A 521,683-nucleotide genomic window follows, 5' to 3' on the forward strand; every position below is an offset into this window, starting at 1 on the left:
GCAGGAGATTTCAGTTATAAAGAATATTTGTGTCAGGAGCAGACATAATTAAAGGAATCGTTCTTTGGTTTAATGTTCACCTTTGGCACAAATTCTGTTGGAGTTTAAATGTGGAAGGTCATAAATATTGTACGTTGGAAGAATAGCATCTCTATTTACAGACTAGCTGAATTAAAACCCACAAGCAGTTTAGGTGGTCCAGATGAAAACTATTACATTGAAAGGTGAAAACTATAGCAAGTATTGTGGCCCCAAATTAAGGAGCAGTGCACACACCCACAGTGATTTGCAGCAATGGCGAAGCAATTGCATGGCCAATCTGCTAATGTACACCTAATCTTTGGTAGCTAAAGTTTGCTAGGAAATACCTATTGAAGTGCTCTAGAAAACAGTAATAGACAACAGGGAAGATTCTCTTCATGTTTTCATGGCTTTAGGTGACTCTGGACAGTTATTAGGTGTCTTCTTCTGTTATTTTCTCTTCCAGTTACTTTCAGTTTATGCCTTTCAATACCAATCAGCTTCACTTTCTATTGATACTTAATAGGAGACAGTATAGGAATAATAGGAAAATGCAGGGCAGCTCAGCTTTTATCTCACCAACAGCTGTGTCTATTCATCAGTGCTCTCAAGTGAATCAACTAGATGCAGTGATCTAAAAATATCTCTTTTCTGCTATCATAAATCCATAGACTGGCACATGTTTCTTAATTATTCCACTCATCAGCAGAGAATAAGGATGACACCAATCTGGTGCCCAAGCAAACCTTGTTAGCTTTGGCATCACAGCTCCTGTACAGCAATCTGAAACATGAGACCAAGTAATATTTGTTTCTATGATGTGGATAAAAAGAACCACATAAATGATCTGACATTCTCAGGTGTATTTACATGGTTACATGTAGATGTTTCTAAAAATCTTTTCTCCAAAACTGCTGTTCCAGAGCAATATATGTGTCTCAACATGTCCATCAGTACTGTCTGTAATCAGTTGAATGGAAAACTGAAAAGCTCCTTTATTTTGGGGTACTGCAATGAGATGTCCATGTGCAGGACTGTGTTAAGTCTGGATGAGGTCTGAACCAGGTCCTGCTTCAAGGCACTGCAAGCTGTTCACAACTTTTCCATGGAATCAAGTTTTACCGGTGGTTTGGAGAAGAACAATGATTAATGCTGGAGCCGTGGCAAGGAATAAACAGATCTTACTTATGTATGATGAAATTGTTGATACGTGTAGTGATTCTGGGAAACAGCAAGGAGAATAAACATGCATTGAATGTAGACTTGCCTCTTCATACTAAGACCATTATCAGTGGAGATCTTAAGTCTTTAGTAAACATGAAGGATATATGGTATTCCTTGGGCAGAAGAATGTCCTTATAAGGGCAACAAAGGGTCTGGGACTGTCAGGATGGAGTAAGACTGCACAGAGGCTCCTTTGCACTCTCTGTACTCTCTTTTTGGAGCTCCACCCAGTGCAAAGATTTGGGTGGATGGATCAAGTCACAGAGCTACCTTTCACTGCAGTACTCAAAGACAGCTCAACTCACAGCACATGCTTCTGTGCAAAATACAGCTCTCCTGGCACTACTGCAGAAAGGAATATGAGTAGGTAACTGCAGAGGCAAGTAAGCCAAAGGCTGCACTGTTAAGGCACCTCTGAACACCCCTTAGAGAGATCTAAGGAAAAGCTTTGTGGATTCTCTGCCTGACACCACAGAGACTCTGGCTGCTACCTTCATCAGATGGCCTTTCTTTAGGGAGGATAAGGCAGAGCAGGGCTGCAGCATGAGGTACATCACTGACAAAGTGATTGCCTTTGCGGAGAAGGAAAGGCAGCATGCATGCGATAAATTTAAGTGGAAAATTAATTATTTCTGTGGAAAGAAAAAGAAGGGGGTGAGGAAGGGGAAGGGAAAAAACTGATAACTTGTTCTGTGCCCCTGGGGGGGTTTTAGCAACTCTTAAAATGTTATGAGTATGTGGAGGAAGATGTATCGTGAAACATTTTCTCAATTTGTAACAGTGAACCTTATCCTTGTTAAGACCGTATTGCTAATCTGTTTCTTTTGAGAGGATTGTGCTGTTTATACATACAGTGTACAGATACATTTCCAGTTTCCCATCCCCTGCAGTCCTCTCACATGGTCATCCTTGTAAACTGCTATCAGTTCTTCTTTTTTTCTTTTCTTCAGAAGTAATTGAAACTTCCTTATCAATTAAAAAATCAGAGGATAGACCACATGCCAGCCCTGCACAGTTTCAATTTATGCCTTCCTCTTCCAGGAGATTTTTGAGACCATATAGAGCAGGTAGGCAGCATCAGAGGTCTCCAGCCATTAACAAACTTCCCACCATAACCAGTGAATTTTGAGACTTCTCAGTAAGGGGCTATCTCCTTCCTCTTCCCCAGCCTATCCTCTTCCATCCTGTAATGGAATGCCTTCTATCTCAGTCACCTAATGATTACAATTTGTTTTTCAAAAGGATCATTAACTGAGATGGCTTTGCTGATACTTGGAACAACTAAATTCCAGAGAAATCAATGACTCCCCAAGCAGATCTATTATGGTCTGACACACTTGGTAGATGTAGAGGGCTTCACCCTCTGTAGTGTAGAGAAGGAGTTCTTAGGGGTGTAAGTAATCACTCTTTCTCTTGCCAACAATACAATCACTTGTACTACTTTGTTGGGCCAAAGGACTGGAATTCACCATATCCTGTTGTTGTTGTTGTTGTTTTCTGTGTTAAGTTCTTGTTTTACATTTCAGAGCTGTTTTTAATAGACTAGAGACTGAGTAATGGGTGATGTTTTAGCTATGAAGGTGAAAGACCACTTTCAATCCTAGAGTTCATGTTATTCAGAGAGGAAGAAAAATCTCAGCTATTGTCAAGCCAGTACTGGAATCTCATCAGGCTCTTGAATAGTCTGTGAGTAGTTCCAAGTCAGGAAAAAAAGAAAAAAAAAGAAAAAAAAAAAAAAAACAAACCAACCTTACAACACATTACAAAGAGTACTGTAGAATATTAAGTTTTTATTAATAGATTACCATCTATTAATTTATGAATGCATATGGAATGAAATAAACTAAGAAACTCAGTGCAAGATACTTTAATCATCCTCAAAGGCAGATCAGCTGACAGGTGTAATATCAGAAAGCATTGTGTGGAGCCAAAACCAGGCGCTCCTTTATGTGATATTACCTTTCAAAACCTTACTCAAAAGAGAAACAATGAATAAGAATGTAAGCCTAGTATTAAAGCAACAATAAACTAGATCGCTTCAGATAACCTGCAGTGCTCTCTGGTCAAAACACAGCTCTCACTGTTATGTTTATTATAGAGTCCTATGGGTGATGGAGCAGAGTGTTTTTCACTTTTTGGGGAGAGGGTTTACTCCTAAAGGGCCAGAGCCAGTTTCTGTAAATGTCTGTGTATCTGAAACACAAGCACACCCAGCATAACTGCATCTACTTAAACCTTTTTTCCTCTTTGTTATGAGAAGTGCACGTGATCATGGTTAGGACTTAGAAGTATCTAACTTTATTTCTCAAGTTTGCTCAAGTTTATTCATACTTTACAGAAGGAAGCTCACAACAGTTCCAAAAAACTTCTTCAGACAAAGAAATCTTAAGGCTGTCAATTTAAATCACCGTCGTGATGCAAACCACAGAAGTTACTTCCTAGTGCTGAATAATGTGCTTCAAAGAGTTAAAGGTCATATTCAAAACACAGTCACCTGTTGTTGTGATGGGTGATTTATTTCATAAACTTTTCAGCTGTGGGGCTGAACATTTTTGTTCCATCAGCCTCTGTGTGGCGAGAGGAAAGTGGCCATTTCTACTAAAACAAACAAATTACTGCTAAACAGGCAAGAATGTTGTTAATTAAGGGACTTAAACAAATCACGCAGTTTGTGAAACATTAAGGTCTGTTATAAGATGATAATGATAACTGCGAGTATTATAACTGCCATTATGAAAATGTTAGAATAAATGTTCTGGAAATTATGCAGTCTCTCTTCTATACTTTCACAGAGAACTTTTTTGCTCCTTTATCTCTGAATTCATGAGCGTTAACCACACACACAGCTTGGAGTGCTTCACAATACAAAATAAACACATCTCCTCTTTCAAATCAATAAAGCCACTTCAGTTAACAAAGACTTCATTCTTGTTGGAGCAATAAAAATCTATATAATGTTTGCTTTGATTACTGTACTGGGATATCTTTTGCCTGTACAGTTAGTTGGAGCTCTAATTGCCCTGCCACCAAGAGGCCGGGAGAAAAAAAGACTGAAACCACACAGCCAGGCATAGCATTACAGGCATAGCATTATGGCTTCCATCAAACAACCCTGCACAGGAATCTGAGGGTTACCCTATGAAAGCTGCTTTCAGTTAGGTAAAAATAAAATATCTATATAATCTGGCTATTCATCAGTGGGAGGAAATGCTTTCTAGGAAGCTGCAGTAGCACAGCCATAGGGAGAGCTGCATTATGAACCCACTGTACAGCAGAACGCTTTGTCAACTTTCAAACTGAAAAAAATAATAATAGTAATAAGGAAGGGAAGTGAGGCTGTAGTGTTTTGGCTGTAGTTGTTCTTCTCTCACAAAGCAGATGTAAATGGGGAGGCTGGGAGCACTGCCATGTGCTCGGAGTCCCGCAGCTTGCTTAATGTGATCTGCTTTCACCAAACGGCTCGTGCATAAGCCTGCACATATATTTAACTCCGAATAAAACCTCTAACAATGAGAAATACGCTGGTTTTGGACTAAAAGAAGACGGGTTAATATTACAAACGTGTGGGTGGAAGTCTGACCCTACCGTGTTCAGCTGTCCTGTTAGGGAGACATTTTTCTAGTTTTTCATGTCCTTTAGGCTAAGCTTGAATCTGAACCTTGGGAAATCTGTCGTGGGACTATGCAGGGACTCAGAGTCCTGCCATAGGACAAAAAGCAACGAGCCGTGGGAGCGCTGTGCCGCTCGCCCCAGTGAGATACGCCGGGGCCGGAGGAGACGGCGCCCGCCCTCTGCCGGCAGCAGCCCGCCGCGCCCGGGGACGCGCAGGAGGGAGTGCAGTCACAGCTACGCAAAAGCCCGAGCCGGGAGGGACCCACGGGGGAGACCGAGATGACCTCCTGACTCCACACTGCGCAGCCCAAAAGTCGGCAGCAAGGCTTTCAGTGTTTGGGCTGCGGGATTTCGGGTAAATCAGTGCGGAGATCAAAAAGATCAAACATTTTTGTTTGTTTGTTTCAAGTGCTACAGAGTATTTGCGGATGGGAATAAATAAATAAGAGACTTGTCACCTGTTCATAGATAACTTGCATGAAAGATAAAGCTCTCTGCTATATCATTTGGCTGTAGTTCAATGGCACAGATTTCAGTAATGGGCAAGGAACCGAAGCCTCGCTGCCTTTCAAGGATATAACATCCCTGAGTACTGAAAGTGACACTTACACAACTTTGGGTCTTTTGACTTTATTCCTTAGGCATGTGAATCTGCAGCTCCAGCAGCATCCTACTGCACAAGTTACAAGCTCAACATTAACAGGAGAGTGCTCAATGTTAACACAGAGTGTCCAGTATCCAGCAGGAGCACAGGTACGGAACTTGACCTGAATGTTAGCAAAGCTACTTGAAATGCTCTTTTGTTTCTAGACTGTCCCTTTCAGACATCATGAGAAGCCCAACTGTTAGAAAGAGCAGCAAGGGAAACATTAATTGCCATACATTTATTAAGCAAGCAGGAGCATGTGCAGCCAAATACGTGCCATGAACAGGATCTCATGCTGCTTCCCAGTGATTCAGCACAGACCTGAAGTGTTGGTTATTATGAGGTGAAACACAGTTTAAATCTTTTTCTCTGGACTGGCTGGGAAGGGGGGGGTGGGGTTGTACTTTGACCACAGCCTTGCTAATACAACACCCAGAAGGAAAATTTAGCACACTGGTATAGCCTGTGAGCTTGGGTGATATTTGGAAGATCTGGTTCCCTAAAAGAGTAAACTATACAGTGATCCGTGACTCTGGAAGTGGAAATGCAGTCAGCTTTTTACCTAGATTTTGCTAGCTATGAAAGAAACTTTCCTCGGATCACACTGCCACCACAAACAGCTATTCCCAGCATGAAGAACAAAACTCAGAAATTTCAACTGGGAATGATGTTGTGTTGTTCTTGAAATGCGGGGAGTTTCATTTGCAGACCCACAGCATCACATAAAGCAATCACAGAGGAAGTAATTGCCTACAGAGATAAAACTGCACTATTTGATGCCTTGTGGTGTGTATGTCAGTGAAGTAAGGGGTACATATCACACCTGCTTTTTCAATTGCAATATGCTGAGCTCTGTCGTAAAATAAGAACAGCATAGCAGAGCCTGAGGGAATGGTACAACCAAAGGCAGCTATGTGGTATGCCTTCAGTGACAGGCATGCCACATGCTGCCCAGGACTGCTAACAGCCAGGGGAGGAACTTGCAAAATGTAGCCTTTGCTCAAGTACTTCGTGCTGCTTCAGGTGTGTTTCAATAGCAGAGAGCACTCCACCAAATGTAATCACCTGATGTGGAGCCTCAATCCGCTCCCTTAAAAATACTTGTGAAGTGAGTGCTTCCTCGGGTGCCCCAGAGTGACAGTATCTGCTGAGGGACATGGTGCTCAGGGCAGGAATGGGTTACTGAATCTTCCCTGTAGTCATAAACCCGTGGACAAGATTTCCCTGCTTGTTCAAACCAGAACTGCTCCCACCTAACACGGGTTACCTTACTACCTCTGCTCCAGCCGTGGTCCAAATTAACCAGCTCTATGCAAGGGGGATCAGGAAATCATTGCTTTTATGCAGTGCCTGCTGCAGTGTATCACTTCACCTGAGCTGTGCCACTGTAACAACAGAAAATATAAGTTCCCATTCCATTGAACAGTGTAATTAGAATTAATTTTTGTATACATTGCTATGAAGGTAAAGAATCTCAAGAAAACATCTAGAGCAAAATCTGGTAACTTACACTACTATTCACAGTGTTAAATATGAAAGCTGATAGGACTTTTCCAATCCAACCTACCTTCTGCTTGATTCTTTTGCAATTCCAGATGCTTGGGCAATAAAAACCCACTGGAAACAAATGTACCAGCTCTGCTCTTTCAAAAACTGCCTTTCAAGAGTTAGAAATTCCTGAGCTGACATCAGGGGTGAAAAACGTCAAGTACTGATTCAGAACCTTACTCTCATTTAGAAAGCTCTTTGGGGAAACAAACAAACAAACACACACAAGTTACATAGAAACACACAAACATTACCCTTGTTTGCACAGTCACTTGCTAAGGATATGAAGTTTCTGTTTCTTGAATCTAGCTGTACATACCAGCTAAAACAGCACCTGTCAGGCACCTAAATCCACTCTTCAAAGCAAACTGTTTGACATCCCACATCTCTGTCTAAAACCAGAGATCAGCATCTGCTTCAGATAATTTTCTGTTGGATATTGAATAGATATTAAAGGCATTTAAAGAAAATAAAGTAGTAAACTTAAGGTGGGATATATTTTTAAGTCACCTACTTTTCCAACATTCAAGAAAGCATCTTCTCCAGCCACATTCCATCAGAAAGCAAAACCAAATCCACATTGGAATAAACCCAGGCAATTTGAACTTTCTAATCCCAAATCCCTGAATTATCTCAGTTCTTTAACTGTGTCAAATCTGAGATTTATTAAGCTGGCCTAATAACTCTGTTCAGCTCACAGGAAGAAAGCTAAAGAGTCCTTGGGACAGCTTGCCTCCTGAATGGACCAGGTCCTGTGTGGTGGCACTTGGGATGCCCAGTTGCAGATAGTGTTTGTCAGTATGTAGAGGACCTCTGAGGATGCTCCATGATTTGGGCATGTGTGGCAGAGTGGATGCACTCTCTTATGCATAATGGAGCACAGAAAAATTAGAGAACACTTTCTCCAGAGAGCCACTGTTTAGCTTTTAAGTGCTGTTGTTTGAACTGACTTCTACAGGTCAAAGCATATCCACTCCCAGCAGGAAAGTGATTCCTCCACACCTTAGGCTGCAGTACTCTGGTTCCCTTGTCTGCCACGCCATGGGTATTCAGAAAAGACTTGCTTTGTCCCCCAGCTGAGAGTTAGCTGTCCCCATGCTGTCACTTGTGTCCTGGCTGTGATCAGCTCTGCTCTCCATGCACTATACTAAGGCAGAGGCTGACATGCTGGCAGCCACTAGAGATCCCCAGACAAAGCTGCAGGGACATTGACTTGAAATTGGGATAGACCTATTTAATGAGGTCACTGAGGTACTAAGTAGAAACTAAGCCTGGAACTACAGGTATTACTCCTGGGAAGACCCAAAACATCAAAAATAAATTAACTCCATTTAATGGAGAAGCCAGACCTCCCTCCCTGTCTCTCATGGCACTAGACGTGCCCGTCAGCTTGTGCCTCAATGCATACAACTTCCATCTTTCAGGGATCTGTTTTCTTGCTTCTGCAAAGTTTCATCTAGCACGAGAGAAACAGTAAGTACCCAACAAATGACAGAAGCTCCCAACTTTACTGAGTTATGGCAAAACTGGCAAACAAATGTCATAGATAGGGAAATGTTTGCTTCCCACCGCATAAGGCTGGGGAGTTCAAGCTCTGGGATGTATATAGAGCATAAGTAACCAAACCAAAAACAACAACAGAAAACTTGTTCTGGAATTAGGTTCTTGTTCAGAGTTTCCTTTCCACTGCTTACACAGCCTCCAAGATGATGATGGAACTTCACTATTTCCTAAGCTATGCTGTAGAGCTGGAAACAGACAGGACTAGAACACAGAAGCTGCTGGGCTTGAAGTGTTGTCTTCCTGGGGCACCTTCCAGGCATTTCCCCCTTTTAAAATAAAGCCCCCCAAACCCAGAGATGGGAATGGTCCATGTGGGAAGGGAATTAATGTCACAGGGCCAAGGTATGGAACCTCTTGGGGATAAGCAGCTCCTGTAGCCCCAGAAAACTCTTCTGCAGCATTGCCATGGCAGCCTCATGCTGCTACTTCTTCCTGACAGGCAGAAGGCGAAGGCAGTGTGCCTGGGAAGATGCATGAGAAAGCGCTGTTTATCTCATGGGCAGCTCTCCTTGGGGAGCTTTTGGGATGCAGGAGATGCTGCCCAGGACAGCAGTATGCTCTGGGACTATAGCCCCCTGGAATAGGCACAGCCTGACACATGAGAAGCTATGTCTGGACACTGCCACAGGCAGCCTAACTGGGCCCTGCAAGGGAAAGAACAACTTCAAATGAAAACCATCAGTAAAACCCAAGCAAGCCCTGGTCGAGCAATGAACCTCAGCTGTGAGCACTGACTGTGGGAATCGGTGGACAAGCACTGAAGGCAGAGGGCAAGGGAAGGTGTGTTGTGGGTGTTGGGCTAATGGTTGAGACCCTGCGGTGACCTCAGCCTTTTAGGAGAGGAGGCAAACAAGGGTAAAGGGAGAGCTGTTCCCTAGGGAAGGGGGCTCCCCGACCCCCTCTTGGGGCAGCCTCTCCCCCTGCCCCCTCCCTAGTGGGATCGGGAAGGGCTGTTTGTGTTCAGCAGCGTGTATGTGTGTGCTTCAGCATCCTTGCAGGGGGAGCGGGGCCGGGCTGCGGCGGGTGGTTCCCAGCCTCCCCCGCCCCCTTTCCCTCTGGGTTAGCTCCTCGGCTCCGGCTCGCATTTGAGCGCAGGCGGGCGGCACAGCCCCTCTCCCAGCCCGGCCCTGCCCGGCCCCCACCCGTCCCCGCCCCGCGGGCTGCGGGCTGGAGGCAGCCGCGCCGTTCCGAGCCGCTCCGAGCCGAGCCACCCGCGGGAAGACAGCGATCCGCCGGGCTCCGCTTCGTGCCCCGCAATGCCGCGCCCGTGCCCCGCCGCCCCCCGCCCCGCCGCACTCCGCGCAGCCTGAGCGCCTGCGGGGCTCCGCGCCGGGACGGGGCCGCCGGCGGCTGAGGCGGCTTCGAGAGGCACCGCTCCGCGCTACCGCCCGGCTATGGGGAAGGGGCTGGAGGGCACGGCGGCCCGCTGCGGGCTGGGAATGGGATACCTGCTGCACAGCGTGGTGCTCCCCGCGCTGGCCGTCCTGGGGGCCAGTCGGCCCGGCTCCGCCGCGCAAGGTGAGGCTGCGGGGGTGGCGGGCGGGGCGAGTCGGTGGTGAGCGGCCAGCGGGACGGCTGCCCCGTCCCGTCCCGAGGTCCCGAGCCTGGAGCGGGGCTGGGGGAGCCGCCGTTGGGCTGGATGGGGCCCAGTGGGGCTGGGGGCTCCGCGGGCACAGCAGGTGGGAACCGCTGCGGCCGCTCCAACCCCTCGGCAGCCGTCTTCGGTGAGACCCGCTTCTCCTACGCGCTGCTTCTCGCTTGGAGCGTGATAGACCCGAAGGCAGTTACCGCGTGTGTGGTGTCTTTATTTTACGTTACTGTTCTATTTTCGCCGGGTCGGGGGCTGCAGTAAGGCTGTTTATCTCCGAGCTTGTGTGCAAATTCCCCTATCAAAGTGAAAGTGATTCAATGCGTTCCACGGTGCCTGGAGCATCAATTACAAAGAGGTTCGGTTCGTCCCAGCCTGGCTGCTGCAGGCAGGCACAGCGGGAGGCTGTTTCTGCTGCCAGATAAAACTTTCTCGGCGCTTTTCTCTTCTCTTCCCGGGCGTTCGAGCTGAAGTGGAAATGATGGCTTCTGCTGGGAAATACTTTTCTACGAGCTCCTCAGCACTGGGGAGAGAGAGGTTGCTGCTGCGTGTGGGCAGCACAGCACGTAGCGGGGATGTGCGGGCTCGTTAAAGCTCTTGCAAATTCCCGGTTACGTTGGTAGCGAGAGAAAGAAACTGTCAGAAGCTGATCGCGTGTTTCATACCTGCCACCGAGAAACGGCAACGTGCAGCAAAGCTTTGATTTAGAGATGTCAGCGTAATGCAAGTGGAAGAACGTGGGTTCCCCCTCATCACCTCTGTCGAGAGGCACTTGAGGCGGCCTCACAGCCCGACCCAGTGCTCTTCGGCCTTTGGCCTGGGGAGCGCTGCCGCCCGCTCTTGTTCCCGTTGCCCCCGGCAGGGTGTCGGGATGCAGTGTGCATCGTGTCTGTATGTTAGCCTCTCTAATCCCTTCCCCGCTGGTACCTGCTCCGTCCTCGGTCACATTTCCACAGTGTACCAGGAATTTATCTCACAGGGTTATAAGAAACCTGGTCGTAAAAAAGAGTCTGTGGAAAATCAAGTATAAAAACCTATTGTGCATCATGTCACATTTCTGCATCATTTTTTTCCTCGGTTGCTTTCCTGTTGGATGTGACTGAGGCTTGATGTTCTGTTTTTCAAGGTTTTTTTTTAGCACCATGTGCGCACAGACCTAGATGTCAGTGGCTTCATGTCAGTCTGTGCAGATCTGAGGACTGAGAAGATTCCCTCGGGCAGCAGGACCCGGAGCAGCAAGGAGTCTGTTGTCCTGCTGGCAGGACACGGGGACCTGCTGCTCCATGTCTGCCCGCTGCAGGGCATCCTGCACCCGCTGCCACGTGCTCATAATGTAATGTTGTACAGAAGAGTTCTGCGTGCATGCTTAGGGACAGGGGCGGGGGCATGAGTGTGGGACCAAGAAAGGCAGGAGAGGTCTCTAGCAATGTTTCCCATAATTTGCCATGTCACACATTTTCCACAACTGGGTGGAAAACTAAGGGAGATGGTTGTTTGGTTTTGACTCATTTTTCCATGGCTGCTTTTTTTTTGTTTCCTGTTTGTTGGATGTAGGTGCAGAATTTGGGTACAGACCTGGCTCTGGCATCCTTCCCAGAGCTGAGGGATTTTCTGATTGGTGTTTGCCTTGGTGAACTTCATTTATGTGTGCGTAGTGCTTCTGTAAGGCAATGAATCAACAGTTTAACTGTGCCCTCTTCAGGAAGTTTTCTTACCATATCTCACGAGCAAAGTTTTAATGCTGTTTTGTTTCTATGTTTCCAAAACTACACAAATATTAAAATGATTCTTACTCAACCTTATTCTCCAAAGTCATCACCCAACTGATCAGCCTTTTCTGAGATGGAAACCCTGCACTGGTGCTTTCATTCACAGCCTCTTGAAAGCAGCAGAAATGGAAAATGTGGCACTCTCCAAATCAGCCTTGGTCTTTTCTGATTTTCAGTGGGTCTGGAGCCAGCTGACATGGTTTTAATTGTGCAAACAATTCAGTTGTCCTGTGTGATGCTTTGAAAAGCATAAACCAAAGCAAAAAAGCTTAAAGGGGTGTCTGTCTTCAACCAGCAAACACTGACACATAGTTATAATTTTAAGAGGCATGGAAGGAAGGGCATTTTAAAAAATGATTATTATTATTTTCCTCCCAGTACTTGCTGCTAGTGCTTTTTCTTCTTTTGCTTTGCTTCTCCATTCCCCAACCAGCTTTATCTTTTGAAGCTGGCTAGGGAAGCCGTGGGCATTGTGGGGCTTCTGCTTTCATGCTTTCCCTTTCCATTGCCTCTTGGAAAAATAAATGTATCAGTTGAGTGCTTGGTGGATCGGCCCCCACGCTCCCTTGCAGAGAGATTCATATCACTGCATCCCAGAATCCTCCTGTAAACCATTCGGCAGACCTAAATACACTTTTTTTTTTTTTTTTTTTTTTTTTTTTTATTAGCATTTCTTATCTTATTATCTGAAGCTGTCTTAAGTATTTTTCCGTTGTTATCAGGAAAGAACAGGAAATGGCCCCAACGTTAGAGAGAGCCTGTAATTTTTAAAGGGGAGTGAAAAGAGCCGGGGAAATTATCAAGCCAAAATCAGTTTGAATGTAATGTTTGTTATATTCGTTATACTGCCATATACATAATAAATAAATAAGATGGCCCATTAGAAGGAGAATCCAAGCATTCCAGCATGCAAGAGAAAAGAACGGTCACCTCCAGACTTAGCTGTGCTCAGCGTCTTGGTGCCATCTGCCCTCAGAGCAACTTTCCCTTCTTGTGTCCATCAGCAGTGTGTGCTTCAGCTATTGTGCTTCCCTACTTTCTCTTCTCTTTGGATGTTAAAAAGATTTTGCTCCCCAGCCCCATTCTTTTTTTTTTCAAAGACAAAAGGAGAGTTGAACTCTCTACCTGCAGTGGTGAGTGTGGTCCTGCCAGCTTCATGGGCTGATAGTGATGCGAAAGAGATGGGCAGAAAAGTTGAAGTCAAAGGGGCTGTAAGTGAATGAGGTTTTGTCTCATTTCTTCCTTTACAATGAAAGTGCATTTTTATGCTTAACCTGTGAAACCTAATTAAATTAAAGTGATAATTTAAAAAGAAAACTGTAAAAGAGCCATATGTGCAGATATTTGTCTTACCCCAGCATACTCTTTATTACCAACAGCAGCAGTTTGAAAATGCTTGGTGCGGAAAAAGTGAAATGCAACATGTGAATGTACGAACCTTTTGGGGATGCGCTTCCCGATTAAAAAACTAAATGCATCTAGTAGGGAAAAAAAGGGAGAAATAGACTTAATTTTCTTGATGTATCAGTGGACCACTTGTATTTGATCATGTGAATGTAATAGCATCCGCATCAGTAAAGCCAAGGAGTTTTTCAATGTGAACAGATAAACCTACTTGGAACATTAATCTGTTTTCAAGTGTTGTGCTTTTGCAGATTTCAGAGATGTTCACGAGTTTGGGCCAGATGTTGCAGTCCTTGCTTGCCCCGAGTAGCATTTTAGTGCTGCAGAGACTTCCCAGGGAGCAAGGTGGCCCACTGGGAGGCCTTGGATGGCTGAGGGGCAGTTTCAGCAGCATTAAAATGAAGTTCAGAGATTCCTCTGTGGGGGAAGGAGTTTCTCCCTGGGAATGAGGGAGTCAGAATCAGTGCTTTTGTCCTTCCAGTCTTTAGCCAGCCAGTCACAAGAGTTCCAGGAAAAAAACTAACACAGAGGTGTATGCATCAAATACAGCCCCCTTCTGATGGATTTTCAGCATTACTGTCCTTGCCATTATTCAGTGTAGTAAGAATGCATTCGTGGTTTCTCAACATTTTCCCAATCACGCAGCATGTTTACACCCAGTCATTTTACACGCATCATTCAGCACGTGACTTTGTTTGTTTGTTTTTGTAGTCATCTGGTTATTCACTGCATTTTGCCACTGGCTTTGTGTGTGACAAAGTCACAAACAGGAAAGAGCATTAACCATATTAAAAAGATTTTTTTCTAATTTAATTTTCCAAATACAGGACATCTGACAACTGTGTTCCAAAGACAGGCAAATCAGTTCCATAGCTGGTCTGCAAAGCAAGAGAGGAGAACATGTGGATTACATTTATCGGGCATTTTCAAATAAATATCCTCTTTTTCTTTTTTCTTTTTTCCTTTTTTTTTTCTTCTTTTTTTTTTTTGTACAAGTAGAAGACTGAGAGCACAATCAGTCTGTCCAGTTGAATGGAATATGGTACAGCATCAGTTCTCGTGGTACATGAGAAGAGCTCATCCTGGTAGGACAGTAGCTGGGTATTTCTGTGCTGTACATGGTCAGTTTCCTGTATATGTAAAACACTGGGTAGAGATAGTTTGAAAAGTGAAGCTACACTTATTTCACGTTGACAGCCTGGAAGTCTTGTAAGTAACCTACGGCTTACGGCCATGTTTCTTCCTTTGTGGTGCCTTTCAGGACTTCACATTGTTGGACTTCTCAGGAATCTGGTTCCTGAGTTCTGAAAAAAGGCACACAAAAGTTGCTTTTGTAGATAATCAGACAAACATTTGTAATTGCTCTAACGATGTGGAATTTCTAAATATGATGCTCAAAGTAGCAGACTGTTTACTGCAATTTAGGCAGATGATTTGACTCAATGTGAGTCTTAAGCATTTGGATCTTTGGTTTGTCATCTAATACACGTCATATCCTTGAAATAAAGGTTAGTTTAATCATGGGTGCTCTGCCAACGCAATGTGTCTCATTGAACTGTATATATGGCACTGTAGGAAAGAAAGGCATCCTCTTTTCCCATCCCCATGTCCTTCCCTCTGGGTTGGGAGAGCAGTGTGTATGTTTGTGAAGTGTGCGTGTTGCTGGCCACCCAGTGGAGGTATTCACGTTTAGCAGGCTGCAATCTTGGCACCAGTACCAATACAGCAGTACAATGCCTGTCATTTTCATTAGCTAGTTCTGCTTTGACATTTGACTCAGAGATATAAAGCAGCATGAGCTTTAAAGCATAAGTTAAGGATGCAGTGTGAGGAATAAGAGGCAAGAGGTGGATTTCCAGTTAACTATGACCTCCGTCTGCAGAGATGCAGAATAATGCTGTACAGAGGCACAGTTCAGCTCTGACCGCTTCCAAGGGCTGAAGGATGTCGGTGTTTTAGGTGATTTATTGTGTGTGCTCAGCAGAGTCTGGTCTTGGGAGTCAGTGCCCCTTGAGCTCTCCATCATAACATTATCCAAGAGGTGATCTGAAGGAAATGGCAGTAAGTCTTCTGGGAGGCCATCCGTATGCAAAAGAAGACTTAATTGGCTTCGCTTGTAAGTGGGCATTTGAAATTATGTTCAAAATGGAAATGTTTGTGAAGCAGCCAGCATTGAACAAATAGGAACAACAGAATTCTCCTTGATTTTGTACATACTTTGTTACCCCACACTTACTATAACGGGGCAGGCCTTCTGCTAATATTCCAGCCCCAAACTCTGACAGTGTGACAGGGAGAGGATTTATTCAGTATTGTCTTTGTTTTTGTAGTAGGTGTGCTTAAACATTCTGCAGAGCATGGCTTGTGGGTTGGTTTTTGTTTGTTATGTTTAGATTCATCTTTCTAAGGCAGGGATGTGGCACAGAAGTGACTGTAAGCCATGGACATAAATACTAGTGGAGAAAGGTAAATGAAGCCACGAATTGTAGTTTGTTCCAGTTGCTTTTCAAGCAGCATTCATAGGTCAGGCACTGTGATTCAGAGCAGTGGGCAAGAGCTGCAAGATGTTTTCCCGGCTTGTCGTAACTTTGGAGATGGTCTTGTGAAGTATTCCCTCCCAGGTAGTCATCATCAGAGCAGCTTCCTGTTTGCCTTCCTAACTCCATCCCAAATCACACATGTTCAGCAGGAAACATGGGATTTCCTCCTAATTCACCAAACACTGGGACTTGGGGAGTCCCTTTATAGTTTGGCACATTATTACCTAAAAGCTCTGGGCAAAAGCAGTTTAGCTTAAATAATATATATCAATGAAGAAAACTTCATTGGGGTGGGGGAGAAGAATAATTTTTGTTGATTTTCTTGGGGGAAGGGGATGTGGCTGACACCCTTCAAGAAACATCCTCCCAACAAGAAACCTTAATCAAAACCAGAAAGGATTCAGTTCCTTTAGTGAAAAGGTCAGTAACATACCAAATATTTGTCCTGCTGGCCAAACTCTCTAAAAACCTCCTGGATGTTCAGTGAAAATAAAAATGTTAGACATTATGGAGTCTTCAGACAATAACAGCTTTCATTCTTCTTTACATTTATAAAAGTATTCCAACCAGACTTGCGGAAAACCTCGCTATTAAGCTTGATTTACAATCCTGATGTAACACAGGCTAAGGCATGTATCTGCAGTGCTTCCTAGGTCTTGTGCTCCATTTTTGTCTCACTGATTTGACTGATGCAGATTGAGGTGGAGAAACCAAGCTTGGCCCCGGTGCCTGCCTCAGAAAGGACAGACAGTGCTGGGTTTAGGTGAATGTTTTCTGCCAGTCCCCAGACGCACCTCTCCCTTCTGCTTTAGCTTGAATTACTGCAGTAATCCCATAAAAGCAGGGTCTTTCCATATATAGTGCAGTGCTCAGTGCCTCTCCAAATTCTTACTTTCCTTTGTTATGAGGTATGCACTGGAACAATAAAGAGAAGGCAGCAAAGAAGTTGTGTGCACACATCAACTGGTGGCACCTAACATGGGGAACATCTACAATTGATTCTTTAGGATGGTTTTGCTAAATTTGCATTGCTGGAGATAGTGAGAGTTTCTCATTGGTTACGTTGCACTAATGAGATTTTTAATTCACCTTGCTGAATTGGGAGGAGAGCTGTGTTTTATTGCTGTTTGGTGGAAAGATGAGAGGTGAATTGCTGAAGAGTGTGGAGCAAATGTGTATGGGAACCAGAATGAGAACCAGAGGCTTGTGAATGCCAGAGATGGTGCTTGGTTCTCTACTCTCTCCTTCTCTTCATCTGAAGATCCTGAAGATGGACACCATGATGGGAATGCTGTGCTGAAGGCTCTCAGATGCTTTCCTAAAACTGAATTTACAGGGTCTTCCCAGACGTTTGTTTATATATACTGGCACCCAGAAAAATGCCTAAAAGATGAAGGGCAAAACCATATGCCTTTGTTCATAATAGGGGTGCTTCCTGAAAGCTCCGAATTTACCTTGGCAAATGACCAGTGAAATTATCCCGAACAGCCTACATTTGCAAGGAGTGATAGCAGATCCAGTGGGTAACAGCAGTGCTGCTGTAAATGGAATAAGGATCACTGCTCTGGGTGGATTTGTTTTGTTTTAATCTGCAATTCAGGAATATCATATTCAACTGAATGAAGCGACTCACACACTGAAGGACCCTGTTGCCTTATGAGTTGCCAAAGCTCAGGTTGCCTAGGCAATTAAATCAGTATCTTTTATTCTCTCTTGGAGGTAACATTATCAACAATAATGCTAAGGAGCTTGGAAAGGTTTTACTGGCTTGGCAACAGCTGAGAATTTTCTTGTTAGGTAGTTCCTCCCAATTCCTTTTCAGTTATTTTCAAGAAGTAAAGTAGCTTTATTTCTTAGTCTCATATTGAGTGAGAGGTTGAAACGTTAAGCTCTGTGGATTAACAGTGTATCCTTTGAGAGAAAGGAAAGCCTACATTTTCCTCTGTCCCCTGAGTACTGGGTGTGATTATTTGAGAGATCTTGAATTTCACCAACTAGATAGGGGGAAACAGACAAGTAAGCCTTGGCTGATCTGTCAAAAGAGTTTGACTCCATTAGGTGCATTCTAGAAACCTGTTTGAAATCCTTGTTTTTCCTTTGCTTGAATTTAGTACATGTCATGTGAGGCTGCAAGAGGAGATCACCGCAAGGTTATTAGGCATTCAGAGAGTTTTTGAGAGCTGTGTTATAGCCATAAACTGGTTGAATAATAATTGAAGTGGGAATGGCTGTTCTCCTATGGTATTTGGTGTACTTATGTATTGAATAGATGTATCGCTTGTTTGCTTCACTTCCAATGTATGTGTTTATACAAAAAGTTTACATATTGAGAGAAAATAGGATTTAGTCACCCTGAATGAAGTTAATTGCAGTTCAGTCATACCAAAAGGGGGTAATGAGAAGTGGGACAGAATAGCAAGTGAGCTTAATACTGTTCTTGTGCACTGGATTTACCCGCACAAACTGTAACGGATCTGTTTGCTGAGAATCATTCAAGGTATGCCCATGCACACTGTCTTAGTCTGAATTAATTTCCTCTGTCATTAATATGTCTCCCAGTTCTGACAGCTGCTCTCAGAACTGACACAGATGGATTCCTTTTACCTCTCAATCATACAGCATCAACAACTTTCAACAGCAAACAGAGCCATGCATGTAGCAGCGAGGTGCTTAGTCTAAAACTTTGGATGGTCTGCAGTCACTGAGACTACAGCGTAACCTCTGTGGCTCGAGCTTTTGTTCTGAGTTTAGGATGAAGCTCACTGGTGTTTTCAACTAGCAGGGCATAAAGGGCTCAGGGCTTTCTCTCTTGTTTGCTGTAGATCTGAAAATCTAAGTTAATTATGGAAAAAAATCTGAGTTCTGTCCAGTTAAGGGATGTGGTTATAATTAGATGGTGAAGAATATGCCCTGGTACTAGGAGTGTTCTTGCTGAATTGGCTCATGAATTACCAGTATTCCTTGCTGTAAGCTCTTTGGCCCAAAAGCTGCACTGACTTTTGGCAAATCATCATCCCCATTAAAAATTCCTTTCACGCAGATGTTGCAAACACAGCTTAGGGACTTCCATTCTGCTTCCTCACCAGTTTCTGAAGGTGAGGGTAACTTTTTCAGTCACTTGCTGAAATAAAACACGGTGCTCTTTTTATGCAGCACATCTCTACTGACAAGAATATGAACGCTGGTTTTACTTGCCTTCCTCATTTAAAATGGCTGTGCCTTAGCAAGTAGGAAGTTCCTAATTTCTTCGTTATTACCGAGTAACTAGGAAGTTTATAGCTAAAAAGTTCAGAACTTAGAGGTGTCATTTTACTTTGTTTTCATTTTTTGTTTTTGTTTTTCCCCCTGTACTTACATCAAGGGTAGACTTATGCAAGTCCAGGCTGTGGCCAACAAAATATATAGCTCCATTAATTTCAAAGACAAGACATTTCAGCTGTAATAGTTCTGTGTTTAAAAAAAATTGTCAGAATAGTAGAGTGAGACTCATGAATCTACAGACCTTGATATAGCCTTTTTTTTTTTTTTTAATGGCAATTTTTTGTATGTTTTTCTTTATTTTTAAGCTCAATAATTTGAATAATTTTGTGGCTTTCCATTCCCCTTACATGCAGTGATGTGGCTCTGCTGCACAGAGATAAATGCCATGCCTTACTTGAAAGTTGATTGGTGAGGATTTTCCAGACAACTGTTCTTTTCTTGGGTTTTGTTATGTTATTTCCAGTAGGAACAGTCAGCCTAATGCCACCAACTGTAGGCAGATATTCGCATAAGCGTCTATTACATGTGAATGCCTGGCGATTACCTGCCTCAGCATTCTGTTGTTTTTAACTGAAGTCCTCTGCTACTGTAAAAGCATACTCAGGCTTCTAAGGCTGGAGTTAGAAATGTAACAGCTGGTAATAAAAGTGGTGGTTACCCTGGGCTAGGTAGTAGAAAGAGTAGTGCCATGTGCCTTTTAACAAAGGCAAAACTCTTCAGTTTCTGCTAGCTCTTGTACTTTGAGTGTCCTACAATATTTCTGTATGAGTCATCTTCTTTTATTTTTGTTTTTCTTGCTAAATCTTTTATATATTAGTTCTGTGTAGTAAACACAGCTTATTGGATAAAAACTACCACATCTTGAAAAGAAAAGTACTAGTTTATTTACTTGTGTTGTAAATGTGTCTGTCATTTTGCAATCTCCAGCAGAAAGTCTTAAATTTGCATTTATAAGAACTATTTACAAAGAAAACTGATTTTACACGGAAAAATGACATGCTGTGGAGTATGCAACTGCTAAAACTTTGCCGATGAGCTTATTTTACACCTGAGTAACATGAGGAAAATTTGGTCTTTTGTCCTAAAAGTTTTATATCTGCCAGCACCAATGCAAGATGTGTATTTTGTTTGTGGAGGCCGGGCTGAGGTTAAGTTGGTTTTAAAGATAACAGTAGATTCCAGCGTCCTTGCATTTGTTTTGTATTTGGTGACAGTCACTAAATCAGGGGAAGGAATGTTCAAACAACATGCTTGAAGAAAAGTGATTTTTATAGAAAGGACCCGTTCCTGCTAATAGCCAGTAACTGCACATAACCCCACTGACATTAAAAGTCCATTAGCTAAGCCCAGTTTAAACAGCAGCTGATGCTATGTCAGCTAAATGTACAATGGAATTTTTCATGTAATGCAGCAATAGCACTTCTGTAATTTTTCTAAAAGTATGTACATTAAGGAAAGCAAATGTCATCTGATAGTAGTAAGATGAAGAGTTCATATTAAAGTAGGGAGAGTTGTAATCATTACTAAAGTTCCCATCTGGCTGCATTAACAGGAAACAAAAATAGTTGAAAGAGAAGAAATGAGTGTCAGGTTTGTGAATTAAAGCTAAATTAGCAAATTCAGCGTACAGGCTTCTGTAACACTGCATAACCACAGAGCTGCTTATCTGTTTGGTTCTTTACCATGAAATGTGTTGTGACCTTGACCAGAAACATTTTCTACTGAAGTTAGTAACGTGCTTTGTCATGTAGAGCACTGAGTTGCCATGGGGGAAAAAAAAGGTTATTTGCTGTCTGTTTGGGAAGTATGTCTCATCATGTAATGTGATAGCATTTAAACTTGTCAATATACAGTGTTTGTATGCCTTTGGCCCTAAATTCTATTAAACTATTTCCACAGCATATAGCATCCTACCCTTACCGCATATGTATAGGAAAAAGGAATACAGAGGGATGGTGAGAAAATAGTGCATGTTTATTAAAAATAAAGGAAGCATGACAAATGTCAGAAGAGTGGAAATGGACTCATCTTCTAAAGCAAACAGCAGACTGGAATCCTCTCCTGGAGCACCGCTTTGCACCCAGTTTGGCAATTTGAACCCAGTGTAATTCTGAAAAGTTGTCTTGAAGTCATCTTTGAAAACAGATATTGTGCTATAAAGCCATTGTGGAGGCCATTTAAGGGATGTTTAGTAAGCTAATCTGAGAGCTAAAGCAGAGGGGTAATTAGCTCCTTGCTGCCGATCTCAGACTTCTCCACCTCCTCTTTGCTGTTATCAGTCCATTAGCGAAACCTTGTATAAGTACTGACAAGAACAAAGCTTAAATACCTGATCTGGTAGGCATACCCCCAGCAAAAATCCTGCAAGCACATCTGGAGGGCTTTCTTAAACTTGTAACAAACCACGTTAATAGTGCAAAACTCTCAAATGTGGCGTGAGGTTTGGCTGTTTTATTTTGTTATTTTTTATTTTATTTTTTAAATTATTATTATTTTTCTTCCCAGGCTGCAGGAGTCGACATTAGTAGCGTGCTCAGAGCAGACCATGTGTTTGTGAACCGCAGGCTTTAAAAAGAGTAATTCAATTGCATTTTTTCCCTTCTGGAACATAACATGTAAACATATTACTGAGCTAAAGCCTGGCTTTAATTACAAGCAGTAACTTTTCATGTTGACAGATTTTCACATGGAAAGCTTTACTGAAAATGAGAGGAGACTTCTTTTCTTTTTCTTTTTTGCCATCATTAGTTCTTGCTGCTTAGTGCTTTTATCAAGTACAGTAAAATACCATTTGTAATTAATTCCAATGGACATGTTTAATATAATTACCAAACAAAATCCTGTTTACTAACATATTGCTTGTGAAACCAGTCTGAATAATCTGGTCTCTGGCACACATAAATCAGGCAGTAATAACAGCTGTAAATATTTCACAATATACTTAGAGTACTTTGATTTTAATACTGAATCCACTTTGGGGTTTAAAGGATAAAACATAGGTCAAAAGTGACTGTTTCCATATGTTTTTTGCCTCATCTCTTGCACCATTTCTTCTGGTATTGAAAAAAAAAAAATCATTATTGCATTTGATTACAAGAAAAAAAGTAAATATATCCATTTTCACATGCTGGGAGAATTATGTAAAGGAATTAGGCTAGAGCTGACAAAGTGATGCTGTTCACATTGACACGGGTTAATTACAGTCATGAATATTTTTCATTGGAAGGAGAATTGCAGTGCCAATACTCTAAGTCTTTCTGAGAGTTTTACTATTTTTACTCATTTGGATGTCTGTCTGTTGCACACTAAGCAACATGCATAATCGGCTTCTTCTTCTGGTTTTATGCAAACAATTCAGAGCCCCTAAGGACTGTGAAAACCTAAGGTGACCAGAAGCTAGGTTTGTAGCGGAGTGCTGGGAGTCTTGAAAGCCTGTGTTATATGCTAGATTGAGACTTTCAGGGAAGACCTTGAGTCCACATTTAAACAGAAAGAGGAAAAGGAGATCAATAGTCTACTACAGAATAGTTGGGATTGCGTGAGGCTACTAAATCGTCTTTGAGTTAAGATTGTGAATGTGTTCAGTTTAGAAGAGAGCCTTGAAATTCCATGAAAAGATTTATAATCATCCTGCAAGTCCTTTTTCCCAAAACAAAGGCTTTGAAAAACAGTAATGTAAACCAAAATATTTTTTCATTTTATTTTTTGTTCTGTGGTTGGATTCCCTCACTAAAGGTGACATAAATTGGCAAATATTTTGTCCATCGCTTTCTTTGGAAGAACTTTCTCTTTCAATACCTGGAGCTTGGCTGTGGCTCAGTAGATTTTTTTTTCATAGCAGGCCAATGAAGATCTGTGGCATAACTAGTACTCCAAGACACCATTGATATTTTCTGTAGTTAGTAAGGACTATGAGGATTGCTTGCAGTCATTTGTGCAGCAAAATTTACTGTTAAGCAAAACTTCTGGGATGTTCTGATTATGTCAGTTCTCAAAGATATCTTTGTACAATTTTCTCAGCTTTCTGCTGTCATGTAGGCATTTTGGAATTCAGTGGGTTAATACATATGTATTTCTGGCTCCAAGTTGTGAAGAGGGATGTTTATTAAATAAAAAATTTATGGGTTTTCTGATATATTCATTTATGTTTCCTTCTTCTTTATGATCATCAAAAGAAAGTCTGGTTGATCCTTCAGAAGTTCCACATTTTGAACTCTGAACTTCAGGATTTCCATGGAAGTACATTAGTGGGGAACAGTATTTGCTGTGTCTTCTGCAAGGTCAAACTTTATCTTAAAGCTCTCTTGGCTACTTTTTGTCAGCTCCTGAAGTTGGGCTTGTTTAGGCATATTAACTCAGCCATAGTCCAAAGTAGAAATAGTTATATTGCTTGTTTTCTGAAGTGGCATCTGAAAAATAAATGCACAAAATTGCCTATTAATTACTAATATCAGTCATGCCTATGACAAAATAAATGTACCAGGAAATGTTTTTCTTAAAGTAATTCTTTAAAAAACAATAAAAATAAAAACATAATTCTCTAATGATTAGATTTAATCTAACTTCACTTTGCTTTTAGATGATCAGTGTTTTAAGATATATCAATGTATTTTCTTAAATATAAACTGTTGCCATCTTGCAATCAGTATTGTTCATAGCTATCAACTTTATATGGGCACCTAGGAATGCATAGCTATGGTTTGCAAAGGTGTAACTCTACGATGTGCAGCTGGTGATTGCTCCTAAATAATGCACTTTGATTCTTGGAAGCTGAAGTGTCACTTTTCAGTCTTCTGTAGCATGAGAACTTGCACTGAAATCTGAGTCACTGCTGGAGAATATTGCAGTGTTTGAAAAATACTAAAGTGTTTTGTTATATGTATGTGCACGCTGCGTCCACTGTCCTTTGATAAATTATTATATATGTAATTGCTCAATCACAAGGAATTTCTGATCTGAAATAACTTTCGTACACATTTGTACTATTCCCCCATAAACACATCTAAAAGGCTCATGTGAGTCTATTGCAAGTCTACAGACCATGAAATATTATTTCAGAAGATGTGTTTACCTGCAGGGTAAAGAGTTGACCTGACAATAGCCCTAGGCTCAAAATTCTGTTCTCCTGACTTACGTGCTGGGTTGTTTATCAAATGTGGGATTGCTTAATATCAGGTGATGTGACCTTTAGTTTTCAGCTGCCACCATTATCTAGCTGGAAACATAAGTCTTCCTATAGTAGCAAAAAAATCTTAACAAGAGTTTCTGCAGTACCTTATTTTCATGACTTCAATCTCATGATTGAATCAGAACAGGTCTGGGGCTGGGAAGGCCAACAGCAATTTGTTTAGGAAGGATGTAGACACCAGTTGGTGTAGGTATACATATAAATGCATCTTAATACGTTGAGGTTTACAGGTAAATTGTATATGCAACTTAGCCTCATTTGTTCATCCTAAGTTTTAGCCTTTGGGCTGTAGGTTTTGAGCCTTGTGACTATGGTCAGGTTTGCTGCCTTTCTTGGATGGATAGATCTTCAGCAAATGTGTTCCTTTGCTAAATGCTTTACTGCAGTGCCAGCTGAAGGCTGTGAACAGCTCCAGTTTCTGCAAGATTGTGTTCATCAGGGAGAGATTTCTGTCTCATCTGTTGGGATGGAAAAATTTCCATGTCTCTAAGTACGCCTTTAAAGTAAATGAAATAAAGGAGTAGAGACAGCAAAGTACATCAGAGATCAATCCCAGTGCTAACAAAGATCCTCTGCACTAAAATGGGGAGGAAAACATTTCTATCTTTACAAGATCTCATCCCACTTGAAAGAATCAAGAAAAAAAAGATAGGCATCTAGAACAGCAATTATTGGCTAAAATGTTTTTTATGACTGCTAGTTGTTTGGGAATCTTTTGGTTTTTTAAAAGAGCACAGCTTGCAGAAATTTTCTTGGGAAGACATTGAAGCCGCCCATCACATCAGTGTAAAGCTTAGCCAAGCTTGATATTCAAACTGAAAAGACTGTGCTCATATTGCCCCTAGAACAGAGAAAATCTCTCCGATCCTGGTCAGCAAGGGAACTTTCCTCAGCAGGTCTGGGTGCCTCCAAGGCTGACTAGCTGCTGCATTTGCCAGCTGCTTTTGACCGACCATCTTTGAGGGTATTTACTAAAACAACACTAAAAGTGTATTTTCATCATTGGCTTTTCTCAAAGTAGGCAATGGAAAATTAAAACAAACAAAAACCAACCTGAATAGGATTAGCGGTTTCAAATACTAATTAGTAACAGTAGAAAAAATACATTTCTCTGGAGAATTAAGAGGTTTGAATACATTACAGTATTTGTTTTCATTTCCCTGGGTGGCAAAACACATACTGCACCATATAAAGAAGCTAAAGCATTCTCTTCCCCCAAAAACAAGTTTATAAAGATGATGTACAATGTATGCCTTATATTTTACTTGCATGAGGACTTGGGATGGGAACAATCTTACTTATGGGATTTAACGCTGAAGAAAGGCAGCATTTTGTTTTTCCAGCCAAACAGTAATATGTTCTGAGGAGCTGGGCAGTGCGCTTTTAGCAGCTGGTTGTAAAGCCCATGGCAGACACATGCGGGCAGTCTGGTTAGGGTTACCAAAGCGTGTATTGCATTATGCTACTGAAAGCAACAAAAGGAAGATTATTATAAAGAAACAACTCCTTTCGGCGTAGGCACACAGATCTGACTGGGCCTGCCTAATTGCCACAAGGGCTCATGTAGTGCTCTGTTACTGGGGCTTGTTTGCAATCAAGTGGGCTGAGTAATGCCCTGACATAAACCAGAGGAAGTGGTTAGGAGACAGGCCCATAATTACCAGCAGCAGGTGCCCATAAAGAAATGCCAGAGAGATGTTTGGAGAGGCACATGCTGCTTTGGGATAAGCCTCAGTAGCCTCAGACCAGGCTGGCAGGCAGGTCAGTAAGAGCTGGGGTGAGTGGTAAAGCACTCTGTGAAAACCAAAAGAAAAGTCATGTAAATTGAAGGGTTCTTAAAATAAATGTTTTACTATCTGTACGCTTTTATCATCCACACTGTTGTAATTACAAGGCCTGTTAAATAACAAAGTAGTACTTTAAAAAGCAGGACAGAAAATGAAATTGCCATCCAGTAATCTCTTCATGTTGTGCCATTTATTTCTTTTTTCAAAGGGAGTTCATTCCTTATTCATCCAAGAACTATTTCAGGAGTCAGTGAGTGGTGTGGGCAACACTCAGAAGTGCAGTTCTCCAAATTGTTTTGGTTTTTTTTGCCCTGTACGAAACATACCATCGTATCATAATTGTCACGGAATGCCGGAGAAAAAACTTCAGAGCCGAACAACAACAAAGAATAGCAGAACATGAGGTGTTTTGGTGAGGGATTTGGAGCACAACATTACATAAAAAGAAACGATAAAGTTGATTTAAGCACTTTGGGGTTTCATACTCATGGGAAAATGTCAAATGAAAATGTAAAGTGCAAGTGGGAGTGAAGGCAGAGTTCTGCACAAATCATGTCTCTCATGACCAGTCCTATTAACATTTCAAATACAAGGACACTTTTGCAAGCGTCTGTGTATCAGTATGGGAATAGTCCTAGCCCCCTGCGTGCAGCTGTGCAAGGCTATGGCCTAGAACAAGAGATCCTACCAAAACTTTCTGACAAGATGAGGAACAGTCCCTTTGGAAGCATTTTAGAGCAGGACCATCTTTAAAGAGTTGTTAATCTAAACTTCCCGTTACAGGAGCTCTCATCAGAAAAGTGTTGCTGATGTCTATTGATTACATTTCTTTTTTTGTATCTTGAAAAGTAAATGCTTTTTTTTCCTTTTTCTTTTTGGATTGGTGTGCAAGAAGTGTTATTGAGTCTTTCTTATGAGTTATTAATGAAATCTATAGAAGCCTAACTAGATTGCATCGCTATACTTGGTAAGATTGCCAGCTCTTCTTACATATGCAGAAGAAAGGAAAATACAGTGTTCCTTTTTGGTTATTTAAATTATGTGTGAGTGAGTGAATTTCATGGAATCAAATACTTCTTAGCATAGAAAGAGAGCGTGATGGATCTATATTACTCCATTAATTCCAAAATATGCTTAGCAGGGATTTTGGGGGAATACTTTGTTTTGCTGCCTAATGGTACCACATATTTATTGCTATGAAAACAAGCAGAGAAGTCAATCATTCATTATGCGTGCCAGAAATGCTTGCCACAGTCACAATGGTGGTATGTCAAAACTTAGTCTCAATTTAAAAGAACAGGCAAGATTTATTCTGGAACTGCACCAAAATGGGCCAATCTTTCTCAAAAATATGAAGCTGGGATCAATTTTGCAAAGTTAAAATAAACAGTAGTCACACTTGACCCAGTATATTATGCTAACAGAGGAAGAAATTTAAAGGGCTGTGTGTATCTATGGATTTGGCTTGATTTAACATTAAATATGATACAGTGGATCAAAAATTATCCATGAACTTAAAAACTATTCATAATAAAATTTAGGAAGAGTTTTCAGTATATTATTGTATTCCACACTGTTTTCTTATACATATATATATGTATATTTATGCCACTTGAATGAATAAATGAAAGCCATCTTGGCAGGGACATGCAAAGCTAGTAGTCCCAGAGTAAGGATTGCTTTGCATAGGGAGTGCTCAGATCACACTCATCAGAAGCTCAGAAAGCCTTCAGATAAATATTGTGCATTTTTATTTGCAGTAGGAAAAAATGTATCAGAGACAAACACATGTAATTATCTCAATTTGGGGATGGAAACCAGAGGAGTGAGAGGGAGGACTGGAGATTCAGCAGACCCTGCAATTCCCCTCTGGTGGGCTTATGGAAAGCATGGAAGTAATTTGTGGTATGAAGAGGGCTGGCATTTCTCGTTTCCAACCAAAGACCACGGAAAATGTAGAAAGACAATTCTGGGTTTTTACGTGGTGAGCTGGTTTGTGAACAGTCTTGTTGCAGCTTCCTGACTTCATCCTTGTTGCTCATCCTCAGTGAGCTGCCAGAGTGGACAAAATTTGGTGTCAGGTCTCTTAATCCTTTTCTTCCCACCAGGTAGGCAGTTTTTCCAGAGCATTTACGAGGAAGTTCTTCCTGCTGTCATGAAACTAGAGCCTATTTCTTATCTCAGCTCATGGAATAGACACTGGTCAGCTCTGTTTTTCATTTTTGAGTCATGTTTCATATTCAAGTACTCCTTTTCATTCTGGGTAATGGCTGTGCTGGCTCTGGTGTTTATAAAATTATGTTAGTGCTGGAGGGCAGAGATCTGTGGTACATCAGACTCCCTTTATTTTCTCCCGCAGAAGATGTATCTAGAAAATCCATTGCTTGGATCACCCTGGGTGGGAGCACCCGCTGAAGCCAGCTTGAGAAATCCTCCGAGCTGGCATAAGAAAACTGTAGGATCACCCGAACAATATATCTAAAATGCATTGCTGCATCAAAGAGGGAGAGGCAAACATATTACCTTTCTTTTCAAGTATAAGTAACACAAAGAATGAGGATCTGGTTATTTTCCTTTTAATTGAACATTTTGGGTAAACTTCCCTGTAGTTTGGAGATGCCAATACTCTAGTGACTTTATGCATTCTAAAGATAAAGACATTCTGATGGCTGTTAATATGTAGTTTCTACTTCAGCTAAGCTCCTGAATTCTTACATTTATTGATTGAGTTAGCACTCATGGTTATAGGATGCCAAGAAGTGTTTGACACTCCACATCAGTAAGAACAAAAGGAGTAAACACAACTGTATGTGCTATCTCCAGGTAGTCTTCCAGGCAGTACATTTCCAAGCAGACAGACACTTTCTGTTTTGTAACAGATAAAACTGAAAAAAAAGAGAGAGAGAATTGGAGACAAGAAGGCAAATGGTTGGATACAAAAATGAAGAGAGATGGTTGGAATTAATTAATTATTTGCTGACATGTTATGGGCTCCAGAAACAGCTGGGTTTCCTTCATGGGAGTGTGCCTTAGAGTTGTGCAGCAAGCAAATAACGAAGCTGGTTTGGCTGGGGGTAGAAGGGTGCTGAGCTGTCTGAAAAGAATCCTGCACAATCCAGCTGACAACAGCAGCAAGTGCAAACAGAGCTGTTCACAGCTGCCAGGTGGAGTAAGGGCCATGATGACCTAGCTTCTCTGTCCAGAGCCCTGCTGCAGGTAGGCAGTGAATCTGCTGAGCACTCATGGTACCCTTTAGGGGGAAATAAAAGCTTTTGTGAGGCCTTTGCTAACCTAGGTTAGCAAAATGCTGGGTATTTCCAGCAGACATTGTATTCCCATGCTTCAGCTGTCCCATGGTGATGGGTGAAATCATAAGCCATTTCCATAGGCCTCAGCGCAGCTCCTTCCTCTGACCTCCTCTATGATCTTCCTGGAGGCTTGTGCATGCCTTCATGTTAAGAAATGCTTCCCCGTGTTTTGGAATTTCTTGTTTTTCAGAAGTATGTAAGAGATGACCCATTTTACCAGTTGCCAGTTTTTATCTTTCCATAAATAAATACAGCAGGCTTCTCTGGACAAGGTGGAACTGGTGACTTCTCTAGGCTAAGTGAGATTTCCATTTGCTGTTGAATCTGGGGGTATTTTTTTTGCTACTATATTACATAGCTTTGGATCCAAATGGGTGTTCCTTTGAATCTCAGAAACGGTAATTTGCTGCTCAGTAGTATCACCATGTCACATCAGTACTGGTACCAACCATGGCATTAAGAATCAAACCACATTCTCAGCAAGTTCAGAAGCTGAGGTGAAATCCAGGGTTGAAGTGGCCAAAACAACCCTTGCCTTTTGGAAGCACAGAACAAAAGTTCAAGCATCATACAAGTCCTACTAACTACTGTATGTGAACTGTTAGGTCATGACTTGAAGAACTGATTGAGCACCTGGTGAATGGTGTGGCCAGCCCTGGGAGCACAGGTGTGAGCAATTTACTTGTGTGACTGGAAGGGGTGGACCCAGGGTCCAGCCCTCCCTAATTCATTGAAGGGCTGTCAGCTGAAGGAGGAGGATCCCTACTTGGAGACTGTTTTCTTCAGGAGTTTCCAGCAAGCTCTGCTCATCAAAAAGGAGTAAGCTATTTTTTTCTTTTCTATGGGACTGTGTCTGATACTTTTCTTGGATGACCTGAATACTGGTCAAAGGCACTTTTACCTGCTGTTGCCTATACTTACAGCTACAAAATGAGACTGTGTTACTGCAGCTTTAAAGTACCGTTGAACTTCCCTGTGTTTGCAGTGCCCGTACTGGTAGGATGTACTGGTGAGCACATGAGGTTCCCCTGAATGCTCTCTCCTCCATCCTGTTAGTGGTGGGTATGTTGCTTTCAGCTGTGTGCTGCTAGAGCATAGCTGCAGTACTACTGAAATCCTAGATGAGCCAGCTGTGTACAGAATATTCCTGCCGTAAACTCCATTGTCTCCCTTTCTCTCCTTTTCCCTTACATGGCACTTTGCAGGCCTTGTGTAGCAGACCTGTGTTACTCGGAGCTGGATGATCCTTTAGGTTCTTTCTAACACAAGCCATTCTATGATTCTACTCACAGTTTCCAGGGCACCCTGATAAGCAAACGATTCTAAAGCTGCCCCCAGATACTGGTGACTGTCACTGCTGTAGCAGCTAAAGCTTCATGCCTTTACTATGAGAAACTGCATGACATTTCTGTGGGAGGCCAGCTCAGGCCTGCAGTTCCCACAGAAGGTTGCATATAATAAAAATCCCTGGTCTGAAGCAAATGCAGTACTCTGCGTGATACTCACTGTTACTTTGCTCTTCAGCCAAGGAGAGTTTATTCTCTATGACACCTTAAAGTGAATTATCTGCTTGTAGTTTGCACTGCAGTGATAGCTGTGTTTGTCACTTCTGGAGTGGAGAGCTGGAGAAATAGGATTTGTTTTTTGCAAAGGAGGAGTTGGGCTTTTTGGCACATGGCGTATTTCTGCTGCTTGTATGCAGACAACTGGACAGGGGGTTTCCATTAAAATTCTGTCCTCTGATCTTCACTGAGTACGTAGTTAAACACCGTAGCAAAACTTTCATGTGGTTGCTTTGCTGGTTTTTTAGTATTTATGGTGCAAAATTTGCTCTACTTCCCTCTTTTTCCCCCCCCCCCCCTTTCTTCCAAATCAAGAAGCTGTATTAACAGTGGGTACTCGATCATTTATCTCAGGTGTTGCGATAATACTGTGCACGGTGAAAGGAGGAGAAGAACAATAGAGTTGCATTCTCCTTGCACTGTCAACCACTGGACTGCCCTTCAAGCAGCCTGGCTGGAATTTGTGCACAGAGATGCTCCTACTTTGTCCCTGCAAAAAACATTGGTAGGGTCACAGTGTGCAGGACTGTCTTTTGCCCTTTGCACTCAAGAGACTATTGAAGAATTTAAACCCCTGATGAAAATCGTGTGAAATAACACTGCAGTTTTTAATTTTTGCCTCTTTGGTGAAATATTGTGGTTTTCTAATGGGTAAAGTGAGACTTAGGCACTGCTTATATTGTGTTCAAATAACTCCAGTAGAAATTCAGTGTTTATAAGATTTTGTATGAGTCCTTTGCAGAGATATAGATTAAAGATTTTGTTCTGCTTTCTAAATGGTTTTCATTATATAGTTTACTACACCAAACCTTATTTTGATATCGGGGTTATTACACAGACTTGTATTGTCATAAGAAGCTTCTTGCAAACCCATCTGTCTAGCGCATAATCAATCTGTTTCAATCAATTCATATATGGTCTAATACTTGATTTTTTGCAAGCAAATTTTGTTCAGCTAATTCATATGTAATAGACAAAATGTTTAAACTGGGAAACTGGATTTGTATATGTAATACAACTGCTCACTTCTGGTGCTGTGCAAATACTGTGCTTTACGTGTCTTTGTCTTTCTGTGGAATACGTGAAGTGTTAGGTTAGTAAATTGACTGCATATTAATAATGTATTGAAGTCCAATTATTGGGACAGCAACAGCTTTCAAAGTGACAGCTGTGTGCTTCTTCCTAGCCCTTCTAATACTGTAAAACCACATCTCTGTGGAAAAGTGGTGGTTTTATATTCTCTGGGATGTATTAGCTCCATTCATACGGCCACTGCCCGGAGTTAACAAGAAGTGGGTGTGTTTTGGAGAAATGTGGGACTGAAGTTTCACAGGTATGTTCCACTGCATAAGCAGCAGTGTGCTGTCCATCAGATATGATGTGCACAAAGCCCTGATCTCCCAGTCACACTCATTCACAACATTATAGGAAATATTCATATGTGTGTGTCAGTATGCAAGGGATCATTGGCACATTTGGGTCATTGAAGTGTTCCCCTGGTCTCCCATCAAAAATAGTAGTGCTGTTGGTTTGCTCTCTGACTACAGGCACAGGCAGTGTTGACTCTTTTTGTATGTGGACTTGACCAATGAAAGCATATAATTGAAAACTTGTATTTTTTCCATAATGCTTTAAGACATTACGTTAGAAATTGCTCTCTGCTTCTTATGTAAATAACATATAATTCCCCCAAGTAAAAGAAAAATGACAAAAAACAAATGAAAGCAGGAATAAATTTAAGCATGTTAGACTGGCTGCAGCATAGCCTCATCCTTTTCTTCCAGTTTCTTCTCCTATGACTATGTGAAACAGTTCTCAAAAGTTCTGCTTCATTGCCTACCCCCTTAGCTCTGTCACTCCTTCCAACCATTCTGGAATTAAATTTGAATCTGTTTGATGTTTCTAAAACCCTCAGTTAATTTGCATGCTTTGCATTGCTGACTTGACTTTTTGTTGTTTCTGCACATCTTTTTGAAGGATGGCCCTGACAAGGCAGCAGGTTTGCCTCTGGTGGTGGTCTTGAAAGTGAGGAGAACAAAAACATCTCCCTCCCTAGCCCATTTTTTAAAGTTTCCAGCTGAATTCTGCAGGCCACTTTCAGAGCTGTCCTAACAGCTAACCAAATATTTTGTTGCTTTTCTGTACGTTGTTGATAAGACTGATGCTCTCATTAGTTGTAATCCTTTTTATCTCCTGGAGCAAACATATTTATCAGTATGTTTTAATTTCTGTGACTCTTGATCATACTCGCCACAGTTTTGGAGCATTTGGATAAGGTAGCATTCAAAACTCATGAGTCTTTACCCTCTGAGTTGTAGTGCAATTGATCATTTGTCTGAAAATCTGTATTAAAATGGTATTGCATATGCAAGGTATGTCAGCAGCATACTTATGATTTACTCTTTTCTAGTACTGGGAAGCAAGAATGGCTCTTAGGATCTTGTATGCCTTGCCAGCTAAAATGGTATATTGCCAACACAAGGAGTTTGTGAGTAAAGTGTGCATAAAAATTTCCTGTGGAAATAACTCTGTGAATACCAGGAAACAATAAACATAGCTGAGTGATATTCAGATTGGATTGTAAATAAGCGTAAGAAAGAAATAAGACAATATATAACCTGCAAAGAAGAGCATGATCATTCATTTTTGTCACTACTTTGTCTTCTTGCTGCCACTATTCAGAGCCAATCGGAATTATTGTAGTTATTTCAAAGCGCATGTCTGAGTTACTGGATTTCAGGATGCACAAATCTGTCCAACGCTGTTCTCACCTTTGACTTATGCTTCCCATAACACAGATTTTTTTTTTTAATGCAATGAGATAAAAGAGAAAAAAATATATATGAGAAGCCTGGCACAGTTAAAGTTGAGAAGTCCTGTGAAGTGAGGATGATACATGCAGCAGGGATGAAGAAGGCATAAAGTGAGGAACAACCAATGGGATCAAAGCTTGCCTCAACAGAGGCCAGGAGGGCATCACTGGGGGAGAACCTTACCTCGGCATACAGGGGGTGCCAGTGGGAAGCTACAAGTGAATGAGTCCTGTACAAAAGTTTTTCACGATTGGTGTCTGATTTCCAGTAGAGAAAATACATGTATGTTTTGATGACAAAGTATAGTTTGCCTTTCCAAACAGGTTAGTAAGTACTGATTTTCAGCTTGCTTGAATGTGTACCCTTGAGGATATGGGAGAATATTACAGGAGAGGAAAAACAAAAGCGCCTGAAAGATATTAGTGTGTGCTCTGGTTCCAGTTGTAGTGATTTCTTCCAGCATATTCTGCTTCTAGAATCATATTAGGTATTTTATCTGAATGTACACAGATCTCTTATAATTGCAGCTATTTGCTCAGAACAAATAAAAAATAATAATTAAAAAAAAAATCCCAGGAATTTAAAATCTTAAGAAGGGAAAAACAAAAACCAGTATATTTTCACATAAAGAAGTGAAGCCTCACAGATAACTTTTTCCTTTTTTTTTGTTTAAATGGGGGAGGGAGGGAGAGAGAGAAGGCAAGTCAGAAGGAGCACTACTCATCCCTGCACAGAGCGAGTATCCACAGAGCTGATAAGCATTTGGAGGCTGTGCAGAGCTTGATGTATTGGGAGTGAGGCAGGTGGTGTTTCCTGAGGGACTGTCAGGGGTGGCACTATAAAATGGCTGAAAGGAGCAGGGCTGTCTCCTCTCTGGACAACAAGCAGAGCCAGAGACTCCCTCTGGTATGTTATCAGTGCTTGCTGTAGTGCCAGCTTATGCTGAGTTAACATGTTCGCTATCTCACTCGACTTTTTCTTTCTCCTTCTAAGTCAAGGAGACTTGGCTCTCGGAGTATGGATAGCATGCTCTGTGATTACAGCTGATGCAGTCACTAACACCTTCCAGATGTTTTATAGTCTTGTGCATCAGTTTTAATGATAAAATTCCTCTTCATTGCTCATAATTTATTTTCCCCTAAAACTGTACTCTAATGCATGAGTGTCAAACCTTTTGGCTTTCCTGGGGTCACTCTGTGTGAAGAATTGTCTTGGGCTGCATATACATACATACATACATATATACACATATATATAGGCTGCTCCAAAAGTAATGCCTCCTATCTATTTCCATAAAAACTGCAACAGAAACAATGAGCATAGTAACTGTATGCTAAAACAAATTCTCAGCTACAAAGCACTATTTTTCAACTTAGTCACCATACTTAACTGCATTTTTGCCTGTGGTGAACAAAAGCCTGCACTCTATGCTCTTCAAAGTCTACACCAGTGGAGGTGAAACATAGTCACTGTCACCACTGCTGAAATGCACCATCCACTGCATCACTGCTCACATCCACAGTTTGGTCTCTACAAATATTCAGCAAGCACTGATGAGTTTTTTTTCTACACACAGGAACTCAGTTCTACACCTTTGCTTCATATGCACTTCTATGTCACATGTCAGTTTGTCGAACTGCCCCTCTGCTGCCATCTGGCACACAGCAACAAGATGTAATGGAACAGTAATGGGAAGGTTCGACTTCTACTGCTGTACCACCAACGTTCACCTCTGACATCATGGGTCAACATGATAAAATAGGTGGCAGTACTTTTTGAGGAGCCCTCAAAAAATGCATATTTAATGTGTAACAAAACTTACTTAAAGTAATATTTTTAAGAAAACTTAAAAAAAAAAAAAGAGTGACAAAAACATAAAACAAGTGGAATATGTGGTGCTGTTTTTGTGAAACTAACACATCAGTCTGGTTCAGTGGCAGTGATTGCAGTTCTTAGTGAGTTCTCAAGGTGTTTGTCAGATTTCTGATAGAACTTTACACTTCCTGTACCTCATACTTGACAGTAATTGTTCACAAGCATACATACTGCCAAAAACTGGTGATATGAATAAGGAGCGACTGCGAAGTGAGGGATGTCTTTCACTGGTAACAGACATCTTATAAAGTCTTGTAGAAAGACATGATCACATTTTGAGTTGAATATCTGATTGCAGCTCTATGCGGTCCTTGTAATGTATTTATGTTGACTGAAAATGGAGTAATGGACTGAAAATGTAAAATGATGTTTTTTACACCAATCTTCAAAATTATTCTCAAATTCCTTTATCAAAACATAAAGCACGGCTACATATTTTTCCTCCATCCACAGAACCGTGTTTAGCCAGGCTATCAAAATGTATACAGTTATTTACCATCACTTCAGTTAGCACTGTGCTGTGCCCTCCCCTTGCATTGGTTGTGGTTGAAACAGTGCTAACAGCATGCTGATGTTTGGTTGTTGCTGACTGATGGATTTGTGCCCAGGGCTGGGCCAGGCTGCTTGGTGGGGAAGAACTGCCACCATGATGGCATGGAACAAAGGGCAGGCCGCATTGCAAGCTGTGCTGTATTGTATGTGGCCTTCAGGCCACAGGTTGGACATGCCTGCTGTAATTGATGCCTCCTTTATAGGATGTAAATTAGAATATTTCATCAGTCCATAACAAATGCTCACTAACAGCTCTACATAAAGTCAGCAGAAATTTTATATACCAGTTTAGCAGAAACAAGGTTGAGTATTTGGTGAATACTTACCTTACAGATACCTCCTAAACAAGGAGTCAGAGAAATCAGTATTTCTTGATGCAATTATATAAACCAGGATATTCCTGGACATCCTGAATAGCGATTTAACTCTGGCAGAGGCAGCCCTGCTTGGAGCTGGGGAGAGATGGGGCTGGAGATTTAGCTGCAAGTGGCTGGGAAATGCTCCAGCCCTCGGCACAAGTCAGGCATTTCCAAGCCCTTCAGCAGGAACAGTCTCAAAGCTTGGAAATGGATCTGCATGATTCAGTTGAATAAATGTGTTTGACATTGAAGACAAATATTGTACTCGGTAGACCAATTTTGAAGTGTTATATTCTCCTCTCCCAACTAATTCTAAGGCTTAATTACTGAATACCAATATTGTATAATTCACAAATAATTCCCTGGCTGCCTTTTGTTCACTTGTGACTTTAGTACCGTATTATCAAATACTAAAAAGATTACCAGATAGCATGACTGTCTTGCAGATACTCAGCAGTGCCAAAAAATATCACAAGGCATTGACTTGCCAGTTTACAAAGTGGTGCTCTTCTGCCTTTGTAGAAGAATGAATTATTATTCCCTTCTGGTTTGCCAATCCAGATTTTACACATGACAGCAAAGCTTCTCCTTTGTAATACTATTAATCTCCCAAATTTGAGAGGCAGGTAGGAAGAGCTTCCTTTGTTTTTATGCATGTTTTGTGTGTATCTTAGCTATCTCCCTTCATGTTTTTCATAGCCCTAGGAAGTACATGGAAGAGGACATCAGCCTGTTCTGTACGGACAGCTTCTGTCCTGGAATAAAGAACTGCAGCTCAACTGATTTAAGCTACAGCCTTTTCTAGGAGGGTTACATTTGCTTGACATGCAATGGTTTGAGAATACACAGAATTTTATTTTATTTTTTTTAATATATTTTTAGTAAAAATTAATTTCTTGAAAAATCAAGCTGTATGAATGAAAACTTTGGAGTGTCCATTTTCAGTTAGGTTAAGTACTGTATATAAAAGGATGTAAGATCAATATATCTAGCAGTGGAAGTTGCTAAAATTGATTTTTTTTTTTGGAACCATAAACTAATCTTACTTTTATTGACAATCATGTTACATCATTATATCTAGAGATTTGATAGGGATGTGCAATTTTTTTCCCCCTTTAATGAGCAAGTGCCAGTCAGACTCTTAGCACTCCTGTGCTCCATGTGAAAGTGTGGTATGGACTGGGATTTTCACTGTGAACATGTATCCCACCGTCAGACAGAGCAATTCATATATTTCACCCAATGAAGGAAAAGACAAAAACTGAATTGCTACACAGCCCTCAGAAAGCAGCAGTATGCCTGAAGCCTTGCAGTCTCATCTGATGACTTTCTACCCCAGAGAGTTGTACTAGGCAACTTGAAGGCCTTTCTTTATGTTAGTTTATTAACCTGTGCATCAGAATTCTGCACTGAAGCTCAGTTTAGTCATGGCTCTCAAATTCCCCGTGCCAAGCAATGAGTTCAGAACAGTCCTTGTTGTTTTCCAAGCTGCAGGCCTAAATCTATTACTGAAGCAGTGTGTCTTTAATCCCCTTGAAATACCACATACAACAGCCACGAGAAAAACAGTGCAGAGCTGCCAGGCTGTCTGACAATAGCAGGGTGACATGGACCTTCTTTGCATAGACTTCTCTCCCTTGCTTGGCTTTTAGTACTGATGAAGATGACAGCAGCTGAGGGCATCACCCCAAGTATCATGGAGCAGCAAAAGCAGCAGCTTGAGCACTGAATGTGAGCAGGGCTGTAAGTTCCCCATCATCAAAGCCATACTCGCTCTTCTGGGATGAATGAGGACTGCTAGGTGCTAGTTGTGGCTGAGACTGCAGGGAACAGAGAAATGAGGAGGCCAGGCAGTGGTAGGGCTCGAGACAAAACTGTCTGAAGCAGTCAAGCTGATGAATTAAACTAAGCGTGCTGTAAATCTGCGTTGGCAGCCATGGCTTTGGGTTCAGTTTTGTTTCCTCCAGTACATGTTTACAGAAGACACAGGCTGTCGTGTAGGAAGGAGGAGCATCCCTCTGGGATAGGCAGGCTTTTTACCATGCTGCTGCAGCATGGAGCTGAAGTACATCAGCAGGGTGTCTCATAGAAGCTGTGCATTGCTCCTGGCTATGTTAGGTCTACTGCGCAAACAAAGGCTGATGATTTCTAGGACTGCCTCTCCATTACTTCACATGTGTGAACATGAGGACATTAGGGTAGCAATTAAGTGAGGTGGCATTAAGGAGCCACAGCTGGCCACTTAGCTTGTCATTTGAGGCAGGAAACCCTAGAAATCTGCCTGAGAAGGCCTGAACCACTGACAGTTTTGAGATCAGATGTTCAAAGGATTCATTAACTTTAGGAAAACCACCTGCTGATGAATCCGTACTGAGCCAATAAGCAGGCCCACCACGGAGTGGGATAGGTTCGCAGGGCTCCAATATGGCCAAAGTCATGGCTGTATAAGTACCCCTCTGCCCAGCAGTGCCAGCCGGGTGCAAAGTCAGTGTTGGAAATGCTAGAACAGCGTGTTGAACCCTTTTTGCTTCTCTTTTCATTTCTTATTTTCTTCTTGTACCTTCCAGTGTTTTCCTGTCTCTACTTTAAAATGAAAATCCTTTTTACCAGAATTCACCATGAATGAAGTTGAATTCATTAAGTTTTGGATTTCCCAACCTCAGCAGGAACTGAAGGGCTATGTGCATGTGAAGCACTGCTGAAGGAACACAGCAATATTTGGTGAAAGCAGTCCAATCCCACAATCTGGAACCTTTGTCATGCCAGTCCCTAGAAGTAAATAACCAGTTAGTGATTTTTAGGGTTTTTTTTCATTTTCCTGAGAGAGAAGCACTTAAGAATATATGCTTTGGTCCTCTGGTTGCAGAAGATATTCTCATGCACCTTTCCTCTGATTCAGTAGTTCTGCAACAGGCAGGGCTGTTACTTCTGCACGTTGCAATGTGTGACAAATACTGCTTAGCATACTGAATGGCACTGTCCCTAGCTTAATCTGCCTAATGCCCCCACTGCAAGATATAAATAGATTAAGAGAGAAAATCCAATAATTTCTCCATTCTCCCACCAGAGCAATACACATTACATGTTTCTTGCCACCTAATTGCATTACATGGCAGGGATGCAATAAACATTTAATGGCAGTAGCAGTCATCTGTCACTTCCCTTTAGATTGGTAATGTTCAATATGATTTACATGCTTAACACTGTATGTTTTCAAAAAGGGGGAGGGGGGAGGGGAGAGAAATATGAATAACCTACATCAAAGTTATTCTTTTCAGCTAAAAGATTATATATATTTTTAAGTCCCTATTAAAGAAAAAGGTGGGGTACCCAGGACTCCTGAGGTTCCTTAACTAATCCCCCAAGAAACCATCATGTGACTTCCAAAGCATTGGGCCTGATTTATCTCTGATTGTACTTCGGTTTTGCACAGGTACGCTAGGAAAAAATGAGCTGCATCAGGGAGTTAAAAGCAAACAATTAGAAGTGGTCTAGGAACTATGATTGAATCCTACTCTAGCTCGTTACTTGAATATCTTCTACAAATTACTGTATTTCAGAAGGAGACGTGGTGCGTGCTGGAAGCAATGGGATCTGAAAAATTTATATATTTCACAACTTCCTGAATGTAATTGATTTAAACACTAAATTTTTCATTTAGCTTCAATGAGAGCAGGGCATTTCCATCACCAAAGTCTGTTCTAAACACAGGCACTATGAAATACAGCGTTCATGTTGAACACTTTAATGGAAAAGATACAATTCCCTGTGGATGTGTTAATATCCAATTATATTATTTTTTTCCCCAGGGGAAGGCAGGGGAAGATGCTCAGCCACGCTTCTTATAAAGCAGCTCTGCTGTGCCTTCCACAGTTTTACCATGTGACAGGTACCATGTTACATGACCAGAGGCAAAAGCAGCTGTTTCTAAATGGGGTAAATGAAAGTGTTTTTCTTGCAGCATCATCAAGAGCTGTGTTTTTGCACATGCAGGCCATTAGCTTTACAGAGGAAAGTTAAATGTTACTGCTTCAGAAAACGTCCTCCACTCACCACTGTTTTTCAGCTTTACTGGATAGGCATGAAATATTAGAAATGAATCCCAGCACGGTTAAGACCAAAGCATAAACCAGACAAAGTAACAAAGTTAGTTTGAAATAGGACAGTCATTTTTAAGGCGGATACAGAGTCACCGTCTCTGGCAGACCACCGGCAAGTCATCATCTGGTGAGAACTTTCAGCTGGGGAGAATTCGAGCCCAACAGTAGCCTGCAGGTGACAGTCTCTGAAGCCCATTAGCAGTCCCTTGAGGCTCGCAATCCTGCAGCTGAGCCCATTTCTTACTCCTCCAGAGAGCTCGTTTCACATTTGTGTTGGATTTGCTGCATTCCCCAGCAGCATGGCACAATTTCCTTTCTCTGGCTTCTCATGGTGGTTTTGACAAGGAGAGGTTTCTTCTCTCAGTTTTGCTTTGGGTACTCTGGGTTTGTGAAAAACAAGGAAACAGGGGTTTAATTTAGTCTGGCAGAAAGTGGCATCCAGAGGTGGGACAAGCAAAGAAAGACTGAGTATAGAACTGCTTCTAGAAATTGTGCTTGGCAAGGCTGAAAACCAAGCTGATGGCAAAGCTCAGAGGTGGGAGGTGGGGGTGGGGGAGATTCACTTGCCAGTAAAGTAATCGTTTCTCTGTAGTTTTGCAGTGAGCTACCTGCCGTACAGTGCTCTGGGCTCCTGCTAATTTGATAAGGTCAGTTCCTGAGGCGCTATCTGCAATGCAAACAATTACCAAAGGTGGCAAGGTGTCTTTTCTTGCATGAACCGCTAAATCATTAACTTCTGTGTCACTGCAAAAGCATCCAGCTCCCTGTTGTGTCCTCCTCAATCAATATCCCCAGACAGAGTATCCATGTCCTCTATCCCCTGCAGGAACAACTGAACCTTTCCACCAGCCCCGCATCATTCAGCTAATGGGCACAGGAGCACAGACCTTAATTGTCCCTGACACCAACACAACCGCTTTTCTTCTCCGCATATCAATCCTACACGTCTCTGTCAGAGCAGGGGCAAATTAAGTTACGAAAACGCTAAGGCTGGTCTCAGAGTACATTACATCAAGTTTGGGGCATGCTGACTTGATTCTGCTAACATACCCGAGAATTTTAATATCCCCCCTGAAAGCGGTTATTAGTCATTCATTGTTGAGCTTGTCTACATTAAGCTGCTTCAGTGGTGTGCAGAATGAAAAAGGGGAGAAAAAAAAAAAAAAAGAGAGAGAGAGAGAGCTCTTCTAACTCTAAGGATGAAGTGCCAAACCGAATTTTCATCGTAGGAAGTGGAGCGGGCTGCAGAAAACACAGATAGCCCCGACGGGAGCCACGTCAGTAAGTGAATTAGAAATAGAATGGGAACGCTGGAGCAGCGCTGGGCTGGGAGCAGAGTCCCGGCGCGGCGCCGCTGCCCCCTGGCGGTCCTGGCCGTCAGATCCCCCGGGGCTCCGGAGAGGAATTCCTGCTCGGAAGCTAATTCCTGCTCGCTTTGATAGCGCGCTGCTTCGGTTTTAATGTCGAGAGGGGGTTTGAGGCGTGTAAAGCATTTCAGCTCTGCAGCCAAATTCCCGTGAAAATACTTGCAGGGCAATTAAAAGCGAGGGTTGCAGCTGTTTTTATCTGGCCCTTGTGTTCAGTGATTCAGAGGTTTTGCAAACTTGGAGAGCGTGGTAACAGTGGAAATGTTGATTGCCGCAACTGCTGAGCTCCAGCACCTTTTTTATGGTTTGAAAACTGCAGAGATGGATGGGACCAGCAGCACTGGGGAACATGGCCACAGCTGCTGAGCCACTCACATCTTTTAGGGATAGGAAGCAGGAATGAATGCAGTGCCCCCTCTGGCTACCCATTTAGGCATAAATGCGTGCTCTAATTAAATTTTCCACTAGTGAGATATATTTTTCCATAACTGAAAAGGTTACAAGAATTACTCCATCAGTACAACTGGGAATTCGTGGACTGAGATGTCCGAAGCTTTGTTTTTACAGATAATAGGTCCACAAGGAGTCTTCCCGTACAGCTAATAATAGAACAACATTTTGAAACTGTATTTGTGCTGGCTGTGTAAATACACATGTCTTTTTTACCCTGTCCTATGCATAGCGCAGAACCCAACACAGTTGCTGCCATCCAGCCCCCATGACCCCACTGCAACTGCCCCTGAGCCATGTGAGCACTGCTATTATGGGTGAACATGATGCTCCCCAAATGTTCAGTAGTCACATGCCCCCCTCAAATCGGCCCTTTGTTCCCATCTCCTGGTTCTGTTTTCTATGAAAGCACCTGCATTCATGGGCAAGTGGGAGGTGATGACTTCTTGTACATATTCAGTATTGTTGCCTGATTATTATCAAGCTACAGGCCTTGTTAGAAATTTTGATAGAATTATGTGCATATATATATAGTCATTAAAGCTTCTATTATTTGAAAATCTACAGTTAACTGCGGTTATTAAATAAACAAATGCGAACAGCCTGTAACATTATTACTAAATTGCCTGGAATATTCATTGCAGTTGGATCCTGCAATGGTGTAACCCCACTGAAATCAATGTTACTGTGAAATTTAGAGCAATCTGAAAATCACAATATACATTACTTGTTAAGAATTTGAAGAGGGAGTTCGATTTATTCCTCTGAGGCCTACCTCAGAGAAGACTGGATTTAAAACCAAACTGATACAGCCTATCATTGACTTTATAGGTAATACACATCTTGGCAGCATATGCCATAAAGCAGTACAAACAGCTCTAGCCCCTGGAAATCTTTGGGAGGAAAAAAAAAAGCCCACGTTTTTGTATAGCTTACAAAGCATGACTCCATCAAAAAATAATAGAGGCTTGGTAAGTTGTTTCCCTACTTCTGAGACGGTGGATTGAAACGTTCTGCCTGTTGCAGATGCTGGGTGAAGCCCATGGAAGCTTTCCTGGAAGTTTGGTGGCTGCACTGTGCAGGCAGACTTCTGTTTCCACATGGCTGGTCTGCAGGGATTGGGCTGGGGAGGTGCTGTCTTTCCCTGTTTGTTTCCAGACCCGCTCCGTCTGTCTGCCAGCTTGCTCTCCCTGTTCTGCTGTGTCTATCATTGCCTGTTCATCAGAAGCCTCCAGCGTCAGCTGCTTGGTGCTCCGAGGGTTCTTGCTTTCCTTTAATGCATTTCTAAATTGCTTATTTGTAGCTGTAACAGCCTGTGCTATCCTAATTTTTGTCTGCATGTTTATAAAATCATATGCCAGCAGCCACCAACATTCGAAGTCATTGCTAGCAGATTTCAGTTATATCCCTTTGATGTTGGTAAGGGCTCTTTAAGAATAAAATAACAACCCTGCACTTAATGCAATCAAAGTTTCCTCAAAACGGGTTTATGCCATCATCACTCATTCAGTATGGTTGAAAACATTTTGCGTAATGCTATTAGAGTGAGTTGCCAGTGAACGCTACAAGTTAAATATTGATTTTAATACACACAGATGATTCCTTAAATCCCCAAATGCTTAATGAAAATTTCAGTGCATTCTTATAAAATAATTAATGGATGCCAGCTGGATAGAATGCAAACAGCCACCAATTCTTCTATTCCAAGCTACAACCTGATATATGGCATACTTGTTTATCTTACCTAGCCTCCAGGTAAATAGATTCATGGCTCTATAAATATTTGACAGGCTCTCATACTTTTTTTTCCCCGTTTTGTTGTTGTTGTTGTTTTCCCTTCAAAGAAGATCACAGAGGTGTGTTTCTAAGACTCTGTCTGCACAGTGAACATTCAAAAGCTAATTCCCAGGGTTAGCAGTGATAGGAGTACTGGAGTTGATGATACTTTGCAGGCAGACCTATTTTTAGTGCCAGTTAACGGAATGAAAACTTGCTGCACTGAGAACCAACAGGAGTTTCTCTACCTGACCTCATCCTCTCACCACATTTCTGCTGTTTTAATTTCCAAGCTCATGTATGATCTCTGTCTCAACGAGTGTAGGGGTGATACATGGAGAGCACAGTAGGTAATGGTGAAGGGAAGTCTTAACAGCACTGGCTGGCTGCTTTGTTGCCTTTGAAGTCAGAGAACTTAAAGTGCACTTTCATTCTAAGAGTAGAGAGCTCAAGTAAAGAGTAAAGTAAATAAAAAATAAAGGGAGCTCAAAAGAGCTATGAGAGGGTCGTTCCAAGAAGATGGAGGTCCTACCTTCCATTCTGCTTTGCTGCAGCCAGCAATTTTACAAGATATGTGCAAGCAGAGGACTGTTATGTGTAAAGATTCACCCGAGACTGAAAAATAGCTTGACTGGAAATCCACCAAACTACCAGAGATGAATATACGTCTGAGTCACTGGTAAAGTAGCTTTGGTTTGAGTTAGTGACCTACAGTAAAAACGTCTGTGTGCTACTAGCACTCTGGAGAAATGCATTGCCCTTTCCTCTGTGCATTCATTAAGCGTAAGTTGCATTTTTATATCTCCATCTTATGCATGAAAGTGCTAAGGGAAATGCTATAAACAGAAGAAATACTTTATAACTCTACAAACTTGATAATATTTGTGTGGCTTAATAATTTTCACTTTTTTTTTTAATAGATTTTATTTTGAGATATGGTTGTAGTGTGAAATTGCCACCCCCAGCTAGTTCTTGTTGCTGCCCAGGATGAGAGATACAAAAGCATAAAGGTCATACTGATGCTTAAGTGACCGATGTCTAGCAACACTGCATTTTGAGTAAGTGCAGAAATCCCTGCCCTCAGTCTGGTCTGCATTTACCCTAATTTCCTTTCCTCCATCAGCTGTCCTATTCCCACTTTCTTTTGCACAGATTCATGCATGGAGAGTTGTTCCCTCTCAGAGGAAGGGGAAATGTGATCCTTAATGGCTTCATCCAGTATAATTCAGTTGTGTAGACTTTGCATCCCCTGAAGCCTTTAGTGCATGATTTCCACACTTTATTCTCCCTACCAAGTAGGGCTGGCAGTGACATGAGGCACTTCTGTATGCAACACTCCTGTGTCTACACACTCACATAAACACACCACTGCAGAGTGTGCCTTAAAGCAGAAACTATTCCACTCGGTAAATTGCTTTGAGATTGTAAATTGCTTTTTGATCCTTTGGGATGAAAAGTTCTATATCAGTGTATTATTATTAATGACAACAAATTATTCTTAAGGCAGTGGCACTGCGTTGCTGTCAATGGTGCAGAATGAGCAAGCGGTTTCCTATGAGCGCACCCAAAACACAAAATGAGTCAAGTGGCCAAGCAGCCCGAAGCACATAGAGAGGATGTTTCACCATCAAGTGTCCTCATGCATGTCCTGTTTACTGGCCTAAAACATTAGGCAAGAAGGTGCCGCATCCCCTGTGCCTGGCCCAGCCTGAGACACACTCTCCGTGCCTTGTTGTAGCCCTCAATGGGAGCAGGCTGGAACAATGCCTCCTTTGAGAGGCTTTAGCTACATCGCAATTTGGTTGCTGAAATGTTTCCACCGTTTATTTTTCTAGGCTCCCTTCCAGAGCTGCATGCTCGTAAAGACCTGGCTGTGGAAGGAAGCGGGGTAGGCTGGTGCTGAATTGGCCCCTTGTTCGCCCGGCTTTCCTGACCTGTGCAAGTCCTTGTGGTACTTCCAGGCCTCGGCTGCTCGCTTGCACAGCTTAGTAGATAAGTCATTTTGGGTTAATGAATAATTCAAAGCCAAGTTGTGATAATGAACAGACTGGCCTTGTTCGGGAGCTGAAAATCTAGAAAGCAGGCAAGTAGGAAGTACGGCCTCTGGCTGCCTTCCTCTTGTGGCTTAGCATTGCTGTTAAAGCTGCCGGGCAAAATTTTGACTGTAATGCTGGCACCTGGTTCCCGAGGTGCTGCGGGAAGAGAGTTCAGCCTGGCATAGAGGAACAAGCCACCAAGGCTCAGTAGTACGCTATGTTTGCTGTGCACCACAGCCAGGGTGCATCTGATGTGCTGCCCTGGCATTCACCCTGTTTTTCTACACTGGATAAGCAGAAGGCTATTTTAAAATGCTTCAGTATTTCTGAAGTACTTGAAAATGCTCCTATGCTATAATCACTGTCTATGGAACAGCTTATCTTTTCCTATACTGCCATTGACTTTAAATATTAAGAATTTATTGCTTTGAAGGATGCCCTGCACAAAGGCATCTTTCAGAAGACAGAAAGGCTGACAGTCCTTAATGTTTGTTCTGGCATTTTGGGAGTGCTGTTAACAAAGTGAGCTTCACAAAGATGCATTTCAACCAAGAACAATAGAAATGTTCAAAGTGATATATTCACAGCCAAACAAGTACAGGAACAGCTTTACACAGACTTGAGAGCAGGAGAAGCAGAGGGATGACAAGCAGTGTAACAACAGATTTGTTCAACCATTCTTTCCCTTCTGTTTTTATAGTAAGTGAAAGGCCGCTATTGCAGGCTGTTTTGTGCCAGGGAACCTGTTTTCTGAAAGGAACCGGGTACTGTTGAGAAAAAGAGCAAAAAACAGTTGTGACACAACTTCCCCCACTACTTCATACCAAGTTTTCGAGGCTAAACTAAAGCCAAATCATTAAAAGAATTCTTATTAATCACTGTAATTTCATGCAAAATGGATTTATTTTCTAATTTAGAATGTTTGATAATGAAATCAGTTGAGAAGGCTGGAAAAATAGTATGAAGTTAGTTATGTTTTCTTTCTGCAAAAGCTAAAGAGATTCATATAGTTGAAATTTCAGAAAGAGGGAGATATAAACGGAATGGCAAAGAGGTTGCTTTATCCAGTTGTAGCATGAAGGGATCTTGCTTTGTGGCAGTGTTGATAGTTGATGTTGATAGCTACTACACGAAAAGACCTGGAATGGAGTGATGACTGATAAGCTCGTTCTTCTGAGTAATATACTTTACTAACAGTCTGATAGGAAATAAGTGCAGAAAGTCCTCTAAAGATCAGAGAAATATTCTGAACCACAGAAATCTCCTTCTTCTTCTTCAAAAGAGAAAGGTGAAGAATACAGCAACTGTGGGCTTGACTTGCTGGGCATCAGCCGGGGGGGAATTGTTGGGAAATTCCTTTGGAGTATTTGGTGAAGACTATTACAGCTGAAAAATGACATTTCTCTAATGAAGACCAGAAGAATGATAAAAGGAAAGCCCCTTTTACCCAAGCTATTGAAGGGCAGTACTAAGAACAAGAGTTTTATGTTTTATTCACTTTTTTTTTTAATGCATATTTGTAATAATTTTCAAATACATAAACACAATTTTTGGTCCAGCAAATACTGAGCTACTCCATGCTTATGTTTTGGCATGAAATGGGGAGAGAATGAAGAGAAGGATGGGACAACATCTAGATTTCTTTGGATTTAGTTGAGGCAAAGATGGGAGATTGTGATCCTGTGCTCAGATGTAGGACTGGCTGCCTTTACAAGATACTAATCTGAAAAGCTAGTTTGTTTAAAGAGGCGTTCTTGTGGACAGATATATATGATGTGGACAGTGAGGTTAACTGCTGCTGTCATTTGTGCCAGAGTAATCAAATATAAGCAGTAGGAGTCAATAGGATGTAGGGTAGGTCTTTCATGGAATTGTTCCAGTATAACCACATCTTTCAAGTACAAGAAGTCAACCCTCAGGACTGGCAGCTTAACATAAGAAGCAATGTCATCATGGAAAAGGCAGATAAAGTAAAAAGACTCAACCACGGAAACTAGACCACATCTAAAGTCCTCATACAGAATGAGCCAGAATGTAACAGCCATGGCAGAAAAGCATCCTTAATGTTAGACTAGCATACAGTTTTTTACAAGATTCATCAGTGAAAGGGAAGAATAGCAATCCAAAGAAATGATGTTATTGAAGGCTGGAAACTAGACCTCAGGGATAGTAAACGGTTCTGATTTGCATGGGTGGGGTTTTTTTGTGGGGATGTATTTTCTTCTTGTCTCTGAGGACCTATTCTCCTTTTGTCTCTGCTTTTCTTCATTTCAGTTTTTCTAATAAGACCAAAGTAAGGGAATCATTTATCTCTTTTCAGAGAGAGCTATTTAATATGACCTAACAAAAGCATTAGCAAAATAAAGGCTGAAAATGATAATGGTTAAGTAGAGCACTAGTGATCTATTCACATGGCATCCTCTGTGTGTGTGTGTGTGTGCATATGTGTTTTTAAAGAGAACAAGTTATGCAGTCACTCTTATTAGGAAATTAAGAGCAAAAGGGCAGTCAGGCAGAATTGTTCTACTCAGAGGGAAGTAAACACATGGAAGAAGTTGTTGAGCAAAGCTATCAAAACCAGTATGTGAGTTGCAGAGAGACAAAGAGGTTGATGTATTTATTGTGCACAAGCAGGGGATACTGAAGACACAGAAACATGCAAATAAGCGGGGGTGAAACACATTTAAAGGGAATAGATTTCATTATGTGGGCGCAGAGTTTTCTTGTGTTTTCTTTTGTACCCCATAACATAAGGGATAAATTTATTTTTATGTAGGAGTATTTAACTGGATGGGAGCTTGTGATTTCTTTAGCTGCTTTTCTAAACCAGAAGAACATGGATATGGAAAACTTCATTTTCTTCTCTCAGCTGCCTTTTTGAGAAGTTTAATTTCACATCCACAAGAGCATTGCTTGGCTTTGGTGTCACTGCTTTGAGTGAACCTTGGCATTTAATACTAATTAGTGGGTTTTTGAGCAGGTCTTCCCTTTCTTCTGAAGTCAACAGATGTCCTACTGGAGGGAAAAACAGCAACAACAACAACAAAACCCACAAAGGGATCTACTGATGCTGTGATTCTTCTGTATTTACACAATACACAGCAGAAACAGAATCCATATAAAGAGGATGTCAGCTTCACAGTCCCCTGCATACAGAGGGTTCAGCCCTGTCCCCAGAAGACTGGCTCCCTGGGTCTTGGTGAGATTGCAAGATGAGGGGTGGGCAGCCTGCACAACCTAGAAATTAAGCATCCTTGTGACCAAGGGAATTAATTGGGAATGGGCTTTAACTTCTCAAGAGCTGTTCAGAAGGCTTGCTTTTTCTCCTAGAGTTTTGAGGAAAGTGTGGGGTTTTCTTTAAATGGAAATTTTAATGATCCGAGCACTTCCAGGGAGTCCAGCTTCCAGCCCTGCTTCCCCCTGAAACATCGACCCCCTCCCCCCCTCCACAGACAGTTCTGATTGCAGAGATAAGACTGTTCTGTGAGAAGCCATCCCTGCCCCCTGGGGTCTCCTGTGTGAAGTTTGCCGAAATGAAGAGAAGAAGGACACATCCTTTGGTCCAAAGTGATAGTGAGAAAGAAAGGAAGTGTGACCTGAGATTCCCTAATTATGACTTGGAGCACAGAGATCCAAGGCCAAGGGTCTGGTCTTTGCCCCCATGCCTCTTTTTCCTTTATGTGTAACAATCCTCTAAGTGTGATCATTGGCTTGTGGGTATCCTAGCAGTATCCTAGCAAACGTGCAGCCTGGAAAGATTGCCTGCTGCTTTGCATCAGAGCTCTCCTTAGTTAATGCTTAAATGTTTCATATAGCATTGATCTTACATGGCGTAACTGTTGTGTCCAGGGGCTTTCAGCTCCCTGAAATTTCCTGTCTCATTGTCCAAAAAATCTATAGTGTCTGATCTTTATTATTATAATTTGAAAGAGCATGCTGGATAATATAGAGTAGGAAAATGTTCACTTTTAGGATTGTGTCTTTTTTTAACGGATTGATAGAAAATTACATACCTGAAAAGCTGTACCAAGCCTTATACTGGGAACAGACAGTCCTCAGTGTGAGCTGAGCTCAGCCCTGCTGGAATTTGTCTTGTATTTTTTCCAAAAATTGCCTGTTGCCCAAGAAGAAATGTCATCAATAGTGTGTTTATTTCTAAATCCACTGAAACCAATTTCTACTAAATGCACTGGGAGCATTGATTAATTGGTTGCTTCAGCTTTAAGGCTTGTGCGAGCGGTGGTGAGAAGAGGGGTTTGGGATACTGGTTGTCTGCCAGGGGTTGTCACTCACCTCGCTGTCAATTCTGTCTCACTGGAAGGCCATATAATAACGTATTTCAAAATAAAAAGTCAGTTAAGGGAATATTCATCACTTTGAGAGCATTTTCAAAGTGAGTGTCAGGCTTGTAATTCAAGCCTGCTTCAAAGCAGAGCTCCCGAGAGAAGAATTAATGGGAGAAAGGCACAGTCAGGACACTGTGTTCTCTTTCCAACCTAACTTTTCCTAGCAGGAGAGATGTAGCTGCTAGCCTCCATCTTGCAGACACCAGGTTCAGTGTTAACAGTCATGCTGAAGTACTGCTGCCTGTTAGCATTGGTGTGAGCTCAGCCAGGGCTGTCCATCCACTCCTTAGATTGGAAAGGATGGAGCTGGTCTCTCTGGTGGTTTTCACATCTGAAAGGTCTCTGTTGTTATGGGACTGAAGTGTTCTTACCAGCTGGTATTCTGCATTCCCATGGTTAAGAAAAGGCAGCAGGTGTGATGGTACATCTCTTTAACATGCACTGTTAATTGGGTAGCAGAAAATGTCATATCCCTCAGTTCCTTGTAAGCTTCTGCTTCAAGAGCAGAATACAGTCTCCATGGCTGCTTCTCTTCAGCTACCATCCAAGCTGAAGTTTGGGGATCCTGGTACAAACCAATGCTTTCCTGCAGCCTGCAGGCGGTGAGAATCTACTTTTTAGCTCATGATCTTCATGCAGCTGTGTGAGTACAAAGAGGTTACTTGAATCCTCCAATGAACTGAGAGCTATTACATTTTTGGGTTAACAGGGTGAAGCCAGAACATGCTAAATGGCTCTTAGTGCTAGTTGAGGCTAGTTTTCCTCAGACCTTGATTCCATCTTCAGCTTCTCTTTCCAGTGGCATTGCACTGGCCTGATGTAAAGTTGCTATTTTTCTGATGTTGCTGTTTCTGTGCACTGTGCCTGCTGGCTTGGGTCTGGATGGAGGGGGCCCTTCCATTGTTCTATGACAAACGTGTTGTTTGGTCTCACCGTGATCTTATCTAACATCTCCATCAGATGAATGAGAGCTGGTGGGATTTTTAAACTCAATTTCTCCTAATCATATTTGGAAAACAAATGCATCTTAGGCCTATTTGTCTTAAGTGTAATTGGATACTGGCTTGTCAATACTGCTGAACAGAAGACCTCAGCTGTTGCTGCATGCCATCTCCACAACACAAAATGTCTGATACCTATGGGCAAGAGGATCAAGGTGCTAAACTACACTGTTTTCACCTTCAGATAGCTGGTAAATGAAAGTTTCTCTCCAGGATTTTGAAGTGGAAAGTGTTAGAAACTCTTAACTAATAGCTTTTTCCCGGATAGCATTAGTTTCCAATTCATTTCATTAAAGGGACAGTTTTGGAGGAATTTGTAAATTATAGTATGCTCCTAACAAAATAAAAGTTTCGGGAAAATCACATAATAGCTCTCTGTAATCAAAATAAGGGCAAATTGTTGTTTATCCAGCAGAAGAGCTATTGATCACTAAAAGCTATTTTTCTGTTTCTCACACTTGAACAATCATACACTTTTGGAACTATGTTTTAAGATAAATATAGGCATATTTCAGTAATGTACATACTTATGTGGTTATTTGTTTGTTCTGAATGTGTTTATGCTTTGATTTCCTTTTTTCTTCCTGTGCCTGTCTCCCTGTTCATGCCTCACCCATCTTCTTTGATTGTGCCTCCAGTCAAAAAGAAGCATCTTCAAACTGTAGGATAAAACAGAATTCTACCCCTATGGGATAATGTAGCAGATATTATCACTGTTTTGATGAAAACTGATGTGAAAATCTCCTGCCAGAGTTGAGCAAATCTTGTCTTCATTTTGTAATAGATCAAGTGGGAATTTCTGTGAGTGCTTGTTCTGTGATACTCATGACCAGCTCGTGATAACTCTGCATGTGTAAATAATTAACACAAGGTAGAAGAAAATCCTGAATCACTGATGCTAGTTGAGTTTTACAGGGAACATTAGAAGCAAACACACTGGAGATAGCTAAGGCTACAGTCTTCATATTAAGATAGAATAAATATTTTTGAAATAACACAGCAATTTAATAGCTGTAATCCCTTGCTCGTTGGCCATATATGTATAAGGACTGACAGGGTACTATGGCATGTCTTGGAGCCTTCTGAAACCTGGGTTCTAGAGCTCTTTCAATTAAGAAAAAAACAAACAAAAAAAAAAACAAAAAAAAAAAAACCAGTTTTTTAAAGTTAAATACTTGGATATGATTTTGAGAAATGCAGGTGATTTCCACTGATGAAAGGCTGGCTAATTTGTAGTGGGACAGTTGCAAGGAGGAAGGAAGGGTTATGCAAGGACAGGGATGGACCATGGTTTGACATTACGTACTACCAAACCATGGGCACTGGCTTTTCCCATAAATAACTTATCAGTATATTTAGCCTGTCTACACAGAGTCTACTGTAAAGGGACAAAGTAACAGCCCTTCGTTTGGACAAAATGAGGACTGGGAAACTTATTCAATCTGCTGTATGCCTTTCATTTGGCTTACTTGATCTCATCCAGTAAACGTGTTTGCAGATTGCAGTGTGGCAGGGAGGTGGAGTAAAGATCCAGGGCCTTTTGCATGTCAGAGAGCAGGAAATGTGATTAGTACTGCATAAAAATCTGACTTTTCGTTGCTAATGGCTGAATTTAGTAATAGTTATGTTTGTGCACATGGGAAGCAGGAGTTAAAAATCATTGAGAAAACCATGAAGAGCCATAATGTTCCCCAGAAACAGCTTTTTTCTTAGACATGTGAAGTGTGGCATGCATTGCCCTTGCCTATATTGTGTTCTCCATCTGGCTGGTTACTGAAATCTCAGCTTCTCCTGGGCTTTTCTGAGCTATTTACAATAATATTCTGCTTTTTATAGAAAAGATTATCTTACAAACTGGATTCTCCATAGTGGATAGATTTTTATGGTTTAATCCTGTTTTTGATATCTAATTCTATTTTTTCCCCTTAAATTTAACATTGTTTCCCCTGACACACATACATAAACATGAACAGGATTTCATATTTTATTTATTTATTTTTTTTTTTTTTTTTGTGGTAGTGTTTCATGCAGAGATTCCTTTCTTACCAAACTTGATTGAGAAATAGCTCCTGTGGGATTTGGAGAATCATCCTATACTTCCAGCCCGGGGACTGAGAAATCCCCTTACCCTTTAAATGAGGACTACATCCAGAACTCAATTAATACAGTGGGAATCCTTCCATTGATTTCAGTTACCTCTTGGTTAGGCTCTCTGTCTTTTATACTTCTTTGGCATTTTCACTGAGTATACCATAATACAGATATTTGTCTTACTACAAGGAAGTGATAAGTCTTTCCACTTTCATGGTGAGGATTTGGATTATGGGAAAATAAGTGTTTGATCTGGAAAGAGACTGAATTCAGTCACTGAAGTTCTGACTTAGATAAATCTGGTGTGTTCTTACCCAAGGCAGGCAGGTTCTGTTGAAAGTTATGTATCGTGTGTACCCTGTGCATGTTGCAGAAGCAGTTTTAGGAGTGCAGACTGAGGTCTAGGATTAGGAGTCCTGGGATGCTGGCCTTAGATGAGCACAGCAATCCCGTTTTCAGTCTCTCCCTGCTCCTTTTTTTTCCTAGGTATGCACTCAGACATTATGCTCTGTGGCATTAATGCTGAATATCACCTGGTGACTCTAAGGATCTAATAAGAGTTTAGAGACTGAAGCCATCAGGAACTGAGCATTGGCAGTGAATGGTCTGTGATAGATTATTCTCCTTTCTTCCTGTGCAGTTTCTCTCAAGACATTGGCTCTTTGGTAGAAGTGTCGGAGCTGGACAGCACTAAGCTGATAACTATTATTACTATTATTCTTTTAATCAGAAGGTAATTAGCTAGTGTGCACCACAGATGATGAAAACATGCTTTGGACTGCACCAGAAGTGCTTGGGATGTGATAAAGAAAGTCTTGCAATCTGTAGTCGAAACAGAACAGCTTGAGTTTTATCAGTGCTGAGATCACACCAGGGGCTGTTCTTCCTCTATCCCACCCATTGTGCTTTCAAGTATGGTGCTGCATACTTGCAGTGAAAAATGGGTCTCATCTGGTTTAGGTATTTAATTTTATCCAGGAAAGTTTTTTCCTATTCTTTACTTAAGACTTTGTTGTAAAGGTCCTGTAATGCCTTAGGCAGATCGCTGTGAGAGTTAAAGCAGAAAGCCTAAGACTGTGTTTAGTCTTCCCATTAGGCCAAAAGAGGTTTAGATTTCCACTGATTGACTGCTGAACCCCTCCTCCCTCCCTCCTCGACCAGCTCCACTTCTCTGGCCCAGATCAATGTCAGTAGTTAAATGGATCAGTTATTTGAAAGCTGTCTATTGACCTTTCCTTCCTGACTGATTGCATGAAAAGTGCACAGGAGTGTGGCTTCCAGCTAGGCGAGCAGTTGCTGTTGATGGCTCTTTTTCACTGCTCCCCGTAGCCCACTAGGATTTCCCACAGAGGAATAGGCTGCCTGCAAACATGCAGGGACTGAGAGTGCTCTCAAGTAACCATAATGAAGCTGAAAGCCAGCGCTAGCCTTCCTCAGTGGCGAAGAGGAATTATTTATGAAGAGAAGCCCAGGGCTGAGTGGTTGGCTGGCCTTTAAAACACTTCCTGACTGGAGAATTGGAATTGGAGAGCCACCAGAGCTCAGGGTGACAGTTGTTTGGGGTGCTGGTCTGTGTCCTGACAAAGATGGGAAAGGAGGACATAACGAGGGCTGACCAGTTTTCTCTGGTGCCCAGAGTGGCCTGCACCTCCCATCTTACATGCTTGCCATCTCACACACATGCTGTCCTAGTCTGGAGAAATAATTAACTTTTTATCTTTCAATGTGCATTTGAAATACAAAAACAGCCTGCAGGAGCAGACGCATAGATTTAGTCCTTGTGCAACTTTTTTTTCTTATGCTTCAGGAGTCTAAAAGTAATGTTGTCAGGGTTTTAATTTGCTTTAAATCTCCTGTAACCAATTCCATGGTAACAGGTTTTGATTTTTGGCATATGGAACATTTTAGTTGCTCCTGATTGTTAACATTATGAATAATAAACTCACCCTTTAACTCCTAAAATAAAGTTTGACGGTGCAGTAAGTGATGTTCCGTTTGCACAGAAGCAGAGAATACAAATTACCCCAAATCAGGTAATGGGAAGCTGATGTATGATGATTATGTTGTTTCATCACCTATTTTTCAGTAGGGTATGCAGGATTGGTAATTCACTTCTTGGTCTCCCTTTTAAATCACTTTCTTAATAAACACATAACAGTGCTGTCCTGATGTAGGGCACAGCATGATTCCATGCTTAATATGTATTTTACAAACCATCAATACACCACTTGTAATGAAAAGGTTCATAATGTCAATGCATGATTCTGATTATCAGGGAATTGCTCTCTGCAGAGTGCTGGGTGGTGTAGGAGGCTGGAGAAGAGGTTTGAGCCAGCTAGGAATTGGGGTTTCTGCTGGTAAACTGCAAGTGCCAAAGCCTAAAGCAGTTCCCATTTGCTAGGACATAGAGTAGACCCAGGCCAGAATTTGCGGGTTGGAGAAGATAATCCTTGGCCATTCATGGATGAACATCTGAAAGTGAAACTATGAGGGGAAAAATCTTGCAGATCCACCTGAAGGGTACCTGGTTCCATATAGTTCCATCTCCACTCTCCATATTTGGCTCCACACCTTCTCAATTTTCTAAAGAGTTATATGTTGCTTATCTCCTCCCCCTGCCCCAGTGAAGGCATGTAGTTGATGAATTGCATCCTTCTCTTCTCACATGCTCCTCACACCAGGAAGCTTATAATGGCAAAACTCCCAACTTGCCTTGAAAACGTTATTAATTTATAAATGTCACCTGCATGCCACCAGTTGCTAAAGTTAGAAGGTATTGATAGAAAGGCTTCACTGTCACTTCTAAAAGGCTTACTAAAAGAGAGGGAGAGCTGTTACAGGGTTAACAAAAGAAACTGTAGATTTCGTAATTGATAGTAGTTCTTGTTCATCAGTCCAGACAGAACTAATACCCTTCTTTTTCCTAAGCAGTGAGCAATCAAATGGTAACTTAACCAAATCATAGGGAAATTAGATTATTTCAGGCTCTAAAAGGATTATAATCCTTTGCTTTGTAAAAAATTATTATTAAAATCTACTTTCCTGCCACTGAAAACAAACAAAATCCTATAGTGATATTGTTCTATTGCTAAAATGTAATGGGAGACTTTAGTAGAGCTAAAAACTACATATGTATCAAAGAAAATAATTAGGATTATAAAACTGTCCACAGGAAAACTAATTGTTCAAGAGCAGTCTGCACTCACTGGCTTGAGTGCTCAGGCATAACAGGTTTGAGTTTCTTTTCTGATGTAGACTAAGGACTTGAATTTCACTTTCAACTGAGAAACATGCACTGAGTGTCCTGGCTATTAGCTGCTGGGTTTATTTCTGAATCAGAACTTATATCTTTCATCTGAGGAAAAAACTATCAGAAGCTTCAGAGAGAGAAATAAATTTATTTCATCTAAATTTTCTTTCTGGACACCATGTCAATATCCTTTCAGTAGGAAGGGAAGGGAATCAGTCTAAAAATCTCCAGCTTAAGAAAGAATGAAACAAAATACAGACTTTCATATTAGCACCCACATTCCTTCCCTTCCCTTAGAATCCTTTCATTGCCAACACTAAGCTATGTCAATGACATAGGGAAAATCCTTATTGCAAACCTTTTGTCTTTGCATCCTGCTTGAGGGAGAGCTTCTCCAGAGCTTGTGCCTAAGGGATTCTCCGTGTCTCCCACTGATCTTGCCAGTTTGGTGAAAAGCTCCTGAGCTCTTATTTATGGCAAGGGCAGACAGTAACTTGGTGTTGATGTGTTGATGTAGAGTGCTTTGTTCCTATACAAGGTCTAGCAGTAGACCCAAGACATCAGCACCTCACCTTTGAGTAAAACAAGGACTGAAGAATTGTTTTGATGGCTGAATAAAAATGATGAGGATGGGGTTCCATTTAACTCCCCACTGGCATAATATAATGGTTCCAAACCCCAGTGTGTCATCTTGAGGGGGTAGAGGGAAAGGGGTGAAAAATATCAGGCAGCCTGTTTTCATTTCAGTTAGTGGAAAAAATTGAGACATTTAGAGAGATGAAGTGATATGCCTAAGGCTGTGCAAGGGGGTCTGACCAGAGTTCAGACCTGAATTTACTGTTGCCCAGTCATATCACTCAAGTTCAAGACTTTCTAGCCTTTGAATAAAAACTGTTTAAAGCCAACATTTACCATTCTTTCTGGCACGGCTTCTCTCACATCATCCCAATAAAACCAGGGATATTACAACATTTAAGAATAAACCTAGGTCACAACTCCCTGCTCTTTTTTTCTTTTTTAAATCTCCAAGTGAATTTTGAGAACATAATTTCTATTTTATCACAAAGTGACACCTGTGATTTTTTTTTCTTTGCAAATGCCAAATATAAAGTTTCAAAGAAGGCTTAAGATGAAATGAAAATGAGAGCAGAAGGCTATGTAGCTGTCATTAGCCTTAAGACTGTTTATGAGAACCCGAGATGACCTACCGCTTTAAATGACATTGATTGGCGTACTTTAACTTTGTGCTAATGGACTAATGACTTGCAACTCTCTGAACAGTCAAAGGAGAAAAAAAAAAGGGGGGGGGAAGAAAGACTGGCATCTGTGAAAGATGCTGATTTCAATCTGTGGTATTCAGCTGACTTTTCCAGTAAGTGTGAAATATTCAGAGTACTGCATAGAATTGTAATTGTTGCTATTTAAGAAAAAAGGAAAAAAAAAAAAAGAAAAATCATTCCTCAAATAGCAAAGTCTTTTTTTTTTTTTTTTTTTTTTTTTTTTTTTTTTTTTTTTGTTGGTACCAAATAATGTGCCTGTTGAAACTTTCAACTATCCTCCTTGGAGTAGAGGTAAATCTCTCTGGAATTCAGCAGCATGTAGCTTCTGAAAAACTAAATCTTTAGTCTAAAAGGGAGAGGACTAAGTGGATAAGGCTTAAAAATATAACAGAAATACTTCCTTCTTCTGCTGCAGATCGCATACCGACTGCCTCTGATTCTTGTTTTCCTTGTAACACAGTGGGACGCTAGGAATAAAAGGGAGGGTCGAGGCTGGCCTCACATTTCCAATGTGCCGTTGACTGTTTCTTCTCCTTTCATTATCCTGAGTAAATTGTGCCAGTACAAGAACCCTTTTGAGACGTGAAATACTGCCTAAAGGTCACTGTTTAGAGCACAGCCAATATAGCATGAGACACCACTAATCTATTGGTTCTGTGATGAATATGTTGACAAGCAGCTGAATTTTAATAATTAATCATGATAAAACTAAGGAGAGTTAATAATTTAAAGTCTGATAATGGAGAGTGGTGCTGCTACTCGAGTAGGCAGTTTCTGTTAAGTTTCACCTCTGTTAATTTTAACCAAAGGGAGCACTGTCACTTTTAATTAGCAATAAGAAGCTCTCAGTGCTGTGAGGCTGGCACAGAGGAGGTCAGCTCCAGTAAATGTTAACAGCTCAGTGCAGGGAGAGTATTTTAAATAGCCTAATGCTAATCAGCAGGGCTGATTCCTCAAGCTGTATGTTTGCTTTACTATAGCGGTGCATTACTGCACAGCGATAAATTAAAATTATGAAATGAGAAAGACAGGGAAAGTACATGTTTGTCATCCCAAATGTGTCACTCACAAAACATCAGTGACCTTCAGCAGAATTTTTATCTCTAACGGAGCCAGCGTTTACCCATCTGTAAGCACATGTTCACCAAAATGTTATCATGAGCCATCTGTCTTTGCAATTCCTCCTTTCTCCTCAAAGCGGACAGACTGAAAATAGGTTGGATTCCCAACACTTTGGAGAGGTAACAAGAGCAAAACTTCATATTACTTGCTTTAAATAGCCCATTTCAACAGAAAGGAGAAGGGGAACCTCAGTAGGTGTTTCTTGGAGCTCTGTGATAACATGTAGCATAGCGGAAGACAGGAGAGGCACTTGACAGCCAGGTGCTGGGCAGCCTTCTGTGCTTGTAGGGCTGAGCCAATGGAAGAAAGTGGAGGGGCTGCAAGGTCGGAATTCGAAGGAAACCAGGCTTTGTCAGTTATACTGCTTATGGAATATCTTTGGCTTTTGTATCCTAATGGGCACATGTATCGTATTTTCTCAGGGATGAATGTACCAGAGCGAGGCACTGCAGTGCGCTCTCTCAAATAGCCAGAGCAGCATTAGGTGCCGCGCTGTCTGAGCACTGTCTTGTATTTCCCACTACTCGCAGGAGGAAATTCCTAGCATACTGGGACTACTGAGCTACCTATTCACTTATCAGAAGCATTTGACGGGCTTCTAAGGGCAACCAGCATAGCTGAAATGTTATTTTAGTAATTTTACAAAGTCTTTTGATAAACAGAGCTTGACATTTCTAAGGCTCCCTGTTCTGTTCACCCTCATGGCAGTCAGAGTAAGCCAGGGGATAGGAAACCCCTCACACGGTATGGCTCAGGTTACACAAATCAGATGATTTAACAAACTTTTCAATGTCTTCTACTTAAATAGCTGGTTTTGTTGCATGTCTGGCTGAGTTTTCAATGTGCTGCCATTCTCCACTGTCTTATTTGCAAAAGTTTGGCATTTGTGTTAAAGACACATTAACTTGGTTTTACAAGAAGGAATTATAAAGCGGAGCAGTAAGTAGTTAAAACATGCTGTTTGCAATATTCAGAGTTATGTTATTTGGCCTTGGCACTATATCAATGGCAAAAAAATTAACACCAGAAATGCATTCAAAGGGCGGGTGCTTCTGAAGAGTGCTGCGAGCAGTACCCGCTTGCCACTCTTACATCTTAGAAGTGTGTGATCTTGTCTCTGTTTGTTGTTTGTTTTGGCCAGATTCCAAGGGATTTATACTACAGGCATTTTTGTTCCTCTAGCTGACATAATTTACAGATTTTGCCTTTGGTTTTTCACTAGAGGTAATTGTATTTGTTGTACTGCACAGAATGACTTCATCTCACTATCTGTAGATGCATGTCATGTTGTGTTGATGTGTGACAAAGGCACATCCTGTCATGATTTTATGTCACTATTTGACAAGACACCTTCCTCATAAATTTGTCATAAGTTGCATCCCTGGGTCAAATTACTCCAGTTTGTATTTGCAAAGTTTCACAAATTCAGGAGACCCAAACTGATTCAGAGCAGCAGCAATGCTTAAGGCAGAGACTGTGGTATGTTAGGTACTCCCCCTAAAAATGTGGGCACCACATGAACTTCTTTGTAGACATTCTTTACATGATCTTCCAGCCTTAAGCTATTATTAAAACTGCTCCTAAGTTGCTCATCAAGGCTGGGTGTTGAAGTGCTTGTGCTTTAGGCTTTCATTTCCCTAATGACAGAATACACGTGTTTTCAGTTGACTTGAATAAGAGGAACTATGAAATATCTTTCTGGTTCTCCAAATCCATTACACGGCAGTACAATGGGCTAGATCAGACAAGTTGTGCATTTGGAGAGTGACAGCCTATAAGGCTTCAACCTACACCCAGTGCACCATCGTCAGTCTGTGGGCATTCATGATCTATTAGTCATTACAGTTTTGTTAGCAAACTGCTACATCAAGTGTGGCACTTCAGGTATGAGCAGAGGATATTTCCAGGTAGTGATAAATAGAGCCATACCTACTTTATAGTAAATCATAATTAATTTACCATGTTCCCAATAAAGTGTACCAACATTTCTGAAGTCATCTGTGAACTGCAAGTAATTATAGACAAATATCTTCATGAAAGGGTTGGATATGTTTCACATGCTCCAAGAAGCTCAGTTACTTTGAGCCAGACTTTGAGAGCTAAGTCTATATCTCAGGGGGTCACCAAATTCAGCCCCCTTATGTAAATGTTATCACCCACTTTAATGATTTATTTGTTGAGGTAATTGCGTATGTTATTACTCTATTAATGTAGAATTTTTATTATAATCTATTCATCTATAAATTCAAGACCAAATTAGACTGTATGTCTCATGATATTTTTATTTGTTATGGCTACAGAAAAATAGCTTAATAGCATTTTAAAGTATGTTCATTCATATTAGCAGTCATCAGCTTCCTCTTGGTAAGTGCAAGAAAGAGTAATAGTGTATTCTCTCTTTAAAAATACATGGTTTGAGGTTAGTTTCCATACATACCTGAAAATGTTTTTTGAGAATCTTGTGACTTTTTAAACTGTTAGGACCTTTTGTAGGTGAAATGAGATGAAAATATAAAATTGCAAAAGGATAAAAAAAAAATAAACCCAAGTTTTCTTTATTGCCAGTTATTCATTACTTTATAGCATATTAAAACTCTGAACCTTTTTGTTGTCCAGCTTTCTACTTGCTACTTAACATCAATAACTACTTATATCTTCAATGCAATCTATGGACAAAAAGACAAGTCTTAGCTTGTTCATGATTTATTGTAAAGGGTTTAGTAATTAGTGTCCTGATTTTGGCTTGAGTTAATTTGTTTTGTTCCTAGTAGCTGATACGGTGCTGTGTTTTAGATTTAGAATTAAAATAATGCTAATAATGCATGGATGTTTTAGATGCTGTTCAGCAGCACTGCACAGAACCAAGAAAGTTTCAGCTTCTCACGCTGCTCTGCGTCTGTGTGAGTCTGAGGGTGTGCAAGGAGATGGGAAGGAACAGAATCAGTGCTGCTGACACAAACTGGTCAAAGAGATGTCCCATACCATATGATGTGGTAAAAATGCCATATGGTATGGAATATCCCTCTGGATGCTCTATATTCCATATTCCAAATTCCATTCCTATTAAACTGTCTTTATCACAGCCTTTAAGCTTTACCTTTTTCCCGATTCTCTCCTCATCCCAGTGGGACTGGGGGAGAGAATGAACAGCTGTGTGGTGCTCAGCTGCCTGCCAGGGTAAGCCAAGACAATTAGGCTTTGGTTTCAGGTCAGCAGAAAGCCCTTACACTTTATCTGTCCCTACTTAGTGAATAATATTGCAAGTTTTCTCAAGTCATTTAACTAGTACAGATATAACAATGGAGTTCCATCCTACAAGCTACTATATTAAATAGCTAAAATTGCCCCCCAGTTTTGGCTTTTACTACTTTATAAATAATGGATGTCACATTTATTTTATTTTATTTTATTTTATTTTATTTTATTTTATTTTATTTTATTTTATTTTATTTTATTTTATTTTCTGAACAAATGGTGCAATAAAGTAACTCATTCTACATCACTTAAACAAAAGTAATGACTAGAGTGTAGAGTTTAGGAGCTAATGATCTCACTTTAGGATGGAGACTGTGGGAATGACAAGAGACAAAGAGAAAAGGCCCATTCCTTCTTAACGTACCCCAAATCTTGCATTTCCGCAGCTTCACTATGATTACAGAAATCCAGTTTTGTCCCTTCTGCATCAAATAACATGAAGAATTTAAGGTGCACCTTTTTTGCTTTATTCTGTCCTCTGGCTGCTCACTAGTTTTTTATTCGGCTGCTTTGAGGCAGCTGCAAGGCCACTGCACTTTATCAGTAGAAGAGTAAAACCTGTTACATAAATCAGATAAAGAAAATATCAGTCAATACCTTATGGGAGTTTATCTGTTTTAAATCACTTTCGTGTGACTGATGTGAGCTGAGCTGCAAAGAAAAGCTAGCAAGCTCACAGTACCTCTGGTCATTTTAGGATCTCTTCTGGAGAATTTAATGCTCCTTTTGCAATCCTTGGGCACTGTCTATTTAAGACTAACCACAGAGAAAAATAAAATAAAAACCATGAAGCCATTGGTGGAGGAACGTCAGGATTTTGTGCCTGTGGACTCAGAACTATTGCTGTGTTGCCGCTTGCAGCTCACTGGTGATCACAGGTTGCTGCAGAAATAAACTGTATTTTATGTAGGCTAAAGATGCACTCCTAACGTTTTTGTTGTTGTTGTTGTTTTCAAGATATATATGTGTGTTTGGTCTTTTGTTTTCCCTTATTTTGCAGAGTTTTATTTTTTTTAGTTTTGTTTTTTAACAAAGCAGCAGGGTGGAAAACACTCCTATACCCCCTTCAATGTAAAATCTGCAATATAAAACTCAATACTGGCAAAGAATAATCACTTATTCTTTATACTACAATAGCCAACGCACTACAGGATCTATCCAGAGATAGTGGGAAGTGATGATGCACTGCAGAGCTGCCCAAATCGTTGCAGGCATAGAAAAGTAGGCACGAGTTAGAGCAGATATAGAACATTGAAATAGATGTTAACACTGCTCACTGTAATACTGCACAATTTCTTAAGGGTATTGCATGGAAAATAAAGCTAAACAACTTAGTTTCATTACCCAAACTGAGATAAATGCACGGGGAATACATTTTGATATATAATCTAAGATTCCATGTGATTTAAGTCTTCAAACAAGTTGTGGTCTGTTCAGCAAAACACTGTAGAATTCAGACATTTAAACACAATTAAAATTTCAGATCCCTGAAAAACAGAGTCTAATTTTTTGGAAAGGATTGAATGATTGACAAAGAAAGTTTTTTCCCCAGACTAATTCGCCTGAGATCACAGCAGACCATCATTATCTTTGGCATGTCTCATCTTGCAGATTATGTAGAGCATTTGGACATTGGAATTTTTGGGCTGACTGTACTGGTCAGTTGGCTTTTGGATGCTTGACCATGGTAGAAGGGGTGAACACAATGTATTTTTTATTTCACTAAGAAAATCCACATGGTGTTTAATGCAACTATGTCCCTGACACACCTTGTGCTATTCAGCCCATGTGACTCATGGCAAAACATCATTTGTGTTTCTTTCTGTGTAGTGCGTGCACAGAGTGAATAGAAAAACATTTAACCAACCAAGTCTGTTCCCCTAAGAATTCAGTGAGAAAACACTCATTGACATTTGTGGAGAGACACAGCTTCATTTTCTTGATTTCATGCAGGAGGTAAAATTTCCCATTCAGAGGTCTTTTATAACCTTGTGCTAATTGCTGCTCATTAATGAGGATCCTACTTCTCTTCTAGCAGTGATCAGAAAGCAGAAGATGTGTCAGATCTTGAGGTACCAGAGATATCACAAGGCTCTGTTTGGCTCATTTGCTCTCATGCCCTTCTATGTGCTCAAAAATGTGCTGCAACTCTGTGGAAAAGCTATAATATACAAAACAAACATGGTTCTGGGGATGCAACATTAAGCAACTGATGATGTTAAGAAATGTACTAATATTCATGTTTGAGGCTGTTTGGTCTGGTTCAGCCCTCCTGAGCCTCTTTAATAGATGGGTACTGTGTATTAAACAGTGAAGCCCTTCATGATGAAAGTCTTCGTGTTGGTAACTTCAGCAAGATTACTGTCAGCCAATTTATAGTTCCCCTGACCCTCCCTTCTTCATATGTATGCATGTAATATGTTTATATGTTTTGAAATGGAATCTTATATTTCACCTCCCTGGGGAAAATTCTGTTCCTGTTAGAAACGTGGTTCCCCTTATACTGGCTAGTAGCAGTGAGTTAATGAATTTTTTTGCTTCTTTCTGTAAGAACTTTCATCAGAGACACTTCAATAATAGGGTAGTACTGGATGTAAACAGAATATAAATGTTATGTAGTTGAAATGTCTCCTGTGACGAAAGGGGGAAGGATTAGAAATGTCAGATATTCCAAACTGTTATGAGATTGTTGGGTTCATTTGAAATACTACATTGGTGCAGAGAAACAGCTTAGGGGAGAATTGATTTTGTTTCCTTACTGACATGTTCCTTCCACAGTTGTTTGTCTATGCAGAAATCTGCCCATGCAGAACGGTATGTGCTGGGGAGGCAGAGTCATATCAGAGTTTTCGCCTGATTTCTGTAGAGTATTTGGTTTGCCAAAAAAAACCAACAAGAAACAAAACAAATAAAAAAGTTGAACTGATCTTCCTTAAGCTTTAGAAAAGAAGCCTAGGATTCATTTAAGCCTTTAAAATGTTTCAGTGTCCCAGACTTCCTGCAGTATCTCAATGCATAGTTTCATCACCCTAAAGAATTGTTTCCTATGTTTAATTCCTATATAATAGAGGTAGCCAAGGGACCGGTGTAAGAGGTAGTAGCATGTGTAGTAGAACTGTGCAAGACTACTCTTTCTCTTGGTTTGCTACTCCCTATCCTCTCCTGAAAGTCCATTAAATTTTGCTGCTGCATGTGGTCCTAAATCAAGGAGCTCTACTTACTCTCTTCTGCTCTCACCCACACACCCTGCTGAGAGGAGGAAGGGAAGAGAAAACAAGTTTCTCTGTGACAGCACTTTTATAGTGATTTATTATTTCTAATAATGAAGTCCTTAGAGGCCACATTTAAAGACCAGGGCTTATTTTCACTAGGTGCATTGCAAACATGCAGTAGAAAAAGGCAGGCATCATCCTGAAAATGCATGCTGATAAATCGCTGTTGCTGGCTGCATGTCAAACAGGTGTGTGAGGTGGATGCAGGGAGAACAAGGGTAAGATGAAACATGGGAACAAGCTGCTGTGTAGTAGACATGTACATATATCAAGGAGTGCTAAGATGCCAAACCAAAGGTACTCCAGCTGTGGTGTGCAAGGGAGGGACCAACCATCTCCACCACTTTCTGTGAGTGTGCCTTTACTACTTTGCTCCACCTCCCACATGTACTAATACCTATTGCTGCAGCCTCCAGGCCAGGCTTTTTCCCTGGTTGTTAACATGACCGCAGCTTACCATGTCCCTCTGTCTGCCTCTGGGTTCCAGCAGTGGTAGGAGCTCAGAAATGCAGGCAGGCAGAGTTAGGGAAAGGCAAAGTTATGTCATGAGTTCTGTTTAAGAGTAGTGTGGAAATAGCTGTTGCTTTCAGCAACAACACACAGAAAAGTAAACGCTGGAATTACAGTTTTGCTTATTGCTCCCATGAAGCAGCAGCCTCTGGTGAACCTGGTTATAAATCAAAGTCCAAAGCCCACAGTGATGATAAGGTGAAGTACAAAAAAAAAAACCTGGAGAGGAGAAAATGAAGACAATGGAGGAGGCATTGATTTAATTTTGATAGCTGCTAAATAAAGTGGGCTGACAAAAACCATTAATGCCCCTTTCAGCCGCCTACACAGGAGGTCAGCTGCCAAACAAGAGGGGAAATGGCGGGGGTGAGTTATGCTCTGGCTGAAAGGCTGATGACTTATGGTGCTGGATTGAGACAGCATTATTTGCTTGTGGATGTTCTGCTGTATCAGAGAAAGGCCAAGGAGTTGGCTGTCTTCTGGGGCATTCTGAAAGTAATGCCATGCAAAAGCTGTGTTTGCAGTGGGCTGGCTAAATTTGCTTGTGGAAAATGCTAATGCTCGGGCACAGAAGATATGCTGGGACCACTTGAAAATGCCCCATTCTTTCCTTGAAGACCCAATCTGAGCTGATTCTTACTGAAAGTAATTTCCATGTTGGCAATGATTAGCAACACAGTTTGTTAATCTGTAAAGATGTTTGACAAAGCACTAGGAGATCACATTCTGTGGAAGCCCAAGTTGTTTTACTGATGGCAGGAGAAGGAACAGCCATGTATTAAACATCTAATTATTGATACTGGCCAGAGAAGATTACTAAAACAGGATGCAGGCTACAGAGCTAGTTCTTTCTTCCTTTTTAATGTTTCTGTAGATGGTCACTTGGAATGCTCAACAAAATCATGCAGAAATCAACTGACGTGAAGTTTAATGGCAAGGCAGGACAGTGTTTGTTTGAGTGGTACTTGATGGGCTAAACAAAATCTGAAAGAATGGTTTTCCTTTCCACTTTAATGTCTTGCTCCTTCACTGGATGTTTTCATGTTATGCACCATGGAAAACTGTTGGTAGTCTGTCCTGTGTGAGGGATAGTGTGTTAAAATACTGTGGATTTCAGCAGCAGGCCATAGTTAGCTCCTTTACCCAAATGGTGGCACATGGATGAGAGATCCAGTACATGTAGCCCTAGTGGTAATTTTGTCACTTAAGCTCTGCTTAGCTTTTAAATGTTCAGGTTGTTCCCATTTCATATGGGGAAAATAAAAGCATTCTGCTCAAGGCTACATTTGGACATCTGCAGACAAAGGCACATTTCCTTTGACTGCAGATGTCCAAGGTAGAAGTCTGTAAGCTACTAACAAAAGGCAAATTGAATGAGATTGTTGCCCTTATAACCAAAGTAGTGTGACCTAAGTAGTGTACCTCTCCTTGGCAGCAAATGAGGTTTAGGGGGTGTCTCTGTGCTCTGCACCTCTCCACTGCTCATTCTTGGCATGATCTGAGTTGAAAAGAAAGCCTTAGAATCAAGAATCATAGAAACACCAGGGTTGGAAAAGACCTCCAAGATCATCTAATCCATCTGTCCATCTACTACCAATACTTCCCTGCTAAACCATATCTCTTAGTACAACATCTAAATGCTTCTTGAACACCTCCAGGGATGGTGACTAAACCACCTCCCTGGGCAGCCTGTTCCAATGCCTCACCACAAAAAAGAAATTTTTCCTAACACCCAACCTGAACCTCCCCTGATGCAATTTTAAGCCATTCCTTCTAGTCCTATTGCTAGTTAAAATGGAGAAGTGGCATCACCTCCCAAACTCTCATCCCTCCCAGAAGAATCCTTCCACCTTTATCTCTTTCTTTATAACATCCCTACTTCTTTCAACACTCACCTATCCCTTACCTTCTTTCCCTCCTCTGCAAATATTTGTTCTTGTTCAATTAATTCTCTGAAAATATTTCAAGGATTTTAGGGATTCTTGGTTTTGTTGAACATAAAATAATGCATAAACTCTCAAGGAGAAGTTGTAAGTAGCGAACTCTTTAAAATTCATTAAATTATTAAGGATGGTATTTAACTTAATAAAGAAACAGTTAAAGATAAATTTAGAATAATAGAATATCCTGAGTTGGAGGGGGCCTGTGAAGATCATCAGGTACAATTCAAATTAAAACTCAATTAAAAGAGCTTTAAAGAATTACTTAATAGAGAAAGGCTGAGCAAGGCCAACGGTCTGGGAGTAGAAAATAGACAGCTCTGAATTGAAAGCATAGCACACAGAGTATAAGGGACAGTTCTGTTTTTCTGGAACTGATGCTCAGAGGAAACAATGCTCACGAGACTGCTCTAGAGAAGCTATGCTGACCTTATTAGAATAAAAGTGGATTTTTTTTTCTAACTATATAGCTTCGTAGTAAAACCTCAGTGCTTATTATTAGCATAACTAGGCAAAGGGTGAGCTATTGTCTTTATCCTCAAGTGATGGAGACAATACCCCAGGCTGAAAATACCACTGGTTACTTCTCTAATTGACTTCTCTAATCTCCTTCATTTTAGAAGCTACCTTTATTATAGCACTTGACCCATTATTCTATTTCAGTTTTCTTTGCCTTCCTTTAGTATCTGAAAAACAAGCAGCTTCTGCATGTGTACAACAGTGCAGGCTTCCAAGATTTTTGTTTCCGTAACTTGCATCAGGACAACACTAGTGAAGTATGAAATCATGCTGGCCATGAGACATTTTCTGAGCAAATTCTCCTCCAAAATAAACAGGCATCTGGGCCTGATGGAGCAGTGAAAGCTGTACAGCACAAGGAGGGCCTTAGAGAGCCATATGTGTGAAGGCTGGTGATGACATTTGCTGTTTTCTTCCATATATGGTTCATTTCTACGGTTTGTTTGCTTTCTTAATTACTCTCTGTTGCTGAGTTTGTGTTGTCTGTAATGCATGTAAAACAATGTGTACAGTTCAAGGGAAAGCAAGGCTTGCAATGCATATAGATATGTGGTGTACTGTGAACTACAAACTATAGGTTTACGGAGCCCACTGTCTGTTGAAATAAATCGTAACTTCTTTGTTATCATTGTTATTTAATATTTCATATCAATAGACTTCTGTAGTGGTGTTTAGAACATGGTACTTGCACAAGACAATGATTTACTTGACTGGCTTCCTGCACACAGTATGGATGTACCAGCAGAGAGGTGCTTGCTTTGTCTGAGCAGGTACCAAGTCTCAGGAGAGGGAGGTGTTTTTGCTTTGTTTTGCAGAAGGGATTGGCTAAAAAAATTAGCAGATCTGCTTGTAACCTTTCAACATCTTCAAAGATGTGCTGGAAATTGAACCTCTTGAGTCCTGGCACATCACTGTCATAGCAAATTGTGAGTTAATCAATAACACGTTTATTTGCCATCCCATAATTGCAGCGGTATTTTGTTGTTAAATACCCTGCAGTGTCATTAGAAAAGCAGTTATTTAAGAATTGTAACCAGGGCAGGCACTTGAGGCATTTCTAAAGGAAATAGTGTGTGAGCCATTCAATAGAGCCAACAATAAAGCAAAGTACTTGAGTAGCCAGCAATGCAAAGCTCAAATCCTTCCTGAAGCAGTCTGAAGAAAGCTTGGGAGTGTCTTACTGGCATGGCATGACCACTTTACAACTCTACATAGCACTGGGAAGTGGACTTAAAATGAAAGATTAGAAAAGAGTAGACTTGGGCTACCTTCATCTGAGGCCAAGTACAAGAGCATATAGCCCTGTAGCCTCCAGCACCCTAAAAAGAAGTACCGTGACACATAAAACAAGATTGAAAATGACAAATGAGAACCTTTAAATTCTAGATTAAGCCTTAAGGAAGACTGGAATGTAGTCAAGCAGACTGATGCTCTCTTGGAGTGTTTTCAGACAAAAACTCTTAAGAAAGCCACAAGGTCACTAAAAGAGGTGCAGAAAACTCATTTCCCACTTCTGCTTTCTTATAAGTAATTGTTAACCGGGATTCCTTATCTTGGAGTGAGAGCAGTGCAAGGAAGTGATTAAGTGGCTTGAAATGACATTTTAAGATGCTTAAATCTAAAACAAAACAAAAATTCATCATAGTAAACAACAACTCAGCTGTGTAGGTACAAGGAAGCACACTGTGCTTTCTGATCAGGAACACATGAGATAGCACAAATACTGCATGCTCACACAAAAAGAACCAACGTGCCTCATCCCATTGCAGACAAAATAAAAAAAACAGTTGTTCTAGAGTAAAAGGGTGAGGACAGCTAACAGTACCAATGCATTGGGTTTTATAACCTGTGGAGAACCAAGGCTGTTACATGCAATCTTTATATGGCAAAAATCGGATTAAAACACTATTGGATTAAGATCCAAAGAACTGAAGCTAACAAACTAATGAAGATGGCTAAGAATTAACCAACAACTGAAATGTCTGCAAATAGTTTTCCAAATCTCAGTAGTTAAAAAAATTGTGAATTGAACAGACATACGGATAACGCACCATTGTCGCTGCTTTCTGAACAGGAACAGTACTTTAATTAGATTTTCAGTATATGTACTTGCCATTAGAATTGGGTTTGGACAAACCCACAGGGAAGTTTGCCCTTAATGTGTTGTTCTAACAACATTCTTGTTTTCTAGCATTCTCATAAGACCAATATTTAAAGGCTGTAGAATCACTGAAGTGATTTTATTTATGACTTTGAATGAACATTTGGGGGAAATATTATTCGTTTTTAGTTGCCCTTTTTCCCATTTAGTTATCAATTATGCTGGAGATAAGAAGTCTGGTCTTGTTCATTTGCTATTGATTTTGGACTAAGCAAGCAATCAGCCTCCATAGCTCTGGTTTATCACATCCTGCAACAACATCTGTAAAAGCAGAGTTGTAATAAAGGACATGAAGATCAGATATGGGTAGCCCACTTCTGCAAGGGAAACAGGAAAAATGAAGTGAGGATAGAGAGTAGGACTTGAGGTGGAAATGCTGCTGGAGTTATTTGTGCTGTTGAAAGTTAGAGAATCAAAAATATAATTTCACCATAGACTGATGAGGAAATTCCTCTACATCAAAAATCCAAACTGAGAATATGAAGCAATTAGTGCAAATATACTACAACGTCACAGAGAACAAGCATATATATATTTTTAATTTATGACAATGGGATAGGCCAAATACCATTATATATTACATTAATGAGATAGTTTTCTACTTTTAATGGAGTCTCTGTGCTCTGCACTGCACTGTATGCAGATTTGCTAGTTAATAAGCTCGAACAGTGTTTCTCTTCATGGAAAATGAATCTGAAACATTTTGTCAGATTATCTGTTTGGCATGCCTGACTGGTGTCTGGAGTGGCACTTCGCTAATGCGCTATTACTCAGTGTTATTAACCCACAGAAGTGATTGAAAGGTGAATTTATATTTACATCATGCTGCTCAGAGCAGGCGGAGCTCTGGATTAATGTGGTGCCCTGTGAAATGGTGCTGCACGAGATAAAATGAACCGTGCAGCTCAGGAAGCGCATCGCCCAGACGCTTGGTAGCTTTTCTCCTTAGAGGAGTGTAACACTGGTAAAACACAGCCTTTAAGTTGCTTGTGGGAATGTTTGTTTGTTAGCTGTCCAACACTATTAGGAATCCAGAGTTTTATTCTAATTTCTGCAAAAAGCTTTACTCTTCAGCATTAAAACCACATCAGATATTTTGGCAACTGCATTATGTATGCATAGCGTTCAAACATTGCATAAAGAAAAAGAGGCTCTGAGAAATGCAGAGCCAATGTTTTTCCTTATTGATCAAGGAGGTATATCTGTTTGCATGCAAGTAGATTGTTTATGTACTGCAACTTATATCCCCCTGCACTGAAATGGAGTAAGTCTAATTTTCTTTCTTTAAGCGGATTCATCACTGTTAGTTTGCTTGGGATGAAATAGCTGACTGCTTAATTCTTTGGATCTTAACGTGTTTTTAAACCATTTTTCCTTGATAACAGTTATTAAGAGGGGTTTGCCAAGTAAAAGCTGTAGTTCACAGCCTTTCAAAGTGGTGTTTGCTACATCCTGTTGGGGTCTGCAAGGCAATACAAACACACAAGGCTGTTTTGTTTGAATTTTTCAGCTCACTGAAACTGTAGAAAGTGAAACAGGAGGAGCAGGGGAAGAGGAGGAGACCAGGGTTAGTTTGCATCTTTCCCAGTTTGTTTTGTATCAAAATTTGAGGCTTGAAATAATTAGCCATTGGAGTTTTTATTTATTTATTTATTTGTTTTTAATAGTTTTGAAATATCTAAATATCTATCTATGTAAAAAGCAAGAAAGAATCAAACCAAATGAAAACAAAGCCTTAGCTCATTTGCAGCGTACTTCACAAAAGGCAGAGGAGTGTGACAGACCTTTGACATACCCCAGCACTGGAAACACAACTACCCTGTGAAAGGGGATTTCAATTCCTACATCAGCAGGGCAGGCTCTGCTCCCACCTCTTCTGCAGCAAAAGTGCACATCGAACTGCACAGTAAGCATGAGAAAAAAAATGGTGCAACATTAGCAAATGGTTGCCAAAGCATATTCAGAGCTGGCTGAGAGATGTAATGATCTTAATGAGTTGGGTGAAGCAGGGTGGTGGGCTGGCATGTCCTGGGTCAGGCTGTGCTGTGCCTTGCTCTGCAATACCATGTATCTCCCCATTCTTGCCAGTTGTCCATGCTGTCAGATTTAGGGTTGGCTCCATTTAGGAAGTTTGACTTCATTTCAGGGACAGAAAATAATAGACTTGCTATTCTTCTCAATTAGTGCTCTATTTTGTTTAATCAGATGGGGATCGCTTTTCTGTTGTCATTCCTAATAACAATAATAAATGCACTGATGAGCCTAATTGCTGTAGTAATTAGACCTCAAACTGGGAGCAGTAACCCCGATGTTTCATTGTTCAAAAAAGGGTAAATGCAAAGCAACCTTGAATGTCTTTCCATGCGTTGATTAGCTGCGTAGCCTGAGTACTGGGATTCTTGTATGCATTATTTTTACTGTTATTGGATGGTAAAACAAAGAAAAGAAATCCCAAGGAGTTCATCTACATTGACATGATAGATTACAAGTGCTTCTCCAGGGCATTTGTTCATCACATATAGATAAATTCAATCTCCCTCTCCTTTTTCTTTAATGGAACGCTTGCTTCAATGTGGGAGTTAATTAGCAGAGCTGTTTATGAGAAGAGGTTTTTTGTTTTTGTTTTAATAGGCATGGATAGATGCTGCATGGATTAATGAACGAACAGATAGATGCTAAGATGTTTTTAAGTTTAAAAACAGTCCAAGTGTATGGTTTACATGGGACTGCAAAATCTGGAGTTACCTGTATTTATAAAGAACAAAATTGCTACTTAGTGTCAGCCCTAGAGATGCATTTTGCAGCAGAGAGATTTTTGTATGGCTGTGTGTGCACATGTGTTTGTGTTAAGTGAAAAACACTGCTTGGATGCTGTGGAATTCTCCTCACTAAGCAGCAAGTTGCTCAGTGTCACCCAGTGGAAGGACGGACAGCGCAGAACAATAAAGGAAAAAAATCATGCAATTTAAGAAATCTGCATGGATCTCTTAGACAATAGACAAAACTTGGTTGTATTTCAGGTGTATTTCTTTATTATAGTCTACATTACTCAGTTTGGAAAAATGTTAAATACTTCAACTAATGCATGTGGTTTTCTGCATTTTGCTCTAAAGAGGTTAAGGCAGAGACCTTCTCCTATTTCCACTTTAATGGTTAATACTGATATAAATCTCAACAAGTTCAGGGCCTTTCTGTTTCTGATTGGTTCCCATTCCTGCTTCTCCCTCACTAAGCAAACATTGCTGTGGACCTGTACAGTGCTCTTCTACTCAGATTTCCATTCCTCTGTTCTGAGGTTTATTTCACTTAATACCGTTTTTAAATAAAGCCCATTGTTTGAATTTAATAATAATAATAAAAAAAAATTAGTAGCTCTTGAAGTAGAGATATCTCATAAAATAATATGTTCCCATTTTGTTTTTATTTAATTAAAAACATATTTTTAAGATATTAGTGAAACATGTTTGTTAGAATATATGGGTTTAGCTCAACAATTTTCTTTTATTTCAATTTATCCATGAGAAATATAAATGTTAAAAAAATAAGCAGAAGTCTTGAAAGCACTTGAATTATCTCTAAAGTGCATTAGCAGGATGTGTATATACATATAGCATTCCTTTGAGGTTTAGGGGGGAAAGTACAAGGTTCAAAGTAAAAACTCAACCGAATTTCACTGCTAATGAGCCTCTATACAGTGGCATGTGTAAACATGTCAAACAAAACGCATTTGGGGATTTGAAACTTGCCATGGAACAAAATGTATTTCCTAGCTGCCTTATTGTCCTGTTGATGTAGAAGAAGCTGTCTTACTGAATATGAGACCAGAATGTCTCTGAGCCTCTAATGCTTTCATTCTGTGATTTAGTGCAGAACACAATGTGTCTGTGTTTGAAATATTAAGGAAGGATCTTCAAGAGGAGTGAGACCTTTATCCAGAATAAGAACTCATCTCCACCATTCACTCCTTCACTGTCCCATGCTTGGTCTTGGAATTTCAGAATTCTTCTTGCCCCGGTTGAGGCACGTCTTCAACCCAAAGCACCATTTCTTCTCAGAGTGTGTCTTTCTTCCAGTGCATCACCCCATGCTTTCCTCCTTTGCTCTTCCTTCCAGCAGTTAAATCTTTCTTTAGGGTGGCTGGGAGATGCCCATAGTATCCTCTTTCAGCCACTGTGTCTCCTCCAGCTATCTGATAAGATTTTCTGTTTCAGAAAGCTGCCTGTAAGAGTACAGCTTGGTCACAAACGTTGCATGGCTGTATATTTGTCACTGTCAACAAATAGTGCCAAATCTTCTACACGTTTCCTAAATACTATATTCCTACAGAAAGTGAGAGTCCTTCCACTGGGATCTCATCACAGAGAGACATTGTGCATCTTCTCATCTCCCATAGGCCATGTTTCAAACATTATCAGCCGAGATCCTTTTCGCTAATGAAAAGGAAGGTCATGAGCTGTTTTCAAGATAGTAAGCAGGTAAAATACACATAGGACAAGCTACTGTTTGGAAAATAAAAATGCATTTAACTTCACATCTGGAAGGACTGGCCCTTGGGATGTGGGGACTCACTCCTTTGTCCACACAAGAAATCACCCATTGCGCTTTCTCTTGAGTGCTCTGGGGGCTCTGAGTTTGTTAGATTTAAATTTTTTATTGTTTTGTTAGCTTAACCTGCAGTTGACCCATGCAGATTTCATTCAGAGTGATGCCACTTAGTAGCAATGCATTTTCTGACACCCTGAAGAAACGAGGCTGCTGGTGTCATGGTCTCGGCCGTCAGAGTGGGCTCAGAACTGGTGGGCTCATCTGTGGCTGGGGAGCCTTGTACAAGATTTCTTTTTTATTATTTAGCATCTTGCTTATGGCATTGCGCTTGAACTCTGGAACTTTTTAAGTCCATTTCCTTAGAGTCTGAGGGCAATTATTAACCCCTGCAACACCAAGAATCTGCATGATGCAGAAAACTGATTGATATGTGTGCTTGAGATGTTATATACAGTGTTACTGCTTGAAATGAACGCAGCTGCCATCTTCTAACACTACCTTACAAATGCCAGTGGCAGTACCTGTGCAGGGCTGTATTCCAAAGGATGGGTTTTCACTACCCCACATATTCCTAGCAATGTCCTAGCCATGGGCATAGCCACCTAAAGGCAAGTTTCTGATAGCCATAACAGGGCCAGGGTTTCACTCCTAACACTGAATTCCATCTTACATTTAGAGTTAGATGCTGTCTGTAGAAAGAGGCATTTAGTGCAGTTATTTTCAGTGCTTGTCAATATATGTTGCTGGTTTCTTTGAGTGGAACTTGTACCAATATCTATATGAAATATGTCTATTGAAGTGTAATGAAAAAACAAAACAGGCTCATTACCACACTGATTACATGTGATATTCACTGCTCAACACCTTCTTGCAAACATGATCCTTTAGGAAATCAATTTTAATTAAAAAAAAAAAAAAGAGCCAAGTTAAAATTAATGTTTCTGCTGTGCCTGAGCTTTTGGACCAAGCAAAACAACTTAGAATTTAGCTTTTAATCTAGAATGTGTTTGAGAGTATTTTATCTAATGAAGCAGAAGTTATGAAAAACAAGTGGATTTGTTTGTATTTTGTTTCAAACTTGGAGCTGTAGGGTAGAAAAACAAGAGAATAACAACCCTACACCACACAAAAAGGTTTTTGATGGCACAAGCTGATGTGAGGCTGTGTGCCTGGCTGTGGGGATGGGGCAGCCATCCCCACAATGGCTGCTCATGATTCTGAGGAGCTGAGGGAAGCCAGACGGTGTTTCCTTCTTTCTTTTCCTATTGTCCTTGCTGGTAGCTGGACAGCTTTCACGAGAACTGCATTACAAACAAAAAGGAAAGAAAAGCCAAAGTAAACAATGCCAACTGGAACTCCTTTCATTGGTCCCATGTTTTGGAAGAAGGCATCCTCAGTGTTCCCTTGGTCCCATTATACAGATTGACTTTGTCATTATGGCAAGGAGATGCTGACAGTGAAACTGTGTGGGTCCTACAAAGCCACATGGGGAGACATAGGCTGTGCATGGGGCAGCACCTTCCTGCAGACACTGCTGAGACACTGGGCTCTCTTTGTAGGCTGTTCCCATAAGAAGAGGCTGATGCTTTGACATAGAGCTGTGTGGCTGTATCAAAAGCAGCCATGGCAAAGACACTTTAAATCTGTTTCTCTTTTATCTTTTGACTCCATCTGCTCAGCAGAGAAACATTTATTTTGTACCAAATAAGCTGGACATAGATGGCAGCTACCTTTAACCCCTGTGCAGCTGTACTTTCAGGTCTTTGCATTTTGCTCATTTTTCACAGCTCCTTAGATGGGCAATACCTACCAGCCAGGTGCTTTTTTGGCAAACCACTCTTGAAAGCACATGGAACTGATCCATCATTCATCCTCACAGCTACTCTGTCTGACTTCATAGTACAGTGGGAAACTTAAACTGTCAAGGTTCAGCACTGACAGCTATTTTGTCCTGAACAGGTCTGTGCCTGCATTGTAACTGTGAATCAAAATAAAACGTGTTAAGTTGTTATGCAAATGAGGAAGGAAAAGGTGCTATTACCTAAGTGCCAGGTAGTGAAAATAGATGTCTACAGGCTGTCAGGTCACTTCCCTCACATGGAGCTCTGGAGAGCTCTGCAGAAGCAGGACAGGGAGTCTTCCTCATGTACCCACTTGCTGGAGTGAGAGTGGTGTATTAACAGCAAGGAAAAAACATCAAGCCCTGTTTTTGTTGTACAGGACATCACAGTTTGGGAAGGTTTTTCTACAGGCAGGCTGTAACTGCTTCAGAGCTAAGTGTCCATAAGGTACAAAACCATTGCAGTTCCCTTGTTAATGGGAGATTAACTTTTAGTGGATGTGAATTTAATCTAACCTTTCTATTCATATTAGACAGATCATGCGTTATTGCTGATGATTATTGGAATTCTGCTTCAGCATTTGAAATTGAGACAGGATGCTATGAAAGTAAAACTGAATAGGAAATGATTGCAGACAACTGTGAAGCCTGAAGAAAAAAATAATAATAATAATAATAATAATACGTCTTGAAAAACATGCTAGGTGGTCAGAAAATTTCTCTGGTGCCGATAATCTTAACATGCTTGTATCTATGTGAACTTCCAAATCCCCCCAAAATTAGCACTATATATGTTAAAACGTTTTTCTTTCATATGATGTTTTTTTTTCACCTATAGAGTCTGGATCATAACATTCACTAGCCAAGTTGTGGGGAACCAATTGGGAAAATAAAAGTAATGAAGTTGCCAGTAGGCAACTCTTTGACCATCCCTGACAGACCAAGACAGGGAGAGAGAGAAGCAGAAGCTACCCACTTCTGAATATGGTTTGCTGTTGGTTTACTGGGTGGTGCTTGCTGTTTAGTGGCTGAAGTCCCTCTGATGGTATCTGCTGTGCTATCCTATGGCATTTCCCAGGATGGCTGGCAGGACTGCTCCACGCTAGTGATTTATCTCATCGGTGACCTGTACAGAAGTTTTGTTAATGCTGTAGAACTAGTTCAGACTGACTTTCTAATTAAGAGGAACTTTTCGTTTGTTTGTTTGTTTCAACTGCAGAAAAGGTTATTTCTCACTTTTCAAAATGGGAAGATGAATCTGGATTGCCTAGTAAAGAGCATAAGTTGTGCAATGGAGAGCCATCTCTTTAGCTCTATCTCGTTCATGGTTTTCCATAAATAACAAACTGCTCACAGTCAGCAACAATTTTTTAGTGCTTTCTTCTTTTCATGAAATACTTAGAATTGTAATTCTTTAGCTCACAGAGCTGTTCGGGGAATATAATTATTAATATTTATTCATTTAATTTTCTTTCATTAAAACTAACAGCTAATATTTTAATTTTTAATACTACTCCTGGTATACCTGGTCATAGAGGGAAAATAAGGATGCTTCTGGGAGTCTTGTTAAATTTATAGCTGACCTACCAGTATGAATCATCAGGCTTCCAGGAAAACAGAGGTTCATTTTGGTAATCCTTTGTCTAGAATTTCTTTACCTACAGCAGGGAGACAGGAAGTGTTTAAACACTTACCCGGTCAGTAAATATGTACAAAAATTAATTTGCAAGCCCAGTTACAAGTGGCGGCTAGGTGAGGGTGAATTTGGTCCCATATATAGGAGAGAAAGGGACATAGTCCTGTCTAGTGTGCTGGGCTAGTCAGCAGGAGAAAAAAGGGTTTGCAGATAAAAAGAGTTATCAGAAGCTAAAATACAACAGTTTTCCCTTCAAACAGAATTTCAGAGGATGAGCCAGCTCCAAAAGAAAGATGTAACTGAAAAATTAATGTTTAAATCCAAAATCTTCTTTGGATATCCATGTTTGTTAAGCATTGCCTTATTTAAACTGGTTTTGCTAGCTTACTTATACCTCCAGAAATACCCTGCAGTCCCTGGTGATCAGAAGAGGTTGTTGGGAGTAAAGTGAGAAACAGGATCGTGCAAACAGCACACCTATGGACTCTGGATTATTTTTTCTTAACATTTTGCTTTTGAGAGAAAATAAGCTTTTATTTTTAGTTTTCATAGATAATAAAAGATATTTTGCTAAATATTGACAGATTACATAAAATAGATGCTGACAGAAATGGCTCACAACTGAATGACTTCTCCATGAGAAATCTCTAGGGAAATCTGAAGGTTTCTGCCTTCTTTCAAAGAAATTGAAAGCAAAGCTACCGTATAAATCTGAGCATCAGTTTCCTTATATTTAAGAGTTTGTATTCAAGAGTTTATGAATGAATGTGAATGGATACAATATCATAGAATGGCCTGGGTTGAAAAGAGCCCCAAAGATCATCTATTTTCAACCCCCCTGCCATGTGCAGGGTTGCCAACGAACAGATCAGGCTTCTCAGAGCCACATCCAGCCTGGCCTTGAATTCCTTCAGAGATGGGGCATCCACAGCCTCCTTGGGCAACATGTTCCAATGTGTCACCACCCTCTGTGTGAAAAACTTCCTCCTAATGCCTAACCTAAACCTCCCCTGGTTTTAAACCGTTCCCCCGTGTCCCACCACTATCCACCCTTGTAAACAGACATACCCCCTCCTGTTTCTACACTCCTTTCAATACGCACATTTATTCTTCACGTTCTTCTATGTCCTATCCACTGCTCTTCATAGCCCTTCTGGATTTTAGCTCTTCCTATGCCTATGAGTGGTGTTTAGGACCCCCCTCTCTACTGGCTCACAAGCATGGGATATCTTTGCTCCCAGCTCTACACCAGTGGAAATGATGAAGACCTTTTGCAGGGCCTCTGGGCCTGGGTGAGCCTCTGGGCTAAAGGGATATGGGGAAGAGAGAACCTGACAGAGACAATGGTTGTGCAGCTCCCAATGAGTTGAATGGAATTGCTGTGTGCCTTAGGCAGATGGCAAGGTCAGGGCCTGTGTGGAGCAATATTTAAATTATGGCTTGCAGAAAAGAATATTCTGACCTTTTTGTAAACTTTTTGCTACCTGCTCTTTTCCTTTTTATTCTTCACTCACTGATGCTTAAAAAAAAAAACAACAATCCGGCAGAAGGTCTGAGACTGACATTTCAGAGTGAAACAGAGAGTACAAAATTTCAGTTTGACCCTGGCACTGCAGCTGCTAAAATATTAACAGCATTAAATGCAGGTGAATCGGAAACGTGTGTGCAGGCCAACGATTCCTCCAGGCACTTTCCTTCGAGCCACTTCTCTCCCCTGCTCCCCCTCCGCACTGCCAAGAGAAGGGAGCCTTGTCTGCCCAGCATGTCCAGATGAGGAGTGACAGGGTGACGGGGATGCGGGTATTGCTGCAGTGCTTCTTTGATAATGAAAGCTGTCTGTCTGCTCAGATTTAGCGGGTGACACAGGCTCTCCAGGCAGGGCAAAGCTGCCCCTGGGAAGGGCAGAGGAGTAATAGAAAGGGTGCTTTGGGGGACTTGGGGTCTGGAGTGTGCTTTGCTTGCTTTTCTCACCATTAAAATTAATGTTCAGACTCATTATTATATTAATATCTGCCCACAAAAGGCTTATTCTAACATTTCTGCTCTTCTGAAGGTTATCTGAAAATAATAGATCCAGCCCCCTCAAAGCTCTTTAGAAGGTGGACAGGAGAACAACAGTCCAGATCTACTTCTGGCAGATATTGCCGATGACGCATTTGATACAGCCAAGATCACATCTGTATTTTTCATTGTCATCCATTTTGGTCATGTAAAAAAGTGACCTGCTTAAAAAAACCTGCTAGCAAAAATATTGAACACAGAGCAGCAGATGTTATCTTTCAGTCCTTGCAGGAGCTTGGAAACAAATGAACTTTTTGAGAAGAGCTGGGATCTCAGATTGTGCTGCACTACTTCCCAGTGCTTCACCTGTAAAGTTTGCACATGAATTTGTGATGGGATTTTGTAGAATGTGCTGCCTCAGCACGTTCCCCAGATAGAACAAGGTAGGGAGCGAAGTCCTGAACACTCAGGGTGCAGGAAGGACCATTGTTTTCTGTAATAAGCTATCACAGCTTGCAGCCTTGGAAGAGGTATTTGATGATTAAAAAAATCCTGCTCTGAGCATTGCAAGCATTGAAGAAGGCAGTGGTGCTGTGCATGTCTGTCAGGCATGACGTTACTGTAGCTGCAAGGTTTTGGTGATGTTAGGAGGTGTAATATTGTGTGGCTCCCAAAGCCATTTGAATTGTTAATTTCCATCAATGTCACATGAGTTTTTTCACAGAACTGGTTAATGAGGTTCAGGAGTCATTTCGATATTGCCACATTTAGATTACTGAAAAATCTGCTGTGACATAAATGGATTTTAAAAAAGCCAAAATAAAATGCAATGTCTTTAGCTATCCCCACCTCCCATATTTGAATGAGATAAGATACTGAGAAGCAGATTTAAGTGACTGTATACATGCCCAAGGCATGAGTTTCCCTCCTTTTTACTCTCTAAACATGAATAAAAATCACAAGTTTGTCTTAAAAGTTGGTTCTCTGTCAAGAATCTTGTCTGATTTTACTTTATCTTTTTTCCTGTTCTTTTACCCCAACAGTCTTCCCTCCCCCTTACTGCCACCACACACCATACTTGCTAGCTTTCTTGCAAAGCTGCCAAGAAACTGTGAGCAAATTTAATGTCTGAATAACTGCTTGGTCTCTCAGTGACCTTGAAAAAATTACTTTGCATCATTAAAAATTCATAGAAATGAAATTTTTGTGAGGAGACTGGCACATGCAAAATTAGTACTTGTTGAAATGCAGCTGGAGTAATCCAACCTACTGAACTTTCAAAATTGTAATTCTTCCATAAGCTAATTGCAGCCACCTTACTACTTGGATCAAGTGTTGCTATTTGACTTTCTAAAATAATATCATCCTGTGCATGATATACCTGTAAGCATATGCAGTAACTGCAGGTAGAGCTGATACATAGCTTCACAGGGACAAAGATGTTTCAAGACTGTTAAGTGTCATTACGATGTATAGTGCCATAATAGGATGAAATGGTTGAGTGGGACTGCTGGGAAACAGGTAAATGATAATGTTTTGCTGCTGTTAATAAACTTCACACTCTTTCTGTGCCATTAATTAGCTGTGGTGCTGTGAAATTCAAGCCACGTCAGCTGTGACTGCATGAACTCTCAGAATGTACCAGTCCAGTTTTTGTTCCATTGTGTTGGCTGTCCAATCTGTAAAGCTCATTTGTGCCTTTGAGGAAAACATAAAAAAAAGGTTGTTTCAAGCATTTTTGGGTGCTAACCATGTTTCATGTTGTTTCACTTTCCTGTTATATGTGAAGACTTTAGATGGAGAGACCTATAATTAAATGATGAGCACTGAAGTACAGCATGTTGAAGCAAAGTACACTGCTCAGCAGTATGGCAGGAGAAGGCTTTAGCAGATGTTGCTTGTTCAGCTAAGGAAAATGAAATGTGATGTTCATGGGCCTAAGCAGCAGAGATGATGTCCCATGTGCACCAGGTTGTTTGCCCAACTGAAGCAGTGTTGCTACTCTACACAGTGTTTCCCAGGATCATACAGTCCCTCACTGTCTCTCTCTCCACTTATTTATTTATTTGTTTGTTTGTTTTTAATTTTAAAGCTGTTAACACAGGAAAGCCCTGCAGTATGCTGGGTGTGATCCCAATTTAATTGATATCAATTGGAGGTTTTCCATCTATACTGCTGTGTTTGGGTTTTGGGTTTGTTGCATCCACGAGAAAAGAATGAGATGTCTTACAGTCTTACAATCCATGGAGACTGGTTTAAACTCTCATAGTTCAAAAAAATCACTGACTATTGACTGTGGAATCAATGCATGTCACTTAGAAGTGTGATGTGGCTATGAGCTGCACAAAGGTGATGCTTCTCCACTGCATCCCCCTGGTCTAGCAAGAGAAGACTTCTGGCAGTCCTGGGCTCTCAAACAGAGCTTGGACCTTGTGAAAGAGGCCGCGGGAGTGTTTTCTTTCTGTGAAGCTTTTGTTTGACTAGCTCTGGAATCCACCCAGAGCTCAGTGGACACACTGAGTACCAGTGGCAGCTCTGTCAGCGCCTGCACTGTGGTCCATTTTGCTGTCACATAATAATTAAGATAGCATTTCCCTCAGTAATTTTTAGCAGCATGGCTGAACTAGAGCAGTAAATAGCTCAGATTGGATGTGACTCAATGAAGAAGTTTGGTTGCCCAGCATATTTTCAGGAGAAGTCTGCCAGAAAAGCAATACAGTCATAATTTCGAGGAGTGAGATAACTTTCTTTTTCTTTTTCTTCTTCTTCTTCTTCTTTTTTTTTTTTTTCTTTTTTTTTTTTCTTTTTTTTTTTTTTTTTTCCCTAATTTGCTTTGTTTCTGGGTGTTTTCCTCCTGCCTTTGTTATACAGTGTCTTTTTGTTTCTGAACACAACCTGGTGTCTTCCTTAGCTCCTGGCTGCTGGATGCTATTAGCATATATCTGAGCCATCCTTTGTGCCGAGTTGTCCCCAGGTGAACACCCTCATGGTCTGGGATGGAAAGAGGCTGCAATTTACTGAGTCCATTATCACCTCCGGACGTGTAGAATGATAATGGAAGTGACAGAGGTGCAGCTGAAAATTGGCTCTTAATATTTTATGTGTTAAAGCTGAGGATTGGAAATCTCACACTGCTCTTCAGGGAAAACGAAGTGTGTGTGTCTCTTTCTCCCTCTTTCTCCTCCCATCAAATCCAACCATTGAGCAAAACAGCTCTCTTTTTACACCTACACATAATGGAAATACTGTGCTTCAGTAGTGATAGTTTCAAAGACAATAGCATGAAATAGTATGAAGAATGAGAAGTTATATGGCATGGTCACATGGTGCCATTTGTATCACTGCTGCAGTGAAAATTTGGAATGTGAATGTACAAGAATACTTCCTTTCTTCCTTGAAGTTAGGGATGGAACAAAAAGTCTGCCTTCAAGCAGCATCCTCAAATTGCTTTCCTTCAAATCTTATAGACCCTACGCTGGCTGATTTCATCACTCTCTTCTGATGTTGCAAATGGTGCTCTTTTTAGCTAGGCAGTTTCCCTCCCATTCCTCTCTACATAGGTGTCAAACCATTAGTCAAGGTTACTTTTCACCTGTTCACATGTAATTTGTCATGGATACAAAATTTTAAATAGTTTCTTCTTCTAACTGACTGATGCAAATGGCAAATTAGCTTCCCAACTTTCACCAAACTGTCTCCAGAATTTTTGCATTTTCTTTTTGGTAATGATTACAAGCAATATTAAATAAAATGGGCTCTGGACATTTAGCTTTAGTAGTTTCTTGTGTTGTTACATCAGTTAAAACACTTAGAGCTGGGTGCTGCCTTGAATTCCTATTGGCCTGGAGATTTCTTGAGTGCTTCAGAGCATTCCTTCTCTGTTTCGCCTTTCCTATGTGTATATCAAGACAGAGAGTAAGAGCAATCTGCTGAGGGGTGTTTCCATGCATACAAAAACATTTCTGATTTTTCTTATGTGTTCTGCATTTTTGAATGAGATATTCCTATTCCTAATCCTTTCGCTGCAAAGTATTCCTGTGCACTGTCTATTCTTGGCTTGTTTTGGAGCAGCTGCTAAATGCAGTTCTTTTCAACTTCGCACCAAGGGCTGCCTTACTCTGTGCTGTGTGCTGTTTCTGATGTCCTCCCCACAACCAGAAATCTTTAAATATTAATGCAAACCACCATTTTGTAGTTTTCATTACAGTAACAGGCTGTGAGTTTTGTTGACAGTGTAACAGACTTGGATTTAGGGAGCCTGGGCCCTTGTTGTGGATTTGCAGACTTCAAATGTTAGTCCATACGCATGGTTTCTCCGTGACTCAGTTCTTCTTTTTTTAATGAGAAGTAAATATACTTCCTCAGTAGAGTCATTGCAGTATAACTTATCTGGAGATTGCTCAGATATTATGGCAATAGGAATACTAAGAAAAAGTTGATATTACTCATCACTTTACGTCAAAGAACTTCAGTATAAACAAGGTCAAGGAATTATATCTAATCTCTTGTTTTAATAGTGTGACAGACTAATTTCAATGAACACACCCACCTGCACTCTGCTTCTGTTTCTTTTCTCATCACTGATGCACAAAGATGCAGGGAACAGCGTCATGCATAGCTGGTTGCAGCTGGGGTGGGAGAGAGAGAAGTACCAGTTTGAGGAGCAGGGAATATGGACAGGATATTAAACATCTTTTCTTTGGTGGCTCCCACTTGACTATCATTGAGGATACTTTTATTAAAATTTTGTTATTATCGAAGTGAGCAACACTACATGCCATATGGGTGCAAATAAAATAAAAAGTCCAACTTTTCCATACTATTTACATTCTGTCTTTTTGCTTGTTCTGTTTTAAATAAAGAACCAGCCAATCACCCTGTTAAAATACAAATGAAATACATAAAAACCTAAGAATGAGGAACAAACATTTCTTCTATTTCTAGCAACTTCTTATCTAATATAGAAAAAAATTATTCTGATTCAGATTTTGTTATTTAATCACCATGTCTGTGCCCAATTTCTGTGCCTTTTACAAAGCCTGCTGCAAGTATGCAATGGGTTTTCCAGAGGAAAGCCCTGTGCAGATGAACAGGAAAGATGAGCTAGAAATCTTTTTTCACGGGTTTTCTGCTATCTGATGTTCTTGAATCTTAACATCTTTGGGACATTTGCCTGTGAAATGGACTTTATTTTTGTCCAGATGTTGTAGCAAAGATGAGGAAACATAACTGGACTCTTTAATGGAAAGCAGAATGTCATGATGGGATGAAATAAGCTCCAGATCTCTGCTTTCTTAGCAGACCACAGCACCACTGGGACATCTTATTTCAACTCCATGTATTTAGAACTAGCGTCAAGTATGAATAGAGCTATTTATGCTTCAGTATCTGGTAGTTTTTTTGGTTTTTTTTTTCCCTTTCATTTTATCCAGGGGCTTTAAGAGTAACAAATGAAAAGATCTTGCTTCTCTTTGGTCTTTATTACAGCTGCACAAAGTGCAGAAAGGCTGACCTGGACAGCTTTGTAATTTAGAGCACAAAACCATTTTAAATACCTTTACCTTTTTCTTTTCTAATTGCTTTCTTTGACATGAAGTTAATTGCCTAATGTTCTTGAGAGAGAGGAATAAAACAAAAGAACTGATAACACTGGTAGGACTTCTGCATGTGTGAGATCCGAGTTCCTAAGGTTTGAAAGATCTTGGAGACTTGGTGTTCTCAGTGCACCCAGATTTCATGACACACTGACGGTGTGTGGATTCCTACCTGCTCTCTGTTATTTCTTAGTTTTTATTATTGTTGTTGCAACATTTCACTGAATTGACAAAGAAAAAGTAATCCTATGTGATTTAGGTGACTGATTCTTCTAAATTATTTTGCAAAAATGTATAAATAATATATATCCCCAAATTCAAGACCAAGCTGCACTAATTTCATTTAAAAAAAGGGAGCCAGCAGGGTTACATGTGAAATCCATTTTCATATGAAATAATTTTTGCAAGACTTTATGCACAAATTAATTGTACGTATATTAAAGAAATGGCTCTTTTAGAGATATTGTAGTTTTTTGTATAATTTGAAGGAACAGATATTATTGATGGGTGGTTATCAAATAATACACCCTTTCTCCTCATAGTAATGGGGAAGAAATCCTTAGGGTTTCCAAATAGAGAAGGAAATGAAAAAGTAAAATACCCAGCATAAATACTTTGTGTAAAGAGACTTGTTAATTTAGGAAGAAAATGAGAGTGTGAATAATTCTGCCGTAGCTGTTGGCCTTCTGAGCTCATCTATAGCAGGTGGCCTAATGGTCTAAGCATCTGGTTTGAAATATCTGTTTTCCCTAGGGACATTAGTTCTAATTTAGGCAATCTGGGTTTACAACTTTATTTTCATGACAGATCAGTTGATTTGACTCTCAGGTTGGTTATACAATGGTTTTGCCCACCACTGATACTGGCTTGGAAGATTTCATGAAGTTCACAGGCTAGATTTTCCAGGTTTGACCTTGAAAGTGGAAGTTAAGTTGGCTACATGTAATTGTTACGGAGCAACTTTGTGCCATCCAGGGATTTGTCCTGATGTCATTGCTCCAAATTTCCCTTGTGTCCCTAATGCTATGTAGCATTTCTTGGATGGATGATGTATTATTCTTACTTCTCTTTCATGCTTTTAGTGTTAACTTAAACGTGTTTCATTTTGGAAAATTCATCTGAATTTGGATAGAAGGTTTAAGTGTGAGTGCAAGAGGGAATAAAATTCCCTCTTATATGGAGAGCAACACAGGATCATTGTGTCCTCAGTGCTCATTGCATGGGATTTTGCAAGATAAGGCTTGTTATGTGCTCTGAGTCACACTTACGTCTTTCTTTGCTCTCTGCTGTCTGTTATGCATTGTCTCAGACACCTAATAAAACATAAAGGAACATTTTCTTATAATAAGGAGGCAAATGTGAAACAACAGTAGGAGAATAGGAGGGCAATGGAAGGGCAGGTTCATTTCTTGATCATTGTGTAAAATTGTTTATGCTATCATGTATTCCTCATTGCTGAAATTGTTTTTCTAACAGATTTCCTGCAAATTTTGTATTATGCTGTGCTACAGCTGGTGACCTATATGCTGTCATCTGCGTGGTTATTATATTAAGAATCTGGGGCTGAATTACTTTCCTCCTCCATTATTTATTGACAGCGTGTTTTCAAAAAAACTAAAAAGAAAAAAAAAAACAACAGGGAGATTTATAAATCAAATGATGAGAACAGAATTTAGTCTGCTGTATGGTAATCGAGTGGCAAAAACAATTCCCCCTGCTGAAGAGAGATTAATCAAAAGATTAACCAAAAACACTTGCTATCGGCAGTTCTTAGGACAGTCCAGAATATGTACAAGGCAAAATTAATCCTTCTAAATTGCTAAGAAACTCAGAGACTTCAATATTTAACTCAGAGCTCTGCAGTTAGTAAATTGTTTCCAATCTGTGTCAGGTTTGTAATTCTTTTTTGCTTTGTTTAGTTTTGGACATACAAATAAAATAGATAAGGAGGTTGGCAGCCCTGCCTGCAGTTGATCCTTGAAGTCCCTTCCAACCCAGGACATTCTATGATTCTATGAAATCTCATCTGTGTTTGTGCAAGGGGTCCAGCCCTTGCCTGAGCTGTGTCGCAATGGTTCCTGTGTAGGTCCTTCAAGGCTGGGCTCTGGAGACTGCTCTGGGACAGCTATTTGGCTGTCTGTCTGGCAGAATATGGTGGCCACTGTTGATTTTTGTCATGTGGGGAGACTTTCTTTAGCTTCTGTCCCATTGATGCCTTTTCTTGTTTCTGGAGCTGGTCACAGAGCAGTTGGTGCATTCACTCAGTTGATGGCTTTAGGCCACTTTAGGATCTGGCTACATAAGCAAAGGGGTCCTTCGTCAGTCAGCTGTATTCATTTTATGATGGCTTTGTACAGTTGCAGCCTCCATGCAAAAGAATTCTTACTCCACAGTGTTGGATGCCAGAGAGCTATGATGGGGCATTGTGTATCTCCAGGGTTGATCAAGGTCTCTAATGAAGAGCATGCCTTATTAATGGGTGTCTGTGTAGGTTAACTTAACAGATGACCTGAGTCTTTATATAGAATATTTAGGATGAATATATTCTGCTGTGATTAGAATTTAAAGTAATCTGCTTCTTATGTTTGGTTCCCAATGGGTTTACTGTGATCAAATTAAAATTAAGAAGAAAATGAAAAACAAACAATACTGAAAAGGAAAATGGGACTCTTGCACAAATAATTTAGCAAATTGTTTTTACCTCTAATATTTCTCATAGTGCAAAGGAGAAGGAAGTGTCAAGAGGATGAGACTTCTGAAAAATTCACTTCAATGTCATGTTTTCTTCATGCTCTTTTCACTACCAAAGCAAGCCAAAAATCCATATTTAACTGTTTTGGGTGTTTTTTTTCCCCTCTCTTTATCTTCATGACTGACATACACAGTGCTTCACTTTCCAGCCATCACCTTCCCTTCTCAAATGGCTTCCAGTTCCCAAGGAGGCCCTGGGAGCAAGCAGGCCTGCCTGGTGTGCCTGCCTGCCCCTGCCAGCTGCATGCACAGGGACTGGCAAGCAAGACTTAATTCCTCCCTCTGTTGCCTCGCTTTTCTTTCTTGCCAATATTCCCAATTCTGGAAGTGCTTTTCATAAGTAAGCAGAGAATCCTTTATTCCTTTTCCAGGACTTCAGTATTGCTCTATTGTGGGTATCACAAGTTTACCATTCCTTTCCCCTTTGCTGAAATTTTTGCTCCGTGGTATTGAATTACTCTGAGAACACAGAAAATGAGGATAGATGTATGGGATGATTAAAATCAGGCACTGGAGCAGTAGAATCCTATAGACTGCCTGAAGTTGATGGTTTTTAGTTTTTTGGATTTTTTAATTTATTTTTTGGTTTTTTTGGAAGATAATCTAGTATTTTGCTGTTGCTTTTTGTTTTTTTATTATTTTTTATTTTTGCCAGGTTAGAGGCCTTTAATAATGTACTTATTCATTACAGAAATGGATTAGTTCTTGAGTAGCCAGTTTGCTTTCTAAGTGATTGCCAGATACCTAATACTTAAGCAAAACTGCTGCCATTGATTCTTGGTCACTTACTCTGATTTGTTATCACACATTTTACATGTGATGTATTGAATTCCTCTTTTATGGTCTGTTACTACAAAAAATAATCAGCCATTGCTGCTCCCCTCAGTAGTATGAAGGGAAAGTGGGGAGCAAAATCAAACCAAAGCAGTATTTGTTGAGTAGTTTCAGGTGTTCACCTGCAGTGAACACAGTCCTATTACTTTGCCTAGCAGGGAACTTGAACACCAGCGAAGTTTTGGGGATGGTGTATTTGCAGTTCATGTGCGGTTTTCATCTGACATGCTGCAGTTCTGAGCTCCTGAGTTCCCCAAGGGCTTTATGCGGATTGAGAGAGCCTTAGTTAAGCTTGATTTGATTTAACACTCCTGGAGCCAAGACAAAACAAAGCTTTCATATTTCCTAAAGAGCATGCTATCCTCAGAGCATTTCATTTGTGCCCTCCACTTCTGCTAGCAGAAGAGGCAGTGCAGCTCTGCAACGCATGGGGCAGTAGCAGGGCTTTATTGCACTGTCTCCTTTGCACATCCATTTAACAATTAGAGGCTGTATTATTCACCTGTATTTGCCAAGACTGTTGTGTAAATAAGGTGATAAAACGAGGTGGAAGAGGATATTTTTCTTTGAGCATAGTGCACACCTGGAGACCACTTTTTGTCCCAGTGTGCTTGTTGCAAAAGGCTATTTCAGAAAGGAGGGGAGAGAAAATGTGAGCTTGTAAATATGCAGTAACGCTTCACAAATAAGAGAAGTGACAGAAGAGTGAGAAAAACATTATTCACTGATATTGTGATATGTGTAGAAAGTCTTATATCTGGGCTTTCCATATACTGAAAATGTAATCCCCTGGATATTTTCCCAGATGTAATCTAATGTCCTTTTTTCACTGCTGACTGTTTTCCTATTTTGTTCCTACCCTTGGCCACAGCTTGTGGCCACAATTCTCTTGAGGTTCTCAGTCCACATATCAACTCATAAATATCTCTCAGATGCATGTGGCAGACTCTTAGCAATTGCTGCTCATCAACTGAGGGAAGTAGCGGAGTAGCTGCTTCCATCATATGCCTGGGAATATGCTTGTGGTATGGTCTTTGGCCAAGGAGTATATAGTCGGGAATCCTTCTTATGGCAGCAAATGTGCCCTGCCCAACACACACAGATGTGCTGCTGGTGCACATGTGGGCCTCCAGATGTGCATCTGACACAACTCCAGCAACTGTGGGGGGCAGGCTGCTGATGGGCACAGAATGTATGGGGTGAGAAGAGGGTCCATGCCATCAGGCATTACAAACCTCCATACTTAGGCCTATATGAGTAACGGTCTGAGATAAAACCAGTATTCAAGCGTGCCTTGGAGAGAGGCTAAGGAGAAATGAGGCAGGAGCTGGGAGCCATTCTTCCACACCTGGTATTCAGCTCAGTTTTGTTGCATGAATGTAGAATGGAGGTATTAGAACAGTGAAAGATACTTCTTTTTATTCTTAATTTGTATCTCTAGTTTGTTTTATTAGGATTTATATAAATAAATTAGTAATAAGTATAGATAATTTGTTAGTAATTTATATAAATACATGCAGTTTTGCCTGGAAAATCATGGCCCAGTGTCATCTTCCATGAGAAGCCACGGTAGGCACAGGGTGGGGGGAGGCATGGATATTGCACAATTGCAGTTTGTAAGAGGTGTATTAGAATCATACAGATGCTCCTCAGGCCTGAAAGTCCAGGAGAGCAAAGCCCCAGACCTAGGCTTGCTCGTGTCCATTCCCTTGCTTTCAGATATTAAAAAATAAATAAATAAAAATAAAAATTAAGAACCATTCTAGGATCTTTTTTTTCTCCAAGCCAATGAATGTTTGCAGTGTGCCGCCATCTAGTTTATTTTAGATCTTTGTAATCTGTGTACATCTGTCTAAATAATTTGTGTATTCTGTATATATTAGACTCTCATATTTTCTGTGTTGCATTCCTATTGCTCTCCATGTCCAAGATATCCCTCTCTAACAATGGGATAGTGGTACTGACTAGCAAGATAAATCTGATTTACCTGCAGTGCTAACAAAAGTGTTGCAGTAATGTTCTGTGGAAAGAAAGGGGCAAACACATTAAACTCATTTTTCATAAAGCAGAACTCCTTTGTTGGTTTCTTTTGGCTCATTTTGTTTTGCTTTCAGTAAGTGAATAAGATCTGCACGCATTATTAATAGTCAGGAGCACGAGTGAGCTGGCTTTTACCCACAGCCCTGCTGTTATCTCTAACACACAAATAAACTACAGCTAAATTGCTGAATTAATCACATAAATTTTTTTGTCCCTGATAAGGAAAATGCCACTCTATTTTTATTTATTTTCAGCCCGGAAAACAATTTAGCTGAGTTCCCCTGGATGTGCAGTTTGCTTCCCTTTCAGCATCCTATGGCACTACATTAGATCTTATCTTTCCTGTTGCATTAGCTTTGTCTAAGCAGCTTTTCAGTGATTATATCCACCTTATTCAACTCCACTGCTAAATGAACTGGGACAGAAAAGCTAATTACACCTTTGTTATGGAGGAAGTTTTCCTATTATGCAGTCTATTCTCTGCAAAAGAAACGTGCTCCTTGACATCTGTTTCTTTTTCCCTGTGGGGTTTGGGGGCTACAACACAGTGTAGATTTTAGGGGGTTGGCTTTCAGCCATTGGTAGTGGCGGCAGCAGCTACTTGCTAAAAGATTCAGAATCCATTCAGTACACTACATTCCTAAACTGCTGAAGGACTCTGACTCCAGATGCAATTTTTCACATTGCTTAGTCTGCCTTACCCAGGCCTGCAAGGATTGTTAAACACTGTTTGCCTTTAGGAAAGGCTGGAGATGGTGAGAAGAGAGGAAACTCACTGGTTTTAGTGGAGGCAGACAAAAGAAACTTGTAGAACCAGGATGAGGTGGCTTGGAGGCAGGAAGGAGCGCAGCCTAGGAAATTGTGAAAAGTAGAGACAGGCTCCAAATCCAAAGCCACATCCTTTATGGGGCATTGGTAGGTTTGCTGTACGTGCAGACTGAATCAGCACTATAAAAAATCATAAGCCATAGCCATAAAAAATAACAAGTATGTCTGAGGAAACCATGACCTGGTTATGAAAAAGAATTCTAGTTGCATGGAATGAACTATTTCCTGATAGTGATTAACTTGGATGTAGTAATAAATGAAGTAATAAATCTCTGTGTTTGATCCTCTGGGTTTAATCCATGAGACAAGATTTATGACTGGACCCATTAGCTCTTATACTGGGAAAAAGCTCTTCATCTCTCATCTGCATGCTATTCCTTTGGAAGGTTTGCATTCAGACAGGTTCATTTTGAATTGAAATTGCAGAAACTTCTGAGAATATTTCACACTAAAAATGGGCAAGATACGGTCTCAAAGCAGAGCTTTCCTGAGGTGCGCAGCATGGTGCTGGATGTTCTGAAATTAAGATCTGGATGAAATCTAAAGCATAAGTAAAATCCATTTACAGCTTCAGCCCACTCTGAATTCATGCTGATGTTGCTAAATGTGATGGCTACTGGTGGATTTTATTCTTCAGGAGAGAAGAGTGTATGGACGGTGGTCTATTGTTCTAGCAGAATAGATTTAGAGCAGAATGCAGGACTTAACTCTACATTTCACTGCCCCTGTGGATGTCTACTGCAGGCATGTTCAGGCGGTTTGAAGGTTCACTATATATATTTGCACATTTTAATAGTCTGAATTTCCACCATCAGGAGGGTGCTAAAAGCTATGAATACATCATGAGAGATTCAGCCAAATCGGGATATTATATCCCAACAGATCTGGGCTTTAGAGTAGTTCAACACAAAGAGAGAAAATGACCTCATATTTAGTCACTTGCAAGTGACTACGAAATGGCAAGACTTGGAAAACTTACACAAAACCCAGGAACCTATTTTCTATAAATAAAACAATTACACCACCTATAAGCAGTATCTCATTTTAGGGTTCTTTGTGCAGAATGAGTGCGGAAGAACCTTGATGTCTATGTGTGATTATAGAAATCCATGATCAAAAGTTAGAGGGGAAGGTGTCTGTGTCCATACGTGCGTGTGTGTGTATATACACATATATACACACACATACACATACAAGGGCTGTTCTGAAAGTAATGCCTCTTATTTTATTCTGTTGGCCCACACCATCAGAACTGGATGTTGGTGATACGGCAGCAGAGGCTGAACCTTCCCACCATTGCATCTTGTTGCTGTGTGCCAGACGGCAGCAGAGGAGCAGTTTGACAGAATGGCTTCTGACATGGAATTGCATATGAAGCAAAGGTGTGTGATGGAATTCCTCCGTGCAGAAAAAAATGGCACCCATTGACGTTCACTGATGTTTGCTGAATGTTTATGGTGACCAAACAGTGGACATGAGCACAGTGAGGTGGTGGATGGTGTGTTTCAGCAATGGCAAAAGTGATCAGCTCTACTGGTGTAGATTTTTTATAAGTAAGGCATGCTCATTGCTGGCAAAAAATGCATAGCTACTGGTGGTGATTATGTTGAAAAAAAATAGTGCTTTGAAGCTGAAATTTTGCTCTATTAAATGTTTTTGTTGTGCTCTTTGTATCTGTTGTAGTTTCCATGGAAATAAATAGGAAAATTAGGGGACATATAAGTGCCTGTTTTCAGGTTGTTACTTCTGTCAGCAATGGGATAATAAGTTCTTTTGCAGTGTGCTTTCAGACACTAAAACAATGAGCTTGTTACTACCCAGAGTATTCAAGGTCCCTTAACATCAGTGAGAGTTTAATTATAAAGTATTACCCCATAATAAGGAGATGTAATGTTTTGTAAGCATAAGCATCAGGGTCGCTCCTATTGCAGCCTCCTGTGCCTGCTTTGGAGGGACTCAGATTTCTCTGCCAGCTTTCCGTGGGCAGAAAAGGGTGCGATCCATGCTGTGGGCTGACCCGGTGTGCTCTCAGCTTTACCAGCTGAATAGTCCATTGACATCAAAGAAAGCTTTCAGAAGATAAAATCTCAGCATTTTGTGGCCAAGTAGGATTTCACCTAGGCTCTGTAAATATAGTTCTGTATGTACAGTATTTGCAGATTTTGGACCTTAAAGACCAAACATTGCCTTGAGGGAAGGCTGCACAACCCTTCTGAAGTTATTAAGACTGCAAAGTGTGGCTTGTTGCTGTGCCATTAAATGACCAAAGAAGAAAGATTTCTTTCTTTTCGTTTTTGTTGTTGTTGTTGTTTTTGTTTGTTTGTTTGTTTTGTTTTGTTTTTTCCAACATGGCGAGGTGTGAGACTCTAAAGGACTGGTCTTGGATGAGTATCCAGAAGGTGATATAAATTAGTGTGCTGCACATGAATTCCTGCTATTTTTATTTGATCGTTACTGACATTCAGTCTTAAGTTCAAAAGAGCAAAATGTTCAAAGGGTTCTCCAAAGCAGGCACTCTGTCTCCAGCTGAGCACCCGCATCCAAATGGCTTGTGTGCAGAAACACTCTCCTGCCAGCCCAGGCCGACTGCCTTGCTTTCCTTCTGCAGGGTGCCTGTGACCTGCTGCAGCACCCAGACCTCTGCCTTCCTGTGTGGGACAAATGTGATGTGTGGGGTGGATGTGTCCAATGCAGAGGGGAGCACCACACAAACATCCCATTCCACTCTGCTTCCTGAAACAGTGACCCATGCCAATGGAGGGAAGGCAGGCAGCACCCACCATATTCTTCCTGTGTGCTTTAGTGAGCCATTTCTTACCCTTTATTTCTTTTAGCACCCCCCTCCCCTTCCTCCCCTCCCTCCCCTCCCTTCCTTCCCTTCTCTTCTTCTCCTCTCCTCTCCTCTCCTCTCCTCTCCTCTCCTCTCCTCTCCTCTCCTCTCCTCTCCTCTCCTCTCCTCTCCTCTCCTCTCCTCTCCTCTCCTCTCCTCTCCTCTCCTCTCCTCTCCTCTCCTCTCCTCTCCTCTCCTCTCCTCTCCTCTCCTCTCCTCTCCTCTCTTCTCTTTTCCTCTCGTTTCTTTGAAGCCCATGCCCTTGGGAATCATCTGTTTTCATCTTATTCTTCCAACTGCAATTGAGGTGACTGCATGCATCAGCTATATTCACAAGATCAGCCTCCTGGGTTTGTAAAGACTCACATGGTTAAGCTCTGATGGTAAACTTCTTTTCTTCCTTGCACATCTACCCCAGAGAAAATGGTCAGTAAGTGTGTTCCTGGCCTGGAGACTCACTAACCTGCCACTTAAAGATGGTTGAAAGGGTTTCTCTATATTTATGGAGAGTGCAGATCAATAAATCTTTAATAAACATTCAGTTTTTCAGAAAATGCATGTTTTCATCTACGGGAATGCTAAATCACTTGCAAAGATGAGCTTCACTACAAAAGCTCATGTCTAAAATTTCAGCCCTGGGAATTTTATGTTTTAATCAATTTGCTTAATAAAATACAATAAGGCTATTACAGTTATCAGGGTGATACTTTTCAGAAATCTTACACCTACAGCTGTCACACTTATTAATGTGAATCACAAAAATAAATAGAAAATGCACAGTGTTCAGCTCCAGTTGTGTTAGCTGCCAGGATGCTTTATTCCATTGCCTCGCTAGCTGAAGTTTACAATGACAGCATTGAAGATCTGATGTCTTTGTAGTGAATTTTTTAGTAATCCTTAGAAGAAGGAAAAGTCAGTCATATAACCAATTAAGACTGTGGGTTTGGATTTGGAGTTAGAGACACTTCAAAGAAGCCTCAGTTTACCCAAGAAGATATTTTCTCTGTCTTTTTTTGTTCAGATGTGAGACATGTTTGTAAAGAGGTTGCTTGTTTAGTGTATAAAAGCCATCTAAACAAACTTGTGGTTGTAACAATGACAGTCATGTTTAAAAAGTAGTTGTATATATTATAACATAATAAGATAATAAATAATACATGTCTGTCTATATCTATCTGTCCACCCATCCATCCATCTATCCATCCATCCATGCAAATCCGTTCCTCTTAACTGTGAATTACAAGTAGCAAAAAATGCTCTTTCTCCCTAATATGCTCTATTTTTTTACCCAGGAATGATTTTGAACCTCAACCTCAGATGTAAAAGCACTCATTTTTTGCTCAGCCTTGGTTACAAATCTACATGCTCTCTGTGTCACCAGAAATGTCAGCATGACCAACATGCTGTTCTCCACTTGCATTTAGGAACTGCTTTTTGTGTTATTTTCTTTTTGTGGGGACTGTTCTGAAGGACAGGAATGTTCTTTTGTGGAGATAATGTTGCAGAGCCCCCAGCCCTGTCAAAACCATTGGTCTTTGCATGAATCTGAGGAGCAGAACCTCTTGGGTCCAGGTGCCAGCAGTGTCTCCCATGTGCTGCCATCAGCTAAATGGCATTTTCTGTTTGAGGATAGAAGTCCCTGCTGACCATGGTGGGGACCTGCACAGTGGCTGAGGAGGGTGACGGGAGAGTGTTGCCACTTGGCATCGTGGCAGCTGCCACCAGCTGCAGGCTCCACTTTTAATAATTGAATGCTTTGCTCCCCTATGTAATATGCTTTATATCCTCCTCCTACAAAAACTTCCCAGTTCCTTTGCCAAGCTTTTATGTTGCAGAAATCATTTGTGTGGGATGTAGCTGTAGAAAAGAGAAATAACTGAATTTCCTCGTTTAGACAAAACTTTGTCAGTGCAGTGTGGAGCACACAGCACAGGGATAAGCACGTTCACTGTGAATGTGGGGTGAAAAACACAGCCAATGAGGCCAGCACTGTGGGGCAGGGGAGCTCACACAAGTGACCATAAATCTTGTTTGGCTGTGTTTGCATTCCCAGCATGGATTATTTTATTTCTTCTGAGGATTTATTAAATGCCTCTTCTACTAGTGGATCAGTGCTTATTTGTCAAGTTAAAGCAAGCAATAAATTGCCTAAGCTTGCCTAGGCACAATGGACAGCAAAGCAGAACTGCAGTTATTGTGCTAGGAAATAAAAATGAATAATCAGGCCAAATTGAGAGAAAATTGGAATGCATTTAGTGCATTTCTTGCTTTTGCGTTCTGCTAGATCTCCCTGGGGAGAGATCTGTGCTGGATCCCTCCTGCAAGCAGCCTTCCTCTAGCTCTGGGGCGCTGATCCCAAGAAACCCCCTGGTTGATGAATAATCACTGATTTTCTTTCTGTGAATATTGGCATCAGCCTGCAAGGGCTGACCCAGGCCAAGCATGTGCTCCATCCTTTTAATTTAGCTCCACTTTTTCTTACGCTTTGGAGTTGCAATGGGGCTGCATCTCCCCCTGAGATTAACAGATAGGTCATCTCTGAGCCTGGAATGCAGGAATTTTGTGCTGCATCCACAGTTGGCCCTTCTCCATGCAACCCATTAAAGCTTTTACATTATAAGTTAGTCTAAGAAATTCTACTTTATCAATTTCATTTTCCTTCAGGTATCATAGTGAAGGTGAGATTAGTTATACAAGTGAAGATGGTTTTAACAGCCTGTTAAAGTCTCTCTGCTAGTTTTATAACTTAGTTTGTAAAGCACTTCTGTGAGTATTTAATTTGTTATAAGCAAAAATGCAGAGGCCGTTTGGTCTCTTGAACACATTGCTTCTTGAGAGAAGCAGCACAGTTGAAGGGTTTAGTTGAGAGCAGCCAATGAACGTACTGGGCTCCCAGCATTTATATGCCCACAACCCCTACATATTTTCTGTGCAATTGTTTTCTCTTATTTTCTGCTTGTTTTTTGTTGATCTTCTCTAGTCGTGATCCAGGGCTTACTTATTTATCTCTACATCTGAAATGTTTAATTGGCTTCTGCAGTTTCAGAATGGATTTGGTCATGTTTCGGTGGAGAAAACATTGTTTTGACCAACCACTGCAAGGTCTGCTATTTGGAAGGAATCAGAAGAGGAAGCAGAGATAAGAGACCATCAAACAGGATTCCTTTTGTAATTTCAGATGGCCCATTCCTTTCTGGTGTGAGCAAAATACCAAACATATTACAGAATAGAACAATATAACCATATATCTGTATGGTTGATATTTGAGGGAAAAAGATCATGAACATACAGCGTTCTTAAGTAGAAAGAATCTGCTCATGTCTTTGGGATAAGGCAGCAGTTTGTAGAAGGGAGACTTGTTTTTCTATCTTCCCAGCTAGCTGTAGAGTTACTGACCTATTTGCAGTTACAGCCGTGCTCCAATCTATTGATAAAGCAGGCAGATGAAGGCACGCTCCTCTAGTGACTGGATAGAGTCCAGGCTATGTCAGGAATTTCTGAGAAGCTTTCTGGGGTGTGCCACAGCTAATTAAACACAAGGAATAATCAGGGGGGGAAAAACAGCATAGAGGAAGTGCAAATACAGATTGCAGAGCTAACCTCAAGGGTCGTTCAGATTTCTGAGCTGTCTTCACTTGAATTATTTTTTTTCTTTTAGAGGGAGCAGGGAATAACTGCATTTACTTGCATTTCCATGTCCCTTCTCCTTCCCTTCAGTTTTCTGGGATGAGCATCCTCAGTGTGGCACCCAAAGGGCTGCACACAAACAAGAATAAGCCAAATAGTCTCCAAAGATGGGTGCTGCCTTTCTCCTTTCCTTGCAGCTGCTGAAGCAGCTCCATGCTGGTGAGGTTTTAAGTGCCCATCAATACCTGCAAATGTTCTGTATCACTTGCATGTGTGTGATTCTCTGTGAGTCACTCTCTTGCTCCTTGCTGTTTGAAGCTGTCTAAGAGTCCAGCCACATGCTGAGAGTCAAGTAACAAAATACAATTCAAGAGGTGTGCATGCAGGTTAGGCTTCAGGAATGCAAAGACTTATTCTCTTCCTGCAGTTGACAGCACACACTGGAAATCAGCAGGCTCTTGCCATGCTCAAATGAAATGAAGAGAAAGGCTCAGAGGGAGCTGAGCATCAGCATGTGGGGTTGCAGGGCTGGCCCTGCCCTCCTGGGCACTCAGAAAGCAACAGATACGCATTTTTGCTTGTCATTTATTTTCTGAAATGGGGAAAGAAATGAGCCTTTCTGCAACTCCTCTGTTCCAAGTCTCTCAAAGAATAAAGCAACCTGTTGTCAGCAGTTTGTGATAGTGGCATGCCTAACTTTGTCACCAAGTTACATTCAGCATTTGATTGCACTTGATCCACACCTGTAGTCATCCTTTTACTGTGCCAGCATCCTGTACATGCTAGTAAGCATTTGTGATTAAGTTATTGTTGGACAAAGCATGCAGGAGAGCCCTATGGAGGAGCCTCACCTATATTTTCATAAGGTTCCTTCTCATTATGCTTCTGAGAGCTGAGCGCACAGCTCCACTCCCATTCTTACCAGCAAGCAAACACAACCGGCACAATGCTCTGAGCCTGCAAGAAAGAGGGATGGGTAATTAACTTGAATTTTACTTTTCTTTTTTTTTTACTTTCAAAGTTGGAGGCTTTGATTTTCATTAGCACCAAAAATCGCTTGGTCAGCAAAAAACTGAATTCTGGTTTATTTTTTTTACAGTTTGTTGAGGGGTGGCTTTCAGTCTGGGTTATCTCTGCTAAAAGGGAATTAAGGTTATGAGCAATGTAATGATTTTCCCTGGGTTAAATGCTTGAATAAGATAAAAAGAACCTCCTGCATTCCTGTATCTGCTGAGCTTGTTTCCTCCTAAAGGATGTGAAGTTGTAAGGGGTGGGGATAAAGTGGCTGCAAAAATTTAGGTGGAATTACAGTGAGGATGCAGATTTCTAGTTTGTAAATCCTTGGGAGTGAGCCTTTGGGCTGGCTGTGGAAATTTCTTCTGGAGTGAGGTTTTGGAATGGGCATGCAGATTGCAAGATGAGGTCCTTTTGTGCTTAATAACACCCCAAATTTTCAATACAAACAAATAAATGCAAATAACAAATTTTGTGGCAGTAAGAACCCCAGGAGCCCAAATGCAGTGTCACAAAGCCCCCTTTCTCCCCCCATTTCATCTGGTGCAAGGCTTTGTTTCAGGTTCAGACCTTTGCTGCAATGCAGCTCAGCTAAGCTGAAAGCCCACAAGCTGCCTGCTAACCTCGGGCAGTGCTCTCAGGTCTGAAGTAGTCTCTTTTCAGTGGCAAAAGCACAAGCAAAGCTTTTTCATTTCATTCTTTAATGCTTACTTCCATCCTCCACACCTCTTGGAGGATGGATATTTTCAGAAATATAACAGTAATCCCATTGGGCTATAAGTACTGAAACTTTTAACTGTTTTTGCTGTGCTGGCTTTCCAGCTCTCAGCCAAAGTATCTTTTCTTTTTTCTTATGCTTCATTCTGTGTGTCTGTGGCTCTCCTGTCCTCTTGTGGCATTTCCTATTTTGCTTGGTTTTATATCTTAATGGAAGTGTGGGATGATGCCAGGTTGCCATGTCCCACTGATAACTAGAGGAGCCACGCTCTAAAGCTTTGCTTGTATCATGCAGAAATAAGGTCCTGATTTTCATTTACTGGGTAAAACTTGGAAAAAACTAGCACACATAGGGCATATATAATTGATAGCCATTGTGGGCTCTTCCTTAAAGAGCCCTATTCCTTAAATATCTTGTAAATGGAAAGGCTTTCCACGCTGCAGCTACCTGGCTTGCTCTTCAGTAGCCACAGCATGGGAGGGCAATATCTGAGAAGGGAATGTGATTTGTGAAGTAAAAAAGAGCTTTCATGGGGTGCTCATGAGTTTTCAGTATTTGGGGACCCAGCTGCAGCTGGTATTTGTGACAGATACATTTCCAACTTACACTGCTGTCAGCTGAGCCAGAGTGTGTCAGAACCACACCAACTCTGCAAGGGACCTTTGAAGGGGTCATTTTTTATTTTTCATTTCCTTTGCATTTCTTCTTTTCCATTTTCCACTTTCAAGGGATCAGACTGGGAAGGTTCAGTGTTCTCTGGAGAGTGTCACCATGTCATAAACTCAGGCCATCTTCAGAGGGGCCAGGCATCTTGCAGTTTATGTTTTCCTGTCCCATCCAGCTACCATATCTCTGCCCCATTGATTTCCAGAGACTCCTCTTGCCTAGTATGTTTCTGTTCTTGATAATGTAGCAAGAATTTTTCTCCAAATGCCATAAATAGATTTTGCCAAGCTGAAACTTCAAGTTCGCAAACCATGCTTCTTCCATCGCTCCCTGTCTTTTAATAAACACATGGCTCATCCTCTGACATTATGTGGTGCTTTTGTTTTATACAGATTACACTGAAATTCTCACTCATGAGGTTATTACTGTTTATAATCCCCTGAAACCCCATTATGAATCCTCTTGTAGTATCAAGTACCTGGCTGCGATGCATGCAAATGCCTTATCTGGTAAGCACAGCTGAGTACAGAAGGTGCACTTTGCCAAATACTTCAAGGTATGTGCTGAGGCAGCTTCTTTCTTTTTCTGCAAGCTTATCCCAAAATGAACCTGCCCTCGAAGAAATCAATAATGCTTCTATATTTGTCTGTGTGTTTTTATGGGTTTGTTTAGCTGCACCAACACAAATCTAAACCAGAAAAGTTACTGAAGCAGGAAGATAACTATTGCCTGGCAGCTATCAGAAATATCACATTATTCCAGGTGTACAGGGCCCTCTATACAAGGATACTAGATGTGCAGCCTGCCATGGCTGGGATGATGAGCAGAAGCATATTCTTTAGAGCAGCTGACTTTGCATGTAAAATCCAGGATTTCTTTGTAGTTTCCTGAGCTACTTCTAGGTACTTTTAGGAAACGTGCAGAGAGCAGACAGCTGTGCTGCCTTCCATATAGAGGGGATTTTCTCTTACCAGAAGTACCCTAAAGGTCTGTGCTTCATACAGACTGTGCGGTCCTGTCTCAGGGCTTGATTTGTCTCCTAAACAACTCTATGCCCACACTTCTGTTTGTCTACTGATAGTCATGGTTCTTTCTGCAGATCTGGGGAAACAGTGCAAGCTCAGAGAGCTGCCCCTAGTCCTTGCTGGAAGAGTAATTAAGGAACTTGCTGCATTAACATGCACAATGTGAAGCCAGATTGCATCCTCTCCTGGGAGCCTGCAGAGAGACAGATACTAGGCCTTTATCATAGGTCTTCGTCTGGACTAATTGAACTGTCATAAGCTATACATCAGTTAAGAAGGTCAGTAACATCTCCATCACAAAATCCACAGTTTACAAAGCGATTTTCTTCAGGGCACATCCTAGTCTTGATCCAAGGCCTTTGGCACTGGGGGTGGTAGGGAGTGTTCTAGAATAAGAAAAATGGGTTAAAAAACAACAAGAACAAACAAATAAGGTCTAAGTGAAACTAAGAATGATCTTGTCTTAGAGAATGTTTTCTTAACAGGTTGCTGCAACACTCAGCCTCAGGTTTTGTTTGAACTGCTGGTGACAAAGAAACTCCATTAGGGTTCTTGTTTCCAAAGAAGGATTTTCCACTGACTTTCCTCCCTCTCTAGATCTCAGGTAAAATGCTAGAAACATTAACAGGGCCCAGAGTAGGCCAAGAGGATGAACTTTTTATTACTATGCAAATGTAGGCAACCTGGGAAATTAATATTTCATGTGTGGCTCTTCGTAAGGAGTGTTTTGATTACAAACTCCTTGTCCCTGGGCTGGTGTCTGTGTAGAGGGCTCCTCTCACAGGCAAGGTTTGGAGCTCATTTTCCTTTCCTGGTGGCTGTTTTTGGGGGAGCAGCAGGGGTGTCATGTTGTGAGCAGATGCATCCCTATCCTGAATCACCATCTCATACATCCTTCGCAAGGCAGCCACATGGGACAGGGAGCTCTGTAATGATGACAGAAGAAATTGTTGTCTCTGTACTTCCCCAGCAGGTATCTAGGCCAGATGTCCCTGTACGACTTAGATGTGAACATGACAAGCTGCCATCCGGCAGAATAAACCTGCTGTGTGCTTGCACATTGCCCTTTGCACTGCACTTCCAGCTCTGCACAGGTGATACCAGCAGGGCTGCAAGCCTGCGGGGCTAATAGGAGTGGTTTGAGCGAAGAGCAGGTCTGCAGGCACAGATGAAGATGCAGATTTCCTCAGGCTCCCCCAAGGGCACCAGCAATCGTTGCACCTGCCTTGGGAAGAAACAGCACATTGGTCCCCCAGCATCCCATACACTAACCACATCTGCACCTGATTTGCTGCAGTCCCCAGGGGCTGAGGCTGGCTGTGGGCATGCTGCCCAAAACCTTGATATCCTCAGGAATACAGAGCTGGAGCTGGATCCTAACCCCTTCCCTCTTGTGCAGCCACTCTGTAAGAAGCAGCTGCAATTTTTGCATTCATTAAGCCCTGTAGTGAGGTAAGTAAATGCTGCTGTATCATTTGCTCTGCAGCCATGTGTGAGGTAGCTGAGGACAAGTCACTGGACTCAAGTGTTTCCTTGCTCTTTTCTTCACCATGCTTTTAATGAATGCTGATCACAATACACATGCAAGATGAAAGCCTGAGTCAGTAGGTACCGCAGCCTGAGAGCTCATAGGCAGCCCACTGCTCCAGGTGCACTTACCCAGAAGGAGTAAGAGCCTTTTAATGTGTTCAGAGCATTAATAAGCTTAAAGTGGATTTGAAAAAAAAGAAAGGTAAGAGAATTGTGAATTAAATATTGATCCTGGTATTTCATTGTTGAATTACAAACATTCAATTGCTCGTGGATTATTCTACCATTGAATTGTGGCAGCTAGAGATGGAAAATCTGTACAATTATCCCATTCATCTCCTTGCCAATGGAAGAGTGTTCCCCGCAGTACATTCTCATAGTGGTTGAAGTTGATTACTTAATTCCAATTACTGACAGTCTACTAATTGCTTAGGCTGTATTCCAATTCTTGTCAGCCCTCCCATCACATTAACTCCTTAGCTAGAGGTCTGTCCTGCTTTCTAGAAGGAGAGCACGGGAGTGGTTTTGAACAGGAAAGTTTAAAATAAGCTAAAGTTTTCCCTTGATCTTTTTTCTCATCTCTCCTTCATTTCTGAACCTATGTGCTCTTCATCCACCTGCGCTGCTATACAGGCAATCTAAAATGCCTCAAAATGGGTCCTTAAAGGAGAGCAGACATTTTCTTTGTCAGCATTTCTCAGCCATGATTATTTCTCTTCACTTTTGCCTTGTTCACTAAACTCCAATGGACAGCCTTCTGATTTTATACACTTCCAAATAAATTGAGGAAAAGCATTTTGCCCAAATCCTCTAGCATCAGATTCACATCATTTTTCCACTTGTCAGTATCCTCCAGTAAGCCCTAGTTTCAGAAATCAGTCTCAGTTAAGCAGAAATAGTTATTATTTTCATGACTCGTTGTTAAATGTATGCCTCAGCCTTTCACTCCCTTCTCTCATCTTAAAGGTGCTCTGTTTTACTCCAGGTCATTTTTACTATTCAGAGAGAAATCAGACATGCCTGGCGAACATCAGGGGACAACTGGCAGATTTCTGATGCCCAAACTGCTTTAAATTGTTTATTTACTCACTCAGACTTTTGCCCAGCAAATAAGCATGAGTGAGGTCTTCTTGATGGGCCTGGGCAGACAGAAAGGTGCCAGATGGAAAGGCTGGAAGAGACAGGGGCACAGGAGAGCAGTGGGGAGTATGTGAAGTTTATTTAAAAAAGAAAGAGCTGGCAATGGGTCTGGGGACAAGATGAAAGAGCTGAAGGTGGATAAAAAGAATGTTCTTGGGCATATGTGTGAATTACAAAAGCACATTACAAAAGGCAGCCAGGTGACAGCAGCAGGCTGAGAGGATGCTTGGTACCCCAATGTACTGCTCAGCACCCAAGGGGAACAGTGAAAATGAGAGGCTGTGGGCCACCCATCCATGAGCTGAGCTCACTCCAGGGATGAGGTGAGCGTAAAGAGGCTCAGCAACATCAGGAAGACTCTAAAGGGACTGTGGTAAAGAGGCTTAGTTTTGACAGGTGAGGACGCGGCAGTCCCAGATGAAATGACACCAGATAAATGACTGTCATATTCAACAACATTGCTGGCGCAGAGTTCTGTGAAGGAAGATTTCCAGTCACAAAGGGAGGAATGTGACTGTTACTGGGGCTTGCAGACAGAAAGAGTAAGTAGAAGAAAGTCTACTTTGATAAGAAGTTTACAGAAGACAGACAACCATGTGAAAGCAAATTGTTTATACCTTCAAACACGTGACATTAAATAATTCTGCTCAGTCACAAAATGATACAGAGATATGTCAAGCTTTCAGTCTGAAAGTATATAAAATGCATTAAAATCTTGGCTGATCTCTTCCTTTGAACATCCCGATTCAGTCCTGAGGTAAAGGAGGGTCAAGGAGCAAAGAGGCTGAAAAGGAGCCTGTGTGGCAGAGCTGCTGCTCTGAGGGCTCGTGGCCTCTCGCTGCCACATGGTTTCCTTATCCACAGCTCACTGAGTCTGCAGCCTGGTGAAGTGGTCAAGGCAAAGGAAGGCGAAAAAGCATGAAGGGAAAATGTTATATCCATCTGTCATTTAAGTTGAGCATTGAGTTCAGTTTATCGAGTAAAGTAATTTTGCAGGAGTTGTTTTCATATTTCAATAACTGTAGTGAAGATCATGGCTGTAGTTACAGCTGGCAGTGTGGAATAACCTACAGGAGAAATAATCTCTCCTGAAGAATACATGGTCTGAGACAGGGGTGCTGTGTGTAAGCTCAGAGTGTAGTATTAAAAGGAGCTACTATCTCCATTGATAGTTGCTTATGAAGGAAATGTATTGCTGGTTACAATAGCTATGCTGCATAACCCCCCTAAAGTAATTTCCACTACCACCTTCAAACAATAGCTCATGGATTTTTATCTTCCTCCCTTTGATAGTTCACATGGTTGTTCTCTCAGAATGTGAATTGTGCCTCCATTAGTGCTGGCAATTTAGAGCAAAAAATCATCTCTTCTTTTTCTGCTTACCTTATGGTAATGTATAGCTTATGGCACATACTCTTGACCAGTCTCAAACCTTAAGGTATCATAGTATCGTAGTATCGTGCGAGTTGGAAGGGACCTTAGAGATCATCGAGTCCATGTTTCCTCCATGTTTCTTTATTTTATGAGTTTGAGCTAAAAAGATTATATAGTGATGCTAGTGATACAGTCTTGTTGGTCTCACACATTTATATTAGGCAGTATTTTTTGTTTCAGCAGTGCATCATGTTATGCTCACAAGTATAGCATTCCTTGATTAGGGACAGCCTATATTTAGAAGATTTTCAGAATTCACTTTCATTAATTTCCTCAGTACTGATGATTAGATAACATATTATCATAGGCTTAAATACGTAGGCTGCTGTGAAAGCAATGCCTCCCTTTTAATTCCATTGAAACAACTGATACAAAGATCACAATAACACTATTTGATAGAGCAAATTCTCAGCTACAAAGAACTATTTTTCAATATAGTCACTACCATCAGCTATGTTTGCTTTTTCACCAGCAATGAGGCCTGAGTGCCTCGTCTGTAAAAGTTTGCATCCACAGAGATAACTTCCACTGTTTCACAGCTGCTATATGACATCATTACTAGGAAAATGTTGCCCACACAGTCCAATTTTCATCTGCCCAAGCAGTCAGAATAGAAGAAGGAGCCAAATCTGGACTATACAGTGGGTGTGGTAGGACAGTCCAGGTAAGATTGGAAGTGTTCCTCACAGCCTTGTCATTATTGTGTTGCAAGAGAAAAGTTGTCTTCTTCTCTGGTCTGATTCCAGAGGTCCAAGCCTTCAGATTAGTCTAGTTTGTCAGGGTTCCAGGAAATCCAGAAGGATCACCCCTTTATCCCCAAAGGCAGTGGTCACTTTCACCACTGAGAGCTGTGTCGTGAATGTTTTTTTTTTCAGCAGGGAATTCAAGCACTACCGTTTTAACTCTTGTTTTTACTGGTGGTACCACATCTCATTATCAGTAATGATGTGATGCATGGAATTCATCTTCAGCCTCATATTGGTTCAGGAGGTTCCGACAGACTTGCATATGGTGTTCTTTCAGTTCCCATGTGAGCATCTGTGGGACCAACCTGACACAATGTGACTCCGATGTCACAAAATCAGAGACACTAGTTTTTGGATGATTAAAAAAACGCTACAAAAAGGGGATTAAACATCTCTCTGTATTCTCATGAGAAGGCTGAGAAAATTCAGAGTACAGGAATGGACGTTTCAGTAGATATCCTAAAAGTCTTTTATAAAAGAACAACTAACCACCGAGTGGTCATGTCTGCACAGAAACAGTTAAAACTCATTTGAGCATGTGTTGTAAGAGTAATCTAAGCTGAGCAGATCTTGTCCGTGGACTAAAGGGTGACATCTGCTTTCCCAGCAGTCAGGTCCCAGTTGCTAGATCTGCTGTGTGCCTACTGCCCCCTTCCTGGGCTCTAGCATGAAGTTTGCTGAGCAGGTGGACAGGTAGGAAAAAGCATGGAGATTTGTCTCGTGTACCTCTCACAGTACCTCACTGCTCTGTGCACACCACAGCTAGGGCAGGAATCACATGCAGGAGCAAAAGCTGCAATATTCAATTATTTCTGTCCTGCTGTAAACAAGAAATTCCAAGGTTTCACATTGGTTTCTACCATCCTGCCCAGATTTAAATCCCCTTGTCTTGAATGGGTTATTGGATTATAAAGCTGTAAGCCTCAATAATAATGCTGTTTTTAGGGCAGTGCATTAGTTTCATAACACAACAGAATTGCAAAGAAAGGTCAGTGGCCTTATTCAGAATTAAGCAGAAAGATACTCAAATGAAAACAGCCAAAGTTAGTAAAGCAGAAAAGAATAATTCAGTGGGCAAGTGCCCTTCTGTTTCTTTGTAAGCTGTAAAGATCTTCTCTTCTAAGTTTGCTCTCCAGTTGAACCTCAAATAGTTGTGAACGCAAGTTTTAGGATCTCCTTCCTGAATAAATAGTAGTTCTGGAAAGCAGGTGCAGATTTACAGGGTGATGAATGACTGCAGAGACCTTGGCTGGATGTACCTCCAAACCATGCAATGTGGTTCACAGCTCCTCCAACCACTCTCTGAAGTTCCTTTAAACAGCAGTCAACCTCCAGCCTGTTGTTGTAATGAATGCTTGAAGTGGGTTATAGGGCTCTGGTCCTGCATCTCTTCTCTCAGTGGATGTTCCCATCAAAGCAGTTCTGGAAAGAAAACAGAGAGCTTGCAGAAAGCTGGACTTTGTCGAGTATGGTTTTGAAAGCCTCTTCTTCTCTCAGGAGGAAGAGGAGGTAATTTCTAGTTTTATCATCTTACTTTTTGTCTTTCTGTATTTAGCAATCTCACGGTGAAGTATTGAAGATTTTGCTTCTGGTGCTAGAAACGCTTCAGGACAAATGGTGCTAGTTGTGCATGGCCCATCTGGCTATTAGGAGCTTTCCAGCAGCCCACACTGTTCAGATGCAGTAATGCAATTCCTGTTTGCTGGAGCGTGGACTCCTGATCTACTCCGTATGACTACTTGCTTATGTTTGTGCTATGGGACTGTTAAGTGATCCACTTTGTGCTTGAAATGAATACATGCAGAAGTGCAGGTGACGAAGGAAAACCAAATGAGCAGAAGTGTGTTTTCAAAGGCTTATCAGTTTTTCCTTTGGCTTTGCACTTGCAGGAAGGCTTCTGGAAAGTGGAGCTGGACTATTAAATAGGAAACTAAAGAAGTATATCCGTATGTGTGAATTTTAGAAACAATCATCCTTGTTTTGGATATTGTTTCCCAGGTAAAGTAACAGAAGCAAAGAAGCATTACCTTCCCTCTGTTCTCAGCTCTGGCACATTGATGTAGTGTGAACAGGAAGAAAAGAAATGTTTGCACCAAAATTATTACCTATATCTTTGAGAGAAACAAGCAATTTTTTTATTTTTAATTTTGTATTTTTTCCCCCTTGATTCTTAGCACTGAGAGCTCTGCCTGTTCTCTTTAACAGATGACTGCATTTGATGAAGCTTTTTGAACTGGTTAAATAGTCAGGTGTCAGAGATGTATAGGCAGCTGGTGCTTGTTTAGTAAATGATGTCCCTGTTATTGCAGTAAAAGACAGGCCTCAGTAGGCTATAAACACACTCTGTTCCCATGCATCATCCTTCTGTCCAAAGAAATGTTTCAGATCTTTGGTTGTTTGGTTCTTCAATTTCTTTTCTATTACATTTTTTCCTCCTGGTTGGCCACCAAGTTATTACACTGAAACATGACCAAGGCAAGTAATTCAGGTAAGCCTTTAATAAGTAATCACAGTTTTTTGTACACAAAATTTGACATTGCAATCTTTATCATTACCGTTTGTGATCAGTCAGTGCTCCTGTGGTACTTGAGTAATATGATAGAAATGACACCAAATACGTACTAGTGGATACGACTATTGCAAAATGCTCCTGTCTGCATTGCAAAGCTGTGTGGAAATAGTGGATGTTAGGTTTTTTTTCCCAAAGTTGACTGTGTATCTGTGTTGTAGTGAGTTAGAAAGGAAACTCACCTGGTCAGAGTGCATGGGATTCTGTGATTAGATGGACACCCAAAAGAGAACTTGTATAGTAGGACTGTATTTCCCATCTGTGGTTCTTCATTTTACTCCTATGGTGGTTGTTCTTGTAGAGGAATTATAGGTAATTTACAGTATCAGCAAAGTCCTACCAAGATCCCAAAGCTCACCAGACATTTATTTCATTATCTAAAGCTGTACGGTCTAATGAGAATGTTGCCTTTGAGGACTACTTTTTGTAGAATTGTATTTCCTTAATACATGTATTTCTTAGTCTCAAAGACACTGAAAATATTTGAAAATAGGTTGTCTTGTGCTGTCCTGACCATTTTCTTGCTGGATCTGTAATGTATAGAAGTGAAAATTTTATCCAAGGCTTGGAAAATTCAAGAGGGAGACTTGTGCAGCATATTAATGCTAACCTTTCTTTGTTTTGTATGCCACATGATCTTTTTTCTCTTATCAAGTGATCTGTAGTCTGAGGATTCTCTCATCTCTTCTGCCATAGCCATAACGTGAAACTGCCAGTCTGCTTGGCTCAAAATGTCAGTAAAGTGAAATTTAGAATGGAAAAAACTGAACAGATCTTGCAGGTGGAGTCAAATCTGTTCTGAATTTAAAGACATCTGAATGCAGGAGAGTATACTTGAAAGAGGAAAGTGGGATGTAAACACTTTGAACCTTGGGGAGCTTCATATTCTTATCAAATCCCTAGCCTCATCTTTCCAATTAGAATAACCTCTGCCCTTAAGTCGTTATGCAGTAAACCTGAACATCCTATATTTCCTCTTCTGGAGAGGAACTGGCAGAGAGCCTGGGAATGTGGAGCCTTGAGCTGTACTCCAGTTAAGACCTCGGAATCTTCAGATCTACAAGTAGGAAACCAGCATCTCATAGGATCTGAACACATCAGAGTTGCCTTTGACCATGATTTAACAAATGCACTCATGATTAAAAAATTTACTAATAATTTAGAATCACGTGCAATTGCTCAAGGAAATTTCCCGGTAGGCATGACATTCACCAAAAGGTCATGAGGACGAGAAAAAGTGACATTGTAGGTTTTCCAATACTCTTTCATAATCATTTGTGCAGTATGGAGGAGAAGTACAGTTGGAGGAGAAGCACAAAACCTTTTTATTATTTTTTTTTTCCTTTCAAGCATAACTGGAGGAATTAGGACTTCAATAAAACTGTCCTGATAATGATGCAGATCTGTGAAACTGCAGATCTCCTTGAATAACTTTGTGCTCTTACTGTGTTTCTTTTCAGCTTTCAAGCTGCTGATTTAGCCTCCCCTTATACTGAAACAACATTTTATTGGGGAAAAAATATATATATTTTCTCACTTTCTTTTGACTTAGATTTCCATCCTCTGCATCGATACTCCAAAGGATGGGCTTTGAGGGAACCGAATAATTGGAATCTTCAGGGTGCGGATTGTTCATTTTCCACTAAATATGAAACTCATCATGCTGAACTCTGAATACAGCAGGATACACTTAGCAGGCGTATAAAAAATGAAAATAAAAGGATACTGATTGAAAAGAGAGGGGAAAAAAAATAATGAAAGTGACATTTCCTCAACTCATCTTAAATACACAAAACTATTTTAGCTGCTTTCATAACAGATACCATGCAAAGAGACCCAATTAATTTTATCTCCATGCTGCTATACAATCTGTATAATTCTTTTGGTCACCAAAGTGTCTCAGGTACATTATATTATTCATACAGACTTCACTCCTTAGAAAAATAAATCACATTTAATCTCTTTTTCTTTTTATCTTTGGATTGATCTGCCCATGAGCAGTTCCAAATCTTAGCAGGAAAAAAAGTGTAAGTAATAACAACCTGATAAATTCTGGAAGAAACCCTAAAGAGAAAAGCGTGTTCACATCAGACAGAGACTGACTTATAAATAGAGGCACACATACTGTGTGAATGTAATTACATTTAAAGGCATAATGTCTTTACACTTAATATATTGAAAAGATGAAGTACTTTAACAGGAGGTTGCAGTAGACTTATATTTCCCACCAGGGTAATGGAGGAAACACTGACAATAGCCGATGATGCCCTGATTTTGTCTATAGTTATGGGGAGCTAAATTCACTTATGTGAGTCATTCAGTCAGATTCACTTTGGGTTCCTCCAGCTTTATGTGTTGGCAAAAAATATGTGGATGAGGCCTTCAAGGGAAAGCACTTGACAGTTGAGCATCAGGCAACGGCAGAAATTTTAGGCAAGTTCTCTGTAAGGTATGCGGGGATGGGAAGGTCCCTACATACATAGAATAGATACATTTTCTTTGCAAGGCTAGAGCTGGACAAGTCCTTGCATTTTCTGTCTTGATCCTCACTGCTATCAACAGCAAATACTTCAGGCTGCTCAGTATACCTGAGCACCAAGAATGGTAGGGAGAGACAATGACGCTACCTGCTGGAATTCTGTTATGGCAACACAAATGAGTATAATTTCCAGATTAGCAAATGGATGCTTAGTGATTTGTTCTCCAGTAATATCTGAGAGGGAGGACGGATAGGTAGGCTGATTTCATAGTTAAACATGAAACTGCCTTATTTTAGGGTTTCATTATCAGCTCAGAATGGAGCTGATTTGTTTGATTAATGGTTCTGAGGAAGTTTTGGTGCAGTTTCAAGCAATCTTGGGTTGAATTCATCTGCTTACAGACTGGATAAATCTGTATTAGTGCGTGCTTTCATGTATCTAGTACAGAGAAATCCAAGCAAAGTACATAACAGTACTTTTTTCCATATAGAGACCAATGCAAGAAAAAAACTACAGCCAAATTTGCAGGGGACTTCAGATACTGATTGGTATTTTAAATGCCTGGGACCCAACATTCAATGGCTTATGTTTATTGTCTCATACAAATATGAATCACAGTATAAAACTTGCTGATCTCCTGCAAAATAAGAGCAGGAGAATTTGTCTTGCAATATTCACTGTATTGAGTCTGCTGATTTCAGCTGGCTTTTGGGGAAACCTGGAGGATACCTGTGGCCACTTGGCATTGAGTAGGGTTGGTAAGCTGTCTGAATTTGTATTCAGAAGTGGAAAAAGTAAATGCCTTAGAAGAGATGAAAGCATCTCAATTTCCAACTACAGCATTCTGTGTCTCCTTTGTATTCAGATGCTGGAAATTATTTATCACATCTTTTACTGCTTTTGCAGTGCTGTTTCCTTGAAAATAATGGGTGAATGCCCAATGTTCAGGCACCCACTTTGGTACACAGAAAGTAATTCCCCTGGACCTAGAAATGATCCCTTCACCTCGCCCAGTTTCTCCCACCTGATTCACCCCCTGCTTTGTAGATGCAGAATGATCTTTGGATGTGATAGGAAGGTTGGGAGTAACTCCTCCATGCAATATTAGGGAAAGCAAATAGACTGACAGAGGAAAGGGCTAGATGTAGGATAGGCAAAACTGTAACTGCACATCTGCCATACTCATAGTCTAGCTTCTGAGGTAGGGATAACCCACTCTGAAGGATGGGCTGAAGGCTGAGCCTGGGACTACCCAGTGCAGAAAATCACTTATCACCCAGTCTCATTCCGAGGCAGCCCTGTAGCTCCCTGCCCTTTCTATGAGCAGGTCACACAGCAACCATCTAGTCTACAACAGTTTGTGTTCTTTTAAAGATAGCAACATCTTCTCTAGGCTGGCCTGGTGTTACAAATACACACTTATGTAGTTGACAGCGTGGGTGGGAAGCCTATTAGAATATAGGACAGAGAGTCTGTGCTATATTACAGTGTTGGTTTTTTTGGTGTTTTATTTTTTTCCCTCTTAATAAATGCTCATTTATCAAGCTGTTGAGAGGAAAGAAACCCAACTATTTCTGCCTGTGTGCTTGCAGGGATTTAAAATACACCTTTAAAGGTATAAACATAAGTGAAACCCCAAAGGGTTTGAACACAGACATGAATCATATGCAAGTTACCAGAAAAATAAACTCTATACTTACTGGTTTTTTACTGATTCAGGAAAATACCTTAAAATGTGGATTTAAGAATTCTTTCTATATTCCTCTTCATGCGTGTATCTTTGCTTGGCCTGCATATTTTTGGGAGCTTATTTATTTATTTATTGCGTTGTGCTTTGCTTTTCCTTATTGTAAGTTATTTCCTTGGCAGTGATCGTATTTAACATTTATGCCTCAGCTAATAACCAAAATGGATGTTATTGGCTATCGTTCTCTTCTCTTTATTGGTCAAAGGGTAACTGTGAAGTTCAAGTAATTGTGTTGCTCCAAAATTGCTATTAGAGGCTCGTTATGCCTCTTTTAAATTATTTATCTATTTAAATATGTTCTTCAGTACTTTTAGGGTTTTTTTTTGGTTACAACACACAGAAAACTACTTGAAGAAACGTACTTTTTTTTATTATTATTATTCTCTACTTGCTTTGTTTTTCATACAGCTGTAAGAGAAGAAGGTAGGCTAGTTTCCCTTTGAGGATATGGCTGATCACAGAATACTGAACTGTACCTTGCTTTCTTTTAGAGCTTTGAATAAGAACAAAAGTCAAGAAAATTGAGAACAGCAGGGAGGGCCTTCCTACGCAGGGGTAGATTACTTAATTCTCTTTCTTTCCTTGTGCCTGATTTGATGCACGTGTTTACACATTCTTATGTACCAACCTACTTATACAGCTTGAGTTTCTCTTGCCCTCCTTCAGAGCCAGAAGCATAAATCTTGTTGCTCTAATAAAGGCATTTAAAGCACAAAGTTATGAAAATAATCTCTCTATTTCCGTGCTGGATATGTCACTGGCAGTGGGAAGCATTTATCTTCCCTGTCACTTAGTTTCTCTGCTGAAATCCCCAGAGTCTGTAACATTTGGTTTTCTTGAAATTTTCAATAAAGGACAAGCAAATAACGTTTTCCCGCTATGATTTCCCAAGTTTAAGTCTACCCAGGGTGTCTTGCAGGCACAATTAAACCACTACTGACTGAGCTGGGCTGGACACCATTATTGCCGCATTTTTCCCCTTCCTGTCAACTCATAGAATGGCCTGGGTTGAAAAGGACCACAATGATCATCTAGTTTCACACCCCCTGCTATGACCAGGGTCAGCAACCACCAGACCAGGCTGCCCAGAGCCACATTCAGCCTGGCCTTGAATGCCTCCAGGGATGGGGCATCCACAACCTCCTTGGGCAACCTGTTCCAGTGCATCACCACCCTCTGTGTGAAAAACTTCTTCCTAATATCTAAGCTAAACTTCCCCTGTCTCAGTTAAAAATCATTCCCCCTTGTCCTATTACTATCTACCTATGTAAACAGTTGTTCACCCTCCTGTTTATATGCTCCCTTCAAGGAACTCACATTATTCCTGTATTCTCTGGGGATCTGGGAGATGATGGTGAGAAGCTGCTCACCCTGAGCATGGGTTCCTGAGCTCTGTGGTGCTCAGAGTGTAAGCAGGAATTCTTCTGGGGCTCTCTTAGGCTTGTTTCTCATAACTTTGCAGCTCTGCACCTGGGAGGGGATATTTTCCATGGATTGTAATCATCACCAGTGCCTAGAAATCACACTGCCTTGCTAAAATATGTCTAAATAACTAGGCAGGGCAGCAGATGTGATGGTTCTGCTGAGGTCTGTGCAGTAAAACTTGGATAGAGCTTGTTGCCTTGGGAGCAAATGGAGCCTTGATTCTTCTCCTTGCATTAAACGAAGAGACGTTAGATGATAGTTCTCACCTTGACACACTGATGTGAGGTGGACAGGAAAGTATCAAGAGATCAAGATATAAATTCTTATCTCAAGGTGAAAGTCTTCCCCTGTTCAATCCTGATCCCAAGCATTCAGCTGCAAAATCCTCAAGAAGAACAGTTTGCAATTCTCACCTGTTTGTCTCCAAGTCTCTTGCTTAAGCCTTATAAATTCATTCTTCTTGTTTTTTAACTATGGATGTTTCCAGTTCACTTTCTGACATATGGACAGGAAAGGTCACGCATTATATATTTCCTAATATATTGGTATTTCATTTTACCTTAATAGGCTGCCTGGGGAGTGAATGGTTGTGCTTTGAGAGGTAAATATGAAACAGACTCTGGTCTTCTCCCTGATTGCTTTAAAAAGACTGCAGGAAGCTGGTACTTTATCACTTGTAAGATCCTTTCTGTTTGCTTTCTTTCCTCAGAAATCACTCCCTAGAAAACATGTACACATTACTCCCTTCCACCTTCATATATACTGTGCTTGGGAGAGAACACCCTTATGCTGTGTTAAAATGGCTGACTTAACTTGCTCAGCGGTTTAGTTTAGCACCTTAACTTCTAGTCACAGCCCTGTTGATAACTGTTACTGCTGGAAAACAGGTGCTGTCTCCTTCTCAGAGAGGCAGGTAATTTGTTTGAGGGTCTCATTCTCCAGGAACTTTTATATTTTAATACTATTTATTAGCAACATTTTTGTTTACACTAGATAAAGTGCTTATCCCACCACACCAGTGTTATGTACATCATTACTTTAAGAATTTATGTAGGGTTTAGGTGGAAGCACATGAGTGAAAGTGGTTAAATGGTTAATATATAGCAAGGTAAGATTTGTTCCTTCTGTTCTTTCTACCTTTGATGCAGACAGTGCCTTATTTAGTGCAGGTGCTTAGTTGGGAATCTCAGTACCTTGCAGTAACAATAACTGCAGATAATCAGCCTCTGTCTATGACAGAAAAATTGCTGTGATTGGGTAACATAGTTATCTCATCTGGGATCTGATATGAGTGCATTGGCATAGGCTTCACAACCAGCCAACACAACTGCTTTACACACTATCCTGACCTGTGTGATGCTGCTGTGCTCAGTAGGGCTGTAATGGTCAGCCATCTGCTGAGGCTGTCATTCCTATCGTCATTAACAGTGAGGATACTGTATTCCCAGAATATTCCTGCCAAGGATCATATTCACAGCTCACACTCCCACAATTCCAGTCTTCTTCACTTGTCTGCAAAGCTCTTCTGTTTGTGAAAGGGTGTAGAGCCCTGGTTTTGTCATTGCTCTGCTCTCCTGCCCTCTTTTTCTAAACACACCACAGTCCTTTGCATTAGCGTGCCTAAAAATAAATGCTGTGTGATCAATGATGAGATTTTAAAGATAATTTGGTGAGGAAGTGTGTTGAATTTAAAGTTACTGTTGTGTTGTTTTTGTTTTGTTTTTCAAGAATTTACCTTATATTCAATGTGAAGAATATGAGAGTATGTGATATTCTTTCAGGCTTCTTTGGATACAGCTAAGATTTAGAAGCACCAATTACTTCCAAGGTATGAGAACACACCCCCAAAGCTTTATTGTAGTAAGATCTGGGAGACCAGGCATGCTGCAAGGACTGTATGATAGCAGCTGGTTCCTACACAGGCAGAGATAGAGCAGATCACAGATGATAATGCATAAGGGCCTCAAGATGGGAGAAGATGACACTGCTGATGTGAACTTAAGTCTTGAGTGTGTTGTGGGTGTGTTGAGTATGTTGTTGGTGCAATTTTTGGCAACACAGTACAAAAAGGACATAAAACTATTAGGCAGTGTCCAAAGGAGGGCTACAGATGGAGGAAGGGTTTGGAGGGCAAGACGTATTAAGTCTCTGGGTTTGTTTAGCCCAGAGCAGAGCAGGCTGAGGAGAGGCCTCATGGCAGCCTGCAGTTCCTCATAGGGAGTGGAGGGACAGCACTGAGATCTTCTTTCTGGGGACAGCAACAGGGCCTGAGGGAACAGCATAGAGCTGAGTCAGGGGAGGCTTATGGGGATGTTAGAAATAGATTATTCAACAAAGGATGTTTGGGCCCAGGAACAGGCTGCCCAGGGCAGTGGCCAAGCCCTGAGCTGCTGGAGTTCAAGGAGTACAGTGCTCTCAGATATAGGATTTGAATTTTGGGTCATCCTGTATAGAGGCAGGAGTTGGACTTGGTTATCCTTTGGGGTACCTTCCAACTTGGGGTATTCTGTTATTATTTTTCCTTTCCTTTTAAGCCCCAAAAAGTGTTTTTGAGAAAAGAAAAAAATAAAGTTTATAATTCTGTATTTGCATCTGTGCCATATAGGTGTATATCCACCATCTATGAGTTGAGATCTTGATTGTGACAGTAAGTAATGCTCCTTATTTCACTAGTTTGGCTGAATAGAGTATGAAATGGAAACAATATCTATGATGAAGAGTGAACTTGGGTAATAATACCCACCTTTCAAGTTGAGTTGTGTAGATCTAATGGAGACATAATTCTGCTGTGGGGTTTTCATTGTTATTGTCTGTCATTGTTTTACTTTGGGGGGTTGGGGGGTTCTTCTAGCTCTATTTATTACAGGCATGGGTAAAAGAAAAAATACATTTATGTTCTGCTTTGGTCTGTTAAACACCACTTAATAACTTTCTAACATATCCTCTTAAAGAGCAAATCATGCTACTTGAAAAGAGGCATTCAGAATACACCATAGAACAAAAACTGAGTGTTTTCCCATAAGTTATTAATTCTTGCCAATCCAGTGGATGCGTGAGTTATAAGAGAGATCATCTCAAATGGCATTATATACCTAAGTTTGGGCAATAGATTTAAGCCTTTTGTATGGCAATGACAGTATGATTAATTTATACTATAAAATAAAATATACATAAGTAATTCATACTGAGTGAAAAGTGACATTCTTTTGTTTTAGTGAATGTAGAAAGACTTGGAACTAAAATAAAAGTTTGAGATTTTTGTTATATATTTTCATGCATATGGAGGAAATACAGAAAAAGCTTTAAATTTATTGCTGCTTTGGTATATTATCCAACACAAAAAACTGATCTCATTCTTGAAAGCAGTGTCAAAATTGGAAACTTGTCTTAAATTCTTATGGTAGGAAGTAAAATTTATTGGAAGATAAGTATTAAATGGACACTCAACAGCAGAAGTGAGAATAGGGAAAGTCTGTATAGCCAAAGGGAAATGCTGAAGTGTAGCAGGATCAGGAACCCACAGAAATTATCAATTCCTTCAAGATATTGGAGAGTAATCAGAGGAGATTAGAATGTTGCAGATGCTTTTCACAATTTTTTTTTTTCAATAATAATAACTAAAATTATTATTATTATTGGTCTTTGCCACTGAGAATGGTGAATAAACTTAGAGTGGGAGAATTCCAGAGAGTAAAGGTGCAATTTCTTTGACAGATGTTTCCTCAAATTTTCTCTTTCTATATATGTATTTGTGTATTCGTGTATAAGAAGGAAGAACTCGGGAAATTAAATGTCAATAAATCATTGGGACCAGATGGCATTCATCTGAGACTTCTGAAAAACTCAGTACCAGAGTTACTAAAAATATATACAGATAGATTTTTTCACTGAAAACAACCTCATCTATTAAACAAGTACAGTTGTCAATTGAAAAGGCTTTTTGAATGACAAGAATAGTGGCAGGAATTTTGTGGTCTCCACTGAATTCAGTCTCCATGGCAGGAAAATAGATTTATGGTGTTTTACTGAATTAGCATTCTACAGCATTTTGTTGGCTGTTTCTGACTGTATTTAAAAAAAAAAAAAAAAAAAAAAAAAAAGGCAGCAAAAAAAAAAAACAACAATCTTTTAGAGCATGGACATTTATTTTATTTTTAGTGCCTTGCTTTTTAATTTTTTTTAATGAAATCTGTTAACTAGAGGATGAGGATAAAGTCAGGTATGTTTGGAGATTAAGGGACGGAATTAGATTTCCTAGTTTACTGTTTGAACAATGTGTAGTCAGAACATTAAGAGCCAGAATGGGTTTTGTTGAATGCCCTGTGGGTAGGGAGGGAATGAGATGCCTTGGCACAATGGGAGACAATTTGGTCAATGCAGTGCCTTGAAAAACCCAAAGCAAGATAGAAACTTGGGTAATACAGCTCAAGACAGACAGGTGCAGTGAAATGTCTGACAAGTGATTCTGGATAGGTTTGGTTTAGCCTTGGCCCGCCCTAGAGAAGATAAAATGTTGGAGGTGAAACTATGCCCGTTCTGCAGCAGAGCAGTGGTACTCTGAGTCTTTGAATAAATGAATCCCTAGGGCTGGAGGGAGGAGAGAGAGTGGTGCATGCTGTGGGGTGCTGAGGTACAAGACACAAGTTATCTTTGTTCTTTGGGCATCTGGCAGCTTGCTTTGCCCAGCACAAACTAGCATAATCATCTATATGAATGCACGCATATCTGAAGGTAGACTGTTACAGATACCTGTGTGGCAGAGAAGGATGAGCAGGGTGCTGAAATGTTGTGCTTTGTTAGGAAGAGATAACGTTTTCTGTTCTACATTTTTCTCTTTTGTTAAGGGATTCACTTTTACTCATTTTGTTGTGACAAAAAGAGTAAAAGATAGCAAAGAAGAGCAAGAGAAGGCATCCCAAAAGGGAAGAATAGTAGATAGGTGTGAGGAAAAAAAGATTTGGCAATCAGAACTGGAAGCAGCACTAGGAAATCGATTTGTCTCCCTTCCTATGCACAAGCTGTAGCTAATGGCTTGGAGGAAGCAGGCACTTGCTATATACATCGGCTGACTGCTCCTTTCAAGTCAAAGTGCATGATGGTGGGGGGGTGGGGTGGGGAAGTCTTCTTTATCTACTTCTCTCAGGGTAGAAACAGTCCCACTCATGCTCCTTTCACTTCCAGCACGAAGTCTGCACTGCTAATGTTTTCAAGCCCAGCTTTGCAAAGCAAACATCGAGAGACCATTTCTTGAAAACTGAGCTGTTACTTTCTCCAAGGGATTAAGAGGCTGGACCTATCACAGAAGATTTACAGGCATCTCTTCCGAATTCCCAGCATTCAGTTGAATAGGCATTCTGCCTGTTCAAGAGTTGGATTGATAACTCACTGCAGTGGGGATGACATATTAGCTTGTGGTGTTTGCCAAAAATTTTGTGTTGGGATATCCTCAAGGAGCAGGACCAAGAGCTTCCATGTCTGACATTACAAAGCATGTCTCTGGAAGCAAATATCATGTGGTTTGGAGTTTAATGAGAGGATGTATTTTGTTCAGCAGTGCTGGGAGTCTTTGAAAGGTCAGAATAATGGGACTTTTTTCCAGTGTGATTTTTTTTTTTTTCCTAATTAGACAAAAGGCAACTTTTCATCCCAAGGAAGTCTGTCATCTCCAGCTCCTGCATTTCCTCTCTGAGACTGTTGCTGACAGAACAAGGGCTTGCCTCTGAAACCATTGCTACCAATTATACAGGGTAGATAATTCCTCTGAGAAAGCAGAGACCAAACTTTATCTCATTAAGATAAAGTCCAGATGCTCTGTTTATGTGTGTTTTAAAACTGCGCAGTGAGGTATTCCAGATATGTATAATTGGCAAGAGAAAACAGTACAAATGGGTAATAGTTCCACTCTTTTGTTTTAAATTAACAACTGTGGTGTGCAGTTTCCTCTCCAAATACACATCTGTACAAGGAAGTCTTTTGGCATGCCAAGAAAGACTCTGTAGGTCTAAATAAAAGGAACATAAAATGGGATCTCTGGTGGTGAGGAGACACTACAGAGGCTACAGTGCCATCACAGCCCAAAAAGCCAACTGTATCCTGGGCTGTATGAAAAGAAGTGTGGCCAGCAGGGCAAAGGAGGTGATCCTACCCCTCTACTGTGGACTACTGCATCCAGGTCTGGAGTCCTCAGTATAGGAGAAACAGGGACCTGCTGGAGCACGTCCAGAGCAGGATCACTAAAATGACCATAGAGATGGAACACCTACCCTGTGAAGACAGGCTGAGGGAGCTGTGGCTGTTTAGTCTGGAGAATAGCAGGCTCTGAGGTGACCTCATAGGGGCCTTTCAGTATCGGAAGGGGAGCTACAGGAAGGAAGGGGTCAGACTCTTCAGCAGGGTCTGTTGTAATAGTTGTCCTAACAAAGGGAAACGGTTTTAAACTAAAAGAGGGAAGATTTAGACTGGCTATAAGGAAAAGGTTTTTGACGATTGGGGTAGTGAAGCACAGGAACTGGTTGCCCATGGATTGCAGGGGATTTGGGCTAGATGACCTTTAAGGATCTTTTCCATCTCCAATCATCCTATGGTTCTACAGAAAAAAATCATCCTTTCTAGTCTGTTGTAGAGAGCAGGGTGGAAAAGCCCTCCAAGTCAGTGGGTTGCCCAAAAGCCCCAGTTGTAGAGGATGCTTGTGGACATGGATGCCTTGTCTCAATTTGCTGGTACTCCATGGTATGGATTCCCCATGGGAGTAAGCTTGCAGGTTACTGAGGGTATCATTTTACACAGGAAGAGTAAAAACTACATTAAGACAATTCTCATTGGAAAAATCATAGCCCAAGGGCGTAATAAAGATGCCAGTGTTATGAAACTGAAACAGACCTTGGATCCATTGAATTAAGGAGTTAGAGGAGCTTAGACAATTAATAGCAAAATTGCTCTTAAATATAAATGAGTATTTAGAGGATAACATTTTTTTTATAGGTCTTCTTGTAGAAGCACAAAGAAAAGTGATCCACGTTGCTTTCTTTGCAGAAAAACTCTTATGTGAATGCCCTCTATTCCCTTCAGACCAGCCTTAGCTGTTTCTTGTGAGTGCTGTAATGGCACTCACTGCTTCTGAAGCACATCTGTAGAGTCTGACTCCATTTATCCCATGAGCTGAATTCTGCCAGGTGTCCTATTGGTTCTATATGGCACCCGCATGGCTAGGGATGTGATGTAAAATGATGCTGAGCAGAATCCAGCTATTGTAATTTAAGCCATGTGTACAAGAACAGGTCTCTGAAAGAATAAAAATTCCAGTTTTTTAAAGAATGGTTGCATTCATTTTTTTTCAGGTGACCAAAATGGCTTTTATAAGCATACCAGCTCCTTTAAGTGCTTTCTGGGGGAAGCGCCAAATGCACCAGAGCTTCACAGTGTTTCTCCTGCCTTCCAGCTGAAGGGATCAACTCCGATACTTGCAAGTGCAGCAAAGCAGTAGCTCTTTTCTGTGCTGAAAAAGTAGAGTTTGGGAGGAACCTGGAGGCTGGTTGTTGCTCAAGAGGCTGTGAATGCTTTCTGGTTGCCCTCTGCAGCCTGGAAATGTGAATACAATTTCTATTCTACCTGCTGGTCAGGCTGTACCATCTCTGGTGGCAAAGGAAAGAGTCGTCTTTGTTGCATCATCAGGATGTGCTTTTCTAGGGACTGGGTTAATTGACTTTTTAGGACAGTGGGAGGGAAGATGGGGAAAGCTGACAGCTGTTTCATTAGTCGGGATGCTGAATAAAGCAGTTAAGAGACTGCACCCCTCAGGAGTTAACCTTTCCTGTCTGTGTTTCAAAGCTTGGCGGTGAGGTTAGGTTTGAAAAGGCTGAGGTGGGGAAGGGGAGGTTAATGTGTTTTATTGCAGTCAGCTAAGGGGGGAAGAAAAAGCTTTGCTTTTGTGATGACCTGAATTATTCTCTCCTACTCTAAATGAAATGATGGCTCACCTGGGAGAAGAGAGGAGATTTAATAGCAAATAATGATTCATAAAATCCATTGCCACAAGATAAATAAGTTTCGAAGAACCTCTACTTGCTCTGCTAGCTTGTTCTCTGAGAACAAAAAAAAAAAAGTATAGCTGAAAGCCATTAAGTCAATTAACACTGTACAATACATCAGAGCTACTTCATGCTGACTGAAGGTCAGCTCATGGCAACAATGTTTGGGTCCTACTGATAGTCTGAGGCTACAGAACCTCCACAGCAGGGCATGGCCCAGCAGCATGAGGATGCTGGCTCAGCAACCTGCGTTTTAGGGTTTTGTAGTGCGTAGGCTTTTTGTTCAACTCTCATCTCCTGGAACTTACTTCTTGTGACTTCCAGGCTAGCACTGAACTAGCTGCTTAGCTAGGGGTACCCATGCTTCAGAATCCCATCAGATATTGCCATGTTCTGAACCACTGTCAATCCAGAGGAAACCCCTGGCCCATTAGTTTGCACTGGAGAGAGCAGAAGCCCCACTGCATCAAGTGCATTCTGCCAAACAAAGTAATAAGTCAGTCTAGGACTCTGCTCAGCCTAGTCAAAGGGTGGCAGAGAGACGTGTGGATGAGAGCTGGGCTGGGGGGGAGCAGGCTCAGTTTGAATGTTTGCCCTTTGAATTAACTCTGGTTGACCTACTTCAGCAATGATTGAAGCATTTTTCATTCAGTTTGCCCTGATATATCCCCTGGTGAGCATGCGCTTGTTATTTTTTAATGAAACCATTTTCACAGCCTGTTGTTTTAGGTGTTGAGAATGAAGGCGAGTGAGGTTATTTTTTGGTTTTTCTATTCTCTTTCTTCAGGGTTTCCAATGCCATGTGGTCACTTTTAGCTGCCTGCCTGCAGCTTGCTATGTGCCTTGCACTCAGCTCAGCAGGGCTGTTTGCTCTGCAGATAAAACCAGTGTAAAGATGTAATCGATGATTAAAAAAAGCTCTCTCTTACAGGACTTATAACCAGGTATTTCGATCTTTCCCTGGGTGTGATGTGGAGGTAGACTTGAGGAGGGTATTGTTCTGGCTTGAAACTGTTCTGAAGCACTGGCATTTGAGCCTGTAGGCATAGGATATACATGTGATGGGATGCACAGACGTTACTGTGTGAAATTGCTCTTTATTTTTGTCCTCTGTTCAGGTCAAACACAAAGGTCTTATGCTGGATTAGATCACCAATCCTTCTTGTTTTCTACCCTGGTGAAAGCCCAGCATCTCTCTTCTCCCATCACAACACATATATATTCTTCTCCCAAAGTGATTTCACTATAAGCACAACACCAAGCATCCTGCATTTCTGGGAGCTCAGCTTCACAAGATTTGTTATTCTCCCTTGGAAGCTTCTGATGACTTAGTGACTGTTTTGGGCCAGGCTGATAACTTCTGAAGTATTGTTTTGGCTCTGAAGGAGCAGGTGTTGCAAATTCCTTAATGAAAGTAAACTCTATGTTTCAGGCAATGATGACACTGTGAATAAAGGTTAGTTCTAAAGATTGAGACGACTGAAAGTGAAATAAAAAGATCTTTGATTTATTTTATTATTATTATTATTTTAAGTGAATGCTTCTTCTGCAACTATCATTGATAACCAATTAAAATACTGATTACTGAATTAAAAGAAAATTGGGATAAATGCCAGTAAGCTTTCTCTAACACAGAAATAAAAATATTCCTAGGGAGGAATAACATAGCATTGTTATTTACTCTATTATATCACTGTGATCAGCCGCACCAAGTAAAAGATACATGAGTTGAAAGTGGTTAAACAGCAACAAACAAAAAAGCAGGCTTTATCATAAACAAATGTGTACAGCTTTATTCCTCCTTCTCAGTATAGCTTGCCAAGAACAGATTTCATAATAGGACACTATTATCATAACTTTAATCTTGTTTAAATTCAAAATTCTTCCTGCAAGCCTTGAGGCCTAGAGGAAAGACCTTTAGTAAGTTATCTTAAGAAAACAGATTGCCTGCGAATCACTTCTTATAGTCTATAAAATCCTTTGTAATTTGCAGAACAGCTGTCCATAATAAAACATCAGAGAAGCTCCACTTTGAGTCCTTAAGCTGAAGTAAACACGATACAGAAAAATACACTTATGTGAAATGCATTTACAAAGGTGCAGGTGCCAGCTAGAAGCTTTTCACCACCTTGCCACTCAGTGTCCTAATGTAGCAGGTTAGCAAATGCTGCAGATTAAATAATAGCCAATAAAAATACACAGGGGAGCTCAGAGATCACCCACCAGGCTTTCTCGAAGAATGTGACCTCTGAATTTCGGCGGGGGAAAATATTTCTAAATACAGGTTTTCTTGAATCATTGACCTTCAGGTTTTTAAGTTATCCTTCTTTTTGCTGTTCTTATAAACAAGTTGCAGGATACCTCAAGGTTGAAGAAGAGTTGCTGTAACATTTCAGTGTAATAGGAGTTCACTTTGCATACGTTGGCCATGAGGAGGACAAATGGAGCCTTTTTTATCTCATGGCTATTTAGAAAAATAGCATTCATGATATTGATCCCAGGTAAATGTCTTCATAACTTACAGATATGCTTTTTGAAATGAAATTTCCCGTAAAGTCAGGTGCCAGTTAAAACAATACTGATGCCCGTTTTTCTACCACCTTTGTTCCTTGAAGACCTTAAACTTACTTTGGCATCACAGACCCATTCATAATTCACTGGCAGAGTGTAGGAAATTGTAGCAATGAGGAATAAAATGCAGACCCATGGGCAGAATATTTTAGAGTTGACCTCTTAGTTTGATTGGGAGCAACGTTGCTCCTTCTGATGCTCCTTCTGGGATTCTCCAGAGTGGACTTCTAATCTGAATAATTTTTCTTGGTACTTTAAGGAAACATCACCAGCTCAAATTTATTGTAGGGATCATTTGAACTGAATTGACAGCAAAGGCAAGCCTGTCCTCCAGGGTAAAATCTCCTCCTAAAAAGCATTTAGCATTCAAACAAGGCAATGTGAGCCCAGCAGAAACCCTTCTCCTGTGAAACTTGGGGAGTAAGAAGTGGGCTGCCAGTTCTTGGGTGGCAAAACTGCTCCAGACCACTTTGCATTTTTACTCCTGATTATGTATTTTTTTTCTCCTTATTGACTTACTAACCTTGCAGTGATTGCACTGCAATAGGTCTGAACACCTGGTGGTACAATACATGTAATCTGAAGTATATGATGGCCACTGCATAAACCAAGGGGTTATTTAAACAGTTGTCTGTGCTTCTGTCTCATCAAATGAGAGAGATGAGTGAAAATAGTTATTGTGTCCTTCTGTAAAGACATTGTGTTATTCTTTACAGCTTTATTTCCTGTGTCCAGAGCTGAGGAATAGGGGAGGCAGGAAGACATGGTATATTCTTTAGGGATCTCTTAGTTTTGTCAGCATACATTAATTGTTACAATGAAAAGACATTGCTTTCTGGAGAGTAGGAGCTGTTTGTGCTTAAAGACTTGGGAAAAAAAAAAAAAAAAAAGTTTAATCTAATTGCAAAATTACAGCCTCTCCTTCATCCAAACATTAACAAGAAGATTTGTCAAAGAAAGATTCAAACCTGTTCTTTGTTGTTTTCAGTTCAAAACTGAGTAGTACTGTTATTCAAGTAGGAATACTGAGAATCCATTTGAGATCTGGCCAGGGGACTACGGTAAAAGCAAAGACTGAATTCAGCAAAATGAATTGTGGAACTTAAAAAACTTCATCCTGCTGTAGCAAAGAAAGGATTAAAAATAAAGTTAAAAAAGTCAGCATCTTTCCATGCCCTAAATATAAACTCCTTATAGTCACTTTCATGGTCCAAGTCTCTAATATATGTCCCATACCAGTGTACAAGCCAGGACTGTGTGTGAGGACAACCATCACAAGCCACAGTAGTTAACACAGGAAAAAGACTAAAAGAAAAGCAAAAGAAGAAAATGAGAGAATGAGAATAAAAGCTAGGCTGCACAACAAACACTCCATGTGCTTACTCTTGATCAACTAAATGACTTCTATAAGTAATATCTTCAAACTGTTTCTCCCTTCTGACAGCGGTTCTCACTATTAAGTTCAGCATGTCATCTTATTCAAAATCGTTACCTTCATATTAATCAAAATATTAACCTGTCACTTCCTTACAAGGATAAGAAATTGTGTCACATAGGTGAAGAAAACTAGCAAAAATAAAGCACAAGTGATGGAGGAAAAAAAAAAAGAAAGAGTTTGGGGATGTATAGACTCTGGATAGAGCTAGAGATATGTTTTGCTACCTCATGTGTGAAAGGATATCCCTAAAGATGGTTCTGCCAGGAAAGATTAAGTCATGCTTGAGAAGAGGGGCTCAACTGTGAGTTTGGTTATTGAGTAAGTGCAGTGACTTTCTTTTGCTTTCAGGAGTGTTTTTAGCTATCTAGCCCTGATAAGCACAGGCAGAAAGAGAAGGCTGAGAAGGATATACTTCCAATTGTGATTAGGCTTCCATACTGATAACGGGATTTGGGACTGTCAGTTCATTTTCTTAAAGGTTCCACTGCTGTTTTCTCAAGACCATCATGTTTGCTGAATTTACTCTTTCTGTATTGGCAGTTTTCAGTGATTGATGCCCCTCTGCATGTTTTTCAGCATTACCTTGATAGCAAATTGATGCTGCGTTCATTTTTTGCAGTTCTCACACCATACAGGAAGTAGTAATATAAACAGTTAAATTTCCTGGGTTAGTAATATTCACAACAGCTTGTATTTATTTTGTTAAATGTAGGCTATTAGTACGTTCGTCAGACGCTTTTCTGACTTTCAAATACATTATTTCTCTTTTTACTTCTTGGCAACTCTAGCAAGTAAGCTGAACTTGCAGAAAGCTCCACTAGCTGTTGGCTTTTATTAACAGCAGTAGTGAAAGTTGACAAAGGTTTTTATATGGAGGTCTTCAGAGCAGAGAGTCTTCAAGGGAAGACCAACACAGCTGAAACTAAGCAACCTCTTTTTTTGTGTGTGCTAGGCACTTGAGCACATCTGTACAGCTTAAAGGTGGCTGGAGCCTGCTGAATAGTGGCATGCTGGAGTAACGAAAAACAGAGAACCTCTGGGCAGCCAGAGATAGCAAAATTGAAGGAGGTGAATAATAGGATAAGGTCTGCAGTGCTGTGCATTATAGAAGATAGCCCAGCATGCCAAGGTGATATTTACAGTCCCCTGTCCCATTGCAGGCTGACAGTGTCAAGATACTACCTGTTTACTGCTCCCACATGCCCTGAATCTCTGCAGTCTTAGCTGACAGTTCGTCTTTGACAGTCACTGAAAAAATGGCAGCCTTCTTCCCATATCAGCCATGCAACTTCAGTTTCAGTTTATTTGCTAACTTCTTACAAACCTGGGAGGCTTTAGTCTGCTATTAACAAAGTTTCTGCTATCAGCATCTCTCAGGGGATTTGCTTTGGTGAAGAATCTCATGACACTCCTCTGCATGGGACCTGCTCTGCTTCATGTTTAAAACACTCTGCCCTGCAGAGCATGCCAAAATTGTGGCACAGGAGTGGCACTCTTGTCAGAGATGTCAATTCCTATTTCCTCTATGTTCAAACTCCCACTTTCCCATTTTTGTTCACAGTGAAATTTTGTGGGTTTGCTGAGATTGACAGAGTATTATACAGCAGAAGTCTGTTTGAAACTAGGATTTATATAACTAATCCACTAAAATACTATAATGAATAGTGCATTGAGCTTTTAATCAAGTAGTGGTCTTTGTAGCTACAAAGTTATACCACAATAGTATTATGTAACCCAGTTGCATGGTAAAAAAAAAACAAACACAACACAAAACAACAAACAACAATTCAATACTGATGACTTCTGCTATCTTATTACTTCCCTCTCCTAAATCTGCTATGCATTGCATCTCTTGTTTTTCAGAGCATGCTTTCAGCATCATGAATAAGATGTAGGATGTTTATTTAAAAACAGGCCACCAACAGTACTCACTCTTCCTGGAGCTGTGTCTGGTTTTTCCTTCTGAATAGTGAGTGTTCACATTGTCCATACCCACACAAATCTGAAGCAGTACTCCTCTGAGTCTTGTAGTCACTGTCAGCTCTAGTGCATTTTTGGTAGAAGCCAACCATCAATCTTAGAAATCCTGAAGTTTCCTGAGAGATTTAGCACTGAGCTCAGCACTGGGATGAAGGTAGATGTCAAAAAGGGTCAGGGTAAATGTATGCAGCTGGAAATCTTGTCCCTTGCTAGTGTATGGCCCGCCTCATCCTCTGCATGGCCCTGCTGTGATTACTGCCTGTGATAAACTCCTCTAGCAAGTGATCAGTGCTCTCTGTCACAAAAAAGAAGCATCAGAGGTGTTGGCTTTATCTGGGTTTCTTGCTGTTGCTAACCTGCCCGCAGCTCCACTTTGATGCTAGGCTGTCAGAGTGGTTCTCCTGCCCATACTGCACTCAGTGTTTATCTCTCATTACCATAGCCTGCTGACAACAATGGTGAGTAGGAATTATAGCAAATGTGACAGCCTCTTCAAGGAAACACTCACACATCCCTAGTAAGTTAATCAGCTCTGGATACCTACAAAGCAACTGTAATACAGGGAGAAGACTGATGGCGCAAGGCAGCAGTAAATTGTTCCTTTGCGGGATATAAGGGGTAGTGATGTAATTGGGACTACGGACTGTGCAACAGCAAGCCCTTCACATTTGGAGCACCCACAGCATGCTGCTCATTCCCTTTTACATTCAGCCAAGCAGTGATGAGGCAGTGGCTAACCAGGAGAATCATTTTCCAATCAGATGTCAGAGTGGCTATTTATCCCCTGGACAAAAGGGTCTCTGTCAAGACCCGCTGCCTGGAAGATGTTTGCTGGGCATATTTATGCAAGGAAATCCTGTGTGTGCTTCATGTGTTATAGGCCTTTTATTAAAGAAAAATGGCTGAAGGGAAAATGGTAAAAATCTTTGTTGATGTGTGTCCTATTGCATTCATTAAAGTGAGATGGCAGAGTGGCAAATCTGGGGAAAGCTATGCAGAGCCTGTGCAGCCATGCAAAGGGAGTCTTTGCCAATGTTTAATAAAAGAAAGAGTGATCAGACAAAGACTGTATCTACATGGGCTGACCTGGTTAATCAGTGCTTGGCTTGGCCAGATGTTGGAATATTCAAGTAGCTTAAAGAATGACCTGTAAACAGAGTCAACACTGTTATGCATGTACTGCTGTAGCATTAATCTGAACTTCCTGAGGGATTTAGAACACAAAGTAAAACTATGATTTTACAAGTGATTGGGATTGAGATTATCCAATCTCAATATAGCTATTTCTTTTTCATGAAGCACATGATATCTATAGAAGCACTTATCCTCTAAAACTACTGGGAAAATCTTACAAGCAAAGGACTCAAACATTTAGTATCTGAAAAGGGAGAAAATGCAGTTTCTGTGCAATAAAATTCCCTGAATTATTTGACCTCCTCCCCGCATATTAAATGTATGTACTCCAACTACAGTACTATATTGTTAGGCTTTATTTAGTGGCCGAACAGATTGAGATTTATTTACTTTTTTTAAACGCATTTCTTCAAGAGCAAAGATTACATTTTGTTAGAAAAGTGGTAGTTTAGAAGCTTACAGTTTAGGAGCTTACAGTGGTCAGAGATTAATTCTTCTCTCCAGTGATCACCTGCAACTTTTTTGCAAACATTTGCATTTTTTCTTTAAGTCCTAAAGTTCTGCAGACCAGTACTTACCTTATTGCCGTGTCCTGCTTTTCATCCCCTGCACAACTCTTAGATTAATTGTAATTTAAAAAATCATAACCTGCAGTGTTATAAACTTAATGTATTTCTACTTAAACTAATAGGCTATTTTTGGATTTTTACCCGTATAAATTGAGAGGAGAATCTGTCTAATTATACATGTACGTGTGCACACTTAAAAAATCTTTCATTCTAAAGTTATGTTTCACTAATATTTCTGAGACACTGAGCAGTAATATTCTTGAGACTTGCACCTTTTGGATGCACTGATCTACTTATTTTGTGAATATTAAATCTCCTTTGGTCATCTGACTTCTCTTGTGGGTGCTGTTATACAGCTTATGCTTTAATACTGCTACTGTTCAGCAATATCATGGATTCCTGCAGACAGAACTGTTTACTTTAGGTAGGTGTCCATGTTCAAGAATGTGAAGTTCATTTACTTTAGTTCTTAGTCCAAATGTGGGTCATCTTCTGTGCAAAGTGTCTGTGCATGTCTTAAAATTCCATCTTAATTTCTGCCTATTTTCAATTGGGTTTATATATATCTAATATATATCTATTTCCCAGGACTTCCATATTTCAATATAAATCATTAATGGTCTTTCAAAGTTAAACCATGAACAACCCATGAATCTCAAAGGTTGAACACTTTTCTCTCACAATGCTTGGTCCGGTATTGCTTAGAGCTCAGGTTTTAATGTTTGAGATGAAGGTTCCCAACAATCATATCTGATTGCATCACGTGCAGTATCTGTCCATCAGACCAGATGGAGCTCTGGTAAGAACTTGGGTTTCAGTACTTAAAATTTCAATTCAAAGTATGTGAAGACACTGGAAATAATCCTTCCCTCTACATTTAGGTTAAAAAAGCAAAAAACAAAAAAAATCGCAGCCCTAGGAAGTGTCCTACTTCATATCTTCCCCCATGCTCCCTAAAATATGCCTATGTGTTAACATGTGCACCTGTTTTCTTTGCAGAAATGCCCCCTTTTTGAAGATTTATATAGATTTGTTTCACTAAGTTTGGTTCTGTGGGGCTTGGGTGAGACCTGGAGGTTGTGTTTGGGTTGTGCTACAGACCTAACCCTTTGTTGGAGAGAGCATGGGTTTGCTCTGCAATTTTAAACACCTGCTCAGGAGATGTTAGATTTGGACCCTGAATTGCTCCAAGCATCATATGTCAAGGTCTCTACTCCAGGACTTTATCCTCTAAGTAGAACTTTGCTCAGGGTTGGAAGCCAAGGAATGTACAGGTCCCCAGAAGCAGAAGTCAGAAGGGACAGATCTCCAGGTTTGCCCCAGAATATTTTGTCTTAGGTATTTTGACATGTGACCCCCTATTGTCTACAGCAGATTCATTTCCTTTAGTTTGCTTTGTACCTCTATTGTAGTAACAAGGCTAATCAGAGTGATAGAAGACAGGACAGTTGGACAAGATGATCTTGTAGGTCCTTTCCAACTTTGTGATACTATGATTCTAGGAAAGTAAGCTCAGTGATTAAATTGCATCAAACTCTTCTCAGTAGGGCTGGGTAAGTCACAGTTATGTAGCATACTGGAGGTTTGTGCTAGGTTGTGAGCTGTATGAGCATTTTATTAATGTCTATGTTAAAAAGATGTCCTTATGAGAGGACGTGTTCCTTGAATAGTAGAGAAAATAAAACAAGCAAGAGGTTAACTGCATCAAGATCCCTACTTTGTACACCTTTCTAATACAGGTGAAGAGCAGCATTTATAGGCCAGCAGTTTCAAATACATGTGGTGAGAGTTGCATCTCACTGCCTTTGACTTTGTAGATCAAGTAGAAGAGGATTTGTTTAATCTAGGGTCAGCTGACAGCCAGCTCTGGAGGTTTTCAGCAAGAGATCCTAACCTGAAGTCCTGAATCTTCAGGAGACATCTTCCCTGCATTGTCTATGACAGTTCTTGGTTATGCTGAAGAAGCATATGATAACAGAAATGACGCAAGGTCGTCTGTGTCCTTTCTTTACTACTCCTTGCTCCTGCTTGGGATTAGGGATAGAAGAAGAAATGGAGTTAGAATGCCTCTTGAGTTACCTTGTGAGTGACCTAATTTCTCCATCATTTAAGAACATACACTGTGGCTTCCACAGAATGATATGAACATCCTGTTTTAAAAACAAATCATGCACTACTGACTCATGCAATTGCTTGAACTGGGAGCATAGCAAGAGTTTCCTGAGATATACAATGTGAATATCTCTTTTTGTACAAAAAAATATGGTGCTTTAAATATGTAAAGCTACACAGGGATTTCTAAAAACAATCAGTCAAAATGTATATTCTGGCAGGAGCGATTCACACAGGCTGTAAACAACCTCTAAATGAAATGCCAATGACAGAAAGGCTCTGCACATGCTTCTAGAAGCATTTATATCTTTCAGACAGTGCGACACTAGAGTTTTTGTTGGGTGTTTGGGGGAGCGAGGCAGTGTTATGGACATAGAAAGGTTTATCTATACCACTGCTGCATGCTATTTGCTGTATGTCATAACCTTAACTTCCTCACAAATTTTCCAATACTGCACAGTGTGCATCTGTGACTGAGACAAAATCAATGTTTATAGATTTAGCTGTGTAATCCTATCACGTGTCCTCCTAGATATGATTTGAAATGTAAAGTTCATTAACGTTTAAATGAACTTGAAGGCTGAGGGTCTCTAGAGGAGTTTTCAGTTTCTTAAAGAGTAATCCATTTCTTATCTTTTTTCCTGCTTGTCACCCTGTCTATCTTTTTGTCTCCTTAATCATTTAAGACTCTGGAACACTCAATCATGCCCAAAGCATATATCGAATGAAAAAGAAGCAGGAATGTTACTAATCATGTTACCAATAGCTGCTTAAGCACAGGGAACACTTGCATTCCTCTGAAAGAAGCTGGACTGGGAAAAGTGAAACAGAAAGCGCGTAATTGCCTTTTACTGCTGTGTCTGTAAAATCAGCTAAAATTCATTTCCATTGTTCTCTAGGCAACTATTCTTCCTTCTTTCAAAAAAGCTATGTACTGTTCTACAGTACTCTGCCTTACCTGTTTTGGCAGTAATCTTTTAATGAAGCAGCTCATTGGATTTTTCTCATTCTTTACTGACGTGTATATATCAGTTCCAGGAAAAAATAATAACTGAGGGGGATACTTTGAGGCAAGAAAGTCCTGTATGAATTTGTAGAGCAGGCAGAACAGCTTGGGGACTTGTCGCAGGTTTTGTTAATTTTGCATTTACAACCAGCTGTTACTTGGGTTGATCTGGTGAGGAGACCCATGTTGGGGGCTGCATGGGTCTTTTACGAACTCTGAGAGCAAAGACTAATGACTTTCAGTCTCTAACTCTGAGACAAAATGTTGCTACGTGGTACTGATGTACTACACTTTATTGCACTGTGCTGCTGTATGCGGCCCTTACCCCAGTGTTTTTCCTGCATATTCCATGTCGTTCTGCAATTCACTCATGCTCATCTGAGAATTATTTCTGAACTAGAGGTGGGATGTTTCTTTGGCATTTGGAAACAGGGCTTACGTAGCAGAAGAGTGGCACAGGCTGCCTGGCCAAATGTCTGCAAACATATCAAGCTCATCTCACACCTTGTGTCTTTCACATCAGTGGCCTTTGGCACTTTTAGGAGAAGATCTGGCAGAGATGCTTGCCCTTGAGGAGAGCAGCTCCATGTGGAAGAATGTCTCTCAGGTTTCCTCAGCTTGAATTTTCAAACAAACCAGAATGAAATCAATAAGCTTTTTTTTTATTATCTTTTTTTTTTTTTTTTTTTTAATTTTTTTAGAAACCATCATTTCCTACATTTTTTACTCAGTGAATCTTCAAACACATCTGTTTGTGTGTGTGCATAGCTGGGGGAAACAGTCAAATCTTGGTCTTCCCACAAGGCTCCATATGTGTAGGGATTGTCAAGGAGTCTTCTACGAGATGCAGAGGAACTTGAGGATTCTTTAAATGTCATTTTATTTTGGTGAGGGAAATATCAAGTTTCTTGTCTTCAACTTGATGCTAATGCCAAGGCTTTTTGTTTTATCATTTGTATATTTCTTTATTTACTTAGCAGGGAGGTGTAGGACTAGCAAGGATAATAGAATGAGTAGTTTGCACCTGGCGATCCCACTGAAATAACCTTGAGTGTATGGCGATCCCACTGAAATAACCTTGAGTGTATGGAAATGATTGCCTTTAAGCTTGCATATATGGAAAGCTCAGGCTTCTTCCAGCGTGGATGCATCAGTGAAGTGCAGCAGGGCAGGGACAGCAGAATTAGATTTGTTTGATCCATTTGTTTCAGGCATTTTACATACCATCCCTGTGCAGCTCCCAGGTCAACCAAAACTGCAGTAAGATTACTGAAAAAATGGGCTCATCTTTCAGAAAAAAAAAGTGTCCTGATAACAGAGAAACACTTCCTTTGAAACCCATGACCCCTGTGGGCTGAAGCCTGCTTGCACAGACACAGCCTGCAGGCTCAGCTTTGATGTGAGGTTGTGCACATTGGCTTGGGTACTCCCTTAGGCTGACCTTCAGCCAAGGCTGAGCAAGCAAAGCTGGAGGCTGGTGTCCTGCCTGCTCTCACAAAGAAAGCACTGATAGCAGGCAGAGGGAGCAAACAGCCCCCTTTCTGATGCCTGTAGTGATGGGATGAGCTCACGTGAAGGGCTCAGCTTTTAGATAGTGATACTGAAGCACTGAGGCTGAGGGATGGACAGTTCTTGTCTTCTGGTTGATTCTCCGCAGTTTGTGGCTTACACCCACTGGAAGATGTGAATCTGAGGTGAAATAGTGAGGGATGATAAATTGGATGCAGACTTTCTGTCAGATCAAACAGGTGCCCATACAAAGTACTGTTTACAACTGTGAAAATAATCTATGTTAATAATTAATTGCTCAATTAGTAAAACAAATGTTACAAAGTTAGACAGCCTTTTGTGCATGCAATGACAAGAATATATTTGCCTGTGCCCATTATCAGTCCACAGCTGAGAAATATTATTTCGAGCAAACCCTATTTATTATTCCTCTGGCTTACCCTTTTCTTCCTCCGCCACCTCTAATGGCATAATGCAGACAGACACAAGGTACATGCTGTGAATAACATTAGATGAAGATTGAGTAATGTGTATGGTTTCACTGCTAATACCACCAGGTAGCACAAGAGGCCCCAGAGGTGTCTCTGCCAGGTAGCATCAGAGCCCCAACTTCTGCACATTTTCAAGAGGAGAAGCAAGCTGGCAGAATTTCTTGCAGAGGGCACAGAAACAACATCTGCTGCAGTTTTATTTAGTTTGCCCTTGTAATGTTGTTATGTCCAAAGCCACAGAGGTTTTTATTGCAGAAGAATGCCTAAACTGTGGTGTAAGCAAATGTAACTTTTTGACAAACCTTGGAAATGTATGAATGCAGCAGATACAGATTACTCCCTCTACAGTGCAAGGCTTTTTCTTTCCTTTTCTTTTCTTTTCCTTTCTTTTCCTTTCTTTTCTTTTCTTTTCTTTTCTTTTCTTTTCTTTTCTTTTCTTTTCTTTTCTTTTCTTTTCTCTTCTTTTCTTTTCTTTCCCTTTCCTTTCCTTTTCTACTTTAAATATTCAAAGTTGTACAAATAAATCCTTTTCTTTGTGGTTTATCTTAGAAAATGGTGCACACCATAAAGATTTTTTTTTTTTTTAAACCTGTTGCCAGGAGCTGATAAATCCCTGATCAGGAGCAATGCAACAGCTGGACTGCTTCTGGGTAGCCTATTGAAATCTATAAAGTTTTTGTACAAATCAATACTGGAAGTAGCACCATAGTAATCATTCTTCTGATTACCACCACACTTGGGATTCCTAGGGCAGCTTTCATGGAAGGATCTCAGAGAAACACCTAAATGTTAACAGATGAAACCTCCCTGCATGCTGTCAGGTGAACCTAGTGGGTGTGATGATGTTATGACCATTATTCAAAGGAAGGCTACCAGTGAAAGAAGGCAGCTTAATAAATGGCTGTGCCCTATATCTGGTGCCCTTCTTTTTCAACAATAGGTCCAGCCCCCAACCCTGATAGCATGGTCAGCACTTTTTAGGCTGCTGCCTGCTGGGTTGGGAATTTGAACTTCATGTATTTTAATCCCTTTGTATTTTGGGAAAGAAATTAGTAAGATAGACTGCTTATTCATATTGCTGCAATGCTGAAGCTATGCAGAGGCACTGAGTATGCCTGTAGAGCTGCACAAATGCACTGGCGCAGACCTGTTCCATGGAGAATATGCTGGAGGCATCGCTTGTCATATGACAAATGTGCTGGTGCAGCATGCCATAGTAAGGGAAATTTGGATGTGGGTGCAAGGCTGTGGCAGTGGGTGCCTGGGCTGACATCAGTAGGAAGGAGGCAGAGCTTATTGTGTTTGTGTAATGAGTGCTGGAGAGAGAGACATGATTAATAAAGGTCATTATGGAGCTGGATGGGTATAGAGATAGCTAATGCCTGCTTTAATAATCCCAGAAGGCTTTGTGTCTTCAAGTAATGGCACTGACAAGAAAGAGTCAAAAATAATTATACAGTAGTAAAAACCAGTGGTTTATTTTATTGCAAGAAGTGTAGTGCTGAATTTTTTAGAGATTTTACACTGAAGGAAATGGTAAGACATTTGGAATGGAGAAAAGTGGATCTTCTTATTTCACTAATTTGTTCTGGCTTTCTCCCATCTTAGTCTTTTGGGACGCTATGTGGGCCAGCACAGAAAGATTTAATAGCTGTTTGCACAGTGTGTTTTCATTCTTACTGTAGTAGTCGAACACTACCATAATAGAGCTAATAAACAATAATTATACAAATAATAGAGCCACACAGACACATATGTAAAAGTTTGTAATGTGAAAATCAATCTCAATGTGATTAATTTGAGAGTAAGGTATAGAATCATGCTTATAGAAAGTTGTGCTGGTTTTATAGCATGTATCTCTGCCATTCACATAAAAATCCCTGTCACAACTGTTGCATGTAAAATAGCTTGGCTGTATATGATTTTCTATAGATATCCTTATATCGGTGTAGTGTGTTGACTGCTTTGGTTTACAGATTGGCATGACTTTGACAAAACAATTTCACCATTGGAAATGAATTAATAAAGAATTCCATGTGTATTTTTGATTATCAAAACTCTTAAAAGATTGAATTTAATAGGAGACAGTCTGGAAAGGCTTTTGCCAAGTGTGTGGTAAACTATTGTATGACTCTTGGAGTTTGCAGCACAGCTTCCTACTAAACACATGGTGTTCTTCTCCTGCTCTCCATTTATATATTTGTTTAAAGGAGAAATAAATTAACCCAGAACAGCTGATGAAAGTGGGCCAGCACAGAGTGATTGTTCTTGGCTTCTCTGGTTGCTTGTGATCAAGGAAACAGTTCAGACAGTAGGAGCTAGGCAAAAAATAAAACTTATAACAAATAAATTTGTTACATGGTTCTGGAAGTTATTACATGGCTCAGACTGAGTTTCATTTGTGGGGTGTTAACAAATATCATGTGCCATTCGGATTAATTACTGATTTTGATGTTGCATCCTTCAGCATGGCTTGAAAGAATTTGCAGAGCTGTAGAGGAGATAGATGGCAGGGATGTAAGAACCTCTTTTTATTGCAGTGTTGCTAGGTCCCAATTTCCTGAAGTGCTTCTCTGCATTAGTCAAGATGTGTCCTGAATTACATCATCAAGTGCAATATTACCAAAATTGTTCTGTGTTGCAGAGATGTATTTGTGTGGGACACTCTATGAGAATAACTGAACTAATTCTGGATCCAAGATCCAAAACCTTAAGGCATACTGTACCTATGTTCTTTGTTTTTTGATATAATTGAGAGTAAATGGCAAACATGAATACAACAAATTTGTTACACTTCTCTGTACTAGATAGTTCATGATGATGTAAAATATATATTTAGAAACCTATTACTAACGGAGGATTAAACTGGGAAAGCTATGATACCCTCTTGCATTGAGTGCATTGAAAATTACTGCTTTGCTTAATCTAAATTCTGCCTCTTAAATGTAGGTGTAGCATATCTCATCTCCTGGAAGTCTACTGTGTTAGCAATAGTATTCTATTGTTTGGTGTAATTTAGGCCATGAAAACTTGTAAACTGAACACTTAGAAAGCAGCTGTTCCACTGAATGTATTAAGCAATTTACTTTAGGTAATGTAGCCTATAAAATTTTAATTTTGGACTAAATAAACCATATCCTTCAGCATGACTTTTCTACCTTGATGTTCAGAAAATGAAATATGGGCACATTTAGTGAATTTCTTCTCCAGGATGCTCCAGTGGATAAGGGTCAATAGTTTCCTAATGAAAGCAGTCAATAGCAATTTCTCTTAGTAAGCACAAAGAAAATTAGCATTATACAACAAGCATCACTGGCAAAACTTTTACATGATTATGTGGTTAGACTGCTACAGGCTTTAGGAAATAGCTATAACAGGTAACATACTGACTACTCGATAGATGGAAAACAGTTTAATTATATCTCTGTTGACAGATGATGTATCATCAAAACCAGCGTCTAAATATGTTGGCAGTAAATGTACAAATATTTGTCTGTGTGTGCAAAGGTAGGCATGTCTACTGCAGTGTTTACATTATGCATTTTATGTCTTAAGACATGAAACTAAGCAGACATTTTGTTGTGGAAGAAAAACTGAAATGATTTCCTGTCACAGTTCATTCATGAATAGTGTTCTCACCCTAAAAACTTGACGTTTCCTGCCTCAGCTATGGTGGAATGTTACATGAGTTTCCCTTGCACTCCTCTAGGGACAGGGTCTTCAGCTGGTATTGAAAAATCTTTTGTCTTCTGGATCTCCTGGAAGTCAGTCCTTGGTCTTAGGACAACACAGTTTTGAAATGATGTAACCTAAAGCATTAACTGTAATTGTCTTCCAACACAAAATGAATATTATACTGTTTATGTCAGCCCAAAATCCCACAGGTGACAGAACCTCTCCATTGACTAGAATCACTGGTGTTTAAGACTGAAAAGGTACAGTTAGGGATGTTGGTAATAGATTGTGACAGAAAATAGTCAACTATCTTCTCCAAAGCATCTTATCTTCATCAGAGCATGGGTAGCAATTTCCTAAGAAGAGAAAGGCTGAATTATGTATAGAATGGTATCATAAACAGGTGTAAAAACTAGCAGCCCTGAGAACCAGTGAACACCATCAGCCTTCGCTTACTCCTGTTTAGTCTTGGTGTCGAAATAGCTTTTCACAAAGGAATCCATGTCAGATATAGGCTCTGAGATGTAGGAATTTGGAATTCATTAGATTTCATTAATCTATTCAGAATATGTTAATTGGCTTGGTTGTGTCGTGTTTGTCATCTTTTTAACTCTTTATTTTTAATACAGTCCTTCTAAAGCTCTTATCTCTTGCATCTTTTCCAGAGCAAATTATGTTTCACACAGTCAATACCGAAAATTGTACAATCTATAGCATAGTATTGATGTGGGACAGTTAAACTCAACTATTGGCAGACTGAGGAACGAAGGAGCATTTTTAATGTGGCTAAGTTGTGATTGTGCCAAGGGCCCTTTGTTCATCCTGATTCTAAACCAGTGCTTTGTCACATCTAAATATCAGAAAGGGAAGCAAGTAAAAACAAGGCAGAATAGAAAGATTTTGGAAACAAGTCTCTTTCAGATGTTATCTAAGTCTGTAGGATTTTTGTACTGTGATTATCGACGATTGATATGGCATTTGGTAGGCTGAAGGAAGCTAGGTTAAACTGAACACACAAGTAATACTGTTACAGTGAGAATGTCAGTAAGTAGAGTTTTGGTAACCTACTGATCAAAAAGATGCAACGAGGGTAACACCATTTTAATATGTTTCTTTTAAAGACTAGTGTTTCATCTCTTAAAATCTTGAGAAAATTTAACTCTTAGAATCACAGTAAGATAAATTAACATGCAGGAGTACTCTTAGAATGGCAGAAGGAAGAATTCGGGTTATTTTATGATAGCACAGCAAGCACTTGTTTTTTAGCAGTTTTGAAGTCCCATGTTTTTATGTACTTTTATATTTGATAAGAAAAGTAGCTTAGCACTTGCATTATACCATTTACTTTCAGAACTGTCGTTTGATGGAAATATTTAAAGCATGGATGGGTTATTGAAGTCTTGATTTTATTCTTGATAGACTACAGATTTCCCCAGCAAAGGAAGTTGTTAGAATAAATTTTTCTTACAAGTGATTCATTCCACAGTTTCCTTTCCAGAAAGCACAATTTTATACATATTCAATCTCATCCTCTGCTGTTATACAAAGAGTATACCACAGAGATATGCACTGCTTGTGAGATATGGCTTTGCTCTTGGTCAGCCGTGACTTTATGAATAACCAGGCAGAGAATCTCTCTTGCTGCTCAGCCTGACTGAAGGACGTATTATTGTGAGCCCCTGGAATAGCTCCTCAGTAGGTACAAGGCAGCATCTTTCAGTAGCCAAGAGCTGTGTAGGGATTCATCTGACTGCACAAAAGCCCATTTCTGCTGGAGGTAAAGGAGCTGAGCCATGTGAGAACACTGCAGCAAGTTAGAAAATATGTTTTATGCTGTGTAACTACATTTTTTGAATAATATATATATATATATATATTTGTGTTATTTTTCATGGAATAATTCTAGTAGGAAAACATAAGCCTATGTAAAAGTGGAGCCATGACATAGTATAGATGTATGTAATTTAGGCTGAAACACAGTACAATTATCCCCTATCAAGGGTTACAAATGCGGGATATTTAGACTTCAGTTCACAAATCCATACTTGTCAAGGTAGGGAAGTGCTCACTATGCTGATGAGCTTAGCTCTTGCCACCCAAGTTAACAATACTGTTATTATGAGCCTTTCTGGTTCAGGATTAGATTAAGCTGGTATCAGAGGACAGTTGTTACAGGTTTTTTCTTCACTGTGTCTGTGTGTTTTGATTGATTTCTCATACCGCTAGCCTTCCTTTGCTTGGACACACAGGTTCACATGTGCACTGACTCCCCTTGTCTTTTCATAATGCCATTCTGCCCTCACTCCACAGTTACAAATGTCTACTCTTTCTCAAGACTGCTGCCACTACCCCTTGACATCAAAAGACTATCGACAGGCTATACCATGGTGCTCTCTTTCAATGTGACCAATTCCTTCATTACTTCCAGAAAAGTGAAGTTGCCTTTTCTTTTTCCCCACTTTTTTTTTTTTTTTTTTTTTTTTTAATATTAACTGAATTCTCAGTCCTGTTGAAAATAGCAGGAGAAAAGTGTTCTCAAAGTAGCAACCTAACAGTGGGTAAATTATAACCTTTGTCCCTTTCAGAGCAATAGGAAATTATGGTCATTCGGAGAGATGGCAATTCTAGATGATATTCTATATGGTACAATCACATGCTCATGCTTGAAAAAGAAATACTCAGAGTTGAGAGAATCACTGGTAAAATACTAAAAGGATCAGCACCACCACCAAACTCAGTTTCTGTGTGCTATGTCAGTGAGTCCCGGACTATTTTAGGCTGTTGAGTACCCAGACATACCTCAGTCTGTTTTCCTCTGAGGTGCCCTTTGTACAAATACAAGTGAGGGAACAGTACCGAGGGTTTGATTCAGGTTTAGTGATGGAAGCAAAATATCCAGGGTCACCACATAACATACTGAAGACAAACCTGTCTCTTATTCATTGCTTCTGTTACCCATAGAGATTACAGTGGCACAGAGCCTGCAAATACTATTCTAATAGTGATGTAGATGCAGATTTAGCTCAAACAGAAGTGTAATGCATCCATCTTACTCCATAATGAGAAGGAGATGGTCTGACACCCACAGGCTAAATTTCTTGAAGGGCTCATATTAAAATAAACTGATACATTAATCAGTTTGTTTGCATTGTCTCAAAGAGAAAAGGTTCTTTGATCAAAGTCATAAGCTCATTACCGGCAGAAGGTCAAGTGCCTTCGTACTAGAAGCTTAAGTACTTTGTTTCATCTGTGCCTAAATTCTGTGATTTTTGGGAGGCTGTCAGTTGCACATAGCCAAGGCTTCAGCTTCAAGGCTATGTTCACTCTGTTTAGATAGAGTGGGAATCTAGTGAAAGGTCTTTGTCTCTGCAAGACTTCAAAATATTAAGAGGTAAAATACAGGCAGAGAGAACAAAAGATTACAGCTGTGATCATACAGACAGAATGGGTCCACCCATGGGTGCTCAAGTCATCCATGGCAGATCTGGGATTGACCTTGTAAACCCTGTGCATTCATCTGTTGTGGAACTCAGCTCCCTTCCCCTCAGGATGATGGGCTGTTCTGTGAGGTTGGACTCGCTTCTTGTGCAAGAAAGGAAATCTTCTTGTCCGTGCCTAACTTAGTGCTGTCTTCACATGGGCTGACTGAGAGCAGAGGGCACAGCAGCTGAGGGGTTCTGCTCCCACCTGGCATAACCTTGCACTGAGAATTGAGATATCATTGCAATGTGGGACACAGCTGCTGGGAGCTGTAATGGAGCGCACTTTCCCATTTCCTGGCAAAATTGATCTAGTCAGCACACAGTATGCTTTACAGCAATGATAATCAACCATTCCGTAATGATGTATGATTGAAAAATAGTGCTGGCACTCCCGGCCTGCTCTCACCAGTTCTTCACATTAATGGACAGCTTTGCCAATTTTCCCTCTCCACAGGGGGGAAATCCATCCAGGCAGCTGGGCTGTGCTTAGTTCAGCAAACCTTGGGGCATACTCTGCTTGCTCCTCAGCAATGGGATCAGCAGTGCCATACATTCACTGGCATTTTCCTGAATCATTTCAGAGATGCACCAGGTTCTGGCCGTGGTTTTAATGGGGATTGCTGAGAGCTTAACGCAAATCATGGCATGCTCTCAGAGGCAAGGATATGAAATCACAGCAGTTGCTGCCAGTACGTGACCTGGGGATCACATGAAGACCATCTTCCATTTCCCCTACCTCTTTTGAATGATGAGAAGTGGCTCTCAACAGAGCCTCTAGGAAGAAAAACAATAGGTAACTCACAGGCTGTGTTGCTATTCCACTGGTATTGACTGGCAGCACCAGGACACTACAGAACTGCCTTTCTCTTGCTGTCAGCTGATCGGTTGTGACAGTCCTAATAATGGTTGTGTCAGGAGGCAAGCAAAGAGATGCCACAAATGGATTGCACGTGTATAATTGCTTCAAAAACAAATCTGTTAATAAAAGAAGATGAGAAAATTGATGGAAAGAAAATAGCTTATTGCATGCTAATTTTCCAGCTTTCATATGCCTTCTCTTTTCTTTTTTCTTTATTCGGGTCACTCCTCCTGGGGGGAATCATAGTCAGCAAACTGAATATGGGAAGGATGTCTGTATAATGAATAATTACAATGATGTGTTTTTCACAATAGTCAAGTTAGACAGATGGATTTGGCTGAAGAACTGTTACCTATATGATAGCTCTTTCATGTTGTTTACCCTCTCTCAGCTCTTGGAGTTTAAAAGCAATGAAGAAGATAAATGAAGAGGCACAGAGAGCATAAAATCCCTTTGCCCACATGTCTTCTAAGGTTCCATGATGTCCCACATGCATTATCCCTCTAGAGGAAACTGAAGATGCTGTAGCTTTTCTTCATAGAAATGCCAGCATTCACAGTGGATGGGAAGGATTTTATTTTTTCCCAGCCCACATCATACAGAAATCCATGACTGTTTCAGAGTCACGGTGCTTTGCCTTCTGTACCCTCTCTGTAAGGCTGCTAGTGTACATAAGCAGTTGCGTAAATGGGCATTTATGGAGTTTGTGACTGACAAATACACTTAAGAACTGGAAAAGTGAGTCATGCAGAAATAAGTTAAGGAAGCTGAAACAGAGGAACAACAACAAGAAAAAGTGGATAATACAGCTGATTGAACAATAAGGAGAGTAGTAGATAATTGGAGAAAATTGTGCCAAATAATGTGATCAATGCTTTTCTTGATGAAGGCAATAGTTGACAATAGTGAAAGCAGCTGCAAAACCAATAATACAAGCTCAGGCATGACCAGTAAATTACTGACTTAATTAAAAAAAAAAAAAAAAAAAAAAAAAAAAAAAAAAAAAAAAGAATAGAAAAATAACATCTTTGTCTCTGAGATGTGTGAGGAATAAGAGACCGTTGCTGATGGGAAGATGGACGGGCTTTCTGGTACAGGAGTACTGTAGACTTGCAGTAACTGCTCGATGTGTCTATTTTGCACCTAGCGTTGTTTTTTTTTCCCTGCACCTAATTTATGCTACAAACACAAATTTCAAAAAAGGTGTCTGGGGAACAGTTATTTTCAGATTTGTAAGGCGATATTGGAAATGGCAAATGATAAGAGCAGTAATAGCAGCCAAGGGAAGTGAAACAAATATGAAGAAAGATTTGGACAATAATCTTTGATGTTGGTCATTTAACAGTGATAAAGAAGACTCATTTTGTAGCTGACTGCTGCAAGCCATACTGAGATAGTTGATGGCTTTGTCAGTTCTTACAATTTTCATTGGGTTGTTTGGGGACGTAGCATTTACAGGGTGTTATTTAAAGACAAAGTGTGCTTCATATTTATGCTTTCCTTAATTAAATGCTGTGCACCAGAGCTCAGGGTTCAGCAGAGTGATTGCTGCATGAGCTCTCTCCGCTTGAGCAATGAAGAGCGAGTTGCTTTACATGACAGCATTTCATCTCTGTATGGCTGGGGACAGTAATGCATGAGCACCAGGTGAAGGCATTAATCTCCTTAGCTATCCAGAAATGAACTGTCATGTACAGCAACTTGTTCTCTGCTCCTGCTGCTACTCCTCTCCTTCGCATCCAGGATCATCTGTACATGCATTAAGCATATCCTTGGGGCAATGACATTTTTTCACTTGGGAGTAGCAGGCCAGGGAAATACCAAACCTCAGTCTGCAAGGACAAACAGCAGTGGTGGCTGTGAGCAGTGCAGAGGCAGCAGGGATGGTGCAGGACATCTTGATAAGCCTGCAGATGACATAATCAGCAGGGTGCCACAGGGGAGATCCACAGGACTTGGTGGAAGCTGCTCTATGCAGTATAGAGGGCAAACAGGTTGGTAATTCGTTGTCACTGCAGTGGGTGAAATACCAAACCCCAACTCCTTTCAGACTGGGATTTCTGCTCATCTGGTCGGAGTGCAGATTTTCCAACACGGCAAGGTGGATCCTGGAGGGAAACATGTCTGCAGGTGCCGGAACAGGTTGCTCAGAGAGGCTGTGGAGTCATTTCCTTGGATATTGGCAAAAGGTGCCCAGACTTATCAAAGAATCATAGATTGGTTTGGGTTGGAAAGGACTTTTAAGATCTTCTAGCTCCAACCCCCATGCTATAGGCAGGGATACCTCCCTCTAGCCCAGGCTGCTAAAAGCCCCATCCAGCCTGGCCTTGAATGCTTCCAGGGAGGGGGCATTCTCACAACCCCACTGGGCAACCTGTTCCAGTGTCTCACCACCCTCATGGTAAAGAAATTCTTCTTTATCTAGTATCTAGTCTAAATCTACCATGGTATTAGACACCCTGCTCTGGGTGACCAGGTAGGAGCAGGGGCTTAAGTTGGAACAAATGGACCTAGAGGTCTCTGTCAACCTCAACAAATCTGTGAAGTCACTTAAAACTCAGCTGCATCTACAAGACAGTCATCACATGGGGCAGTGTAACTTTAACATACCAACAGAGATGAATGTAATAGTGGTTTGTGGCTTTTTGTATGGATTCAGATTAAATTTACAGTGATGGAAAGAGTCCTCTGTTGAGTGAGCATAGGGTGAGAATGTTATGTGTTACCAAACAGCAGAAGTGGCCTTGGGAATGAAGCAGCTCAGCTAACAGAGGTTTTGTTCATTAACAGGAAGCGACAGCCCAGGCTCATAAGGCAAAATGCTGACTGTCTTGCTCTTACAATACCTGTTTTCAGCTGTGATATAATGTGTTTTGGCATCAGCTCCATGTACAGTGGGAATCTAACCAAAATACACCCCTTGCTTTAAGTATTAACAGAGAGCTTCTGAGGTTTCTTGCATACAATTACTACCCAAGTGCACAGCTGCTGTTTTAATTTAGATATTTACTTGTATGCTGTCATTTTGCCTCTTCAAAGGAAATGTGGCTCAGAGGGTTAGACTGAACAAGTACAAGTGAGTTGTTTTTTTTTTTATGTAAGATCTTCATATATTGTGTCCAATAATAGATGCTATGCGTTTTCTATCCTTTCTGTTTCAACGTTTGAACAGTCACAGAATGTGACTATTTACTATGTCTTTACAGATGTCTGATTTAATGATACTGTGTTCTTCTGGTCACAAACCAGAAACCTTCTGAACGAGATTACCTAATGTCAAAATTGGCTTGTGATGTTCAAGCCAAATAACCATTAAAATCTCTGTAAGTGGAGAACCACTTTAAACTGTACTATTTGGTCACACTCAAGAATAACACAGGATTAGCACTTGCCTTACCAGTTTATTTGAATATTACAGTTACTACTGTGTGGGTGAATAGGATTAAAAAAATAATGTAGTTAGTATTCTGAGAGTCATGAAAATAAGTAAATAGAAAAACTTAAGTTAGATGCTGGCTTTTGTGAGAGCTTCTTTCTATAGTCATTATCTATCTTCTTGTCTATGAGTCTTTTGCATTTGTGAGAACACAGTGGGATTCCTGACTAGTAAAGTTGGCTGAAATTGAGAAGAAAAAAAAAGGATGGGGAGAAGAAGAAAAAAAAACAAATATAAAACAACAAAACACCAAAAAGGTTGAGAGCACTGAGGAAAGAAAAGAGAGGATTAAATGGGGAATAAAAGATATGACAGAAGACCAAGAAAAGTGGTAAAGAAGATCAGACATGAGGAAGCAGAAGGCAGGATTATTATATTTATGTCTTATTCTTAGCTTAGCTCTGTGTTTTTCTAGTGATGGCATTTATGATCAGAACTTGACAGATTCAGCTGAGGTTGAATATCAGCTTCCTTGGAAAAGGCTGGGGATGATGGGGAGGGAGATTAGAACACTGATTCATTGCTCCTCAGCTTGGATCTGACCTGCTGAGAAGCACTGACAAATAAACAGCATATAGTAATACAAAACATGTCCAGAAAAGCCTGCAAATGAATTGCATTTCCATTATTCCTTGACAGTGTTTCTTTTTGTTTTGGATTCATTTGTTGACATTTCTGTGTTGTCTTTTTGAACCTAGGTCTGTATTTTAAAAATCAAACCCAAAGACATTCCTTCTCTTTTTGTGAGGACCACGGCTCAGGCAGCAGAGTTATATGTGCAGAGAGTTCAGACATCAAGAATTTACATTTTTGTACTTGAAAGGGGGAAAAAAAATACAACTTCTTGAAATAATTTGAGCTATTAATGAGCAGTACTGATATATATATATATGTATATTAATTATTATTATTATTATTTAAATATCAATGGCAGGTATAAACTACCATATGTTCCTATACTAATGATGCACTATCTGGCTAAATGACATGGTCCCAAGTGCTATCAAGTGTATTAGCACCATTGTCATCCACAAAACAGAGCTAGATATCTCCCAGTATTTCTTATCTAGCAATCAGATCACATCATATCATTTCATATCTAGGATTTCTTATTCCCTGCTACTAGAGTTGGTCAAGTCAGAAATAACCTCAGGCAGCCTTTTCTCTCCCTTTCTCCAGGTATGATTTCATCATTCATGGGTACTGTCAAGGAAAGTCAATAGCATGAGTATCTCACCCATAATTGCAGTTTTGGAATACTTCTAATTTACTTAAAACTAATTAACAGTATTGAGATGGAAAATATCTTGGTAGCAACTCTTTTATTGTCTTTTCATGATCTGACACACCAATATCAGTGGCATTTTCGGTTGGCATATGGAGAGATATCTATCTCTGTGGGTAAGAATTGTACATTAAAAATGAATGTAGCAGACAAGAAACTGTTTACAGATGAGAAAGACAAGCAAGATCCGGGAATTAACCTTAGGATGCCAGTCCCTGAACAGCAGAGCTGTCTGCCATTCCACAAAACATAGGTGTTGTATCTGTTCTCAATACTTACTGAGGGTTTCTTTAATTTACCATCATTTCAGTTGTAGTGTTGATTACTGATTGTTTAGAAGGTTTCCTTTTCTTTCCCTTCCCTTGTACATTCTTTCTTTCAGTGGCTGTGGAGTGAGCTTGAAAAGACTTGGAAGGAAAGGGTGGGATGGTGGACACGAGAGGCGACCACATGTTTTGCTGGTACTGAGGTTTTACACACTGTTATCCAGAAAAAGTCTTATGACTCTTGTCTGGGCATCGTACTGACACTGTGTGTTTCATATTGTTGGTGTCAGCAACTTCAGTTGGAGCTATCTTGGACACTCCTGATGACAAAACAGCACTTCATGATTTGCAGGCACCTGGGTTGAGGGTTGAGGTGGAGGTAAAGAAAGATCCAGAGGCCTGCTGTCTCATGTTGCCGTTCAAATTTTTATGGTTTTTTTTTTTTTCAATTGTTTGAGAATTTGAGACTAAGAAATCAACAAGACAAAAGAAGCGAGTGTCAATGAATTTAGGCACTGCAGGGGGAAATCTGCGTTCTGTAACCAAGTATTTCATCTCTTTCACATACTTCTGAAATAACTCTGTGAATGCAGAATGAGGGGTTCTGTGCTGCAGTGTCCTTCCATGGGCCCTGGGATCCATCCATCATCATTTCCAACTTTAGAAAATGATAGGGTGTTAATGTCAGTGAACTAGCTGCATTCTCCTTCCACCTGCCTTCATATGCTGAAGCTGCTGGTGGTAGGGCAGGGGAAAGGATTTGCTTTCCTGTTAATAAATGTGCTCAGAGGGGGACCTTGTCTATGCATCTCCTGGAATAAACTGGCTCTGCACGGAGGACCCTGGCAGATTCAATCATCTTGTGGGTTCACAAAGTAATAAGTCTCTCTTGCTTTCATTTTCTCTCTGGGGAAGGAATGCAGTTGATTATTTTGTACTAAGATTTGGTTGAACACCTTATTATTAGCTTTACTAGTATATATAGTACACACAATCTGTTGTTATTTGCATGAATGCAAGCATGACAGGCCTTTGCTTTTCATCTGCTTACAAACTCCCATGTATTTACAAAGCCAATTGCTAGTCAAAATAAATAAATTAATATCCAAGTCATATGTCTGACCCTAGGCAACAATCTGCATTCTTCCATCTGGCTGCCTAAATACCTATGTTCTTAATTCAAAAAGATGATATTTGTCTAATTATTTTTCCCATTTTCCTAGTTCTTTAAGGACATTTTCCCTCATTTTTTCACATCTTGTACTCGGATTCCCAAGTTACTCCCTTCCCCTTCTCTTTCTCCCTAGAAACCCCTGCTCAGAATTTAGCTAATGGATTTCTAATTCAATTTAGACTTCTGCTGGGATAAATCAGCCTCCTACAAAATAATTTATGGTTCTTGAGAAATTGGCTGCGGATGAAATTAGGTAACTAGCACTACGCCAATAATAATATCATTTAGTTCCAAGGAAGAAAATAGTGAATCAGTAGATATTCATGAGGAGAATTAGTGTTAGTCTCATAACAGTGGTCCCATCAGGACTTCTCTACCCCATGGAGAGAGATCTTCTGAGCACCTGAGATCAGACTCATGCTCCAAGGCCTGTGTCTGAGCTGCACCATGGGTGCAGAAGGAGACCAACATGAATTCAAGAGGTTACTGAAGGGGTGCAGAATAAAACCAGGTACCTGTTGTACCTATCCTTGGCTCCGAAATATCTGAGATATGTTTCCTAGTGGTTCTGTAAACATAACTTTATTTGTAGTCCTTTGTATAACTGCTACTGGCTGTTTAGTAATGATGCTGATTGAGGCATTTTGGATTCATTTTGAGGAAAGAACCTGAGTGCTGCATTGTGCACTCAGTTGTGAAGGTGTAATGCATTGCAGTGCTAGCTGTTAGGCTGATGCATCCATTCTGCAGATGGGACCTTGAACCTGCCAGGACAGATTTCCCCACCATTGCACAAGAGTATCCATTCCCTGGTCTCAGCTCAGTGCCTCAACCAGAATGCCAGCTGACTGAGCAGTTATTTGAGGCATGGGCAAGTTTCCTGTGTTTCTCTGGAATGGAGTGATCCCGCTGATTTAATTAACTGGGCACTTCAGATATCTCATGCAATCAGGACCCATAACATCCCACTAGACCAAAGTTTTATTAATAATGAGGTGTTGATCATCACTCTTTGCTGAGAAAAATGCTAGCACTGAAAGCATTAGAAATCTGGGAGCAGAGCTCTGCAGCAATTTTAATAATGGGAAAAGTAAGGATATAAATAGCCATTCTTGCTAACACCAAAGGACTGACATTTTAACCCTAGTACACTGATGCAAGAAGCAAGCTTAATTATTAATATGAAACAGCATAAAAAGCTAAGCATTTGCAGTGTACCACATCCAGTTATAGATCATCTCTCAGGCTGACAGAGCAGAATTCCTTTCATGTGCCCTAGCCATAAACAAAATGTTTTACACAGGTTGATTTATATTAAACCAAGTTGTGTTGATGCTATGATTTACCACTAGCCCCATGTGCCTACAGCTGATGACTCTCCAGTCTGAGCTCTGTTGTTGCTTCCAGGACATAAAAAAGCACTGAGAATCTTCTTTGGTTTTTGTTGTATTCAAGGCACAGTGCTCAGACTGTTGACACAGCAGTCAGATGAGGAATCTGTGTCTGAACTTTTAATTCTACAAATACATAGTGTTAATTATCCTGAGATTTTTCTTGAACTGTGTGCTTTGGCCTATGCCCAGGAAGCTTGTTTCCACTATGTGTTGAGGATATATTTTACGGGCTATAAAATGCATCCTATCTTTTCACCATAAAGATTAAGTTAGGTCTTGTAAAAAGAGATTTTTTGTATTATTGTACGAGGCTACCTACTTTCATCTTCATGTAAATATGTCGGGCTCTGTCCTGTGTGATCAAGAGTGCCTGAAGGGGACTTGAGAATGAATAGGTTTAACGAAAAGTATTTTAGCTTAAGCCTTGTCCATCTTTAATTAGTTATCAGGGTTAAAGGAGAGGTCAAGAGCCTGGAGCTGCTTCAGGACTAATGTGTCAAAGAAAAGTGAAGCCTAACACTGAGGAGGAAATGATGCTCCTTGGAGGTTCAGTAATTTTTGACCTTGTGTCAACCATTATGACTGCTAATGGCAACTCAACTGGGGCAGAAATGTTTAAAGTCAGACTTTGCTTTGCAGGTGGTTGGGAAGGGATCTCATGCTATCATGTAAGCTCATTGCTAAGTAGAATCCAAAAGGAAAAACGCTTTCAGTTTGCAGACATTATCTGACCCTGTTCCTTTACTGTTTGTATATCACACTCATACTACAGAATAGAAAAATGGAGCATGTAGTCCCGACTGCATGAGCTCTACAAGAACAACCACGTCCAACAGAAACCCTGGCAGTTTTGCAAGTAGGATAAATGCCCAGAGCTCACACTTAAAGAATACAGCACTCAATAAACTAACACTTCTTGTCACTCTTTGTGATTTTGTTACTTGACAGAGAAGGGAAGATAATGTTTATGAAACAGTCCTCAAACAGCTTACTTTTTTAAAAACATGAATCTTTTAGTAGCTTGAAAGAAATGGAAAGAGAGCAACAGGACAAAGGAGAGCAATCTTCCACATGATAATAGTTACAAAGAAATTTCACTGATGCCACTTGTTGTTTACAAACCCTATTTTATTTTCACAAGTTGCACATTTGATAGCCTTGGTGATGTAACTAAACCAACCCAGTCCAATAGCTCTTCAGAAGTACAAGAGCAAAGTTTCCACTAGAATTAATGGATGTGCTGTACGGAAGGATGGCAGAGACAGGGCTTTGCCTCTTCACTTGACATTTTCCTCCATCTTTATTTATCTATCTAAATGGTTAGACAACTTCATAATGAACATAATATGCGGATTGCCCATTGCACAAAGAACAGCTTGTTGCTTTTTTTATTCTACAGAAAGTAGTTTCAATACCTTATGTGAAATTGCACTCTGTTCTGGCTTTTTCCTGCACTGGGTTCAATGCTAACAAATAACCTGTGCCATCCTCTGTATGTTTAGGCAGCAGCTTGTAGCCTGATGGAGTTTGTCTCAAGGCAGTGGTAAAGATCTGGATACAGCTTCTTAAATGTCATGTCTGTATCTGTACCCATGTCTGTTGGATTAGCAACCCAATCTACAAAGAGCTCTGTCTCTTACAGAAGGCTTCAAGAATCATTTTGAGGACACAGTCTGCCTTTGTATTGCTTTTGATCTGAGTGATGATAAAACTGCCATTGGCCTCAGGAAAAATAGTAAATTTAATTATAATTATGAATTAAATGAACTGGGGGTAGATGCACTTTGGAAGGCAATGATACATAACTTGCACATTGCTTTATAAAGCTAATGCACACCCTTTAGTGCATCCAAGTGAAAAATAAAATTGTTTTCCTCCTTTTGATCTAAATCTCCTTTTTGTTACTCAGATCCAAATCAGATGAGACTATATTACCATCAGTACATTTTTACCAGGCTAAGCATTGATGTGGGAGGAAAGAAGGTACAGACAAGGTGGAGGAAAAAGGGCCTTTATGTTCGGCATAGGAGGCCTATTATCAAACAGAAGAAACCTCCTTATTGGACTCAAGTTGATGTAAAAACACAGTTTTTCAGATAGATATCTGAAAATATTATTCTGATCACCATGCCCTGACTTTAGGAAGGGCTCCAGGTTGGCACCTTTGCCTGACAATAGATTGCACATTGCTTCCTGGATCTGTATTGAAATTGCTTCCTTTGATCAGGGTAAAAGGAGGAAAGAAAGGATGTGTTTGGCTTTTGTTTCATGTGTGTGTGTTTGGAGAGCAGACTTCTGTCCAGCAGCCTCCTGATCTACACATGGCTGCTCAGTGTTGATGGCTTTCATTCTATACCATGCGGAGCCTGAGTTTGTTCTCCTGGGGAGGCGTCATTCAGCCAAGGTCTGGTACGATTGTCTGCACTGAACCCTTGTGGGTGCAGGAGAAGTCCATTCATCTTTCTGGTATTTATTTATTTCATTTCCGAGCTGAACTCATCCAGGTCATGGAATGCTCTATCAATTTCTCTCCTCTTGCCTGTCTTCCTCCATGCCTGTCTTCTTCTTTCCCTGATGAAAGTGCATTTAATTTTGTGGGTGCTCAGTAAATGTGAGTCTGAAATTCCCTTCAGTACATTCCCATTAGAGTTCAACAAGGTTCAGCATGCATCTCATTTGTGGGCTGCCACAAAGCCAAAGACTCCTTTTTAGATACAGAAAGCCTGCAATGAATTCTACTGCAAGCAAGCAGATCTGAGCCTTCCAGGCTGGCTAAATATGATGCTGCAATAACACTTCAATCTTCCCAGGCTATTTGGTGAAATCTTTCTTCCCTGAGACACTGAAGAATAAGGTGTGATTGTCTCATAATGTGCCATCCTTGCAATCAGCTGGCTGCAGCGCTGACAGAGGATACAGTGCTGAGAAAGCCACCTGTCGTAGGTTACCCTAAAATCTATTCTCCTCATCCTTCATAGGATAAGGCAGGGAAATGTGCTTTCTCTTTTCTTTGGGCTCCTGGGGTGGGGTAGGTGCAAGAGGGACCTCTGACAGGGCAGTAATTCTCTCCATCAACTTGCTTCTTGCTTACACATAACATCCCATTGTGTCTTTAAAGAAGTCCTGTTTCTCCCACTTCCCACTATTTGGCCTAATTTTTGTGGCAATTTCTAGCTCAGGCAGCATAAAGGGGCTATAAGGTGGAAGCACGCTGTATGGCATGCAGGATTTTTTGCTTCCATGCTTCCCATCTGGTGGCAGGATGATATTGCATACCCATCCTGGGTATTAGGAAAATTCTGGCACCAAAGGACTTATAGTTGAGTGATTTGTCCCTTCCTGTCTTCAGGAAGCATGCACTGTAAAACAAGGCATTGCCTCCATCCTAGGAAATCTGTCTTACCAAGCTAGCACCTGCTGTTAATCTCATAGTAAACAATACTCATTGCTCTAGAAAGCTTTTAATCATAACATTAAAAACCAAACAGAAATCCCATCCATACAGTTAGCTCCGGCTGCCTTCCTTGCAATGCACAGGGAATGATCTTGCCGAGTGATGGGCATCCAAATGCAAACGGAATTAGCTTCACAGCCATTCATTTTGAATTGCTCTTGACTCATTCTGAAGTGAATTCCATCTGAGAAGAATTTGCTGCAGGTCTCACGCAAGGAGATAATGGTCCTATCTATTACGATCTAAGCAATAATAGTGTAAGTCTCGCAGTTCAGAAATATAGTGAGTTATACACTGGGCTGATGAGAATTAAATCTCAGTATATAGTAATAAAACTAGTGATCTAGAGATGAATAGATTGGTGTACGAAACACAGTATTTTCCTGCCACAGATTAGAAGAGGGATACTAGTCCATAAAAAGGGAAGTGTACTATAAAATTTCTTTTTCCACTTGTTATGCTTGAAGTGCTATAATACATGCAGTTTTACAAACAAGTGCATGAAAAGAATAAAGACCTTGACATGAAAAGGCTCTTGCTTAGAAAAAGGTTTGTTTTAGCTTCACCGAAAGTTAAATTAAAATTAAACTGAAATTTCTATATGCGTCATTCTGTGCCAGCTTCAGTGTTGATGTAAGTGATACTTTACCTATTCCTATAGGTTTTACATTTGATTTGCTCTTAAAATATATATAAAATTTTCAGGTACTACAGAAGGCATATAGAGAAGCACATCTGAATTCAGGCCAGCAACTAAAATAAAAATTCCAAATTAAATTTATAGATTAAAAGGATTTTTTAAAATTTACTTCTTAATATGAATGAATTGCATAAGTGAAATCAGCTTAGCGGTATCATTAATCAGGTCTTTTGTCTTGCTAACATAAATCAGTCAATAACAACAGATGGGCTGTACGCTTTATTATGTGAAAATAAAGATGAATGTGACATATTGCAGAAGTAAACTTGCAGCTCAAAGTTGCTGAGCACAAAAGGGGACTTGTTATAACAGGGGAGAAGTGTGCGTGACTTGTGTTTGTATTTGATCAAGGTTGTGAAGAAGCTATGGCCATGGCAGAATGATTGGCAGTCAAGTTTGTTTGTTTGTTTCCTCCAGACAGAGGAAAAATTGTTTAACTCCTTAGCACATTTCAATATGAGCAGTATAAATCTTGATTCTTCTTTGAGCAAAAGGGAGATGAAAACTTTCAATGACCAGAGAGAATCATCACAAAGACTGAGATCAAATTCTCAGACAAGATTTATCCCCTTGTGTAGAGATGAGCACACCATGACAGCTGATATCCACCTGCTCTATAGAGACAGACACACTGGGCCACATATTTGCAACACAGTGATCCCTCAGCAAAAAAAGTCAGAATTTGGTGCTCTTTTGAACAGAGGAATGACCCATGCTTAACTGGTCAGGAGAAACTTTGATGGAAGTATTTATTAAATCATAGGAAACATGGCTTAATGAAAGCACGAGTTCAGTAATTGGCTTTGAGTTTTGCTGAAATCTTGCTTTGTAGAGAGTTGCAAAATTTCTGAGCATTTTCAAGTATCCTGTATTGATGTTTTCAGAAGTAAATGTGTTTGATCCTTCAGAACAATTTATATGTAATACACTACTATCATAATTATGCATTCACGTTGCTGCAAACATCACCATGAAAGCATAACAATATATAACTCCATTTAAGAAAAAAAAAAAAAGCAAAATTTTGATCTGATTTTGGTTCCAAATCTCACCCCAAATGAGCAGGCTGTGCTTCACCTGTAATCCAACAACATGAGACTTGGGTTGCGTCCTGTTTATTTGCTTGTCAGGCTTTTCCAACAATATGAATGCAGCAGGCAAACCCATACCTTTGTATTTTGCAGCTCTCTTTCTCCCTCCTTTTAGAGTTTCTGTTTACATCTTTGCTAAGATGCAGTGAATTGGTCAGGCAGCAGAAGTATTGCTTTTGATAATGTGATGAAATCTAGTGGTGTAAAAAAATACATTTATTCTTCCAGTCACCAGGAATTAGTGAAGCAATACTTGTTTAATTATGAAACATATGTGTGCTTTGTTAGTTTCCATCTGTCTGCTCACTGATTTGCAATTAAATGACCAGAAGAAAAAGATACATCCTGTGGCAATTCAGGGGAAATGATTCATCTCTAATGTTGCTGTGCTGCATGTGGCTGTGGAGTAACGTGTGCGAGGGAGGAAGGCAGTGGGAAAGTGGGGAGTTAAAGGCAGAAGAGAAAGAGGAATGCTGGAAATCCTTTTGCTTCAGTTCAGGCACGTTTCCTTGTCAGGAAACCAAGTGTTGTGTCACCTCACTCGCTGAATATCATCGTTCCCTTCGGGAAGAACTGGAGAGCAGAGCAGAGCAAGGGAGAAATACCTAATGAGAAGTGAACAGAGGACTGCAGAAAGGGAGTCTGGACTGGTCAGAATGGAAAGGGAAAGAGGAGGGAGGGAAAGTGTTAAAAATTAAACTGAACTATTTGGAGCACTGGAAATAGAAACGGAATTATTATTGTATGTCACAGATGTTCTCTTAGCTAGAAAATGCCAGGCTGTATTTAGTGGTCCTTTCTTCGTATGTTGAACAGCTCCATTGTTTTATCTCTGAAGGAGCGATGTGACGATGAAACAAGCTCATTAAAATAGAGAAAAAATGGTAGACAATTATGAATTAATGTGAAAAAGGTGAATGTATGCTATATTCCTAAGCAGTTAAAGTGGCTCACAAAGTCTTTTACTGCATAGGATCCTCCCATCCTCCCATCTCTAACAAAGATATGCAGCCTACCTTGCAGAGCTCTGTGCCTGGGCAGCCTGCTGCCTTTTAGTCCCATTTCCTCCTTCTGACACTGCTCTTCTTCATCATTCTGCAAGGCTATGGCTGGAAGGAGAGACTTCCATGACCGTGTAATTCTGGGCACAGCTGGCCCAGGCATGTCTTGGGTATGGGAAGAAGCTGCCTAACATTTCATCTTCATGAAGATTGGCAGAGAGGTGATAGCCAGCCTCCTGCAGGACTTTTAGTTTGATGTTCTTTGCTGTTTTATTGCTCATCAGCATCGTCTGTCACTGTTTACAGCGATAACTGCTTCAGAAGCAGAAATGAGGAGGTTGAGTAGAGCTCTCAGGACCATCAGCTTATTGCTGATGGATTTGTCACCATTTGGTGACCTCCCCTGGCCCCGCCCTCCCCAAATTCTTGTGCACATTGACAGCAAGTGGGTGGGACAAGGGTTGTTCTCAACCAAAATGATGCTTTCTCCACTAAATTGGTGTTTTCTGGTGTATAAATACTAAGCAGAAAGGGGCAGAAGGCCTTGAAAGAGAGGTTTGAGAAGAGGGGAGCAAGAGAAGAAGGTAAATGGGTTGTTAGCTATTCCTTATTTTTGTTTGGACTCTTTTATCTTCACCAGATTTCTTGCAATGAATTTACTCATGACCAACAGCTCCAGGGAGGTGCACAGGTTCCTTAAATCTATAGCATGGAGTTGCACTGGGCCAAAGTTTCACCCTCTCACAGCTGCCATGCCCTGCATTGAAGCTCCTGCATCCTCTCCTTGGTGGGAACAGGGCAGATGATGGTGCTGCAAGACAAATACACTAAATACAACTTGATACTCTCATTAGCAGTCTTAACAACAGTCTGAATGCTGAACAAAGAGGCACAGGCTGGACATACATTTAGTCTTCTGCTCTTAAAGTAAATTTAAAGTTGTTCATCTAAAATGAAAGGCGTTATTTCATGTTTGTAACATCCTCAGCCTATACTTGCTCTGTGCATTCACTTGATTAAACACAGCGATAAGTCACAATAGTAAAGTGTGACCTTGAAGCCTTCAAAAGTTTCTATTATTTCATTTTACGGTTTTGCAGTCAACTCTCCCAAGCGCTAACATAATGTTTTATTGCTTGTGTTGCTGGTGATGATAACAAAGGGCTGTTCCCAGTCATGTGAATGTCACATCACATAGAGAATGGAGAGGATGTAAAGAAAAATTTCTTCTAGTCTGCAAGCAGCAGTGCATTTAAGCCTCTGTCTAAGAATGTTCCTAAGATAACCTCTTATTTGAAAAGCACGCTTAGGAAGTGTTTGTGAGTCTCTGACAGCTGAATTTTGGTTGTTTCATTTGTTCTTCTTGTTTCTTTTTTTGCAGACGATGATTTTTTTCATGAACTTCCAGAAACTTTTCCTTCTGATCCTCCAGAGCCATTGCCCCACTTCCTTATTGAACCCGAAGAAGCTTACATTGTGAAAAACAAGCCTGTGAATCTGTACTGCAAAGCAAGCCCAGCCACGCAGATCTATTTTAAGTGCAACAGTGAATGGGTTCATCAGAAGGACCATGTGGTGGATGAGAGAGTAGATGAAACCTCTGGTGAGTTTCCATTATGTCATGGGAATTAAAATGATGCATATCAAGCTAACCTTCGAAATCTAGCAGCTATTCATATGGCAGCTACTTTTCTTTACTCCTGATACAGTAGTGAATTCTGCAACTGGCAATGCTGAGCACTAGCTGTCATAGCAGAGAGGTTGTGTTTGCATCCACATCCAAAATGTGATTTGAAGAGGGTTCTACTCTCATCTGAACCAAAAACCATAAGGACCTTGCATAAGTAATAGAGAATTGTTTTCTCAGCCAAATCTACCCCTTTGTTCACTTCTCTAGTGTCACACATTCTGAGTGGTTGTTCTGCATTTCAGGTACAGACCAAGAACCACAGTTTCTACAAAGTGCTGAAGAGTATATGGGTTGTTCCTAGAATAGGGCTTTTGGGGAGGGAGTTCTGGGGGAAAAAAAAAGGAAAAAGAAAAAGAAAAAAAAAAAAAAAAAGGAAAAAAGAAAAGGAGAAACGTGTTCGTCCTTTAGCATGATTCTATGAAGGAAGGAGAAAGTACACATGGGTACAGTTTAGAGCAGGGTATTGATCCAGAGAACGCACCTGGCTATTATTCCATTACGTTTTTCACCTGCTACACGGAGCCCCTATGATGGAGGACTGCAGTATGTTAGAAAGGAAAAGAAAGAAAAAATAACCCAAAGCCCAGAGCCTCATCCTTCCCAGTCAGTATTAGAAATCCAATGGCACTCATGGGGACTGGAGGCAAAGCTTAAAAACTCGAGCTATTATCTAGAGGAAATCAAAGATATGATTGCTCCAGTTAGGGAACTCTGGTAATCAGTTGAGTTGGAGTCACAAGGACAGAAGGGAAACGTACCTCAAAAACTCAAAACAGCATTTTTGATGGCTCTGAGAAATAGCAGGATACTAAGCAAGAAGGTACCTTTCATTTGGGAATTACACCACCACTTGGTCTAATTACTTAGAAAAATAACTCCACCAGATGTCTTGGAAGTCTCTTGTGAACTGGCTTTTATTTGTTTCGGCTCATTTATTTGTACAGAGATCAAAAGCATAAGCTTTTAACAGTACTGTGGTGTTCTCAGCTTGAGAAAGAGAAGGTGGGTGTAGGGAAAAAAGACTCTGGAAAAAATCTATATTAAACTTCGGGCCTCTTTATTTGATTGTAAGAATAGGCTTTTCCAGCAGGGTGGATGCAGCAGAAAAACTCAAAAAGAAATATCTTAATATATCAGCTTTTTTTTCATTTCATTTTTTTTTCTTTTTTCCCCATCCATGGTAGTGCACTGCTGTGAAGGACAAGCAAGAGAACAGCTATCACTGTTAGTTCTTTAAGCTTTTATCAACATCAGTATTCAGTGCATTGTGGCTTCTGTGCAGTACAGTCAGAGGCAGCTTTGAAAATGAAGGGTCTGTTTTTTCTCAGTAACCTAGAAGAACTAAAACAACATTTGTTTTGAACTCAGCAGTTCTGTGCTGATCTGGAGGAGGAAAAAGTAAGTTTCTAAATGATTGTTTTCAGGTTTCTTCTTTCTGATCTGAGAAGGGGAATTAACATTCCACCTAAACAATGAAAAAGTATAGCTAGCTTTCTTATGGAAAAGCTAATGTAAGGCCTGGAAAAATCAGCTGTGAATCATGTGCCTCAAAAGACAATACAAACAACAAGCAGTTGTCCATTCAGCTACAAAACAGAACTATTGAGTAAAGCACTGCTCTGTAGTGAGAAAAGGAGTACCTAAAAATGCTACATGTTGACTGAGTAATCTCACTTGAATACCAGAAGTCCACATATGGTTAATGTATAGTCTAGTGTTAGCGTGCTGGGTAAAACTGATGTAATAATACCCAAAAAAGTGCAAGATGGAGACAAAAGCGTTATATTAAAGCTAAGAACTTTAAACATAACAAGACAGAACAACAAATTATTGAGAATGCCTAACAATAAATGTAAGCTTCACTATGGGAGGTAGTTTACATTTAGGAAACATAGACTTAAAAGCTTGAGCCAAAATAAGAGCAAGAAGTTACAAAGCTGGCTCATCCTGTTAGCACCCTTGCTCTGCAGCACAGCTTACAGGTCTGAGAGTAATGCCGATGCATGGGCATTAGTTTTCAATGCAAGTGAGAAATTCAGTGCAACACTTTTTTGTTTTTTCAAAATCTCATTCTAAAAGAACTTCATGGTGCTACAAAACAATTTGATGCATCTGAATATATTACAGGACAAATGTTTTGAATGATAAACAGCAGCAATTGCATGTAAACAAAACCCATGTCCAATTAGAGATACCACATTAGAGAACCTACATTTGTCAGCCAATCTGGTTGATGCCAAAAGATTGGTTAATGCATATAACAGGTGCAACATTTGTGCATCTTTCTCTGCTTAAACTGAGAATCTACAGCTCATAACAGAGTGTTGGATATAAATGCATAAGTGGGTAAGCAGTGTGTTTAAGGTAGAAGTAAACTTGTAGGTAAAAGAGAAACTTTCTTTTTTTTTTTTCTTTTTTTTATTTTTCTTATTTATTTTTCTTTTTTTATTAGAAACTCGGGAGAATGTATATCTGCTGCAGGAGGAGCTGGAGACGAAGTTGTAGGATACTGTGACTGTGAGGATTCATATTGGTGCCTAAAGAGAAGGCACTAAAATTAAGAGGTGATCAGCTTGGCAGCTTGCACCAGCCACCCTGAAAGCCCTTTGACTACCACTTTGAGGCTACTTAGTTCTCTTTTGCTCTTTATTTTACTGCTAGTTTGAGTGGTAGTTATGACACAGGGCACAGCAGTAGCGTGTGAGATGCACAGAGGGTGGTGAAGGGTTGGCAGCTCAAGCCTGTGCTGCTACTGACTTCAAGCTTGTGGAGAAGGAGGCTGGAGAAAAAGTCCACAGACCAGGGTATGCCTAGCTCTTATGTGTGCATCTGCTGAGAGGAGCTGTGTGCATGAAGAAAGTGGGTTTGTTGCCCTGTCTGCACATGCAGAAAGACTCATGAAATTCAGCGTGTCTTCTTGAAGCACCTCTAACAGCAAACTCCTTGTTTACTCATCTTGTAATAACACAGAGCTCAAAGAGATCTCATTCATAAAGTATTTCTGCTGCTCACTCTTGTAAGACAAGCTACTGAGAACTCAGCACATTCTTCTGTGGCATTTTACTATTCTTAAGGTCTGTTCTGCACAAATATGAAGAAGTGCACCACGCTGAGGTGCTCTTCCGCTGCCATTTTTGAATGAGGCTTTCCCTCTCTGGCCCTCAGGTAGTAAAGCAGAGCAAAGGAACAAGATAAACAGGCAATAAAATATATGACAGAAAAATAGTAAAGGTCAAGTATACTTTCTTTTCTACAGCACAGGCTATGGGAAAGAGAGGTGTCTACGGTACAGGTACAACACCAGCAGTACTTCGTCTAGGAATTGTAAATGATGCATAAAAGAGAGAAATATGTTTTGATTTGTGAAAGATTATATACTCGTGGACTTTGAGCCTGTGACAAGGAATTAAATCTACTGAGAGATAATTAACTCTTCTTATAAAGCAAATTTGTTTCTGACACCAATAAAACTAGAGAAAACAGCACAGCAATAATTGTGGTGCAAGAGGAGGAATGAGAGTGCAGTCATAATCTCATTGCTGCTAGACGCTAATAATGACTATATTAAAAATGCTAATTTTTAAGAGGAGAACAAAAACATTTCTCCTGCATTTGTTTATATGTATGTACATATATACATATACATGTGTGCATATATCTTTTTCTTTATAAAGGAAAAGGTACAAAGTAAGAGTTATATACCTTTGCACTTTGTGAGTGTGCTATTTTTAAACCGTAGGTAAAGCTTTGCAGTGAGGAACATGCATAGGGACTCTGTGGGAGTTGCTGCCTTCTGGCTGGAGAGAATGAGAACAGTAACAGTAACAGGGTGTTCCAGTACCACTTTATTTAATCAAATTGGCCTGAAGAGAGTCTGGCAAAAAATTCCGATGATTGAGCCTGAGAAGCCAGCAGCTTTACTTAGAAGATCATTAAATTTTGCTTTAAACTTCAGACTCTCTGGAATTTTTCTTCTTTATGAAAAAGTTAAGCATTTTCATAAAGAAGTCAAATGGGTGCTTTGAAAATCTTTAGTGCGCATCTTTGACTTTCATTTCCTATGTACATGAAATACAAGGCAAGTCGTGGTCTTTTTTTTTATGTTTTGCTGGAATATTTTCCCATTAATGTGGAAAAAAAATATATGTAAAGAAATAAGAACACTGGTTTTAAAAAGCAAAAATGGAAGTTGGTTTGAGGGAGCACACTGGATTTTATGACCGACTTTCATAAAAGATAATAGCAAAGAAAGTAAAAGGAACCCTGCAGAACTGCTGCTATAGGGGGCAAGAGATTTCCATTGTTAAAGAGTGGGAAGCTTAATAGCATCAATAATTATTAGAGAAATTTTTGCACATTTTCCAAATTATTGTGCCTCTAAAAATGGCTATGGCAAAAGATTTTATCTTGCCTGCCTGTTTTTTATGGAGAAATATTCCCGTGCGGAAAAAAAACATTCTGCAGTGGCAGAAAAGTTGCAGACATGCAGAAAATTGGGATCTTGCATCACTTTCTTTTCTCCAGAGGAATTAACTGCTGCTAAATCAGAACAGAGAGAAATCAGGACTACCGCTTATCCATTTGGATATGTATTGTAATAGTTTCCCCATAAGTATTATGATGAAATGATCTATAAACCCTCTCTTGCTCTCTGCAATAGCAGTGACTTGTTCTCTCTGCTTTAAGCAAAGAGTTTGGAACACTTAAAGTGCTAATGAGACATATAGAGAAATTTGGTCAACATTCTATCGGCCTACATCTTATTTTTCTCAGGGAGAGAAAGACTCAGGGGGTTTACTGATTCCCTCCTGAGTGCTCCCAACTATCAGCAAGATAGAATAAAGACTCCTGCACCTGTCCTGAGAGCTCAGCTAATAAAAAATTAACAGTCCTATCTGTGCCATCACAGAGGAAAGACATGCTGAAGGATGCTCTGTTAAAGACCAGGTGAAATCACCAATTCTTTTACCCATCTCCAGCCTTCAGAAGCAGGATCTCAGAGGACCTAACATCTACCAGGAGCAACCTAGTCCCACTTATCCCTCAGTGAGGAATAAAGGTAACTCCCTGGACTTCCCTTGTGTCCCTTCCATTCATCATTTCTCAAATCAACAGAAACCATGAAGTTAAAATCTGAATCAGAATAAGATTTCTGCCTGCTGAAGGCAGCTTCTCGAACTGTACTCAGCAGGGTAAACATGTTCCTCTTTTCAGACAGAAGTCTCAGACTTCTGCATTTCAGTCTCTTGACGTAGCTGCTGCTGTGATTCTTGTGCTTACCTCCCACCATTACCTTTTCCCATTAATAATGTATTTCTGGATGACTTGTAGATTTGATGAAAGGAGACTGAGCTTTTGACGTCTGGTCAGCATTGATCTGGCAAATAGGAGGTTGTTACCTTAAGCAATGGCTTTGGCAGAATGTCAAGGGAGTAGGCATCCAGCTAGCTAAATCTTTAATAGTTCTCCCTCAACAGAGAGATCAAACATTGACGTCTACCCTTTTGCCTTTAAGGCAGTTCTTGCAGAATGCTGCAGCCAAGACAGTGTGGAGAAGCCTCCACGGTGTCTCTGCCATTCTGGCACCATTTACAAAGACAGAAATATCACTTCCACAGCACTCTATCACTTTCTTTTTCTCTGTGTGTATAGATATCATGAAAGCTCTTTTGGTGTTTGTGACATGATGTTTCGAGGCTGCATTGCCCTAGCAAACAAAAGCCCCAACAGCTTGTTTGACCTCCAGCTAACATTCCTTGTTGAAGCTGGGACTTTTGATTATACAAAGATCATCCTACACCCTCTCATTTTAAGCAGTTGTGTGCTTTTGTCCTGGTATTTTTCATGAACAACAGAAGCTATTGCTACTGTTAGAATGCAGGACGTCTTTGAATATCAGCAGTGGAAAACTTAATTTAGGAGTTCAGATAGGAAATTTAGGTGCCATGTAAGAATGAGTGTAGGAGAGGAGCACAGAGGGGTACCATTTTCCTTGTTTTCTGTGACCTGCTGCTCTTTTCCTTCTGCACGTATTTCTTCCTTAATGCCTGTTTGTCTCTTCATGACCTACTAAAGCCTCCTCATTTTCTTTATTATTTTTCAAGTGTTCAAAATATGACCAGTTTCCCTTAGCAACTTCAGTAAGGAAATGACAAGTGATAGTAAATGCTGCAGTTATGCCTGAGCCTGCAATATTTTTACTCTCTGGGGCAGAATACCGTGGGATTATGTTAGTATGGGTAACCATATACCATAAATAAGGATTGTTTTCATTCCACTGTTGTCATAAGCCATTTTATTTTCTGTTTGTCACTGGATCAAATCCATTACAAACATCAAGCACTCTGATTCAAAATAATTATTTCTTAGCAACATATTGCCAATTTTTAGCTCTATACCTTCAGTTCTCTCCCCCAAGCCAACTCATTTCAAGGAAATTTAAAAATGTGTCCATGTATCTTTACCAAATGCTTCTATTAACGGTGTGGAGATATGGGCTGGAATTTATACTCTAGTCCATTTTCTATAGTAATTCTAACTGCTCTCTGCAAGGATGCTATAAGTGAAATATGCCTATATGTATGGTCTGAAAGGCTGCAGCGGGTCCAGAAAAAAGCAGCAATCTCTGCTCTCAAGGGACCGAGATTCTATGAAAAGGTACAGGATGTTTACTTATCTAGAAATATATGAGCAAACTCACACTATTTTACTATTCCATATTTTGTTTGGTGCTATTTCAAGTGCCACTCAGGCTGCCATTCTGTCCATCACTCCCTGTGACCCTCTCTCCTTTCCCAGCCAGCACCTCCCAAATCAACTACAGGCACCATGGTCCCCAGAACACCCTGATCAAGGGAATACCCCACAGCAAAGCTACTGTAGGCATTTTTACAAGAAGACAGAGTTTCCTCTTTTATCTTGAGTAATTAGTACATTTCAATAGAAAAAGAACCTTTTTAAAAACTTCAGAAGCAACACATATATGTTCCTCCAGAGAATCTCCATTTTCTGGGACAAAAATTCAAAATGATGATGTTTTTTGAGTTTGAGATTTTGTTTTGTTTTGGTTTTGTTGTTACTGTTGCTTTTTTTTCTCTATTGGAAAAAGTGGAGACATTACTAAGGTCAGTACTGACCAAAGGAAGGGAAGTTCTATTTTTGCATAGGGAGTAAGTACATTAGGCCATACATTAGCTCTTCTCCTTATAGGTAATGCAAAAGCATCAGCTGAAACCCATAATTTATTCTCTTTAGTACAGAAGATTGCAACGGACCTTGTGGATTTTGAATTTAGACTCTAACGATTATTGTATTTATGGTAAATAACACACGACACATATATATTACTATATAATTAATTTCTTCATTAATCATATGGTGCTACAGAGGGTTTTTATCCCTGTAAAAACTTCCATGTGGAAGGCAACTTCTAGCTCTTGCATCTAGACACCTTCTTTTAATGCTCATAGCCCTGGGCACCTGCCTCCTCTTGTGCCATGGCTGTTTTTATGAGGGGACAAGCCACTTCCTGACTTGGTGTTCCTGTGTGCCAAAGCAACTATGTGGTGCACTGATGTGTTGGTTTGGGCTTGTACCAGCTCCAATGCACTGAATTCTCTTGCTCTGTCATGCAAGGTATTTGGAGATGCTAACAAGGGGCAAAAGGAGCTCCTCCTCTTTCTGCAAGTTAATCCTGCCTAGGCTCTTTCTGTGAGTAATAATGGGTCCGTGAGAAGAGTCATCCCAAAATTTCTGTGGGTTTGCCTTGTATCTCTGTGCAAATCAATTCACTTTTCTGTTATTTACCTCTGCTGAGTGCTCTGAGACCAACAGATAAAAGCTTGGGGTATTTGTTCATATCTTGTTGCAATGTTAACTTCCTATCTGCAGCTATTCTCCTGATTGTCCTGAAAGTTTCCTGTGGGCTTCTAGGAAAACAAATCTGAGACAGGAAATAGCATTATTTAAAACAGTAAAAAGAGGAAAATGGATGTATATTTTATCCATTTGAATCATTTGAAGATACCCTTCTGAATACTCCCAGCCTACACCTTATTTCCTCCCTTCTCATTTTTTTCCTTCATGAGGCCCTTTGTTACAGACTCATAATCTTGTTAATCCCCTTAGAATCCCAAAAGACATATTTAGACATTTGTCCACTCACCACAGCTTTGACCAGCACTGCTTTGGATTTTCCACTTGTGCCCCTTGGCTCCTTTAGAACTGAAAGCTCTTTGCAGGGGATTTGGGGTCCCTGTGGAGAAGTTGGTCAGCAGCCTATAAGGCCAATGAGTTCTGGCTTTGTTTGGCATGGGAAGTGAGTTTCAGTTGCTTTGTGGATACAGGAATGGAGAAGAGTAGAGCCTGGACCTTGTGTGCTGCCCAACAGAAGGGCTGCAGCCAGCAGCAGCCTGAGAAGGGATGTTTGCATCCCATAGATGTATGTTTCTTATAAGAGAATGACTCAGTCTGAAGTCTCTTCATGAAAATCCCTGAAAGTATTCAGGGAAATAGAAGGTTCAAATTATAACTTACCTTTCCTTTACCAAGAACAAGCCATAGCCCTGTTTTCACAAAGCAGGTGGGCCTCCAAATTGTTTCTCAGGGGGCAAGGCAGAGTGGCAAATGTCACACTGCTCTGCCCCATGCAGGATCTAAATTTGTACTGCCTTTAAGGGTTCACAGCCTGTACTTATTTTGTCCTTCCTGTGCACTCCTCCTTCATAGTGAGCAACATGATGTGCTGGGTACCAGCACAGCTGCCATTCACTGCTCTTTATTATCATGTTTTAATGGGGTGCCTTTCAGAACTCATAACTTCTCATCCTTCTTCATATTTTGATTGCGAGAGCAGAAAAGACATTTTTCATCAGTCTCTTCTGCATCTCCTCATCCTCCTGAACACTGATCTTTGGGCCTTCGTGACCTCTTCCATTATTTGGTCCTAGCTTTTGATTTCAGAGAGGATTACATTTGGTTGATTGCTGCTTTGGGCTTCCCAGCAGCTTGTGTAACAGTACCTCTGCAATGAGTGGGATGTGGGAGCAGGCAGACCTTCGGGTTTGCCTGATGAAAGTCACTTCACTTAGTGCATTGGGCCTCTCTGAAAGGAGCTGCTTAACTTATTTTTTGATACAATATTCAGCATACCCCTAAATTTGCCATGAAACGTGATGCTGAACACACAGAACAACAGTGACAGAAAACAGTGTGGCTGTAACAGATCTTCCCCAACCTTCTGTTCCCATGTAAGTGGGATAAAAAAGGGAAAAAAACATCTTGAGAAGGCTCCCAGGTGACCCTTTGTGTCATGTTTTGTCTGTCCTTGGTTCCACAATGCTGCACCAGCCACTGAACTATGTCACTGCATCAAGCACACAGAAATGGGGCAGCTTCACCTCGTCTTTGCTTCTCAAATCCATTCAGAATGGAGTGGTATATGCGTGCATGTATACACGTATGTGCTTTTTTTTATATAATTATGTCAGTAAGTCAATAACAAAACAACTTGATGTACATTTTTACTTTAAAATGTCAAAAATGTATTCATTTAAAGATATAAATACAAGCCCATTTATTGTTCCTTTCCTTTCCCAGCTCTTCCACTATGCAAAGAGAATGTAAACACACTGTTCAAAATTCAGATGCTCTCTGGTGGTTTCCCAGATGTTTCAAGTTCAATAGAATTTTTTTCCCCCCTAATTTCCTCACTTCTTCTAGTGAAGTGCTAAACAACCATTATTCTTTTTTTTTTTTTTTTTTTTTTCTTTTTTTTCCTGCACATTGAGATTCATCTGTAAGCTCCAAACTGCCTCAAAAGTGCTTCAATTTTGCATGAGCACTAAGCTGGGGACTGGGAAGCATTACCCACTGCTGAAGGCCCAGATCATTAGAAAGAGCATGTAAATGCTCTGAACCAGAAATAACAAGTGCACAGATTTTCTTTGTGAAGTCTCAACTGCAGCTTTATGTAAAACATGAACCTCTGGCAGAATTTTTTCCTGGCCTTTGGAAAGAAACAAAAACAAAAAACAGCAATATCTTTTCTCAGCCACACTGTGCCTCAACCCAAAGCAGGGAAAACTGGGCTTTGACTCAAAAGCTGTTAAGAACTCATCCCATTGCTTTCCTGCATGGCTTCTCCTCTACCTTCTGCTCCCTCCATTCTGGGCTGCTGTGCTGTGGGAAGTTTTGGGTAGGGGCTTCCTTGTGCATTTCTTTCTACTCCAGCACCTCAGGGCTCTAAAATGGCATAGGCTGTGGTAGAAAACAGATGTATGCTTGCAGTGAGTTTTTCTTCAGAGTCCTGTTATACCAGAGCATGATTATTTCTTTTGTACGAGGAAAAAGAAAAAAGAAAAAGCAGGGGGAATAGCAACAATGAGCACACGTTGTTACTTCTGGAAGAGTACAGCACGTTTTGGAGCAATTTGTGCATATTAACACAAAAATACCATGAAACAAAAAATAGCTTCCATTTTTTTGAAAAAGTGAGTGGAGGGTTGTTTTTGTCTCTGAGATGTTTATGGGTGAGAAAGAGCAATTCAAAGTAATTTTAAAGTATTGAACATATAGAGAACAACGAGGTAGCCATGGGATTGTTCGAGCTGGAAGGGACCCTTAAAGGTCATCTAGTCCCACTCCCTGCAATTAAAAGGGACACCTACAGCTAGATCAAATTGCTCAGAGCCCCATCCAGCCTGGCCTTGAAGTTCTCCAGGGACGGAGCATCTACCTCTCTGGGCAACCTGTGCCAGTGCTTCCCTACCCTTATAATAAAATCATTCTCCTTCTATTCAGCTTTAATCTTCTCTCTTTTAGTTTGAAATCATCTCTCCTTGTCCTGTCACCAGAAACCCTGCTAAAAAGTCTGTCCCCTTCTTTCTTATAGCCACTATTTAGATACTGAAAGGTTGTTATCAGGTCTTCCTTGAGCCTTTTCCTCTCTGGGCTGAACAGCCCCAGCTCTCTCAACCTGTTCTCATAGGGGACAGCAGAGGGATATTGCACCTGCCCTATGAAGATGAGCCCACACAGCTCTTGCCTGCGGCCCACCTACTCCACCCCAGCAGGGGCCAGGGCTTGCATTTGTTTTCCACCCACACCCAAGAACTTAATATTGAAATCTTTCTTGCATCTTGCAACACTCTATCCTTCAGATGTTAATGGGAAAAGAACAAAAAGGGCTTGTTTTCACTAAGAGAAAATAGAACCCAAACAGGATGCACGTTCTTTAATTCCAGTTCAAAGTAAAATCTCTCTGAAGACAGCCCTTTGTAATTTCTGTGGAAGTAAGTCAGTTAAAAAAACAGTGCAGGAATGAGGATTTTAGCTCAACCCACTGCTGTTAGCTGTAATTAGATACCGTGGCAAATGTGCAGACTAGTGCAAACTTGATGTAGGTTTTAATGCAGAATTTTCATTAGGCTGTTCATCTGTACTAATTTGAGTCAAGGATGTATTTCTTTTCTAGGGATAAAGTTATGAAAAGACCACAAATAGCTGGAAGCCTTTAATTTAAACATTTGAGCTAATATTTGTGGAAAATTGTTTGTAATCCGCCTGCAGTTGCTTTCTATCACCAGCCAGCCACCAGTTAGAGAAAAGCAGCATCAAAAGCAAAAACAGGTACATGCAATCACGAAGGAGAAGGATTGCTGAATGTTAAAGCTGTTTGCTTTTTTAAAATATCTCTAGATATCTATGTGCCTATTTATCTTTTGTTGAGATTGCCACTGCTTTATGTAGAAAATAAGATATAGGCAAAGTGTGCCGTTATGCAATCATCTCTGTCCCATTAGGATGCACAGAGTACATTTTTCTCAGCAAGAACTTTAATATTTGAAGCTGTTCTTCTTGTACATAGCCTATTTATTCATTTTAAAAACACCACAATCTACAGCGTAAGTACTCCAATGTTTTGGAGCAGAATTACTCTGTGACTGTGAGAGATCCATCTCTGCAAGGGGGTAAATAAATTCCATTCTGCACTGATTTTAAAAAGGTTATTTCACAAAGGTAAATGATCAGCCTCCTACTGCAGAGGCAGGTTTCTGGTAGCACCCGTGATAAGCAATTACATTAATCAGACAGATTGTTCCAGACTATCACTAACTACAGAGATTATCACTTGGTTTTGGTCATGTGAATTGTACCATCAGAGAACAATATAACAAGGGACTGTGTAATGAGAAACAAATCTGTTCATTTCCACTAAGTCTATATATGGTCATACCACTTTGGTGTATGGGCTTGACCACTTTCACAAAGTCAAAAATATGAGGCTGTTGTAAGGAATTTTGGATGAAGCTTTTTGTATGAAATGTAAGACAGATGGGGCCTATGGGAACTAAAAATGCTTTCATCCTTTTTTGCCAAATTCTGCAGAAATGATGCAACCTCTTCTGAAATAATTGCAAAACTGCCATTTTAATTTTTGGTATCAGGATTCTCCTCCTCCCACCTTTGTCTTGCTTTAAAGAGCTCGTACAGTAAATACAGGTGTGTTATTAAAATACAAAGGTCTGCTCTGAAAAAAGGCCTTCTATTTTATTATATCAGCCCACAGTGTCAGTTGTGGATGTTCTTTTTATGGCAGTAGTTGTTGAACCTTCTCACCAATATTCCCTGACATTTTGTTGCCATGTGACATATAGCAGCAGAGGGGCAGTCTGACAAAATGATATCTGATACAGGAGTGCATATGAAGCAAAGGTGTGGCACTGAACTTCTTCATGTGGAAATGAATGACTTTCATTGATGCTTGATGTACGTTTATGGAGACTAAATAGTGGATGTGAGCACAGTGAGGTGATGGATGGTGGGTTTCAGCAGCGGTGACAGTGACACTGGGTCTCCTCTGCTGGTGCAGATTTTTAGGAGCATGGCATGCGGGCTCTTGTTCATCACTGGTGAAAATGCAAAGCTCACACTGGTGGCTGTGTTGAAAAAGAGTGTTTTGTAGCTGAGGATTTTCTCTATCAACTAGAGTTATTGTGCTCTTTGTATCTGTTGTAGTTTCCACAGGAATAAATAGGAGGCATTACTTTCAGAGTGACCTACATACTGCTTGTAAGATGTGACTGTAGCAGCATGTGGCCTTCCCTACACCATAGTTTTTTCCTGCTGCCATCCCAGAAGCTCATCTCTACCCTCAAGACATACGGTCCCTGACTTCTATTTCACTCCTGCACAGCACGAAGGGAAATTTTGAGGAATTTCGGGGGACCTGTGACTGTCTAAGGAAAGAGAGCCAACAGTACCAGCAGCCAGTTTTGGCAGAGTGCTCTGAGTACTGACTTCAAGACATTAAACATGTAAAGGGTTGCAAGTTGCCTGCATGCAAATAAGCTATATTTCCATACTCGCAGTGGATGCGAGACACCTGTAATCTATATGCATGTATCACAGCAGTGTCTTTCTCCAGACCAGCAGCTCATAAACTTCAGTCTCCTTAAGAAATGTGTTCTATGGCATATGTGATTGCTAATTAATGAAATACCTTTCAGGCAAATGAAAGCAGAAAAGCACAAACAATTATCTGAATTTCCACTTATAGAGAAAATAAATTATGCATCCTATTTCTTGGAGCTTGGAAGCACAGTTTAGCGTTGCAACTAAATAGCTTCTGGTTAGTACTGTGCCAGGGGGTCAAACATATGCCAATATGATGCTTCCACAAAAATTGCTCTATCAAAGTCCTGAGGAATAGTTTCACACATACAGGGTATTAATATCAAATGCCTGACATTTATGGCAGCCAAAATACATCCAAATAATTTCTTGGCAGAGCAATGCCCAGTGAGGTGTGGATACTGACTCTGAACCCTCAACTGACTCCAGACTGGAAAACTGCATTTGATTAATCGCTAATATTCTGATGTTTTCAGACGTTTGCAGTGATCATTGCTCACCATAAGTAGTCACATACGGTTGCAGAACCTTATAAGATATTTTTGTTTCCCTCTGGAAAGAAATGGCTCTGACTGGCATATCTGCTCCAATTAAAATCGTTGGGAAATTTGCCAACTACTTCAGTAGGTGAAAGATAGAACCCATGAGTTATTATTGCAGTTACTAATAATGTACCATAATATCATACAATTACATTACATTTGCATACATTTAAAATGATAACATTTTTGCCTCTGAAGACCAGATTATGTACCTCACAGTTTGTAGAGCCTCCTAATAACTTAAGCACTGGGGGACTGTGTGAATGGAGTGTGTCTGAGCTTGATAGTGTTTCTAGGACACAGCTTATAATACGATAGCATGTATATAAGCCACGATTCCCTCCCCACTGCTTCTTTTGCTTCAAGAGGGGTAGAAATTTTATTTTGATGTGTACCCCTAGCCTGTGCCTCTCCCCCATGTTCATGAAGCATGACCTCCTTAGCAGCAGGTACCCTGAGCACAGCTCCCGTTGCTCTCTGCCTTACTCTAGCCATTCATCTCCCATTAACATGCAAATACAAAAATATGCTAACTTCTGGTTTCCTGCTGCTCCATTTCAGAGCCCAACTTGTGTCAGTCTCAGAAATACATTTAATTTATTGACATGAATAATTGTGTAAATTGTGCTCCTAAGTATGCAGAGCTTTCCATTCTTGGAGAACCTATTTAATTTGCGGAATGCCATCACAAACTTGATTATTATGAGACTCTGAGCCTCCCTGTAAGCCAGCCTCTGTCCGAACTAAATAATTAGTCTCCTAAAGGGTTTTTAACTTCTTTTTATGGAAAGCCTAACAATGTAACGTCTTTAACAGGTGCCATGTTTAAGTGCTTTAAAGGTCTAATTGATGTGTTTAAATAGACTGGCCTTGAGCAGGCTTTCTGACTTTTTTGTAGCCAAACTTGTACACTCAGGACAAGGAGAAGACAACAGAATTTTCTTGTTTTGTTTTGTTGCTGTTTGTTTGTTTTTCCCTGAAAGATTTTCATCCTTGCACTCAAGTTCTAAAACTTCTTACATTGCTACTTTCTTGGGAACTCTGCTGAATCTTTTCTGATTCACACAGATCAGGAAAGAAACAGTTGTGCAGAAAGAACTCAGCAACCCAAGAACGTGCTTCTAAGGAATTGTATTTTTTCAGAGCGCAATCACCATTTATTTTGGAGAATTGCTTTAAATCACATTGATTCTCTGTATTTTTGTTTTAAAGTTTCTTTCTTCACAATCTTGTTGCCAGAAGTAAGGTAGTGATAATTAGTTCCAAAATCTTCACTTACCTGTGTTAGATACCCAGGATTCAAATGGTCTACAAGTGGATACAAAAAGAGTTATCAGTCTTCTGAATGCAAGTCAAGTTTGGATAGTGCAAGCAAATACCTTTCTCTTTCACATTTGAGCTAATCGTCACAGGCAGAGTAGGAGTTAGGAGTCCTGTGTTGCTGCTCTTTGTGGATTTCTATGCATTATGAGGGACCTGTCATGCACTTTAATTGCCTACATTCCTGTTGTCTCCCTTCAGTTGTATTTTTATTATTGCATTGCTTTAAAATAGGAACATCATAATTTCTTTCAGATTGTGGTACCATCTAAGCAATTGTATTAATTTTGGATTTTTGCGTCCTGCTCAGGTGTTATAAGAAAATATGGTAAGAGTATGCTACATAACTTCACCTGCAGTAATGCTTAACCATGTGAAGAACTAGACTGGAAAACCAATGTATTTCTAGTAAAGAAGGTAAGATAGAGGAGATATTGTGTGAGAGAGGGTGACATTTTGCTACTTATCACTGTGGCAAAGTAGATTGAAAGGAGTAAAATGAAGATGACTGTTTGAAGTCATCATCCTAAGGCTGTCTTGTGCTAGCTCTACAAGTGAGATGCACAAGCGATATACTGCTGAATGAAAGCAGACATACTGAAACACCTTCTCTATGAATTCTGATGTACAGCAATCTGTTAGCTGGTAACAAGGCTGTTGCTATCTGAAGTACCTTGGTAAATTCCTTATTTGTAACCTAGCCTCCACAGGCATTTCTTATTCAGGTAACAGTGAGTCATGTTAGCAGAAGGAAAAGGATTGTGGTTTTATGTAGCTAGAGGAGAATATCCCTCTGTGCTTAGCCCAGAGTCTGAAGCTGCTGAGATGTTCCTCCTAAATCATTGTGACTCTCTGTGCAAAGCGATGCCCATGAGCAGTGCTGGGAAAGTGATTGCATCAGCCTTCCTGTGTGCCAAGGCAGAGGGAAAAGCAGAACACAGTCAACAGATTCCCTTACATATGCCTCAAATGCCTGCTCGGTAGCACAGGGAGCAAATCAATATAGTGAGGAATTTCTACATTTTTTGTCACCCTAAGTTCTTGCCATTGATCCTTTTATCCCAGGTGATAACAAAAAGTTACCATCTGCTTTGATAGATTCTGAATTTATAAAAAATAGTTCACCTTAAAGAAAAAGACACTGATATATTTTTTTGCTTGTAAGCAGAAAGAGGCAGAAGCTGAAGGTATGCTCCTGTTTGGCCATGGTATAATTCTTGGTATTATTTGATGTCCAAAGGCCAAATCAATTTGAATAGCCTGATACCTATCAGTACATCGTGGCTCTCCCAAAAGATACTAAGTAGAATAGGTTATAATTCTGAATTAGAAAACATCTTGGAAATTCAAAGAAAAAAGTCCTGCTGGTATTGTTCGATGTGAGCTGGTTTTGTGTGGCTTTGTATCTTCACCAGGCTATCAGAGAAATGTGTTTGTGTCCCAAATGTTAAGAATATTTCATAATCACTATTATCCAGGACTGTCATTATGAGCCTACTTGCCTAAGCCTCCGGGTAACATAGTCCACTGTTCCATCAAACCCTGTCATAATCAGCTGTATTACAAAAACATAATATTGTAACCTTCTAAGGGTCCCTGGGCTAGTGCTATAAAAACTGGGAATGAATTGAAGTAATCTTTAGGCAAACTGCAGTCGCACAGGGAAAATATAACAATTTTGTGCATGTAATGTACATGTTCCCTCCTTTCTCTCTTCATGCTCTTCTCAACAAGACAAAAGCTACCCCTCAGACCCCTTCTGCAGCCAAATTAGCTCATCAAAGCAGAACAAGTTTGTAATATAGTGTTTGCTGCATATCAAGTGTCCACACACCACTTTGATTTTCATTCTTTGAGCTCGGTTGCTATGTATTTCGTTTCAAGAGGGAAAGCTATTGTTTCCCTCCACAGTATCTGATTATTCAATGGCTGAAGATGTCAAGGATAACGAAATAAAAAAAGTGCTAGGCTGTGATGGTCTCTAGCAGGAAAATGCATCTCATTAGAAGGCATTCCCAGCAGAGAGGCCTGTGATATTACATGCATGAATTCCTTTCTGCTGGTGTTAGCTGAGTTTTGGAAGCAAACAGCGTGGAGTCCTGGTGACAGTGCAAGGGTGTGTACAAACAGTAATTAATCCTTGGCTCCCTGAATAGAGCCTCTGTGAAGCTAGAAGCAAAATCAAAGGGCTCACTAGAAGAACATGTAAGTTGTCCAGGCAGGAGCATTCCCAGCATGAATATCACCTTGTAGTCTGTGTGGGGGACTTAAAGGGCTTGAGACTGTGCTCAACAGAAGGGCTCGTAGCCCAGCCTTTGGTGTATGGTGATGGGGGAATGCTGAGCAGGCTGTGAGCCAAGAACTTTGCCATTCAGTTTCCTGGCAGTTCTAGAAAGAAAATCAGTTGTGCTACACAAAATATTTGCCTGTGGAAATTATGTATTCAAGGATGTTTGTGAGAGCACAGTTCTGAAAAGGTGATGATGTTTTATGCAGGCAAACACATGTTAATGGTTTGTTAGTACTTTGGCATTGACAACAAAGACCAAATACATTGACAAGGAGTGCATGCACCTCCCTTCTGTCCTTCCTTTTGATATCTTGTCAGGAATTAAGAGTATTTTGGCCAGGCTGTGCCTTTTAAGGTGGCGAAAGAGGAGGTGTTGGCATGAAGTTCAATGGTGGCTGTTAGATTATCATTACCAACAATTCCTGCAGTAGTATCTGAGACACCACAACACTTCCTTGCACTTAGAAGTAAAAGAGCTTCCAACAGAGAGTACTCTGTGGGAAATGTGGCCAAATCTGCTGGTAAGGGCAGATGTGTTTAGAGACTGCACTGAGACAAACTGTGGCCAGGGAAGCTGTCAGACACTGAAGTATATTGTAAATGTCTTACAAAATCATATAAAAAAATCTTGCAGTATTTCCAGAATATGTGGCAGTAACAGCCCCCGAAGTGACATCTTGCTAAAACTGTGCTGCAACATTTGTGCCCATCATTGCAGAGCACCAGCACATTTTCTAAAATAGCAAAATCAATTTTCCTGTGCAGTTCAGTGTCAGAGTGAGCAGGACATCTCCACGTGGTGTATCCAAAGGATGTAAAATGCAGGAGGGCTAAGGGAGTTATATAAGCTGAGTGACTCTATAATTTTCTGATATTTGTATGAAAATAAAACCAAATTGGATCATCACTTGATGTAAATCATCCTGTGGACATGATACAATTTATGTCAGCTGAGGTGCTTATCCTTTTATTTGTCTAACAGACACACGATACATGATAAAAGTCATAATCAGAGCGATTTGTTTTTCAGTTACCCTTTCTTGTATTTTGCAAACTTGTTGCTTCTCTTCTTTCATATCCTTATTGCTGAGAGATGGGCAGAGCATCAGAAGGTCTCAACCTTGCAAGCAGACTCCTGATCTTTCCTTTCTTCCTTCCTGTACAAATAATTCTGACCAGTGCTCCTTGTACCCTGCCAGGTCTGATCGTCCGTGAGGTGAGCATCGAGATTTCCCGCCAGCAGGTGGAGGAGCTCTTTGGGCCTGAGGACTACTGGTGCCAGTGCGTCGCCTGGAGCTCAGCCGGCACCACCAAGAGCCGCAAAGCCTACGTCCGCATTGCATGTGAGTGCTGTGTCAGTGTGGGAGGAATGAGGGAAAGAGATTTTGTGTCCCACCCGCTGGGCTTCGTGTTTTCTGAAATTATGGATGTGTACTAAAGTTCACTCCTTCAGACACACAAACAAAATTCTGTTTATCCTGTTCTTAAGAGCAAGTTGATGTCCAAGGTTAGGTTGGATGGAGCTTTGAGAAACATGATCTAGCAGAAAGTGTCCCTGCCCATGGTGGGGGTGGGTTTGGAAAATGTAATTTCTCCGGGTCCTTTCCACTCCAAACTTTTCCATGGTTCTGTGATTCTGAGGTCTCATTCTTCTCCCTTGTGTGGGAGGAAAGCAGCAAAAGCATTATTTCCTGTGTACAACAATTACACGTCTCAAGTGTCCAAAGCTAATGGGTAGCAACATTGTCAAAGCAAGCTCTGGAATAAGGTGACAAGCATTCTTTTATATCTGCAATCACACAATAATGCTACTATTGCTACACAAAGAAAAAAAAAAAATAAAAAAAAAAATGTGTTCAGTATATCATGTAACGAGATTGGTAATATAAGACTGCAAGAGGTCATCTCAGCCCTAATACTTCATCACTGTTATTCACGGTTACTAACCTCCATGTTTATCATGGACGACTCCCAGCTTAGTCCCCAAGAACACAGATCAGGCAGCTCCCTGAAAACAGATCTTCATTTGACTGTACAAATATTTAATGTTCATTAATTTTCAAAGAGGTGCTTTTCCTTGTAATAGAGTAGTCACGCTTGGGACTCCTGTTCCTCCTTCACACAATCAAATCCTGTTTTATATAATGGGAACAAAATATTACACCCAGGATTGTATCTCTTTCCGCAGTTTTCATCTCAACAAAAACAGGTTTTGTGTGAAAAGGTCATTAAGAGCTGAGTATCCAGCATACCTACATTTCCTACACTGATCTTAACAGTTTATAATGAAAAAAGAGATATCTTCCAGCCAAATAAAGCTTTTTGCAGACACACTAGAGGAAGGATGACTTTTCTGTTTTAAGCTCTTCATTTAGATCTTTATTCTTGTTTTCTTCTTGTGAAAGTTCTCAAATACACATTTTCAAATGCTTTTACTCCAAGTAACTTACTGGAAATAGAGGACTTCCAGCTTTGAGCACAAGACTTGCCTCAGAGAAGAATGTCTCCAGAGTTAAAGGAAACTAAAAATATTGCAGATGGGTTGCCTTTAAAGATTAGAAATGCCATTAAATATGCATACAGTGTTTCCTTATGCTAGAAAACTTTTCAAGACTTTGGTTATTTTTTTTTTTCTGTGCTGAAACAAAAAAGGCATTCCAACTTTTCTTTTTTCTTCCAGGCTGTCAGCACTTCAGGGAGGCTTAGCAATGTTTGAACAGGTTTTTTAGATTATGAGCTCTGTATTAACTCATTAAGTCGATTTTCATGTTCTGTCCGTTAGCCTATGACAAATGACCACTGTATTAATGTAGTTAGAAAGTCCAAATATATATCACTGTATGGTTAAGGAACTTCTGTGCATTGTCACATCTATACACTAAATTTTTATATTGTAACATAATCTTTGTACACATGTATAAGTTTTTGTTTTTTTGTTTGTTTGTTTGCTTATATCAGTTGACATTTCTTCCCAGGTGTCCAAATTTATATTGAAAACACTCATAATGCAGAGTTTGCTTCTTTTATTTTTACTATATTGCAGAGAAAGAAGAACAATCGGTTTAATGATTTTTGTAGTGTCTTGGGGTTTCTTTTAGAACAGTCTAATTAAAGAAATTCCAAAGAGTATTACATGCTTGTCACTCAAACATGGCTTTGTATTTTAGTGTAGATTTTATCATTGGTTCCCAAGCTTAGGATTTTTCAACAGTTTTGACTTAGCCAAGTCATCTTCACTCCTTGGGTCTAGGAGCTGAAGTGTTAGTCTGTCAGACGGCAGGTTTTCAAACAACTATAGAGACACCTTCTCTGCAGAATTGTCTGTTTCCAATTTCACAGATTTCTATAAATTTCTCAGGTAACCCAGGACTACTCTTAGGAACTCAAACATATGATGAAGGCTATATGCCTCCCTCTGTGATGTCATTTTGTCTGCAAGATTACTATTTTAAACAGTGAACTATGCTGTATCTGCATTTATCAATGCGGTCTGGATTTCAGAGGATCAAACCTGGACTATCAGTATAATGACTGTTTCCTACCTGAACTTTAAATATAGCTGGAAAGTCTTTTGATGTCTACACAATTTGCCATGAGGCTGGGATATAAGGGAGGGTCTGTGCAGTATTTATGAATCTGGAAAACCAAGGATGCCCAAGATTTAGGAGAAGCAGAAGTGTCCAGTTCTGCCTGCATTTGTTGTTGTTTGCCTATGGCATCAATGCAGTTTTCATTTTTAATTCATTCAAAAAGAAGCACTGAAACCTCTAGGTATCAGTGAAGTGAATGGAGCATGCAAAGTGTTCTGCTTAAGTTAAATTATGGCATATTTTAATACCCAAACCTGATAGTGTCATCTCAACAGCTGCAACTGTAGCACAACTTGCCATTCCTATCACATTAAAAAAAAGAAAATATTCTTCCATTGTCCCTCTTTTCCTTCTCTTCCTCTTTCTCTCTTTTCTCCCTTATGGCCACTGGTCTTATTCTGGAATTACAGTGTCATCTCAAGGACTGGAGCTACACTCAGTTAAAACAAACAAACAAAAAAAAGCATTCAACATCTCTGTTCACTGAGCGTGTAATAGAATTAACTGAAAAGTAATTTGAAAGTGTGAAAAATGTGCATCCTGGAAAAGTGGCTTGTATTTGTTTAATGCAGGGTCAGGCATGTGTTAGAAAGTACATAACAACCCAGTCAATGAAAGTTCTCTATGAAAATCAATTGCAACATCGTCCTAGTCAAGTAAGAGCTTCAGTTATTCTGGAATGGAGTAATCTATAAACATGGAGGGAAGGTGCTGCTACATTTTAAAGGCTGCACATGCTAGCAATATAAACAGGAAGAATCTCAGTCTAAAGTCAACATCCTAGCTCCTGTAAGTGTTCACGTAGGATAGGAAGTCACTCCCTTCTGGGCTGTCTTTATCTGAAAACAAGAAGAAGCAGTAGGTGATAGAAACATCATTATTTTCATCTTCTTTTGTATGCGGTGGAATTGATCTTCCGGAGGCATTAGACTTCCCATGAGAGCAGAGCTGAGCCTTTTGTCCTCTTGAACCAGCAGATATGCTGGGATTCATTTTCACTCTGTCATTCTTGGTAGCACAGTAAGCAGCAGAGTGGGGGCTCTCAATGTACGTCTTAGTGGAGCTGGAAAAAATATGATATGTCTGGGATAACAGTCTGTGAAAGTGCTAAAATGCATTTCCTATTTGTTCACACATTTCTTATTTACGTCAGACACATCCTGCCAGGTGTGTTGAAGTCACTAATAGGTTTTGATACAGTTTTTCTGATCATGTTTTCTAGGTTGAGGTGCCTTTATCTTTGGCTGAAAAACATCAAGCCCAGTATAAAGTTTTAATGTGAATGTTATGTAACAAGGCAGATGTCATTGAACAGCTAAGACCTAACAGAGACAATTCCCGTTAAAAGGATGAATGAGGCCTGAGCATTTGTGAGCAAGACTAGAATTAAACCTACCAGGAAATGCATCTGATAAAGACTAAACAATAGCCACAGGATTTGACCTAATTTTTAGATCAGATAATAACAGGGTGGATAAGACAAATTGCTTTGAGCCCGTGTTCAGAAAGCAGCCTCACTTTTCATTTCCTCCAGTTCTGTGTTGGTGTAGCCTCACTGACTTCATGATGTTAACCCAGCCTGTCCCTGAGAAAATATAATGAGAATGTGAGCTGCTGTCAAGTTTTCAGTTTGTTGAAAACTTGTAAGAAAATATCAGCTTTCACTGTCATTTTGGTTGAATAATCTTTTCTAGTCTAATGAAACTGTTGTTCTTTCCTTTTTTGTTACTTTTTACCTTAAATCAGACAGGAAGAGAAGGGAAAGAGACAAAGAAAGAAAGAATCTTATTTTTCATTTTAAAAAGCCCTGGTGTAGTTAGTAACTGCACTTGTTAATCTTTTGTATAATTTCATATTCGTTTAGTGTGTGCTAATCTAAAAGCCTTTTTCTCCCCAGACGTTTTTTCAAGGGAATGCAACTAATAGATGCATGTCAGATGCTGTATACTGATAAGATAAATGCAGTATCGAAAAGAAGACTGGTTTACCTGATGGTTTATCTTCACTTACAAGGATATGCAGCCATAAAAGTAACAGATATGAAAGAAATCATAGATTCATTACTTCTTTATCTCATCTCTTAGTATTGGGGCTGCAGTGCCTTTCTTCTTCCTGCCTTCACACATGTAATCCAGGCAGTGCTGTGTGGACACAAGCCTCTAGCCACCAAAGTGTTTGTGCCACCAAAGCACATCGCAGTAGGTATAAAGTTTGGTGGAGAGATAGGTGGGAAGGATAACACTTGGAAGTTTTAATAGGAAGGCATGCTCAGGATGTGTGCTACTAAAAGCAAGAAAAAAGGACATTTTTTTGCACTTTCATAAGTGTGTGTAAGAGTTAGCAGAGATGATGGGACCTTAATTTCTTCCTTATGCACCATTTCACTTGCACCTGATCAATATCTGCTGCTTACAGTTAATAAGGGGATTACTGCATGGCATGATCTGGAGCCGAGATTGCTGAAGAGACAACAGCAGATCACAGGAAGGGCAGCACGGAGTTAACCGAGCATTTAGCACACAGATACTCTTCTTTCTCTCCTCATAGGCATGTCTGTGTGCTGCTTCCCAAATTAATAGGCACAACCAGCTCTCAAACTTCAGCATACAATTGCAGCAGTAATAAATACACATAAATAAGCAGTACCAAATGCAATAAATACAAATCACATTGTTTTATAGTAAGGGCTTACGGCTTTATAAATTAATATGGACATTCACTTCACAGTTAACATTGCTTTAAATGAAAAAGAAATACCTTTAATGAATCTATATGGATTTAATCCCCTGGTAGGAACCTTGAGAATATCCTGAATATATTGACATGCTCAAGATATAATCATCTTTCAGTGGAGTCTGTTTAGTGCTTGATGGTGAGACAGAGATGCAGTCAGAAGTTAACAAAAGTTTGTGTATGTTTTGGTAGTGAGTAAATAGTTCTGTGAGTCAGAGTAGCGTATCAGAAGGGCAACAACAACAAAATGCCATGTTTATATAAATTGTTTGCTGTTTTACAGTTTCAGTGTGCTATAAATTCAATTCTACATATAAATTGCAATGTGCACCTGCCGTTTCTAATGCCTGTCTTCAATGCATTTAGTTAATCTGCCATCTAGAGCCTGTTAAAGCAAAGTCATTTCAATTTTACTTTTAGATGTATTTGAAAAATGAGATTTAGATCCCGTCTTTAATCAACGATTAAAATAATGAAAAGAATGAATTGTATAAGTTAGTTTCCAGGTTACAAAGAAAAACAAGAAATATTTAGCTATCAAGTAAAAATATAAGAGGAGGGAAATGGTGTGATCGATGAGTGCTGGAAACCCATCTGCTCAGTGAATTCTTTATGAAGTGGGCTTGCTTGTATTATTTACAGTTGTACCAATACCAAATGTCTTGTATGGGCCCTTTGCTACAGACTTAACCCAGACAGAAGCTGTTGTTGCAAAAGGGAGCTCTATCCCACCAGCACTTGGCTAAGCTAGCTTAGAGTTGAAGAGGGAGGAGTGGGACAAATAGTTCTTTCGAGCCATGCAGAGGGTGGGTGAGTCTCCAAGGAACTGCTAAGGGTAAGTTTTATTCTCATCTGTCTCAAAATGACATCAGCAGAATGAAGGTAGAATGAAGCAGAATGTGCATGTTTGCTCAGGCTGTAAAGACACAACAAATACAAGAAAAGAGCAGGCCCTGGGCTCAAGCAAAGCGTCTTCCAGGAGGTAGACCAGCAGGTAAGGGGTACTCATCACTTTGTTCAGTACCTCAAGTCAGCCTGCACCCTCAAAAGATATTGTGCCCTTGCAAGAAGTCTTCTCTGTCCCCATCAGCTGCTGGACTGTGAGAGCTGAGATGGCTTTTTGGTCACAGGGGATGACAGCTTAAAGACTCACTCCCTGGGTTGTTGCTGGCCAGCTCAGCTCAAACCACATCTTGTGAACTGGGAAAGCTCCAGTGTCCTACTTTGTTCTAATTAACAACAGGGAGCTGAGAGCTAGAACCACACAAGATAAAGCGAAAGAAGAGAACTGTGAACTGGGAGGCCAAACTATGTCTGATAGCACATGATTTCTTATATTTGAAATTTCACCCACCAGTGCAGTGGAAAGTGATGAAAGAGGAACAGGCCAACTTTACAGTATTACTCAGGTTGCTCCAGCTCACAATCAGTTATCCAAGTTTGGGAAATAAATTCAGTGAGATGTGTCTTCATACACATGTGGATCTTCTTTCATTTCTTAGAACATCATTGGCATTTTCCCACTCTTTATCCACCGTTATTTTTTTCATGAAGTATTTCATATTAAGATAACTAAAATTAAAACAGCATCGAATCTGGACACTTGAGAATACTCTCATCAATACGAGGTAGACTTGATTAAGAGAGCTTGACTAACAATTAATATACTAATAATGGCTTAAAAGCATCATGTCATATTCTCTCTTTCCTAGTGTTTTAACCACATTTTTTTGCATGAGATGTATTTGGTTTTATATGTATGTCTGCATATGCTACCTATAAAAAAGCAAACTGCCATATATATGTACACCTCATTAAGGTCTCCTCATACTCTTAAGAACTTATTTATCTGAAGGCATACATTAGATGTACTTCCCTCAGTGGCCATAGGTAATGTGAGAGCTGGATAAAAAGTAATGTTGCTTTTCAGTTTGTTTTCTTAAAGCTTGTTCTTTTCTTTTCTTTCCATTTCATTTTGAAATATTTACATAGAAGGAAAGCAGAAGTTGGAGTTACTATGAGGAGCACAGAATAAAGTGTCCTTTAAGGTCTACCAAGGGCAGAAATCCATCTTTCCCTGACAGTAATGCTGCATTGCTCAGTTTGTTTATGGTTTACATCTAATTCCTGGCTGACAAGTGTCCTTTTTTCATTCTCATTCATTAGTTACCCTTACATTAGCACCGCCCTTAAGGCATCTGGTCTGCCTCTTCTCACGTTTCTCAGAAATGATAAAAGATATCCTTAAAAGTTTTACCCACCCACCTGCCACAGCAAAAAACAGAACAACAGTAAGGAGATAAAATAGATTTGATTAAAAAGAAGACTAGGGCCATTCTTTGCTCTTTCTTAGAAGATGACAGCTGCTAAAGGAAGTGAGGAAATACTGTGAGTTTATATGGAAACTATTACCTTTAGCAGGTGAAAATGCTACTTTTGAGTGTTCTCTAACCTAAAAATGCACTGAACTTAAGGGAATTTAACAGTGCGGCAAAATTAAGTTTTAATGCTCATCTCCCCAAAAAGCATAGAAATTCAGGAATAAAGCTAACAATATGGTGTACACTGAGTTTTGCTTTCCCATTACACTATTTCAGTTTTATGCTTGTGGAAATTCTCTCATTTCAATGCAGTTCTGAACGCAGCCATCTGTCCTTAACAGATAGGCTTGTGCAGAAGTATTTCAGGAGTCTTGGAGGAAAGACTCGTCTTAAGTATGCTGTAAATGTGCTTCAATATATGCCACAAGAGCCCCCTCTGAATTTACTAAGACTGTATATTACTAAAGAAATTAGCTGTGCTGAAGGTGGTGGGCCAGAATCTTAATTCTCCTCCGTGTTTTCTTTCTATGACTATATCATTGAAGGTGTGTGAGCGGCAGGGGAAATGCCTTCTGGTGCTGTGTTGACCCCTAAGCATGATGGCAGAGTGGCACACATGAAGTAGCCACTGGCAGAATGAGGGGGACCTTTCAGCATCACTTCCCAGCAGGGCTTGATCTGCTCTGAAGAGATGAGTTGTGGCAGCAGTACTATCTGTATAATGGGGAGAGTATTGCTAACTCAGTCAGGGATTATTCAACATTACTAAAATAATAATGGAGAGAAAGTGCAACTGCCTTCCTTGTGTGTCTCTCCCTATTGAGAATGAGGGTAGAGAAGGCTCTCTCAGCATCACATTTACAGGGCTGCTGCTGACCTAAAGCTTTAATAATTCACACTGCCTCCTCACAAAGGGGTCCTGACTTTGAATAGATCTAGTATTTTATTGTTTTGTTTGGTTTAGTTTTTTTCAGGCATATTTTCTGAAGATTTTGAAAACTTGTTTTTAAAAAAAAATTGGATGTATTTATTTGTCTCTTGCCATTCTGTGAGGAAATGTATTCCTTCTGCTTGCAAGCAATTGTAACATATATGACACTTCAGAAAAACAACAAATGTCTTTGAGAAAGCTTTGCTTGGAAATGATCCAAAGTCCCCCGGTACATTAGCGCACTCACCCACTCCTGGTTGGCAGTGTGAAGTTGTCATGAGGACTGTAACTGTTAAATGGAAAAGGAAGCTGCAGACTGAAGAATTAGAAGGAAATCTTTGTTATCTACAAAAAAAAAAAAAAAAAAAAAAAAAAAAAAAAAAGTCATACTGCAAGGGCCATGAAGAATAGGAGTCAGTGCCAAATGCAGTGTAACCCAGTGAAGTGTTTCTCAATATCACAGTAGGTGAGGAAATTGTTCTCCTAAGCCTTACACTTCTTCCTAATTTACAGTTCACCTTATTACCATGGTTGTCTTTTGCAATCAGTGAACCATATGCCTGGTGAGGTAGAAGCTGCCCTGCACAATTGCTATCTGTAGCTGTTTATAGGTGGCACAGATGCAGCGAGAGGTAGTAAGTATTTCTGCATGGGTTAAACTGTAAACACGTGGGAGGGAGCCAAATGAATAGGGTATAAAAGCTTCCAATCTTGTAGATACACAAATATGTACTTTTCTTCTTTTTTTTTTCCTTTTTTTTTTTTTTTTTTTTTCTCAAATGAGTATCATTTACTCAACAGTATCTAATGGCTCCTTCGAGAACATTACTATTATGTCAAGGCACCTACTTAGTGTATTTTTAGTTTGTGACTCACTGACCCGCTGCAGGGGCACCAATAAGTGGGGTGGGAGAGGAGCTGGGAGGGGCCCTTCCCACAGGATTCACTGCACCTCCCTTATCCACGCTGGAGAGCTTCACAGGGAAAACAAGCCCTGCACACCCAGCACTTCCAGCTGTTGATAATAAAGAGGGTAAAGTGTGTGGGTTTCTTTTACTGTTATTACACATTTCTAGACTTAATGCTGTTTACTTTTGTATGCTCTAAGACTGAGGGTTTTTAGAGGGGATCATTTTATGAGTGAGGTGATTGCTGTGCATGCATGAGGCATGCTAAGAACTTCCGTGCTCTATGAAGGTTTCAGGAAGGCAGGGATGGCAATAAATTAGCACACCAAGGAAAAGCCTCAGATTCTTGTCTGTCTAATCTGGCTCTACTGTCTACTGTCCCTCCATATCAGAACACCTGAATGCTATTATTAATGCACAATTTCTTAGCATTGTATGCTTCTCTTACCAGCACTGTAACTCTCTTATTTAACCTCAGCTGTGATATTTGAACACATCTGTTGTAATTTTCTTACTAGGCACATATGCATACATGCAGATGTACATTAAGTGCACTAAGGCACTTCTTTCTTCCACTTTGGAGAAGAAAGAATTCCTTTGGAGATATCTGTGGAATTAACAGTGATACGATCTTAAAATCTATATTTCTGCTTGCAATATAGCCCAACATATTCTCTCATCTAAAGCAAGCTTCATTTAACACAATATGTATGCCCAGGACACCCATTAAGCCTATGGGGTGTATGAGGAGCCTGGACTAAAGGGTGGGTGTTGTGTTCCAAAAAACCCACCAGTTCCTGAAAGAGTTGCTTAACTTGCAGAAGTACAGCAAGCTCAATGTCAAGAGTTTGTTCTTGGAATAGCTTCCATCTACAGAGAGGAGACCTGAGAGGTTTAGTTTCACAGAATCACAGAATTGCAGGGGTTGGAAAGGACCTCAGTTGATCAAGTCCAACTCCTGTCAAAGAAGGTTCCCTATAACAGGTCACTCAGGTAGGCATCCAGGTGGGTCTTGAATATCTCCATAGGAGACTCCACAACCTTTCTGGTCAACCTGTTTCAGTTCTCCATCACCCTCACTGTAAAGAAGTTCTTCCATATGTTAGTACAGAACTTTCTGTGTTCAAGTTTTAGGCCATTACTCCTAGCTCTATCACTACACACCACCAAGAAGAGCATGGCCTCATCTGTTTGCCTCCCATCTCCCTTCAGATATTTCTAAATATTTATCAGACCCCCTCTCTGTCTTCTTTTCCCCCCAAAAAAAAATTTACTCAAATTGAGCTGTACAGCCAGTATGCCCCCTGGGTAGTCTGTCAGAGGATGGGCTGAAGCTGGTGTTGCTGGGGCTGGCAACACAGTAGGAGTTCCACAGGCATCATGGACACAACTGCTCTTGCTGGTTGTTTTGCTTTGGTCACTCTCACATGAGGTAGCCTTGCTGGGCTGGAGTAACTCCAGTGTAACAAGGATGCCAACACATACAACCATGTGAAAGTTGACGTGTTGTCTGACAGTTACCAATTCTAGATGAAAAATAGCACTTTGGATGGTCTATTTGTAAGGTGGTTCACTTCAGTGATATGTTTTCCAGAACAGCTGTGGGTTATAGCTTCAAAATATTTGGCTTTTAAATTGTTCCTGTACAGTTTATTTCTAGCATGACACAACTATTTGCACAACCTTGCCATGAACCAGTATAGGGAACTTGTCTAACTTCAGAACAAAAATTTAAAATCCCTTTATTTTTGAAAGGTGTTTTTTCAAAGATAGATCAGCTCTTTGACATGGCTTCCAGCATGGCCCTGTGTCTTACCTGCAGCAGGAGCCAACAACAGCAGGGAGAAATGTCCCCTGCCAGTGGGGCTGAAGGCTCGCTTCTCCGAAGCCCCATCATCCCTGACACAACACAGAGAATGCCAGTGCATGATGGAAATACAGACATAAGTGTACAAAAGCCAAAGTGTGCAGCGCGGTACAATGAGAATTTTTGTGGTTAGAAGACACATTTGATGTCCCTCTGCCTTTAAGATTTCTGTGGTGCTGTGCACAGATCCAAGTGTGGTTTGACTCCTTGTCACAACTGTTGTTATCTAGTACTACAGGAATAGTGAGAGAGTAAAGACAGATGAGCTAAACTTGTAAAATTAATGTTTAAAAATGGCAGCACAAACACTTTAAACCAGGAGTTTAGGAAACTCAGCTTATGTGTTTTAGTTTTATAGGCTTATATAATTTCCTTTAACTTTCTTTAGTATTTCCCAGCACCTCTTAGCAAACATAAATTATCCAAAGAAGGAATTTCTTTCTTCTTGAGTTCCATGTCTGGGCATGACCTTTCACAGTGAGTCCTTGGTTCCTGGCCTGGTTCACGTGTACTACCACAATATAAATAATAAATCTGCTATGAAACCTTTGACCACTTCATGCTTGAATGAATTGAAAACATGCCTCAATCTTTTTTAAGTGCTCCACTATCCAGGGAGCAGACATTCTATTTTCTCTGTTTAAAAAGACTTTTCTCTTATTGGGTGGTATGGCAATGAAACATGAAGTAAGTGAGCAGTTATTAATAATATTAATTTATTAATACTATTAATTCTTCTCTCTCCCCAGATCTCAGGAAGACTTTTGAGCAGGAGCCCCTGGGGAAAGAAGTGTCCCTGGAGCAAGAGGTCCTGCTCCAGTGCCGTCCTCCTGAAGGCATTCCAGTAGCTGAGGTGAGCAGCAGTGGTGTTTTGCCCCAGCAACTTGTACTTGGATATCCTAACTGAGAACTGATCTGTGGCTAATGGAGCAGGGAATAAGGGCTTAGCATGATGAATGGGTGTCAATGGAGAGCTGGCTGCCTGCTGCTGGTAGATAAGATTGATCGGGAGCTGATTAATGACTTTGGAGGCAATTACGATGTCTTGCTGGGCAGAGCTACAGGTGATGTGGTTTCAGGGTTTTTTTTTTTCCTTTTCAAAAATCCTAGTTATGTCTGACGTCCAAACAACATATAAGTGGTGGGGCATGCTGATACCAGCCTATTATCCTTCCCTTCCCTGTTAAAAGAAATGCCATTTCAGTTTTTGAGAGAGGCACCTTCTCAGCACACCAAGACATTTTAATTTTTGTTTGCCAGGTTTCATTTCCATCACACATTTGTGCACACACTTGAGTACGTACCAGGGTAGCTAGCTGGGTGCACAAGAATGTACTGTAGTTTAGGTGAAGCAGCATTTGGTGGAGGCAAGTAGGGGATGCATCTGCATAAGTATTTATCTTCATGGGCTTATCTGTTTTTATGATATTTTTGTTGTTGTTTTGATTTGTAGTGGTTGTGGGTTTTTTTGTTCATTTGTGATTTTTTTGCTGACATTTTAGTAGTAGAGAGTGGATAGCCTTCCACCCACTTGGCAGGAGGGAACTTTCTCTTCACCATAATCTGTGCCCACCAGCCACAGCAGGTATCCCTGCCTACATGCAGCTGTGGTTTCAGCCAAAAATGGCTCCGGACTTGTTGTTTATGGGAGGGGGGGCCCTGAGTCACAGGGTGGCTCCGAAGTCCTAAGTCTGCTGTTGATGTTCAGTGAAATATTCATACTGTTAATGATGGTGATTCCCCTATCCGAATTCTCTTCAGTCTCCTGCTGCCACACAGAGAGGGAACTGTTGCCAGTTTGCATTGAGATAAGTTAGACTGTCATGGCTAAGTAGCAAAGTGGTTGTCCCTCAGCATTGATGACTGATTTCTCAGGAGACCGAGCTTAAAATGTTACCTCCTTATCTTATACAAGGTTTAATCAGGCTTAATTATTTTTTTGTAGAAAGGTGCCCACAAACATCTGACAGAACAATTAGCGTAGGAGATTTCTCCTGCTTCCTTTTTCCTTTGGCTGTTTTCTTCTTTTTTATGCCCAAAACTGTACAGAGCATTTAGGTCTGCTGAGACAGCTTGATGATGGCTATAATATTAGTCAGTTGGCTTTCCCCAAGAACATTTTAGTAACTTTTTAATTTATTTTAATTTATTTTTTTCTTCTATTTTTTATGCATCTTTACATCAAGTCAGTATTCTCTCATGCCTTGACAAGTATTTGGAATAGGATAGGTAGTTCTGGAGGTATAGATACTACCAGAGAACTCCGTTAACTGAAACAGATTAGTTGTGACGAGTGGTTTATTTGAGCATGATGTTACAAGTACCTCTGAAATTTCAGCAATCAGCCCAGCTATTCCCATGGAAATGTCTGTAAAATCCCAGTCAGGTGGCTAGGCCTGGAATAGCATAATTTAACATGACTTGTGGAAGGGGAGCTCTCTCTGCTTTTATAAACATTCTGCATCAGCCATTAGCACTTGTAATTGCTATTCTTAAGTCAGATTATACCTGTCCTCCTTACACTGAGCTACTGTAAAGGCAAAAAAAAAATAAAAATAAAATAAATCAAAGATGCCTGAGTAGCCTTGTCTGCTTCCTGATACTAGGAAGTGAGCTCTGAAAAGATCCTCTGTGAGTTGCTCTCATAATAATTGCACTTATTGCTGCCTACTTGTATCCCGGCTCACTCTGTCAGCAGCAGAGACTCATGACACTACATTGGCTCCTAATCTTATTTGTACTATGGTCAGGGCAGACACCAATTAACACTCGGCAGCCTCAGAAACCGTATACTCGTCATCTGACATTGAAAAGAACTGTTCTAGATGTTGTATTTTTTTCTCTCTTCTGACTTTTGAAGTCAGGGGGAGATCAAACACCCAGATTGGACAGCCGCCTAATACAGACTCTTTGTAGATTCTTTCCAACACTATTAAAAGTACAAAGACCTGAACACTAATGAATATGAATACCTTAATGTGACACTTTATTACAGCCACTTGGTGAAGCTGGTAAGATAAATTTAAAAAAATACCAAGATGAAAGGTAACTTGGTAGGTTGAAGGATTACATGATTATTTTAATTTAGAGATGAATTAATTCTATGTTTATGACTTCCTTTATTTGTTCAGAGGATTTTCTGATAGAATAGTACAGGTAACTATGAAAGCAATTGGTGTAAGGCAGGCAGCAAACCAAGGCCTTTTGCACAATGAGTGGTTTGATTTCAAGTACAGTAGGTCTCTTAGTATTTTGAAGTAGTGGGAATAACCATACTTAGGGATAAATACTTTTCTCTTTTTTGTTGCTAGCATATTTATTCTTGTAATTCTCAGCATATATAATTGCAATTAATTGCATTGATCTCTTGCAGATCAGTGCAGGAGCAGATATTATTATTGTTGAAAAGCTGAACAACATAGCAGCATTCAGCTGTTCCATGGGGCAAGAAGGACAAAGGTCAAGACGGGCAGCAAAGCTTTTAGAACAGCACTTACCAGCCCCTCAGCCCCTGCTAGGACATGACGAGCATTAGAGTAGACTCAGATCACAGCCACTGAAATGAAACTTCAAGTTCCACTTAGAAGAAAAATAGAAGAAGGCTTGTTAAAATACACCAGTCTCATGGCCTAAGGTCAAATCAAAGTAGAGGTCAAATCAAAGCACATCTCGCTTGTTCATTTGGGATGAAGTAAGAAGTAGACATTTTGCTTGGTCACTAGAAAAATCAGATCAACTGCTCTGTGTCCATATACCTCTGTCCAACATCTGTAAGTCCCATCCTAGCATTATAGCCAACACCAAGCTGAACCAGCCTACAGGCTCTGAAAAACCTGAGGAAATGTTTTGCCTTTTCCTGTGTGTGGCCCATATGAATACACACTGAGGTTTCTGCACAGAGCTGGGGAGTAAAGGGGCAAATTCACATGCTCCTGCCAAAAAGAAAAGAGAGGAGAGGAGAGGAGAGGAGAGGAGAGGAGAGGAGAGGAGAGGAGAGGAGAGGAGAGGAGAGGAGAGGAGAGGAGAGGAGAGGAGAGGAGAGGAGAGGAGAGGAGAGGAGAGGAGAGGAGAGGAGGGGAGAGGAGGGGAGAGGAGGGGAGAGGAGGGGAGAGGAGGGGAGAGGAGGGGAGAGGAGGGGAGAGGAGGGGAGAGGAGGGGAGAGGAGGGGAGAGGAGGGGAGAGGAGGGGAGAGGAGGGGAGAGGAGGGGAGAGGAGGGGAGAGGAGGGGAGAGGAGGGGAGAGGAGGGGAGAGGAGGGGAGAGGAGGGGAGAGGAGGGGAGAGGAGGGGAGAGGAGGGGAGAGGAGGGGAGAGGAGGGGAGAGGAGGGGAGAGGAGGGGAAAACTAAAAAAAAAAGCAAAACTGCCCCACCTCTATGCTTCTTCGACCTGTGCTTTGCCTTGGTGGGAAAGAATGGGACAAGACAGTGAGATAAACAGTCTTGTCTGCTTATCATCAAAAATTGCTGCTTTTACATTTCAGGCAGCTCCAGCCTCCTGGTCTCATCCCAAATAACCACTTCTGCTTTGCTCTGTTCTAAACATGCATTTTTTCAAGCTTAATCTGAGAAGCCAAGAAGGATCCCATTCTGCTGCACTCCAACACTAATGGCAGAACTATTAGCAATTAATTCCCTAAGTCATTTAATATGTTCTTTTGAAAAATGCCAGCATCATATTGCACATGATAAAATATAGTTCGAGACGGAGTCACATCAAATTAGGTCACTGAAATAGGATATAGATCAAAGCATCAATGAGATGTAAGATTGGTTAATATGCCATAAGCTGCTAGATGAACTTTTGCATAGAAATGCGTGATTTGCTGCACCTTCAACAAGGGGATAATTGCTACTTTAATTATAATTGAAGTGTTTCACAGAGAAGTTTAACTGGAGACGAGGGTGCAGTGCACAGTTTAGTGACTCAGCTGAGTTTAAAACATGACGTGGTATTCAAGTCTTCAATCAGGAGTTAGTGCAAGGGGCAAAATGTCCCTCTGTAAAAAGGCAGAACAAGGTCTTTTACCAAGTCAAGATGACTGTTACCAACAATTGATTCTACTCCTGCTGCACAGGAAAAAGAATCTGGAAGCTAGGTGTTTCTGCAAGTAGGCAGCATCAGGTAGCTGCTCTATCTAACTGATTATTAATAACTGCTGTTTGCTTTGTTTCCTGAGAACTGCTCATGCTTTGCTGCAGTTATCCTTTAAGTTGAAGTTCATGTGTATGCATTTCCATGGAGGTGAGCATTATAGAGACAGTGTTCATATTCATAGCCTGACAGTGAACTTTAAGAGAAGGGAGAGAAGCAGTTTGTAGGCACTAATACTAATCAGCTGGGAAATGGCACTATCCCTTGCAGTACTTTGCACTGCATAGCAGATTTACCCAGATCTTCAAGGGTGGGTGAGAGATTCATATCCATGTTTCAGTGTAGAAGATACGGCAGCCTGATACCCAGTTCTTACCTTGTCTGTTGTGAAGCAGGGAAGAAGCAGGGAGATGAATAATCTCTTTGATATAAAGGAACCCTACCTTCTCACTGCTGGTCCATTCATTTTGCCCTGGAGAGCCATTGCATACAGTGTAGCAGTGCAGGACTGTCCTTCTAATGTACAGGATAAAGCTTCCCATAATTGCTACTGTGTGGTCTTGTACATTCCCACTCCTTCTTCACCCCAATCTATTGGTGGGTAGCACTATTCTGAGAAGCAAGAATTAACTTACAGCCTCTTCCTTGAGAACAGGCTTGCATGTTGGTCTTGTGCTTAACTAGAAAATACTCTCACTATGAGGTTGTATATTTGTTTGTTTATATTTACCTTAGATATATATTTGGAAGATACAGTGTAGGGGACAGTTTTTAGCACATTTTTTGTGAGGCAGATGAGCCTCACAAAACATTCTGAATTCTCCCCTTAGAGAAGGTAGCTCCACATCCTGGAGAGACTATTATGCATGCCTACAAGACATACAAGTCCTACTTTGACACCAACAGATTTTAGCTCCTTTCAGCAAACAGACTTCATAGTGCCAGATGTGCAAGTGTTACCTCTGGTAGAGGCTTGCAGAGCTTGAGTATTTTGAGTACTGAGCATTCACAGTCACCCAGCAATGACAGTTGCCTAGGTCAGTTCTTGTGGCAGTATCTTCTTCAAACTTACTGTTCACGTTAAGCATGAAGAATGATAATGGCTCTGCATTTTAATAGAGCTGTTTTCAAAATTTGCTTTGCTATCACTCATGACTCATTTGATCAAATTTTGCTGAGTTTTGCTCAGTAATTTCCAGGTGCTTCTAGAGCTGATGGTCTCCTATCACTGACGTGTGCAACCTGGACAGAACACTTAATATCTTTAAAATCAATTGGAGAAATTGTCCATATGGCAACTTCAGGGAGGACAGAAAGAGAGCTGTCCTCAAGGAATGCCCTTATCCCCAACATCCTTTTCCCTTGTTGAATATAATGATCCAGAAATGCCTATAATTCCATCAACCTGTCCAGCTGCCCATATCTAGTGTATTCAAAGAACCACAGTCTTCACATAAGTTGCCTATTTAAAGCTGTTTCCCAACTTTGGGAATTGTGGACCCAGGCTATGCATATGGTGTCAGAAATACCAACCAATACGTATGAGTTGTGAGTCCTCTGTCCCAAAACCCTCTTTGCAGCAAGAAGTCTCCTGGGGGCTGCAAGGCGGCCAACACCATCATTTGCAGATAATGATGCCATGATCTTTATTTGAATTTGCAGCCCTGTGAAAGAAAGTTTTCCATCTGCAATTATGTGAACCAAGCAGCCCACTAAAGCCTTGGAACTTTCCTTGTTGAAGCTTTGCTTCCCCATTGTGCACAAAGCGAAGCTGTAATAGGGCCAGAGACATCCAGCAGCTGTACATACACTCTGTATAGATTTTAGTGTTCAAGCAGCAAGCGAGATATATGTGCAATTAAGGAAGCGTTTCCACAGCAGGAACACAAATTCCCCTTATTGGCAGCAGAAGCAAAAAACAACTGAACAAAATGTCACTGCAGTTTGCATTTGCTGTCTCATTCTCAGTATGTGTTCTGCAGTCTCTCATGGCTGTAATCTCAGCCTCTTTGGAAAGAATTTTTTGTAACCTTGAACCAACTAGCATGCGAAGTACAGCATCCTCTTGTTCCTGGGATGAAAGCATACATCTGAGAGCAAGTCCAAAAATCAAGTAACATTCTTCAAAGAGCCACTCAGATCTCAATATACCTGAAATAGCTGTTGTCTCAATAGCCTGTATGAAAACTGCTAGTTTCCTCTGTCTCACTTGGGCACCTTGCATTGTGTCCAAATCAGTGCTTAGCTTCAGAAATATTTTATTGGTCCAGCGACATATACAGAACATAACCTGGAACACTGTTGTGGTTGGGAGATGAGATTGAATGTGATCCTGCTGTTTTGAAAGCCATGGGGAAGACAGGTTCACAATCATTTGCGTTCTGGGATCCTCACTCATCTTTTATTGAGGCAACTCTCTCACTACTCCCAGCTGCTTGCAGCTTGTTTGTTCTGTCAGAATGTGCCTGGAGATTTTACCTATGCCTAGAGGGGCAGAAGATGTATTCCTGATGTTGGCAGATGCTCCATGCTCTGAAGATGGGCCTGGGGCAGGCTGTTGCAGGGTAGTGAAGGTTCTAGGGCTTGCACCCTGCTGGATTTTCTTGAGATCACTAGAGGTATAAAGAACAACTGGGGGAGCCCACATCCCTTTTGCATTCTTTATTTCTCTTAGAGCAGCTGTGCTTCTGCTCTACCAGCTTCTAAAACAGTCACGCATACAAAAGTGTGCCAAGAGATTTAAGTATCTGATAATGTTAGTAACTTGGCATGGCTAAATTTGTGTCAGCAATTAGCTTCTGTAATAGGTTATCCAGCATATGTAATCACTTGTGTGATTTACATCCTCTGTGCTAATTTAGCCTGCACAGGAGCCTGGCCAGGCTTTGCATGCTGTTGGATCTGCCTAAACTGTGTTATTTCAGGCTGCAGAAGCATCCTGCAGTGGGACAGGGCTGCCCTTAGCCCCCAGGTACCACCATCCCACTGGCCGCAGGCTCTCTGCTCTTGCCGATGGTCTCACTTCTTATGTCGAGTGGCATGTGGCAGGTTCCCTCTGTTAATTAGAACAAATGTGCCAATTATGTTAATGTATCTCCCGATACCAATCAGTGAATAATTAGAGTCAACACATCTGTCTCTCGCCAGGGAGCAGGATGGCAGCACAGACATTACAAGGTACGCTGCTCTGAATTACAGTCACATTGGATTGTACGTCCTCAGCTGCTCACAGGGACAGTTGAATCTTATAGCAGGCTGGGAGGTGCCTTCTGAGCACCTGCAGGGACTGTGAGTTCATCTGCTGCGCTCACTCCTCTGCTTACAGACATCTAACAGGTAAAATTACCTGAGCTGGGAAACTGGAAATAGAGATAGGAATTTCATTCTGGCTTTGTTCAGGAGGGATTATGTTTATGAAAGTTGTGTGAGTGTTATTATTTTCCATAGCTGGTATCTCCAGGAGGGAACACTTAAACAGCCGTCATGGCAATATTGCAGCAGATTGAATGTTTGCTATTATGATTAAGGAAAACTTATGGTCAGGCTTGTTCTATACCTATGCACAGCTATCCATGCATTTATGAGTATCATTTGGAGGGATATGTCTGGTCTAATTGAATAGGCAGATCTAGATCATGGAATCATAGAATGGTTTGAGTTGGAAGGGACCTTTAATATTATCTAGATCCAGCCCCCCTGCTATAGGCAGGGACACCTCCCACTAGACCAGTTTGTTCAAAACCTCATCCATCCTGGCCTTGAATGCTTCCAGGGAGAGGGCATCTACGACCTCACTGGGCAACCTGTTCCAGTGTCTTACCTCCCTCACAGTAAAGAATTTCTTCCTGATATTTAGTCTAAATGTACCCTCCTACAGTTTAAAACCATTTCCCCTTGTCCTGCTGCTACATGCCCTTAATAAAAGTCCCCCTCCAACTTTCCTGTAGTCTCTCTTCAGGTACTGGAGTTATCTGTTAATGAATCTTTGTGACTATAGCCAGGAAATACATACTCTGAATATCTAGGAAAAGAAAGTATCTCCTCTACAAATGTCTTCTCCAGAAAAGACATTGAAAAACAAAGTCACAAGGGCTTGGTTTAGCCTGACCCTGAAGATGGACATCTTGTGGATCTCAGAATGGCCATGGGCATCTCGCTTCATCTCTGCCTGCTTGCCTGTTGTGCCTGCAGCACAAAGTGAGAGGGCTACATCCTGGGGAATAACATGGCATCACAAGAGAGTGTTGCTTTTAATTGCAGAAATAACAGTTTGTGCACTTGTCATTCACAAATCACAGTCTCGCTCCACTTTGCTCTCTTTTGTGTTTGACACCCAATCAGTTTATATGTACATGAAAACAGTCTTGCTCCCCCTAGATCTGCTTATCTCCCAGTTTGAACCTGCCTCTTCTCAGGAGTGCAGAGTGCTGCAGTCAGTGGATGAGTAGCTTTAGAAAAAAAAATAAAATAGGCCATTAGAAACTGAAAATATATACTAACAGAATTCTTACTTACACATTGTAATGTGCTTTAATTAGTTAACATTTGTACAAGGACTGAAGGAGAAAACACAAGAGCTAATTACTGCAGGAGCAGTGTGCTCTTTTCCGTGTTGCTCTTTATACCAATGGCTAAAATGTGGAAGGAAAAAGCATCCCTTCTCTTATCTCACACGTTCTCTCCTTAGTTCCTCCCTTCAGATTTTGTGGTACTTTGCTATGTGAACAGACTCGTGACATCATTAAAACCCAGGTATCAACAGAAGAATAAGTTGGATTATGTTCAAGATGTACCTAGTAAAAGAGATGAGATTTAGACATGCACACACAGCACCAATATACTGGCAAAGCAGATTTTTAGAAGAAAAAATAAATCCTGTAGTTCTGAAAGCTTAATGTTTTATTGTTAGCAAATTCTGTAAGCCATTAGGTGAAGAGGATCTTTTTCCCAGATGATTTGACAAAGAGCTAGAGGCAGTAAACTGAATTATGTAGAGCCTCTCTTTTTTCTGATATTGGCAACTTTTATTTTCATATCCTCTCCAGTTTTCTTGCAGGGATGAAAGGGAATTTAATGCTTATAGCTTTAATTTTGTCTAATCAGCTGAGACTCAGACTGAATATGCATGTGTGTGCTTTTGTGGAGAAAGAGAGAGTGTTGCAGAGTGATGGTATTTATCAAGTACAGAGCTCTTGGCGAGGAAGGTTGGTGCACGTACTTGCATAGCTATGCCAGGAAAACTGGTGACTGAGCGACAGACCATGTTACAAGTCTAGTCCTGTCCTCACTGATGTCTCAATTTTCTCAATGTGCAGATCACAGAAACAGTAGTGGTGGATCTGATGGTGGTGGGGTACACAGCTCTGGTACTGTGTGTAGCATCTTTTAGAGTCCAAACACTCCATCCCAGAAATAGAGTAGAACTGAAAATACAGAAAGAAGCTTGATTTGTGTGAAAGATGGGGGTTAAGTAGCAAATTTCTGCAGAAGAGGTGAGCTGCTGGCTGTTGTTTCAATCTGGGCTGCATGCAGACTTAACCTGCATGTGGGGAAGGAGCCAGAGATTGCCACTGACTGAACAAGAGTCTTCCCATCTTGATTATACTTGATGGCCCTTGGGATTCAGGAAAAGAAGAACAATTTCAATCATCCTGGCAAGCAAAACCAGGTTATGACCAAGAGTTTGTGTCTTCCATGGCAGATAAAATATGAATGCTGCAGTGATAGAAACACAGCTTCCAAAGATTTATGTCCTTTTATTTCTCTCCAATTCCTATCAATTTCTGCAGGACTTTTAACATCACTGATTTTTGGCTGGTTTCGGAATACGTGGCCATCGAGCAGTGTATCAAAGTGGAGTTTGAGAGAGCAGACTTTGGCAGATAGCACCTCTTGGGCCCAGCAGGCTGATTGTGTTTATGTTTTTCTTCCTTTCATTAACTCTGGACACAAGCTGAAATGATCCAGTGACACGAAGGCCCTGCTTTGATCCATCCAGGTCCCCAGTCCCTTCCTTCAGAGCACACTCAGTTCAAAGGAAAACAAGCTACTAGTTTTTCAGCCAAATTACATAAGGGTGGCTCACAGCAGTCAGCTGGGATATAATAGGGTGTTTCTTTGGGAACACAATAAAAAGAACATTGTCTGGATTAAAAATCACATATAAAAATATTTTTCTGTATAACCAAGGAAATTACGCTTTATTAAAATGAAATACAGCTTATACAAAGAAAAGGGAAATCTAAGCACTGATGTAGTCTTTTTGAGCTCCTATTTCCTTGGTAACTGTCTCTGTTTCATTTAACCCTGAGTACAGCAGAACAATAACAGACATATATGCGTGAGTGCATGTATACTAGAAAATTTTGGCCTGTTTGCAATCTGTCTGTTATATGACCTCACCGTGTTACAACTTGTGTAGGTACATACAAAGTTACTGCACTATTAGACGAGATGTACAAAGAGTGGGTGCAAGACCTTGGCTCCTTTAGGTTTCTGGTGTAAAGGAATATTCTGCATACAGATAGAGACCTTAGAAACCCTATTCCAAATCCCATGCCTCATGCTCTGAAAGCACATTCAGCAGCTGGCCAACTCTGACAATGCATTAGTATTTTGAAGGCAAGCCATTCAGTAATGGTGGGAGATAGTGAGCCTGAAGAAAAAGGTAGATGTCACCATTACTCTTCCATACTCCTACCATGGTGCTGCCTTCCAGTTGGCAGTGTGCACCAGGTGAGTTTTTTATAGTGTGCTTCATAGCTCTCTCAGAGATGGACAAGACCATGGCTGATTTTGTGCCCACTGTGGTGTGACCAGTCCTGATTCAGTTTTTCCCCTCCTGCTCTTTGAATCCCTCAGGTGGAGTGGCTGAAGAATGAGGAGGTGATTGATCCTGTGGAAGACCGAAATTTTTACATCACCATTGATCACAACCTGATCATCAAGCAAGCCCGGCTTTCTGACACAGCCAACTACACTTGTGTTGCCAAAAACATTGTGGCCAAAAGGAAAAGCACTACAGCAACTGTGATCGTCTATGGTAAGTGATGCCTTGTCCTGCTACACAGGGGTGGACACTCAGAGGGAGGCTTCTAGAAATGTAACATGCCTGTGTGCAAATCTTACTGCTGCTAGCAACCAGGTTGCTACCTGGATTCTTCCTCAAGCATCACACCTTGCTTTCTACCCATGCATTTCATTTTCTCAGTGATGCTTTTCAGAAATAAGAGTAAAACTGAAAGAAAATCTATGCTTCCATATACTGTTAAGAGTGTCAGTGTTCAATGCTATCACCCATCTTCTTATCCCTCTTCTAATCAACCTATGTTTTGATGCCTATTACCAAAGTATACTCTGACATCAAATTAGCAAAGCACTCTATGGCTTCAGTTCATAGGAACACAACCTGGCTTAGAAATAAATACAAGGGGAGTAGAAAGTATTGAATAGCATTATTCTATGCAACAGTACTGATCTGATATTGAGGTTGGCCCTCCTTTTGCCAGTCCAGTTTTTCTGCTGGGTTCTCTTCTAGCTGATCTTGTTCTTCCCTACAGCCTGAGTTTCTGCCCCATGGAGCTATTGCTACAATGCTTCCCAAGCTGGGGTATCCTGCAGAACAAAACCTGATCTGACAACACGCCAGCTGACTATCCTGGTGTTCCTTACAATCAGCTTAATTATAGGATAGACAAGTGGGAAGAAATCCCTATGATTATCCCTAACATTCATTTCATATTCAGTCTAGCAGTTAGATTTAATTGTAAGCAGTTGCTTCCCTGAAGTTACAATGAGGGCCTTTTAGTTCAGATTTTATAGAAAAACAGCTGAATTGAGTTGATTAGCAGTGTTTGTGATATTGAGAGATGGACCTTGCAAAAGCACTGTGTTTTGTAACCGTGGTGAATGCAAAAGCATAGAGATACAGACATGCTTGAACTCCTCCTCATTCATATACAGTATTTTTTTTTGAACAGTGAAGTCAAGAACATATGTAAAGGAGCAGCCACTTGTGGGTTTTGATATTAAAGCCCCTTAAGTGTTGTATTATATCACTGATATTTGGGAGCTGGGGAATTTAAACAGTTGGTATATTATCCATACCCTGATGATGCCATTAGTACACAAAGCAGCACAATTCCCTCTTCATCCTCATCATTTTATCTAACCCAGAAGGTGAGGCAGGTGGAAATGAGAGGCAGCACAAATATCTTCCCAAGGATAAATATCTTCCCAAAGTTCAAAATAAAAATTTAGTGTAGGCTTACTCTGAACAGCTTAAATATCTGTTGAGGTGCTAGGACATTCATATGCACCAGCTGTTTCCACACTGGGGTGAGTGGAGTTGCCCTGACATCCCAAAATCAGCTTCTAGAAAAGAAAGAGAGAGAAATCATCACTTCCAGATCTTCCTGTTGAAAGCATGAGAGTGTAGCATGATGGATAAACCAAGAAAGAGGTGCAGTGTGAATTGTCTCCAGGATAGTTTTCGTGCAGTGTCATGCTCTTGCTCTTGCTTTCCAGTAAATGGAGGCTGGTCTACCTGGACTGAGTGGTCAGTGTGCAACAGTCGCTGTGGGAGAGGCTTCCAGAAGCGCACAAGAACCTGCACTAACCCTGCCCCACTCAATGGAGGGGCCTTCTGCGAGGGACAAAACGTTCAGAAAATAGCTTGCACCACCCTGTGCCCAGGTACAGTATAAACAACACGTAGCCATCAATGCATGATTTTTTCCGGCACCAGTCATTCCAGGAGAAGGCTGCTAGTCACAGAAGCTTCCTTCTCTTTATTAATAAATCCAACATTTCAGTCAATGAATAGGAAATTGTGTTATGTAAGTAGTTAAAATAGCGCACGCATTACATTAAGCAGCAGGGGATTTGGTCCCACTTTTGCACACAGCTTGCGACCTTGTCTCAGCCTTGGTAATTCAGGGGATTTGGAGAATGCTCAGAGCTTCAGACAGTGGGAGATAAAGGCTGAAAGCTCTGGAAGAGGACAGGAATTTGAGTCCACAAAGTGACTGTGATGCAAATAAATTTGTAATGTCTGTTCAGTCCAGCTGTCACAGCAAGTGCATCATTTGAGACATGTGGAGAGTGGATGCCAGTTTTCAAGCACATTTACCTGACTTCAAATTCAATACTTTTAAAAGGTATTTAAATGCAAACTTATGAAAATTACAAAATTGTTTTAGGAGACACAAGGTAGTTTGTGGCCTTTCCATGACAGCATTCAGCCATCTGTCCTACTCTCCTTTGTTGGCTGCACCACTGAAATCAGTGTCACTACTCTGTCACCTTCAACTTAGGAAGCTTGGCCATCCAAGACTGAGTCATAGGAGTGGGTCAAAGGAGCTGAAAAGAGCAAAAATCTCACTTCTGTTCATTATTCCAAGTGGCAGACTACTGTCTCAAACTCTGTTACTGGAATAATTTAATTATTAGCTCATTGACTGTTTAACTTTTTGCTTTTGAAAATCATTTGCAGGATTTTGAAAGGTGCTAAATGCATTCCTGATTCTATTCGTGTGAAATATATCACTGCCTTTAAATAATTCTTTTAATATGAAATATTTAAAATTAAATATCTTCATCCTAGAGAAGAGCTTCTGGCCAAGTTTAATTTTACCCTCTCTGTTAAAAAAAAAGAAAAAAAGAAAAAAATATATCACAGATTGCCAACTTGCACACTTTGAGCACAGATAAACTGCTGACATGTTTCTAAAAAGGGAGAGGAAGAGCAGAAATAATGCCGGGACAGAAATAGGACTTTTAAAAATAGAGGCTGGTTTATTTATTTGATTCACATGTTGGAATGGCTTAGAGTCCTTTTTCCTTGCTAGGATAACTGAAAATTCCAGGTAGAGTTATCCCAAGAAGAGCAATGCTTTGGCTTGGTCCCACACTCCCCTTTGTGTACGTGTTCCCCTTATACCTTGTGTTTTCTCCTTGTCTCAGTGGATGGCAAATGGACGTCCTGGAGCAAGTGGTCCACTTGTGGGACAGAGTGTACCCACTGGCGCCGGAGGGAATGCACAGCCCCGGCCCCAAAGAATGGAGGCAAGGACTGCGAAGGACTGGTGCTGCAGTCCAAGAACTGCACCGACGGGCTCTGCATGCAGGGTGAGTGCTGCTGCATCAGTTCTGGGATCCAGGAAAGATGTACCATAGAAAAGGTTGCTAAAGATCTTGTCATCATATATCTCCTGACAGCTGTTACTTACACAGCCTTCATTTAACTTATGCAGTAGTGTCATGAAGGTAGTACTGCTCTAGTACTGATGTTCAGTATGTGTCCATCCATGTTGTGGTCCTGTCTTAGGGACTAATAAGAGTGAGATGAAACGAAGAGTAGGCTTGTACTGTGATTCTGACTTTTTTGCAAGCAATGTCTTCTGTGTCTTTTTCATTCATTCTTAAAAATGAAGTCTTCATTCTGCTGGTATGTTGAAACTTCTCTGAATTTTGTTAGAATAACCTAAGTATAGTAGACTCTCTCCTGAAGAGTATGTGACATTTCTTCCTTCTCTGTTGAGCCTCAGCTCTTCATTGCCTAGATAGCTGTGGTGGTGACCATCCAGGATCTATGAGTCCAGATCATGATATGCTTGGAGTTTTCTAATGAAAAAAGAGTCAGGAATTTTTATTCTCTCTGACATATGACTAGTGACTGAAATAGTCCCAAAGTCATGTAAGTAACACCATTAAACTAATAGGTCTACTTCCTGAGTAGGTGGCTACTGTCCTGGCAGCAACCTCTTGTGATACTCTATGTCAGTATTTTGCCCCACGATACCCAGATTTACTAAAAACACTTCTTCAGTGTAACTTACACCAGCACTTTCATCATGTGAAAAGCTATTAGTCAATGTCAACAGCATAAAAAATGTAGTCCTCCAATATTTGTTTTTAACAGGCATATAGAAAAGAAAGATTCAGAGATTTTTGCTTTTTATTTTCCAAAGACATGGCTGGATTTTTTTTCCCTGTTTTATTGTAAAACATCTTTGTGACTATCATAGTGGAAAAGCTAACACACCTCTAGCTCCTGTGGTATGAATAAGTCATTATGGTAAATTAGGAAGAAAAGATACATCCCCTCTACAGAAGAGCTCTTTACTATCAGTTTATATTTAGACAGGTGTATGTCATCTTTGTGTGTGTGCATAAAGAGAGCCATTTAAGCAGAAATCTGGTAGAAGAATAGATATAATAGTACAGCAGAATAAAAGCCCTATAGGGATCTCATTTATCTGTTGAAGGTATATTGCATTTTATTTGTGAAAGTGGATGCTGAGTATAAAGCAGAAGTTTTCAGTGGGGGAGAATGTGAGGTTATTGTGAATCTTACTCTGCTTCATATATATGTATATAAAAATGGTAATGAAAAATATTCAGTCACATATTGACCCACTTGGCTCCAGGGGCCATGATCATCCTTCAGTGCTGGAATTTAATGGCAGTGTTTTAGTGGTGTCTTTATACTCCTGGGGCTTCATACACCTGTAAAACCTACAGTGCTGCTTCCAGATCCATCACTGCTGGGAAGATTGATTTTGCTGCACATTATGGCAGTGTGCCTACTGATCTCTCTTTCTTTCTTTCATCCTTGCAGTTTATGCAAAACCATTCTACCTCTTTTATATTTTCACTGATGTGAGCCTAGATCCATAGCAGATCTGCCCATAAGCAAGGAAGGAACACGGACCTCTTCCCAGAATACCACACACATGACTGGTGAGGGCCAGCCCAGAGCTGGCATTTCCCCTGCCTGGGAACATCCAAACCTACCAGAGACCTCAAAGCTGTCATGCTAGTGGGTGCCACTTAGCATTGCAACCACTTGCCCTCCATGTTCAGCCCTCCAGGAGGCTGCATTGGCCGGCTGCTTGCCTACCCCATGGCCAGATCTGGTTTATGGGTGTTCTGGTGCTTCCTGCTCAAAGGCAGACCTCAGTGCCTGCACTGTATGAGCAGCTACAATTAATGAGCTACTGGATGGGCCACTCTTGCCATGCGGTTGTTGCTTTGACAAAAACTCACTTGTAAATATATATCTCTGTATAGCTGTGCATAAAAGGTATCCTGGAAAATGTTGAGTTGAATGAGTCTAATTTGCAAGCTCTTTTTCTTTCAGTCTATTATTCACTACAGTAGCATCAGCTGGATAAATCAATAAGCTCTTTCATCAGACTGCCCCTGCTCCAGCAAAGAGCAGCAGTCTGCACTGATATTGATTTCTGTGGGGATAAAAACTGTGGAGCTCTCTCCATCCCTTGTAATTACAGTATTTTGCACCCAAAGCTGCAGTTTGTGCTTACCGCTAACTGTGGCATTTCTTGTGCAACTCCGCTGTCACATTTATTCAGACTAATGATCTTGCTAGTACACACATACACTCTCTTATTCAGTAGTTAGTATTTTTCTGTTAACATGAAAGGATGAACAGTCATTAAACTAGAAAGCCTGCAGAGAGGCAGAAGGCTGAGCTGAAGAAGAAAAGTAGCTGCAGTGACAATTCAGGGCGGTCATTACTATTTTAAGTTTCCCCATACACAATATTGCCTAGCAGGTCCCGTTAAAACAATTTTGTAATTCCTGTAACAGCATTAATATGGTCTTCTGGAGCAAAATATGGTGTAGGTGTAAGAGGAATTGGCTGGTTACCACCCACACTAGTTGCGTTACTGCCTCTATAGTTGCATTATTTCCCATTTGAAGTACGAGAACTGCCGTAAATACTTCGGTGCAATGAGGTATGCTTTTAAAGGCACACACTGCATCTCACAGGGGATCACTATAAACTGAAACACCACAATTAGCCCTCCCCTCATCCCACTTAATGACTTTTGTGGGTGTTCTGTGTGGACACCAAGCAATCACAATGCTGCACCACTGCCTCACACTTCAGCACAAGTTTGATGATGGAATCACAAAAAGCTTTAGAGCAAAGTACAGTGTGATGTGTTTTGCTGTGCCCAGTGGTGGGAAGGTATATGTGTGATACTGGGAAGTGTCTGGTGGCCTGAATTTGGCTTTACATTCTGCATAAACTGCTGTTGATGGCCAGGAAGAGGTGGACACCCTATAAAGTGGGTTAACTGTTGTTTGGAGACTTGCTGCATGAGTGGTGATGTGCAACTGTCTTCTCATTATTTCAAACATAAGGTCAAAAATATTAGCTGCCATATCAAGCATAGAATCATAGAATAACCCAATCTGGAAAGGACCCAGAAGGATCATTGAGTCCATCTCCTGGTTCCATACAGCACCACCCAAAAATCAGACCATATGTCTGAGAGTGTTGTTCAGATACTCTTTGAACTCTGGCTAGTTTGATGCCATGTTCCATGCTCAATGACCCTCTCTTGGTGAAGAATCTTGAATGTGTCCATGCTCAAAGTGTTTTATCTGTGTCCTGTCGGCTGACAATCTCAGGTGGCAGTGTTCAGGTCTGTTTTATCCCTAGCTTCAATAACAAAGCTCAGAAAGTCTGTAGACATGAGCGTGGGTGACTGTTCATGCCTGTAAAGCATGTCTTTTCTGAAATCTGAAATTCTGAGATCATGCTCACGATAGGCAAGTTGGCACCAGCATAGTCAGGAGAAGGTAATCAATGTCCCTTCCTCAGCTCACTCTCAGCTTAAACAGACTGCTGTGGATTTTCATAAAGGCTGGATAAGCTGTGCTTTTAATTTCTCTCAAAATCATGGGTTTAGCTGTTTTACAGCAGTAAGGTAATACTGGAGTACATGGCCACTTGAGAACTGTAGATTATCTAGTTCTATAAATAGTACCATGTCCTGTTTAGTAAAGACTGTTCACTTTATACTGTCACAGTATGGCTTACAAACCCATCATTTCATAGAGCCAAAAGGAAATTTCCTCGGGTCAAGCATAATCAGACCCAATGTGGACTTTTTCTTTATTCCTTTAAATAAATTAGCGTGAGAAGGCTGAGGCGGGCTGCTATCACTTCGAGAATGGTAGAAAATATTCAAAAAATCCTCACCTGCCACCAAGGGCATCACTGGACCAGCTCCCTGGTCACTCCTATACAATAAGTGAACCATATAACCTATGCGCACAGAAACCGAGTTGAATACACAACTTGAGAAATAGCCAGCTATGAAATGGAGAAAATGGTATTACCAGAACTGTATATCCATTTCTTGTTAAAAAAGGCCCCCTGATAGTTGAGAGTGAATCAGTGTGTTGCTTCTATAGTTGCCAAACTCTTCGAAATCCTTGTATGAAAGTCAGATTTGAGTTCATAAAATTGCTTCTTACAGCCACAGTGATCTAAGCATATGAGGGAAATACAGTTTGTCCTGCTGGTTCACTAAACGGTTAACTACAGCCCTTTTCTAGCCCTGTGCTGTTTGTATACAGATCTCATGTAGAAAGGAAGGCTAACCTGATGCTAATTGTTTCTCCCTGGAACGTATATGTACTACACGTGCCCTGTTTGTTTAATGTAATATGCCAGAACTTTCTGATGGGATAAGCATTTGTTTCCCTTTTTGGCTTGTTTTTAAAGCCGTCATTCAGCAAAGAATTACAGAGCAGAGAAGTTTGATGAGGACTTCTGGTCTTCCAGAGCAGATTAGTGTGCAAAAAGCAGGGGAATGTTTTTCAGGCTCCAGGAGGTAAGCAAACCTCTCTCCAGGGAGATTGCAACAGAAGCCTATGTGTGCAAAGGAATGAAATAAAACCTTTTATTAAGAGCATGTGGGTCAAGAGGGAACTTACAATATGTTCAGTCTGTCAGTGTAATGATATATCCACCTGGCCAGTTGCACTGAGCCCTTGCAGAGGGGGTTATTCATTTGAAGAACACATCTCGTCTGTTCCTAGAGGAAGTTTTCTGCACTATTGTTATTTGAGATGAATAAAGAGTTGTGATAGTTTATTTTTAACCCCACTACTATGTAATGATGTGGCAGCTAAGGGAGTATATGCACACATCTCAGAGTTACAACTCTTATTTATTTTTATTGTAGCAACATGAGAAATCCCCAGCTGAGGAGCGTCCACACTCTGGTGGGTCCTCTGCAACTGCCTAGTGAGAGTTCGTGCCTAACAAAGCTCCTACTCAAAGCAGATGAAAGCTCTGAGTATAAAACAAAATTGCAGATCAACAAGCAGAGCCTGGAACACTGAAACTGCTTTTTCCCACCCCAGTCACTTCAGAAAAAGCCCCCTCCCTATTAATTTTAACAAAAGGTGAGCACTCTATGATCTCTAGACTGCTTTGAAAAATAAGCCAGAGAATACATTACCTTACTTGTGAGCTTATAGACCTGCCAAGGATTTTGGTACATCACTGAACATCCATTCAGGTACCTCCTGCTTTCCACAAGCCTTTTTTCCAACTGTTTCAGCCTCCTTTTCTGGATGCATTCTAACTGTGTTTTCTTTTACCAAGTTGCTTGCCATGCATTCCCTCTTCAGTGCCAGCTCCTGTTCTTGTTTCACCTCTCCCTGTAACTCACTTGCTATGGGCCAGCTACAAAACAAAGCAAAACCCAGGAAATCTATTCAGGCACTACAAATGTTGAATTTGTGAATACACAAACTAACAAATTGCAGTGCTAGACATGTGTTTACTTTTGCTGTCAAACATCTGTAAGAAACCCAGCATTAAAGTTACGTGCTTCTAAGATATTAAACACTGGCATAAGATCTAGCTAAAAGGTCAAAGTCCTTAACTTTAAAAGATTGCATAATGTCAAAATTGCCTCTTCTAATCCAAATCAAATTGTAGCAACAAGTTCTCCTATTCCTCCATATTCTCCCACCCCATGTAGATGACATGCATGTTTAAACTAAGGCAAGACCTTTCTAACAGTGTTAGCAAAAGCCAGGAATCTAATTTAAAATGAAACTACAGTTTCAATCTTAATTATAGAATATCATACCCTCTTGTTCAAGGACAGAAATGAGAGAGACTCCCCATTTAACCTATACACTCAGGAAAGATCTGAGATAATACCCAAGTAAATAATCAGTCACAAAACCTCGAGCTTCTTGTTTATTAGCCCACCCTGAACTTGCCAATAATTAGTCCTTTAGCAGGAAAATAAATTACTGTGCATTATCTCCAGGATACCTGATATCATATCTGACCTTCAGCATACTTGCTGCAGACTTGAAGGTCTTTCTTTAGGAAAGCAAATAGAAGAAGCTCGACACATTTTGCCTGACATATTTTTGCAGCTCTGGGAATTTTATTATGTGCTTTCCCCCTCCACCCTCCTTTTTTTGTTGTTGTTGTTTTTTTTCTTTTTTTTTTTCTTTTTCTTTTTCTTTTTCTTTTTCTTTTTCTTTTTGTTTTTCTTTTTCTTTTTCTTTTTCTTTTTCTTTTTCTTTTTCTTTTTCTTTTCCTTTTCCTTTTCCTTTTCCTTTTCCTTTTTCTTTTTCTTTTTCTTTTTCTTTTTCTTTTTCTTTTTCTTTTTCTTTTTCTTTTTCTTTTTCTTTTTCTTTTTCTTTTTCTTTTCCTTTTTCTTTTTCTTTTTCTTTTTCTTTTCCTTTTTCTTTTTCTTTTTCTTTTTCTTTTTCTTTTTCTTTTTCCCCACCATAAATTAGAGATGACATTTTCTTGTTTATGTGCTGGAGTTTCTACAAAATAGCAGGGGAGAAAAACAATTAACAGCAACTGCAATCCGAGGATTACTGTTGTTATTTCTTCTCTATTAAATCTGTATTAGAAACATGTTAAGTGAGCATGGAGGTTTAGTCCTAAACAGTAGGGATATGGGATTTACTCTGAGGTTAAATTTGTACCCTTAACTTTGCTCCCTCACAGAGAAAGAACTACCAGCAGCTTGTGAGGCCGTGGCCAATGGGCACTGGAGGGAGGAATTCTAAACTCCTATAAGTCAATTTAAATCTCCTAATATCCTTCTCCTTGTGAAAGTGACTGCTTTTCCATGATAGGGAGTATATGGAGACCTATGTAGCTGCATCTGAGTTAACATCATCACTTGAAAGCTTTGAGCATTTTCACATTCTGTTTATTTTAAAGAATTTTTTCTAAAAACAACAAACTCAGCAAGCAATCCCGAGCATCTGGAGCTGGAGAAAGAGGAAGATACTGAATTACCAATGAAAGATCTCACCTTCAGAATTAAGAACAGAACTAGTCAGATGCCTGTTATTTGGGACTGACATGGGAAAAAAATGACTTGCTTGCTGGCCTTGATTTATCAAATATTAGAACTTATCTAGCGTATGTACATACATACACACAGTGAGAGCAAAGAGTTGTTCCTGTAAAATCTTGTGTCACTATGCACCACCTGCCTACTTTAAATTGTCTAAGAACTGCTTCCTTCAAATTTTAGGCCTCTACATTTGAGAATTAGTCTCTATTCATCTTTTACAGCTCTGTACTTCAGAGCCTGTTGCCACCAAGAGGTTATTACAACTTCACTGTCACTGCACTGGATAAAACCATCAAAGTAGAGAAAGAAAGACATCAGTTGAATGAGTGCCCTCTTCTTTTTTTATATGCAATTTAAGGGCATTGACTTTGGAACCAAAAGGGGAAAATGGGCTATTACTGTATATTATGCTCAACCTGTCATGTTCATTGCAACAGGATGATATGGGGACACATCATGTGGCTAGGCTTTCAAAAGGGCCACATAATTACGTGACCCTAGCTCCTTTTAAAAGCACTGTGCAGAAGAGAAAGTAAAGAGCATTTATAGATTAGGAGCAAGTGATGCCAGATTAAAATATTATGCATTAAAGAAACAAGCAGTTATGATGTACTTTATGCAATCTTCACTTTATTAAATGCATGTGCATGTCTCAAAATCTCACTAACCTTGATACAGTCTCAAAATATGTGCCATTAGCTGTGACCTCAGCAGCTAATGGCATAAAGCAGTTTCTTTGTAGGATAACTGTAAATGTTTTTGTAAATATGACCCAAACTGAATAAGTATTAGTGTGCCCAGAAAGATCACCTTCAGCTACTCAACCATCTTATGTAGTTACCTGCAGGGGAGAGAAAGGTTTTAAGTAGGCAGCTGGAGAATATACAAATGGAAAAGGCTGTCTTTTCCCCTTTCTTTCTTATGTTGATATTTTATCTGCAAGTAACAGAATAAAACACTTTCATAATCTGCTAAAAAATGAAATAATAATACAATTTCAATATGACTACAAAGCTGGTAAAATCTATTAGGGATCAAAAAGGGGAGGCAGTTACAAAATTCTCTCTGTGTGAAGCCATGACCTTCTGTACACCACAAGGAGTAAAGTTGTCTTTAAAGGGCTTTCCAGGTAAAATCAGACACAGGATTTCAGGATGCCCATGATCATGATACTGAATTCCCATTTTGTGTAGTATGCATGTGTATATATGCTCATTAACATTTTGAGAGGTATATTCATCCCTGGGGACAAGAGGTGGAAATAGTTCAGAAAAGTTGCTTTGGTGGCTTTTTTATGACAATCTGTTTCAACTTCTAACTCAGAGGAGTCAGCACCATAATCTCTGCAGAATTACCATCTGTCATAGGTCTGAGGTTCTCCATTCCTACCCAATCCCTTGGCAGACAGGTTTCTCCTGAGGCAAATTGCAGCAGTTGAATACTTGCTGTAAAAAGAGATGTTCTGCTATGTCACAGATAACCGTCTAAGCCAGGTGATCCCACACATTCAGATATTCAACTCCAGTGACATGCCTTTGATTCTCCTGTGGCTATTGGCACAAATGGATTTCCAGAAGGTCAGAGCAAGGCATGTGGGACCAGAATGCTTTGGCTGGGCTCCCAATGGTTAGGGATCATTTGTGTTTGCAAACAGCACCAAACTAATTAAATGAGCTTCAAAATCTATTTAGTTAAATGGACTCAATTTCCCAAAGCACTGTAAGTGTGACTGGTACAGAAATTGAGTTAAACTAAATTGATAAAAAGCCCACTGAAGTCTTTTCTGTGTACTGGTGTTAGACTGGTTTTTCTTTCCAGTCCTCTGACCTTTGACATATTCACCCTTTCAGCTTATTACGTTGGTATAAAGGTGCTTAAATTGTACTAGATATTCTTTATGGAAAGTAAATAGCCAATGCCTAGGAAATGCGTCTTTATAATGACATAACTGCATTTGTACAAAGCATTTGTGCCTATGTAATTACTTGAGTTTAAAAAGTCTACCTTTTACTCTTTACATTTTAATAGAAGCACTTTTACAGGGACAAAAAAAAACATGTATTTGCAAGCTTAAAGTGGAATATGAAGTAGAATGCATGGAGAAACATCCACTTAATTAAAGACTTTTTTCATAAATATATTTAATGTGCAATTACATTGGTGAAATTTCTGTGCTTAGTCCAAGCCTCCCACTGATTCTCCAGGTATGACATAGAGTGAGGTACTTGTAAAATGAGGGAAATTAATAGCCACTCTTGGTAAGTTGCTGAGATCCTCAAACAGAAGGGACTATGCAAGTGTAAAGTATGTTTATTACTATTTTATTTGTCCAGCAGTAAGTTACACAACAAAACATCAAAAGCTGCTTTGAAAATGCACATTTCTCAACAAGCTGTAGGAAGAAGCTTAAATTATTTTTCTCAAAGCAAGTAGCTCACTGTGAAGCCAGCTGCTCTGCGTGTGAGTCAGCAGCCTAGGCAGCCTTCCTAGAGTCAAAGCCAAGAGCACCTTTCTACATCTACCCTTGTTAATAAATTTGATGATTCCGGTAGAAGTCCCTGAGGTATTTGCCAAGCAATGGTGTTGATACAGGGAAGAAAAAAAAAAAAAAAAAAGAAAAGAAAAGAAAAGAAAAAGAAAAAGATGACTATTCACTGCGGTTACTTTGAAGAGAGGAGGGGAGTTGTTCTTCATTATTACAGGTACTAATCCCAGCAGGTTTGCATCATTATCCGATGAAAACATCCTTTCTCATTGTTTGAAGGTGTCGTCAGAGGGACTGGCATGAAAGCCTACTTTCTAAAGCAGCGCCTGCGCTGTGGTGCTGGGAGCATGGCAATGGACCTGGCTTCTGTGTAGCCAGCACCGCTATGTGCAGCCTCAAGCATTCCATTGCCATGGCAAGGCCCCATCCCTTTTGGAACACTCTTTCATGACAAAGGAGTGCTTAAAAATTGTTTTATTCTAGAAGCTCCTGCCTAAATGGCAAAGGGTGCCTACAGTTGCCACGTTTGAGTCATCTCCTACAATTGTGCTTAATTTGCAAGCACAAATGGAGCTGGCATTTGATGCACTGTTCAGCAGACTGCTGGCACAGCCCAGCTTGGCTGGGTTGCTTAATAACCAACCTGAGGTAAAGAGTCCTCTTGCTTCAGCCAGGGGAGGTCTTATGGCCACCACAGCCCAGCTTGTGCAGTGCTGTCTCCTTAACCAGAACTGTGCATTTCCCAGTCCCCAACATAGATGGCCATTTATCTATCCATGGCCAGCGTGCTCAGGCATGACTCTTGGCACTTGGTAAAAAATTGGTCTGCCCACAACTAAATGCTCAGCATGGCATCTCCTGCCCTTAGCCCTTCCACTTCGTCCCCTTCTTTCTTCTATATAGAACACATATTTTTCCAGCTGGAAAGGTTTGCTCAGAAAGTGTTGCCACTCAGTTCAGTAGTGGCACACACAAGAGGGTAAAATTAAATGCCATTTGCAAAGTATATCACTGTGTAAGAGTAATGGAAACAAAAATTTTCCACATCTTTTCCTCCTCTTTGTATTAGCTGTGCTTTCAATATAGACACAAAGCATTTCTGGTGAAGGAGTTGGTATCAGTCTTTGGCAGCTTCAAGGCTGTTCTCTGCAGTTATCAGTATGAGAATATATGCAAAATTGGAAGAGGCAGGTAAGTATTTGTGACAAACAGGGTCTATGAAGAGTTTGCTGCTTCTTCCAGTGTATTTTGAGACCACAATTCGTTACTTTACTGAGAAGACTTGAACTTTGATTTCTACTTTGTTGGGAATAGAAAAGGCTGTCAGTAAACTCACAGCTAATTCATACAGTGCCATTTTTTGCACCCTCTAAGTGGCAGATATCAAATCATTACCTGTGTGACAGGAATGGCATGCAGCCTCAAATGCCAAACCTGCCAGCTGAAAAACAGCTGAAGGAAAGGGGAATAACCTTTGTGGCTCTACACAAAGGAGTGCAACTTTGCACAAGTTTAAGTGATAAAGACCTGATTCAGGTATTTTACCCTATGCCAGCACCCCCAGAAGTACTCAATAGGGCACAAGAAATGCAGGGATCTCCCAGCAGATTTGACTATGAGGCTGAAGAGCATTTGGAGAAGCAGAAAGCCTAAATTCAGCCTTGTTTTTTACCTCGTATTTCTGCTGGCGGCCCCCTGCTCTCCAGGGACATCTTGCCATAGGAAATATTATCCATAATGCTATAGCTGAAACAGCTGGAATTTAGGTGGACTAAATATGCACCTCAGCATTCACCTGGGGAGTAATTGGGGGGTAACCAGCTCACTGTAAATTCATGCTCCAACTTGCTGAGCACTCACTCAAGCCCTCAGAAGTTGCCTGCCTGACTTTTTATGGCCAATGCCTCGAGTGCACTGATAGAAGTGGGGAGAAGTTATTACAAAAGATTGACTGTGCATGCTGAGAGTACATGTAGATGAGCTTGCCTCAACAGACCAAATAAATGAGTGTGAGAACATAATATTCCTAAAAGCAATTGTAAGTCTGGAATCGTTGTGGTGAGATAAAGTTTTAAGTAGATATTATAGACAGTATAGTCTATCCCATAATGCCTCAGAAAAAAAAAAACAACAAACATCATCATCAGAAAGCACCTCTTCTTGTTCTGGTATTTCAGTTGAGGTAGCATTTATATGATAGTTAATGTCTGGAAACTTTGTGGGGAGGTATGTCTATATGTGCAATTGGGAGAGACTGTATCTTCATTAGCAAGCGGCTTGGCCAAGTAGGATGAGATACGCAAAGCTCAACAGATGCCGAGAACCGATCTCAGCATTTCTGGGAGCTGGAGGTTATTACTCTGATCTGCCTGTAATGTGGTCCTGTACATTAGGCACACACCAGGAGTCCAGTTTTGTTTCATTTGCAGGAACCCAGATGTGTGAGCTCTCCACAGTGCACCCCAAGGCATGGGGGAGATGGAGAGAGCTGTGGGATTCCCTTCAAAAGAAGGAAGATGGGGACCCTTTCCCAGGCACCCACTCTGATTCCATCCATGGCAGTGACTTACCTTTGGTTTGTGATTTCCCTCTCCAATAGGATGGGACTCAGAGCCTTTCCTTTGCTCCCCATGTGATGAAGGGGGGCTGAGAGGTACTAAGCAACTTCATTGATCTCCTGTAAAGCCAAACAGCCTCAGCGTGCTTCTCTGTACAAGCTGCAGAAAGAAGAGACTAAAGAAACGATCTCTCTTATTTAGCCGTTCTGAAATATAACTGTAAATTGTGTTATCATTTTGTCGATATACAGGGCTTGCAAAGATTTCAAATAAATAATGCTATGACCCCAGGGGCCTTATTGATTTTTTAATAATTCTGAAGAGAAGCCACTCAGTTTCCTGTTTGCTGACAAATTCTTTGCTCCCTGAGGAATTCCTATTGAACGCATATTAAAGACAGGATAAAATAATTCTATGGAAATCCAGAAAGAGGGCTTTCTGCATGGACTCTGCTCAGCAAATGGGTATTTAACCTCTGACCAGTGACGACAGGTCTCCTTTAGCTCTATTAGATCAACAGCAAGCTACTATAATTAAATAAAAAAACTGTTTAGAGCCTCACCGAACATGTCCTGGGAATTAAAGCATATGGCAGGGATAGGGAAAAAAGACTTTCCGTATGGTAATGACCCTTGATGTCTGAAATAAATTAGATCCATTAGAGTTTATGCTCAATAAAAGAAAGACTTTAAGCACTCCAAAGTTAGTGACTCGAGACCGATTTTGGCTTAGAAATTCAATCTGCCTGCTTAGTAATTCTTAGTAAGGCTCTGGAGGAGACAGAGGATGCAAAATCATAATTCTGTGCTGTATCAGAATTCTAAAGTGCCATCAATTTCTTTTCCTTTTTTTTTTTTTTCCTTTTTTTTTTTTTTTAATTAAACCATTTTTCATGATTCCCTTTTTAGTTCTCCTCATTAATTTGATTTTGTTCCCATTTTTGTTTAATTTCTTTCTTTTTAAGGTTTCATTTATCCTATTTCAACTGAACAGAGAACCCAGAATGAATATGGATTTTCTTGTAAGTTTAATGTTTTATTTTATGTTCCTGGACTCTAATGCAATGCTGTTCCTGGGGTCAAGCTTTAGTATTATGCCAGCTCTGTGTGCCTAGGCAAAGAGGGATTGGGCAAATGAAGCTGCCTGCTTGACAGCGGTTTCCCTATCAGTGGGCTGACACAGACTGATCACAGCCCTTCTACGTAGGGAATATGGGAGAAGAAGCTGCATCAAATGCAGAAAATGGAGAGAGAATGAACCCTCTCTCTCGTTAGTGCTACCTTAGCAATTGGAGGAAATGTGGTGGAGGGATAGCTTTGCATTGAGCTGTAACTCAGAGATCTGCTTCCTGAACCACTGGGGATGTAAGTCCTGCTGTTTTGAGGCTGGCACGTTGAAAGTTTCATAGCCAGAGGCTGATGGACTTTGATCAGTCCTTTTCAACATCTGCCAGCTCTCACCTCTGTGCTGGAGGGCAGCTTAGCTTAAATGACTAAAAGGTGGGGAGCAAAAAATGAAATAAAAGTGATTTCACGTGTTTTAAATTAACAGAAACAGGCTGCTAAAATGGTCTGATTTGATTTTTCATTTTCTTTTTTGCATTGTCTCTGATACTGGGATTTTTCACTGTGTAGAAACACATCAGATTTTGATCATGTATTCAGACCTTTCGGAAAAAAAAAAAAAAAAAGTCTAGTCGATAATGATGCTGGAGATTACCCTGGAATTAGTGCTGAAGATACGGTATAAACAGCTAGTAGAAATATCAGAGCCATTTTCTCACAAGACAGCTGTAATAAATCTGGGTTCCTTTTAGTAAATTACCACATTATTTCTCGTGCTTGCTTTAGCTTTTATCCAAATACATATGTGTTAATGCTAGCAATGAGAATTCAGCAGTTGATTCTTTGTTTTCCTGGGTATTTTAAAAGGCAAGTGGGTAGAAAAGATAATGGCTCAACACCTTATAGGTCAGAAATCACAAAATACATTAAACAGGAATTCTGTAGAAATTTGACTTTTTGATTGCATTTTTTTTCCCCTTAATTAAAAAATAAGGCTTCTGAAGTTTAAAAACACACAACATGATCTTCACTAATAGATAAAACACTAAATACTAATATTATGATGCTATATCATGAAGACATACTGTTTTAGTTCACAGGGTGAATTTGCTTCATGAAACTGTGTAATGTGGGTTCTGTTTAGTGCTTCACTGCCTGGGTGCTATATAGATGAACAAATAGGTATGTAAAGAAATAGAACACGACTTAAAGAGAAAACAGAGATCATTTCCCATAAAAAGGGCATAGACCTGTTATATAGCTTTAGAAATGGATTTTAAATTAACCTATAAAAAGGTAGTAAATATCTGCAGGAAATGGGAATAATAAGAATGTATTTTGTCAAAAGACCCTGTGAGGATCACATTTCTTCAAGTTTCTTGCCTCTTTTCCTCTAGCTGCACCAGACTCAGATGATGTTGCTCTCTACGTGGGGATTGTCATTGCTGTGATCGTGTGCCTGGCTATTTCTGTGGTTGTGGCCCTGTTTGTCTATCGTAAGAACCACCGTGACTTTGAGTCAGATATTATCGACTCGTCAGCACTAAATGGCGGATTTCAGCCTGTTAACATCAAGGCTGCAAGACAAGGTTAGTTGTCACTTCACTCCATGTTGACCAATTCAGGGGGATATTATAAGGATATGGTCTCTTGGGGTGTATGAATGATATCTGCAGGATGCTTGTTGGCACTTCATAAATGAGAGAAAGATTATATCCATTTGTTTCTGATGGTCAAGTGCTAAAAACCTACAGTAGCTTTTTTCAGATGTGCTTAGGAACATACAGCAGCAGAATTTAACTTCTAAAGGGAGAATGTGATTGTGAGAGTAAAACAGACATTTATAAAATACGGGTCCTGCTCAAATTTACATCAAAGGTAAAGCTATGACAGAAACAAGGGAGGCAGGATTCATCACAGGAGGAATATTACAGTACAATAATTCCATCACATCTGCCTCCCTTTTACTTCACTAATAGCCTCTTTTACTGTGCCCTGTCTTACATGCATAAATAGTGCATAGTTTAAGAAGTACTGTGCCTTCAATGGACAGTGTAGAAGAGGTTGTGGTGTAATATAATTTAATAATTAACATTTTTATAACTAGTCCATAATAGATAATTTCCATGCCTCAGTGGCCAAAAAACAAACACTCATATGCTAACGCTGATCCCTTCAAGACCCACGTTTAAGCTGAAGAGTTCTCTTCTTCCAATACGTGTTTATGAAGAGTAAATCAAAATTAAGAGTTGAGATTACAAGAGAGTTGTTATAAGAAAGGTTAGCAGAAGTGTCATTTTCTGTGTGATGCAGGTACTAGTTCTACATTGTCTGGGAGTTGTAGGCACGAGGACTTCATAGCTTCTTCTTTTTACTAATTCAAAAATTCTGGTTTTATGCCAGTTTGATAAATTCCTTAATGAACCTCTTAGCATTTAAGGCAGGAGTATTAATTAATACTTTTAGATCTACTGAGCATAGAAAACACCTTGCCATGAAGCTAGGCATATCACACTTGAAATCTGAGCACAGCCTGAAAAATAGTGCTGGTGAAAAATCCTTAGAGCAGAAATGTTCTGTAATTTTGTATAACAATCAGAGCAGTTCAGGCAACACAAGCCCTGGGCCATTGCTAGATATGGGTACCTGAAAAAGGATACGACGGTCAGTTTACAAGTATCTTAGCCTTTGGTGTGAACAGAACAGAATGCAAAACCAAATCATGAAGCAGAAGAAAGTTGTCAGATTAGAGAAGTAATCATAAGCAATATGGCTCTTCTTTCTCATTTCCAATGCAGATCTCTTGGCAGTGCCACCAGACCTCACTTCTGCTGCAGCCATGTACAGGGGTCCTGTGTATGCCTTGCATGATGTCTCTGATAAAATCCCAATGACCAATTCTCCGATCCTGGACCCATTGCCCAATCTGAAAATCAAAGTTTATAACACCTCTGGAGCAGTCACCCCCCAGGATGAACTCTCTGACTTCTCCTCCAAGCTGTCCCCACAGATTACCCAGTCTCTGTTGGAGAATGAGACTTTGAACGTGAAGAACCAAAGCCTCGCACGGCAAACAGACCCATCCTGCACTGCTTTTGGGACCTTCAACTCCTTAGGGGGCCACCTAGTAATTCCCAATTCAGGTAAGTGCTATCCACATTTCAGCGGTTTAAGTGGAGTTAGCTTTCTTCTATGCCAGAGAAAAACAAGGTCACTCCAGGGAGTTTGCCTTTCCTTTGTTCAGAACAAACAGATATGTTTTACTCAATCAGATTAACTAAAATATTTTAAAGTTCGCTTTCCCAAAGTCCTGGCTGCCTTTTTAACAGAATGTTACAGGGCTCTCACCCCTTCTGAGGTATGTTATACTTCCAAGTTTCTCCGTGTGAAGTGTAGTTCAGCATCCTTGACCTTTTTCTTTCATTCAGCTCTAGATAAGGGACTAAAAACCAGAAAGCCCCAATCTTGTCATCACACATAAAGAAAACAATTTAATTAAAAAATAAATTGGTTGTTCCACTTCCAATTCACTGCAGAGTGTGTGGTACTGCAGTAGGGCAGCAGAATGCTAATTTAATGAAGACTTTTTTCCTGCACGCGTTACATACTCAAGGAAAATAAAGCCTAAGAGTGTTGTGTCCATCTCTGTCTCCTTGTTATATATAGCATTGATTAATTTTTACAAATTGGAAAGGGGGGAACCAAGCATTGAAGTGCTGCCAGACCTTCTCGTATGTTAAGAGGTTTTTGAGGAAAGCCGTGATTATATTTATCTCATAAATGAAATATTTTTGTTCAAAGTTTTACAGCTAGATGCTCCCATGCAAGACCATGTAGCTCAAGGTCTCACAGCTTCCAACTTTGCATCTTGTGTTCAGCTCTTGGTTGTTTTACAGCACAGTGCCCAGCCCAAGAAAAAGCTGCCTAACCTTGTCTCCTGCTTTTTTGCTGGATCCTTTTTTGTACATTGATGTTATGGAGCAAGCAAGCATCTGGTTGGCCTAGGACTAGTTTGTACATTCCAGGATGCAGACTTGTACTGCCCAGGGTGCAGCCAAAAGTGGGCCATAAACAATAGTGTTCCTCTTTGAGGAACGATGTCTTCTTTTCCCATAGAGACTAATTGGAAGCTGAACTGCTTGGAGACCTCTGTTACAGACTGCTGAGCAATGTTGAAAATTCATGTTATACTGTTCTATATTTCACAGTTCTCTAAGCTGCAGCTGAGGGTAGACATTAATATTAGGGTTTCTTATGCCATGGTGGTGAAAGGTTCAGCAAAGTCTATTAGTCATATTTAATTCACATATATTACTGTCAATTTGTAAAGAAAAATAAATGCTTATTTGTCACTGTAATCTCTTCAAAATTATTAAAACAAGTTTTGGAAGATATATCAATCTGTCTACCCCTCCTGCATACTCATCTGTGCTGCTTCTAGATGTATTTATGTATATCCTCCTAGCAAGACAATCAAAGTCCTTCATGTATCCTACACCTGTCTTTACATCTGAGGATATGCACAGGGATGTTGTAACAGTCCTGTAAAGAAACAAGTCAGAAAACATTAATAGAAAACACTTTCACAGCTAATCCCTCCCATTCAAAGCCAGGTGTGGGACTGACTCCCAGTACAACCCTAGTACATGGGAGGTTTCCAGTGTAACCAAACAATGAAGAGAAGAGAGAGGGCCATAAAGGATTTTATAATAACTCTATTGTGCTTGTGCATATATGGAAATAATCTACCTCTGGGTTTGTATTGAGCTACGTAGTCATAGCTGAATTCAAACCCCTGCTGGTGATTCCCCACTAGCCTGCATCTGCATGAACAGCTGGCAGAGCTGTGTCCAGCAGCATGCCAGGGAGTTCCTGAGCCATGTTTGCCGAGCAAGGACATGACCACTGGTTCCTGGGGAGTTCCTTGCAATGTAAGAGCAGGATTTTGCAATTGATCAGCCCTGAAAAGAGCACAGAGTGAAGCTGCACAAATTTTTCAAGGTTGGATATCCGAATTTTGAGTCACTCCACAGAAGCAAACACATTCAAAATACCAAGAAGCCCCATTTTGTCTCCCTGGTAGTCTAATTAGAAGCTGAGTGCATTAACAAACACAATGCCAGTTTCAGAGCCCATCTTTCAAGAAACAACTAGTTCTTGTTGCTTCCTGGGACAGTACTCCACTGCCTTCCTTTCCTGCTTTTAATTAAATAGGAATTGCCTAGGGAGATATGTCCTGTTACAGCTGTAGCAAAATGTACTCAGAGTTGTTCCCTTTCCATTATTTTACAAGGTACGAAGCAGTGTAACCATCTGTTTGCTCTTTAAATAAAATAAAAGGGAAGAGAAGAAAATCCTCTTCTCTGCTTCAGCATTTCAGTGCCGAGGCACAAGAGGTTCCAGAGCTGCAGTAAATGCTTTATCTCCAGAGTTGCTAAACTCATTTAGAGCCCTCTTGTGAGGCTGAGTGAAAATCTAGCATTGCAGATATCACCTACTGCTCCCCCTGTTGCTCTTCTTCAAACGTTCACCTGGATTTTTTCTTTTTTTTTTTTTTTCTGTATTTTTTTTTCTCCATTTTATCCTTTTTGTCTCTTCTGTTCTGCAGGAGTGAGCTTGCTGATCCCAGCAGGGGCTGTTCCCCAGGGAAGAGTCTATGAAATGTACGTGACAGTCCACAGGAAGGAGGGCATGAGGTAAAATTTACTTGCTTTGTGCATTTATTTGAGTGCATTAATGGAGGGGAAGAGGGTGTGGAAGAAAAGGTAATAACTACAAACCTGTAATAGTATGCTTATGCAAAGCCAGCTGCAATGAAGTTATTTGATGACCTGGAGGTAAACTTGAGCAAAGCTGATAATAAACCCTACCACAAAACCAGCTCAGACTTTTGCTTTTCTAATGAAGGGCTGCATTCTGCAGCAATCTCTCAAGCTAGCGGATGCTGAATCAAAGCCAGAAGCACAGAAAGTAAGCCAGCATGAGTCCAATGCAGCAGAAGAGGTGTGAGGTAATGTCCCAATAAAGACCTGTGCCATGAGGGAGAGAACAGAGGAGCAGGGTGACAAATCAGCTCCACAGAGGGACAGGTGTCTGACCACCTGCTTTGTGAAAACTCCTCTGCAGTTGTAAGGAAGATGAATTTGTATTTCACCATTTATGGGCTTGGCTGATCCATGTGGTTATAAGGACAGAGCCACCAGAGTGTTTGCTGTCCTACACCTCTCCTTGTCCCAGACACAGCGTGCCATGGGCCACCCAAAGCCTGCAACTAGATGATCCCTTTTCTGCTTGCTGACCTCTATATGCACATGTGGCTGATTCATATTCCAGGACTCTATGTCTCGAGTGATCTGGCAGCCTTGACATAAAATGAGTTTCCATGAGGATCAAGATACCATTTGAAGCAATTTAGCAAAAACTTAATGAAAAGGAAGGTGAGATCTTAGTCTGCACAATGGACTCATGAACAAAGGCTGAATGACGAATGGAAAACTAAGCAATCATTACACGGTACTTTGCCTCTTTGTCCTCCCCATAGCTAAATACATTTTTTGGCTCGGCCCTTTAATGGCTTTTATAATGTGCTAAGCCACATCTGTTTATACACTGTGTGATATTGAACACTATTCTTTAGCTTGGTAGTCTTTCACCCATGCTAAAATAATCTGCTTAAAAGAGAAATAAGTAACACACACCCCTTGCACTTTTGCGTACATTATTCATGTCTTTCTCTTTGAAAATAGCTAATTGCAGCTGCAAAAGAAGAGTCCCTGTTCATATTTAATATTGATTGTATTCCTATTAAAACATAGCCAAAAGTAAAGAAGCTTGCAAACAGCATTGAAAAAGAGGGAGGGAAAAAATAATGAAAATCAGAGGGCTTTCCCTGATACTCAACTAACCTCCAAATCTCCCTCCTTTAAATATCTAATTCTTCCCCCCCAAAAACTGTTTCGTTCCCAGCAGGAGCTGTACATGCAATTATTTTCTTTCCAGACAGCTATGGAGGGAATCCCTGACTTTTTATTCATTCAACTGTAGACAACCAACATTGCATGCTTGTCTAATATACTGGCTTTGAAGATCATAAATCCTCTTCTGTGTGCTTCATGACAGCTGTTACTCATCAGGTCACACAAGGGGTAGAAGTATAGGTCAACCTGTGTTGGAAAATGCATGCTTTGGTGCCATCCACCAAACTGAACATGCATGCTGAAGTAACTCTGCAAAAGTATGGAAAGGAAGTGAGAAGAGTGAAGTGAGCAGAGAGCAGGCTACTGTGGCCATAGCTCATCCCAACGTTGTGATCATTGCATCCTGAGCATATGGACCCAAATCCTTGAGGTTTTTGTATAACAGCTTTTCAGCCTCCCATCCAGAATACTATGGAAACCACCTCTTCATGCCCATGGAAACCAACATCTTATCTGACATTTAAAATGGATCTCATCAGCTTTCACCAAGGTCACTCTGAGGTGAAAAGTATCAACAATTACCTTAACACAGTGGAACTGTAATGCTTTCCCCTGTTACCTGTTCCTCTTCCCCAGATGCCCATGGGCAAAAAGTGCTGACTGGTGCCAGCACCCAGCTGTAGTGGGCTACTTCCATGGCACTGTGCTGCCAAACACTTTTACTTCCCTTTCTGCCACAGAACTGCACTTCTGCTCTTCTGTCTGCCTGTCTGGGCCACAGATGTTGCTTCCTATAATTGGAGTCATATGGGTACCACAAGTTAGCGTGTGGAGTAAATTATTTTTTAAATCTGTTACCGTGCTCTCACAGCACTCCAGCAGAGAGTGATAGTCCACTGTGAGGACTCACTGCAGACATTTGCTTTTGTGGCCAAGCAGTAACTGGAGTGTGTTCAATAAAACCTTGTGAGAGCTGATATTTATTTTCATGTGCACTGTGTAAATGTGCACGGATTGAAGAACCCTATTGTGCATTGATATAGTTTGAAAGGGCACTGTAAAATGGAAATTATAATCCTCTTGATGTACAAACAGCACTGAGGCAAGAATGTGGTCCTTATAGTGTTACCCTAAGTAAAACCACTGAAGCATCAGAGTGACTCTCCATCACAGATCACAAGCATATCTTCAGCAAGTTAAGATTTAGCTCATACTTTGTAGAAATACAAGACAACTTCTGAACAGTCAAGCTGAAACAGGAATTGTGTTATCCCTCAGAGTCTTGCAAATTCCCTTTTTCTTTTCCTTCCTTTGTTTTCCTAATCCATTTCCCCAGTTAGTCTCTGAAACCTGTAGTACAGAAATTTGAAAGATTTCACAACCCAGTAACATCAGCCTTTGTGTTGCCTCACAGATTGGTTAGGAAAGCTTTCCAAGATACTATAGTTATTCCATTTTATATCTGTAACAGAAATGCTAAATCACAGCCTGAACCAGTGATTGAGTACCTAGTGGGAAGGCAGAGCCAACCCAGGGGAGCTCAGGTGTATACAATGTACCTGAGTGATCAGAAGGGGTGGATCCTGGCTCTATCCCTTTCTAGGCCTCATGTATGGGTTGGTAGTGGAGGTGTGGGTCTCTTGCTGGAGATTCCTGCCTATCAGAGGCCTTCCAAGGGTAAGCAGTTTCTCTTCCTTTGTTTTCGCTTTTATGGATGCAGCTTTTGTGTTTGATCTCATTTGTTGTAGCCTGGACTTGTGCCACTCTGCTATTATTGCTGTGCTTTTTATCATATTATGACATTTCATCATCCATCAAAGAGTGTGAGCATGCAGGTTGCCCTAAAAACATTATCCTTCTGCAGGGAATTGGGGTTAGCTTGCAATAGAGGCTAAATTGAGACAGTTGTTTTCTTCAGGTATGTGTTAGTGCAAATATGGCACAGTGGGTTTTTCAATTCTTAGCCCAGTACTCCAGTGGGCTGTTTTGACTAATTCTCATTCTGCTTGTCAAATGGGGCACAACAGATTGCAGGTAAATACCAGGCACTGATCCCATTGCTTCTGTCAGAGGTTTGTGTTAACCTTATGAAAAAGTCCATGTGTTTTAAGAAGTGGCTTATGGTGGGGAAAAGGATGTCTATGTATGAATATGTTTGTGTACATTATAATTTTTTTTAAAAAGCTGAAGAAATGAGAAGCCGATGAGAATATTTCACTACTAGCAGACAAATTTCTGTCTTGAATTCATATGACCAGAACCAATCTCTGTTAGTCATAATAGTTGCTCACCCCTTTAGTCTAGGGAAGTATCACCAAATTTGAGATTTGCAAGAAGGGATCCCTTCTTGAGCTGTGAAATAGTCACATTATGCAGCAAGAGGCTGTTCCCTTGAGTAACTGGAAAAGACTGGGTCTTAGACAATTAAGGATTAAATTGCAAGTGTATAAAGCAAAACTTCAGAGACCTCTTAACTGCTTTGGGTTAAGGAACAAATGTAGCTCTGTGTTAAATTAGTGGAACGGAGTGCATCCTATGGAGACATCTGGCACTGGCCAGTGCTAGACAGGGTCTGGCTCTTGATGGGCCACTGTTCTGATCTTGTATGGCAGCTTCTGTGTCCCATGTGAGCCCCTACTGAGCTCAAGCTCACCTAGCTTTAGATGGAACTGCTGTTGCTTACTATAGTCAGAGATGGGATCTGCAATGACAGTGGCACAGCGAAGGACAGTGTATCATTGCACGGGAGATTATGTAAATGAGAATGGGCATTGCCATGCCCAGGGTATGCAATAAGCCTGAAGAACAGAGCAGGCAGCTCTTGCAGAAAGGCATGTGTATAAATGGTCTGACTTCCAGACCAGCTGCTGTAAGAGAGGGAAGGGGCAGGTGGGCTTCTCAGGATCTGGTTCAGTGGCTTCAAAGTGCATATGAAGAACAGACTTCACACTAAGCCACCTCTCTGATCAATGAGCTTGATGCAAAAAGCAGTACCTATTTTTTATTTTATTTTTTTTCATCTGTAAACACCAATCTTAGTGATGTGAAACAGAAGAAATTGAAATATCCCATGTCTGATTTCATGTTGTATCCCAGTTTCAGTAGCCAAATTGCTTGTAACTCCAGAAGACAGTATTATGAGATGAAACATTCCCCAGAAAATAAATAAATAAAAGACCAGAGCAGCAGCAGAAGGGGAAGAAAAATTTTCATATCACTTTCCTGGGAGATGACTGAGAGCAGATCTTATCAATACGTAAGGTACCTGAAGTGCCAGAGTCAAGTGGATGGGACCACACTCTGTTGTTGACTAGAGACAGGAGGAATAGTGGTCACAAACTGGGAGCACAGGGAGTTCCATTTGAGCATGAGTAAAAACTTTTTTACTTGAAAGTGACAAAGCACTGGAAGAAAAACTACACAGAGAGGCTGTGGAGACACCTTCTCTGGAGATATTCAACATTCTCCCCCTCACCCCAGACACTTTCCTATGCAACCTGCTGTAAGAAACCTGCTTTAACAGGGGGATTGGACTAGATATCTCCAGAGGTCCCTTCCAACCATCTATGGTTCTGCAGGTTTGTAATTCCTTCTGTAGGCAGACTTTTGGACAAACCAGGAGGTCATTTGAGAATATTAGATTTGATACTTAAGAGGGAACGTGTTAAAAATAAAGACCCTCCAATGAAAGGAGAAATAAAATGCCTTTCCTCTGACTTACAGCTAAGCTGTGTGGAAGGGCTGCCATCTGTTGCTGCAAGTTAACCATCTTTTTCTCTGCTCCATTGTGAGATTCCTGTTTCCTGGAGAGATGTGGTCCTTGCCCACAACATCTATGCTTGGTGCCAGGGAGCCTGCTGAGGAGCGGGGATTTCTCTGGTTGTGCTCACATCTGCTGCCTGACAGCTACCTTAATGAAAACAGTCCACCTCATTACAGAGAGTCGGTTTCGAATGAGCGATCTCATTAAGAACACAAATTTGATTGTGAAAGGACCGGATGTAGTGAACAAATGTTCTTCGTTTTTTAAAATAAAAGTTGACGGTTCTTGATGAGCAGTGCAAGATATGGAACAAGGTCTAAACATATCTGAAGACTTTTTACTTACTCTTAGTGCCTTGTAATATTAATGCTAGATGAAGCTGAATTCCACTCTTGGCCAGATCTTTGTTAAATAAAGGCAGCTCCCATGACTGCAGTGAAGTGACTTTGGAGTCATGCTGGCATGGCTGCAAGCCCAATCCTATCTAATATCTAGTCCCAAGACTGATACAAACCAAAAGTGAGCACACTTGGATGATTTTGTTGTTGTCGTTGTTTTTGTTTTGTGGGGTTTTTTTTGTTTGCTTTGTTTTTGATAACAGCCTACACATTTCTAAACCTGTCTGCTGATAGGTCTTTCTGCTTTGGAGGAGATAAGTCCCTTTCTCTGTGTTGTCCCCTGAGTCAGTGTGTGCTGGATCTCCAGTGATCTCTAACAGAAATCACAATTCTTGGTCACAACAGTAGAGGCCTGACTTTGATGGTGCTGCATTACCTGCTACAGGAGAAAGTAGAAAAAAGCTCGTGATGAATAGCTGCACAATAACCTGTCTTCAGGGGATCTTGTTTACTAATCCCATCAATTAGTGCTGGGTTTATGCCTTGAAGCGTAAAGATTAATATCTCCTGTATAATATATCTTGTCTACTGCATCTGTTTTGGTCCTCATTAGCTATAGGAAAGCATAATCCTTTTGTTTTAAGATGGAAATTAAAAACAATGAGAAGTAAGAAAAGCTCTGTCAAGAGATTTGCATTTCTTTCTTCCTTTCAGTTGTCACAGGGTGACTCTTCTCTCTGTGGCACTGCACATTTTCATTCCTCCAAGTTTCAGGTGTTTATTTCCAAGTTCTCAGCACAGTCCCTGAACACCCTGCTGCCTGCAGTCATGTTAGAGCTGTGTGGGAAAGGGAATAGCAGCTCTGTGTGCTTTGACACCTCGTTCCCTACTGCCCCAGAATTCAGATTTGCTTTTTGCAACCATGTCACATTGCAAGGTGACACCTGCTGTGTTGCAGTAAGTTCACCCAATATCTTTTTCACTTTTACTGTTTTACCTTGCCACTAAATAAAAGTGTTTGGAATTTGTTTCAGTCCAGAAATGAGAGCTGCTGAATTAGTTTTATTTCCTACCAATATCTTTATCATCTCTCAATCATTTGCATGGCTTCCTGTCTCCCATTGCGTCTCGCAATACTGCCTTACATATTGCTGTCTGTAAATTTAATGATTGTACTGCTATTTACATTGTCTTCCACATTGTGAGTAGAAATCTTGGCCTCACAGCAATACGGGAAAGGTTTAGCACTGACTTCAGCAGAGCTGGGATTTCACCTATTAAATGACACTTACCCTCATTTCACACCACTTGAGAGCTTCTCCACAATTCATCGTTATCTCAGTTTCTTAAAGCTTTAAAGTGGCTTAGATTACTTGCAGTCACAAAATTGGTTCTGACTTTGGAGGGCTGAGGTAGGTCAGCGTCTGTATGAGATGGGCTTTGGAGGCACTGGGACCAGCAGCATTACCTTCTTGGGGAAAAATACTAAACCTTGCTTGTTTTTTGTTGTTTTTTGTTTTGTTTTGTTTTGTTTGCATTTCATTTCTGTGGTGGTATCTCTTCCCATCTCCCTCAACAACTGTTCAGTCTGCAGTGCCTCCCAACTTCATCTTCTGTATCATTGTTTATACTTCTGCTAATCAGGTATAAAATGCTGCAGAGCAAAATAATGCACTCCATTGGAATCCTAAAATGTAACAGCTAACAGAATTTTGTCACAGAGCATTGACTAAATTTAATTTTACTTTGAGACAACTTTCAGCTGTGTGATTTATCAGTACTCTATTATTTTAATGACCTTTTGGCTTTTTTTTCTTTTTTTCAGCTGTTTGCATCGGTGCTCAGATTCTTATTGATTTTTAACTCATTTTTCACCTAGAAGACACTGTATGAAATTTTTACAGCAGTCATGATAGATTTTCTCCTATATTCTTTTTGGCTGCTGGGCTTGTAATTCAGTCTGAAAAACTATGATAATTTGTATTTTTTCCTTCCTTCTTCATGGGTCAGTAGTCCTTTAGATGAAGTTAGGTTAAACGGATGATTAAGTCTATAGCTTGTCATTTCTGTAGCTTTCCAGATGAATATTGTAATTTTCAAAAAACTTTCCCATAAGACTTATTTTTTTTTTTAATAACTTTTTGAAACTGCTTGACTGATCTGCAGAAGCGACTGTTAATGCATTAATGAATGTACTCCACTGTGAGCTATTTTAAGCTACTCATTGCTTCTTACAAAAACAAAACCTGAACCTGAACGTTTTAGTCAAATTTTGCTCAATTATTTATTCAGTTCATCCTTGCAAGAGAGCAACCTCTGATCTAAGTCTGAATCCAGAGATCAATATAGCCTGCAATAGGAGCTGAATGGATGCTCTAAATGCTTCATTTGTCTTGTTAGGCTAAAGCAACCAGTGTAATTCATGATAGCCATCCAGATTGTTATATTTGGGTTTTTCTTGAAAGACAGCTACCACAGCTGTTTGTTTCCAGCTCATGGCTTTTTAGAAACAATCGTTAAGTCATTTAGTAAACTCATCAGTTAATTTCCTTAAGGATCCACAGATGCGTATCATCTGGATTTACTGATTTGCCAACACTTCAATTTTTTCAAATCAGATCTTTTTTTCATTTTTCTAAAATGCTCTGAAGCCCCCAACATTTGTATGAATGAGAGACACTCTTCAAAAAGGCCTTTGTTGCTTTTTTTTAAGAGAAGAGCTTCTCAAAAGTTTCTTTCATTTTCTGTTGGATTAATGGATTATTCAAGGTGGCTTAAAGTGGGCAAAATTAGGATGTTCCTGTGAATGTATTTTCTGTAGTCAGGGTAGGTGCAATAAATTCAATCTCAACATAGCTTTTGTCCTGATTTAACCTCCTTGAGAATTTTCCCTAAGATCACAGCTGCTTTTCGACTCTTTTGGTTGATGCAGACTTGCAGATGTCAACAATACTTACTCTTGTCTCAACTATCCCCCCAAAAAACAATTCTGATATAAACACAAGTGTTTGCAAATGCATTTGAACCGGACCCTTAGCCAGTACAGAAGATGCAAGGTCCCATGGGCTGATCCTATGTCCAAGTGCAGATTGCACTGAATGCTTCTTATCTCTTGACTGCTGGTTTCTGGATCATGAATTTGTCCTCTCTGTTTTTCAGGGAGGCAGCTGATGAGGCACATTCAGCTGTATTTGTCATACACCAGATGTCAGGGTAGTTAAAGTCACTCATGCTTCCTCTGCTTTAAACTCCTCAGCAGTTGGGCTGGGATAGCCCACACATGCATGCAGCCATTTACAAACCACACTGTAAGAACAGGATTTTTGCTATTTCTACCCAGCTTAACGTACCTTTTTACCTTTCCCCCCTGTTTTGTGGCAGACCACCTGTAGAAGACAGCCAGACACTGCTGACACCAGTGGTGAGCTGTGGCCCACCAGGAGCACTGCTGACCCGACCCGTTGTGCTGACCATGCACCACTGTGCTGAGCCCAACATGGATGACTGGCAGATCCAGCTCAAGCACCAGGCACCCCAGGGACCATGGGAGGTGAGTCTCCAGGCCTCTAGCCTCCACCTGCTGTGAGAGGTGCCTGCTGCCCCGAGAAATGCAGTACTGGGGCAAATGTGCCGTAAAACATAGTCTTCCCTGCAGAATTTGGCACTCAGGGTCTGGGCTTTGGTAGACTATTGTGCTGAAGTCATGGGGAGGGAAAAAGAGATAAAACAGAAGAGAACACTGGAAAATCAGTTCTGTCTCAATTCTAGAAATAAGAAAATACTTTTTACAGAATACTTTGAATTCCCTTTCTTTAGTGTCTTTTTTTTTCCAAGAGCAGGACAATAGTGCTGAGAATAATGCTCTGCTTCAGCATCAAGACATCAGCTAGCTTATTAAAATGGATAGGCCTTATCTTTCTTTTTGTTCTACCTCATAAGATGCTGGTGGAGCATGCCTTGCATTCAGCTCATGCAGTCAGCACATCTCCACACCCCATTAGCTCAGGGAGCCTCTATGAGTATTGCTGGGCCATGCAGGCTTGGTGGGAGCCTCTACCAGGAGGGCGCCCTGGGGCTGGGCAACAGAAGCACCTTCCCTTGTAACTGGAGCGTGATGTGATGCTCTCAGCAGGGCTCAGTTCAGCTCTCCAGCTCATCTTCTGGAGAACTTTGTTGCTCCTAGGTGCCTGCTGCCACCAGTTTGGTCTCACATAATTAATTTGGCAAAGGCAACTTCTACTGGCAGGTTTTATGAGGACAGGGTGGCTTTTGAAGGCTGGCAGCTGCCAGAAGTGCCTTGTCCAGCACAGCCTTTGCAAGGTCTTGCTTTGTTGACTGCCCATGGCACCAGCTCTCTCTCATGCAGTGCACACTGGCCTGTCTCGCCAACCAATATGCACCCTGCTGGCCTGACTGTTGGCACCACATGCATGTTCCTTTATTTGTGCCTGGGTTACTGGCATCTCTTCATTTTCTTGTCTGTCCTCCCTGCCCTTGACAGAGCGGTTGTGTCTGGTGCCAGCCCTGTAATCAGCACTGCAGCACCTTGTCTTCTGCTCTCCTGAAGGACCAAGTCACTCTGTGATTCTGTGTATCCTGAATACCACAGGCCCCAAGCTCAGTTCCATGTTCCTGTTAAGCCCATACTGCTTCAGACTTCAAGACAGTGGGGATGAAGCAGATGGGATGCAGAGCATGAAAGTTGTGCAAGAGGAAGCTACAGTCCACTGCTGACCTTTTCTTTCTGCTTGCTCTCAAAACTGCTCAAAGCTCATTGAGTTGTGTGCAGGGTGCTGTGTGGGGGCTTAGAGGAGAAGGTAGCAGGGGAGATGTTTTATTCTGAGCTGTTTGCATCCAGGCTGTCTGTATTTTTTCATTCACCCTGCAGTTTCGTCACAGAGGATTATTCCGATAAAGCAGCAGGTAATATTTCTTGTAACTGTGGCATTTAGCCGTTGTAGAGGTTACTTCCTTTCCTCAAGTTTTTATAAGGCCTTATTTTCATGCTTAGGAAGTGAAAGGCAGCTATTTGTTCATATTTATTATCTGATTAATCTTAGATGCAGACAGCAAGGACTTTGAGCATAACTGAGGCTTGAAAGAGATCTAAAAGGACAGCATGTCTGAGAGGTCAGGAGATATAACATGGCCTCTTTCTTCCTTAGGATGTAGTGGTGGTCGGGGAGGAAAATTTCACCACTCCATGCTATATCCAGCTGGACTCAGAGGCCTGCCATATCCTGACGGAGACCCTCAGCACGTACGCCTTGGTGGGACAGTCCATCACCAAAGCAGCAGCCAAACGTCTCAAACTGGCCATCTTTGGACCACTGTCCTGCTCCTCACTGGAATACAGCATCCGCATCTACTGCCTCGATGACACACAGGATGCCCTGAAGGTGCTTGTTGCTCTCATGCTTGCTTTTCCTCTCTTGTCACAGCAGTGCAGTGACCAGACATTCTGTTACATGTACTCATTTTCCTAGGTTATTTTTCTGATCAGAAGAGCCTGACAGCAACTGCTGTTTTAGTTTAACCCTCCCACGCCATAAGTTGTTCTTTGCAAAGGGATTTCACACATGTACCAGACGGTTTTCCACCCACTAGCCTTTTTTTCCTTTGTTTACCTGTATCATATCCTGAATCCTAAGATTTTTTGCATTATTAAAGGACCATAAGGTACGCCAGGCTTCATTCGTTATTCATGTATTTTTAATGCTAAGTGCCAGCTCCCCAGAGATGGGGAAACATATAAATGCCTCTTTGTAAATAGTTGATAATGATAAAAGAAGCTTCTGGACTGTTAATCACTGCCTGCTTTCATACTGCTTCATTACACCTCTTTGTGTGTAGTATTTTGTGCTGGGAGTTCAGCACTAAAATAAGCCAAAGCTGTTGCTTACTGCAACTGTACACCTTACACTCACTGCATAATAGTGCTGTTCTCACACACACACACACACACACAGACTCCCTCCACATACAGATGAGCAGATAGATAAACATGCTTCCTTTTTCTCTTTATAAATGTGTATTTATACAGATGGTATCTATAATAGATACACTCATAAAATATGTAGCTCCAACTGTACGTGTAAGAATGGAGGTTATTAAAAGGTACCTTTTTTTTTTTTTTTTCTTTAAGCATAGTTGATGTGACATCCACGATGCTTTTTTGAAGCAGAACAACTTCACATCTTGCCTCTATGCAGAGCCATCCTTATGCTATGCACGGGTTTGCCGTACCGGCATTGCGTGGGAATTGTTTGGGCATACACCCCAGAGGCTGGCAGGGATGCTCTTGCTTTTCAGCTCAGTGGTCTCCATCATTGCAAATGGCACAATCCCATTTCATCCAAAATACTGCTAGCTACCAAGACCCTGCCTGGGTTTTGTTGGTGGGATACTAGGAGCATTTTCACTATAAATAAGAAAATGTTCTTCAAAGAAGTGGAAAGCATTTATTTGTACTGATCATGAGGAAATGCTTTGAAAGCCATGGTGGCTTTATGGCTATGCTCTGTGGTGCCTGTGCTGTGTAATACGATTTTCCAGGAGTCCATCCAGCCTGAGGGAATAATAAGTAACTGGGCAGAGCCTTGGACAGATAGTGATTTGAGTCAGAGCTGGGCCAATCAAATTAGGTAATACTCAAAAGCTATTGGCTTATTTCTAATAGACTGTGGGAGGCATTGCAGGGTAACGTTAATCCTATTCAAAGAGACAGAAGAAGAAATCAGGAAGGGCGTGGGTAACTGAAAGCCATCTTTCATGGGAGAAGCTGCAATCAACTTGTAGGAGAGGAGTGGACCAATTATTGGGTTTTCTGCTGCAGGTAGAACCCCAAAGCAAGCTTGTAATTTGGCAAGGAAAGGGTTGCGAAGTCAGAAGAACACTGTCATCTGGTACCTATCAATCCTTTTTAATTGTCAATTTTTTATCACTTTAATCTCAAGACTAGATGGCTACACGCAAGCTACTGTACACTGTATTCAAGACCAAGATAGCTGAGCTTTGCAGGACTAACACAAGTATTTCTTGACCATAAGCTCTTTGGAAGCTATAAATTACAGTTTTCTGGAAGTAAGCAGTTTTGAGAAGAAAAAGGTAGTAACAAAGAGAGGTCAAAATGAAAAATATGAGCATAGTCATGGTTTTGACTAGGATGAAGTTCATTTTCTTGGCTGGTTTACTAGGGCTGCAAAGCCAGACAGCCTCAGTGCTCTGGCCATGTGGAGAACCACGTCATGGGCTATGGTGCCTAGGTGGGATGCTCATAAAATGATTTCTGGGTAAGAGTGAGGGTTGCGATGTTTCAGAGCCCTAATTTCTTTTCAAGGCAGTTAGATTAGTTTGGGCATCCCTCTCTGTTGTGAAGAAATTTTGCTGATTTATTCCCATCTATTAATTCATGCATGGCTTTGAGACTGAGGTGACTGAGCTGTGTGTGGTGACAGCGTTAGAGCATTGGGCTAGCCATGGGTAAATAAGCTATTTCAGGCTGTAGCAGGGTAGCTGTCTCCAGCCTGCTTCATGCTGTGCAATAACTGTTCTCCAAAGGGGAAGAAAAAAAAAAAAAAAAAAAAAAAGCCTTTGCTTGCTTGTGCTCCTTCAATGGTGGTGCTGCTGATGGAATGATGCCCTATACAATTCCCTCTCTTGGGAAGGAAGTAGGGCACAAGTCCTGGCTCACAAGGGGAGAGTGGTGATGCAAAGAATGGTAGTGGCTCTGAATTTATTCTGAATTAATTAGCTGAGCTGAAGTGGAGAAGTGTGGGCTGCTTGGTGTCCTCCATTTGGCAGAGCTACAGTGAACAGAGGTGTCTGCTAATGGTGGGATATCAATCTCAGACACGCATCTGCAGTGCTGAGATCTTTGCCCCAGCAGTAGCGCAACCCTGGTCTGACCACGGGTGGGGAGCGAGAGCCTGCAATTAGCACACACAGTGCTGCCAATCTTCTTGTTGTTCCAGGGAGGTAATTTGGACATAATGAAGATCTATAGTAATCAGATAATTACTATCGATTGCTCTTTAGATGTCTTGACGAGGTAATTAGGGAGCACTGGAAATGACTCATTGGAATAACCCTAATCTAAAAGGTTTCCTGATTCTTTTACTTTTCCTGTAATGGCTGATTTTTTGCTTTGAGATCTCTCAGGTGCTGGGCTTACTGGGGATGTGGGCTTTTCTTTTGTGCTAACTAGATGGTGAACTTGAACAAGAGTGGCTGTTTTCATTCTTAGCTAATAGGTGACTCTTTTAGTGAGCCTGGGCTAGCAGCCCACTTTCATGTGCCTGTGTGCTCCTTGTGTGTGTTCACTGTGCATGTGATTGGCTTTGGCTGCATGAGTCTGCTTGTTTGGCCTGCTCTTGTAATTAAATATGACTACGTTTGGCTGTATTTCTTTCCAATGAAGCTTATGCAGCCTTTGTACTGACTTCTTCCATGTGAATTACAATTTGAATGTTTCTCTGAAGTCTGTGGTCCACTGTGATCTCATTTGTTAGAGGCATATCTTTATTTTTAGCTGCAGAAAATGACCACGCTCTTGGTTTACTAGCTTTTAATTACACATTGAATATTTTAGTAACCCTGAATTTGTACATACAAAAAGCTCAGTCACCGTGTCTTACTTTGATTTTGATACCATCCCAATCAATGGTTAGTCTTGGTAAGCACCTGTACCCCACTCTGTCATAGATCAGTTTGCCAGGAGGCTGTTATCTGCAGGACAGCCACATCAACATGTCCCATACCAGCAGTACCTACACAGACAAGAGCCTTTCTGATGCAAAATAGTAAAGATGCATTAGATGTCCAGTTTGCTGAGCTGTGGTGGGGGTGAATATATTTCACAATTCAAACAGTATGTAACATCTTTGCATTCAGTATAGTTGCATGTAGTTAGTATTGCTGCTCCTAGGATGAATCAGGTAATGGTGCATCTCCCACAGGAGTCAAGGAGTCTGTATCTCTCCTGGGTGCTACTGTGTGATGGGGGCAAGAGGATTATCTTTAGATCCACTAGTGCTATTCATAGGGAAATGTAACTTCATGTAGCACTTGTGTGCATTTTCTCAAGTAGTTACAGCATCTGAAGCAGTCAGTGTGGAAGAACCAGCAGACCAGTACTGATGTCTTGGTGCTGTCCTGACGCAGCCTGACCTCTTTCCCCTTGTGTTCTCTGTACCGCAGGAGGTCCTCCAGCTTGAGCGGCAGATGGGTGGGCAGCTGTTGGAGGAACCCAAAACTTTGCATTTTAAGGGAAGTACCCACAACCTGCGATTATCCATTCATGACATTGCCCACTCTCTCTGGAAGAGCAAACTGCTGGCTAAATACCAGGTGAGCATCACAAAGCATTGGATCCTAGAGCCTTAAAGAAATACAGTGACATACTGTTTAAAGAAAACCAGTTACCAACCTGTAGAACTGTGGACATTTTTTCCCTGGACTATCTGCAATAGCAGTTGCATGGAACTTGCAGTTTCCGGCCATTTAGCATCAGAGCCCTGGTCCCACAAGGTGTTCCACTCCCCAGGGCCATGTGGATGCCGAGTCAGTCCTCAACTGAAAAGTGACTGTGGAAAATAACTGATATTTATACTCTATTCCCTTTTTATTTTTTTATTTCCTCCTGCAGGAGATTCCTTTTTACCACATCTGGAGTGGGTGCCAGAGGAACCTGCACTGCACCTTCACACTGGAACGATTCAGCCTCAATACCCTGGAACTCGTCTGCAAACTCTGCGTGCGGCAAGTCGAAGGAGAAGGGCAGATCTTCCAGCTCAACTGCTCGGTATCAGAGGTAAGAGGCGTGTGGGAGCATGGGAGGACTAAGTAGTTATACCCTTTCCCATTGCTGATTCTTTTGTGCTTCCCATTTTTTTCTTGAGTGCTGAGATCATCAGAAGAGAGAGTTGTTGCTTTATATCTCTTCTTGCATTTTCCCTTAGTTTTTCTCTCTACCATGTCATCTGAAATGGAGCACCCCACTTCAAGGAGGGATGAGGGCAGTATTGGTGTCCTTGATTATTCCTTTTTCTCTCTGGGGGAGCTCTTTGCCTAACATTGCCTAACGCGTCTTGTGAAGCACCACATGGTTCTGGCTCCTGGATAGGGAATACCAGATGGTCTAGTTGCAACAGACTTGTCCTCCCGGACTTTGCTACTGCTGCAAATCACAGCTATTATTTTTGACAGTTTTTCTTTTGCTGACTGACATTTTCCAGTAGAAAAAAAGATTGTAAGTTTAGAGGCATCTTTGCCATAGCTGAAAAATTTTAGCTGAGGGTGAGTGACACACTCAGGTGTGAAGCAGTGTTGACATCAGTATTTGTGTTGGTGGCTTTTGTGCTTGCTAGATCTTGGGCGTCATCTTCCTTTTGTGACTCACTCTCATCCCGTAGTTGCTCCTAGGCCGGCACAGAGCAACAGAGTAGAACTGCATTATAAGTCCCATATGTCAGAAAAGCAGAGTAAATGAGCTCTTACCCTGCTCAAGGGCTGCTCCTTTCTCTTTACAAAGATCTGCCGTTGGGCAAAATGCATTTAAGAATTTAATCCACCTCCCACAGTAAACCTAAAACACATCCTCATTTTTTTATTGCATTTATTTATTATTTGCTTTCCTAATTTACTATCAGTTTAATCTCCAAATCTCCTTGAAAATGAGTTGCTATGTAAGGCAGCAGAGGAGACATTTTTACTGCACAATTCTGTGGCACCCAGACATCAGTGGCTGCTGGTTTAGGGAAAGGCTGGGAGGTTACAGATAAAAGTTGCTGGTACTTTAGGGCCGTGATGGTGTGCATCATTACCCATAACATTTGTTTGGTGATTGGGTGTAAAGCTCCATTTTCAGCTGGGGCCTATACAGCATTAAAGACAGATGGTGAAACAAGTATCATAAACAATTACTGTAATAAGTGCTGCATTGAGGTAATCTCTAATTTAACCTAACGGAGAAGAAAAAGAACTGAGAGTAACTTTAATGAAATGCAAATACAGACTATAATCATCTTCAGCTGCTTCTGTGTAATAGGGCCTGGTAATAGATTTAGGGGGAATGGGATAATATTCACGTCTTGTGCAGTGATCCCATCCATCAGGGATGAATAGAAGGAGTGAATAATGCTGCAGTTATTAAAGCTGCCCATGGCAAAATTGCTCCTTGTTGTTGACACTGAGTGACGTGCCCAACCCAAATGAAGGCCAGAAAGAGTTTGAGATGCTAAGGGCTGGAATAGAGTGCTGGATCCTTCAGCACCAGTGAGCCTGGATGTGGCAGCAGTAGCATATAAGTACTTCTGCAGCCCATGCTGCTGGATGAGAAGAAAGACAAAGACAACAGCTTGTGGCTTGGAGCAGTGAGCTTGGCACAACCAGTTTGCAATGCAGGACATTGCCTGATGGTTTTATGAGGCCTTCTCAGTTTTGCATTCTACTACAAAACTACTGTATTTTATTTTGTCTTTTGCCTTCTTTCCAACATCAGGAACCTACTGGTGTTGATTATCCCATCATGGATTCGGCAGGCAGCATCACAACGATAGTTGGACCCAACGCTTTCAGCATCCCCCTCCCAATAAGACAGAAGCTCTGCAGCAGCCTGGATGCACCCCAGACCCGAGGCCATGACTGGAGGATGCTGGCTCACAAGCTGAAACTGGACAGGTGAGAAGGTTAAAACTCATATTGGGAATGCAAAGTCCCCTTGGAGGCAGGTGCAAAGGGGTCTCAGGAAAACCTTGCTGAGACGAGTAGCAAAATATGTACCTTCGGACTGCTCAGATTAATCACACAGTAGATGAGCACCCTGATTGGTGATGGGGATGGTATAAAGGGATGAGTTTGTGCAGCTCAAAGAAACAAATCTCCTTTTGGCTTTGCAGGTACCTAAATTATTTTGCTACAAAATCGAGTCCCACTGGGGTGATCCTGGATCTCTGGGAAGCCCAGAATTTCCCTGATGGCAACCTGAGCATGCTGGCAGCAGTGCTGGAAGAAATGGGACGACATGAAACCGTCGTTTCTTTGGCAGCAGAAGGAAATTACTGATGCAGCCTTGGCATGAACAGGAAGGACAGACACAGGGAGCGGTAATGCCCTGTTATTGCAAGTGTTTGAAATGAAAACCCAGACCAATGAGTTACACAAGAGACATTTCTGAGAAGAAAGCAAGCAAACAGAAAAAATATACAGCCCTGACCTTCACATGTGCTCTCCTTGTACATTATCACAGGATCTAAAAGAAATCATGCAAAGTTGTACCTTGAAAATATAAATCAACCTAATGTTCCTCTTGGCTTGGCTGTACACTGCTTGGTACAGGATTTTACAGTTTCCTAGGAAACGCTTTTTATTGCTATCCAGATATATGGATAAACTTTCTTAACAATCCCAGTTTCTATGGATGTTGTTTACATCAAATTCTGGACAGGGGTAAGGAGACTGTCCATGGCTCTTTATATTTTTTGTTCAAAGCCATTCTAGACAAAGCTGTGGACAGTTGGTTGTGGCTATTTCAGATTATTGTTTTCTGGTGAATTCAGATTTTGGCTACAATTCTGAACATTGATTGTCTCACAATGATCCTCCTGTCATTATTCTGTTTCCTAGACCTACCTGTAAAAAAAAATAATAATAATATACACAAAACCAACCAACCAAAAAAAATCAGTGTTTAAGAGGCATGCATCTGGAAAGCAGGTACTCTGGGTGCTAAGCAGGAACACACATACCATTCCCATCCTTCCCCAAAGGGATCCCCACTGAGCCTCGGTGGAAAATGGTTGTAAGACAGTGGGACTGTAAGGGTAGGAGTCAATTTTCAGTTCAAAGTGTAACAAGACCCTTTCTACCCCTTTGCGATATGGTGGGATTGGATATGCAATTCAGAGTGGTTAGGGGAACAAAAAGAAAAAGGAAAAAAAAAAAAAAAAACAAACTGAAAAAAGAAAAGAGAATTTGCTATGATAATTATTTACTAATTAGTATCTAGTGCAAGGATTATAATGATTATTATTATTATTATCATTATTACTTTATTTGTAGTTTTGTCAGCAGCAGGATAAGTTGTTCCCATTTTTATTGAACCTATTATCCTCTTCCTGAAGGTTTTCTAAGAAGCTTTTCTCTATATGCTGTCTGTTCTTCCCTTCTCCAGCCATCTTCTGGAGTCCTCCACTAGCACAGAAAGGTTGGTCATCTCTTGTTAGCCTTGCTGAGCTTAATGCTTGATAAAAAGAGGGTATAAAAACTGGTAATACTTCACTGAAGACAGTGATCTGCACCTAGTGGGGGGACATTTGGCATCTGCCTCATCTGCTAGTACTCCAAGAAGCAATCTGGTTCCTAGGTACCTGCAATGGCTTGGCCAGCCCCATCCAGTCTCCCAGACCATACACTCAGAGCCCACTGGTTCAGAAGAACAAGTACAAGCGTATGGAGGCTCAGATGATGACTACCTGATTTGTGTGCCCACTGGGTGAGGCTTACTCAGCACCTCTCTTGCTCTCCTCCCAAGCCATCAGCCATGACAAGTGTCGAGTGGTGAAGTGGTAACCCCATGCCTTGCAGCTTTTTGCCTGTAGCCTCTCTGCCTGGACAGTGCGTTACAGGTCCATGTTAGCCTGCTGGGTGCATTTAGCCTTCTGCTACCCCCCTCTTGGCTGTTGCAAGCTGGTGGAATGAGAACCTGGCAAAAAGACCTAACTATTGTTTTTATCAGTTGTCACTGCAAGCCTGTTTCATTTTCTGCTCTGTGAAAAGACTGACCTTTCAATACAACACAGCATACAAGATTGCAGAGGTTTAACTTAGAGTCCTGTTTGTCTGCTGTTTCTGATGCAAAGAATGCTTTATTTCCCATGCCATCAGTTTTAGACCAGGCCCTGGTTATTGCTATTGTGCACCAACAGCCACCTCTCCCCATGCATATATTCCTATTTAGTGTTCTTGCTCAGACTTGAGTTCTTTTGTCGTGGGTTTTTTTGTTTTGTTTTGTTTGTTTTGTTCTTGTATATTTTACTCCAGGCTTTTAACAGTGTGCCTTTAAAGGTAACGTTTTTGAAAATGTCATTGGTCAAAATTAAAGGAAAATTTTGTCTGACCTTTTTCCCATTTAACATTTCCATTGGCTTGGGACATTATTTTTTTTAATTTCTCAGCTCTCTGACATCAGTGGTGCTTTCTTTACACACTGAGCAGTGATCACAGAGCGCTCATTTTCTCAGTGGTTAGCCAGCAGTATGCAAATCAGATATCCAGTCAAATCCAGAGACTCTAGGACATAAATTTTAACTTTCATTATCAGCTCACAGCTACATATTTTGCCTGTGTCATCCTCTCTGTTCCTACCAGAACATGGAAATGCTGAGGGTGTGTTTTTCATAACCAGCCACCTTGTTTCTTACACCGTGCTCTGCAATGCTAATGGGAATCTTGCTTTCAACTTCATGAGGCTTTGACCAGAGCTTACAGCTCTGCTCTTTTTCTTCATCTTTTGCTCACCTTAGAGCTGTAGGTCCAAGCTTTCTTCCCTCCTGTTCCATTATCAGGTGTAAGTAGTTGTATCTAATGTGTTTTACTTTACCCTTCCCATGCATTTTTCCTGTGGAACTCCTTTCCCAGGAGTCTGACTTTCTTTCAGATTCTTCCTCTTTTACCTGTCTTTGGCTCACATCTAGGCTCACCTGTACTCCCAGCTGTGGGCTCTTGATAGGTGTGAAATGTATGCTCCCTTCTACTGGGCCTTGTGAGGAAGGGTCTCAGAGTTATCTGGTTCACTTCAAGACTTCTTTCCATGTGAACTATTTGATCGACCCTTTCAATATCTTCTTCAAGAAAAATAGATGAGTAATATTCTTAAAATATTCTGAATTTTGGGCATTATCCTTCTACTATTTTGCTGTAAAAGGGATTTATTGGGAGGGAGGGGGATTTGCATTGGATGACAATGAAGGATATCTCTTCCTGACAGGGCAATGGCATCACCATCACCAGGAGATGGAGCTGGTCTTCTTCCATACGGGCTGCTCAAAACTTGCAGCGGTCACAAACAGGACAGATTCTCTGTCCAGTTCTCCATCAGCCTTTACAGGGAATGTGTGAGCTGTCTTTTGTTTCTTCCAGGGATCCATACTTCGTTGACATCAGTGCTCACATGAGCTCCCACTCCAACTAAAGCTCTTTTCTTGCTCTATTATTATTTAATTTCTCCCAGTGTCTGAGGCAGAGCCTGGTAATATTCTGTGCAGCAGGGGAGTAGACTGCATGGCATCCCCCTTAGGAGGAGGGTGGGCAGCAAGGCCAGCAGGCTGCCGATTATACCATGTTGTGTGGGAGGCTGTGTGGCGTGGGCACACTGCCACCTCGTGGGGCAGTACCCTGAGGTGAAGGCCATGCTTCTCTGTTAGCCAGAGAAACACCATTCGGGAAAAGGTTGTCCCATTGCTTGGGCTCAGTTTGGCAGATAGAGCAAATGCTTAGAGATCGCTGTAACATCACAGTAGCATTTGCTCAGGGACATGATTTAGTGGAGGAATAGTTTGGCTAGGTTGTGGTTGGACTTGATGATCTTCAAGGTCTTTTCCAACCTGAGCAATTCTTTGATTCTAACATTTTACGTATGTCAGGTGAGCGCATTTGTTTTTGGAAATGGCTGCAGGCTTCTAATCCTCCATTTATTGCTACTTTTTAAAGTGCTTATCCTTTCAGTTGTCCACCATGTGCTGTATCAGTTTTGCTACTCTTCATACCACCTCTTTGTTAAGTAAGTGATTGCTAGTGATATGAATAATATATATATTATATAAATATATATAAAATTCCTACTGACTTCAAGGAAAATCTTTGATTTCTGAATTAGGAATGCTGTTGCAGACGGTTCTTTTCACATGATTTTTTTCAGTTCTTCTTGTGTTGTGTTCTTGTAAAGGTCGCTGTCAGTGTATGGGGTAAGTAAGTCGTTTGGGGTTTTTTTTTGTTTTATTTTTGCTTTTAAATCGATTAATCCCTTGCATCATGCTGAACAGTGCAAGACCTAAGAGCTGTTCTATTGAATCCTGCAAGTCTTGAGTCAAGATTTGATTCTCTGGGAGACTGAGGCTCTTTTTTTATCCAAATCATTGGCAGAAATGCAGACACTCATGAGACATGGAGTCTGGGATGCATACAGAGCAAAACATGTCTGTTGCTTGGGTTTCTTGCTATTTCTGCTGCTTACATGTAGAATAAATCTATTTATGATGTGCTGTAAGCCCATCACTGTGGACAGTCCTAATGTCTTGTATTGCTACCTAAAATAGTTTCTTTTGGGTTCTCTTTTTCTTCTTGTTTTGGGGGTGGGGTGGTATGGGAAAGGGGTGGGGGGGACCTTTAGACTCTTGTATGCTCTAGCCAAGTAGGTACCGCAGCCCAGAGGTTAATTTTAAACAAGAAGATACTGTTGAGTTTTTGCTCCTGTGCCAAGGGCACTTTGTAAACTATCTTCCTGAGTGTTCAGAAGTTTTTTCAGGTATTGCTCGGGCTTTTGTCTGGCCCCAGAATGAGTAATTGCTTGCAGGCTGGCTTGCTTAATCAGGCAGTACAAAGATATGAGTGGGTTGTGAGTGAAAACCAAACCTTTGGCCCTTCTCCCACAGGGGCTCCAACAAGGTATTGACTTTGGGGTCACCACCATAATTCACTCCTAGCTTGTGTGTGAAAGCTTGAGTTTATAAACTGAGCTACATTGCGGACTTTCAAATGCAGAAGGATGCATCTTCGATATTCTTTGAGGTGGGGTTTTAACAGTAATGTGAAGTGTGTGTGTGTATATACACACACAGGGAAGAGAAAGTAAAGGAAATCTAGTGTGGAAGGCTTTTAGCTTTTATGTTAGTCACCAACTATTGCTTGGGAAGGTGAAGGTCAAAATTCAGTGCTGTATCATCACTGCAAGGTCAGATGATAGGCAGTACCACAAGAGCCAACAGTTGTTTAAAAACTGGCACAGAAATAGAGTTGGGCTTGAACCGAAGCCACAGAAGTGAGCTCTCAAGTTTCGTAGGTCAAGCTTCTTGTTTGAAAGAGAATTATTCCATTTATTTACCTACTTGTGCTTTATTTAAGCTTAGCACATGTTCCCTGAACCCTTAAAATCCCTTTATCTGAAAGTCCTTTGGTAAGCTCTGATTGTATAAAAAAGCAGTGATAACTCGGAGTTCCCACTAACCTCTATCACTGAATAGGGTATCCCACATTATCTGTGATGCTGGTTAAGTGTATTTAATAGTGCTTGAGTCTCCTTGACTGTTATCAAAGAAATTAATGGCTGTGTGTACCACACCCTGGGTCTGGCCTTTTCTCCAAGAGCATCCTGTAGACACAGCAGGCACATAGCTTCTGGATGGCCTGAAGAAGCAGAATGTCACCTATGATCTCTCAGGGACATCCTACAGCAGTGAGGTGCCCCTCAGAGGCTAGCATATTGGTCTCCAGCTGCTGGCTTGCAGCTGGTGGGACAATAGTCCATAGATGAGAAAAGCTTGCACAGCCTCTTTGGTTACTGCCAGCTGGCTCTTGCTACAGCTTGCCGTTAAATTTAAGAGCTTAAACAATAAGAATAAAAGCAAAATCAGCCTGGAAAGTAAACAAAATTAAAAAGAATGAGAAGCAAAAGTGTCTTCTCCCATCAATCTTACAGGTCTGCTTTGCAAAAACACTTCCCAAAGTGTGAGCCAATACTGTATGTCAAAGCAGTGTGCATAACACAGTTGAGAAGTCATGGCATAACCATTTTGGCATATTCGTGTGGTCAACTTGTTTGATAACATATGTTCTGTTTGTTAATGTTGAAGAGAGAAAATGCAAAGGCTGTACCTTTATAAAGTGCAAAGTAGTTTACTTACTTTTGTACCTTCATAAAGTGTCAAAGGAGGGTCCATATGGGCCCTGTGTGATCCAGGCCGAGGAGATGCATTATGTTTTTTCCTCCTGTTCACAATTCTCACCTTTGCAGCTCTGCCAGGGTTTGTGGGATTTGTTTTCTTTGCTATTCAGACATGGAGAAGTATTTTGGTTTTGATTTCCCTATTGCTGTATCTTCTATGCAACTCCTTTTCTAAAGACTTACTACTGGAGAAGTGCTAGCCATTGCATTATTTGTATTGCTGTACAGTGGAGGTGTGGTTTACTAGTTCTGAGTGTGCCTCTTACCCCCCTCCCTTTTTCTCCTTCCTTCTGTTTGTAAATGCCTGCATTTATTCTGTCAGCCTGACATGTACAAAGTGTAAGAAAGAATTTTTAAACAGGTAATAAATTATATTTATAAGCAACTGGAAAAAAAAAAAAAATACACCACTGCTTTGTGTTCGATTGTCTAGTTCCTGGAAGCTTGGAAGGAATAAGGGGCCTTTAATTTAGTTTAATTAAAACAATAACAACCACCTACTTCTCAAAAGAAATGCTTCTGCAAGTAAAACCTCCTTGTGATGCAACTTCTCCTGCACTGAATTGGTCAGTACACCAGCTCTCACCTCAAGCCCATCTCCACACAGAGACCTGGGCATGAATCACTTCGGATAATTCTTCTGGGGCAACATTTCATTGTCTCAGTCAAAGGGGGCAAAAAACATATCAAAAGATGCTAGGTTCACAGGGGAAAGCTTCACCAAGGAGAGATCTCCAACCAGAGACCCTTCCCCAGTGGCAGTCAGCCTTTAAATGAGGTCTAAGAGAGGTGCAGCCAGGCTCCACCCCTTCCAGTTACACAGCAGAATTGCCTTCACCTCTTCTCCCAGGGCTGACTGGACCTAGTATTATTCCTGAGACTCCTTAGAGCTCTGCTCCAGATGTTTCTGCATTTATAGGCGGAAAATCAACTCTTCTTCCTTTGTAGCAAGAGGCACAAGGAATCAGTTTCACTTTCAGCAGGAGTCAGTAGCATGACTGCCAAGCATAAATGGAAGCAGAACAGTCCTAGTGTCACCTGAACTGCAGAAGATACAACTGACAAGGATAAATAATAGCCAGGAAACTAGCACAGAGGGGAAAAAAAGAAAAAAAAAAAACAAAAAAAAAAAAAAAAAACAACAACAACAACAACAACAAAAAAAAACATAGGCAGAGCTGGTAGGTAAGTACAGATGGCAGTAATCACATCATGTGAATAGAGCCAGCTGTGCCACCACAGGACAAGGTACTGGCATGGAGGCACGGGCTGAGTACAGCTCAACAGAAAAATGCTCTTTACAGACTGTCAGAAAATAACCAGAAAGGTAATTACATGCTCATAAACACTGAGCTGAATGATGCATGCTGAAACATGGTAGTTCAGAGTGAGAAAGCGGCTCACGACATAAATATGTATACAAATTTCTATCTGAATGTATAGCTACATACAGTCCAATGTCTCTAAGCACAAAGCTTTTCTCTTCAGCTGATGCAGGACATGGAAGCTGCAACTTGTATTTTTTGTTTTGCTGAACCACTGGGCTGGGAAAACAAGTCTGTGCACAATTACATTCTGCAACCACATTCTATTAAAAATAGTAGACATAATTAATAAAAACACTGGGGGAAGTGTGGATGGGGGGAGGGAGGGAGGAGGCTCACATAAAATTATTTAAATGCCAACTTGCTATAAATTTCCATAATCGGCCACAAAGCACAAGTGACTGCTCTATTCATGATAACACTTTTAATTACTATTTATTTCTCTCTTCACTAGGTTGCAAAAGGGAAGGTACATTTTCGGCTTTAAAAAAAATAAAAATAATGGAAACACATACATATAACATCTTAACAGTTGACTTCTTTGCTCGGCTGGAAAAATCTTATATAAATAAATAAATGAAATGTCTAAACAATCTAACCAGTGAAATGAAACCCAAAGGTAGTGTGGTAGTGTTTTTCAAAGACATGAAAAGTAAATAGAAATAAAAGCAATCTCTTTCATGGGGAGATGGAAACAATTTTTATTTCAGGGAACGTTAAAACATCCATATACAATTTGAACAAATACAACAGAACAGTGTGTTCCCCAGGTTTTCTAATTACAGTATTTACAGGTTTAATAAGGCACTGGTTCTCAAAAAAGAACACAAATTAGTTTCTTAGTCTTTACATCATCAACCTTTTCTTTAATAGAAATAACTCTGTGCTAGAGAAAGGATGGCAGTTTCTAGATGGCATCTCTCTCTTCCTCTTTGTTGTATCTTTCTTTCTTCGTCTCCCCATGCCATCTTGTCTATGCCAGTAAGTCACTAAACTAAACTTTCCCCATTAGAAAACTGGATTACCAAACCCGAGGCCATTAAAACCCCAATTAATTTTACCACCAGCTTCCAAGACCAAATCAATGCACGCCATGAAACTACCAAATCTGGAAGTGCCATTAAAAGTCTATAAATGGTAAAATAAATGTACCAATGTGTGTTACTGGGCACGTTAAAACCATGATAACTTCATTTGGAGTACTGCATAAAGTCAGCCTTGCAGCCAGCAACTGAAATGTCACTGTGCTAAAAGAAATGATTTTCTAAGCTTGCCTTAAGCCATTTTCATGTCTTACGAATACACCTTTATAGTGTCATTGATTATAGTATAGTGGGTAGGACATTTGAGGGGGAAAGTCCAACCTTTTGGGTCTAAGAAGAAAATGAGCAGTTACTCAAATAAACACAGACCCTCTGCTTTCTCAGGTGTGTGTCTCCTCATTTATATATACACACATATATACATTTATTTTCCTAAATAGCACCTTTGCAGTGATTTGTCAGTTATGCATTTTCATAAATAAATATTATGTTTTATTTAGTGCTTTACCATCCATAATATTTTACTCTTAATCCACATACTGGAGTTATTCCAGACACCCAGCTGAATATATATATATATACATACATATATATATATAAAGCCCTAAACATCAACTTGAACACTTAACATAGACACTTTATGTCACCTATCAACCAGTATCTCAGATCTCTTCTGGACTGAAAAAATAAGACTTGTTCTGAGAACAAGCACACTTCCACAGCACATGTCTTGGGAGAGCCACTCTGTCCAGCAAACCATTGGCAGGAAGCAGCAGGCAGCAAAACCCCCTCCAAAACACTTTCGGGGAAATAAATCATCATTAAAGTTAAAAATAATAATAAAATAAAATAAAGTAAAAAGTATTTGAGGAAAACACAACAGAGCAGGAGAGAGGCTTCCTGCTGTGTAACTGCTTACTGCAAGGACTGGACATGCAGGTGCCATGTGTGGGACCAACCAAGTCCACCACCTACTGCTATGAAAATCAAAACAATATCCCTGTTTTCAGGCACTTTACCCCCTCACCAGCCATAGCACGACCAACCCCAGCCATTAGCATTTCCCATTCTTTTTGTCAGGGCAAGAAATCCAAGCCCCTTTGGGATTGGGTTTGTTTCATAAGGCAAAGGGCACAAAGGCAAAAAGTAAAATGAATTCACGTGGAAACCCTATGAGTCAAGTCTTTAAGACAAAAAGGTACTTTTTTTTTTGTTGTTGTTGTTCACAAACCTTCAAATAAAGGCACCCAAAAGAGCAGCAAACTCAGGCCTCACTGATGCAAGTATTCTATTTATTAAAGACTGTGGAAACCAGCATCCCCCCTCTGGGGCTGGATTTGTCTTACTGTTAATTTGCAGAGATTTACTTTTTGTGTTGCCTGGTATTTTTGGGTACAGGCAGAAAAACTGCAAAGCAAAAAAACCAAATAGAAAACCCACTCTAATTAATTAAAATCCTCTGATTAAACTTTAACACCTATAATCATGGAGCTCTCGTTGTTTCTCTTGAACCTCACATTTTTCTCCATTAGCTTGAAAGAATTAAATGGTAATTTTTCAAACTAGAAATACCTTCAGGGATCCTTGAAGCTAAACCCCAATTATATTTGCCTACCTACCACAAATAAATCAGTTTTGTCCAAAAACGAAAAAAAAAAATATATATATATATAGCATTACATAAATGCTAAGGATAAATCCAACATGGCAATTATTTTACTTCTGAAATCGTTTTAGCATAATCAAGGCACTATTTGTAAGGATCTATTCCAAAATTAAACTGAACGCTACCACCTGAAACAGGACACGAGAGGGCAAAAAAAATTAAAAACTAATAATTTAAAAAAAAAAAAAAAGTGTAAAATAGGAGCTCCCATACAGCTCAGTTTTGATAATCTGATGAAGAACAGAGATCTTTCCATAGAAAAATACTTCACGGGGAAAATGTTGTTGTCCTGTTGCCTTTCATTTCCTCTTCAGTTTTTACATTGCAGTATCTGCTGCAGCTGTAGGAGGGAGGAAGAGAACTGTGTTTCCTGAGGCTCTTCTCTTCTAAAAAACTCTTACCATTGAGATGCTATGCAGTCCCAGCTTGGAGGTGGAAACTGTCGCTAGCGTGCAGGCTTCAAGGCTGCTGAAAACCCATAAAAAATAGTAATAACTTCATGTCAAAATGCTCATCAATGTGTGGTGCCCTAGAAGCATGGTCTTAAATGTATACCTGCTGCAGCATTCCAGCTGGTGCCTGGTGATGCCAGGATTGAAGAAGGGCTTTGGGATGAACGCTCAGAATGAGCCCCTCACTGAGATGACAGCTGCCATGAGGTGTCCAAGCACTGTGCTGGAGCTGTGTCCCAGTGGCTTCGGGTGATCCTAAATGAGATGCAAACTCCCCAGGGGCAGGCACTCGCAAGAATTCTGCCTTCCACTTCTACGACAGTAGGGACATAATCAGTCTCTGCACCAGGACAATCCCCCAACTTGCACCAGGCTGTGGGAAGTGGCTTTCAAGATGATTCCACTGCAGCTTCCCTGAGCTGCTCAGACCCTCTCTTTTTCTAAATGCTGGAGTGCAAGAGTTTCATTATAAATGAGAAAGTCGCTTTGCTTACATCATCAGCACAGTTTCATCCTTTTTTTTTTCTTTTTAATGTAACAATATACATTTTTTTAACTTCTAACCAAAGGTTTTATTTTCATAAAATTTAAAGCGTTATCTTTTAAAACAATCAAAATAATAATAATAACAATAATAATAAAATAATAAGTGGCTTTCATGGAAAGCAACATGCATAACCTTAAACCAGTTACTAAAACTGTATATCCCTGTGTAAACAAGGGCAGATAAGCCTCTCCCAACCTTGCATTGCCAAAATTCAGCTGATCTTGCCAAGAACAGTCTCCTCAAAGCTGTCAAACAGTTGTTCTTAAATATGACTGCACTTAGGGTACTTATCAGCACCTCTCCATGACTTCTGCCTGCAAGAGAAAGTCTGTTTCCATGGGTCTTCATGAGAAGGAGCTGTTTTTGCTCCATCAGAGCTTAATGTCCTGCGACTCTGACATTTTGGCAAGTGTTTTCTTGACTCGTAGGGCTGTGAGCCGGGATGCAGGGTTATGGGCCCAGCACTCCATCATGAGCTTCCCCATCTGCCGCAGGCACTGTGAGAGAAAATGGAAGGGGAATCAGTGGAAGATGAGACTGCAGCTGGTGGCCAACAGAAAGGAAGTAAGTCTTTTCTATCGCAGCCAACAGACATAGATGCTGGCTTTCAAACAGGACAACATAGCCTTGCTCTACACCTAGCACCTATTTCCGAATGCACAAAAGCCTTCCTAGAGATAGACACCAAACATGTTCCCTCTGGTGTGACCTCCCTTTCTGAAGGCTCAGCAGTTGCCATGAAGCTGCATTCCTGGGCACACCTTCCCACAGGCTGTGGAACAAGTCACCCAGAGAGGCTGTTTAACTTTTACCTCACAGTCCCAAATTATTCACAACTTGCAGAATCTCAAACATTCATCTGCCTTCCAAACATTCATCTAAAGGGTCCTGTTCCCAAATGACAGCTGTCTTCTGGGACCGTAGGAGACTTTATAGCACAAAGCTGTACCAATTAATGTGATTAATGACCCCTCCATAGAATTGCTTTTGCAGATAGCAAGTTTGGTACATCAAGAGTTTGTCTCTGATTCCACCAGCACAATGTTGCTTCATTACAGACTCTTGCTGGGGACTGTTCAGGTTCTTCTCCAATCCCCTTACGTCCAGATTTGACTGGAAAGAACTCTCTGAGTCCTACATCTCTTCTGAAAGGCTGCATCAGTAGACCTTCTAACTACAGTGCAAAGAAGTGCTTCTTCTGTAGGACATAAATGCTGCTCTTCTGTGCAGCCTGGATGTAGTGCTAGCACTGCATATTAATACCTTAAGTATGAAATACAATCTCATGCATATTAATACCTTAAGTATGAAATACATATCATGCACTAATGGTAAACTAAAATCATGCTAAAATCAGGTTTCCAGGACTGTACACCTGTGATCACATAAAAGCTGTATGATCACTTGAGTTTGACTAGATAGAAGAAATTTGATTATTTTTTTTCTTTTAATGTAAAAAAATGTAGGAATCATATTCCTTGTACCAGTACCCACTGAAGTTGCAGCCCGTACACCACATACACCATCAGTGCACTCAGGACTAGGAAATAATCTATCTTTCACAATGTTTGGTTAGCCACTGAATTGTTATTAATGCTGGGAAGAACCACAGAATCATAGAATCACAAGGTTGGAAGGGACCTACAAGATCATCTAGTCCAACTGTCCTTCCAGTACCATAGCTACAGCAAACCACCAAATCATATCTTGGAGCTCCTTTTAGGATTCTATGATTCTGGGAAGAGAAAGCAAAATGAGCAGTAGATAAATACAGAGACTGGAAAGGTCCACATACAGATGGCAATCTGGTGATCTGGTAGACAGGCAGCAGCCCATGGGGCTTTCAACACCTGCAGATTCAGTGGACATCTCTGAGAACATCACTTTTCTTCCTAGGCCTGGTTTGCAGCAGCAGTGAAGTTCCTCCTTACTCAAAATGACACAGAACTAGGTCAATCTCACTTACCCATTCTGATTAAAAATATTAGGAATTTGAGCCCATGCCCTGTTAAGCAACAAAGCTGTGTTTTAAGGGATGGTACCTCATCACTGCTCCATCTGTTGGGGAATGAAGGACGTAGTCTTTTGATGCACACAATTTCCCGCATGTCCTCATAGGAGGGGTCACTGGGCACAAGGTCATGATATGGGAGCTGGTATTCTTCCACTATTCCTGAAAGAAACCAGCAGTGGCGCATCATTGCAGAAGACATTTCCCACTTGCCCCTTGCTGACAGCATAGTGCTGCCCTCTGCCATGCACTACACTTTGTCCACTTTGTCTTACTCTCATTCCATTTTGGCCTTTCCTGCTTGAGTTTCATGAATTCATTGCAATGAAGGAAGTGCTAGCTCATGGTATCACTGCAGGACAAGCTTATTTTATTAAACCTTGCCATTTCTACCTGGGGTAGGGCAGTGGGACATGCACATCCAGCACTCCATATCCATTACTCAACCACTGCTCCCTCTAATCCCAGCCATTCCCTCTTCTGAACTGGATTTTCTCAGTTCCAGCAACAATAGCATAAGCACAATTTGCTGAGAAAATACCCTTAGTGGTTATCAATTAAATACATTTCTATGAAGGACTTCATTGCCCTGAAAGCTCACGTTACAGTCAAGCTCCAAATAATCATTAGCTACTTGCCAAGTGAGACAGTTTCCATCACTGTTGTCCAGTCTAGCAAGCTCCGATAAGTCATGATAAAAAAGAATAATTTCTTAGCAATGAGCTCCTATCAGAGCAATTATGCAGATAATGAACTCTGAATTAGGTTTACCTCGTATCAGTGGATCTGGCACATATTAAATACCTGCTTTTTTGGGAAATGGCAAGGCATTCTTTCTGCACAGCAGTGATGACGATAACATTACAGACTGTACGCAACATCATTGCAATTTACTTTACCAGTGTACACACACAGGGATCATGTTGCTCACCAGTGAAATTCAGCTCCTCTCAGGTGAGCCCACAGCAAGCATTCAGCACACTGCAAGGCTTTAAAAATCAATATAGCCTGGAGAAGGTAACACAGACCCAAGAGGCATGCTCTGCTCTTTACTTGCCACCAATCTGGTGTGTAACCGCTGCCAAGTCATTTCTCTGCATTTAACTCTCCTCAGTGGCAAAACAGAGGTAATAACAGCCATCATTTCTGTACTACACCGAACAATATGTGCAGAAAGCACACATGGCCTATGCAGACAAGAAGGGTTCTTCACCCTAAAGCTGCAGCTGGCTGCATTGCTTCATCATCACTCTCCTCGTGCTTGAATGCCCCATACCAGAAGGAACTGAGGCACATGACTGGTACAACAAATGATGTAATGAGTGCCTCTTCCTTCTGCTTTTTTTTAAAACTTGTCTTGTAAATAGATTATTTATTTTAAATAGCAGTGCTGCATCCTCCTGAATCGTTTATCTTTCTTCTTATATTTAACTCTGACAAGACGAAAAATTCACTACATTCTTTCTGCTACAATAGCTGAATGCCTCCAGTTCAGCAACAATATGTTGTCTTTAAGAAAAGCACCAAGATTAATGCTAAAATAGCTGAATGCCTCCAGTCCAGTAAAAATGTGTTGCCTTTAGAAAAAGCACCAAGATTAGTCCCAAACTCCTTCTGCAGTGCAAGCATCTGCTACCTTCAAACAAGCCACTAAGAAACAGTATAAATCTTTGCTGTTGCAATAGCATTGATGGATGCTTTAAAGTAAGTTTCAACTAGAAAAGATAAATTAAGAGAATTACATGCATGGTTTATCCACGTATTTATTACATGAATAATAATACCACGGGAAAAGGCCGTAATGGAAGATTAGGGCTTATAATCAAAACATTGCTTTCACTGACACAATTAAAAGCAAATTCCTAACAATCAAAAAGGTAAGATTGTCATTTACCTCCTGACACACATCTTCTGGCTATCTCCCAGAGGATGAGTCCAAAGCTGTACATATCAGCCATGATGTACGACTGAAAGTGATTTCTGTTCAAGCTTTCATCCAGCACCTCGGGAGGCATATAGCGTTTTGTTCCTACGCGGGTGTTTGGAGGGATGTCTACCTCATTTGTATCACTAAAATAAAGAGAAGTAAAAAAAAGGCATCAAACATGCTATAAAAGTAGATTGAAAAGAAAGCAACTGAGAAGAGAGAAGTAGTAAATTCAGACCACATCCACTCTCAAACAAGGTCAAAAGTAGTCCATAATCTTAATGGAACAATTCTTACAAAGAAAGCCTCTTAGTGTGAACACAACTCTTCCTAAAAGGCTGACTTGCCTGAGGCAGTATTAAGCATCCAAATGCAGAACCACAATGGAGATAAGACTCAACAGGGATGCTGTAACATTTGTGAAATTTCATTAGCATTAGACTGAACTCTAATGCTCATGATAACAATCAAATCTTCATTAAATGCTATTTTCTTAACGTACTCCACCACATAATGCTTTAGTCTTAGTAATTATTGGAGGACACTAAATAGCTCCAGCATTATCATTTAGCTATAGCAAATCAGGTCTGCAATGAAGAAGAGTCTATGTTTTGCACATGCATTATCTTTGATCTCTCTCAGCCTCTACACATCACAGAGTACAAACACACAGATGGAAATGTGTAAAAAAATCTAATCAAAGGCATCACATCTCACATACCGACCAGAAGAGACAATGTGTTTCTAACAGGAAGCAAACACCCAGCAAATGTGTGGATCTTTATTTTTCATTATTACTTAAGATTCAACTGTAGCAAAATTAAAGTGTTCAAAAGTTTAGCATCACGCATACGCTGAGGCTTCTTTAGAAAGGTCTGTTTCCCTTTCCTCACCTTCAAAGCTTGAATCTTTTAAATGCAACAGATACAACAAAAGCTCAGAGAATAATCATGCAACTGTAATTTTCTTTACCTGAAAGTATGAAAATTACACATAAAAGCCAGACCTAAGATACAACCAGTCACTGATGCAGCCATTAAATCATACATATGGCGGTTGCATTTGTGGCCCCCCCCCAAGAACTGACATAAATCTAGTGACCTGCACTATCTTGCCAGATTTTGAATAAAATGAGAAATGCAAAAAGCTTTACTAAACTCATTATTTTCAGTGTGACATATCCCTCTCAACCACTTTTTTTCTGGTCATTGCCTGGGAAATGCTGTCTAAGGAAGGATTCTTTATGAAAACAAGCTATGCAAAGTAAATTCCATTCAGATAATGAGAATTACATATTTCACCTTTCATAGAGACACTTGGTACCTCCCAGTTCTCAGTTCAAACCTAAGCAGTATGCTGCCCTGTATCTGCCAGGTAAAGTATGCCTACAAAGGATGAATTTCTTCCCTGAAACTTTTACAGAGAACAGGGTATTTCCTTACTTATTGTTTTCCAGGCCCCTGCTCCCCAAAGTAAAATTGTTCCTTTCTCATCTCCTACAGAAATGTCAGCTTCATAAAGAAAAGGCCTCACCAAGAAAGCTGGCAGATAAGTCACTAGTGAGAAGGGCACATAAAACCATCTTTTCTTACACTCTGAATAATTTCAGTTCAAGATCTGTAGAGATTTTTTTATACATACATACTTAAGGGAGCCCATAGTTTCAAAGCTGACCTCTGAAATGGAAAACTTCAGTCTACAGCCACATTTCTGTGCTTGGAAAAATCAGAGCATTCGTAACACACATCTCCATTGGGACCAGCACTGAGCTCAGGCTCCTTGTGAGCAGAGCAAGCAGCTGTCAGAGAGCAATGACTTCTTTATGAATCCCAGGAGCAAGCAAGTCTTACTTGTCTGCTCCTTCTAAGTTGTTTAAACACATAACCATTTTTAAAAATCAAATTTAAAAGCCATTTCAAAAATCAAATCTGTACTTTAGCAATTTGATTTGTTGGAAATGAAACAAAACACAGCCCAAATGGGGTGCTTTTCAATAAATCCCAATTAGCAACATGTGCAAATGATTAGCATTATTCTATATAACTTATAAATGAATTATTTAGTTATTAGACAAGCTGAAAGCTTCAGTGACAACTTTACTGATGCAAATTCAACCCGTCTGTGCCAAGTCCTTTTAGCACAGGGCAGTAATATGCAGGTTGATACTGAGCAGTCAGTGATGAAAACTAAATGCTTATACAAATGCAACGGATGTGCTCAATTACTGGAAAGCAACCATTTCTACACCTGGAGTATGTGTTTATGCAACATCCACACAGGCAGCTGTATCTCACGTACGGGTGAGCACTGCATGAAGGTGATGCAGGTGCTTGCTCCCACATGCAGACTCATGCATACAACACAACCAGCATACGGCTCTTACCCAACCTTCCCTCAGCCTGCTTAGCTCTACTCACCTAATAAATTTAACAGCCAAGCCCAAATCTGCTATACAGCAGGTTCCATTCTTTTTCACCAGGATGTTCTTACTTTTTAGATCACGATGGGCAATAGCTGGTTTGCCTTGGGTGCTGAAGATCTCTGTATGTAGATGGCACAAGCCACTAACAGAGGTGTAAGCCAGTTTTAGCATGCCTTTTGTGTCCAGGGTGGTGGATTTTAGGTAATCATAAAGGGAGCCATTTTCATGATAGTCAGTGATGAGATAAAGTTGGGTCCAAGAGCCTGTGCCTTTAATGTCTGCCGCAATGAATCCTGAAAAAAGCAATAGCAGGTTAATACTTCTCAAAGAGTTTTTGACTGCTTAGGAGTCTGAACTGTCAGCCACTTCCATATTTTTTTATTTTAATAACAATTTCTTTTATGTTTCTTACATGCAGCTGTGCCTTACCTTTAGCCTTTTACATGTTTTCAGAAAGCTTAGATACTTGAACACAGGTGGCAGAACCAGATGTGTGATTTTTTGAGCAATAGCCATTTCCCCATTATTTTTAACCTGCATACTAATCCTTCAAGCTTTTTTCTTTTCAAAAGTGCAGGGGGACTAACTGCAGAGCACAGCAGGCAACAAAGCACATAAGAAAGGGCATCAGACAATGACGAATATAAAGTGATTAAACTTAAGAAAGCCATTGCTATCAAATGATGATCTTTAATTTCACTCACCGAGAATATTTTCATGCCTCATCAGGACAGTTTGGTAGATTTCTGTTTCTCTGAACCAGCTGGCCTCCTCCGTGGTAAAAAACACTTTGACAGCTACCTTTTCACCACGCCACTTTCCCATCCAGACTTCCCCATAGCGACCTTTTCCAATCTGTTTTACCATCTGAATCTGTTTTGCTATGGTCCTTTGAACCTGTAAAATGCCAAGACTCGCAGTGAGAATTCACTCTGCAAAAATTTTCTGCATTCATCTCAGTCCTTCGTCTTCTCTCTGAACAGCAGAATACGCAGCAGTTGCAAAACAGATTTCAACAAAACTTTGCCATATGGATGCTCCTCTTCTTGCCCCAAGGGATAGCGCTAGTGAGGCCATTCCTGTCCCTGAGAAGAAGCCTTTCTATCTCATTTACAAAGGCTTACCTACTCAACACCTTTGAGACAGACTCAAGTTCACTAAAATTACTGTGAACAGCTTTCTATGAGCTTCCTTGAAAATCCCATGACTAATAATTTCAAAATATTAATTAGCTATTAGGAACCTTGGCCATTACTTACCCAGTTAGGATCCAAGTGCCTACATCAATTTTACTAGGAACCAATGTAGAAATGAAAGCAGAAGGTCAGTGCATCTATTTAGCAGCTTTGCAGAGGTACACAGCACATAATGATGAACTATGCATAGTAGATGGGCTGATTCTACATTTAACAAACATTTATGATGACAAAGAGTCTTGAACAAATGGAGACCGTCAGAACATATTTGAAGATCATGTATTTCTGCAAGCTCATAGAAGAAAACTTAAAGTAGATGCTGCAACACAACCCACTAGTGTTCATTGACCAGCCTCACCTTAGTGTAACAGGACATTAAGATTTCACCACAGCTAACAATTTTTGGTTTTGTAGGATTTTACAAGATTTTGCAATTTTATTTTATTCTAGGGTGTTTCATCTGGCTCAGGCTATTAGTAAAATCTGGATAAGTGTCATCTTGAGGTCTCTAGGTTTTGCTTCCAACCTATACAAAATTCCTGAGAAGCTTATTGCAACAAGTCTGCGCAGTCTGAATCTCTACAAAATAGTAATCCAATGAATTTCTGCAACCCTGGCTAACAAAAATGATCAAACTCTGATTTTAAAATTATTTGCTTCCTTTGCTATTCCTGGAATGACCACTGAAACTTTCAGTTTGGCAACACAGAGCAGGACTGCCACAATCCTCCTGAAGCATGAATGCATATCCTAAGATGAATTGAAAAGGTATTAAATAAGGTCTATTGCCATTTGTTTTGTGAATAAATTACTGTTTTCATGTGTCTGACGTTTATGAAAAGCAATTTCAAAAGTTCCAGCTTTCTTCTGTTTCAGTTTACACGCAATCCCATTTTTTCAGCCCTGCAATGTGTAATTAGGGTTCCAAAATGGTGGCTACAATGCCATTCTTTTTTATTAACATCAGTGAAAACCAAAAACAGAGATCAGACTGAATTTTTAAAATTGATTTATTCTCCGTTATACCCTTATGTAGTGATTGAACAATAGTTACATTACATTGGAATTTTGCTTTAGCATTTTGTAATGTCATTTTAGCATTGTTGCTTTCTAATCCGCCCATTTTAAAAATGCATCCTGAACAATAATGCTGTTATACCAAATAACTCAATTTGTGTGAATATATGTAATGGCATCATAAAGCACATGAAATTACAATACTTAATGATGAAAAGTTCCTTATTATATTACATTAAGAAAATGAAAAACACATTTCTGTTATGGGTTTTCAGGCGGCAGAATACTATGTGAGGTCCTTAACTTGGTTTGCTTTTGCTAGAACTAGTTAGATGATTTACTGTGAACAATTTATATTATTTTAAGGAATTTAGCCCTTTCTTGAATCTGATTATGATTCTTAGAACAAAGCAGTTAATCAAAAATGCTAGATGAACTAATTCTATAAGTATAATGTAACCATGCAAATTGTTTTCAGTGATTTTCTTTACTCATTTCTAGATTTTGTTTTGCTGCTAGAGTTCCGTGACCCACCAGGACCCCATGTCCCATTGTTTCCTTTCCTTGACTCCAGTCGATCCAACTGCCAACTATTTCTAACTTCTGCATTCTGCTTTTCTGATCTTCAGCTAAATGTCTCCATCTAATGCAGACTAAAATTCAGACAAGCAAACCTTTTGTAATTTCAACATTTTGGACATAGGGGTTTGTTCCCCTATAAACCTCATAAGGCTGGAGTGCAGTCTACTGAAAAGCAAAATTCACTGAAAGAGAAATAAGAAAAAAACATACATGGAAAAGCAGACAGGGAACTCTGAATTCTGAAAGCTCTTCACATGTAACACTGAAAAAATTCTCTCATTTATGTTCTCAACATTTTACCTCCTTCCCTGTTTTTGAACGTGGATTCACTGGGGCATTAGCTTTGCATAAACATCTTGTGTTGGGCAGTGGGGTTCTGCATGCTCACGCAGACTTGATTGTACCCGAGCTTATTGGCTCAAAGCTTTTTAGTTACAATTTGCTGTACTTTTTCTTGGTTTAAAATTTGATTGACAGCATTTGACCTGCAGCAAACTTTTCTGTCAAGCAGCACAGGAAAAAAATGCTTGCTGAATGTCAAAATCTAGATAAAATCTTGGTTAATGCTTGTTTTTGATGTAATAGCTGTACTCGTTGGAATAAATTTTCTGCACAGGAGGAAGACAATACTGTTTATCATAAACTTACATTTTGAAATAAATGTGAGCGTTATGTTCCTGAAATAATAGCCTTGGATGTTTCATTCCTTGAATAAAAAAATAAAGCAGCTGAAAACAAATTATTCCACAATGTAGTCTAGAGCATTATTGCCAGGCACTTCCTATCTGTTTGTTTCAGGCACGGGCCCAGAGGTACTAAGCTGTGTACTTCCAGTAAACATGTAGCAGTTGTAGCTGTCTGGGAAGTGCAGCAAACATTTATTATTATGGGCAAGTTTCGCTGTAGCTCTCATTTTTCTTCTCTTCCACAGAAAATGACGATTTAAAGCGAAAGTCAAGGAAAGATGCATATGTTTTCATAGGCAAAGAGAGAGCTAGGGACAGCAGCAAGACCAGAGATCTCAACTTCAACCAGCCAAGGCTCACTGAGGTGGAGAAAGGTATAAACTGTCACAACCAGGCATTTTTCCAGCTTTCTTGTCCCAAGAGCATCCTTTGGATGAAGTATTGCACAGTGATCAGCTATGAGATAGACCAGGCCACCTGCTACCCATGTGAGCTGCTAGGAACACATCCTCTCAGAGGAAAAGGACCAAGTTCCTTGTGTTTGCTCTAATTGCAGTATTTCTTACAGAGCCATAGAAACAGCTAGGTTGGAAAAGACCTTCAAAATCACCAAGCCCAAATTCTGTCACTATAATGAGTAGCTACAAGTGCAGAGCAAGACCTTGATGCGGAAGGCATACAAAAAACAAAATGATAATTAAGAGTCCCTCACAGACAAATAAATTGGAAACTATCATTAGGAATGGTCTTTGATATTAAGAATAATCCATTCCTTTCCATGACAGAGAAAGCCTAAATGTAAATGACGGAGTTTTTCCTCAACAGAGGAAAATGACCCCATCCAACCTGGCTTTGAACACCTCCAGGGATGGAACATCCACAACCAAACCGAGTCCAAACTGAGTCCACTTTTAGCCAGCCACTCAACCTGTCACCTCATTTCAAGGAAATAAAGTTTCCCATTTATTTTTCTCTTTTAGGTTTAGAAAACAAGACATGAGAGCAAAAATAAACAATAGACAGCACTTGGAAATTGGGCAACATCGCCAGTAATAGGACCGCTACAAACTAATCAGTTTGGAAGAGACTAGGGACATATAATCTCTGAAAAAAAGAAAAAGAAATCTAATTCGTGCTGTTCTTTCAGTGCTAAAAAGCAACAATGGCCCTTGAGAACACAGGCTGCTGCACAGAATTGTTTTGCTACAGAAAGTAAAGCCATTGCCTTTTTGGCATGTGAGCTGAGGGGGTTCAGTCATCCTGCAGTCAGTTCAGAAATAATGGTAAAGCTCACTCCATCCCCATGCCTTTAACCTTTGAGATTACCTCAGTACAAGGTAAAATAATTCATTCTTGACTTCTGAATGCAAAGTGAAGTCTGCACATAAAAAGGTTCCGCACTCGATGAATTGCAATTTCTTTCACATAAAGCCTACGTGTCAGTGTTGGAAAAGCTATTGTGTGTTGCACATAAAAAGTGAGAAAATAAGACTGCAGGCTAAATGCTGTCATTTGCACTGGGGTAAATCCTGATAAATTTCTGTGGTCTCTGTTGGTCTCTATTTCCTCCATGGTATTCTCAGTTAAGAGAGGAATTAAATAGAAAACAAAACAGAACAACTAAGATTTTTGGCTGAGTATACATGAGGAGAAAAAAAAACCAAAAACCACCAACAAAAAAACCTCTCCTGATTCTAACGTAGGGGTTTGTCGGCTTAAATCCTTGTCAATTCTAGAAGAAAAATAAATGAAAGACAAACCTTAAAGACACAGTGCCTCCTTTCAAACACTGACAAGCAACACCATTTCTTGTGCACTGCTTTGTTTCTCCTTTCACTCATTTTTTTCTTGTGAATTGACATTCAGATAATGCTGTTTCCTTACCAGGAGAGGGAGCCCGGAACCGCTGCCTGAGCTCTGGGACTGCTCGATCAGATCCTTCAGGGACTCTCCAGGGGGAATGTAGGTCTCGTCCTGCTCCAGCCCGATGCTGTAGCGGGGCCTGGCTTCTTGCCGCTTATACCTGCCGTTCGTACACCAAAGTTAGCTTCCAACGTAGTGAGCAGGGGTACAAAGGGTAAAGAATGTTATCCTCCACGTCAGCTTCATATATAGACAAATGGCTTCCTCGGCTTCTTTGACCAATATTTTCAGTTTTATTTCTAACAAACCATTTTCAGCATCAAACCTTTAAGTATAAAACTCAAAGGCTGTGCTGCATGCTATGAGCTTGCAAAACTAGGAGATGCTTTTCTTTCAGAACCTTAAAACACAGCCCAAATAAATATGTGCTTTTATTTTACCAGCTGCAGCAGGTCTTTTAAAAGTAAAAGGAGGAACAGTTGTGGGACCTGGGAGTATTTAAAAAACACAAAAAATTATTTGAACATATGTAGATTATGATAATATTCTACATATTCTTACATTCCTGTACTTCCCTCTTTTTTAAGATCAGTTCCTCACCACAAAAACACACTAAAAAAGTCTTAAGTTTTTGTTGTTGTTCTGCATAAACTTTGTCCTGTGGCATTCTCAGCTTCACTAAAGAGCAATCTGTGCTTCAAACCAAAAGGCTTCTTATGATGCTGGGTGAAAGATTATACATGGAATACATCACTGAGGTTTGTCTGTGATTAACATGAACAAAGTACACATTCTTTTCACATGATAAAATTACATCATTTTCCTTTTTCCATTTTCTTTTTTTTCCCCATGAGGTTCATCTTAAATATTTCAAAATTTTGAGTCCGCAAAAAGATAAAAAGTTAGGAAGAATGCTAACAAGCTGATAAAATGCTCCTTATTTACCTGAAGTAGCAGAATATGATGATAAGCACCAGAAGTATACTACAGACAGTCACCGAGATCAGCAGGGCCTTATGGTGAATGTTTCCTTCAGCAAAGTCTGGAGATAAAACAGAGCAGCAGGAGGAAAGTGAGAAAATTTGGAAAGGGAGATGGTACAAAGTCAGTATGAAAAAATGCACGCCAAACAAAAGGTTGTTGAAGCTGTGAATGCCCCATCCCTGGAAGTGCAAAGCCAGGCTAGATCGGGCTTTAGGCTGTCCCTGCCCATGGCATGGGGGCTGGAGATAGATGGTCTTTAAGGCCTCTTCCAGTCCTAAATCATTCAGTGATTTTGACTCTGTGATTCTACTACAGCTCTGTACACAATGCCTATGGATTTCACTGGGGTTTTGTGCTTGTCCTCATTGAGCCTCACCAGCAGGGCAGAACCAGCACCCACGGGAACCCATGTGCTGATAAAGTACTTACTCTGTTAAAGCATGGATTTGCAAGTCCCTGTTTGACTCTGAACGAAATCAATTAGGAAAATCACACCAGGACTTGTTGCTTTGTGTCTTAACCTATGTGATCAGCGAGGACATGAAAAGATCTTAAATCTGTATCTTAAATCAATGGCATCTGATCAAACAGTTAATATAACAAATAAATAATTGTGTTTGTCCTATTAGGGAAACAGAGTAGACCACCCAACCCCTGAGAAGGCAAACTGCTAAAGGCTTTGTAGGCATATTGTCAGGACTGCAGAATAATCCAGCTCTCTGATCCTGTTTAAACACTTAAGTAGGCATTTCTTTCCTCATTCATTCATAGCAGCCCTGTGTGCCAGAAAATGCCGTACTGAGGGGTGAATCCATCCTTGTAGCAGTTATTCTGTAAAAGACTTTGAAGATGAGCCATGTCAAATAACTTGAGGAAACACCACCGCATGAAAACTACTAAGATGTTTCAGTCAGTCTTCTCATGGAAGACTAACACTGTGCTTTAAAGGGCATCGTTAATCCCCAAATTTGTATTCTTGACTCGGGCAAGTGAAACTGACCTTCATCTGTGCTTCCCTGCTGTAAACCAAAGATGTCTGGCACTGCTTTTCCTTTAAACACCCCAGTCTCAAAATTACACATCAGCATGTACACACACAAACTGTTCTCTTCTAAAGTTGCTATCTAGAGTACTGCAAATGAGGATAATAGTTCCTGAAGCTCTCCCAGCCATGCCACCTTGCATCTCTCACACTAATGCCGAGCACATCATAAAATGCAAGAACTCTATCCTTATCGACTCATCCTGGAATAGTGCTACTGCATTTCAGATTTACAAGGGTAATGAGACAAGGAGATTCCTAAGGGACTCTTGGCTTACTGTCAGGCTCTTTTAGTTTAAAGATCCAATTTCTCCCTCTGTTTTTGTGCCCAAACTATTCCTTCCCTTTCCTTTTTCACTACAAACAGAGATTACCTCCCAGTGCACCTTTTGATCATGCTGGTCATGTTTTAACCTGCCATTACCTGCACCCTGAACATTAACAATGTAAACATTCAAGCCACAGCCAATGCTTTTGAAAGGGGACACTGACTTGATGTCTATCAGGAAAACACCAGAGCCCGTCATTCCCACTGTAGTGGCAGATTTCTACCTGGCCTGGAGTTGAAATCGAGAGCCCACTGGGGGGAACCCAGCCCTCTCCTGTGATGATGCGGGCTGCTGACGAGGTCTGAAGGCTCTATTTCATGCTTCATAAGCAGCCTGTGTCTGCCAGCCACTTCGCTCTGAAGTATGTGGTTTGTAACAGTTTAAGATGTTGCAGTGCATCGGCTGAGGAGAGGATAAATAGGGATCTGCACAGACGTGCGTAGCACTAGTGTTGCACTACAAGAACTTGAGATGTGCCAATACCCAAGGCCAGATGGCATCTTAAAAGTGTTGCTTAGCTCTAATGCAAACTTGAGACTTCAACAGAATTTTTCAGCAAGTGCATGAAAAGCATGCAAGACATGAAGGGATGTGGCAGTGTGGCAGTAGGTGACTGCTCCCTGTGCACATCACAGCTGGCATGCAACCAGCTCTCATGGAAAAGGAGAATGACTTCCATAGGTCTTCATACTTATTTGGCCACATAGGAAGAGCAGAATTTTGCTTATTGGCTTGAGGACTTCACAAACCAGATGGCATGTGGACCACAAAACATACAAAAGAACTGCCTTTCTTCTTCTACCTGTAATGTCTGTTTGTCCTGCTGAACTGAGGTGGGCTGGTGCTGCTGGAGACCCACTCCTATCTCCTTCTACAGATCAGGATGCTCCCCACAGTGTACCAGTGTAACTGCTCTCCCTGCACCATTTTAGGCAGCTGAGACCACCTTTAAAGAGAAGGACAGGACAGCTCAGCCATGAGTTCACTTTATCTCCGTGGTGGGTATCGGCGGGTACGAGATAGAGATGTTCTGCTCTTTAAGAAGACTGGTGCCATGCTTCTTACTGTTATGTTCCTTGGTAGTTGCAACATGCCAAGCAGTGAGGTTATGAGAATAAGCAGCAGACACCAGTGAGCTATGACTGTGAGCCCACTGAGGGGAGCACAAAACAAACAGATAGTAAGTCTATGAGGCTTCCTCACGTACACTGACTCACACATAACAGCAAAGTCTAACATGCAACATGTTTACAAACACTTTTAGGATGTAAGAAAACATGGATGTGTGAGGGTGTCAGCTATGACCAGCACAGAAAGGGAGAAGTGGCAACAAAATCAGGACTTCCAGTAACACCAGCCTGCCTCTCAGTTGCTCTTCTGTGCTTTCTCCTTTCTCCCCCTCCCATTCACCCCACTTTGCCATCTGCAGGACCATGCTGATGAGTGCAGTGAAAATGCCACACAGCAGGTTGAAGGGAGAAGTCAGGGTGTCAAAGGCTCTCCTCCCTCCCTGTTTCCTCCAGTTCACAATGTTAAGATTATCCTAGTAAAAATGGCAGTGAAATCTGAGGCGTGGAGACTGTGTGCACACATCAAGCCCATCATTCCTCCAATCGTTCCCTTGCCCATTCATCACTAGATCTACAGGCAGGGAGCCAGACACGGTGGCACCACCACTTCTGCTTATACAGGCTTTAAATCAGTAAAGATATATTTCTCCTTTTGACTGGTCTCAGTCTGCACTTTCACAGGGATTTCCAGGAATATCTTTTATTGTTTAAAGCAGAGGTGTTGTTTCAGAACCAGTTACGATTTTCATTTCCTCAATAAGACAGATACATAGCTGGTACAAGGATTTTGCGGTATCATTTGGCTATTTTAACTTGCTGGTTTTGTACCAAGATGAGCTTAAGCTTGGCTCTTACTTTCTTCCACCTTGCTCAAGAAAGACCTGCTTTGACCAATGCTAACTCTCACCCTCATGTGCATGGGTCTCCTTTCCTCTCACAAGGAGAGGGTAAAACTGTCTTTCAGCACATGCCAGGTCTGGAAAAACACTTCCAGGACACAAGCCGCTTGCCTCTCTGGAGATGTTACCTTGGTGTGTGGGTTAATTTGCAGTTCAACAACCTCTGACCTACAGCTGGACAATCTCCCTAGGCTCTGTTTCCCATGAGATATGACCTTGGATGTAAGTTCAGAAGCCAAATTTCTGTTTGCTTTTTAAATGCCAAGTAGCATACATATTTTTCGTGGAATCCTGGAGGTCAGGAAGCTTCCTAGAAGCTTGTTTTTTAGGTTAATCTTCCCTTTTTCATACTTCCAGTTTATGAGAAATGTAATGTACAAATCTCACAGCTCTCATTCAATCATAGCCAAATCTAAAAGTTTCCAACAGACATAATAATCACAGTGCACAGCACTGAACACCGGCAATAGTGGTCACTCAGTATCTGTACACAGCTGCTCTGAGGATCCTCTAAGTCCAGGCTTTGCTCTGAGCTTTTAAACTAGCATACAGCCATGGCACATTAAAACAGGTCTGGCACCAAGAATGACATACGTGCTTATGGCTTTAATAAAGATGTTGGCTTGAGCCCCACTCAGACACATGGAGAGAAGCAGCTCCTGGAATACACTGTCAGGACGCTGGTAGTGCACAAACTTAGCTAAAACAAAAATCCTCGGAATACACTGAATGATGCATTGCTTTTGCTTGTCAGTATAAAATAGACATCTTGCAATGTAAAATGGCTAGAGTCTTGTTCCAACCCTAAAACATTATTCTTTCATCAAATAATCTATCTGCTGTTTAATGGGTCTGCCGCCACAGTGCCAAAGCAATGCTTTTTTTACCCCATGTACAAACACAGCAAAGTCAATGTTGATCCAAACAATTTCTGCCACCATAAAAATCTTTTTTTACGGTTTTCTGTATAAGCAGCAGATAGCACAGCCAAATATCTAAAAACTTAATAAGGCAGATGCCTAATGTTTGGCATTGATTCAGTACTTTTAAGTAGCTTTAACATAGAATCAACTCAACAGAGGGAAGAAATCATCTTCCAAACAGTAATGATATTTATTGATACACTAAGTAAGTGTGAACAAATATTGACTTCCTTTTGAGTTTTTCTCTCAGTTCTTAAAATGAAAAAAAATATATATACAACAAAATAGTACATAACTCTCATGTTGGAAGTTGGAATTTTATGAGGTTTCACTGACTTAATGGCTTGCTAGTAAATAGTGAAATATTTACATACCACCCTCCACAGGCCTGGCTCTGCAGCCCATCTGTGCAGAGTTTCATAGGTGTGAAGGGAACGGCTTTCATGAGAGAAGGCTTTCTTTGGGCATGCATTTATGTGTAAGTAGCTGCTGTTTGCCCATTTGGATTGCCAACTTAGAATGCCATGATTACAAATTCTCCTGCAAACTAGAACAGACTCTCACGGACTAAATTCCATGCTGACCACCACAGATCTCGGCCATTGTTGCCGATGCCAAGAGTTTATGAAGGAAGAATGTTACATTTCACCCAGGAACACATTCTTTAAAATGGAATCTGCCATATCCAGCCAAAATAGTTTTACCAGTTTTTAGAAAGTAATGTTTAATCAAAACAAACAAACCTAAACCTGACCTAGGCTTGCCTCAGAATCTACTTAAAGTTAAAACACTTCCATTTGTTATTAATAACAGCACGCACACAAAATAATAGTAATTGCATGAGTTTTCACTTTTCATTCTATTTTGAGTCACATTTTTCAAGTAGAAAATCCACTTCAGCGGATTACCAGGTCCTTAAGTAAGAAACGTTTTATGGATTTCAGTCAGTTTGAAATGCTAGATTAACCTCTAGAGATCTGGTCCCAGATGTGTGCGTGTTATGAACAGATAGAGGAATAAATTTTATTATCAGACTAAAACCACACACAGTGAGAGCCATCCCCTGCCACATGCAACTTCAGTCTTTGGAACAACCACTAACAACAAGCAAGTCTGTGACAATACTGAGCAAATAATGCATCCAGTGCTCATTGCATGTGAGCAACACAAATAACAGCAGGAACCTGCAACCATGGGTCAAGACACTGCTCCCTACTTCAAGAAATCCAGACACAGATTTAATGGGGCTCATCTCTCTAATCATGTACATCTGGATGCATGTGCTTTGGTTATGGCTTTGTTTCTTTCTGAGACACAAAGGGCATAGCAGAAAAAGGTCAGTTTAGGCCCGGATGTATTTCCCCTTACCTCGATTTTTCAGTGGTGGCAGAGTCGGGTGAAGATGTTTGTTACAGTAATCTTGGCCTGTGCAGCATTCAATAGATCTTCTTTGGTGTGGAATAGGAGTGTCCTGAAATACACAATTTCAGAGAAAGCAAAGTAATTAACAGAGTTGTTGTAAGCAGACACACTCATTCTGACACTGACATGTTTGGTAGCAGGTTTGCAGAATATTACAGATTTGCAAGATGTGTGGAATAAGGATTTGTGCCGCTGAATGTATCCAAAAAACAAGTCATCCAAATAAATAAGAGATTAAGTCCCCTCTCAGACATTTCTACTGATGCCTTAGTGCTGCAGAAGGAACCTATTATCATTAAGAGCTCAAAACAAAGCTCTGAAAGTCTCCTGTGTGCATCAGATGGAGTTGCAGCATAAAATGAATTAGTATATTATAAAAAATAGTTTAGCCAGAGTAATACAGGAATTTCTAAATTGCTGCATGTACTGCTGCTGCTTCTCTCATGGAAAGCTGAGCAAAACACCTTCCATTGATTCTGAAGCAGTCCTGGCTAGATTGTCCCTGTACTCAAGTAAAATAATTTAAGGACAACTGTAGAAGTCAAATACTTCAGAGTCATCTTCTACTGCCCAGACTCCTACAATTCCTGCTGCAAGACTTTCTCAGAGAGGTGATCATCAGACTTCCAGCAATGGAAATAAATAAGCACACTGGAACTGCATGTAAGAAAAAGGTTGTTGAGGTCCATAAAACAGCACTGTGGCTAAATTTACTCTGGGACTTAAAGAATTAAATTGTATTTTTCTAAATTTGAACTTTTTCCGAGCAGGGATGCTGCTAGACACAACACTGATAAAAACAAAACCTTAAGTTATTGAAAGGAACAGCTATAACATCACCGTCACAAACGTTCTGGGCTATAAATGCAATCCCCTCAGCAACTTTCTGCCAAATGAACAGAAATTGAGCACATAGCCATTTTAATATCCGCTGACTGCACTTCAATTGAAAGCCATCAAAATCCAAGTAATACTCAGGCTACACATTCTTACGCGACACTGGAAGTCCGAGCCCTCTAATCCTAGGCATCCTTTGGTGACCAAATGTCCGCCAGAATCATCTTCTTCTATTATGGTGAAGCAGTAGCCATCAGTGCTGAGGATTGAAAAGAATGAATCAGTACAAGGTTCTGAAGTGGAAAACATGCTGCTAAATACAGTCTTCAGCATTGTTCATTGGAAGGAAAATCTGCTATTACCAAAGCAACATATTTCCTTCCAGTATGACAAAACATAAAGGGCTGAAGAACTATTGCACGTGTGGAAAAAGGCAGGTCCCCATGTCATCTGCTGTAACAGCACAAAACAGCTGACAGCATGACATCCTTACCTATCCAAAGTTTCACAGCTACAAAGCCCACTAACATCTTAATTCTCTGTAAACATCTGCAGCCATTAAAGTGTGAAGGCTTTGGAAATCTACATAAATGCAAACAGCAATGCCAGCAGGTCTGCTCTGTGCATGGGAACAAGGCATGGCTACATGCACTATGGTGGGGATCTGAAGAGAGAAACATTTTTGAGATACTCGTTGTGAAATACTATTAAGAGTGATTTGTGATTCCTGTTTTAGAAGTATTACAAACTGCAACAGTGGTGTGTGAGTCCTTGAGTTATCGTCAACACCCTTCATAGCTGTTTACTTAGGTTACAATCCTGAAGTTATCCAAAACACTCCCATTTACACAACTGTGTCCCATGGAAGATAAGTATACTAACAGATGGCTAGATGGTGGTGATAAATGTCCTTCCTTGATGAAGGTCAAATGCCTGCATGATGTGGGAAGGGGAAGAGGACATAAAAGGGGGGCTTCATTTCACTGAGAAATTGCTATGCATTAATTTCTAATTACTGATGGGGGACATGTAACATAAACGAGGAACACGAGTTGACTGATTTGCAGGAAAAGGATCCAAAAATAAAGAAAGAATTCTTTAATCCAAGACATTTATGTCACGTAAAATATTCCTTAATTTTCACAGGAAAATAACATTGGTTATTAGGTTCAGCAAGTATTTTTCTGAGGAGAATAAACTCAGTTAAAAAAAGGAAATAAAAAGAAAAAAGGATTAGAAAATTTAAGCACCGCAAAATTTCAAATGATTTGCTCCCAATGGAAGGAAAGGAAGTCTAACAGAACAGCAAGAGCAAAGAAAATAAGATGTAGGATTCAAAGGGTGCTGTTACACATGGAATAGATAAACACCATTTGTAAGTATTAGCTACAGGACAGACAGACATGCTGGCTGGAAAGAATCATGTCAAACATTCGCGGTGGCATATTTTTATATTAGTGGTGCAGGGTCTAGCCACTGTAAGCTTATTACTTCAAATAATAATCTATCACTGGTTATTGACTTCTGGATTTGAAAAGTAACCAATTGTATGTTACAAATTGCTTTCTTAGTGAAAAGAGAGCCAGGGCTTTTACTTCTCTCTGACATTGTGCATATGAGCAAGGCAAAGGAGACAGCTGCCCTTCTGGGCAACAACCACCTTGATTTCATTGCCGAAGCTTAAGATAGGAACGATAGGATTGCCAAGAAGAGAGACTGTAAGGAATCCATTAGAGTCGAATATTATATTAGATTAGATTTTATTTGTTTGCATGGTGCCTTTGATTCAAAGTAATGAGTAAGTGTAACCCAGGGGACAGAGCAACAAAACAATAAATTGCAATCCAACAAAACACAAAAAAAGAACTCCTCAGCTAGCAATCCACAGCAAGAACCAAAACTCTCTGTTCACCAAAGGACAGCAGCAGAAGGAAAAGCCAAATTGTTTGCAGAAGAGGAAAAAGAAGCAGGAAAAGTCAGCAATTCTATTCCATTTCTTCTGACTTGCCATGGGACTCCGATCCTTTGCTCATTTTAGAAAATTGAATTTGGGATCCTCAAGCACTTCAGTCCTGCTGAAAACTTTACTCCTGATTTAAAAGGCAAACAGTATTACACTAGATAGAGCACAATGTAAAAGTTATAAAGCTCCAACACTAAGGGTAAATCCTGTTCTTTACAGGGGACAGCGGAGTAATGAGGGAAAAGCATGACAAAACTAAAAATAGCAATGCTGAGCAGAATAAATATTGGTTCCAGTTGATTTTAACTCTAAGAACAAATAAAAAGTGTTCATACAATATAAGAATTCTTTGCTTTATTGTAGATTTGGAAAAATGGTAGAGGTGACTCTTATGAGAAGAATGAAGTCTTTCACACCCACCCTCGTGCCCTGAGCCCTTCTCCTGGTTCACAGGCTGTCAGATGAACTGTGCATTGCAAGGAAAGGGCATAGCATACCCCTGCTGATTTATTGACTTACCTGCCTCAAACTATCCTTATTCTAACAAGTTAGAAACAATTCAGCTGTGTGTCATCTCTAATTTGATGTTTAGTTTGGTGACTGCACAAATAGAAACACATGCACACTGCTGACATATACAAAGCAATATTAAAAACACATTCTCCACTTCCAACCAATTTGTTTTTAAATATGTGCAATTAGAATTCTGCCTAATTTGACTCTGAGAATCTGAGACTGTTGTGTAAAGAAGGAATTCATGTACAACCCCATACACATCCACTAGCCTCCTTCACTAAAGCATCAGCTTATTAAGGTATGATGCAGGAGAGCAATTGAACACAAGTTGGATGTGATTGCTAATAAGCACAGATTTGGTACGTCACACATTTGCCAAGAGTGAACTTTCACAGCCAAGACAAACGCCAGGGAAACAGAGGGAGTTTGTAGCAGAAACACTGGCAGGCGCTGATGTAGAAGGTGCTGCTACAATTACAGATTACCTGAGTGAAAGAGGTGATCTTAACCAAGAGCTTTACTAAATGTCAGAAGAGAGGAACAGAGGCCAACAGTTCTGCAGCTGCTCACACAGATGTCCCCACTGGCCGACAGCCATTTCTCACAGAAGATGCAATACCTCAGCTACCAAAACTTGACTGCTGAAGATTTCCTGTCCTGCTTTCTATATGAGTGATACAGCCAGGCATGGCAATATATAACTTGGAAAAGCAACATCATTCTTTCATGGTGCCTATGACAAGCAGATGGGTTAAATAACTTGGTGAAAAGAGTCCTTACATTTAATTCTGTTTGCAATTGAGTCCATATGGGTGTTACAATTCTTTCCCGTCCTCCCCATTATACTCCTGGTTTTGATATCAGAAAGAACTACACTGTCTTTCCATTTTCATCCTAGGGAACATGGCAACTTATGTGTTGTTTTTAAAAAATGATTAAAAACTGTAAGAATATATGATCTCCAGAAATTGGGAAGTCCATATATTTCTATAAAGATTGGCTGAAATGACCTAATTCCTAAATTGGCTGGCTGACTCTCGATCTGCATCTGTTTCATCTACTTTGTCATATCATTCACTTAAGGAAGATGATGAAGGCCAAATTCAGCAAAACAGCGTCTTTAGATATCATTCATAAAACACAGAACCCCCTGTAAATTTACTCAGTACAAGCTAATTTTCCAGAAGAAATAATATAGTTAGTGGCTGCGCATCAGGAAAGTAATGTGAAACCGTGTGGGAAGGAGAGCACTGCACAGTTGTTGAGCCAGATGCACTTTCACATTTGCACAGGTACTCCAAAGGCAGGCAGAGACATACAGCTATGACAAAGCATAAGAAGACAGCCCACAATAGGACAAAGTTTCTGGCTCCACAAATCTTTGAGATGGTGATGCTGGTCCAACCATGTTCCGCTCTGAATCATACCCTTTGGCATTACACTGAAACCAATACAACGACGTAGAATGTAAGTGTTCATTGACAACTCTACTACACTACACACAGAGCATGGAGGGGAAGATACCCAATATATCTTAGCAGAATATCTTCTCATATACCCTATTTCCCATATAGGTCTATCCATCAATATTATACGTGGGTCACAATGCAGAGTTCAAGACACAAAGCCAGACTATCCAGGATACATGCTAAGTATATGAGATTTGACAGGCATACAGACCTAGTAGTGCAACCTTAGGTATGACAGTAGCAGGAAGCATGGGTACCTCTCTGCCCATTCACCAGGTCTCTCTACCTTTCGCTTATGTGCAAAAGCCATTTCAGTAAATGTGAGAACTATGAAGAAGTAAACTGTCAGCATAAAGCTATATACTTTTCTCTATTCCCTTTCCCTTTATTTTTTCCTTTTCATTCTTTTGTATAAAAGAAATTTAAACACTGGCTGAATAATTTCTTTTACCTGGCGTTAAGATTACAGTACAGTTGAATTTCTGTGATGTACTTTCCTTTTTAATGGTAGGGCAGCTTCAACAAGGGTATTTGCTATTTGGGAACATTTTCTTGGTTTAAGTAAATTCAATATGCAAGGGAAATCTCAGGTACTCTAACACAATAACACCAAAGTATTCCCACATGCTTAAAAAAAAGCTATCTGAAAGTAATACAACAGGTTTCTGTTTCCAATACAAAAAGCCTTTAAGTGAAACTAAGAACAAGCAGTTTCTGCAGCATGGTTAAAAAGGGAGGAATAGGGTTCTGGACTTTGGTTTGAGCACTCAGGGACAAGTCACCTGCTGAGCTATGTATGGGACATACGGCTGAAGGAGAAAAGAAGAAAAGAGTGGAACTTGCAAGGATTAGTTCACTTTTGATTTTACCCACCAAAAAAGCCTATTTGCCATCCATGCAGCCTTGTATAAAAGCTTAAATTAAAAAATAAAAATAAGTTAACACACAACATCTCATCATAGCTCCTTCATTAGGAAGTGTTTAATTTTACACTAAAAATTAAAGCTGACTAAAAGAAAGGGTGCTTGAACTCAGTGCTATGGCCCCCTGTTAAAGTCCCTACATACCAAATTCCAAAAAAAATTCAATCCCATTATCTGAAGAACATGAAAATGAAAATAAAATTAGTCAAGTGAATTATCACCTCCGGTAAGGCTGAGAAAGCAACTTCATTTTATTGCATTAGATAACCACAGCTACCTCAAGACACAGTTGGGCAGAAACCATAAGAAATTAAATTCTATCAAACTGATCCCTAAAACTCTCAATGTTTATTTATGAATGTAAAGAGAACACAACTAGGAACCTAATCAGCCTCTACCTTTACTGCAATCCCTCTACACTTACAGCCAATTAAATCCAACAATACTTTTATAAATATGCAGCTAATTTTGACTAGACACAACTGCCCATGTGCTCATTTTGCACATACAAAACTTGAAATGAAACTATAAAACGAGGTCCTGGCTGTTTCAAAGCAGCTCTGAGCTTCTTTATTGAGAGTCTTTTATGAACTGCACAGATGTTCAAAAGAATGAAGTTCCAACACACCACAGGTTAGCACACCCTTTACAAGCAAAGAACCATGAACCTTTTACAAAGACCTTAAACATAAAGTCCCTAAGTGCACTAATGAGTTTTAATTACCCTGAGTGGTACACTCACACCAATCAACCACACATTTTTCCCAGGAGCTCAGACTTGAGCACTACATCCTTTCTAAGCTATGGTAAGAGAATGCCTACCTCTAGTTCCCTCTCCTGCTGCTCCAGCCTGGAACTAGTTGGCTCCTTGCCACAACTATCAATAGACCTAGATCTGCCAGGTGTGTTTAGGTACACTGAGGGGGACAGGGTGTTTGTGGGTAAGGCAACAGCTAGCTCCTTTTACCACCCCCCACCACTAACACTTTCCTGATGAAATGTCTCTCTATTGAGTGGTATCATTGATAGTTTCCTAAAGGATTATTGCGCTTAAGCTGAAAAAATACAGAGAAAGGGTAATTCTGTATAGAAACAGAAGGCTGGAAAAAGATTTGACATAGAAGTGGTCTAAGAATACTGATTTCAAATTAAAAAAAATAATAAATACAATTACAGGGAGAACTTTAAATGGCCACCAGATGTCCTCATTTTTATATAAACATTCAGGCTATTAGCTGTCTGCTCAGTATGTGTGTCCTGATAGATAAATATTTGTGGTAGCAGACCAAAAACTTCAGCAGGGATGGCAGATTGCTATTTATAAGAGATTTCTATTAGTGACAGTGGTGGGACTGCCTCTTTTATTCCAAGGCTTCTAATGTAGCCACAGCTGGAGCTGCTTTTCCATTGAACTTTGGGAGCCCTCCTTGCTCCTGGGCACACTTAAAGCTCCTCTGCTCTTGTGGAAGCCTCAGTGGGAACAGTGCATGATGTTCTGAGTCAATGTATCTCAGAGCCCTGCAGACTCCAGTACAACTCAAATCTTAACAGACTGAGAGAGCTGCCAACAGGACTCAATTCTTAACAATTGCAGAAAGCTTTTAGTGACTATATCTGAGGGAAAAAGCTAATTAATGCAATAACTTTTAATCTGGAACAGTTCATTTGTTATTCAGACAAACACGGCACAATCAATAATATTTGAATTTCAACACAGTGTAATTTCCTTTACAGTTAAGTTAAATGAGAATTCCTGACTGCTTTCAAACTGTGCCAATAGTCATTCAGGCTAGCACGAAGCGTGAAAGTTACAGGCTGACTAGTAGAATGTTCTCAAGGCACAGGGAAACTCATAATCCCTCTCACCTGACTGTGCTTGGTCAAACCTTTTGACAGCTAGATACTGGAATGACAGGCATAGAACTCCCTTGTCACTGTAAGGTCCCTTTTCACTTTTCATCCTTAATTCCAGGTAAGTATAAGGAATTTAAGAAGTAAAAGATTGACAAAGTTAAGCAGGTGCAGGGAAGACAAGGCATGTTGTATGCTTTGTTGTCCTTTGACCTCACTGCAGCTCTCATATCAAGGTAAGAGGAGCTACGGCCATGATCACTATCCTGAAAAGTATTACTGCTGGTAAACCATGAAGGTAGGGTATTTAATTTCAAATAATCTAAATTTTTAATTTAAATTTCTCTAAACTCTTCAGCAATTACATTGTTGTTCATTGGGCAAGTTGGATAGTGCTCAGGTGGCAGCACAGGATGGGAAAGAAGAGTAGCTCTGGATAAAACATGCAACAAAAGTGTACCCAAAGCTGGAGTATAAATGGTTCATTGAGTCAGCTCCTTAACATGGGTCTTCTGTGCTTCATAATTAATGGATTCTAGTCTTCTGCATCTCTCCTGATGATGAATACAAGTTAGCACGTATGAAAGCAATGGCTCTTGCTGGGCAGGAACAGGGAAGCTGATTCATGCTGCAGAGCATCTGCAAACTGATTTCAGAGGGAATTTTTATAGCTTTTTTTTAAAAATGTACTGTCATTCGAGAGCAGTTAGGTCTGACTTCTAGCTATATATGGGCTTGAAGAAAGAACATTGAAAGGGGAAGTAGCATTTATGGCTGTCATCAAAAACTGATACAAGCTCAGCATGAAACTGCAGGCCAAGCTGAACCAAATCAAGCTATAGAACAACACTCATAAAATCCTAAGAAATAGCAATCTGTCTTCAACAACACTGGGTTTTTCCTTGTCTACCTTCTTAACGTGCTGCCTGGAAGAGCTAGCCAGTACTGACACAACATTAGACGATCTCACCTCAAAAATAACTGCACACACACTGTCTCATCCAGCTGGGCTTTAATATTTCCTGCAGATGCACAACTCCACTAGACTAGAGCAGGTAGTATCTTCAGTATTTTACTTGTTTTTAAGTAAGCAGAATAAAAAGTTGATATTCATGTGAAGCAGATGACGAGTTTACCCCTACATGGCTGCAAATTGTCTGTGTATTCATCTCAAGCCAAGAGGGTTGTTAGATCAGCACCTTAATTCAGTAGCAACAGTTCGTGTACTTGCTGCAGGAGCACCCTGTGGAAAGAGTCAGAGTGGGGGAAGAACAGTGTGCTTCCACTGCAAGTACCACTGGTCCACTCTGCTGCGTCAGGCAGAGCCAATGCTGGCCTCCAAAGACACAGCAGGACATGTCCATCTTAGGGAGTTAGGACCTCTAGGGGAAAGCAGAATCCAACCCAAATAAGAAGTTTACAGTACTCTAACCAAGTCCTGCACAAAGCCAACTGTAAGAGTACAGTTAGCATAAATAAATAAATAAATAAATAAAAAGTATTTAACATTTCAGCTCAAGAAGAGAAAAAACTTCTACAATGAAAGATGTCTTATCAACCTACAAAACACTTCTGTAAAAACACAGAGTAGGTTTCTTATGATAAACGGCACTTTACAAAGAGTGATTATAAATGTATGAGCATTTATAGACATTTCAATACATCTCTGCTAATTCTCCTCTCATCAATCGCATGCACATTTTAAAAACAAACTACTACATTCAGAATAGATTATATATGCAAAGAATTAATATAAGTACTTTTCTAAAACTTGAAAGATGTAAATACTATAAAAAGAGAAAACAAAGATGTTTAGCTGACATTTAAGTAAAAAACAGCCCCTAAACAACCCCTTTACTGATTACAGCTCAAACAAGAACTAACACTCAACTTGAGACTGCAGAACTGTAACAAACAGGGTTTCTCATGTTTTACCACCTCCACGAACCTGCAGGTGCTGTTGACTGAGTCCTCAGGACAATGATGGTGGCACTGACATGACAGCTTCTTCTGTGGAGGGGCAGGTGCTGTGCCCTCGACATCTTCTTTTCTGCTCTCCATGCTCAACTTGCTGGAGCTTAGCAAGGGCATCTTGTCCAGAAAACTAGCAAGAAATCAAAGAAGAGGAAAAAAATATTTAGGCGGGATTGCAAGACATGAATGAAGGCTTAAGTATTCCTTCCCATCAAAATTTGAGTTATTTGAACACTTATTTGCTACAGAAGACTTTTCTTTAGAAGTCACGATTCATTGTTGTATTTGAGGCTCACTGAGCTCCAGAGGCCTTAGATTAAATGTCTTGATGTTCAAGTTCAGCTGCTGTCAGTGCTGCAAATCAGTTATGCTGGGCTTTACATGCTACATAGTACATCTTTTCTTCCATTGCATTATATAGGTCAGATCCTTGATTACACCTTGGCACATACTTGGCACATAACCACTGAACTCTGTAACACAGAGTGGGATTTACAGCTCTGAAGACAGTAGAACATGTGTATAATTTGGAAAAGATCTAACAAAGTGATGCTCTCTCAAGTTTAACAGAACTTTCTGTCACCAAATGGTACTTATAAAAATTTTCCTTGTTTTTCCATAGAAAATAATACAAAGTAAAATGCAAGAACGTGCCCTAAAATGAACAGAAATACATGGAGGTGATTACTTCTAAAAAATCTCCATGTGGCTGCTGTGGTACAGCTGGAGATGTTGATGATGGGCTAGGAGTTCCTTAAGCAACTTCTTCTTCTCTCTACCCCAATCTTCTCATAAATATCAGCTTTCAGTGAATATTTTCATTTTCAAAGACAAAAATGAGATCAGCATGAAAAGCTTCACTAGGCAGTTTCTCACTTTCCTGGTGCTTCCCTGTAAAGAATCTTAACTAAAGGATCATTTATGAACAGCTGTCTCCAACAGAGTATTAGAAGATCAAGCTTGAAATTCTTGATCTACTGTTGAATCTTTAGAAACAATTGGCATTATTATTATTATTGTTTTGGTTGGCTCCGGAACTGCTTCTTTGGCTCTAATTGAAATCCTTCCCAAATTTCCAGCACCAGGACTGACATACTGCAGAGCTGAAAGAAAACTCCATCGTCCTCAACTCCCTAGGGAAAGAAGGGTTGAGCAAACAGGCAGAGGGGATAGGAACAAGTAGCTGCTTTGGGGCTGGGATGTCAAGCAAGGACTGAGAACAGGATGAAATATCCTGAGGTAAGGCTGGAGCAAGAGCAGGCTAAGAGCATGGTAGGAATTGCCTGAACTCATACAGGCACAGGCAACAGCTGGCATCTTCAAGTGGGCAGCCCCTAGCAAATTGGGGAAAAAAGTTGAACATCATTCACACTAAGGAAAGCGAGGCTTTATGTGTGAGAATGCTGTTATTTAAACAATATATTTATTTAAAGATTACAGCTCTTTCACTCTTTGCATATTATAACGACACACAAATTACAACCACTCACCATATCAAATTATACCGTCTATGAAAAAGAGCTTGATCATGAAATTTGTTCAGTACCTACAAATCCCACTGAAAACAGATGGAGGTTTTGACTAGCTCACCTTTCTGAAAGCCAAACCAGAAAACTCATTACAAAGCATATACAAACTGTGGGCTTGCAATCCTTGTGCCTAGCATCAATATATTAATTACCTCCATGACACAAGTGGGTGTTGAAGACTAATAGTTTTAATAACTTTGGAAAAATTAGAATGTAATGGTTTGGTTCACTTATCGTTTGCTCATTGCTATCAATTAAGATACAGAAAGTGTCTGAGGAAAAAGATGCAAAAACACATTCTGTTTCACATAACTATGATATTTTTATATGTAGTTTGTGTACAACAAATTAACATCAACAGAGATTTGTTCCCTGGGTCACAGGCTTAGAGATTGTTAAATAAGTTATTTCAGTCAGCAGATTGCCTGTATTCTTACAGAGAATTAGGAATATTATATTATTAATATTCCTGTCAAGAATGTTCAAACTTCAAGATCATGAGGCCACAAAGTGACCTTCTAACTCATGAGGCAACTGAGTGAAATCCTGTGCTCTATGTTTTTTTCCTACAAGTATCTACAATTCCATTAGAAATCTTTCCTCAGCAAAGAGTGAAAAACTGAAAGCATCTCACATCTACCACTTAAAAAAAAAAAAAAAAGAGACTACCACAGTGCAGTCTGTGTCCATCATTCATTAAGGATAAGCTCAAGAAGAGCTTCTGCAGAACTTGCTGTAAACAGCTTACATTCCTAGACCAGTCTGTATTTTATTTTATTTTTTTTTAAATCACAGAATCACCCAGGTTGGAAAAGATCTACATGATCATCCAGTCCAACCATCCACTAAACACCAATAGTTCTCACTAAACCAAGTCCCTGAACACAACGTCCAAACGTTCCATGAACTCCTCGAGTCAGTGACTCCACCACCTCCCTGGGCAGCCCATTCCACTGTCTGACCACTCTTTCAGAGAAGTAGTGTTTCCTAACATTCAGCCTGAACCTCCCTTGGCACAGCTTGAAGCCATTCCCTCTAGTCCTATCACCAGTTATACGAGAGAAGAGACTGACCCCACGCTTGCAACAAACTCCCTTCAGGTAGTTATAGAGAGCAATAAGGTCTCCCATGAGCCTCCTCTTCTCCAGACTAAACAAATCCCAGCTCCTTCAGCCACTCCTCATAATACCTGTGCTCCAGACCCCTCACCGGCTTTGCTGCCCTTCTTTGAACATGTTCCAGGGCCTCAGTGTCTTTCTTGCAGTGACAGGCCCAAAACTGGACACAGTACTCGAGGTGCAGCCTCACCAGAGCTGAGTACAGGGGGAGAAAAAAATAAAAGACAAGAGCTGCTGAACTAAAATCTGAAATCTAAAGTAACACTAAACCAACAGTTGGGTTGCTGAGAGTTGTTGTGTGCTTTTAGAAAACACAGGACAAGGCAGGCTGGCATTCAAAGCTACATTTTCTAAGAGTGTGAAATAGAGGATAATCTAAGATTTTGCTTTCAACTCATGCCCAGGATCAAAACAAGTGGAAAATCACTGCAGTTCAGAGCCCAATACATACAATCAAATACAAGAATAGGAGATTCTAGGAGACTTTTTTATTCTTATAAAGAAAATCCTTCTCATTTTACTTGCTTGTTCCTTTATTCCTCCCAAGCCTTTCAAAAAAAAAAAAAAAAAAAAATAATAATAATTAAAAAAAAAAAAAAAAAAAAAAAAAAAAAGCAGGGTCTCACCCTACACTTAAGAAATCTCCTGGTCAGAGTTGAGTTTTAAGTTTCTGTTTGGTCTTTTGGATTCTATATTTGTCCAACTCCAGAGCAGAAAGATTTTCAGAATTCCCACTCTTAAAATATAAAGTGTGTAGGATGAACCCCATCATGACATGAGCTTTCCAGGTCTAGCAACAAGTTCCTTGTTTCAGGTGTCAAACATACAGTTTAGATGGCTAAGTCCATTACTCTTGCCTTTGCTGCTATGCTGTAACAAGCACATGCTGATAATGCAGACCTGGCTCTGTCTAAAAATTAGAAACGCTTTGGGCTTTGAAAGTGCTCCCCAGGAGCTATATGGAAGCACCATGAATGCAAGCGATAGGTCACCAGCAGACCTGTACATCTTCATCAAATTCAGCTGATCTTTCCAGCTTGCCCTCTGAATTTCACCAGGAAGTACAAAGTGCTTTCCACCACATGAACAGGCAGTTGTCCACCAGGGTTCTTAGTCTATTGGGAAGGCTGTCTGTGAGACATTTTCATCGGTATGACTACAACAACTACTCAACTGTGTTGCGATTCATTCTTAAGAATGAAATAAAGGTTGTGTGCACAGGCATGCCTACTTTTTTTCTATAAAGTCTGGGTGACTATGGGAATGACTCAAGTATCTAGTCTAAACCTTCACGCCAACAAATAAACCTTCTTAGAAATGTTCTTCTATTTTGATTTCCATCACTCCTAGACTTCATGGTAATCTATGAACACTAACACTTCACTTTTAGACATTGACTTCTCCCAATGTGTCAAACTATTTCTGTTTTTCAGTTGGTCTTGCTACCTTCTTTCTAAAGATAGAAAAGTGGTAGCATACCCCAATTCTACAACCCCAGTGAAATAACTATCAGAATGAGATATATTTTACTTTTTAAATGCTGTCTGTAAGATTGTGATACCTCACACACAACATGAAACTACCTCTTTTATCTTCTTTGCATTTACCCCTGTCAGAGCATAAGTTTCATATAGGGAGTGCATCTCCTGACAAGTAGCCAGTCCTAGAGCTCTCTGCTTTGGCTGCCAGTAAGCACTCCAGACCTTGCCAACTGTAGCCATAGTTATGTGATTTGGACAGGAATTCCTCCACTAGAATCTGGATAAGGCCCAATAACTCATTTCACACCGGCCCACAGCCATCAGATGGTAATGACTTTTGGGCACTACTCCGATTCAACAAACCCAGTAATGCAGGAGGTGAAAAGCTCTGTACTGTTACTGGAGTCCAAATCTTAAGCCACACTGTTCCCAAAGGATGAATAATTAGTAATAGTTACCTTGACAGATTGACTTCTGTGCCACAACCATGTGATTTATGTACTAGCTACCCAGTGAAAAAGCAGATTTTTTATATTCTTTGCCAGAAGAAAAAGTCAGACTTGTTTCTTATTAAAAGAGATATTAAGGGACAAACTAGTATAAGAAAAAGAAATGAAAAATTAAATTAGTGTGTTCACTCTTCTCTCTACATAGAGTATTCAAAGCCTCATAAAATCACAGTACCATCCATTCACATTTTCCCATGCCAATAGCAGCTGGCTACAGCATCCACCGACACTGTGCTGTTTGCTGATTCAGAGGTCTACCAAGGAAGCTTTGTGTGTTACTGAAGAGCCCTTTCAGCTACTTCTTTATGCTGGAAATTATACACATTAAATACACAAGGGCATTTGAATAAGAATTAAAGAAAATCTTCTAAATCTACCTTTGATTAAATGTGGCAACAAAGTTAGTCAAAATGATAGAATTTTTATTAAGCCACAAGCTTACTTTATCTATAGCCTGCATCTCCCTATACATTTAGCAGGCTTTTCATCAAATCATACTTTTATTATATATGAAATTATCATACAACACCATGCTAGAGTTTCCCATGCTACATCATAAACTACAGCCTGATGACTTCCCACCAAGCCAGTGCTACACCAGTGACACAATTGTTTTAAGAGAGAGGGAAATAACTAACTGCTAACTCACTGCACTTTACAGTCATCAGATAAAAGAATTTCCATGGGATATTTTTTGGCGAACAGTCAGCAATAAAAACACAGCGTGGTTAAAGAAGCTGAAATAAATTACACCTCTTAAGTCAGCCTGATCCACTGTGTAAAATAGTCAAGAGGTAAAAGTAAAGCATTTTTTATTGGTGACAATCAAACAATATAGAGGGAAAAAAGGATCAGGACAGTTTCCCCTTGCTGGATATTTAAGGCTGGCATAAAATTCAAGGAAAGGTCACATACCGAGACCTGCGCATTTGATCCAAAACCACAGTGAAAAGAATCTGGCATAAAACACCAGAAAAATGAAAATAACCATGTTTTCCTTTCCAGTGCACAACTGCATGGCATTAATGAGCTCCAAGTGAGGATGGCATCAAATGATGGTTGAAAATAACTTTACCCTGACACTCGTTCATTGCAGAAAGCTGCCATACTGACAGAAAAGTAGCGCTGTTGAGATTACCCTGTATGATTTGCTTCATTCCACAGCTATGTTGGAGCTGCTGTACACCAGAGCATGAAGAACATTCTCACTTCTCTATTTCTCATCTCTATGGCTCAAAATTTGGGATGCTTCTGCATTTATTCATGATTCAAATAAGCAAACTACAGTTAGATGTAATTTTCAACTGCCAAAATATCTTAAAAAAAAAATCATCTAGTACTGGTTTAGAAAATAGATTTATTTTTCAGAAAATGCTTCTGCACTTGATTTGAACAAGTAAAGCAATGTTCTGCCACAGAGTCTGTTTAAACCCTCTTGGTCACACTGCATGCTATAAGCTAAATTAGTTAAGTTCAGCATGGAATCTAATAAGCTGTGTCAAAACCACTGTGACAAGACTCTTCACATTAATACTTAAATTCATGTCATATCACTTTCAACTTAAAAATGCAAAGGCTTCTATGGGTGTCATAACCCATGGAAAACTCCCATATAATTTGCTGCCTGCCATTACATCACAGTTTGATTGAGTGTTACTTTTTCCAGGTTGCCTCTCATTTCTGCTATCCACAGTTAATCTGTCTCATTTCTCATTTGGAAAAAATGAGAATCCACTGGCTCTTTTCTCATAACTCAAGATATTTTACCAAAAGATAGAGGGAAAAGCACAAAAAGACTTTCAAATTTCCAAAAGAAAGTTCATATAAAGTAGATTTCTTGACGCAGAGAAATCTAAACTATGGCTACTGTAATCTTCTAGAGCTTTATGAAGCACCTCAGAGTTCTGCTGTCGATAATCATCTGGTTCCATCCGTAAATGTTTCTTTAGAAGGAGAAGCTTTTTAAACTTAAATCATTTTAACATTTGAGGATATGAATGAAAAAGTATTTTACATCATCCTCAAAATATTTTCCTTTTTTTTTTTTTTTTTTCCTCTGATCTCTTTCAGAACCACATTATACACAGCCAAACTACAGGTTCCATGAACTAGATCTACCATTATGCTTTTCTGAATTGTGCATTATTGTCAGATTCAATATGAATAAGCATCTGTGCAAAAGCACTACTGTTTGAGCCAGATACGAGGATAACATGCAATAAAACAAGAACATGACAGATATTTCACAAATGCAAAGGTGAGATCCACAGCCCATTCTGAGAATTACTAACTCAGATGACTTTATCCCCCATGTGATTTTGTCATAACACATTACCATCCTTGAAAAAAAAAAAAATCAGAGTAGATGCAGGTGCAGCTAGAGCAGGTCTGTTCTGTTCTCCCAATAGTGTTAGCCTTTAAGGTACTGCAAAATAATTGGAGATATTTATTCCCGATGCACATCAGCCTAGCTTCAGAAACCAAAGAAATGCCAGCTTAGCAAACTTGATGTTCCTTCTTTTCTCAGTTTAGGTTTATATTGAATGCCTATGTTTACTTTACAAGATAATTTTAAATGGAAATTAAACTAATGAATAATAGCTTCTAGAGGCACATTGAATGATACCCTTATATCTCCACCAAACTCACGGTTTTCCTAACTACAAAAAAGATCAACAAAACTATTTCACTGAAACCACTGAAGCAGCTTCTGTGAAAGACAGGTGTTACTTTCATCTCTCAACCTTTTATGAACAAGAGTTCTTCATTTTTTCCTTAAGAACATCTTGGAAAACAGTTTAGCTAATGAAGTCAAAACTCATAAAACTACTCTATCCAAGCCTCAGCTGCATAACCCTGTTTACTATTTAGGGGCATCACCTGATGAAAAATGGGAATGAAAGCACAAATACAGATATATGAAACATTTAATCCCATTGTCAAACTACAGACAGCACTCAGTTTGTGTCATTCCTCCATTTAGCAGCTTTCCATGCAAAGAGAGATAGAAAGACTGTCACAGACCAAATCCAGTTATTTCTGCTTTTACCCTGTAAATTCTCACATGCTTGCAGTTTCCAGTAGCAAACACTGAATGCCACCAACATTGCAAACAATGCTGGAACTTTACTGAACACTAGCAAAAATAAAATAAAAAAGGAAGCAGTACAATCTGATGCTACTTAATTATTCTTTGCTATCTGATCTTTATGAAGGCATCAAAGATTGAAATGGACAAGCATTATTTCTTATTTCAGATGATATTCTGATTGACTGAGACATTAAGACAATGAGAAGCATTTAAGAGAAGCAGCAAGAGACAGCCTTGACCCCATGGCTTTCTTAGATACATTTATTAAATCATAACCTCTTGCATTCCCTTTTGAAAAGAAAAGAGACAAGAGCACAATTTCCAGCAGTCAAGATGAATACAGAAGCTGGAATATAAAAATATCAGCCAGTCCTTCTATCCCAACATCAAAGACTGCATCCGCACATTAAAATGTAAGAGCATGTGCCCATGCCATACTTGCAGAAGCCAGTGCCCATGCTTTTTCTGTCATGCATGACAGACATGCTTTGGCTGCTCTTCAGTAAATATGACATACCTTCAGAGCAGCATGAAGAGCAACCTACTTTGTAGTTCCCAAACTCCTGTTTGGACTTTACCGTGTCAGAGTTACTCCTTCTGACTTCCCTTCGTAAATTAAAGAATGCAGAATTCACAAGAATAAGAGAGAGTTATTATTTACCTATCTTATTGCATAACCGTGAAATATTTTTAATGGTATTTTTAATGGAAACGTTTTAGTGATGGGACTCAGTAGGTTCAGCTGATGATTGGACATGACGATGGTCTTGAACATCCTTTTGAAACTAAATATTTCTACAGTATTACAGAATCTCCTGAGTTTGAAGGTACCCAAAAGGATCACTGAGTGCAACATCTATCTCCATGTACAACCACTCAAAATTCAAACCCAATGTATGGGAGCTTCATCCAAGCACTTCCTGAATTCTTTCAGCTCAGGGCCGTTGGCCACTGCACTAGGCAGCATGTCCCAGGGCCCAACCATCCCTTAGCGAAGAACCTTTTCCCTAACACCTAGCCCCCTAATTAGTGTCTCTGCAAGGCCTCTCTACCCCTGAGACAGTCAACAGCTCCACCCAATTTAGTATCATCTGCGAACTCACCTTGTATTCAAATCCCACACCCAGATCATTACGCTAAAAGAAAACTGTCCCCAAAATAGAAGAATAATTCCACATGATTCCATTTCTTCAACTAGTTTTATTTATTAGCTCATCACAAATGTTTCCCAAGTCATCTGCTTTGCAATGATTTCCCACAAGTACCCATCGATCTGCCAGGACAGGTTACTTGGTATCTGGGGTAAGCAATGCTATGTTTTAATCATTTCTCATGTGTGGACACCATCAATACCCCTAAATCACATGTGGTTTCTACATACAGACCAACACAATGCTGCTGAATGAAGCACTCAAGTATCTGCAAGACTTTTTCCTCCCTAAGGCAAATGCCACAATGCCAAGTCACCAGTCCAGGCAACATTAGAAGTAATTCTAACAAGTGACAGAACAAATTCATGTACTGTTCAGCTGCCAGAGCAGAGAGTGAACTGAATAGACTGCTGCTGATGTTAGCTTAGCTACACACACAAATGGGGGCTTGAGAAATGAAGAAGATCTTTGCATTTGGAAAGGAGGGCTAAGGTACAAAACTTGTCTTCTGCAGATATGGCTGGATGCAACAGAAAGTGCCACTGATTTATTCACTTTGACAGAGAACAAATAATTCAAACAAATATAGAGGAGGAAAGCATCCCTACTGCAAACCAAAATCAAGTGCACGCATGAAATGACAATAATCATTTCCAACCACAGGTGTAAGTACTATGGCTTTCCCGAAGTGTTTGAGCAGTCTAAAAGCATTTCCCTGCCTGAACACTTGGGAGCATCTGCTGAGTTCATCTATGTGTGCCACATGCCACAGATGAAACTGCTACCAAAGCATCAGCCAGCAGGTGCTCACCTCTGGAAGACAGGGATTGTTCTGTCAGCCACACAGGGTTTGGCTGGCTTGTTTTTTAAACAAAGGTACATGGATATGTCTAAGGACCAAAAGTTCATTGCAAATATCCTTATAACTTGTATCTCTCATGTGCAGCTACTCAAATAAAATAATTTCAGACCCATATGACTACATTTTGAAGCAAGAAACAATTCTGGACAAATGTAAAATTAGTCTTTTTCTGCACCTAACCGCACACAAACAGTGACGAAACAAGCTTTAAAGAAGAAAATACATTTGTTTCATCATTTTGTTAACTTTCCTATTAATCAATGTTCAAGACACATAGAACAGATGCAGTTTTTCAGTAAGCATTATTGACATACATACGCACTATACATTGCCATCATAGCTTTAAAATTAGACAGAAAGGTGTCTATTGCTAAGGCTAAACCCAGTCCCAGCTCTGTAATTCACATACAAAATGCAAGCCAGGTAACAAAATCAGTCATTACTAAAATTACTAAACCACTTTTAAATTAATTTCAAAAGCAAAGATTAATATGAAAGCACATTCAAGCACATGCCATTTTAAACTGTCAGGCTGAACACTGAGTATCAGGTCTTCTAAAAATCTCCTCTTCCTTGCCAACAGGAGAAAGAGAAATCTTTTGTTTTAGCTGCAATATTTTTTTTGGAGGTTCACCACCTCTCTCCTTAAACCTGTACTAACAAAAGAGCACCTGCAAAGTGTTTGAGGAAGCCTGCAGTAGGACCTCCCAGAAGGATGCGAGGTGAGCTCCAAATCCTAAATGGCCCCACACACCATGGCCATAGAATGTTGAGAAGCACAACAAGCTTCAGGCTGCCCCTCTTTTTATTTTTTATTTTTCACATTTCCTTGAAGTGTTCTTGAAAAATAGATTGGGGGGCAGGGAGGTGGGGCTAGAGCAAATGCTTTTGAGCTGCAAAGCTAAGCCATCTACTTACAGGCAGTTTCTTTAAGCACGCTACATCACCACCAGATTCTCCAATGATGAGAGTCATATGAGGAGGCAGCACACAGCTCAGCTAAGAAAACACAGTACCGTGTGCTAAGCTAATCCTGCACCTGTGATATGTTATTCAGCAGCAAAGAAATGCAGTCCAAGCTGCCCCTGCCTAATAGAGCTCAGCTGTTTTCATCAGCCCTCTCTTTGATTGCAAGCTGGCAAACAATGTTGTTTCAGCCAAGTACAAAGCACTGTTCAGGCTGCATAGGATGTGACAGTAGAAAGGTGAAAGAAAAAGAAAATCCTGGAATTACAAATAAAGTAGAGATACTGAGTAATACAGAATTTGTAACTACTTCCAGATGGCTACACCCAGCTTCCAAGGGTAGGATGTGAAACACACACTGGAACTCCCCATTTCCTTCCCAGCTCCCTTTAAAGTGTGTCTGCTTGTGTCAGAGATATACCACTGTACCCTGGCTCCCATGTATCCAGTCCAACACAAGGCTTCCAATCAGCAGAACTGAGAGAAAGTTTTGATGGTTTCTCTGTTTCCTGTGGTTTACCTTTTAGGCACGATAAAAACTAGCGATGGAGAGCAGATGATGTTTAATTAAAAGACATGGCCTACAGCCAAGGATTTTTATTTTTATTTTTATTTTTTTAATAATAGAAAAAGCCACCAAAGAGGTCTTCAAATCTCTGCTGCGACGTACAGCTTTTCAGAGCACATAACAGAAACAGGAACAACAAAAAGATAGGAAATAATAAAAACTATGTGCAAAGAGGAGGAAAATCTGATCCCTTGTTAGAAAGATAGCAAAAATTCTGGTAAGTTTTTAATTCCAAGGTAGACACGCAACAGTTTAGAGCAATCAATTGTCCTGATACTTGTCTTCAAGATTAACCGGTATTTAAAATACCCTGTAATTATGATCTGCAAAGGCACTGAACAAAACAGCATTATTTATTTCATATATATACATATATTTGTCAGAGTATTGAATTTAGTTAGATTTTAACACAATGAAATCTTATAATAGACATTTATTCCAGATAACATGGTCGCTTAATGTCTTACACCTCCTCCATATAACACATAACATCTACCATTTCCAACCTCATATGTAACTGTTAGAATTAACCTGTAGTTAGGGTTTCTAATAAGTTTTTTTCTTTCTGCAAACCTGAGATGCTGCACTGACAATGTCCTTACAGCATTTTCTACTTAAATGCTTTCCTCTACAAAATGTTACTTTAATTTCCACTCCATCGTTATCTAATCTAATTCCAAGTTTGCAAACTACTAATGAAAATAACAGGAATTGGAGTATTGGGAAATTATGTATCTGATTTCTTGTTGAATGTTTACTGTTGTTTTTGTTTACCAATGAGATTATTTCTAAGTAAGTACATTATGTTTATTTTATTTAGGTAAAATGTATGTTTTAGAAGAACTATATTCTTATGAGAAAATGTTCAAAACTAGTCTGGAACTATCCAGATTTTCAGTTCATTTAGTACAGCAGGGCTCCCTTGTCAGAGTGTTGAGTGAAAGCAGCACAGTTCTTAGTGTGACAATCAAACTTAGGCATCTGAATATTTGATTTGATGTAGAGAAGGGAAGGGAAGGAATAAAACCTTATGCAACATCAATGTCAAAATAGCCCAGTGGCTTCAACTTTCCATTTTCAAGTATATATATATACATAACCCTTATAAATACTCTATTTTCTTTTTTAAAGCATCCTTAACTACTTTCTTCAAGTTGCTCAATACAACCCTCTGTTACCAGAGGTAACATTTTAATCCTTCTCCTTCCACTCTGTTTTGTGTGTTCCTGCTGCAGCTCTGCTTTAGAGAGCTACTGATCTCTGCCAGCAAGATCACAAGCACCATGTGTAAAAGACACATGACCTACAATACTCTGCCAGTGTAATGGACCAGCATGAAATTCCTTGAACTCCCTGGTGGTGCTGCTGACAGCCATCGCACTTCTCCTGTTTAGATCCAAGGGCATCCCACTTGTTGCCTTGTCTTGTCATTTATTTTTTCTGTATTATCATATTCTGGAGTAACTATATGAGAAGGAAGGAGGAGGTAACCCCCATGTTTTGGTCTCCCTTTCCATGCTTTCACAGTTCTCCTAAAATGAGGTTACATTCAGATGCTGAGATGAACTACAGAGCCAATTTGCTTTACATTTCATAAGGTAAATATGTAATGCGGTAAGTCAAAATGAACCAAAATAATCTAAAGCAGCCCTTCTCTCTCACCCCTATTGCAACCACATACACTCCAAAGTGACATCTCATTCTACAGCCAGGGAATGGTGACCCTCAGGTCACAGGTTTATTCATCTGGTTAGCCCCCAGCTCACTTCTACTTCACATGTGAGCCCAGTCTTTACAAGAGGAAAAGGTCTGTACTGTGTTTATTTTTGCTTCAGTTGGAGCCTGGTGCAAGTCAGCCAGCTCTTTTGGCAGGAGAACGTGGGACAAAGTGGAATGGGGAACTTCAACCAGCAGCCCAAGCTCTTCAACTCCAAAAACCAGAGTTCAACAATGAATTACCTGACACTGGAGATCAAATAAAGATCAAAACAAAGAAATTCAGTGGTTGTACCACTGTGTAAAGGAACAGGAACTTACCTGTGATTTTTCAAACCAGGTGCCCTCAATCTGTGTTATCCACACACCTTTAAATATGAATATTCAAGACAATGTGACTAGAGACTAGGTATGGAGACTGCTTTGCATGTCAGCAGCAAAAGCTGACCTAAAGCAAGCAAAAGCTTGCTGCTGGATTGCTTATCTGAAACTAGAACCTTGTACCAGCTGAAACTCTTCAAGCAGATATTCACCTTGCACCATCTGTATCTGCAACTTACAGTAAATACTCTTTTCTCAAGTAAAAGAACTTAGGTCAAAGATCATACGGAGAAGATGGCAGAAAGATAGAACATTAATGCTCACAGCCACAAGGCATTATTGCTTTATTGTTCCCATTTCAAATTTTGTTCCAGAGGTTATAAAAATACAGCAATTCCTACAAGTGTTAAATCTACTCCTTCTTTTTCTTTTTATTTTCCCTGAAGCATGCACTTAATCCTATCATAATGGAAAGGCTACCACTCTACTACATTCAGGAATCATGCCAAGGAAATTGTCAGGAAAATGTATTGGGAGGGGAGGGGGGGTGGAGAGAAAGGCATTTTACTTTCATTAATACATTAAAATGTCATAAAAATGCTACAGCACAAAATGCAGTAATTGCCAGCTGCTAAATTGTTTTCTCATCCTCTTTCAGCCCTCAAAATAATGCCTTCTTTAGGCTCACTGCCAGCGATGTTTGGAACATTAAAAATATCCCCAATTTCTGTGGAGATTTTATGTGGCAAAATGTGCTCTGATGGGCAAGACTGAAGCAAACCTAAGAGAAAAGGGGTACTATTTACTTTAATGTTGAGAGAAACAAGACTGCTGCATGTTTTCAACTTATCCGTGGGTTTCTATCTGTATTTGTAGAAGGATGGTCCAATGATAGGAGGTTAGAGGTGGCTGAGGACAAATTTGGGTTCCCAATTAACACTCATGAGCCATGGAAGCCTTGTCTGCTAGGCGCCATCACACACAAACTATCCTCCCACAGCACAGGGCCCTTGCTCTCGGCTGGGTTCAGTGTCTCCTTACTTGCTCAACAGTATAAGCAGAGGGATCATTAGTTATGACTGGTAGAGTCTCGGAGATAATGTTGACTCTTATTTCAGGAACTATTAAGCTATAAACACTGCTCTGAAAGCCATTTATCTACATTTGAAGATAAACAGAGAAGCCACTCAATTAACTAGATTGCAAGAAAAAAGCTACAGATGCCAAACTGTGCGACTTTAAATTCCAAAAAGGAAAATGTGTGCATTTAATAAGCATAATTTTCTGCCACAAATTTACTGACATGGAAGTTCATAAGCAGTACAACTTAACCACTCTGCAATATTCAAGAAAGGAACACAAATCAAAATGTAATTACAAAACAGTTAATTCCAAGGGATGCAAATTATATTCACTTGGAGTTCGTGAGTTACTACCAGAGATATCAGTGTTGAAGTATAGCATTATAAAGTGGAAATCCTTGTAGAAAAATATTCAAATTTCATCTCCACATCACTGTAATATGAAAATCTGATGCTATCAGAGACTTTTGAGTGTGTGATAAACGCTGAACTTGTCATGCCTGAATCCACACTTGCTAGGGATAACATTCTTGCCCGGATAAGCAACAGAGTATGAAATTATTTTCCTGAGTCTTGCCAGCTAACCCTTTTTTCTGGTTGTTTTTTTTTTTTTTTTAGTGAATACTATTCATCTGTTTGGCATTATCTCTATGAGATCTTCAAGATACTAATATAGTAAAATCAAGAGGAAAAAAAGCACCATCACTGAAAAGCACACCCACAAAATAGTTTCCAATATCCTTTACAAAGACATAAGATGCAAGACGTTCTGAGTTGGGAAAAAGGACTTTTTTTTTTCCTCTTGGTCACAACAATTAAAAACCTGATCTTTCCTTGTGCTTACAGATGCCAGCACCTTTCAAGGCAGCTCAGGGGTCAGAATGGGGAACACACAGGTGTGCAGTGTGTTGGCAGCTGAAATCTTGTGAGGTTGCACTGAAATCCTATCCCTCCCCTCCACATTCCTGGAGGCATTATAAATGCTCCCTGAAGGAATATTACCCTAATGCAGACTAATTTTCCGCAAACAACCCCAACCTCATTAAACCTCTTCTTTATCAGCATTGTTCAAAGCTGTTTTTCTGGTAATATTGAACTCCCTTACGCCTGTCTCAGAAGAAAAGCAACTCCTTTTATGTTATCTCTGGTATCACTTCTCCTATTCAGGTCCACTGGCACTACACAATAGATTCAATAAAAATATTCAGTTTCATCATACGGTAGTAATGTCCTAAAGAATACGACACAGAGATTAAGAGAGAGAGGTTATGTTCCCATAAATAAATATAGAGTAAAGGCACTGTTCTCAAAGCAGGGTCTGATAGATTTATATTGGTGACTCATCCAGTTGGCAAGCAAGCTGAAGTGAATTAGCAGGACAGTATTCCCAAAGCAGGTGTTCTCCTGGAACTGTGGTTCCTCACGCTTCCGTAATGACCTCCTATTCTTCCCTAGACAAATCCTTTTGGCCTTGAGTTCAAATTTAATTCTCTTAACATGAATATCCACTGCCATTAAAATCATTTAAAAATGTGAATATGTTTTTGCCTAGCAAAAAGAACTAGCTTGCACACAGGTATATTGCAATGGAGCATAACATAATAATGAGGCTGAAAGAAATTAAGTTCTCTTCCCAAGGTGACAACGAGCTTATTACTGGGCCTCATCCCAGATGGTCTGTGATGCATCTTGCCCATCTGTGAATCACTGATGCAAATATTAATATTCTTTTAAAAGTGCTTCTGGCTTGCAGATGAAAATCATTATTAAACGATCGGCCCAAGGATAGCATATAGGGATTCCCTCTTCCCTTAATCTATTCAGATTTTCAGGAATAGCCTGAAATCACACATACAACACAGGATAACAGACTACAGAAAGGAGACAGCCAGAGAGCATCTGTCTAATGCAAGCATAACCTAACAACAATCCTGAAATGATAAAACCAGTTGGGTTTTACTTGCTCTCAGGAAAACAGTAGAAAAAAATAGTGCTTTAATGTCCTTGATTCTTCTACCTGCTGCTCAACATACAAGTAGCCAATAGTGACTGCCACTGACAGGACACTGGCAAAATGAAATGCAGGCTAAAGACATGGAGAAGGCAAGCCATGCAGACGCACATTTTGGCCAGTTCACTGCAAGCTTGTAGGGAATCTTTAGAAGGAAGCAAAACCATAAATAAATAAACTAGGGGAACAAAAATTGTGCTGAAACAATCACTGGGAAAATGAAGTGTCTGAAATACTGAAATAATTCAATATTGGCAGTACTATTCAACATGGTAAGGTCAATATCAGCACTGCAGGCCCTTATAGCCACTGGTCACATGTGAACAATGAACATAAATGTGAGGTATAACACTGTCATCATATGCAATAGAAAGATGTATTAAATGACTTCTTAAGTGAAAATCACTGTCTGTGAACACTTATGAAGCAAGCCAAAGCAATGGTCACATCTAGGACAGCCCTAGGCAAAAAAAACAAACAGCCACTCCATCCTCCAGACAGCTCAATTACAGACCCTACTGCAGAGAGAGGCAATGTGCAATACTGTAAAGTGCATGTGTGATGCTGATACCCACATGGCATCAGCCAAAGCCAGAAAAACTCCTTGTGCTCGTCTTACCACTTTGACAAGGAAAATCTGAGTGTCATATTTGTTTTAAATCATAAAAAACAAACAAATAACAACAACAAAACAGCAACAACAACAACAACAAAAACCAAAAAAACCCAATGTTCCTGTACTTCACTGTTCAAATTACTCTGTCTTCTTTCATAACTACATCTTTTAAGCACTTCTATCTTTTCATCTTTTGATTTTCTTTTTGCTGTTGTTGTTACCTTCCTGGGATTTTCTTTTAAATAAACCAAATAAGTTTCTTTCTAATAACTCATTTCCCCCAGTTAACATTCTCCCGGTCTCTCTCTCTCTCTCAACTGCCTTTCTACTATTTTCTTCTAAATCTTATCACTCTTCCAGTCTCTCTCTCCAAAAGATCCTTGGATGAAGTCCCTGATCTTTTCTTTCTTCTCTCATTTATTTTTTCCTCACTTCCTAAAATATTTGTCTAAACCACCTAATCCCTTTTTTTGGGGGGAGTGGGGAGGGGTCAGCCTTTATAGCTATCTCCCATTTTCATACCGATCTAAAAGCATAAGTGATGCAGACTATAAATTATGCTTAAATTATGCCATATTAAGTATACCACCTTGGTACACAGGAAAGTATAATATTTACCTTTCTGGAGGGAATGTCTTGCATAGATGAGTGGTCAGAATCACAGTTTGTATGCAATATGTGTGCTTGTGTATGCAATACCAGTAGACTTCCATAACTGCTGCCTAATCCCCATAGTTGTGACTGTCTGATACAAAGCATTTCAACAACATTCAGCACTGACTCAAAACATTCAAATCTTATATATCTCCATTGCAGAAAAAGAAGTTTTGGGCTCCCACTTTCAAGTAAGACTCACTCTATTTTTCTTGCAGCTAGCCCTCCCTTACAATAGAGGGAGAGAGGTTGTGTATACTTTTCACAGAAAACAGAGATAGGAGAATACAGGCTGCCAAGCTATGTATTTCAGATGAGATCCAATCTGAAGTGCACTGAGCTTCCATTAGTCCATTAAAATTTGATTAGAAGCCTCAGTCTCAATGAAAGCCAATGAGAAGCAGCAACTAATGCCAGCAAAACAGAATAGTGTACATCTTCCCAACACCTCGTGAAATTGCACAATAGTGGCAATGTCCACAGATACGAATAAAAAATCAGAAATAGATTATTCATTTTCTCTTTAGTTCCTTTAGAAAGATGAAAAATGTCATTCAGCTGAAATTTTCCATCCTTTGGTCCATTCAATCTCTAAAAATATTCGAAGTCATAAGAACAAGGGGCCTATAGCAAATATGTGTTTCAAGCTGAGATGCTGTGTAACTTCAGAGAGAAAGAAAAATATTTTCCCAAGCTTTCAACTTTTCATTTGTATAAAACAGTTTATTTTATAGCTAGGTAAAGATGTAAAATTAAACTTCTTCATTACCGTAATGTACTGTAACTCACTATAACACTGTTAACATAACTAAATGCATGAATTGTGCAACATTTTCCATCAAAATATATAAGGGAATAGATGCCAAATATAGGATAAAAAAATAAAATAACAAGTCAGCTTTCTTCTATAAAATAGCAACATTCGTAAAGAATGTGTTGGTGGTCAAGTCTTTGACAAAAAAGAGGTTGTTTCCTTGCTACATAGTCTGATTATTGGTCTGGTCAACCTTTAGGAAGGATCAAGAAAAAGAATTTGGATATTTTGTAAATATGCACAGGGGATACTGTTTTCCTATAAAGTCACATGCAATTCCTCACTGCAGACTTGTATTTCTTGTTGCTGCGTATTTCATGCACCAGTGCTAAATGAATGCCTTACTGCACTCTGCAGTACTAGAACAATTTTCTATGACCCTTTCCAGGGTGGGGACAGCACTGGATCAGTCAACCAGCATCACCAAACAGAAGGAGAATGAAAAGGGTAAATTGAAAAGGTTTTTTAAGAATGATGGTGATGACCATAAAAATTCATTCACTATCAGGCATGCAATACTCTACATGAGTTGTTCTGTAATGCCTTCTACTGATTTCCATGGAAACTACAACAGGTACAAAGAGCACAACAACATTGTTTAATACAGAAAATTCACAGCTACAAAAAAGAAACTATTTTTCAACAAAATCACTACTATTAACCATGCATTTATGCCAGTGATGAACAAGTACCTGCATGCACTTGTAAAAATCTGCACCAGCAAAGGTGACACAATATTTCATATCTGCTATGACAGCATCATTGCTAGGAATATATTGTCCATGCAGTCCATCTTTCATCACCTCAAACAGATATTTGTCAGAAGGCACCAAATCTAGACAATACGGTGGGTGCAATACGACAGTCCAGCCAAGATATGTTGCTCCACAGTCTTCAAACTGGTTGTCTGAACACTTCTTTTTTCTAGGCTCAAAGGTCACTCTGATGCTGTTGAGAGTAGTCAATTGAACAAAACAACATCTGACAACCCATCACCACTGAAGATCTTCATTTGACTCTACAATCACCTTCTGGAGACATGGTGAATATTTCTCTTACTTTCTACTAAGAGTCCTTGCTTTTATTTCCTATCTCCTTTTTATCACCCATCTTCCCTTCCCCATCTCCCTAAGCTACTAGGATACATAATAAACTTGTCCTGTTTGTTTAAGACCCATTGTGTCTAAATCTCACTTTCGGCTATACATATATATAAAAGAATCTCCTCTCCCTCCTATTATTGGAGCAAGACACCAGTTTGGGGCTTGGCATTATAGTATTGCAAGAGAAAGGCTATCTTCTTCTTTGGCCTGACTCTGGAAGTTCAACCCTTCAGCTTAGTTAGTATCATGACGCAGTGGTCAGAGCTGATGGTTTGTAGGGGTTCCAGGAAATCCACAAGAATCACTCCTTTCCTATCCCAAAAGACACTTTACCCACCAAGGGCTGTGACTTGAACTTTAGTTAGATGGGGAATTCACATTAGCACTCCATGGACTGCTGTTTTGACTCCTGCTTGTAGTGATGATACCACATGTCATCACCGATAATGATGTGATCCAGGTAACCATTACCTCCAACCCTGTATTGGTTCAATACCTCCTAAAAAGCTTGCATAGTATTCTTCCTGTTCCTGTGTGAGCATTCATGGAACCTGCCTGGTGCAAACTTTGTGATATTCCAGTGTTGCCACCATCAGTTCCAATGCACTGAAGATGCAGCTCTGCACATAGTTCCCTAGTCATAACTTGCTGATTCATGTGGATGAAATGACTGAGACACTTTTCCTTTCATTGTGTGATAGCAGCTTGATCATCTAGAATGTGGCCTGTCTTTAACGTCTCTGTTACTACTGCTGAGATGCACCACCTACCATGTCACTGCACTCACATCCACTATTTGCTCTCCAGAAAAGTTCAATAAGCATCAATGAATGGCAGTAGGTGCAGTTTTTTCCACATGCAAGAATTCAATGATGCTCCTTTGCTTTGTACACACTCCCATGCCAGATACTACTTTGTGAGACTGCCCCTGTGTTGTCATCTGTTGCACAGCAACACAATGTAATGGGATACTGGCAGGAAGGTTCAGCCTCTGCTGTCATACCACCAACATCTGCCTCTGATGTCATGGGCCAACTTAATAAAACAGTAGGCATTCCTTTTGCAGGAGTCCCCATACATTCATATACCAGTTTCCTTTCCAAGGTAGCTTCCCCTTGGACTGAAGGTAGAAAGTAGTGGACACAAGTACCACCTGTGTGCATGAAAGAATCGGTCCCACTCACCTCTATGCCTTAAAAAATAAAAATAAAAAAAAAAATAAAGGCCACCTGATTCAGCACAGGACACAGATTTTTTCACCTTCAGCTACCAGTACATCCAAGGAAAGTAGATTATAAGATTTGGAACTGAATTCAACAGAAAATCAATGGATGTGTGTGACATCAGTATGTTAATTTTAGTAACATTCTTCAGGAAAATGAACTGTAGTTAAGTAACCAGCAAATCTTTCTCAAAAAACATTTACTTAGAATACTCCACTTACACAGCCATCTATATGCAATGCCTCTTCTTTCACAGACACAAATTACATGTAAAACAGATGGCCAAAAAAACAAGAACATCACTGAGAAAACCAGCAGAAACTATGAATAACTTTTGCTAAATCAATAGCAATCTACAGCTGTAGGATCCTGTTTAGGAACTGTGAGGCACACACCTCATCTGATGAGTTGTAGCAAGAACTATACGGGAGAGTATTCTGTTAGTTTTACCTCGGAATTTGGTTTAAAATAGAAGTTTAAAAAAACTTGACTATAAACATGATGAAAATATCCTCAGCATCAGGCTAACACTATACACTTTATTTTTGTAGTAAACAATATCCATTTAACCTCAAAACAAACAAGAACAAACTTTTAATGCTTATTTGACATAATAAGTTTAAGAAATTTCTGTTTAGAACAGTCCAGAATGTACTTGGAGAGAAAAAAATATACATATTTTCTTGTATAATCAACCACATTTGTTATCCAGCACTAGAATCCTCATATGAACATAAATGTCATAAATCACCAAAGCGTAAATGACATCGGTATCTGTTTGTGATTTATTCTACATCCTGTCTGCTGCAGTTTCAATAGGCTGTGATACTCATCGTAAAAATAAAAAAAGGGCACACTTCTTCAGTTTTATCCTCAACAGCACTGTTGATGAGAGTTATTAAATTGAGCTGATTAAATTCCAAAGCTGGCTACATTTCAGGGGAGAATCAGTGATTTTTGCTTCTACACCTTCTGTAAAAGATATGATGTAAAATCTTCACCTGTTTAGATAACCTAAATCTAGATAACAAAATCCTGGCTTTGCACTGAATTCCTGTTGCTTTCTCTTTGTCATTTAGGGAAAGTCAATTAAAAAATTATGTATTGCAGTAATTCCCCTATTTCTCACCTAGAACTTAGTCTCCACTGAAAATAATCTGAGTTATGCTGTTAAAACTGAATGTAAAACCAAGTCCAGCATGCACTGTAATAGGTTTATGGGATTTCTTTTGATTTCTTATTCAACAATGAATGAGAAATACTAGGGAGGGCTTGGGAAGAAGTCAAAATCCTTGACTCTGAAACCTCACACCATTCAGAAACAGCTTATTAGGAAAAACAGCACTCTAGCATCATATTTCTAATTCCCTTCACTAGTAATAAAATGTTTTCAGATTCAGCAATAATATTAATCAAGTGTTTTAAGACCTCGTTTTCCCTTCCCTGCAATCCTGTGCCCTCAGCATTCCCAGGAGCTTTTGTTCCTGCCAAAGGCAAATTCATTTTCTACCCTTAACATTGGTGGCACAACGGGGCCCAGCACACTTTTAGCGAGGACCAGATGTTCTTTACATAGAACCTTCTATGAGAATAGCCCAAACCAAAATTCTGCCAAATTAAAAGTGAAAAGAACATGCTTTTCAGACATGCTTACAAGAAACCAGCACAATTGAGTTACTCTGCCTGAACATTGTATTTCCTGCACAATTCCATAAAGTTCTATAAAACAGATTCTTTCTGTGATTTTTTGTGTGCTCCTTTCAGAGCCCTTTTAAACTATTTGAAGAAGAAAAAAAGCCACGTACTCTGAAAAATTCCTTTGTACCCACTGCACCACGAGTTAAGCATCACCAAGAGACACCAGGGAAAACTGTGGAGAACTATTTACAAAACAGATACATTAGAAAATTTGATATATAAATTTGCTGTATTTTCCTCATCTCGCTGAAGAACTTGTTTCTCCTAGCTGTTCTTTGCATGCAGATACTATCCACTGCTCAGTTTGTACTACAGCAAACATAGATCACACCAATGTTTCCTCTCCAACCATTCTTCCCTTTCAGGAGAAGGGCAACTTAATACTCCTTCAGACACCAAGCACCCCCAAATCACACACAGGGGTAACCGACAGGTACAGCCAGACTTTCTCCAATCAAACAAGCTCAGAGATTTTGAGAAGCTGATGCTCAGCTTCATCAGTCTAAAAGCTTTCCAGAAGTTCATTCAGGGAGAAGAGATGGAGGACAACGCACTCGAGCAATTAGCCATGTTTACAAACTTCTCAAACCTCTGGCAATTCGGATATAGACAAAGGGCTCCACAGACAACAGTGACCCAAACTAGGAAACTCTTCTTTCCAAAAGCAACTGCCTTTTCCAAATTCCTCAGCAGCGAGCTTTCTATATTGCTTCTAATTTTCTAGGTCATTCATTGAGGGTCCTCTTGGTCTTCCAAACCCAAACAACATGAGCTGGGGTTTCCATGGGCTATAGGGATTATTTTCAGAAAAAGAAAATAAGCAATGGAAATCTAAGTGCAAATAATCCCCAAAGATCAGATTTACATGATTTAATCCGTAAATAAAGCAGAAGTAGAGTTCTGTGGATATAGGGTAGGACTCTTATGTGAGCTGCCAAAGTCTAGTCATCTATGCTTTCTCTCACATTATTCAGACTTTTATAACAAACAAGCATCTTATGGACCTCTCTAAACATCTAAATACTTCTAAAACTTCTTTTCCCTTTGACTATTGATGCTGGATACATATAAGCAGGAAAGAAGAGGAGACAAATTGTACTCCCATAGGTTGGGTACACAACTCACTTTTTACACTTTACAATTAGGAATTAGAAGCAGGTAACTTCTTCCCTGATTTCGCTTTGCAAAGAAAAATGGGACATGGTATTCAAAATTCAGATGTTCTTCGATTGGGTGCTGCTTCAGCCAGAGTCTCACTAGGATGTTGGTGGGAATCTCTGCCTCCAGAAATGCTGAAGGCACAACCTCTCCACCCCACCAGACCCAACTATTCCTCCTACATAAGTCCTAAGACATATATTTTGGGCCAAAGCAGACTGCTCTGATTCAGCTAGCAGTTCTGTAATACAACACAGAGGCTGAAGGAGATATAAACTATTTACCTTACCTCTACACACAGTATTTTTGCAGGCCAACCTTCTCAGTCTGTATGTTTATAACACTCTCTGCTGCAACTCAGAGAGATGGAGACACCAAGCAGATTCTATATGGGGAAAGCAATAACTGATTGGGACTTCTGGCCTGGAAGGAGCTTTGTTTAACTTGCAAATAGTTTGGAGAAGTAGCACAGCCAAGTGCATTTTTATTTTTATGTCACAAATGATGCTACAATGAGAGTAAGGAGGAAAAGCCACAGATTCAAAGGAGGTCACATGGAAATTTATAAATAAATAAATAAAGCGTGTGCCCAAACTTTAGGATGAAAAGAATGGGAAATTTCAGATTTGTTTACTAAATAAAAGAAAAAAATAGAAACTAAACTTAAATAAGCTTTTGAAGATTCCCCCAAACATTTCCTAAAAAAACTGTTGAAGTCAACTTGAATGCCTGTTGTTCAGCCCAAAGTATTTTGTTTCTATACTGAAGTATTTACTGCTTCTTGAAAACACCACATTTTTGCTTTTGGTGCGTACAGCCAGGTCAGCGTCTACATAGAAATGTTATTTGGAAATAAAAGTATTTACATTTCATTGAGAGCTATCCCTACAGTTTTTCAAAAATCCTCCTTTTCTTTAACAGAAACTGTTACGCTTAACTCCAATTTATGAATACCTCAGGCCTAAAAAGTAAAAGCTGATCTGCACCATCTTAAGTTTATTGTCTTGACTTTTTCCATCAGCTCTATCAACTGTACCACTTTCCAAACTTACAGGAAACAAACTGAGGTCAATACTGTTCATTAAGACTTTTCTATTGTAGCTGTAAATTTTAACAGGATACTAAGATCAAGCATTAGACTGAAATATATATATATATATATACACACATATATATAAAAGTATATATATACATATATACAAATGTTAAAAATAAAGTGCCTCTAAAGAAGTAGAAATGCTAAGGAATCAGCACTTAGAAAATTCTCAGTATGTCACAATAGGTGTTTATTCCCGTAATAACGATATACCAATTTACATATCTTTAATTATAAAAACCTAAAAGATCTCCATATATCTGTGAAATCAGTGACATAATGGGCTTCAGTTAAAATACATAATGAATATTTCATCCACTCAGCGTTCAAGATTTTGTCACATGGAGTTAAGCTACTGGTGGCAAACTTTCCTGCTTTGCAAATTCACCTCCCAGGTTGGGTCTCATCAAGATGACTGTGAGTCACTTAAAAGTAATCTTGGGTTTTAATAAAGCTTCATACAAATCACACTCTTTGTTGTTTTTGTTATTGTTGTTTATTTAAATACATGATGAGGCTGCAGTTCTACACTGATGGGTCAGTTTCAAGGGAGAAAAAAGAACTTCAGCAAGAGCTGATCAAACGCATCAACCAGGGGACACACACTGTTTTCCCAGCACTTCATGGAAAAGTGGTATTTAAGAAGGAAGAAAATAATTAGAGCAACTCTTTGAGCCAAACCCAGCATTCAAGCACACCATTCTTTCCAAAACATCCTACCTCGTGGCAAACCTTGTGGGGTGTTTCACAGTTTAATTAACACAGAGCTGCTTGGATTTTATAATGCAGAGGATATCCAAAGACACACATCTTTTCAGACTCTGGGTGACTATGTGCAAAATAGCAACAAATCAATTACATCTGGATTTGCTAGTAAACAGTTGTATTCTTTAGCTTCAAGTATCAGACATTTAGCATTAGTCAAACAGCCCTCCAGTAGTCTACATGGTGGCCATAAGAAACGCTTTCCAGGTCTGGCAGCATGCCTCATCCCCAATTTGGACTTTTAAGGGTAATCTTAATGTGCTTCCTGTAGCAGACTACTGCTAGCAGCTTCTCAGCACTCCTTTTCTGTCTTCGTCACTCTTAGCCCACCTGGAAGGGTTGCTATTTAAGTCAATGCAAATTACCTTTCCATTAATTTTTTTTTTTTTTTTAAAAGGTTAAAATACATTAGAACTCTGGCATTTGTGTTTATTTTTCAACTTCTAGCGTTCAAAATGTCAGTCTTATGCTACTTTGTCTGGGATATTTTCATGCTAATACAGAAAAATATTTAGATAGAGAACATATAAAGTCTGTGGAGCAAATCTTAAATAATTGCTACTGACTGCAGTGACTAGTGCTGCAAGGAAACCTAAGGGAATTTATAGGTTTACTTTGAATGGTTGAATACACTATTTTTCATAAACGTTTACTACTGAAAATGAAACCAAATTATGCAAGAGTCTTAATTCTCCAAAGACATCTGTATTTTGCATTACTAGGAGAAGAACACGTGAACGTTGTTCCCCACAGAGTTATATAAGAAGACTGGAGCAAATCTTAGCAGAAAGAGAGTAAAACATTGCCAAAATCTATCCACAAAGAACACCTCTTCATTCATCATCTCACACATTAACCTTCATTTATATAACTTTAAATATAAGTTTTAATCTGGAAATAAGGGTTGTAGGTATAACAGCCATTATAATAGCATTACAGATGAAACTGGCTCACACTGGGAGTGTTTCTGTCTTTGAAAAATAATTCCCTCTGTCCTTCAGATTCTTGTAGCCAATGACCCAGACTGTGAAAAACAGCAGTAAAGGAGCAGAAAAGAATAGCTCTGATTTTCTTTTTGGGGTTAGTTTCAGATGTTTGGCAGTGGGATTTACTTCCATGCTCTATAGATCAGAGGCAAAACAGCTATTTGAATTCTTTTTCCCCTACATCCTATCACCCAGAAGTTCACCTTTATTCATTAACAGAAGGGAAAGAGACTGGAGAGGGCAGAAACCAGCTCAGTTTAAACTCTGCTTTTGTTTCTCAGAACACACTAGGATTATCTATGTTTGAGTACAGATTGATGGACTCTGTGGAGAAGCTGCACAATTAAAAAAAGATAATATCTGATGATTTAAAAAGACCGAACAGAAGACAACTTGGGGTAAGAAACATCTGAGTCTGATCAGTTGAGCTTTCAATTGTTGTGCATGCCTCTGCTGTATTTTTCAAAATAAGACTCCACTTCTCATTTCAGTCTCTTTTGCTCTGATGGAAGTACACCCTTAGGTCAAAACCCTTTTGCCTGCTCCCATGCACTGCAGAGATGCTGATAGACACACTTGTGAACGGACATGTTAAGTGCACAGAAACAAGGAGATACATTACAGGGAGGTGCTGAAAATGAAACTCAAAGCTCTGGCATTTCCTTCAGAAGGGGTAAAATAACATAGTGATCTTAGGCTGCATTATTGTGGTGAAGGAGCCCCATGGTATGACTGTGTGAAAGACCTTACACAAATAACCTCTGTCTGATAAAAATTTAGATACACCCCAAAGGCCCCTTACTTTGGTGATGAGACTTTTCTCTAATTCCTGAATAGACTGTTATTTTAGTGCTTAATAAGTAAGTTTATAACAGCCTCTAATTATTTAGCAGATCATCTAGAAATTGGAAGTTCTTGCCAAGGTGTTAACATGCATATATCAAACCCAAAAGCATATGAATAGCCTTTGCATGGGCAGAGATGGGAGATAATTCTCGTTCTCTTCTGCACGATGTGAATACTTCAGATTCAACTAAATGACAAATTTCTGCAATGCTAGGAACAGCTAGATTGAACTGGACAAATTTGACCTACTGTCTTTTATCCCACCTACCAGTGGTAAATCACCTTAGTTAATCTTCCAGGCAAAATCAACAATTGAGTTAATCTTGATTAGGCCTAATATTGTTTGAATCACATTTATGTTCATCCTGGAAAAACAGGTCACAGAAGTTAATCCAGCCTGTAAAAACATCTAAAATAAAAAAAACAACAACTATTTGACAAAAAATAAGTCATATGCCCAGTCAGATGATACATGCCACAGGCGCAATATTAACGAGATCTAAGCATGGGCAACCTCTTTCATACTCTTCTTTTCCTCCCTTCTTTTACTCAAGTTCCTCAGCAACAAAAAGCTAGATGTATCCCTATATTTCTATCAGAAAAAGCCTCCAGGGAGAGTAGGCAGTCAATAAAAGAAATGGGTTTTCTTAACAGCAGGAAAAGCAGCTGAAATTTGAGCAAGGGAGCCCAGCTTTTACTTCTTCTCGCGCCTGACCAAACTTGATCATTGGCTGCTCAAAAACCATCTGGACAAGGAAATCTTATGCTGACAGTTTGGGTATCACCAAAATTAAGGTTCCTGTCTTGCTATGAGATCATTCTCCCACAGGGAGGAATTTTCTTAGATCATCCAGAAGTGCTTTGCTGCTAATGGCCAAGCAAGCCAAGTTGCTGGCTTGCTCCTCTTCTTCTATAAATATGCCTCAGCACACCTGAATTTTATAGCAGAAATAAAAGAAAATCCAAAACCCTGCTGCTAAACCGATTGCTCATAATAAAATAACTGCAGTATCTTTTTTTTTTTTTTTTTTTTTTTTTCCCCTTCAGATTAAGGAAGACCTTTTTTGGGCCATTTTCCAGGATGAAGAAACAGCTGTCTTTGCCAATCTCCTTGCAGGCAAAGAAAATTTTCAAGATGAACCGCTTTGATAGAAAACAGGACATTAATTATTTTGCTTTGCTTTGCCAGTGTGGCCTCTTCTAGAGTCAACTTTGTGATCCTGAAGGCACTTTGAAAGCTACAAATTAATTGCAGATTTGATACATACTTGTTCATAGGCATCAGGAGTGGTACACTTAAAAATTCTTTACATCCTTGAAGTCTACAAAATTAATTTCCCAGTTCTCAAAGCAAGCTGATGTGGAGCAATCTCTGACTTTTCTGTGATCTGAAGCATAGTGTAAGGAAACTGCATCTCAAAACTGGGCTTTAGAAGAGGGTGATGGCCCAAAACCACAGCAACTCTTGCAGGAGAAGAACTTCTAATTCACTGATGAAGCAAAATAACAGAGATTGGTGCATGTCCTTGCTGAAACCTATGCTGCTCAGGATGTTTTCCTTTTTAAACAGGATATTTAAAATACGAATATATAGCCAAGAACCAGAATTGCCTGTTCTGGTACAAGAATAAGCTCTCCACCCAAACAAAGTATTAATGTGTCACTCTGTATAATAAATACATGAGTTACTACACAAAGAAGTATAGTAGAATGGCTTTGGCCTTGTCTAAAACTAATTTATTTTAAGTCTATATATAACAAGTTCCTCTGACAATGAATCGTGTAACGTCTACAAGACAAAAAACGGCACACTTCGTTAGCTACAGAAAGACAGGTGGACCGACAGAAACTTCCACTTAGTGCTTTATTGGCTGCCTGCCACAGCTTGAATGGGAGCAATTATGAAAAAATTGAACACATGACTTTAATAAGCTTCAGTATGGATTGCTGTCTGGTAAAAACAGAGCTTTACAAAAAGTTACTCTGGGACTAGTCTTTGCTACTGGGAACAAATGTGTTGTTTCAGATGTTGATCACATATTCTTTGGATTATTTGAAAAGGTTAGAAAGAAGAGTGACATGTGAAATTGGGGGTGACAGGAAGCATGTTCGGGAGATAGTAACTCATCCTTGTGCAACCTCTCCCAGCACAGAGACCGCTGCTTTTTTGCTCTGTGTGTATATACTCATTTATTCAAATTTAACACCTGTTATAACTACATATCAGCAAGGATGTGCTCAAACTCTTCACTATGAGAGTACTGGGAAACTGGTACTGGTTGCTCAGCGAAGCTTGAACACCTCATCCTTGGAGGTATTTAAGGTCAGGCCCTGGGCACACTGATCTAGTAGGTGGTAGCCCTGCTAGCTGGACATAACTGGTCTTTACAGTCAGCAGCAACCCAAACCACTCTGTGATTCCACGATAAATAGATAAACTCAGTAGCAGACAGAAGGATCTATTTCCAGTCCTGTTTCACCTGGAGCAAGACTACTACTTTCCTATTTTCAAGCCACAAATTCTTAAACAATATGACCACACATTTTGTAAAAAATCATACACAACATAAAGGAACTGTTGCAATCAGATGGCTACCATCAAGTGATCTTTATTTTCACAGGCTTGTGAAACTTTGCCCTAGAAATGATGGTATCTTCTATTTTAAGCTTGACCCCAAGCTCCCTTACCTATAAAATAGCTATTATTAACAACAGTAACAACACGCTTTGATTACAGCTCAGTCTGAGACTCCTCTAACACATCATAAACTCAGTGAGGATAAGTCCAAATAAAAGCAGCAATAATCTGCTGCACAAATACAACACAGAGAACAACTGACTAGTCAATAATCTGCAGCGTTAGACAGTGGGTCACAGGCTTAAACAAGTCATCAGTGTAATAATTCATGAGAAAGCAGCTACTGGATTGGGAGGCATCCAGAGACTGCTCTGTATAAGACAGGAGAAACAAGCCTGCTCGGGGATGGGAGAGCCTGTTTAGAAGGTGTATCTTGCTTTGGGCAGCACTGCTCAAAGAGGACAAGAGCTTGTGAAAAAAGCTCAGCGAGGAACAACTACAACTGTCACAAATGCAAAAATAATGAACTATGAGAAATTATTAAAAGGAGAGCGTTTGTCAGTCTAGAGGCAAGGGCCTCACGGTAACAGCTCTGAAATAATGATGAGGTCTCTGTGAAGAGAGATGGAATACGTTCTTGCTCCATGCGCACTCACACAGGACAAGAAATAAGGGCTGATGTTTTACAGCTGAGATCTCTCTTACACATTCTGAAAATGAGATTACATTTGAAAGTGCAAATAAGAATGGGAACAGATAGTCTATGGGGGTAATGGAATAATTGCTTCTATTTTAAAATATCTCTAAAGCCTTCTAGACTCATTTTCCATCATTCTTTACTCAAAACTGAAGTCATCACTTATCCAAAAACCAATCCAATGGATCTCAATTTGTCAAAGCATCAACGCTTTCTCATGCAGTTTCACTTTTTTATTTCAGAACATCTTAAATTCTGTTCTGACCTAATAAACAAGAGAACATAATTTAAAAATGACTATTAGCTGTCAAACAAAATAAAAGGTCCATCCTCCCCCGAGCTCTAATCAAGTAAGCATACATCATCATTGCTGCACTCACATCAGAATACGAACAGATCAAATACAGGATCAGTCATGGTGAGAGTCCGAAATCATTACTGTTATCGTCAAGATGAAGAAAACAAAAAAGGAAAGCTGCTGCTGAAGAAATGCTAAGATTTAGAACTAGAGCGATAAACTGTTTCAAGGAGACATAATGAAGCTCTGGAAACAATGAGACTGCAGCCTTTTGTTTTTGTTTTTGTTTTGTTTTGTTTTTTTGTTGTTTTGTTGTTTTTTTTTCTTAAGATTCAGAATTTACAGCAAGTCCTGGGCTAAATTAAAACATATTTTATTTTTATTACTGAACCTGATTCTGCAGTATGTTTCCTTAGTCATGATAGCTCAATGTCAGAGGAACAGTGCAACATTAAAAACCACACCATGACTCTATCAATGTTTTCTAATCTCCTTTGAGATAATTTTTAATGAAGAAAGCATATTTTCCAAGTAAAATAATCCATAACACATTTGTCTCCAGACTTTTAATTATTTAATGTAATATCCCTATGAAGATGCTAAGATTCAACTACACAGTCTTTGTTTATTCCAAATGACTGATCAATAGGTTGAAACAAAAAGTGACTTAATTTAAAATTTATATATATATTGACTTTTCATGTAAGTAAAAATGAATTTCTAACAATGTAATTTTTGGGTTTGTTTTTTTTTTTGCCCACATTCAACATACATATGCTTTTGCAAATTGTAGCATTTGTCAGTTGAGACTTGGCTACTTTTATCCTTTCTAAATGTCTTTCTTTACGCACTAGAGAACTTTTCATTCACCACAGAATTGCTATGTGTTATGCACACAGAAGTGAATTGTTAACTTATAGGGGAAGGTGGAGAGCAATATATTCAGCCTGAAGTGAATGTAGAGAACAAACAGTCAAAGAAACAATGAGCACGAACAATAAAGGAGATGGAAAATGTGGTAAAAAGTGTCAACTCTGCTCAACTGAAACTGCCAAGCATTACCATTGCTTTACTCACAACAATAATGTTATATGTCTAGAGTAAGTCTGTAACAGGACAAGGAATATTTTCAAAAAAGGGAAGAAAAATGCTATTTAAAAGAGTCCTTCCATGTCTGTTCTGAGGGGTTTAAGGAATCAGACAGCAACTGTTTACAACATCGCATAAATTGTTTGAATTTCTTTATGGTATGTATCCAGCAAATTCCCAAAGAAACAGCCCTGGAAATAGCATTGGAGCCCACTGCAAGGACACTATGATCAGCATCCTGCTCTGGGGTGCACGCAGGTGTTTTGAAGGAATGCTTGTCTGAAACCTGCCTTGCCATTGTTATGGTTTTGGAGACGTTCTGAAAAGAGAGCTCTGACAACAGAGTTGAGCTTTGTTTAGAGAATGTAATCCTCATTCTCCCAGCTGCTGACAGGAAAAGACCACATATTGCTTAAGTGAAAAATTCCTTTCTCAGAGTCAAGGGATGAAAGTGGTAGAGAAAAGCAAATTTCTTGCCTGAACTTCAAACTTAAAACATCCAACAGGTGGCTGTTAACAACATCAGAAACAGCTTTTTTTCTATTCTTAAACATATATCAAAGTAAAAAGTTTCTACCAGGTGGTATTAGGCACTGCAGGGATACAGAAAGCATCCAAATAATAACCTGATCCTCTGAATTACAGAGATCCTCCCTCCTATAGAAATGAGTGGTGTGGAGGATGCTACACTCTTTCAGGCATAAACCATACTGGTTCTGCACTGAGCATTATTTATTTATTTGGAAAAAAATAAAAGATAAAAACAGTGCTATTTAAACAAAAATGCAGACCTCAGATACATACATTTCCATGACATTTGACTTCCATTAGTCCTAGAATACTGCTAGTGAGAGTGCAAGTAAACGTCTTTGTGCAGTGTATCTCATAGCTTGATTTTTTTCCTAAGCAGCAGCAAAAACCTAGGCACCACCAAATGTATTTAAATATTACGGGCACTTAGTAAATTTAATTGAAAAAAATTCAAGGCCAAAAAGTTGAGAAAAAGCATTGAAAGTAAAACTGATATGCCTGACAAGGAAGAAAAGTGAGTTGAAAAGCTATATAAACTTGTTCAGAGGAAGAGAATGGGCTGTTGACAATTGGGTCAAGTAGGAAACAGAGGAAGTGGACGAGAAAGGGAAAATTCTGGCATGCTTCTCTATTGCTCAGTATGGCACTGGGCTGTGTGGAATCACACTGCTCTTCTGTGGAGGATTTTTCTGCAAGACCCTGAAAAATCATCCTGTCCCTTCCCAGAATGAGAGAAGCAAAGATTTGTAACTTATTATTTGTACCACTTATGTTGTTCACTCAAAGGAGAAGTTGCATGCAGTAGATATGCCTGGACATCATGTTGCATCATGCTCTGGTATAGTGGGTCTATGTACTACATTATGAGACTTCTATTTTCAGTTCTTTTCGAGAGAGAGTTTAAACAGCACCAAGTATAACCACATTACACTAAAAGCACACTTCAAAAAAATAACCAGCTTAACCATCCATAAAAGATGCTACAACAATACTCTTCAAAGCTTGTTTCATAAAGGGTAATTATTTTTGCCTCAAGAATGCCACCCCCCATGCCCCTCCCAGAAATACAGAAGGTAAATATGGTAGCTGTCAACGAGGAGAACAAAAATTATTAAAAATAAAAATAAATGAATTATTTGAGAGAAATGCAGGTAAATGCTTTGCTCTGGCCTATTTCTCCCAGGACTTTTTGGGCGTTCTTTGCTTCACTTTTTCTTCAAGCTCAACTTAAAAATCCCGAGTCAAATTGGCAAGAACGTTGATGACTTGTAAGTATCACCCATCTGGAAGACCATGTTGTTTCAGTAAGCGCTAAAGGGTCAAGCCCAACACACTACAAATAAGCATGAAGTAAAACTAAGGAATGACTCCACCAGAGACTTCAGCAATTCCACTGGTAAGAGCCCACTCGAAAATTAATTTCCCATCTATTTTGGTGAAGCCATTTTGCAGTCTCATCAGGAGTTTGCTTCACCATGTAGTTGCCTAAGGGCTACAAAGGGAACAGCAATGGGGAGAGATATCCTGCCTTTAGCATTCAATGTGAGGATGGTGTAACCCGACTGTGAATGCACAGCTTTCAAAACACACGTTTTCACCCAATCTGCCCCTCCTCTGCCCCATTGCCTTGTATGCAACATGGAGGACAGACACCCCTTTGTCTACCAGGGATTTCTGAAACCAAATTTAATGAACTTTCAGATACTACAATGATGGGTGTCTCAGGGAAACATGGGAGGAAATTAATAATTACCGCCTCAGCAGGTTTTGAATAGCATGCAGTAAATAAGGTGATGGTCACACATTGAACAATGAAAGTAAAACAGAATGCTGAATAGGGGCTCATTAAGCGAGTGCTGCCCATCTTTAGGTTGGAACAAAGCAGGGGTCCAGTGGAAAAGCTAATCTGTTAGTTATCATGTAATTAAAGCCTGCATTGTAAGGCTTACGGACAAAGGTCAAATAAAGGTTGCCTACAACATAAATACAGAGGTTTTAAACAAATCCAATAATGGTATTCTCATGTAAATTTTTGCTTAAGTATTGTTGGAATATAAAGCCTACCAGGCAGCACTTACTATCTTTTTAGCTCTGTAAATAGTCTTTCTAAACAAGATGTTATTGACCTGAAAATTTACCAGTTTGGGTACATTAAGAGTTTGAGTAAATTCGTCTGCCCAGATCAAGCAGGAGATCAGCCCAAGAGATCCAGTCTGGGCTATTAAGGTTAGGATGCTCACCTTCCCTCCAGCACATCCCTCCTCTGGTCCTCGTGCCAAAGCCTTCACAAGTGAAAACCCTGACTGTGAGACTGGTAACAAATGAATGGCAAAACTCACTTCCACTCTATGAGGGAAATTTGTTCAGTGTGATTTTAGATTAAGCCACGCTGGAAAAATAAATAAATAAATAAATAAATAAATAAATAAATTAAAATGGGTGCATAACATGAAAGAAGCTTGCAGTCTAAATGGGCTGCCAGAGGACTACACAAATTTGGAAAGCCATTTAGTCCAGCGTATGGAATAGAAACAGCCTGTTGTTTATATATATATATATACATACACACACACACCTACACATATTTCTATGGCCTTTGTCACCACTGGAGACAGCTGCTCCCAATTAACATCTCTCATAAACAGCTCTGTGGTGCCAGACTTTATTATTATTTCCATTTTGCCAGAAAGAATGAGAAACAGGAGAGCAAACCAGATTCATGAAGGTATCTTTGTGCCTCTCACTGAAATCATCTGAATTTGATTTAAACAAACAATATCTACAGAGCTGTGTCTGCAAAACAGACATCCATCTAGGTGGTATTACACTACAAGGCTGCAATATGAATCAAAGATTTTTAATTCTTCACCTTTTACATTTCTAAAAGATCACAGAACACTGAAGATCTATGCTAAAAGATCATGTACGCTGAACAACAAATTGCACGTTCATATAATTGGGCTGTAATATTTCCTTCAGTAAAGTCTTCTATTCTGTTACTACCAAGACAGAACATTAAACAGGAAAGACAAAGTTGGAAAGGAAAAAAGAAGACAGTGGTTTATTCTAAATGCTTGCTGTGGTGGGTTTGATGGCTCTTTCACATTCGGTCTGTGACTTTTCCTCCTACAAATATTGTCCACACACTAAAAGCAAGTGCAAGTCTATAAACACAGAAAATACAAGTAATATTAAAGCTGTCGTGCAATTAGAAAAATCTTGTCATTTTAGCTGTTTCAAAAGTTTCTAAAAGCCTTCTAGATTTGTAGAGCAATACAATAAAATCTACAAAAGATCTTTAGTTAGCTCTTCAAAACCCTTCTGATGACAAGTAAGATTTGAACCTAACTAGAGGACCACAGAGCTCCTTCAGTTCTTTAAGTCCAGGTATGAGACATGACCCATTAGTAGAAACAGGCAATCTGGAGAGAAGGCAAGAGAGGGCATCAGTTGTCAGTATTTTCCCCTCAATGCTTGTTTTCTCCAGTTGCTAACAAACATGCCAATGGCAAGCACACCACCCTTCTCTAAAGCAATGACCATCTAATAACTTCCCTCCAAAAATCATGAAGGTGCTCTCCAAAGCAACAATGTCATGTTTATGCAAAGACATAAAAAAAGGTACAAATATTTGCTCTTAGCAGATGCTGACATCCAAAGTTGTAAAGCTACAGACTACATCCCCTTCTTGCTCTCTAAACATACTGAAGAAACTACAAAAGTGTCTCTTACAGAAACTGATGAAAATAGGAGCTTCTTCACCTTTTAAAAACATGTTTTAGAAGCAGAATTTCTCTTTTTTTTGCATCAACTAGGCCTTTATTTTTGTTACCTAAAATAAATACAAATTCTTGGTGTTTTTTGTTGTTTTTTGTGTTTTTGTGTTGTTTTTGTTTGTTTTGTTTTTTTTACAAAAAGAATATATTGTTAAGCTGATTTTAACTTATTTTGGGTGATGAAATGATGGGATAGTGCACAAGCACGTTTAAGGGTAGTGTGTTTGGCATCCATTTCCTGAGGCTAAAATAAACTTGATTACAAAGATTAGATTTTTATATAAATGACTGTCCAGACACTTTATGTGCTTCCATAATTCAGTGTCATTCCATTTTATTGGCTTATGAGATTTAGTCTGTTCATCTTTGGTGGTATTATTTTGTTACAAAACAAAGCATACATAATTCAAGTGCATGTTCACATAGCTTGCAGGAGTCTGTAGGGTTCTCCCTCCTAAGCCTCCAAAGAAAAAGTTCAGAGTGATTTATGGAAAAGTTAAAACATTATGCTGAAGTACAGTGGCAGTAGATTTCCAGAATTAGTTCTCCCCAACTCATACAGTGGACTGCAGTTCGCTCAGAGAATAGTCAGTTTGCACCAGTTTAAGCATTAGAAACCCCCACTCAGTACTGCTAATAACACCCATAAGGATTATGTTGGTTATCACTGGCTGAGGTGCTACATCAAACCACAACATTTGGAAGAATCTGATTTTAAAGGAAGCTAACGATCGTAACTATCAGAACATTAGTTGTGCTTCTCTGAATTAGCACCACTTAGCTTTTTGCACGGAGACAGTAATCTAAGAGAAATACGCATTTCATAAGGCCACTGCTGAAGAGGAACCATCATACACAGCATCAGCTGTCTCACAGGAAGCAAGAGTTCCCTGCCCAGAGTTTCCCTTACAAACAAGTCTCCCTAACATTTCCTGCAGACTGTGACCATACTGTTTCCAGTAGAGGTACTCCACTGATGTAATTTATTGCCATTTTTTAATTTCCTTTGATTACTCCTTATCTTTCTCTTTTCCAGTGATAAAATCACTCTACTGAACAATCTTTTTTTTCTATAGCCAGTCAGCATCATCTTTTTTTGTTGGTTTCCCATTTTTTACTTTAATTCATCCATACTTTAACACACAGTTTTCAATACTACCCCACGGAAGGGCTTGGGGAAAGGGCATCCTAGGAGCAGGATGGGAACAGACCCTTTACTAGGCTGCCTCAAGGAAGCTTTGCAATGGCATCATCTTGTGGCACCTCAGCTCAACACAGCTGGGCCCTTGCAGTTTAAGTTTCAAGATTTTGTCTCTGGAAGTCAATAGCCCAAACCCTCACTGACCACCTAAAGCATTTATTCCAATCTACAGAAATACATTTCTTTAAATTCCCTTTACTGCAGTTCTAGACAGAACTTTTCCTGCTTCCCTTCTTTTTGGTTATTTCTCTCTTTTTTTTAAGGGAATAAATATTAATATCATAATTATAGAATAACTTATTTATTATTATTATTCTCTTCTTTTTAGTGATTCCTCCTGGTAAACAAAAAGCAACAAAAGTCATAACCACATCTTTAGGCACGTAGTGACAACAAAACTATTAAGAAAGCATAAAGTAAACTACATTTAACTAGTGATGGAATTGATGAGATCTTCTAGAAATAGAATGCTCGTGAAGCCTAAATTTATTCACAAAAAATGTATACCATTCATTCCCAGTTCATAAGAATATTATGTTATTTTTTCATCTGTAGCTGTATTTTCAGCTGTTGGCTTCACACAGGCAGCTATCATTCATCCAACAAAATCTACTTGGTGGCCCATATTCAAATAAAATAAGTTTAGCTTCTTAAGTAGAAATAATGAGTTCCTATGTGTTACTCAGTCAAAGTGAAAAAGAGGTTATTATCATGTGATGTTGATTTAATCAAGAGGCGTTCAGATGTAAGAAAAACAGTGCTTCTTTCAGCTTCCAACTGCTAGTCTGCACTGAAAGGATAATACCAGAGAAAGTTCCAGATGAGCACTGGGCTACCGCATGAAAGTAGACACAATTTATACTCCATTCTTATAGATGGATTTCGGGAACTGCCATTTTCAACAACCCAATGTTAAACAATGTTAACCTGTAGAAAAACACTGCATAATTTATGCACCTCAGTGAATAAAAGCAACAAATACTATACAGTAAGTAATATCTACTTGGGTAGGAAGAACCAAAGTGTAATTAAATAAAAGCCAAAACTGAGGAAACAGACCGTGTGATGCTTGTGTTTGCCTTTTATTTCTGATAGAAATGAGTTGCCAAGAAGAGATAATGCTGATTTCACAGTATATTCTGTCCTGAGAAGTGGGGGAATTGTTTTATCTTTATTCATTACACAACGTATTTAAATATAATACTTATGTTGCTTGCTCTCGATCTATGTCAATATAGAATTGGATTATTAATCATTACATTTCAGAACATAACTTTTATACTTTTTTTTTGTTTTTCCCGTAGGAAAATCTACCTGGTTGATGTAAAGGTTCAATCTTTATTGAATCTACGACTGTTAACACAAATCACAATGGCAACATCTGCACAGAGTGAACCTGTACACAGCAAACTGGGTATTTTTAAGTCCTTTGTTTTTGATTTGAGGTTGACTTGCTAGGAATCCCCACAGTTTATCATCCAGCTACTTCATTTTCTTATATGAATATTTAGAAAGTAAAACTTGCATCCAAATAAATTTTTTAAAGAGAGAGAGAGAGAAAAAAAAAAAAAAAAAAAAAAAAAAAAAGTAGATATAAATGCTAATCCTGCTTTCTCTACTTAATAGAATAAGTTACATGAGTAAAAGTTATGTTAATGTTTGGGTTGATCAGACACAGAGACACAGAACCAGGCTGTCTATCAACAGCCATAGATAGTACCAAACCCAAGTAAAGAAAGAAATGAAAACCATTTGATTCTGAACCTGTGTTTCACAAACTGAATTTTGCAGTGCTCCTGTGTAGTCACAAAGACATTCCGTGGTTGGCAAGAACAAGAAAATTGCTAGAAACCTTCTGCAAATGAAACCCAGCTGCTTAAGCACAATCCCATATGTCTCCAACACTGTGTGGCTCTGATAGATTAAATTGAGCATAAGAAAGAGATGAAATATTTATGAAAATTAAATTTACAGAATGCATGTCAGTAAGCCTGAAAAACACTTCTTTTCAAATGAAGACAGGAAACCACATTTTTCACCCAACCAGGTTAGGGTAGGTTATAGCAGTGATATTCACACGAGCCTCTGAGATGCCTGTTTCCTGCAGCCTGCTCAGCTTTTACTCAAACCACTGATTCCAGAAGCAGCGACCACAAATACTGACTCTTACACTGGTGTATCAAGTGTTTGTAAACAACACACACAAACAAAATACTATGTTTTACTCCCTCACAAAAAGGTATTTTGAAGGCAGTGAAAAAGTTCAGATTACGTAAGGTATTCTGTGTACTGACACCACCCCAAAAAGAATATTGCTGGAATGAACAAAATCCCAGTTAAACATTTAAGAGAATGCTTTCAGATATTTAAGTAAGTGAATACATTCTAAAAGAGACACTTTCAGGTTGTCTGTTTACAAATGTTCATATTTTCCTTGTACTGGCTGTCTCAAAAGAGCAATGAAAGAAAAGCTCAGTGGGGTAAAATAGTCACAGCAACAGAAAAACAAGCTAACATTTAGATTCAAATAAAGCCATGGAAGCACAAAATACCTCCTGGTTTGTTTTTTTTCCAGTGGCAAACATCTTGCATGAAATCCCCTCAAATAGCTTGCATCTCTCTCTGTGGTCCAAGTCTTGCCTGTCTCAGCAGATATGTTATCACTACAGCAAGCTTTGCTAGTGACTATGATTAGGTTTTCGTTTCCTATCCAATCCTACCTTCCACCTCTTTAGAGGCAAATATCTTAGAAAGGGTAACAGTCTTTTTCCAGGTACTCTCTCTTCATGGGGTTGAGAAGCCCAGAAGACTTTTCAGGGAGATAATCCTTCTGATGGTTTAGCACTCAATTATTTCAAATTCCTGCATGATACAAATACACATACACGCATGGAACTGTGACCTAAGGCAAACAGATGTGGTCATCTTAACAAAGTGAAACCAAGACACAGCAGTAATATTTATACTGAGGATTAATAATAAAAAGGCAGCAATCTGTGCTGCTTAGCCTTGATTTCAGCAAAGCAGAGACAAAGCCAACTCTTCCCATATTCTTGTGCTGCTTGAATGCTTTCCACCAGCATGCCGGGGCCTTGGGACTAGCCAGGATCATCCCAGAGGAGATCCATGACTTATCTGAAGAAGCGCAGCAAGCAACATCTCCCAAACTCTCTTTCAAAGGAGTAGCAACAAATATTCTATTTTCTTCTCACGGGATGTTTATACATCAAGAATTGAGTACCTTCTACAATGCTAAAGTGATACAAGGCAGATATCAGCAGAGAAATTACAATGAGTCCTACTTACATTAATACAGCATCTGAAGTAACAGTCTAAAATTTGCTAATCAAAACAATTAGATAATATCTCCTTACACTCTGTTTGCAACACAAAATGCTGTAAAACAAAAAGATGCAACTGGAATTTAGTAAATTGATAGGGTGGACTTCCTTATAATCCCTAATCTTGACATGATAGTGCTATATTTCTTTTTTCAAAGATTTAAGCCTCCACTTCTGCCATCTACCCAAAGCCCGGTCAACCCCAAAAAAGACCAATTCCATTTAAAATTGCAAAGGTGACTTCCTGAGTAAAGACTTCATGGTTACTTTGACTAACAAATGGCATATTTAGTTTCAGTCCACTCAAATATTCTGTGGTCTAGCTATGAATCTGGAACAAACAGCACCCAAAAGTTGTAGGAGGGAAGTGTTTGCTGAACTGCAAAATAAGCCTGGCTTTCAAACCTCACATCTTGTCAAGGCCAGATAGTGGAGGAACAGACACTCCAAGAGTGATAAACTCCTGCTCAGAACAAGTGGGTGCAATGCATACATACCTTGTGTGTCCTAGGCTGAACCATATCTTCTAGACAAGTGAGGGGGGGAAGAATACAGGAAGGAAGATGCAAATCCTGCTGTCTTCCCTGCAGGTATGATGCTGAAGAGATCAGATTTCCAGCATCAGTGACACTCACCACAGGTCATTTTTATTGCTGATTAATAGTGAGAGATTAATAGCTGGGGATACCACATAATGTCTTCAGCACACAACTCCGAAGCACATAGCCACAGCTATGCCTTTAACAGCTGCGTTCATACTTGCAGTGCTTTTTGCCATATGGTGACTGGGATCAGCTTACACTTAAAAAATTATTACTTTAAACACATACTAAACAACAATACTGCTCATCTACCTCTTGAATAACACAGCCCAAAGGCTACCTGTCCTCATGCCTCATCATTCAGCTTTACACAAGCCAAACAATGTCACCTTGTATCTTGCAATTGCATGAATGCTTTACCAGAGTGCAAAAACCCACAGAGTTGCATTGAGTATTGCCGCCAGGACACATTGGTCTGGCATTTTACCAGACAACAGCTAGACCAGCAGGTGAACACAAATTTCTTTTTCAGATTAAAATGAAGTACAGTACTGCCTGCTCAATCCCTTGAGCAGCGAACTGTGTGACAAGTAACTACACTAAGGAATTCTGTTACAGCACGTTTATGTACTCACCAGCTTGTAGCCAGAACTAACAATGGTGATGACTCAAAGTCTCTGTGGCTTTGGATCTTTTGGTTGTAGAGGCTGATGTGTCATGGTGTGGCACAAGGCTGGAGCATACCAACAGAGAGCACTGTAGGCACAGGCATTGCTCTGCTCCTACAAGACATTGCTGGCTTCAGCACAGCATTCTCCAACATTCTCTTCCCTGTTTTCCCTAAACACTACCCTCTTGTACTCAGGAAAATCTCTCATAATTTCCAAGAATCATCCTAGGATCGGCCTATGACCTGCTCTATGCCCATTAGGAAGGCAGAAGGATCTGTCAAATAAATATTCCACCTATATCCCACAATCTTGCAGTCTTGTATCACATCTTCACTAAAAATTTAGACACTGATTTAGACGTGTTGGCTGACAACAACCTTCACTTGCTACCGGGCTGAGAAGACTGCACGTGAGTGGGAGAACAAGACACACTGAAAAGTGTTCTCAAGAAATGGGAGGAGTGGGAAAGCCAGGTGCGCTGTTCAGACAGTACAACATAATATGCAGGCAGTGTAAAACAACGCACATGCAGCAGCACAAATAAAGAAACAATTTGCTTGCCAAATGGCCTTTCTCTGAAAAAAGGATTTGCACATTACAAAGGCTTACAAACTGAACTCAAGAAAACAATGACAAGCCACCGTGAAAAAGGGAAACACCGCAATGGGGTGTACAAACAGCCAGAGCCCAACCAGCAACTCTTCTGCAGCAGCCCAGGGCAGCACAAGATCCCCTGCTAAGAGCTGGGTTCTGCACAACTCCCTGCATCCAGGGCATACCCACTGTTACGTTATGACTACAGGTGCTGTAGTAATGATGTGGAACCATCAGCACCTCCATGGGCATACCTCCAGGCAAAATGCCGGCTCCAAAGCCTGATCATCTCCCCAGTGTGATCACTCCGTGCAAAACAGTCGCTTGGAAGGGAAGCAGTGGAAGCACCTACCAAGCAAATTTAAGTTGGAATGAATACTGCTTTAGAAAACTTTGCACTCAGCCTGGGGCCAAATTTCTTAAAGGATCTCTTAATTTGATTTTAAGCATGCCTCTCATAACAACTAGCCTGGAAACTGCCTAGAGCAATAGGATTCGGACACATAACCCAAAGGGTAGGAGGAGACAAAGCATTACATTCATGTAAATGAAAAATAAATAAACACATTAACAATACAATTTAACAGTGCATAGTGTTGCATTTTTTTTAATATTATTTTATTATTTTTTTTCCAGGGATTTCTCTCCTAAAATTACCCTGAAGTATTTGGCTTCAGTTGCTTCTACTTCCCTCTCTTCAATTGCTGAAAGGCCTTGGGCCAGCCTCCATCCCCTTCAGCCCTCAGGAGAAGACAAGGAACAGGTGAGAGTACTGGGGGATGCCTCATGGAGTCCCCAGGACCAGCCTCTGCCACAGAGCCATGCTGATCAGCAAGTATAGTTCCCAGGAAAGCAGAAATGGCCAACTCTGACCAAGGCACTGGTTACATTTACTGCAGTTTGTACAAGAGCTCAAAAAAATCAAGGCAAGCTTCAGCTTCTGACTGACGGAAGCGAAGTTCCAATGCAAACTGAGTTCAGGAGCAGCTGGATTTCAAACCAGGCTCCTGGGAATCTTCTTCTGATGTTGCAGCTACAGTGTTAATCAGACCTAATATCTGACGAGCAACTTTGAGTAACTTTTGCATGCTGACCTGTGCACCTGAACTTCTGCAGTGGTGCAAACATCTTGCCACAAAATTATAGAATGGTTTGGGCTGAAAGGGTCCTTTAAGATCATCTAATTCCAACCTCCTGCTATAGGTAGAACAACTAGACCAGGTTGCCCAAAGCCCCATCCAGCCTAGCCATGTTTCCAGGGAGGAGGCATTCACAACCTCTCTGGGCAATCTGTTCCAGTGTCTCACCACCCTTAACATCTTGGTCTCCTCCAGGCCAGAGTTCTCTGTACACAACTCACTGCATTTCTGCTACAAATCTGCATACTACCTCTGCAGATGTTCCTATGTCAGAGTGCATCTGACTGCCCCAGGGGTCAATCATCACTCTGACATTCCTTGTGTCTTTAAGAGCATAGCTTCTAAATGCACTTTTAAATGCAGCTGAAGTTTGGTGACTGTGTTTCTAAACTCCATTAGATGTTGAATCAAGTTTTTTTTCTTTTTGATTTGTTTTTTTGTCTGTTTGGTTGCTTTTTTGTATTGGTAACACTGAAGATAATTTAAGAAGCCCCTTGTGTGTTCAAGTGATCACACGAAAAAGAAAGTGCCAGATCACTTACCCATTAAGAACGTTTCCAAGGGAATTGAGACACTAATAAAACTCAGTTACGTTTATGGCCAGCTTCTGGTTCTGGGTGAGCTGTGAACATCCTCAGCTGCACTGCCCACTTGGGCAGCAGAGGGTGCTGGCAGAATACCACAGGGTCCCTACCAAGCACTGCCCAGGTGGGTATGCAATTGGGCCAGAGCCTGCACTGAGGGTCTCTGAGAACGAACAGGACCAGATAATGGATTGAAAAAAGGACTGAAATAGCACCTAATGCTTGCAAGATCTGCTTGCGCTACACAGAGTTGACACTGTGCTGACCCCTATGCATACACACAGACTATAAGATGCTGAGTTGAAAATCAGACAGAAAACATAACTTTCAGCAGTTGCTTCGACATACAAAGAAAACCATCATCCAACGGTGGCAAGAGCTGCTACACCTGGCACTCTGCCCTGCATCCCAATCCTACCACTCCCCTGGGCCATCCCATCACACAGGGCTGTAGGACAGGTGGATTGCATGAGCCCTGCTGTGGTTTTGAGTCTGATTAGGAAGTCAGAGCAGAATCAGCTGAAGCATCAGAAAAGCTCATTCTGCAGACTGAAGGATTGTAGGTGAGGTCACAGAAAGTTTAACCGTTTAGTAAACAGAGCTGACTAATTAATAGAGAAAAAAAAAAAAACAAAAAACAAAAAAACAAGAACACCTTCCTTGCTTTAAGTCCTTCTTTTCAGATGTGATACTCAGATTGCAACCAGCCAAAAGACAGAGTGCTTTACTACCTTATTTGCAACATCCTTAAAGAGCCTATGTTTAGCAAACAAACAAAATGACTCTTCAAAGACAGCAATTTACGCTCCTTCCAAAGAACATCGGTTCAGGAATGAAGCACACCACTGTAAGCACACTGATGAACTACAGAAAACACGCCATCACATTTGCCAACTACTGAACTGGCTTCCAAATGCAATTGCTGTAAATACATTTCACTCATTAACACACGTTCCATATTTTCAGTCTCCATAATAACGCTGCCACGACTGTGCTGTCAATCAAAATTCCGCCTCATTATGGTCCGTTTGCTGCTAATTAGTGCCTCCTTCTCTTATTAGCTCCGTCAAAATTTTGCTTCCTGATGGTTAAATATAGAGTTTTCATTTATCATTAATATGATGCTTTCCTATTAGGACTTCAGCGGGAACAAGTTTAGCCTTCTCACTAAAGAAGCACAACAGTTCTTCGTGCATTATAAGTAAATAAATAAATAAACCCAGCAAACAGCTCGCTCCGAGAAGGAGTAATCAGGCAAAGTTAAAACCTAAAGCCGCTCAGGATTCCTACGGGGAAGATTTAATCCACCCGGCCGGTGAGCGAGGCGGCGCACGGAGCCTGGAACTACCCTTACCCCTCCCGTCCCAGCCCCGTGCACAGCACAAGCCCCCCCGCAGCCCCTCTCAAACCCCCCCCCGGCCGCACGTACCGACTGCGCTCCCACGTCTCGGCGACAGGTCCCGGCTTCTCACCCTAAACCTGCCCCGCCGCTCGGTCCTGAGACGCGAGCGAGAGGCAGCTTAGCTGGGGCGGGCCGCGGGCAGGTTCCGTGTGCCGGGAGAGCCCCGGCCCCACCGCGATCGCCGCCCCCCTCCCGAGCCGCCGTGTAGGGGTGCGCCGAGCAGCGAGCGGCTCCCGAGCGGCAGCGGTAGGGGGTGAGGAGGGGGAGAGCGTGAGCGGAGCGAGACGCCCGCCCGCCCCGCAGCTCGTCACTGGACAACTGCTGTAAGCAGCGGGGGAGCCGGTGGCATCGCTCAGGCGCTAAATGAGTTCCTGCGGCATGTGCGCGGGGCTGCCGGCGGATCAGCCGGGCTGCGACCCGAGCCGTGATGCCTTAGCTGGGCTGGGGTTACAGGACGTCCGCGTTAATTGCGTGTGGATATTTTCTCAAGAAAACGCTACTCTATATCACTACACGAGCACCGATCCCTTACCAGTTGCTGGGGAAGGGTAAGTGGATGCAATCCCAACAGATAACCCAGCTACAGGTCTGCTCTTTGGCACAGCAACAGGCATTAGAGGTGTTCTGGCATCAAACAGAACAAGTACAGAGTCTAGGTTTGTGAGCAAAACGGAGGTGAGATCCTGCAAACTTTGAATGCAGCACTACACCAGCAATGCTACAGACTGATGGTCTCCAACAGACTCCTAACTACCACTGAGCAAAAAAACCCCAAAAAACCAAACCATAACAAAAAAACTATTCACTAAGAATACATTCACAACACATTCACTCCATACCTACAATGAGCAGGGGAAACACCGATAACGAGAAAAGCAGCTCTGGTGATTCATTAGCTGCTTTTTGACCAGTTTGTTCAGTTTGGCACTGACGCCCTCTCTACTCTTGCAGCTAATAGGAGCCTGGCATCTCAGTGAGCAAATATCACTGCAGTGTTTTAAAGGGTATCTCACAGTAAAAAGAGCAAGCCAAAGACCCACGTTCTTCACAGTGCTTAGCAAAATGGAAATGACATCTCCGAAGTGGGCACCAGGCAGCTGTCACTCAACAGGTAGTAATAAAGTAGCAAAACCCAGCTGACCAAGAGTCATCTTCCTAAGCCTTGTCCGGATATCAAAAGCCCAATGAGTCTTGCCTTCCTAGTGATGTTGGGCATTTTTTTTCCCTTTCTTTATCTTCTTGTTTAAATATCCATACCCTGGTTGATCAATATGTCATTTTCCTATGTGAAAGCAACACAAACACATATTTCTATACACATAATTGGAATACATCATTTATGAGAATGATTGTGTTTTCATTGGAATATATAGCAATATATAGCAACATGTTAGTATCTAAGATATTTATTCTGTAATGAGTCTTAATCACAGGTTTGCTCCACATTTAACATCAGTTTGCATGGGAAATATTCTTGTACCTCACGTGTAATGTATATGCTGTTTTGTTGTGTATATGCTTCATGTCTCCTTCCCAACATCCCATGTAAGCACAAAAAGCATTAGAGCTTATCAAAAAATCCCAGTCTGCCATGTACTGCACACCTTTCATCAAAAGGACAGGATGATGCTCAGTGAGATTTTGGACTATAAGATGCAGAAGAATCATTACTGCAGACACACAACTCTTGGTTGTGACTGCTTAGAACTGGATAAATCTAGACTTGCAAATGGTGGAATTTGAAAGGCTGCCATTAAAAGCATGGGAATCTAAACTGAGATGCTTTTAGGATGCCACAGAAAAGAATTTCTTGTGCAAACATCAGTTTTAAAAAATCTGTATGTAATTCAAGTTTGTATCTGTCCACAGATCTAACTACCTCTCTACAGTAGCGAGGTAAAGTGGATGGTGGTAAGAGCTCAAGTGTAGCTGCTAATATAGTTGTTTCTTGAAATGCTATGGTCATGGATTTGGTAACACAAAAGGTCTCCCATTCCATACTCCAGTACTTCCGACCTTAGCACAGAATCATAGAATGACCTGGGTTGAAAAGGACCACAATGATAATCTAGTTTCAATCCCCTGCTATGTGCAGGGTCACCAACCACCAGACCAGGCTGCCCAGAGCCACATCCAGCCTGGCCTTGAATGCCTCCAGGGATGGAACATCCACAACCTCCTTGGGCAACCTGTTCCAGTGCTTCATCACCCTCTGTGTGAAAAACTTCCTTCTAATCTCTAACCTAAGCCTCCCTGTCTCTATTTAAGACCATTCTCCCTTGTTGTATCACCATTCACCCTTCTAAACAGTCATTAAATGCATAAATGACACTATCCCATTCAGCAGAGCAGAGATGTGGTGATAAATCAGTGCTGGGAAGCCACGGGAAGAGAGAGGCTTTTTGCAGAGAGATATTATGATCATATTTTTCTGATGTCTTTGGTGTTCAAGGTGTGAACTGTAAAACTAAGCAATCTTCATATTGTGCATTTTTAATGAGGGGCAGGGAGCTCCTGTTGGTATTAGAGCACAAAGCAATACAAAGAAATAAATAAACAAAGCAGGCAATAATGTGCTGTAATTACAGAACTTCTAGGAAGGCTGTCAGCATTCATGGATCTTCCCCTCAGTCCAGTGGAATAGATCAGCTTTGTAACATTCACTGCATAATATACAAGCAAATTATTGCACTGAGAGGAAAATCATATTCCCAAAAAATGGAAAGAAAATTTTCAAGATATCATAAATGTGGAAAAGATACTTCTACATCATAAAGGATGACATAATTGTTTCCATAGTTGTTAATGTCATCAATGATGTAACCGTATCTTTAATTTCTTCCTGCTAATTGTTGTATTTCTTATAAATTCTGTGTTCTGCAAAAGCTCTATGCCCATTAAAATACCTCTCTAAGCCAAAACACAAATCAAGTCTGAATTAACAACATTTCATTCCTTTTTTTTCCCCTTACTTCAGACAACAATCGAGTTGTAACAGACACAAATAGAAGATTCTCCCTTCATACGAGACTTCCTTACTGATGCTTTCTCTCCACGAGAACTTGCAGAAACAAATTCTATGAGATGCAGTTTTCTAATAATTCTGCTTGCTGTGTGATGGAACATAACATTCCCATTCACAGTGTGCAAACTCAAAAAGAACGAAAAAGATACTTTCACTCTACTTTGAAAAAAATCGACATTCAAACCCAGGGGTAGGCAGATAACAGAAGCTGTGATGTGCTTAGAAATCTCTGAAAAGACTTTGAAAAGACACTGGAGAAAGGACTTGAACAAATTTTGCCCAAGTTTTTTCCCTCCCACTCCACCTGTGGGGAGCTTTGTGATGCAGCTCTGGTGCACAGGGACCGGCATTGCCTTGCAAACAACCATCAGCCCCCTACATGCGGCATGGCTGAAAGAGCCCTCTGGTATTCCAGACACGTATTCCCTCCTGGTTACTTTGTTTTTTACAGTGTTTTGTTTTGTTTTCCAGAGTACTGCCAAAGCTTGTCCTTCCTCTATCACCTCCCCCCATTTGGAAAGCAGAAAATGCAAGCAAGAAGGGAGAAAATCCCTCAACTTGTCCAAAGTATGCAAGGATGATTTGTGTTCTCACTTATGGGGTATGACTGTCACTGTTGATCTGCTTTCAGGCCTAGATTACATGTGATAAGGGCTGACCTTATTTGAGCATTCACACATTATGCACTCATGGAGAGCGCGCTGGACACAAAAGTCCCTCAGATGTTCTGGGCATCAATCACGCTCACAGCATGGAGGCTGCCAAACTTTTCTTCCATTTAGCTTGGGAGAGGAGTGGGTAGTCCAAGACAGACTTAATAAAGTTTAAAGCTGTGCCACAGTATATTTGGGGCCTATTGTCTCCTAAAAGTGTGCTTTTCAACAAATTCTCGGCAGTTACCACGGGCAACTATTCGTCTTTAACAAATTTGGTCAGGGAGACTGTAGGGAGGAGGGAAAGTGAACAAAGAGTTTTAAAAAAAACTAACTCAACTTCTTTCTTTTATTTCTCGCATTTTTACAGACAAAATCATTTCTAAAATCATTCCTAAAAACTGAGTAGCTTCAGAACACGTCTAAATGCAATTGACTGCCCTAGGAACGCGCGAAACTTATTGTCCATCACATGCAATTTTCAGTAAATACTTAAACTCATTCCCTCAAATAACACATGCTTTTGTAAAGAATATATTATAAACAAAACTCACCATTGAAATGTTTCATTTGTTGCAGTGGGTGACACCTCTGTTAAAGCTTTCCCGATTTCATGAGAATTACAACTCGTTTGCTAACTCTTCCGTTTCAGTCTGCACATTTATTTAAAATTACAACATACAGTCAGTTGGAAATGAGAGCACACAGCAGATGATGCATGTGCTGCTCCAAAATGTACTTACCAGCAGGGCCCAACTTAATTTGTAAAGTCTAGATTTCCACAGAGTATTCGTCATACAGACAAAACAGACTGCAGACATTCATACAAACAAACAAAAAGCCCTCCAAACCATCCTATCTAGATCTGAAATGCTTTTTATTCCCAATTTCTGTGGACATGAAGTGACACTTAAAACAAGGTATGATTTGCTTTGCTTATACATTAGTTATCTCTGAAACCTACTTACACCTTGCTTTCTTTCACAACTGTCCTTATCAGCAGCAAGACTAAGCAAAGGAATTTGTCTTAATGTTGGAAAAATGTAGGGAACACATTTGTCAGCTAACGTTGTCATGGTTTTGCCAAGGATACTCTGAAGAGTTCAGTGTGTTCTTTTTCAGTTTTAGGTGCACTCATTGATGGAGACTGTTGCTGCACATTAAGAAACGTGTTCATAGTATGATTTATCTTATTATGGGAAGAGAGACCTGGGGGTCCTGGTGGACAAAAAAAATGGACATGAGCCAGCAGTGTGCACTTGCAGCTCAGAAAGCCAACTGTATCCTGGGCTGCATCAATAGAGGGGTGACCAGTATGGTGAGGAAGGTGACTGCCCCTCTCTATTCTACCCTCGTTAGACTCCATCTGGAGTACTGTGTCCAGGTCTGATGTGGAGCCATTGGAGAGGGTCCAAAGGATGGCCATGAAGAGTATCAGAGGGCTGGAGCACCTCTCCTGTGAAGACAGGCTGAGGAAGCTGGGCACGTTCAGCCTGAAGAAGATAAGTTCTGGGGAGATCTCATCATGGCCTTCTGGTACTTACAGGGATCTTATAATCAGGAGAGAGACTGGCTTTTTACACAAACAGCGATAGGATGAGGGAGAATGGTTTTAAATTAAAAGAGGGGAGATTTAGATTTGACATCAGGGAAAATTTTCACCACAGGATTGTGAGGTAGCACAGGCTGCCTAGAGATGACTGGAGGTGTTCAAGGCCAGGCTGGCTGGGGGCCTGGGCAGCCTGACCAAGGTGGCATCCCTGCCCATGGCAGGAGGTTTTAGCAGATGGTCTTTAAGATTACTTCCAGCCCAAGATCTTCTATGTTTCCATGACTCTGTGGGGAAGTTCTGCTGCTTTTCCAAAGTCCCCCCTTCCTCCCCTTTTTTAACCCCTTCCAATTTAAAACTGTTTCTCAGCTGCATGTCAAATGTGACTGATCTCAAGGAAAGGAAGGAGCAGCATGCTGCCAAGACAGGAAGAGGCCTGTGGATTGAACCCGAGGAGAAACATTCTTGAAATTTGAGTACTTTATTGTACACAAAGACACATACAGGTGCTCACTCCATTAGAAATTCATTTGTGTATTTGAAAAGATTACCACATTATAGAATAGACATTTTTCAGACAAGGGAGATCAAGATCTAAAAGTGAAAAGGAAGAATACATCTTCATTTTTTTCTAAGGCTCCTTGCTAGGTTGAGTATAATTCAATAAGTAATCAACATTATAAATGGTGTGTAATTAGGAAAGTTGAAGGAGTTTGGATGTGTTTGACTAAAGCAGAAACAATTGTAAGTAGTATTTTGTCATATTCTGCCTTATGTATTCTATCCAGACTTCTGCCTGAACACTGAGACATCTGGGTGGGAGCCTCACAAACAGGAAAGCAAAAGCACATACCAGCCTTTAGTCTGAACAGCTGAGGGCCCTATCACGATAACTCCACCACCACCACTCAGCTCCTACCACAGAGAAGGACAATGTCTAGATGTCTCAGGCTGTGGCAAAAGAAAAACTTGCTAAACTGCAAAGGCTAAAGGTATCCCCAAACAGTCACATGCCGCTCTCTGACATGCACTCTCTGAACTGACACAGTGGGTCAGACCAACAGCTCAGTTAGCTTGTATTCCTGTCTCCAATAAAAAGGATATGCTTTTTATTATTTTTTAAATGCATCGCTTTTTAATTTCATTGGGATGTCTCCTGTCTTTTATTATGTAAAAGGTTAAATGGAAGAATCCAATTTGCCTCATTTATTTTTTTTTTACTTTTTTTTTTTTTTTTAATAAATATTATTTTATTTTCCTTCTTCTGTCTCCAGTTATTGAAGACCTCTCTAGCCAGCCTCCTCATCTTAAACTCTGCTCTCCTCTCCTCTGGGAGATGGCTTATCTTGTGTTTTAGCCGCTCACCTAATTCTGCTGCATCTTTATGTAGGCTGGGATGACAAAAGCAGCATTCCTGGGGAGGATGTAGAATTGAGCAACACAGTCACTTCCAGAAGTCAGCACTACCTGTTGCTTGGAGTATAATGTTTTATTTGTTTTTCTCACTGTGCTAAGCAGAAGATTTCACTGAGTTGATAAGGAAGATAAGAAGGGTATATTTTGTATTCAGTTGATTCAACATACAGGAAATATACTGGGACTGCATATTTGATAATGAGCATTTGTCAAAAATACTTTAACCTGCCTCTATTCATATCACATCAGCAAATCTCTCTCAGCTTCACTTGATTCTTTCCGACCTAAACTAATTTAGGTGATTACCTTCTCTTTCTCTGATGTCATTCTGTTCTGCAAAGCTAACTATATGCAAAAGCAATTCCAGAAGCAGCACATCACTGTCTTCCTGGTTAGCAAAGCAGAAGCATCATACCATCCACATCCCTCATTCCCTTTTCCTTATGAACACAGAGGAATACAACTGCAAGACTTGGAATGTGAAGAACAGGGAGCCACGGTTGGGTACAGAGGAGAGGTCCATAACTGTTCCATAACACCTCAAATAACCCTTTTAATGATTCACATCGATCCTCCAGGTCTTCAGTTTTCCTCTCATAGAGAATGCATTACTATAGACATGGTTATTATGGGGTGTGGACCCCACTGCAGTGCTCAGCGTGGGAAACTTTCCCAGTACCCACAGCCATACTGCCACGGGGAGTCCAGATGTGCTTTTAGCCCTCTGGTCTGTCCAAGAGAAAGGGATGATGATTTAGGAAGGTGCATGTAACACAAGCCAACACAGACACTTGAATGTACAAAACATCAAATTTAAACCTACATTAATAAACCACTCTGTCATGAAATTTGTCTTGTCTCACAGCAGAGAAAAATGAATTAAAGGGGTATTAAGCGTGCACAAAAATAATCGGCAAAGTTTTTATAAAATAAATTGTTCTCACTCAGTTATGGCAGTTTCTCAGTAATACACAATTTCATACTTACGAAGTTCCTTTTTATCACAGCTTACATGTCAGTATCCAAACTATTCTCCCAATAAATGGACTTTGCATTGGGGGAGGGGGGAGGAGGAGGGGAAGTATTTCTGATGGATCTGTCAGGTGTCCTATAAATTTAAAATAGGCATCCACCAATACTGGTGAACAATTTCTAGTTCAAACCACCTCCTTTTACTGAGCCAAACAACTGGTCTGTCTGTTTGCCATTATCCTGCTTTGGCTGGGACCTCACAGCAAGTTACCCTGAGGAACCACCCTGCCCTTAGGTGCCCAGCACTGCTTTGGGGTTAATGCCATAACATGCATCCACTATTTTTAACTCCTCTAATAACAGGTGCATCAGGACTACAGAAGACATCAAACACAGAGAAATCAAATGCATTTAATGGCTTCAAACTTGCAAAAAGCACAAGCAGTGCTTGGCATCAAAATAAATCTTGGCTGTATTTTAACCGTAATAATATCATTTTCATTCCACTGCTATTAAATTCTTTGTATTACAATAGGAGACACACCAAAACCTCAATGCAATCTCTAACACCATATGGACATAATGTGATGTCTCTGAATCACATCTAACTGGTTTGCTGAGCTTGAAGGCAAGGAGAAGCCTGCACACTGAATTTTCAAGTAGTAATTTCACTATCACCTCTGTGATATTATTAAAGATAAATACACATTTTAAAACATTTTACTTCAACAGCAGTCCCTCTTTTGATGGAAGGTTTTATTTGCTTGCTTGAGTTTTCTTAGCATACATATTGAACACAACAAAACTGGGCTCTGCCTCTTTAAATAAGTAGGCAGCTTCTTGAGTCTTCCAAATTCCTTCACCTGTCCCCAGTTACACAGCACAGCTGCTTGGGGAGTTAAGATTTTTTGTGAAGTAACAGTTCATGATAATCTCATTAAATCCTATCTAACACTTTCCAGTTTGTACAGGATTTCCTTAGTCCGGGTGACTGCAGTGAGGACTGGCTATTTAAACCTTCTCATTGAAAAATAAAAATAAAATAAAAATAAAATAAAATAAAATAGTCACACAAACCTCTCCTCCTTGTAGAGCAAACCTCCACAGCTTAAGGAGACTATACGGAGCACTGGAACAGGCTGCCCAGGGAGGTGGTGGAGTCTCCTTCTCTGGAGATATTCAAGACCTGCCTGGACACCTACCTGTGCAACGTGGTGTAGGGAACCTGCTTTGGCAGGGGGATTGGACTCGATCTCTAGAGGCCCCTTCCAACCCCTACAATTCTGTGATTCTGTGTGAGACAAAAGCTTAGCTCAAAGTGAGAAGCTGACGAAAATACTAAAACACAGTAGCTCTCTTTGCTCTCTTCCTACAAACAAAAAACAGCATTAACAATACAATCTTTAATAACATCTGCATGAAAATTGCATTATCCACTATTCCTTTACCTATATATCATTTTGTTTAAATGTAGAAAAATCCCTTCTCTGCTCAACCCATCTCCACTGAGCTGCAGGAATCATGCTTTGCAGGGGATGCTCCACCACCAGCCTGGCTGCTCACCCACAGTATGGGGATAAAGCCTCTAAAGCAGAGATTAAAAATAAGTGATTAAAATGATTTTATAGATACACTTCCCATTAAATCTTCAAAACCATGCTGTGCATGTCCTCAAAGTGGACAGGAGCTTCACTGAGGAGAGCTCAGCCCAGGTGTCTTGGTGATGAATGATGGTAGAAGTGACACTATAAGAAGCGACAGCAAAAAACAAACAAACGAACAAACAAAAGCCTAATTTGAGCAAAATAGCCAATTTTCATTTTACTGTACGCACTCTCATCAATTCCAGTTTAATGGGATTTTTCCCTATTTACATGCACTTAGATGGCAAATGCACATTTCCTGTTTCAATAGCCAAAAATACTTTTTCACCTTGCCTGCCTAAGCTCATCCAAAATGAGCAATGCAAAATTTGGTTTAAAGCCTGCAAATAGGAGAGCTCAGGTATCTGGATAACAAATATTTTCATGGGCTTTTCAGTGGCTTACATCCAGGACAGCTCTGTAGTGATTTATATGTCTCCAGCAGCTCTAAGATGGCCTGTGTAAAATTATCTGGTAATCACAACCCGGGATCTTAGCAGACACGTTCCCCACCAAAGGCAGCACTGCCCGGCACGCAGTACCAGGACTGAGGATATCTGATTGCTGTTACAAGGACAAGGCTCTACAGCACAGTACTACGCTAGGATTTCACAGGATCAAAGCACAGGTTGTCTAATTTAGGCTATAAATATAGGTGTCACTATTTATGATTGCCCTGGTAGCACTTTGAGCAGGCATTAAACACAGGTTTTAAGTGCTGTGCAGAATTTGTCTTTCAAAACACACACCCAACAGACACTCAATGTTGGCTGCTTGCAGTCTAAGTTCCCACCGAGGTTCAGATTTTTTAATGCACTAAAATGAAAGTTGTCCATTGTTCCTCTAATGTGGAAGGCAGTCAGCACTATTGACACAAGCTGTATCTTCCCCTTTCAGAGAAGCTCTCATGTCTGAGACCTCCCAGAACAAAACGTTTTGCATTACTCTAACACCTTATTTAAGACAGACATGGTTACGAATCTCCACATAATGCAAGTCTTTACATCTTGCCAACAGCTGCTCTGGCCTGCAGGCTCCAGCTTCATCTGGAAAACAAACACACTTTTCTAAACTCTCATAAAGTAGAATTATCTGTATAAGCTTCATTGAATGAGGCAGCAACATACTTTCTAATTCTTCCACACTCTCAAACTGAAGATTGTAAATCAATGCCTGGAGTGCTTGTTTCAATCAGGAGCAACTATACCAACAAATGCCATACGAGTTTTGAGATGCTGACCTGCCCTCAGCCAGTCATCACTGAAAGGGATGCCCATAATAATCATTTGACCTGCTGCAATTCCAGCCCCACAAATGGAGTTTTGCCCAGTGCTTATGCCAAGAACATAGGTACACACTTACTCCATAAAATCACACCAGGCTGACATAGGACATTCATCATTAGAGGAAGCTCCTGGGAACTCATTAAATATCTACAACGAAGTCCACAATCCTAGCTGAAATTGCAATTATTTTTTTTTTTCCCTGCCTTCAGTGCAACTCCATCTATCTGTGCCAAAACATGCAGGAAAGGTAGATGCTGTAGTGCAGTATGTGTACTTTTTGTCTGGTGGAGATAATTCAGCAACATCTGCATGGCCAGATCGGATACTAGTCTGATACCCTTTTTTTGTCACTGACCTTAAACCAACATCAGATTGTAGTCATTTTCATACCCTCAAAACCAGCAGTTGATGAGAGACTCCCAAATCCAACAACCAAAACACAAACCCAGAAATGCTACTTCCTCTCTTCAATGATTCTCCCCTAATGCGGAAGGACATGATTCAGAAAGACATCACATTTGTGCTCTCAGCTCCTGTTATGTTCACTCAGGTAAAAATGAGTACCTCATGCACCTAGATTCAGTTCTGCCACATTTTTCATTAATTTTGTTTAATTTATTTTTTTCTATGTTACTCATACATGCCTTCTTCTAAAGAAGTAGCACACATTAAAAGATGTTCTCTGCCTGCAGATGACACATCAATCTCAGCACATTCAAATTCTCAGATGGAAAATAAGAACAGGACACCAGAAGCTGCGTGCTTATTGAAAACATGTAGCTGGACAGTATCAATATGACACAAGGAGAGTAGATTAAAATTAACCTACATTTCTGTAATATCATCAAATAAATCAACCAGCTAATAAAAGGAAACACATTTCCATAGGAATACGAGTGGTATCCAAGTAACAATTCCTCAATGATATATTTTCAATTAAAGAATTACAATAGACTACTCTTATTTTTTCTCTCTAATGTTAGGTTGTAATTCATTATTGTACAGGCAGCTGAATATTAACTTACAGCTTCTGTTCTTTGTCTTTGTAGTAACTAGGAAACGTTTTCAAGGTCAAACCCTGATTTTATCACAAAGAAATCTACCAAGCAAATGTTTAAAGTTGAAGTTGCCTTGCTTTCCTTTATCTCCTGGCTTGTTCTTGCTTTTTATCGAGATATGGAAATATTGACAAAATCTGTGAGAAACTTACTGTCAGATTGCCAAGGGTGTGGAAAAGTGCATAACACAACAGAAGCAGTTGTAGCTATTATTCCTATTTTGTGACCAAAAAAGGCCAATTTCCTCCTTGACCACAAGACTCATCAGAAACATCTAATGAGTCAGTGTTTGCATAGAGTAACCCTTTTCTTATTTAACTACCCATTTATGGTCACAATCTCTTAAATCCCAAGAGCTAGAGGACTCATTCTTAAAATACAGAATGTGACCTACAATTACCTTATTATCTGGTTGTATGATGTTCTAGCACAACCTATCATACACTAATGTCCCATGATATTTCAGAATGATGGCATATAATCAAACTACAAATAAAATAAGTTATGTTCTAAAATATTTTTTCATAAACAGCTACATTTCTGTCAGTAATTCCAGTTTTTAAGTTTTGGGCAGATAGTATCGATGCCTGAAAGAAAGAGAATAGCACTCTGTATTTTCCAATTTCTGACTAAAACTTAGTTTCAGTAATTCACAATTCATTTTGAATGCTATATTGAATAGTCACTGAATTTAAAGCTTGGAAAAAAAACCCTCAGAATCTGAGAAAAAGTTTGGTTTTTTTGGTGTTTTTTTTTTTGTTGTTTTTTTTGTTTGTTTTGTTTGTGTTTTTTTTTTTCTCCTTGAACTTTTTAGGAAAAGAAAAATAGGGGGATGGGGAAAGAGGGAATCAAGATGTTGTTTTTATACAGTATCTGTGCAAGGATTATTTCAAGTCAGAAAGCTACCAAGAAATGCAAAAAAATATGACATGCTGAACAGTAGTTCCTGCTTCCCATGAAAGCCATCTGTTCTGTGTATGTACATGGTTTGAAAGACATTCCCGGGATTGTGTCAAGCCAAAGGAATCCCCACTAGAGTTACAGAAATATAAACTCTCTTTACACTGGCAGAAGGGCTCTGAAATGCAGTTCCAAAGACACGTATACCACATGGAGCAGAACCGTAACAGTTCTGCTGACATGCCATACGTTATGCAGGATTTTCTCATCTGATATTATATGATGAGAACTGAAACTTTAGCAGGGATAACATTGTAATACTTCGAATAAGAAATTCTTCAAATGAGCATGAGGCAAGTTCTCCACTCCTCTCCATTGCAAAATGGCATCATCACCCTTTTTCCCGTTTGCAGCTGACATGAAAAATGCCTGGAAAATATTTCTGAAACAGCACAGCATGATTTTTGCCATTACTGACTTTAATGGGAGAGAGACATGGCACAGTTTGAATTAAATACTTGTTCCAAGTTCACTCCCAAATGCAGCTAGACACTTTGTGGAAATGAGAGTTTGAAAAGTGTAATAATTAATACTTGTGTAAGAAGGACAATCCTTTCTGTACATCTGGCATCTTCAGAATCCCTATGTCAATTATACGACTGAGTTCAAATTGCAATTATTTTTCCTAGGGAGCAATTAAATACTGCTACCAATGCTCAGCATAAACACCACTCTAACTACAAGCAATGCTCAGATGACCAGCTCAGGTTCAAAGGTTCACTGCACATGAATATCCATAAATACCACTGACAGCCTTAGCGGTATAATGAACTTTGCAGCAACTCATGCAGGCAGTCTACTCAATACATGAACATAATGCCCTTAACTTTAAAGCAAGAAACTTCCAAAAGCAATTCTGAGCAAGTGCTCCAGCTGAGACAGCACACCTAAGAACTATTCAGAAATATTCCAACTCTCTTTTTAAAAAGCTCCTCTCTCTTCTATGTTCATGTTTATTATTTTTGAAATCACCCTGAGGAACCATACAGTAGGACGGAATGAAATACAAGCTATTCACAGAGATGTTCAGTTCCACTGAACTGTCACGCTAATTAGTGGTGTATTTGTAACTCTGTTAATTTAACCATGCAGCATTACAAATTACAAACCCTTTGCTTTTTACAGAAGCACATAATATTTTATCTTTAAGATGTTTACTTTTTTTTTTCTTTCTTGCAAAACACATTGCCTTATGTCCACACATAAATAAATATTTCTGGCATCCATTTAAATATACTCCCTGTTATCAGCTCCAAAATCTGTGTTGAAGAAACATTATCTTTGAAATCTAGGGAATGTTTTCCAAGCACTGGTTCTGTTCCTTTAATTCCATTGCTAATTTTCCTAATCACAAGGATGATGCTGCTTTACCCCTGTGCAGAGTTGTAGTATGAACAATAGAGGAAGGTACTGCACAGACCTGCATACCTCATAAATGCTGCTAATAAAAATGAGAAAATTGAAAGCATGACATATTTACTGACTCCAAGCATCGGGAATCTCAAAATGACATTAGAGGGAAACCAGAAGGATATATGATTATTAAGTTAATAGGGTTTTTGAGGGTACACACTAATTCTAGGTAATGACAACATCTCTTCCAATCTCCGTGATTAAGAACATGATGGAGAGCCTCTTTTGAGGTGGTTTTTGCTAATTTTTTTTTATTTTTTTATTTTTAATTAATACAGAATTTTAGCACATTAGCTTTTCCCTCATGAAACGTGCTAGTTTCTCACAGAACACCAGGCAGAGTGAACCGCATGAGACATCCGCTACCCATCTACTTCTCAGACAGGTCTGCTGGCCTTGGTGTGAACAGCCTCAGAGGCAGCTCAAGGCAAGGCACTCCAGCACATCCAAAGCAGATGAGAAGCATTTACCAGTCCTGTCACATCTCTTTGGGAGAAAGGCCAGAACCATCAGCAGATGAGCAGTAATACATTAAGTGCCTGCACATCTGTTTGAGTAGAAAACATCTGTCTGCTTTACCAATGTACCCACACAGCTTTCGGCACTGCAAGAGAGCTCAGCATCATCACAGATAATTATCATGCAGAGTACTAATATCAAGCACAGATTAGGGGCACTGCCTGGTCCAAGTATAAGCAAGAGATGTTTTCTATTATTTACTGCTAATTTTCTTACTGAAGCTTACCATTAGATAAGCAAACTACTGAAGTTAACAGATATTTCTAATTTTGAGCTCAGGTTATGTTTTAATAACCTGTGAGCACCAATTCTCAACAAGCACTTGCTGGAGGCTGATCTGCTTTGCTCACGTACAAACCAGGAGCATGGCATATGCCATTGTAAATAATGAAAAGTCCCTTTCCTCCTGAGTACACAGAGATCCTGGCTTAGGAAAAGTGCTTCCCAATTTGATCATGCTGAAAGACATTAGAGATGCTAACTTGTTTCTGGCCATGACAAGACCCATTTTTGTGCAGAGACAGCCAAAAGGCATGTATTACTGCAACCAGCTCTTCTTAACATAGTGAGGAAGTCTGCATGTAGTAACACAACTTATGCACAGCTCTCTGTGAGTCCCAGGAAGAGTAGGTGGTAGGGAAAGGATCTGGCATGTCTATACACATGTGGTGCTTGGGAGAGGGACAAATGGAGACTAGGTCACAAATCAGGTGACCGCACTCCTGCTGATCACAAACTTTAAGTGAAGAGCAGGTTTGCAATTCAAGGAACAACAAATCAATACAATAGCTGTGCTGTTTTCATTTTCTGTCTCCAGTATCCTCTTCAAAACCTCTGCAAGGGATTTCCCCTAAACAGATGAGGCAGTTACCACAACTCTATTCAGTGGTTGAAGTAACTTATCTACCAGCATGTTTTCTTTCATCTTCCTAAGGGCTGTTCAACAATATTCACACATAGCTTTTTAATAGGGGATCTGAATGATGCATTTATCGCTTATCTTAGATAAAAAGCCCTCTAACCCTATTAGGACACAGGCTAATATCTAAAAAAAAAATTATTTTTTTTTTCCTGCACACCTACAAGCTTACACAAGTCTGAAAAGTAACATAAAGAAACATAGGTATTTGAATAACTGCAAAATAGTAGGAGGTTATTGCAATTTTTGATAGTTCTTAAAACACTACAAATGCTGCATTACATTTTCTTAAGTATGCAGAAATATAGCTTTAAAGCATTTATTGTAGTCCCCCTCCTATAACTGAAAGGCCATTACAGTAATGAAAATACATTTTCAGGACTGAAGTGCTGTAACTACTCAAAACATACACTGTTTCAGATGGTAGTTTATACATAAACCTAGAACACAAATACAGCCTCAAAGCTAGAGATGAAGAGCAAGCTATCTCAAAGGAAGCAGAATAAGCTGGATAGGGAAAAGCAACACACAGAATTAAGGAGCATGAGAAAGGCCATATGGAGCCATGCAGCAGTGCACAGCTGAGAATGGCAAGTCGTCCATTGGCCGCGTGTGGTCACTCTCAGCTGTGACCCCAATTTTCTGCCAAACACTGAAAAGACAATAATTCTACAATAATAGCCACATCTGCAGTAGGCTCCAAGAACTAAATAGTATTATTTTTAATTTTTTTTCCCCCCTCTTAGTTTACTTATTCAACTTGTTAAATCCGGACACACTGAAGAAGTGTTTTTTCTCAGAACTGTTACCAAATCAAGAAGTTATTTCCATGTTTCCTTATGAGGCAACTGTTTATCTTTTAAAATGTACTATTTAAAAATGCAGTCTAACTATGAAAGTGCAATCACCATAGTGTTTTAACAATTTTGCTACAACAAATGCTATTTAGTTTCCAGGTTACATCCTGGTGCTGACAGGCAAATAGACAGCCAAGTAGGTATTACAGATGGAACACTGGCCTTGGCTGTATGTGTAGCTCACAGAAGTTGTCATCAGACAGTACATATAAGGGAACACTAACATTTAGATGGATAGAGATCTTGAAAGAAGAGGGGAGTTTCTACAGTGTGAATCTCTGTAACAGGTGCACAAATAGATTAATTAAAATCTCACATGGGAATACTTCCTTGTCAACAGCATAGTTCTCTATGTTGCAGCTCCATTTGCCTGTTTGCAAAGTTTTTGACATAAGGAAACCACTACTTATGATGCAGAGATGAAATGTTCTAAAGTAATAATCCACAATGCTAACTGAAGATTGTTAATTGATAATCTACAATGAATGCAACATTTATTGGTTATTTAAAGCTCATCAGTTGGCCTTGACAATTGCTCTGTATATACATTGAAAACTTACCATTTTTGTTGTTCTAAATTGATTTGTGATTTTCTTTGTGTGCTCCCCTCTCTGCCTTCACCTCATAACCATATGGACTTTCCTATAGTTCACCAATTCCTTGCTCAAATACACATACTCTATAAAAACATGTAGCTTATATATATATTTTTCCCCTGAAATATTAATAATATGGGGGTGCAGGGAAAACAATTTCCTTAATATTCACATTCTAAGCTGTGAAATGGGAAATGCTCCCAACAAAAAGTTTCAAAAGACTGCCACCACCTCCTTGTACAACAACAGCCTCAAATCAGAAGTAATTGTTCACAAGCTATATGGGAGATATTAGAAATGCAGTTAAACGAGACTCTTTGAGAGCATTAACTCCTTACTTTCATGTCAGAAAAGCTGGCTTCTTTCTAGCAAGTATGTATAAAATGCAAAAATGGATTTACCATTTCAAGGCATTTGCACAAGAACAGAATCATGTTTCAATACAGAATTCATTGTTCCCAGAAGGCATTTTAATCCTTTACATATGCAGATCAAGGCAAAACACCCAAGCACCACACCAAAGGCAGAAGAAGAGTGAAGTGAGTACTCACTCACCAGTCCTACTGCCCTTCTTTGGGAAAGAGGTTGTAATTATTAGTACATAAGCAGTAATGTACTAATATATCTACATCTGATTCAGGGGTAAACATCTGTTTCCAACTCACTTTACTAATGCACCTACTTGAGATTCATCACTGTGAGGGAGCTGAACATCATCTTTGATAACAACCACACAGATTAAGGATTTTAAAAATAGGTGTGAAGCAATACATGACCAATATGTAAAGTAGAGATTTTTATAACTAATTTACTTTCCAACATGAGAAAAACTGAGATTAGATTTTAAAGATGAGCAACCTATCAAGTCTAACATGCCTTACTCTTCATTAGCAGGAAAAAACAAGCATTCTGCAGTCCTTTTTGGTAGATGCCGTCTGTGAGGTTGAACCCTAACACTTATAATCATCCACAACCTGAGCTCTTCAGAATGTTAGCTTTCCTTTTTTATATAGAGTATGAAGCTCATCAAATGCTAGGAAACAGAACTGAAACTTCTGCCCCATAACAAGCAAGCACTACACTGTGCCCTTTTGGCAAGGGAGTAAATAGTGGCAACACAGCTTATAAAGGAGACAATAAGATCCATACTGTTATACACTACTGTCCATACATTTGGAGTAGGGCTTAAGTCTTTGTAGGCTGGGATTTTCAAGAGGGGTAAAAGCACTCTGCTATCCTTTTGGCCATGCTTATGTTTCCTTTCTTATTTAACATTAGAGGCTCATTTGTAGCTTCAGCTGAATTGCTAAAAATCAGATCATTTGAATATAAGAAATTATTTTTTCCCTACACTCAGCTTCAAGCCTTTGGTAATCATGCTTTCAAACTTCTCCCTAACATTGTGAGAAATGGAAACCTAGTTTTCCTTTTATTTTGCATAAAAGCACAAATTTTCATGTGATCATTGTGACTGTGGACACAGGGATATCAGACAAAGAGCAGTTATTGGGAGGCTAATGATGAGATTACAAAAGCTGGCAGCTCTGTGTTGCCATTCAGAGCATTGCAGGGGAATGTTGACAAAACTGCCCACTTATTTCCTATTGAAAATGCTCATTCACTGTAATTTATCTTAAAAAAATACTACAAACGAGACTTCCTAAACCATTTGTTTTAATCATAACTTTGAGACCTTTTTTCTCGCACATGAGCTGCCTTCCCTGGTGTGATCACTGAGGGACGCCTAGAGTCTTATTTGCCCCAAACGTGCTCATGCTGAGTTGCTGGTTGCTTTTCCATTAAGAGTGAGGAAGGACCTCAGGGAGACTACCCAGGAAAGAAACTTGTAGGACAGACAGCATAAAACACATCCTGAATCACGATACTGGCTGGCATCATGCAACTCCTGAATTCTCTCTATATGCAACAGGTATCTTCCCAGCTATTCCCATCACTGGCAAATACACAACAGAAGAGTGAGCTGAATGTGTGACTTGTGAGCACTTGTGAGCTGAATGTGAGCACAAAACACAAGTGAGCATGTCAAGTGTAACAGCAAAACTACTTGTAAAGAGAATCCTAAGATAATGGGAGATGCTGTGGCAAAACCAGCTGAAGAAGTGATCTACCATCCTCTTCAAATAAACATGAAGAAGCAGTGAGCAACCACTACCAATTCCTGACCTGCCCTCTCTTAAACAGAGATGGGATAGCAGTATAAGTAAACTATAAGGCAACGCCTGTTTTTCTTTTACATTCCAGAAGTATGTGCATTCACATTACTGCAAAAGTTTAACAGGATGCTTTATTGATCTCTTAGCAATTAAACCATGGCCAAAATTGAAATTCCCATTTCTGCAAGGCAAGCATAAGGGAAAAAATAAAAAATAAAAAATAAGAAGGAGAGAGAAAGAAAAAACCAAACCAGGAAAGGCAGCCTGCATCATCTATCCTTCACCTCCTTATCACTTCAAAGTATTTGTAGAACAAATACTGTACTTTGTTGCAGCTCGTGCAACTTTCTGTCCTCTACTTGGAACATGAGATTAGCCAGACAAAACAAGAGGGAAACCTTCAGAATAGGAGGGAGCTTCAAACCTGTGAAGCCTGTTCAGGTCTGCAGTCTGCTTTGTTACTCACAGCTGGCATGAGCAAGTTATAAAAATTAGAATAAAACACACACTGAAGCAGTGCATGTCTGCACAGGTTTAAACTTTCAGCTCTCCATTTTGAAATCTATCATCAGTGAGCAATTATCATAAATAGTTGACCCTTGCTCATGTTGGCCAAACTGACATGAGTTAAGATAGGCAATGCTTTTAGCACTGTTTAGTGTTTGCTTGTTTTACATTTTTGTCAGGGCCACATAAACCTACAAACAATGAGTCTATAACAATACTGTGTTTCAATGGTTAAATATTGTGGTTTTAAGCAAAATCAGTTTAATAGTTAATGCTTTCTCATTTTTTAAAGTAGGAAACAATTTTTGAATTTCTTTACTTAGTTTCTTTTTTCTTTTCTTAGTTTCTTTATGTAAAAAGATTTTTTAAAAAGAAAAAAGTTGCAAAATAAATGGCTTATGGTTCAGGGAGTATTAATGAGGTAAGACATTTCTAAAGAGACCAGAGAGTGACAGCAGCACACAGAAGGCGGCAGTGCTGCAGCCACAGAGCTGTCCCCCAGCAGTGAGCTCCCACTGGAGCAAAGCAAAGTGAGGAGACAGAGAAAGGAAGGGCAGAAAAAAAACTGTCGCGAGTTCATGCACCCCTATTACAAATTCATTTTAATTAAACAAAGAGATTATACAGACATTGCTGACAGGGATTATCAAAATAGAATGGCGCCACCTGCCCCTTGCAACCCAATTAATTAGTGGAGAATCTGAGGTGCCAATTATCATGAAGCAATAGGAAAGGATCAGTAAACATAGCTCGTGGTGAACTTGAAAATTAACTCTTTCAGCTCAAGCCTCACAGCCTCCTGCTCAGGATCCTCCAAAAGCCACACTGACAACACAAGGGACTTATGCAGATCCTTGTTTCACATGGCTTTGGGAAGAAAGACCACTCCTACTCCTCCTAATGTCACCACATAGATTTTAAATTATTAGGAGACTTAAAATGATATTTTTATCATTTAAGTTTGACAGGTCTCCTCAAAATGAAAGATGGACTTCAAACTGTGGTTGAGGTACATCAAGAAGAGGTAGATCATTTCTCATGCCATATCAGAGAGCTTCAAAGAGAAAAACTCTAGCTAGAATTCCAGTTATTCACAAAAATCAGGCTGCAGTCAGAATCACTCAAAACTTAATGATGGTAAAGCTTCTCCTCCTGCTAAAACATTCAAAACTTTACTTCTTCTAAATCTACAGAAGAGTTAGTATTTCTTATGTGGGGCTTCTGCACTTTTTCCAGCCTTTGGAACCAACTTCAGCAGAACAGTAATCTCCTGATTTCTTTGAAGAAACAGTGCCGGTATGTTTTATGCACACTTGTAGTAACCCCTTAACCCTACTTCATGGTTGCCTGAAGGTCATAAAAAATAAACGGACAGTCAGGTGCAAAACCGCAGAACATTTTTCTACTTAATTTCACTGAAGAATAATTTACTTTAGAAAACGTTTACCTCTTCACTATGCATGTGCTCATTTTATGGTTACACTGACAGCTGTTAAAGATAAGACAATGATATAAACCTGCCCATACTGAGTGACTAAAGGCTGGACAAATCCTCAGCTAGTCCCGTGTAAATTCCATGTAGTTCCATTCACTCTGCTGGATTTAAGGTAGACGAGAACATTTCTCCCTAGTTATGCATTGTTTCTTCTTTGTTGCATTTGCAATTTAGAAGTGTTAAACATAAGCAAGTGTATCATTAAGTAGCTGCCGTAGTAATTTAAACAGAAAAGAATAATTTCAAAATTGGTTGCGCTGTCAACATTTTCCAATACTCCTATAAATAACAATCACAACAGAATATCTTCAACCAGGTTGTGCAATTGAATTTAAATTCAAATTTAAATTAATCACACAATTGATGCTGAATGATACATAATTCTGTTTCAGTACCTATCACAAGAACTGCTCAAACACAAAACGAATATCCAAATATTTTAACAAAAGCAGAATGAAATACAACAGATTTTAAAAGTAAGTCTGCTGCAATTCCAAACCATTTTTTCCCCAAATCAGTGCTGAATCTCTCTCTACTCAGTGGCTTTCATTGTTTCTAGATCTGAAAGTAAAGGGTGAAGCTTCACCATACAAAGTTTGTCATTCTCCACATAGAGTAGTAGTGAACTGAGAGCAGGATGTGCCGGCACTTGGTGCAGCATGCTCCAAAGGGAAGCACAAAACTGGCAGGACTTGGAGTGCCAGAACACTGGCACCAGGCAGCTTGGTGGGACCTCGCATACCTGTGGGGTGTGAAAAGGCCACTGGCACTCATCAGCAGCCATCAGGATTGAGTTCATCTTATCAAATGGGCCTTTGAGTGTATTGTGAAGTAATTTACCAACCGAAAAAATCATAACGATTTTCCACTTCATTTATTTCAACAGTAGCTACGTAATGTCAATAGTTTTAAACATTTAATTAGACACACCACGTGTTTTATGCTCCACTAATTACATAAAATTGTGCTCAATAATTTTCTTCCCATTGAAACAAACCTTCAGCAGCTGTTAAAACACTAATTGGGCAAATGCCTCCACGCAACACATTTGACTGGGAGCCAAGTGCGTTTCTCCTGAACGGTGAGCAGGGTTTTTTCCAATATCCGCGATGGAACAGTAAACGCGTGTCAATCTGTTAGCCAAGGGTGAACTCAAAACATTTACTTTGGCTGTCACCTTTAAAAACTAACATAATATATAAAATGCAACAGTTCAGAAAGATGTTTAATTACACTGGGCTCTTAATTCTCCCTGCTTCCATTTTTACCTCCAAAGAGCTGCTAAATTTGACACAGAGCTTGTCATTTACAATCTCATATGAAATCAACACGTTTTATTATATCGGGGCTGCTTTGCAAATGTTATTGCAGTATTGCAAATGGAACTGCATGCTCAGTCACATTGCTGTGCCTGGGGAGGATGAGGGCCTTTGTACTGCAAAAGATTTCATTTCTACAATATTTAAAAAGCTTGGCCATAAACAAATATTTGAGCCTCAGCAATCTGTGCATACAGCTGCAAGGGATGTAAAAGTTTATTTCAGTCTTCAATGAAAAGATGACTTCAAGAACTATTTTTTCTTTAGGTATTCTTACAAAAAGGCACAAATTTCTAACATCAACAAATCTGGGGTGATCTGATCACAATCTGAATTGAATCTGCCCCTCTAAATCACTCAAATGGCCTCACATAGAGCTTTTACCCTGGGATGTAACTCCATTAAAATTAGGTTCTCTTAATTAGTAACTAAGTCAGTACAGCTGCAGGCTTAATCCTGGCACTCCTATGAAGACGGAGGCCAAGCAGAAGGAACTGAACAGCCAACAACAGCCAATTGTCAGAAACATTTTCCTACTTTGGCAGGCTCCAGGCCCACCTACAGCTCTCTGAAATCAGGAGCTTGGAACCAATCGTATCAAGATGATGATATCCACATCAGGATATGGGGGAAGAATTCCTAAAAGAAGAAACTACCCACATTGGTTGCCTCAGAGACTCACAGGGGCATTTGTCTTTACGTATGTAGTTTGGGATGACCTAGATGAGTGCATGTAACTGTTCGAAAGCTCAAAAGAAAATAGCTGAGTCTTTACAGAGAAAACATTTTCTGTTAAAAAAAAAAAAAAAAAAAAAAAACAAAAAAAACGAAAAACATTAAATAAATTTAGCATCTGCATCTAAATTCAGACAGATTTTCTGCCCTTTTAGACATTGAAAACCCTGCCAGTGCAACAATATACAAGAATTGAACTTCATGATCCTTGCAGATCCCTTCCAACTCTTGATATTCTATGATTCTGTGATCCACAAAAAAAAAAAAAGAAAAAAGAAAAAAAGAAAAAAACATTTCCTGGGTAAAGGACAGCATTCACTCTCTGCACACTGGATGAGGGAGTAGGCTAAAAAAGAAAAAACAACTTCCTTGTAGGCTTTCTGCTCTCCATTACATCGCTAAACATCTCCAGACACAAACAACTCCAGACATAGATTAGAAAGTCCGGCTCCATGAAACTCACAGGACTAGCATCATCCTTTGCCTGGTAATTGGAAGTTCCCAATTTAGCCCACTTCTTAGGCTATTTTCACAGATAGGGAGATGCTCTTTTGAAATATAAAAAGGAAGGTACAACTCTTCATCTAACACATAAGAATAAAAATCCCTTCTGAATAAATTACACTAAAGTAGAAAACGTGGCAAATTGAAGCCTTAATACATAAATCTGTGGATAAAATTTCAAGCACTTTTCCTACACTAAAGGTCTACCACATTTTTCTAGTGATTAAGACCTCATTTAATCTTCCCATTAAACTCTTATGTGCCAAAACAGAGTTCCCATTCCAATCTGTTCATAAATGAAAATAGAAAATTCACCATTTTGTTGTCCAACTTGCATCTCCATTTAACTCTAGCAGGCTGATCTAAGAAAACATCATCTGAGAAGCTGATTAGGGCCCAAAAGCCATTAATGCAAGACAAAAGATTAATGGCAGACTTCACTGTGCTGTTAGAGATGATGTTTTCAGTGCTCTATTCACAAAGATGTCAGTCTTATACTCCAATTAGAAAGCATGTCCATATGTATGTAGCTAGTACATGACCCATAATTTCCATATATCTGTAAATCATCTTTCCTGTATGATCACTTAGAGCATCTTTTGTTTGTGTCTTTTGTGTGGACTTGCTTAAAATAATGTAGGGATGTTATACAGTAATGTTGTGTTCTCTAGCGAGAATAAATTTTAAAAAAAACCTTTAAGATATGACTTATTCTATAATCATTACTAGAGAAAAGTTACACATTGAAAGTAAAGCTCATTTTTCTAGGTTTTTTTGTGTGCACATACAGCAGTGAAAATCCACTTATGGATGTGCTCTTCCAGGAAATAGTAGTGGAAATTGTTCCACTAGTGTGGAACAGTTCTGCAGCGTGCTCCATTCTGCACCAAGCCCCTGCACATGCAAGGAGACTAACTCACAGCAAGAATCCAGTGTGTCATTTCAACACTTTTGTCACATAATCTTGAAGATGCATTTTAGCTTCAGTGCTAATGTGATGGCACTTCTCTGATACATGAACACCCATTTTGATTTCACCTTGCAGATGAAGACTCCAGCACACAGAGTTAGCTTTGAAAGAGCTGAATAAGGAGTTTAATGGAGTACAGTTGAATCATCTGCCCCAGCTAATGCGTCTTCCACCATTCCACTTCTAGTTACCTGCTTTGACCATGAGATGGAATTAGATGACTTCCCAAGAACTCTTCCAATCTGAACAACCCAATCATAACCTCAGAACCTTAAGGATTACATCAGACAGCAGTAACCTCAGTATCTTCATGTGCAGCTGATTTCCTAAATCTTCTGTCTTAATACAAGAGAACACTACATCTACCCCCTGCAGTCTGGATAACTCAATGACTTTCTTATAATGTACGATATGCAACAGAACTCAGAGGCCACAAGGTCATCGTCTCTTTCCAGTTTCCTCCTGTTTGCTGTATTTACTTAAAGAAAATTTCCCTTATCAACCATAGCCATGTTCTTAGAAATGTGTTTGTTTCAATAAAAGTCTCACTATTTTATGGAAGTCTAAGGCCAATGACCCAAATCCTACAAATCAAAAATATTTCTTTCTCACAGAATCCTAACTATGTTGCTTTTTTTCTCAGTAGCAGAGAAAGCATCTTATTATAAACACATTTTTTGCCTACACTAAAAATTCTGTATTAAAAATATAGCAAATGAGTGACAGATGTTTGAAACAGTGGACCTACAATGAAGTATTAAATATTGCTGGCACAGTGAGTCCTTTGGTACAGTTTAGTCTGTTTTTGCAATTGGCATGTTTTCACAGCTGTAAAAGCACCAGAAATTACTGTCTTTGCTCCAATATTAATATAGAAATCAATGAAAAAACACAGCAGACGGTTGAACAGATTAGACTATTGTTCATACACAGTATTAATAAAATCATTTGCTTTTATTAGTTAATATTAAAATCAAATGTTTTTAAGTTGTTGGAGAAGTGTCATTTTGAATATTGCATGGATTGTGTATGTAAATTTTCACTTTCTATCAAAACAAAGATGCAAGCCTCGTTAAGAAATCAAACTTGCTACTTAATTTTATGCTCAATAAGAAAGTCTGAACAACAGCAGCATAGAGAGAATGGACAACTTTGTGTGATATACTTACAAACTTGAGCTAAGTATACAGGGTTGAGGTGAAAGCCCTTTCCCACAATTACTGTAAATGTCTTAGGGCTCTATGAGCAAGAAGTTGAGATAAAATGTGAAAGCACATACTGAGGCACAGTAATTCTGATATTGATACACGCTACGCATAAATAAGAAGGGCAAAGGCATAAAATATACAATAAATAATAATAGTAAAATCTGAAGACCCTGATTCAGTAACTACAGGGCTGATTTCAGCAGCATTATAATCACATCAGGACCTGCTCACCATTGGACAATTAATGTTAATCTTTGGCTCCCACAAGAGGAAATGAGGAGTACACATAAATAGCACTTCATTTTTGATCTCCTGCTACATTAAAGATTTAATTTATGCATCCCAGTCCAATGACACAGAGCTCCAAAATCAAATAGTACAAGTTCATGCTACCAGCCAAATTTCAGCCCAGACTTTGCTTCATTTACTTAAGTACCATATAAGCAAGCTGTGGCCATTGTAATCTTCATGAAGCAATGCCTACTTAAGTCAGCAGCCAGCCTGAAACTAGAATAGTGATTGCTATGTGATGTCAGAATTTGATTCTTTTTTAGCGAGTCCCACTTCCAATATCAATTAGGAACATTACTTCTTGTAACATGACATGAAACTGTTTTACTACTCAAAGCAATGTGGAGAGGAAACAAAAACCTGCATCTGCTGTTACACAAAGTTTGGAGGATTAGCTTAAGCCTTTGAAGTAACTGGAAAAAGAAAATGAACTAATTCAAAGTATAGGTATCAATTTATGTTGATTCACAATGGGATGCTGGAGAAAGACAAAACTTTCTTAAAGCCTCCTAAGTTTGAAAACACTGTTTTAAAAGCTTTAGCAAGTGGGGGAGATAAGTGAAAGGGTAGAATAGAGGCAAGAACTCTGCATGCTGAGACTGACCAAGAGACAAAATGCTAAAATCTACAGTAACAGAAACAAAATCCCACAAGACTTAAGGTTGAGCAGCACAACTCATACTCAGTAATTGAATTCCCTGGACTAGAGGTTGTTGATTTTTTTTTTCCAGAAGAAATGTGTGTGGAACAAATTTTTCTGCTCTCCTTGCTACAGAGTGCTGCAATTTGTAGCCAGCATTTAACAAGACTGTATTTTACCCAGATAGCAAAATAATAATAATAATAATAATCAAAGAGCATCAAGCACACAAAAATAAACCTGAAAATGTTAGTGATCCAAGTGAATCACAATTTTCAGCCTCTAGAAAGTAAAATGCTACCTACCTCATCCTGGAGGAAAATTGTGAACCTAAAGACCTAAGCTCGGTGGGATTCAAAATAGATATGGATGTGTCACTGCAGGATATGTCCTAGTGATGAGACTCCATAGGTGATGTTGATGGTCAGACTTTCAGATCTTGAAGGTTTTCCCAGACACAGATGACTCTAGTTAGCCCCATGACATACCCTAACTATTGACTTGAAGGGTTGCCCTTTGCAGTGCTGGCAGTCAGTCAACAAAGTGAGAACAGCTTGCAGTGGCAGCAAATTGCAAGCACCGATGCTTACAGCCATACCCATGTCTTAGGAAGCATTGCTATCACATAGGAACGTCTCACGTGAAACCCCACGGACTTCACTGGTCTGCCCTCAAAGGATGGAGTGGCACAAAGTGGCTAGGCTGCCATGGAGGACAGCACAGCCCATCATGTAAGGAAACAAACATTATGAATTAGAGAGAAAAAATGCTCAGGGACTATAAAACCTGGGATGGTAGAGAAAAAGGGGGAGTAAAAACAATCTCTGAGTAGAAAAACAGAATAAATTTATTGAATAAATTATTTACTGGAATTATTCACTTAGCTTCAATTACAATCTACCCACTCTATTCCTTGTCTACATTAAATTATAATAAATTCTTCTATTATAACTTGGCATCATGCCTGCTGATTTACCATACCTTATTTATACAGAAAACAAAAGTCTGATGCTGCGTAGATTTAGATGTGCACACCTGGACATCTACATAAGACAGTTTATTTTTGAGAAACTCATTCCCTTTTCCAAATTATGGAGCACATAATATTTAAATTGCTACCAGATATTCTGAATAATGTAAAAACAGGCCCAAGATATCAGAATAATCTTAAAACAAAAATATCCTGCTGCTTTCCTGAAGAGTTTGGCATTTATCCTTTACTGAATACACAAACACAGTTCTGAGAATATATACTCTCCATCCTTCAGGTCTCTTTGCTGAAAAGATGTTTTATGATTCTTCTGAATGAAAAATATGTTATTCTCCTTTACCAGATCTTCTTTGACAATCATAAAGTACTGTAGTTAAAAATTAATCCAACTAGGAGTCATAAAAAGGAAAACCATGAGGGTTGTTTTTATATGTTGTATATACATGCGTTTAACTTCCACAGAAATGCAAAATATATTTTTTTTGTTAAGGATCGCAATCTGTGATAGGTTAAAACAAGCAGAGATTCAAAAGAAAACATCTACTTATATTGAGATAACAGTAGGGAAAGCATGCTATTAAACTAAAGGTTTTAAACTGGGAGAACAGTGCTCAATTCCTTCCCTCATCCCCATCCTACTGCAACCACTATTCTTATAAACTAAACTTACACAGTATTTTTAATTGTTTATACACATTAATTTTTACATCTTCGTATCACAGAATTCTTTCAGTTGGAATAGACCCTTAAATGTCATCTTGTTCAACTCTCCTTCAATGAACAGAGACATATACAGCTTAATCTGGCTGCTCAGATCCCCTTCCAGCATGACCTTGAATGTTTCCAGGAATGGGGGATCTACCACCTCTCTTGGCAACCTGTGGCAGTGCCTCACCATACTTCTTGCAAAAAAGACTTTTTTTGGTATCCAGTCTAAAACATCTCCTCTTTTAGTTTGAAACTGCTTCCCCTTGTCCTATAACAACAAACCCTGCTAAAGAGTCTGTCCCCTTCTTTCTTATAGTCCCCCTTCAGATACTGAAAGGCCACTATCTGGTCTCCCAGAAGCTGCCTTCTTCCTCAGGCTGAACAGCCAGCTCTTTTAGCCTGTCCTTGTAGGAGAGGTGTTCTATCCCTTTGATCGTTTTTGTGGCCCTCCTCTTGACACGTTCCAGTAGGTCCATCTCTCTCCTGTACTGAGGACTCTACATCTGGATATAGTACTCCATGTTTCATCAGTGCAGAGGGACAGGATCACCTTCCTTGAACTGCTGACTACACATCTTCTGGCGCAGCCCAGGATATGGTTGGTTTTCTGGGCTGTGAGGGCACATTGCCAGCTCATGTTCAGCTTCCCATCCTCCATTACCTCCATATCTGTGCTCTACTCTTCTATATCTCAGCTTGTACTGATAGTATCTTCCTTGACTCCAGCACAGTTTGTATTGCATTTAGGAGGAGAAACCAAAGCAAATAATGAAATAGTGAGCATTTTTTAAGTTTTTCTATATTTTAATGGTCCCATATGAACCATCAACACTATAGAGCAACCCATAGCCAAGGCTAGAGCAGAGGCTGTTGCCAGAGCAGTAGGAAGCAGGACAAACTCCACTGGGAGGTGGGGAGGGCAATTCGAAAGGTGTAAATTAAGACAGCTAGTGAATGTGCACAAACAGAATCACAGAATCACAGAATGACCTGGGTTGGAAGGGACCTCAAGGATCATGAAGTTCCAACCCCCCTGCCTGGCAGGGCCACCAAACTTCCAGATTTACTAGATCAGGTTGCCTAGGGCCCCATCCAACCTGGCTTTGAACACCTCCAAGGACAGGACATCCACAACTTCCCTGGGCAGCCTGTTCCAGTACCTCACCACTCTCCTAGTAAAGAACTTCCCCATAACATCCAACCTAAATCTACCCTCTTTCAACTTAAATCCATTTCCCCTTGTCCTGCTATTATCAGCTCTTTCGAAGAGTTTACTCCCCTCCTGGATATAGGTTCCCTTCAGGTACTGAAAGGCTGCAATGAGGTCATGCCGCAGCCTTCTTTTCTCCAGACTGAATAAGCCCAGCTTCCTCAGCCTGTCTTCATAGGGGAGGTGCTCCAGCCCCCTGATCATCTTCATCGCTCTCCTCTGGACCCTTTCCAACAGCTCCACATCTTTCTTGTACTGAGGGCTCCATACCTGGACACAGATGGGGCCTCACAAGAGCAGAGTAAAGAGGGAGAATAATTTCCCTGTCCCCACTGGCCACCCCTCTCCTAATGGAACCCAGGACATTATTCGCCTTCCGAATAGGACAGATTCGCTCTCTTTCTGGTGGCAGATCAAGATGAATTTATCAGTGCAGAAAAACTCCACACATGTTCTTCTGTTTCTGCAACTCTGAAAAAACAAGAGCATTGCTTCCCTGTTGTTTCACCACCAATGTCTACTACTATTAAAGGGTAAGCATATGCTTCAGAACTGTAATTCACTTAGCTAGTCACCATAGCCAGTATTACGTGGATAAGCTTGATATATCTGTGCTCCTAGCCTACCAGAAAACAATTTATGGAATCTAATAAATTAAAAATGAATTGTCTTCAGAAACCACATATTTCACAATAAAGATATACTCTTTGATCACAATCCACTGTGCTATTTTCTAATTAATTTTTATACCGAAGTTTGCTATGGCTCCATGAACAGATTTTATACACAAGACTAATCAGTGAATATTTTCTGCTGTGCCTTCGTCTTTTCACCTTCCAACCAAGTTAAATATTCACAGATTTCTAGTATTTATGGCATTGCATTCAACCTATGTGCCATTTCAGCTTATGGAAGCAAACACACATACTTCTCTTTAGCTTTCTTGATCCCAACAGACATATAATAGAGAAAAATATATCTAGATAGCTTAAGGACCCAACTCTGGGCTAGGGGACCATGAAAATGAATCATTCTCTAGCACTCAATTACTCTTTTGTCTAGTGGAAAACAGAAACAAAAACTGAAAAGCTACCAGAATTACTCAGCCATTGTGTATCTCCTCTATGATATTCTGAGACAACAATATCAGATGGCTATATTCCTATGTGAAACAGCAGAACTACCAACATAGAAGTACATTTCTGTCCTTGACGAAATGAAGAAAGTATCTCATAAATTCCAATGAATTCCCAGTGAGAAAGAGAACAACAAATTTAACCTCATCATCAGGCATCACTGCACAAAAAAAAACTATTTTTGCATACCATGTGGTCTAGAGACACCGGTTAAGCTCATAGAGCATCACTTTAAAAGAATACCAGAACAGTATATCTCCAGAGCAATTTGAGTGCATAAAGATCCTGCCATGAGACAACTATAGGTCAGCTGACTCTTGGACATCTCTTCCAGCATTTTTCTGTGATTCTGTAACAATATTTTTTATTAAGTTAAAATTTTAGAAACATTCTTTGTTCTATGCAGAAACCACGTCCAGAAGCGTTACTACACTTTGATATTGGTTTCCTATAGACTGATGTTGCAATGAGAAAGGAACATACAGAAATTAAAGTGTTGGTGTATGGAGTGGACTTTTTTATTATTATTATTTTTATTTTATTTTATTTTTTGGCACATCCAGACCATACAAGACCCTTTATGTTAAATGCTTAAAAATGTAAGTCAGTTCTACAATACAGACAGGAAGTTAATGCAATGCAAACCACACTGGAATAACGGGACACAGGTGGTTGGAATGGGTACAAAAAAGCACATAGGTGGCCATGTACAGCACAAATTGAAGCCTGCAGCTGATTATAACTGTGGCCTTCCAAAAAGAAAGAATGGTTGTACACTATAGAGTAAACTGCATTGATATAAATATCTTGGTATCTTAACTGTAAGGAAAGGGTGGGGAAAGAGTTCTTATAATTTACTTGTAACTAATGCAATCTCATCCATTCATGGTGACTGTACTTAATTAAGAAATATAGTGGTACAGGGCACTATATGCAAATATTCTAACTCTTGACCAGGATAAGACCTGAGCATAACAGACGTGGTTCATTCCCCAAGCAGAGATGGAATTTACTTCAAATGTGAATGATACAGATTCAAATGTTACAGGACAAAATTGTCAGTTGAGTATAATTAATAGAAAGCAGAACCAGAGAATATCTGTTATTTGGTAAATAAGTCAGTAGATCAAGTACACTTAAACTTTAGTAATGTAGTTTGTGTCTCTAAAATTCCTTCATTTACTAATCTGTTTATTGCTAGACAGAAGACTAATGTCCTTGTAGAAAAGGATTATGTACAAAGCACACTTAAACTTGAACAAATCTTTCTCAGATGAAAACAAACATGTTGGAGAGACGTTTCTTTAAGGGAGAGTATATGCAAATAAGAAACGGTAATAATCAGCCTCAGGGAAAGAAGTTCCCAAGTGTCTGTGACACTGGATGTGTGAAATCAAAACCCTGAAAAACACAGGCCGAATCATAAGCTTTGTAGCCACAGCTATGCCTATCAATTGCAGAAGATACAGTGACAACAGGTAATTCAAAGCCTATGACCAGGGATTTGTAGATTTGCATTTTATAAAGACGTCCATCAAAACATGTGACATAAGGACAATATACTGATTTTAGCAGTCTTTGTTCCCTACAGACAGACTTTATTGCAACATCTTACTTTCTCTTACTCTGCTGGCAATAAAGATCCAAAGTACCTACAGTTTGAGAGCTTTTTCTTTTCCACTGCTACAGTTGTTAATCTGTGTATATTTCATTGTTTGTTGATTTTGTCTTTTTTTCTTCCTTTTTATATGAAAAACAAAGTCTTTGTGGTACATGCTATGAAAATTAAAACAAACAAATCCAGACAGAACTTTTAAGAAAGCAGTCAGAAATCTGTAAAACTATGAAGAATGCTGGCAAACAGAGAACTGAGCACCTTGGATGTTAAAATTAAATGGAACCGAAAGTTACGGTTTTAAGATACTAATGGCGTAAGAACAAGAACCAGAGCCAATACCATTCAGCTGACCTATAGTCTAAACACAGACAACATAGAGCCCTATTTTTCTTTTCATTATAAAGCTAAAAATACAAAATATTAGTGCACTGTAGGACTGAAGAATTGAAAAAGAAATCCATAAGTTGCATATGTTACACCTATGGAAGTTGCCAGTAACCCTGACAATATATTTTTTAACAGTAAACAGCCTGAGAGAGCTGAATGACATTTACTGTAGTAAAAGAATACATCTAAAGTAAGTCCCATGTGAAAAAGAAATCAAAAACATCTGCTAAGGATGTAAACTGTTTCTTAGCTAACATCGGGTGTGGGAAGCTTCCAGCGTATCAGCTCAGAGCTTGCCAGCAGGTGTTGCTGCAATTATTCAGAACAAGTAGAGGTGATATTTCCCAAAGAATGGAGATGACAGGACCAAGAAATATGGCAAGCATGATACCGTTGATGACTGAAGTGTAAGTATTTCTCACAAATTCTCAGAGGATCTGAGTGGCAAAATATTTTAAAATCATCCACCAGGGCCTAAAATTTTAACAGTGATACCCACATGAAGTAATATCCTCCTTCATGAAAGATGTTATTGAAATCTCTGAAACAACCAGATTTCTACCATACTATTCTACTATGGAGATGCATCTCGCCTTGACAGAAAAGAAATGCAAAAACAACAAACTAAGTAATATTACCAGTACATATTCGATTGTACACATGTATTTTCAACAAATGTGAACTTTTGTTAATGCTGAAGTTCATTATAACTTAGATAACTGAAAACATACTTAGCTTTGATGCACTTTGTCATTTCTTTCTTTCCTTTACTGGTTGTTTCAGCATTTTTGTTCTTTCAATGTAGCTATTTTTCAGCTTATATGTCATCATAAAGCTGATCTCTAATATTTACAGGCAGGTTTCTAAATACACTTTGAGTACTTGGTCATGCTGACTACATGTGTGATATCCTCCAGCTGGGCAAAGAGGCTGGCATTACTTTGTAGATCAATACAAAACACAGCTTAAATTTACCTAATCTTAAAATATCAAAACACAGCTTAAATTTACCTAATCTTAAAATAACTCCTTTATTCCCATTAATGAACTGTACCTTACACACCCAGCACTTCAGAGTTTTAGGTAACATTATCAAAAGTATGTCTGCTCCATGATATGCACTATACGCTCAAGTCAGTTATTCTAAGGTTAAAAGGCACACATTCCTTCTGTGCTCAGAATAAGTTACTAAACACACTCTCTGCTTTCACCACAAAAAACACAGTTTACCATTTTCCTACAGGAAGGATGCATTAGCAAAGACTTTAAAATCTTCTCAAGATGCAAACTGCTATGTAAGTGGTAGAAAATATTCTAAAGAGATCTGAGAGTAGAAAAAGATGCTAACTGGCACAAATATTCAAAACTATCTGTAAGAGAAATAAAACCAAATAAATCAAGTAGAGAATAAAAAGTGGTTTTGCAGAAATGACAAACTGAAATTCAACACTTATCTTACAATTAAACTAAGAATCTACAAGCTTAATACAAACTAACAAAACATTAAAATTAAAAAAGCTAAACAAGTTGCTTTTCCTAAGATCTCACTTCACAAGTCACACCAGAAGTCATGCTGTATTCCCCCTTCCCCATATTAGAAAACAATCAACAATTTTGTCTATCAACAAAATCAAAATAGATTTCAGTTGATAAAAAAAAAAAAAAGTCATTGCTGTTTATTTTTGAACTAAAGAAAGCAGATACATCTTGGAATAGAGATGGATTTTAGATCTCTGGAGAAAATGATAGCATTTGTACACAGTCCTTTTCTGACCATATATGCACTTTACAAACAATCTCCCTATCACATCATCTTAGCTGGACTAATTCAAAACTGGGAAAATGTCTGCATTTCAAAGAGTATCTCTTTCCAGTCACATGCATTTCCTCCCACGAACTACTGAAAATAGCTGCAGAAAAACCATTTGACTACTGGCAGATACACAACAGCATTTGGTAATTTAAGAAATCAAGATAATACCAGCTATATGAAATCTCTTTTATTATGAAATAAGAAGTATCTTTGCTCTGCCTATGCATATAAAATAAAAATCTTGCACCATATATGTGCCACTTGATCTTTTTGGTAATCAAAGCTGGACAGCTGGAGAGGCAGCAGGAGCCAGCAGTTGGTACCACTACTGCAGCTCATACTGCTTTGGGAGGACAGACTAGGAGCAGAAGCAATAGGACTGAAGGGAACTGAGGACACAAAGGAAAAGTGCTTTGAATAAGGAGAGTAACACCAGGTTTGTACATGACTTAAAGCCTAATTGAGACAAGGCAGCCATGACCAAACGTAAGCATAATCCTCTCAGTTTGCTTCATTATTACATCAAGAGAACTTGCATTTAAGTTAGTCTCAATCCATCCTGTGTGGTCCTGCATGCCATGTGCATAGGAGGCAAACAGAGAGAAGGAAATGAGTTGAACATCAACCAGTACTCACCTGACAGCTCTTATTGATAGACATCTAAAGCAATTGGAACCTAAACGCTGCTCATGCATCAAACTGATGAGAAATGCATCTTTCGGCAAAAGAAAAAAAGAATTCTTCCAAGTGAAAAACCTCCTTAGTGAAGGACAGGAATCAGCATTTCACCATGCACACTCACCTCATCACCAGGAGTACCCCATGTGGGCACCTCCAATTGCCCCAGGCTGAAAATGGCTGACAGATAGGGGGACATATTTCAGTCCAGACACAAAATTGCAATCCTCAGTTTCATTTGTTCAAAGCAAGGCAACAGTTTAGCTATCTCAGTATCACTGGCTGGTTGAGGGAAATTATCTTGCTTTGCTCTCTGCTGGTATGGCCTCGCCTCAAGTCACAGTTTTGGGTAGCACAATATAAGATGGATAGAAAAAATTAAGACAATGTCCAAAGAAGGACGACAAAGACGAGGCAGGGTATAGAGGACAAGATTTACAAGGAGCAGCTAGGGTGCTTCAGTTTGTCCAGTCCATAGCAGAGAAGGCCAAAGGGAGGCCTGATAGTGGCCTACAGGTTCTTGTGAGGGGAACAGAGGAGCAGTGCTAATCTCTGCTCTCTGGTGACAGCAACAGGACTTGAAGGAACAGCATGGAGCTGTGTCAGGGATTAGAGAAATGCTCTTCACAAGAGGGATGTCAAGCATTGGAACGGGCTCCCCAAAGCTGCTGGAGTTCAAGAAGTGTTTCAACAACACTTTCAGAAATAGGGTTTGAATTTTGGGTGGTCCTGTATGGAGCCAGGAGTCAGATTCAATGGTCCTTATGAGTCATTTTTAGTTTGGGATATTCTGTGGTCCTGTGATACAGCCTCAACAAAGGATAAATGGACCCAACTCCATAACCTCAGGGGCCACTTCTAAATGCACTTGCCTCAGATAAAGGCACATAGCATCTGAAGAAGAGTATTCTCACATTCAGAGAAATTAATTAGCAGAAGAAAGGATTACAGGCTCAATATGCATCCCACATTAATGATTAGCTAACTGAACTAGCCATGCAATTGGTAATTTGGTTGGAGAAGAAAAGGCACTCTACAAACCTTGAAAGATTTTAGCAGAACTGTGTGTCCTGGGTCACCCTGTTTCCCCCTCCCTTTACTATCTTATTGTATTTTCCAGCAAGGTCCTGACAATAAACACAAAGATATGTTTCAAGGTTAGCAGACAAAACTCTTGCTGTATGTAAGGACAAGCTATTGTAGTGATGAAGTAAATGAGATGCAGTAATGGAAATCTTTGGGGGGGGGGTTATCAAATAGCCTTATTCAATTACCACCTTTCATTTATTTAACCATGGTGATTAACACTTTGGGTGCACCTATGAGTACCAACAGGAGGCAGAAAAACATTCCTAGGAAGTTGAAGTTGTTATTATTTATGGCTTGGGGAAAGAAATGAATGATCTGCTAAACAGTCTAGATACTGATATGTAATTTTCCAAGTCAAAGCACTAAGACAATGTGCTAGTTAATTAAAAATCACACTTTACACTTATGCTTTCTAAAGTGGGATGAAATGCAGTAACAATAATTCACTGCCTTATTTTAATTTTAATAGAAACCCTGGTCCCACTTCAGTGCTCTGGCAACAACTGCAAAGTCTAAGAAAAGGGTATGCTGACCTTAAGAGAAAGATTTCAAACATACTGGCCTACAAGCCAAGTAACAATTCACAGCAAAAGATTAAGAAAAAATGGAATACTCTGTCACTTGCTAAAATAAATGTATTCTTGACTGTCATTTTGACAGAGGAACCTGAAGACTCTTGGAACATGGTGGCTATCTGTTTTTTTCTCTGCACAGTTCATTTTTTCAGCACCACTGTTTTGTTGAGGCTGACTACGGTCAAGTCTGCCCATGTGAGCCAGTACCAAAGACAGCATCTAAATGAAGTAGTACATTAAAAGCTCTAACCTTTCTCAAACCTGTTTTATACAAATATTAAACATTTCAAGTAAATTAGAAACAATATTAGATAAGAAATTCACACTTTTTTTTTTTTACCATTATGTGCAAGCTTAAGCCTTCTTCATACTCTAAGTTGTCACATTTCATTTTATAGACTAAGAAAAATTAAAAAAAAAAACTCTTCATGCTACAAATGCTATTTCTAAACTAACACTAATGAATGAACATATGTCATTCTCAGTATTCCAGGTCTGCTTAAATGAGCACTGGCAGTTAAATAAACTCAGTCTCAGATCCAAGACATCTACACAGAATCGTAGGGGTTGGAAGGGACCTCCAAAGATCATCGAGTCCAGCCCCCCTGCCAAAGCAGGCTCCCTACACCAGGCCACACAGGTAGGCGTCCAAGGCAGGTCTTGAATATCTCCAGAGAAGGAGACTCCACAACCTCCTTGGGCAGCCTGTTCTGATGCTCCATCACCCTCACCATGAAGAAGTTCTTGCGCACATTCGTGCAGAACTTCCTATGCTCCAGTTTCTAATTTTAATCTTTCCTGATTAAAATTTCTTCCAAAAAATATGTCATGTGTAATCCTCCCATTCTGACATATCAACACTTACATAAGAAATGATGTCAAAAAGGACATTCGACTTCTTGTTTCCTTCACAATACAACACCAAATCCAACAGGAATTATGTTATTCATGTGTTAGGACTCCAAAGCACTATTTTCAACCAAAGCATTCATCTATTTCTATCAAGTTAACTTTACAAATATATGAAATTTATTTTAATCAATTTTATTCCTCCTTTCCCTTCTGTGCATAAGTTTTTTGGCTAGGCCATGGTCTCACTGACAGTATGGCAGATCTTCTTTTCCTCTTTGTTCACCTTTGACATTCAAGCAAGAAAGATAAACTGCATCCAACTTCAGACATGGCATGACCACAGAGAGGCACAGCCATGACCACTGCCATCCACACATGATCTTACTGAAAACAGTCTGGTATTCATTTTGTGGCTTTGGCTCCTGTTCCATTTCATTTCTGATTTTACTGATAAGACACTACCACTTTGGAGACCTGGAGGTTGATGTGGGTGCTATGAGGGCTCACATTCAATTCCTTGTGTGGTGTTCCAGCTCATCTTCCTGAATTTTCAGAGCCCAAGGAGGTTATAAGAGTAAAAATTGATTTTCCAGTGAAATAAGCGCACAGAGAATAAGTACATGTGAATACTGGTAGTCTATCTTGAAGGAAACAAGAGGAAGGAATTTGATTCTGAAATATAGATCACAAAAAAAGATAACACATCACAAAAAAAAATAATCCCTGTTCTTGACAGTGCAGCCTTCCTAGACATCAGTTTGTAAAATCTCTGAAAGGAACTTTGAAACCCTCTCAGCCTTGGAGTTCATCCTTCCCCAGCAGTGGACAACTCCCCCAGATATATTAACAACAGTCAGAGAGTCCCAACACTAACTTCTGCAATACCCAATGATGTCAGAATTCCTACACACACATGAACTATCAAGGCAGTGCATGACTTTTCTCACTCAAACCCCAGCAGATAATTGGACTTTCCATGAATAATCCCAGCTATCAGAGAGAAAATCTCTGCCTCTGCAGTGACCTATTAGCACAGAGTTCACTGATCAGTAGGATAACGTGTCATTAAAGCACCTCTCTGAGGGGCTTAGGAAGGGTCAAGAAAACTCCATCACAAAGAACGAGAATAACTACACAGTCCATGTGTGATTATACCAAGACATTCAGAAACAGGTCAAATTCTGCTCAAAGACTATGTGTTTCCCTGTGACTGGACATCTGCAGTCCTGATATTACTCTCCACAAGATCCTATGGATGTCACTTGAATAAGCAAAATAAAAAATGTTTTTCTAAATTATATGGGAGAGCAAACAATCCATCTCATTGTAAGATTGGGCAGATAACATTATACACTAGCTACTCAACTCGCAATTTATGGACCCTGGTTAAATATGTGGTTTACCAGCAGTTAAGCCACATTAACATAGAATAATGACATACACACAGGCATATATTATCCTGTACTGAAGAACAGTTGATGCTCTGTAAGGACCATGTAAATTCTCCACTGGTAAATAATGGGCCTATAGTAGTAAGAGGCACAGTAATAGTAAAGATAATAATAGTAAAAACTGTCAAGGCTGCAATCACAAAGGGGCATGCAGTCATAACAATGAAGTTCTGAAGAAGTAGAGTAATGCCTATTAATCTACTCTGTGCAAATACACCATGTTAATTCATTTTTCAACAACACTACTTTGTCTCACTTCTTAATAGCTGCCTTTGCCAACATACTAGACCAAAGAACACCCATGCTGCTTTCCAGCAGAAGCACAGATAAATCTGGGTAAGAAAGAGGGAAAAAACAGGAAGTTTCAGCTTGCATATATCATTTATTTATAAACCTCAAAGAAATGTAACAGTGCTGCTCTTTATACCTCCATAAAATTCTGTACTTAAGAGACAGATGGTTTATGTTTTTGTATTTTGTTTTTATTTTTCATGTAACTGGAATAGCTCCATAACTTCATAATGAGAGAATTTCTGAGTAGATTAATTTTATTAGTGTTAATTGTTCGTATAACACCGATTTCTTTCTTGTTTGTTGCACAACCCAGAGCAACTTCTTAACACTTCTAGTGTTTGTGGTAGTGTTTTAACACAGAATATATGATATACATAGGAAATAATGATCATTAAATATATACGTGTTTTTCTATAGGATTTTGTGTGTGTGTGTGTGTTGTTTTTTTTTTAACCTGGAAACCACCTCTGTTCTTATGCTTTGCTTGGTAAGTCTTAAAGCTACAGACAGCGGCTCATGTTACATGCCCTGTGTGTGCAAAATGCTGCTGCTAACAAGTAAAGTTAAGGATCTAACATGAGCCCTATCTTGCACTTCCTCGTACTTGTTAGTCTGAACCTCAGGCTTAAAGTTATTCTAACACAATTTTGTTTTCAACACATATTCAGTATGTGTCTAACACCCTCTGGAGTTGCAAGCCACCCTCCCACTCACCCCCAAAAATCTTCAACCAGTGCCAAAGTCTATATTTTCCTAAGTTAAAGAAGTAATTCCAGGGCTGTCAACTGATAAATTTCATTGAGGGAAATGCTGTGTTCTTTAAGCAACACATTAATCTTCTCTGAGCTAACCATAGTAAACATAAAAGTTGAATTGTACAGATTTCACATGTTGCTGCCAGGAGAGAGTTGTAGAAGAATTATCCCCTTTTTAGGTAACCTGGCTTTTAAAATTACACCCTAGAATATGCAAACAAAGAAGACTAATGAACTCAGCAGCCTGTGTGAGTTGAGGAGGCTGTTGAAAAAGATACTGTGAGTAATGGAAAAAGGTTCATTTTTCAAAAGCCATATGTAACTGCCTGTGTGAAGGTGGGCGAGGGGGAATCTTGCTTGCACCTTGGTTATAACAGTTTGCTGCAAACACTCATTTCCCTTCTGTTATCAGGAAACATCCTGCAGGGCCGTATGTTTTTTGTCACCTTTAACAATGCAAGAAAGCAGGGATTTTCCTCTCCTAATAGCCCATTTGCCTTCACAACCTTTATTTTTTAAAAAATAAAAACCAAAATCTGAGGTATGCGACATCCATTAACTACTGTCCTAACTTCTCAGAAATACACAGTTGTTGCAACATTAACTCTGAACACCTTATGCAAGAACAGACAGAAGTTTGAGCAGATATTTTTCTGATTTTCAGCTACTAAAAACTGCACATGTAGAACAGCAGGCTTATCATATAAGTACAACCATCTACATGCATCAAGAAACAGATACTTGAAAGCTCAGCCTAGACACTGCTGAGCACCCCTGTTTTAAATGACCCACACCATTTGCAACACCATGCAGGGGAAGCAGAGCATGCACTTCTGATGCTAGCTGACCTTTTCAGGCATGTTGCTAATTGAAGAATCAACCTGATATTCCTGTAACCGTAGACAAAATCACTGCACACAGAACATCTTTACACAGCAGACAGTGCTACACTGTACCCAAAAGACAAACAGTTCCAGCTTACAGATGCTATGCCCTCAATGGCAGCAAGCTGGCTAAGACAGTGGAGATTTAAAAACCAACCAACCAAACAAACAAAAAACCCCAACCAAACAAAAGAAAACACGATGCTGAATCAATTACTTACCCACAAAACTCTTGTTTTAAATCTGTTGCTTCCACCTGGTCATAATGCACAGCAGGACCACTATAATTCGCCAAGAGAAGATTAAGCTTGACAAGGGGGATTTATTTTCATGTTATTTAACTGACAAGAACCCGAGATAAAACTGCCTTCAGTTCAGCCAAGATTTCTCCTTCACTCCTTCCCCGCCTCTCTTCCCAGGACTGCTGTGCAGTGGTCTATAAATATTGGCCCCAACACTTGCTCAGCGCTCACCCTGCCCGTGGCACAGACCTGTGTCACCATACACCGCAGCATAGCTGGGATGAAGTTCTCAGCTGCTCAGACAAAGCCATGGATTGGCTCCCGTGCCTGCAACACTGCCTGCCTGGAAATACCTTCCTGCTGCCAGCCTTACAGATGCTGTGGCCATTCCCAGAGGCCCAAAGCAGGCACAGAATGGTAATTATGAAGCTTGTCCAAAAAAAGAAAAGAAAAAATTACAGCTTTTTGCAAGCAGGTGGGGGGGAAAAAAGAAGAGGGAGGAAGCACTTTTGTTTCAGCTGAGCAGCCTAATCTTTCCCACACTGCAGCACACACCTAAATATCATTTATCTACAGTTATAGGTTCTAATTCCCAGATAACGTGGATATCAAAAAGCAAGCATGCTTCCTATTAAAACAAGGTCTCCAGAATGGAAAAGGTGTATTTTTTATCAAGAACTCAATGCACACATAGTAAGATTACATACATATTTGCTGTGTGATGAAATATACACATTAATATTTCCTCATATAATTTCTGTTAGTAGTCAGATATTCTACGCCCAGCATCTTTTTTTGTAATTACACACAGATGAGTAAGCATGAAACATCACTGAGAGTAGGAATCTACAGTCCTACTTCACAGTTTGGTCTTCAAAGGTTAAAAATCTTCCCAAACCACAGAATCATCATCTCCTGCCCATCTCCATGAAACCCCTGAGAAACTGCTGCCAAGTGATGGGTGCCTTGCAGTTGAAAGCAAAGAAACTGAAAAGCAGCTGGCAATACTACCACAACTGCATTTACTGCCTGCCCTTGGTGAATACAGTGTATCACAACTGTAAATAAGTGTCTTGCCTATAATAAACTTGCATGGCATAATGGGAGGTGCTCATCCAAATAAAACATAAAAATAAAAAATAAAAAAATAAAAAAATACAGCATCTAACTGCTTTAACTATTAAGAACTGCTGGACTTCGGTTTTATTTTAAAATCAGTGTTCTTAAGGAGGCTTACAAGCATGAGATTTTCCTTACCCTCTATGTTTTCCCCAGGATTTTATATATACATAAACTCAAGTCTGTTCCAAGGCTTACAGAACCATCAAGCTTATGTGAATAAAGCAAATTAGAAGACACCAGCACAGATTGATATAGCCCAGTGGTCAGTATTCTTTAACGTTACCACCAGTGTCATGCCCAGTGCTCACCCACTCAGTTGAAAAAATACTAAATGTAAACAAATAAACACAGCACAACAACAATCAACAACAACAACAACACATTTTTACTACTTATAGCAACAACAGCTTTTGGAAATGCTCCTAGTACTTTGTTTGTAGAATTAGTGTTCTCCTATTTTCATATTTATTTTCACTCTACCACTTGAAAAACTAAGTTTATTGTTATTAATATAATAGTACCAAAACAGACTTTGTTTACATGGGGTTTTTTAACAGTTTAGAAGCCATTCATTACTGCCACAGAAACCTTTTGTCTTTAAATGAAAGTACATTTTGATTACTCCAATAATTTCTAAGCTTAAAGAGCAGGTGCAAAGACTTCAAGTTAAGTTGCTCATCACAAGTTTCTTGGTGATAAAACTTCTGTGCAAAGAACTTCTGTGCTTTTTCTCTTTAATTTTACATAAGAACAAGATTGCTGCCCATCAAGTCAGCAACTTGGCTGATGGCTGTTACTGTATCACTTACGCCCAAAGTCTTAAAACACAACGTGATTAGACCTAGATCTAGGTTATACTGCAAATATTAATCAAACATAAGAAGCTTACTTAAAATACCCCAACAGCATCATAAATTTCAAAAGGATGTAACAGTTAGATAAACATAATCCCTGCAACACTTCAAGAACTATATTTGAACAGTACGGACCAGTTCAGTTCCAAAACACCCTTTTAGTAAGATTAATAACACCAAAGTTTCACAATCACGTAAACGGAGTGAAAAACTAAAAAAACAAAAAAAACTGCTGATTAATGTAACTTGAAAAAGAAAACCATTAATGTGACAGACTCAAGTTATTTGGAAAGAGAAAAAGGAATGCACCCATCTGCAAGAATTGTGCTATAAGGAAAAAATTATTTCCACTAATGCTATAAAGTGGGAGATTGTAGCCGATACTGAGACCCAAGTTGTACCCCATATTTTAAATACTCTGTGGATTTTAAAAGCACCTCATTCTGACTTCTTTTATTACAGCAGTTATGATTCATGCTAAAAGTTCAAATTGTGCATGTATGTATAATGGCCTTGTTTTTCTGCTACTTCCTCCAAAACTCTGAAATTCCCCCAAAATCAGAAATCTCAGATCTCCTATACAAACATCACAGAGCTGAACTTTATCTGTATAGGCAGTAAACTTGTTTCCTAGATTAAAACTAGAAGTCAGTTGAGTGTCTCACACTGTAAATGATACCTTATTCACCCACTTAACTGGAAAGACATAAATCCTCCTCAAATCTATCTGCTGTTTTCACTGATTAGTAAATGCTTTGAAAACATGGAATTTGTTCTCTGAGCAGATGACTGAAGCAAGACTGAATGCTGTGGTATTCCGTAGTGTTACCTTTCAACCTGCCAAGAAAAATTAGAAAATGAGCACCCCTGAGGGCCTTCATTGTATAGTAAAACCTTAGATAAACCTATGCTAACCACACAAGGTTAGTAATGTCTGTCCTCTAGACTGGTGCATTTTCAAATGCAGTGTTTGTGTGGAGTTCACAATCTTCAACATAACCTATTCTTGTGTATATTTCACAGCATGAAAGCTTATCAGCTGAGGAGACACTCCTGAATGTGGCTTCAGTTTGCTCTCATGAAATTTAAAGAACTTAAAGACACTGCTGGAAAAAATCAGTTCTTCCACATATTTTCTGATTCAACTCAAGTACTCATTCAATACTACACATACTGTCTACTGAATTCTGTTAATCTTCCACAGTTCTGGAACTGTAAGTTTGAGTCTACAAGTCAAATATAAATAATGTTTCTTCCCATCAGGAGGTTTCTAATCGCTTATACATTTACAGGAAAGTAAGATATACCAAGTATCTTCCTAGCGGCTTTGAGAACTAGGGATCAAATTCTCTATGTTTACTCAGCGAACATCCACTTTCCTTGGTGTTCTTATGCTTTATGTGAGATCCACCCCCAAAATAAATAAATAAATAAATAAATAGAAGGGACTTGACAAATCACAATAGAGCCACTTAGGGTCAACCCCACACTGAAGTCAACCACTCTCTGTCTCCTTGAGTGACAGTCTATGAAGTCTCTAGCCTGGCCAGAATAGCCCACTGGTGCTATGATGTGTTCTCATGAAAACCTTCAAGAATCTAGCACAGAAATTCAGCAAGAACATAATAAATAATTCACTGCAGACATTTATAGCTAGAAATAATGAAAGCGAATTATGTTACAGATTTTAAATGGTAAGATCTTAGTCTCAGTAAGCCAGAAGGAATCAGTTAGCCCTTGATGATGTCATTTCTTCACTTCAAAGGCCACTAAAATTTGTGGAAATTATGGCAGGGATTTTGTCATGCAATAACAGGACTGTCTAGAAATTGTGAAAATTCATTTCTGCTTCATAGGTGCATTCCATCTCAGGAAAATTAAAATCAGTTTGAACTGGATGATCTCATGCTGAAATAAATGATACTTGTTCACTCCTTGCCTCCTTATTTATACGATGCCTAGACAGACTGAGAATTCACATCTGTTCAATCGACACAGAAATGGATATGACAGTAATGAATCAGTTGTGTAGTGAAGCATATATTGGGAAGACACCATTAGACAGTATATAGAAACAGAAGCTGTTAAAAATAATTCAGTTGTCAACCATGTCATGTTACGTTCATTATGAAGATGATTAGCAGGGGATACATAGCAAGACTGAAGACTCTATGCCTCCAAAAAGATCATGTGAAAAAAAGAAAAAAATGATTCTATTCTATACATATTGAGGCAGTACTGCAAATAATATTCTTTCCAAAGTAGTCAATTCCCAGAAGCTTCTGTCAGCTTCACTGAAAGTTCATGGGGACTCTCTCACAGACTTGGAGAATAATAACTGACCCCAAATATTTTTCTTTCTTTAAATTGAATATATTCATTCTTCTACAGATTCCAAACTAAATTTACCTTACATTAATTGTTAATGAATCTAACACTTCAGTCAAAGCTTTGACATTTTAAACTTAAAAAAAAAGATAAAGGAAAACCACCTCCAGAATGAGAAGCCCTAGTCTTGCCAATTACTACATTCAAAATTTGGAAAACAAGCAATACAACACTTCAGACTTCCATGTGAGGTGACTTTTGCATACATTGCTAAGGCCATGAAGCTATCTATATTCACATCTGCAGCATCCCCCTTCAATTTCTCTCTGGGTGCATGTTACTGCATAGTCACAGGCTATGAATTCTTCTAATAAAATGTGTTTTGGATGCCAGTCAGCAGTGAAGGGAAAGCTAACTGATCTTGTAAAAGATTTTGGTTGAATTTATTAGATAGACACATCACCATTCCCTACAGCTCTTTTGCAAGCTTTTGCAAAGACTCGAGCACATGAAAAAACACCTGGAAAAATGCTGGAAGGTAGAGGAGGAAAAGCAGAAGGGCAGAGTGAGTTGTCACAGACCTCCAGTGAAAAAGCAAATGTGCAAAATAATGTAATTAACAGAGATCATTTTCAACACATTAAATTTACAATACATATCTTCCACATATGCTTTCCTTCAGGAATACATACTGACAGGAGCTAATGAGGTGCTGTCATGGAAGGGCACTCTGAAGCAGGTACTTGCCTTTACAACACAGCATCAATAGATTAGCTATCTCTAAAAGAAAGAAGCTTTCAAAAATGGAGAGGAAAGAACAAAATCACAAAAGATCCCTTAATTCTTAATTTCTAACAAGATAATATGGAAAAAAAAATCCACAGGCAGTAAACTGCACACGCTGCTCTGCTTATGAAAGATGAAAACCTAAGTCAGATTTGTGAAATTTGGACTTCATATTCCTGTGACGCTGGGTTTCTAGCTTCTTCTCCCCCACAGCCTTAATGATTAGCCCAATTTTCACTAATTCTTTTTCCCTTAAGCCAAACATCTTCTCCTTATCTGATCTGACAGAAAAACCACATTTTTTTTTTAACACCAGCACTAATTAGAGGTTTATTTATGTCTGCTGTTTGCACCGTGGATACAAATGAACAGTGAAAAGTGAATTCTAAAAGAAAGATAACCTCACAGTGTTATCAGCATTTGCTGTGAACTTATTTTCATCAAACATGCCTCTAATAGTGTTTAGTATGTCAGAAGAAGGCATATGTTAAAAATATACACAACATTTCCCTTCTCCTTCTTTAGAATATCTATTCAAAACTCCCAACTAGTTCCAAACACTACAATGAGACTTGATCAGACTTCATTCATACTAGCATTATGAACCATTCTAACAATCTTCACACAGAGTGAATTTAGTTTTAAAGGATTTATTCACAGGCAGCTAAAACTAAAACAAAGCTTGCATTCTAAAGCTTGCTAAAGCTCCGTAAATCCCTCAGTGCTTTAGCACAGGTTGCTCTAAAAGTAATACCTCCTGTTTATTTCCATGGAAGCCACAACAGCTACAAAAAGCACAATGACACTATTTCATAGAGTAAACCCTCAGCTACAAAACACTCTTTTTCAGCATAGTGGCCAACATTAGCTATGCATTTTCACCAGCTATCAAGAAGTGCTCTTCATTTCATGGTGTGACAGCTGTGCATAGCTGTCTGCAACATGGCTTGTCTTTCACATCTCCATTGCCACTGCTTGAAACATCACCCCCAGCACCTCACTGTGCTCACATCCACTGTTTGCTCTCCATAGCATTCAGCAAGTATCAGTGAATGGGTGCAATTGTTTTTTATTTCTTAAGAGATGAATCATAGAACAGCTTGGGTTGGAGGGAACCTCAAGGATCATCATTATCAAGTTCCAACTCCCTTGCCACAGGCAAGGTTGCCAGCCACTAGATCAAATACTTGATCAGACTGCCCACAGGGCCCCTGTCAATGGTTTATGGTTTATGGGCTGGTTCAGCTTGATTCTGTGACTAGAGGGGCAGAGGGATTTTGCAAAATCCACACCTCCAGAAAAGGGAAACAGGGGACCTCAAAGCAATTAAAAACAGCAGCAGTGATCTGAGGAGAAACAAACTGACTTACTAAATATGGTATCAGAATGCAAGATAACACACTATAATACAATATCATTAGAATTGAAGCTAATTAATCAAATATGAGAGAGTATCTGAAAGCTTTAGGCCTTACAGTAATACTGAAGTGATACACACAGTTGGGACAGGCAGCAGCAAGGAGAGATGAAGAAGAGTGAGGAAAAGACAATCAGGTAACCTTGCCAGGAGTTACATCTCCTCTCTGACTGCAAAGCCCCCAGGGGAATGTAGTTATTCTTCTTTTCCGGATAGGTACCTGGAACTGGAGCATTAACACTTTAATTCCCATTGCACTACATGATGTTATGAAGTGGAATACCAGTAACCAAAATTCATAAAACTGTGACAGCCCTATCCAACCTGGTCTTAAACATCTTCAGGGATGGGATATCCACAACCACCCTGGTCAACCTGTTCCAGCATCTCACCAAGAAATTCGATGACACACCTTTGCTTCATACGCTTTTCCATGACAGACACCATTTTGACAGACTGCTCATCTGATGCCATATGTCATATAGCAACAAAACCTAATGGAATATTGGCAGAAAGGTTTCAGCCTCTGCTACCACACCACCAACATCCAGCTCTGACATCATTGTCCAACATAATAAAGAAGGATGCATTACTTCTGGAGTAGCCCTCAAAGTTGTTGGCATTTTCTTACGAAGTCAACGTGAGAAATACTGTAATTTTCTTAAATACAGCCATCCATGACACAGATTTGTCACATCTGAAAAACTACAGGGTTCAAAAGGATACTAATTCTATGGCACAAGTGGACCATACTGTGACTTGAGAAAAGCTTTCCTCCAAGCACAATCTGAGGATCAAAGCCTTCAGAACGTTGGATCTACTCAACCAACAATACACTGAAAACAGGGGCTGTAGAACCTAATGTTTTGTGTTTGACTGGAACAAACATACATTCCTTGTAGGATAATAAATACATGTGAAATACAGGTACAACATGAACTCACATTTTACGAGCATGGCCAGGGGAGTCATACCTCATAGCTGAACTAGCTGGGAGGGCACTGGGTGTGAAGGGAACACTGAACACACAGTGGGTCCCATCAGAAGCCCATTATTCACTGTTCTCCACTATATTCCCATTTACAGCCATGCTCTCACTCTTTCAGCGCACTGTTGCTTACCTTTGGCTCTAAGGTTCTTTGTTTCCAAGTAATAAATACTTAGGGCTCCAGGGAGCTGACAGGAAGATCATACATGACTCCAAAAAACTTTACTGTTGATAGATTATTGTAAGTGCTTATTCACTATTAGCTGAAATGGTATTGACTGCACACTTAATAAATAGGCTATTTGTTCTTTTCAACTGAAGCAATACTGTAACAGGACTTCTGAAGAGAAGACCATTAAAAATATAAAGACATCACACAGCAAGCAATTTGGGGAATGTGGTTTCACTTTTCTGTTCATCGCAACCCAATCAACAAATGCTGTATCAATAAAAATGCTGCTGCTTGAATAAAAATTGACTGTAGGCCATTTATACACTGTAAGAGTGACCTTGCCATTTCCAACAGATGAGGCACTAATGCAAATTATAACCACATTAGCATAGTCTTATAATACAGAATAATCATTTTGTTCCTCTCTGGACAAATAAGGCAGTCTTGGCTCTACCAGGGAATATGCTGCCCCGAAGTACTAAGCCAATGACCCCAGTGAACAGCCCGCTTTGCAGAAAACCACCAGGAAGTTGTCAGAGTGGAAGCGATGAAGCTGAATGTTTTTTTCCTCCTTAACTTATTTTTAATTTTGCTTAGAAGAAGAGGAAAAATTTCCATTTTAAAAGTTCTAATGTTCTAAGCCAGCCTATCTGTACATTATTTGATGATTACAAATTTTTTGTGACTCAATCCACTGCTTTTAAAACGGCACCTTATAAACTATGCGCAACATTCCTGTCACTTAATGCTGGCAAGGAGGGAAAAAAAATCCAAACTGCTTACAAAAATATGATCATAACACAGACATATTGTGCAGGAAGAAGACAGTATCTGAGAGGAAAAAGCAGAAAGAAACAATCAAAATATATAATTGTAAAGATTATATAACAAAGGAAAAAGAAAAAAGAAGAGGAAACAAACAAAAAAGGAGAAAACAGGAGACAAAAAATAAAGAAAAGAAAGAAAAAAGCACCATCAATGAACAGTAATTAGGAGTAGCTAATCTGCAAGGTTCCCAATGAGAAAAAGCACTATGTATGTCAGAAATAATACTTAAGTAATTTATTCCCATGATAAAAGCCATTATGTCTTGTCAGTAATTTCCAATTAGGATATAAAAATAACCTAATTCAGGAGGATATTCAAATTTCCCACGTGACGCATTTGTATTACTAAGATGATTCTGAAGAAATCCTGCATGAGGTTTGTACTCTAGCACAGTAATAATACAGTATCTGTAAGAATTGGTGATGGCTAAACAATAAATGTGACACATGTTTAGGAATGCCTGTTTATTTATGACGTTGTACAGTAGTGCCATTAGAGCACAAATGACAACATTACAAATAATTCCAGAGTTCTGCAGTCCAATGTCTTTTTTTCCTGACATATAAGGAACAACAAGGTCAAAAAGCAGTATAAATTTCAGCTATAATTCATTTTAAATTTACAAGATTGCTTACTTAAGTGTAGTGAAGTTTTGTCTTCAATGGCAACGTTTCTGAGCAGTGAGGGAGAATAAAATATGTTACTTTTCCACAAACACATATCTCATAGATGTCTTATAGGTGCCTCATTTTGCTCCTGATGCTGGACTTCCCTGAACAGCTGGATACCAGCACTCTCAGCTGGATGTCTGATGCTGGACAGCTACAGTACTCATGGCAGAAGCAAAAACAGAGGTAATGATATGCAGTGAATTGGACTTGCTTAAATCAGACTAAATATTTGGGTTAGAGTCAAATTCCTTCTAAAACACATATTGCAGGCATATGTATGATAGAAGACGAGTTCACTGGAGGAGAAATATAAAATAAATAGGACTCCAGTACATGGGAAGGACAAACTAACTCCTTAAGTGTTTCTCAGACAAACTTGATTGATTTATTTCCTGCAATCCTATACAACTTACTTTTCCTGAAGAGTTAATTATTGCAACCGGTATCATTCAAACACATGTAGTGATATTTGCTATTCTCAGTTCTTTAGTTATATTATACTTTAGTCCGGCATCCTCCTTTTCTTCACAAAATCTAAACATTATCACATATAGTGTAATGCAAAAGTCTTCCTATTTAAAATTTAGTGCAACTGGGTCAGACATTCTCCTTGGCCATGCCAGTAGAAATCCCATATTGATCCTGCTTCCAATGACAGTTACAGAAATACAGTTTGTTCCAAACTTAACACCAACTCTTATTACCTCCTGGTGAATTATGTCAGTAACACCAAAACAAACTTTCATATTTCCAAGGTCTCAAGCCTAAGTTCTCTGGCTAGTCAAGATAAAAAATATAGAAGGAACATGAGCATGCTGAGTCTCGCTGGGATCTGAATAGGGTTCAAAACTTGTGATTCCTTACCCTGTTTACAGGTAGCCACTGATCCACGACACGTGAAAAGTGGAAATGGAAAAGCACCACCAGCTTCTATTCAGCTTTTTGTTACAAAACAACTCACTGCTTTGTCGTCACAGACCCTCCCAGCCAGAACAGTGACTTCTATCTGGAAGAAGGCTAACATTTATATATGTACAAAATGATTCATCACATTAAAACACGAAAGCAACAAATCAAATATTTTTATACTTGTATTTGTGCCTATTGCCTCTTAACCCATCACTACACACCACTGAGCAGAGCCTGGGTCTACCTTCTTTACTTCCCCATTTCATGCCAGGGAAAATTCCTCTCATTAGTCAAACATTCACATAATAATTTAATTTTTCAATTCAAAGCATCTTTCAATCCATTTTTTTTTTTCCCAGTCTTTTAGACAAAGTTTGAGTTAAAAAAAAGAAAAAAGAAAAAACGTTACAAAAATAGGGCAGATGGGCATATGACTAATGAAACCACCAAAATAAGCTTAAGAAGACATTGAAAATACATCTGTTTTAAACACTGAACTAGAGAAAAGTAAAAAGAACTATACTAAGAAGTGGTTGACAAAAGATCATCATTTATTCAGTCAGTTATGGATGTTTCCATAGTAATTCCATCTTGGAATTGTTTCCTGTCACTATTCAAAACATGCTTTTTGGCAAATGCTAGCTTCTAATGATTAAGAGCCCATGTATCCAAGTGCTAAATTATTAAAATGAAACTTCAAAGCTTGAGACGTTATTGGCTATTTCCTTTAAAAAAACCTGTTGTTTAAAAATTCCCTGCTTTTTGCTTTTTTTCCTTCCAAAACTTAATCTGCTGGCTACTAGCTGAAAAGAAAACAAGCAGTATAGGAAACACTGTTCTGAAACCTGCTCCATGTAGTTCCTAACTGATTTTATGACTACAGAGCAAGAGCACACAACATATGGCAAGAAAGCCAATTATGTTGCAGGGGTTTATAGGATGCAGCCAACCACCATCCTTCTCCCTGTAACTACCTATCTGATTAACTGTATGTATTGCTTGTTAACACAAATAAGAAATTTTTGCACAGAATTCCAGGAAGCTGGAAACCTAGCAAAGCATGGCTATAGGCTTTCTTGTAGGAAAAAAAAAGATTCACAGACTCTGTTTCACAACCAATTTCTAGTTTTCTTTCAGAAGCTTTGGGGAAACCAGTCTCAGGGCAATTTTGCATTAATATTTCATATATAGTTTCTGGGAAACATTCAGGGTGCAGGAGCCAAAAAAGAAACTGAGCACTCTGAAATTGACGGTCAAGAGGTTTAGCACAAAAACATCCAACTGGGAGGAAGAAAAGGGGCATTGTCTCACAGATGGAAAATAAAAAAATATATACATGTATTTTAAGTATATAAAATATTTTGTCTTTATACTTTTTATTCTAACAATTAAGAAAATACTTTGCTTATCAGGTTCTTAAATGCATTGAGATAGTTAAGAATAAGAGCATGACATACTGAAAAATGCAAGAATAGAGAACGAAAAGCCCAGCTTCTGTCTAACCTTTTCTTTCTGAATGTTTATGATATACTGTTAGATTATTTTCCAGAGGTAAACAACATTTCTTCATTCTTCATTAACCTAAAAGTAAGGTTGCACAAAGTTAAGCTACAAATAAGCAAAATTTGAAGAGAACATCCTAAAAATTACATGCAATTCAACCACATCATCTAGAAAAATACTGTACTTTTTGTTCAGATGTAAGACAACATATAAATAAATAAACATAACACCTTACACTTTGTAACCATGAGCTCTGAGACAGATAAATGTTTTTAGTCATAACAGCTAGTGATAGGAAGGTGTTTGGGGTTATTTTGTCCTCTTTCAATGAAGGAATGATAGAGTCTAATGGATAAACGTCAGACACTTAAACTAGAAGGTTGCAAACCCCCAGAAAATGCCACTGATTAGATAATACGTGACTCACTGAACTGACATTAGGCAAAAGCAGAACTTCTATCTCTTCCTAAAAAATAAAAAAAAAAAGATAAAATAGGGAGGGACGTGGCAGAAGAACAGAGAAGATGCTCTTGAATTACTGCCAGAAAGAGAAGAGATGCCTCCCTGTGAGGAGGAACTAAGCACCAGAGGCACTGGAAGAATCAGGAAACATTCCAAACCAAGAAGAGGAAAGCATGTCCAAGGAATGAGCATATTCTTCACAACAGGAGAAAAGGGGCCTTAAAAATGGGGGAATGCAAGGAGGGTCTGGCATATGTGGATACAAAAAAACATTGTAAAGATGCATAAGGAAGGGTTCTGTGAAAAGGAATCATTCAAAAAAAATTCTGGAGAACAAACATTCCTTAAAATGTTTGCATAGTGCAAATACTAAGAAGTAGAATAAGCGCACACGTACTAAGGTTTCCCAAAGTTCACATTCTTTATAGCAACTAGAGACGAGCCTTACCTTGTATAATGTGTGTGGATAAGAAAAAAAAGTATTTTGCTGAAGCAGAGAAATGAAACTAATTTACCACTCCCCCCAAAATTAAGCATTTGTCAAGAGAATAGTGCTATGAACAAAGACAGAAACAAGAAATCCTTGTTGCAAAATTCTAAAAAGTTACGATGAACACGGGCTGTATTTTCCCTCTGCTTGTTGAAGCGAACAAATCTAGTGAATTTCATTTGTCATCGCAAGGCTCAAAGTAGTCAAGTAGAAACCAGAGTGCAATTAAATATATATATATATATATATATATTAGTGTTATATGCAACACTAAAGAAAGGATTCCACTTGATTTTCATTGCTTCTGTATTTTTTTATTGCTGGAATTTTATTATTACAAAGCTATTTAGATTCCACAGGCTGGCTTCCAAGTTCTTAACATCAGCAAAAAAAAAAAAAAAAAAAAAAAAAAAAAAAGACATTATTTATTATTAGTATCCAAACTCGGCAAAATTCAATGAGACTACAAGATGCATACATCAGAAATTAGGGCAATAGAGTGTTTTTGAATTACTACCACATGTACCTCAAATTATACGCAGGGAGGCACAAGTTCCAACATTCAGAGTCTCTGTGCACATTACACTGAAGCATAATTTACAGCAGACCTTCCACATTAAGCTTTCATGGTGGTAGCTGTGTGTGTCTCATTACTTTTTCAAGAGAGATTTGGATAGCAGTGATTTGTCCCACATACACTGTCTTTACACAGTGTCTTTACACAGCCCTGTTAGTAACATTGGCCTCCTTATTTGGTCTTTTCCTCTACCTTTTTTGTCTCTCTACCTGGCTTTTCTCAGTCATACCTGCCAAGTATTTGCACCTTGTGTTTTTGGTTGTCTCTGTATATGTAAATAATAGGCTTTACCTTTTGATTAGCCTTAAAGTATTCAGGCAGTTGGATTTCATGATATTTGTAGGTCCCTTCCAAGTAAACTATTTTATTCCATCTGTATTCCAGCTACCAACCAGTAATTCACACTACATGTACACTGTTTTTCTTCTCCATGCCTGTGTCTCAACACATGTTCTTTAATCAAGGCTTGAAAGCAAAACTTTTGGCATTTGTCAAGTGGAGTGTGTGGATAGGTCTCTACATTTTAAGCTTTATTTTGGCTGCAAAACGATCTCCTAAACGTGAATGGGGAATAAACATTGCAGCTGGATTCTCATGTTTGCAAACAATTTTTGATACCTCTTCAGTTGCAGAGAACTATGCCGTGTCTGATCACAGCAACTAATAAGAACCAGGCAAGGTGCAAAGACAGCATCATGATCGGACTTCCTGAGGGGACAGTGAACAGCAATAGGAACACAATTGCTCCCACTACAGAGCTCAAAGCAGGGAGGGAAGCTTCCACCTTCTTTGCTACAACATGCATGGTAAGGTTCCTTTGTTACAATGTGATAGGTATGAGGCTATTTTCAAGTCGATTTTTCACTTTCTACTTAGAGGCTGATAGTAAGAAGCATATTCCTGTTCTGTTCATCCCAGCCTGATGATAGCACAGCCAAACTGATTCCAGGACCAGGGCAGGATGGGACTGAAAGCACATAGCATAGAGAAGGACTCGGAATATCAGCATTTGTTAGATGGTCAGAGTTGATGGATGTTAAGTCAAAATTCTTAAGTATATTTAGGGATCTGAAGGAAAATGTGGACCAGTTCACAACAACTGAGATCAAACAAAGAACAATTTTTTCTTCTGGATATCAAAAAGTAATGGACATATGATGCACCACAAAAAAAAGGTATCTGAGAAGATGCATTTATAACCTTTTGTTTCTTCACACCTTCCTTCCCACACTTATTTTTTACTCTACCTAACATACAGACATCTGTCTTCATGTTTAAATCCAAGTCCTCCTTAATCACTGCCTCAGAACACAACAGGTTCACACCCTAGACCAGCTCCTTGAGGAGAAAAGACAACTCAGTCAACACTTCATTCTACAACAGGCTGGGAGCACAGTCTTTTCCCTCGCTGCAGCAGCAAAAAGTGACAGACTGCCCTGAGACCCCACAGCCTCTCTGACTTCAACATGCCATTAGTCTTCAGCAGCTAGCAGGAATTAGTGCAGTACTGCGACTGTGGTGAAGGCAGCAAAAACTACCAAACAAAGGTTACTGATGAGCTTGTGACTGAGTTTTTCATTTTAATAACATTTATTTTTCCAAATGATGCCATGCCTACTGAAAAAGATACAAGAACTACAGTTAACAGACATGGTCCAGAAAACAGTAACCACTCGGCATGTGATACTGCCTGCCATGCCAAAGAAGCACCAAAACATCACTCAAGAACAGCAGATAAATACTAAATCCCAATAAGCAGGTTTATATGGGTCTGGGGGAATAGAAAGGCCACAGTCCCACACAAGCTGCTTCCAGTGCTCCTATGGGGGTTCATGCCCTCGGGTACAGCAGCCAAATTCATCCCTGTGAATCTGAAACCTCACTGAATCCAAAACCAGCATTTATCCTCATATACTACACAAGAAAGCTGAGTACCACTACAGACTCCCCATTCCCACCCTAAAGCAAAGAGAGGGTATTCCTCTATCCACTATCTCATAGCCCACCAGTACAAAGTATAGCCCTGGAAAGTCACTGAATAAGCTGTTTTCCCTCAGTCTGTAGCAATAAAACTATACAACTCTATAAACATTTTCCGCATTTGACTCCAAGATGTTTGGCGCACTAGGTGGAAACACTGCTCCTTTTGTTTTTCATGTTACAGCAGACCCCCTACCTTCCATCAAGACACCAAATATTTTTGTCTTCTATTTTGTGTCTGGTGGGCACCTTCTAAAATCAGGCAAGAGTCTTTTGAGCAGCCTTCGGGGGAGTAACGTGACACATCACACATCAGACCCATTAAAAAGCAGGGGGATGCCCAGGGAATGATTTCCTCTTCTGTAACCCTTCCAGCACATGGGCTGGCCATGCAAGCAAGATTAGAACTAACAGGAAAGAGGGATCTACATCTCACAAGCAGTGAGGAGGAAACAGACCCCACAAAGGGCAGAATTTCCTTTTTGTGCAAATTTCAAAGAAGAGTAAAGCCATCAACTCTCTGCTGAATGTTATCACTCATCTTTGTACAGGAACACTTTCTCCTTTTCTGTTCAAAGGGAGGACCCAATGTCTGAGAAGTGCAGAGCGTCAGCATAAGAAATTCAACCAAACATCATTCCCATGTAGCAGTTGGCTTCCCTAATAGCAGCACCAAAAGGAATGATAAGTTTCAGTCAAGGAGAAACAATGTATTTCCTTGGAGCAACTGATAAAGTTGAAAAACAGACGAGCTTTTGGGTACCGAAAGTCTTTCTTCACAGACCTGAATAACGGTTTGGTTGCCTGAAAGTCTGTAGTTTTTTTCCTAGGTAGATTGATTCACCTAATAAAAGATATTATCTTTCCCAATAAACCCTGTCCTGCTTAACAGTCTCTGAACACTAAGGCTACCCCAGAGATACTATGACTTTTTGTTTTAAGGATGGCTTGCAGTATTGACTTCTGTTCAGCTTTTTGTTTAACAGGCATCAGCTTGTTTCACAAAGAATAGGCTACTGGTTTTAAAGGCAACAACTGACTACAAAGAATTATCAAATCGATCTCACTAGAAGATTTAATAGGACTAATGAGATAAAAAACTTCTCATCCACACTTTTTTCCCCTATATTATGGCAACACTGACAGACTGAGAAGTATTGAACTTGGCAAGTGGTACTCCAACACATGAGCTACACCCTAAAGGACTCATCACACAGAACATGCTTATGTAGCAGAGAAACGCTCACAAAAACAAAGCTTTTCAAATGATGTAAGACAGGAAAGGCCCACAGGTTTTGATATTCTGAATGCTGCTGGCAGGTGAAAAAAAGTTGAATGACATGCTTTGTGCTCAGGGAACGTAAATAGAATGTGCAGTAAATATCTGAAAATGTACATTTGGCTAACAAAAATATATTCTTTCTTTTCATAGCCCATCATTAGCTTCAGTACAAATCTAACTGAAAGACACCTGTACTGTGACATGGGAAAAACAATTTTCAGCATGCAATTCAGAAGCATTTTTTATAGAACACACTGAACTCAAAACAACTCATTGCCACCTCCTCTCACTCAAACATGCTGTCATTAGCAAAGCCATTTCAATTTAACCCCCCTAGGAAAAATCTCAATTGGAAAAAAAGACAGGTAATTTTTCAGTGAATTACATTTTATAGTTATAACTATTGCATAATCCTTATCCATGGTAAAATGCATCATCACTAGAAGATGCCTGAAGATTTACATTTTTAAAAACAAAGAGTATCTATAAATTATTTTTTAGAGAAAAATTTTTGTAAGCTGGCTAATATTTACTTCTAACATGGATTCAAAATCTATTAAAATATATATTTAAGCAAATAACACTTGCTCTCTGAAACTGTTTGGGAGATGGATGAAAAAGCAGTTCTGTAAAGAAGTCTATTTACTGATAAGAAATAGTTCAAAAGCTTGTAGTACACTACATACAAGCCAAACTGACCATAAGTGCAATACCAGAAAGCAAAACAATATGGGGTTGAAGAAAGGGAAGGAAGAAATCCATTTCTGCACTTAGCACAGGTAAGTGACTGCAAATTTCTGCATATTCACTAAGTTTAGTCTAATGACAATGATATTAGATACTTCTTCAGGGCAAAAGAATAATGGTAAGTACTATAATGAGAAAACACATTCTGTATAACATGGTGTTTCTTCATTTACTTTCTAATTGTCTGTTAAAAAACTGTGAAAATCAACAGACTTTTTTCTACTAGACATCAGATTTATTTTTATTTTTTCCAGGTCTTCCAATTTTAACAAGAGCAGAATGATAAAAAGAGCCTTCGTAAGTTACTTACATTTGGAATGAAACTGGATTTGTTTTAATCATACCATCCCAGCCGATGATGCCTGACCACAAATAGGAATGTTTTTAAAGCATCCTCCTACCCAGACTACTATTTGGCATGAAAGCCATAGTAATGGACACCAAATATTAGTCAGTGAATACAACAGAGCATCAAGTGTTCAAAAGAACATTCTTCTTTTTGGTAGATGGCCACCTCATATTTCACTTGCTGAATTAGGCTTTCTGTGATTACCAAATCAGAAGGTAATTTCCATTGCTATACTGAATATTTGCTTTTGAATCTGCTTTAGGACATGTTTGAAGAAAAGTCAGGCACTCTTTTGTAAGGTTCCTCCTAGATAAACAAGAACTGTATTGTAACTGATAATCCCCAGAAGACATTAGCTATTTCTTTTATGAAATTATTTCTCCATATGCAGCCACAAATGGGCATCATTTGATGAATACCACAGACAGGAACAATATAGTCCTTATCTAACTTCACGTTGCAAGGTTAGCATTGATTTTCTCTTAGTATCTTCATCTGGCTCACAACCACCTACCTGGTGTACAAGCAATCTTTCTGCATCACAGAGACAAAAGAGGCACTAAGCTGCTGGATTGTCTTCCACGCAAAGAAAGCACAGCAAAAGACAGCTAAGATAACAGCATTGACTGACTATCTTTCCGTAGCCATATTACTCTACAAGGCTTGGCAGGTCTGTGAGCCAGGTCATGCCCCAGTGCACTGAACAGCAATTGCCAGTGTTGTCTCCTTACTCCAGGCAGAAGATCTAGGTAAGACATGAGCTAGCTGATCAACAAGCATCTTGCTACCATGTGTAGTGCTGCAGCTCTCTATCTAGAGATATGTCTAGGGGATGTTTGGGATATACTTGCTATTTTTGTCACAAATGCAGATATTGCTTACTGGAACACAGTGACCCAAGTTCAGTTTGTGCACATCACCAAGAAGATACCAAGACTCCAGTCCAGGCATCCCAGACAAAATGCAATATAACAATATGACACCTTTATTTAGAAGGAGTAATAGGAAATTAGGCATAACAAAAATAGTAACAAGCTCCTAGTTTTATTAAGTACTACAGCCTCTCCATAAAATGCTCTCTATGGCATGACTGAACTCCACTGTGGTCAATAGAATTAAATTAAATCCAGTTGGCAGCTGGTCACGAGCAGTGTACCCCAGGGAGAAGTACTGGGGATGCTTCTATTAAACATCTTTATTAATGATCTTGATGAGGGGATTGAGTACACTATCAGCAAGTTTGCAGATGACACCAAGCTGGGAGGGAGTGTTGATCTGCCAGAGGGAATAAAGGCACAACAGAGGGACCTGGATAGACCAGATCAAAGGGCCAGGGCAAACTGTATGAATTTCAATAGGGCCAAGTGTCGTGTCCTTCATTTTGGTCACAACACCCCCAGGCAACCCTACAAGCTTGGGGAGGAGTGACTGGACAGCTGCCTGATGGAAAGGGACTTTGGTGTACTGGTGTGCATTCGGCTGAATATGAGCCATCAGTATGCCCAGGTGGCCAAGAAAGCCAGTGGCATCCTGGCTTGTATTGGGAATGGTGTGGTGAGCAGGACTAGGGAAGTCCTCCTGCCCCTGCACTCAGCATTGGTGAATCCTCACCTTGAGTACTGTGTTCAGTTTTGGGCACCTCAGTACAAAAAAGGATATAGATGTACTGGAGCAGGTCCAAAGAAGGGCAACGAGGCTTGTGAAAGGCTTGAAGAATATGCCCTATGAGGAGAGACATGAGGAACTGGGGCTGTTTATTCTCTGAAGAAGGAGGCTGATAGGAGACATTATTCCTCTCTTCCAGTATCTGAAAGGTGCTTACAGGGAGAGCGAGGTTGGTCTCTTCTCACTGGTGACAGGACGAGGGTAAATGGCCTCAAGTTTCACCAGGGCAAGTTTAGGTTGGATATCAGGAAAAACTTCTTTACAGAAAGGGTGGTTAAGCACTGGGAATAGGCTCCCCAAGGAGGTGGTTGAGTCATCATCCCTGGATGTGTTTAAGAACTGTTTGGATGTGGCATGCAGGCTGTTAGTTAAGGTAGTTTGGTTAGGTTGTAGTTGGACTTTATGGTCTGTAAGGTCTTTTCCAACCTGAAGAGTTCTATTTAGGCAAAAGCAGGAAGAGATCACACATTCCAGATGCGCAAAGAAACAGTGAAGTAAGTCTCCTTGACCTGAACTATAAGAATTGACAAGAATTTTAAAACCTTCACAAGCAGTCTGCATAATAAAGATACTAGGGGAAAAAAAAGACTACATTAACATACTTCACACAAATTGCCTTCTGGGCCAGGAAGCTGAGTACAACACTGTTTTTATCAACTTTAACGATGAACAGTTTGGGTCAGAGGAGAGGCAGAAGGAAATGTGACCAACCTTTGACCAGTATGACAGCAGCATAAGTAACCCCTTATTGCATTATGAAACGATTCATACATGGGGACCTGTTACATTACTGGCCTGTTAACAGCATCACAGATCCTTACTTTGACTTTTTTCATTTTGTTCTACATCAGACAAGCCTATTGCTGTCATTGGTAGAGAATGGAAAAGCTGTTACTGCTTTAATATAAAACAGAAAAAAATACACAGCAGCTGTTCATATTTGCTAGGAAGGCTGTTATAATAATGATGTCATGGAAAAAGGCTGGAATCTATTAAAATGAATCAGACAGGCAGGCCATTCAAATCCTTCAGACAATATGCATATACAAGTTGCACCATGTACCTAACATTAAAATAAAAACAAGCAACGAGTGGAGTTCTTTAAAAAATATCATTCAGAACAGGCAACTAAAGTCGTTACATAGCTTTCCTTCAGTAAATTAAGTTTACCACTGGAACTACCCAATAAAGCAAAATACAAAAGCTACAGCCAGCTCACTGTCAAATAACCTCATTTTCACCTATAAAAGCATTTAAATCTATTGCAAATTTACAGGCTTAAGCTACACAGGAACTCTCCCATTGACAAAGGAGACAAAAGGTGACTTTTTTTAATTATATATATATATATATATATTTTGTGGGAGTAGAGGAGTAGGGATAGAGGTGATATATTGTTCTTAAGTAGGGAATTAAAACACACAGTTAGAAGATGCACAACCCAGGCCTCAGTTTGTCTGATCACTAAATTTAGTCCATTCTTCTGTGTGGTGCTACTTCCAAGCCATGGCAATTTTGCACCTCTTGCTGCAGCTTGCTTGCATGCCTCTCCTCAACCTGCACAGCACAAGGCTTCCTCAAACATTATGTTTTCTTTTCTCTGGAGTATATTAAAAAGAAAAAAGGTTTGTGGTAGAAAGCAGATAAATTTGCTAGTTATCTGGTTGTCTCAGCAACTATATGTTGCCCGACTTCTGATAAGCTATACCTTCTTCTCTGATAATATCACTAGAAAAGATCTTCTGATGGTGTCCTGAAAATGTTTGCCAAACCTGTGTGGGAATGAAGTGACATGTTTCTTTCTGGCTCAGACTCCATGACAATATATGGAACTATAACATTGTGAATTCCTGCTCTCTTTCCCACTGGTTAAGAGACAGCCTCACAGCTAACTGGTGACTAGTGAAAAAAAAGCTAATCTTGTGAAGGAATCAGAACAACAACAGCAACATACAGTAACACTCTTGTGAAAGCTGCAGAACAAACAAATGTTGTGCACAAGAGCAAAGAAGCAGCAAGGAGCCAGCCATTTTGCTTAAGGCAGACTCCGGTCCCTCCCTGATGACCACAGACAGTGCAGCACATGCACAGCATGCAATGCCAGACACCTTCTGCCTGGCAACAGCTCCTGACCCAGTTGGAGGGGACCATTATATGGCATAAAAGACATTGCCAGCCCCACAGTGCTCAGCCCATCACATCCTCAGCCATCCTAGAAAGAGACAGAGGATGAACCATCAGGACACTGTGGGATCTGCAGTGGTGACTTGATTTAGTTTCCTTTTCTTTCCTTCCTTTTCTTCTTCCTCTCTTGTTCATCTCTCTTTTAGTAAATTTAAGCATGCCCTTACTTGACAGACACCTTTACCCCATTCTGAGATTTCATTCAGAGGGACTGGGGTCAATATAACAAACCACAAGTCTTTGTACTGGCTTGCAACAGTATGCAATGGCACTTGGCACAACATGCATGTATTTCTACTAATGCAAGATCATATTTTGACCCCACTTTTCTTTTTTTAAACATTCAAGCTCACTTCAGCATATTCCGATGCTAGAAAAATACAGCAAGACTGAACATATTTAAACTTTTAAAGTCACAATAGACATACACAGACCAAAATACAACAGACACAAATACCACAAGCAAAGTTTTAACTTGTATTCTGGGAGGGCAGTGATAGCAAGAGTTGTATTGTTCCAGATGAGAACACAGTAACTGTGAACAATGTGGAAAGCAGTGGTCCCACTTCCCTTCCTTTTTTACTGAACTACAGCAAAGTCAACTACATACAATTTCAAATCTTGAATATTCTGAAATACACCAACAAGGCCTCATGCAAAGTGAACACATCTTAGAAGTAAGCATTCTAGATTTAAGATCGAGTAAAAGTTAAAAGAAGTTTAAGACATTCTTATTTTGAACTATCAAATTTTTACCTTATACTATCAATTATAGAATGCCAGCTGCAAACAAACAAAATTAAGGAAAACACCTTGAGACTCTAAAAATAAGTGTAGCTGCAAATTGGCTTAGAGTGATAACTACCAACTCATCTGAAAAGAAGTTTGATTACAGCCCTTGACAGTTATACATATCACATAAGACATTACATTCTATTGAATTATATTGAAGACCACACCAGCCATCTCTGCAGGATAGCTGTCTACCAGATTTCAAGATTTCTTCATAAGGTTACCAGCAAACAAAAATTCAAATTGCTAATAATAAAAGAAGATAACTTTACAGATACATTCACGCTTAGATCATTTAACACTTTCTCCTGCGACTCCCTACATTCAAATCTCAGAGCTGATTAAGTCTAGCTGCCAAATCAGACCCCTACTGTATTGCTCACATTTCCAGACCTGTTAAAAGCTTATTATTAAAAGATTATGTATGTAAGTAGATCTATGTATTTGAGTGAAAGTTCAAAAGATTTGAGCCAGAGGTGAGTAAGAGGAGTTTGAATGTCTTATCTTAGATACCCATAGTATCCATAAATAACTATTATTGTATGTAATAAAATAGTGTTAATACTTAAGATGAACATCCAGGGCAAGCTTATAAACTATTCAGCAATTAATGCCCTTGTCTCATGTTTTCAGTTTTCTTTGCTACTGAAGGTCACATGTTAAGATGTCAGCTCAAATCTGGATTTCTAATTTCAATAACTCGAATTTTAAACCTCAACACGAAACAATACATTTGATAAAAACTGCTTTTATAAGGTCTCTTAGTTCTATAACAGAGTAAGCTTATTCACTCTGTTACTACAGTAGATTTCACATTCGAGTGCCACTTATTCAGCAAGCACACACCACTTGGATACATCTTCCTGCACATCAAACATGCCGTACATCAAACATGCCAAAATAAGATTTATCAACACTGATATGCAACACAACACACCAACACTTAGTACAGGGGTTTGTAGTCTGGGCCAATAGGAAATTAATTAACTCCCCAGAGCGCAATGCAAATTGAATCTGCCAAAAGGATTGAAGGAGTCTCTAAAAGAATCCTGAGCTGGAGGGAACTGTGGAGAATATGATCCTTCCGAGCCAACGTGACTGAGATGTTTCATGGGCTCTGCACTCAAGCAACGTTCACTCATTTATTCTCAGCAGACCAGAAGAATTCTCCCAGTAAACAAGAAGCATTTTTATACAACATCTGAGTGGCACTGGCAGGTTGCCAAAGGTACTGCCCTCCTCCCCTCTCCCAGTTCTTCCCCTACAGTCCTTTCCTCACTCCCCCATTTCTCTTGGAATACCACTTTCCACCCCCCCCCCCCCCCCCACCTCCACACACACACCCCTGCCTGTGACACTAGTTTACAAAGCTCATCCACATGGCAGCTACCTTCTCCTCCTTCCTCCATAACCTCCGCAGTCTTTTCTACCCAAAACAAACAGAATTCAGGTGCTTTTTCTCCTTTAAGACAACTCTCTGAGGACCCACTAAAAGTCAGCTCAAGAATCAGGGTGGTTTCAAGCCCGGGCTGTGGAGCAACATTTTTCTGAGCATTGCCAAGGTGATTCCACAATACTGGCTGCTTGCTGGGCTGGGGGTGGATATTCAGTTCTGCTGATGACTCATAAGGAATAAAATGAACCAGGCATACCTTATCTCAGCTGTATTGGTTCCATGTGAAATAATAGTAGAAAATCATTCCAGCTGTTGAAGTTATTAGGTTTAACATTATCATTAATAGTTATTATATAATTTATTCTCTCCATGAAAGAAATACCTGTGGAATACTGTGATTAAGCTTAAATCCTTCTCAAAGGAAAAAAAAAAAAAAAAAAAAAAAAAAAAGCTCAAAATGAGTTTTTCAGATGTACAATGCATGAAAGACCAGACCTATTATTACTGTAAAAGTTGACAATAAATGACAGGAAAAAGAAACAAAACTTAGTGCAGGTATAAAGTGAAATATTTATATACAGCTTTTGAAGTACAACAGTTCCTATACTTGCAAAGCAATGACAGACAGCAGCCACACAACACATTAGAGTTACTTCAACCTTTGCAACAGAAGGGAGTTCAAAATGTAAACGGTCTCTAAAATCTCAGCTTGATTTCAGTTGTAAACAGTAAATTGTTAAGATGCTATTGTCAAAGACTGGACAATCTTCTACAGCATTCTGAAGACAATTTTATAGCAGAGCGTATGCCTTTTCAAAACTATCATATCATCTGCAAGTTTAATGCAAAAAAAATAAAAAGCTAAAAGTAAGTAATGTTACAAAGAACTATGCAAAACAAGTATGGACCCACACACAGTTCTTCCTATGTTCAACTTACAATTGTATTTTCTTTCTATAATGACTGAAATGGTTTAACGTATAATGCAAGATGTCAAAGAAAACTACTCATTCTGGAGAAGCAGTTTAAACACAGAATAACTGAAAGATTTTCAGAAGGCCCTCACTGTGGAGCAGTAAAGGCATTTACACCTATGAACATGTACAATCAAATGCAATGCGGATGTTCATGAAATTAAATCGGTAATACTACTTCTGTATTCTTTTCTTCAAGCAGACAAAAAGCAAACAAGAATAATGAAGAAGCAGGACCAGCATTTGTTATCTTACAACTACACAGTGTAAACAAATCAATAACCTTAAAAGGATTCAAAATGAACTGCATTTTAAAGTCTTTTGTAAAAGATACTATTTCTAAAAATCAGTTTAAAACCTACTTGAACCTCTAACAATATATATATATATATATATATATATATATAAAAGACAAAGATTAAGGAAAAAACAGACAAGTAATGGATTATTTTTAATGGTCTTAAAAAATTTCTACAACTAATTTCTATAAAAGTGCAGATTAAAACTGAAAAAATTGTCCTCAATTTCTATTGCTTGTAAGCTTTGAAAGATAGTAGATAGCTTCTGCTGTTCTTAATACCTCCAAGAACTTACTGGCACCTCAACAGTAATACAACCATTTTTATAAGAAAAGGCTTCATTTTTATTTCAAACTTAACAGACATTCATTCTTTTCCTTTCAAAACTTAGGCACAAGTAACAAAGCACCAGAGCCTTATAAATTCCCCAACACCAAATGTAAATTAACTCATGAAATTGCTCTAGGATATGTTCCAAGAATGCAAACCCAAAGGAGTAGCAACACAATTTTTCTATTTCAGGCTCTTTATGATACTTCAGCAAGGTAACAGAATATTATAGGGTCAAGAAGAGTTATCTATGTATAAAAAGACTTAATTATCCAATTTCAACAACTTTCTGCATTGTGTTTACAAGCTTTAAGATGAGAAATATGTTTATAAGCAGTATAAACAGAAAGGATGGCAAAGGTTCTGCAGATCAAGCAGCTCAGAAAGTTTTAATTCCCTTGGAATGCTGCATTGAAAGTTTTAAAATTAAACACAAACTTCATATGTTTTGCAAATGGCTATTCGTATTAGTGGGTTTTTCTCTTACTCAGACATTCACAAACTGCTCACTTGCATTGTACTAGTCTGTATTAGAAGTAAAAATATGCACAATCCCTACCTCATTATGCGAGTAAGTCTTTTTAGACTTACGTTTTATGTCAGCTCTGAGTATATGCCTTTACACAGCCATCTCCAGCAAATTGGGACTGTTCCCATAATGAAAAAATCATTTAATCTTTCAACAGTCGTCTTGAAAATGCCCAAATTCTTATGCACAAAGCAGGCATTTTAACAGATTGTATAAACAAAGAGCTGCTGATTTTTCACTCTGCAGAGCTACTGCTTGTTTATCCCAGGGGAGAGATCAGTCAAACAAGGACAACTTCAGGTACTGGACTTGCTATTACTTAGCAGTAATCCCTAAGGGACTAAGAATGGTACCTGAACATGAAGTTCAAGTCTACCAATGCTCTCTAAAACATAAGAGAGAGACCACAACAAGCAATCTGCATCAGTCATTCTGCTAAAACCTGGTATCAGAGAGCTGCTCATGAGCCACCTTCTCAGCTCACTCCTAAGACAATTTTTGACCATTCCTTCCTCAGAAGACATGCTAGGTACCAAGCATCCAAAATAGTAAAACCACCCAAAAGTGTATATCTGTGTCTTTATCAAGTAGCCTGTTTACTGCAGCCTGCATCGCTGTCAACATCTCAAGTGACTTTTCTTCAGCTTTCCAAAGTGTAGATCACAAACAGTATCTACTACCCTTTGTGTTCAGTTAACACTGGCAATACTTTTCCTTCTAAAGTCCATGTTTGTTAGAAAATTAGTTCTCCTTACCTGAAGATCTCAGTTTTCAAGAAATCTTTGTCTTGTAGTCTAACTAAAATGGATGTAACCTATAATAGAACGGAAGGATATATTAATTACAGTAAACTTTTAACATGAGCATTGTAATTCAATCATACGAGAAAACTGACAGCTATTTTTTGTTGTTGCATGATTTTTACACATGACTTATGCCAAGCAATTCTTCAGCAGGAATTGTGCAATATCACATATTGAGTCACTAATAAAAAGCACCTCTTTCATTTTCCAGCATTTCTGCTCAAACGCAGATGTAAGCTTTGATCTACCTCTACATATTACTCATAATGACTATGTTGTGGGTAGATTAAATAATTAAGATCCTGCTAACATCCTAATTCTTGTTACTAAACAACCCAATCAATTGAATTAGGCACTTGGGGAAGAGGTACATGATTGGGCCCAGATGCACTCAATTCCCATCTAACAAACCCATTAGTAAAAACAAGTAAAAATGTTTGCTTAAAATATGGATCTAATTACATCCTAGAGAATAATCAGTAAAGTCTAATTATTAATCAGCATCCTGAAAGGTAGCTAAACAAAACACTATTAGCACCAGTTTCTATCCACTAGCTTCTTCCTAGCTAAAAACCTGCACAGACACAGCGAAGATATTCAAGACAAAACAGCATACATATTCATATGCTGTATCTCCCAGGCAAGGCAGGAGATAGGAATTTAATCTCATACACACCAGACAATATCACTAGGTATCACCAACAATTATATATATTGCTCCTTAATCTGTATTTGGGGCCAGTCTTATGTAAAACTTTACAGCAAAGAGTAATGTAAAACTTTACTCTTTGCTGACTTGATTTTCTAAAGAGATCCACTTATTGCCAGCCCAAGAAGAGCTGTTATAAGATACTGAACATTTGCAGACCTCAAATTTCATTCCTTCACTTATTTTTCCTTCAAGTTAGCTACACATTGACAGCACAAGTTGCCTCTAGCCACACCTTAACCAACACAGCAAGTCTCCCTTAACAGCACAGCACTGAGCTGAACATAGGCAGTAAAGGCATTTTATACTCAGATATCTCTAGGAACCAGTGTCCAGTCTTTGTTTACAGTGACAGTTCTCCAAGCAGGATACACAAGCAGAAGACTCAAATTACACATCATTGACCAAGAAAAAGGAGACGGTGTTCAGTTTCAGCTCCATAACCTCCACGCTGACCTGCATGTTTGTTGGCCTAAACAAGGAGATTTCAGGAAATGAAGGATTTGCACTTTGTCCAAGCTTTGTTTTCAGATAGAAGATCTCTGACCCAGAGGTATGAGCAGGTGTGAAAGGAACAGAGAGGATAGCTACTCACACTGGTCTGTGTTCCTGTTTGTCATTGTTTCTCAAACACACAGTGATTATTTTCACATATTCAGAAGATGATATATACTCAGGCAATCCAAACACAAAATTTGATTAAAAAAAACCAAACCAAAACAAAACAAAACCATAGCCTATATGGAAACTAAAAAATTTAATGGATGACTATGTTAATAAGATGGAGCAATGAAGTGCCAAAATATAAAAATAGGCACAAAACAGTTGTCCTGAGAAAAACAAGTACTTCTTCAGTGTCCACCCCACCCCCAAGACTAAATCCTTTTTTTGATAACTTTTTAATCGAACTACCTTATAGATAAGTGCTGCTCAAACATGTAAGGATCTCAATTGGGGACTCAAGATTTTCATTTCAGTAGGCCACAAAAGCATTTCTACAAATGGCACAGCTTAACATCCTGCTCCACATAAAAGCACATACAATGTGAATAAATAACACAATTTTTTGAGAAACAAACATCCGCTTTTCTAATGCAAGTAGGAAACACTATCTCATTGTATTCATATATGGGAAACTGAAGACTAGAGTTTCAGTTATTTGCCAAAAACCACACAAGAAGGAAGGATTATCTGGTGCCTAACTCAATTCTAAAATCTGCTGTGCTGCCCCTGTATTATCTTGTCTTCCTTTAAAAGGCTGCATAATTCTAATATCCTTTTGCACTGCAGTCTTGCCTTACACATCCCAGCTGCATTGTATTATTTACTTTAGCTAAGTAATTTGTTTGACTCTTCATCCGTATTCAGACGGTACCTTTAGTTTCATAAGAAAATCTCATACTTCATGAGTTTAGGTTGAGGACACCGATGGAAACTGAGCAAAGGCTAAGACCCTTGTTTTGCTTAGGATATAATTTTCTATACAAAGATTTCCACAAGCAAAATGTTCATAACACATCCAGAGAGTCAAAACAAAACCTATCTATCATATTGCAAATCTCTCTCTTCTTTTTCTTTCTTTCTTTTTTTTTTTTTTTAATTTAACCTTAAATAATAAGGTTAATTAAATTGCAAAATTCACATTTATTTCCCCACAGTTCAAAATTCAAGAGTGCTAAAAATTCAACATCAAATTAGTACATTTGTCTGCCCCAAACACAGAGGAAACAAGAAGTGCTGATTCCAGATGCTGACAGTGCTCACTTCTTAATATTCCTTTCACTGCCCAAAGACCAGAGATGCTCTACCATATACTTACTAGAGACCTAGCTGTATGCCCTCAGTAGCAGAGGTATTCTGTTCAGATAAAGTTCATTCTCTGAATTATCAGATAACTTTAATGTTCCAACTTGCTTTTTTTCCATAATTCACAGTACCAGAAAGATGGAAGGAAAATGAGAGGTAGAAACCCAGCTAAGATATGGTTTCCTTCACAGTTCTTTCAAAACAAGAAACACAAAATATAAGGTTTCACCTTCTTATCTCAAATATGTAAATGTTTCCGATCCCGATCTCAGGCTGACACCAGTTCAGTGGCTGCACACAGAGCTGCTGCTGTCCATCTGCTTTACTCTGGTACAAGATCGCAATCAGATCTGGGTCATCTCACCCTTGAGTTTGTTACCCACATAAATTAAGAGATGACACATAACAGCACTTGTATTAGTTGAAGTGTAGCTTACAGGCATAAAAATATTTCCAGTCTTTTCCTGTCTACTATTTACATAAGTGAAAGAGGAACAACTTATTTGCTCTGTCCTTCATGCAACAGAGGAACACACCCATGCAGTATGATTTCCCATGTCTATGGAAATAGATTAAACGTGGTATAACATATTAAAACACAGAGAATCTTGTTCATTACATTAGCTTATTACAAACATACGTAACTAATACTGCATTCTGCATAATTACAAGCATTACATTAGTCGCATGGGCAAACAATTTAATCATTACTTTTGTGGTTTGATTTGTTTCAGTTTCCATGATATGCCTATTTACATTGTCCTGAATGACAATGATTTTGTGATCGAGCCACTAGCAAGAGTATGAATGCTGTAACATGCCAAGTGATTGCTTGCCAGCAGCTGCTGTATGATTCCCTGACATTCAGAAGCAGAAGTAACCAGTATGCAGTGTGTCACTGCCAGGTGGCTGCACTCTCTCCATTAAAATCAAGCAAGCCTTAACAGGAAAAGTAATACAGTTACACCAGCAACTCAGCATGCAGTGCTGACCTTGAATACATTTCAGCAAGATGGTTCAGGCTAATTAACATAGCTTTTATTAAAAAATAAAAGTGCAGAACCTTACTTTGTTCTGAAAATATTATATATACATGCTGCATTACTGAATTTCAAACCAAAATATGATATGCCTATCTTTAAAACAATAGAAAAACTGCACTGCTATAACCAAGCTTGAACAGAAACCTACATTCACAACACCAAGCAACTGCAAATGTTAGGTCATCTACACAAACACAACTTAATAAGCTTCCTATATTCTCCATCACTTTCAGTTTTCTGAGTCACAAGAAATACCACAAGAAGAAAAGTATGGTTCCACATGCAATGTTTGCTTTTAGTCTACATAATCTGTAATTTCTCTTGTCTCCCTTTATCACTAAATTACACTTTAGATTTACAGTATAGAGAATATGCCAAAAGACAACAGAAAACATCTACGGTTCAGATGAAGTAAACGATACCAGACTGGTAGAAGTGAGAGAACCATGGAATGGATCTAGTCCCAACCCCCAAATCCTTACTTTTCAATACCTACCTTCTCAGTAACTTAGATGAGGCTTGAATGTGAGCAATCACAACTCCTTCCAAGGCTGATGTTTTACCAGTCACCCAGTTAAATAGAGAGCCATTTAAGCAGACTTTTTTTCTGATGTTCACTGAGACAACGAAAGTCACAGCTCAAATCTGGTGCAAGCAGTAAGCCACATTTCTGCTCTCTCTGACTAGTTTGTTCAAGAAAATACTGCAGTTCTTGGGCCACCTGGTGTGATCTGGTTTATATGCATAATGGGAGCTGCCAGGGTCTCGAAGCACATCGCTCACAGGGACAATAAAAGAAATATGCAAGAGACTCTGGTCTGTGGCCAGGTTTCCCAACTCCAGGATTTACTTTTCTAGCATGAAACAAAGACAAGGCATAAACTACACAGGAGGAATAGGAGGCTTTCACTCTCTCCCCTCTGTGAAAGTACGGGTATACCTCAGAGACCAGGAGCTAGCTTGCACCCAGTTCCATTTCCTATGTGATGCTCTCATAGAGAAGCAAAATCAACATGGACTGCAATGGACAGCAGGGAAATCATCAGTTTGTTTCCACTCTGAAAAAAAAGAGAGGCAGATTTTTGCACAGAGTGCAAGCTGAGAAGCCAGGTTTCATTTTAGAATCAAGGAAGCTTCTTCCTGTTGTTTGATCTTCCCCCTTTAGGAAAAGGGCACATGTTAAATACTGCATCAAAGACTTTCTCACTGCCATCCTGACTTCCACCTGTCAACTGAAACACAACCCCAAGCAGCAGCAGATGCCTCCCTTCCCAGCTGGCACGAGAGAGCTCTTCATTTGATGTTCCAGCATGAACAGGCTGAGAAACTGTTCTGCTATGGAAATAAAAGGTTTGCACTCTGTCCTACAGAGCCTGCATAATGCAAAATTGTCTTTTAATATTTGAGGCAAGGATTAATTTCAAGGGAAGCAAAAATAATTGTACGCATGTTTCCTCTCAGGGCCTCTACCAAATCAAAACCTCTCTGCCTCCCCAGGAAAGTATCCTATCCATGTACATCCAATGTAATACTGTGGTATTTGGCTGTTCAAATTTTCTATTCAGATACAAATTTTTAGAAGGTAGAGACCCAAATTTTCAGATGCAAATTTTTAGAACAGGCATTGCTGCTCTTACTGACAGATCATATGATAATAATGACAGATCAGTAGATGATCAACCAAATAAGCTTGAGCTGGGATTGTTCAGCCTGGAGAAGTGGAGGCTCAGGGGAGACCTTGTTGCTCTCTATAACTTCCTGAAGGGAGTTGGTTGTGAGCTGGGGGTCGGCCTCTTCTCTTGCATCATTAGTGATAGGACCAGGGGTTTCAAGCTACGGCAGGGGAGATTAGAAAATGGACAGCTGGACATTAGAAAATATTACTTCTCAGAAAGGGTGGTCAGGTACTGGAATGGACTGCCCAGGGAGGTGGTGGAGTCACCGACCCTGGGGGTGTTCAAGGAAAGACTGGATGTTGTGTTGAGGGACATGGTTTTGTGGGAGCCATTGGTAATAGGTGAATGGTTGGACTGGATGATCTTTTAGGTCTTTTCCAACCTTGGCGATTCTGTGATTCTATGAAATAAAGCACTGTAAAAGTGAAGTGCCTAAAACAAACAAACAAACAAACAAAATAGATTCACATAATCATAAAGATTTCATAAGAAAAATAAAACTGCTAAGGTAACTAGGTGATAATTTTTCACAAGATAGACTTGATTGAATCCATTGAAGTATACAACTGCACCATTTTTTGTTTCCATAAATTTCCACCACTACTGAAACCTATAAATTACCTTCATCATGGAATCCGAACAAATCTGTCAGTGAATGTGAAATTTCAAGTCTTTCTCATCAAAAATAGTTACAAAAAGGAAACCTATACAAACTGTTTCAAATAAACAGATAAACCTGGTCACTGAAAGTAAGATCACACTCTCTGGAAACCATCCAGAGCTTTGCATTCCTGTTAAACCCAGAGGAAGGCACTCCTGATTCACAGGCTTGGCAGCCAGTGCTCCACAGCAGGACAGGAGGAGCAGCACAGCTACTCTGCTTGAAGTGATCTTGCAGCAGGAATAAATGCTGCCACAAGTGTCAGTGTAACCAGGAACAGGCCAAGGAGATGGTCAGTCCTATCATGCAGTGCAGAAAAGTGACTAGTTAGTAAAGGACAGGAGAGCCTTTCAAGGAGAGGGAAAATTCATGGCAAGCTCATTCTTCTATTCCTCTTTGCTCCTCTACTCCTTCATTCCTTTCCCATTAGTGCAAACATCAAGCTATCCAGGCAGTGTACTGCATCATAAAGTAATCATGTCAAAGGAATCAGGCCACTTTCTGTCATTGATTTGATGTGGTGTAGCACTGAGATAGATGAGTCAACATGATAAACAATAATGATTCATCCAATCTGTTGGTTAATATTTCTCATAGCCTTCATGTAATAAGTAAATTTGAGGGTCTAAAGCAAATTGCTGAGTCCAAACTGGCTTTTTCATGTGATGGAAAGATTCACTTATGTTCCTTTCAATGTGCCTTTTCAATACTGCCCTACCAATTCGGTTTTAGTTAGAGCTGCTTGTTTACTCTCTCTCCTGTCTATCTGATGCTTTTCATCTTCCCACCTGAAGTTCAACAGAATACAAAGCCTCTATATTAGGAGGCTCTTTCAAGTGTTTCTTGACTGTACATAATCTCTAGGGTGTTTTGTTGCTTTAAAAATATAGAAGCAGAATATTTTATTATTATATTAAATGCTTGAATTTGTATCTTCATTGACCTAATCCATGAATGGAGTTATAACAGCTTATAAGCTGCTGATTTTAACTCTGTGTTCATTGATGAAAAAATATGCTGTCTTTTTATTTCGTTTAGCTTTATTCCCCTTATACTGTAAAACTTAGTCTCCAGAATAGAAATATCTATTATTCAGACTGTCAACACTAAAAACACCAACCATACTGTGCATTAAGTGTCTCCTTCAGTCACTGGTGAATCCTTTAATTGTGAATAAAGTGAAAAATACATGAGAGTGTGAAGCATGGCACACTCATTTCACCCATGTGCCCTGAAGTACCCGTGACTATGTAGGCAACACACGCCCATGCAGCCCCTGAACAATAAGTCTGTCCACATTTAATGACACACTTCCCTCAAAAGACTCTACTACGTTATGATGGTCAGAGGTTTCTGCACTTGGGGATGCCACCATTGCAGTGCAGAGGTGCCACCCACACAGGTAAACAGCTTGCCCCACCCTGAAAACCATTCCAGCTGCAGCCTTCACCTTGATTTCAAACCAATGACATAAATGTTCTGATTATGTTATTCCAGACATAGTCATCCATGAGGAGTGCTGTGTCCCATCCAGGGTCTGTGTGTAGGCAATAAGCATCAGATTCATCCAGCCCACCCACAGGAGACATAAGTTGTGCCTCAGGGGCCCTGGCATTGTGCTCAAAGCCCTTTGTAAGAGCCAAGACGGTAAGCTGAGTAAGATATGATGCATACAGAGCCCTGAAAAATCCTTTAAAAGGAAACAACAAGCCTGCAGTTGAAGAAGGTTCAGCAGCCACGTAACTGCAATTTGAGCAGTTCCAAACTCAACCATGTATCATTGTTTGCCTTAAAGTTTGCATCCTCAAGTCACAATTCATACAGCAAGCATCAATATAATGAAAGAAAGCTTTTATCCTCCATTCTTTATGCTAAACCAAAGGAAGCCAGGTAAGTAGGTTAGAATGGACAAGATGGCTCCTTCATTTGCTGCTCCTGTGACTTCTGCGGGATGCTGCCATTCAAAGTTCCCTTCATACATTATTCTTAGATACAAGACACTCAGTTATAACTCCTCCTAGGTGGAAGAGGGCTACATCTGTCTCAAGAAAGGATTCACATAGAACTCAGGGGCCAGGACTGAAGATGCTTCAAGCTGCTCATCACAGCACAACCTGTACTATCCACATTTTTCTCTCTCTTTTCTTCCATATACATAAACATAATGACCTTTCTTCCTTCAGCAGAAGCTCTATAAATTCCTGGAACTGTTACCAGTAGCACAGAGCATTAGTTATTTCCGGAGAGAAAGGAAGGCAGGACCCATGCTGAAAAGCACTGCAGAAGCATGTATTGGGATGAAAACAGTTGCCCTGCCCACATTCATCAAGCACAGCACCTCCAGCTCTTCCATTTCTTCTGTTCCTGGATGCCAGCTGGGCTGTAGAACCACCAGGAACATCAAGTTGCTTCTGCTTCATGAAACCTCCTTAGAAAGATTCTCTAGATAACCAGGCCTGTGCATATTACACTTTCCCTATCACGTCATACAAAACCCCATTATGTAATTCACTGTCACAACAGAAGTTGCTGAATGTGACTGTAACTGCGTATTCAGTTATTACCCTGACTTCCTAAGATCCCCTTGCTGCTCAGTGCCATGCCACTCAAGCAGCTCAGGAAAACAAAACAAAGCAAAAAAACCAACAGCAGTTCTAAACCGGCTTAGAGAAGAAGAGGACCAAATAGAAATCTTCTAGACTTGGAGAAAATCTGACCTCATATCCAAATATGAATAATAGTCATATTATTCATATAAATATATATTCAAAGAGAAGGCAATAAGAAAGCAGAATCATCAACAGGTAGGGATTCACATCACCTACTATAATAGATCAGACTTTCATTCCTAAAAAATGATGTGAAAATGGGAGCGTCAGAAAACACTGCTTAAACTAAAATCTTTCTGATACTCGCTTACAGTAATTATATTTTCACTTTTGTTATGAAAGTTTAAAACCACTAGCACAGCCATTAGGGAATTGTATGTTTAAAGCCAGAAACAATCTAAATCCACAAAGGAAGGAAAGAATTAGTACAATTGCCTTTTCTTGATACTTATTTTGTGTGTAAGGGGACTAATACATTGCCCAATTTTTCATTCAAACTACCATTTCACACTGGGGGGGGGGAGGGAGGGATGGGAATCTTTGGAAAATAGTGAATGACTTTTTTCATGACTGAGTCTGGTTTATATTTAAACATACAGGAAATAGATTCTCCTAATCAGCTCTTTTTTCCTACTGCCAAAAATATAAGTATGCAGCTTTACAGCCAAAGCAAGCTGTCATCCACTTCTTTCATAATTGATTTCAAACTCCTACATTAATTCAATGTTGCAAATGAGAGCTTAAATGCAGCAGAACCAGGAAAAGCAAAAGTTTGAATCTCTCTGATATGTGGACACATCCGATAGAGCACCTCCTTTTGTGGACTGTTCTTGGGTTATTTTTGTAGACAGCTGAATTTCATTCAAAAGCCAAAGTAAACTCCATCTTAGGCCACGGGAAAAGAAATTAGTATAGGAAAACAGCATAATCTGTCCCCAGAATAAGAAGTACATAACAAAATGTACTTTTAAGTATTCTGTTTGCATACAGAATCATTCCCTGTTTACAAAAAAAAAAAAAAAAAAAAAAAAAAAAAAAAGTTACCATACATTCCACCTAGTCTAAATGTGTTCTGTTTTTCCAAAATACATATCTATATGCATATACATATATATATATATATATTTCATAGACAGAAGATTATCTTAGCCATTTGTGCAGAACAGTATGCAAGAGTAGAGTCCTGGAGAATGGCTTACATATGTACAATTAATCCCCAAATTTTTTCTTCATAACAAGTTTATAATGTGCAGAGCAACTGCACAACTCACCAACGTGTAGTAAAGTAGCAACGTTTAGAGTTTTTCAGAATCACTGCCCAGGTACAAGCAACATTAAGTCATAGAATCATTTCAGTTGGATGGGACCTTTAAAGATATTTACTCTAGCTTCCCTACAAGAAACAGAGGCACCTACAGCTCCATCAGGTACTCAGAGCCCCATCCAACCTGACCTCCAGAGTCTCCAGTGACGTGGTATCCACTGTCCTCTGGGCAACCTGCTCTAGTGCTTCACCACCATTATTGTAAAAATCTTTTTCCTTAAATCCAGGCTAAATTAGTGATAGGAGCAGAGGGAATGGTTTCAAGCTACAGCAGGGGAGATTCAGGCTGGACACTAGAAAATATTACTTCTCAGAAAGGGTGGTCAGGCACTGGAGTGGACTGCCCAGGGAGGCGGTGGAGTCACTGATCCTGGGGGTGTTCAAGGAAAGACTGATGTTGTGTTGAGGGACATGGTTTAGTGGGAGCTATTAGTAATTGGTGAATGGTTGGACTGGATGATCTTTTAGGTCTTTTCCAACCTTGGCGATTCTATGATACTAAATATTTTCAATTATCTATCTCAATATACAGGCTACCCTACAAAAGCACAACTGTAGATACCAGCTCCCAAACACAGATGCTTGTCATGTAGCAGGAACAAGCATTTTAAACTGAATCTCTAAGAGATAAAGCTCACTATATCTGACACCATAAGTGACAGATGATTGAACTGTTTCCACTTCATCTGACAGTCAGAGAGGAATCCCCCAAAGGAGGCAGACATTCATATATACACAAGGAACACTTTCATTCTGACTCAAAGCAGGCAACATCAAAATAACTTTCAAGATTTATAACTTAGGGGATCAGAAACCAAAAAAATATAAGCCCAGGTCTGAAAAATTTGACAAGTACTTTAACAAAAATATGGCACAATAGTTAATGCAGTGTGACAAGACAGAAAACACTCCATTGCTAGAACAGGGCACCTGAACAAACATTTATTATCCTGACCCATGTGTAACCAAAGAGAGCCAGAGCTTATATGCTAATGCACCTTACTTCAAAGATTTCCTTAAGCTATATCAGAAGGCAAAATCTTTAACACTGAGAATTTTAGCACTGAAGAAAATAGAGCTGACAAAGTGCCATGCTGGCAAAAGAAAAAGATACTGAGAAGCATTCAAAGATATGAACCTTTTATCTCTCTCCAAGTTAACTATTGCTGTTTTCTGCAATTGCAACATCTGCATCTAGATGAGCTTTGTTCCAGCACAGAAAAAGAATATTTGACAATAATTTCCTAAGTGTTCTAGTTTAACTTGGCAGGTAGCTAAGCATTTGCTTCACCCCTCAATGGGACAGGGGATAATTAAAAAAATAAAGAAATTATAGAACTTGTGGGTTGAGATAGAAGCTATTTACTAGAACAGAAAAGGAAGAGGAAAAAAATAGCAACAATAACTATATTAGTAATGATAATTTTATATATATTTATGAAATGCAAGTGAAGTGAGTTGATATAATTCAATTCCTCACCACCTGCATACCAATGCCCAACTAGTCATTGAGCAGCCAACTCTCCCCCATTTTTCAAGGTTTTTGTTTTGCATCATGTCCTGTAGTATGGAATACCCCTTTTGGACAATTTAGATCAGCTGTCCTGCTTCTGTCCCATCCCAGCTCCCCATGCCCTCCCAGCCCCCCTCACTAGGAGAGCAGTGTGAGAATCTGAGAAACTGAAACATCCTTGGCTCTGTACAGCACTGCTCACCAACAACAAAATCATCAGCATGTTATCAATAAGCTTTTTATCCTAAAGACAAAACATATCATCATACCAGACACTATAAAGAAAAAATCAACTTTGTCCCAGCTGAAACCAGGGCACTACGATACTACTTGATCCCCAGTAATTTTCTAAATTACTTTGTTTAAGTGTGCTTGCAGATGAGCAATTAGACTTTCTGGCAGCTAGTGGAAAAGAAAGACACAGCTAAAGTGAGGAAAAGAACCCCTGTGGCAGCACAATCCACTGTTCAGAATTTTAGGTCAGATCCTGGGACTGTTTAGGGGATCATGTGACAAAATCAGAAGTGGATAAAAAAAATAAGTGACAGTGCCATCTCCACCAGCACAAAATAAATCGTAACAACACAAAGAAGACACCCTTCCTAAACAAATGTGGACCCCTGCTGAGGTCTACTGTGAGAAAGAATAGAGAGTTAGGAACTCAGGATGTTTTCCCCTTCGTAACTGATCTGTATTTCCCATGCTATTGAAGAAATCAATTTTGGAAGCCAAGTAAAAGGGTCTGCTTCTCTACATACATTTACCCAACCATCAATCTGAGCAAGTTAAATTAGATGTCTGATGATGTTAAATCATAAGTCTGACACCTTCAGCATTAAGATTGAGGACAAAGTGGTTGGGTGAGGCTAAAGATTTAGGGTCCATGGAAACCAGAGTCTGGCCTTCAGGTTCCAGCTCTGAGTAAAGGCTGCTCAAATCCAAGTTTATCCCATAGAAGCCTACCCCAAGACAGCAAACACAAGTAATGTCTGTATTTTTCAGATCTAGAGGTTCCCAGAACATGATGAAGCCAGGGCTGGTTGTTCTAACAGCAGCCACAGAGAGAGTATAGTCATATCTGTGCTAACAAAACAAGTCTGCAAAATCACATTTATAAACACAGTATAAAAATTATGAGCCCAAAGACTACATTTGCAAAACGCCCTCAGTTTGTTTTGGAAACAAAGCCAGGATGTTTAAAAATCTTGCATACAGTAACTGTTGAATGACACTGAACAACATAAATAGAGGTACCAGAGGGACAAGTAGAGAACTTTGTATCTGACATTTGAATTTGAAGAGATTCAGTCTCAGAATGTTATAAATAAGATTTGGTCAAATCCAGATCTAACTCAGAGCCTGCTTGTTATTAAATTGTTGCTAAAGCTATGGATGAGGTTTAAAGAGAAGAAAGAATGGCAGCACTGTACGAGAAGATGGACTTGTCATTAGAAGAAGCTTCTTGTATCAAATAATCCAACACTACTGAAAAATAAGAAATGATCTTTCAAACACATTTTTGAGAATGCGTTTTTAAAAGGCAGCAGATATGCTCAATATCCACCAATTTAACTGGAAAAGAAGAGCAAAACCAAATTATATTGCTTCTTCCTGCAAGCCTTGCTTCTTCATATACTTAGACAATACTGGCTAGAACAGTATAGTACCACTAAAAAGCCCCATTAGCGTGTTAGATTAAACCTTTTTCTGACCCCAAACCTTGTCAGTTAAATTCATTTTGCATATCCTACTGCAACTTTCAGACCTGCTTTATGATCCATTTAAAGTCAGCATGCTACTACCATCACTGGACTTGCTCTGAAATGTCAAAAGACAGATCACATTCTAGAAAAATATTTGGTTATTAGTATTCATGGCCAGTGCTCACTGCCTGAAGAAGTGACAGCTGAAAAGAGGAAACTTGTCATGCATTCTATCAAGAAATAAAATGCTTTTGTTAATATTTACTACTGCATTCTCACAAGTTTCCTTACTGCTACTGGAACGATTACCATGACAGAAAGGTGAGGTACCACTTCACACTCAGTGAATCATAGCATAAATTCTATAAGGCTTGAGGAAAGAGATAAAAAGCTACCAGTGCGGGAAAGATAAGACCTATGATTCCAAAGGCATTTAAAAAGAAAAAAAAAAAAAGAAAAAGAAAAAAAAAAAAAGAAAAAGAAAAAAAAAAAAAGCCCATGTAACTTTAAGGCCATTTGTAATTTGACGTCCAGACCAAGAAAGTATTTTTAGGGGATTCAATTGATATATAAGCAAAAACAGTTATTAAATTAATGCCAGACAGCATGGATTTACAGACAATATATCTAGTGAAATAAAGTAGGTTTCATTTACTGAGTAGAACAAATTTAATTAAATAAAGATTTAAAAGTATTGTGCATCAATATTTGAGGCATTTGTACTAACCAAAATTGAGATTAATCATTCTTGCTGAAAATAACTAATATTCACACATTCAAAGGACTGGCCAATCTTAGAGTCATGACCGATACAGAACCAGTGCTGGCTAGTGAGAGCTGCAAGAAGGCTTTGGAAGAACATGTATCAGTTCAGCAGTATTCAACACCAAACTGAAACAGATACTCCTTACAAAAAAAAATCTAACCACTGCCTCACCAATGAAAAGTTTTTTATTAACACAAACAGAAAAAGGCACACCATTCTTCTCTTTCATTTATTGTATTGTCTTGCATGACTACAGACTGCTTAATTTGCTGACAGGAGGAGAATAAAGTAGCATGTGTCCAGTACAGCACAACCTGAAACTGATAACATTATCCTACTTGAATGTCAAGTTTACTTTGGTAGCGCATGAATGATATGAAGCCAGAGAAAAATCAACAACAAAAATCCCCGAGATGGTTATAGGAATGAAGGAACAATAATAATAAAAATTAAAAAATAAAATAAAATAATAATAATAAAAAAAACAACAGCTAAAATGAGCAATTGATCTCAGGCAAGATATTGGAGTCAAATTTAATCATATGCTAAGCAAAAGCAAGCATGTCTCAGGCAAAGTGGATTACCTTTGCAAATGAGCAAGCACTGAAAGGAGAGTTTACTCAATTCCTTTTTATACAGTGGGGCTGGAAATATAGATTGGAAAGGAACGGTGCTGAGAAAACAAAACAAGCCAGGGGAGGGCCTCAAAAATGGATTGGAATTCAGGTAGCAAGATAAGAAGGCAGGACAGCCTGTGCTGGATAAAAATCATCAAGAACAAAATATTGCATGGCCTACAAAATTTAGTTGTAGGAAGAAATTAAATAAATAGATTGAGGAGAAAGGTCAGAACAGAGTTGCAAGAGCACTTCACTACTTCCCCTTGTTTCAAAAATATACAGGATCTGTCTAAGTTTGCACAAACCCTGCTGGATCACATATAGGATAAGAAGTTTGCCAGGCAAGCATCTGAACTAAACAAAGCTTGCTATGCTTCTCTGCTTGTTCAGTATCAACATTAGGAGCTGGAAATGCTGCTTTCTGAGATTACGGAAAGACCTCACCTTCTAGGCAAGACTAACATCCTTGTCACTAACTGACAATTAATAACACATACCCACAAATAAATAAATAAATTTTATTTATATCTATATATATATCCATTTAAAAAGCTGCAGTGTCAATGAAGCTGTATTCACATCACAAGTCCCTTTTAGATTGTGTGGCACAGCAGAGTCTGCTACTAGCATTAGTAATAAAGAAGGTCTATGAGGAAAGAGAATATTCTTTATGAAATCCAAATACACTCCCATGAGCTTGATATCACCTGATATTGCAATGCTGTGGGAAGAAACTGCCTGCTCAGGTATCTTGAAAATTGATTTTGGTTTTGAATATCTAACATGATCTGCGACTTGAACGCATCAATCCTTCACATAACAACAACACAGCCTTTACTGAACAGGCAGAACAAAGCCTTTTCTTCATAGCCCATATTTACACTTGCTGTGAAAGATGAGCTTGACTAACTGCAATCATCATCTGATCTGTTCCACTAGCAAGCAGTTGTTGCTCTTGTTTACTTACCACCTTTATACATACTTAGCAGATGGAATATTCCTTCTCAGTTCCTGAATTCAATGACAACCTTCTATTCACATACATAGCACCTCACAGAGTCTTGTAGGTTCACATGGAAAACAATTCACTTCTTCACAAAAAAAATTCTAATATTTCTCCATGAACTTGATCAAAACACCTTTATCATCTCCTGTTTTATGCAGACTGTTGATCAGGACTACCAAGGGAAGAAAGCACTGTTTTAAAAAAGGATTAATCTAAGAAAAAAAAGAGGCAAACAAAGCACAGTATAAATCAGTGAAGGATTCAAAGCAGACATAACAGACGTAACGAAGATATCATATAAAAGCTCTGATTTTGGATACAGTCTTTCAAATAACATCTTAATTAGCTATAGGAAGTCCAAGAATTACGAGTTACTGAAGAGGTCCTTGTCCTATATCTTCTCATTAAGTCCACCTTAGAAAACCATTCACTGTCTCTCTGAGTACTTTCTGCCTAACTGACGCTCAATCACTCATCATCACTGCAGTTCACACAAATCCAGCTTTCCAAAAGCCACCTTGTCTAGTCTGTCAGTATTTCTCCACCAGATGGGCACATGGGAGAGCTTTTCTTCAGCATATCATCACTAGAGAAGTTTTCTGGCCCTAAACATCAGATAGATGTTTCCCAGTTTGGAGTAAATCATAAGCAGCAAAACATAATGAAAATTAATATTGCACAAGGAAGCACTGAAGATAAAGAAAGGACTGTTCAAAGGTTTTACAAAAAGTCTACTGCTGAATCCACAGGACTGCCAAAACTCTGGATAATCTCACTCCATGGCTGTGCTCTCAAATTTCAGCAGTGTACAAAGAATTCATTTTCACCTTTTAATCTTATGGATTAAATATGCTTAAGAAATATTTGGGCCATTAAAGAGACCTCCCAGTTTATAACTCACATATTAAATAGGACCTCCTGCTTAGAATAACTCTTTCCTAAATGTTGATTTAACAAAATTTAACACTTCAAATGCATGGATTATGATGTTTGCACCAAAATATACAGTTCCCAGTACAAAAGCTGCCATATTTGATGAAATACGATGGTGGATGCTATTATGAGAAAGCAAAACATAAAGATCTTAGAACAATGAAAAGATTATGGACATCTCAAACAAAAACGTAGGGAAAAATCAGTCTCTAGAAGAGTCTTCCTATCAGTAACAACTGCTAACCATTACACATTCTGCCTCTTAGTTCTGTAGAAAGTGAAAAATGCAGAGACATCCAAATAAAATAGATTTGATTGTTAATTCATGAGAAAACAACTGCAAAAGAAATTTTTTACAAGTTTTAGCCTCAAACTGAAAGAACCAAAATAAAAAATGCAATCTGTTTTTTCTTCTTGTCTACAAATGATGAAACCTCAACAACATTTCCACACCAAAGTTAATACACTGTTCCGGCACACTGCTCAACAAAGGATTAACTGACTTTGATGTTATTGATGTCAAGGGACTTAAGGGCACACAAAATGTGCTGAAAATTTGGCACAAGTGAATTTTTCTAATGCATGTTGGAATTCGTTTATTTTTCAAAAAACTTTCCATTCTGATTCTGGAGCTACCAGAAACTGCTCCATTTTAGGAGAATGCAACCCATTTGATTTAAGGAACACTACTAGACCTGGCTAATTATATACCAAATATGACCAGCTATCTTCTGTATTCAGTTTTACTGCAGCCAACAAGTTGAAGACAATTTCCAGAGTCAAAAGACTTTCTCACAAGTTATCAGAAAAAGAAATTACATGTTTTGCTGTTCACAAGTCACTTCTGTACTTAATGCACTTAACCATAGACATGACTGAAAGGGATTTAGAAATATATATTAAAAATAAATAAATAAAATAGAAAATAAGTCTTATTTCAACCAGCTCTCCAAGGAAAAAAAAAAAGGGGGGGGTGGGGGGGAGGGGCTGACCTTGCTCCTAGTTTTATCTTCTTAATTAATTCTAGCTCAAGGCAGATAATAACACTCTCAAATCCTGCAGCATTGTTATTTTTATTGGAACAGATTATCTTTCCGAGTCATACAGTCTTTGCACATACATGCAGCAGTCCATGAAATGATTCCATCATTAGATGACTCCCCACTTCAAACAGGACAGCTCACGCTGCTGAGCAAGAAGGCTTGTCCCTACTACAACACCTGCAAAACCCTCCTTGAGGATGAGAAAACCCCTTTGGCACAGAATCTCAGCAGTACCACAGTTAGGGTCTGTCACTTCACTTGAAACGCTCACTGGAAGTGTGGCGCTTGCAGGAATCATTCCCAAAGAAAAAGACAAAGTCATCTTGACGCCTGTGCATAACCCATAACACAGTATTAAAAGTGAGGGGGGGTCGCTCAGGGGTTAAAATCTAGCACACATTCCCTAATTAATCAAAACAAGAGGGAAGCACATTTAGCTGGGATGAATGCAAGAATGGCACTGTAATTGTTACAAGTGAAAAGCAGAGCTCTCTCCCTCCCAAGCCCCTCATAGGAAAGATGGCACTCTGCCAGCTGCACTAATTAAACCACTTGCAAACACTGTCCCCACACACCTCCATAGCAGACCCTTCCAGTGAGAGGTCTCATGGCTGATTTGAATCCATGTGATGCCCCTGCAGGCCAAGATAGAAAAGCATCCCTCCTATAGTGGGCATTTGGAGTCAAATACCTGCCACAGCACAAGATGTTATCTCAAGACAGCAGAAAATGAGAACACAGGACCTGGAAGATTTTCAGCTGCAGCTTACCATGTTAATGCATTTCAGACTCAGGCTGGGTTTGCAGAGCCAAGGAGCATCCTGCCCCTGTGCAGTTCACAGTCCCACTTCATGATACAGCTGCCCAAGCAGCAACCCAAACAGCCACAACCGGAGCAAATGAGGTGGAAACTTTTGTTGTTGTTAAAGCAAAAGGGACTGTGGAACCAGCAGTTGTATCCTGAGTGTCTGGACCAGTGCAGGGAAAGAAATCCCACTGTTCTCCTGGTAGAAAGATACTTTTCAGAATGCCAAAAATTTATTACCTATAAGCAAACAGGATTCTCTATGAAAAAAACTGTATGGTTTATACTAAAATATAAAATACAAAGTTAAAAAGGTTTCAATGTTCAAAGAACAGGAAAAAGAATAAACAAACAGATCGAAGACTTACTAGTTTCAAATCCAGTAAAGCTTTTGCAGTTGCTCATAGCTGTATCAAATATTCCTTTTGAATCATACTCATTGCCCAAAAGAAAAATCCCATTAACAAGCACATACATATTATTGAGTCAAAATAGAGTGAGCCTTACAAATGTTTTTCAGTTACATCAGATGAGAAATCCTGCAATTAGGGAAGATTTCAGGTGAGTATTATAAATTTTGCCTTATTTAGGCAATCAAAATACCCCAAATTCTCTTTGCGTATCTATTCAAGATGTTGAAGATCACCAGAAACCGAGTCCTCTATCTGGGAGGAAGGACAACAAAATCAGAAAAGTTTGGTTCAGGTTACTCCAGGAAATAATATCTAAAATAAGTCAGCTGACAACACACATACATTTGCTGTATTTCTTAGTCCTTGGGTGGTGTTAGCATATTAAGACACTTGCCTTTCCTCAGTACAATCACACGCTCCTTAGAATTCTTCAGATCAGACTCAAATTGCCTGCATCATCAACTGGTTAGACTTTAGACAATGCAAGTCAGTATGTTCAAGCTTCAATAGTTCAGCATCTTGAAACGCACTTCCACAAGCTTTTCTTTAATTGTACTTCCAGATTTTAATTCTATATAGATCTTAGGCATAGTTACATTATCATTTTTGTACCATTTTATATGTTTTAGTACATACAATATTAGCTCTTCTACAAGACCTAATTTCTACTTGATACCTTAGAAGAAAATGAACGTTTGGGAGGTAAATGTGAGTTATACTTGCACTAGGAGAAAGTATTTGTCCTGGACAGAGGCAGAAGGAGAGAAAAAGAGCAGATTGAAGCTCCCATAGGCTATAGAGCAAACAGAAGCACATCTGCTAACTTAGAAACAGGTTCCAAATGCTACTTATGAACAAGAAGGGAGGGCAGGAACAGATCTACAAGGGCATAAAGCTACAGCAGAAAATACCCCTGTGCAACTAATGGTGCACCAGTTGAACCTGAGCATGCTTTCAGGCACCTGCTGAACCTAAGGGCTATTTTTAGATTTCTTTACAAACTGCAAAGAGTAGTTTGCAAAGCTTGAAAACGGATTACTTAATTTCACTTTATTTTTCCTGGCATTTTACTGTATACACTCATAAGAATGTTTTCAGGTTAAGAAAAACAAGCAAAGGGAAAATGCACAGGTTAGAGTTCATTCTTCTTGAAATTTAGCCCAGAATTGCTATGTGTTAATCTCCAGAGGAAAAGCAAACTAATTCTGTAAGAGTGGCTCTGATTTTAAGCCATATGATCTCTTTCTCACATCTCTCAGAGATTTCATATAGTTCTTGACAATCCACCATTTGCACCAAATCCCAGGAAGATTTTATTCATTAAACCTCAAGATTCTAGCAAACTTCTATCTTAATAAGCTTTCAAGAGCACGTGCCAATAGCAACACTCCTGAGCTACTAGCTGCAGACTTTCCACAGTTAGAGCAGCTGAAATTTTGCCTTCCTCAAACATGAGCAAAACCAACACATTAGAATCTGTTTAGAAGAGAAAATGGTAACTGAAAATGGGACTTACCATGTTAACAATTGTTTCTTAATCCTAAGCAAAAGAGTTCAAGCACATAATAATGTCACTAATGAAATTTTGTGAGCATTTCAAAACAAAGGCTGCACATCACAGTTCATTTCCAAGTAATCTGTAAGTATGGTTAGCAAGTCACAATTCTGTGTGAGGCTCCATCTAGCATTTAAACACTAAATGGAACATGTCTTTTTCACCCCTTAATTAACCATCATTATTATTTGCTTATTTTTGTATGGGGGAGTGGGAAATAGAAGGAAGGCTTTGTTCATCCTTCACTAACCTCACTGCTGAACCTTCCACAAAACACAGCACAGCTCACTACACTTACTGCAACACTGGAACAGGTACTAGAATGAACACTGCAGGAAGCTATGCTAATAACTCCACTATATGCACAGAAATATGAGGGACTTCAGTCTTTGTTGGAGGGAATCATTTCTGCAGTGTTCACTATTCACACTCTACCCAGGTAAGCCTTCCAGCTTCTCCAGCATGGAGCCCACCATGGTCCTCACTCTCTACCTACTTCCAGCCTATGAAAGTACAGAACTTCAGCCAAAGTTCTCTCATCCTTTCATGTTTTTCTCTTTCAAATACTTATCTCTCTACTTTGAATTTTGCCTTTGTTCCCACCTGACCAGGGGAGGTATGCATTCCAGTGTCTCTTGACTAAGCAGAGGTCGGTGCACCTGGGCAAACTCCTGGGCATCCTGTTTTGAGCATCCTTGCTTGAGCAGGGGTTGGATCACATGGACAGAGACATCCCTGCCAATCTCAGCCATTCTGTGATTTTTCTCCTCTGGTTATAATTCTAATGAAGGAACAGGCCTGCAGACTTCTACCCTTCACTGAACCTCTCCTGACAAGTACTTGGGTGAGTGGCAGGACCAACAAACGATGCAGCTACAAAGTTGTGTGGTGGAGCACAACAGCAAGCAGCCCCAGGTCAAAACAGAACCAGTGATGGACAAAGCATCTCTCCTAAGTATTGTCATCAGTCTTAAACAACGTGGCATAATGAGCAGTGAAAGGATTGCACATTCTGATCCTGCAGCACACTAAGAATCAGCAATTGCAAGGCAGAGCAAGGGGCTTCTGCCTTCCTTTCCAGGGTTTCCTGAAAGCAAGCACATGCCCCAGCACCAGAGGGCACTTCTGCACTATCCTCTGTAGATGTGGCGCTAATTTAGAGAGGTGCTGACACCAGATTAATGAAATAAAGATCCTCAAGACAAACAAAAAAGTAGAGCCACATTCACACTTGATGCAAGAACTGCATAAATACAAGAACTTAAAATTTCACAAAATGGTATGTCACCACATCGTTTTCTAACAAGACATATAGTTATAGACAAATTCCTTGGTGAGTGCAGAGATAAGTAAAATGCCAGACAGTAAAACAAAGCAGGCTTCTAATATTAAACTACTACTTTCCAGATTAAGAAGTAACCATGTTAAGGCACTTTTTTAAAAGCCAAAAGCAAGGAAGAAAAGAGGTTATATTTATTAACATTTTCTATTACACCCAAGGCCCCATCATTCAAGTGACAGACAAACATTGTTATTTCAGTTCACTGCTACTATACCAGCCATTTCACACCCCCCACGATCACTGTCTTCCCCCTCCCCCCCCCCCCCCTTTTTCCTTTCTTTATGGCTGCAGTGCAAAAACACACCCTTGGTCTAGGTGACGTAGAACACTGGAACTATGCACAAAGCAGGTACTGACTCAGATCTGCAGGCCTGATCTCCCACACTGTAGTGCCTTTCTGCACCAGAGCGCATGGCCCAGCCAGGAATGTTATGGTTGGATGCTATACAGGTCTCCAAATGAAAAAAAAAAAAAAAAAAAAAAAAAAAGTTGATTTAATTCCTGTCATGTTTACATAAAGGCTCCAAAGATCACAATGGGCAGGTTATTCCTAACCCCCACTTCTGCCCACCACCCACTTCCCCAGCCATGGCCCGAGCAAGGCAGCCGGCACAACAAGCCCTCGCAGTAAGAACCTGTGGCTCTCCAAAGCAGCTGTAGAAGAACAGCTGGCAGTAAATTACGGGTGCCGCACACTCCCAGCCCTTAATATTCATCAGAGCTGCAGAAAGCAGGCAGAAATGGTTAACTGCATCTAAGCCCAACTGCGCTGGCAGGGCTGTTATTCATACAGCATCATCACTTGGCATCTAAGCAAAACTGGCCAACAAACCCAATTTTAGCTAAAGTTTGTAATGTTGGTATTTATCTGACTCTAATGCAGGTCACTGAACTTCACACAACTTTTCCTCACAAAACAGAGGAAAGCACAAACTGGAAGTCTGCAGTTACTTGTATGCTTGTGTATTACTCCCAGCATTGCTACAGAGAGAGGAAGTGCATATCCTACCAGTGACCAGGGCAGACTCTAATTTCACATTGTATTGCAAAGGACCCAAAGCAGGGTGGAGGTTCTATGAGCATGGCAGCACAAATGATAAATAATAAATAATAAAAAAAATTTCCTGCCTTCACATGCCCTGCAACAATTCTGTTGAATTGTAGCTCAACATGCAGATTTAATCAGCAGAAAAAGATTTACACCAGCTGATGAGATGTACTGTTGCTTCTCATCATTCTACACATTGCATAGAACAAAGAAGCAGCTTTGGCTAACACTTATGAAAATGTACTTTAAATTTTGTACCTGTTTTAACTAGCTTCACCAAGATGAACAGAGGAAATGAGAGATCTGGTGATAGACTTCCCAAAGGATATCTGGCACGAGACTCAGCATATAAGTCAAGACATAGGACACTGTCTTAGATGTGCTTTCAGCTGTGAAACTCTGTCCTTTCCCCTTAATTCAGAAGCTTCTGAGCATGTAATCCACAAAAACACATGGACTCTGGGCAAGTAGATAGACAGCTGAGAACTCTATGTGGCATCTTTGCTCAAATGCCACATTAGACATTGCTTTTGTGTCTTGGTTTTGAGTATTTTGTATAGTTACTGCAGTTATTGATGAGTCATTAAAAGAACACAGTTGAAGAAATCTCAACTTATGAAAATAAATACCTGACTTCCTATCACCAACTTCAGAAAACAACTTACAGCTGGCAAGCATTGTGCTGGCACAGCATACATTTGTAGGTTTTGCTGTTTTTAAATACTATAAAGCAATGGAAAATGCAACAATGACAGCAAAGCAGCAAGGTCCTGGGCTGCAGCAAATGACAGCTTGCTCATAAGCAATAGCCATGAACACATAAATAAAGAATCAGCTTACTTTCAAAAGATCTCAGCTACACAGGGACATCCAGCAAGATACTCTTACCTACACTGCCAACCCTTAAAAGAGGTCTGCAAAGGGGTGGATTCTGGCTCCACCCCTTCTGGTCACTCAGGTTCATTGCACACACCTGAGCTCCCCTGCGTTGGCTCTGCTTTCCCACCAGGTACTCAATCACTGGTTCACGCTATGACTTAGCATTTCCACTATATTTGTTCTTGTTGATTTTTTGTTTGTTTTTCTTTTTCATTTTAATAACTTTTTTTTTTTTTTTTTTTTTTTTTTTCCCCCCACTCCACAAATGTGAATGAGAAAAATATGCATGGCTATTTTCCTTTCAGTTTCTCCAGCAGCACTTCCCAAGCTGACAGCCTCTCATATCTGATCAGCTAACATCTATCTAGTTGGAAGCCTATCATCTCAACATGCAATTGTAAGGTTACTGTGCGCCCCACATTTTACAGGCAGCCCTTACAAAACTACACAGTCCCCCACCACTGTTAGAAACCCAGCAAGTGTCCATTCTAGCCCTGGTCTCATGTACCTCAATTTCTGACCGTATTAGATGTTCACACATAACAATGGTAATTTGATTTTCCATTAAAAATATTTCTTAGGACATATTTGTAACATAAATCACCTTTTCAGAGCTTTCAGTTTCACAAGAGGTTTGCTTTTATGCTTCTAGTCTATTAATGTATTACCATAGAACCATCTTGTGTCACTTACATTAGAAACCACTAACATTTCATCTGAAATTCACATTTATGATTCTTCAACTATGAAGTGATAATCAGTGTATTTGCAAAAACCTAGAATACTTTAAATAGAAACCTGCCTCACTGACTCACCTATACTTTCCTTCTCTAATATATCCTTTGTAGTATTTCCAGGCCAGAGGCAGTGTATCTGATTTTGGTGCAAAGTCACATATATAATTGGTATTATCTGTAAACTTGCAGCAACAGTAACATGTCTAGAAACTGTATAAAGGTTTCACTTTTTAGTGATACTTAACATGGGAAAATAACTAATGCTGAGTCATAAGTATCCCCTACTTTTGTTTCAGATGTTCAACATCATCTCCACACACTTATTCCATCTTTGGCATAGTTTTTAACTGGACTTTTATGTGCTCCTGATTCATATTCATCTGTCACAGAACACTGCTGGAGGGCTGTTTGATGAATCCCTCAAATTTTACGCTGTCTGATAACACTCCTATTCATTATTACTTTTTTGCTTGGGTAATAGCCTTGTATGTTGATCCTTTTTACGTGCTTATTAGGAACACAAACTGAAAAGGAAAACAATTTCCTCAGAAAAAGAAGCCACAAAATTGGAGAATGTTTTTAGAGTGAAAACTGTATCTTTCATGAATCCTTCTTAAACTGTCTTATACTGGGAAACGGCAATCAGAGGGATTACTTTGACCACCATTTAGCAAAAATCAGTTTGAAAATGTCAGTTTGTCTTCTAGCATTTCATCTGCTTGTGTAGGAAAAGCAGGAGTGCAAGATTCAGAACCCTCTCCTGCTGACACTGAAGGACTGCTAAAAGGGCAGCAAGAAGGAACACTGTAGAGATCAGAAAACATTACAATCTGCTATGCATCCTTTTTGACTCTGCAGATGATGATGACTTGCAGTACCATTTGCTTTTCATCCTTCAGCACCATCCCTTGCTTACATCCTACTTCAGTTCTGATTTAAATTAAGCAGAAATTTCCTGCCAACTTCAGTAAAAGGATAAGAAGCTGTAATGTGTACAAAAGCTACTGCAACTTACATACATGAAGGTATTTCTGCTCCAAAGCATAGGATATTCTAGACATCTTGAGAGAATTTCTCTCACTGGCACTGTTCTCATTTTCCTTCTTTTTATTTTCCCCAGTCTTTCAAATACAACTCTGTACATGTTCAGATCTAACTAGTTGCATCATAAGAAATCTTACACTACCATTGTGTTACTAAAGGACCTGATTTAGTGGAGAATATTAGTGGTAAGTGGACATTTGGATTGAGTGATCCAGGAGGTCTTTTCCAACTTTGGTGATTCCATGATTCTATTATTCTGACATAAAAACTTCCACGTGTCTAACCTTCTTAGAAACATGAAAAGAACTGATAGCTATTACAAGCATTCCTTACTTTAAAGATCTTGGGCAATGACATTCATTCTACACACCATATCAGCTCTTGTATTGGTGTTTGCATAACAAGCTACTACTGGCTGATTCAAAATAAAGATATAAACCAATTAAAGAGCATTCAGAGGAGAGCTACAAAGATAGTGAAGAGAACAAGACATGAGCAGCCGAGGTCCATTGGTTTGTTCAGCCCAGAAAAGAGGACACTGAGGGGTGGCCTCAGGTCAGCCTACTGCTCCTCATGAGGGGAGTGGAGGGGCAGTGCTCATCTCTGCTCTCTGGTGACAGTGACAGGGCCCAAGAGAATGGTATGGACCTGCATCAGGGGAGGGTCAGTCAGACTGAACAGGGCAGAAGTTATCAAAGATACACGCAGCATACCTTACCTTCGCATGGCCACAGATATGAAGTTTAACTACACCTGATGCCACAGACTAGTGCAAGATTTTAAAAAGCAGCTATTGTACAAACCAAGAACAGGAAAAAGTGCTAAAAAGGAGCAAGATGTTTTCCACAGGATTAAATATCATTATGGCAAAATTATATTCTCCAAAGTGAACATAAGGCATTCTGGGATGCTTCAGGGCTAATAAAATGTAAAACTAGTCATGCTACACAATTTTGTCTTCAGTCCCTTGAAGACACTGAACAGAACATCTTCAAGGCCAATGATTCACACTTTGGCTGTTTCTGAAAACTTCATGTTCAGTTGCAAACTCTCAGAATCAGTATTTTGTTGCTACTCAGTCACATAACTTGCTATTCTACCATCTCCTTGGACATGTTTATCAGATGTTTTGAGAAAGTTCCCACCCATTTGCTTTGAGAATTACAGTTATTTTAGCCATATGGTGATTACTCTTTCTATGTTGGCTCTGAAATAAATATCAAAAGCAAGAAATCCACATTTATCTTGAACTATTAACAAGAAAACAAGTGGTTATGTTTGGGAGTTCATTAGCAAAAAGCACACAAAACCTCTTTCACCAGCATCAGATATAGAATACTTTCTGCATTTGTCACCTTTCAGGTCTGAGTTTCCAGCACACTTCTTGTTATACACAATTAGCCCCATGCCACAGCTTGGTATATTTCATAATAAATCCCTGACCACATTTGCTTTGGGCTTGGCAGCTCTGGAAAGGCTCCATTCATTAGGGCAGAGCTGAGCCACAGGAGTTACCACACCACACCATGCACTCAGCGAATTCCAGCACGCTGCAGATTTCAACAGCCTTCCCTCCCTTCCTCCTCATTTCAAGCAGCCTGACACATGACTGTGATTAAGTGGGAAATGAAAAAGCCCGAATCAACTTTTCTCTTTTTTCATCTCCATTTTCATCTCTCTTCCCACTTCTTTTTCCCTTTAGATACCTTCACCTCTGAAAAAACCCTTCCTTCTCTGCCAGCACTGCATGTCTGGTAGGAATCTATTTATTGGCCTGTCTTTAAGATAATAACCATGTGTTACTTGCTAGACAACCCTCTTCTCAGATTTCTTCAGCTTCAGCCACCAACCCCACAGACTTCATGTGGCACCAGAGCTGATCAGGTGGATCGACAATGGTAGCAGCCACTGCTGCCCATAAGGTTCCATGTTCACGGACAAAGTATGAAAAACTAAATTCACACTTCTCCAGCTGCCACTTTCAGCCCTCAGATAACTACGATGACAAGGGACCTGAGAGTTAACTGGAAAGCACACTTCATGGTTGCTCTAGGCAGAGGATGAAGGGGAAAAACAAAACACCTCCATTGTGAATATAATAGGCTTTTCTCCTCACCCTGCTCTGTAAGTGATGTTCACTGGCAGCAACAGAATCTTCCTTTTCTGGCATTTAGAAAAAAAAACAAAACCACAAACAAACAAACAACAAAGCAAAACAAAAAGAATGGAGCCTTGGTAAAGATTTCTTGTCAAGCTTACAAGCAATATTGCAGCTACGCCTCAAATGAGTTTTTCTCTTTAAGAGGAAAGGGTGAAAAACTAATAAACTATTACTATGGCTACTTAGTTTATTTATTTACATCTTATAACTATACAAGGTAATACCAGTGGCTGCAATGTTAAATGGTCTGATGGAGGTCACCTTTCAATGATGCCAAGGCACCTTCCACCTCCAGGCATGCTTTCGCAAAGCTTCTTATTTTTTCCAGGAAGCTTTCAACCTCCTCCTTTTAGAACCGATGCAGAAACTACCAGAATCCTGCTATGCTGAGGCACTTCTGTTGGTCCCCCTTGTTCAGGCAAAACTGCATCTGGAGAGAACAAGCTAATTTCCAAAGAAATGCTGGAGTTCAGACTAGAGTCAAGAGACAGCATGCAAAGGGTAACAACATATTAACAGGCTGTTTTCTGCAGGTATGGTTGTTTCTGGAGCCCCTTCTTCAAGGACCCACCCTTCCCAGAGAGCCTTCTCTCTGCCAGAAGGCTATTCATGCCAAAGCTTGCATCCTTTTAAACATGATAAATTGTAAAATCATGCTGCAGCTGACTATGCCCAAAGGCAAAACATAATGAGAAACTAAAAGATAAATTAAAATAGAATTTTATCTAATTATTACATTTGCCTTGTTAGCATAGCCAAAGCACTAACCTAAATCTGCATCCTAATTTTGTGTCATCACCTTGCTTGCCTGGAGCCACTGAAAAATATCAAACTCCACAGTAAGATTTCCTGTTTTTTTTTTTTGTTGTTGTTTTTTTCCCCTCTCAATTTTTGACTGAATCCGAGACTTCAAAAATAGTAAAGCAGTTGCCTAAAGCGCAATGAAGTCAGACCTTTAAGTACAGTACTCCTAGACAAACCACAGCAGCAAGATAATGTATTTGATTGATCTAAAGACAAGTCAAATGAGAAGCTCACTCTGACACTTTAAAACATACCTATCTTATCATAGAATCATAGAAAGGCTTGGTTTGAAAGAGACCACAAAGACAATCTAGTTACACCCCACTACCATGGGCAGGGTTAAATACCACTAAATCAGGCACTCGATTAGGCTAATGACCTTCCAAAAAGTTAAGTTCACCTACTATTCAAGCAGCGCCTGTTCCTGCATCCCAACTCAGTTTGTTAAATTAAGGACACAGATGCATTCACAAGTTTTGGAAAACTTGATTATGCAGCATCTCCATTTCCCAGGGTTCCTGTTTATATCAAAACAAAGACACTCTGTATTGAGATCAAAAGCAGAAAACACCCTTAATAAATACAACTATGCTAAATGTACATGTTATACTGAAAGATCCTTCAGTTCTCATGTAACATTCTCCTGACCACTCCATGACTGCATACACACAGCTCTGGGACAGGACATTGTGGAAGCATTTTCTATGCAAGTACAGAGGCAGGTCTATGAATTTCTACCAAGTTCTACTGAAGTAATCCAGCACACACAGGCTCTTGCTTTGTTAATAAAAATGCAAAAAAAAAAAAAAAAAAAAAAAAAAAAAAAAAAAAAAAGGCATTTGAGTTTCTGCAACTTGCGCTTATCATCAACCATTAATCTTTCTTCTAGCTCTACCAAACCTGTCACAGAAAGCAGGGAAGGGGAGATGTTTTACACAAATACGAATGGTACCAGCCTTACTCAGAGGCGAAAAGCTTAACTTTCCCTGAAAGTCCAATCCATCTGGTTTTACAAATGCATACACTTAACTTTAATCTAAGCACTATTTACAAAAATACATACAGACATAAAAGAGCATAATAAATTAATAACTCACAAGAGGCCACAATGACTAATGAGAGATCTTACTCTCCTTTCCGAAGAACTGGCTCAAGGGAATTCAGCAGATAAGTTACCTAGGTTGACTTTCTGTGTTTCTGTTAAACCAAAACGTTGGTATATTCTGAACTGTCTGTGTGATATTTCCCAGCTGGACGACATCAGCTTTCCTAAACAATTCAGAACTTTAATGTGACCTTACAGCTGTCATCTTCTTTCATACAGCCAAGGGATATGCTTGTTAGTTTATACAGGGTTTATCTTGTGCATCAAATTCTCCTGCCTGAGCACTGATGTTGCCTACTTGTGGTCATGCTGCCAGAAGAGCCTGCAAAATCCTCTGCTGCCAATCTGACTGCTATTTATGGACAACAGCAAAACTGTAAAAAAAAACAGTTGTGCAAAACCCTTTATGAGTAATTATTGCATGAATAAGTGGGTCCAAACTAGATAAATGGGCTCTAAAAACTGTTTTAAATCTGCATATTTGGTCTGGATTTCTTTGATGGAAACTATCATGGGTGGGTATTTGGCTGCCAAATTTATAAATATAAATGATGACTATATCTGAGCAAAGGCTTCAGAAGTTCAGAGTCAAGACAACAGAATTCCCTGAAATTCTTGACAGTACTGCAACAACAAATAAATGGCAACTCTAGAGAGCTTATTTTCAAGTGCATTTATTGATGGAATGTTATAAAATTGAGATGAGAAAGTACTTTTTCATCTCTAACATAGATAAACCAATTGACATTCAGCAGAGCTTTTCACCTCCTACATTTCACATTGAAGGGATCACTTACTAAAATCTGCATGGGCTTTCCTGTTCACTTTAACCTAGACTGCAATGTGATTATATGTGGAATAAATGTGTGCACATGCATGTGCATTTGGAACATGACAATTATTTTTCCTCTCATAATTTTCTCATTTTCTCAACAGATTACATTTTCCACACAATCATCCTTTTTTTTTTTCCCCTTAGAGTTGAACTGCTTTAACCAGCCAGCATTTATCTTCAACAAACTTCACCATTCCCACTCATACTACAAGAAGCCCACAAATTGATTGAAACTTGAAAACATTAATATTTAAAATGAAAAGAAAGCAAAGGAGAAAACTTTTACCTTTGTTAATAGCATTTCCTAATATGAAATAATACCACACCATCAACTGATCTGAGTGTAGTTCAACAGATACTCCAATAAATCCCATATTCACCATCCAATTACACACAAAGACATCGCTGTCTTTCACCATATTCAGCTACACGTTGCAGAGTTCAGTAGCAGTTTACCATGACACCAGTTATACTGATAGATTGATTGATTGATATTATAAGAAAGATCATGCAATAAAATATTGAAAAAAATGATAATATTTTAAAATGGGAATTATCTTGTAGTCTGACTCCTATTTATGAAAAATGGTTACATTATGACAACTAAGGACAACAAGATTGGTGTTGGAGGAGCATTTGGGGGAAAGGAGAAAAGAAAGCTGTCCCTCATTAAGAAATGCAAAAAGTTTCATCTTTACTGTAATGAGAGGGGGGAAATCTCAAACTGCACCCTGACAACTGCTAGCTGACAAACATATTTCAATGCTGTTCAAATATTTAATATCAAATTGATATTAGTGTGTATAATATTCACTGTGTAGTAAAAATAATCATAAGCCACAGTTCATTGAGATGGTAACTGCAGCTTCATGTTGCCCAGTTACTCTACAAAGGTTGCAAAAAATTCATAGCACAGAAAAGCAGAAGAGGTACTGATCCATCCTTCTGCTACAAATACATCATAAGATTCTGAAAAAGAAATTTTATCTTGGTAGAGTTTATGCCAGATCGTGTAGCATCCTTCTTCCTGCATCTGTTAATAGGGCTGCTATAAATACCTCATAGTGCACTCCAGCAAAGCTGACAAAATCCAAGGAGGAGACTCTACACCTATGCCAGTGTTCCACACGGACAGAAGTGCTGTATGGTATTTAGAAGGAACCTCCTGCATTTCAGTTTATGCCTAGTGCCTCTTGTCCTTGCACTGGGCATTCAATGAACAGAACTTGGGTCTGTCCAGTTTGGACCCTCACTTCAGGTATTTGTAAACATTGATAAAGTCCATCCCTAAAAATAATAATTCATTCTTATTTTAACATATGTGAATTAATACAATAATAGTTCTAATAATTACCGACTTTCAAAAATTATATTGACATCATACAATCTAAGTCTCTTGGCTACTGTTAAAGTCAATGGGAAATTTCCAGTTTAACCCAGTATGGTACAGATTGGGTCTTTAACCTCCTACTTGTAACTCATTTAGTTCCAGCACAGGTTTAGCAAAATCCTACCAGCTTTACTGCACCACTTCATAATAAACTGTACTTTAACTGAAGCTAACTGAAAGCTGGTGGTTTTGATGAGTGTCTGCAATTACATTTTCATTTCCATTTGTCCACTGCACACACGAGTGCTGTAAATCTCTATCATTTTAAATAAGGTTTTCAAGGGTAGTTTTGGCAGCCAAACAGGAGCATGCACCGCTTTTGAAGTACTGTACAATCATTTTCTCACTCTCTCTGTTTTTAAATCTTTTGGACACAGATCTGAAAACCTTGAACAAATTCAATGCTCAAATAACTGAGATGACATTTTAATTGTAGCTTTTAACTGCATATAGACTAATGGAGGAAAACTGAATAAAAAGTTCTTTGAGTATACTTTCAGATAGAGTCTTTACGGAGACAATCTATTTTGCACTACTGAACTTCTATAGAAATGTAAAACCTATAAAATATCATTAAACACAACTAGAATGAAAAGTCTTTAAAATAAAATGTATGTGAAACATTATCTGTTACTTATAAGTGTTTTAAGTCCACGTATAATTTTATAACTCATGGCATTATGGAAATATCTTCGTAGGTCTCTGTACCTGACACCTATTGTTTAGTGTTTTTTTTATTCTCACAAAAGATCCAGCATACATATTCACGTTTGTATCTTTATATTGACAGAGCTAGAAATTCTCATAGGAGTAGCCATCAGGAAGTTTATTTTCTCACAGTCAGTGTTATGAACCTCATAAAAGATATTCTCTAGATGGTCTTTGTAGCAAAATCTTGCCATGTTTACATTTGTGAACATATCTTAAAAACACCGAAGGGTGGTCATGAAAAAAATAAATAAATAAAAATAAAAAAGGAATTCCCACATTGAATGGCTATTTGAAACTAAAAGGAAGTGAGAAATGTCTACTTAAGGCCCTGAGGCTCTCTTCAGTAGGTACCACATCTGCTAAGATTCTACCACTACAAAGAAGAGGGAAGTGTCTAGTGCAATTACTCATTTGCCTGTAAATGATAGAAATGTATCTGAATAACTGTACTCATAGGCTTTTTGTGTTTGTTGCTGTTCTGAAAGTGTAATGCTTTTTTCGTCACAAAGTAAGTGAAACTTTCTGTTGTTATGTCCTTCCAATATTCACTATATTTATTTTTTATTGTGCATTATGACATTTATAACAAAAATAAATGGCTAAATACAGCTAAATAAGTCACTTATTACAACTTCCTCTCACAAGAAAGGACTACAAAGACATTATGGAACATTAATTCCCACCTATCTAAGTTGATATTCCTAAAACTGTAAGCCCAACATCTAAAACTCAAGAACTGTAAGGTAAATTAGAGACATAAAATATTTGAAATCATAATGAAAAAAGCACATGCTGCAGATAACAAATAGAGAATTAATGCATAAATATTTAACACTAAAACTAAAAAGAAGCACGTATAAACAGCACTTAACTTTGATAACTATTTAAAGTAAAATAGCAATTTGAAGATGAATACATTGGAGGGTTTTATATCCAATTGTGAATAAATATTTTAGCTGCAAATAATTTTTTAGATGAAAGTTGTGAAATGGTGCGTCTACATTATAACTTTGCAGAAATTACATCTTACATATATTCCTGCAAAAGCTGAAAAACAGGACTGTAAGAACTAAAACTGAAAAATCATGTTCATAGCATGTAAATCAATAAAATGATATAACAGAGGAGAATTTCTGACCAACAGGCACCGATGGGTGTCATACTGCTGACCTCACTGAGGATACAGAGCACAAAATCTCTGCTGCATAAGGTTCTCAAATTTAGGATGCAATTTTGAAACCTGGACTCAGTGATTTAAAACATACATTCACCGATGGGAAATGTAAATAAGAAGACATAACTATTAGAGACGAGCGCAATGACTTGGACTTTTGACCAAAGACCAAGGTTTGGAGTCCCTGTTTTAGATTAGTTTGGTAAGTTGGGGACTGGTATTAAAACATTGCAGATTAGAACAAAATAAGTCCACAAAGAAGTCTGACTCGAAAATTTAAAAGAATCCCTTTCCTCAGTCCACTAAACTCTATTCTCATTCGGACTATATTTCTTAAGTTAAATATCTAATTTTTCTCCACAGCAGTGAAACGTATTTTTCACAAAAGTACCAGTATTAAGAAAGTTATATAGAACTCAGATAAAAGTTCTAAATATATTTTACAATATTATACAGAGCCTAAATTTATCTGAAGTCAGAGTGAATTCTCCAGACTGAAAGACAGAAAATAAATATCGACTTAAGAAACCAACTGATCCATTTGGAAAATACCTGCAAACATTTTATACTAGAAATTAAGGAAAATGCCAGAAAGTCTAGTATTTAATTTTACTACCCTTTTTGTTTGTTTGTTTTTTGTAATTCAAGTTACCCTGGCTTCCCAACTCTAATATCCTATTTTGAACAGGGCTTGAAATTTTACAGGCTTTATGAAGTTATAGTCCTAAATCCCATTACTGAAAAATGTGGTGCCTGATTCCAGAAGGTCTTTTGAAAATAACCTAGAAATAAAAATTTAAATATCAGTCCCAGCTGCAGTAAACCTCAAATACAGCTAGGTAACTTATTCCAGAATTGTATGAAGCAAGACACTTGGATTTAAAACATGATACATTGCCTGATGTAGGATTAGTTATTTGATTCCAAAAATTCACACAGGAAATGCAAACAGTCTGTTTGTTAACAAGGTGTACTTAGACATCTGTTTTGTATCTGCACCATAGGAAATAACTGTAAGTATAGATATAGATATAAATATATATACATACAAATATATATATATAAATATATATATATATAAATATAAATTATAAATATAAATATATATATATATATTTATATATATATAAAACCACACCAAAAACAGCAGAGGTGTCTTTTTTTTTCCCCTCAAAGATTTTAAAAAAAAAAAAAAAAGTTAAAAAAATGATAATAATTTAGGAAAAAAAACAAAAAACAAAAAAAAAAATACTAAGAAAAAGTTCAATATAAGTTTATTTAAGTAGTACCTAAGTAGTACCTTAAATATTAAATAAGGGAAGCAAGTTACAATTCACCTTTGAGATCTCAAGACAGCCAAACTCAAGCTGCTAGCTTAATCTTTGCTGGTAAAAGAAGAAAATACTAAGTAGCTAATAAAAGATTATTGCTCTCAGTGCAGAGCTTTTGAGAGCTCTTTGCCATCTTTGCCATCTCTAGAATGTATTGCTATTGTTAGTACTAGTGAAAAGTGAAGAAAAAAAAAATCACCATATTGTATCTTGTAAAAGACGATGTAGGGCATTTAAATTCTGCCATTGTCAAAGGTTTGTTTCCTTTTAAGTCATGTCTATGTATCTGTCAGAGAACTGATGTGACTCACTAAACATATTAATTTAACACATTTGTATATGGTGCTCTTTCCTAATTCTGTCAGTGGTCACTTCTTCAAGCTATTGAGACAGGGAAAAGTATTTTCAATTTGATCTCAGGAGCAGTCTCTCCTCCAGCAGTAATTTAACATGATTATATTCTGAGTTCCTTCAGTCTGAAAAACTAAATGTTTTCCTGGAATTTAACATAAATTAATGACTAATGATGCCATCACCAAAACAACCCCCTGAGCTCTCAGTTTCTTAGTCTCTCCTAAGGACAGTCATGAAGCCACAAAGACAGAGTACTTCACAGCTTTTAAACAAATACTGCCACATTTTAAACACATGCATATTTGCAAAAGCTCTAAGCCTCTATTGCTCAAACCACTTGTGGTTTCTCAGCACTTCTTTTTTGAATGATTGTGTCTTTACAAAATAAGCATGTTTGAGACTGAATTACTTGTGTGTCTGTGGGGAATAATTATAAAATTAGCTTGCTCTGATTTACACTTTGGGTTTTAAAAACATAACCAAATACCATAGCAGGTCTCCTGGAGAAATCAAAGTCTAACATGTCAAACATGGTTTAGCTCATGTTTGTGGACTTTGATTTTCTCAATGCAGCATTTTGATCTCTACGGAAGGTTTAATCCTTTTTTTTTTAAGTCATGATTAGCAAATAAGTATTTCCATTTGTTGGCTTCCAGAAACACTTGCATACATACAACATGCCAATAGGTTGTGCGATACATTATCCAAATAACTGAACTGCAGACAAAGCAGTGATAAACAACATGTGGTATTTCAAACCAAATTTTGCTGTTAAATATCTCAACGTCCCAATCACATGATGGTAGGCTGTGCTACCATTTCAAATAAATTCCCAAGAAATGTACTGAAAGTTCAGTTACCATTATTAAGGAGAGCAACATGTGGTTTATTTTAACTGTGTCCTTCAGTCTCACAGATTTCAAATTAGTACATTATCACAATGCTTCTACTTTACTATCTTGACACAGCACATTAAATGTTATTCTGGTAGGCAGCATTGATTGACACTCAATATTTTAACACTGTTATTCTGGAATCCAGTTAAAATATGCTTAGTCAACAAAAATGAACTCTTGCACAGCCTCCTATTTTACTCTTAATTTGCCACCCATCACCTTCTCAGAACTGGATGCGCAACTTCACACACCCACAAGATGTGCATTCATAATGAAAATTTTGCCACAGGAACAATGGCTTGTTTCTACTACCAGTGGCAAGAACTTGTTAGGCATCCTAGGAAGATTTTGCCTTTTAATTCAAGGCCAGGGAAGGAGCAAATAGTACTTTCTGTACCAAGATAAGGTGGGGTTAGATCCTGTACTTACATACTGCTTTTGATCCCTCAAGGTTGAAAAGATTAAGTTATGCTGCCCTTGCCACAGCACTTTGTTTTACTTTATTTCTAACTAATCTTTTCATACCCGAACAAGATTTTTCCTTTGGATGACATCAAAGCCAATACTTTGGGCAGCGACTTTTCCATGCACTGTGTGATTCCCTCAAGAGAATCCCATTCCCAACCTTCCTAAAGCTTTAGTTCTTCCAAGTTGAGCAATAAATCATACCACTAACCCCCCCATCTTTCCCTTTTCATCCCTTGCTAAAACAGCACTTTGAATCACACGTTCCCCTTAGGATTAGTTTGGCCCTCCCCAAATCCTGTACCTCACCTGTCAGCAGGGACTGACTCTTCCTCCCTACTCCTCACTAGCTTAAATTAACCATTACTCTTCCATTTTTCTTAAATTTTCTCAGGAGCTAATTCATTCTACAACCCAACATAAGAGTCAATAGAAAACACTGTACTTAAGAATCTGTACTACACATGGTGTACTACATGGTGAACTACACACTAGCACAGTTTTTCAACTGCAGTTAAATTTACCTTGTGGGTAATATCTTTTCTTCTTGGCTCCATCTCCTGTACTAATTGACTTATAGACATAAAAGACAACAACATGGTATTATACTGGCATTATACTTCGATAACTAGATCACAGTCAGTGAAAATATCTAAAATAAGCAAGTCAAGAAAATGTCTACCTGAAAAGTTAGGCTCCCCCAGTAAAACAAACATTTAAGCAGTATCAATGATCTGTTCATATTTAAGGAAAACAACCACCCTATTTTCCTTGCTTCATTTGTGATATTATGCATTCCTGCATTTTGTTTCCAAAATCATCACAGAGAAGGTCAAGCACCTTTGAGACAAATATTATTATTGGGGGTAGCCTTTGCTTTCTGACTCAGCCCTGTTCAGTGGGAAGAACAAGCAAAAAAGTTATGTGTTCTGCTGTAAACCAGACCCATATGAAGATTGCTTCTGCCCCAAGGAGTTCATGATTTTTAAAAAAGCTCAGGGAAAACCTTAAGACACACATGGGAAGGACTGTCAAGTTTGCACTTAAACTACATTATGATTTAAAAAAAACCTGCACTGTCAGTTATATCTGAGGGAAGGAAAAGACATAGGGAAGATGAAGGACAGTTTCTGACCCTCCTCCTCCCTCAGTCTCCTCTCCCAGGGACTCGAGTTATAATACTATTCTAAAACACTAACTTGGACTGCTCCCAGCAGAAAGCATAACTAAATCTGCAGCCCACTTGCATTGTCAGTTATCAAAGTATTTGTCCTATGGTTATATACAATTCTTAGAGTTTAAAACTTTCTGTGTATAACGTGGAAGCATCTAACATCAAAAATAGATCTAAATTAATTTAGTACTCAAAGGCAGCCTTTTTGTAGCAGACCAGAGGTGCAAGGTAGGGCATAGTTAAGATAGTTTTATTCATGAAACCTGCAGCTACTGCAAGAGGATTTAACCTGAAAGAATGGTTATGGTGCAGTGAATATGAGAGCTCATAAATTATAATGTACTTGTTTTTCAGTGATACTATTAAGTGATTCTACCTGGTATAGCTTAAGTTCCTCCCACAGATCTACATGAGCATTGACTCATAGCAGACAACCAAATCTGTCACTGATCACATTTGGGGATTTCTATCAATAAGCATAATTCTTAAACCCAGTTGTCTATTAATAAACTTGGAGTATGAATTCCTAGCTTCTACACCCCCACAGAGTAACCAATCCCATGCAAAGTGTTGCTGACCTGTTCTACAGGCTGCTCTGTACACCTACAGGGAACAAAACATCCCAGGGACTGCAAGCATATCTAATTTTTCCAAATACAGAAAGAAGTGCAGTGAGCTGTATCTAACCTATTACAGATATCACCAGAAAATGTTTAATGGATGCACAAGAACCATAGAGCAGTCTCCAAGAAGAAATAACTCTGATTCAGTGCAAAAAATAAATAAGTAAAATAAAATAAAATAAAATAAAATAAAATAAAATAAAATAAAATAAAATAAAATAAAATAAAATAAAATAAAATAAAATAAAATAAAATAAAATAAAATAAAATAAAATAATAGCAAGAGCATTCTGTTTCACTGCAGTTTGGGGCTTTATAAAGAAGCTGAGTCTTACAGTGGGAAGAAAGGTATTGGACACTAACCAACAAATTAACACATTATATACAGTACTATTATATATTTAAAGATAATTGAATTGAGTTCTCCAATGCAAAGAATAATAATAATAAAAAAAAAAAATTAAAAAGAGGGAAAAAAAAAAGAAAACAACTCAATTAGATTCTAACCCAGTAAATTCTCATTTCCTTCAACATGGGTATTGCCAGAATGAGATTAAGTTTAGGCCATATTAATTTATCTCTAAGTTATTATTAATACAGTTTTACGCATGTTAGCATAGCAGTTTTTCCCCCTGCATCTTTAGCAGTCTAACACTGAAACAGATTCCTTTGCCAAGGGTCCACAAGTCCTCCAACCACTTCAGCAGGAAAATTTCTCTCCCCTTTCAGGACTGATTCAGAATTAATTCACCCAAAAGCAGTTTAGCCTCTGAGATTATGCATGCTGAGTAAATAAAAAAGAACAGTGATAAAATGTGAACTTTTGAAATGAGGGGTAACAGCTTCATGAGATTCAAAAGGGTGGGGAGGAGAGCTGCACCAAGGTTCATTTGAAGGATTTTATTGAACTCAAGGGAATTTTTTGTATTATCAGGGAATAGGTGATCAAAGACAAACTGTAATTTCATAAACCAGTCAAAAAATTGAAAAGAAAATGTTTTTATCAAATATATATTTTTTCTGTATATTTTGCTAAGAAGGCAATGCAACTCTTAATGTCTATCATCCTATACAACCTTAAGGTTATGAAGTTTATAGCTCACTCTACTTCTAGTTGCATACTATAGTATAGTAAGCATCTGTAAACTAATAAAGCTGCATTCATACACTGTGTCATGATGCTGCTGCTTTATTGCTAAAATACTATATAATACTTCCCTAAGAGTATCTCAAAAGTTAAAGTTACATAGGCACTAACACAAAAATCTGTTATCATTTCACACATTGCCAGGTTCAGACAGAGTCTGCAGCCTTTATCAGTTGATAACTGCTAAATGGCTGTTCAAGTCCCATTGAATAGAAATTACAGTAGACTTGCAATAGAACTGAATAGATTTGCAGGGCCTACCTGAATGGTGCAGCATGCAGGACACACAGATGATCCATGTGTTACACGTGTGATCTTTGTTAAAATAGACCAAAACAAATCTTTGCAGTTGTCCAAGTTAAATCTAGCTATAGATACCTTTCAAAATTTGCCAAAAGGAGATAAGGAAAGCCAATGGCTTTGTGCTAATTTTGGCAACAAAATGTGCAGCTAGCAGGTCAATACTAAGTTACAGTCCGCACCTTTAAATGTTTCATACGTGTTCTGCATCAGTTATAGAAAGACATTTTAGCACAATGGAAAGCAAAGATCTTTGGAGAAAGCATCTCAGAGGAGACTTCTAGAATTTCATCCTCTTCACTATTTCCAATAATAAAAAGTGAAATAGGCATTTGCTACTTATTTTGGAAAGCATATCTCAATTAAAATAGGTCTTAAGACTCTTAGTTCTCATGCAGCAATACAGACCAAGCCTGTACATTTTCCTTGAGAAGCAGTATGGATAACTCTTATTTATTTATTTATTTATTTATTTAAGACTTCTCAGTGAATATGTGTAAGCATTACTGAGAATGGTTGGGTGGGCCAGATGAATGACAGATGGAAAATGTCTCAAGCTTCGATAGTAGAACAAATTGCTATCCACTTTGTCATGTTGATCTACATGTACTTGCTTATCTTCAGAGGTTTTACTGATACCTGTGGTAGAATTACACATTCCTTTCCCAATGCAACTTACGTTATCACATACTGAACTTACTACAAAGCACAGAACTTGAAAAAACAAACCCTCCATTGACAAACTTTCTATGAGCTCATGATAATGAACAGTGCCTTATCATATCAATAGATGCTGTCATGCTGTCTTACCTTTATCAAGCAAAGCTGAAATGTCCCTTTTTGCTTTTCAACTTCCAAGAACAAAAGAAATGAACTCCACCCTGTGGGCAAAGAAATTTTTTAAAATGATTACTGAAAGAAGATTTAATTCATTACAAAACAATACAGACCTTCCAGTTCTGTTGTGATAGGTAACAATGTAATGATATCTGGAAAAAATAAAGTCCATTGATGGTATATAATTAGTCCCGTATTTACTGCATGGTAAATGTTCCTTGAAGAGGCAGTGAACTGGCAATAAAATACTCAACAACACTATTTCATGAGGAAAATTATTACACTTTTATGTGTTATGACAGTTTATAGGAGAAGCCAGTAGCACTGCAATCTGCTGTGGAATCTTTGACTACACAGGTTTCTATCACATCTTAATAGGGGCCATGGAATAATGAAACAATGTGACACACATTATTAAAAATAATAGCAGATGCTCAAATAATTAACATCCCTGATGCACTAAGGATTATCCCTCCTCCTTGTTGCAATAAGCACAGGAAACCATACAATACAATGGCAGTCAGCTGAAACTTTTATGGCAGAGATCGTAAACCTCAGAGCAAGATCAACAGCCTCACAAGTAGTGTGGAGATCAAGATTAGTTTTATGCAGGGTTTTTGAGATAAAGTCATACTAGTTTTAATGAAGTCCTCAACAAAAAACAGTTTCTGACAGCTGTGAGACTGAAGACAAGCCTGGAGAATTATGCCTTGAGTCTGGAAGCAAGTGAAAATGAAGATGGAACAACAGCTACATGAGTATGATGAAGAAGATAAAGGAGAAACAATGTTCTACATTTTTGCATTGCAAGAAAAAACAATTTCACAATCTGAACAGAGGCACAAGAACGCAGAGAAAAGGCGAAACAGGAGAACCAGAGCTTTTTCATCTTTCACAAATCTCTATAATTAACCACTCCATTAGCATGCTAGAATGCAAAGGAGAAATTATTCATTCACATAGCTCATATGAAATCTTTACTATGTCATTGCTTATCTTATCTGAAGTAGTTTTACACAAATCAGCACCAATTCAAGAGTTGCAGAATTCCTATCCCTAACAGTGGCCAAATATTTATCATTTCCTCCGCAATATTGGAACAGCTAGAAATTTTGCAAGGTCATAAACAGAACTGATTTGCTGATAATGGTCTGATTCAAGTAGCTATCCTTTTTTCCTTTAGAAGATTTGTTGTCCTCCAGTTGTTATAATCTGATGTTTTGAGGGAAAAATTATTATTGTTTGTCACTAAAGAAAGTTTTTGCCACTAATCATATGCTTAGACTTCTACTTTTCTTTTTTTCTTTTTTTCTTTTTAAATATAGCTTATAATGACATCATTAGTTCACAGCATATGTTACAGTTCTCCTTCTGAGATAACTTCAAAGAAACCTGCTCATACTAGTCTTGTGAACATTCCTGTACAGAAAGTTAACCAATAAAATGAATTGTGATGTTTTGCGTTTTCTTAACAGAGACAACCTGCTGATGGTGAATACTCCTCCCAAATAACTTCAGCCATGACATCCTGGAGTCCTCATGCACCTCTGATATGCATTTCCCAATGAATTAAAATTCAAAACACTTACTGACTTTACCTCCCAGAATCATTAAGCAGATTTTTTACAGGAAAGATGGGAAGGGACTTTTTATAAGGACATGTAGTTACAGGATGAGGGAAAATGTCTTTAAATTGGAAGAGGGTAGACTTAGACATTAGGAAGAAATTCTTTACTTGAGAGTGATGAGACACTAAAACAGGTTGCCCAGAGGTTGCAGATGCCACTATCCTGCAGGTGTTCAAGGACAGGCCGGACGAGGCTTTGACCAACCTGGTCTAGTGGGAGATGTCCCTGACTGTAGCAGGGGGCTTGGAACTAGATGATCTTAAGAATATGTTCCAATCCAAACCATTCTATGATTCCATGATTCTATGATATTGAAGACTTCCCTTTTCATTGCTGAACTTCTTCAGAAGGGACTGAATATTGGAGATCCAACTCTTCCACTTGCATCAGGTTATGCACATAAGGTCATATCCTTTCTGAAATACTCAGACTGTGTTTATAGATCCTAGTCTGACATTTATGCAAAGCTACAGGTTGAAAAGGTTGTTTTTTTTTTAAGCTACTTGATATCTGACCACTCCATATTAGTATTTCAGAACACTGATGTGCAATATCACTGCTCTGCTTCGCTATTTCCCTTTCAGTCCTGCAGACTGATTCCCCCCTCTGAGAGGGGGGAAGTCTATCCATTGGCAACAAGTCTTTGCAGGATTTCTTACCTGGCAGCTACTTGGCAGTACAGCAGGTTGTTCCCCAATAAGGGGCATAAACCTCTGAACTCAAAGGAATACAGATCATAAACAAGCACAGCAATTCCAGGACTAAAAACCGAACTATAATATATACTTCAATATTAATGTAAATCCTACTCTAAAGTCTAGGCTAAAGTAAACTTCTCTTCTGGAGCAAAGGCTTTAGACTCATAATAAGATGACTTACAGGCTCAAAAGTAATACCTTCAGCTTTTATCTCAACGGTGATCATTTTCCAGAAAACCTAGCTCAATCCTGTGCTCCCAAAGAGCGCTTGATTTGTGCCTTCTCATGGGAAGTCTATGGAGGAGAGGATGGTAACATCATCCACAGACAAAAGCACTTCAATGCAGAAAATGCAAACTTCATGGACATATATTGATAGAATGAAAGAAAACAACAACAACAAACCATGTCTGAACAGAAAAGGCAAAGGTCTTGGATAAGCATAAAACAGTTTGTTTCGTTTTTTGAACTTCCAAGAAGAAGAATTTGCCCATGCTGAACTAATGTTAAACATGCAAATGGAGGTATATTCACTATAGACAAGGTAGGTTTGCAGTCTTGCTTTAACCATGACACTGCATGTATCCTTCCAGCTACTAAAAAAGCATGCTTTTTGTTCTTTTCCTTAATCTATTTCACATTTCATTTTCTGATCTAAAGGTGACACTGAACAAAAAGTGTTTCAGCTGGCATTTGACCATATGCTACCAGTATGGGCTGAGTTAAAATGAAGAAAAAATATTATACAACTTATTCTCCAAAGGACAGAAAAGTCTAGAATGTATTGGGAAACAAATACAGAAAAGACACACAGTACAACTTCTACTGTGTTTCTGCACACAAGTATAACCAAGATCTGAAATCCCTGTACCTGATCTCATAATTGTGCATAACCAAAACAGCAGCCAAAAAGGTCAGTACCTATAAAAACATGAAGATTATTCATCATTAGCATTCACTCTAAATTGCAAAAAATACGCCTATAATCCAGACCAAATTTATCATTCCTCTTAAACTCTGCAAGCACAGAGAAACTTCACTCTGCTCCTTATATAATCAGGGATCTCGTGAGTAAGCTGATATTATGGCAGCAAAATGCTGGGAAACAATACAGTAGCCATAAAAATGTAATATTTCATAAGATAAGGAAGCTGTTTGCCATGACTGATATTTCTGCAGACTTCTTAAATTAAGCTGAATAATATTTCCATAGCTCTCCCGCACCTTCCATCACAGCAGCTCTTTCAAAGGGAGTTCCCCATTGGGAATGCCAGAGACAAAGCGGGACCAGTGCTCTGCAGGCTGGCGCAGGAGGCTGCCCTTTTCCCCTCGCCCCATTTATCAGCCTTGCAGGCAAAAGCTGAGAAAGAGGCACAGATTGGAATAATTACACAGACAGTTGGGGCCTTATTAAACAAATTGCTCAGGATCAGTAGTATTTAAAATCTATTGAGAAAATGAATAGAAGCCATCAGAAAGCTTGTAAGATTATAGAAAAGTGCAACAACATGAGGAGCTGCAAGGTTTCACGATGCAGCCGGTTAGGCAAAAAGACTGGATTCTAATGAAAAAGTCAATGAGCAACTCTTTTGTAACACACGTAAGCACAGCATAAATAATATGCAATTTGACTGCAGAAACATAATTTTACTCTACATCAGTTTTCATCAGTGGGTTTAGTTTGCAAATGTCAGAAAGCTATGATAGAACGAAACTGATTTAATGCATTTGCAATCATTTGTATCTACACGTTTTATCAGGGAAAAATATGATTGCAATAAAGAAATGAAGCAGAGTAAGCACATAATGTTGACTGAAAAGACAAAAGGACCCCATCTGAAACTGAATTTTATACCATAAAGCTTAGAACTCAGGCATTCTTTCTTATCAATGCTTGATGCATCCGGGATATTCTCTACTTACAGCTTATATATATGTTACTTGTCTTAGATATGCTAAAGCTTTCCTGGGCAGTACATACATATTCAATACTTTCCTCAAAATCATTAACATAGGGTTCTGTCTCCTTGCACATACTGTTTTTTGTGGTGGTGGTCCCAAGATCCTTAGGATGAAGTCAGAACTCTTCTTTACCATGTTCACTGGGCAAACCCAGTATTCATGGATGCTCAGTTAGCTCCTTACCCTGATCACACAATGTATGATTTCACAAAATTAGCTGATTCAAGCTGAACTTCCTTATCTACCTGATATAAAGAGATCAGTATATCATCGTTATCTACTTGCTGCAAGAGCAAAGATTCTTTCTGTTTTCTAAACAAACTGTGAGGCTCAATGAGAGGCTCAATCTCTCAATGAGAATTAGCAACCTTAGTAGTACTACTACAACCTGTATTAAATCCACTTTTCCTCCCCTTTTAAACTACCTGTTTTTAAAATCGTTTCATTCTTCATGTAGGACAGAATCATCCAAAATTTCTACAACACCACTTCAATCTTGCAATCTTATAGTGGAATGTCAATGAAACAAATGAAAGACTCCAAATTAAAAAATATATAAATAAGAAGGAACAACCAGAAGGCACAAATAAATCTTCTGCTGAGGAGAATCTAAACTAGACTTTGGAAAACAGTGGTTCCACAGGAAAGCAGTCATCAGTGGCAAACCGTGAAGTCTTATATCCCATGCAGTATCAAACAGAAGGGAAAACTACAGCTCACAGCACTGGCAAACCACTATCTTGCCTTCTCAGAATAAATTTCCTCCATAGTTTTCCCAGGTACCCTAAGGCTCCCAATGTTTATGTTACCAGGAAAATACAGAGTCTTTTCCTACAACATTCTTTTATCATTACAGAAATAAAACCACTGCCACTTTGCCATAGACTGAATTTCAAACCATTTCAGTAATGCTCTATTCAGCTTTTCTGTAGTTATAGTGCTGCAAGTTGTCTGAGAGACTCTCCAAGGTGTAGGCATTAAAATTAAGGTTGATCTCCTATGCAATGAAGTCTTTGTCTGCTTTGGTTTGTCCCTTCATTCTTACTCATACTTTCCCACATCCACAGTTAATGTGCTTTTTATGCACAACACTCCATGCTATCCAGCCATTTACACACTGAGCCATTTCGGATCTACATTAGGACAAGCATCTAGCTAAATATCCACTGTGAAATTTGATCCACCTGTTTTCAAGGAAAGTACAATATATTATATATGTGTGTGTATACTTTTATATGTATGTTTGTATATATACCTACATATAAACACGCATATATATATATATATATACATATGTCTTTTGGACATGCAAATATTTTCTTGGTGCAGCAAGACTAAACTACCATTCCAATCTGAAAGGCAGCTACACTCTCATTGTTAAAGACACAGAATGCACTGGGTTTCAGTATATGCTGCAACTGTTCCTATGCATGCAGAAATACTGCAAGCCACAAGAAAGCTTCCTCTGCTTCCCCCATGTAGCCTGTAGGTTCAATGCAGCAACTAAACAGCAGCTGACAAGCAGCAGGACTGGAGTGCAAAGCTCTTGCAACCCTTTTGTCATTCATCCAGTCATTCATCCACCTCCTGAACTGCACATGAAGCATGGGGACACCTCTCTAGTAGAACAACTCACAGCATCATGAAGTCATTGCTGTTCCTCTTGTCTCCACAGAGGAATTAACTACTTACCCAGCATACCAGTGGGAAAGGGTCCAGAGCAGTGGCTTCCACTTATCTGCTATCTCCCACATGCTTTTACCCTGGTCTGTAAGCAGAGAAGCTCAAGAAGCTGGGTTGAATGCATAGTTGAGGAAAATAGGTCAGATTTATCCCAGAATTAAATAATTATAAACAAATGAGATGACAAGGGAGGCCACTGTTTAGCATTATAATTGATTTTTTGTTTCGTTTTGAGATTTTGGAGAGTATTTTGCTTTATTTTGCTTTAAGAGCAAATCATAAATTCTATAAATTCTCAACTGCGTAAGACTTTGATTTTCAAAAGGCTGATGAACAGCTTCAATACACACTTAATAATCCACTCCACTTCAAAGGGTTTCAATGCCTTCCTATCAGAAGAAATGCAGTAACACCGTATTTGTTCCCACTTCATGGAAAAGAAACCAGGATCGTAAATAAATGTAATTGCTTAAAACACAGTCAACCTTTAAGTATTTTCTATGAAGTTCAAGTACAAACAAATATCCCCCAGGTTTACATGACTCTATAGAGACTAATCAGCATAGTCAATATTGGAACGCTGTATTCTAGTCAGTCTTGAAACACTCCGGTGTTGTTTTTCGTGGAGAAGTGATAGAAAAAAGGTACTACAAAAACCACGTGTATTGACATTGTGAGTCACCTGTTTACACTTCTTAAAGCAACTACCCAGGTAGGTTTGAGGCAGGTAAGTTTAAGGGAAGACCACAAAGTTACATTTCAGAGGAATAAGGTTAAAAATGTAACTGTGGCATCCACCTACACTTAACAACTGAAGATTTATTTCCAGTCTCAGACACAGACAAGACTCAAAAGACCTATTCTGTTCTCTACACAAAGACCGGCTGGCACTACTGGTAGAAATGCCGAGACAGTGCAACTACATTTTCCACATAGAGTTTATGGACACTTTTAATAGAGATGTTGGAAAAAGCAATAGTTACATACCAAAAATCAGAGTATTACATGCTCTAAGAAAATGGCTTCAATACCTACACCAAGGCACATTTGAGAAGACAGACATGGAATTATGGGTTGTTGATGGCTAAAGCACTTAAGAATATTTAAAGCACAAAAGAGTACTTGATATGTGCACTGCCAACTGAAAAATGTGTCAACGGTTTCTCTTCCAAACACATGCCCTGTGCTTAAACTTGCAATCTACCCAACATATGTATAAGGTCTCCTGGAAGAGCCACCTTTACTGCTTAATCTGTAATTTGATATTCAGACAGTAGGTTAAAACTAATATTACCCAATAAGCCACCTAAAATCCCTTCCAGGGATGTTTCTGTAAATTCACAACCTTTTCCTTTAAAATAACACGATTTCATCAGCAGTGAAATAAATTAAAATGTGTACCCATGCATATGATACCCCCAGCATGGAAGAAACATCTATGAGAAATGGTTACAAAAATGTTACGAAACTTCAGTATCTGTTGATTTTTTGTTGTTGTTTGTTTTAATAATGCTAAAAAAGGAAATAGATGGGGAGAAAAACCCACAGGAGATAGAATTAAAGGTCTTATTAAGCTGATGTAGTGAGAAGTAAGGAAGTTAGGGAATTCTCCATAAAAATCAGAATAATTTCTTAAACCTCCCTTATTTACAACATGATATGCTATTACCATTTAAAAAAAAAAAAGAACCAGATCTGCAGTCTTCTGTTTGTAAACTTCATACAAGAAAGTGCTCTGTGCTTTCTTTTAAAAGACCTATTCACTGCACACTGTAAATAAAATGGGGTGAACTAGGGAGAAGCAGGGGACAGAAGTCCTGTCTTAAATGTAATAATCCAGTTGCCACACTAAGATGCAAGAGAAATGACTGTCATGTCTCCATCCGTCTGAACAGCCTTCATTGCTCTGGAGGAAGGAGAGTACTAAGTAATTTGTTAACTGAAGGGAAAACAGAAATTTCCAAATGGAAAATATCCACCTCAGCACAGTATGAAGTAGGTTGCCAATACACTGCAGTAGAAAGTAATTTGTGAACTGAATCTCCAAGCATTTCCTTTCACCTGTAAACTTCAGAGCTGAATGATCTTGAGCTATAGCGGCTTCGTACTAAATAACAGCCACCACTTCTGTCCGTCGCATACACATTAAAAAAAAAAAAAATAAACATACATGGAAACAGTATGAAAATTGGGAATGATTAGAAACATTATGACATGGAATTACCACTTAGTCACGAAGATCGCATAACATTACCCTTGAATAATTAAGGGTCGATAGGTCAGTATTTGCATGCAGACCTTTCCTCAAAGCAAGGTTACCAAAGTGACCTATCCTCAATCCTCTGCCTCCCAACGTAGTTTTTGTCCATCTCTGTTCCAGGTTTTCCACATACTTGGAATTCCACAGATGGTCCCCATCACCTTTTTTTCCAGATGAATTCCCCCAAACAGAGCAGAACTTTACTTCTTAGAAAATAGAGCAACATTTTCCAGAAATTCACAATTCCCAGAAGTGCAACAACTGGCTAATAATTGCTAATTCTACACTTTTAAACATTCTGAAAGAAGTTTGAACACATTTTCAAAAGGCACTGATATTCCGATAAATACTAGATGTATCATCATTTTAATTCAAATGATACATTCTTAGAAACATCTATCCTAAAACCACTTCTAAAGTTTTAGCCAAATACTTTAAGCATGGTATTCTAATGTTCTTTGACATGCACAGAGAACAGTCAATATTCCAGTTCTACGGTCTCTCCTTTTTCTTAGCACTTTATTACACTTGTTGATGTTAACGATTTCCCTTGTTATTTCCCTTCAACCAGTCTTCATATTTCTTCATGCTGAGACAAAAAGGAAAGATAGCATAGTATGTGATTTCCCAGCTCAAGTGTTTCAACTCCGCACACACAGCTGTGCCCATAAACTCTCTTATGCCATCACAGTATCACAGCAGTGCATACACATACACCCTTTGGCCAAACATCCCACATTTATAACATTGTTTTCATTTGGATTGCATGTTTAGTGATCCTTTCTCCACATGCCTACTTGCATCTCCCATGACAGATCTGCCTTTGGTACCTGCACCCTACAACAAGGTGCAAAGGCAGATTTCTATCTTAAAATAAATCTAGTATAATTAATAAAAGATTAATAATGTATACAGAAATAAGATGTATCCTCTTTGGCCAGACATCTCTCTCTTGTAAATGATAATTTATAAAAATATATATAACTAATTTATAAGACTATAATTTATAAGCAGTCTAATTGAGTACATTTTTCAGGAAAGAGATGAGAAATCCTGTAACACAAATGATACATAAATGTATATAAGGAAAATCTTTAATTTCCTATATTAGTGTAATACTTTAACAGGAAGTCATCAAAGAGAGGTAAACTTAAATTAAATGAGAATAAAGGAAATCTGGATTTAATAATTGATTTTTAATCTCCTTTGCATTTATACTTCAGTGACCTTAAAGAAAAAACAAATCCTCCTTTTCACTGGCTGCTGTAACCACTGAAATAAATATTAACTCTAAACCAAATTAAAACAGTATCTTAAAGTACTGAAATACTTCACTAAAAGTACATTATGCAAGTGGAAAACAAGTTTACCCAAATAGTCCTACATTCAAAACAAAATCGCTGAATAAAGAAATTTCTACAAAGAGGATTTATTGTGAGCCTGGTTTGGAATTTTAAAGGTCTGTAAAAGAAATCATAGAATCATAGAATGGCCTGGGTTGAAAAGGACTATAATGATCATCTAGTTTCAACCCCCCCGCCATATGCAGGGCTGCCAACCACTAGACCAGGCTGCCCAGAGCCACATCCAGCCTGGCCTTGGATGCCTCCAGGGATGGGGCATCCACAGCCTCCTTGGGCAACTGTTGCAGTGCATCACCACCCTCTGTGTGGAAAACTTTCTCCTAATCTCTAACCTAAACCTCCCCTGTCTTAGTTTAGAAAGAAATCTACCTTTAGAAAGGTAGATGCCTGGGAACATTTCTTTCTCTATATATTTATATATATACATGTTTTTTTAAGTGCATATGTACATTTTTTGTACATCCACCATGCCCTAAAAGACCCAGCTTCTCCAAGATGTCACATGCTTGGGGCTCCATGAGGCATGTTCACTGCCCCAGAATTCTCAGAACATTTAGAGGATGGGACTGTGATCCATTCACCTTACAGCAAAACCTCTGCTGAAGCAGGCAGCCAATGAGATCTCCATGAGCCATGGCTAGCTGCTGCTGCTCGAGACCACTGCTGTACACTCCTACTCCCCTAGACAAAGCTTAAAGTCACTGCAGCTGGAACAGACAGCATCAAGAGTCACCCCACACAAATATACCTAAACACCACTCACATGTGACTGGTTGCTCCCACGGTATTATCTAATAAGCTGATGTCAAGTTCTCCCCTAATTCTAAACAGAAGTTTTCTGGTATACATCCATTTTTTGAGACTGAGGCCAATAAACCTTTTAACAGTGTTTTTCTTCACAGATCAAAACTGAAGATGCCACAAAGACAATGCATTATTTACTTTTTAAAATATCAAATCAGTTTTAAAAGACAGCTCACTTAAATGTTTTACTTAACAATACTAGTACTATTAACATATAAATAAAGTTACATGCTCTACTTCGTTCCATACTTACAGCTTTTATTTTTACCTTTTCAATCAATTTTGGCAGTGCAGACAGAGAAGTGATTTTTATTAGCTTTCCTACCTCCACTATGGCTGACTCTAGCTTGATTTCAAATGCTTGCAGAATACATTTGATGTTTGGACTACTAACCAAGATGTTTCTCTTTCAACTTGTTTCCTTAGAAGGTGATGGAATCAATTCTATTACTGTTCTTTTCAGAAAAATAATGATGGAACTTCAAAGACTACTGTTTTGTTTTAAACAGAGCCAGTCTGAAATTCAACTACCTGCTAGACTCTAAAATGCTTTTTTAAGCAGTTCACATAACAGCAAGTAAAAAACATAAGACAACACTTCAGCAAGTATGAAACGATAGGAAAATAACCCACATGCTGTTACAGTCTGTTTGTAACTACAAATATAAATTAAGCATAAGGTAACAGTAGCTTAACTAATTCTATTAATCTCTATGAATACGCATTTCATTTAGCCATTTTCACATCCTGTAATTATTCCAGAGGAAACGCAGGTTAAAGGTTCAACTAGCACTTAAAATGTCTCCTAAACCATAATTATATCTACAAGACTTAGCCTGTGGGCAAAATTTGCAAACCTATGACAGAAAGCATTTACTTTTCTCAAATACTTTGTGGAGTTCAATTATTGCAAAGAATTTCTCATTTACTATTAATACTCAGTTATATGCAAAGCGTACCTCAAATTGAAAAGCTATTCACAGCCTGCACAATCTGGACCAGGAAGTATAATTATTAAGGTTTATTAAGTGATTAAAACAGAATCATGAGCTCCCTAATCAAGTTCATTCAAAGAATGCATTATCTACTCCACCTGTACTGTCACAAGTCCATGGAGCCAGATAGGATCCACCCAAGGGTGCTGAGGCAGCAGGCAGAGATGACAGCCAAGCCACATCATCTATCAGCATTCTGGTCAACCAGAGAGGTTCCAGAGGATGAAGGCTTGCCAATGTGACTCCTTCTACAAGAAAGGTCATAAGAAGGATCTGGGGAACTAAAGGCCTGTCAGCCTGAACTCGGTTCCAGGAAAGGTAATGGAGATCATTTTAAGGGAGATCACATAGCATGTGCAAGACAATTCAAGGTCCTGGCCTAGACAGCATGGGTTCATGAAAGGAAGATCCTGCTTGACCAACCTGATTTACTTCCATGATTGAGTGACCTGGCTGGTAGATGAAGGGAAGGCTGTAGACTTCAGCAAAGTCTTCAACACTGTCTCCCACAGTATTCTTCTGGAGATGCTGGCAGCCCATTGCTTGGAGATGTACACTCCCTACTGAATAAAGAACTGGTTGGATGGCCAGGCCAAGAGAGTGGTGGTGAACGGAATCACATCCAGCTGCTGAGTCACAAGTGATGTTCCCCAGCAGTCAGTATTGCAGCCTGTTCTGTTCAGTATCTTTATTGATGAGTGAGTTTGCAGATGACACCAAGTTGGCAGGAAGTGTTGATCTGCCTGGGGGAAGAAAAACCCTACAGAGAGATCTGGATGGGCTGCATCACTGGAAGCCAGAGCAATGAGGTTCAACAAGACTAAGTGCTGGGTCCAACACTTTGGCCACAACAACCCCAGGCAATGCTACAGGCTTGGGACAGAGTGGCTGTAAGACTGTGTGGAAGAAATGGACCTGGAGGTGTCTTGCCAGCAAGAGCAGGGAGGCGATCATCCCTACGTACTCAACTCTGGTGAGGCCACACCTCAAGTACTGTGTTGTCAGCCCCTCAGTACAAGAAAGACATCGAGGCCCTGGACTATATCCAGAGTTGGGTAACAAAGCTGGTGAAGGACCTGTAGCACAAGCCTTATGAGGAATGAGCTGAGGGAACTGGGATTATTTAGTCTGGAAAAGAGGAATCTCAGGAGTGATCTTATTGCACTAGACAACTACCAGAAGGGAAGTTGTGGTGAGGTGGGTGTCAGCTTCTTCTCCCATGTAACTACTGAAAGGACTAGAGGGAATGGCCCCAAGTTGCTCCAGGGGAGATTCTGGTAAGACATTAAGAAATACTTCCACTCCAGGGGACTAGTCAGGTGCTGGAATGGGCTGCCCAGGGAGGTGGTAGAGTCACCAACACTGGAGGTGTTCAAGAAATGTTTAAATGTTGTACTGAGAGACATGGATTAGTGGGAAATATTGCTGACAGGTGGACAGTTGGACTGGATGATCTTGGAGGTCTTTTCCAACCTTGGTAATTCTATGACTCTATGATAAAAGCGTAGTTACAGCTGTAGACATTGCTTCATCATTTTCACAGATAGGAGGAGAACCCACAAACTACACAATGTTGTGATATACACCTCTTTAGATAAATTATGCTCTTAGGAAAAATAAATAAATAAATTATATATATATATATATATATATATAAAATTTGATCTGAAATACGATGAGGAGAGGTTGAGAAGTAGCGAGCATTCAGAACAGGCAGGAATTCAAGCTGATAACACATAACGAGTGAAACTTACAGCTCTTACCTACAGAGTTTTATTCTCCTTCCTTACATTAAATGAGCATGACTGCCATACACAGCATACATTCAACAAAACATTCAACTACATTAATTTGCCACCAGCAATTTATAAGACACCTAAATAAAAGGCTATTGCTTGTCATTATTAATAAGGCTCCGATTTTGTTCAACTGTGGCCTCTCTTTAGTTTTTGATGTGAAAGCATCAATAGAAGTTTTTTATAATGAAGGTTGTGGGCGCCAATTCAAAGTCTGGGTATTGGAAAACAACTACTTCACTACTCATTACAAATGGTGCAATTGATGAAGTCTGGCAAGCAAGTTCCAAAATTTTGGTTAAAAAATATGTAATGTCAAAAACTAATGAAAAGGACAATAATATATTTATACACACATATATTAAACTCTCAAAATAGTAAATAGTAGAATTAAAGCTGTTCATGAACCATGAATTCAGTTGTTTGATATGTAATAGGGATAACTGCTTTGCTGAATTCTTATAGTACAGGCCAGCTATGCAGCCAAGGAGTGGGGAAAGAGGGGGAAATAAATATAGCAGAAATACCAATACTCCTGTGACCAGTTCAGTGTTGTAAGTTAAAATAGTCCTTCTCTCCTAAACTTTTATTTTATGCACTGCTTATCCCACTTTATGAGATATAAAAGTATAAAAAAAATCACTGCACTCCAACATACACGAAAACTATATAAAAATGCAGAAAGAGCATTTTTAATGACAAATAATATAACACTGACCCACTATAGCGCCAAATTGAAATCTAAATCAGAATGACCACAGGTAATGAATAAGAATTTTGCTTTACACAAACTTTTCTGCTATTTATTTTTTTTAAACTTTCCAGTTTTCCCAAGGGTGAGGGAGGGTTGGGAGGAGGGTGGGAAGGAAGCTTCAAAGCCATCCTAATTGGGTTTTACATATTTTTTGAATTCTCCCAAGGTGTTCCTTTCCTTGGCCACTTTTCTCCGGAGTTGCATGATCATCTCATTCATCAACACAGTTGGTCAATGGATCTAAATAGGCATTTGTTAAGAAGGAAAGCATTAAATAGTAAATCTTGCAATGTTTTACATTTCAGACACTATTCCTAACCATTCTGATCTTTCACATCCGAATCTACAAAGAGATCAGGAAGCACCTTAAAAGGATTTCCTAAGCATCTTCTACAGGGTAAAACAAAAATTATTCAGGATTAGATATAGGTTTTTTGCTGCCCAAACTTGTTTTCTGACTGCTTCTCACTTAGTTCAGTTCACACTGATGACATTTAGGGGATGGAGAGGGAATTAAAATATCAAATCTTCACGTCCAATTCAGAAAATATTCAGTGCTTCACAGAAGCAGCAGGGAAGTCCAAAGTCTCTCTGACTTTTCTGTCCTATGGGACAAGCTTTACACAAGGAGTAACACTACTCACATAGATCCTCCACTACCGAGGTATTAATATTTTTGTTCATCCTCAGCATTTGGGTTATTACGTCTTACTACTAAATATGGGGGCTGCTCCAAAAGTAATGTCTCCTGTTTTATTATGCTGGCCCACAATATCAGAGGCAGATGTTGGCAGTACGGCAGTAGAGGCTGAAACTTCTCACCAACATTCTGTTACATTTTGTAGCCATGGGACAGACAGCAGCAGAGGGGCAAAATGGCATAGGCGTGTGTATGAAGTAAAGGTGTGTCACTGAATTCCTCCATGTGGGAAAAATGGCATTGACACTCACTGATGCTAGCTGAGAATTCATGGAGACCAAACAGTGGATGTACGCACAGCAAGGTGGTGGGTGGAGCATTTCAGCAATAACAACAGAAACATGAAAGACAAGCAGCATTCCAGATGGCCATACATAGATGTCACAACACAAAATGAAGACATCTTGATCACCTTATTTGTGAGATCTGGCTAATAGTGATTATGTTGAAAACCAGTGAGAATTTACTCTACTCTGTTATTTTGCTCTTTGCAGTTGTTATAGTCTCCATTAAAAAAAACAGGAGGCACTACTCTCAGAGTGACCTATGGATGTTTTCCATTTTTCCTAAGGATACTACTCATCACTGCCATAATCACTGCTCAGTGAGGCAAAACACCAGATCCTGTTTCAAATGCATGCCAGTCTCTTCAGTTCCTTCCCCTTCCCTAGTGTCTGGAGAAGGACTTCAACTTTCTGCATCAGCAATTTCTTTGTTTTGATGGTGAAACTGGTCACCTTTTACAAATGATGCAAATGAGCCAGGCTTGAACATTTTGCTTGCTGGCAAGTCAAGTCCTGCTGTTTTATGACAGGAATGCCAGAAGCAGCCTAGCTTTAAACATTAAGTTTCTCTGCAGTAGGCTCAAGGTTGATTTTCTGCTTCACAGAGCCAAATTACCTTTGCTCAACACTGACACATTCAGAGCCAGGGTTTACAAAAATCAGCTGTAGTCAAAGCAGATGGTGTCAATCATTGAAGTATTCTAAACATTTCTCTTCTTAAACATCACTCAACACCTCTAAAGATAAATGTATTTTAGAAGATAGAGCCATGTGTTAAAAAGCAAAAGACTTAAATGGAATCAGGGTAGACACAGACTTCCCTCATAATGTACCTGCTAAGTAAATAATGTTATTTTTATTAAAGAATAAAGCATATTGTAAATTTGCATAAAATAGTGTGTAATTCATGTGTTTGAATGTAAGTTTTGGAAACTTACAATCAGTTAGAAATATATGCTGGTCTAAATATAGCTGTACAATAATTTTGAGACATTTGTTAAAAACAATCTGAAAAATGTATGTATGGTCAAATGTTACTTTATTTTTCACTGAAGGAAAGTATGACAGCACACACCTGTTGTTTACAACAGCTTCTAATGAAAAGGTGCCAACACAAACCTACTTGTGAGATCTCCATGCTGCTCAGCAGAAAGAAACTAAGGCCCTGATTCAGCAAACTCTTAGTTTTGATTGAATACGTTACCTGCACTGAAAGTTCACAGGAATATTTCACTCAAAATAAGCTGCCAGCCTACAATAACATTTCAACACTTGAAGCTAAAATGGTACCTAAATAAAGCCACACCAACACTATATGCTTTGTTTGCGAATAAGCTTGATGCATAGTTTTAGATGGGGAATAACATCTCTTGTTATTTTTGTCACTTACAGCCTGTCATAGTTCAGTAACTGCCCACTGAATAAGACATTGACCATGAGATTCCTATAGTTGAGATGGGCAGGCAGAATTTAAACTGTCAGTCCATTCATTTACAAAAGCTCCTTGGCAAAGCTAATGGCAAGGCATTCTCTGTAAGCAAGAGCAGTGACTTCAGCTTTCTGTACAAGGTTCCTGTGTACCAGAACTAGTATAAAACATCATGGACTTATCTCACATCCAGTATAGCCATATAAGCATCCTCTGCAAGAACAGCACCTGCAACAACTGGCACTTAATCTGATTACTTGTGTAATACGAAGCAAAGAAAATAACCACTCACAGATTAACTATGTAGTTTTCATTATAACTACAATTACTGCCAAGAGAGGGAGGGAAAAATGGTAAATTCAACACTTTGGTATAGCTGTTAGTGTTTTGGAAACCCAAAGTTACCTAGAAGCATCAAACTGACTTTTGTCTTTTCCAAAGTATTGAAGAACTCCCACGGAGCAAGAAAAGCACCGTTTTCTTCTCATTGCAGCTTCATCTCAGACACAGCAGTGCATAACAGCCCTGGTCAGCTGCAACCAGCAGCCCACCCTCACCTCCAACCCACACATAGTGCAGTACCCCTGCAGCAACCCCCCATGTAAACCCAAGAATGTCTTTGGGCTCTAGAGATTAGTTAAGTATTAGTACTTTCAAAACACATACAGTTAAGTAAGGAAAACAGAAACCTGCTGTACCTGCTCACCTCCACTTATCTTAAATCCCCTGATCACCGATTGTTTCCCAGATTTCTCCTGCACAACCTACAATTAGAAAACCAGATTTCATAAGGTAATTTTATGGATCCAATAAAAGCAAGCATCTGGTATCTTCTTAGATTTCATTTTTCAGAAGAGACTGGCTCATCTGTAAGAGTATTTCCTGTAATTTGGTTCTTTGCAGAATATTTAAAACATCAAAAAATATATGGTATGATTTATGGAGCAGCTTCCATTTACAGTGTTACCTCATTGTGTACTCAAGCATTAAGGAAATGCAAAGCCCATGTGTTTAAACCTGCACTCTTTTATAGCGTTTTTACAGGCAGCCACTCCAGCAAGCTCTTGCTAGGAAGCAGAAGTGACCAAGGCAGTGATCTTAGACAGCAATTACTGACAGTAGAAAGGAAGGTTAGAAAAAGAGGGCAAATAAGGTGGTAGGGCTTTTATTGTTTCGATTAGTATTCCTGAATATGAATACATCTGCTAAAGCAGGTGAGGGCATAATTTAACTGTGGCTGTCAGCTTACCTTCAACTTGCCATCTCCAAAGAACACGGTGCATGATTTGGAGTTGTCCCCAGCAAGTTATGACCAACTTGACGCTTAGACTGGTGTAATTAGTGTTAATCATTTCTCACTTGGATGGATAAGGGTTTGACACAATAATTACAAGAGTAATTACGAGACTAATTATGTTAATACATTAATATTATGTGTAATTACTTTAGGAGTAATTGTCAATATTAATTCTATATAATAATATTAGTTCTACTGATCCCTGTAACTCCTCACTTTGCTGATTTTGCTATGTAAATGGTACAAACTTTTTGTGCATTTATCACCTTTATAAGTTATTTCCTCTGAAGCTTAGTTGTTCAGTAACTGATTTTGAAACATCTGACCCCAACGCTCTTACTCACCTGTGTGAATAAATCCTAGCCCCACAGAGAACAGAAGAATTCTGTTTCTTTATTATCAACTTCCTCTGTGATACAGCAAGTCCTTTTTAAAATATTGCCAGGTAGTAAAAACAGATTTTGCATTTTCTTAAAGCAGGAAGACTTGTAGTAGGAGATGAGCTCCTCATTATCCATCTGTTTTCAGTTGTTCATATTTATATTACCAAACTTTCCAGATGTCACGTTCTTCATATTTTGTCCCTGTGGAATGATAAACTATGTTCCTCTTACCAGCGCTGACATCTACCCTTACATTTGGACATTGGAAAGAATTTATAAATGACTGATGTGTTAAATTCTTATTTTCTATAGAGATTTCCAAGACCAGCATTCACCAATTCCCTCTTGCAAACTACTTAAAGAGAGAAGAAAAAGGATAGCGTGGTGAGTCTGGGTGGAGGAAAAGCAGCAGCACAAAGTGAAGTTAACTGGAAATAAAACTGGAGGCAGACTTGCCTCCAGTGAGCCATTTATATATATTGAAAAGAGGAGAAGCAAACAACAAAACAAATGCCAGACTTGCAGGTGTGCTAACAAATTAAAACTGGAGCAGGAAAAGAAAAAAATCTGCTATATCCTTTCAACCTCTGCTTCACCTCAGCAAACTGTATGACGCAACCATTATGCTGGATTCTAAGGAGAATTGCATGCAATCAGCCTTATCAGCACCACCTGTAAACACACTGCGAGTATCTGCACAGTTTGCTACAGCTGTGCTCTGCAAGTTGGCACCAATCACAGGTGTTCCAAAGCTGCCCTGAGCTACTAAAAGATGGAGAAAGAAAAAGAACACAGACTTTAAGAAATTGCTATTACAGACACCACATGCAGCAATAATTTTTTTCAGCCATTAAAGGAATTTTCAACAGGACATGCTACAGGCATCTGGCTACTCAAGAAGGCATTGAAGAGACTAAATGCATGTTCTCTACCTAGGTGATTTCTGCCACTAGGAGTTACTCCAATGCAATGAGAGAATTTGTGAAGTTGCATGGGATGCATCAAAATAGAATTAGACATTGTGTTCTGAAATCTCCAAATGATGTTTATCTTTGTATACATCCTACCCAAATTTTCTGCTTCACATAAAATTGTTGTTCTTCACTAAAATATGAAAAACAGCAATTTAGTTTCTTTATATGAAGAAACCCAAAGAATTCCTGATTCTAAGAGCCAAAACCTATTTGTGTGTCTATTACTTCGGAGAACGAATAGAGCAGATCTTTAAGCTGAACATTAGCCAACAATGTGTCCTCGCAGCACAGAAAGCCAATCATATCCTGGGCTGCATTCAAAGAAGTATGGCCAGCAAGGTGAGGGAGGTGATCCTGCCCCTTTACTCCATGCTGGTGAGACCTCACCTGGAGAACTCCAGATGTGGAGTCCTCAGAACAGAAGAGATATGCACCTGTTGCGGAACACCCAGAGGAAGGCCACAGAAAGAGATGAAGATTTCATAAGAGATGAAATGCCTCATCCATGATGAGGACAGGCTGGAGCTGTTCAGCTTGGAGAAGACTCCAGGGAGACCTGATAGTGGCCTTTCAGCATATTAAAGGAGGACTATAAGAAGGCAATAGGCTTTTAGCAGGGTCTTCTGTGACAAGGGGAAATGGTTTCAAACTAAAAGAGGGAGATTTAGATTGGATATAAGGAAGAAGTTTTTTATGATAGTTGTAGTGAACCACTGGAACAGGTTGCTCAGACATGTGGTGGATGCCCCATTCCTGGACACATTCAAGGCCAGGCTGGCTGGGCTCTGAGCAACCTGATCTAACTGTAGATGACCCTGCTTATTGCAGGAGAGTTAGACAAGATAACCTTTGAGGATCTCTTCCTACTCAAAGGACTCTATCTGCCCTTTGTTGGACTGTATGTTTGAATTATTACAGTACAGGTTGTAGTAATATTTTAAATGAAAATTCCTGAGGAACACAACTTGATCCATTCTCTTCAAACTACCAGCAATGGCCTCACATTCAACAGTATTTCTAAGTGGTTTTCTAGGGACTTATATTCAAATTATATCTTCTCTACCAGTACCTTATACATATGGCACCTGGGCACAGAGGCTGAACAGGCATGGCAGGGACTCCCCAAGTTCCTCCAGATAAAGACCAAGGCCCACGATGCAAACTACTGAACCTTGTCAGACAATGCAGAAACAAATGCAGACGTTCACTGGGATAAATGGCTACATATGTAAAGGCAGGTAGGGAGGTTTTTTGTTGCTGTTTGTTTTCAGAAAAACAAGAATAAAGAGAAATAAGACTGAATAAAAATAAATGATTGCATAGAGAATGAAAATTTAAAAGACCCCTCCTCCTGCAAATTCTCCTCTATTCACAGTTGTTTAGGGAAAATAACCAGAGCCAGACTTAGTACATTTTTTTTTTTACCCTTCAGCATTAGGTTCTGCCCCACATAATTTCTAAGAAAGCCCCCTACAGTTTGGAAAGTTTACTCCGAAAATAATTTCTGCCAAATTACAGGAAGAATTACTCATGCATTTATTACCAACTGTATGAAATAGTTATGTCTTTCAAAATATTATAAAAAAATTAAAAGGGAGACTGATTCAACTGATTCAAAGAGAACTTTTGTCCCTCTATAGCAGGTTGTAAATACCCTGCAGAATATTTCAAGAAGTATATAGCCAGCCCTAGGAAGTTAAATTGCCTGTTCAGCAGAAAAATGAGGCATGTTGCATATTTCATGATTCCCCATATTCAAGATATTCCTGCCCTTGCAGGGATTCTCACTTGCTCTATGAACGAAGCAATTTTTTACTAAGAAAATCCCTCAAAACAAAGTCAGGGAAGGCACTGAGGCATACAGGTCAGGCACTAGCATTTTTAATATATCATTTAGAGCTTTCTGTAGGACTTTATTAGATAGTTTTTAATTAAAACTTCATTTTAAAAAAATATATTTACATAATACATAATAAATAAGCCATTCAGTAGCTACAAAAAAGTCCATGTTACAAGCCATGCTGATTTTTACTTAATTTAAAAATAAATAAATAAATATTTTATGCTTTGTGTTTGCAAAATTGAACACTGTAACTACAATCAATAGGCTTTCCCAAGAAAAAGTGCAAGAACAGAAAGACATCTACATCCAAGACTAATCAGAGAGATACACTCTCCAGTAGAGCAGAATAGTCTCACAGATGCGTATCACCTGGGTAACAACACACATTTAAAGGGAAATCAGAGGGTTCTTGAGATTGCTGTAGGCATTAAGTTAACACATCCCACAAAAAGAAACTCAAAAACTCAGGAATAAGATCTGAGAAACTGCACTTCAGATAAATACCAGACCAGGTCTCACTTTATTTGCCTATTGTAAACCAATGCTGGCAATGCACAACAGGCTTGGGGATCACAGAGTTTGGACCGCTTTTCCTATCCAGCTCCAAAAAAAAAAAGGGCATTATCAACTCAGAAAATTAGGAGGAACGCTCCTACATAGGGTTTGCTCACCAAGCATAGCAACAAGAAGACACAGGCAAAGCTTGTCACTTTGTCATTGTAAGAATAAATGCCACATTGTCACATCATTTCATAAACACACACACCAAGAAAGCAAAAGCAGCACATCCTCATATCCTGAACTGGTTTTGCCTATCAGCCTAGTTTCTTCAGACAGTTTCCAGCAAGCTGCCTTGCCTGCTAGAAGAGAGAAAACACAGCCTGATTTTGTTTTTGTTTTGCTGTGGTTTTGGTAAGTCCTGAGCTTTTGTCCTGAGGACAAAACCCACGTGCCTGACTGGACAAGTAGTCAGGCCAGGTTTCTTGCAGGTTGAGAGTTGCACTGCAAACACCCTGCCCCAGAGTGGCTTGTCTTGAGGCAATTTTCTTCATTATATGTTTTTCCCATGCTTTCTTACTGAACAACACTCATGATTTGGCATACATAGAGTACGCTACATATAGTGTAAATATATGTGAAGCAGATGTATAGTGAATACTTAATTAACCACTTTAGACTTTCATTAGACTGCATAAGAGGTTCCAACAGAGTTCTGCCCCTGTTCCAGTGCTTTCTTCCTGGTTTGCTGCAGCAATACTAGGTCAGACAACAAGCCGCACAACTACAGGAGGTAACAATTTGGCTCTTGGCAGTAAGTTTTTTCCATATCAGGGACAAGAGCTGTCTCAACCAATGCCTGCTTGGTTTGTTTGGATGACCAGGAAACAGTTGCTAATCTAAAAGACCCCATGGCAGTCAATTTAGACCCTTGTAACTCCATTCCACACTTGCTAAACCTTTTCACCAAACCTTATTAGAAACAGAGCTCCCACAGCACAGGAGGGAATTAGAGGGTTTCTGCACTGCATTCACACCATCACAAGCTATACTGGAGCAGCCATGTGCTGGAGTGCTTTCCTCAGCCCTTATATTAAAGCGACTCACTTTACAGGTCAGTGCTCTGGCAAGCTTGCTCCTTGGCGAGACTAGCAGCTTCCACAGTGGCAGAGTGAGGTAGCCACAGCTGTACCAGCTGTGCATTTAATGCTGAGCACAGGTTCCCAACAGCTTAAGTAATAAGAGTTCTGCATAGCAGTCAAGATCACACTTTAAGCAGCCATGAGCAAAACAGAAGCAATTAAAGAACAACCAGGGAGTGCTCAAATGCGTAACCAGATACTCTCACAGCCAATACATATCAATACAACACATAAAAACATGGTCAAGCACCACAGTTCCCTCCCTCAGAGCACCACAGTTGGGTGGTCTTGCAATGAAAAGTATGTGTTAAATCAGATCTTGTCCACCCAGAAAGACAGCCAGCCATAAACTAGTTCCCAACGCTTCAAAACAGAAAGGGCTCCAATCAATGGTGCCAGTAACTCGAGTAACCCCAGAGAGGACTTTTCTGGCCAAGGCAATGGTTGACCATGGCTTTTCATGGGAACACAGCACTGGAAGGGACCTCCTGAATGGCAGGTATAATTCTCTATTTCCTCCTTTCACACCAAAAGGGAAAACAGGGTATTCTCTATACATAATTGTGGAACATTCTAAGCCTACACATCTATACCCTGACAGCTGGTACACTAATAGCACATTTTCTGCTATTCACAATCCTGTTATGTAATAGGAAGCGCTACTAAGCAACTGAATTTCTGCAGTAAGGACTCCAAATCATCAAGTCATCAAAAGAAAATTGCAGGAATTCACAGTTCCTAATGGAAAGATGAGAAAGCTGCAAAAGAAGTCAGGCAATGACTGGAAGACTGCAAGAGTCTGGAAAGACTATAAAGAAGATAACAGCAAAACACAGGAGCACAAAGACCTGAGTTTTAGGACAAAAGGAAATGGCAAGGACAGCAACATTTCCAATGAACTGGAACAGAGACACATAAAAACTCCACACACAAGATTTCAAGGTGTCTATTTTCATTCTGATGTACTAAAGAAATGTCAAAAGCCAACAGTCTGAACAGAAGCCAAAACTTAAATCAAAATGTCCACTCTCCTGCCAAATGACTCTTCATCCCACAATTTTAAATTTCTGGGAAACGTATGGTACATTTATTGTCAATTGGCTTCTGCGTTTTATGGCTTCTTGGGTAATAGCAACTGGCCAGTGAGTTCTACAGGCAATTTTAAGGAATGTTTACCAGGCAATTTCCAAGATTTCTGGAGAATGTGAATTACCAAATAGGTGTTTTTAATTTAGGAACTTATAAAGTGAAAACTATATTTTACACTTTGAGATTAGTTACTGTCATTACTGCTAATGGACATGAAAATAAACACAACCAGTATAACCACAAAATTCAACAGAATTTAATAAACTCATTTTAGGACTAGATAATTCATATCCCAGAGCTCTGGAAACCCTGGCACAAGAAACAAGAAGTGGTAAAGAAAATATTTTCATAGCTCTCCAATACTGAGGATGGTGCCATCTGATCAAAAATGGCAAACATAATACCTATGAAAAGAAAAAATGTAATTTGGATAAAGAGAGCCTACTAAATCTGATCTAAGCAAAATGCATGGCTCTAGGACAATTAATCAGAGGGGGAAAAAAAGGAAAAAAAATGTATTAAAGAGACGGAAGTAAAAATACAGAGGAATAAACTTGTAACTGCATGACCCCCAACTACACACACACTAAAATAAAATAAAATAAAATAAAATAAAATAAAATAAAATAAAATAAAATAAAATAAAATAAAATAAAATAAAATAAAAAACTTTTTATTTTACTTAATTTTTTAAATTGTTTATTTGGCCTTCAATAAAGCATATGATAGCGTGACTAATTCTTATTGAGCCTAGAAATAAAAGGGGAGACCTGAAGTATAAAGAATTTTACTTGATTGACTATAGAGTTTTAAAAAGAAAAAGCATGCAATGTGTTGAAATTACTATTACTAGGCTTCTACAAATATTTGTTCAGAAAACCATTTCATTTGGTAACTTCATCAATGATTTCAACCAGAGGTATCTTATCAAAACCAGGTTATGACACAAAGCTTGGAAATAAGATCAACAAGCAGAAGTGCCATACAGAATATAATAGAGTTTGATGGGTTACTCTGAGATGCCTGAGCATGGAAGTCCAATAGCAAAAAATACTATTTCTGAAAGTACCAGAAAATAAAGTTACTTATCAACCAGGAAATTTTATGGGGCTAAAATATCTTGTTGACAATATTTGTTGATACCGCATTGGCTGTCACCTGCCAATATAATCTACAGGTGTCAAAGGCAAATATAATCTAAGCACTTATCAGGAGTGGTGTATCCAGCAGAGAGAAGAAAGTGTTAGTGCCGACATGCTTCAGGAGAGAACACAAATCTGGCCATTCATGCTCAAGAAAGCTGAATACAAACTAATGACAGAGGAGGTCTTAAGAGTGTCACAGGAGTAGAGAGCATCTCTCAGAAAAAAAGAAAAAGATACTAAGCAAAAATAGCCCAGCAAGACAAAGTGAGAGAATGTCTTCCTCTTGCAAGCACACAAACATTAAAACAAATAAGCAAGTAAATAAACAGAAAATACACCAAAACCACACACAAACAAACAACCCTGGCTCATTGTGCATGAATTTCCACAACTGGTTGCTCACATTTTTTACCTAATTACTGATATAATAAAATGTGGAGATCTTGATACTTAAACTATTAAACTATTTAATATCATTTCTATCTGATCACATGTAAATCTGCAAAGAGCTTGCATTTCCCATACAAGGAAGGTCAGACTCACTGGAATGAGCAGAATGAATGTCAAAACCTAAATCCTGTACACCCAAATGTTAAGATGTTCAAAGGAATTCAGACATCTATTTTTAAAACCTTTTTACGGGAATCAGACTTAGTTCTGTCAGTTCTTGTTGAATAACCTAGTAGAACTAAACAAACTCTGCAGAAAGAGGCTCAAAATTGTCTGCCTGTAGTGCAGGGGGATAGCTTTTCTGTCAGACAGGAAGATGTGACTAGACTATTTGGCCTCAATAAAACCTTTTTGGAAAAAAAACACAGAACATAAGGCATGGATTGTTCAGACTGTATCCTTTAAGTAATATTTGGGCACTTCTAAAAAAGACATGCTAACTTTCAGAAGTGCCAGACAACGTCTCTGTAGTTAGGTTTGGCTTGTGCCTGTACAAAAATGAGCCTGGTCCTGTTGTGATGATCTGGCTTACCTCACTTGGTCCCACCAGTGGTGTGGGACAGTAGTCTTCCCATCAGGGCAAGGTTACATTTATGCTCTGCGGGGAGGCTATTCAACATCTGTCTAAACTATGAGAATAAAGCCAAAGCCTTAAATGAGTAGTGAGTGAAAAGCCACCTTAGTAGCATTAGTAGATTCTCTACTCTGGCACGTCTTATAACCTGTTTTAATCAGGAAGTTCTGCCTGTTCTTTCTCTGTTGTTCATCTTTTGGATCTATTCCAAGGGATATGATTTAGCTAGGAAGTATTGGTGATGGTTGGACTGGATGATTTTTTAGGTTTTTTCCAACCTTGATAATTCTGTGATCCTGTTCTTTACTCTCCAAACCATAGCAGACTGCTAATCCAGTGTGTTCCTGTTTTTTTTTCTCCTCGACATCTCTATTTAGAGACCTAAAAAATAATGGTATATCTTTAAGTGAATGTCCCTATGTCAAGCTCAAGGCTGCAGTAATACAAAAGCTAGGACATACAGAACAATCGTATACATAAACATGAAGGATGCAAATAATTTTTCTTTGGATAGAAGACTTCTTGGGCTTCTATTTGGACCAAACAACCAAACTGAAAGCAGACTTGGCAGAGCAATGAACTGCTCTTCATAACAAGTGGAAAGTAAGAAAATACTTAGAATTCTTTTACTTCCTTCCAGCTCTTGTTCTAAACCAGCTTATTAAGTACTTTTGCAGTTGTCCCAAAAGGAAAAGTAATTTAAACAATAGATTTCAAAAATCTCTTTCAATATATAGTTCTCATAAACGTTGGTTCTTTGATCTGTTTTATTGGACTTTTTTTTCCAACTCTCAAAGGTCTACTACTAAAAAAACCTTCTCAGGTAATATATAAGTGCTCAAACTGAGAGGAAGTGTTTCCATATTTGAATTTTCTAATAGCTTTATATTCACTGAATAAACACCTAAGCAAACAAGTCAAACATTGAGAATAATCTGCTTTTAGGAAAGAATAACGGTCAGTGCATGAACAAGAGAAGGACAAAAGAAAATACTGGCTATGAATATCAAAACAAATGACAAGGGGGGGGGGGGGGGGGGGGGAGGGGAAGAAATTAAGGTTTAGTTTTCAAAAGAAAGCATTAAATGAAAAAATAAACTTGAGACTGTGAAAAGGGAATAAAAAGGGAATAAAAGAAACAGAGAAGTTATAACTTTTAACAAGATAGCAAGGATTTTCCTGTTAAAGACGTGTGGAACAAAGAAGTTAAATAGACTTGAATTGAGAATTCCTTTAGCATTTTATCTGAAACACTACAGTGTACACGTCTGTGGCTCTATAGAGGTGTTATTGGACAACTGCGGCACCAGTATGTTGGTGCCTCGTGCATAATATTTACATGAACAGAGCTGGGTTGGATTCTTAGGCTGTGGCAAGAAGCTAAATTCTGTAAACTAAAGAGAAAATACATTTCCAGGAATGGAAAATTGAAGTCTATTTCTCAACCAAGACTGAAGCAGATGTGGTGGAATGTACTCTTTCCTGTATGTGAAACATGAAGGTAATCAATGTGAAAAGACCAAAGTGTTCTTTCTTCCCTTCTGCTTTGGAAGAAAGAGGCCTTCAAATGGTTCTTGTTAACTTTCACAGCCTGTGTTTCCTCTTTTCATGAAGGTTCAGGAAAGAGGGAAGTATGTGCTGGTAACTGGCTTGTAAATTTATATACTGCTTGAGAGGAATTTCATCCATTTCTGTGCCTTGGGTTTTTCCAGAGGTACGGAACATATCAGTGTGAACAGCCTTATTTGGTATGCGTCCCTGCTTCTCCTCTTGAACACAGATTTTCCTTTCCTTTGTCTAAAGACCTCTGAAGACTTTCACTACCCCACTGTTAGCAGAAGTATTATCCATCACAAGGATTCAATCACACTAGGGATGCTAACATTCTCTCAAAATCAAGCTCTACCCTTAAGACATCATCACTTTCAATTATTTTCCACTGTCTAAAGCACTAAAGTAACTATTCGTATCATTTTATCATTCAAACCACCATTTGGGCTGGTTTTACCTAGGGTGGATATGGGAGCACCCAAAGGAAAGGAATAGTTCTGTCACCTCTCTGGTTATGCAGAAAGTAATGAAAGCAGCAGCATCTTCAGCTGCATGAGTGGATGGACAGTAGGATACCTTTTTATGACCTGTTGCTGGCTCTTAGAATTTGAAGCACACATAAATCAAAGCTGCAGAGACTTTGAGGAATATTTTTTAACTTGGGTATCTGTCCCAGGAAAAGTTCATGCAAAACATCATCATCCCTGGAGCAATGTTACAGGTTCGCCAAAACAAGTTGCTTAGCTCTTCTAATTCCACAAAACTTCTTTCGGTGCAGCACTGTGCAGAAGAGTGTATTACACTCTTCCTAAGAATGCACTCCTCCCCTTTCTCTCCTGATCATGTGATATATACATTGTAATGTAATCCTCAGAAAATGTCATCAAACATTCAGCAACTCAAGGGAAACTAATGTGTAATTAAGCATGTTACAGATGGATTTCCTCTTTCTAGCTATGGCAAAATGAAAAGCACTGTTCCAGTAAATCTTCTAAACCTTAAATTTGGGAGAGTGATCAACAACAGAAGCATCATCAAACAATGGTAGGCAAGGCCTGATGTTTTCTGTAAGAAAATGCTGTCAAAAACACTACCAAACAAACAAACAAAAACCAGCCTCTTATAGCATTCCTCCCAATATAGCACCTTTTTAAACAACTGAAAATAAAATTTACACTCAGTACACAATAAAATGCTTATTACTTATTTTAATCATCCACATTGCTCTGTGGAACTCCTGCAAATTAAGATCTCAGTGACTTAAGGAGGCCCAAAGAAGAAAAAACAATGTCTGCTGCTTTCTCTAAAACAAAACAATTAACATAAACTGAGAGCAAATGCACTAGTAATGAAGTAATGTTCGCTTCTTTAAAAATTACTTGTTGTTTCTCTAGAGTCTGTACAGTTAAAGTTGGCAGACTGGTTCTCTCCTTGAAGGACTGCAGTCTGAGCAACTCTGGAGTTATTAGCAGATGTTTATCTAGAAGAAAGAACTGGTACTTTAAAATAGACTACAAATAGACACAAGTAAGGTGCAATTAGCTTCATCAGCCACAATCATCCAATTATTAATTTAATGAATAAATACATAGCAGTACGATCAGAGACTAACCATGAGTTTGCATTTAGCCTTTTGCTCATACAAATATTTCCTAAAGAATTCCTCTACCATTCACACTCTGCCTTACATAGCCACATTCAAATAAATTGTGCTAGACATAAACCATTATTTAAACAAGGGCTTTCAAATGCAAAAGTTTTTGAATAACTGTTTTATGTTCAGAGAGTTCACCTTAAAAATTTAATAACCTGTCCACAAGACAAAAAGCTTATAGTTAGGTTTGCAAATACAAATCAAATCATAGCTATGTTTTAGTAGAGCAAGTGATGCCAGGCACTATTGAGGAAGGAGATAAGTGAAGCAGTGAAAAGACTGTGAATCTTCAGCAAGTCTGAAAGAAAGCAAAGCATTGTATTATATGGGTCTTGTGGGTCTTGGAAGAGTGAAGAACAAAGCAAGAGAAAAACATGGCTCAAGTATGAAGATTACAAATGAGACTGTAACAATTTATCTCAACATTTAACATTTTATCATTTAAAAAATACAATAAAAACTTGCAGGAGAACAGCACTACATGACAAGACTATCAGGTCAATGTTTTTTCCCATGGAAAAATTAAAGCCAATTCAGAAAAATCATAAGCTGACAAAAAATTCTCCTGATAACAGTGATTTATGAACAGATGTTTTATAGAAACAAGGTAGAATGTTTTAACAGGCTTACTGTGTGTTTTTTTGTTTGTTTGTTTGTTTGTTTTTTAGGAAGAATTACAACATTATTCTGTAGTAAGGCCCACATCATTTTACTTTCATTGCTGAGTTTCATAAACATTTTTAGTTAGAAATGGGTTCAAGGCTAAAATTATGTTGCTGTCAGCCTTAGTAACTTTTCTGCTAGCTTTGGCATTTTACTAAAATTTGGCTTCATAAAAATTAATACATGAACAGGTCTTATATAAAAAGTGCTTTGCTTAAATTATATACACTCAAATAATGGAGTGCAACATTTCATATACGTAAAGGAATACAGAAAAGTATGTTTTAGCTGACAGAGTAAAATAAACCATCCTGTACTGTCCTGAATAAAAAAGTTAGCATAAAAGCTTGTAAGCTTCTTTGTGGAATTCCAAGGGGCATATTTTCAGCAACACTAAACATGCAAATTCTTCTTCCCGAGTGTGTAGGTATCTAAATCCACAAACAAAAAGCCAGCGATACATAAATTAACATCTGCTTGATCAGTTTGCACACTTCTGACATGCATATTACAGTTATATTTCAGAGCATTTATTAATATCTCCCACTGTTTCCCTTTTTTTTACGGCAATATAAAATTTACTAGAATTCAGTTGAGGGACAAATCAATGCAAAATACATCAGAATACAACTTAAGTGCCTCACTCTACAACTGCAGCTCTCAATAATGGTTTGGTAGCCCTTAAATTCTTGCTTAAATCAAAGTTAAGAACTACCACAAACTGAAAGTTTAGCTAGACACTAAATAATATGTATTATGCCCAGTGTTTTAAGATACTGTCATCCTTAAGTACATAAATGGAAAACTGAGGCATAACTGGTTCCATTTATACAAGAAGTTTACCAAGAATCCAATTCAGAAACAGCTATCCAGAAAATTTAAATACGTGTTTGTCTGTTGCCATGTTCTGCATATTTTCCTAAAAGGAGGCTGTACCTACAATTTTTTTAGACTTCTTTCCCAGGTAAGGGTTGTTAACTATACATGTTATGTAGCATTCAGCATTCGGCTTGTTCTGAGAGCTAGCAGGAGAAAACAGGAACAACCTGATGATGAGTTTTCCACAGGTACTGATTCAACATTCTCTGCCTCACCCTTTTTTGAATCAAAAGGAGTTTGCCTGAAATCAAGCACTTGTCAGTCCAAGTCTGACACATCATCATCAGCTCTGGAGGAAGAGTTAGCCATTGCAGAGTCACTTTCCTTAAGAAGGAGCAAGTGGCCACAGTTGGGCATCTGGAGCATAGTATACAGGGTGTGAACAAGTCTATTGCCACAGAAGTGGAAAATCTCCTTTGAATGTGATTAGAAGAAAGAAGTAAAATCAAAGAAGAATTCAGACTCTCCCTAACTACAAAAGCACTTTTCATGTTGTTTTTTGTTGGTGTTTTTTTTTTTGTTTGTTTTTTTTTTTTTTTTTTTTTTGCTACTTCTAAGTGTACCTTTGAAAAACTTTAGCTTTGATATAGGGCCTTACTTCTTGTAAACAAACTTGGTTGCTTTGAACTAGAAGTGGACAATGACCTTGCTTGATCTCCAGGAACCTTGCACTCTGCATTCATAATACCTGGGGAAAGCCTTTGGAAACCTCAGGGAGCTGTTGACCCTACTTGGTTGGGAGTTCTTCTGCAGCAAAGAGCCATTGTAGTGTGGTGAACAAAAAGGCATGACCTGTATCTTCTTTTATTCATCATGCCTCCAATGCATGTTGCAGCACTGAAGAATGCCATCACCTCTCTACAGCACCTTCCACTGAGCTGTTCCTCAGAGGGTTCCTCTCTCTCATTCATGGCTCTTTTATGCCACAGGCATACAAACAGACCTGCAAGATAAAAAGGAACTCCTTCTAGAGGCAGGACTTGGCCTCTCTCCACAACAGCTGTCTGAAGCATCAGGAGGATAAGCAGGGCTCTCCAGTCAGCATAAACAGCTGCAGAAGTCTACTGCACATTGAGATGGGTCAGGAGAATGTGCTGCCTTGCCAAGACTAAGATACCATTTCCAACCGCAAAGTGGATTTATAAGGCTTGAAGAGTGCAGTTAGGCAGCAAAACAAAGGCTGACTTTACAAACGCTGGCCAAAGTGTTTGAAAACATGCACTGGAAATTAAGCAGCTAACTCTTTATTTAGACACCTAAATATTCAGTCTGATGTTAATGAAAACTGTGAGGTGGCCAAACACTTTGGGGGGAAACCTGCCCTCATGAAAAATTCACTCTGGACCACTGCCTGGGAAATGGAATGAAAAGAGAAACCCAGGATAAAATGCTGTTCTCTGAGCCCATCTGCGTTTTCCTTCTCTTCACACTGGGAGTTATATTTTCTCTAAGAGTCAGAAATTCTGAAATAAGTTTATTGAAAGAAGTAGCAGGTTTGTAAAGGGTCTAAAGTGGAACAGATATAATTTTATCATACAATTTCTGTCCTACTTTTTTCCTAGGTGCCTGCTTGGTTAACCACGCCAGTATCACTTACGAAAGTCTTTGGAAAATTTTCTCAGGGATATATTTGCCAGGTGGCTGTGGAGACTGCAGCTCAGCCATCCACCATCTACTGCATAGAGTACGTGGCATGTCACAACACAGGAAAGTATTTCTTTTTAACTCACTCCTTCAGGTGAATTATCTAAGAAGCTGATTGCTTAATGTCACTGATAAGCAACATTTTATCAAAAAGATGATAATAAGACTACAGGAAAACATTTGGGGCCCTATTAAGTTAAAACACACAATAAAATATAAAGAAATGTACACAGATGGGAGATTATTAATTTTTAAAGCATCATTTACATGTCTGATAAGGCTGAAGAATCATTTTGATGCTACAGTTTTCTGTAGCATGACCTACTGGAACCATTCTGATTGCTGCATAAGCTCCCAGGAAAGCCAGCAAAATTTAGATTACAACTAAGACACATTCACCATACATACTAAAGTAAAATTACCAAAGCAAATATTTTTTTTCCTTCTTTATGGAACAGGAACACACTGGGAGAAAAGCAATCAATGATATTTGAAAGCATTTTATTTCATCTGAATCAGTGTGTTCAGCACATAACCTAAAGCTGTATTTCTCAAGGATTTCTTAAATGCATGTTCATTACCAGGAGAGGAGCTATATACTTCTTTGTGGATGAAAGCATTACTGCACACTAGCTTGTACACAAGCAGTAATTTTGAAATGCATTGACATATCACACATTACACTAGACAAGTGACTTGGCTACAGCTGCTTGCACTGGATACTGGACTTGCTGAATGAAAATACACATCAGTGGCTCAATACCTTCAGATCACAGAAAGCTATGTTAAGAGTTGCAGCTGACTGGATTATGTTTGCCTATGGCCAAGCATAACAACACTTTAAAGCCTCACACTCTATCAAGGGAGAAAGTCTAATTGAATGTAACAAAGAGCTCACTGCTTAGGCACACAACTTAGGAAATAGTTCCACATTACAATCTGAACTAAGAATAATAAAAGGACATATTTTCAGAGCTCTGGTAGAATGACATGTATTACATATATTGCTTTCAAGTAAGTATCATGTAAACTATAAATAATGTATTTGCTGGTAAAGCAGCAGGTATGCTGAATCAAGTCCGGATTTAGACAAAGACTTATTTGCATTTGTTTCTCCTATTCTTCACTACAGGGAAGCGTGATTGAAGATGCTTCACAATGAAAATAATGGGTAACTCAATTTAGATTCAAAGTGATATCTTAGGAAGGAAAAATATTGAAGTAATAAAAGGAAGGTGGAAAAAAAATAAAGTGGCTATGAGGTGGGAAAAAAAATGCAAACATTGTGAGAACAGAAGAATGAGATTCTCCACTTATAGCCACGTTTTGTGCCCTCTTCTCCCTCAGCCCTTTTTTGTCAATTCTGTGGCAGGCATCTCAGTTTTCTGACTAAAAGTGTACGGTATTACTTTTACAACTTGGGAGAAGTTTGCTACCTCTAAACCCATAACCCATTAACATTTCACCACTGATCCATGCCCCTCTCTACTCTTGTGTTTCTCCCATCTCCTCAACTGTTGGAATAAGCCCACCTGGACACCCCCTCCCCTTCAGCAAAGCAGGAGGAAAAGATTGTCAAGCAGTGTTATGTGAACAGGAGAATCACACAGACTATTGTCTAAAAGGTACAGTATCAACACAGTACTCCATGATACACCATGATATCATGTAACTCCATTATAATTCATCTATGTTTGACTTACAGTAACTTAGATATGCTCAGAAGGTGGGCATAGTTTGCAAGCTGGACTCAATGGCTGTGTCGCAATGGGAAGCAACTATATGGTAATACAAGTCATCTAGATGCCTGAAGGCATCTTAAGGCATTAAATCAATGGGGAAGAAAGTTTTTACAACCCTGAGTCACCCTTGCAGATTTGTTCTCAGTAGCATCCAATCTAGTATCTCCCTGAATCTCAACAATGAGAACAGTGTTCACCATCATAAGATAAGATGTGCTCCTAATTATGCTGGAAAAAGGAAAAAACTGATTCAGGCTGACTAGGGGAAAAAAATAGGTACTGTGAAAATAGGATGTGATATTCAGCCGGAAAGGCTAACTACATCCACCCCCATGGTCGGGGATCATTGCCATACCACATAACATGAGTCCTATCCTGATTCCTGGAATTTCTGGAGAGGCTCATGCACAGGCCAATTAACCTTGGCAGGAAGAAGAAAGGATGAAAAAATGTCACACCACAAATCTGATTTGGCTCTGAACGGAGGATATCAGCCATTCAAAATTCATCAAATCATTTTGCAATTCCTTGCCCTTCTCTGCACAAGTCCACCAGCTGCTTGATTCCTGACCCTAGAAAGAAGGACGAGCCACTGTACACTTTCCTGCTTTGTGCCTTGCTGCAGCTATATTCACTAAGGAGCAAGAAAGAAGTAAAATATGAAACTTACAAAGAGAGACACAAACTTTGCTTGTCCTCACTAACATACCTTAGCGAAAGATGGCATTGAATTGCTGTCTACCAGCATATCAAATGAGGGGCAGGAAAGCACAAGTAGTGGAAAGCATAAACACTGCATTTTTTTCTAAGAGTAATGCCAAACACTGTATATGAACCAGTGATGATAGTGTTCACAAAGAGTTCCTCCTGGTTTCACAGGTCAGCATCTGAAAACATCCTCCCACATAGAAAACACTGAAAGATTTCAACATTTAGGAGACAAAATCCACTATTTTTATGAAAGGAACTATATGACAGAAGAAAAAACAGAGAACTGGGGAGCAACCAAGAAAGTCTTATGTACCCACTGATGGGGAAAGGCTGGAAAAGAAGCCTCAAACAAGGGGATTTACTCTAGGTAGCTTCTGGTGGAGCAGAGCTTCCATTTGGAACTTTTCATAAATGTGGAAGGAAACTTAAGCTTAAATGGATGTTGAGGTCCATAAACTCTTGCGGAAGGCACAGTTTAACCTCTGCATCTTACATCATTCCTAAATAATAATTTAAAAAAAGATGCAAGCAAGCAGGTCTTTGGCCAGGAGTTCTACTATGACAGACATTTGGCTCTGGCAACCAAGAGAATTCAATGTAAGAGTCAGATCCCCCATTTTTCAAGATAATGAGAATGTTTGCTGCTACTAAAGGGAGATTAAATTACATGATAACATTTAAAAGGAGGGAGTGTGATTTCTGCACATTGTGGGAGAAATAACAGTACCGTCATCTAGAACCAAAAATGTGAAGCAGTTAGTTTTGTAGCTCTCAAACAACTAGTCAAAAATCACAAAGATAGTTTTAATCTGGGTCAGGAAGTATAGATTACGTTCAATAGCATGTGGATATTTAACAAGTAGTTTCTCAGAATTCCTACGCCATTTAAGATTACCTTATAAATGCAGATCTACTAATGCAGTAGGACTTTGGTTTGGATAGGTTTTTTAGTGAAGCATTTTATCATTATCGTAATTCTGAGACATCAAAAGGGACTTTTCCCCACCACGGATTACACAGGAATTCTAGAGTGCTAGAGTTATTACCAATACAATCACACAGAATGAAGTAAATCAAAAGCATAAGCTCATACACCATTTGCTGTCAGTACAGGCCATTAGAAAACGGGAAACAGTAAAGGACTTCACTGGCATATAAGGTGTGAAAGTAAGTTCTTAGCTTAACTATTATGTTTCATAAGCTCTCTAAAAGTAAACTAAAAGCTCATCTTATTTCTATAAATGTCAGTGGAGGAATAACTCCTAAATTCATGGGAGGTCCACATTAACTTTCCACTTACAAACAAATAACAATAGTATTAATAATTATAGTAATAATAAGTCTTTTATGACCCCTAAATCAAGGGATTTTACTTCATTTTCATCCAAATATTCTTGCACTGTGTTCTGAAGCCACCTTGGTAGAGCTGTGACCCAGTCACAACCCTACCCTTAGGCCAGAGCTGGTTTTAACCTGACTGCTCTAGCAGTGCTGAGGGCAAAGCTGAGCAAACCAGGGACTCCCTGGGGCCTAGGAACATTATTCTCACAGTAGTGAGCCTTTCCTGCCTACCTAGTGAAGGGGCACTGCTCAAATTATTTTGTCTGGGGGTTTCTTGTTTTGCTTTTAAATAGAACATTTTGGGAACAAAGACCCTGCTGGGCTTTGCAAACAGAGACAGAGGTAAAGGGGTGGTAAGACAAGGCTTTCAATTGCCAAATGAAATCACGATCCTATTAAAAAACAAGCAAGCAGCTAATGAGAACCCAATGACATAATATAAACATCTTCATTTCCTTCAGTAGATTAAAGGCAGTTCATAAATGAACTTTTAAAAATAGCAAAATCAAGATACATTTGCCTGTCAAGCACATTTGATACCTGACTTTAAACTTCTCAACCAATAGTTTTTTTTCTTAAACAGACAAAAATCCTTTATAAAGAATCATAGGGAAAGGTAATATAAATACGAGCACACATTCTAAAGAAGTGAGCTGTGTTTGGGACAACATGGAAGCACTCAAAACAGCACCAACATTTATCAAGCACACCGACCATTTCTCCCTTTGATACTTGAGCGTTATTTTTGCTTTAAGACTATTGGAACTTTGAAGTTTTGCAGAAGACCTTGAAAAAAAACATAGAGTTTAACCAGCTGCTAAGTATGATCCTATAGCAAGTGATTTCCATGTACATTACATAGTAAGCATAAAAGAGAATAAGTTGAGCAATGTAAAAATAAAAACAAAATAATAATAATTTAAAAAAAAAAAATCAACAATGAAGCTCTTTGAAAATTTATACTAGATAAAAGAATCTGTAGTCTTAACACTTCTATCCTGCCTTCCAGGAAAATGATTTAAAAAACAAAATTCAGTGGAACAGTTGGGGTCCACTGGCGTCCAGAGCAAAGGTGATGTTTGAAATAAAGTTTGCTCTGGATATGCTTAAGTTGTGCAAGACACTTTCACAGCCACAATAAACCTCTTGTAACAGCTAGCCCAGTAGATGATCCATCATTTATTTGAACCCTTAGGAAGTCAGAGGCAAGAGAGCTGGATAAAAAGGATAATAGCAAGAAAAAGGCAAATCTGCAGACATATATGAAATTATACAACAAAACTGTGCTTAGCATACACAGGATGCACTTAGCATACAGCTATAACTATAGGTTGTATGTATGGCCATATCTCTTATGAGAGAATTCATATTCTCAAGAAGTGCCAGTACCTACAGGAAGCCTACACACACTCGTACCTACAAAGCATTCCCATCAACATGAATCCTGAGCCACAAGATTCCTTTGCCAAAACACTGCTCATTTTCCAGCACTGGATACAAAAATAAATACAACTAATACTCTAAAATGGAGTAAACCTTATAACCTGTGTAGAACTCAATGCTGTTTCTTTAGTGGGAGTTAAAATCTACACAAGCAAGAAGGAACCATCAGAATTTGCTCATCACAAGGGCACCTTGCCCATGGAAGAGCTGTAGAAGGACATGAGGCAGCCAAACTCCTGTGTGTGTGCATAGAACTCACTCGAGTGGCCATTCACAGCTGCAAAATACAAAGGGGCTGTGTGTATAAACACACCACAGTAAAAAAAGAGATTCAGTAGGTTACTGCACTCAAAGTAACTTTTTTTTTTTAATGAATACAGTAAAAAAGCAAAATGAAAAAACAAAAAAAAAAAACCTAAAAATAAAAATAAAATTGCTAAAGGAATTACTCTATTTTAAATATCCATTTCATTTATTTAGTCTAAGCAGCTTACTAATCCTGAACCTCTCCCAAGGGATGAGAGAAATTTAGTCAATATTGTACTTAAAATAACGCATGAAAATTATGAAATGAAAAATGGATTATGTCCAAAGTGCATGTTATTTTCACAGCTAACAAACTACAAAACTGCAGTATTACCAGTGAATATTAAAATTGTTTTACAACTGGTGATGAAGGTATAACTTTGACACCATATGCCAATTGATTAAGAGCATGCAACAACAGTAAATGCCATACGGAATAGATAAAAGAGGGTTTTTAAAAGCATAATCTTGTCCTCCCACAACTGGTCCTCAGATTCTCAGTCAAAGCAGAGAAAGATAGAAGAGAGAAAGCATCCTACTCCCCCAGTACTAAGCAACACCCCTTGCGAGTTTGTTCTTGTGGTGTCTTCACCTCTATCTCAGAAGTGGATTTAGGACACAGCATGAAAAAATGAACTGAAGTTGGGAAAAGCGGGCCTCCATGTGATAAAACATAGGTTCCTATTCACCCATGGGAAAGTGTAAGAAGAAAGAGAATCCACCCTAAAAATTTCTAAGTCATAAATAGAAAGTGCCTTGAGATTTGGTCAGACTCAGGGTTTGTGCTTTGAAATTGAAGAATACACAGAGTAACCCATCCAGAGCTACAGTTACTTGCACATCATAACAAAGAAAATTCATTTCCTATATTGCTGCTTCTATTTATTGAGATTCATTTCCAAGGCTGATAGCAAAAGAATTATAACCAGAAAAGCCTCATTAAGGAAAAGTAAATAAGACAAATGACACAGCTCTCTCTCAAGGTCTATAAAAATAATGAAGTGAAGTTGTAAACTTTCTGTAATTTCAGATTTTTCAGTCAAGTGGAATAGGACACGAGAAAATACACCATGGGGATGTACCAGCCAATAGCAGAGTGCAGGACATGACTATATCACATAACATAAAGTTGTTCAGAAGTTTTGAAGATTTCTGATCAGTTAAGGATGCTCATTTCTCACAAGTGGTTTATTCATCATCATTTGAGTTTCAAAGCATATTTTCCAGATATTAACATATTTTAAAAGTTGGCTAAAGGAATGACCTTCCAGCTTGTGATATCATTTGCCTATTTTGGCAGGGTCATTTCGAACTGAACAAAGTCAGCTGTTGCTTCAGTTTCAGACCTTTCATATCATCTGTTGTCATTCTTTCCTTGTAAATCATGTGTGTAGTGTCTACAGTTCCACTGCATCAAGCGCCTACTTATCTGGCTGAAATTAGAAGGGCAACCTTGACACTGATCTCTGCAGGGTCAGTTCTGAGGACTAGACCTTAAATCTGAATAAACAGAGCCAAATGCTTATTCTGCTTATTATCAGCGTGAACACAGACTCAATTGTTCAGTCTCACACCATGCCCCTCACCTTCAAGTCCATGTTGATCCACAATCACACTTCACAAGCATACCTATATGGACTCCAAATTCTGACAAGACAAAAAGACGTGTCCACATTTACAAAGATGCATCAGAAAGGTAAGATAAGCTGTTTGGGAAAAACCTTGAGATATTTTTCAAGCAAACTATGTGCACACACTTCATTTCATATCCTGCTTTCCTAACATGAGCCTTACAATAATCCCCACCTTTGTCATTTACCACATCTTCTAGGCTTCTCCTCCGTTGAGTGCCAAACCATACAGCCCACATTAAATTAACTTAAAAGACTGGGATGAATACTCCATAGACCTAAATACCATAACATTCAGTGTAGAGGAGAGAAAAATAAATTCCTTCCTCCCTGAAGGCAAGACCTCACTGTCCCATCAGCTGGCCCCTGATCTTGGCAATCACCTATTGGAAATGGTTTTAAGAGGTACTATTTCAAGAACAGTTCTTCCTCAAATAAATGTAATGTCCAGTTGTTTATAAGAAATTTTACATCTTCTCAACCGTGAAGGAAAAGGAACAATTTGGGGGAAAGAAAAAAAAATAAATAAAGATCAGTGCTTCAGTACTCAAGGAAGATAGGAATTTAAGATGCTCTCAAAGCAGATCCCAACATGGTTTGCATTTTCACTATTATTTCAGTACTTACAGGACAATTACAGTATCAGATGGGTCCCTATAGAAAACAAACACTGCAGCGTTAAAGATATGGCAAGGCATAGGACCCAAGAAAACCATCTTCAGTATATCTGTTAACTGGACTCATGGAATGGTGCTGCTCAAAGAATGAAGGAGGTTTACATGGGCGTACTTCACTATAGTAGCATTGCAAAATACAGCAAGTCATAGAATCCATGTTTACTGGAAACTTCATTAAAAGAACTTGGAAATACAATTGAGGATCCAGCCCAAGCATTATTTTCCAAATTGTAATGTCTCAAAATCTAGATCAGGAAAAGAAAACTATAGAAACAAAGCACACATGATGGTTCTCTATGCCACAGGTCATAAACAGGACTTCTCTATACCTGTTGTGAAGAAAATGAACACATTTTTGCAAACATTTCTCCCCTCCCCAGCCTTAAATAATGATCTCAAGAGAATTTCACTGTTGGATCTTCCATGCCAATAGAAAAAAAAAAAAAAAAAAGAAAGAAATCCAGTGGACAAAAGTGGTCAGTGGCTGAAAGAGAACTGAAAGAGTGCAGGAAGAAGGGAAGGTAGCCACTTAAATGGAAGTAACGGTGCACCAAATTAACAGAACCTTCATCAATTCTTTATTCCATTCATGATACAGAATTTATTTTCATTAATGAATTAAGAAGTTATAATTTGCAACACATTTTAAAAGATATTTTAATTACACTTTCAAAAGGTACTTTTCAATACTTCTATTTATTTTGGTCTAGTTTACTTGTGTGGTTGTTTCATTTGTTTGTTTCAACAGCTAATGCTATAGCATTACACCAGAACTGGAGTACTGTGTCCAGTTCTGAGCTCCCCAGTACAAAAAAGACAGGGATCTCTTGGAAAGAGTCCTGCAGAAGGCCACAAAGATGGTGAAGGGCCTGGAGCATCTTCCCTGTGAAGAAAAGCTAAGTGAACTGGGTCTGTTTAGCCTTGAGAAAAGAAGACTGAGAGGGGACCTGATCCAGGTCTATAAATATCTAAGTTGGGGGGGGGGGCAAAGTGGTGAGGCCAGACTCTGCAGCAGTGTGATGAGACAGGACAAGGGGAAACAGCCAGAAACTGGAGCACTGGAAGTTCTGTATGAATGTATGCAAGAACTTCTTTACAGTGAGGGTGACGGAGCACTGGAACAGGCTGCCCAGGGGGGTTGTGGAGTCTCCTTCTCTGGAGATATTCAAGACCCGCCTGGACGCCTATCTGTGCGACGTGGTGTAGGGAACCTGCTTTGGCAGGGAATTGGACTCAATGATCTCTGGAGGTCCCTTCCAACCCCTACGATTCAGTGATTTTGGGAGCACTAACATAACAAACAACATTTCATCACAGTGAAATATTTAACCCAGATATACAAGTGTCTCAAAAAGTATTTCCTTTCAACATTTTCTCTATCTGAGTCTTATGGAGGAAACATCATATAAATAAACGAATGGATTTAAATGCAGACAGCTAACTTAAAAGTACACACAACAGTCCAGATCATACTGTACTTATATTGCTCTTAGCAAAACATAAAATATGCTCACATCCCCTAGTACATAGTTATAGTAACAGAAACCTTTGACTTGAAATGCACCACAGCTGACAGGTTAATGGCATTACAGAAGTCAGATAATTAGAGGAGGAACTGTCTTTAAAGGTCATTAGTGCCAGTTTTTAATTGCAAAACTAGTTATTTATCTTATTTCAAACTAAATTGTGGACATTATGGATTAACAAAATGTAAAGGCAGATACTGATCTGTTTTGTAGTTAAACATTTAGCAGCTCTTCTGTTTCTATAACTAACCTGCCTTCCTGCTTTAGAGAGAGAGGAGGTAAAATCTGCATTAACTGTCTTCCTTGTTTAGCCATGGCTTCTTCCAGAGGTACAATTCTGCTGTAACTGAGGACAGAGGGGGCAAAGATATCCTAGGTTTACAGACACGTATGCAGTTCCTTTGAAACAAGCTCAGGGAATTTAAGAATATGTGCAGAAGAGTTTACTACACTAGCAGGCTGAAAAAGCCTCCTACATCATGTTATGTAACAAGCCATCTGCTGGAAAAGGCAGCATCTGTGGCCAAAAGTCGTGTGTGGGCCAAAAGGCTGTAGGAAAAAAAATGCAACAAATCCCTGAGATTAATGACTTCGCATATCCCTTGTGCCACAGCCCATGACTGCATTTCCCCATGCCACCCCAAAATACGTGGTATCACCATCACAATCATAAGGCTTCCTCCTTCAGCAAAGATTATCACATAGATCTGTGTGATGTGCTTGGCAATGCCTCACAGTGGGATGAAAGTCACCCTACTTGCCCTCTTTCACATACAGGTATTATCAAGATTGCAGCCTGTGGTCATACCCCTCATCTCATATACTTCAGAGAAAGATGTCATTTAGAAATTGTTGTCCTGTGCTGAAAATTTCCCACAGCTTTTGAAAATCATGTATCATTCCTTCCACCCCCACATCTCCCTTATTTAAGATATATATCTTAAATATATATATATCTTTAAGATATGTCTTAAAGAGTTCAAGGACTTTAAGATGTAGTTTCAAGCTGCTAGCAACTGTTCTGCAATGATTTTTATCTCCACAAAGAGGAAACGTACTAGTTACAGTTTAACTCGCTTGCATTTTTTGCACCTAAAGAAAAGGTGTAACTGGACCAACACCTGTTACAATGTCCTGTCCTTAGCCAACCTGGAAAAACAAAGCAGTAGCAATCCTGACTTCCCTCTGCAAACTCTTCCATTTGCTTTCTCTCTTCCAACTTGGGCTGGCAGCACTTTCCTTTGCTAGTGCTCCACAGAATCATGGCTGAGCCTTCACACAACATGCAGGATTTGTTTCATTCTACTGAAACAACAATGCTACACTTCAATCCAGCAGGATCCGAGAAAAATGTACCAGTGGTATCTACCCATCACACATTAAACTCTGTTACACCACCAATTTCAGTTAGTCTATTCATAAGACCAAATGCAATGATTTTGCAGGACTCCTGTTGATATCACAGTGCTTAGACTTCTCTATCTCCTGGGTCTTCCTTCCATTATTTTCAATTAATAGCATGTATATATATATGTATGTATGTAGTACACACACACTGTGTAGGAAATTAGTTGCACAGAAAATGTTCAAGCACTTTCACTCTTGAACATATACGAAGTACTGTTTGAGAGTGTTGCTTATTCTGGAGTCACAGAGAAGAGTGGAGTTTGAGAAAGCTTACCATTTTCAACAGTTCATTTCTTCCTTAACCAATTGGGCCAACTCAGACTTCAACCAGTTCCTTCACTCTGCTTGAGGATAGCTTGAGGACAGAACATGTAGTTATGTTTATGTCATATCACAACTAGGTATGATAGAAACTCAGCAAAAAAAAAAAAAAAAAAAAAAAAAAAAAAAAAAAAAAAGGATTAAGGGAAAAAAAAAGAAACAAAAAGAAAAAGCTAGTCATAGATAGCAGCTCCTCAAATGCTCCAACAGTTCCCAAAATGATTGCTCATTTAGGTTCTTAATTTTATAGGAAACCACTTCTAAAAGTTTACCTCCGCCCTAAATCATAAACTACCGTCAGAGCATGGCGTTTAGTCAACTGGACTATTTGCAGTTCACTTCTTACTTTAAGCCAAGGCCAGTATTTCAGTATGACTAGTATTTAAAAACTTATTTTAAAGGGTTTTTCAATACAGGTAAGACAACTATTTGCATGCAAAGGGCCCACAAAGTTTTGAAAAGATTTAGTATCAATCGCTACACCCATAAGAATATATAAGAATATATCCATGTACAAAAGTAATTCAGTTTGAATTTTTATTAAATTTACAGCAAGATAAAAGAAATGCCAATAATAGTTTCTAGAAACAGCTGAAATGCTACTAAGGATGGAAATGCCATTGAAAGTAATGATTTCAAATATATGTGCAATATTTGAGAGCTGTATAAAAACAGATTAAACCCTTTTGACTGGCTCTCATTTCTTCATGTCCTTCCAAGTCACACTGCCTACAACGGCAAGGTGAATAAAAAAATTCAGTTCTGCATGAAATATAAAATCTACTTTTTTGCAGAAAGCTAACAAAATATTTATGCACAAATGATGTAGATCTAATGGCATTACACATGTGAGTCAAACGATCAAAGATCCAAGCCTCAAAAATAAGACTGAAGTTTACAACCATGGAAACTAGAAACTCTTATTCTTGTCACTTTGCTTTTGTTTTTCAAAAGAAAGCCCTGATTCTCAAATAACCAATGACTTCCACAGAGCCTTAAAAAGAAAATGCAAGCCATAAGAAAATTACACTAGCTCAAACCATAGCTCAAGTGTAATACAGATCACATGCCAGCTCTTGCCAAGAAAGCAAGCTTCACTCAAAATGAAATAGTCCTGAAAAATTCCATGATACAGTTACAGAAAAACTTGATGACACCTTGTCAATGTATTTCAGAGCAAAAAAGTTAAAGGTTATTTTTATGTTCTTTCATTTTAATTGAAGTAACTAGTGATTTCTGCCAGTCCTCACTCAGCAGCATCCCTATTAGACTAAACAGACAAACAACACTGTGTAATCTCCTGACTTATCTGTAGAGGGAAATAGAGAAGCCTAACCTGTTGCAATACAAAAATATCACTCTTCTCTGTAAGTGCAGAAATATGGATATGCCTGCTGCCGCAGCAGCTCTCAGGAAAAAAATATCCTGTTCCTTCCATAAAATATCAGCATGCATCTATGTGATGCCACTGCTGCTCGTGTACTGCTGGAAGGCATAGCTTACATGTCCTATTTAAAAAGATTTAACCCTTAATATATCCACAGGATTTACCATCCAATTCCAATTAATCCCAAATTTCTAGAGGAAACTGTTTTTGCTTTGTAGCTTCAGTAATGCAATTACATATGTGCCAAAGTAAACTTGGAAAAGGAGTTTAATATTGTGTGAGAAATGTTTCCTGCCACAAGAAGCTCACTTCATGTGACAATGATGGGTGTCCTCTGAAAACCACAGACTGAGGCGCAGACAGCAGTTTGAACACAAAAAACATACCGGCAATCCTAAGACAATGCATTTCTTATAATCTCCCAGACAGAAATGATATTCATATTTGAAACCCTAAATACAATGCAGATTCAAAACTTCACATTCATAATATTTGCAAGATGTTAGATGTAGCAGCTCTGAATAGCTGCTAAGGAATACTTATGAAAAAAAGGAAAAATACATTATCAACACTGTTTTTTTAAAGATGAAAGCATAAAGCAGTCACAGAATCACAGAACTGCAGGGTTGAAAGCGACTTCAAGAGGTCATCAAGTACAACCCCCCTGCCAAAGCAGGCACTCTACAATAGATCACACAGGTAGGTGTCCAGATGGGTCTCGAATATCTCCATAAAAGGAGACTCCACAACCCCTCTGGGCAACATCTTCCAGTGCTCCGTCATCCTTTCCCTAAAGTTCTTCAGCATGTTAGTACAGAACTTTCCACATACAAGTTTTAGGCCATTACTCCTCACCCTATCAACATCACACATCACCAAGAAGAGCCTGGCCTCATCCATTTCCCTCACACTTCCCTTTAGATATTTACAAACATTAATTAGATCTCCCCTCAGTCTTTTTCCTCGCACTGAACAGACCCAGCCTATCCTCACAGGAGAGATACTCCAAACCCTTAATCATCTTTGTGGCCCTCTGCTGGTCTCCTTCTAGGAGACCCTGTCTTTTTTGAACTGGGGAGCCCAAAACTGGACACAGTATTCCAGACGTAGACTCACCAGGGCAGAGTAAAGGGGGAAGATCATCTCTCTTGACCAGCTGGCCGTGTTCTTGTTAATGCACCCCAGGCATTAACACCAGGCACCCCAAGTGTTAAGGCACCAGTGGCCTTGACCATCGGAGCACACTGCTGGCACATGGCCAACCTGTTGTCCACCAGGACCCCCAGATCCTTCTCTGCAGAGCTCATCTCCAGCAGGTCATCCCCTAACCTGTACTGACACAGTCCTCTAAGCGGCAGAAGTTTCACTCTGTCCATCAACAGCAGTAGCTTGGAGTCAACCTCTTTCTTGACTCAGGATCTCTGAACACCTTAAGGGGTATTTGTGCCTGAGTCTCACCTGGCAAACTGAGATGCAGAGCTGTATGGAAGTGCAAGTGCCATGTCTTTGAAACACCAGGACCCAGCTCAGTTTGAAGGGTTTCTCCACTTCAATTCTCCAAGAGAACAAGACCCTGCAAGACTTGCCTATTAATAAAGCAAGTTTGTGATCCTTGTATGAAATTAATTGTATTTCTGCAGGCTACAGAAGTCTTACTATATTCATTTTAACAAACTCTACCAGATAGTTATGCCTGAAGAAAAATTCCCTGATAGGATAAAAAACATTTCTCCAACTTCAGTAGCAAATGCAAATAGCTAATTAGCTTTATCTCCATTACACTGTTCTAACTTTGCAATACAGCTGGCACAGCAGCAAGAATTTGTTTGCCCTGTCCAAATCTTCTCACATACATGCAGGGCCTACAATCATCAGGAGCTGCATCAAATCTGACTAGAGAAGATTCAGGCTGCAGGTATCCCTGTACCCTCTGCACTACAGTCCACATACATACATGAATGCTTGTATTCATCATCACTTCTGATGGGGAAAAAGAGGAATTTGCAGACACATGAAGATACAAATTACATTTGACTCAATTTACAAATCAAGCTGTATTCACATATTTAAGACAGATAAGAAACCTAGCAAATCCCTGCTCAAATACACATTATCAGTCCAATCAGTCCAATGTGAATAAATCTATTATTTTTCCCACAGTATTCTCCCTTCCCTCTCTTCCCCCCCCCAAGAAAAAGAAATGTGTGCTTCAACAGTTCACCTTTACAGTCTATTTTAAATGCAACTACTTCCTTGTTCCAAACTGGTACGAATAAAAGAAAGTAAGTTGGAAAAAAGGTCAGAGATTATATTGAAATCTGTATCAGAACACCTATTTCTGATAAGGAAGATAGTCATGAAGGTAAAATCTCACCTGATCCTTAATTGACCTCTGTTTTTAATTGGGAAGAAGGGAAATTAACCTCGAGCTAATTAAGGTCTCAATTCTACAAACATGCAAGTACATAATTTTGTTCACTTAAGGATTCCTCAGTGAAGTTATGCATGAGCAAATATGTTTGTAGCTTCAGGGAATAAGTCTTGGATAACTTAACCTTTTAGAAACTTTCCTTTTAAGTGGCTAATCTTATACACAACCCAGTCTGGATTTTAGGCTTTACATGTGAAATCTTTCTGAATCCCAACCAAATTTTACTTTTCTTTCAGGTGGGAACAGTTACATCTGTGTTACAAAATGAGGTAATTCTAAAGAACGTGCACTTTAAGTATGTGCCTTTATTCATGCTGGTATGAGAAACTACAGCCTTTGGCTTAATAATATAAAATGTAGAGGTTCCTAGCAATATATTTTAGCACTAACACTGGATTAATTTTCAACATGTAATAAAATCAATTTCTGTGGAAAAAAATCTTCTAAAGATCATTGTATATTCAAGTCACCACATACTACAGTTCACGTACTGCTTGAAATACAACTTTCTGGAAGCTTTAAAAAGAGAACCTATCTTCAGGGACATTCTTCCCTGCACCCACACTACTACTCCAGGCTTTTCCACTCATTGTATTCAGTGGTTTGCACCCAACTCCTCAAACTGTGGACTCAGATCTGCAGTTCTGTAAGCAGCAACAGGTGACTATGAATACAGGGGTCTAAATAGTCATTTGGGTTCTCATGAAGACACCCATCCTGCTAGGTGAGGGCTTGCTCTACACATGGCTAAAATAGAAAATAACTCTCTGCCTGCTTTCCCAAGGAAATGTTTAGACTTGCTTATCTGTGGATAAACATGCCTGTCAGACCCTCACTTAGAAGTTAGTTAGAAGTGAGGTTATTGGCCAATTATAACCAAATCTGACAAAGGTATCGAGCTCTCAGAGATATTCACTCTGACAAGAGACAGAAAAGCAGGCAGCTGGACTGAAAGCACAGCACCCATGAGGAGAGAAACTGGAGCAGAAACTTACTGCTCTCCTATCAGAGAATCAGTCTGGAGATGCAATGCATAAGAACACAGACTTCCTTAGTCTTGTCCTCTATCAAAACCCTACAATGCATTCTGTGGGTGGGAGGAATTAAAATACATTGCCTGAATAGAAGAGACACAGCCACACACCTCTGTGTGCATGCTGTCGGTTGTGCACACACAACCTAGCTCGAACTGACCATAATGAATAACTGAGCACACAGGAATTTCTTTACAGCTTGATGAGAAGCTGACATTGTAAGCAGAGAAAAGTAAACTCAGTAACATAACGCACGACAAACACAGTATAATGTAATCAAACATTATGGAGTATTATAGTTACCTAAAAATCACTTCCTTATTACAAAAAGTCCAACCCTTGCAGAAGCTGTAATAGAAAAATCTTTCCTTCTTTCATGCACTCAGAAGAACAAGATTGCTGATAAAAAGCACAATTTAATTTACAGATATCATCAGAATGTTACAATTTGTTGACTTTCTGGAAACCTTATCACATAGTCCTTCTACCAGACACAGAGTAGAAAGAGTGAAGTACTTATCACACTTATCAAAAGCAAGCTCAGTCTGAAATACCCACTGCTGCAGCAATTAATGAAGGGACCCATTTGGCATGTGTAAAACTCAGTTCAATAATGTTTTCTAATCATTTTTCTCCTGCTTTGGCCTATCAGCAGCAACACCCAGTTTGTTCAAGCGAGCATAAAAATAGGAGTTCATATACTAAAAACAAACAAACACAAGATCCAAATCAGTCTTAAAATATATTTTATAATTTGCTGTACTAAGTACCACTAATTCATTTAGTTCTGCTAAATATTTACACTATTTACAATATGGTGATCCATGTCATTTTGGCAAGAATGATCTGAATATTGATGTCTCCATAAAACCTAACCAATTTCTTCAGTAGAATAATTATGTGTGTTGACATTATTCTACCCTTGCAACTACCCTATAAAAAAAGAGAACATACCTGTCACAAGTTTTAGGGGTGACTTTTCTGGTTTATTCTACATTCTATCCAAAGGTTATGGCCTACATGGTGTCTGTGAGACAGGCAGCCCTCACTTGCAGCTCATTGCCTCTGGTACTGTGCAGGTAAGGCAGCACAAAGCAGCCCATTCCCCACAGGATTTACTCACTAGGTAAGTGCTTTTTAGTCAATAGTTAAGAGAAACAGAGCAGCTCATAAGCATGCATTAAAATATATATATATAATTATTATTCTTATTTCTTGGGAGTAGTAACATCATTTCCCACTGAGCACCAGGCTCTGTCCCACTCTTTCCTTGTACCTGGCAACAGATATTATGTCTTACATATTGAACCTCTTGTTTTCTAAGAAACGATATACAGGGAAGAATGACAGAAACAGGCAGGAAAGATGAGATTCTGGGAACAGTCTTTGCAAATCTGTCAGTTTACATTATTACCAACCAAATCCCTTTAAGAGGATTTTTAAGACCCGAGGCCTTGGTGCTGCAAAGAGAAAGGCAAAGCATCCTGTGCATGCATCACTTCAATGGCACAAGCACAACAATTCAAACACACTTGCTTGAATCCTTAAAAATCAGTGAAGCTGCAGCATTTGGTACACTGACCCACACAGTATCAGCTCAGGGATACACACAGACAATAGGAGATACAGATACAACTATCCCAAAAAGTCTAAAGATGCACAAGTGTAAATCAAGAGTAGTTTGCTGAAGCTGGGCTGGGCAGCAGGCTGTGGGTAGGCACTCATGGCCCTTCCATGGTGTTTATTGTGGTAGATTCTTTGTTTTGAAACAACTGCAGAACTGTTTCATAACAAAGTTTCAGCATATTAACCAGAGAATTTACAGTGTATTATGAATTCATCGTGTCACTCTGATGTTAAAATGTGCTGCTTTGAATTTTCTGTTGCTTGTAAAGTAACTTTGAATGGAATCCACCCCTGTACACACAGCCCCTGCCAGGAGGAGGGAGCAGGAGTCTGCACAGCTCCTGACAGAGGTGAGACACCTCTATGGGCAATCCCACCTCTCAGTGTCCTGACTCCAAACACAAGCGTTCTAAATGGTCCACTCTCAAAACCAAACAAACAAACACGTGGCGATATCAGTTTCCAATCAGATTAGCTTTAAACGAAGCAAGAGGGAGCTTTCCAGGATGAAAAGGAGGAGAGGAAAAACGGTGCACGTATACAAACGTGAGTGGCACAAGAAGAAAAAAGGAACAATCCTTCATCACCGGTACCAGACAGAGGTGTGAGTTCTCTCACAGCGCGGAGTTAAAGCACAAACATCCTTGCCACGGTGTGAACGCAGAAAGTTTAACCGGGGTCAGGGGCCACTCGAGGGGTCCGTGGAAAGAGAAGATCGATACGGGCTGCAAAGACACCCGCTCCCGGATGAAGCGAGCTGCAGATGAGTGGCTGCACGCTCAGCTCGTTCCGAAGCGTTATTCCTACACTCCTACCCTCACCCCGGCGTCGCGCTGCCAAGACGTGGGACAGACCTCGGGGTTTGTCCGTCCCCCCCCCCCCCCCTCCACAGGCTCCTTATCGGCTAGGTTTGCTTTTATCTGCATCCACCGGACGGCCTCAAAGCGAGCCCGAAGTTACCGAGTGATCCGACACGAAGGGCACGCCGGCTCTCACGCCGCTTCACCGCACGTGACGAAACCCCGCAGCTGCCCCTAGCCACCAGCCCGCACAGCCGCGTCCTTACCCAGAGATTGGCCCCGTTCTCCACCAACCTCAAGTTACAAAACCACACAGATTAACGTTCGAGGAACCTTAGAGGCTTCCTGAACCGCCGGCCTGCAGCGCAAAGCGGCCCGAGCAGCTCCCGCCTGCAACCGAGCAGCCCCGGTGCTGCGGAACAGCCACCCCTTTCGCGTCGTCCTTACCGCTCGTCGGCGCCGGCTCAGCCGCTGCACCGCGGCCGCTCCACTTGGGTCGGGGACTTTTTTCGTTGTTCCCCTCCTCTTGCCCTCTCCAGCTCCCACTAGTGCTCGCTCAGCCCCGCGCTCCGCCGCCGAGAGCGGCCGCCGCCCCCCCGCGGGCAGCCGGCGCGGAGCCGCTGCGCCCCGCCGCCGCCCTGGGGCCCGCACCGCGGGGGCTGCACCGTCGGGCCGAGGGGCGGCTGCGCGGCCGTCGTCAGCACCGACTGACGGCTCCCGGCACCCAAAGGGACCTGAGGGGAGATGGAGAGGGACCCCTAATCGGAGAACGTAGTGACAGGACCCGAGGAACGGCTTCAAACTGAAAGGGGGCAGGTTTATATCGGATAAAGGAGGAACTCTTCACTGTGAGTGTGGTGAGGCACTGGAACAGGTTGCCCAGAGAAGCAGTAGCTACTCCATCCCTGGAGGTGGTGAATGAGACCCTGAGCAGCCCGATCTAGTGGGAGGTATCCCCACCTATAGATGATCGTTAAGTCTACTTCCAACCCAAACCATTCTCTATGTTGTGGAGCATTTATAGCATCAGTCTGCTGCAAAACGTAGGCTGCACCACTATTCTCTGTAGGTATTCCTGCTGTAGCTCATACCACACCTCACCAGCAGTCAGCACTCACAAGCACAGTTGAACATTCAGCCCTGGGTGCCCAGTATCATGTTATTGCTGTTTTGCTGGGATTGATGAGAAAAAAGTGATCAGCAGTTCTGGTTATTATAGTAAAAGGTTGAGACCACAGTTAGTCTGTCATAACACATGATGAAGTTTGAGCTCAGAGAAAAAGGCGAGAACAAAATGGGAATACTCAGTGCTTGACTACAGTGCTGTTTTAGTGCGCACCAGGAGCACACTGAAGCAAGATCTGAAGCAGCCTCAGCACAAGTGCAAGCAGTGAGACAAAAAAAGCATCCCAGCAGCACAGCTAAGAAACCTCAGGTCCCACCAGCACCCTGTGTGCCAGGGCCAGACCACAACTGAGTCAAACACCTCAGCCTGAGCACCAAGTCCTCAGCACCAGCCAGTTCAGACAGCAGGTCTCCTGGGTTACTCTCTGACAACATGGGCATGCATTACTCCAGCCTCATGGGTAGCTTCTATTTCCCACACTTGGCAGAGTTAGCAGTGTGCCTAACTTTCTGAGAGAATTAATACATTCATATCCACACCAGCAATCCATCCTCCTTTGGCTCGGAGCACTCCATTTGCAGAAGACAGAGGATGGTGTTAATGTTTGGGAGCAGCTATGTGGAAATGAGAGCAAACTAGCTTCAAGGAGGGAGGAGAGCTGCTTTCAGCACACTTCTCCCCGTTCTTAGGCTCAAACATCAGTACTGCAAAGAGCCAACAGTGTTGATGACTTTTTTTTCATGCACCTCACTCAAAACCAAAGCCAGGAGTGAAGAAATACTGTGAGAAAGACTTATTACCAGTTAAGACAAGATGTGAAAACACTGAAAAACTAAGAACAAAGCTTGCTCCAGAGAGATTTCTGGGCAGCTATTTAGTGAAATCTGTGTATGCAAGTTATCATTGTGCACTTCATGCTCCACACCTTTCTGGCCTGTATCCTAGCCACAGCTCATTATAACACAGGTATATTGCCTATCATGAGCCCCAAGTTTCTCTCTCAGAAAAGACACTTCACTTTTTAATTGGTTTTTCTCTTCTGTTTGTCTCCTGTAGACAAACACAGAAACATGGAGACAAATAGATGTACTTGCTCTTCTAAAAAACAGCTGAATAACTACCCCATACTGCCCTGGCAAGAGAAACCTAGAAACAGAACTCAAAAAGGTTGTGGGGAGAAAAAAAAACACCTCAGGAAGTAATAAAGAGAGGGGTGAAAGGAGAGGAGACAAAAATAAATAGGAAGGGAACAAAAGGAATGTGCAACAGAATTAAAGTGTTGTAAAATTAATTGGTTGGCAATGAGGTAGGAGGTGTTAGGAACACCTTTACTTCACACCAGAGGTCGGAGAGGCTGAAAAGCGTGACTATCTTTGAAGCACAAAAATAATTAGATATCTTGAGTATGAGAGTCAAGGACTTGTGCTATACTGCTATAATGCCAGCACACATCCAAGACTAAGCAAGGGTTGTTTACCAATTTCCTTGAAAATATACAGCAACTCTTCAAAGAGGCATGCCCTTTCAGAACTGCTGTGAATCAGCAACCACAGAAGCTATTCAGTCCTAGGCTGAGCTCTAATGAAAGCAAGAGCTTCCCCTTCTCAACCTCCAACTAATCTTTTCTAAATGGATCACTTCAGCCACCATTCTTTATCTCTTAATTATATCAGACCTCGTTAAAACAACACTTAAATGAAAAAGCTTAAAATACTGAGTTCCCAATGATGATACTGTGAAGGAGGTGGTAGTATTTCTGAACAAGACACTGTTTGAGGTTGCCTGGTAATTGCCTAAATCTTCTATCATAGCTAAGGTAAACAGATGAAACCACAAAAATGCTCAAGCCTCCTGGCAAAGTTTTCAGCGTGCTTTCACCTTCCTGACCTCAAAGCTCTGAGCACTACACTATTTCTCCACACTTCCTTCAGATGCTGTATTTTTTCAGCAGAGAACTCCCACTAAACATATGCAAATAAACCATCCAGTAGAAAAACAAATATTGTGTGATCTCTTCACCTTATGTCTATGTTTAGACAAGACAACGCAAGAACGCCTTCCTGTTCTAGAAGCTAATACTCTACCATTCCCTGAACAGTAGCATTCTCTCTGTCTTACAAAGAGCTACATAGTAAACAAAAAAAATCTGTTTGTCATTCAGTGGCCCCATGTATTTCACAAAGGAGGAAAAAGAAAACACATGCAATTGATTTATTCCCATATCCTTAACATTCTGTTTTTTCCGTCCTACCAAAGTTGCAGGTTTCAGCAACGCAGGAAGAAAGAAATGCCAGATTAAGTAGACTTTGCTCCTCTCAGTACATACAGGAGCATACGATATTTCATAGCTTTCTTATAGTTCTATAAGGCTACTACATTTCCAAATACCAAACTTCATTTGTCTTTGTTTTCACATGGATTATAGCTGATTGCTCTCTACCGCCAGTTTGCTGGAAGTATAACGTTTGTAGTGCAACACTGCGATTTTCACATTGGCCCTTAAACTGTGATGGTCACACAACCAAATGCTCCATCATCCAGATAAAGTTAAAGATAATTACCACATTTATTTTTTCAGGAGTTTTACTTGGTATGTACACTGATCATCTGTGCAATTTCTTTTTAATAAGCATACAATAAGTAAAACACATTCACAACCAAGAGACAATCCATATATGATCTCTAGACTCAAACTGTGCTTTTTACAAGTGTATATATATACACACAGCACTGTCTTATTTTGTATTTGCTGTGCAGACTCTACAAGCTCAGGATCAAATGTGCTTCTTGTTACCTCTGCCATATGAATCAAATACACAATTGTACACATGCATATGTATTACAACTGGAGTAAAACACTGAAAACTCATCTCAATAAAAGAGAGGAGTAAGAAGAAAGGGTACATGCTTCCCATGTGAAATGGTAATTGTGAGAAGGTTGGAGAACTGGAAAGAACATAAAAGGCTCTATATTTGAAAAGATTTATTTAAGACAGCAGTTCCCAAACTGAGATCCAGGGACTAACTCCCTCCTGGGGAGAGCAGCTGGCTGCCTGCCTCAGCATCTTCTACCAGTGAGAGGAGCCAGCAGTCAGCCATAACATCCTCTGCAAGTTTCAATGTGCCGGACTCCTATCCTTATGGGTTTCTGGCACTCGCAGTTCTTATTGATTTAAATGGGATTTGAAAGCCTTCAGAACTCTTTACTAAATAAGAAAGTTTACAGTGCAGTCTTTTAAGAAAATATAAAAGAATTAGAACATATGTCTTTCTCTAGGACAATAGCAGCAAGGAAGAATGTCCTCTGATTTATTTTTAATGTTTTAGCTTCAGCTAAAATACTCAGTCTAACTGCAGACAAAATACCATGGATTTGGGGTACATCCCAAAGCACCTATGTACACATGTTGCCTTACTGATACAAGCTGTGCACTCTGGCTCAGCAAATTTGCTCACACGAATAGCTCTTCACATGTCTAGGCATTTCAAGTACTGGGACTTCAGACTCCGTTTTTTGGTGAATTTTGTTATTGTTTTTCCAACCTTCAGCAGCATTTTATAGCTTCTGCCCTCTGAACCACTAACTATTTTTATAATATGGATTAATCCCTTTTCCAGTTTAAAGTAACAGCTGAGATAGCAAACTTTAACAATTTCATATTCTGAACTCTAATTAGCTTAATGTAATGTTATTTGTTCAAGAGTGCTTGTCCTTTAGTCAAGTTTCAGCATAATCCTCATATAATCCCTAATTTCTTTTCCCACCTTTTACATCTCATACTTCTTTGAAATATTTTTAAATGTTTTGATCTACTGAACACTTACTATGCAGCTTGTTGATTGTGCTCAAGTATTTTCTTTGATCACTTCTCTGAAACCTGACCCAACAGATGTTAATTAAGTCTGTCATCGTTCTTTTATAATAGTAATTTTGTTTCTCTGTTATGGATTAATTTTATGCATTTTCTTACTCTTGCATCTCCTTAATTTAGGACTCGCATATTAGGTGTGCCCTATATTCACTGTTTGTTACTCCTATACAAGTATAGATAAAAAAAATATATTCTTTTTTCCTGTACTGTAATGTTATTTAATATTAGAGGGATTTCCTCTTGGATTTAAATCCTTGAAAAGGGACAGGCTTTCTGGAGAGCATGAGCTGACTTATTTAGTGCAGTAACAGCAGTTCTCCTTAAACGCAGCTGTGTTACCACAGAGGATGAAATTCCACCTTTTGCAGAGTGACAGAGGGCTAGATATTCCTCAAGACACCAAAATAAGGATGCAGGTTCAGACTTGAAGCAGCAATAGGAAATTCTCTGAACAAAAGTGTTTATTTACTGTTACCCAGAGCACTACATGACTAATACCTGGAAAGGGGACCTCAATGGGAACACAGACAAAAAGCAGCAGAGTTCACAGAGAAAAGGATGCATTTCTCTTTTGAAATCTTCCCTTGAGCTCAGTTCTGCCTTTTTCTAAGTGTGTCGGCCTTGATCTGGAGAACGGGAGTAGGAAAAGGATTTAGTTTGTACACCAGTGACCCACCCACCACTGAGTAACCCCATGCTGAGAAGGCTCTTATATTCCTCCAAAGGAAAGAAACAGGCAGTTGGAGGAAAACACGAGAAAAAATTGTCTTTCTTCTATTTGTGGGCACCCATTTTGCCCAACCGTACAGTGCATTTCTCCTGTGCTCAAAGTGGAATGTGTAGAAATACAAATGACATTCATTATCTCATAAAAGGATCATTTTCATTAGTTCATTGTTTTTTGGTGTGGAAAGCAAAGAGAAACAAGCCATGGAAAACAAAAGAAAACTGACGTGTAGAACATTGCATGTCAGGGATAAAGCCCAACTACAAGCCAGGGAGTTGTCATCACAAAGGAGTTACATCAGACTATAACCATCTCCAGCATTATTCCACTAGTCCTCCCCACACACATCACCGCTACGTGGTTATCTGTCAGTCAACTCTAAAAATAACAGCCAAATACCCTTGTATTTATGACACTCCTTCCTTCCTCTGTGTGCTGTACTTTCAAGATCTGCCATGTCATATAATCCATTGGACTGCTTTTCTGCTTTGCAATGCAGAAAGGACTTCCAGTGCTTTGGTCTCCTCCTGTCTTTCTGCTGATGAGGCTCCAAGGAGTCAGCCCTTTGATGAGTTAATGACAGAGTATTGCATCAGGTGAATCCCAATGAACACCATGTCCACAAAAGAAGAAAGGCCCTTTGTCTCAAGTTCATTCTAAAAAAAGTCAGAAAACTTTTGGCAAGAAAATATTTTAAACAGTTAATGAACGTACTCAGAAATCACTCAATAGATCTCCTGCCCTCCATCCTCCAATTCTGCCAAGTCTTCATGCTCAGATTAGGATATTCATCATTCTATATTCCCCCTACACATTGGCAGTGGAATCAGCAGGGTATTGAATACTCAAGAAAGCCAGTCATTTGGGGCAAGTCCTGCTATTGCAGTTTCTCTTCTAAAACAAAGAAATGTAATAATAAAAGAACTTAAATCTTTATAATGCTATTAACAGGAAAGAAAAACAATTATCTATCATAAAAACAGTAACCAAACAACTCAGAAGTAAATACTATTAAAGAAAAAAAAAAAATCACTACTCACATACAATTTCCACTGTCTGATTACAGTAAAAGGACTCGTTTCTCTCCAACTGTTGCTCACACAGGCTGGAGAGGCTATCTTTCCTTCTCTAGCCCAGCTGTTCCACACAAGCCAGAATCATCTCAGAGAAGTGAGGGAAAGTTTTGTTGTCCTCCCCCAGAGTTCTCACAGTGGGCACCCTCATCTTGGGCAGATGGAAGGCAGTTCTGGGAAACTATTTCCTCAGACATACTGCAGTTTCAACACAAAGAACCAACAACCATTTTGTACTTCATAAAGACTACTGGAGGTGAGGGCCACATGACCCAGACATGCTGTTAGGGCATTGCTTGAGTCTGGAAGTTTCATTGACAAAGGAAAATGGGAAACTGAAAAAGGCTGCATCTACCAAAAGCTGTGCTAAGATATTTCTTTAAATCCAGGACCGCAGAGTAAATGGATGCTTTAAGCCACTTTGTGCTTACTGGTATAGATAAGAGTTGGAAGAAGAAGCACTGACATAATAGAAATTCTGTAAGAAGCCAGCAGACACCACAAAGAAACTGAACTACAATTTTTTCCCCCATTATGTTCCAATAGCAAGATCAAAAAAAAAAAAAAAAAAAAGGAAGGACTTTTGTCTGGTGGAAAATAAAGCGGAATGTTTTATATTCTAATTTTAGTGCTTAACTATTAAGCCACTTATAATAGATGGCTCTTATTTCATAATAAGGACATAATAAACTGAAAATTGCCTCTCTAAGCTGCCATACCAAGAATAAAACTTGCCCAAAGCTGATGTACTTTCTAACCACCGCCATCCTGTCCGTTAGCAGTCCTTTTTTGTAAATAAGGTCTAGATGCATTCATCCTCTGTTCCCCTTCATTGCAAACAATCCATTTCATCTTGAACAGCTTTCCCCATGTCCTGTGATCACATACTCCAGAGCAGTAAACACTTGTCCAGTGCCTTCTGTGTGGGTCTGAGAGCAAACAGGTCATCAGAGAAACACATTTCTACCCTGCCACTACCTAAATCTACTGCTCATTCTATTTAGTCTAATAAGGCTGTTTATCAAGACTTATGAACATACACTAGCTGTAGGAATATAGGTGGCATTCAGCCTTCATTGGAGCATAGCACAGAGAGAACAACTGCTAGTAAAATACTGCTATTTCCACATTAGAATTAGCCAAATCCTTTAAACATTTTCCTACTATTGTTATTTTAAAAACAAAAACAACAGCACATTAGAAGCTGTGCCTTTTATTTCCATCTGTCAAATGGACAAAATATTTAATATCTTTATGCCACATTTTTAGTACTTAAGCTGAAAAAGAGATTATACTGCAGAGCACCAGCTCCTGCCAATTCTGGATAATATTTTACAGTGCTGAAACACCGTCTACAAAACCCTTTCTGCTCAGGTGTTTATGGTCCATAACATGTCATGATGGAGTGGCCTTGTTGTAATTAAGATATCAGATAGGGAGTTGAAGGCAACATCCAAGCCTCACTTGAATCACTGCTTGGGAAATTCAAATGAAAGAGAAGAGGTACAAAAGACTGTCATGAGTATGCTTTGGTGGGCACGTTTATACAGAGTGCACAAAGCAACCCTTAGAAGAATGAAAGCCTAGCAGGTGCAAGAATTAATAAAAATCTAGAGATACAACACGTGTGTTTGGATTTATAACTATTGGTGATAGGTGGATGGTTGGACTGGATGATCTTGTAGGTCTCTTCTAACCTTGGTGACTCTATGATTCTATATACACTTTTTTGTTTTGAAGAGAGAGAAAGCCCAAACCACTATTGGAATGCGAAACAGAAGTTTAGGACCTCTCCTCTTAAAGTCTCAACATTCCTCCAGTACTTAGAACTACTGCAACATAGAAACACTGCTACTTCATTAAGATGCCCTGTAGAGACAGTGGCATTTTGCAGAAAAATAATTTGAAAATATGGCTTTATTTTTCCCCCACAGAGGATCTGGTTTGGACTTTCTATCTCCAGATACAAAAAACAGAGTATTATGCAATATGACATGCTTTTTGAGAACTGCGTTAAAGAAATAATTATTTACTGCAAGAATATCTCAGCCATAAAATGGAAAGCAGTTGCTATTGCATCTCAGTTCACCACTGGACGCAGTCGGCAATGGGTAAACGCTTAGCTCCTGTAACGCTTTGATTACAAGCCCTTACATTCTTTTTGAGTGAGGTAGAATGCCACTGGAATGGCTTCTTTTTTCCCTTTTCTTTGCAATTGCTATTTTCCAAACAGTCTTTCATTGAGCATTTGACTGTAGACATATTATTTAACCAAGTGTTTATCAAACACCTGGAAAATCACTCTCCTTTAAAATATATATATATGTATATATATATATGTGTGTGTGTGTGTGTGTGTGTGTGTATATATATATATATGATGGAAAAGCAATTACCCTTTAAGCCATGTTTCAAAGTCACTTCTCAAGAATCCTTTGGAAGCAAACTCCAGCCTTCTCTCCTGCCTAACACCCAGTGTCACCCAGCAAGTATGTAAACTATTGCTGATTATATTCTTTTAAAAATGGATGATAAGGGTTTTGTTTTTTTCCTCAGATAAGCTGCAACTATTAGTAAATGAAGCTGTAAAATACACCAGAATGAGGTTAGTTACACATATTTCATATATTCAAATACTCATTACTAGTGTTTAATTCCGTAGAATTATTAAAGCAAAGCATGTCTTCAGCTTTTTCTACACACCCTGAATCAGAGGCTTTCTGTTGAAATAAAACCTAACCTAAAAAAGTCTATGCAAGAATAAAAAACAACTTTATGGCAAGAAGAAAAGCAAGCCAACAACACATCTCTAATATCCAATATCCAGCTGAACAGAAAGATCACCAGCCTCAGTAAAAAGCAGTCATTAGAAAATTAAAGGTGCATTCGACAGTAATCAGGGATGCAAGAGTTGCACAGAAAATTACACCATGGGGATGTTGTGGTAAAGTTAATTTTATCTTAACATAGAGAATCAGCATGCTAATATTCTATCACTACAGTGCAAAACTCTTACAGATAATCTGAAACAGAGATAAAAGATTATATTTGACTAAAAAGACAGAAACACATTGAAATCCCATTCCAGATTTGGATCCTGACTTCCCAATTCAGGCATTCATAAACTCTGAGATGTGACTTCTTTGTGCTAAATTCATTTTGCCCTCATGTTATAAAGAGAAGCCACATTCATCAGTACTTGCCTGCTCACAGCAGTGCCAAACACCTATTCAGTCTCTCACTCTGCCACCAAGGCTGGAGTTAGTGAATTCTCAAGCTGTCCTCTCATTCCTTCCTCCCTGTTTGTTTGTTGTTGTTGTTTTGTTTGTTTGTTTTCTTTTTCCAACATAATATATACCGAGAAATAAAAAGCCAAGGAACCACACTCCAGAAATACCTTTAAAAATTATCACATGCCATGCCCTAACCTACAAGATAAACACAGCTTTTCCACAAGATTATTGTCTTGAAGCATTCCACACTACCCTTGGAAAGTCCAAGTAAAGACCAGCAGGTTAGCCCAGATCATGACCACAAACATACGCACCAAGTGGACAAACACCTTCCAAGAGCTCAAGTTGCTTCTGGCTGTTCTTTTCCTATGTTCCATTTTACACCTTTGTTCTGCCCCACAACAGTACAATATGTGAAGTTGCAAGCTCAAAGCATCAGGAAGCTGGGAGAACCAAGAATCACCCAAGCTTCAGCCATACCATTGTCCCATAACACTACCTTCCACAAGGCACTTGAACACAGCAGGCAGGTCCAGGCCCATTGGTATCCATGGCTAGAGAAAGCCCAGGTAAGAGGAGCAAGAGACAGTGTTAGAGACAGCTAGAAACAAAGGCTGAAGATACTCAACACATAGCTCAAAGGAAGGAGGGAGGTGCTCAAACCTGAACTTAAATACAGCTTTTGTCCTATGGGCAGAGTGTGTGGGGTGGTAGTCTCAGGTGGGGCCACACTAGGCAATTAAGGATCATTAGAATGGTTGGGGCTCACAGAGTAAAACCAGTATAGCTGAGTATTTTAGTAAAAACAGTATAGCTGAGAAATTCACAGGATTACTCTAAATCTAGATATAATTCCCCAATTTATTATTTTCCATGGGAAAGCTATGTTCTCTAAATGCAAACAAAGAGTTGAGACTTTCAAGGTCCTAAGGACAAGTTATCTCATTTCATTTGCACTGAAAGGGAACAGCTGATGATACTTGGTCTGCAGGCAGCTTCTCCAGTTACATCAAAATAATACAAGACACTGCTGATTTTCTCTCTGTTTTCAAAATGTATTCTTTTAAAATGTTCTGAAAGTCACTGAATTTAAAAGCTACAGGTACTTTATACTGAAGCAGCCAAGGGAACAGAATGTACAATGTAAACTGGAATAAATACACTTGGTATCTTACAACAGTAGGAAGGCAAATCTCAAATAGTATGTCATAGCAGATGCAAAACTCATGGCCAGTTTCTGTGGTTTATCAAATCTCTTTTACAGGGATTAAAAACTAAACTCAAAGCTGTGATTTGGTCAAGGACAAATATTTCTGAGTATGTTTTACAGCTGTTTAGAATTCTAATTCCTTGTTAAATCATCAGCAAGCAACAAGATTACCCTCAGGATCAGGTGGCTAAGCAAAATATAGTTGCATTTTGCCAATTAATAAATATGAAGTCATCTAACCGTGTAACATTACTATTCATAATAGCAGATAAAACTGTATTCAAATTCCCTAATGGGATATTCTTTATGCAGACACAAGACTTGTCAGAGTTATACCTATCCTCTGGAAGACATATCAGTTCAATAAATATACATCTCATTTACCAACATTGAAACATATAGCAGAAAAAAAATAATACTGCTGGGGTTTATTACAGTGGTCTCTCACTCCAGAGTTTCCACTAGTGGTAATACCATGTCTTAGATTTGATTTGTGGACCAGTTGAATGTGGTTTCTAAGATATCATTACTGTTCTCTGGATTGAAATATCTTACTTTATGTGTTGTATTTATGATATTTATGTGCTATCTAAGTGTCTGTGTTGGATATGCAGAAGCATCTCCCATAGTCTCCAAAGTGAGACAAGAGCAGCACAAGATAGGTAAGTGCAGTGGAGTCTAATGAAGTATTAAAATCTCACAAAAGGGGGAAATAAATTGTGTTCAGCTATAGCACAACTAACAAACTATGTTATTTTAAATAAGTATGCTCTCTGAACCAGGGTGTTTTGGTATGGAAGAAGAATACGTAAGAAGAGGATATAATTGAGTCAAGTGCTCTTTAAAATTCATTGTTAATTTTCCCAGTGGAAGGTAACATGCAGATGCATCCACAGCTTACTTCTGTAAGCTCTCTTCTTTTTTTTTGTGAAAGACTTCAGATTATAAAAGGTCCTCATTTTCTTCAAAGTAGCATGAATGGGCAGAGCAGTATGAGCAGAAGCTGTGGATGGGGATACAAGAAATCCTAATAAACAGCAAGTTCTCATCCCTTCTAGTGGCCACAGATGTGAAGAAAGACAGAAAACCAGGTAGCAAACATTTGGTCAGGCAATCACTGTTTATTTCCTGTTTACCCCTAATACAGAAATCCACTTGTGACCAAAATGGTGATGAAACACTCATAAAACAGCTTTTGCAGGTAACTTGTTTGTTATATAGTGGCAAATATTTTCTGAGGATGCTGCCTGATTGTAACAGACATGGGCAATCTTAAACTATATGCTTCTCTGGGGATCAAGAAGAGGTGTCACCTGTACTCTGGACGCACACATTAAGAAGTGATATACCAGCTAGGAAATAAACATGGAAATGGCTGAATTCCAGCAGCCAGAGGAGAAACTGCTAGGCTGAGAGAAGAAATCAATGCTTTGCTGAGAAACAATAACAGAGTGCAGTTTGTACAGATCATAAAATTCCTCAGTGCTGGGAAGCCCATATGAAATTCTGCATTGACTTCTATCTCTGTATCTTCAAGGTACAACTGGGCCAAAAGGTTCCCATTTAGGAGAGACTCCTTCATGCTGGGTTAAGTTTTAGTCAGTTTTGAAAGCTCGCTTGTCTGAGGAGAGATTTGGGTGTGTATTTCAATGCACCATTTAAAACCTGGATTGACTGAAGGAAAGATAAAAAACCTACATAAGTTTCCTCCAAGAAACTGGGAGATGTGTGTGTTAAAATTCACACACTCTGTTCTAAGGAAGGGATTTGAGCTTTTCTGATGGAAGGAAGAAAGGTCTTCAGCACAAAAAGTAGAGACAAGACAAACAGTACAACCATAGCATTAGGACCGTTATCATCTGATCCCTACCCATCTCATGTGGACTTTCATACTCATTGCTGTAAAGCCTGGACTTTTGTTCGGTAGAGATGCACACACACTTCCAAGTGCTCTTAAATGCCCACTCTCTTGTTCTACACAGTGTATGTAGCACATTGGCAGTGAGTAATGATACTGCTTTGCCTATTTCAGTAAATGGCCTGTCACCCCATCAGTGAACACTACCACAATAGATCGTGCTTATAGCATTTTAAAAAATTTCAGTCTTACATGTACAGTTTTTCTTGTCCCAAATCACCAGCAGTATTTATTGCATAGGGTTATTCCCACAGTCCTCAATAATATTTTTTTCTGAAGCTTTGAAACAAAAGCACCTGAGTAATCCTGAGTAATCATGAGTCCATCCAAAATATTTCCTATCATTATCACTCTTCAGCCAGAGCCCACTTATTTGTTCAACCATGCCCAAGGCAGCTGACAGCCCATGTGTAGGCGGCTCGCCTGTTTCCCCCAGCCCAGGAAGCACTTTCCACCACACCCAAGGTTTCTTGCAGGTCAAATCATTTTCTTTCTGCTACAAACCTTGGGCAAAACGTCAAACAAAACAGTTCTTTGCTTAGCTTGGGCTACCACCCTGCCTCTGAATCTCCTGCCTCTCCATTCCTCTGTTCTAGGGACTATTGCAGGACACTGAAACTTTGACAGGAAGCATCTGGACATGCTCCAGGTGGATCTTATAACTGCACGGAGTTAACTGTGCAGAAGTCTCTCTAGCCTGGGCAAAGACTTTTTAATCTGAGAAAATTGTCCATTTTTTGCAGAATGCTCATATTTATGTAGACTGTGCACTTCTCACTTCCAGGATTCAGAGCTTTGTGTTGTTGCTTGAAAGAAACGAGGAAGGAGTGCCTTTCCACACACGTGCACAGATACCTTGTTGCCCCTCAACATCTAACAACTTCATGTCTTTCATTCCTTTTTTTTCTTTTCTGCAGAACAGGGCATGGTCACCTGCCTGCATCAGTTACCTCTGTTTTTCTTTCTCGCCATTTAATAGGTCACTACTGTTTGTAAAATGTTCACGTTTTATTCTCAGCTCGTAGTGAACATCAATAATTTCAACTTCAAGGCTGCTCTTAGGGAGTAATGGGTAAGAAAATATTGACCAATAGTATGTAAAAGATCAGGCCATGGAGCTACTGTTTTGCCCTAAAATTTAGTAAAATATCTTAACAACAAAATAATAATAATCTAGAATTGACAGCACTGCCTTTTTTTCTGGAGAAATTATTGTTTCAATGCTTGGTCTCACTGGAGCCCTATGAAATTCTCTGTCATTCCAGCTCCAAGTACTTGTTACCAAAACTGCCCACAAAAGCAGAAAATACCAAAAATACCCATGAATTCTTCTCTCCTGCCAGCTGTATATCTCCACCTACATACAAATGTCCAGGTAAGAAAAGCGACACACATAAATACTTGGCTTCAGCTAAAGGTGACATCTCCAGAGATGGCCAGCAACTTTACTTCTCTGGGCAGGCAAAATGGATGCCATATCCAGCTCTAGCAGTGACCATAGTTCTCCTCATACATTAGCAAAGTACCAAGGCAAAAGAAGTGCTGATTCTTCACAGAGAAATGTGCTAACAAATAAGAAATTAATAGCAGGAATCTTACTTTGAATTCACTGCTATTTGAAGTTACTCTTACAAAAATTTCAGCATCAGATACATTGCTCTTCTTTCCTTTGTATCTGTTAAAAATGAGCATGAAACCACCAAGAGATGTGTTGTTACATTAACTGAGGAATACAGCTAGACATTACAAATACAGCTTTCCCTCAAAAACAAATACAGCATTATTTTAGGTACATGAAATTTTAGGTATCTTTTTGTATGACAGAAGCTGTTTTTATCTAGGTTTACAAATCAGGACAATGCCAGTATAGTCAACATCAGACTAACAAGTGACAAGTGTTTGAATTGATTTTGTGTGTGTGTGTGTGTTTTTTTAGGAAATTAACAGTCTGAATCAGATTTTTATGAAGTGATGAGTATGAACCACACACACACAAAAAAACCAACCCAAAAAAAACCTTCGTAGCTCTGAGCTTTGCCCTTTATTCTCAAATCTGCTTGTGACAGCTTAGCCATTCCCAGAAATTGTTTATTCCTGGTAAAAAGAGCACACCCTACCTAATGCAGCAGTTCACTCAGATAAGTAGTTTTCAGCCAAGAAAAGTGAAAAGCCACTCCAGGAGAACTGCAGAGGAACAACATAAAGAGGAATCTCATATGCAGTGATCTGAAGTATGCATTATTTCTGAGTGGATCCTCATTCTGGCTGGAAAAACCTTGGGATTCAACAGTGCTAAAAACAGTGAAGCTTCTGAATGTAAACTAAAAAGAATTTGGACAAATACAGAACAGATTTTTGATAAAAACATCAGCTTTGTATGCTAAATGGAAAATATGAGGCTACTAGGAAAAAATATGAACAATACATTGGGAACTTTTATAAAGCATCCACTGTTACTGAGTTTAATTACTTCGTTTAATATTCAAATAAGCCTTATCTTCCAAGTAGTTTTCTTGTGGTCATCAAGTTATTAATCTCTTCAAATGTTAGAGGAATTCAAAGGTACTGCTCTCTTATGAAGGATCTCATTTCACGTCTGTGGAATGCAGAGAATTTCTAAGAGAAGGAGAAGTATTAAGCACAGATGTCCTTTCATTTATTATCCTCAAGACAATGCCTATAAAACATTAGCCAGGTTTGGAAGTCTTCTTGCCAACTGTTGGTCTACAAGAACAACCTGCAAATAATTTAGTGAAGGTTGGTTATAGAACTGTCTGTAGCTGATCTATCACACACTAACATCTGCTTGAAGAACAGTGGTTATACAGTAGCAGACAAAGCTAAGAGTTAATTTATGCCTGCCTCTGGAAAATATGGTGATGCACTAAAAAGAACCTTTCTTCTCACCTTCGTTCCATCCAGAGGGCATAGGACGCTTTTACCCCAGGATGTAATGCAAAGACAGACCCCTACTGCTTGAAGTAGAAAACTAGAGGTCACACATAGTGAAGGACTTTGGGCTGTAAAGCCTTGTGTTGTCCCTGGCACCAGTACCTCACCATGGAGTGGAAGAATCTAGGACCTCAGAAGTGCAAACATCTGGGGACCAACAAGGGATGAAGGTCAGAAGGGTCTCATCTCACTTGCTATCATTGATCCACATGCAGTGGACTGGAAAGAAAAAGAGAAGGTCTAGGCCTACCAATGTAATGAAAGACTTACTTGTCAACTTGTTCAAGGATTACTCGCTGTGAAATACACAAATGATGTAGGAAACCTAAGTGACAACCCCAGACGTTCCTCATGTGGAAGCTCTGCTTTGTAGGCTATAAAATCATATAGCTCCTCTGAGCCAGTGAATCTGAAACAATATTATTTTGCTTAGCGGTAAATTAAACAAATACAAAACCTGAAAGCCTATAGTATGAGCTCTAGGATGATTCTCAGAGCGGGAATATTCTGACCTTAAGTTCCTTTCACATACAGAAATAAATAAATTAATCCTCTCGCTTGGTGGATAAAGTGACATGGATGGTAGTATGTAAATGAAGGTCTTTTCCTTCGGCTACATGTTAGAAGACAGTAGCAGCCGTGAATTCATTTTCTGAGGAACCTACCACTTTCAGTATATATCAGACATTTTTCTGAGGAAGCTACAGTGAAGTAAAACCTCTAGCAGAGATTTTAACTGGTCTGTTTTTTTGTTTTGTTTTGTTTTGTTTTTGTTGTTGTTTTGTTTTGTTTTTTGAGGGAATTATCATCTGTGGGAGCAGGTGTCTCCACTAATGACCACCCAGCTTCATTACGACTTGTATATCGCTTTGAACCATCTTGTGCAGTTAATGCTTATGCTGCATTTTGGTGACACTGATGCTACAGGATAGTTGTCCCTGTGGGCATCTGTGGAAAGATACACTTTTTGAGCACCCTGATATTTTTCACTTATATGCTAACAGCCAAGATTCTCAATCTTGTGAAGATTAGAGAAATGGTAAAATGTTCAGAGATGCACACCTACACATCTGAAGAAATGAACATCTAACAGGTGAGTACTTGAGGAGTTCAGGTACCTCTGGAATCTAGTATCAGCTTAGTAAACTTTTCCAGAGAAATTTTGAATTGAGGTTCTTAAGCTCATCAATGGCTCTTGAGCCTACGGTGCTTACCAGTAACGGTAACAGACAGCTGTCCTCTGTAAATTATTCTCAAAAAAATAAAATAAAAAAATAAATAAAAATCGAGAAAAAAAGATTGAAAATATGTCAAGCCAGTTTTCATAGAGGTTCTCTTGAAGTATCTGAAGTGTGCAGCAGTTGGATTTTCTACTACGTCAACAGTAGGAATGAATGCCCAAACTCCAGTCTCAAGGCTCCTCGAACTGAAGGACTTCATCCATTCACTTGGATCAGTGTTCATCTTTGGTAGATTAGCCACAAGAGGAGCTATGTAATGTGCTGTAGTGGCAAGTCAGCCAGACAGCATCTGTTCACAGCACAGCAGTGTGTAAATGAAGACGCCAGACTAATACTGGTAATAGCTACAACCAGCTTGGGAGAGGGTAAACCTGAGATGTGCTCTTACAAGGAAGAATGGCCATGACAGTGTGACTGTGGCAGAGCAAATGCTTTTCCCATCATTCTTAAGATACAGGATGGTCCTGTATCACACGCCTTCAGACACATTAGGTCTCCTTTTGTTTTTATCAAATGCCATTGCCACCACCACTCTGATAGTATAGCAGTGGTTGTTAATTTATCAAAAAAAATATACATGGCTGTAACAAAGAATTCTGCATTTGAGAGGTGCATCTGCAATTTATTCCTGGGCAATCACTTGCTAGATTATATAATGGATTTAAATCTGCCAAGAATGAATAAGAGTCATGTAACAAAAGCAGAGACCTGTTTCACATACTAGATCAAAACAGGCATGAAAATGAAAAGAAACTGTTTTGAAACTGAACTTCACACATTCCAGTTGCAGAGCTTGGCAGACTGTCAAGAGACTCAGTGGAGACTCTGGTCTGGGAAAAGGGAGTACCCTGTCACAGCAAACTCCATAGCATCACAGCTAGTAGCCAATGACACAAAACCCTAATTGAAATAAAGCTTTCAGTCATGCATTAAAAATGATGGTTTCTCAGACTGCAGATTCCAAATGTCAGCAGGAATCTGATGGCTTCTTTTGCTTACCCAATCTCAGAGTAGCTCTTCATCAACCAGCATCTTTTGGGACCAGCGCTTAAACATTCAGCAAAAGATAATACACTGTGATTTATGAAGCATTATATTCCACACTGCAGATCCCCATCATGCAGGGATAGGCAAGCACTGTAGCTGTCCTCTAGACAAGGAAATCAGTGATAAACAGGAGCTTCTGACTTGCTTTACAGCTGTGTACTGCCCCACAGCTTTCTGGGGAAGGTAATTTTTATGTGAAACAAGGCTCAGTGCAACCGCAGAGGGCATGATATTTTACCAAAAATACAAAGGTCTAATCTTTAGCAGGGAAGAAATTAACTGATGCTGCACTTAGTCATCCTCCATTAGTTGAAGCTATCACGTAGTATGAGTAGCTAGCTGACTGTACCCTACTTATTTGTCAGTAACTTGTCCTACCACAGATGCAAAATAGATGATGTATTGTGCAAACTGATTAAGATGCTCTAAAGAACTCTGTCCTTTACATTCCTAATACCGTTGGTTTATTATACTTGTATGTTAATACATACATAACATACGTAATACATACACTGAAACTCCCTGAATCATTCAGACATCTATCAAAACTCAGATATTGATGTGTGACTCTGAACACAAGTAACCTATGCTTCAGTGCAGCCTTGTGCTCATAGATTTCATTAAAAAAGTCCTAGTAACTGATACTTTTCTATATATATTTTTAAATAAAGTACAATCTGTATATTTAATTGACAGGATACCTGCAAGTAAAAGCAAAACAGTGCTGCTAATGAAAACAGATAACATATAAGATTCTGTGGCTAAAGATGTTACTTTGAATGAAAATGACTCACAATGTGTGATGTATTGCCCAACTGTTTGCTGCATATGAGAAAAATTCACACGTTCTCTGCATTTCAGTTTGCATCTGTGCCTGTAAGAGACAACTATCTCTTTATTCTTATACTTGCCTTTCTCATGTGCTGCTAAAGCTAAGGCTAAGCTGTTCCGTAACTACATGCCACTTCTGGAGCTTGAACCTTCAGTCATGTCTCAGCCTAATTCCCATAACAACTCAGATATGTAAGTGTCTCAGAAATGATGGATCAGTTCCTCAACTGTTGAAAAATAACCTTATTTTTTTTCTATTGTGCTTGCAAAAAATCATTTCAAAACAAATTTTGCTCTATTTGAAAGTTACCAAACCAATTTCTTTTAAACTTAATGAAAGAAAATAGTGATTGCCTGTTAGTGGAGCATTCATATTGGAAGACCCACTGGGAATGAATATCTATGTCCAGAATATAAATCCCTAAAAATTTGGGCACATAATGAGTGGGTTGATATATGATGACAGTGCCAGGGCAATAAAACCTAACACCACAATGTCACTACTTTATACCAAAAATATATAAAAATAAACAAATTCTACATGTTGGGAAATTATAGAGAAAATCTGTTAAACATTTTAAAGGGTAATAAAAATGCCTTTGGCCCATTAAATGTATTCTACTGACTATATGAATCAGTGCCAGAAAGAATCTAAGATTTTATGAAGAAAAAGGAATAAAAGAAAAACACCAACAAACTGGCCTAATGTGTGTCCTTGATGAATAATTAAATGAATGTGCTGGGCATAACCCAGGAAAAAATACACAGGTAGTTTCATTGTACAGAATCCCATGCATACATATATATACGCATACATAATAGGTATATGTTATACCCACAATCTCTCTATATGTGGGATATAATACACAATACACTTGTGATAATTCGGCAGATATGATGCAACCAATTAGCATTCTGCCCTTATCTACTGAACAACTCTTATTGATTTTTCTAAATTTTAAATATTCAAAGTACATTTAAATTTATGTTCATTTTCTCCCTTATTTTAACCTCCAGCTCTTGAGAAATTTATACATTGTGGGTAGATGCAAAGGAGCATCTCATAGTCGCAAAACTACTTTGGACCACTGAAAAATTGTGGGGTACATTGGATTTTGTGTTCAATTCTGCAAACAATGGAAATCAACTGTAGAAATGAATATTTCTTATTTTATCTCAGAACTAATTTATAAAATTAATATATATATATATATATATCTTCCTTATTCCTTTTATATTAACTTGTGTTTCTCCTTGTCTTGTGCAGTGAATTCTTATGATGAAATCTTAGATTCAAAATCAACTGCTCGGAGAATGCCTATTGCAAATTCTTTCTCAAAAGTAACTTCATACCTACCCCTACCAGCAAATTCAGGAGCAATTCTGTACCTAAGCCTATGTCTACCTCCTTGAAAAACAGACAACTTTTTTTTTTTTTTGTTGTATAGACAAATCACACAGAGGTAAACAGAAATAATCTACATTCATGTATTTTACAGAGGTCACAGTGTCTACCTGCTTTCCATGAATACCAAGAACAGGAAACCTTTTCCATTACCACCATACTATTGATTTCCTCCTTCTTTTTACTGTTCTTCTCCCTCAAGCACCACGAAAATTTGAGGCTTAAACCAGCCTTTGTGATACATCTATACTGTACCTTAAAAAAAGAAGCCTTGAGCTGCATGAAGGCTGTGTCTCTGATAAAGTTATGGCAAAGCAACCTTAGAATGAGACATCTTTTCAGTAATCTACCTGGCAGGAAAATACATGCCTCAAACTTTCTGAATACATCTGCTCTATCACCTCTTCATGTGGCCAGAAGACACAGGACATACAACAAATGTCAAATGAATATAGGAAAATAATTAGAAGTTACTATTTCCTTCAAGCTTCTCAGTCCATCTTCTCTGCTCTACATCTTCCTTGTAAAGATTGTTAATCATTTAGCAAACTTGTGGCTACCCTAGTAATTGCCTGATCAACCCACCATCCCCCCACTGGAATTGCAATTCATTAGATTTAACTTCTCTGAGAATAATTAGAGTCTCTGCTGTGGTATTATTCTGAAGTCAGCTGGCTGTTTAAGGATCCAAAAGATGCTAAGCATTTCCCAGAGATGCCACTCTGACCTTCTCTTAGTTGGGATCCTTTTACTTTCAGCCTAAGAAATAAGAGGGTTTGGGTAATTCTGTGTGCTCTTGATAGGGAAATCAAAAGGCAGAAGCAGATGAATGTTTTTCTCTTTGCAATTTGAAACAACCCCAAAAGGCTGGGAAGTCAGTAGGCTGGGATTACTCCAAGGAATGCATACGTGCCTCTCTTTGAAAAAGAACTGTAGTTTAATCTATTGACATTGACTTCTACCATGACCTCTGCAATACGTCACAATAAACTCTGAATGGATCTATGAAAAACATGTTTGAAAAATTCATAACTAATAAGATGACAAAAAAAGTTTGGCTTCCTATTTGGACCAGATGGAAGAGATTTTACAGCTTCATTTTCTTACATTCAAACCCCAAACAGCTGAGGTCTAAGTGACTTTGCATCACTAAATGCTCTGCAGACTTTTAACTGAATTTTATTTTCTCCTCACTGTTGAATTTCCTTATTTCCTTATAATATGGTATGTTGCCTCTATGGGTATATGGGACTGCAGTCAGACTTAAACAAGTTATGTGCAAACATAGAGCAAGGAATAGAGTCTCTTCCCTTTGCTTACTCTAACAGATTTGGCCAAGCAAAATAATATTTTGCTGAAGAGTCTGAAATATTATGAATGGCAAAAACATAAGATTTCACATCCAGAGTCTTATACCTCTATTTTCCTTCAGATATATGATCAGAAACATGTATAATTAAAAATAATACAAAGTAATTGACAGGAAAAGAATCCTATAATGAGAACTAGCAGCACAGATATCATCTTATCAGCCAAACCAAGAATAAAAATAAAGATATCAATAAAAATTTCATAGAGAATATTTGGCACCTGGAACAATTCAGAGGTGGGATGTATGAGGTAGTCCCACAGTTATTCTGGATCCGGCTTTCTGTTTTTGCTGTAGCTGCTTTTGCATAGTCCATAATGTTTATTCTGTGCAAAGTATTATCAATGATATGCATGGATCAACCTACTAAGCTAATATAGTTCACACTATTACGTTGCTTCGTTTGCCAAGCTAGACATTCATTAACAGCTCTTGCGTTTCGTCATTTATTTAACTTCCACATTTTGTAATATTTTTATTCACACCTTAAATCATAGAAAACTATTAATGAAATGGAAGGTGGTTTGATATGATATTTTCAGCAACATTTCCTGTAAAGTGTATAAAATTATGTATAAAAGCTAAGCCCTTGCTTTCCATAAAGAAAGCCATTAATTGCACACAAACACACAAAATTTTGACTAAAACCATGATATCAAAGTCATCCTTTTTTGTCTTCTTGGTAGCAACACAGGGCAATCTGTCTTGGAAGAGACCTCAGGAGATTCCCAGACCAAGTAGTCAGATCTCTGAGTCAGGTCAAGTTGCTCTGGACACTATTTAGTTGGATCTCAAAATCTTCCAAGAATGGAGGCTGAATAACCTGCCTGAGCAAGCCAATACCCTAAATAAAATATACATTCCTTAGATAAAATGCAATAAATCTTATAGGCGAACACACAAGATGTGCTCTTCTAAAGTTTTACATCTCTTACCACATTTTCTCAAAAGATAGAAAATAAAAAGACCTGAAGAACAGTCCCATCCCAAGTCCCGCAATCCTGTTTTTGCCTGTTTAATTGTTCATTAGTTGAGCTCCTTATAAAAAAAATAAAAAAATAAATAAACTATCAATACAAGCTTTTACAATCCGAAATATACATGTTCAGAAATGATGCGTATTTTGTCAGTTCCAAGACTTTTCATTCATCAGTAGGTTGTGAACTTACCTGAAACCCCTGTGATTTCATATGCTGGCTCCAGACCTTTCTCTTTCCACTGCATTTGTAGCAGTAATGTCCCACCTGGTGTCTGAATGGAGATTGCTGACCTTCCTGTGGTCAACTGCAAATGAATACAAATGCTCAGCTGAAGTTTTCAGTATTCTCACGAGCAAAACTTAGCAAGATTGTTTGGTCAGCCAGGACTGTTCTAATGTTACCAATAAGAATTTTTACTTTAATTTCATCTCTTTCTGATGTAGCAGACGTAGTCATGTATAGCAGTTTTACATAGCACTTATTTTTTTCTGTGTGTATGTGATAGTTTTTGTCACATTTTTCCCCAATTATGGTAGAAAAGGGCCTGACAAGGGTCATGAAACTTCTGCTGGGTTGCAGAGGAGTTTGAAGTTAAGGTCCTGCTAGTTGGCTATTTTTATTCTTTGGCACCATTAGGTGTCTGGAAAAATGCCCTGAAAAATTGAGTCCAGGCACACTGACTTCAGAAATTGTTATATATTAACCAGAAATTTCCTCTTTCCCCACCTACTTTTAAAATTTTTAACAGTGGAATATATTGAAACATGCAGAAAACTGTAAAACAGCCAAGTGGACTTATATAAAACTCACTGAAATGATCCACTCAGCAATGAAATAAATCAGAGGAAATATCAGCTAGGAAAGAGGATATCCAAAGAAAGTGACTGCAGAGCACTAGTTAAAACTGAAGCGTGATATCCTTTTCAATTCCCATTTCTCTGTTCTTATAACGGTCAGTGGCATGTTCTAAATGAAGAAATTTTCTCTGTTAACTGGTTTGTTTTCATAAAAATCTCCCATTAAATCCATTTTACTTCCCATTCTCCATAGCAAACAATGGCGACAACAACAAAACTTATCCCCTCTTTTGGATCAGCTCTGAATGTCTGCAGGCTGATTCCTTCATGGGCACATTTGCCTTCGGTATGGCACGCAAATGCAGGCACTTCACGTGGGCTGATGAGCATCTCTGGGGAGATGTGACAAGTATTGAAACGTGGGACAAATCCCATTCTTCTGTTGTGTGTTTGTAGCCCTGCATCTATTGTCTGCTAGGAGGAAGTAAGCAGAGTGCCTTAAAGATGAGAGCAATGCTGGAAATGGCGATCAGAGCCTGAGTGTGCTTACATCTGTTACAGAGAGTTACAATGATATTTCTGAGAACTCCAATTACCGCTTATAACTATGTTTTCCAAGAAAACTCCCAATATAGTAGCTGTTGTGAATAAAGACCGCAGGCTATAAGCAACAACTGATCTAACCTTCCTGTCTTTTGGGGCATATTTTCTTTGGCCAGATCTGCAGACAGTTGGTGCGAGGTGCAGGGGACAGTCAGGCTGGCTCCCATCCTGCCACAGGAGCCTGTGATGCAGCTGAGAGGATGGGACTGAAATCCTGATAAGTGTCACGGCCATCATAGCCCTGCCCCTTCCATCTGCCCTGCTTTCACACTTTGCAACTCACATCAGCAATACAATGCACAAGATTTTGAGTTCAGCCTCCATTGCCTGGGCAAGCAGTAGTAAGGAGAATCTACACTCAGAATTTAAGGGAGCGGACTTGCTCCACTTTGGTTACTTTTCTTCTCAGAATGGACAAGTGGAAGCAGTACAGAGAGTTGCCACATGCATCCCAGCCACCTCTCTCATTCTAGTTTGACAGTTTTAGCCTTTTGCACAAAAAACCCAACCCATTCTAGCACTGTTAAGCATTGCAACATGTAGCCAGTAAGCAGAAGACCATTTCAACTGCTTCCCTTCAGAAATCCTCAGAACTTGAATTTTGGCTTCACTTACTTTTGACTAATTGTATCGAAGTCCTTACCTATGCTTTCATCCCTATTTTTATTTCCTCTGCAATATTAGCTTCAGATTTCACTCTTTTGTTTATTTTCTGCTTAAAGACTTTGACATTTAGAAGCCATTTTATGTTTCCTATCCTGGCAATATTCAAAGAAGGACTACACAGATGGACAAATAATCATATCAAGATCTAAGGTAACGCTTCCCTTCATCTCGGTCCACTTGGGTAAAATCACACCATGTGCCTGCACGAACTATTCTTGTAACAAGGGCTGTAAATCCCTGCTGAAACTTATTTGGGAAGGGTAGTTTTGGCTACGCTTAAGTGCCATACATTAAATATATTACAGGTGAAACCTGTTAAGAAGGGCTTTGACATTTATAAGTTACACCAACAGTGTATAGTACAGAGGCTCCAAATTCTGAGATAATGCAATAGAATATTAATTATTTTAGATAGAAATTTTATCTTTTTTTTTTTTTTTTTTTTCCAAAAATCTTAAAGCATAATCCAATGCCTTTACACGCTCTGGGGCTCAAATGTTTTTGGGAAGCAAGAACAGCAGCAACAACAACTTTTTTTTAGTCCCCAGTTCTTAGAAGTAATTTTACTTCAGTTCTTCCTAAGTAGTCCCTGAGCAAATGTTACCTTCCTACTGATGGGGAACCTGGGAGGCTTGGACAGCACCTGTAGCTCTGCCTGTGCACTTTCTGCACTACAGCTACATGGTTTATTTGCAAAGTTCTATCCACTTCTCTGCCTAGTTAGAGATCTTATTCCAAAGTTGGCAACCTCTGGGATATTGCTTTTGCTAGAGCTATTTGCCACTGAATTAAATTTCTCTGTAAACCTTTTATTTCTTATTGTGCCCTGGTGCATTGGGGGCACCTAACACTCTCTCATAAAACTGCAGGAGATGTGTTTCTTGTACACGGTGTAATTCTCATGAGAGGCTTTAAAAGTTGAAACAAATTCTCCCATGTTAAGGTGGTCCAATTGCTGCATTTCCCAACAGGTCAGTGGCTGCTTGTCACTACCTGGATACAGCCTGCTCTGATGTTTTGTTGGAGTCAGTTCCAAGTGAGTGCTTTTGGCTTCTCCATGGCAGTTTGGAATGGAAACCACTCCTCCCATGGACAAAGTGATGAACAAAGCCAAGGACATGACACACGGAATCATTCTAATATGAGCACAAAAATCTGACCAAATGGAAGGTGTTGCCTCTGCTTTTTGAGTTTAACTGTACTTTAAAATATCTCCTAGAAAAATAGTAACCAGTTTCTATTAAGAAGACAGTTTTTCATAAGAAGACAGACATATCCTAACCCATTATCTGCATATGTAACGAGTGACAAGTAATAGATGTTTTTGTTTAACTCATCCTCATTTGGTTTCTCACAGACAATTTGAGAGACAATCATGCCATCAAGGAGATGTAGATGTGGTGTAGCCTCAGAGCATGGCTGAGGCTCACCCAAGACAGTTTTCACCTCAGCAGCCCAAACAGGGATATCAAGGTGCAGCCACAATGCACAGGTTCCACCTGAGCTGCTGGGTCTGCACCAGAGTCTGACCTGACCAGCTTCTTTTTCTCCACAGCATCCCTAAATATGCATTCCTCCTCTACTTCCAGCATACATCTTTCCTGCCAGCTTGTACCTGTTCATTTCTGGATCAGTTACATTAAATTTGCCTTCTCATACCTCCATGCTGTGAGAGGTTACTTCTCTGGCCTTGAGGATAGCTCTGTTACACACAAAACATCTGGAATGTAAGTTTGGGCCTGGGAAGCTTCAAGATAGCACAGCCTCAGTGGCTGTAGCTGCTTTTAGCCATGCAGTGATAATAAATGACAAATACTAAATCTGCCACTGGTCCAGAATTAAAAATAATCCCTCCTGGCACTTAGGTAGAGGCAGCTTCTATAAGATTCATGCTGGAACTAGATTCACGTCTGTGACTGCACTGATTCAAGATCTCTTAGTCTTGCTAGCTTCCACAAATCTGACTACATGGAGTAATAATAACACTGTGAATCACTTGAACAAAAAAACAAAACAACTTCCACATAAGCTGACAAAGGTAAAGAGTTTAGGCAGTGTGCATAGTTGAGGTCTGCAAGAAAGAGAAGTAGTCTGCTGAATTTCAAAACAATAATAAAAAAAGCTAGCAGCAATACATTAATAAAATTGCTTTACAAATATTAATTTAAAGATGTCTGTGGCACACTGCTTGCAGTCAAGTTCTAATAAGGCACCTATCTTCAAGGAGACTTCTTGCATACTTAAGAAGCCCATGTTTAAGTGCTTTTCTGGGTTCCAGGCACTGAATATTGTATCTGCAGTGTCATGCTGCCTGCAGTCCCTGGCTTAGTCCAATGGATGTTGTCCTGTGTCCAATTCACAAGTCAAAAGGCCATACAGTCTACTGTAATGGAGCGCCTAAATCCAGAGTTAATGAACAAGAATGAGAGAAAGGCTGCCGGGTGGATTTTATGCTCATCATCTTTACAATTCAGAGCATGAAGTTTTCTATTCCTTGTATACATCTGCATAGCATTATCCATACGGCAACCATAATAACAGAAAGATAATTAAAACCGGGGTGGTTGGAACTAATACAAAATAAACAGTTTGCTTAATAACTATAGCTAATTTCCCTTATGAGAAAATTGAAGCTAATGCTTCCATCCAGGCTATGCAGGGGATGGAACAGAAGAAAAAGCAAAATATTCAGCTTACATCACCTGAAAGCAATTTCCTCTTTGATCCTGTTTTGACTGAGATGCCAGAATTATTTCTTCTCCAAGATCAACAATTCCTTCTCCATCTCTGTGCGCATCTCCTTCTGGCCAGTTAAGAGCCTAGTGATGTTTCAGAATGATTTTTATTAATCAGAATTTCCATATACAAGAAAGGCTTCATAATTAGCTTCTTTCTCAGCTATATCAGTTCTGCTCCAGCTTTTAGTGTCCAGGACACAAATCTTTAACATAAAGGTGAATACTTGGATGGATCTTACCCCAAATTTCTGGTAGAATTTAAAATTACTTAATTTCTGCTTATTGGAGGAGCTTGACAAGCCTATTATTTATCTCTCCCTCCTTAGAGCAAGCCCTTTTCCTTGTGTGTAGTTAGCTGTAGTTTGATCTGTTCTTGCAGAGAAAAAAAATAAGAGGAAGCTCGGTGTATCTTTAACTATAGAGAACTCCATTTCTGTAACTGCGCTTACGCACACCAGCCATACTACCATCACTCCAGTCAGGGCATACCATTGACTGCTGTGTGTGGCCTTTACATTCTAATAAATCACCCCCTGGATTTATTTTTACACCCCAAACCTCTGAACAGTTTGAGCTTTGAACAAGAGCAGATCATTCACACAAACACCACAGCAGCATGTGCTTTTGCTGCGCAGATTGTATTACACTGACAGAGCATTGGGAAGGTTGGGAAGTCACAGCCTCTGAAGCTGGAAAGCAGACAGCACCTGTTCAGCCTTCCTCACACACAGCCTTTGATCACCTGCATTCACACTCCGGAACCACGCTCATCCAGGGAAGCTCAGCAGGATGAAATGGGAGTGCTGCCCAAAGGCAGTTCCTCATGACCTGTTGTTGGTGAGACATGGATCCAAATTTCCAGTGATACACTGGGACCGTGAATGGATATCCCCTAAGATGGCTGATCAATTACAAGTGAAATTTCTTTTCATTAATTGTCTTTGGAAGTTACTATTTGCTAATACCAACACATGTATAATAATGAAGTGAAAATAGCAGCTTACCATGGGGACTGTTGGGCTCATTTAACATGATTATATCACCAGTTTCATCTGTAAATAGTCATTTCCACAGGCAGCTATCATTCTGGGAGCTTTTCTCATAGGCAAATAATTAAAATAGGATTAATTGAAATGTGTCACTGAGAGCCAAGTCAAAGTACAACAGAGGGTGCAGCAGCCCAAAATCATCTTTGGAGTACCTGAGAGGTCTTACAGCCCCCATGCTGGCAGCATGTGTTTCTTAGAAACTGCTTCCAAAAAATGCGGGGCAGCAGGTGGGGAAACATTTTCTTGTATTGATAAAGTATCTATTCTTTACTGAACCATCACGTTAGTAGAGGTAAAAGGAGCTGCCCCAGAAAGGAGCAACACCACTGTATAGCCCAAGGCTGGAGAGTTTTGTTACAGGGACACAGTGAGGAGGAGAAGATCTATTAGCAGATAATATTCTGGATCACAAAGATTGATTTCAAAACCACAATTCAGGGAAGACAATATATGGGTGGTGTCACGGTGGCTCTAAAACAGAGAACACTCTGACAGTTGATTGCTGCCTTTTCCCCTTCCCTCTGTAAGCACATACACATCTCTAGGTTAAACCATCACTTTCACCCTATACACTGCAAATGCTCCATGTATTAAAGCATGCTGCAGGTTCATCCCATGTGCTTTCAGGGAAATGATACCCATGAGCCAGCTGGGGCTGAGCAGGGCTGAGCAGGGGCTGGACCAGTTGACCTTCAAAGGTACCATCCAATCTCAGCCATTCCCCTAACGTGGCTTTAGGGAAATGAGGACAGACGGTTAAAAGGGGTAAATGAGGTTGCAGCTTCTACCATCACTAACAGCACCTGGGAGGGAAAGCATGAGGATCCCTTCCAGACAGACAGGAACTCCAAACTCTGCAGTGCTGACATAGTAACAAAGCAGGGGACGGACTACCGGATTAGCTCTGGGATTCTTTGTGCTGTTATTCATCTCCAGCTGACATGGAGGAGGATATGGAATCTGCAGACTGGGGCACTACAAGAGGAAGTACTTCATGCTTGCTCTGTGAAGACTCCATATGGACGTTAGAAGAGGTGACCATGCCAGAAGCTGGTAGCAATTCACAGAAGCAAAGCCATTAGGAAGACAGAAATAGTTCTGCTGCCTACAGACAGCACAGGGTGGAACGCAGTAATTTGAAGCAATAGGAAGCACTGGTAATGTTAAATAAATCTCGCTTCAGCCTCTGGGTAGCCCAGGAACAGATGATGACAAAAAAAGAAAGAGGATTTGTTTGTGCTCACAAGTACATCATGGAGACAAAAGAGCGTATTTGACCTCAAGTAAAAAAGCTGGCAGAAGAAAAATGTGCACAATTCAATGATGAATAAAAAAGTAGGATAGAGAGCTAAGAAAAGTTCTGTCCCACCAGGCTGCAACACCTGCATCCCAACTGGAATATCTCTAACATCTCTGCCTGCTTGCTTCTGATAATAGGTCAATCTTCTTCATCCATGCTTCATATCCACTCACAAAATTCAGCCTGACCAGGTTGACAAAAAAGTCCTGTGCCAAAATAAGTTTAACCATTTATATTCCCTCAAGTAGTGATCTGCGCACACATTGAAGAAATAAACCAGTTCATTTGCTTCTGCAGTTGATTCTTGCTGCTCTGAATTTCTGATGCAGCTTGTATCCCAGGACCACAGTGCAGACCTGCTTTACACCACTTCTGATGCTGTGAAGGGCACTGATGGTTGGGGTGGTAAAACAGAGCCAGTGCTGGGGTTGTCTGCACTGTTCTCCTTTGGTGACAATGCCAGAAGCTGGTCTACAGACAGGTAAAGTCTGTCCAAACTGTGTGCAACATGTCTCATTTAGATGGAGGATGAACACATACTATGGAAAGATATGAAGGACAGAATGGCAGATGCTGCTACCAGCATCTCCAGTGCCTGTTGGAAGAAGCTACTCTGCATCACCATTTACCTTTCTGGTTGAGTTTAAAAACCTGTGAGGAAGAGAGCGTCTTCCTGGAAATCAAATCATGTATTGCATTGACTTAGGGATGACAAGGCCTGTGATTGCACTCAACAGTGACCTCAGCAGTGGGGGGATGGCACAATGCAGCCCAAAAGAACAAGAGAGGAGACGTAATAGCTTCAACAGCCATCCCACTGTGTTGGTTTTATTTCATGTATACAAACAATTATCATCTATGCAAGGGAAGGGGAAGGAGCCTGGGTGCAGACAGTAAACTACCATACACCGGTTTTCACCTATATGCATTCTTTGTGGGCACAGAGCCATAGCCCAACCTATAAGGAGAAAAGAGCGAACTCCCACTCGTGCCCAAAGGCACTAAAGCTCTGGATGAAGTTTGCCTTTTCTCAAGAAGAAATCATAGTCGGTCTGCGGCAAACAGAGCTGGGTCAGCACTGGCCTGCAGCCACTAATCACTCTTCTGGGGAAAAAGAGGAAAATCCCCTTCATGACATTTTAGAAACACTGCTCCCCATGACTGTAAGAGATTCCAAATGACTAAGGCCTGAGTCAATGCAAAAAACCTTTCAGTGTTGTTTTTCTTTTTTCTTAAACAAATACAACATAATATTATACTTCTGTAAAGGAATGCATTATTTCTCAGTGTATCAGCTCATTACAATTCACATATAAAAATTATAAAAGCCATCTATCAGGCACACAATATATATATATAACAAAAAAAAAAAAAAAAAATCTGTTTAAAAAGAAAAAACAACCAACAACACATTTATAGCTTGGGTAGCTGAAGTAGTGGTGGCTGTGGTCTTATAGCACAAGCTAGCACTGCTCTCAATTCCTGAGCACCAGAAACTGACAATAACTTAGTCTTCAATATGAAATAACATTCCCATACATAATATGTATTACAAATGTAAACTACGTAGACAGTATGACACCATCTGTGGGATATCTCAAGTAAATAGCAACATTACTCGCTAGTCTATTCTTTTAAAGAGTGCTACAGTTACTACATCTGTCACATTCCAAATACTGTTTCCCTGAAGTACCATAATGCTGCTTAACGAGCCATCCAACGCTCCCACAAGACGTTGCAATCCTAAATGCTAATCCTCATTGAGAAGGAAAATGTATGATATCTCATTCCTCTACTAAGATCACATCACTGTCTAGAAGACAAATCTGTTTGGCATTAGGAAACCTATGCCAAAGCTTTAGAGCTTTTGTAATGGAGAAGCATTGAGAAAGAAAATGTGGAATTGCTGATTTTTTGGGAGAGCATCACAGGCTTCATCAGAGCTGATCTCTACCAAGAATCTGCACATAACCATTTGGAAAACATAAAAGAAAAGACCATAAAAAAATAACCTCTCTCCAAATTTTGCAGAGGGAGCCTCTAGCCAACTGTAAGAGGCGTTTCAGTGAAAGCGGGAGCAAACAGTTGATTAGCTGCAGATTTGGGGAAATATATATAAGGAGGAACATGCAAGACTTAAAGACAAATTGTAGATTTTCTGTAGAGTAATTTTACCAATGTTGACATACGCTGCTGTATTTCAGAGAAAGCTCAACATATTTGTTCTCTCCATATATCACTGGTCAGAAATTCCCAGTAATGCTCTACTGATTGTCAGCCAGTACCACATGGGGGGAAAAAAAGTGATACAGCAGATTGACTGCACTTGGTTTGCTTAAAGAAAAACATGGCAAATCATAGGTTGGACCATAGGTGCTATGAATGTTAATGTACTCCATTTTATAACCTTGTCTCCACCAACAGGCACAGGATAAGGATATACAAAGACAAGCAGGATTTCTCTCTGAAAAGCAAAAAAAAAGAAAAAGAAAAAAAAAAAGAAAAAAAAATCTTGGCTTATAAATGGTTATTTGTTCTTTGCGCATGGCAGAAGTAGGGAAGTTATTGCAGTATGTGTCACAATCATCTCTTTAAATAATGAAAGTGAATTTAAAGTAGTTCATGCTGAAGTAATTTTTGAGAGCTCTGAATGAGAGATCTACAGAGAACTGCAGTTCAGTACAACTACCAACAATTGAGTTTATTCACGGAGCCAAATTAGGAATATATCTTTTTATTTAGGCTGTGGTTGGACTTGATTATCTTCAAGGTCTTTTCCAACCTGGATAATTCTATGATTCTATGATTCTATTCTATTTCTTGTTAAGAGTACACTGATCATCCTGATTGAGAACAATATATATATATACATATATATATATATATACATATATATATATATGGTTGTATTTGTGTGGAAATGTGTAAGGATTCAATAACATTTCATTGAATCAGCAAGTAGCTAGAGTAGGCAGAGCAGGGTCATGGTATTATTTTCACTTGAACTGAAAATTTGAGATTGGACAAATGAGATAACACTGTTTTCAGCAGTATTATTTATGGTAATGATGTTACAATGACTTAATTCTGGATGCTGTGGTACTCAGCTGTCTGTCATCCACCAAACCACAGCTTTCCTTTTAATAGCTTTGTGACATTAACGGAAACCTCGCTAAAACCATGGGCCCATGTCTGCATTTAATTCTGATCTCAATGACTGGGAAAAGTAAATGATAAAATTAATATGGCTTTGATACTAGAACTATTTGGAAGGGAGTAAAGTTTAAATAAGTGAGCTGTATTCACCTAGTTTATCAATGAGTGTAATGCACTTCTATGCTTTCCTTTTACCTGATGGGTATCAAGGGAAAGAAAGAGTTTATGTGGGATGTAATTGCTACTTTGATCTGGTATCTTAAGCTACTTTTCCAGTGGAAACTTTGGATGGGAAAACTTGATGCTTTGGAGACTGTTCCAAAATTTAGTGGAAGTTTATGTTTGCTAGAGGAACATTTGACATTTCACTGATGCATCACAAAGAGAAAGAAAGGACACACCTCGACAGGATTTTCTTGTGCTGAAATATTTTAAAACAAACCATAGCACTGCCCAGTAGTAAGAAAAAGCAAGGCAATGACATGAATACTGAACAGGAGTTAACTGTGATACTGTGGAAAATATGAGCCTTACTCAGAACACAGTGTGACAATCCATTCTTTCAGAGTGTAATAGGAATCCAGAAAAAGAGAAAAAGAAAAAGAAAAAAAAATATATATATATATATATACATATATATATATACATATATATATATATTTTAAAGAGTTGAAGATATTTCCAGTGCAAATACAGAAGTGTTTTATTACAACTCGCACACGTTACCATCTGAAATATTTGGGAAAAAAATCTTGTGGTAGATATTTTTTCCAAGACAGCCACGTATAAATTTTAGTACAGTGATGTAAAATTTCTTTAGGTATATTTTGCTTGTGCTCTGTACTATTATAATTTGCCATTCTGGCACAAGACTTTCCTGTAACCATTAAGAACAGACACTGGTTTTCTATCCCCAAACTGCCATAGACATGCTGTATTTGGCCTTATCACTGAGTACTCTGCCCTACTTTTTCAGTCATAAGCACAAGTTTCCTATCTATGCCAACTTTTGTGGCAAAGGATGAAGAAAGAGACCTTTAGGAGCAGTAATAAGGAGCAATACAAAAGCTCATTATAAGCCTAGTTCATGAAATCATGAGCTGTACCATGCAGTATGCACAAGGAAAACTGCAAACAAAGTTCAGGAATACCAAATGAGATGATAAACTCGCTGCTGTTTTTCTGTCTGGGAAAAGCAATTCTTTAATGAGAAGTTAGAAGCACAGCTAAATATTTTCTCTCATAAATTCAAGAAAAAGCCATACCACTTTGAGATTTCTGCTGGGCAGCTCCTTCTCCTCTCTCTTCCTCTTTTAAATTTTAAATACTGCATAGGAACCATTTGCTCTGTGAGGTTCCCATAGTTAGGACCAAAACCTTCTCAGAGGAATTTTGGCACCTTATTAATTAGTTGGTTATGAGAAGGAGCTGCACTCTTTCAGTGACTCCTATTTTGCCATCAGTAAAGTGTGATCGCATAATAAATTTCCATCAAGCAAACTATTTCTGGTAATTCCCCCTAATTAACACCAGACCACTAATAATAAATTAGGCCCTACGTGTTTTTGATATAATCAAGATCTTGTCTGAGAACAAGATATTAGCCAATGTCCTGAGAAAGTAAAACTCAAACCTAAATTGAGCCTTTGCTGGTAAAAGGATTTATATGCAATTTTGTGAGAAACCCTTTGAAGATCTCATAGAGCGCATTTTGACCAGCAAACATTTTGAGTGACAGGGAGATTTGTTCTGTGCTGAGCAGTGAAAGTAGATTTACTGTGAAAACACACTGTTGAGTTTTAAGCCTATAAATCTTACACAGGATTACAGTGTTTTAATGAATGAATGACAGATTTCTTATTTTTGTCGGCGCATTTTAATGTTACATGACGTTGTGATTGATAGAAACCAAACCTTTGCCATTAAAATGTCAAATGCAGACCTGATGCCTTTAAAAGTTTGGCTTCTGGAGTTTAATATACTGTTTGCAAATAGACTTGCATTTGTCTCATTCATAGCCTAAATGCTGAAGGGGAGGCAAGTTTTCTGTAAAGTTGCCCCTAAATTTTATAGAGCTACGTGCAGTGTTTTCCTTTGCTTGTGTAAATAAAGGTAGAAAATAACAGCACATTTGCTTAATTAAGAGAGATTCAGCTAAGGAGAGTCTTACGAGACCAGTGTTATCATGAAGTAATTGGCCATGTTATAGTTGATGGCTAAGAATCCTGTAGTGAAAGCTGCGAATACTTTGTGCCAAGGCTATGTACAGCATCAGATAGTGCTCATCAGAGCAGATAGTATTGCCTCAAACATATAAAAATATAAAACACTTTTAAACAAACATTCTACCTGGGTGGTGGATAAGAAGCAGAGGGTGCAAATAAATAGAAATCAGCCAAATCTGAGTTTTACATTGTTACATATTTCACAGTGTTCAGTATTTACTTCCAAGTTTAAAAGATGGAGAATCAGACTCACCAATGTTGGAAGGGTGTGTCTTTGTCCATCCACCTTTTGAAATGGAGGGACCTTGTCTAGACCCATTTGGAGTAGGTGACCACTATCAGTCAGGTTTTGCAAATCTTCAAGGGCAGAGAACTCCACAACCTCCTTGGGCAACCTGTTCCAGTGCCTGACCACCCCACAGCTCCTTGTCACTAGATACAAGTGAGAAGGACTTGGCTCCATCATCTTTACTCCCCCCATCATGTATTTATCCATGCTGGTAAGATCCCTGAGCCTTCTCTCCTCTCCAGGAGGAACCACCCCATCTCCCTCAGCCTCTCCCCAGAGGAGAGACAGAATCATAGAATTGTTTGAGTTGGAAAAGACCTTCAAGATTATCAAGCTCAACCACCAACTTGACCAATCTAGTTCCATCATTAAGCCATGATCTAAGTCCTTCATTATTTTGGGGGCTCTTTATTGGACTTGCTCCAGCATGTGTGTATGTCTCCCTTGTACTGGTGAACCCAACAGGCAGCTCACCTCCCTTGACCTACTGGCAAGGCTCTGCTTAGTGTGCCCCAGGAAAGTAGTGGTCTTTT

At 39.6% G+C, this 521,683-nt stretch overlaps 2 protein-coding genes across 9 annotated transcripts; one reads left to right on the plus strand and one right to left on the minus strand.

Moving 5' to 3' along the window:
• The first annotated feature begins 9,726 nt into the window (after window positions 1–9,726).
• Window positions 9,727–248,085, plus strand: UNC5C (unc-5 netrin receptor C). 2 transcript variants are annotated; one of them, XM_072334831.1, is made up of 17 exons: window positions 9,727–10,132; window positions 160,152–160,373; window positions 179,225–179,368; window positions 191,125–191,228; window positions 202,328–202,508; window positions 203,993–204,160; window positions 205,430–205,594; window positions 218,645–218,701; window positions 220,142–220,333; window positions 221,543–221,887; window positions 224,353–224,440; window positions 233,144–233,312; window positions 234,928–235,161; window positions 238,961–239,110; window positions 239,409–239,573; window positions 241,263–241,441; window positions 241,660–248,085. In XM_072334831.1, exons 1-17 carry the CDS (start codon window positions 10,009–10,011, stop codon window positions 241,823–241,825), a joined length of 2,853 nt encoding a protein of 950 aa, XP_072190932.1. In that variant the 5' UTR covers window positions 9,727–10,008; the 3' UTR covers window positions 241,826–248,085. The 2 variants fall into 2 exon arrangements, with proteins under 2 accessions (XP_072190932.1, XP_072190933.1); XM_072334832.1 differs by lacking the exon at window positions 218,645–218,701.
• A 3,864-nt stretch (window positions 248,086–251,949) lies between these two features.
• On the minus strand, window positions 251,950–485,943 carry BMPR1B (bone morphogenetic protein receptor type 1B). 7 transcript variants are annotated; one of them, XM_072334641.1, is made up of 14 exons: window positions 452,424–452,429; window positions 451,881–451,938; window positions 434,791–434,861; window positions 394,228–394,286; window positions 280,614–280,769; window positions 272,100–272,202; window positions 271,053–271,155; window positions 265,383–265,479; window positions 264,459–264,597; window positions 259,798–259,990; window positions 259,089–259,386; window positions 256,639–256,814; window positions 254,776–254,906; window positions 251,950–253,230 (listed from the first exon to the last, which is right to left on the minus strand). In XM_072334641.1, exons 5-14 carry the CDS (start codon window positions 280,754–280,756, stop codon window positions 253,105–253,107), a joined length of 1,509 nt encoding a protein of 502 aa, XP_072190742.1. In that variant the 5' UTR covers window positions 280,757–280,769; window positions 394,228–394,286; window positions 434,791–434,861; window positions 451,881–451,938; window positions 452,424–452,429; the 3' UTR covers window positions 251,950–253,104. The 7 variants fall into 7 exon arrangements, with proteins under 7 accessions (XP_072190742.1, XP_072190736.1, XP_072190740.1 ...); XM_072334635.1 differs by lacking the exons at window positions 451,881–451,938; window positions 452,424–452,429 and adding an exon at window positions 485,791–485,943; XM_072334639.1 differs by lacking the exons at window positions 394,228–394,286; window positions 451,881–451,938; window positions 452,424–452,429 and adding an exon at window positions 485,791–485,829.
• Window positions 485,944–521,683: the final 35,740 nt, after the last annotated feature.

Source organism: Excalfactoria chinensis, chromosome 4 (genome assembly GCF_039878825.1).
Source record: "Excalfactoria chinensis isolate bCotChi1 chromosome 4, bCotChi1.hap2, whole genome shotgun sequence".
NCBI classification, from domain to species: Eukaryota; Metazoa; Chordata; class Aves; order Galliformes; family Phasianidae; genus Excalfactoria; species Excalfactoria chinensis.

Coding starts and splice junctions, on each gene's coding strand:
- BMPR1B (XM_072334635.1), bottom strand. CDS start 280,756: ATGCCCTTGCTAAGCTCCAGCAAGTTGAGCATGGAGAGCAGAAAAGAA. Junction 265,480..271,052: donor GCCACCACTGAAAAATCGAG/GTAAGGGGAAAT, acceptor TTTTATCTCCAG/ACTTTGCTGAAGGAAACATT. Junction 259,991..264,458: donor GTTCCGGGCTCCCTCTCCTG/GTAAGGAAACAG, acceptor GGCATTTTACAG/GTTCAAAGGACCATAGCAAA.
- UNC5C (XM_072334831.1), top strand. CDS start 10,009: ATGGGGAAGGGGCTGGAGGGCACGGCGGCCCGCTGCGGGCTGGGAATG. Junction 205,595..218,644: donor CGACGGGCTCTGCATGCAGG/GTGAGTGCTGCT, acceptor TTTCTTTTTAAG/GTTTCATTTATCCTATTTCA. Junction 239,574..241,262: donor TCAACTGCTCGGTATCAGAG/GTAAGAGGCGTG, acceptor TTCCAACATCAG/GAACCTACTGGTGTTGATTA.